Source organism: Dermochelys coriacea, chromosome 1 (genome assembly GCF_009764565.3).
Source record: "Dermochelys coriacea isolate rDerCor1 chromosome 1, rDerCor1.pri.v4, whole genome shotgun sequence".
Taxonomy (NCBI): domain Eukaryota; kingdom Metazoa; phylum Chordata; order Testudines; family Dermochelyidae; genus Dermochelys; species Dermochelys coriacea.
In genome coordinates, this window is record NC_050068.2 from 279,992,417 (window position 1) to 280,506,129 (window position 513,713).

The 513,713-nt window shown below is 40.6% G+C and overlaps 5 protein-coding genes and 4 long non-coding RNA genes across 20 annotated transcripts; 2 read left to right on the forward strand and 7 right to left on the reverse strand.

Moving 5' to 3' along the window:
• Window positions 1-595: 595 nt before the first annotated feature.
• Window positions 596-2,827, reverse strand: MYF6 (myogenic factor 6). Its single transcript, XM_038375177.2, has 3 exons — window positions 2,309-2,827; window positions 1,909-1,999; window positions 596-1,518 (listed from the first exon to the last, which is right to left on the reverse strand). Exons 1-3 carry the CDS (start codon window positions 2,825-2,827, stop codon window positions 1,400-1,402), a joined length of 729 nt encoding a protein of 242 aa, XP_038231105.1. The 3' UTR covers window positions 596-1,399.
• A 1,771-nt stretch (window positions 2,828-4,598) lies between these two features.
• Window positions 4,599-18,443, reverse strand: LOC122455905. Of its 2 annotated transcripts, none has more exons than XR_006274415.1 (4): window positions 18,294-18,443; window positions 17,686-17,722; window positions 4,900-4,956; window positions 4,599-4,683 (listed from the first exon to the last, which is right to left on the reverse strand). It is a non-coding gene; the product is annotated as an uncharacterized LOC122455905 (long non-coding RNA). The 2 variants fall into 2 exon arrangements; XR_006274414.1 differs by having other exon boundaries at window positions 17,686-17,750.
• A 25,169-nt stretch (window positions 18,444-43,612) lies between these two features.
• PTPRQ (protein tyrosine phosphatase receptor type Q) lies at window positions 43,613-243,802 on the reverse strand. Of its 9 annotated transcripts, none has more exons than XM_043492779.1 (63): window positions 243,231-243,801; window positions 240,607-240,744; window positions 239,796-239,931; window positions 236,944-237,198; window positions 234,383-234,600; window positions 227,993-228,179; window positions 227,569-227,853; window positions 225,863-226,147; window positions 223,994-224,263; window positions 222,445-222,705; window positions 219,010-219,140; window positions 218,672-218,801; window positions 216,619-216,769; window positions 215,843-215,949; window positions 215,158-215,255; window positions 209,476-209,641; window positions 207,422-207,682; window positions 195,423-195,583; window positions 194,385-194,496; window positions 193,393-193,619; window positions 183,204-183,273; window positions 182,100-182,299; window positions 180,080-180,329; window positions 176,110-176,238; window positions 170,385-170,531; window positions 164,528-164,700; window positions 161,984-162,194; window positions 160,214-160,363; window positions 159,914-160,093; window positions 158,657-158,764; window positions 154,037-154,318; window positions 150,204-150,386; window positions 148,602-148,703; window positions 146,299-146,419; window positions 143,764-143,924; window positions 142,394-142,539; window positions 131,894-132,062; window positions 130,786-131,079; window positions 130,182-130,457; window positions 128,555-128,706; window positions 125,622-125,763; window positions 117,426-117,695; window positions 105,083-105,415; window positions 96,781-96,902; window positions 93,397-93,583; window positions 86,852-87,096; window positions 85,410-85,476; window positions 84,540-84,698; window positions 83,545-83,767; window positions 82,958-83,031; window positions 77,860-77,959; window positions 76,826-76,954; window positions 75,481-75,525; window positions 68,253-68,279; window positions 67,493-67,574; window positions 62,231-62,321; window positions 60,709-60,785; window positions 57,564-57,698; window positions 57,325-57,450; window positions 55,327-55,502; window positions 52,953-53,088; window positions 45,868-45,991; window positions 43,613-45,590 (listed from the first exon to the last, which is right to left on the reverse strand). In XM_043492779.1, the coding sequence occupies exons 1-63, from the start codon at window positions 243,399-243,401 to the stop codon at window positions 45,553-45,555; spliced, it is 10,362 nt and encodes a 3,453-aa protein (XP_043348714.1). In that variant the 5' UTR covers window positions 243,402-243,801; the 3' UTR covers window positions 43,613-45,552. The 9 variants fall into 9 exon arrangements, 8 of the variants coding, with proteins under 8 accessions (XP_043348714.1, XP_038243971.1, XP_043348741.1 ...); XM_038388043.2 differs by having other exon boundaries at window positions 55,327-55,475; window positions 243,231-243,800; XM_043492806.1 differs by lacking the exon at window positions 236,944-237,198.
• Window positions 243,803-251,518: 7,716 nt separating this feature from the next.
• Window positions 251,519-388,437, reverse strand: OTOGL (otogelin like). The gene is given in 57 exon segments (XM_043507385.1): window positions 251,519-253,085; window positions 257,076-257,155; window positions 260,941-260,986; window positions 262,941-263,060; window positions 265,316-265,420; window positions 268,371-268,549; window positions 270,657-270,720; window positions 272,344-272,384; window positions 272,472-272,576; window positions 273,307-273,408; window positions 274,255-274,362; window positions 274,707-274,811; window positions 276,743-276,955; window positions 279,177-279,362; window positions 279,738-279,879; window positions 284,997-285,211; window positions 289,409-289,598; window positions 290,640-290,732; window positions 290,857-290,880; window positions 295,462-295,604; window positions 296,889-297,066; window positions 298,955-301,983; window positions 304,202-304,281; window positions 304,772-304,889; window positions 307,137-307,415; window positions 309,886-310,053; window positions 315,293-315,319; window positions 317,194-317,350; window positions 320,356-320,472; window positions 321,978-322,097; window positions 324,580-324,726; window positions 325,232-325,366; window positions 339,703-339,841; window positions 341,278-341,385; window positions 345,709-345,871; window positions 346,610-346,659; window positions 347,730-347,804; window positions 349,257-349,422; window positions 350,015-350,224; window positions 351,948-352,072; window positions 356,152-356,329; window positions 363,285-363,408; window positions 364,104-364,249; window positions 366,153-366,199; window positions 366,467-366,575; window positions 368,743-368,868; window positions 370,971-371,077; window positions 373,323-373,429; window positions 375,355-375,482; window positions 378,755-378,931; window positions 378,934-378,959; window positions 380,861-380,982; window positions 382,585-382,739; window positions 384,037-384,168; window positions 385,971-386,037; window positions 387,053-387,101; window positions 388,238-388,437. Coding segments are annotated over 57 exon segments (10,053 nt in total). The 3' UTR covers window positions 251,519-252,884.
• LOC122455919 lies at window positions 257,828-260,804 on the forward strand. Its single transcript, XR_006274435.1, has 3 exons — window positions 257,828-258,406; window positions 259,058-259,187; window positions 260,704-260,804. It is a non-coding gene; the product is annotated as an uncharacterized LOC122455919 (long non-coding RNA).
• A 9,237-nt stretch (window positions 388,438-397,674) lies between the features above and the next one.
• Window positions 397,675-401,145, reverse strand: LOC119849696 (40S ribosomal protein S16-like). The gene is given in 6 exon segments (XM_038386797.2): window positions 397,675-397,782; window positions 397,784-397,890; window positions 398,021-398,068; window positions 398,861-398,957; window positions 400,027-400,128; window positions 401,067-401,145. Coding segments are annotated over 6 exon segments (441 nt in total). The 5' UTR covers window positions 401,115-401,145; the 3' UTR covers window positions 397,675-397,743.
• Window positions 401,146-413,808: 12,663 nt separating this feature from the next.
• On the reverse strand, window positions 413,809-430,321 carry LOC122455916. Of its 2 annotated transcripts, XR_006274432.1 has the most exons (4): window positions 429,609-430,321; window positions 428,172-428,263; window positions 421,760-422,341; window positions 413,809-421,436 (listed from the first exon to the last, which is right to left on the reverse strand). It is a non-coding gene; the product is annotated as an uncharacterized LOC122455916 (long non-coding RNA). The 2 variants fall into 2 exon arrangements; XR_006274430.1 differs by lacking the exons at window positions 428,172-428,263; window positions 429,609-430,321 and having other exon boundaries at window positions 421,760-422,688.
• Window positions 430,322-433,992: 3,671 nt separating this feature from the next.
• LOC122455918 lies at window positions 433,993-436,164 on the forward strand. 2 transcript variants are annotated; one of them, XR_006274433.1, is made up of 3 exons: window positions 433,993-434,126; window positions 434,543-434,815; window positions 434,925-436,164. It is a non-coding gene; the product is annotated as an uncharacterized LOC122455918 (long non-coding RNA). The 2 variants fall into 2 exon arrangements; XR_006274434.1 differs by having other exon boundaries at window positions 434,005-434,126; window positions 434,624-434,815.
• Window positions 436,165-489,282: 53,118 nt separating this feature from the next.
• Window positions 489,283-489,778, reverse strand: LOC119863539 (40S ribosomal protein S15-like). The gene is given in 2 exon segments (XM_038422127.2): window positions 489,283-489,733; window positions 489,735-489,778. Coding segments are annotated over 2 exon segments (435 nt in total). The 5' UTR covers window positions 489,773-489,778; the 3' UTR covers window positions 489,283-489,336.
• Window positions 489,779-513,713: the final 23,935 nt, after the last annotated feature.

Sequence of the window (513,713 nt, forward strand, 5' to 3'; positions counted from 1 at the left end):
TTTTTCTACAGCACTGACTGAAAGGCTTCACGTGTTGTTTTTCCTCCTCGGCCCCACTTTCAGCCACTTAACTCTTTCCGCCCCTGGGGGCCCTAAGCTCCCCCTGCAGGGGAGGAGAAGGCGGTAGGAGTCACCTTTCTTCGAAAGAAGTCTCTGCCTCCTAGACCCCACGGGAGCTGGCTCCTGTCACAGCCCTTTGCTGTCCATTAGGAAACCAGCCAGGCCCATAAATCCTGCTGCAAACAGGGGTTGGGTGCAAGTCCTCCAGCTCCAAAAAGAGATTCAGAGAAGAATTCAGGAGACATAGGGAGCTGGCCAATTAAACCCGGGAGTCTGAGTGACCCTCTCCCAGACATCGCTGGGTATAACAGGCTTCCCCCTTCCAGCTCCTCCAAGCATGTGCAGCTCAGCAGGTCAAACATGCGGGGTAAATATAGCCCCGAGTAAGTCAGGAGCCGAGTGGAAGCGCTTTCCCGAGCGATGTAATGAAACGACTGTAGATCCACTGCGTTTTCCACCGAGGGAGACCGAAGGGAGGCACTGGCCTGGGTGAAGGCAGGCCGCCTACAATCCTACACCCAGCAGCAGCCACAAATGTCAGCTGGGGAAGGCTGCTAATGCAAAATAAGAGGAACTGCATTAAGGCATTCTGTGCGGTTCGGAGTAGACGAGAAACTGTTTAGACAGCTAAAGAGACGCTGCCCTGGATGGAAATACTTGCAACCTCTTAATTTAAACACTTTTTACTTGGATTGCCCGAACTGGGTCCTGATCTCGCTGAAGTCAATGGCAAAATGTCATTCTACTGGGAGCAGGATCGGGCCCACAATTTAAAGTAACAATGGGTCGCGGGGCTGGGAACTTTGTAACACAAAGAACTTTATTTTACATACCCATGAAATCTGGTCGTTCTTATATACAATATCACATTCCACAATTTAAATATATATCTATGGATCCGGTTTACATAAAAAAGTACTAAAATTATGTACAAAAACACAACCTAAGAACTCTTTAAATAATACTAACAGGAAATCCAAACAACAGCTTCACTCAGACAGGAATGAACTTTTTGTTGAGTATTATACAAAGTGGATCACCAGAAAACAAGTAAATATATTAAATAAAAAAGGAGTGGTCTATAAACAAAAGAAAGAAAGAAAGAAAGAAAGAAAGAAAGAAAGAAAGAAAGAAAGAAAGAAAGAAAGAAAGAAAGAGTACAATTATTTGAGGAACATTTCTTTTTAAGAAGATTCAATTTTATCTGCCTACCAGTGCCTTTAACAAGGCCCCTGTCTGGGATTGCTAAAATGTTAAATTAATTCATTATTTCATTTATAGGGTCTGGGGTGAATTCCTTGTTATCTGAGTTCAAAATACTACCAGGCCAAATGCAGATCTACTTCTCTACCACTTCTTCCACGCTGGGAAGTTTGGGATCTTCTGAAGAAATACTGTCCACTATCGAAGAAAGACAACGAAGGCTGCTAGAAGCTGAAGATTCAACGATGGAGGCTCCTAGTTAATAAATAAATAATGATAATAAATACATAAATAAATAATAAAAGATAGAGTGTTTGGTTTAGTTTTGTTAAACAAGAATCGATAGACAGCAGGAAATGACAGAAAGGAACATAGCCCTAAGAAAGAGAAGATCTAACAAGGATCGATATTCACATATTAGGAAAAGGAAACAACACCTGTGAGCAAAATTACAATATCTATATAGCAGCGTGCCATACAGTAACAGTGTTCATTTTTCTTAGCACTGTCAGTAAGATTTTTTTTCCACTAAAGGAATAGATCCATTTCTTTCTCTCTCTCTCTCTCTCTCTCACACACACACACACACACACACACACACGGATAAAGACATTGTGCACAAGTAAAGAGAATCCTGAAGTTTACCTTCTTTGGCGTTGATTGCTAGCACTCTGGAATGATCAGAAACATTTTGCCAGTCGGAGCTGCAGGTGCTCAGGAAATCTGAACTTGGGATCTGAGGTAAACATGCAGAGCGCAGAGGAAAGAAAGAGAAAGAGAAAGAGAAAGAGAGAGAGAGAGAGAGAGAACACGTATTAGCAAAGAGGATCGTTGCTCTCGGGGCAGCCTGGGTGCCTGCAGGACTTCTCAGCGACGACTTACACTTCCCTCGCGAAGTCTGCTAAATACTCGTTAGCTTGCCCGGCGCTGTGGATTGACAGACTACAGTAAGGAAGGGGAAGAGGGGGAGAAAAAAAAGCGGAAGGCGGTTTCGCAGCTGACTTTCAGGGGGCAGGAGGGGACTGAGTACAAGCGCTGTGCTTACATTTCCCTGCTTGGGGCTGAAGCTAAAAGGGTCTCCCCCAATCTCCTGCATTTTCTCCTGCTGATCCAGCCTGTGCAGGAGATCCTGCAGCTTCTCTATGTAGCTGATGGCACTCCTGAGGATCTCCACCTTGGGCAGCCGCTGGTTGGGGTTTGCCACAGTCCTCCTTTTCAGAGCCTCGAAGGCTTCATTGATCTTCTTCAGCCGCCTCCTCTCCCTCAGGGTGGCTGCTTTCCTCCTGTCGGTGGGGGCCGATTTCCTCTTGCAGGTCTTACAAGCCCAGATCAAACACTGGCCGGGGCAATGAGGGGGTTGTAGGCCCGGGGGTGCCAGCACATGCTCCTCTCCACTGCTGTCACTCCCAGCCTCTGGGGGCATTTGGTCCTGACAGGGGGACAAAGTGCCATCGCTGCCTGGGTACAGAGGGGACCCCTCTGCCATCTCCAGCTGCTGTAGAGCTCCATTTTCTCCGTCCAAGTAGAAGAAATAGGAGCTAGTTTCAAAAAGGTCCATCATCATGCTCTCCCCTTGGCCTCTCTGCCTGCTGGAGTTGGGTGATAGGCTCAAAAAAACCCAGAGGAGCCACCCAGATGGAATTTAATTAGTGCAGTGACATAAGTCCCCCTGCTTTATATATAGTAGCTGCTGAAACTCTATCCAACTTTTAGCTGTCGCGGTGCATCATCCTCCAAATCTGATTCCAACCAGTCTCCTGGGCTCCGCCTGGGGAACATCTCCTGTTGGGGGGGGGTGGGGGGGGAGGGAGGGGGAATAAAAATCGCAAACCAGCTCCTGAACGCGGGATGAAGTGGAAAAGCAAAGGTGGATTTGGGGGAATAATTCCAAAGGGCAGCGGCCACCCCTCTCTGTGCGAATCTGCCCTGTTCAGATGGGGAGGGGGCGGCATTTTAGAGCAAACAGCGGAGCTTAAAACGGAAACCTCTTCTCCTTCCCTCCTCTCGTGCTAAATATAGGTATATAGAGCGAGGTTTCAAAGGCAACGGTTACTCTCCAAATAGACGGGTTAATATTTTCAGAAGAGTCCATGCTATTTTCCCCCCTCTTCGAAACATGCCATTCCTGTGACCCAAACCAGTAGTGCCAGCCCAAGGTTATAAGTGGTACGCACTCTTCTGCAACGTACACTTGCAGGAAGGCTGTCAAGGCATAGCTCAGCTTGGACCACCAGGCAACCTCTCTTCCACGGATCATTATATGTTATTGGCACCGTTATTAAGCTAAGCATTGTACTTACACCCATTGTAAGTTTCAGTGTCTGGTGATCACAGTTATCGATCGTAGGGCAAACTGGGGCACTCTATATCCTAAAAAGTGATACACCTAGCTGTCCTGGAGAAGGGATACAGCAGGAGCAAAGCACAATCTTATCCTGTATCTGCCACTCATCCCCCTGAGTCTCAGCCCACCAGATGCAAAATCATGTGTATTTTCTTTCCTTGTTTGATTACAGTTTGCAGATATTAACAACAACAAATGTAAAAATAAAGAACTAAGCCCATGAAATATCACCGACTCTATCCACCTGTCCTTCAAATTCAATCCTTTGGGAAGGGATCCATTATCCTGCCGCTAAGTTCCCTGAATTATAATGGAATTGATCATTGGATCGATTCATCCTCAGAAACGGATTGTGAACTGATACTTCCATTGACATTAGGGACTCATGAATCAATGGGATTTTGGTTCTGACTGAATAAATACTGCAGGATCCGGCCCCAAATCCCTCTTCATAAATCATGGCAATGTCTGATTTTAAATGGATCCACAAAAGTTCAACATACTCAGTTAAACTACTAGTTTCAATACAAAAAAAAAGTACAGTATTTAGAATGTAAGCTCTTTGGGCCAAGGACTCTCTCCCATGTGCTGTACAGTGCTTCACACAAAGGGGCCCCAATCTCTATTATGTTTGCTAGCTGCTACTGTAATATACATAATAAATCATAACATGCTCTATAGAGATAGATACAGATAGATACAGCCTCTATACCATAGATACAGAAGCTGGGAATGAGTGACAAAGGATGATTACCTGTTAGGTTCATTCCCTGTGGGGCACCTGGCATTGGCCACTGTTGGAAGACAGGATACTGGGCTAGATGGACCCTTGGTCTGACCCAGTAGTTGTCATTGTTATGTTCTTATGTTCATATGGTTTCAAAGGATGCTTCAAAAAATGTAATTACATTTTGATTCCTGACCAATGGAACCAACTCTAAGTCTGATTGTGTTTAGCTATCGAAGGCTATATTTAATAAATAGTACATAGGTTAAATCTGTTGTAAATATGTGGGTTTCCCCCATTTTTCTTATTTTCTTCCTTCCTTCATCAGAGGGAATGCTGGGGGTTGGCACTGCAGAAGAAAAAAATAGACGTTTCCCAAACTAAAACGTCCTGGAAAAAAATCCAAACAAACTATGATACAAAAGGAAACATAGAAATAAATGAAATGGAAAGTAATTGATATTAAATAGAGCACTGAGGTGGGAAGTTGGATTTCAGTTGCGTTGAACATGTTAATGTGACCAACAATATTTCATTCAACTGACAGCAAACTAGTGAATATCACCTTAATAGCTTGAAATTTGTTGTCCCAACTCTCTCTCTCTCTCTCCAGATCAAACATCTATATATGAGAAATGATACAAGAGTTCTCTACAAAACAGATATACCTGTATATACGTTGACAAAGTTAGAAAGATTGCCAATAGGTAACATTGTCTACAAGTTAGGAGGGTCAATAAAGTTGTGCACTTCAAATGGCCTCTCCAATATGTACTAGAAACTCATATTTTTGTGATTTCTTTTGCTCCAGAACAACTGTCTCTCTTTTATACCTACTGCTATGTTCTGATGGCCCTGAACTCACTAGCTGCATCTACTTACATTATTACAATCAACACCAACATGATTGCACCAGCTCAAGTTGTAATGGTGCATTGCAGCTACACTAGGCATCCTATTTCAGGTCCACACACAGCCATCCCTTTTTAAGTTGTAGGTCCTGTGGACTGTTGCACCTGTCTCAACATCCATGGCAAAATTCTTTGGAACAAGTAAATAACATCTATTGGTACCCTTGAAGTGTTTGGTTTGGCTGAGCATCATGTGGAGGTGAATAAATTTTCTTGAGCTATTGGGGGTTGAATATATCATTACTGTGTTACTTTTAGCTAATAGCTCTTGATCTGTCTCATCTCTAATAAGTCACCAGGACCAGATGGTATTCATTCAAGAGTTCTGAAGGAACTCAAATATGAAATTGCAGAACTCCTAATTGTGGTATGTAACTTATTGCTTAAATCAGCCTCTGTACCAGACGACTGAAGGGTAGCTAAAGTAACACCAATTTTTAAAAAAGATTCCCTGATGATCCTGGCAATTACAGGCCAGTAAGCCTAATTTCAGTACCAGGCAAATTGGTTGAAACTATAATACAGAACAGAATTATCAGACACATAGACAAACATGATACTTTGGGGAAGACTCAATACAGCTATTGTAAAAGGAAATCATGCCTCACCAATTTTTAGAATTATTTGAGGGTGTCAACAAGCATGTGGACAAGGATGATCCAGTGGATATAGTGTACTTGGACTTTCAGAAAGCATTTGACAAAAGTCCCACAGCAGAGGGTCTTAAGCAATGTAAACAGTCATGGGATAAGAGGGAAGGTCCACTCATGGTTAAAAAGATAAGAAACAAAAGGTAGGAGAAAATGGTTAGTTTTCACAATGGAGAGAGGAAAAAGCAGGGTCTGCCAAGGATCTGTACTAGGGTCTTTGCTGTTCAATATATTCATAAATGATATGGAAAAGGGGATGAACAGTGAGATGGCAAAATTTGCAGACAATACAAAATTACTCAACATAGTTAAGTCCAAAGTCCAAAGCTGCCAAGAGTTACTAAGGGATCTCACTAAGTTGGGTGATTTGAGAAACAGAAATTTAATGTTGATAAGTGCAAAGTAATTGCCATGGAAAACATAATCCCAACTATACATACCAAATAAAGTTACCATTCAAGAAAGATCTTGGAATCATCATGGATAGCTCTCTGAAAACATCTGCCCAATGTGCAGTGGCAGTCAAAAAAGCTAAAAGAATGTTAGGAACCATTAGGAAAGGGATAGATAGTAAGACAGTAAATATCATAATGCCACTACATAAATCCATGCTACATCCACATCTTGAATGCTGAGTGCAGTTGTGGTCGCCCTATCTCAAAAAAAGATATATTAGAATAGTAAAGGTACAGAGAAGAGCAACAAAATGAGTAGGAGTATGGAACTGCTTTCATATGAGGAGAAATTCAAAAGACAGATTGTTCAGCTTAGAAAAGAAATAACTAAGAGGGGATATGATAGAGGTCTATAAAATTATGAATGGTGTGGAGAAAGTGAATAGGGATGTCTTATTTACCCCTTCACATAACACAAGAGCTAGGGGTCACCAGATGAAATTAATAGGCAGCAGGTTTAAATAAACATGAGGAAGTACCTCTTCACACACACAGAGTCAACCTGTGGAACTAATTGCCAGAGGAGGTTGTGAAGCCCCAAAATAGAACTGTTAAAAATTAATTAGACAGGTTCATGGAAGATAGGTCCATTAATGACTATTAGACAAGACAGTCATGGACACAAACCCATGCTCTGGGTGTCTCTAAACCTCTGACTGACAGAAGTTGGGACTGGATGACAGGGATGGATCACTCAGTAAAGTGCCCTGTTCAGTTCACTCCCTCTGAAACATCTGGCCACTGTCGGAAGACAGGATACGGGGCTAGAGGGACCATTCATATGTTCTTATGTTTTTTTCAGATCTCAGAGAGGTGGAAAGCTGCTGAGACAGTACCCAGACTACTATGGCAATCTTCCACAGAGTAAGTACATTAGTGGCTTATTGTATGTTTATGATGTGGCTGCTGACTAGCAAGTGATTTTTGTCTTTTTTTTTTTAAGGTAAAAAGAGGGATGACCTTGCAGTTCAGGCATGAATTGGAACTCAGGAGCTCTGGAGCCAATTCTCTGCTCTGCCACACACTTCCTGACCTTGGGTAAGTCACTGAGGTCCAGATCCTCAAAGGTAGTTAGGCATCTAACTCACATTGAAATCAGTGGCAGTTTGGCACCTAAAACCTTTAAAAATTTGTGCCTTGATCTCTCTAAAGGGGTGCTGGAACAGAGGGGACCAAGGCTTAAACTCCCTCATAGATTTCCACTGCAACTTCAACAACCACCACCCATCCACTAAACTCTCTCTAGAACACTCTCACACCAGCATCAACTTCCTGGACACCACAATCAGCTTCTGCTATGGAACCCTACAGACACCCATATACAAGAAACCTCTGGATCACCACAGTCACCTTCATAGAGCCAGTAACCATCCCAACTGCACAAAGAAATCTATGATCTGCAGCCAGGTGCTCAGATACCACAGAATATGCTCTGAGGAGAAAGTCCCGGATATACACCTTAACACACTTTCACTAAACAAGGACACTTGACTAGAGAAGTAGATAGCATCATGAAATGGGCCATCCAAATATCCCGAGACAAGCTGCTTCAATACAGAAATAAAACCCCGTCCGACTGCACATCCCTAGTTGTCACCTACCACCCCACAATGGTACCCATATGGGATATCATCAACCAACTATAACTCCTACTCAGTGGGAACCTTATCCTGAAAGAAATCTTTCCTGAACCCCACCCGGATTTACAATTTATCTCCGGCACACATAAGGTGTATACAGATAGATTAGATAAACAGACTAGATAGGCCAGCAGACAGACAGACAGACACCAAGGGGACCCTGAGTAAAGATCAGATCCCTGATGTCTCTGTCGCTGTATGGAGGGGCCTAGCCTCCACAAGTTTCCTGAGGTCTGTTGGTATTGGAGGCTAAACTCCCTGTTTGCTCTGTTAGGGGACAAACTCTGTCTATGCCATGGAACGACCATGGGAAAAATGCACAAGGAGAACTTCACTTAAATACAGGGTAGAATAATTCCCCTAACTGCAGGACTGCCTGGATGAAATCTATGGCCTGTATTATGCAGGAAGTCAGACTAGATAATTTTAGTAGTCCCTTCTGGCCTTAAAATCTATGAATTCCCCCAACAATCTGTAGGGGGGCGACTTAGCCCAGAATTGGTGCTAGGGTGACCAGACAGCAAGTGTGAAAAATTGGGACAGGGGTAGGGGGTAATAGGAATCTATATAAGAAAAAGACCCCAAAATTGGGACTGTCCCTATAAAATCGGGACTTCTGGTCACCCTAATTGGTGCATGATTTACACTGCAAATTCTGTAGTTAGATGTCCAACTGATTTTGCTTACACAAAGCTTGCTTACAGGCACAAATATTATTATTTACACGTACATAACTACTTTCTTTGGGCAGGCAAATCCTGCTTGTGTGCATAGATTACATTATTTGTACATGCAAATTGTCATGTATGCAAAACTACATGTTTGAGCAGCACATACAAGCTCTGATTCTGCAACTTAACCCTGCACCTGGATGGAGCCCCGCTGAAATCAATCAGCTCAATTCAAACACAGAGGTCTGCCCATACAGAAGGCAATGCAGGAGTTGGACCTTACACAATAATTAGGTGAAGGTGTGTGTAGCCTGCATGTATGTGTTTGTGAATAAATATGTCAACAGCCAAGTGACAGCACAAGTATCGTTATTGTTTTAGAGAACTGAAATTTAGGTAGAAGCAATAATCCCTCTAACTCAGCATGGCAAATGTTCATATGCTTTGGGACAATTTCAATGATAGTCTAGGAATGGGAGTGGAAAATGCACATTCAAATAGCAGCAGTCTGAAAAGTTAACCTAGTCTTTTGAATTATTTTTGGGAAATTTAAAAAATTATCTTAATTGAGGCCTTTGCTGAATGGCTGTTTCTAATTATTGTTGTTTTCCTTTGGTTTGATATGGAGTTTGGTGCTCAGATCAGTTACATGTCTGATAGTTGTCTAGAGGCGCAATCTTGCTAACTAAACAGACATTTCTAGTTCCGGATAGGAAGGGAGGATTTTATTACAGCTCTCATGTTGGATGGTTATGTCACATAGTTCTAAATGGCAGATGCTTTAATGCCTGTGTCAGGGTTTACAGTAACAAATAGCCACCACTGCACAAACACATTTATTCTACTACAAGACATTTTATTGGGGGGAAAACTGCCCAATCAGAAACAGAATGCTCACTGCACTGTTACTGAGTGGAACAGGCACCATTAGCTGTGCAATCCACATATGACATTGTATGTGGTAAGTGACAAGAGGATAATTAAAGATATTTTTCTCCTTAAAAAGAAAAGGAGTACTTGTGGCACCTTAGAGACTAACAAATTTATTAGAGCATAAGCTTTCGTGAGCTACAGCTCACTTCATCGGATGAGCTGTAGCTCACGAAAGCTTATGCTCTAATAAATTTGTTAGTCTCTAAGGTGCCACAAGTACTCCTTTTCTTTTTGCGAATACAGACTAACACGGCTGCTACTCTGAAATTTTTCTCCTTGTGATCCAAGATTGGGGTCATGGCTTTATATAAAATGTAGCATGTATATCAGACATTTTGCATACTATAGTCTTAAAATCACATGTTTATCTCTCAGCTTAGATGGTAACCTCTTTGGAGCAAGGACTGTATTTTCATTGTTTGTGTGAGCAGTACTACTAGCACAAGGTCCTGGTCCTTGATGGGTGTTCTCTCAGCACTACCAGAGTACAAATAAATATGCCCTTCATCCCCTTAGTATTTGTGAACAAATTTTTTCTATAGACTAGGAGTGATGCTTTGTATACTGCTGGGCAAAGCTGTTATAGTTTAGCATTTGCCATTTGTTTCATTAATAAACATGAGGTTTGTGGGACTTATAGATTTCAGTTCACAATGGACTAAAACATAGTATTCAGGTTCTTAGCCTATCTCTGCAGAAAAATTGATTTGACCCGGTTTACACAACTGTGATTTCCAGATTAAGGTGCCACAAGTACTCCTTTTCTTTTTACAAATAATGTAAAAATCTCAGTGTTCAACCATCTTTTTTTTTTGCACAGGAAATGAGTTTGGAATCTTTTGGTATTTTTGATGTTTTTGGTGTTGTTGAACTTAGGAAACTGCACAAAATTTCACACACACAAAAGTAAAAGTAAATAAAATAATATTTCATACATGCAGAATTAAACAAGCATTGTACAAGGAACTCTAGCAGGACAGGGAATGGACTTTTTCTCCCCAGTCACTGGTAGGCCACAGGGCTGGAGGACAGCCCTTCTGTGACTCGATGAAATAGTGGCCTGGCCTTTGTGAGAGTCCGGGGCAAAAGCTAAATACACATGTATTCTATGGACCCTCTCTCAGCAAGTTTACCCCAATGACACTCTTTGTGTCAGCCTATTCAGAACCCATCTTTGCAGCTGCTCTGTCCAGAGAAGTACACTGGGGGAAAATGCGGTGGGGAGGGCTTTTTGGAGACCCTCAGTATTGGTGTGAATTTCACCTTCTGTGCATAAAATCCTGTTAGTTAATGAACTCATTTCAGTGGCCTTTGTGCAGTAGGATTTCACATCACAGGCAAGTCCATCCATATGGTCATATAGTGGTAAAACAAATTAATTTCAGATTGCTAGCTAACAATGGCCTGAAATAAACTGGTCAAAGCAAAATCTCACTGAAGCTGCCATTTCCTCCTTGCCTCATTCCTTATGTTCCCACACTGGGTGATGTTTTATTTACCATATTGTGTTACAATACCTAGGCACAAAAGGTTGAGCCAGAAAAGAAAGATTTATATGTGAAGGGGTTTCTTCGCAGGAAGATTTTTCATTGCAGTGGATTGGCAGTGAATATAAGGGTCAGTGGCATTACAGCAGAAAAATCATCCAGTTGACAGGAACACCCCAGCCACCTCCGCCATTGATGGTTAGTGATCTCTACATCTCTCAGAATGTCTCTACCCACTCCTTAAGTAGAGGGAGAATTGTGCTATTGGAAAGCTACAGAATAGAATAATCTGGTAATGAATTTTAAATTATATTAAAAGATTTTCTTCTCAGCTGACTGGTTAGTCACCAATTTCACAAGTGCTGAAATACTTAGTCATAAATGGTCTGATCATGAAATATTTCACCTCCAGCAGCACTATCTAAATGCGTAGCTGTCAACTCATAGCGACTAAATATTTAGCTGGAGACAAATGAGACAAATGAGACTGGATGATGACAAATGGACAGGGAAAGTCTATTTAGAGCTAGCAAAGGCGAATGAACATCCTAGTCAGTGGGGGTGCCTGGCTGGGGGGATTTTCAGAGCATGTTGGCATGAAGCAGGTGCCTACAGTGGAAGGTGAATTTGACAAGTCTCCAGGTACACAGGAAGCCTGCAAAAGCTGCAATCTATGTATAGCTGAAGGGGGGGGGGGGGACGTTGGGGCAGAAGGGTGCCTCCCTGCGAAGCCCCTCATTTTCAGAAATCTACGCAAATCATTAATTTTTACACGATAGACAGGTATCCATCTATTGCCATTCAGTTCAGATAGTATCAGAACACTGAGAAAGACAATGAGCATTACACCTAAACCCTATGGAAAAGAGAAACCACAGCGGCTATCGCACATTAATTAAAAGAATATTCATTTTTAATTTAACAAACTGATCTGAAATGTACAGAGAAAAACACTTTTTCTCTCCACTCCTATTACTCACCCACTATTCCTCTGCTGGGAATACAGGGTGTTATAAATATGATCACAATATCACAAATGGTGGCAAAAGAGGAGAGTAAAAGAGAAACGACTCCCTCCTCAACTCGCCCCTGCAGTCTAACACTGGGCCCAGTCATATCTCTGAGATCCACGTGCAGAGAGAGGCCTTAATGCACAGAAGGTGGTGGGGAAACCAGCCACCTATATAACTATATTCCGTCCCCCACAACCACCCCCCAGCTCCATGGAGGACTCTCTGCAGATCTGTGGAGGGAAGAAGAGGCAGTGTAGGATGGGTAGATGGACAGATGCACCTGATGATTACCTGTTCTGTTCATTCCCTCTGAAGCATCTGGCATTGGCCTCTGTCAGAAGACAGGATGCTGGGCTAGATGGACATTGGTCTAACCCACTATGGCCATTCTTATAGTCTTCCTCCAGCCCTGTAAAGATTGTCATCCTTTGATCATGTCTCATATTTGGTTGTGATGCTATGTGCCCTGTATTCACACCCTACACACTACTGTGATAATATTTGTACAAAAATGCCTTGTGAGGTATCTTGTGAAAGCTAACAACATTCTGGTTATTAATATCATTATAAAATGCACATGTTAACATTACATGTGAAGTTATGAGTTTCCTTTGTATGATGTTATTAGAAAATGTCTCAGACCAGACAGCCTAGTCTAGGTAAAGATGATAAACAGGTCTGTCCTAGACAAAGGAATGAGGGTTTACCTCAATTTACATATTATCAGTAACTAAATTTATCAAGCTAAATCAGCTAGGGTTATCCTGCTCTTGAACTTGATATAGAGAATTAGTATGTCTCTTGCACTCCAGAAACAGACAGGAGGCCAAATCCCCAGGAGGCCTTCCTGACAAAAATCAATCCTTTTAGGAATATAAGGTACAGAGAGTAAGACTCCAACTTTATCCTTCCTGAGGAGATAAAGAAACCTTGCAATTTGATTTCAGTGATGGGTCCTGGCCAGTAAAAAGCTAGAAAGGAAACAGTGTAAAACAAAAACAAAACATCCTCCCCCCCCCACCACAACAAAATCAAAACCAACCACTCTATCTTGAATAAAGACTGTATCTGGCTAGATTAAGTTTTAGACTTTTTGGTGTTTGTTTTCACTTTTATTTGCTTGTAACCATCTCTAACTTTATCTCTTTCATTTGGTATCTCTTAAACAATGCTTTTTTGTTAATAAACTTGTTTTACTTTCACTAGAAACCAATTCAGTGTTGTGTTTGAAGTGACAGGTGTATTTACCCCAGTTCAATTAATAAGTTGTGATGTACTGACTCTTTAACAGAGGACCAAAGTTAATATCTCCTTTGAATGCACAGTGTTGAGTGCTGTGTATTGTACCTGAGGAGCTCGAGGGCAGGAATTCATTGATTGGTTCCTGCTAGGCAATGTTTGGGCTCTGAGAGACCCTTGAGGAGTTTGCTGGTAGGGAAGACAGACTGGTAATCATGTTATTTACACATTTCTTTTGTATAAACTCTGCTAGTGATTTTCTAAATCATAGGATTCCTCCTTAGTTGTGATTGCTAAATACAGATCTTCTTTTGCTTTTTTGAACAGCAGCTCTTCATTATATGAACCCTCCATTCAATGAATGCAGTTGCTTGAGTGTATCTAGATGATTAAGAAGAAATTCATAAGTTTTAAGATAGTCCTGCAATTCCTTATTTTTGGGCTATAACCTGTTGCCCATTATAATTGTCCTCAGAATTCTGTGATGTGCAAACCTGGATTTAAAGTGCTAGAACACAGCTGAAGTTGTGGTACCCAGATGTGTCACTACTTTTGGCAAGCTGCTAGGATTGTCCATTATGATCAGATGGCCATGTCTCTCCAGAACAAACAAATCAGTTCTGTCTTTGTGCCATGGACTTGCAGGTTGTTAAAGAGACATCATAGGTTCTGCCTGCTGTCCATTTCTGTAATTTGGGCAACTCTACACTTACTCAATTTCATTAATGCCATTGTTCATCTGCGGACAAAGTACAATTTCTCCAGTTCTTGATTTTCGAGAAGTGTTGATTTTTCCATCTATGACTTGTAGTTTGTGTTCTTGCTTGCAGCATATCATCCTTAGCCCTTTGCTTTCCAGTTTGTCCCATAATCCTGCTAGTCTAGCCCATGCTGCTTTTGTCATGTTCACATGTACTGATCTGGATTGCCAGAGAATATCTGGTTGTGTCACCAAGAATAGAATACCAACTTGACAGCATGTTGCAGTTTCTAGGCACTGTCCTGCTTTTGTACTTACAGAAGCAATTGCTGTATCCTCAGTGGTCCTTCTCCTTTCTTGAGTTTTGCATTTAGTAATGTATAATGAGTCTATAAGTCACATGTAGGCCTTTCATGCATATGCTTATATTAGCTCGGCTTATATGTTTCTTCACTGTGCTTAAAAAGAGCTCTTCCCCTCATTTGCGAAATCCTTATAATTTAGCTTTCGCCCATGTTTTTCCAGATTTCTCTGCACATTTCCCCAAGAGGCCTATTACATTTATTATATTTTTGCCCCAAAGCTGGACATTTTCTAACCTCTTGCCAGCTGTGACATTGCTGATATCACCCCCTTTTTTTGGCATGTTTCTTTCCTTTGCCTTTTAAATTTCTGTTAATAATTTCCTTCCTTGTTTAACTAATGTGTTTGCATCATGTGCGTTGTGCTGCTTGGCATATGAATATTGATTTTCCAAGTGTAAAATCCATTTCCTTGAGTAGCTTTTGACAAAGCTTTTGAATGTTGCTCCCCAAAACTATGATCTTTAATGAGGGAGTTTTTTTAATATTAAAAAAAATTCAGTGTTAATTCTGGACAAACTCCTCGGTTGTTTCCCCTTCTTTCTGAGTCTTTATCCAGAAAACATAGCTTCCACAGACCTGGTCACATTTTTTCCCCCTCAAACATTTTCATTATCTCTTCCAAGGTTTTTTCACTTTCCTCAGCTTTATCCTCCGTATGGAATGAATGCAATGTTGTGGAGATGTTGGGGATCTTTTTCTGTCAGCATCCCCCCAACCCAGCACATACCCAGAGCCTCCAGCACATGTTGACCTTTCATGAGCTGGGCTGATTGAAAGAAAAGTTTGGCGATCCAACCCCACCCTAGTGACAAGCAACCCAGTTTTCCTTCCAGATGGGAAAAAACCTTTTATCTCCTTACCAACCATATTGAGAAAGAGCCCCAAACCCTCACAGATTTGGTACAAAGCAATTTCCACACATTGTTAGAACATTGGTCTGTCTAGTGCACTATTCCATCTCTGAGAGTGACGGGTAGCAGATGTTTCAGAAGAAGGTACAAGAAAACCTGAAGAGGTTTCCCATAGGGTAGCTGAGGTTTCCTCCGAGCTCCCTCAGTTAAATTGGTGTATGCCCAAAGCATGAGGATTTATATCCCTTCCAAACTTTTTTTTATCCTATGTAACATAACCAGATGTGGTGCAAATGTGCCTGAAGAGAGATTCCCACACATCTTACTCTGAAAAGCACTTCATAATGAAACTAGCTCTTCCTCAAGTAAAATGGACACCTTTGAACAAGATGTTCCTAGGAAGAAGTTTGCTCTGTATTAAGAAGCAATAGTGACCTCGAACCTGACCTACATTATGCCATGTTATCAGAATGTCTTGCATAGCTGAGAACCTGTTTTGAAGTTGTCAAGTCACCATGCTGCTGTATGTTACTCTGAATATAAAGCTCTGCAACTGAAGTTACTCCAGATTAGCCTGTCAAAAATTATAGCTGCTACTTTAAGATGGGGTGCCTTCATTTCTCTGCTCCCTTTCACACAACTTCACTCAATACCCTTTTACACATGTCTTAAGTTCTCAGCTGCTTGAGAGCTCTTTGGATCTCAGAAACATGTCCTTCAAACTATACTAGAATACAGATGCTGTAAAATGGCTGCCCATAGCATACACATGGGAAATTGTGAGACTATGGATATTTACACAATTGTAGTTTTAAAGCTTCTAATGTAAATAGCCTAGAGCAGGGGTCTCAAACTCAAATGACCACGAGGGCCACATGAGGACTAGTACATTGGCCCGAAGGCCGCACCACTGATCACCCACCCCACTGCCCTGGACCCACCCCCACTCCACCCCTTCTGTGAGGCCCTGCCCCTGCCCCGCCTCTTCCCACCCCTTCCCTGAAATCCCCACCCCAACTCTGCCCCCTCCATGCCCCCAGGGGGTGCAGGAGGGGTTCATGGTGCATCAGGGGGCTCAGAGCAGGCGGTCAGGTGCAGGGGGTCAGGGTGAGGCAGGCATCTCAGGGCAGGGGGTTGGGGTTCAGGAGGGGTGTAAGGTGAAGGAGGGGGCTCAGGGCAAGGGGTTGGGGTGCAGGAGGGAGTTTGGGGGGTGGGTCTGGCCCAATGCACACTGGGACAGGGCAGGCTCCCTGCCTGCCTGCCCGCCCTGCCCCCGCGCCGCTCCGGGAAGTGGCCAGGACCTGGGGGAGGGGAGGGGCACAGAGGTCTGTATGTTGCCCTGGCCGCTCCTCCAGGTACCTCCCCAAAGCTCCCATTGGCCGGGAATGGGAACCGCTGCTGCGTGTTTGAGACTCCTGGCCTAGAGTTTTAGGGCCCTCACTAAGTTCCCTCCAGTGGCACAAAAGACATTTAAAGTGATCCTCAATGAGCATCTGAGGATTCCAGTGGTGTGGGGGAAACGTTTGCTGGGGTAGAGCTCAAAGCCACTCTGACCCGGCCCACACAGTGCATGTTGGGGGCAGAAGAAGACTGACAAGAGAGCACAGCATTCTAGCAATCTTGGATCAGGAACGGGGAATTGGAAAGCCACCTTTGCCTTCGTGGAGTGTGTCAAGTGCAGCCTGTCTCACTTGAAGAGTCAATTATTACAATTTGTACTTGTGAGGCCTTATACTCAATTTAATGGCATTTCTCTGTAACATGAAAGCTTTTGAAACATGCATCCAACCCAATCAGACATTTCAGGTATTGTTCTAGTTATCAATTGGCAAAACTCAATTGATTTTGGTGAAAAATCAGAAGCCTGGAAAAGCCCTGATTTCCACTAAAAAATTAATCAAATACTCTACAAATGAGAACTCTTGACAAGCATCTTGTCTCCTTGAGTCATTACAAACAATAGAATTGTTGTCTATATTTGCTGTAAAGAAGAGTGGTGTTTGGTTGACTTACCTCTGATGACACAGTGCCTGCAGTTAAGAGCCATGTGAGTTGTTGACAAGAGCCTACCATGCCCTCTTTTGGCTGTGCCCCTTACTCCCTCTTTACCCTGGACTCCACACTTCAGTGAGCCCCTTGACTCCACTCTGGCCAGCTCTCCCTCCTGCCAGGACCCTCACCCCACATTCCGGCCAGGACCCCTCCCCCCACTTCAACTGGGTTCTTGCCTCCCTACCCCTGTATCCTGAGTGACTACCCATAGGCACTCAGGATATGGGGTGAGGGGAGTTAGAGACCCGGCCATAGTGTGATCAAGGGGCCCAATGAGGTGTACAGCTCCACCTACAAATGCAATAAAGCGTGCTACCCTCTGGGATCATTAAGAGATTATAATTTAACTCTATCAATCTGCAAGAAATTAAGAAAGCTTCTTACCTACTTCCAGGATCCAATCCAGACACCCTGAGAAGTCCTAATGAAAACAGAAGGCAAGCAGGCAGCTACATGCGTATAAGAGATGAGATCCTGTAACTCATTTATAGAAAACATTTCAGAAAAACTGCATTGACCATAGGATGTCAGCTGTCCAGTTTGACTGAAGAATCAACAAAAAACAGGCTCCCAGGGTGCTGGGATTCTTGGTTAAAATAATATTTGGGTAATGTGGGCTAGTCTGAAAGTTGGGAGTGCCAGACATGGCAAAAGCTTTCTGTCGGTTGCAAGAACAGTGGTCCCTCTCTCCAGGTCTCAGCGTGTTTCCTCTTTGTGACTTAGCCCTCTGGTCAGGTCACTATATGGTCACCCCCGCTTCCGGAGTAACCAAGTCTGACTGGACAAACTGTCCATATGCTATCTTAGGCAGTCTTGTGCTCCAAATACAGGTCCTGTGCCGCTTTGCTGGTAAGGGAACCTGGGCACCTGCCTGCTACTCTGGCTTTCAGCCGAGGCACCCTGTGATTAGCAACCTCGGTCTGCTCACACTCAAACCTACTTGCTGTTTCCCTGGGCTTCTTCCTACCCCACCTTTTTATTTGCTTGCTTACCTCTGGGTTTGCCCCAGAGCTTCCTCTTCTTCTTGTGGGCTACTTCATGCTTTTCAGTCTCTTATCAAACCCGCTAATCCAGGATAAGGGCTCAGAGCTTTCTCTTCCCCTCCTTGTCCCTACCCAACTCTCTTTCTTCTAGAGAAAGACTACAGGCCCTTTCCTGCTCTTACTTCCTAGCTTTATACTTCTAGCCCAGCTGGGCTTCATCTGCAATTAGTGTTTATCAAGCCCTGGCTTCCCTCCAAGTGCAGCATATTTTTAACCTGCTCAGGGATTGTGTAAGAATGGCCATACTGGTCCATCTATGCTGTATCCTGTCTTCCGAATGGCCAATACCAGGTGCTTCAGAGGGAATGGACAGAACAGGCAATCATTGAGTGATCCATCTCATCGTCCACTCCCAGCTTCTGGCAATCAGAGGCTAGGGACACCCAGAGCATTGGGTTGCATCCATGACTATCTTGGCTAATAGCCATTGATGGACCTATCTTCCATGATCTTATCTGTTACCTGGGGTTATTTGAACCCGACACTCTGGTAACTAATCTCTGTCTTCCAGGCGGTGTCATGAATTAAATCAATGGAGACACAGCTACATCATCTGATAAATGATTGGTACAAAAAAGAGTGCTTTCACTCAAAGCTCCTTCTTTATTCACACACGCATGTGAAATAGCAATAGTCTAAGCATCCCAGATTTAGTTACCCAAAGTCTGAGGTGGTGTCGAGTGTTCAGCAGCAGGTTTCCAGTGATCAGCCGTCTTTCCAGCTGCTGGGGAGTAAGACGTCAATCTGCTAACTCTTAGAAATCCTCTTCAAACTGCTCCAAATTGCACATTCTCAACTAATCTTTTATAAGTTACTCAAAACAGAGTGCAGTAAGTTATAATAACCTCTAATAGGCTAACAAATCCCTAGAAACAGCAACAAAACTTATAATGCTACTTATCAGCAAAGCAACTCCTAGTCATAAGAGTATGACACATAGTTCTAAGATCAGTTATCCACACTCATTATTTATTCTAATAAATCTGTACAAAGCTGCAGCTGTGCCGCCAGTTGTCCACTTTACTTAGACAAAGGCCAAATTATTTCTAATGATTTGGTGTTCTCATTTTCAACTAATGGTGGCTGAATACATAAAATGGCTGCAGTTGTGTCAAGTCCAGTTCTCTCGTAACATTATCTAGTTCTTTTTTTGAACCATGTTATAGTTTTGGCCTTCCACAGCATCCCCTGGCAAGGAGTTCCACAAGTTCACTGTGCATTGTGAAAAAGTACATCCTTTTGTTTGCTTTAAAACTGCTACCTATTAATTTCATTGGGTGACCCTTGGTTCCTGTGTTATGTGAAGGAGTAAAAAACACTTTCTTATTCACTTTCTGCACACCAGTCATGATTTTATAGATTTCTATCATATCTCCTTAGCTGTCTCTTTTCCAAGCTGAAAAGTCCCAGTCTTTTTAATCTCTCTTCTTATGGAAGTTGTTCCATTCCCTTAATCATTTTTGTTGCCTTTCTTTGCACCTTTTCCAATTCTAGTATATCTTTTTTGAGATGGGATGACCAGAACTTCATGCAGTATTCAAGCTGTGGGCATACCGTGGATTTATATGGGGCATTATGATATTTTCTGTCTGTGACATTCTAATGGTTCCTAACATTGTTAGCTTTTTCGACTGCCACTGCATTGACTGAGTGTTTTCAGAGAACTACTACACTTAGTAAGAAAACACCTCATCACACATAGTAATAAAAGATACAGTGTTTAACTTCTAGGCAAATTATTAGCAGAAACAATCTCATAAGAATATATTTCTGACTAGCTAAAGAAGAATTCTGGCAGAACAGTTTTAAATGAGAATTATGCACCTGGTAAGTAGATAACTTACATCTATGTTTATACTTAGAGAAAATAGCAGGAGACTATTTTAATCATGACGTGTGAAGCAGCCAGTTTACAGAACAGTCTGCTGGCCCTTAATGTTACTATATTTAAACACCCTTACGGCAGGTTAGACTATTCATAGATTTTCATAGATTCATGGAGTCCAAGGCCAGAAGGAACTAATATGATCACCTAGTCTCTCCTCCTATATAACACAGTCCATATAACTTCCCCAAAATAATTCTTAGAGCAGATCTTTTAGATGAGCATCCAATCATGGTTTATAAATTGTCGTTGATGGTGAATCCACCACGACTCTTGGTAAATTCTTCCAATGGGTAATTACTTGCGCTATTAAAAAGTATGACTTATATCTAATGGGAATTTATCTAGCTTCAACTTCTAGCCTTTGGATTGTGTTATATATTTCTCTGCTAGATTGAAGAGCCCATTATTAAATATTTGTTCCCCATACAGATACTTGTAAACTGCAATCAAGTCACCCTTTAACCATCTCTTTGTTAAACCAAATAGATTGAGCTCCTTAGTCTCAAACTATGAGGCATATTTTCTGATCCTTTTATCATTCTTACAACTCTTCTCTGAACCCCCTCCAATTCATTAATATCCTTCTTGAATTGTAGACACCAGCACTGGATGCACTATTCCAGCAGTTATCACAACAGTGCCAAATATAGAGCTAACATAATCTCTCTACTCCTACTTTGAGATTCCCCTGTATATGCATCTCAGGACCACATTAGCTCTTTTGGCCACAGAATCAAACTGAGAGACCAGGTTAATTTGATTATCCACCATGACCCCCAAATCTTTGTCAGAGTCACTGCTTCCCAGGATAGAGTCCCTCATCCTGTAAGTATGGCCTACATTCTTTGTTCCTAGAATTATGTTTACATTTTAAATCATATTAAAATGCATATTGTTTGCTTGCAGCCAGATTACCAGGTGATCTAGATTGTTCTGTATCAGTGACCTCTCCTTTTCATTTTTTATTTCTTCTCCAATTTTTTGTGTCAGCTGCAAACTTTATCAGTGATGATTTTATGTTTTCTTCCTGGTAATTGATAAAAATGTTAAATTGCATAGGGGCAAGAACAGACCCCCACAGGAACCCACTGGAAACAGATTTGCTCAGTGACCATTCCCTGTTAACTGTTATATTTTGAGACCTATCCGTCAGCAAGTTTTTATGTTAACTTTATATTTTTCTAGTTTTTAAATCAAAATGTAGTGAGGTACCAAGTCAAACACCTTATAGAAATCTCATATTTTACTTCAACACTATTACCTTTATCATCCGAATGTGTAATCTGATCAAAAAGATGTATCTAGTTAATTTAACAGGCTCTATTCTCCATAAACCAAGGTTGATTTGCATTAATTATATGACACTCCTTTAGTTACTGAGTCTCAGATTAGCCACTCCATTATCTTACCCAGGATCAATGTCAAGCTAAAAGATATATAATTAGCCAGGTCAGGCCTTTGATCCTTTTTTAAAACTGGCATATTAGCTTTATTCCAGTCTTCTAGAACTTCCCCAGTTCTCTAAGACTTATTGAAAATCAACATTAACTGTCCAGTGAGTGCCTCGCTCCTACTAGAGATCTGTGGATAAAAAGTGCTATGTAAGTGCCAATTATTATCATTATTATTAATGGATTGCTATTGATTAATCCTTTCTTTTCCTTTCTATATTTCTTTTACTTTAATAACTTTAAAGCAGCCAAAAATCACTGTGCATCATGAATGACAAACATAAGCTGTTCAAGTGCTGACATCTAATTAACTAACTTAACATCAGCCAATTCACTTTGTCTCAGTAAATGACTTGACAAAATTTTCAAACATAGTGGCCTAAAGTTAGGTTCCTAAATCCATAGCTAGGCACCTTGAGGCCAATGGAAGCTACTGAGTTCTCAGCACATCTGAAAATCAGGCAGGTGCATAAATACAGATGACCTTGCCTAATCAGAAGAGTTTCTTCCATCTAGACTGCACAGTTGACCTAAGATATGTCTTAGGTGGCAAACTTCCTCTGGAAAAAAAAAGAGCTAAAAAGGGGAGGAGTTAAAGAAGATGGGTACAGAACATTACAAGCTAGATTCACAAAAGGACTTAGGCACCTAAATCCCAGAATCAGGCTTCACTGGGCCCCTCTGGGATTCTCAAAAGCCCCACTCAGCTGCTGCCGAATGCTGTAGGTACCTAATCTCATGTGGCCCCTCAATTATTACCGTAAATGTTCCCTAAACGCTGATGGTTATGTCTAGACTGCAATGTAAGCCCAAGGTTCAAACTCAAGCCTAACCTTCCTTCCACATATACACAAATCATGCTACCCCAGTGCTCAGACCCAGGGTCCCAGGACCCCTGGGGGTGGAGGGTCTGAGCCTGGGTCAAGCCAGGACCCAGGGTTCAAGACCTATTGCTTTGCAGTGTAGACACAACTCCCTTGGACTCTGGGAGTTCACCAAATATATCTCACAATCCCACACGCTAATTTTCTTTGTCCTCTGGACAAGCAAGTTTTCCCACAATGCACCAGGAACAAAGGACTAGAGCAGACACACCTTGGGAGGGAAGTCTGGGATATGGGTGATTGGACTCAGGCCCACATAATGCAGTGTAGACAGCAGAGCCCCAGGGTTCAACAATTCCTAACTTTGGGTTCCAAAAGAGTGTAGATGCTCAAACCCTAGGTTAATAAACCTAGAGTCTACTACTTCAAGTTCTGCTGACCCGGAGTTTACATTGCGTTGTAGCCCTACTCCAGGTTTCTGCCTGAATGCATGCATACTGCAGCCCCAGGCCAGGCATCAGGACATGTAAGCTCCAGTGCTATGCATAATTTGAGAGATGACAGCCATTGCTCCATTTAACTCACTTGTAGGGCCTGATCCAATGAGCATGCCTAGATGTTGCCTACAGGATCACTCTCCCCTCATAGGCCAGCTCCCACAAAATGATGTATGAGAGGGGAAGAAACAGCTCCATCATAATGTTTAGCCCATTGGGTGGAGTACTTACCTGGGATGTGGGAGACCCCCCTCCAACCTGAGGGGGAGAAAGGATTTGAACAATGATTTACCCCAGCCACTGGACTATGGGCTAGGCTGATGTGAGGCTTCCTCAGGCTCTCTTGTTCAAGCTGTTCCATTATGGATAAGTAATCAAAATAATTGGGCTTGAGAGAATGAGAGAGAGCACGTGCAAGACAAGCATGAGAATAACTCTGTAGCCTTGTAGTTAGAGCAGGGGTCGGCAACCTTTGAGAAGTGGTGTGCCAAGTCTTCATTTATTTACTGTAATTTACAGGTACTGGCGGTCTGGGGTTCCAGCTGCCAGCCCCTTGCCAGCTGGGGTCCCGGCTGCTGGCTCCGCTCAGCCCGCTGCCAACCTGAGGTTCTGTACATCCAGGCAGGCAGCAGGCTGAGCAGGACCAGTGGCTGGGATCCTGGCTGGCAACAGAGTTCCACTAAAAATCAGCTCGCATGCTCCCTTTGGCATGTGTGCCGCAGGTTGTCAACCCCCGAATTAGAGCATTCTGTAGCAGACCCAGCATCCAATCCCCTTGCTCCAATGACTTTTAAAATTATTTATCCATGGGTCAAGTCCTAATGTGACTATGGAAAGTTCATAATCAAGCTGCAAGGGATTGCTAGCTGCTACACTATGTACTGAACCCAGAGCATCAACCTGCTTTATTTGGCTTATTGTGTCTTGTCCGTTTGCTGCTGGAAATGAATTACTCCCAAGCTGGCCTCAGGCCTGAGAGCTACCCTTCTTCAGCGATTAGACTGGGTGCTGCTGAGGATTTAGGCCTAATTGTGGCAGCTCTCTTAGATTGTTCTATGACTTGGTAGAGAAGGCTCAGGCCTATATTCATGCTATTGAAAAAACACAGACCAGCTTCACCTGAAAAACTGGAACAAAATGAGAACCTGCAATAGCAAAATACTACTGTTTTGCAGATACTGAGCTAATCATTTCCAAAGGGTTGCAAGATTACCTCTTCTGGGGCCTTTTCTGAAGGAATGAAAGATGAGCTTGTTCTGTTTTATTCCATTCTGGTTTTTATATCACACTCATCACCATAGTATCCGAGAGCCTTGTGGTTCGGGCACTGGCAAAGGACTCAGGAGACCTAGGTTCAACTCTATGCTCTGACACAGACTTCCTGTGTGATCTTGGGTGAGTCACTTAAGCCCAGTGCCTCAAAGGTATTGAGCCTCCCAATGTGTATTGATTTCAGTGGGCATCAGGAGCCTCAGTACCTTTGAGGATCTTGGCCTTAGTCTTTCTCTTTCCCATTTATAAAATGTGGATAATGCTCACCTACCTCAGGGGATGTTGTGAGGATAAATGAATGATGGTAAGGTGCTATGATACCTATGAATAAGTAGAGTAAAAGAGCAGTCAGGTGTCATGATTTAACAATCAAAATGAAACTTTATCTTTAATATGAAATATTATTTCTTTTTTACTATGTTATTTATAATGTTTTGTTTAAGCAGGAAACACTGAAGATCTCATTAAACTACTATTTTAAAACAAGCTATAAACACGTTTACTATTAGAACACCAAAGAGGAGCCATACAGTCCTAGGAAGTGATTGATATACATCATCAGAAACTTGCCAAATGAATTTCATTAGCAAAATGGAGTTATTTTATTAGCCAGAGAATGCAGTTCCCTTCTCCCTGTTAAAAGAAAAGGAGTACTTGTGGCACCTTAGAGACTAACAAATTTATTTGAGCATAAGCTTTCGTGAGCTACAGCTCACTTCATCGGATGCATTTGGTGGAATTTTTCCACCAAATGCATCCGATGAAGTGAGCTGTAGCTCACGAAAGCTTATGCTCAAATAAATTTTAGTCTCTAAGGTGCCACAAGTACTCCTTTTCTTTTTGCAAATACAGACTAACACGGCTGCTACTCTGAAATTTCTCCCTGTTATGCACTTAGGGTACAAGACAATGCTTGTTGAAGTGATTCCCTGGCTCCTTTCTCTGCCGCCAAAACTCGGGTGGCAGGATAGGGTGAAACTGTGTCATGTAGCAAATCAGACAAGATGTTGTGTAACAGAAAGAGGGTTACAGAATGTAAGGTAGAAAATGTCAATTTATTTTTATATTTCCTCCATAAGCCCATCGCTTTCATCTGTGGCTGCCAGTCTGATGGGACCTAATGTATTTGAAAATGTACTACATGGGCTCTCAGAAAAAAGTGACACAAGAAACCACAGTGGACTGACTGGCTCTGGCATCCCTTTTCATATCAATTTTCATCCTTTGTTATGAATGAAACTTCAAGGATTTTGTAACGGATTTTTCCTCTGAGGTTCGGCACTGCAGCTGAGGCCAGAATTGAGTTTGGAATTTGTTTTCCAGGAAAAAGAAGAACACATCATATGTTGTGGAGAGCAATGGAATAAGGCACTTACATGGTCTGTTAATACACTATTCTTTTCTGTAAAGCACTTTAATACAGACTGTGACAAGCATGATGTTTACGATGGACTTTTATTAAGTATGGGGTTCTTTTCCTACAGACAGTGAATGGTCTGTTTACACGGGCTCTTCAAGTTTATGTCTAACTTTCAAATCCTTCTGGAATTGACACCAACTGTCCATTTTGACACTGGTTCATTATTTTTATGTCAATGGAACTATTCTCCTGCTTTCAGCTGTTGTAGCAATTTTATGTTTTATCAAGTTGCCTTATAAGACCCTGCAGGACATTCTTTCTGTGTTTAGAGAACCATATAACACAAGAGCCTGCCCTAAAGTATTTCACAGTTCCACTAGAGCAGCCTGCCCCTTGTTCCACCATACACATCACAAAGGGAAGCTTCAGCCTGACCCCTTGAAAATTTTTTTTAAAAAGCAAACTCAATTAGTTCTATAGATCAAAACTAAACGGTCATGACGACAGTAAATCCAAATCATACTTTCTTCCCCAACCTACAGCCAGACACACCTGACCTGAGTGACTGAAACATCTCTCTCTGTTGCTTTGGGGGAGGGAGGGAGTGGGTTAGAGAAGGGATATGTGAGAGTGCTCATGTCATAAAGTTAGACTGGAAGTTAGAAAAATGTTGAGAGCATAAACAAAATAATGCTTTGTTAATTTGGTGGTGTTGGAAATATAGGGCCAGATTCTGAAACCCTCCTTCAATTTTTATTCAGTGCCCACTAAGGCAAAACTCCTATTGTTGTCAAAGGGATTTTGACTGAGTAAAGACTGAATAAAAACTGAGAGGCCATTTGTAGCCAGCCCAGTGTAGTTGCATGAGGTGGAGAAGAGAGGTCAAGGAACCTTTCCTGTCTCATGCCCCCCTGCAGGGGCTGGGCTTGGCAGCTCTGGGGCTCCCTCAAGACACCCATTGGGAGTTTTGCCAAGAAGGGAATAGAGCTGTAGCCTAAACTGCCCAATCTAAAGCTTCCTCTGCACAGTAGAACCCTCTGTCTCCACCTTCACAGTAGGTCCTGGGGCAGTCTCTATTGCCCTGCACTACCATGGAGTTGGGAGAGCTACTGGGGATCCTACAGGTAAAATCATAGAAGATTAGGGTTGGAAGAGACCTCAGGAGGTCATCTAGTCCAACCCCCTGCTCAAAGCAGGACCAACACCAACTAAATCATCCCAGCCAGGGCTTTGTCAAGCCGGGCCTTAAAAAACCTCTAAGGTTGGAGGTTCCACCACCTCCCTAGGTAACCCATTCTAGTGCTTCACCACCCTCCTAGTGAAATAGTGTTTCCTAATATCCAACCTAGACCTCCCCCACTGCAACTTGATACCATTGCTCCTTGTTCTGCCATCTGCCAGAACTGAGAACAGCCGAGCTCCATCCCCTTTGGAATCCCCTTTCAGGTACTTGAAGGCTGCTATCAAATCCCCCCTACTCTTCTCTTCTGCAGACTAAACAAGCCCAGTTCCCTCAGCCTCTCCTCATAAGGCATGTGCCCCGCCCCCTGATCATTTTCATTGCCATCTGCTGGACTCTCTCCAATTTGTCCACATCCTTTCTGTAGTGGGGGGGCCCAAAACTGGATACAATACTCCAGATATGACCTTACCAGTGCCTAATAGAGGGGAATAATCACTTCCCTTGATCTGCTAGCAATGCTCCTACTAATGCAGCCCAATATGCTGTTGGCCTTCTTGGCAACAGGGGCACACTGTTGACTTGTATCCAGCTTCTCGTCCACTGTAATCCCCAGGGTCTTTTCTGCAGAACTGCCGCTTAACCAGTTGGTCCCCAGCCTGTAGCAGTGCATGGGATTCTTCTGTCCTAAGTGCAGGACTCTGCACTTGTCCTTGTTGAACCTCATCAGATTTATTTTGACCCTATCCTCCAATTTGTCTGGGTCACTCTGGACCCTATTCCTACCTTCCAGAGTATCTACCTCTTCCCCCAACTTAGTGTCATCCACGAAGTTGCTGAGGGTGCAATCCATCCCATCATCCAGATCATTAATAAAGATGTTGAACAAAATTGGCCCCAGGACCGACACCTGGGACATTCCACTTGATACTGGCTGCCAACTAGACATCGAGCCATTGATCACAAACTGCTGAGCCTGACGATCTAGCCATCTTTCTATCCACCTTATAGTTCATTCATCCAATCCATACTTCTTTAACTTGCTGGCAAGAATAGTGTGGGAGACCATATCAAAAGCTTTGCTAAAGTCAAGGTATATCACATCCACCGCTTTCCCCAATTATCTCAGTTATCTGAAAGCCAGTTATCTCATCATAGAAGGCAATCATGATTTGCCTTTGATGAATCCACTTTCCTCTCCTCCAAGTGCTTCAAAATGAGGATCTGCTCCATTATTTTTCTGGGGACTGAGGTGAGGCTGACTGGTCTGTAGTTCCCCGGATTCTCCTTATTCCCCTTTTTAAAGATGGGCACTATATTTGCCTTTTTCCAATCGTCCGGGACCTCCCACAATCGCCATGAGTTTTCAAACATAATGGCCAGTGGCTCTGCAATCACATCAGCTAACTGCCTCAGCACCATCGGATGCATTGCATCTGGCCCCATGGACTTGTGCATGTCCAGCTTTTCTGAATAGTCCTTCACCAGTTCTTTCACCACTGAGAGCTGTTCATCTCCTCTCCACACTGTGCTGCCCAGTGCAACAGTCTGGGAGCTGACCTTGTCAAAAAAAAAAAAAAGCATTGAGTACTTCAGCTTTTTCCACATCCTCTGTCACTAGGTTGCCTCCCCCAGTAAGGGTCCCACAATTTCCATGACCTTCTTGTTGTTGCTAACATACCTTCTTGTTACCCTTCACATCCCTTGCTAGCTGCAACTCCAATTGTGCTTTGGCCTTCCTGATTACACCCCTGCATGCTCGAACAATATTTTTGTACTTCTCCGTAGTCAACTGTCCACATTTCCACTTCTTGTAAGTTTCCTTTTTATGTTTAAGCTCACCAAAGATTTTTCTATTAAGCCAAGCTGGTCACCTGCCATATTTACTATTCTTTCTGCATATCAGGATGGTTTGTTTCTGCGCACTCAGTAAGGCTTCTTTAAAATACAGCCAGCTCTCCCAGACTCCTTTCCCCTTCAGGTAGCACATGGCCCTGACTTCCAGAGGTTCTTGGGCATTCACTGCCTCTTTTTGTATGTGGATGTTGGAGTGGAGGGGAGACAAAACAGTGTTCTGGCAACATTACAATTCAGATGATTACACTCCACCTTCAGAAATTCCCTTGCAGCTTTTGTTAGACTATATGTCCCCCCTCCCCTGCCCCCTTTCTTCTTAATCTACCCTATATTGTGTTTTTTGGCACTGTTAATGGATTTCCATGTTTCTCCTCAAAAGTCTAGAAAGTTTAATAGGGATCCAAATACCAAACTGTATATCCTTTACTTAACTCACCTCAGTGTTGTGAGGATTAGTATTATTACCACTAATATTCATTAATGTTTATTAAGCACTTTCAGATCTTCGGATATAAAAGTACTAAAGACTAAAGATAGCATTGGTAGTGACAGGTACAACATTGGCGGTGACCAAAGAAAATCATTTGTGTGCATGCGCACACACTTACTTATGGCATTTCACATAAGTATTACGTTAATTTATCTGGAGCCATCTAAATCTGCAAAACTCACATTAGTTTTGGCCTGTTAATCTGGAATAATTTGAACTAATCCTCAATTTATTTATTTATTATGTCATCTTTTCTTGTTTTTTTTCCTAGACAGTTCTTATTGAAAGGCCTTGGTAAAGTTTATTTTATCTCCAAGGTCTTTTAGTTAATTGACTTATTATTAATAATTTCTGTATTACAGTATTGCTTCGAGGCCCCAACCCAGCTAAGGACCACTTTGTTTTAGGTGATGTGCAAAGACATGGTAAAATAAAGTTCCTGCCCTAAAGAGCCTAACCAGACAAGAAAGACAAAGGAGATTCAATATGCCCATTTTTCAGAAGATGAACTGAGGCACAGAGAAATTAAATGACTTGCCTAGGTCATCCAGAAGCGTGTGGCAAAATTTGAAACAGATTTTCTCCCAGTCCAGTGCCTTAAGAACAAGGCCACTCCCTCTCTCTATAAATTAGTACATATTCTGCTCTCAGTTGCATCAGTGCATCCCCTCTGACTTCAGTGAGCATGTACCAACATAAGTGAAGTCAAAATTTTACTGTTGTTGCCAGTTATTCTCAAATGACTTCCACCAACCGAGCAGGAGCCTGTACTGTGTTACAAGTACTAATAACAACAGGAGAGGAAGAATTGAAATCTCAAGAACTGAAATATTAAATTCCCTTCTTGACAGTTCAATTTTAGGCCCAATTCTACAGCACATTTTATGGACCTGTTCTTACAATAACACCTCCCCAGAGAAAATGAGTTTAATCTAAAAGAAATATCAGAACATTAAAATTCTTACAGGACATTTTTGTCAGGGCATACAGATGATAGTTTGGTATTTTGTCTTCTAAGCCAGCAACTCCTTATGTCGTAAAGGATAGCCAAAAGAGAGGGGGAAAGTGTCTCTTATTTTTTAGTGAGAATCATGAAAAGGCTTATTTGGCCTGGGCCGGTTTAGAATACTATTAAAGGAACTCCCAAGAAAACTGGAGGGAGTGTTGATTAGTATGATCATGGACCTGAGCTCCTGCAACCCTCACTCCTTAACTCAGGGCTTTTAACACGACTCTGATTGATTGCTGCGATTTATTTGCGCACGTCATATTTTTCCTTTGGAGGCCCGATGACCATCGCTCACACAGCCAGCCAAGATAGCAGGCTCCTTCTCCCCTTTAGAAATTCTCCTCCAATGGCACTTGCAGCCTGGCTTTTCTGCTTACATTATGAACAACCGAGGCTCTGTGTGTTTGAGGTATTACGCAAAATGAGATGAATCGCAAAGGACTCTGTTACAATAGCATGATTTAAGAGAGCAAAGGCAATGGCATTGAGTCAGGCAATCCCTCTTCCACTGTGCCCTCTACAGCAGTGCTACTCAAAGTGGTGGTACGTGGACCGGTGCCGGTCCGCGAGCCATCAGCTGCCGGTCTGCACGCACATTGGGGAAAAAAATTGGCAGTCCCCCACATCAGACAGCTTGAGAAGCTCTGCTCTACAGTACTAGGCATGGCAGGAATTTCAGACCAGGAGGGTATTCGCCAACATACACTTATCTAGCTAGACACAGAAGAGTGAGTAAAGGAAGCTGTGACAGCCTTAGCTCTGCATTTCCTTGACTTTGTTTGTTTACAGGAGAGCTGGGTTCAAACTAAACACCCAGATCCAAATGCCCGTGAGCTTGGGGAAAGTTTCCAATCCAAATTCTGCAGCTCAGACGCCACTCTTTTATGCTAAATCATGCCATTAGTCCTATTGTTAAAAGACTACTTATCACTTGTTATTAGTACAGTTCATTTCTTCTACTTTGCACCACACAGAATCATCTGAATAAAAAGTCTCTGTGTTGACAAACTTACAACCTGTTTGCCTAGCTGGGATGAGGCTACAGAGACAAATGCCTACCTTGTTCCCCAACTGGCATGAGACTGTACAGGGGCAGGCAGGTCTCCTTTGCAGGCACTTCATTGGCTCCCTGCTGCAGTGTATCCTCTCTTCCAACTATCAGACCTTATTTAATAATACTGGGAACAATGTGAGAGTTCCAAATTCACTCTCTCACTGTTGCATTGACTCCACAGAGCTAATGAACTAGTAGTAAAACAGGCAGATAGGAGGGTTTGCATACACACATGGAGCAAATCTATCGAGTCAGAAGGGGACATGTTTACATAGTTAATTTTCTGATCATACTTACACTTTAAAGGACAATCCTCCTCACACATAAGTAGTTAGCTTCATTCTCTACAATCCTTTTCTTGTCTCAAACTATGGGAAATAAATCTAAGTTGGATGAAAAATGCAGCAAGAGCTCAGGAATCATACCAAAACTTTACAATGATTAATTGTAAGTTGCTGTAAGGCATACTGCATGGATATAGTTCTGTGTCAATAATTCATTTCAGGGTATTTGAGAACAGTCCCAGGGGAAAAATACAATAAAATAGGCAATTAGAAAATAAAGCAAACCCATTTAATTTCAAAAACTAGTTAGACATTTTTCTCCAACATCTAATTCACTCTGAGTCAATAGTAATATTTGCAGTTTGTTCTTCACTGCATGAAATGTGTTTCCAAAAATCTCTTTTCATCATCATAATGAAAAGAAGTTATTACTGCTGCTTGCATGAGTAAGCTGCTATTTTTCCAGATATAAAATAACTACCACAATATTGAACTGAACAAATTCAAGTAGCAATTGTTCAGTGAGCCTGATTTTATCAGGTTAGATCAGAAAACAGAAGTGTCACGTAAGTTTGTTCAGTTAGCTTTAAACAGAACTCTGTCCCAGTAGAGTGCAGGGACAGTGTCCATCTCTAAAAAAGAGAGCAATAGAAATCAGAGATGGAAAACAGTCAAGAGAGTCATATCCACCTTCTCATCAAGACGGAATTGTCCCTACAGATGGTTAGTTTTCTGATTGTTTCCCCCCGACTATCTGTTCCAAGCAGGATTATCTTGAAATTGTCTCATGAAATTTGGGAACAAAAAAACTTAAACAAACAAACAAATTTCTTTAGATCAGATAGATGCACATTCCCAACGTAGCCTAAAGTAAGTCTTGGATCCAATCCCATAGATGCTGAACACCCTCAACATGCATGGATTTCAATAGGAGCTGAGATCAAACCCCTCTCCTACAATAAGCTTAATAACTGTAGGTTCCTGATCTTAGCCGCTTTCTTGAGAGAAAGTTCACTCGTAAGCATAGGAAAAGCATGGGATCAATCATCCTTTCTGGTTCCGTAGCACCAGCTTGAATCAGGGAGACCATGTCAGCAGTCATAACATTCATTTTCAGTGAGAAGTGGTCAATATTACATTTTTAATTCCTATTTTACATGTAGCTGCTACAATTTTTAAGAGATCTGGAGAAGTTTTGCAGTGACATTTATCATAATGTTTTTCTGGACTGGGACCAGAAAGCTCAGCACCTTGGAGGACTTCCAAATCCCAGCTCTGCCACCTCATGTCCCCTCAATCAGCACCTAAAAACCTGCAGTCAGTTTCCCCAAATAACACTCTTCTAACCCAGGCAAAGCCTGGGAGAACCAGTGGATGGTGCAAGGTGTCATGAAAGCCATTAATTCATGCTCTGATGACCCTAGGATGGAAGCAAAATCCACAGCTAAGGGCTCTCACTGAGAAGGTATAGTTGCCAGCCCCTGCCCATTTGTACAGAGATGGGACTGTAAAAGGGTTCCCATTATTGTACCCTGCAATTAACTCTGATAACATTGAAGAAACTAAACAAAAACCAAATCTGAACCATCTTGAACAACATTCATTACACTCTTCTCAACTATAAACCAGTCTTGTATGATTCATTCCCTTTTTGCTTTCATCTGAGTGAGCTTTCAATAGCTTTCTAAATTTGAAAAGTTCATGCTCCTCAGGCCCAAGAAGCCGATTAGCATGCTATTATAGGAAAAGTTAAACTAATCACTGTTATCAAGTATCTGAGATCCTTATCTGCTTATTTAACATCAGAGCAATCTAGGCATTCAAGAATACAGGTCCTACCTGGCCTAGAAATAGTCAACTCCCAAAGGACAACTGGAGTGCTATGACACATTCTGATACAGCATGCCTCATGGAATGAAACTGTGACTGTTAAATCTTCAGAGGAATATTGGGTTTCCACTATCTAAGCATTCTTTTTTTATGCCATACAAAACCCCCACCTCCCACAAAATATTTCAGGAATATCATATAAAGCTCCTTCATTTCACTGTTGATTATAAAGAGCAGTGGAGTGGTTTATTCATAATAGCCACTAGCAGGCCATCATCCTACAAAGGGTCAGCATGCAGAAACTGTCTGAGTTTGGTCTTTAAACTAAAATTCAGAGGCACATCATCTTGTCAAAACCTACTTAGTGAACAAGGTCTGTGAAATACACCAAGCAATGCTGTGTGCATTGATGAAAAGCTATGGGATTCATGTTCTATGTTTTCCTTTTCATTGCACTGTGGGGTCTCAGTCAGGATCTCCATTGAAAAGAAACTAGTAGAACATTGTTAAAGTAAGTAATTTGTTCAATATAGATAGGGCGAGGTCAGAGGTGAATGACAGATTTATCATGAATCATTAGAGCCCTTCTTTCATCTTGAACACATTAATCATCATCAAAACCTGTAGCAGCAACATCTCTTGGATGGGAAGTATGCATACCCTCTTACTTTTAAGAATGTATTGCACTGAGAAGACATACAATTGATATCACAGGTCAGCTCTTAGTTGAGCCCCAGGAGTAAGTTTGTACCCAGTCTGGTGCCTCATAACTATATCGAGTGTGACAGGGTCAGGCCAGATGGCTACAGGAAAGTGTTAGAAGGCAGATCTATTAGTCCCAGATTAAGCAGGTCCATTTTCCCTGGGTAAGGTAACAGGGGCAGTTCCAGAACAAGAAGGAACTTGCTGGAACAAATTCAGTCGGGCAGGCTAATTAGGACACCTGGAGCCAATGAAGACACAGCTAGAATCAATTAGGGCAGGCTAGGTAATTGGGGCACCTGAGTTTAAAAAGGACCTCACTTCAGTTTGTGGCATGTGTGTGAGGAGATGGGAACAAGAGGCACTAGGAGCTGAGAGTGAGAAGGCGTATGGCTGGATGACTGAGGAGTACAAGCATTATCAGACACCAGGAGGAAGATCCTGTGGTGAGGATAAAGAAGGTGTTGGGAGGAGGCCCTGGGGAAGTAGCCCAGGGAGTTGTAGTTGTTGCACAGCTGTTCCAGGAGGCACTCTAGACAGCTGCATTCCACAGGGCCCTGGGCTGGAACCCAGAGTAGAGGGCGGGCCCGAGTTCCCCCCAAACCTCTCAACTCCTGGTCAGACATAGGAGGAGTTGACCTGGACTGTGGGTTCCACCAGAGGGGAGGTTTCTGGGTTGTTCCCCGACCCACACGGTGGATCAGCAGAGACTGCGGGGATTGTTCTCCTTCCTTTTTCCCATGCTGGCCAGTGATGAGGTTAGCTGAGCGAATATCAGGTTTGAGCCACTAGCAAAAGTGGCCAAACTGAAGGCTGCTGTGAATCTTGGAGGTGAGTAAATCCGCCAATAAGCACAGGACCCACCAAGGCAGAGGAGGAACTTTGTCACACCAGATAGAGGAAAGAAGTGTGATCTGGAGAAGAACCAGTGCAACAGGCTCAGCTAGTGTTCCCTGCTGTCAGCTACAAGTCATTTCAGAGAGAAGGCAGACAGCAGTTTAGGAAGAAGACTATTGTACAGTTGATCTGGGAATGATGTTTGTATCTAGTACTAATTCCAGACTGTCGCATGCCCACCAATCCGTCGCATGCCCACCAATAAATCTCCGGGCATGGACGGGCTGACCGTGGAGTTCTACCGCGTGTTCTGGGACATCCTGGGCCCAGACCTAGTCACCATCTGGGCCGAGTCTTTGCAGAGCGAGGTCCTCCCTCTTTCGTGCAGGCGAGCCGTGCTCACCTTATTGCCGAAGAAGGGGGACCTCCGCGATTTACGAAATTGGCGTCCCGTCTCGCTCCTCAGCACGGACTACAAAATCGTGGCAAAAGCCATCTCCTTGAGGCTAGGGTCCGTGCTGGCGGACGTGGTCCACCCAGACCAGACTTACACCGTCCCGGGCCGCAGCATCTTCGACAACCTATATCTGGTCCGGGACCTATTGGAACTTGGGTGTAGGGATGGTCTATCGTTCGCCCTCCTGTCCTTAGATCAGGAGAAGGCGTTCGACAGGATGGATCACGGGTATCTCCCGAGCACTCTGCAGGCGTTTGGCTTCGGACCCAGGTTTGTGAACTTTCTCCGGGTGCTGTACGCTTCCGCAGAGTGTCTGGTAAGGCTCAACTGGACCCTGACCGAACCGGTCAACTTCGGGCGAGGAGTACGGCAGGGGTGCCCCCTCTCAGGCCAGCTGTACGCTCTGGCGATCGAGCCCTTCCTCTGTCTCCTCCGAAGAAGGTTGACAGGGTTGGTGCTGAGGGAGCCGGAGCTGCGGCTGGTCCTGTCGGCGTACGCTGATGACGTGCTCCTCATGGTCCAGGACCCGGGCGACTTGGTGCGAGTGGAGGCTTGCCAGGCCATCTATTCAGCAGCCTCCTCTGCGCGGGTCAACTGGGTCAAGAGCTCTGGCTTGGTGGTAGGGGACTGGCGGCAGGCGAGCCCCCGCCCACCCGCGCTTCAAGCCATCCGGTGGAGCACGGGTCCGCTGCTCTATCTGGGCATTTACCTTTCTGCCACGCATCCCTCTCCGCCGGAGAACTGGCAGAATTTAGAGGGCGGGGTGATAGAGCGGCTCCGGAAATGGACAGGACTACTCCGGTGCCTCTCCCTTCGAGGGAGAGCGTTAGTGCTTAATCAACTAGTCCTGTCCATGCTTTGGTACCGGCTCAACACCCTGGTCCCGGCCCCGGCTTTCCTGACCAACCTGCGGACATCGATTCTGGAGTTCTTTTGGTCAGGACTGCACTGGGTTCCTGCAGGGGTTCTCCATCTACCTGTGGAGGAGGGAGGGCAGGGCCTAAAATGTCTGCTTACTCAGGTCCATGTCTTCCGCCTCCAGACCCTGCAGAGGCTCCTTTATGGTGCAGGTAGTCCGGCGTGGAGCATACTGGCGCACGCCTTCCTGCGCCGCTTCCGAGGGCTCCGATACGACCGGCAGCTCCTTTATCTCCATCCGAGAGGTCTTCCGCGAGACCTCTCCGGGCTGCCGGTCTTCTACCAGGACCTCCTCCGGACCTGGAAACTCTTTACAACGAGCAGGTCCGTGGCGGCCACCGAGGGGGCAGATCTCCTCGCGGAGCCCCTGCTACACAACCCCCAGCTCCGTTTGCAGGTGGCGGAGTCCCGCTCGGTGCGCCAGAGGTTGGTCCTGGCAGAGGTCACAAGAGTTGGAGACCTCCTGGACTATGACCGGGGAGACTGGCTGGATCCCCTAACCTTCGCTCAGCGCATGGGGCTTTCCAGACCTTGTACTCCCCGACGCATACTTCAGGAGGTGAAGGCCGCTTTACCACCCGCTGCTCGGGTTTATCTCGACCGGGTCCTGCACGAGGGCACGCCCCGCCCACCCACTACCCCAGGCCCACCGGACCTTTTAATTGGACCCCTGCCCCGTGGACCCAACCGATCCCTTCACCCCTTCACTAGAAGCCGGCTGCACGAGATGCAGCTGGTCTGTTTTCAAACCGCGCCAAGAAAACATCTCTACACGCTCGTGCTCCACACCCTTCACGCCCGCACCCTTGTGTCCCGCCCCGATACAAAATGGCGGGACCTCCTGCCACCTTTGGAGGGTGAAGAGCCCCGGTGGGCCAGCCTATATTCCGTCTTAGTCCCAAAGCCCGCCGGGGATGTAAGTTGGCGGCTCCTTCACGGAGCCGTGAGCACGGGCGTGTACTTGGCGCGGTTCACCACAATCCCAGACACCTGCCCCTTTTGCGGCGTGAGGGATACCCTGGCACATGTCTACCTGGAGTGTGCCAGGCTGCAGCCCCTATTCCGGCTCCTCACCAATATCTTATTACGTTTTTGGTTGCACTTCTCCCCTCACCTTCTCATTTATGCACTCCCTATCCGTGGCCCCACAAAGTCACGGGATCTCCTGGTCAACCTCCTCCTGGCCCTAGCTAAAATGGCCATCTACAAAACCAGAGTGAGGAGGTTGGCCGATGGGGTCTCCTGTGACTGTAGGGCCTATTTCCGATCCTCGGTCCGTTCACGTATCCGGGCAGAGTTCCTCTGGGCGGCGTCCTCTGACTCCCTTGACGCCTTTGAGGAGCAGTGGGCGCTGTCCGGGGTTCTCTGCTCAGTGTCCCCATCCGGTTCCCTTCTTTTGACCCTTTGACCGCACTCCTGTCCCTGTTATTTTATTAGTTGTCCCCCGGAATTTCTTGGGTATCTAGGTCCTGTGGATCCCCCTTTTAGGCTGGGGGGGATCCTTTAGCAGTGGACGGGCTTCGCCCACCCACTTCCCGGATCCCAATAAGACTAGTTCCAGAACATTTTTAACACTGTGTATTAAATTGATAGGGTGTATGGACTCCTATGGTCCCCATGACTGTGTACTGTTTACACATTCTTCTTTTACATAGTCAGGTGCAGACTATGGTTTCACACAGAGGTAGTCATATATTCCTTAAAGCAAAGGGCAATAACTGGATATTTTCTATAATTCTTAAAATTAAGAACTGAATTTGGATTTGAGAATTTTATTTTATTTCCATGTGCAAAACTTGCCCCTGTCCAATGCACTAGGCATATGTATGATACACTCTCTAAAACACATTTTTTTAAAAAGTTTAAAAGTTCAAGTTGACCTGCTGTCAACACTCCCAAGTGAGCTGCTTTCCACTCAGCCCCCTCCTCTTGTTTGCATTATGCCCTGAATCTCGGCAATCTCAGGCGGTGTCAGAGTGCGGTCACATGTGGATGTATGTTCCAGAGTTCAGAGTCCTCCATTGAGACTGTCTTGCTCCAAGCTTCACACACGTAAGTACTGTAAGTTCAAGTGGTCAAGCTGATTTCAACTGGATGGTTTAGGCACAACAAATCCTGCATCTTGGCATGGGGTTAGACTAGATTACCTTTGGTTCTATGATTTTATGATTGCTGCACATAAGTGGTTTATTTAGTATAAGGCATGGTAATGTATATATGTTATATCTCTTGGGCTAAGAAATATGCAATCTTCACTTTTTGCTATAACTAATTTAAATTAAAGACAAAACTACCACAGTTACACTGCTATAAAACCAGTTTTGGTTCCAAGAGTACTGAATTGTAAATATGAATTACTTAAATAAAAACGAACTGCTAAAGGTAAGCCCTGGCATAGTGGTACCCACAGGTGGATTTCTTCACAGAAAAGGCAATGAAGGCATGCAACGGTCAGATATTTCATGTTTGGAAAGACTTTTTTTAATACCTTCCCAAAGCAAATTGAAGTGGGGCTTTTTTTTCCAAATTACTTAAATATTTTTGAATCTAATCCAAATCTGAAAAGCTTTGTACTTTTCTGCATATAACTGGGAAAAAAGGCTCACTGTCATGTGTGACCTGGGTATGAAATATGGTAGGCTCAAAGCTATATTTGCCGCTTTTTTAACAATTGTATATGACCATACAATTTATATTGTAACTTAATACCTAGATGTTCTACATTATCATCTTTCACACAATATTATGAAACTAAATTACTGTGTAGTTTGATGTAACTAGTGAAAGTGCAAGGTTACAAGTGTTGATTATTTTTCTTACTAGGTCCTTGTCTTGGAATGTCACAGCAAATTATAACAACAATTTAAAAAAAATACATATAACCCAAATTTAAAACTGATTTTGGTATTCAATTGTTTTGGTTATAAAATCCTTTCATCTAGAAGACCAGTGCAAGAATAGTAGCTATCCAGATTTCAGTTTCTTGCTTTACTTCATCATGTGAAAAGGAAGTAGAATGACACCTTCCTTTGCTAAGCAGCAGTCCATTTTGCAAATATGTTAATGGCGAGAAAATGTTTGTAATTCTTGGAGAACTCTGTGTTATGAGTATAGTTCTAACTTTATTGCACACACTCTTTCTACAATAAAGGGGACTGGGGCACTTCTAAGAAAACATTTGAAATCCTCTCTTGAATTATCCTCATAGTCTACATGTTCTAAAGTGAGGCAGGATTTATTTTTGTTATTCATTTTTAAAGTGTCAGTGAGCAGATGCATACTTTAAAACTTAGCCATCTGTGGGTCTCTTTCACTCTGGATCCCTTTTCACTATTTTGTACTCTCTAGAGATAAAACACAAATGGATTCAACACAGACAGCACCTCTAGGGGCGAGAAGAGGCCACTGTCTATGAGCTGTTTCTACATTTAAAAGAACAGACATCTGTTCTATCTTCACACATGATAAACTCCTGAGTATGTAAAGGAAACTGTCCTGACACCTGTCAGAGGGTGAACTTGACTGTTCTAAAAGCCAGAGGCTGAGTTGCCTTAATGATGGTTTTAAAGTAGAAGATGGATTGATGTATGAGTGAGAGGAGCAATTTGGGAGGACATCAACAGTAGATATCAGCCAAGAGGCCTCATTTACAAATAACTTAGCGTATCTCTTTCCCTCTCTTTCTCCCCCTCCGCCCACCCCAAATTTATATTGACTTCCCCCTCAATGTCCCTTCTGAAGATGTCCTACAGAATTTAATAGAAATTAAACAAATAGTTTCTTTGAAATATAATAGGTTTCTGTAGAAATTACCTGTATAATTGATAAAGCTTAATATCCTTTCACTAGCTTTTTATTTTAAAACCATTATAGCGCGGCTATAAGTCTCTACTCATAGAATATTAGGGTTGGAAGAGACCTCAGGAGGTCATCTAGTCCAATCCCCTGCTCAAAGCAGGACCAACACCAACTAAATCATCCCAGCCAGGGCTTTGTCAAGCCAGGCCTTAAAAACCTCCAAGGATGGAGATTTCCATCACTTCCTAGGTAACCCATTCCAGTGCTTCTCCACCCTCCTAGTGAAATAGTGTTTCCTAATATCCAACCTAGACCTCCCCCACTGCAACTTGAGACCAGAGAGATTGAAGTGTTCTCCAACTGGTTTTTGAATGTTATCATTCTTGACGTCTGATTTGTCCATTCATTCTTTTACGTAGAGACTGTCCAGTTTGGCCAATGTACTTGGCAGAGGGGCATTGCTGGCACATGATGGCATATATCACATTGGTAGATGCGCAGGTGAACGAGCCTCTGATAGTGTGGCTGATGTGATTAGGCCCTATGATGGTATCCTCTGAATAAATATATGGACAGAGTTGGCAACACATCAGAGTTGGCAACACATCAGCCACACTATCAGAGGCTCGTTCACCTGCGCATCTACCAATGTGATATATGCCATCATGTGCCAGCAATGCCCCTCTGCCAAGTACATTGGCCAAACTGGACAGTCTCTACGTAAAAGAATGAATGGACACAAATCAGACGTCAAGAATTATAACATTCAAAAACCAGTTGGAGAACACTTCAATCTCTCTGGTCACTCGATTACAGACCTAAGAGTGGCTATCATTCAACAAAAAAGCTTCAAAAACAGACTCCAAGGGGAGACTGCTGAATTGGAATTAATTTGCAAACTGGATACAATTAACTTAGGCTTGAATAGAGACTGGGAATGGATGAGTCATTACACAAAGTAAAACTATTTCCCCATGTTATTTCTCCCGCCACCCCACCCCCCACTGTTCCTCAGATATTCTTGTTAACTGCTGGAATTAGCCTACCTTGCTTGTCACCATGAAAGATTTTCCTCCTTTCCCCCCCCGCTGCTGGTGATGGCTTATCTTAAGTGATCACTCTCCTTACAGTGTGTATGATAAACCCATTGTTTCATGTTCTCTGTGTGTGTATATAAATCTCCGCACTGTTTTTTCCACCAAATGCATCCGATGAAGTGAGCTGTAGCTCACGAAAGCTTATGCTCTAATAAATTTGTTAGTCTCTAAGGTGCCACAAGTCCTCCTTTTCTTTTTGCGAATACAGACTAACACAGCTGCTACTCTGAACCCTGTCATTATGCAAGGCACTGAATTTAGCCGTATAGAGTGGAAATCTGTCAACTTCATGAAAAAACTCGTACAGATACAGACAGACATCATCTTCCTCTCCAAATTCAAACAGATGGACATCATACCAAAAGGACTGAAGGTAAAAAATCCATTACAATCTACATACCACACAGACTATGCTGACAGCTTGTGCCACACACTCTCAAAGAAACTGCGGAACCATCTGATCAACATCCTCTACAGTAAACAGGGAAAGATTAAGAATGAGCTCTCAAAACTGGATACTCTCATAAAGAACCAACCTTCCACACAAACTTCCTCGTGGCTGGACTTTACAAAAACTAGACAAGCCATTTACAACACACACTTTGCTTCTCTACAAAAGAAAAAGGACACTAAGCTATCTAAACTACTACATGCCACAAGGGGCCACAACAATGGTTCCCGTAACCCACCCAGCAATATTGTTAATCTAGCCAACTATACTCTTAGCCCAGCAGAAGAATCTGTCCTATCTCGGGGCCTCTCCTTTTGCTCCTCCACCCCCACGAACATGATACAGTTCTGTGGTGACCTAGAATCCTATTTTCGACGTCTCAGACTCAAGGAATATTTCCAACACACCTCTGACCAACATATTAACCCACAGAGACCTTCCTACCAACACTACAAAAAGAAGGATTCTGGGTGGACTCCTCCTGAAGGTCAAAACAGCAGCCTGGATTTCTACATAGAGTGCTTCTGCTGACGTGCACGAGCTGAAATTGTGGAAAAGCAGCATCGCTTACCCCATAACCTCAGCCATGCAGAACACAATGCCATCCACAGCCTCAGAAACAACTCTGACACCATAATCAAAAAGGCTGACAAAGGAGGTGCTGTCGTCATCATGAATAGGTCAGAGTATAGGTCAGAACAAGAGGCTACTAGGCAGCTCTCCAACACCACTTTCTACAAGCCATTACCCTCTGATCCCACTGAGAGTTACCAAAAGAAACTACAGCATTTACTCAAGAAACTCCCTGAAAAAGCACAAGAACAAAAACACACAGACACACTGCTGGAACCCTGACCTGGGGTATTCTATCTGCTACCCAAGATCCATAAACCTGGAAATCCTGGACGCCCCATCATCTCAGGCATTGGCACCCTAACAGCAGGATTGTCTGGCTATGTAGACTTCCTCCTCAGGCCCTTCGTTACCAGCACTCCCAGCTATCTTCGAGACACCACTGACTTCCTGAGGAAACTACAATCCATTGGTGATCTTCCTAAAAACACCATCCTAGCCACTATGGATGTAGAAGCCCTCTACACCAACATTCCACACAAAGATGGACTACAAGCCATCAGGAACAGTATCCCCGATACTGTCACGGCTAACCTGGTGGCTGAACTTTGACTTTGTCCTCACCCATAACTATTTCACATTTGGGGACAATGTATACCTTCAGATCAGCAGCACTGCGATGGGTACCCGCATGGCCCCACAGTATGCCAACATTTTTATGGCTGACTTAGAACAACGCTTCCTCAGCTCTCGTCCCCTAATGCCCCTACTCTACTTGCGCTACATTGATGACACCTTCATCATCTGGACCCATGGAAAAGAAGCCCTTGAGGAATTCCACCATGATTTCAACAATTTCCATCCCACCATCAACCTCAGCCTGGACCAGTCCACACAAGAGATCCACTTCCTGGACACTACGGTGCTAATAAGCGATGGTCACATAAACACGACCCTATATCGGAAACCTACTGACCGCTATTCCTACCTACATGCCTCTAGCTTTCATCCAGATCATACCACTCGATCCATTGTCTACAGCCAAGCTCTGCGATATAACCACATTTGCTCCAACCCCTCAGACAGAGACAAACACCTACAAGATCTCTATCATGCATTCCTACAACTACAATACCCACCTGCTGAAGTGAAGAAACAGATTGACAGAGCCAGAAGAGTACCCAGAAGTCACCGACTACAGGACAGGCCCAACAAAGAAAAGAACAGAACGCCACTAGCCATCACCTTCAGCCCCCAACTAAAACCTCTCCAATGCATCATCAAGGATCTATAACCTATCCTGAAGGACGACCCATCACTCTCACAGATCTTGGGAGACAGGCCAGTACTTGCTTACAGACAGCCCCCCAATCTGAAGCAAATACTCACCAGCAACCACACACCACACAACAGAACCACTAACCCAGGAACCTATGGGTTGCCAGAGATTTAAACAGCTGTGCACATCACCTCTCCTTCTGTCCAACTTTAAAAGGCATTGTTTTTCCTTTAGGTTGACAGGTGACACTGCAATACTGTTGGTCTTCCTGAAAGAGAGTTTCCCCAAAATACTTCTCTAAAATGCCCTCAAACCATATTCCCCTCCCTCAGTGCTGCTTTTGATGGTCATCTGAGGTACCTGACATACTCTGCCTGTTCACAAAAGATCTCTTCTAATTTACAATCTGTACCAAACCCATCAGATTGTAAAAAGAAACCAGACCCTTACTGAAGTTTACTCCTGCATAAATATCAAGTTATGTACTGTACAACACTGTCTGTTTGGTATATGAAGTAAATAAGAGTCCAGTTAACTTCCTGTTACATACAGATCACGTACATACTCACACTGTACATCTTCCTTGCTGGTGTCCCAGGTTGCAGAGGGATTGGCCTGATTTACCTGAGGCTCCTCAGAGTTGGAAAGTTGAACCACTTGTCCCCTTCACAAGGCTGGAAGCTCCTTCTCCCCAATGCGAACATGAGCTGGGTGCTCTACAAGGAGAGCCTTCTGTAGTTTCCTTACTGTTTTTTGCACTCAGGCAGGTTTCTCCTTGAGTAGTTAGGCCACAATTTGATAGAATTATTGGTTTGTAGTAGAACATTTGTTTCCTCACATAATATTTTTAAAAATGTATCAATGCAAAGCTATGAGAATGTCTATAAAGCACTGGACTTCATAGTAAAATCCAAGTGTATGGTAAAATTAGTTTCCTATGGCCCTCTATTTATCAGTCTATACTTTGCTACTCGATTGAGAGCCTCCTGACTCTTCCATTCCATCTCTGGATCTACCCTTGATGATGCAGCAATAGGAGCTGAGGATTTGGGTTTTATTAAACAGTGCTCTCTGGAATTGTGCCAGCACAAAATATTATCAGCCATCGTTTCAAAGGCTTCAGTGACTTATTTTATCCCAATGTGAAGGCAACAAAGTTTGATTTTATACACCTGAACAATAAAATATTTTAATATTGAATTTCTGAGTATTCCTTATGAAGATACTGTATAAGGTTGTATTCAGGTCATTTAAATGAAGGTATACAGTACTTTACTCAAATCAGTCTACCATACTTTATAATATGTAATAAATTTAAAACTTTATTTTTTTTTCCTTTCAGTTCTACAAAAGTAGCAGGAATGTGAGATCCTTTCTTCATCATCAAGCATGTGCAATCACTAGCAACATTTAAAAACAACCGGGTGATCACAAGTTAGCTTAAATAGCTCCAAGTATCCCTGAAGAGCTACTGTGTGCTGTGTAAAAGCTGAATAATCCTCGCAGTGTCAGGGGGTGACTCTTCAGCTGTTGAGGATCATGAGATGATATCGTAGCACTCATAAAACAGCAGATTTAAAACACAAGAACATACATTTAGGTAAAGATCATTGGGACAGTATTGGAAGTAATCCACAAGAATTGTCAACACCCTGGAGGCCAAACTAACATGACTGAGTCAAAGAATTCAAGCTTTTACTCAAAAACAAACAAAAGGATACAGCAAATTCACACTGAATTATGCACGCTAGGAATATGAACATTTTCCTTCACATTTGGCTCATTTTTAAGCTTTTACAAGATAACTGGGAAAAAGGGGCATTTGTTGAGAGCACACTTTCAATTTAAATACATACTGAGTTATTTATATAACAACAGAACTGCAATCTGGGCAAACGTATTGCTGATCTCTATTGCCTAGTGATTTGCATAAAATAATTTATCACATTTATGAAGGCACATTGATAGAAAAGGAATTATTTCAACATTTAAAAAAAATGATTGTTTTTAATTCATTATAATAAGGGGATTTGTTTTGGCCCCTGAGTTTAGAAAAATACCATTTGGTTTTCAAGACCTAATAATCTTTGTTTTAAATATTTACATGGTAGTTTCTTCCCATTCAAGTTCCACATCACCTACAACAGAAACAAATACATTAAATTAAACTGCTTTTAAAATGAACATTAAACAATTACTGATAACTCTTAGTATGTATTTGAAAGAATTTCTGTTGAACAATGTAAATAGCTTAAGCAATGACTGATACCAGAATCTGGGTTAAAGGGCAGCAGAAAGCCATAACTTTGCACTTATCAAGCTTCCAAGTGCTTGTCAAAGTATGCTTATTAGTATGAACAAATCAATGCACCTGCTAGGAAAAAAAAAACTTTGGAACAATCTGTATCTACTTACCTTCCATGGCATCCAAAGAGTCCATCTTTTGCAGTGCTGAATAATTTACAAAACATATGGACTGACTGCTTCCCTTGCTTGCCAATAGGTCCAAAACACACTGATGCAAAAAAATGTATTGTGCCTGTAAGATGTAAAAGTTAGAGGTTACTTACATGATTATGATGAAAAATTTGCTTTTAATAACAAAATATTTTAAAGTAATATTGAATTAAGACATATAGATGTTCTGAAAGTAATTCTAGTTTAGCAACTTGTTCCAACCCTTTGATAATGTCTTAAGTCTGACCCAATTTTGATAATTATGAATGATCAATTATTCGTTTATAGGCATAGTAATTACTATGCTCAAATATACAAAAATTATTCCAAACATAACTGAAGATAATAGACTGCACCACACCATTCCCTCAAAGCTAGTTATACATTAAAAAAATGTGTTCGGCTTGTTTTTCAACATTTTATTCAGAATGAAGAAGCTGAACCGCATACATTAAGCACTTAAATGAAGAAACTTTCCTCCCTCCTAGCATGGTGAAAGCCAGCAGGGTGCAGTCAAATGCAAAAAATCCACTAAATTCCATTCACTTGGTATGTGGCCTGTTCATGAGGGAAAAAACAAATAGCTTCTAAAGATAGATGCCTGTTGTAGAGGTCATTTTGAGAACCAGCTAAGAAATAAAAATGTTAACTTTCTTGGCTTTTGTGCATTGGGATAAACTCTTAATCATTCAAACTGTTTCTAATACATAATGAGAGTTTCATTTAGATGGTTATGTCTCTGGAATCAGTAATTCTCAAGCCACAGATAATTGAAACAAACTTTCAGAGCTGCTTCAGTATACAGTAGCAATACATATTGTTTGCATATATCAATCCTGAAATCCTTATTGACATGATAGGGTGCAATTGCTTCAAAATACCCATTGTAGGAAAGCCTTTTGTTGGGAAGATTTCTTGTTCTGTAATGGATCAAATATGAGCAGGCAAATATGAGCTGTGACCTGAGAGAATGAAGTTACTACAACATAAATTGTTTAAATAGTTTGTAGTATTATGATTTTGAACCCCAAAAGCTATAAAATCTGTTGTGCCAAAGCAGCTCCCACCTGTATGCACTAAAAATCTTTCTGAAATTCCCACTGGGGCAGGAAAAGGGATGAAGGGGAGCACATGATGTGTCAAAAACCTTTTTGTAGGGATTTTTCCTGGAAAAAAAATCGCTTTCATTAGGGACTAGACTGCATTTTACATACAGTAGAACCTCAGAGTTAAGAACACCAGAGTTGGGAACTGATCGGTCAACCACACACCTCATTTGGAACCGGAAGTATGCGATCAGGCAGTAGAAGAGGGAAAAAAAGCAAATAGAGTACAGTGTTGTGTTAAATGTAAACTACTAAAAAAAATGGGGAAGTTTAAAAAAAGATTTGACAAGGTAAGGAAACAGTTTCTGTGCTTGTTTCATTTAAATTAAGATGGCTAAAAGCAGAATTTTTCTTCTGAATAGTAAAGTTTCAAAGCTATAATAAGTCAATGTTCAGTTGTAAACTTTTGAAAGGACAACCATAATGCTTTGTTCAGAATTACAAACATTTCAGAGTTATGAACAACTTCCATTCTCCGTTCGTAACTTTGAGGTTCTACTGTATAGCTCAGAGTAAGGGGCCCTGTGTAGCTGAAACACCCCTGAGGGTTCCACATGGTGGCATGTAGAGTACAGATGCTGCACACCCAGCTAGCACAGGTATAGATAGCAGCGTAGATGGTGAGCCATGGCTTAGGTAAGTAGTGTAGAGTGCCCTACATTCCTGAATCCTAGGTTATATATCCTGTACAGCTCTCTACACGCTCAAGCAGGGGGAAGGCATGTCTACACTGCTACTTTTAGCAGAGCCTTTCCCTGCAACAATGAAAGACTCGAGCAGTGGGAAAAAGATTCCAGCAGCCAAGAGCCTTCTCTTCTATCCCCACTGCTGGAGGCTTTCGCTGCTGCATGTATGTACTCTATACACCTTCACAAGTGCAGGCAGTTGCAGACAAGGTCTCAGAGAAACACAATGCCTCGCAGAGTGCCTCGGTTGTGCTGGAGGGAAAAAAGTGAGTGATTTTCTACAATCCTTTTTAGGGTACAGCTTACTCCTCAACCAGTACTGCTGTAGGGTTGCCAACTTTCTAATCGCACAAAACGGAACACCCTTGCCCTGCCCCCTGCTCTGCCCCTGCTCACTCATCCCCTCCCCATTGCTCGCTCTCCCCCACCCTCACTCACTTTCATTGGGCTGGGGCAGGGGGTTGGGGTTCAGGAGGGGTGAGAGCTCCTGCTGGGGGTTCAGGCTCTGGGGTGGGACCAGAAATGAAGGGCTTAGGATGAGGGAGGGGGCTCTTGCCTGGAGCCAATGGGTTTGGACTGGGGAGGGGGCTCAGGGCTAGGGCAGGGTGTTGGGATGCGGGAGGGGCTATGGGCTCAAGATGGGAGTGTGGGGTCTGGGGTGGGGCTGGGATGAGGGGTTTGGGGTGCAGGAGAGGGCTCATGGCTGGGGCAGGAGGTTGGGGTGTGGGAGGGAGTGCAGGCTCCAGGAGGGAGTTTGGGTGCGGGAGGGGCTCAAAGCTGGGACAAAGGGTTGAAGTGCAGGAGGGTTTCGAGGTACAGGCTCCAGGAGGGAGTTAGGGTATGGGAGGGAGTTTTAATGTGGGGAGTGGGAGGGGGTTTGGGGTGCAGGCTCTGGCAAGGTGGCGGTTACCTCAGACGGCTCCTGAAGGTGGACGGCATGTCTAGCTCCTAGGCAGAGGGGCTGGGGGCTCTGCGGGCTGCCTGTGCCTGCAGGCACCACCTCTGCAGCTTCCACTGGCTGTGATTGCCAGCCAATGGGAACTACGGAGCTGGTGCTCAGGGCAGGGGCAGCAGGCGGAGCCTCCCTGGCTGCCCCTGCACCTAGGAGCAGGAGGGACATGCCACCTGCTTCCAGGAACTGTGCAGACAGGCCAGGCAGGGAGCCTGCCTTAGCCCTGCTAAGTCATTGCTTGGACTTTTAATGGCCCGGTCAGCACTGCTGACTGTAGCCACCAAGATCCCTTTTCGAACAGGCGTTCTGGTCTAAAACCGGATGCCTGGCAACCCTATACTGCTGGCTGATACAAAGTGTTGTGTGTAAGGGGCGAACAAGGCAGTTGAATCATGACCTCACCTAGTCCCTACCCCTTCCTGGGGATAGCGTCTCATGCACAGCCCCTGCACTCTCCCAGCACCTAGAGCTAAGATTCAGGTAGACGGGCTGGCAAGGAGGGAGTCCCTACTCCCCTTCCTATTTCCCTGCACAGCTATGTTAGGCTTATTCTTAATCTAGCCCTGTACCAGCAGTTCAAAATTGCAACACAATGGTCTGCAAAAGTAAAATAATTTCCATGTTATAAATATGGAAAGAAAGGGTGATATGTATTTTATTCCTACAATTTAAAGAGAGGGTGATTTTTTATTTTTATTTTTATAATTGGAGGTGGGAGGGAATTGCTTTTGTCTTGGTATCTTCTCTATGATGACCATTTAAAACCCAAATTAGAGACCGTTATGAGGTGTTTTATAATGGAAATGTCAGAATAGCCTGTACTGCTAAAACCCTGCTTTGTTTAGGGAAAAATGGATAACCCTCAAAAACTAATAAGAATCAATTCTATTTGGATCATTCTCAATGGTGATATGGAGTATTGCACCTCTTGGTTCTGCAGAACTGTGCTGGAAATGACTTGGAGAAGAACAAGCTCTCTCATGACACTGCCAATATTATACCAAAGTAACAATGACAATACTTCCTGCCTTTGATCAGGTTGGAAATAAGTATTAAGAGAACAGCTTCTCGTGTTACAGATTCTAGCAGAGGCCAAAAAATAAGCACAGACGTAAGCAAGAGTGACAAACATATGTTTTTTAAATAAGCCTTGACCTTATCTATTGTCTTTTTTATTTGTAATGCTTTGGTTCTGTGAGGCCTCCACTGAATGGCCTCCCACTGAGGCCATTTAGATTATTTGATTTGCAATGAAGGATGTAAGACTACCAGTTCCAGTGCTCCTCACCTCAGTAAAATCCCAGTGATAGGAATCCTGTTAGTAATTCACCTAGCTACATGTGCTACATTTAAACCTACCTGTGATGGTCCTCACTCTGGGGTTGGTTGGTCAGGTAGCGTCACCTAGTGGTCAGGGTTAAGGCCTGTGGCCTGCAGGGGTGTTGTTGGCAGGGGAACCTGGGCCCTCCCACTCCACTGGGCTCTGAACCAGGGCTTTGAGGGCTATCAGGGATCTGACAGCCAAGGCTGTTTAAGGCTGCCCTCTCTGGGACTCTTCCCGTGTCCTCTCCTGCATCTGTCCCAAAGTCATGATCCGGGATAAGGCGGTGTGAAGGGTGCCTGCTCACCACGAGGCACCTTCTAATCACTGTTCCCTCTAAGCTGTGAGCGTGTGCGCATGCACACAAATCCTAAACCCTGTGCAAATGGCGAAACACCGTGTACACACAAAAATTTGCACAGAAGCACAATTTGCACAGAAGAAATTTTTTGCACACACGGCCTATCAAAAATTAGAGGGAACATTGCCTCTGATGGTGGCATGCCACATGGTAGCTCTCTTTCTCAGGTGCCACCTGCCTTCACCCACGATATGGCCACCCTCCTGGGCCAGCTCAGTCCTAGGGCTTTCCTCTGCTGGGATAGTCCAAACAAAAAATAAAGGGGATTACCAAAGTCCAGCGTTCATATGAGGGGGAGAAAGGAATGCTTCCCTCTCCAGCTGTCTCTGTAACAGGTCCTCCTTTCACTCAGAGAGGGACCTTTGGGCAATTGTCTTAGGGAGAGATTTCTGCCTTCCCTTCATTCTCCTCTGCTGGAGCTGCAGGTCTGCTCTCTTCGCTGGTCTGCTACTGCCACCAAATGAGCTATTTCCCTGCCTTTTAACTCCTCCTACAGTAGGGAAATTTCCAGTGTGGTGGGGTGGGACTGGCTGGGCCCAGAGCAGTGCCCTTTCCCCTTGTTGTCCAGTATGGCATTTGTACACCCCATCATATTACCAAACTGACGTTTGCTCGAGAACAAACAGAACAGGATGGATGTTTTTTCAACTCCCTACTGCCATCTATTGTAACTAGAGAACTCTACATTCTGATGCCAACAGTTAATAAACAGAATAAAGAAGGGAAAAAATCCCAAACGATAAACAACCAGACAACAATATTTTCCAGGTGACATTGTACCATAGTCTCAATTTTCAACCTAAGATCCCAAAATCTCAGATTTATAGGTTCAACTGCTTGAAAGGACAGACTAGCTTTATACATCACCTTCATCTCACTTCTCATATTGTCCAATCCAACATGGATAGCAGGAATGCTTCCCAAACCGAACAAGCCTCCTTTTGCAGGGCATATCTACACAAACACTCATTGCACAACAAGCTGGAGGTAAATCTACAGTGCTGCACACTAACTGCCTGTGTGGACCCTTCTGGTGAGCATTAAAAGTTCCCCAGTGCACTTTGCTGTATTGCTCTTTCAAACCGTGGTAGGTCAATGCAGACTAGAGAACACATAGTGCACATCAGCAGGGTCCACATGGACAGTTATTGTGTGGCACACAGGAGCTCTGCAGATTAACATCCCAGCTTGCCGCAAATTAAGTATTTGTATAGACATGCCCACAAATAGCTTTGAAACCATCAGGCTTGTACTCAGCAGAATGCCAGCATGAGACTACATCTCAATATAAACCTTTGATAAGCTTGTAAGTCACATCTTAGACAAAGAGGTTCAAATGGATACCACACTCTCCGCTGGCAAGGAAGAGTATGGAATGAACTAGCAACTGGGTCAAGAATGACCCTTACAAAGGGTCTGAACCTGCACCCATTGAAGTCTGACCCCAACAACAGGAACACACACCTTCTTAGCTCAGCCTAAGACCTGCAGTTCTTACAGCTAAGCACCCTTAATTGTAGTGGTTGAGTTAGACCAAGGATATCAAACTTTTTCAGACTGTGTACTGCCTCTTAATACAGATGTTATCTCATAGCCATTTCCTTTTCCATTTGTGGGTGAAATCCAGACCTTAATGTCAGTGGGAGTTTAGTCACTGACTTCAATGGAACCAGAGTTTCACCTCATGATTATATAACAACCCTGAGACAACTACAGCAATTGCTTACAGTTTAACTGCTAGAAATAAACAGAAAGAGTCAGCACCATGTTATCAGCCTGGTCTCCAGGGAGTACTGGTGGTTCTCACACCACAGTTTAAGAGCCTCTGAATTAGAAAATACTATGAAACCTACAGAAATTAATACAAGGAGACCCTGGGCACTGCAGCAGGATTACCACTGAATTGGGGCATTAAGGGCAGCTTTAAATTCCACTAAGGTTCCATGGAAACCAGCATGTACCCAGATCTCTAAGCCTAGGATAGTCCTTTTTCTAGCAGTTCAATTATTTTTCTCTTAATAACTTATGCTCACCTTGCATATGATTGCTAAATAAAAATGTATCTTGTTTTAGGCCCAGAGAAGGCTCTTCAAACACTTATCTTACAAATACTGAAGAGTGCATATAACTTAACTCACTTGTGTAACCTTATTTAAGTCAATTTAAAATAAGTCAGTCAATGGGACTATTGGTATGGGTAAAGTTAAGCACATGTTTACATTTTTGGAGGATGGAGCCCTATATTTGTATAAACTTACTTATCAGAAGAATTAATAAAGTCAAATATAATAAGATGTTGGCAAATCACTTTGGGTTTAAAAAAAAAATTACCTGAACCTTCACCCAAAATTCAAAATAAACCTTTTCACAAAGTCTGAGAAGATTTGGTTTACTTCTTAAAAACATTACCTTTCATCTTTGTACTCCTTGGCTGAGAGACAAAGCATCTAAAGATCTCAAGAAAGTGTACTGGTACAATGCTTCCAATCCAACCGGGAAGTATTAGAAAACTTACACTAAGGCTGATTTTCATAAGTTTTGCTGCTCATTTTTGCAGTATTTCAGAGAACAAAATGATTTCTTAACATAGGATGCATATAAATTCTATATATCTTACCAGGTTCTGTACCATACACATTCTCTCACTTCTCAGCTCAGCTACAAGTCCATAGATGTCCACAAAATCATGATAATTTATATGCTGTGTTAAGTGATCAAGTGCAATATAAACCCCTGTTCTTCCAACTCCAGCACTGTAAAGAATAAATAATAAATAAATAAATAAAATATAGTTTATACACTAATTATTTTAATATATATAATTGCAAATCTTCAGTATAGCAGATCCAGTGGCTGGAAGTTGAATCTAGACAAATTCAGACTGAAAATAAGGCTTACATTTTTAATGGTAAGAGTAATTACCCATTGGAACAATTTTGCAAGGGTAGCCGTGGATTCTCCATTACTGACAATTTTAAAATCAAGATTGGATGTCTTTCTAATAGATATGCTCTAGGAATAATTTTGGGGCAGTTCTATGACCTATGCTATAAAGAAGGTAAGACTACGTGATCACCATGATCCCATCTGGCCTTTGAATCTATGGATTCAAAACCTCAAAAAATAAATTTATCATGAAAAGAAAATTGGGCCAAAACTAGAACCTTTATCCACACTCTCACTCTGGTACCTTTATTGGTTGGGATAAAATGGAATCTAGATGTGAATTATGACCTGGCTTTGGTTGTGCAAAGCCAAAGCCTGACTCATGAGGTGCAGCTAAATCAAAACTATCCTATTTAGCAAATTGTAGGAATGGGAAGGAGCTGAAAAGCTTTTATATGAATCCCGACAAACCTTGCTGGTTTGAATGCAACAAAACTGCAATCACGAGGTTCTGCAAAACTGAAACGTGGTGCATTTCTATTAAAAACTAAACAAAACAAAGAGGACTTCTATACAGTAAATTGCTCTACAAGAAAAAACTTTTGAAAAAAGGTGGGAATGGATAGCTAGGCTGAAGTGGCAAGTCCAACACTCTTGTGGGTAGGGGTATTCTTCTTAATTAAGGGGTCTGAAAATTAACAGGGTTACCTTAAAAATCATTCCCACACTCATAAGCGAGCAGTGCTAAAAATGCTGGGCAGGAGTAACATGATCATGTTTGCTCACCAAATGTGTGATTGCACTCTGTAAAAGCTGCAGCATGTGAGAAGCTCTGCTAAGTGGTATCACAATACATGAATCCTGTGGTTATGTGCTGCTGCTGCAAGGTCCTAGTGACATAAGCAAGGGAACATCCTTAGTATGGGCTGGTGTCCAAATTCTTTGTCCCCTTTGCACTTCTCTGCAGTGCAAAGGGGATGGAATCTGGCCCTATCTCCCATTTGGGGACAACCACCAGCGAGGGGGAGTCCTCAGAAGCATAGAGCCAGTGTTGCTGCCTTTTCCACTAGCTTCTAGTGTAGGGGAGCAGGGAATAGGAGTGGCAGGAAAGCATTATGTTCCAGCAGTGGCCATTTGATGGATGATCCCTTAGTGACACTGACAGCTGAAGCTAGTTAGAGCAGTCCCAAAGCATTATAGGCTGAACACAGGTGAGGGATGGAGCAGACAATTGAGAGCTGAAACCAAATCGCTCAGTGTCCCCTCACACTGAGCACACCAGAGAATCTGGTACAGGGTTCTTAGCCTGAATCACTACTTCAGAATGTGCTTACTGAGTCAGTGGGGACACTAAGAGCCCATCTGAAAATGTGGAAAGAACTGTATAAAATGTAGACCATTTTACTGAAGAACTAGCCTTGCTCAGACACTGACTCTTTGAAATGATAGTGTAATGGTGTAGTAGAGAATGAAATCAATCAGAGCTAGGAGAGCTGAACTTGTCTCACAACCAGAACACTTATTTAGTTCCCTAACACATAGATTTGGGCATCTATTTTTAGGATCCAGGTTTGAAATCTGGCCTTTGAATGTGAAAGAGATTGTAGATACAACCTTCTATTCCAAGTCTCCATTCTTTGCAGGTTCCCATGTAGTTTCTGTCTTCTGATAATATATATGTAGATTTTAAATAAACTTTTCAACACTTCTTCCTTAAAGAAAGCTATAATTATGGTAGAAGTCATTACAAAGTCAATATTTGTCAACTGTTACCCCACATATATCTCCTATTTTAAGTAAATAGGAAATCTGAAGTGAACTTTAATGTGACTGTATGGTAAATACCAGAATAACACTTTCACTGAGATCGTATCAGTTGGATTGCGTGGGATGGAAGAGAAAGCACAAACTGGTCTTCTACCTCCAGAAAGAGTTGAGGAACACTGCTTGGAAACTTGCACTGCTGCCAGGGCTATACTCTGAATAAAAGAACAGCCTTTTTACCCCACTGCTTTCAATCTGGCAACTTTCCTGCATACTAATATTCACTTAAATGGTAATACGCTTTAAACTGATTTCATGTATGTACTTAATTCTCTGCTTACCTGCAGTGAACAACCATAGGTGTGTTATCATGTGCTCGACTTGCCCGGATCAGCTTGACAAAATGGATTAATGGTGCTGTAGTTTCAGGGACCCCATGTTCAGGCCAGGCAGTAAAGTTACACTGACGTACCATCATACAATCCCCATGCTGGCAAGCACAAATCAGATACAAGTTCTGTATTAGAATTTTGAAACAGACCCTCATTAGATCTAGACCCTCATTAGAACTGCACTGTAACACCTAAGTTTCCCTAGCACATTCTTCTCAATAACCTTACCTAAAGAGGAAAGTTTGAGACTTACACTGTTGTCAAATGTACTAGCATCAGGAGAAAACTGATTTAATGGTTTAATGACTGTTGTTTATGGGAAACTGGCAGTAGTCTACCCATGGGAAAGTGTTAATGACCTCAGCCAGTAAGAGACTCAATAACTCTCCCTTTAACTTTACAAGCCAGATAGGAACTGGGTCCAATTTGCAGATTACAAGCTGAAGTGTCCCCAGGTCTTCTAGTAGCTCAATGAGCAAAGGTGGCTGAAACTCAATCAGAAAAGGTGTTCCATCTGACCCTTCCCTACACTGACTTGCTACTGTCAAGGCAGCCAACTGGTCCAATGCCAATTACTCTTGGCCAGAAAGCAAGTGAAAAGTATATGTGAGCGACTACCCCACTATAGCATTATGTATGATAATACATAAAAGCAGCAAGTGACTACTTGACTTCTTAACTACTGTATAATTATTATGCATAAGGACAATTTGGATCTATGTTAGTAAAGTAGGATGCGGTGAGGGGGATTATGGATGCAAAATGTTGACTTGCATGGAAAAAACCTTAGATAAATAAACAACTCATCCATTTTTGGGTTTAAAATGAAGAGCAAAGACAAAAATACAGGACACTTAATCGGCATACTGATAAATGGCACAATTTAAGGTGTAATGTATTTTAGTGACTGCATACAGAACACTTAGAGAGCATGACTTATGTTTTTTGAAAGCCTCATATTGGTTAACAGATATGAATTTGTGTTTTGCCAGCATACATTTCTGGCTGTAGAGCCCCCTTTTACTCTGGTTGCTTCTGTGTTCTGTATTAGCTATAAAAACAAATTTATCATATCTCACAATCTTGTTTTTAAATGTTTCATTGCTCTGTACTATGTACACAATATATTCCTAAGAGTCTGATAATTGGGATGTTGCCTACTTGTTTCCACTAGTGTGTGTCAAGAAAAGAATGCATTCTTATATTTGGACATGTAGGGTCAGATCCTAGGGTCTGGCAGAATTGCACACTATATATGTCAGTGCTGGAGGTCCAAAGGAGGCATGGTCTTGGGCACCGTAAGCAGGACTGATTCCTGAGCCTAAATGCTCTTCTGATTTATACTGGTTGCTAATGGTTCCAAAAGCCTGAAACCACAGTTGTGGATCACAACAGCATTGGTACCTCCAGGCCACTTCTCCTATGCCAGTACAGAAAGTGCAACTGGTGTTAAGACCCCAAGAGCCACTTGTACCGAGGTGAATCTCCCAGGGCTGGTCATGCCAGCTCTATAGTTCACTACTGCTGCTGATGCAATACAAAGAAGCTGCACTGTTCCAGAGAATCTTGCCCTTGGTTGCTTTATCTGGGAGGGATGCATTAGAAGGGATTTTTATAATTACTCCCTTCCAGAAAAGATATTGAGGTAGTCAGGTAGAAACTCTGACTCCCAGCAGACTAGAGACTCAGTATCCCTGATATTCCACTTCCTATCATCTAGGTTTCACATATCAGTTCCATGGGACAGAAACTGGAGACATTTTTCAAAAAGGTCTAAAATCAAGGCCACTATTAAAAATATTCAGAAAAACCAGACAATGCAATGTATACAAATTTGAGATTAAAAGAAGAACTTTTAGGGACAGCTGAGTGGGATGGAACATATTTGATGTTCACTGGAGCTTTAAGAGTGTATTTTTATAAAAGCATTTTTCATTTTTCCCTTACCCTTTCCATTTTTAGATCCCTGGTAGTCCAGTCTATGTGAATATCTTCCACTAATTTGGTAATCACTATATCTCCAAACACAGTCACTGGTTTGTTGTCTTCTGGCCAGTATTGGTGACATCTTACCTGCAGTCAGAGGACACCACTTATTAACAACGAACATATATAATCCTGATAGAAAGAATATATATAATTTCCAGTTATTGCATGCATTGTTAACTGATATGCCAGTAACTTACCCGTCCTTTTTCAAAACATTGCGTAAGCATCACGAGCGTTTTTGCTCTAGTCTCCCACACCATTCTCCAGAAATCACCCACTGTTCCTGGTAATGGTCCCTGAGTAGCAATAAACTCATTTGGACACAAGTAGCCCTACAATGAAAATATTTAATATATATGGATATACGCAAACAAAAAGTGTGTATGTGTATGACTCATAATTATGCCTGCAGCCATATCACCAGAGGTTGTGAATTTGTCAGATACACTAAATTAAACAGGGATAGGCCTGGCAAGTTGTTGCATGGAAAACCTCCAAGGAAAGCCTAAGTGATATGGATAATTCAATAGGTGTTATTCCTTCCATTGAGTAAGTCTGTTCTCAGCCAATGCCCAAATATGTTAGAGGCCCTGTGTACTGGAAGTGGCATCTTTTAAAAAGATGTCAAATTGAAGTCATGGCCACTTACAGTAATTAAAAATATGCCAATGTTACAGTCTATGACTGTATTACCTTTACTGCAGAGTTTCACCCATGATCCTGTGGCAACTGTGGCTGGGGGCATGGTTGTGCAGCTCTATTAGTGCAAAACTGCTATGGATCCAGAGCTGGTGGGGAGCCCACATAGATTGCCTTGTCCTCCAATCGATCAGCCCAGGTTCAGAGGTGGCCTTTTTCCTGCCAATGGGTTGGGGGGGAACCTCAGCCCTGAAAAGTGATGTTCTAAGTCTCTCTCTGAGAGAGATCCCCTGTGGTCACCCGTGGGTTTTTCCATGGAAGGGATGATTGTGGTTTCTGTTTTTGTACATAATTCTAAAAACGAATTAAAAGCATGAGAGCAGTTTTTTCAAGCAGAGACTTCAGTACATGTTCCCCTTGGCTGTCCTTCCACAGGATGGAACCAGTTTTCTTAAAGGGGCCATTGGTACACCAGAAGCTCTATGTATTATATAAAATTAAAAAAAATAAATGTTACATTACAGAGCTGATAGTCCATCATGGAGTTCTGGTAATTAAACAGAACAAACTGTGCAGAAGTTTATTAGCATCATCAAAACTACTCAATGGAATTACAGCCCTATAATTCACAGCTGCCTGTTATTTATTTGATATATAATATACATAACAGGTGGCGGTGGGAAACTACACTAATCCTCCCTAGTTGAACAGTGAAGTGAGGAGCTATAACTCAAGGATGCAAAGCTCGGAGTTAATTATTTGCTTTCTCCCTTCATGGGTAAACCAGTAAAAATAAAAGTAGCATTCCAATTTCCACTTGTTATATAGTATATACAGGGTGTTTCTCTCTCTCTGTGTATATATACACATACACACACATATATATACACACATACACACAAACACACACTGCTAAGAGTTCTCCCATGTTGGCATTTTTGCTTGCTTCTGACTAATTCAGGCATAATGCCTTTTGTCACCACTGATAGCATATTGCAGCTGCTAAGGCCACCAATTCTCAGAGCTACAACTTTTCCCTTTATATAGATCTCTCTCTCTCTCTGTGTATATATATATACATATATATACACAGAGAGAGAGAGGGGGAGAGACAGGGTAAAGTTGTTGCTCTGAGAATTGGTGGCCTTAGCAGCTGCAATATGCTATCAGTGGTGACAAAAGACATTATGCCTGCATCAGTCAGAAGCAAGCAAAAATGCCTACATGGGAGAACTCTTAGCAGTAGCAATTTCTGCAGCCTTTTGTGCTATGTGAGCTTCCGAGCATTAGTTTTGAGTGCTAGCCAGTGATGGGAAGAGTGGAGACCTATCCATCCTCCCCTCTACCCAGATCACCACCTCAGAGGCCATGAGCCTGGCAAACAGCACTACAGTTGTGTAACAGGATTTGTAACAGGGTGGAAGGTCTCTTCTGCTGTTGACCCACCCTGTTAGGACTCTGTATAAAGTGATGAGTAAGCTTTGCCAACTAGTAGAAAGGAAGGATGATGTTTAAGATAGTGGGTTGGAGTCAGGGCTCAGGAGACCAACGTTCAATATCCAGCTCTGCTACAGACTTCCTGTATGATCTTGGGCAACTCTCGGTGCCTCAGTTTCTTGTCTGTAAAATGGAGATAATCCTATTTTCTCTCACCTACTCTTTGCTCTCTCATCTATTTATATGGTAAGACCTGCATGGCACAAATTGTCTCTTATTTTGTTTGTACAGTGTGTAGTGCAATGGGGTTTTGACCTCAGTTGGGGCCACTGTAATAAAAACAATAAATAATTATAATAATCATTGCAACAGGAATAGCTTGATTGTTTTACCAGGATGCATGAAGGGGCATTACCATGGTTCAGGGAAATAAGGGCAGAGACAGGGAGATCCTGCAGAAAACCCTGATAAACAAATAAGTCCGGGGAGAAATGTTCTGCTATTATTACTTGATTTACCAATAAAGCCAGACTCCAGGGAAGGCATTATTTGGAGCAGGCTGGGAATGTCATCTATTCTATTCTGCAGAAGGATTGGAGGAAAGAGACACTGTGCTCTCTCCCCCACAACAACAGAGTATTTTAATGACCTATTTTGTCTATGTTCAAACACATCAGCTTATTCAACTGTATTAAAATATTTCGGTACCAGTTATATCATTGAACAATATCACAGCTACTGTGTTGTTTACATTTTTCCTCATCATAATTAGCATGAAATAATAAGGGCCACCATAAAAGCATGTTATCTATCCTTACAGGAATATTCAGTTCAGTTCTATTTATTTTTACATAGCATCTTTTATACAATACCCCAAAATCTTTAACTAAGAAATACAAAATAGTTCCATACCCGGCACCACTGACATGAATGGGACTTTCACAATTGGCTTCAATGGGAACAGGATGAGATAATTTCCAGAAATGAATTAGCTGACTACAGTTGTATTACTGTTAATAAACACAACCGAACAATAAAAATGCACAAATTAAATTAAATGTTTTAAAACTAATTATGTTCAATGATATACTTGGACACATGAATTCATAGTGCTAGAAGTGACAGTATGGTCACAGCAGCTGCAGTGGACGGAAAAAACATTAGAAGCATGTTCTGATATAAAATATATTCCCTTTTAAGTCACTTTGTAAAAGAAAATAAAAATAGAAAAAATGTGATGAGCATCATGAGAGACTTCCAACTTACAGACACATAGCTGGCATTGATGTAATCAGATCCTGGAATGCCAGCATCAGCTATCAGCTTTACTCTGTTGTTATTATCTATAGCAGAAATAAAGTCTATTTAATTGAGATGTTTACTTGTAAACTATAGTGACATGCATCAGATGTTGTTATGATGCTGAGAATTCAAAATTAATGTTTACATTTGTTTTGCTAATTTTATTAAATCTACACTGGCAAAATGGTACAGTAATTGCAACTCACAAGAACTATTTAACCATCCTGTTTTATTGTACAATGACTCTCCTTCCTTGCTCTTTACATTTCAATGAGTTTTTCTCATGATGATTATTTCAAATGCAAATGTCTAAGGCCCCAATCCCGCAATCTGAGGTGTGCAGACAGACCTGTTGTGCCTTTGCAGAGCCAACTGACTTTGATGAGGTGGTGCAATGGTGTTGCGGTCTTCTGTGTGGATCAGACTACAAGACTGGGCCTAATCATTTGTATTTGTTTGTTCTGTTACATTCTACTACCATCAGGCCACATCCTAGAGGTTCTTATTGAGCTTTAACTCATTCTTTAGTTAGGCAAACCCCTATGACAGGAAGTCAGCGTAAGTGAGAACTGAGTAGAAAATGAGGAAGGTCCTCAGAATTTATTCCATTATAAGTATACAGAAGTGATGAAAAATAGGAAGGATGTTGTGTGTGAAAAAGATTCCAAATAGGTACATGCTGAAATCAATCATTCATTTCCTGACATTTGCTTTTGCAAACCAGTAAAAAGAAAGGATATTATAAAACAAAAGATTTCTGAAGCATTTCTGACAATGTTATTGGATAACATGAATATCAGTTTTTAGCAATTGTAAATTAGAGCACAGAATATGTGTTGAACCAGGCAGCAGATAACAGGAACAGCTGTTCTGTAAAGTTAATAGCACAGAATGTAGCTACATTAACAGAGGAATGCCATGCCCCCCATCTCACATCACAGTTAATGCTTAAAATAATAATGGCATTTCTTGTTTTATTAACTGAAAAATGAAGCAGTGTTGAGTAGAGAGGCAGACTCCTGTCTCCTGTGATAAAATCTAGCCTTGTCTTATAAGTTATCATACAGTCACTCTGATCTTCAATGGAATCTTGCAGCATATTTGCAAGTAGCCATAAGAAAGCATCACCAGGCTCCCAGGGAAAACAAATGCATAAACATGTGGATTTTACACAACTTACTTTTAACTAAGGGGAAAAGTCCAGGAAGAATGCTACCTGGGTTAAATTACAAAGCGAAGAAACTATTTGGGCTACAATTTCTTGCACCTGCATGTTAAAGCTTGTGAGAGCAAGTTGAAAGCCATTAACAAATAACCCTTATTCAAACAAGTGAACAAAAACAGACTAGTTGATAGTAAATTGTAATATAACATGTACATTATTATAGTAACATATCAGAGAGACCAAATGAAAAATTCAGATGCATTCCAAACATACACTGTACTTCTACAGTTAGAGAGTAAAAAAGAGACCAGTTAGACATACATGGCTTTATATTTGGAAAGCGATTCTTAGACCTGTTCCAAGGAAGATCAGCATCAGTTGAAGCAAGGTCTTGAAGAAACTTGGGAAGTTCCTGTAAGATAATGTATATTTGTTAGAAAGCCTTTACATTTGCTTTGTGCTCAGTATTACAAATAGATCAATAATATAATTTCCCCTCATCTGGTCACTCCCGTAAAAGGAAGGACTTTTCAGTTCTATGATATGTTACACTTCTAAGGGCAGCTCGAGACATCGCAGAAGCATTTCACCTCACCATCAACCCTAGTTACATCAACAGTGTCAGATGCAGAGCTGCAGAAAACACTGTCAAGTTGAACAATTTAAGCTTACATGAACTTTCACCTTTAAAAGTCTGGATAAAGTCATACTATCACCTTTTGTGTTTTTTCCTGTCTTTTCATGATGCCATATAATGTGGTAACAATGTCTTATGTGATTCAGCCTTACTTTTGAGTAATGCCTTTTCCTAATGCCTGTAGCTTGGGAGAGCTCTTGCCACAGCATGAGAACCAGTGAGCATTTAATCAAATAGAGACAACTGGCAATTAGTTATTGCTCACTGACCTGTTCCTGAGGGGGTTGGACAGAGTTATTTGGGTTCAGAAGCATAGTTTCATAACTGTTCATGAATTCTATTACTCAGGGGGAGAGATGGGTGAATCATTTGCAGGGAAGAACTTATATGAAATTATATTATATATAAAAGCAGAACCTAAAAGGGTGAAGATGATTTCAAAATTCCATGAAGTCTGCTATGGGCCATCAAATGGAGACAAAATTTATGTGCGATTATTAATTTACCATGATGATGGGCAATACAGAAAAACTCTTAGACAGACAGAATTTACCTACTTCCTTCTGTTTGAAAATCATCCACAACCAGACTAACTTTCATACTTTTGTTCATTATTTGATGAATGGTTTACGTAAGTATATTTCAACCTATGGATTGCTCACAAATGATTAACTGTACCTATTGTTCTAACTATTTGTTATTTATAATTTGCCATTTGTGCTGTGCAACTGATCATGTCCTTCACTTAATATTATTTCTGCTCCCTGGCTGAATTATCCCCAACGCCAGAAGAGTTTTCAAGATAGCTGTGCAAATAACCTGATGTGAATTCTTGTCAAATGCAAATCTGCATGAGATTTCATGATAGTTTTCCCTTCTGCGAATATTCTTGTGACCAGAATTTCATGTACAGTTATTCACAAACAGCAAATAATATAAATCAAAAATAATGTCAAAGAGCAATGGTGTTTGCTATTTAAATTATTTTTCACAAATACTCATTTTAAGCATTCACCCAGACCTACTTGGTGTCTTCAGTTATAGACGACAACATAATTTACTGTACTTCATTTTCTTATTAGATTTTATTAATATTTGTAATAAAATAGTATTGCCATAATGAAACAAGCCACCCAACAATAAGCAAACTAGTCCATCTAGTCCAGTATTGTATGTCCAACAATTGTTAATGTCTGATGCTCAGAGGAGGGTTCAAAACCATCACAGTCCATCATATGCTGTACAATTATATTCAATGGGAAATGTCATCCTACTTCCAGCTAATGAGAAGTCTACGCCCTGAAGCAGCAAGGCTGGATGGCCTTATAATTTTATCTTTGATAGTACAACTGCAGGTGCTATTCTTCTAGAAAGGAAGGATGGTCTTATGGTTAAGGCACAGGATTCAGCATTAGGAGACCGGGGTTCTATTCTTAGTGGTGCCATGCTCTTCTCATGAAATCACACAGGAGGAGATTTGCAAAGAGCAATTCGGTGTTCATCTTCCATTGAAAGTCAATGAGAATTATGTGACTCACTCTCATTTGTGCCTTTGAAAATCTCTCCCTTAATCTCCATAGGCCCATATGCCTCTATACAACTCAGTGATTTTATTCGCCCTCTTTCCACAGAAAAGATTAGCAATTCACCCTCTAAATTTACCAATTTCCTTACATATAATAGTTGACATTATTAAACTTACCTCAATGTATGTTAAAGGATTAAACAACGTGGTTACCAGACACAAAGTTAATACAAAACTAAAGAAAATGCTATCACATATTACATAACACGCATGTTAAGAAAGAATGGATTTAGCTACGGTTTCATCTCCTAATTAATAAGGTCTCTTGTAAATCTTGCCCTGGATTAAATCTGTGGCCATTCCCAAAATTGATTCTTTCTTCATAGTTAATTGTGTTTCTCTCTTTTGTAAATAACATTTTAATTTATAAAACAATAATGCCCTGATCTTGCAACTGCTACACTTGGGAGGACCCCTGCACCCAGGTAGAGCCAGCTGATTTCTAGGAATTGAAATCAGGATGCAATAATGGCAGGAAAGTAAAGCTGGAAATGGACAAGTTATAATTTCCTGTATTCATAAAGGGTTACATTTTCCTTTCTTCACACAAAGCTTCTGTAATTGGATTTTGTGTGGGAAAGTAAGCAGGGGTGTTAGGAGGAGGCATTCTCCCAAGGTCTATGGCCGTTTGCAGGAGTTTGGGCCATTATTTCCATGTGAAGTGCATATCCCATGAGCCTGACTTTAACTTGCTAATTTGAGTCTGCAGCAGAGAGCTCTCTGCAGTGCAGAGGCACCCTGTGTTGCCGCTCTAACTATGCCCACTTGCCTTGATCTGCCCCATCACGGCTCTTAACTGGTGCTAATGGCCTTATGCCGGCTCTCTGCACCAGGATGAATTTCACCCCAACTGATTATTTTAGCACAGGATAAAGATTATTTGGAGTCTCAAATTCAATGATTATTTGTTACAGAAGGAATGTTTCTCTGTAGGTTTATAAACTTTACAGATAGTTCATTTATACTGTATATATTAGATAACTTTTATGGGAATATGGGGACTTTTGTTGAAATGATATTTGGAGGTAGTTGATGTGCTTATTCATTAATAGCACTTAGAAAATATATTGTCAAATACTCACCGTAACAGTATAAAATACTACATAAGCCTGATTTTGCATAGGTCTCAGGAGACATGCCAAACCTTTAGAAAACTGAGGGTTCAGAAAATGGGTGAGGCTGGCCCACCACCAGTTAGCATGGCTCCTTACAGCCTCCTTGTCTGCACAGTTGACTGGTATGCCCTCCATCAGGAGCACAACCTGCCCCTAAGTGCTGGATGGCCTTGGATAAGCTGTCTGGCAGATCTTTGCTACATTTTGGACTTGGGGAAGCTGACGTACATTACAAACCCAAGGGGCACATAACAATTTTGAGTATGTCTACGCCACATTCTAAGCCAGGGCTCTGACTCAGATTTGAGCCGAAGCCCTGCTTCTGTTCACACATAAATCTGTCTGATTTGAACTAACAAGCACTCAGGACCTGGGTCCTAGGACCATACTAGGAAGTGGGTCAGAGCCCAAGTCCTGCTGGGACTTGGGCCCAATCCCTGTCATTTTGCAGTATATTTGAGTCAGGTGCAGTATGGACATGTTAGCATGGCTGAGAGATCTGGGTCCAGCAACTGTAAGCCCAGATTTACAATGCAGCGTGGATGCTTAAGTGTGGGCTTGGAAACACTGATTTCATAAGCCTAGGTCCCACTAACCTGGGTTTACAATGCAGTGCAGACATAACCTTTGTTTAACTAAGAGTTCAGTTAATAATTTGGTTAAATTAGGTTTTTGCTACATGTATTTGTCTAAGTTTTAAAAAAATGCTCATACTACTACTACTTGATAGAACATTACGATTTATGTTAGATTTTCAGTCATTTCAATGCTGTAACCTTTAACCCTATAATTGTTGTGAAACTTTAATGTATAAAAGGTAACGTTAGAAACTTTCCAGAGATAAACTTTAAAATGTGAAAATGTCATTGCTAGGAAAACTTTTCATCTGCTCAGTCATGCATAATATAATTATAATCGCTCCTGTTCTAGTGAAATAACACTTCTACTCCTGAAAAAAAAAAAAGCTTCCTCTGCATTACTGCTCAGAAGAATTTTATGGTGCTTTTTTATTATTATTAAATCCAGTCCAATAAGACTTAAGGAGCATAGCCAAAAAGCTGTAGGAAATACCATTAATCTTTTCACACTTTTGTTGTTGTTCCCTGAGAAACTGAAATATTATAATCTAGTCGTATAAAAGTCTATTGTTTGATTCCTCATTTTTATAAATCCAAATAGTAAGCAATTCATGACAAATCTATAAATCCAAAATGGTAAAGACACTGGAGATTGACAAATTATTTTTGTAATGGCAAATAACTGCATGTGTTAGACATGATGATGATAAAGATTCTGAAATAACAAAAAGAACAGATAATAGTGTAAAAAATAATTTAAATGTGATAGCCATAAAAGAGAAGTTACTTAAGAAAACAGTGCAAAGTTTAGTTGAGGTTTAAATGTAATTTTGAAATTGTATATTTATTATATAGCTGTCATGTGTGCTTTGAAAACTAATCATTTTTCAACAGGAGTCAGATGACTTGCAGAGTTACTGGTTCAAATGCTCCTGGCTATAGTCACATGAGCAGTTCCAGTCCCACTGAGGCTCCTCATAAGAGCAAGATAAGTAGGATTTGGCCTATTATTTCTAAAGAAATGAAAGTGTATTGCTCAGTCTTGCTCCCATTGAAGCCAAATAACAAAATTCCCATTGACTTTTATGGGAACATGATCGGGCCCTGAACCTTTCACAAAATAAACATCAGCTATGTATATTGGGCTTTTATTCTTAGAGCAAATGATGTTGTTTAAAGTGCATAGGTATATCTGAATGAATCCTGTATATAATCAGTTACAATCCAATACATGTCATATCCTGATCTAAGCATAAAGATCTGATAAATATTTTTTTTCAAAATTGAACAATATCATGATATGTAAAGCAAAAAAAAAAAGCTGAAAACAAAATATTTTCAAACTACATGAATATTGATACAATTTTTTAGATTTATCACTTTAATGTCACAATCTAGCTAACTACTGAAGATGGTGTCATGGCAGGAAGGGCTAAAGAAGATCATCTTTTGCTGACACACTAGGTGAATAATTCTGATCAGGTTGCAATGAAGACTGCACAACCTAAATCAGTGTAATATTACTTTCTAAACAATCAACCTAGTAATTGGGTATTGATTATCAAGGCCAGAGTCCCTCATGGCCTTGCATGCTTAAAATGGACATGAAATGTGACACATGAAACGACTGGAGGTCTTGCAGTGTTGTGACAACTGCTAGTAACATACCGAAAATTCTTCTTGAAACTTTAGGTTGTTATCTGTGCAAAGTTCTTCAACATGTTGTAGGAAGGATTTCTTGCTTATTGGCCTAAAAGTAATGACAGAGGAGTTAGACACATGTGGAAGTTGGGTTTTGATTTGTTTGTTTTTCATTTAACCACTGGCTTATCAAAAGAAATTGTTATCCAGTTTAATAATAATTGATATTTACAGAGATAAAATAACATTATATAAATCGCTAACAGTGTGATTATTTGATTTGTTTAGAGCATTTCAAAATAAATGCATCTTCTCGCTCAATTTCTCCTTCTGATCTAGTTTTTGGCTTTAACGTCCTGCTGAGTGGGATTGTTTTTTAATAAATTTAGCATTCCAATGCAGAGTTTTGATATTATGAAGTTTGTAAGGTTATCATTGTATTCTAAAGTAGGTAATATCTCTTTGTTGCACAGAAAACATTTTATACATTGCAAGGTTTTAGACGTATAAAATATTGCAGTGACCTCATTCTCATAATGACATGGTTTTTAAACCCCAAGGAGTTTAAATATCCCTGTATTACTTCCCAAGCTAAAACACAGACATGCAGGCTTCACCCCAGAGAGAGAGAAAGCATTTCTCCAGTTACCATGCAATTAGTCATGCTTTTATGATTTATACGCAGCTTGGAGTTTTTTCTAATAAACACAGAAGAAGGAACCACACATTCACACTCATCAAACTAGTGAACTGATAGCCATAATATAAAAATCTTTAATCAACTTACTTGATGGATTTTCTATAACTAAGTAACCTGTAACAGAGATTGTGTTAAATGCAGTAAGTCAGAGAATAGAGTGCATTCTGATAAGGCTTTAGATGCAAAATTTAAATAACTAAAGAATCAGAGCTAAACTGATTTCTTCCATGGATAGGGATAATATTGTATTTTAGATATCTTGGATAACTGTGTTATTGAGCTCTTACTTTATGTATTTATAAGTATAGCTGATACAGTTTCAGCCTATTATTCTCTTCAGATCATTTTACCAATGTTCTGTGGTAAAAATGCTCACTGGCCCAAGAAATCCACACATCAGGTACACTGCTTTACTTACATTGGTCATCCCATTGTTTTGCATTAAGGATATAGTATAAAATGAAATGTGTTAATGTCATTCTTTTAGGGGCAAATTCAGAGACTCACTGTCAAGCCCAAGTAGCGCAGATGAGCATTTGGGTGATAAAGGAAACCTGCCTCCCAGACCACATAGCAGCTCTGGGGATGCTCAAGAAGGCTACTCAGGGCAAAAAGCCCTTTGTAGCTTCAACATGTGCCCATCTTTCAAATTTTTGAGTTTTATGACTATATAGAAGCTAAATGGCTAAAGCCAAGATTTCAAAAACAGGTGAGTAGGTTCCCAACTCCATATTTAAGCCCCTATATAAGTGGCCTAACTTCAATGGGAGTTTCTGAGTGCTCAGGAAATTTGAAAATCAGGCTACATATTTAGGCTCCAAAGGCCGATCCTACAAGGCTATTTCATATTGAGGCACACTGCAGGATCAGGGCCTAAATGTTCTATTTTCTTCTGTATAGGTTCTTATACTGTGCTTATTACCATAGTATCTGAGCACCTTCCATAGGTACATCAAGCATTATCAATTTAGGGCCCTAATCTCTAGCAAAGAAATTCAAAATGAAAAATTTTGGTCCTTTAAAAATTTACACCTTTAACATTTTTCTCTCTAAAATTGCATAAACTTGGAAATTAAACCAATTAAAATATATTTAACATATTTACCTCTGGAATACTTTAAGTAGTGTAAATAATCATATGACTTTCCTTTAATAATCTTATTAAGAATTTGGTTTTGAGAAGCTATACTTTAACATTTTTTAGAAAATCACTGTCTCCTATCCTTTGTAATAAATATATTTTAGAAAAAGAGAAATGGAAATATGAATGAGAAACAAAAACAATATTAAAACAACTGCAGAGCCATATACTATTAAATTATCTACATAACACTATAGAAGTTAATGTCAAGGCTACACTATATGTGCATTGGCGATATATGTTGTGTTGATATGGTCATTTTCTCAAAACAATGTAAACTGGCTAGTACAACCAAATTACAGGAAATCCCTATCCAAAATAAAGTTTACAAAGAACTTGATTCTATCCCATTGGAGTTAAAGGGAATTTTGGAACTGACTTCAATAGAAGCAGGATTACACCCAACGAAGACAGTTAAGGCAGAGGTACAAATCCCGAATGGGCAGAAAAAGGGCGTGAAGAATGATAAAGCATTGACACCTTCTGCATGAACACAGAACTTCCCTGTGGAGTCTGTTCACAAGTTTCACTAGCACTTATTGTATTCTGGTCTTACTTTATGGCCGAGCCAGCATTTACTTGGCACATAAACCTTGGCAGCTTCGCAGAGCTAAAGTTTTCTCAAGGAGAGTCTATTCTTAACTAATTACGCCAAAGTATTGGGCACAGATATTCTAGCCTTTGAACATCAGGGACTCCTCTCTCTTTATAATTTTATTGGACAAAATTCTTAGCAGATTCTGCAAAAAATGGTGCTTGCTCTTCCTTTTTATTTGAATCCCCCATCTTTTCCTTGGAGCAATGAAATAAAAGTCAATCCCAATTGACATCCCAATAATTTCTGAGATTCTGTTGTCTTCACTCCCCTGAAATTGCTTGTGATTAGTAACTTACTGCACTGTAGTTCTGTTGTTTCGGAATTGACATTCAATTTACACATCACATGACCATCCAGAATGACATTTAGCGCCTTTGTGCTCAAGATATAGTGGACCCTACAGCCAAGAACACTGATACAGGACCATCACCAACATCCTTGGCACTCTCATTGGCGTTGCAACAAGGTAAGTCAAGCACTGAATAGGCATAGAGACAAAACGTGCTTCCTTCTAGTTCACATATGCATTGCTAACCAGAAGATTTCTATGTTCAGTGGTGGTCATCTGGCACCTTTCACAAGCACTAAATGTTTTTTAAGTAGTTGGGCCAATTGGGTGTCTAAAGTTTGACACTTACCTCCATAATTGGACACCTACATGAAGGATCTGATTTTCAGAAGTACTAAGCTTTCACAACTCCCTGTGGAGCTAGTGGGGGGATACAGAGGGGCTCAGCACCTGTGAAAATCAGGCCTTTTAGTACCCATATGAGCATTTAGATGTGCGAGCTGAGGCTTTTGAAACCTTGTTGTATAAGGAGCTTTACAATGAGTGAACTGGGCCATGATGAGTGTTCTCATCCAAAATAGCTCAATGGAGTTTTGCATAGCACAATTATGCTTGGTTGTAAACTTTCAGGGGTTTAAAAATGCAGCTTATTTTTCTCAGTATTTCTAAAATGAAACATTGTGATAAGAGGTAATAGTTTTATCTTCTTACAGTATTTTTAAAGTACAAACACTAGTCTGCCAATAGCACAGCTTCATTCACTTTCCAGTCTCCTGTATGAAACATCATGATGAAAATATCATCAGATCATGAAAAGTACAACTCATACTCAGACTGTAAAGTGACAACTTCCCCTGTTTCAACAGGATAATTTAATATTTCCATTTACTCTGCATTTAAAGGGAGAAAGTAAAGCATTCTCTAAGCTAAAGAATAATTTGTTGCCTTAAATCTGATTTTCTTTTTAAACAGGGTATTGTTTCACATATGGGAGTTTTTGAAGTCTATCAAAAATCTGAATCCCACTCAGATTACTTCTGATAGACCTAGAAAGAAGCCATTTATTTGTGTTGGCAATGGTAACTGAAGACCATATAGTGACACAGACTCAGCTTTCTCTCTGGGTCAATCAGTTGAAATCTATAGGGAATTAAAACTTTGTCCAAAAACCACAGAAATGAATATGTAGACTAAAAGCTTAACTCATAAGCACCACTGACACTTGCTAGGAATAACTGAGGAACTAATTTTTAATAAGTTAATTGAGACCTACATAGGGCTTAACCCTTCACGAGTGATCAAGGGCAATGGGGAGAGGATACCAGGCCCATTCCCTTCAACTGCACAGTGGCTAGGCAAAATCCTGGTCCTTGGTACACTAAACTGAGGGAATCTAGCCCTGACAGTTGGACTAGAACCTCTATAGGGGGCATGCAGGGGCAATGATATCACTTTGTCCTCTTCCCCTCAACCCCATCCACAGAAGAGCTGGGCTGACATGGGCAAAGGGAGAGTGTGCCCCGTATGTTTTAAAGGGTATAACAGATGCTGTTGTTGTATGCATGTCCCCCCATCACTTCACAAAGCATTGTATCTGCCTCAGGCACAATGCATCCAGGAGCTGCTGCTAATATGAAGCCCCACCTGTCTTATGCACAAATCCGTATAGACAGAGACTTAAAACCATAACCTATTCCTGTCAATCCAAACTGTCTGGGTTAATGTCAGCCAGGTACTTTGTGGGTGGAGAAATGGCCTTTTGTTGCATATCTGTAGTGCCTTGATCATTCTGTGTGAATTGTGTGCCAATGTCAGTTGTGGCAGGGTAGCTGCCACACATAAGCTAGCTATCATATGAGGCACTGTTGTGTAGAATGTCCTTTGAACGTGCAATGTTCATAGAGTACTTTCAGTGGATGCCTAACCAGATCTCATAACCCTGATGCTCACATTCCTCTTACATATGGTTTGCATAGATGGTGGGTGCAGTTAAAATATTTTGTTTTTATCTTTTTACTGGTAGATAAACAAGATTTTATTGGTTTAAGTAGGTAATCCCTACATGTATAATGGAGAGTACTGCCAGAACCAGTAATATCTTATCTACTCGTCAACAAATAAAATAATTCTTTGTAGGCCAGATTCTCTGTTTCTGTGCAGAAATGGAGGAGTAAGGATGGGACAACGGTGGCTTTAAGCTACCTCTGGATCTTCTCTATTCTTGGCTATACCTCATGAGTACTCTAATTTACACTCAGTTGTAACAGTCCCTCAGGGCCCTTCTGCAGCCAAGAATAGCTACAGCACAATATTCTCAGGCCACATCCTCTCCTTTCCTCAGAAAATCCCTGGCATACCTCTATGCCAGGAGGTGCAAGGGATGGCAGTCAACTTTATGCCATCCAGGAATACCCCCATGCAGGCGTATTCCCTAAGGCCCATTTTCACCAGGTTTACAGCTCCTTTACATCAGAGACATGTGAAGGGACTGTAATAGAAGAGAGAATCTGTCCCTTTGACTGGACTGTATATCGTGACAGTGTTGATTATGCAAAAATGCTGCATGGTCTGTGCAATAAATTGGGGATATGTCTGTCAAATTGTGAATGCTATTTTGTTTTGTGAATGCCATTTTGCTCCCTGGGCTCCTCCTGAGAAGCTGGTACAACGAAATCTAGTGCCATCAATTCTAAATGTCGCTCCACTACCAAATCCATCCACAAGAAAAATGATTTCTCTATACAGAAGCTTGGATGGGAGCTGGGGTGGAGTTTCTCAGCCTGGATAAATGACCAAAAAGGGTCAGAGATTATATTTAAGTGGGACTTCAAGTACTTCCAAGAGTAAAATGCCTGTGGTTATGAAATATCTTTACTAAGTCTGCATTACTTGCTTGCCTGCCATGTTGTGCCTGAAGGGGTTAATCAAGAAGTTCAAAGCACCCACAATAAAGTGGAACACTGAGGGAGTGTGTATAAGCAACTGGGGGCTCAGGAGGGCTGGTACACTCATTTTGGTGTCTAAGGAAGCTGGACTAGTAAGGTGTCAGACATAGGGTCTGCTCCTGAGATCCAGAACTATGAACAATGACCAGTCACTAGCCAGACCCATGGGGTATAAAAGCACATAGGATCTGAAGGTTGGTTCCACTTACAGCAGATTGTTATCCATCCAGAGAAGTGGATTGGACCAGGTTGTGAGAGGCTGCAATAATCAGAATTGATATAATCACATGTATACATGTGCTTGGTATGCTTGGTGAATCCATTCAATGTTTCTACCTAGACAGATTGGCTGGATTTGATTTAAACAATCCTTGATCTATTCAGTTCTTGCCTGTCTCCTATCACCTAAGGAGATTAACATGTCGCCACTACTCTCTCATGTTAGTATTTTAGGAATTATTCCCTTCCAGCACATTGCAAGAATCTGGCACATAGGTATCAGATATTAGTGTGTCTGTGTTAGAGCTAGTCAGGAACTTTTTTGAGGCAACTGTTTTTTTTTCTCTTTTGCTGAAAAATGCTCATTCGTCTAACCCTAAACTGTTCGTTAAAAAGGGGGTTTTTTGTTGTTGTTTTTTGTTTGTTTGAAACAACTTTGTTATGAAATTTAATGTAATTAATATGAAAAATGTTTTTGAAAAGGTTGAAAATGAAATGAAATACTTTGATTGGCCGAAACCAAATTTTTTTGTTTGTTGGTTCACAATTTTTTTTTTTAAATTTTGAGTTTTTGGCCCAATTCTGGGTGGGAAAAAGTTTTGAAATCTTGGAAATTTTTCACAAGATGGGACAACCACTTTCCACCCTGTCCTACTTATTGTGTGGACCTGTTCCGCACGTTCCTGACTACATGAGCCAAATAATCTTCTGTGCTAAGATCCGCTGCTGGGAATAGGAGAATGTGTGGGTATGTTGGAAGGTTTTTAGGGTTTCAGTTCTCTGATCCCGGGGGCCAACCTATGCCACCTCAGCTCCAAGGCTGCTCTAACTTACATCAAATGATATATGGTAAGCCAGATGACAACTGGCAGAGCACTGTGTTGTGCAACACCCCGCTTGGGATAGGTGGTTGGTGCAGGAACTGGCTGTGCTGGCTGTACATCAACTAAGATTTCCCCCATGGTGAGGGAATACTTAGCTGGCCAGTTACAGAACACTGTTTTCAGTGCTTCACATTATATAGGACAAGCAGGAAATGATACATATAGACAGATTCCTTCCCCAAACTGGCTCATTTATGCTGTTTAGATGGCACAAATGAGCTAGAATCTGGCAGTAATGTGCTAAGTATTCCCTCACTATTTGAAAAGCTGAGGCTGGGCAACTGACTATGTGCATGTGATAATTCAACCAACTCATGACAGTGAGGAAGTGCAGAAATAGGAAGTAGTACCATATTTTGAATGTGCAATTCATTTGTGATGGTCTCAGTGCAATCATCAACATGTAGCATAAGAACTTAAGATGTTAACATGACACCTTTACATTCGATATCACTCTTATTATATCAGAGCCAGAAAATGAAAGTGCTTCAAAATAAAGTAATTGGTAAGGTAACGAAAAATGCTGAATTACTGCTCAGTAAAGTCCTTACTGTGCATACATCACTTAACAAACTGCACATAAATATGAAATATTACAATTTTGTCCTAACCTGCAGGGTTTGACATTGTATAAATCCAAATTGGACATAATTTAGACGGAGCAGTGGTAAAGTGGAATTCTCCCATATAACATGGGATTTGATCCCCTGGAATTTTTGCTGAGATCTTAATGGGATGCTTTCTGGTAGCATGGACAGTACAACATGCAGCTGAGGAGAAACAAAAGGATTTCTCCTGAATATGCAAATTCTAATTCTTGAAGAAAAGTGTAATGCCCAGTTTTGAACTCTCAGTGGTATATGCACTCTAATTGTGCTGTCTACTTTTTGTATGTTTGCTGAGGTGAGTCTGACATAATTTCTGTTAAAAATTGCTCTAGTTTATTTTATAATAGTTGCAGAATTATAGTGTCTTAACATTAATCACTGAGATCAAAGATGATATGTTGACAAATTCAATCATTTGTCATTAGCATTACCATATAATAGGGTATAGTATAGTATAGCATAGCATAGTATAGTATAGTATAGGTTGCTAATACGAATTTCATTTTCATGACCAAGAACACATTTTGGAAAATTATTTACTTTGGACAAAGATCAACAAAGTATAGCAGCACACAAGTCACACAACATTATGAAAACCACACCATGTCTCTTCAACAGTGCAATAACTTACTGGATGACAAATATCTCCTTGCGTCTAAAGAAAAATGAGGAGTATCTGGAAGTAAAATCCATTAATAATTTAGTACACAAACAAAAACGATATTGTTCTTATTTTGCTAGCAATTTTCAAATGTATACCTTGTAGGAAACGTCTCAAATTAATTACTTTTTTTGATCCATCAAGGACATTTATCTGGTTTACAGCTACAAAGGTGCAAAGGGTTGTGTCTGTCCGTTGAAAGTGAACATCTTCACTACTGCTAACGGGTATTAGACTATATTATCTAAACAAAATGTTGCACAATGCCCACACCAGCTGCATTGCATTCATTAGCACCAGAGGACTCCCGGTATGTTTGACCGTGTGCTGCAAGTGGCAAACATTTGAACAGCTTTATAATGCAATAATACTTTTTTGCTCCATACACGTAGCCATAAAACATTCAAAACAAACAGGTCAAGAGCTATAGGCTTTCATCTTCAAGCTACCCGCAGTCTGCACCAGTAGGATGATTAACTCCTAGGCAAGGTAATCTTAGGCTTCCAATCTTTAAGGAGATTGCCTGCCACAATGCTTCCCATTCTATGTGCTGTGTGACACAGTAGGGAAAATACAGCCATGTCAATAACATTTATCCAACATTTGCTAATTCAGTCATAGCACACTGATTAGAATGTTCATGATATCTACCTGTGGAATAATGTGGCAATTTCTGACTACCAAAAGGAACATAGTACAGCTTCCCCTCCAAACAATACATGGGGCAAGAGTCTCTGTCACTCTGTGAAAACCCAGGAAATCTGGCCAGGTGAGTGGCCTATGGCTACTACATGCTTCTCCAGAGTCTGGGTGTATGGATGTGGCCAGAGTGTTTTCAAGTTCCGGAGAAACTCAGCTGCAAAACTGGTCCCCTTATGCAAAAACATTTTCTAAATGTCAATTAAACAATGACTATGTTACTGATTGATCTGAAAAAGACACGGTTTAAGGATTTGGATCTTTTGGGATGTTTGTAAGTTTGCAATCCACAGAAAATAGTGAGTCATCAAAATACTGAACTATTTCCCATGTTTAAAAAATGCATCTCCTTTTGCCATCAGAATTAAAGGATGATTTGCACTTAGATCTTTATATTATTATAACTTAGATCTTTATCTTATTGTAAAAGATGTGAAGATTAAGTAATATTCTACTAGTCAGAAGTGTCTGGAGAATGGAGGGCACCCTTTGAAAGAGGATCTTAGTGACCTGTGTAAATAAGAACACCACAAACACTTCCAAACAAGCAAAGGTCACAAAGGGGTCACAGCTACAGATCCTTTGGACTGTGGCTTTGCCTAAGGGGTATGCTTACCGAGTAAATCTCTCGTCCTTCAGTTCCAGGTCTGCCACTGTGATCAACTGATCCAGCTTGAATTTAGTGTCAATAATTTCTGCATCCCGTGGGGAGTAAGTGCCTCCCTCTTTTTGCTTTTGTCGGATTCTAAACCAAAGATCATAACAAAGTTGAGAGTGAATGAAAAAGAATATTCAAATGATTTATTAATTACACATGAATTAGCAGGATAGAAGGATAGATTCAGCCTTTCACAGAACTAGAAGTAGAGAAACTCTAGAAAAACAATGACACTTCCAATTTCCATTCTGTGATGAGCATAGCAAAACCAGTAGCAATTTTACTCATCTCTTTGAACATTTTTGTCAGCAAGCATTTTAGCCACATTTTACTGGCAAAATTCTGACAATGGAGAAAGTTTTCCTCAGAAATTATTACTACTTGGACCTGATTTTCCTCTCATTTTCACTAGTGTAAATCAGAAGTAATTCAACTGAATCCAATGGAGTTATACTAGTGTAAAACTTGTGTGAAAAGAGAATCAAGCCCTTATACATCTTAACTCCTGTGTCCAAACTCTTGACCTCCATTTCTTATTTTCCTTCAATGCCCTGGTGAACTAGTAGTGGCAGAATAGCACCTGTGGCTACTGAGCAAATGAATGTCATTCATGCAGCAGTTTGCCTACTTCTTCAACTAGGCATCTATGCATTCTATAGGTTACCTCACCTAGGGTCAGATTTCTGATTTCTCAAATACAGGTGTAATTCCAGATTAGACCCATTGACTTCAGTGGAGCTACTCTGGAATTTCACCAGTGTGATTGAGAACAGACTTTAACTTGCTGACTTCAAATCAAGCTACTCATCCTCTGTAATGAATGATAAGACATTTCTATATGATAAAAATGGTATTAAAATGCAACATAATTTAAGATACCAGGCTGGTTATATATGGTTCTACGTATAGGATTTATTTCTTCTATATGTAAAGACATATTTGCATACAGATGAAAAAGAGTGTGTAGTATTGTATATACAAAGAAGTCTTACCTTGCAAAAGCATAGATTGCCACCACAAGAAGAATTATGGAAAGTATACACAAAGTAACTGCAAGTATTATTTCTACAGCTCTTTCTGACAGTCCCTCACCTGCAACAGAAAGTGGCCAATACTGGGACTGAACATTTGAAGAACAAATATCTGAAGATTGGATCGTCCTTTGACTACTTTTGCAAACAAAAGGGAATTGAATCCAGCACATTTCTCGGGGGGGCGGGAGGGGGAGGGCAGTGGGATGTGGGAGCTCTGTGCTCCCTTTTTCCTGGCAATGAGTAGAAGCTCTTTTGCCAAAGCTCAGCAGTGTCTGGGCATCACAGGATTTTAGAAGTGGGACCAAGAGTGGGTTGAGCAGAGGACCAGCTGCAACCTCACCAGCTGCTGAAACCATGCTTTTCCTCATGTAAATTCAAGGGGCATTATCTCCTGCTGGGTCCTCCTCTGCAGCTGCCACCATGCACTTTGTGGCAACACAACAGATCACTGCACAAGGCCATGCCTAAAGGGTAGGCCAGTAAAGTACCATGGATGAGTCTGTTCTGTCTTCCCCGTGGAAACACTCCGCTTTCACGGGCATAGGCCTTCCCTACCTGTGGAGTCCCAGGATCTACGAGACTGGGAAGCAGCACTCCTTGTCTACTCTACAAACCTTCCCAACCTATCGATTACCTAGAAACTTGGTGAGACCAATCTCACTGAGCTTTGTGGTCCCTCTGCCTTCATCCCATGGGCCTCTCAAAGAAAATCAAGTTCCAGGTATTTCATTCTGAAGACTTAGTAAAATAGGAGGTATTTATGGCAATGAAGCCACATCAATTTACACCCAGAGAGGATGTGGCTTGTTGAATATTTGAAACTAACCCAGCAACACTTTATATGAAAGTTCCCAGATATTAGTGGTTTTAGATACACAATATTAAGACATTCACGGAATGTTAAATAGACACCATTGTTTATTAAAAACTTCTTGAGGATTAACATCTACTGTACATAAAACAGCATACTAGTACTGCATCACATGCAAAGTTCAGCTGATATTTTACAAGACCATAGCAATTTTAATAAATCTAAATGATAAATCTAAATGAGCACTGGGGTCCTCATCACTTTAGATAGTGTGGACCAGAAAAATGTATTAGGAAAATTGTGTTTGTGGCTCATTTCCACACCCATTTGTAATTCCACAGCCACCTCTCCTCGTATTTGCAATCATGTAAGAAGCTACCAACAATTGCTTACATGGAAAATTAATATGAGGAAAGTATTTAATGTAATTTTAGCTTCCTTTTAATGCAATTTAGTAGTTGAAAACAAATAACTAGCACCATGGAACCAGCCAGCTCCTGCAGATTATGACCCACAGGTTGGCAACTTCTTCTGTAATGCAGATCAAAAGTTATTATTTAGTATATCTGGTTGTATTTAACTGATGGTCACTGCACAGGGAATATTATCTTCTTGAGATAAACATGCAATTCTCCTTCATGGCACCAGTTATGATGGAGATTGGGTGAAATCTCATTGATGCTGGTGGGTTTGACAGAGGCCCTTCATTCAGGATAAATGTAAGCAACAGTTTAGCTTCTTCTTGGAGCAAGATGAAACAACAGGAGTCTCTGGTCAAAACACAGGCCCAAGTATGGCCAGTCAGAAGCTGAGCTATGTGGGCTGATGGGGTTAGCTAGGGATTAAATGTACAGGTAGCTAGCACTGTTTGGTGGAGGGCTGTGTGTATAAGCCGAAGCAATCAGAAGTACTGAGGAACAGTAAAAGAACAAGCAGAGAGAAGCAGCCAGAAAGCCAGGAAAACAGCAAGAGAAGCACTTGTAGCATGACTCTGTGGGTATGTCTGTACAGCAACTATACAAGCAACTTGGGCTCACAGCGCATGGGCTGCATAGCTGTTTCACTGCTGTGTAAATGTCTGGGCTTGGGCTGAAGCCTGAGCTCTAGGACCCTGGAGGATGGGAGCCCAGAAGTTTACACAGCAATGAAAAGGCCCGGCAGTCCAAGTCCTGTGAGCCTGAGTCAGCTGGTAGACATCCCTCAGATAAAACCAAGAGAGGGCTTTTTGAACAGTGTGCTGGCTGGAAAAAGACTTGGAACTGTGAGCAAAGAAACTGCCTCCTGTTGTTCAATTCCTACTGTATTCACAGAAACAGGATTTCATACATTCTTTGTAAATGAACAGGATTGCATCACAGAAATACCCGAATCCATCATCTAATTCTCCTTCTAATGGAAACAATCTGCAAAACCCTGAACAGCAGTGAATCTCTTGGATCAAAAGGGTATCAGGTCCCACACCAAAGTTTTGGAACAGTAATATCAAATCTGTTTTGCATCTGGCATTTGCTTATTTATATCACTAATAAAAATACTGTAAAGCAATAATACTAAACCTTTGGTTCTCCAGCCACAGGTGCAGTTTTTCACACGTGCTCTTTGGGTTTGTCTGCACTAGACTTTACCTTAAGCTAATTGATTGTTAATTAACTTGAGATAATTAATACCTTTGAAAAGGCTAGTGTAGACCCTACCAGCATTGGCTGAATCCTCAGGTAAACTACAAACATGAGTACCCTGGAACAAATGATTGGGGCATGTCCAGAGTAGAGCTGTGTGAATAAAACAGATTTTTTTGGCTTGCTGGCCAGACTGAAAGATAAAAAAAAGGACAAAAAATATTTCAGATCAATGAAATTTGTTCAAAATTTTCAGTGAACCTAAAAGTGATGAAAAAAATTGTTCTGTTGAAACTGAAAGAAATGTTTGGTTTCATTTTCAAATTTTTTAAAATGTTTTCCAATTTTTTAAATAAAATTGAACATTTTGAAAGGAAATTTTTTTTGAATTTTAAAATTCTAAATGATTTCATTCAGAAATGTTGAAATGAAACATTTCAATTAAAAAAAACCTGACAAACTATTTTCAACTTTGACACGAATTCACAAAATGTTAACTGTCGACCCAGAGCGGCATTTTTCATTAAAAAAAATGTTTTGGCCAAAAAATTCCACACAGCTCTAGTCCAAACTAGCTTTCACAAAGATGATTATCTTGAGTTAGTTGCCAATCAATTAATTCAAAGTAAAAAACAAAAATATCTGGTCAAGATAAGCCCAAACAGAGCTGCTGGTAAGTACTAAGTAAATGAATTAGAGTTGCCAGAATCCTGTCTTGCTCTTCCACAACCCTCCAACAGAGGAGAAACTTTCTTTCTTCTAGCAGCCAGGAAGAGGTTTGGAGCAGGGGAGGGGATGTGGATGTGGGGAGGTAGTGGGAGAGGGACAAAATAGAGAGAGAGAGACAAATGATGTGTTGCAAAATGATTTTGATCTGCTGTCACATCAATACATAATGATACTGATCCACAGGAGGCAACAGGATAATGCAAATGTCACATTTGATTGTTTCATCTCTGTGGCCTTGACGTCACTAGGAAAAAGTGGTTTTGCTTTGTTTTGTTTTTACCAAGCATAAGCTAACACATAGTAACAAACATGTTAAAAATCTGGTGTGGACAAGGCAGTTTGTAGTTTTCACATGTGTTAGCAGGTGGAGGTAAACCTCAGGATCCCCCCAATTGTTTATTGCCACCTGCTAACAGGTGAAAATTACAAACTGCTTTTACCACAATGGTCACCATGTGTTAGCTAAAACATAGTAAAAACCCCACCTTTCTTCCTAGTGTGGATGCATCTTTTGTGGCATAGCCATGACTAAATGACTCAAGCTCTTCCAGATTAAAATAGTGGTATTCACAAAATGGTTGAGAGGAGAATATACACTAAAATCTATTTAAAATCTGCAGTTTTGCGTAAGTGAGGCACTCCTGCTCAAAACTAATTATTATGCCTGCTTGATCTGGCCAGGCAAGAGCCAGCTGTGATGCCATCATTCCCGTGGAACCTTGGCACAAGGTAGTATTGGCACTGAAAAAGAGATCAGGAAACCCTAGGACTTAGAGAATTTACAGTGCTGTTTTTTCTGATTTCATGTCATAGTAAAGGCAACCATGTCTTGTCCAATTGTGGCACACGCCAGAGGAGCAAGTGGTGCAATTTTCAATAGTGCAAGTATAGTAGGGACTATAATTAACTCAGTATTTGCCTGTAAAGCATTTCATTCTGTGCTTGCCTGGATGGTTTCTTTAAGCCACTCAGGGAGTTTCTGGTGCACAGGTACCTTGAAGGGGAAGGAAGGGGTTGCAATCACAACTCCTTTCATACTGCCATATCATGCTGGCCCTTCAGGGTATTGCTTCAATGACTTTGAGTGTCAGAGATTTCTAAGGCAGAAAACAGCATTTGTAATTTCTTTTTTTCCGAGCATTCAGGGTCAGGGAAATAGACCATTCAGATTGGGCACTAGCATTTGGGTACTTCCAATATGTGACACTTCATTTTCTAAGACAGATCAGGTGGGCTGGGGAGCTTAGACGGCACAAGATGAGTGCACAGAGGAGGAAATATGCCCAGCAGCAGCCCTGTTATTATCTAGGGACTTCTACAGCTTGCTCGGGTTCCCCTTTCCAAGGGATGGTAGTTTCCTAAGTATCGGTTTACTATTTTGTTAAAGAAACCTACCAATTTCAAGGGATCTGCCCAAAGAAGTTTGAATCTCACTCCCTCAGGATCAGTGCAGCTGCTGCAGCAGGTCTGTGTGGTTTGGGGTCCAACAACAATTATGCCATTGGCCAGTGACATCCAGTATTGTCTAGGTTCTTAGTTAGAACACTACTGGTTTAAGTAGAGCCTTGCCAGTCTGTTTATGATCGATAAAAGTTGTTTATTTTTGTTTGAACATGAAGGGTCAAGGGATCATGGCAGGATGGCTGCCAATAGAAAGAATGGATCACAGCTGAGACTCATGAAGAAGATCAAGCAACTACTGTGGCACGGCTTTGCGGGGCATCCTCTGGGATGAATGGATTTCCAGACTGTGCACTCTTGAGGTTAAGCCTGGCCCACCGAAAGTTGTGGTTATTAATTTAAAAGTGAATGATCTCATAAAAAGGAGAGGGAGCAATTTCATAACTTAGATGCTTTTGAAATATTAAAATGTCTTAATAAATTACGTTCTCCTTACCTAAAGTTTTGACAGGGTCAGAATAGTCTGAATCTGTAAACTGGCCTTTAATATTTGTTGCTCTGAACTTAAATCTGTAAAATAATTAAGTAAATTCAGGAATCATATATTTACATACAAGTATTAAAATCATTCATTCAGTGAAGAACTAGTAATTATTCCTCATTTTGGGGCAAAACAACATGCAATCAGTATACACGATATAATTTAAGAATCCTAATGTCAGCATGTTAAAAGTATACTGCAGATGCGTGAAATGGATAGTACTTATCTTGCACTTAGACTTGCTGAATTCAGGAAGAACAATCTTATGATACTAAAACAAAAAAACTACCTGTCAGTTGTCTCACATTTACAGTCCAGTAAAAAAAATTAAGTATATGAAAATTTAAAACCACTTCATACAGAAAGTCCCAAGGTGCTTATGGCTTCTTGTGAAATCACTTTAGACCTAGCCTTTTCTTAAATAGGCCTTAACAATATATTACCTTTGCATTTTGTCTGATTGTCACTCATATAAATGCATATTTTTGTTTAAATATTTTTATTGCTCAAACATTGATAGAGAACTTGAATCATATACTTACAAGTACTGCTTTCTTGGTTTTAGGGGGCCGTTGCAGATTTTATCTTCACTCCCAGGTATCATGCATGTAGTATCAGCACCTATAACATACATATCTTCTTTGCCACTCAGTCCTTCCTTTCCTTCTGTACAGGGTGGGTTTGGAAAGCCTTCATTTGTAAAATACGGCCTTGGTTTTTTGAAGTAGGCATCATACCACTTAGTAACATTTCCATCATGCTGAACTATTGTCAGAAGAAATTAATTATAAATCATTTCAATCCTAAACAGATTGCAGTTAAAGAAGGTAAACCAATGGTTGTATTTTCAGAAGTGCTTAGCACCTAATAGCTCCTATTTAACCACCTCAATAAGTGACCATTTTTCAAAAGTATGAATGGTATACACTAGTCCCATGGGACTACTTATATGAGCAAATGTTCATCAGCAAAAGCTCATCAGTTCATCAGTTCATAATCTGACTCGTACTACACAAAATAAATTTACATGACTCCTTCCTGCTGTAAAAGAGAAATGTTATCTTGGTTGCATTCTTCTAACAGAAAAAAAATGGCTACAGAAGGAAAAACTGCTAAATGGAACCTTCAGATATTTTAATCTCACAGATATAGCATGTGTTATTTTTTAAAGGAAGTCATGAACAAAGAAACGGATAAACCCTGAAAAAGATAATGAGAAATAGTGTATGGGTGACTTCAACAACCAACAGCAACTATTTGTCAGCTGAAAAGGTGAATGCCTTAGATAGGTTCCTTGAATCCACAGAATTCTACAGCACACAGATAATGCTTCAGATTTGGAGCAAGGAATGATAGCACAGAGGTACCACATGAATGACTCCTGGGAGTATTATAATTGCTGCAGTAACTGGTCAAACGTCTCCCAACATTAATTCTGCATCACCCAATAAAGGCAATAAGGGAACAGAGTAATAGGTCAAATGCAAGAACTAAAAAGTATGAACAATTAGCAAAAGAACATAATAGCTTTCTCTACCTCCTGCTTCTGCAACAAGAACTTGTATCTTCTTGATAGGTCCATGATCATCATTATAGTAGCATACTGGCATTCTGATAGTAATTGTTGTAGCAGTAACAAGTAGTGTCCCACTAGTATCAAAAATTGGTGTTGGTTTCTTATTAGGTCTTGGTGGTTCTGTTTTAAACAAAGACAAGCCAAGATGTTTTGCTTTCTAATTTATTAATTAAAATCACATAATTCAAGCATGTAATTGTGTTATACAATATAATCCTCTTATTTGGGACATTTTGGTGGATAGCCTAATGTCCTAATTAAGACGCCTATCCTGCAACGGGATCCTTGAGAGGGTGAGAGTCTGCCCTCACAGATTTCCCCTTTGCAGGATCAGAGTACATGTGACAGGTTTGACTAAGAAAGAACACTTTTAAAAAAAAATCTTAGCCTTTGTTTTTCTATCTGTGAAATGGGGACAATGATTTTATTTGCTTCTTGTGGATGTGGTAAGGTATAAGTACATATGGTTCTATAGTCTATTTCTAAATGTCATGGTGAGGTATAACTAAATAATATTTGTAAAATGGTAAATTCTGATAACTTTTCATATTGAGTAGTACCTTATTCCATAAGTAGTCCCACTGTTTTATTGGTACTAATTATGGTGTATGGTACAATTCATCTATCAGCAAGGTCCTATATAAAAACCAAATATTATTAATCTTATGTAGTAGAGGCAGGAATAGAACTCAGGCATTCAAGGCTCTCAGACTTATGCTCATTCTTCTAGGCATTGGACAGGAGGGACACCCATATGCATGCACAAATTTACAGTAATTTTTTTTTAGAGCTTATAGGGATCTCAGCAAAAAAACATTTTATTATGCATACCTTTAATATCCATAGTTATTTTTAGTTGGATTTTTGGCCCTGCACCAGCACCATTTATTGCATACACCTTAAAAAGAAATGAACACTTTATTTTATTGAAAATCTATGTTAAACTTAAATAAGCAAAAGCTAAATATATACTTTTTAAAGGAATAAAGAATCCTGCAATTTTATAATATACGTAACATGACAAGACTGAAGGGTTTCAGTGATAACAAACTTTGAGATTGTTATTTATTTTATTCATGTGGCCAGAATGCACGGTGGAACTAGAACCTTAATTTATGTATATATGGAGCAACATTATTTAAAATACGTATTAAAATTTCCATACTAATTTATCTCTAACTCCATTCCCTTGTACTCTCGGGAACACACTATTACACTTGCATGTCTCTCTACCTCTAACTCATTCCCTGATTTTCTTTAAATCCAATTTCAAGACCTAGCTCTTCCTAGCCTATCATGAAATCCTATTGCCTGAGACTCTTAGTTTCTCTCCTGTTACATGGTCTTTATTTCCCTCTTGACTCCTGTTCCTCTGCATATATAGATGCTACCCTATGATAAATTATGATTAAAATTATTCTATCTGCATGCAAAGCTTGAAAGCACTCATAAAGCATTTTGTAGTACTTTTGTATGAAAGAAAACATACAAAAGTAAATTGGATACTATTATCTGATTCTCCTACATTTTTTAAACTGCATACCAGTGGACCAAATTCTGCCTTCAGTTATACCTGAGATTCTCTGGATTTACAGCAGTGCAACTGAAAGAAGAATTTGGCCCAATTTGTTTATTCTTCCAAACTCCTTTGATATTCGCGAAATCAGAAAGGGAGTAGATTTACACTATAAAAAAATTTCCAGAGGGACTCTCTCCAGTTCCTTCCTAGGTCATTCTTTGAGCCATTTACGCCACTCATCTCTAAAATCATGAGGAAAACAATCCCTGGTATAACATAGTTAAAACAAGGTGTGGGGGTGGAACAAATCCAACCTTCGAACAATTATTTCTAGGAGGATTTTTACTCTTGCTTCTCCTCCCTGCCTGTCCTAATCCCCGATTGCTTTAACAGTGTGACTATAAGCAGTAATAAAGATTCATCTGTAGTCACTGCTTGTAGGATTGGGCCCAGAGACTGAAACAAAAAACAATACAAAACAGAAGACCACCTTGGGGATCAAAAGACAGAACAAAATTTTGTAGCTGAAAGGGATGTGCCGAAGACTGGCTTGATGATCTAGGATCTAGTCCTACAAGGTGCTAGCTACCACCAGTGAGATGCTAAGAGTCCTCAGTTACTACTGATTTTCCCCATCCACTTTATACCTTTGGTTACAATGCCAGGGAACAAAATCATATTCTGGGTTTAGGCCTTCACTCCTTAATCAAGCAAATCTGTTGACATCAAAGACAGAGAACTGTATAAGCCTTACAATGACATTATACGTATGTCCTCCTTTTAGCCCCTCTATCACTGCAGTGACCGATTTGTTTGTTTTGTCAATGACACTTAGATTATGAATCTGGACAACAGCAGGGTCATCTTCTTTGTAAATCATGGCTTGATACACTTGAATATTTCCATTGGGTTCAGATGGTGGCACAAACGTCACTTGGAATTTTGTTACTTCATCTGGTATCTTCTGAAATGTTAGGTTGTTAGGTGGGTCTTTAGGCACTAAAGGAAATATTTCAGAAATTCACTTTAAATTGGAATTTATTACTGTTATTTATTTATAGATTAAAATACAGAAAGGTTTCAAAAAAAATCTTTTGGACACCAGGATTATACCACTGCTATTTAATTTGATTAATTAAAAACTATTACCCCAACAGTAAGTGCCTGTGCAAATATTATATTAATCTCACAGATAGCAAACCTAATTATTAGAAGCCCACCATAATTAGCATCAGATCATAAGCAACCACCCTCATCTCTAACTCCATTGCTTCCTGGACAGCCCCATGGAAAGCATGAGCCTTTAAATATGCTCTGAATATAACAAATCCTTGTTTGGTTAGACCATGGGGAGACGTGTCAAAGTTGGAAACCCCTTTCTGAAAACACTGTCAGCAGCAACTACCCTCACTACTTTTAAACCAGGGGACTGATACAGCATTGCTCAAGGAGACTCAGTCTTTCCACTAACTGATGCCCAAACATACTTGGGCCATGTCTACACTACAAAGTTAAGTTGACTTTATGTAAGTCGACACTGAGCCTCTGATTTAAGCAAGTCAATCTTCCGTGTCCATACTACGCTCATTGTGTTGGAGGAGTGCATCCTCACTAGCAGGGCTTGCATTCACGCATAGAGCTATCCCACAGTGCATGTAGCTGACTGGAATTTTGGGTTGGGCTTGCAATGCCTTATGGGACCAAAACATTGGTGCAGGTGGTTATGGGAACATGGCATTAGCTTCTCATGATGCACTTACCTCCCTCCCTCCCTGAAATCAACAGCAAACAAACCAAGCCTTTTTCGTGCCTTTTTTCATAAGCCTGGGTTACTTGCACAGACGTCATGGCATGATAAGCATGGATCCCGCTCAGCTGCACACTGTTGCTGTGAGCATTACACACACCTCACGCCTTATCCTGCAGTATTTACACAGCTGATACAGGAGCCAGCGTGTGGAACAATGTGATGCCATGCTAGCAGCTAGGGTGACCCGATGTCCTGATTTTATAGGGACAGTCCCAATATTTGGGGCTTTTTCTTATATAGGCTTCTATTACCCCCCACTCCCATCCTGATTTTTCACATTTGCTGTCTGGTCACCCTACTAGCAGCCCTGTTGGAAGTCACAGAACAGAGCAATTCGCAGTTGCTGGTGACAGTCATGCATCACCTTTACATGATTGAGTGCTGTTTCTAGGTCTGGGAAACAAGCACTGACTGGTGGGATTGCATCATTATGCAGCTACGGGATGATGAGCAGTGGCTGCAGAACTTTACAATGCATAAGGCCACTTTCCAGGAATTGTGTGAAGAGCTTTCCCCACCCCTGAAGAGTGGCAATACTAAAATTAGAGCTACTCTGACAGTGGAGAAGCGAGTGGTTATAGCTCTGTGGAAACTTGCAACGCCAGACTGCTACCAGTCAGAGTGGCATCAATTTGGAGTGGGTAAATCTACTGTGGGATCTGTTCTGATCCAAGTCTACAGGGCCATTAACAGATTTTTGCTAAGCTGAGTAGTGATTCTGGGCAACGTACAGGACATAGTGGATGGTTTTGCTGCAATGGGGTTCCCTAACTGTGGTGGGGCAATAGACGGAACGCATATCCCTATCTTGGCACCAGATCACCTTCCAAAGAGTACGTAAACATAAAGGGGTACTTCTCAATGGTGTTGCAAGCGCTGGTGGATCACAGGGGCCATTTAACCAACATCAACATGGGCTGGTCGGGAAAGGTGCATGCATCTTTCGGAACACAGGTCTGTTCAGAAATCTGCAAGCAGGGACTTTCTTTCCAGACTGCAAAATAACCACTGGTGATGTTGAAATGCCAATCGTGATCCTGGGAGACCCAGCCTACCATTTGCTCCCATGGCTCATGAAGCCATATATAGGCAGCCTGGACAGCAGTAAGGACCAGTTCAATTATAGGCTGAACAAGTGCAGTATGGTGGTGGAATGTGCCTTTGGATGTTTAAAAGGTCACTGGCACAGTTTGCTTACTAGGTTAGACCTCAATGAAAGCAAAATCCCCATTGTTATTGCTGTGTGCTCCATAATATCTGTGAAACAAAGGGAGAAAAATTTCCTGTGTGGGGGAGGGATTGCAGCCAATTTTGAGCAGCCAGACACCAGGGCAATAAGAAGAGCACATTGAGGGGCTCTGCGTCTCCGTGAGGCTATCAAAACCAGTTTCATCAATGAGCCAAAGTAATACGACACTTATCTTGAGATCTGTGGTGTTCCTTACCAAACTGTCCCCTCCGTTGAATTTTCTCCTCTGTAAACTCCACCCCCACCAACCAAGGTGTGTTGGATGAATAAAGAGTCTTTTCTCCTCAATCCGTTAAGTTTTATTATGCACACGAACACACAGACAGCAAAGAAAAGTAAGATAACCTGGGTCAAAAGGACTGATAACACTGTGGAGGGACAAACAAGGAAAGCTTGCTTATAATTGTACTGCAATAACAATCAAAGGTGTGGGAATAGATGCCTTCTGGTCCTTGTACCCTCCCCTGGTGTTGAGTGCCAGGGATACCACCCACACGTCTCATAGGACATTTAGGGGAGGAAGATGTAGAACTGGGTGATGATGGCAGCAGGTTCAGCAAAAGCTGTAGAGGGACTCTAGCATCCAGCTGCATTTCTTGAACCTCATCCAGATGCCTCAGCATGTCTGATTGCTCCTTCATAATCTGCAGCATTTCTTCCTGAGTGACACACTCTTGTTCCCTGCATGTTCTCCTGTCCTCCCTTCCATGTCCAGGTTCTTGGACAGTATAATCCTCCATGCTCTGAGCTCCATCTTGTCACTCTCAGAGGCGTGCATTAACTCATTGAACATGCCCTCCTGAGTGCTCTTTTTCTGCCTTCTAATCTGGTAAAGTCTCTCTCCAGGTATGGAGGATGTGCCAATGGACAAGGTTTCAGCTGCAAGGAATGCAAAGCACAAGGGTAGCATTGACAGTGCATACATTGTTTCTGGTGCAAGGTTAATTTTTTTTAATAAAAAAATCACCCCTCAATACACTTCACTGCAAACCACAACGTAATCACAACTGGCTATTGGAAGAGTCAGTCTGGTGCTCCAGCCATGGTGAATAAGGCCACGAGGCATGGACGAGGGGTCTTATGCCTCTGCTTTTGTGAAGACATCTTCGGGATCACAGGTTGGAACTTGAGAAAAGTCCCTTTTCCCCTAGCAACCTAGATAGTGCTTGAGGACAGGCAGCAGTGTAAAACCCCCCAAATAGTTTTTGTTACAAAAGCAGCGCCAGGTTGGGGGGGGAAAGGAGACAAACAGGAAGCCGTCAGCCCACCTTATTTTTGTAATGCTTGCAATACATGGTGATCCTTCCAACCAGAACCACGGCCATTTGGGAAAGCGTGGTTGTGTGACCCATATTTCACCAAATGGGGGGCAGATTACTTGAATTGTTTGCAGTTTAAGGGCTAGCATTGAAACCTTCCCCCGTTTTCCCTAGGTGACCCTATGCAATATCACTCTCCTGAGGGTAACAGAGGCAGAGCAGATTTTGCAAGCGTCTTGGTACAGACCTGGTCCTTGCAATGCTGTGTGCTGCAATGATGCCAGAAAAGTTAATACTGGAGTGGCGCAGGAAAGTGTCCCACAGTGGTGGATGAAATAAAGAAGCCCTTCCCAGAAGCCTTCTGCAAAGGATTGCAGAGTACCTCCATGAAAACTTACTAGAGATCTCCAAGGAGGATTCCTGGGTCACCCCGGTGCTCATAAACAGTCTTTTTCAGAGAGCACCCTCTGGGTAGCTGGAGTAGCCACCAGTAACTACTACACCTACTTTTTTGTTCAGATTAAACATAAAAAATAATAGCATGTAACCCCTACAGTTTGATTGGAAATGTGTACTCACCAGAGGTGCCTTCCCCGGCATCACGCTCCGACACCAACTGGTCCTGTGAAGGGATGGGCTCTGGGGTTAAAAATGGTTCTTGCCTGCCTCACATCCTCCTCTTCCTTGTCAACAATGTCCTCCTCGTTGTTGCTCTCGGTCGCCCAGGGCTCCTGGGACGTATCCATGAAGCATTTTGGGGTAGTGGTGGGGTCACTGCCAAGAATCACATGCAGCTCCTCCCATAAAAATGGCATGTCTGTGGGGCAGAACCAGAATGACTGTTCGCCTCCCTTGTCTTCTGGTACGCTTGCCGAAGTTCCTTTTTTCATGCGGCACTGCTGTGTGTCCCTGGCGTAGCCCTTTTCCTCCATGCCCTGCATGATCTTGGCATAGATGTCAGCATTTCTTCTGCTGGATCAGAGCTCTGTCTGCAGATTCTTCTCCCCACACAGCAATAAGATCCACCACCTCCTGTGTACTCCATTCTAGAGCACATTTGCGGCCTTGAGTCTACATAATCAGCTGTGCTGGTGAGCTCTCCACAGTGAGCAAACAGGAAATGAAAATTCAAATGTTCCCAGGGCTTTAACAGGGGAGCGTCTGTTTCCTGTGTACCTCTCTCATATGCAGTGGAGTTGAAAGTGCTCTCCCTAGTAGTCAGAGTGGAACACTGTGGGACACCTTCTGAAGGCCATTCATTCAAATTACACACCGCAGTATCTACACTATCCCACGTCAACCCATGGATGTCGAATCAAGCGCTATGCCTCTCGTGGAGGTGGAGTACAGAAGTCAACATTACAGGCCACTTAGATTGGCAGAAAGGACTCAGCAGTGTAGACACATACATTATTAGATTGACTTAATGCAGTTTATGTCTACCTAAGATTGTAGTGTAGACCAGGCCTTAGTGTTTTATAGTGAAACCAGCACTTTAAATTCCATCCAGAAATTTACTGGTAGCCAAAGCAGATCTCAGAGCACATTTATCATGCTCTTTCCCAATAATCCTAAGGTAGCCCTTTACAAAAACACATTTATTCAAAAAGAAATGGAGGACTTGTGGCACCTAAGAGACTAACAAATTTATTTGAGCGTAAGCTTTTGTGAGCTACAGCTCACTTCATCAGATGCATTCAGTGGATCCGATGAAGTGAGCTGTAGCTCACGAAAGCTTATGCTCAAATAAATCTGTTAGTCTCTAAGGTGCCACAAGTACTCCTTTTCTTTTTGCGAATACAGACTAACACGGCTGCTACATTTATTCAAGTAGTTTATTCTCAAGGTGCAAAAGCAAAAATAATTTTACCAACAGCTCTGTCTAAAAGAAAAGGCTGTACCTCTCTTTCCAGGCAAAGATAGAAAAGAAGTTGTTTTGCCTACTCATACTTCCTGAGCAGCCAGGGATATAACATGACCCCAAATTGTGAACCCAAGTAACCGAAGGCAAGCACACTCCCTCAATCAAGGGGTCTGATATAATCCCTGCTTGCTTCCCAGCCCACAGATATCAATTCAGTCTTCTCTGGATTGAGCCTATGTCAGCTAGCCCTTCTCCAAGCCTTAACCTCACTCAGATACTACATAAAAAGCTTGAGTGTGAAAATCCGTGGCAGCACTTTGCCTTGTTATGAAGCTAATCACACTAATTCGTATTCCTGGACTATTATTCTATCATTAATTTAGGTGTAATATCACAAAAAAGTAAATCTTTAAATTAACCTTTTGATTCCTGCACAAAATTGCTAACTGTGCCATACCCACTCTACTGTGCGCCATTCATTTGAACAGAACACAGTGATGTTCAAAATAGGTCCAAAAATCAATATAGGTTTCCCTTCATTAGAAAAGAAGAGATTAAGAACTGTAACATTTACATTACATAAATGATCATAATAAACAGCATACATGCTTGAGGAAAAAAACAAGATATTTTTAAAAGCGAGGTTACAGTCAAGAAGTTGACTCTGAAAATTTGGAAATTTAGAGACCTATCTTCATGGTCGATGTCTTGACTGCTGAGGCAGTCTGTTCCTTAGGTCAAACAATCCCTTTAAAGTGTACAGTATTGCCTTGACATTAGATTGATTTCTGCCCACTACAGCCTCCTTCCGGCCTCCTTGTTTAGCTGTGCATCACTCTTACTCAGATGTTAAACAGGCATAATGATTACCCACCTCTGTAAAGCACTTTGAGATAGATGGATGATATGTGCTAAGTATTAGCAGCATTTATTTTTACTGTCACTTGTTGTCTATAACCACACTTTAACATCAAGGGTAATTTACACAGCTTTATTGTGAGAGCAAAATCTAAAGAAGTATAGCTGATATTCACGATTTACATTTTCTTTATTGGACAGGTATCAAGAAAAAAAACCCAACAGTGAATTTTAAGTTAAAAAACACACAAACACTTACCTGCCTCAAATGTGGAGACAATTACTGAAGTACTAGACTTGCCTTCAATATGTGCAGCACTTACATCTCCTGTAAAAGCAGTGACTACTACAGAATATCTTGTGAATGATTTTAAATCTGAAGTTTCCAGGGTTTTACACTCGTAATTTGTCTTGAGAAATGAAGCTTTATAATCATCACTATCTACCTATAAAATAGATAAATACAATACCACAAAAATAGTACATTAAATTCACAAGATCATGTTACTTATATAGTGTATTTTATTTACATCTACCTACATCCACACAGAAATATATAAGGACTCCAATTAGCAAGACTAAATTGCAGCACAAGGGAGTAGGCAGAATAAGAAACACACATCTCTTACCACCCATGTGGAACCACATTATCATTCCCCTCATCACAACTCCAGGCCTGGGGGCAGTGGAAATGGATGGCATGTCAGATACTGTCCTCCACCAAGCAAGCACGTGGGGAGGGGATGGATAGAACATTGATCTGGGGAGCTATGCTGGTGGGAAGAGGAAATTCAGCTGAACCTTGTAAAGGGCTAAACTAAAGTTACTTCGCCTAGTGAGCAAGAAAGGAGCTCAGAGAGCCACAGTTCTTTTCCAGGACTCCTTCGAGGGCTAGGCAGCTAAACATCCTTTCTTAGCCTAAAAACTTAATCAAGTGTCAAATATGAATGCATTAGCAGGACAGCCAAATCCCACATCTGGATAGTCAGTTGGGCACATTTAAACAAAAATGCCGCTTCACTTGTATAAGTGCCAATTTTTAAAAGCCCAATCCTGCACAGCCGTATGTTCATGATTAAGTTTGCTCATAGAGATCCAGAAGATGGAGTATCATGAGCCTTGTGTGATGGGCAGTGCACAGGATCACTGCCCCAGGAGCAAATGAGGGACTGAACTGTGACTCAAAGAATCACAATTTGGTCCTAGATTTCCTTTTGCTTTGCCAAGCCCACTGTTTGTGGCAGCTTACTTCTCTCTCTGTGCCAGCTCAGCTGACATGTTGAAGGGACAGAGTCAAGGCTCCACCAACTCCTGTCCATGCCCATCTGTACAAGAGGGGGAGTAGCAACTCCACAGAGACTGTTCTCCCCTGTGCACTGGGACTTGCAACTTGGGTAGCTTAGGCAGAGCAATAAGAAGACCGCCTTATGCCCCTTTGCTCCCTTGTTTAGGCACAAACCACAGGTCATCATTAGGCCCACAAATAGTCCCACTGAAGTCAAATGGACTTGTCATGTGTGTAAATGTATTAATATGAACAAGTATTTGCTGGATCATTCCCTAAGGATCAATACATAGCTTGTTGCACAAAACTGGTATTGGTACATAAAAGCACAAATCTATTTAACTTTATTTAGCTGTGAAATTTTAATTAAACATTATAAAATTCATTAAGGAGTTACTCATTGCTTAATAGCTTCTTTCGAATAGTGGTGGCAACCTGATGGCTTGATACTTTTATAAATAAAATGGACAAAACATTCATTCAGAACAATCCTCCACTGGCAGAGAGCTGGGCCAGATGGCCTAGTAAGTTTTTTTAACTTTATGAAAAAGTAGATAAGTGGAAAAGGAAGCTCTTCTAATAGATGATCAAACAACATTTTATTATGCCCCTTCCTTATGGTCTATTCCCACTATTATAACATTTTAAAATGATGTTTTCATTATTGTTTCTTCGATGTGTAATTTGAAGGAAAATTAGGTAGCTGTACAGTAGTTTTCCCACTGGGTAAACTTGTATTAAATGCAGCTGCTAAAACATTAGGATCATTCAAGCACACTTTTTCTTTGACAGATGTGCCTCTATCCCCACTGAGGGTTAACCTTAACTAAAGTTTCTGATGCACTAAACAGACATTCATTTCCTGGGATGACCATCAAGAGATGAGGTATTTTTTCATATCTTACTATCAGTTATATGGCATTTAAATATTTAAAATATTTTACAAATCCTTAAGGAGCCTGATCTGAGAACTAAAATACTAAAATGTATGTAATGTTGTAAAATACAGAATGTTTGTTGAATTTGGAATCTAAATACATAATTTTCCCAGAGGGCCACCAAAATTTATACCAGTATTTTCACTGCAGACAGACTATGACAGTTTTATTGGACTTTAAGCAGTAGTGGACCTGACTGTATAACGCTATTCACTATGGAGATGACACCTGTAGCTACTGATCATTGATTAGACAGTACCTGATTACAAGCAATCTCTAAAATTAAATCTATAAACTAGAAACATTCTGAATGTGAACATTTCCTTAAAATCATGTTTGGTTACTGACTGAATATTCAAAACAGCATTTTAAATTCCTGCTAAATATTTACCAACACGTTTGAGAAATCCAGTAATTCATTATAACTTACCGGGTACCTTATTATAAATTATAGGTGTAAGTATCAAATCAATATATCATGGTCTAGGACATGACTGCATCCCACTAATAATTTAGGAACCACATATTACAAGGCAGAAGGGAAAATTGTGTGAACAGAACTTGGTGGAAAGTTTCACACAAACAAAATATTTGAATTTGTGGGTTTCGTGCTTCTGCAAAAAAAGGTGAAAGAAATCACTTTGGTGTAATTTTATGACAGTTTGTCATAAATGACAGGAGGGTTTCACAAGTAAAATGTCTTTTCGTTTGTTGAAATCAGAATCGTCAAGAAATGTGCTCCAGCTCTTCTCTAGTCTCTTCTAATGATCTGCTCAAGATTTTGCTGAAGGAAGGAAGAGTTGTTTTCCTTTTTAACACATCCCTTGTTATTGTAAGTCCTGCCATTGCACTGCTGCTGTGATAGATGGTCTACTACCTGCATAGTGCATTGGTCCAGTTAGAGCAACAGCAGTGAACTCAGAAGAAGCAGAAAGGGTAGAAGCATGTGAGCCCCATGTTGCCATTTCTATTTTATTGTGACTCTTGAAATATCTGATGCTTTTCTTGAAGCCCCAGCCATTGATTACCCAGGATTGATTATCTCAGCTTTAATTTGTTAGGTTTATAAGCAATGTAATACCATTTTATTTTGTCTAAGACTTAAAGGAACATCTAACCTTTTAACAAAGCTAGTTTCCCTGAAGTTTCCCATTAGCACACTATCAATATTTTCAATATCAAAGAATTTGCTCAATCTCAAACAAGAAAAATCACCATTTTCTCAAACTACATTTTTATTTCTTACGTCCTAGATTCCTCCATGCAAAAGAAAATGGATGTTTTGGACATTCTGGCTTTCATTCCTATCCTGTTTATGTGTCTTGCAATTTCTATAAAACATTTATATTCATGTTATTCCAGATACCATCAAACATCTGTATCATTATCAACCAACAAGTAAAAATGAGAACTGCCTTACTGAGATAACGTCTATGAGGTAGAATGTTGGTCCAGTAATAATGGCCGGTTCATTCCAACTGATGTTAATACTGTGAGGAGATGTAACTACTACAGTTACATTTTCTGGTGGACCATCTGGAGCTATGGAAAAAATGATACATATGTGAATCAGAGTTAGTTCATAACAAATAACACAGTATCTTGAGTCACCATGAAATAAGATTCACTTACCATTTGAAAATGAAACTTTTGTAACTGTATTATTATATTTGCCAAGCTGTTTAAAGAATTACAAACATTTTTGGTTCTGACTTATAAAGCTTTCTATGGGATTTAAACACATCTTTTATTAAAATTCCATATCCTTAATGGAAGATGTGTCTAAAACTCCTAAACAGCTTTGTAAATCTACACCATAGTATCTGTTAATTAATAGGCCTTCTTTTACATAGCACATACAATTTCCACATGGGAGATGGAGTATGTTTGATGCACCAGAATAAAGAACAACAACAAAAAAAATACTATCACAAGTTCATATGCATGTCAACAGGACTGGAAAATTTTTAAGTTTCTATAGAGTACTGTTTTATAAAAGGAATGTCTGGTTTCCAGTTTATTTTTATCATTCTTTTTTTCTTAACATATTATAAAATCAGAAAAGTAAAGAGGGGAAAGGAGCTGTAGGACTTCCAGATGGTCACGATTAAAAAATGAATATTTTTCAACAGTTTCTACATCATGCGGTTGGTATGAGTTCACCTGGTTTCCTATTATTATAATAAAGTACAGGAAAATTCGGTACTCCTCCTACAACACGGCAATTCTTGGTACTGTGCATATTGACTTTTTAAACAGTGAACATAGTAAGAATGGGGAAAATAGGATTTGTGAGTGCAAGAGACACCTAGATTGCACATAATTTGAGAACTTGACTCCACTGCACCATTTTGTGCCTGTTACAAAAAGAACAGCAAAACTGCAATATATACAAATCTCAATAAATAGTAAAATAGTAAAGAAGCTCTCTCTATTCCTACCTTTAATACATTTTTCTCCTTCATGAATCATTAGATCACTACCTACTCTCCAGCGGATTACTGATAGAAAATAAGAAAGTTTGGATGGTAATCAGGTTTGTTAGTGGATTGTCTTAGCACTTGAGTGGAGTGGGAGGTTTAGACTACTCAGAGGAGGGTGAGGACAGGAGAGAAAGAATTTAAAGCCAAAGTACTCATCTGCAGTAGCTCAGTTATATCTAGTAAAGATGTATATTTTTAATTGAGCTATAACTCATTTTTATGTTAGTTCACGCCATAGTTTTTCCTCAAAGTTTCCTTTGGTGCAAAAAATGCTTGCAGTACCCATTGCTGCATTACTATAAGAGGATTATTCATTTCTCTATTTTTGTGCATAGTGAAGTCTCTGAAAGAACCGTAAAATGCCAAATAAATGTTCAGTTAACAGAACCCTAGAACTGTGAACTTATGAAGATGATTTTTCATTATTTATAGTCCTAGCAAGAAATGGAGCATATTTCATCTTTTAAAATTAGTCAAGGAAGCAATTTAGATTTACTAGTTAGATAAAGGAAGGATTGCAGGTACTAAAATTCACTTTTAAGAACATTTATATGTAATCAACGTATTTTCACTTAAAATCCAAATGTAATTTACCACATTATCCAGCTTAATTTAGAGATGCAGTATCCCCTATTTGATAACATTTTCAATTTGTTAAATTTTTAGATTTCTATCAGGAAACTTTTTATATATTTAAGGTATTTACATAAAGTGCATCTAAACATCATTACCCATTTTATTTTCACCATAATCAGAAAACAATCAATAGACACTTACTTAACGGTAATAAAAAATTAGGAATAGCTACTGACAATAATCCGTAAAATGAAAAAGGAGACTGGACACTGGAAATGTGCTGGTTCAAAAACACTTAGTGTTTTATAATAAACATTTTAAAAAAAACCTGGTTGTCTCAGCGGTAAGTGTCACGTTCTGATTTAGGATTTTTTGTGAAATGAGTCTAGTCTGTAATGGGTAAGATATCACTATACCCTTTCTCTTATAAATCACAGCAATTTACTCAGTAGAAATGACCTAGTCTTATTCTCTCATTCCCCTATAATCCAATCACTTCCTCTCATAAGCAGTTTTCGCCTGGTTTTCGCAATAATGCATTTTCTGTAACTAACAACCATCATTTCCTGATTATCATGCTTCTATCCTGGCACAGGAATGTGGGTCTTATGGAGGTCAGGGTCATCTTTCCCATCCATCTGTGTCCTGATGCTGTGGCAGCAGTTAAGTGTGTTTGCTAGAAGGTAAGTCTGGATAGCCCATCATTTAGCATAGTCCTCAAAAACAAGACTGAATACCCTAACCTTCTCATGGAAGTTCATGCTTGCCAGTTTGGATGAAAACTGTCTTTTTCATTATTATTTTTTTAAGAAAAAAAGTCTTATATTCAGTTATATCTTATTAAATTGATCTAGATTTCCCCCCAAATATTTGGATATTTAGGCATTAGATAGATATAGGGCCCAATCTTTTCCCCATAAAGAGAATGAACAGAACAAAGAATCCCCTGCGCCTTCAAGGCAAATGTCTGAAGAGGGGGGAAAAAAGCATGGCAATATCACTCCTCACTTTGACCCAGAAAAGCAAGAACTCCAGACACTAGAGTTTGGGAGGGAAGGTGCTGGGAAGTAGTCAAGACTCAATTTCTGTAGTCTCATCTACCTGGAAACTCGTGGTGATTTCCCTGTGTAATACAATGCTGACCCTGTCAGTATTAAGTTACACAAATTCACATTGCACACATTTCAAATACCTTGGTTCAGGTACAAGAAGAAAAGAATAAACCATCCTGCCATAAAAGATGTAGGGTTTGGGGGGCACTTCATAGGTTCTGGCCCTCTACACATATGCCCCAGGCTTTCAGAGATGCCCCAAGAACTGTACCACATCTCAGGACATCCATGCATGAGGAGTCCCTTCAGCTTGCAAAAAATACCAATTCCCAAGTTCCCTAACTACATCACAATGCGGAATTAATTCTGTGACATCAGTACCATCCATTTCCCACCTAACTTTGGCTCCCCAAAATGAATTTATCTGAGAAAGGATGATATGGACTATAAAATGTAATATTTTACTTGTTATGAATGCAAAAGTGAAGGTCAGAATGGGTGCAGGTGCAAGATAACAGTTTCTCCTGCTATGGAAAATGTTCCCTTTTCCTCCCCTTATTGTGCCACAACACTGTGATCTAGTGTACTGGTGTTTGTACACACTTAGATCATGTTGAAAATATTTCATCTTGCAAAACAGAGTTAGCTCTTTGCACAATCCATCAGCTAAGCAATAACAGTGTCATCAAACTATTTTATGAGACAGTGAGACTATTCCTATGAGGATAATCTACAAAACAGAAGGCGGAATAGTTGATCTGGATGGGAGAGCTGGATTAATCCTGTGTAATACACTACGATGTACTCCATTATACTACATTATTGCAATTATGGCTACAAATATGTACACAGGTCCAAGAATTTAAATAGGAATTCCTGCAGTTTTAAAGGCAAATAGAACACATATTAACTTTGGAGTAAAAGGTACTGTAATGATGGTAATGGTAGTGAGAACCTCCATTTAATTACCCACAGTATATTCAGATGATTAAACATTTGTCTGTTAGATATTGCTGCACTAGCACAAATGTTCACAAGATCCACATTTTACTATAATAATGGATAGATACAAAGAAATTGAATTGAGAATTTAGAATGCATTTTATGTAAATTCTTTTATCAATATTACATCTCTATAAACTTTGAGAACTATTAGGTCCAGAGTTTGTGTGTAAATATTGTAAATAGAGCTTGGGTCTGAGAATAATGACTATCATGTTTTATCTGAGCCTGAGAGAAATGAAAATTACTGCAAATCAATTTATGCCCAAAGAAAGATCCTTTGAGTGTTATTTCCAATAACCAAGGTTACTTTACATTCCCAAAGGACACATCTAACAGAGCTATTGCTTGAAAACTAGAAACACTGGGTTACATTCTGCCCTCAGATAAGCCCATGCAACTCTAATTGATTTCTATGTGCAAAATCTTCAGCTATTTTACATAGCAGCAAGAAGCCCTTATACTCCAAAAAGCTGTTTAACATGGCTGTGCATCAGCAGACTCACCCAGAGGATGTTTGATTCAGTCCAATAGGGAAAGAAGAGGAGATCCGTACCTGTTCTGTGCAGAGTTTCCCTGAATAGTCTTATGGTGCACCCTGAACCTCTCTCTTGCTGCTGGTACATGGGGACTCCTATTAGCTTATTACATACCTAGGACTGCAGTAACCCCGGCAAAGGAGAGACAGTGGAACTGGGGAAAGGTTCCTCAAACATTTTTTAAATACAAAAAATGCCCAGCTGGCAAGAGCTGTAAGAGTTGATTGAGGTAGCAGGAGACAGGTCTCTTCCACAGATCCATGATTGCCAAGGCGGGATCTTAGCTCTGATGGGACATGTCTAAGCTTTCAGATGGATAACCGTCTTTGACATGGCCTGTTCATTTTCTCCTCAGATCATTACCATGAAGCCAGGGAAAACTCCGACCCTTGCTAGGATGGCAGAAAGACACTGTTCTTGCTCGGTACTTTCATTGCCCATGTAATCATAGTCCTATATGGAAGTCAGGCTGGATGGGGCCACAGACCCTGTCCTTGGAGTGGGGTAGGGCAGTTACCTAAATGTGGCTGACCATCTCAGAGAAGGTTCTTCCCACCCCCGTCAGTATGTGGCTTCTATAACTGCAGAGCACTGGCCAAACATCTCACAGCTTTGTACTGAGAAGGGCTAGTGGAAATTTTACAAATTTTTGAAAATGTTCAGGTAGGTTTGTTGCTGGATTTTAACCAGCTATAGAATTTCCAAATTTTGACTGATTGAATTGATTTTGGTGGATTTTTTCCCTTTGTTTTTCTGTTGGCTCTAGTTCCGAGAAAGCTACTGAGCCTAGGACAACAGTTGTGTGTTTTATTACACTGTTCCACTTTTTGGTTTAAATGAGAATATTAATTATTTGAATGTGCTACACTGACTACTTTGTTCTTTTGAAAGCACAAGCATCCAGTTTTTCCAGACAATAATTTAGAAATGGCTATATCTTTTATTCTACGTATAAGGCATGGCAACATAGTTTACTATTGGTAGAGGCAGAAAAGAATCATGTCAGGTCATCTGTACAGATAAAATAAAAAGACATTCATTATCCCTACACAGAATATTCTGTTTCTAGGCTAACCAGCATGCCAAGTTAGTCACACAACACCCACTGTCCATTATTACCGCTGAATGGGGGTAAGTGACATCAGCATTTGGCCCCATATTTCTATGTTGTATAATTTTTTTAAAACTCACACTTCATAATCAGGTTTTCTGATAGTAGCTTGCTGCACAGGTTGCAAAAGCCTGTCTGAAAATTCCACAGGTAACTACATTTGTTCAGCACCAGTTCAGAATGTTGACAGCTCTCAGTGAATATTATACTTGTTTAATTGGGTTATAAGTGTGAAATACCTGCCAATAGTTTCCAAAAACTTGAACAATTAAATCTCATATTGTTGACTTCATTACTGTATACTAGATTTTTACTATTTACTCCAGGCATCAGACAAATAGATTTATACATTTAAAATTATGAAAGGCAAATATTCTGTGTGTAGAAATCTGACATAACTTTTAAAAAGAAAAATGGAGGCTACATCTTAAGAAATGTGTCTCATTTGTTAGATGTATTTGGGTATGGAACAGACCAGCAGAGAAGTATTGGAAACTCCATTGCTTAGCACTTTTAAAACTAGACAAGATAATAGAAGGAGAATCTACTGCTGGGAACAGTATTTGAATTGACATGCAAATTGACTGGCAAGTCCAACATGTCTTTTCTTTCATCTATAACTTCCATGATAACCACACTACCTGGAACTGTTTAGAAAGTTAACCCTTTCTTAAATCATTGCACACTGCCATTGAGGAAATCTAAAAGATATTTTCTCCAGTGCTTTTATTTTAAATCCTCTTCCCCACCCCTCAATTTGAAACCAAAAGAGCCCTAAACTCAGCAGCTGTTTTAGGAAACTGGAACTTGCATTTCTCAGCAGGCAGACAGCAGCTGAGATCTGTAAGTGAGAAATCTTTTTCAGAGTTGTTAGCTACCAGCAGCTTTTCCTACCCAGAACTGCAGAAACATAGGCTGTAGGTTTGTTTTTTTAAAAAGCTTTAACCTCTTTATCTTGGACTATATTATGCCATCAATTTATAGGCAGAATTTCCCATTAAAATCAATGGTGAGTTCTACTTAAAAAAAAATGCAAAATATGGTTCTATTTTTGCCGATTTGGTTTCTGTGGAAACAGGAGAAGGTATGGGAAACAGAAGCCAACAGCTGAAATATTATAAATATAATATGCCACTGTCATTGCTTTGCTGTGTGTCTGTGTGTATAAACAATTGCAAATAGGCTCTGATCTTGCAAACTTGTTTAACTTGTATACTTGCTTAACTTTACGAATGCAAAGGAGAGGAAGGATGGTGGTTCCGGTGCTTGTCTGAGATGTAGGAGACTGGTTCATTTCTCTACTCCTCCACAGATTTCCTGTGAGTCGCTTAGTCTCTCTGTGCCTCAGCTCCCCATCTATAAAACGGGGATGATGGGATTTCCTTACATCACAGCTGTGTAAATTCACTGGTGTATGTGAGGGTGCAGAAGTATTACCTAATGAGCACCATATAAAAGTCCTCTGCATTCAGATACCATGACAATGTTCATGCTATAATAATATGACTAGAATAGATACAGAGATGATTGAGCAATCCATTTTCCATGGCCAGTTAAGTACTTGGCACCTCTGCTAAGACTTCTAATTCTGGTATTGTTTTGTGATTTAGACAGATCATTAAAAACAGTACTGAAATCAATTCATTTCACACAGACCAAAAAACAGCTATCAAAATTGTACTACTGACCTGAGCTGGATCTAAATCAGCGAACCAGATGTGAAAGGCTACATATCCCAATACCAGTCCTCTAAAACATTCATACCTTCTGTAGCGGGGCAGATACCCTGCTCCTGAGGGAAAAGGCTAGGCTGATTGGGGAAGCAGCTGCAGCTGGGGCCAAGCTCCAATCAGGCCACAGCTAGCCCTATAAAAGGGCTGCTAGGCAGGTGCTAGATAAGTCTCTCTCCAGCCTTGGAGGGAGACGGACCTGGCTGCCAAGGAGCTCTGGGGGCAGGGGGTCGCCTGCTAGAAAGGCCAAAGCAGGTACTGGGTTGCAGGGAAAGGCAGCAGGTCCAAACCCTCCTTGCTGATGAGCGGTTTACAGACTGCAGTCTGCCCCAGTGAGCAAGGGCTAGATGGTGATGGGCAGTAGCCACAGAGGGAAGATGGGGATAGAGGGTGGGAGTCCCCCTGGGTAGGGAGACCCAGATTGTGGGTTACTGCTCAGGCAGAACCCCAAGGTAAGGGGCACTGGGGTCTGGGAGGGACATGGGGGCCAGAAGCAGGTAGACACCGGCATGCAGAGGGTCCTCTGGGCTAGAAGAGCTGATTCCCAGGACGACCAGCAGGAGGTGCCAGGCCCGTGAGGATCACCTTGCTACACCTTGCTCCACCAAAAATACCTGTCTTTTTTTTTTATTAATAATGTTGTTTTATAAGCATAGCTGTCTGCACAAACTAGTTGTATCCTAAAATCTGCAGGTGCATCTTGTACAGCACTTAAGAGCTCTTCCATGAAATTTAAAGCATATGATATTGCCAAGAAATCTAGCTCCTTAGCTGGTGGCTGCTCTTTATGCTCCCCTAATAGACAGAGTGTTTCACTAGTCTAATGTGTTTCATCAGTCTAATGACAGTTTTAAACTAGTGATGGTTTTAAAGCATGTGTATTTTAATTGACCCCACACCACTTACCTAGAAATGGAAACTGCAGAATCTGACTTGTGAATTTCAGTGGAGGACTCTGGCTGAGAAATTAAATTGCCATTTTATAAATAGTAAGATAGAATCTAGCATCGAACAGGCTCTTCCATTCTGAATTACTTTAACTATGAATAAGTAATATTTTAAAATAGTAGGGGAAATATATTTCAAGCTGCAAAATTACAACAAATTTTTCTTTGCTTCACCATTGCTATAGCTTTATGAAGAAACATCAACCTCTGACTACGTTTGCATATCTAGCTGGACTCAATTTCAGTATAGAAATACGAGGTATGACAGTCATCCTTACTTACAGCCAGGCAGAGTTTGTGTAGAAATCCAAGGTGAAGTGTTGCCATAACCAGCATTTGTACTAGCAGCAACTTTAAACCTATACCATCTGAATTTTTTTAGTTCATGTACTATCTCCTCCATATAGTCATCAACACCGGTTTCATAGGAATATTGATCCTTCTCATATTCAATACATTCATTGTTTTCCCAGTCACTGCAGTGGATGGACCGTAGCTGTGTAGTAATCTTGTAGTTTTGAAAGTAGCCAAGGATAGTATGTGGGGTTCTCCATACCAAAGTCACACTTGTTGATTGGATGTTAGAAAAAGCAACATCCCTGGGAGCACTGGGGACTAGAAATTAAAACACATTTTTAATTTTACATATGGTATCTTAAAACTACTTGTCATTCAAGTTAACTACCTTCAATTTATCCATAGTTAAAAAAACTATTTTAATAAACGTCTAAAGATAGAAGATACAATTTCATATGATCAATTCAGAGTCTGTCCAGTCTCTTGCTAAATATACTACACATTATCAGCCTGATTCTCCTCTGACTTACATTGTTGTAAATAAGGAGTAATTCCACCAATATAAATGCAGTCACACACACCAGTGAAAGAGAGGAAAACCAGGCTTTATATATACCTACATATGGCACACATTTAGTATAGCTTTTGGGTTAAAGAAAAATAATTCTGACTGAGGCATGCAAGGGCAGCTAGGAGGAGAGGTAACATTGCTGTTGCTATACTCGGAACAATGCCTCGTCTTGGGGAAGGAATATTAAGCAAAGTTATTTTTGCCTAACCTCAGCATCTTTTACTGCTGTTGCTAACTGGGATTCCTCTCCTCTCACTCTGAAATCTTGAATTGCCTCCCACGGTCTTGGTAATGCATGCAATCTTCAGGCAAAATTTCAAGGCTTCATAAACATTTTGTTTAACTTTCAGTACATAAACACCTACAGAGTGTGTGTGTGTGTGTGTGCGCGTGTGCGTGTGCGTGTGTGTACACACACAAAACCACATACACACACACAACCACATACAAGCAGCTCAGTTTTCCAACATTTGGTGCTCTTCAGTAAACAAGAAATAACCACAATTAAAAACAAGAATTCAACAACAAGAAAATGCAATGTAAAAAAGAAACTCCCAACTTTGTGTTCCTTTTATCTATAGACACATATATATGAACACAAATGTAGATATGTAAATGTACATGTACACAATAGCATGCCACATCTATATTAAGCCAACAGTGTACTTGTCAGATCTCTCAGACTGGATATGTGATATATGGTTTTGTACAGGATCATATAGTCACACACCGAGCTAATATTATCTCAAAGATTCTCTGTAAGATTATACTACCATTCTATGGTAGCAGAAACTGCCACAAGAAATCTCCTCAAATATCCTTCCATGTACCTGCCTTACTTGTTTTGAAGTCTTCAGGGGAAAAAACATTATTGGTAAAACAAAAATCCATTATCTATCCTAATACTGATAACTAAGCAGCATGGATACTTAAATAAGGAACCAAAAATCCCAGGATATTCATTCTGGAAAAAAAAAGTTCCCAATGGCTTTTTAAGACCTCTGGGAATATCTGAACCTTTGATTCTGTCTAACAGTTCACCTTTTAACAATATGACATCCTAATGTTACAAACCTTTGTCTCCCCCATAAATATGAATACTTTGGAATGGCTGACTTGTAAGAATAAAATCTTGACAGAATGGGAGAGGAGTAGCAGCTCAAGAAAACAGAGGAACGAATACCAGCAAAGTGCAAACAGCAATTGCCTGGCTATACTGAAAGGACAAGAGACATCTGGCATGGGTTTAATCAGGCCGAAAGTTTATTATTAGATGTCTGGGGCTACCCAGCAGATAAAAATGTACAGTGTAAGTAACCCCATATTTATTCTGTAATTACCTGTGGGTCTTTTACCATCCACGCCCCCCATATATAAGAGGGTTAAGGTGGGCTATACGAATGGGGAGTTGGCTCCCTACTGTACCAATCATAGGAGTCCCCAACTGCCCCCATTTGTTCCTTTTCCAAGACATTTATCTGGTCACTGTATACCTCACCTATGGAGTACCTGCACTGGACATCCACCTTACACTTAAATAATGAGTTGCAACATACAGCCTACCGCCCTTCATGTCATGCATGAACAAAGCCCTTCCTGAACCCGCTGTGGGGAAGGCAAAAAACCCCCAACTGCACCCACGCCAATATGGCGGTAGGGGGAAAATTCCTTCCCAGCCCCCCTAAAAAAGGGGCAGCTAGCATAATGCCCACAGCAAGTCTTGACCAAACTTGGTATTTTACCATCTAAAGGACAGGGAGGGTGGGTCATGCCTCAGCCTGCTCCGTGTAAAATGGAAGCTACAGCCGCAGAGCTGCCCCTTTTAAACCCTGCATTTCTAAGGGATGAGTCAGCGACCATGCTGACCCATTGCAGTAATTTTCATCTCCCCCCCACACCCCAGCCATAAAGCACTCTTTCCTTCATTCAGCCAGCCAGCCAAATACCCCCTGCTTAAAGTGCAGTGCAGTCATTCAAGCCAACAAGCATTTAAACAAAAATCATTTTCTGATTCTTCTTAATTAATCTTTTTACCTGTACAATTTAGTGCTATAGTCAAAATCCTGGCCCCACTGAAGTCATGTGGCAGCAAGCAACAATTTCAGTTCCTGCATTTGTAACGAGGAGGGGAGAGGAAAGAGGAAGGTATGGTCCCGCTCAACCCCCCTATATTCCAGCCAGCAGATCTGACTGGCCTTGCAGAGGAGAGCATGCTGCTCCCCTTGAAGGGTGCAGGGTGATGCCCTGAAAGCATAATTAAGTCCAATAATATAGCAGTAATAATGAATAAGACATTTCATGGTTTGAGTGACCTACAAATTAAATATATTTCAAGGAAGATAATACCCTTGACCTAATAACACTAGATCAAAATTGCCTCTTTGATAGAATAAATCCTTTCAGATACCCAGGGTGATAGGCACCTTAGATATATACTGCAGTAGACAGATATTTTATACTGTAACACAGTATCTTTCATTTTTATGTCATCTCATTTCCAATTTACCAAGGGCACGTTTCAGTATAAAATTTGTCTAGTTTCTGCCCTGCAAAATAAAGTGTAAGTCAGCGGAAAACACAGAAAATTAATTTTCTGCCGCAATGCCTAAACAGTTGATTAAAATGGGATTGGATCCTTAAATGTTAGTTAAAAAGTCTAATTCATTTTAATCTCATCAGATACATTTAAATGGGCAAATCACTTATAAATGTCATTTTTACTTAGAATAAATGAAAAGATGCTGAGTCCTGAGCACATCAAAAAGAGAATGCAGGTACTCGAAGGGCAATTACTAGTGATCAGCAGCGACACTCCAGGGTACAGTACCTTCTGCTTTGATGAATTGCACATTCAACTAGACAACTTTAAGACAGCTACACTATTGGGTTACAGATACAAACAGGATTATAGTTACTTTAGCATGGAGAATCAGATTTTCATTCTTCAAGAATGACTAAAATTCCCCAAACTTTTTCGATCCACAGATGGTACTAATTTGAACAAATCATTCCATGCCTCCTAGAGTAATCATACAGCTTGTTTAAATTTTCTAAACATGATTCAGCTATGAAGTGATCAACGTTCACAGTAAAATTACTTCAGATAACAAATTGCATTATTCAGGAATTATCTTTTATGATTTGATGCTTTCACTGGAGATTCAACAAAGGTCTTCATATATACCCCACAGACATGTTTCTGTTTTAATAAACATCTAAATGTAATTGTATTAACCTTCACTGGCCTCCAGAAAGCCACTATATAAATAAAAAGAAAGAAAAGGATGTTAGTTATGGTAACATTGGGACATTAACTGTCCAGAGTTGTGTTCTGACTAGCTGGTTAGACCTTTGATGCTAATCTCATATTTAAATCCCCCAAGATATCACAAGCCTCATTATAATGTGATCAATCTATTTAAGTATTTGCCTAGTAAAAATATTCTTTCCTGATTATATTTTTTCATTACAACATAATAAGGAGTATGGAGCAGTCTAAAATATAAAGGATTTGTTTTCATTCTATTTAGCTTTTGAATTCATAACCATGAAACAGAGGACAGGGGTGCTGGAACAATTTTTATACTGGGGATGCTGAGAGTCATTGAACCAAACTGTGAACTCTGTATATAAGGGAAACCACTTACCATCCATCAGCACCCCACCATCCCTAGTTCCAACAACTATGTCAGAGGAGCTTGCTGACTGTGAAGTACTAGTGAACTCAGTATCTGCATTGGATGAGGAATTTCTAAATTCATCCAGCAGTGTTTAAAGGTGGCCAAACTTCAAAGCCAAGCACCAAGTCTCTTAAACTCCCTATTCTCACCTGGCTGTGATGCTAATCAGGAGCCCCAAAGCCTATGGACTGCTTTCAGGTTAAGCTTTTATTTAAGAACCTAAGTGGAAGCAAATTCCAGATGTAACAAGCACCTGAATGTGAATCAAACATTCACAGAGTGAGGGAAGCAAAGGAACCGGGCTCATGGAATTGGTATAAAAAGCTAGGCCAAACTGAAGAGACAGGCAGGTGAGTTTTGCAGCAAAAATTCTATTCATCATGATGGAGAAGCTGACACAAGGGCAGTAAAGGACAAAAAAAATCCAATCTGCTGAGAAAGGAAAGAAGATGGGTCTGACTGTAAAGGTTGCTGAAAAGGATGGGGAAAGAAAAAAGTAATGTGATATGCCTAGTTCCTAACTAAATTAATGAAAAGAAATCTGCCTTCAGAACAGCTGCCTTTAGCAGGGGGTTTGCATTAAAAGAATAATGGCGGCCTATAAATCTGCTGCATGGTATTAAGAGCATCAAAAGAAGCGAAGTGAAGAACCTGGAATATAACAAAAAAGGATATTAAGAAAAATATTTGGAGGACTTTGTATTCATAAAATTATATTTCATGGAGAATTTTTAAGGGCCAAACTGTGATACTCCTGCTTACACCGAGTAGTACTTTTCTCTACAGTTCTACTGATGTCACTGGGATTACTCATGGTATACGGTACCATTCAGTGTGAGTAAGGCATCGCAATCTGGCCCTAAACGGTGATATCTTTTTTTTTTTTTTTGGACTGGATGCTAATTTGCTGACAAAAAATTTTTTAAAAAAAGTTAGCTTTTATTTTTTCCCATGATTTTGTTGCTGATCTGATATTATGGACCAGATTTTTAAAAGTTCAACCCTTACGGCTAGGGTCAGATTTTGAAAAGACCTCAACACATTGGCTGATAAGCTCTTTTGAAAATCTAGTCCTTGTTTAGCTGCGTAAGTGAGAGCTGAACTCTTAGGAAAATCTGTCCCCAATTGTGGATTCTGAGCACTTGAAAATTTAGGCCTACAGGCCTAATAATATTTCCACTGAACTCAATTGGAATACATCATAGGAGAAGGATCGTACCCTTCATTTAATATGTTCACTCAAGAATACAGTGTGAAAAGTTTGAGAATTACAACAGAGGAGGAATGGATTTCCTGAACTATAAAACACACACAGTGGATCTAGTCCTGTAAAAATGGTGATTGTCTTCAACACTCATTTATGGGTATTGAGAATGCTCATCATTTCAAAGGGTTGGGCCATTATAGTAAGCAACATATGTTGGACACTTACTTTTAAACAAGTAATGCATACGACTTGCAAACTTTTTCTAATTTAGCTCTGCACGTATTTTGTCACCATTTTTCATCCACTTAATCCAGCATTGAGGGTTGTGTGTGTGTGAGTGATTATTTTTTTTTAAAAGATAAAGCTTCTTTATTTGACTTGTGCTATGGAATTCCCTAGTAAGTAGAAATAGTAGAATTCCCTGAAGAGTAATTGGTATTGTAAAATTCCTTACTGGTTTTGATTTATCTGCTTAAAGGAAAAGAATCAATGAAATTTATTTTGACCTTCCATAATAAAGAAAAAAATCTAAAGCTGTAGCAGCAAAGAATTCACCATGTTTGTTAGGTCAGATGAACAAGCAACTTAGTACCCATTAACTTTATCTTATAGTTAGACACACCTGATAATGGGTGAATCACAAATTAATACATAATAATAATAATGTACTGACCACATGTCAGTATGGGAACCAAATGAACTTCTGTAACAGAAGGAACTCTTCAGAAATCATTGTCATGATCTCACTCTGCAATTATTTGAATGCGTTATATTTTAAGAAAATTATGGAAGCTACCAGATTGGCAGCAGTGAGTGATTAAATCTTTTTTTCCATTATGGGACAAACCCTGCTCTTGTTTAAAGTGGCAGCAAGGGAAAAAGAAACCCCTTCATCTCACATGTGGGTGCTCTACACCAGGCTGACATATCACGTAATACTTTTTTCATTCCACTAGTATCTCAGGATGGTGTTAAACAGCAGCTACTAAAGCTAGACATTTATTTGGATCTGCTGATTAAAATTTACACCCAAGTGTCTTAAAGGAGCTGGCTGAGGAACTCACTGGACTGTTAATGTTGACTTTCAATACATCTTGGAATATTGGGGAAATTCCAGGAGACTGGAAGAAAATTAATGATGTGCAAATATTTTAAAAGGGTAAATGGGATGACCTGCGTAATTATAGACCTGTCAGTCTGACATTGATCCCAGTCAAGATAATGGAGCACCTGATATGGGATTTGATTAATAAAGAATTAAATGAGGGCAATATAATTAATACCAATCACTATGAGTTTATGGAAACAAGATCCTGTTAAACTAACTTGATTTTTTTATGAGATTACAAGTTTGTTAAAGGTAATAGTGTTGATGTAATATACTAAGATTCTGTAAAGCATTTGACTTGGTACCGCATGACATTTTGATTTAAAAAAACTAGAAAGATACCAAATTAACATGGCACATATAAAATGGAGTAAAATCTGGCTAACTGATAGGTCTCAAAATGTCATTGGAAACAGGATATCTCATTGAATGATACATTTCTAGTTGGGTCTTACAGGGATCAATTCCTGGCCTTATCTATTTTGATTAATGATCTGAAATAAAAACAAACTCATCACTGAAAAAGTTTACAGATGACACAAAAATTGGGAGAATGGTAAATGATGAAGATGACAGGTCCCCAATACAAAGCAACCTAGATTGCTTGGTAAGATGGGCTCATGCAAACAATATGTGTTTTAATATGGCTAAATGTAGATGTATAATCTAGGAACAAAGAACGTAAACCATACTTACAGGATGGGCGACTCTATCCTGGGAAGCAACAACTCTGAAAAAGACTTGAGGATTGTGATGGATAATCAGCTGAATATGACTTCCCAGTGCAACAATGTGGCCAAAAGGGCTAATGTAAACCTGGGATGCATACAAATGGGAATCACAAATAGGAGCAGAGAGGCTATTTTACCTCTGCATTTGGCATTGGTATGACCACTGCTAGAATACTGTGTCAGTTCTGGTATCTACACTTCAAGAAGGATGTTGATAATTTGGAGAAGGTTGAGAGAAGAGCCAAGAGAATGATTAAAGGATTATAAAACATGCCTTATAGTGATAGATTGAAATCCTTGAGTCTATTTAGCTTAACAAAAAGAAGGTTAATGGGTGGTTGAGGTTAAGTCTGTAAGTACCTACAGGGGAAAAGAAATATTTAATAATAATTATTCAATCTATCAGATAAACATTTAACATGATCCAATGGATGAAAGTTGAAGCTAGATACATTCAGAATGGAAATAAGGCATAAATTTTTAATGGTGGCAATAATTAAACTTACCCAGGGTTCACGGTGGATTCCCCAACACTGAATTTTTAAATAAAGAGTGGATGGTTGTCTTAAAATATTCTTTAGGAACTATTTTGGGGAAGTTCTATTGTCTGTGTTATACAGGATATCAGATTAGATGATCACAATGGTCCCTTTTGGCCTTTGAAACTATGAATCTATGAAGAAGAAAGAATAGGATCTCTTGGGGGCAGGGGCTGTCATTTATTATATATGTATGAACAGCACCTAGCACAATAGGATCCTGACCTGGCTGATGACCCTACGTGCTATCACAATATGAATATTAAATAATACTAGGAGACAGTAAGGAAAATTACAGCGTGCACCACAACACTGAAAATAGAGCCTGGCAAACTAACTTGATATTTTTTCTTCATGATGAAAATAGTATGTTTAATTTAGTGTGTGTGTGTGTGTGTGTGTGTGTGTGTGTGTGTGTGTGTGTGTGTGTGTGTGTGTGTGTGTGTAAGTAAAAGTTTCAGAGCAGAAGAAACAGTGAGCATGGATTGAGTAAAATATAAAAATTTACTAATGAAACATAATAGCAGTTTCTATTTTTAATTGTTCAACATTTTGGAATTAAAAATGGTACTTTAATATACTTAATTTTTATTTGCAAATGACTATTAAATTTGTCCTAGACTCTAGAGTTTGGTAAACTTGGTCAATTTTAAAATAGAGTCTTTTAGAGAAGATTTTCTTACCAGTTTAAGGCAGTTTTTGTCCTCTGAAAATTCACCCAACTCTAATGAAATCCCATTATAATATTTATCTTTCCTTGGTTATAATCTAAGAATAGTTATTCAGTCCTAAAATCTTGCTATATTATCTTTCAGATCCTATATAAAATATTTAAACACAAAGTAATGTAACTACCACAGAGTTCATAGTTTTTTTGTAGGTCATAACATACTCTACCCTGGTACAAGTGGTTTACCATGACAGCAGAGCTACATTAGACACTAAACACTAATCTCCCCATAAATTTAATCTTCATGATCCATGTTTAGTAATACCCAGATATGAACAAGTTTATGTAAAAAAAAAATCAAATAGTCTTTGCAAGGAATGTAAAGGTCAGACACTATGCAATGAGACACTGAACCAAATTTGATTTCACTTTATGTCAAAATTAAATGCATTGTCAGTGACTCAGTGCTGGCTATATATTCTGTAACTAATCTTAGACCACCATAAATAAGAAGCTGACAACAGCTATAAAACTGTTTCCATTCCCTACCATGAATCTTCGATTCCTAGTAGCCACTCATCAGAAAACAATTCATGTGAACACACAGTTAAGAAGATATTGTCCTACTAATAACCAGTTTGTTGTAAATATGACTAAGTGCTAAAATTTAAACCAAATGTTAAACAACATGAGACTGAGCTACAGTTCTTTTAGAGCAATAATCCTTTTTTTGTAGTTTTAGGGCCTAGTCCTGCAGCCCTTACTTGGGCAAATCTCCCATTAATAATGTATATGGTATTCCAAAATAAATCAAATTTGGGTTTAAAAAAGCAATGTCTTCAGGTAAAATTATAGCTAGTGTAGGCCCTGATAGAGTAAAGCAGTTAAGCACTGGATTATATCGATAAGAATTCAACATGACATTTAAGATCATGCCTCACTTTAAGCATGTGCTTAAATCTTATTGACTGCATGAGGACTTGAGCACATGCATAAAATTAAGAATGTGCTTAAGTGCTTTGCTGAATCAGGGTATGAAGGGGTTAGTGATCACTTCACCCTTGGTTCATCAGATTCCAGATTAGAAGACTTTCAAGAAAATAATGCAAGATGCTATTTCCTGAGGTTTTTCAGGTGGAAGTTTTTTGAGGGGTTGAGTAGAGCTGAATGGCAAAGGATGGAGGGAGAGAAGTTTAAGTTTACTGTGATGGACTGGAAGTTCCTTCTATTTCTATTCTCAATTTGATCTACGGAGTTTTTGAATGCATGCATAATTAATGTTCTGCACCTCAAATGTTGGACAGGCACTTTTGTAAACATAATATATTAAACATTTTTTCCAAGAATAAAAATTTGAAAAAATATACTAAAATGGGGGTTGCAAAGCTAAATGAGTTTTCAGTCATGCCCTGTCATTCCAACGAAATAAATACCTAACCCACATGTAACATTACATGGTGCTACATTGAAATCTATAAATTAATTGATTTTTTCCAATAATACAAAAGATGTGAAGAAAATATTATGCCTAAATAAATGAGGAAAATATCTCAAATCATATCAGATAATGGACTACATTCCAATATCCTATCATACATAGGGTTACCAAATAGAAACTGTGAAAAAATGGGACGGGAGTGGAGGTTAATAGGCGCTTATATATGAAAAAGTCCCCAAAAAAGGGACTGTCCCTTCAAAAATGGGGCATCTGGTCACCCTAATCATACACCCTTTTAAAATAAATTCACACTGTTATGATTGGGGAGCACCTCTTAAAGGTTATCATTCAATTGAAGTCAATGGGAATATTTCTATTGACTTCAGCGGAAGTTGGATTGAAACTGTAAATTCTCTAAATCTATATTTTCTAAGTAAATTAGGTAACCTTATTCACTGTAGATCATTTATATAACAGCGCTTTATTCTGGGAATAATTTCTATAGCAATCCCAATGTATCCAATATTTTAATTGTTCATAAAGATCTGTTAAATAGTTTGAACATACAATTTTCAGGTTTTTGGTGGTTCATGGACTGGTGGTTCATTCACTTCAAATATTCACTATTCATCAGTCACAATTAAGTTATGTGGAAGTGTTGCCTCATTTTTGATTGGATAACTGAAATATTTACATGAAAACTAGTAACAATTACTGAGAAATAAACAAGTAGCAGATATTCTTCCTCATACAAATATACTTGTTTTCATGTGAATACAGTAGTCCTACACAGTACAGAGATGCCGCCATACAGAACAAAATAAAAGGCATAAGTATGTTCATAAATAACAGACGAAAAGGTACACAAGTATGGTTGAATTGAACAAGCAAATCAGAATCTGAATGAATCTTCATTAATGCTGTTTAGTCAGTATTCTTCCAGCTATAACTCCAATTATCTGCCCTTTCGACATTCAAGTGTCATTAAAGGCATCCCATTTTACAAATTCTCCCTAGATACTTTTTGTTTCTTTGCGATAAAATTAACCCAACATTTTATATTTCTTAGATGGAAAATTAAGTAAAAATAGGCACAGCTCCCAGGTCCATACAACAAGAGATGACAAAATAAAGAGGAATTTGTTAAACTTCTGGCAAATAAGACTTTAATAGATCTCTCCACCGATTTTTGTATTTGCTTTATGTCTGCCTAAGAATTAGAAAGTCCCTTACTAGAAGCTTTTTTTGAACTATCAGAGCTGGACAAACTACATTTCACGTCTTTAATATTTAATATAATATTATGAAGCTGGGTACCAGCCCTGCATTCCTCACATGCATGTGAATAGCCCCATTGACCTCAACTTTATGAAAAATGTTACATTACAATATACTTTTAAATATACCCCCACTAGTACTATAAGCAAGAATTTCTGATATGACATTACCACCATACTTATCTGACTCATCATTATTTATGAAAGACAATTAGATAGTTAGTTCTTATTAACAGAGAGAAACTAATAATAAGAACTCATTAAAACACATATTATTACTTATTTCAGAGATGAGACAGAAAAACATATCCCAACTGGGAATGAGTTTGTATGTTTCTGGATGTATCCAGGCCTTTCAAGGCTGGAGAGGCAAATTAAAGCTCCCGTTCATGCAATTAGTGCCACTGAAAAAGTAGCCCCATTATTAAATATATAATAGTAAAAGGAAGTGTGAAGATAACCTCTTTATTAAAAAGGCACAGGAATAAATTCCCCTAAACTGTCTATATGGTTGCCATCCTTTTCCCCTGTTAAAAAGTTCATTTCAACGGTAGATTAAGATGACAAACATTGGAGGAAGTTAAATTATTTTATTGATTAACAACCTCTGAATGATAGCACTTCTAATGATTGAATTCGCAGTATTGGCTACTTAACATTAAAACAAAGGATGTCACTGGCAGAAATACCACTATCTCATACAAAACCTTCCCGGTAATATACAATAGGTGAGGTCACCAGAAAAAAGGTGAAAACATACCCAATCTAGCTATAAGCCAATGCATACTAGGACTGGGTGATACAGTATGAATAAAATAAGAACTCAAACTTAACATGGCAAGACTTGTACTTCCAAGTCCCACTGACTTTCTCCACTGGCTATTCCATGATAAACTCTATCCCTTGGGAACACAATCAAGGACATTTTAAGACAAGGGTTGGAGAGCAGGCCCCATTTCTCACCATCTGATAGTAGATTTAAACAGTGATTGTACTTGACTAGGGAAAGGATTGGAATGCTGTAGTAAATGTAAGAACAGCATCATTGATCTAAATATTCAATTGTCATTTAAATTAAAATAGAATTTTAAATCCAAAAATGGTTACCTTTTTCTGGAAATGTGCTGGCATTGCATATCTGTTCTTTTCCTTCACCAGCAGATGTTGCAGCTTTTATTTTAAATTGGTAAGAAATATTTGATAGCAGATCTCTGAAAGTATGCACCTTATCATAAGCAGAAATGCTTGTAGAATTCCTTTCAAATATTATGATGTAATGTGTAATCACGCCATTTGACTTAGAAGGTGGGTCCCAGTGCACTAGAATTGACTGCCAACTTGTTGCAGTACACTGAACATTCTGGACAATATCTGGAGCTTAAAAGATACCCATGCACCAAAAGTTAACATTTCCAAACAATCAAAAAGGGTGATCACATAGTATTCTCAGAGATGTAGGCATAATGTTTATAATAAGGGTCAGGCATTCCAATGTCAGCTAAATTAATACTGTAATAAGAACACCAGGCTAGAAGTGTTTTAAATGAAGAGATGTCCTTGATTATATTTTATAGAAGCTTTATTTCCAGTAATTATGAACTTTACTGAAGCAGTGATTGAAATGAAAAAAGTGTGATAGTAAATTATATTTCCTAAAACTAATGATATGCTCCAACTTCCCTTTTCCCTTCTCTCTCCCATTTACACCCACATTTCCTCCCATTTTTTCTAATCAGCAGCACAGAAGAACGTATGCAGTAATGTGAAACTGAATACACTCCAAAAGAAAATTTTACTTACCCTTTAGCTTTCCTTCTCTCATTTACTGTACCCTATGGCTGGTAATCTTTACAGTAGTGTTGTGTCCTGCCCAGGAGTTTTGGGGGAGTCTTCAAAGCTGTCACTCATAGGCAGCAGTTAGCTTATTGGTCCCACCCTTTTTCCCCACAAAATGAATTCTCGTAAAGCTTCCTGGGCAGCTCATCAAATTTCATAGGTAAAAACAGTATAATATTTAACATGAAAACAAACAACTGGCTCCAACTTATGGAACAACTGATGAAATTTTCTCAGGGGAAGTCAGATTGTGGGATGTATTAACTAAGAGAAAAGAATCAACAGGAAAAGGTGGGGTTTTTCCCATGTCCAGTTATCCATACAGTAGGGAATTGACTAGCATCAATGTTCCAGAAATAGAGGGAAACATACTAATTACTACAGGTACAGAGGAAAATGGATCTCTTTAAAAATACTTCAAAATACTTTAAAAATATTTCTCTCCAGAGTTTGAAGAGTACGCCTTTCAAAAGTAGGATCTGCAGAAGAAAGGAGATCATTTTGTATTTTTAGTAAAGGCATAGGGCTGAATCCTTTACCAAGTTAGTGCTGAGTGCATTTGAGGTGAGGGAAAAGCAAAAGAGCTGTTTGTGGCTCCTCAATTCTGTTCTATGCCATCTCAGACCGCAGGGTAATTTACAGTAGCATCCAGGCAAGGATAAAGGCATAACCTTTAGCAGTAGCATCCAGGCAAGGATAAAGGGGTCCCCGTGTTTCAAGGACTCAGTGGGACTCTATACACAAGGTAGCACTTGTAGACTGGAGTATCTTTTTATATTGCTTGTCTGCAATCCTGATATTGAACACCTCCATGATACAGGAACATGCTGGAAGAAGCAGGAACTTGATGTGGCCAAGTGCATAAAAGCCAAACTTCAGCATGGAGCAGATTGGGAAAACCAAGACAGGAGGACTGATTTTGTAGGAGCAACTGTGTGGCTGTGAAGGATCTGCTCATAGGAAAGTCAGAGAAATTACACTAGATGACAAGAGCAGATAAAAGGTCAGGCTACTCAATGAGGAACACTGAACTGTGGGGAGATTTTTTAAAAAAAAAAACTTTTGCGCTGAAGCATGGGAGAGCTGCAGTGGGGCAGAGGTGCTTCAACAGAACGGGAATAAAATGTAGGTTATTTCAGAACATGTGTGCCTTATTCCAAATTAGTTTAAATGGAATAGGCTAATTTGGAATATGTCACTCTTATTTCAGAATACAAGTGCCTACACAGAGTCATTCAGGAAAAGTTAGTCCACTTTAAATTCACACCCTAACTTATTCTACATTAACTTTCATCTGTAGACTACCCCTTAGATTCAGTGGCCAAAAATTGCCAAAAAAGGGGAGGGGCCAATGAGCCCAGGAGAAAATATGAAGCAAGTTTTAAAATTACTGGGTCCCACTCTAAGGGCAATGTGCCATCCAGTAGAGGCAGCCTTCTGAAAGGAGGGATGTGGGAGAGGCTATGAGGTCACTGACCAAAAGAGACAGCTTTGACGACTGCCTCTGTAGCTTCTGGGCAGGATAAAATCCCACTGTAAGGATGGTGAGACATGCAGCTGCTAAAAATATAGACTGTATCGGATGCTAAACTGTATGATACTATACAGCCACTAGTTGGCACTATGTGTATGATACCTTATTTAAACCAACCTCAGACATACCTTGCAGAGCATTAAATGATCTTATAGTGAACACATCTGATGTGTATAAGCAAGCTTTCTAACCGGTCCGTAATTGATACAGAAATACATGGCATGGGGTCGGGAATAAACTAAGAACAGAAAGAGAAGGAAAATAGCAACAAAAGTTGTAAACCAAAGGAACAAAGCAATGAAAAGTTGAAGACAGAAGGAACAGCAACAAAGATTGCAGGATCTCATCAACATGCCACTCTTCACTGCTCCAGAAAACTTCAGCTTTGATAAATCTTCACAATGGACAGACTGGAAACAGTATTTTGCAAGATTTCAAATTGCAAACAAACTCCACAAAGAAATTGGAGATATACTGGTATCTTCTTTAATTTATGCTATGGTGAAGCAAGCAGAGGATATCCTTACATCCTTTGAATTTACTGAATACAGTCACAAAGATGACTATGAAAGCGTATGTTTGATACATACTTTGTGTCTCAGAGAAATATGTTTTATGAAAGAACATGTTTTCATCTCAAGAATTCAAGAACCAGAAGAAAATATCATATGCTTTATAAGAACTCCACATGCATTAGCTGAAAACTGTGATTTGGAGAATGAAAAACATGAAGATATCAGCAACAGGCTAGTTATTGAGTTAAACAAAAACCTTTCACAGCAGATACAATTGAAAAGAGATTTAACTCTAGCCACAGATATTCAGAAAGCAAAGCAGTCTCAGCTGGTGAGACCAAAATCAAAAGCAACTTGCCAAACTTGAAAAAAAGAAGAAGCTGTTAACAAGGCAGCACAAGTGTTAAAAGTCATTACCATAAGATCTCTAATGCAAGGAGAGATAATTCCCAGGTTAAAAGGGACAAATTCCAGCCTACATACACACAGTGTGGAAACCGTCATGTCCCAAGGGATGATGCATCTCCAGCCAGAGGCACATGATGTAATAAATGCATGAAATATGGACATTTCGCAGCTGTTTGTCGCACCAAAGCAGTCAGGGAGTTGACTCGTATTACAAAGAATCAAGAGCCATTTTTGGGATCTACCACTTGTGATGACACAGACCTGTCTGGAGAGTGAAAGTGATTATTCATAGCAAGACTACTGACTTTAAAAGTGACTCAGGAGCTGATCTCATAGTCATCTCAGAAGGGACTTATAATCACCTTCAACTCCTCCGAGAGCTGAAGTCACCTGACACAGCTCTGATTAGCCACAGAGGTATTCTGTACTGCATGGGCCAGTTCATCACAGAAACAACTTACAAAAACAAAATCTTTGCATTCAGAGTGTATTTGATAAAAGGACCACAGACCATCTGCCTTCTCAGCCATAATGTGACAGCCATGATGAGCCTGGTGAGAGAGGTGGAAGAACTCAACGGAATATTTGGTGATACTGGACTGTTGAAACGAGATGCAGTATTAAAAAACCTTGAGACAATGCTCAACCATATAGTGTACATATATCTTACAGGATTGCTATCCCACTACTTCATAAAGTGGAAGCTGAGTTATAGAGAAGGGAGCAGACTGGCATAATCGAGAAAAGCTCTAAGCCAACAGCATGTGTGTCCCAATAGTACTAAAGTAAAATGGAAAAATACAATCTGTGTGGATCTTAAAAGACTTAATGGAGCAGTTGTAAGATAAAAAAAATATTCTCTCAACACTGGATGACGTCCCTCCCCAAAGTGAAAAGAGCTACAGTATTCTCTGAGTTGGGTGCCTCAAGCAGATTCTGGCAAACTCCTTCAGCCAAAGAAAGTGCTAAACTAACATTTATCACACCCTTTAAGAGATTTTGCTTTCAAAGATTACCTTTGGGGATTACCAATGCATCTGCAATTTTCCAAAGAAAGAAGGTAGAACTGTTAACAAACACAAATGGAATTGTAGTTTGTGCATGATAGATATTTTGCTATAAGGGTCTTCCATGGAAGAATACAATAAAACCCTCAACGAAGTCCTAAGCCTGATCAGTCAGTCTGAACTGAAGCTAAACAAGGAAAAATGCATTTTCTGTCTACCCCAAATCGCGTTCTCAGGGCAGACAAAAAGATGGAATCAGTCCGAGCCCTGAGAAAGTAAAAGCGATTAACTGAATGCACCAACTAATGTTCCAGAACTGAGACATATACTAGGGATGGTAAATTACCTTGGCTGGAATTCCACATGTCCCTTCTACAGTGACAAAACAGCTGAATGAACTGAAGTCCAACATATCTTGGCTATGGGGGCCATATCAAGAAATTGCCTATAAAAAGGTAAAAGAAATTATCTCAACAGCTCCAGTTCTCAAGTACTATGAATTGCACAAATCCACAATGGTCAGTGAGGATGCAAGTAGCTATGGCCGCCCTAGACGGTACATTGTTTCAACAACATGGAATTTAGTGGAAGCCAGCTGCATTTTTCTCTCTCACTCACAGAGGCATAAAAGGATATGCACAGATTGAAAAGGAGTGCCTGGCAAGCATATGGGCATGTGAGAACTTTTACAGGTATCTCTGTGGATTGGATTTGTTTATACTGATAACAGACCATAAACTGCATGTAACCCTCATCAGTGGAAAAGACTTGGATCAGGCACCACTGAGAGGACAATATCTATTGCTTAGGTTAATGTGATTTAATCCAATTGCTAAATATGCGCCTGGGAAAAATCTTTTTGTAAAAAAGAGTCTGTCATAGAGCCCAGTGTTGCATTCAACTACCCATGAGTTCGAAGATGATGTAAAGGTGTGGAAATGATGCAGACCAGTGTCAGAAAAGAGACTACAACAGCTACAAAAAGCAACTTTGACCGAGTTGCAACTTCAGGATGTTCTAAGTTACACTGGGGTGACTGGCCCACATATTTAAAGGACATTAAGGAAGTGACAAGAGGTTACTTTGTGGTGCATGGACAATTAAGTGAGTCAAAGGGACTTATGATTAAAGTCAATTGCATCATAATTCCAAACTAAATGAGAGCAGAAATCCTAAACCTCACCCACAAAGGACATCAAGGATTAACAAAATGCTGTGAACAGCTGAAGCAGTCAGTGTGGTGGCCAGGCATCATCAAGGACATAAAGAATACTGTATCTGCAATATGTGAACACTGCAGAACTAACTGGCCAACACAACACAAAGAACCTTAGTCAAGGTTCCTTCCCCACTCTGAACTCTAGGGTACAGATGTGGGGACCTGCATGAAAAACCCCCTAAGCTTATTTTTACCAGCTTAGGTTAAAACTTCCCCAACATACAAACTATTTTATCTTTTGTCCCTGGACCTTATTGCTGCCACCACCAAGCGTCTAACAAATATAACAGGGAAAGAGCCCACTTGTAAACATCTTTCTCCCTAAGATCCCCCCAAGCCCTACACCCCCTTTCCTGGGAAAGGCTTGATAAAAATCCTCACCAATTTGCATAGGTGAACACAGACCCAAACCCTTGGATTTTAAGAACAAGGAAAAAGCAATCAGGTTCTTAAAAGAAGAATTTTAATTGAAGAAAATGTAAAAGAATCACCTCTGTAAAATCAGGATGGTAAATACCTAACAGGGTGTTCAGATTCAAAACATAGAGAATCCCTCTAGGCAAAAGCTTAAGATACAGAAAGACACAAAAACAGGAACATACATTCCATTCAGCACAACTTATTTTATCAGCCATTTAAACAAAACAGAATCTAATGCATATCTAACTAGATTGCTTATTAACTCTTTACAGGAGTTCTGACCTGCATTCCTGCTCTGGTCCCAGCAAAAGCAACACACAGAGAGAACCCTTTGTTCCCCCCCCCCCCCCCCGCCCTCCAGCTTTGAAAGTATCTTGTCTCCTCATTGGTCATTTTGGTCAGGTGCCAGTGAGGTTATCTTAGTTTCTTAACCCTTCACAGGTGAAAGGGCATTCCTCTGGACAGGAGGGATTAAAAGGTGTTTACCCTTCCCTTTATAGTTATGACAACCTTTAATAAAACCACCTCTACCAGACAGATCTTGGAAGAGACTAGCTGAAAATGTAAATTCAGAGGACACCATTACCTCGTCATCATGGACTCCTTTTCCAGATATACAGAAATAAAGTACTTGAAAGACATACCATGTTGCAGTGTTATCAAGAAACTGAAGTGTACTTTTTGCTCAGAACAACTAGTGACAGACAATGGACCACAATTCACTGCAGCAGAATTTAAGTCATTCCAAATGAAATATGATTTTGATCATATTAGTAGCAATCCACATTACCTACAAGCAAATGGAGAAGCTGAGCGAGCCAAGAAAATCCTACCACAGGAAGATCGAGTTATGGATCAACACCAAGAGCTGCTACTGATATAGTCTAGCAGAACTCCTTATGGGAAGGTAACTCAGAACTCCTGTTCAAACTCTGGAAAAGAACCTATTTCCAAAGTGGTCAGACATGAAGAGAGTAGCCAAATCAGATAAAAAAGGAGAAAAGAGCTTATGAACACTTTTATAACAGACATTTCTCAGGTAGAAAACTGCCAGATCTAGAATCTGGTGACCATCTTCATGTCAAACTGGATGGAGAAAAAGGATGGACAACTCCAGCTATCAAAAAGAAAAAGAATTCAGTGCCCCGATCATACATGATCGAGAGTGACAGTGGACAGTTCACTAGAAACTGTCGTCATCTTCAGTTTACTCCTCAGAAACAACAATCAGCAGAGCAAACTCTATAGATGGCCATTGCAGAACAAGAAGATGTCTCAAGGATTCCAATGACCACAGCCAGTCCTGGCAATCATGGACAGTCAGATGACCAAGCTGCTGTGTATTCAGGTCATGTAATCAGAAAACAAGAAACATTTAACAGATTGATACATACTGAATTTCAAAGGTAGCATGATAGTGTAAATATTATAAATGGTAGGAATGTAGAACTTAAGGGGGGTGATCTAAGGCAACATGCAGCCCATCAGGGTAATCTGATTGCGGGCCACGAGACATTTTGCTTATGTTGACTGTCTACAGTCATGGCCCCCCGCAGTTCCCAGTGGCCACGGTTCTCTGTTCCCGGCCAATGGGAGCTGCGGGAAGCAGTGGCCAGCACGTCCCTGCGGCCTGCCACTTCCCACAGTTCCCATTGGCCAGGAAAGGTGAACCGCGGCCACTGGGAGCTGTGGCAGGAGGTGCGGGGGGACTGTCTGTGTATGGTCAACGTCAACAAAAGGTCTCGCAGTCCGCAATCTTATTACCCTGATGGGCCGCATGTGGTCCATGGGCCGCAGGTTGCCCACCACTGATCTAAGGGAATGCTAAACTATATTATATGGTTCAGCCACTAGGTGGCAGAGTGTGTAAAATACCTTATTTAAATTAACTTCAGCCATGCCTAAAGATCTTTTAGTCAACACATCTGATGTGTATAACTATCTCTTTGTCCAGCTGCCACAAGTACTCCTTTTCTTTTTGCGAATACAGACTAACACGGCCGCTACTCTGAAACCTGTGATATTACTGTAACTTAGCTGCTTTCACAGTGATCTGAAATAGAACCTTAGTCTCCAAAGTTTCATATTTATCTAATTTTCCTCCTATTATCTGTGTGCTACAGAAAGATTTATAGGAGCCATGTATGCCTATCCTTTCAGCCAAGGATTCCAGACCTCCAACATCTTACTTGAAAAGTAACAACCTCACCTATCATGTACAATAGGAATGTGAGTGCATGTTGTGACAATGATATAATTTTGAGTTCCATTACATTTGGAGAGCAAAGGAAGAATGCTGTTCAGGTATAAAAGGAAATCTGCATAGACAATGCTGCAGTTCATTAAAAAAAAACTGTTTCTAACCTGATTCTTTTGTTGTAAATTGGACAATGTTACTGAACTGATTACCATTTCCAACTCTTGTAAAAGCACAGACACTGATAAAATAGGTGCTGAATGGCTCTAATCCAAAAAGGTTTGCATCACTGTGTGAACCTGAAACATTCTTAGAAGAAGAAAACAATTGTTAGCACAAAATCCACATATTTGAACACATCAGATCTCATCCTCCCCACACTGACATTAATGAGAGTTTTGGTACTGCAGTCTTGTCTCTTGCATCCTTCATGTCTCCATGTCACACAAAATATTCCAAGGTCTCACCTAAGGGGAAGCAGGGTCAAATCCTTGATCGTGCTACTTCAGATGTGCACAGGCCAGATTTTTTTCTGTACGAACAGGGTCTCTCTCAAGATTCCTTCTCTCCCTACCCCCGCCTCCCTGCCCACTCACCAGAAATAACATGACAAAATATCAGAACAAAAAAAAATGAGAAAGACACAATGGAGAGCTTCTATAGAAATATAGCAAACAACAACAAGAAATCACATTTATCTGCCCCTCTTCTTGTTTTTGAGGCTTTAGTTCCTATTCATGTTAGTGAATGAGCCAAACCATAGAGTACATATTAATTTGATTGATTGAAAACACTGCTTTCCCATTCCCTTCCTTTCCACTCTTTCTCCCTCACTGTGTGGAGGAAGTTTGTCAACGGAAGTGATTATAATTACAGTAGTACCAAACCAGCAGCCTAACTCCACATATGCATCCGGTGCCAGCCTGGAGAGCTGCTGCCACAAACAAACACCCTCCTCTCCATCTGCACTGCCTCCATCGCTGATAGCACCTCTTCAGATATAGATTCTGTTGAAGGGAAGGATTTCCATATAACAGATTGGTGACAGCTTGAAGTGTCACTTTGGCTAACTTTTTCATCTTTGTTTGTTTATGGCATGATGCCCCTCCTGTCGCTCCAGCCCTTGTCCAGCAATTGGAGAGAAAGAGTTAGGGGTGAATTCTTCTCCCCTACCTGAGACAAGAGACTATTTTGGGTGACATAGAAATATGTAGCGAGGGCAATGCAAGAGGACAGGCTATCCCTGGTAACAGATGTTCCTGCAGCAATCACAGCCATCTCTTCATGGGACTGTAAAAGCAGTAGGGAGAGCTGTTCAGTTCTACCATGAAAACAAAGGTAGATTTTTCAAAGTAAAGTAATGTTTAATTATACAACTTAGCTGTGTAGTGAGGCACAGTGGCCTCCCACTGAGCCAGACGGCAGGAGGGACCGAGCTGTGAACCCTAGTAGGCGGAGCCAGGCTATGCTTGCCCCTCCCACCAGAAATCGGAGGGAGGAACAGGAAGTATAAAGAGCAGGTCCTGGCACTCAGCTGGGCTGCAGCCACTGAAGGAGCCAGATGCCTTTTACCTGCTCCTGAGCTGCGAGACTGCAGCGGACCCTTGCGGCACAAAGGACTGTCCAGAGCTGCTGGAGCCACCCACTGACCAAGCCATGGAGGAGGTACTGGGACTACCATAGGCCTTCTATCCAAGCAAGCGAAAGGACCCCCTTTGGATCCAGGTACACCCTGAAGTGAGGGGAGGAAGTGGCCCTGGGACAGCCGACTTAATCTGGCTGTGTTGCTGCCAGAGATCTGGTCAGCGTGTTGCGGCTGGATTCACTACTGATCCAGTGGCAGACCACTCTGCCCCTGTTAGGGCCCTGGGCTGGGATACAGTGGATTCGGGTGGGCTTGGATGGGCCTGCATCCCCCTACCCTTGCCACCTCACCCCTGGGGTGGCAGTCCCTCCTCTTTAGGCCAAGGAGCCTGTGTTCGTCGGCCATCTGCCAGAGCTAAGATGTCCGACCCTCTTGCTGCTCAGCCCTGAATACAGACCCGAGCCATAGACTCATGACTACCCCCACCCCAACTGCGGACCCATAACTGTTTGCTCCTTGGCCCTGATTGCAGGGTACAGACCCTAACTGACTACTGCTCTGCCCGTACAGTCGGCCACAGCCTGGCTGTTGCTAATTCCCTAATTGTGGGTGACCCCACTGACCCAGAGGGGGAGGAACCACCACTAATCCACGACATGCTGCCATCTCCCTCTGAATGAACTGGTCTGCCTGTCCCACTGCTGCACTCCGCACTGTCTTCGCTCTTGCATATACTACTCTTCTTGTGACAACGTGAAGGAAGCTTTGTGCGTGGCAGACACATCTCAGCAGAGTGCCCCTGCAGAGTGCCACTGGTCTCTATCACATTCAACTCTGTCTATTGTCGTGCAGAATTTGCCTACTGTCGATTCCGTATGGCCTGTCCTCAGATGTGCAATGGAGGAGCTTTCGCATGTCCTGCATAATGGCAAGCAAAACTGAATTCCCTGTGCACAGATGTAGAAACTGCTCTGTCCCTATTCTATCAGGACCACATGGGACCAAGGACCAACCCTGCAGGATCCTGGGAACTCCTTCATGTGTTATAATAGCAGCCTGTAAACGCCTTGGGGAGGAACTGTCTTTTCAATTACACATATGTGCAGGGTCTAGAACAAAGGAGCCTGGATCCCTGGTTGGGACTGAGTAGTGCATTACAAAGAAACAACAGGTGCATTTTCCCCAAAACAGACATTATATAGCTGAGGGAAGAGGAGTGTGAAGCTCCACACAATCCCTCACTGCGGACTGTGTCTTAAAGATAAGATTTAGCCCACAGTATACATGCATTTCCATAACATCTTTTATCAGTGTCTTTTATGAAGGAACATTAGGGGGGAAAAGAAAATCACCTCACCTAAGTTATGAGTTCATACAGTTCTGATTAATGCAGGACATACTTAGGCATATAAAATGCCTTACATATTTTTGGTTTTGAGACACGAGTCAGATAGCCAGAAAAATCAAATGTATTTTTTCAAATACTTAAAACACTACTAAATATTATAAACATACCTGATAAAATATGGTTTGACTCTTGTTTTCATGAATCTTAAAACTATAGCTCTTAATAGCACCATTTGGCTGTGGACTTGGCCTCCATTTTAGCCACACAGAGTAGGCAGTATAGTTGAAAATAGCCAAATCCTGAGGAGGTGCTAATGGCACTGTGGGAGAAAATGCTCGTTAGTTCAAATTTACAATGTTAATTTTAGGCAAATATGAATACTTTGTAGGAGAAAAAGATCATGTCTGAGCTTAACCAAACCAATATTGTACTGCTATACTTTTAACAAAGAGCTCCCAACAACTCTTCACTCTTGTCCCATTTGCCTGTTATAAACTCTATTTACCAAAGATGCATGTTATTGGAAAAAGTAAGGGTGAGGAACAGGATAATCTGTTCATGTTGTTTGTCATTTAAACAAAAGCATATTTTCATAACCAAGGAAGTATGAAAATATTTGGCAAAAAAACAGATTAGATGCACTTATAGAATCATAGAAATGTAGGACTGGAAGGGACCTCAATAGGTCATCTAGTCCAGTCCCCTGCACTGAGGCAGACTAAGTATAACTAGATCATTCCTGACAAGTGTTTGTCTAACCTGTTCTTAAAAACCTCCAATGACGGAGATTCCACAACCTCCCTAGGCAATTTGCTCCAGTGCTCTAGAGAGTATGAAAGAGAGACTCATTAGATCACATACTCCATCCCAAAGGGCCACTAGACTATTTACTATAGTCTTATCTAGCACTTCAATCAGTCTAGTTTGAAAGGTACACAACCAAAGTATCATACTTGTATCCTAAAATGTAGTATGTACTATTGTTACTAGTAGCATCTAAGATTACTAGAATTAAGATTAGAGCTTTCTAATATATATACATATATACACTATGCATTATATATATTGCAAGTAGGATGGCAGTGTGCAATGTAATCTGAAATAGAGCAAGAAGTGAAAAAACCCTGTAACGGTCTGTAAATATTTTTAAGGAATATTTTTCCAGGTGGGAGTGGAAGTCGGGGTGGTTGTTTGTTTTTCCCCAAAAATAATTGACACTTGGCAAATTATGATGCATTCCAAAGGCAAAAAGAAATTGATGTTCATGTATTCTTATGAGCCCAAGGCTAGAAGTAATCTCTAGCAAAGATAATTCACCACTATAATGGATGAACTCTGCCAAAGGCAGGGAAATCTCACACACTTCCTTTCAATTTGGTGGCAGAATTTTTAAAGGGGGCTCCTATGAGCCATTGAATGCCACCATCCTTGGGCACCTCAAATTAATTTTCTTGTATAATTTGAGAAATAAACTAATATGGGCCCATAGTAGTGAGAGTTAAATAGTCTTTCGTCAGAGTGTGTCCTCCCCTACAGTAAAACCTACAGGCAGAGTGTGGATGAAGGACGAAATCCCAACATTCCCTCTAAACTTGTCCCCCAGATGTTGCAGGTTTGTCTCCCTGCCTTCTACAGAAGCAGTTGTGTGTCTGGCCCCATGCCCCAAAGATTTTAGGGGATCCACCAAGATAGGATCAGCCACATGGAAGCCCTACATCTTTGCACCAGCTCTGGGGTCCTCTATTTCATAAATTTATTTCCAAAGAGCATCATATGATTTTATTTATCACTCACCTGACTCATCCGTGTAAAAGTTAAAGGTAGCATAGGGACCAAATCCTCTGATAGTTCTTGCAGCAGCAAAAATACTATACAGTGTAAATGGTAAAAGATCTTCTAGAATGATAGAATTATTGGAGGTAGACAGAGAATCATTCCTTTCTGGTCCATATAACTTTAAATCATAACTTATTATGATACCATTTGGTTGGTGAGGAGGATCCCAGGACAACATAACTGAGGTAGATGAAAGATTCTTATACGTTCTGATTACAGGTGAAGATTCAGGGACTATAACAAAAAATGAGAAAATAAACCAAAAAACCTAAGTTATCCCACAAAAAAGTGAATTATGGTGGAAAATATCTTTAAATATCAATTAACTTTGTTCTCTTCTCAATGCTAACTTCTACTTCATTGTCTCAATGAAGCACTACAATAAATTTGCATGACAACAGTTATTGTGGGTTGCTTTATTAGTTATTTTGACAAACAAAAAAATTAACAAGTAGACCAGTAACATTATTTCATAAGAAAACAATCTAATGATCAAGAATTTTTAGAAGGCTATTTGCTTTTAATACATTTCTTTGGCAATAAAAAAAAATCCTAAACCTACCATCTTCTTCAGTTTTGATGTGCAGTTTCACAGTGTGCATTTTAGAAGATCCTTTTGCTGTTGCTGGAATGATTTTCAGAATATAATCTGTGTACTTCTCCAGCTTATCCAAAAGCACACTTGTATTGTAAGTAATGAGAGACAATATCTCACTGTCTGTTTGTGTATCCCATAAATTTAGTGAAACAAGGAAGAAGACTACACCATTTGGCTGGGATGGTGGAAGCCAGCTTACATTTATAGCAGTTGAAGAAACATTTTGATATGTCAGACTTTCAACAGGGCCATCTGGAACTAGGGATTAATAAGCAAAAAATGTTAGTTTGATATAAATAACAAAAATAAACACTCGAAGTGTTGCTATTAGATCAACTTAATCTCTAACATTATGTATTCAGTATTTTATTACATTTTCGTGACTATAAATAAAACAATCATTTCTTTGATCATCTATGTTTTGATATAAAAACAAAGCATCTTGAATGTATATATACATAATTATTTGTAATTAATGTTAATTATTAAGGGGAGAAAATCTTTGTGATAGTTTAAAGACAAATTTTCTCAGTCTTTGTGCCCAGAGAAGAAAAACTGCTTTTGATGCTACACTACAAAGGGAAGAGAAGAGATTCAGCAGATCAAAATGTCCTTTAGGAAGGGTTAAAGATTAGTTGCTTGATAATTAAGCTTACTCTCAAACTGCCATGAAAACTAGATGGGCCAAAGAGAGGCTAAACTGTAGGGTTTTGTATTGATAATGGTTATCCTGATAGTTAAGGTGGAGAAAATAATGGTGACAGGTTCAAAATGGAACGTGGAGTTAAGAGTCTGCTCAATCTGTTGACACAAAGAGGTCTCCTTCAGATACTAATGCTAATGATCATGAGAATGATCTATTCCCATTCTAAGCATAGGGAATACCATCAAACCCATGCAAAGGTAAATGCTACAGTATGGTAAACAGTTTTTTAAAATGGCATTCACTGTAGTACTTCTTTTTAACCTTTTCATCCCAAAGAATGCAATAATATTTAAAAGTTCTAGAACTATTTCATAATGAAAAACTTGGATGTACATTTAAAAATTTAAAATAGAGATGTTTACATACTATCTTGATCTGTATACACGTGTATTATCTCACTGGTCTTGTTTCCATTTCCAAAGGCAGTGTCGGCAGTTAACCACACAGTATAGTAGCTGCATTTTGCCAAATTGTCTAATACTGCAGACAGCGATTTATTGTCAACACCACTGTCAATGTCTTGGTTGGTGAAATTCTAAGGAAAAGAAAGGAGAAGGATATCATCTTTTACAAACAAATAGATATTTCTTTATTACTTTCATTTTCTTTATCTATTCATCCATCCATCCATCCACCCACCCACACAACTCAGACCATTTACTAATCATAAACAGACACTTCAATTCTCTAATGCTCAAGTCAGCCACACTGATTCCTATTTAATGCAGTCAAATAAATCATAGAAAATCAGGGTTGGAAGGGACCTCAGGAGGTCATCTAGTCCAACCCCCTGCTCAAAGCAGGACCAATCCCCAACTAAATCATCCCAGCCAGGGCTTTGTCAAGCCTGACCTTAAAAACTTCAAAGGAAGGAGATTCTACCACCCTCCCTAGGTAACACATTCCAGTGCTTCAACACCCTCCTAGTGAAAAAGTTTTTCCTAATATCCAACCTTAACCTCCCCCAATGCAACTTGAGACCATTACTCCTCGTTCTATCATCTGCTACCACTGAAAACAGTCTAGATCCATCCTCTTTGGAACCCCCTTTCAGGTAGCTGAAAGCAGCTATCAAATCCCTCCTCATTCTTCTCTTCCGCAGACTAAACAATCCCAGATCCCTCAGCTTCTTCTCATAAGTCATGTGTTCCAGTCCCCTAATCATTTTTGTTGCCCTTCACTGTATGTTTTCCAATTTTTTCACATCCTTCTTGTAGTGTGGGGCCCAAAACTGGACATAGTACTCCAGATGAGGCCTTACCAATGTCGAATAGAGGGGAACGATCACGTCCCTCGCTCTGCTGGCAATGTCCCTACTTATACATCCCAAAATGCCATTGGCCTTCTTGGCAACAAGGGCACACTGTTGACTCATATCCAGCTTCTTGTCCACTGTAACTCCTAGGTCCTTTTCTGCAGAACTGCTGCCTAGCCATTCGGTCCCTAGTCTGTAGCGATGAATGGGATTCTTCCATCCTAAGTGCAGGACTCTGCACTTGTCTTTGTTGAACCTCATCAGATTTCTTTTGGCCCAATCCTCTAATTTGTCTAGGGCCTCCTGTATCCTATCCCTACACTCCAGCGTATCTACCTCTCCTCCCAGTTTGGTGTCATTTGCAAACTTGCTGAGGGTGTAATCCACACCATCCTCCAGATCATTAATGAAGATATTGAACAAAACCAGCCCCAGGACAGACCCTTGGGGCACTCCACTTGATACTGGCTGCCTCCTAGATATGGAGCCATGTTTATATCTTTTCTATCTAGTTTCCTATGTAGACATTACATATTTATATGGCTGAGTCTCTTTCTAACTTGGCTTTGTTTACCCACTATTTCTTTTTTTAGAAAAAAATATTCTGTAAAGTGAATGTACTTACGCATATCAAGGGGGGGAAAAAACAAACTGTACCAACTACAAATTATTGACAAAAAGATACCCCATCAGGAATAAAGTCCCTGACTTTCTTCAGTACTAATGTCAAACACTTTATTCAAACTGATAGAGACTGTTACAACAACTAAATTTTACATCACCCACCAGAGGGAACCCATACATTACTTTGCTTATAACACTACCAATTTGGAAACAGAAGAGAAAAAATTAATTAATTTTTTATGTAAGAGCTATTAAATTCATATAATCTCAATGGGTCAAATCATCACGGAAAGGAAGATGACACAGCAGAACCATGCAATTCTGCAGTGGTCCAGGAATTAGGGACCCTATTTAGAGGACATGCACCCATGTGGCAGTCAGACTCTGCTTTGCCAGGACTTCCTGTGATCTACCTTGTATTCAGAGACAGGTCCCATTCTATGATTATGCATATCCACCAGCCACTCTTCCCTACAGAGCAGTGAGCATGTAAATTAGTGGTCAGGACTAACACTTTCAAGCTGTAGAGAGCTCATTGTGGGTCGAAAGCTTGTCTCTCTCACCAATAGAAGTTAGTCCAATAAAAGAGATCACCTCACTCACCTTGTCTATCTATTGAGAAGGGAGACCATTTAGTCTGGCAGCCAAGGGGCAGATAACTCACTCATGACATGACAAAATATTAGAAAAGCATGCACAGATAATGAGGGTGACACGAAGAGCTACTGGGATGCAATTTGCAAAATAATGTAACTTGCACTAATTGTATTCTGGGGATTCATCATTATAGGACATATTACAATTAATTCTGGCTGCAGATGAAAGCAAACTGCTTATGACTTCTTGGCAAGCTGAAGCTACAGCTGAAAAAAATTCTTCTTCTACTTCCTTCCTTAGTCCACACAAAAAGAAGTTTTGGAATAGCAAAGTATCAGATTATTAAGAGCAGATAAGTGTAAGCAATACACACAACCAATGAAAGCATGTGCAAAAAACAGTATTCTTTTTGACCCAGGAAGCATTTCCAGCTACATAATGTCATAACTAGTGATATACAGACATCACAAAGCTTCTAATCTTAAGAATAAGGTTGTGGCACTGCTTTGCTAGTATAATTTCTTTCTATTCTCTCTTGCTGTGGGCTTGTCTTCACTGCATTATTAGTCCCAGTTAGAATAACTGAAGTACTCCACTTGCGTTAGCCTAGGTCGAGGCCACATGACAAAGGCTACCTCAGCCATCCAGCTTTCATCCAAACCACATCATATGATCCATTGTCTACAGCCAAGCTCTAAGATACAACATTTGCTCCAATCTCTCAGACAGAGACAAACACCTACAGGATCTCTGTCAAGCAAGCATTCTTAAAACTACAATACCCACCTACTGAAGTGAAGAAACAGATTGACAGAGCCAGAAGAGTACCCAGAAGTCACCTACTACAGGATAGGCCCAACAAAGAAAGTAACAGAACGTCAATAGCCATCACCTTCAGCCCCCAACTAAAACCTCTCCAGCGCATCATCAAGGATTTACAACCTATCCTGAAGTACAATCCCTCACTCTCACAGATCTTGGGAGACAGGCCAGTCCTTGCTTACAGACAGCCCCCCGCCTGAAGCAAATACTCACCAGCAACCTCACACCATACAACAAAAATACTAACCAAGGAACCTATTCTCGAAACAAAGCCCGTTTCCAAAACTGTCCACATATCTATTCAAGGGACACCATTGTAGGACCTAATCACATCAGCCACACCATCAAGGGTTCGTTCACCTGCACATCTACCAATGTGATATATGCCATTATGTGCCAGCAATGCCCCTCTGCCATGTACATTGGCCAAACTGGACAGTCTCTATGCAAAAGAATAAATGGACACAAATCAGACGTCAAGAATTATAACATTCAAAAAACAGTCGGGGAACACTTCAACCTCCCTGGACACTCAATTACAGATCTAAAAGTCGCAATTCTTCAACCAAAAAACTTCAAGAACAGACTCCAATGAGAAACTGCAGAACTGGAATTAATTTGCAAACTGGACACCATTAAATTAGGCTTGAATAAAGACTGAATGAATCTTTAAACAAACTAAAAACTATTTCCCCATGCTAATTTTTCCCCTACTGTTACTCACTTCTTCTTGACAACTGTTTGAAATGGGCCATCATGATTATCACTCCCTAGACTTGGAGTTCTGGTGCTTTGCCCGGTGGTACAGTGGCTTCAGGGATTTGATAGCAGAGCTAGAACAAACACTAAAGATGAGGAGAGCCCCAGGCAAAGCAGGAGTCTGAATGTTGAAGTGGGGTATTTACTTTGGCTGCAGATAACCCCTGGCCTGAAGGCTGGGTGGACAGACACAACAAATAACTTGGACTGGTAATTTTGGAAACGCACTGGGGGAGTCCCAGCATCTGAGTTACTAGTTCAAGGTTCAGCAGCACTCAGGTGTCAATGCACACCCCTTTGTGGACTAGCTGGCTTGACTGTAAAACACGCTTAATTCGGGCAAGAGATTTTTGTACATGGATGCAAATTGGGTTAAGGACAACATTCAAGTTATACCACAAGCTTACACTGAAATAAAGACAAACCCTCCCTATCTCTGGGCTCTTTTTCACTTTGTGTATGTCTGTATGTGTAGTGAACAACAAACACTTGGTAAACCATAGGAAGCCATAATGCTATGCCAACAGAGAGAGAGAATGGCAAGAAACAATGTTACCAATAATGCTACTCCACACCCTCACTCTCTCAAAGTTATGATCACTGAACATCAAGAGGCAATCTCAAAGAAAATAAAAAGGATAGCACTAAAATTTCAATTATGTGGATAGAAATGTCTGGATGAATTAGTTAAAATTACATATTCACTTGAAAGTTTTGTGCCTACTCTTGTTACTAGTGACCCTCACTAATTACGATACTGAAAAATATTCTTTTGTTTTCCTCTATTTTTAAAATTTGTTTACTTTGAGTATTTAACAGTAGTTCATTATTTCAATGGAACCACTCAAATGCTTGTAGTTAAGCACATACATGCTTTACTGGATATGGGGGCTTCACCGTTTTGTGGATACTCTTTCCCCAGGGCCTGCAAAAAGAGTGTTTACCAGTAACAGCAGCAGCCAGGCTGGAAATGATACAGAGAGAGAGGAGGCAGGAGAGTTCCTGGAGAAACAAAAAAGAGGGGCAGGGCAGAGGAGTGGGCCTCAGCATGTTTGTTGTTGTTGCTGCTGTCAGGCCCACCCAAAAGATCCTTATAAACATCAGCGAGGAGCAGAAAATCTTGATAATTTTTTTATTAAGGAATTTTTAAAATGCATGATATACTATTTAAAGGAGGCTCTAACATAATTGTTTTTAAAAATAATTTAGTTTAAATGAAATCAATGCCTTTTAAAACTTCAGTTAAAAATTTAAGTTATTCCAAAAAAATGTAAATGACTAATATAAATATGGAAAAAGAGTTTGGTTAGGTCATTCACCTTAAGAGAAAAAGATTTAAACTCAGCTAGAACATCAGTAAGTTTATCTGTAAATAACTAATATGTTAAGGCAGAGCTGAGCTTTGGACCTGATGAAGCTGACAGCCACAGGACTCCTAGCTTTAAGAGGAGCTACACATGTAAAGGAGATTCTCAACTTTCATTAAAACACAAGCATGGGTCAGATCCTCTGCTTGTGTATACTGACATAGCTTCACTTCCATCAATGTAGCTCTGTCCATTTATGCCATCTGACAATCTGGCTCTGGGTTTCTAGTCCTTTTCCTTGTAAGTCTAAACTGGTCACTAGGGTTGAAAGGAACAAGCAGCTGAGCACCATTTCTGTGGTAGGAAACTGAGACCAAAGATTTCCCTACCCCAGCACATACTTATGTAAACTAGTCAGTTAAATTTGAGGTATATTCTAAATAATCATCTCTCTAATCCTCCCTGCAAACCTCAGCTCTGTGCATATGTGACACTGGTGTGCAGGAATAGGTAATATTTTGGAGGTTTAAAAAAAAAACTGTTTTGCAGGTCTGTCCTAAGAAAGCTATGGCCAGCTCTGGTTAAAGAAATACAGAATTTGGTAAAACAGGACAGGCATTCAGTTAATTTCAAAGAGCATACATGAAGTTTCTTAACTGGTAAAGGCAGGTAATTGTTACAGCGTAGGATCAATTTTCAAGGTAAAGAGTGAAAAACCAAATTTAGCTGAGCTTCTAAACTCTCTGGCATAGCTTTTGAATCATTTAAACAAAAAGTATCTTTAGCAAAAGAAAAATGAATACACCATCTTTATCTTCATTGTGGCATGCTTCTAAATCAATGATCAAATATGGAGATAAGAGCATTACAAACTTTTAGCAATTACTGTTATCCAAAGTAGAAGTAAAAATTTAGTGCTAGTGATAGAATATTGCCGACTTTTTGTAGAGGAGAATCAATAAATAGTGATGTGTACTTGTTTTCAACCACAGAAGCGATGGTTTGTAGAATGAAGAATATGAATAGATTTCTTTTTCTAGCATAAGGTGCCATGTAAAGAATATTTGAAACAACCAACAAAGTTCCTAAAATTGTAAGATGTAGAAAGTATATGGAGAAATGACAGCTCTCATTGTGTGTTTGTGTTTTATTTCTGAATTTTATTATGTAAAAGTTCATGAGAACTGTTGCTATAGAAGTAAAAAGAGATGTACAGAATCTGAACTGGTACTGATTATCATAGGATTAAATGGATTCAGAAAAATAGCTGCATCAAGGTATGAACTTTTAGCAAACCACATTAGAGGTTATGATCAGTTAGAAGCATATATTGGGCATGCAGTAAGAACCGCTGTGAAAAAATGAAACATGGACATGCAAAATGTGCAAAGGAAAAAAGTAACAGATTAAAAAACATTTAAAAACAAACTTTTTCAAGATAAACAGTCCTTCAAAATGAGGGCTGTAACTGACATTAAATGCCAATTTGAAGTCTGGGTTCTCCGAGGTCATAGCTTTACATTGTGCCATCACCCCATTCACCCTATTCTCAAAGAGAATAAGACACTTATGCATACTGTGGCCTGCTCACAGGACTAGCAAATAAGAGAAGCAGAGAAGATGATTTGATGTGGATGCTTACAGTCATATTTCAGATAGGCATGCACCCATAAACTCAAACCCAACTAATAGGTCTAATTTTACTCCTATTAGATTGTGTGACCAACATGCTTCTACCTAACTCACATGCTAATTATTACATTGGGGCATGAAATGAGTCTTCTCTATGGCTCCCATTCTGCAATCAGATCTATGAAGGCAAAATCTTACACTCATGCAGAACCCCACAAATTTAAATGGGGTCTGCATGAGTGCGATGATTGGCCAGCACAGAGCAGATTGCAGGAGCAGGGCCTATATTTGCAGAGTGACATGTCAACATATATCTTCAGGAAAATAAATACCTAAATTCAGTAAGCACTAACTGTAAAATTATGCCACATACATCAGATTTCATATTTTGTACTTTGCCGTCTTCACAACCTTACATTTCTTCTTTTTCTTCCACAAAAAGAAAACTTTTAACCAAAAATTTTGTTAAGGAAAATTATATTTTTTATTATATTTGCATAAAGAACAAATAAATTATATACATTCTTGAATGACATGGATATAAGCAATTAAAAATTAATATCCTGGTTCATGAATAGAGCTACTCAGCACTATGGTTATACAAATAAATAAATAATAATATAGTTAATATTAGGGCTGTCAAGCAATTAATAGCGATCATTCACACGATTAAAAAAATCAATCCTGACTAATTGCACTATTAAACAATAATAGAATACCATTTATTTAAATATTTTTGGATGTTTTCTATATTTTCCAAATATATTGATTTCTATTACAACACAGAATACAAAGTGTACAGTTTATATTTATTTTTATTACATATATTTGCACTGTAAAAAACAAAATAGTATTTTTTAATTCACCTAATACAAGTACTCTAGTGCAATCTCTTTATCATGAAAGTTGAATTTACAAATGTAGAATGATGTATAAAAAAACCCTGCATTCAAAAATAAAATAATGTAAAACTTTACAGCTTACAAGTCCACTCAGTCCTACTTCTTGTTCAGCCAATCGCTCAGACAAAGAAGTCTGTTTACATTTGCAGAAGATAATGCTGCCTGCTTCTTGTTTACAATGTCACCTGAAAGTGAGAACAGGCGTTTGTATGGCACTGTTGTAGCTGGTCTTGTAAGATATTTATATTCCAGATGTGCTAAAGATTCATACGTCCCTTGATGCTTCACCCACCATTCCAGGGGACATACGTCCATGCAGATGACGGGTTCTGCTCAATAACAATCCAAAGCAGCGCAGACTGACACACATTCATTTTCATCATCTGAGTCAGATGCCACCAGCAGAAGGCTGATTTTCTTTTTTGGTGGTTCAGGTTCTGTAGTTTCTGCATCAGAGTGTTGCTCTTTTAAAACTTCTGAAAGCACACTCCATACCTCATCTCTCTCAGATTTTGGAAGGCACTTCAGATTCTTAAACCTTGGGTTGAGTGCTATAGCCATCTTTAGAAATTTCACATTGGTATCTTCTTTGCATTTTGTCAAATTTGCAGTGAAAGTGTTCTTAAAACAAACAACATGCGCTGGGTCATCCTCCAAGACTGCTATAACATGAAATGTATGGCAGAATGCAGGTAAAACAGAGCAGGAGACAAACAATTGTCCCCCAAGGAGTTCAGTCACAAATTTAATTAACGCATTATTTTTTTAACAAGCATCATCAGCATGTCCTCTGGAATGATGGCTGAAGCGTGAAAAAGCATATGAATGTTTAGCGCATCTGGAACATAAATATCTTGCGACCATGTGAACACCTGTTCTCACTTACAGGGGACATTGTAATTAAGAAGTGGGCAGCATTATCTCCCATAAATGTAAACAAACTTGTTTCTCTTAGCGATTGGCTGAATAAGAAGTGGACTTGTAGGCTCTAAAGTTTTACATTGTACCCAAAAACAAAACAGTTATGTAACAAAAAATACCTTTCTAAGTTGCACCTTCATGATAAAGAGATTGCACTACAGTACTTGTATGAGGTGAACTGAAAAATACTATTTATTTTATCATTTTTACAGTGCAAATATTTGTAATAAAAAATATAAAGTGAGCGCTGTACACTTAGCATTCTGTGTTGTAACTGAAATAGATATATCTGAAAATGTAGAAAAATATCAAAAATATTTAATAAATTTCAATTTGTATTCTATTGTTTAACAGTGCAATTAATTGTGATTTTTTTTTAATTGCAATAAATGTTTTTGAGTTAATCGCATGAGTTAACTGCAATTAATTAACTGCCCTAGTTAATATACATCATGCATAATGTTAAGATGAGCATTTACCTACACAATAAACCACATCGTAATGCCCAGATTCATAACAGATAAACAAATGTATTTCTCCATGCTTTAATACAGTAGACTAGGGACCGGCAACTTTTGCCACACGGTCTTCCAGGGTAAGCCCCCTAGCAGGCCAGGCCAGTTTGTTTTCCTGCCGCGTCCACAGGATCAGCCGATCGCAGCTCCCAGTGGCCGCAGTTTGCCACTCCAGGCCAATGGGGGCTGTGGGAAGCAGTGTCTAGCACATTCCTCAGCCTGCGCCACTTCCTGCAGCCCCCATTGGCCTGGAGGGGCAAACCGCAGTCACTGGGAGCTGTGATCGGCTGAACCTGCGGACACGGCAGGTAAACAAACTGGCCTGGCCTGCCAGGGAGCTTACCATGGTGCGCCGCATGCCAAAAAGATTGCCGATCCCTGCAGTAGACTAAACCTGTTTGTCTTCTGTGTTTTGTTATAATTATGTTAGAAAGAAAAACTGTTTTCTGCAGAGACATTTACTAAAGAGTAACAGAACATGAGACAGTATTCTATCCTTCCCTATGGCAACACTATCTTCTGATTTCATTATTGCACAAAAAATACATTAAAACATATATGTACAAGAATATTATTTCACTAGGCACATATAATTTCACTTTGCAGCCTAGAACACTGGATCATTTATTCTGCATGAAATTTACTCTTTTTTGTATGCATTAGTCTCCTCATGCTTAATAGCACAAATGCTCCTTGAGATGCACAGGAATTTTGAAATTGCAGGATACCACAAATACAATTTCAAGGTGAGGGTTAGGCTAATGCACTTATCCATTTAATAATATATGTGGCAAATTGCTGGCACTACTATGATGGGTCTCGTGTTTTCTATTCTTGGGGGGGAGTGGGGGGATTCAGGGCACCATTTCTTGCCCTTGAACTGGGGTATTAACTGCCTCACTAGTGTCCTAGAGGAGGGGAGTGGAGAGGTAGGGACCCAGGCCCGCCCCCTACTCCGGGTCCCAGCCCGGGGCCCTAGGGATAGCAGTAAACCACTTGAACTAGAGGTTCCTTCCTCTGGGCTACTTTCCTCTCCTGCCCTTCAACTTGTGGGGCTTCCTGCCCTCCCCCTGCACAAACCAGGTGTCCCTTTACCTAGGGTCTTGGTCTTCTTAGCCCACCACAGAACTTCTCCAAACTCTCCTCTGCTTCCTTCCAAACTGCTCTCTACTCCAACACCAAACCACTCTTCTTCAACTCCTCCTCTTGTCTGATTGAAGCAGTGGGTTTTTATAAGGTCACTGGCTTCAGGTGCTCTAATTGGGTTCAGGTGCTTTAATTAATCTATAGCAAACTTTCTTCTCTCTACAGGGAATAAGGCTCCCATCTAACACTCTCCTGCTGCCCTCTGGCCATGTTGAATCACATATGCTAAAAATCAAAATTATCTTGTGATGAGGTGGGAGTGAAAGAAGAATATGACATTTACTGTACAGTTGGTTTAATCTTTTCTGATACATTAAAGATTCAAAGAAAAATAAATTAATTTCTCGGAACTAAAATCTACAAAAATGATATAAAAAGAAACTTACCTGAATAAAAATTCCTGAATTATTTTTGTAATAAACTGAATAATATTGTATAATCCCATTAGGTCTTTGAGGAGGGGACCAGAAAACCATTATTGATGATGCAGTGAGGTTTCTGTACATGACATCTTTTGGTGGATCACTTGGTGCTGGAATAATATTATGATTTAGCTTATGTAACATAAGTTTTTGTGCTTTTTATTACCCAATATTTAGACTTTATTGATTTGAAAAAAATCCAATATTAAATCAAATGTATTTATTAAATTATTGAATATCATATCCTGTTTCTGGAGGAGGCGGAAAAGGTATTATTGAACTAATGGCTACTTTACACTTTGAAAGTCCCGATTTTCAAAGACATTCATTTTTCAGAGAGAGTCAAAGACATGCATACATTTGCGTGCACAAATCCAAATTTATACGCTCAGTGAACCTGTGAAACTTGAGATTTGTAAGTGCATGTACTTACGGTTTTATGCAAATATAAATCCAAATTCATGCACGTGCACAAAGCATTATGTATGCATGCAATCTTCGTAACAAATGTGTTTCATGTGTATACAGAGTCCTTTATGCTTGTTTCATTAACTAAAATACATTTTTCACACCTTTTTACTACCACTAGCATTGCAGAACCAATACAGCTAGGGAACTGTGAGTTGGATTCTGTTCTAGCTCACACCATCGTTCACAGAATTATTGACTAAGATACTGATCCCACAAATGACTATGTGAAGACAAACCCATGTGCTTATTCAAAGCCACACTTGGGCCAATGAGGCTCCACAAAGGTGCAGAGACACATGCACATAATTAATTGAAGGATGGGATCTAAGTTTCAGTGGCAGAATTGTTATTGTTCTGACATCAGAGCCAGAAAGGAAGTAGCTTGAATTTCAAAGTTGAGTGTACAGTGTTGCCTCCTAGAAAAAAAGACCTTTCATTTCTGAAGTATATGAAATTCATTGGGATCAAATCAACTTGGAATCCCAAAATGCCATGTTTATAAAACTGCTTTCTGACTACAACCATTTTATACCTGTGTTTGTGAGAGACACACTAAAACTGTCAGGGCTTTCCTTCTCAGGACCTTATTTCACAGCTTGATAGAACAAAGGGCAATAAAACCAAATTCTCCTCTTTTTACTTCATTTCAAAGAGAAAAATAAAAAGACTTTTAAATTTAAATGTCTTGCAGGGAAATGTAGTGCTCAGTCTGATGAAGGTACCTTAGACATTCAAACATTATTATATAGCCAATCAAATCGCAGCTTTTGCTTAAGTTATTTTATATGTTTAAATAAGGTTGACACAAACTTATGGATGAAACTACAGATTTTTATATGATTTATTATGATACATAAACTTACCTCCTTCAGAAGTTCTAAAGCTTATAATGCTACTTTTTATGTTTCCATCCCCAAATCTGGTACTTGTTGTTATATAAACTTTGTATTCATTGTTATTTTCTAGGTCTGTGAATATCAGTGATGTTTCAGTTACATTAACACTTCTTTTTGATATTGAATTCCTAAAGAAGAAAATCATTACATGTATACATTTTCATGACAAAACTGCAGCATGCTGTAATACATTTTACTAAAAATACCACAGAAAACAATATTGTCATATACAGCAACTCATAAAATAGAAACAGAACTTTCATCTACTGTAAATCCTTTATATTATTCAAAAAATTATCAAAGATGTTGAGTTTAAAAAGGCACTTCTCACAAATCAAATAAGAAACAAGCCTTAGCCAAAACTACAGAAATTCATTAGCGCTAGATAGCTAACACAACTGAGACCAACATTTTCTTAAATTCCTGTAACTTATAAATATTGTATTCCTTGCAAGAAAACCATTAAAAAGTGACGATTTTTTTTAACTATTAGCTCACATTTGAGTTCTTCATTGTGGGTTCCTGGCTTCATTTTGTGAGAAAAGTTGTTCAATTTTCTACAGCTAATGTAATATAGTTGTTAGAATGTTTAGATAATTTTCTTCTACACTTTCAAATGCCCCCCATTCACTATCTTTACCTCTTTACCTGGTATTAGGAAGCTCTTGCATTAGTTATATCCACTGGAAAATGTTGCCACTAAGAAAAGTTGTGGTTCAAGAGCTTGTTTGCCATATCAGCCCTAGTAACTAATTATGATTATTTTATAGCACCCAAAAGTGTTCTAAATAATTTAAAAGACAAGGGGTGAAATCCTGGCTCCACAGAAGTCAGTGGGAGTTTTCACCCAAAGTCCTTACCTCAAAGAGCTAATCGCAATCTAATTTTAGATGTGAGAGGATATGTGGGATAAGACACAGAAGGGAGTAGATGAAGAAGGCCAGGGCAAAGACAAGGGTGATATCAGTGAAGTTCTGTGGTTACTTAATTTAGGCATCTGCAGATCTAGATGGTTCACTTAACAAGTTATTGAAAAATGATTAATAATGACCCATTCTGTAGTAATCACAGATATAATAAGTCTTAAGAAAGGATTTGAATGAAGAGGAAGTTCCTTGATCTTGAATATCCTTAGGTCTTTAAACACAGTATGCATCAAAACCATATTCCTTAACATGAGGGAGATCTGTTTGTGCTACAAGTTCATCCACAGTTCAAAGTTCTCCACAGATGCAGATGACATTAGCTCTTGCCAGTACAGTGGAAGGAGCAGTGGAAAGCCAATTTATACTCTTCTGGAGTGTGGGATTACTTGTGTTTACCTTATCATTATTTTAAAGCAGAAGTTCATAACTAAGAAAAAAGATAAAAATTAGCTACTGCCAGGAGAAACTTTTAGGTCACCTTTAAAAACTTTTAGGCTACCTAAAAAAAGGCAAACTTTTAGGTCACCTTTAAAGGAGTGCATATATAGTAGTAGTAATACATCTATAAGAACTCCTCATCTGTAACACAACACCATTTTGCATACATAATTTACATTGCAGAATATTTATTTCTGTAGCTATTTGCCCCTATGCATTGGGTAATGGCAATAGAAGACCACAGCATAAATACAATAAATAACTGTAATCAACAATCAAAATAAACAAGCCAACATGTGTAAAGGCAGTCCCCAGTAAAGGCAATATGCAGGGCTTAGAAAAGGAAAATATGACAAATCTTTAGAACAAGTAGTGTTCAGAAGAAGAGAGTGAAACAAAGTTTTAAACTGGGATTTAAGATGACAGTCTTATTTTGAAGGAGGAAGAGACAGATCCAAGAGGCATGAATATAATATAATATAATATAATATAATATCATATCATATAATATAATATAATATAATATCCAGCACTTATAATGAGTGTTATAACAGAGTTGAGAAGAAGACAGATAAAATGGCATAATAACAAAGTATTGGGAAGTACTGAAGTAGCAGGAAACATGATGTGTACAAAATATCACGCTAGGTGGTACTATTGTCAGAGGGTGGACAGGGACTCCTACTATCACAACTCCTTGCTTGCTCTGACCACTGAATGGGAGATGAAACAGCATTTTTCAGTGGTTCTTGGCCATCTCCATTCTATCTTCAGATGGAAATATTAGCAGACTCCAAACAATAGTGTTCGTTGGTGTCTCATTTTATCGCTAATTAGATTCCAAATGGTCCAATTAATATGTGAGGATGGGAAATCACCAGCTAATTTAAATATAAACTCATTTTGCAAAATCCCAAACATTTGAAAAATATTTTAGATGCTTGTAATCATTTAATTCTACAATTTTCACCTACCCCTATTTAGAGGTATTTGTGTATATGAAAGCTAGTGTTTTAAGTAACTTATCAATATTCACTCTCAAAAATGTATATTCAACAAGGTCTGTAAGAAAAAACTTACATTTCTTTTAGATTACAGATTAATATTTATCCTCAGAACCATTTCCAGAAAATCTTACCAGACATAAACTGTGTAATAGAGGATAATTCCATTTGGCTCCAGTGGTTGTTTCCATGACAACTTCACAGTGACACCCGACAACTGTTTTACTGAGAGGGATTGCGGAGGTGAACTAGGAGCTATAAAGTGAGAATGCAGAACACAACAACTTGTTAAACAGCTAAGATCTGAATGGCATGGTTAAGTGAAGTATCTTTAAAAAGGATTTTAATAATTTGTGCTAGGAAATGAATTATGGAAGCACACAGGTACAATATCCATATCAAATGGTGTTATAGCCAGGCCTCTTTACTTTTTCAGCCAGATGATAAAGGAAGATTTTTCATGCTAGTTTTAAAACATCTGTTTCTGTGATTCAATGGAAAAAAATATTTCATGAGAAAACAGAGCAATGGGTTTGTCATACTGATTCACCTACTGTCCAAGTATATTGTTGTAATTTTCCCCCTTCTAATAAAAGCAAGAGCTTTTTAGGTGTGAATGCATGTAAAATATAACAAAATAGTTCCCCTGAGGAGAAGTGGAGCTGGAAATAATTATATGAAGCACCAAAAAATGGGAAAATTGATGAGCATAGCATTGAGAGATGATAAAAATGTGGGATACCATGCACAGTTAAATCTTTTCACTCCATCAAACAAGGAACACATTCATACAGTTAACATGTCATGAAAGAAAATATACATGTATTCAATGAATGAGACACCTGAAATTCATTCTAAGATGAACACCAGACAGCAATATAACCACTAAGTACTGAGATAGCATAGCTGAATAAAAACATTATAATACATTTTTATTTCATTCTAATTAAAATAGTTAAGGTTCATGCAAATGTTGCTGTGATGAAAATGCAACCCTATGTATGCTTAGTAATAATGATATTTCCCACTAAGGTAGGAAGTAAAACTGTTTTTGTTTTTTTTCTACCAGATGAAGGTATTGCTCTGTGTTGTAATGTTAACATTACTTTTGTTTTTCAAATTAAACAAAACAGCATCATGTACTAAAAATTCAGGTCATGGCTGTGGTCATGCATGGAAATTGAGAACATAAGCATAGCTATTAGCAAATCTGTGAAGCATTTGGTCTGATGCTCTGAACAGTGTGTACTTTTGAGTAAGATACATGTGGCATATTATAAGTATTTTTGTTGCTCTTCCTTTAATTGCACTGTCTTTCTCAACCACAGAGGACAGCAAAAGTGTTTTAAACATCTTACTCTCTTAATTTTGCCTGAACAAAGGCTTAATGAAGTCAGTGAATGCCTGTATTTACTGGTAATAAATAAACTGGTATTTAGTATTTCCTTGCTATATTATCCTTAGTAGCACTACAATAAAAGGTCTATCAAATACTGAATTTCATACGACTCTGGCATGTCTTGATTCTAAGATATTATTTGTCTTTAACTCGTATACCTCCTTATTCAGCTAACAAACTCTTTAGTAAAATACAGAATGAATGTTTGCTCTAAAGAAAAAACATTTTAAACAAATGATTTAAATTTATATAATTAAACTGTTTTTGATGTATTATAGCAATATTTTTATTGAGCAATGTAACATGGTATGAACTGTGGATGAGAGCCTCTGACCACTTTGTGAGTTTTGCAGAGATACACCCCCACTGCAGGAACCCCCAGAGGAATTGTGTCTAATGGGATGGAAAGGGAGCATAGATATTATATCATCATTAAATAAAGTGTGGTATACACTCTGATAATGTATGGCCAGCTCTGCTGGCTAGTATCGAGGGCAGTGCCCTGGTCCTACCTTTGACTCACCCCTCCATGCTCAATTTGGGGTGTCTAGTGCCACTGATTAGGTCCTTTGAGCACTAACACAATACGAATAACAATAACTATAAATTCATCTATTTAGAAGAGCCAAAGACTCCAAGCACAAGAACTATGATTGTTCTAGGTCCATGTGCTGGGAGGCAAAAGGAACGGGGTCTGTGCTTTCTCCCTTTCTCCACTTTTACACCCACACAGAGACAACCTCCTTCTGACTTACTGCTTCCCTTCTGTAATAGGCTAAAATAGTAACAGTAAATTAAGGGTTCTTAAAAATGGAAGACACTGATGCGATATTAGAACAATAATAGTGTCGCTTTCCAAATACAGAGCTTTTGTGATTTGACATAACTTATATTGATAGAGGTATTAAAGAATAAAGATCCATTATATCTAAATGGAAAGTGCCTATATAAATCAAATGTACAAAGAACTCTGAAACAAAGTTTAAGACTTCCACTAGAAGTGGACAATGATATATTGTAATTTCTTTTCTGACTTACCATCTTCATTAGTCAGTATGTTTAGAGGTGCACTACGAACCCCTTCACCCTCGCTAGTGCTTGCAGTCACCTCAACTGTATATTTGGTATATTTCTTTAAACCTAAAGAAAGAAGAATGCAGTAAACTATTTTATAAATTCTGAGGGGGATTTCAGTGAATATTTAAAAAAAATAGTTAAAAACACTAAAGTTAGGTTTCCGAGCACATAAGTAGGCAAAAGTGCTGAGCATCTCACAATTCCCACTGACCTCAAGGTTGATATTAGATGTGCCAAATATGCCTTAGAAGAACGTTTTAAATTATTTTTTTCTGAGTCTCACAGCATAAAAATGTCTTGTCCAATAACACCTAAAATTGGAGACAAATTTTCTGCTGGACACAGTCCATATGTGTAAACTTTTAAGTGGAAATTACCCTTTCCAGTATTTCAGAAGCTGGGACATCAGCAAAATTAGATTTATAACTGAAATTAACTTTAGCTATAATCTGAAGTATTTCAATATCTTCTAGTTTTACAGGAATGTGAAGATTTGGCAATGGGCTTTGTTGCAAGGATAGATTCCTGGGTTAGTGGTTCTGTTGTGTGGTACATATCTGTCCTCTGTCCACATATCTATTCAGGGGACACCATCATAGGGCCTAATCACATCATCCACACTATCAGAGGCTTGTTCACCTATGCATCTACCAATGTGATATATGCCATCATGTGCCAGCAATGCCCCCTCTGCCATGTACATTGGTCAAACTGGACAGTCTCTACGTAAAAGAATAAATGGACACAAATCAGATGTCATGAATTATAAAATTAAAAAACCAGTCGGAGGACACTTCAATCTCTCTGGTCACTCAATTACAGACCTGAGGGTGGCTATCCTTCAACAAAAAAACCTCAAAAACAGACTCCAAGGAGAGACTGCTGAATTGGAATTAATTTGTAACCTGTATACAATTAACTTAGGCTTGAATAGAGACTGGGAATGGATGAGTCATTACACAAAATAAAACTATTTCCCCATGTTATTTCTCCCCCCACCCCACCCAACCCCGTTCCTCTGATGTTCTTGTTAAGTGCTGGAAATGGCCTTCCTTGCTTGTCACCATGAAAAGTTTTCCTCCTTCCCCACACCCCGCTGCTGGTGATGGCTCATCTTAAGTGATAACTCTCCTTACAGTGTGTATGATAAAACCCATTGTTTCATGTTCTCTGTGTGTGTATATAAATCTCCCCACTGTATTTTCCACTGAATGCATCCGATGAAGTGAGCTGTAGCTCACGAAAGCTTATGCTCAAATAAATTTGTTAGTCTCTAAGGTGCCACAAGTACTCCTTTTCTTTTTGCGAATACAGACTAACATGGCTGCTACTCTGAAACCTTTCAGGATCAAGGTCTTAGTATTCACAATTAGCACTAAATTTAGTGTCAGTGGTGGCTATCTTCTTGAAAAGTGACATCTAATGACATTGGTATATTGAAGTTGTAAACATTAAGTTTCGAACAAACATTAAATATTTCCTTCTGACTGGAATTTGTCAGCATGAACTATACACCATCAACCAACCAAGACACTATCAAGTTTCAGATTGTTACATACTAACCTGTAATACTTATCGTCAGAAGAGTAGTGTTTATGATTCTTAGCTCAGTTCCATTAATCCCCTGGAGATATAGAGTGTACTTCTGTATAATCCCATTTGGAACAGATGGTGGAAAAAATGATAACTCTACTTCTGTAGATGAGATGTTCCTGTAGGTTATGTTTTCTGGTGCACTATCAGGAACTGAAAGAGGAAAATTCAGACTTAAAAGAGTGAAGTCAAAGTTTTGTTCATTAGTTAAACAATAAAAAATACAGTATATTGTAAATATTTGATTTTTTTTTACTAAAAATAATTTTATATTTTTACGAATTGATCTGCAAGGTCAAAAAGACATGAAAAACGTATCTATAATATATAATGAAACTATCTGTATAATGAGGTTTTTTATGTACCGCCTTTAACAAATTGGTGGAATTCTCTTGACAAATGAGCTAAAGACCTTCTCGCTCACTTCCCCCAACCCTGTGATACTGAGCTTCCTCCCTGACACCTTCGTAGCTATCACCATGAATTTCCAACTTGGCTCTCTCTCAAGAAACTCTTCATTGATGTGTTGCCAATATTTTAACAAATGGTTTCCACTAACATTTTTTCCATTTGCCTTTCCTGCTCCACATGCTTGCAAAGAGGTAGGGACTGGGCAATCTTTTAATTTGTTTTCCCACTTTAAAAACAAATCACCACTATCACCTGTTTTCCCAGATCCCAGAACCAGGGAGAGAGGCACCAGCACATGATAACTTTGTTTAATCATTTTCTGAAACAAAATAAATATAAGTTTGGTTATCACTGCACAGCTTTCAGTTTGTGCAGTTTGACAAGATAGAGGGGATAAATAGGTTTTACAAGAGTTCTGGGTCGCCTCCCTGGGAAATATTTTGAAAATACCTGCAATTTGATGCAACCATTTGCATTCAAAATACAAAACATTTGCTCTTCATGTATCTGAAGAAATGTTTTTTTACCCACGAAAGCTTATGCCCAAATAAATCTGTTAGTCTTTAAGGTGCCACTGAACTCCTTGTTGTTTTTGTGGATACAGACTAACACAGCTACCCCGATACTTGCTCTTCAGATATATTTGTATGAACCCCAGAGATAAGTCACCTCTGGCTGAGAGGCTTTAGCAATATCCAGAGAGGGGCTGAATTCCATCAGAGGCTGGGAAATCACTCAAACAGCTTCCTAGTTTAGTGGTGGAATCTCTCAAACACAATGATGCTTCAATAGGTCCCACATCCCTCCATACTTTCAATCTTAAAATGCCTGCCTTCCCTGTGATACATCCATCTCTGAAGATCTCATAAAGAATGTTGTTGCAGCTTCTCTTCTGTGTCCCACCTAATTCTGGATTCAAACCTATTGTTCTGCATCCATTTCACCCCCAAGAGAGGAGGAAAGGAGGACCTAAGGGGCCAGAATAGGTTATAAGAAGTGAACTGAACCTGAAATTAATTTGTTTAGTTTAAAGAATGAGTGAAGGTTTCCAACATTTATTTTTTTAACACGTACTTATTAATAATACACTTAAAGTACAGGTTTTTCAGGCCTGTTGCTAAGTATACAATACTCTCTTGAACATATTCCTTATCAGGTAAAATCCGCTGTATGAAGCAACGTGTTCAGCTATAAATGGTGGTAACTAATAAGGAAGGGAATGACCAACTAGAAGGTCTTAGGCAGTAATTTATTACAGATTCATGTCATCTTTAAGACTTTGGTATCTAGATCCCTACTGACTTTTAAAAACAATTGACAGATTATATTAGCTAACTTTCAGCTAAGTAAGCACAAAGTAGTTTCACTTTCAGGACATCATATTGTCATCATTGCCTAACCAAATGGACACAGACCAAAATTTTCAAAATGTGAATGCATAAAGTTAGACTCCAAAATACACACATAGAAACCTCTATCAAATTGGCCTGCTTTTGAGAGTTGCTGGGTACCTGTATTTCCCACTAACTTCATATCTCTGTTTCTTCTTTCTTTATCTTGATAAAGATGTCACCATGATCTAACTTCCTTCTCTTGCAGTTGCTACCATTCTATTTCCCTTCTCCTATTGATTTCCAAAATCCTAGAGGATGCTGTTCACTCTCATTGCCTTGACTTCCCCTTCTTCAGATGATCCCTTCCAACTTGGCTTTTGTCCTCCCCATCCAATACAATTCCCTTATCAAGGTTACTAATTTCTTATTTATTGACTCCCCACATCCTCTCCTGTTCCTCTGGATCCCTAAGAGATCTGTTCAGTCTCTTCCTCCATGTCTTTCTTTCACTGTGACCTTATCTATTCCCAATCATTCACCCACTAGCTATACACCAATTATTCAAAATCACTCCTCTTCTATACTCCTGACTAGAACTAGGCAAAAAAAATCAGGGGCTATTTTGTTTAAAAATGCATTTTTGTACTCCAAAACTATTCGTGAATTTGATGAACTGTTTCAGCCAAAAAACAAATGGGAAAAAATTGAGAAAGTTAAATTTTTTCATTTCAACCATTTGGAAATGTTTTGTTTTGACTTTTTGTTTTGAATTGGCATTTCAAATTCAAATATTGCCAATTTAAAAACAAAACACCAAAATAAGGGTTTAAAACACTTGTAAACAATCAAATCAAAACAGAAAATAAAAAAAAATTGTTTTGGGTTGACTAAAATGTTTTGGTTCACTCAAAACTAACTGAAAAACTGAAAAAACTATTTCAAATTGACCAGAAACATTTTGGTCAATTTGAAACTAAAAAGTTTTGAGTTTTTTTATCTGACACAAAAAAAATACAAAAAATGGTTTGAGTTCAAATCAACCCGATTTTTCTCAGCTCTGCTCCAGACATCCCTCTTGACCTCCATCATTTCCTGCATTTTTAGCTGCCTCCCCAACATCTGATGTCTAATCTCCTAATCCCTCTTCTCAAAAAGAAAAGGAGTACTTGTGGCACCTTAGAGACTAACAAATTTATTTGAGCATAAGCTTTCGGGATGCATCCGATGAAGTGAGCTGTAGCTCACGAAAGCTTATGCTCAAATAAATGTGTTAGTCTCTAAAGTGCCACAAGTACTCCTTTTCTTTTTGCGAATAGAGACTAACACAGCTGCTACTCTGAAACCCGTAATCCCTCTTCTGCCTCTCTTCTCCATGTCTATTGGTATTTCCATTATCCTGTCTTGTCTCCCAGACTTGATTTTTTTCTTTCCTTCTCCCTTCCCACTTCAATCCCCATCCCACCCCTAATATCTAATCTTTCGCTACATCCTGTTGATTCCTTGTTAGTATCTCCAAAATCCACCCTTCTGTCTCAGTACCCACTGCTAAAATACCTTTTCCCTGCCCTGAGCAACTTTCATCTTGACTACTGTAACCCTCTCCAGTTTCATTTTACCACTCCCTTTTCCAAAATATTTCAATAATGTCATCTTACTTTCCTGCTGCTTCAATCATGTCACCAATATCTGTCTTTGAATTTTTTCACTGGTTTCCTTTCTCTTACCTTATCAAATTCAAGCTCTTTGTCCTCAGCAACACTCCTGGTCTTTTGAAATTTCTCCGTTTCTATAAAAATGACATTTTTTCCTGCAGGGCAGGAGAATTTGTAAAAGGCAGGGACTGTATAAGGCTCTACAATACATTACTGGGTCCCATACTACATCTCTGCTTTCATTGCCCTCTTCTCCCCTTCCCACTCCCTACTCAGTCTTTGCACAGGTGAAGGAGGGAAGCACTTGGCATAAAAATGTGTATTACAGTAAAATGAACTGGCATAAAATGTCACCACACGCTATCAAATGTGGACAAATTATAGTATGTTTAAGAAATATACTCACCAGTTTCAGAAGTTCTGACAGACAGTGGAAATGATGACTGATTCCCATGGCCAAACCTAGTGAAAGCCCTTATGGAAATGTTGTAGAGAGTGTATGGTTTCATGCCATTTAAACAAATACGTGTAGCTGAGGTATTTTTAATAAATAAGTCATTGGCATAATTGTACAGAACTTCATAATGAGTTATGATCCCATTAGGTTGCTCTGGTGGTGACCATCTCAAGTATATTCCTGTTGCAGTTACATCTAATACCTCTACATTCTGGGGAGGAGAGCCTGGTTCTGTAATACAGAATGAAAGGTCTTTGAATTTTTTTAACTGATCATATAATAGAGAAATGTTCCCATAAATGTACATGTTCCTAATAGCTAGACATTTCTAGAGGCAGCTAAAGCAAGATCCAGAGCTAAAGGCGATGATATGGTCTCCCTTCCAAATCATTATCCCTAAATCCTATCAGTTTTTCAACCCTTATATATCTCAGAAATCCTTCTTTTACCACCAGTAAAACTGTTGTGCAAACTTTGATTACCTTGTACCCAACTTCTGCAGTCTCTTTAGACTCTCTCTCACGTCACCCACCAATCCATCAAAAATGCAGATGCAAAAATCATCTGTCCGCCTACCCCTCTATGTTCAACTCTTTGTCAAATCCCCTCATTGGCTTCCTCTTGCCTTTCACATCAAAGTCAAACTCCTTATCCTTGCCTTCAAAGACCTGAGCACCGCTCCTGCGGTGTATTTCTCTCGACTCCTCTTTTTAAACATCCCCACCCTCTGCAGTCATCACCTTTGACTTCCCCTACTTTGGCTTCTGTGCCCTCTTCCATCCATCCACCTGTGCCTAGAACCTCCTTTGTGAGCCAGACCACAATCCCTTCACCTTCCTCTTTTCCTTCAGCTCTCTCCTCAAAACATACTTTGCCACAAAAAGAAAAAAGAACATTGTTGTAAATAATTTTTTTAAACCATGAAAAATTCCAAGACGTGCATTACTAAATATAGCAACCACATGACCTACATCTCTGTAACTTTTGTTCTCCCTCCTCCAACCAGTCCCCCTCTGTGCGTTGTCATCTCTCTTGCAATGTTGTAACTTGGGCAATGATCCTGCAGCCATATTCATGTGTGCCTGTGTGGAGTCTCACCAGCTTTAGTGGGATTTCAAGTGGGTGTAATGCTCTGCCCCCATGGATCTAATTACAGGGTCAGGGCCATAGATATTAGGTCTAATACTTCTCTCATTTTCATCAGTTTCACAGCAGTTTAATTCCACTGGCTTCAGTGAGCTATACTGTACCACTGGAGAATAGGAAATTACCTTTAATTCCCATTTCCTGATGATAATCTATCTAGTTTAAGTACATAGTTTATAGGTCCTCATCAATCCACATTTCTCTCAGAATTGAGGATATTTTGCTGTTGCTTTTAATTATCTTTCCATGCCACAGAAATCAAGAACTGGGAGTTACTGTATATTGGAATATTTATGCTGGCAGTTGTGGGATCCAGAGTGGTGACCTATTACAACTGGAACCTCTTGAGTCAGAAATTCATAAAGAAGCATTGGAAATTTCTGTGAGACCTCCAGGCCAAGAAGGTTCAAGATAAGCTTTGAGATATCTGAACATTTATATGAACTAAACCTCAAAGCCCAACACTAATTATTAGAAAAGGAAATAAGGGACAAAATAAATGTATAAATGTGACAATATTCTTTACTGTCACAATTTTTCTGCTGCTCAGGCAATAAAACATAATAATGTTTATTATATCTTATTAAGTTTTATATATTGCATATATTAGTAGTGACTATGTGAGCAGCTCTTCTATGGAAGAGATGTTTATATCTACTGCTGATTTTGTGCCTTAGAGCAGGCTCACTTATGCCCATTTATATACAGTGCCTTGTGACGACATTATTGTCATCAGCTAGAGGTCAAGACACTGCAGGCAAGTGTAGCCAATAAGTTACCCCATAGCTAGACTTGCTTTCTGTGTGACCCTCACACCACAGCACACAAGATTTACCCAGAGATCTTCATGGTCATCAATCACCAGCTGTATTAGGTAAACTAATTGCAAGTTAGTCACAGCATATTTCTTTCCCTTTTCATGGCTGTGTTTTTGAGTCAGTTCACATGCCCACACCCTTCAGCAATTATTGTGTCTCCTAGCCAGTGGCTACATTCTTTCAGAATCATATGGTGGAGTCCCTTCCATCCCATACCAGGATGGCAGGACTCACTGGACTGACAACACTGACTTCATGAATTACATCAGGGATGAATTTGATCAACTGTGTTTGTAAACTCAGTACCACCAATCCTATCTCTTAGGGTATGTCTTCACTAGGTATGTACTGGCCTGTGCCAGCTGACTCAGGCTCAGGGGGCTTGGGCTAAGGTCCTGTTTAAATGCAGTGTAGATGTTTGGGCTCAGGCTGGGGCCCAGACTCTAGGACCCTGCAAGGTGGGAGGGTCCCAGAGTTTGTGCTGCAGTCCAAGCCTGAACATCTACTCTGCAATCAGTCTGAACCCCAGAAGCCTGAATCAGCTAGCCCAGACCAGCCGAGGGTGTCTAATTGCAGTGTAGACATACCCTTAGTGGCCAAATTGTGGCTGGCCCTCTCGTAGAACCAAATCTCTCTATGTTTGTTGTGCTCTCGGTGTAGGGGTCAGTGACAGCTGCTGCATTTACCCAATACTCCTCATTGTGGTATATGAGTGCCTAAAGAAAGCCACTCACACTAGTGGAGGAGTAAGCAGATTTCTGGCCCTGATCCTCTTCATATAAACCAGTGGATCTGACTGTCCACTGTGGGGAGAGTGTGTTACATGCTCCCTGCACATCACAGAATCATAGAATATTGGGTTGGAAGGGACCTTAGGAGGTCATCTAGTCCAACCCCCTGCTCAGGAAGTTCCAAAATACTTTTTTACCACAGGGAGGCTCAGAATGCCTCCCTGTGATCCCTGGAGGGTGCAGCTCTGCACTACCTCAACGCTGGGGCTAAAAGGCACAAAGATTCAATACAGCTCTAATCTGATCAGTGTGATTGATGGATCTATCTATTAGGCTACATCTAGGGGTGGGATTCCCAACTCGAGTAGATATACTCTTGCAAGCTAGCAGTAGCATGAGCAGTGGTGGCACAGGCTAGCCTCTACTAATACAAACCCACCCAGAACCCACGAGTATGTACTCCAGGCTGCTAGCCTGTGCTGCCCTTGTGCTGCCCATGCCACCATGACTACACTAATATTTTTAATGTACTAGCTCAAGGAGAACTAGTCTGAGTATGTTTATTTGAGCTGGGTATCACACCCCAATCTCCAAGTGTGGACATATCCTTGGTATATATTTAAAAGAGCAGCTCTTTTACTGTTGCTGGTAAAAATCCAAATAAGTTACTTGATTTTATGTTTATGCTTACTGTGAAGCACTCTGAGATATGGTCATACAAAATTACTATTCCAGTTTCCATATAGCATTAAATAGGTAAGACTGATTCTGAGCCATATCTTACTCACTTAAAGTAAAACCCGCAGGAGTGACAGTAAGTGAGAAAGGGCCTAGGAAATGTCACAGCTTTCCCAACCCTATGTTTGCAACCACGGTTCCCCTCAGGGGAGATCAGATGGCAGAGGGGTAGGATCCAAATCCTATGCCTCTCAGGGATCTGTATGGGACAAACTATGTGGTGTGTTGACCAAGCCATGCTACCACTTGGCCTCCCCTTCCCCTCTGGCAGCAGGACTCCCTAAAGAACTAGGCTACCCTTGACTCCTGTGTCCATACAATCTACCCATTTTTCAAGGGGGTGCCAACCCAGAGCCTATGTTAATACTTCTAGGAACAGCAGTAACTGTTCTGCAGGCAGGGTTTTGAGAGGAGCATGCTGTGGAGAGAGGGGCTGTGCTCAGGTACCACCTAGAGCTACAAAATCTTGATCTGATATATAACAGTGCAAATAGTTCCTGCAATATTGTATCTTATAATAAAATTACTGATCAATTTCAATGGATAATAAAGCCGAGTACACTGCACTCTACAAAGGGCTATACCATAGTTAAACTCAGAAACTGCTGCTTATGCAGAATGCTCCTGTTCACTTGTTCAGAAACTCCACTTGTAGACAGCACATTCACCCAGGTTCCATGATCTGAGATGGTTTCCAAATTGTTTCTGGGTGCAATTTACAATGCTGGTTTTAAGATAAAAAGCCTTTAAAGGTTTAGGTTCTGGATAGCTCAGAAGCCACTATCTTCCACATCATGATAACAGGCAGAAGCTGTGGATCTTCCAAGCTAATAACCCCTGGGTTAATTAGAAAGGGGCTGGAGACAGGGCATTTTCAGTCAAGGTTCTGGAGCTGCTTCCCCTGTTGGTGCACCAGAGCCCAAATTTGCTGACCTTCAGGTGCTGCTGAAGTTTATTTCTTTCCTCCGAGGCCTGCAAAACTGGCTGAGGGAAGCAACACTGGGTGGTGGGAGAGCCATAGAATGAGTGGATTTGGGAAGATGCCAAATTTTGGAAATAGATCTCAATGAGTATGTTCTATCATTTGTTTGTGCACACATCCAGCTCATGCACATCACTGCAAATAAGATACTTACCATCTTCAGGTGTTCTCACAAAAATATCGTTCTCTTCAGACAGAGCACTTTCTCCCACTGTGGTGGAAGCTGCTACTCTCATTTTATAATTTGTGTACTTTTTCAGACCTAGGAAGACCAAGAAAAAGAATCCTAGCCTGTGATTCTTCTTAAACATCCTCTTTTCCTTTTAGTTCACATAGTAAGTATAAAAATGGGCAATGTTCAAATAGTTTTCATAGCTATATAAGAATTTATGTAACTTACAAAACAACTAATAGCCCATAGAGCCACTATGAGATATTCTAAAACCCACTAACTAAAATAAAATTTAAGTTGGGGGCTTCAACTAATCACTCCCATTGACTTCAACAGAAATTGACTAGCTTAATCTCTGTACATAGCTTTAACAATTTATCCATAAGGAATCCAGTGTGTATGTGAACATGTATATATATTTTAGTATTTTGGTTAGTACAAACAGGTTTCTGAAAACCCACAATGGGATGCCTTTTCTTCTATTAATATACAAAAAGGTATTTTTTAAAAAGTAGAAAAAGATGATAAATTTCTAACACATACTGTGTAAAAGGTGAAAGTCGTAGAAAGAACTAGCAGCACAGAAACAAACTAACCCCCTCCCATGTGAAAAGCCAAGAAGGGGAAGTTCTATGAAAAAAGTCACATTATAAATCGCTTGCAGAAATTACTAACTACCATCCGAAGGAAAACAGGATAGTGGGTTTTGCCCTCAATAGAAAAGCCACTTCCCCAAATTGGCAGATTCCTCTGGATCCACAAGAAGTTTGGGCCATTGATGCAGAGGCCCTCTCTGCCCCTGCACCAGCTCTGCCCCCCCCCATCCTCCTCCTCCTCCTCCGTTTATAGGTAGAGCAATTCCATTGGAGCCACATTGCCAGGGAGCTCTCTAGCCATGCCAACCCCTGGACCTAGCATTTATTACCTTTTTCAGGTAACTTCCATGGACCCAGAGGTGAGTACAATAGGTCTTCTCCCCCAGCCTGCCCACTCCTCCCCTCCAGCCTCATTGTCCCTTCCCTCCCCTTCTGCGAGGGAGAGTGTTGCAGAAATGCTCAAGCCACCCTTCCACGTGAAGATGGGGAGGAATGATCTGGACTACCTACATTTCTAAATAGTCAGTTTGATACATTGTGCATAACACAATTGCAACTATTTTTATGAATCAGAGAAATGTAAGGCTGGAAGGGACCTCAACAGGTTATCGAGTCATCCCCTCATGCTAAAGCTATCCCATACCTGTTATAAGGAAGCTATTGTTTGCAGTTGTCATGTGAAATGCTCTCTTTGTGTCCAGTTCCATCGCATAAATTGTATAATGAGTGATTTTTCCATTAGGATTTGCTGGAGGATCCCAATAACAGCAAAACAGATGATGAGCTATATTTTTATAATAAATATTTTGCACTGAACTTGGAACTTAAGAAACAAAAACAAAAAAGAATTGATGTGGGTGAAGGAAAGATTAAATCATAGCAAAAACTGGGGTGGAAGGAGGAATCCCTTACCTGAAATTATTTTAAAGTTATGCAATGTTACCTTGTTCACGTGTCCTAACAGTGAGAACAGATGGAGGCCCTTCTCCAATAATGGTGAAAGCAGATACACTGATTGTATATTCTGTGAAAGGTATAAGTCCTTTTATTGTACATGACAGCTGTTCAGATGAAATGATGACATACTGGTTATCTGTGGTTAAAAGGAAAAAAGCTTTGTTTTCCATTTGTAAAATTAAATTATTTTTCAAAAGTCTAAGCTGAAGCGGAAATATTTTTGCGCACACATTTTATTGCAGACATTTTTCACCTCACTTTCATGGCAATTAGAATATATAAATAATAAGCTACATCATGGTTTATAACTCACACATGGAGGAGACACTCTGTACATGGATCTCCTCATGTTTGCACATCCGTTCCCTACTCCCTAGACCCTGTAGAGGTCTCTCCACACAGTCCCAAGTCCAGGCTTTGGGACTGGGTGGACACTCAGTGGGCCAAGCTAAACAGTCAGCAGGATAACTGAGGACAGGGAATGCAGATGGTCTCCCCTATGGTCTGTGGATCTTGGGGTCTGTGGCCCGAAGGAGTTTGGGAAGGGAGTAGGGGGAAATGCTGGTATGGAAGCACAAGACCTCTGTGTAGATGGCCCCAGCCTCCCAGGACCCACAGGAATCTACTAAACTAGGGAGTGGGCCTTGCTTTCTTCTCCACAGAGACTGAGGAATTTCCTCTTTCTTCTCCCCAGCTAACTGATGTGATCAATCTCAAGAGCATGCACTCCAGGGTCTCCTCAAGGAGACCCCTTCATGTGGGGGTTTTGGTAGGATGAATGAGCCGGGCCAATACTATAAAACAAAGCTAAGAGGCCTGGGTTGGATCAGAAGAATATTCAGGATATCAGGGGTATAGGCTAAACTCAGTAGCCAGCCGACTGTGCTAATCAAAATCAGTGCCCCATACAGGTGTCATTACACTAGGTTACTTATACTTGAATACTGTATTACACCAGATGCAGACCTGAAGAAGGGCTCTATGTAAGCTTGAAAGCTTGTCTCTCTCACCAACAGATGTTGGTCCAATAAAAGATATTACCTCATCCACCTTGTCTCTCTCATATCCTGTGACAATATCACTACAAAAACACTGCAAACCAGATGCAGGGACTTTAATGGAGCATAAATAAAATCAGAATTTGGCCCTCTGTCTGCTGTTTAAAGCTCTCATGGTAAAAATTTGGAGAGGTATTTTAAGCCTGTATCTGTCAACTAAGTCTTGTTTAATGGATCATAAATATCCATACTTAGTAAAAAAACAATGTTCCATTGATAACGCAGAACAAGTGTATACACTAATGACATCACCAGGACATGGGGGGTCATCCCCATCTGTTTGCCACCCCATAGAGCAGAGCTGTAACTTTTTGACCTATTTACCTTCAGTGACATTTGAAAAGCTATTAGTCAAAATGTTCAGGGAAATCAAGGTCTGTGAAGGGCTTGGAGATATGTTAATCCCCTGCAATCACACCTGCTTTGGCAACTGTAATAACTGATTGTCTATGCAGCTTGGCTGATGGCTCTAGTGTGCTACTTTCACTAGGAAGAAGGTCAGCTGGGTGATAAGGGGCTAGTTCCTGCCTGTGTGGCATTCACAGTTGCTTCAGAAGGTTATTTGGTAGTAAAAAACTTGACTCCAGAAAATGACCCATTAATAATTTGGTTGAACTCTGTGCTAAAGATCATATTTGTGACAGTGACAGGGAACTTTTGAACAATGAGGTAGGTATAAAAATATCTTAAAATTTTACCAGAAACTGAAGATAGTTCTGCTGCTCCATTGATGCTGGGCAAGTTATCAGTAGATAGAATAGTAAATGTTACTGAAGAAACTGTTTGTATTGTGGGAAACATCTCGGCTGAGCCTTCATATAATCCAGTGGCTATTTCTATTGTATCCCCAGTGAAAGTAGATTGGATATTTTCATTTAACATGTCTGGATCCACAGAATCCATTGAATGCTAAAGATTAAAAATACAACAACAAATAAATCGCAAACCAAATATGACACTTACCATTAACTCATTTTTCCCATTATACACACACACACACACACACACACACACATATATACATATTAGATATAAATAGTATATAATAATATGTATATATACTAAAGAGGTTACTTAATATACATTATAGGTGGAGCTGGTATCAACAACTACAATTAAGGTCGCCTGACACTTCCCATTATAAAACCTTATTTTTAATTGCTTATAACTTTGATAAACTTTAACTATTTGAGCTGAAATCTGCCTTGCTGGGTATCTGACTCAGGCTGATTTTGTTTTGTTTTTTAAGTTTCAGCTAAAACAGTTTAGTACCTTCCGAAAATAGGATTAAAGGAAAACATGTTGTTTTGCTCGTGTTAAAAACATTCTTACAACCATTTCATTAAGAAGTTCTAGTGTCTCCCTGCTTTGGAGCAAGGTCTTGAAACTTAGCAGGGGTGTTACTTTGAATGTGCCTTTTGATATACCTAGGAAAATTCACCCAAATCTGGTCAAGTGAAAAGCCTTTTAAATATCTCCCTGCTTAGTAAAGACTTGTTAGAGTTTGGCAGCTAAATTCTCCACAGATTTCATCTGCACTAAGACTACTCCAGCCCAGGGCCATGGGGGGTCACTGTGGCACTAAAATTGAGAGGAGGGAGACAGTCTATCCTGCATTCTCAAAGCTCTGCCTGCTGGGCATGGAGGAAAAGGAGGAACAGACTAACTGGATTGAAGGATAAGAAATGGGGAGGAGAGAAAGTTAATTGGGTCAATGGCACAGGATCAGGTACAAAGTAATATCCAGGAGATCTAGATTCAATTCTAGGTTCTGTTGCAGACTTCCCATGTGACTTGGTGCAAGTCACTTAATAACAGAACTTATTGAAAGCCCAGTACAAAAATTGTGACTTTTTGTTAAAAAATATTGAAAATAATGTGGATTTTTTTTAAAAATAAAAACAAATTTTGACCAGCTCGGTAGCTGATTATTGAACATCCTACCAAAATTTTTTTAAATAAAAATCTAGCTGAATATTTTTTCAAATTTAAATTTCAGATCAAAATTTCAAATCAAAGTTTCATTAAAAAAAATAAGTAGATCTGGTCAAAATTTCCTGAATTTTTCTGAGCCTGAGTTTCCAATCTGTAAAATGGGACTAATAAACCTCTCTTTGTCTCTAAGCTCCCAGAGCAAGATCCCTCTCTTATTACTTGTTTCTATATTCCCTAGCACAATGGGATCCCATTCTCAGGTGGAGAAGAGGACACTATCGTAAATACATAAATAAATGAATAAATAATAAATAATAATAATAATAACGACAACTAATGATTTGAATTACATGATTATTTTGAAAAATATCCTCTTTTTAAAATCAGTATTCCTAAACACTAAAAAAAAAAGATTTAAGAATCACTATTAAAAGGAAATGTTATTGAAAACTACCCTTTTTTGTGACAAATCATAAAAAAGCCTTTGTTTAGAATATCAGTAAACACAGAGAATCAGATTCTGCCACTCATGTTCAGGTATACCTTACTGTGTGAATGGTTCATTCATTTCAGAGTAAGGCTGGAGTCTTGAGTACAGAGGGAAGAATCTAGACCAGCAGAAGTTAAGAAAATGGCTAATAGAGAGACAGATACTTTTCCAAATTAACATGGAAAAATCCACATATTTACTGGTACCAGATACATTGTGGCAAAAGTATCTTTAAATCCTTATTGGCAAAAAAGCAATCTCTGTCTCCTGTGCTTTGCTACATTTGCTTAACTATAAAGTCAAAACCATTTTACTGACATATGCATGGAAGCTTTCAAGAGTACATCTACACTGCAGTAAAAACCCAAGGTACCAGGTCTCAGAGCCTAGATCAATTGACTTGGGCTGGCAGCGCTTGGACTGTGGGGCTAAAAATTGCAGTGTAGACATTCAGGCTTGGGCTGGAGCTTGAGCTCCCCCCTCACATGGTTTCAGAGCCTGGGCTCTAGCCCAAGCCCAAACTGCAATTTTTAGACCCGGAGCCCAAGCCCTGTGAGCCCAAGTCAACTGACCCAAACCAGCGAGTGCCATGCCATGGGCCTTTTATTGCAGTGTGGATATACTCTAAATGACAGTGCAGTGAGGTGAAACTAGAAACTTTAACTCTGAATTAAAATTAGAGCAGAAAATAAGGGACAGTGTGAAAGGACTGAAAATTAATCAATAGTAACTAATTTTGTAATTTAAAATAAAACCACCACAACTATCACATGAGCAAGGTAACCAAAACGGAATAGCCATATAAATACCAAAATACCTTAACTTTCCCTGTGAGGATTGTGTTTTCCACAGTCAATCCGGTGTCCTGAGCTAACACTTTAACCCTATATTGGGTAATGATTCCATTTGGTTGTTGTGGTTTCCTCCAAGCAATTCTTATGAGAGTGGCTTCTAGTTCTGCTAGTTGTAAATCAGATACAGCACTTGGAACTAAAACAAATGAAAAACCCTTACATTAAATGTTATCTCCAATACTGAATTTAATTAAACACTTCTAATCGATTTCTAAATGTTACTGTAAATTTTTTCAGCACATTGAGCAAAGGCAATCTAAACATCTATTCAGATTTTAACTGTTTATGAACTGAGTTGTTCCAGTGCAATCAACAAGTTACTTCAAGAAAATTTTATCCCACTGGTTAAATCATGATTTAAAAACATGCAGATAGCTATATGATATGCAGTATTTTAATAGGACTGTATGAAGAAGGTCAGATCCTCATCTCATGTAAATCAGTATAGCTCAATTCCAATTGAAGTCATTTGCACTGGAAGTCAATTGATCTATGCTGATCTACACAAATTTGAACAAACTTAGGCATAAATAAATCAAACATATATATATATGCATGAAATGAAAAAGTATTTGGAAAATTATAATTGATGATGGTCCCATTTCGTGTATCACATTTTTAGGAGTTTTATTTCCATTTCACCTTTTAGTATTAATAATGATCTTACATTGTACATATTATCATTTAATCCTTTCCCTGCCATTGCAGGTGCCTTGGGCACTGATGTACCTGATTCTGATACCGTATTCTCTGTGACACATAACAGTCTAGTCTCCTGTGGGCTGTAATACTTCAGCCTAATTTCGGTTTTGAGTTTAGGTGTGTGGATGCTGAATGGTGCGGGTGGCCTGTGATATACAGGAGGTCAGACTAGATGATCTGGTGTTCCCTTCTGGCATTAAACTCTAGAACTTTTTGACTCTTTACATGCAAAATAATGAACATCACACATCAGCGTCTTAACATTTCACAGAATGGTTCTCATAGAACTTGAGACACAAAATCATTCATCCTAAAGTAACACAGATAAAAGGCCTGCTAATTCTGATTCACATGAGTAGTCCTTTAACTACAAATGGGACTACTCACATGAGTGATGGTTTGTAGGTTTGGGACCAAAAATCTATCAATCTGTCATATTATGACACTTCAGAATATGTGTGTTGCCTAGCATGAATATGAATACCAAAATAAACCAGTGTTCAAATTGAAGGGGTATAACTCTCACTTCTGACTTCTTCTTGCTGAAAAGAAGTTAGAATAACCCATTGCTTTTAAACCAAAATTTGAATACTGGAATACTATCACCACCTGCTAGTTCTCCCAGAAGCAACTAAGTAAAATAAATCTAACAAATAGAAATAAAATAAAATAAAATAAAATACGAGTCAAAGCGGGAGTGCAGTCCAGGAGGAAAACACTGGTCTGGAAGTCAGGAAATCTATTCCAGAGTCTGCCACTGACCTGCTATATGAACTTGGGCAAGTCACTTCACTTCTTCTTTCTGTTTCCCTTCCTACCCTTTGGCTCTCTTGTGTATTTAGGTCCTGAACCTAGCAGTCACATTGAAATCAATGGGATTCCTTACAGTGTATAAAGCTAAGCATGAAGCAGGTGGATTGGAATCTAAGACTGAAAGCTCTTTGGGACAGGGATTATCTATTACTATGCGCTTGTACAGTACCTCGCACAATGGAGATCTGATCATGGGCTCTGTGGGCACTACTTTCCAGCAAATGTCTCAAACTTTAATAAAAGGTTGAAAGAACTGAGTCTCATGGAAGTAATGACACAGAATCGGGAACAACTACTCCATTAGTCAATAGGACCAGTGACTAGACCAGAGGACAGAGAACATGGTATCAAATCTTGTAATAAGTGTGAACCACATCTTAATAGAGAAATTGTGATATGAACTCTCTCCTCCCATTCACAGTTACATAACATTACTGTGGCATCTACAGCAATTTCTTACTGGAAATTATTCATGATTTTTAGCTGTGTTTAGTGTGATAAAGATTTTGTCCTTTTTGAATAAAAAAAAAAAAGACCGTAATTCAACTGTCTACCTTTTTTCTTTCATTTCCCTCCCTCCCTTCTCTCCCTCCCCCTCTCCCCCGCATCCAACCTGTTCTGATTCTCTCCACTGGTAATGAGAAGGAGAATCAGCAACATGTAACTATACAAAACTCTGCAGAACACAAGCAAGAGCTTTGTGGCTCACTAGCAATTCACAGGACACAGTTTGCGTAACTCTAGACTAACTAACCCACTAAAGGATTCATCCAATCCATATCATTTTATAATTGAGAAAGGAAGCTAGAATTGGATTTGGAAGAGGAACACTAATCACAAGAGGCAGATCTGAAAGTGTCAGAGCATCATGAAAACTGGTATTGCCACCGCAGGCAGTATTTAAGGGAAGTAATTCACAGGTCTGTTAGTTTTTTTTAACTAGAAACAAAAATGGAACAGGGCTGAACAGAGAAAAATAGGCAGGAGGGGACACAGGGAAAGGGAAAGATGGAGGGTGGAAAAGGGTGGTGATGGGGGAAGAATGCACATGTTCCTTTTCACACCTGCTGAGTTTGCCTCAATGTCTCCTGTTCTAATCATGAGCAGCATTTCATCTGTTCTTTTTCAGACCTTTTATATACTGAGATATTTCACTATAATAAATATAAAGGTATTCTGGGTGTTTCCTTTAAAACACGTATGCTTTTATGTTTTAACTAAAGGGTATCAATCACCTTCTTACAAAGAAACAATGAATTTTGTTGAAAGTAGTACAATTATAGGTTTCAGAGTAGCAGCCGTGTTAGTCTGCATTCGCAAAAAGAAAAGGAGATGCACATAGATCGCATTCTTCTTTTTCAGCTTACCACAATCTAGTCACATAACAGTATTTTTTAAAAGAGCTCTATATGAAAAATATCACTATAAAGATAATTAACTGTACATGTGGAGTGATAACATTTGATGTAATTACAGAAATATGCTCTTACCCTACTATTTGCTGCCATCTACTGGCCAAATAATGGAGTTGTTCCTTTAACCCAATTACCCAGCCCAGAAGTAATGCCTTTTTTTTTTTTCCATTCAAAAACATATTAGCTCCATAATCTTTGAAGGCTTATGAACTCAAATAGAAAAGGAGTACTTGTGGCACCTTAGAGACTAACAAATTTATTTGAGCATAAGCTTTCGTGAGCTACAGCTCACCTCATCGGATGCATTCAGTGGAAAATACAGTGGGGAGATTTATATACAGAGAACATGAAACAATGGGTGTTACGATACACACTGTAAGGAGAGGTTTCAGAGTAGCAGCCGTGTTAGTCTGTATTCGCAAAAAGAAAAGGAGTACTTGTGGCACTTTAGAGATTAACAAATTTATTTGAGCATAAGCTTTCGTGAGCTACATCCGATGAAGTGAGCTGTAGCTCACGAAAGCTTATGCTCAAATAAATTTGTTAGTCTCTAAGGTGCCACAAGTACTCTTTTTTTTTTTTTTTTTTTTTTAACTGTAAGGAGAGTGATCACTTAAGATGAGCTATTACCAGCAGGAGAGCCGGGGGGGAAGAGGTGGAAGAAAACCTTTTGTAGTGATGATCAAGATGGGCCATTTCCAGCAGTTGACAAGAACGTCTGAGGAACAGTGGAGGGAAATAAACATGGGGAAATAGTTTTACTTTGTGTAATGACTCCCAGTCTGTATTCAAACCTAAGTTAATTGTATCCAGTTTGCAAATTAATTCCAATTCAGCAGTCTCTCCTTGGAGTCTGTTTTTGAAGTTTTTTTGTTGAAGAATTGCCACTCTTAGGTCTGTAATCGAGTGACCAGAGAGACTGAAGTGTTCTCCGACTGGTTTTTGAAAGTGTGTGTTGTAAATGTCATCATGAATAGGTCTACACCACGGCAAACCTGGTGGCTGAAATTTGTGACTTTGTCCTCACCCATAACTATTTCACATTTGGGGACAATGTATACCTTCAAATCAGCGGCAATGCTATGGGTACCCACATGGCCCCACTTATGCCAACATTTTTATGGCTGATTTAGAACAACGCTTAGCTCTCGTCCCCTAATGCCCCTACTCTACTTGCACTACATTGATGACATCTTCATCATCTGGACCCATGGAAAAGAAGCCCTTGAGGAATTCCACCATAATTTCAACAATTTCCATCCCACCATCAACTTCAGCCTGGACCAGTCCACACAAGAGATCCACTTCCTGGACACGAAGGTGCTAATAAGTGATGGTCACATAAACCCCACCCTATACCGGAAACCTACTGACCGCTATTCCTACCAACATGCCTCCAGCTTCCACCCAGATCACACCACACGATCCATTGTCTACAGCCAAGCTCTACGATACAACCACATTTGCTCCAACCCCTCAGACAGAGACAAACACCTACAAGATCTCTATCAAGCATTCTTACAACTACAATACCCACCTGCTGAAGTGAAGAAACAGATTGTCAGAGCCAGAAGAGTACCCAGAAGTCACCTACTACAGGACAGGCCCAACAAAGAAAATAACAGATGTCACTAGCCATCACGTTCAGCCCCCAACTAAAACCTCTCCAACGCATCAAGGATCTACAACTTATCCTGAAGGACAACCCATGACATCTCACAGATCCTGGGAGACAGGCCAGACCTTGCTTACAGACTACCCCTCAACCTGAAGCAAATACTCACCAGCAACCACATACCACACAACAGAACCATTAACCTAGGAACCTATCCTTGCAACAAAGCCCGTTGCCAACTCTGTCCACATATCTATTCAGGGACACCATCATAGGGCCTAATCACATCAGCCACACTACCAGAGGCTCGTTCACCTGCGCATCTACCAATGTGATATATGCCATCATGTGCCAGCAATGCCCCTCTGCCATGTACATTGGTCAAACTGGACAGTCTCTACATAAAAGAATAAATGGACACAAATCAGACGTCAAGAATTATAACATTCAAAAACCAGTTGGAGAACACTTCAATCTCTCTGGTCACTCGATTACAGGCCTAAAAGTAGCAATTCTTCAACAAAAAAACTTCAAAAACAGACTCCAGTGAGAGACTGCTGAATTGGAATTAATTTGCAAACTGGATACAATTAACTTAGGCTTGAATAGAGATTGGGAGTGGATGGGTCATTACACAAAGTAAAACTATTTCCCCCATGTTTATTCCAACCCCTCCCCCCCCCCGCACTGTTCCTCAGACATTCTTGTCAACTGCTGGAAATGGCCCACCTTGATTATCACTACAAAAGGTTTTCTCCTCCCCCCCCCGCCCCGGCTCTCCTGCTGGTAATAGCTCACCTTAAGTGATCACTCTCTTTACAGTGTGTACGGTAACACCCATTGTTTCATGTTCTCTGTGTATATAAATCTCCCCACTGTATTTTCCACTGAATGCATCCGATGAAGTGAGCTGTAGCTCACGAAAGCTTATGCTCAAATAAATTTGTTAGTCTCTAAGGTGCCACAAGTACTCCTTTTCCGAATACAGACTAACACAGCTGCTACTCTGAAACCGGAACTCAAATAATTGTGGTCATAGTGTGTTTTTAATATTTTCTGTGTTTGCTAAACATACAAAACTTTCCTAGGTATTCCCTTTCTTTGATTTGTGATTTCTTGCTTATAATACACTATCCTGAAGAGGGAGTGAACTAGAAATACATCTATTTTTCATACACAATTTACACAAATGGCTTTGAAGGGAGAATTAAAACCAGTCATCATATGTAGCAGGACAATTAGCTTTTTCGATTTTATTTCTATAACCCTACCTACCTTCTGGAGGAGTAAAAACTGTTAAATTAGATTTAGGGCCCATTCCGGCACTTGTCTCAGCACTAACAAACACATCATAGGTTGTAAATGGTGTTAGATTATTAAATGTGAACTTGAGATCTTTTGTGCTGTTATCTAGAATATAACCTAGAGTGAAATGTGAAAACAGTTTCAGTTTAATAAAAACAGTATTGAACATTTCTTCATTTTGAATACAGTTATTTTCCATGACAATGAAAGACAAAAGACAAAACAATAATGAAGTTATTCACAATAATGAAATTACTATCAGTTTATGATAACTATGACTTATTACAAGTAGTATTGCATGCCCCTGGTAAAATACTAAAATATCATTGCAATACGAGCAGACCCTCTCAACCAGTCTGAATGGAAAATTTCTTACCTTTTAATTTCTCGTCTATAATTAATTCTATAAATTCTATCATTTAATTTCTCTTCTCTCCAACAATCTTCACTGGGGGGCTCTAAAAATTGGTCTTAAAATTATAAGTATGTCAAATTAATTATCTCCTAATATAACTATATACACTACTGTAGCGAGGGGTTGTGGCCTCCCTCAGAGACTGAAGAAGAAGGGAAGAAGGCAAAAACCACCCTCTGGTGGGCAGAGCAAGGCAAGCTATGTCCCCCGCTGGAAGCAGAGGGGTGGGACTGGAAGTTTAAAGGACAGGCCATGGAGCTTAGTTGTCCGAGAGCTGGAGAAGGAAGCAGACATTTCTCCGCCACAATAGAGCTCTACAGCACCGAGGACACAAAGGAGGTGTTTGGGACAACAGACTGACCAGTACTGGAAGAGCTACTGGGACAGCCGCTGGCCGTGTACCCCGAGAGGGAGAAACCCCAGGAGATGGAGGTATACCCAGGAGGGGTAGTAGTAAGTAGCCCAGGGACACCAGAAATTAGTCCAGTTGTGTTGCCAGAAGCCAGGTCAGCGTGTTTCAGTGGGATCCCCACTGACCCAGTGGTGGAGTCCTCCACCACTGTCAGGGCCCTGGGCTGGAACCTGATGAAGTAGGGTGGGCCCAGGTCCCCCTACTCCCTGCTGCCGACCCCACCTCTGGGTTGGCAGCCTGCCCACCTTAGGCCAAACAGCCTGTGTTTGCTTGCTGTCTGCCCTAGCCAGGATTCTTTGGGCTATTGACCACTTACAGCTCTGACCTGCCCCGAGGGCCAGAGCCCCTTTGACCACTTATTGCTCTGCTCTGCCCAGAGGGCTAGAGCCCTGAGACTGCTAATTCCCTATTGAGCTTTGCATTTATAGGCACACTATAGCGAGGGGGTGTGGCCTCCCTCCAAGACTGATGGGAGGGATGGCCATGAACCCCTACAACCACCCATGACTAAGTTAAAAAATCATCAAAAATATAAAGCCAGGTTCACATTATAGATATGTGTGGAGTGGTGGAGAAAATAATCACAGGAAGGATATTTATAGGTAAGAAATTTTCTATTCTGCCTCATCATCTCTCCAAATAGCCTCATTGTGGAGCAATAAAAGAACACTGAAGGAAGAATATATTCAAATCTTTCTATAACAGCTGATTCTTCTATAAGGGTAATAAACTTTAAAGAAAACTTGACTGATTATATAGGTATCACAGACTGGAGAACCCTTTCTTCAAGTCAAGTACAGCTCACACAGACCTCTCTTTTCTTCTGGACTGTTAAGAATTTGGAATATTACGCTAAGAATGGCTCTAGGTTTGGAACTGGTTCTATGGATCCCAGCTTCTTGTTACACAAATAACAATGATAAATATCAAAAAGTTCAAATGGGAAAACCATTTCTAAGGGGCACTTTTGGAGCTGTCTGATTCTCTCATAACAGATGCTGAGAGCTCTCCATTTTCTAGTGAGAAATTGTGGTTCAAATTCAAGAAAAATAAGATAAAGTGCTTCAGTGCTGCTTTTCTGGGAGGTGACAGAATGCAAGTTTCCTTTCCAGAAGACAATTTGTGTCGCTGAGATAGGAAGCTATAGATTTGAGAGATCTTGGAAGCAGCCAGTCTTTTCATTTGTGCCCTGTTGCCACAGGCAGAAATTCTCAGCAGACACTGAAGGAACTATCATTTAGATCCCTCTTCCTTCCCAAACTGCTTGAACTGCTCTAGTCTTTCTACAGAGATGACAATCCCATAGTGAGGACCAGTTGAGAGTAAGAACATAAGAAAAGAAGAACCACCATACTGAGTCAGACCAAAGGTCCATCTAGCCCAGTATCCTATCTTCTGACTGTGGCCAATGCCAGCTGCCCCAGAGGGAATGAATACAACAAGTAATCACCAAGTGATTCATCCTGTCGCCCATTCCCGGTTCCTGCAAACAGACTAGGGACATCATCCCTGCCCATCCTGGCTAATAGCCACTGATGGACCTATCCTCCATCAATTTATCTATTTCTTTTTTGAATCCTGTTATAGTCTTGGCCTTCACAACATCCTCTGGCAAGGAGTTCCATAGTTTGATTGTGCATTGTGTGAAAAAATACTTCCTTTTGTTTCTTTTAAACCTTCTGCCTATTAATTTCATTTAGTGACCCCTAGTTCTTGCATTGTGAGAAGGAGTAAATAAAATTTCCTTATTTACTTTCTCCACACAGGTCATGATTTTATAGACCTCTTGCTTATCCCCTTAGTCGTCTTTTTTCCAAGCTGAAAAGTCCCAGTCTTATTAATCTCTCCTCATATGGCAGCCGTTCCATACCCCTAATAATTTTTGTTGCCCTTTTCTGAACCTTTTCCAATTCTAATATAATGATGATACAGAATGCCTCATTTTAAAAGGCAATAATCCAATTCCCTGGTGTTACTGAAGAGTTTCCTTCTAAAATAAAGATAAAATAATATAATTTCTTAAATAATGTACGTTTGTGCAATATGTATTCAGGTGTCTTACTTGATTTCCCCACTCACTACAACTATAGATACTAGACCATATTTAAAATGGTTCATTAAACCACCAAACTTCAGCATTATCACTATCTACCCAGCTCTGTTAATTCTAATTGCCTTTAATATCAAAGTCCAGAATGATATTGAGGACACATGACAGCTGTAGATGGAAAAGGATTACACAATACAAAATACTTTGAATGTCATGCTTATATAACCATAATTCCTTTCATTCCAACTTGTGTAATACTATTGATGCCCTGATTAAGAATATATTACATGTGAGGAAAATGGGTCTTAGTTATCAGGACAATGAGAATTGGTTTCCAATACTTTTGTAGTAGGTAGGCATTTTGCAATCAAGCAACTTCATCAAATGTTATTGGAAAGCATTTGGCATGAAAACCATCACGACTGACATTAAGATGTTGACTAGTACAATATATCTTTTTAGACCGAGGGCTAGATCTTCACTTTATGATTTGCGCAGCGTAAGGCACATGTTAGTGTGCTACCCCTAGAGCTGCTCAGGAGAGAGATTGTAGCTAGCTAGGGTGACCTGATGTCACAATTTTATAGGGACAGTCCCAATATTTGGGGCTTTTTCTTATATAGGTGCCTATTACCTCCTTGCCCCCATCCCATCATGAGCAGGCAGCTCTGTGACTGAGTACTGGGAATCAGCACCTGAACCAGTAGCACTCTGGTCATTGTTTAACCAGTTAGGTCCCTGGGGAGGGCCTGATCAAGGAGAGAAGTTCCTGATTACCAGATCAGTTTGGGGCTGCGTAACTAAACGAGCTAATTAGCACATTAACAGGGAGAATGAATAAAAGAGCACAGAAAGAAAGAAAGGGGATGGAAGCAGGCTAGTAGACTGACAAAAGGGAGTTCTCTGGGAGGAGAAACCTCTTCACCCCCAACCCGCCCGTGCTTTGGAGAAGGGGTAATAAAGCTAGATAATGTAAATGGTATGAGTGCACTAGTACCTAAAAGGTGGTGGAGTGAAATACTATAAATAAACTGCCTGGTCGTATCTACAGAAAGTAAGGCTTCTGAGTAGTCTGTGTAAAGCAAAGAGGATGGGAGCAGTGGCACTCAGTCACAAACAGCTACTCTGCTGTGGTTGCTGCCTCACCCTCTCTGCCCTATAACTGAGGTCTAATTTGAAGCATGTTCTGAAGATGCTGTGTGGGTTTGATCAAGTGGCAGTTCTGGAGATAGGAAGAAATTTTTTTTCCCTGGGGCTAGAATTGACAAGGTGCCTGGTGCTTTTTTTCCCTCCATCGCCAGTATCCTGGAGGCACAGTTTTAGGTTAATATGGAGTAAAGACAGGATTTAAACATGCAAGTTTAATAAGTGGAGTTTGTAGTTTTGCAGCTTGAGACAAGTAGCCAACGTGAGTAAGAGGCTCCAGGGAGCCAGGTCCTAGAAGTACATGTGAGTTAGAGACCTGGAAGGTGGCTTCTGGACCTTATTATTCTTGAGGAAGAAAGGCAGACCTTATTTCTTTGCAGATTTCATGTGCACCCTCATTCCCCCTAATAAGTTGGAGGACAAGAGGGATCAGAGGAGGGCTAAATACTAGAGATTAGCCGGGAAACAAACCCTAAACATTGGTTATGGAGCATCGAGGATATTTACCACTATCCTGAACCCAAATAAATGACTGGTATTTTTCAGTGAGGGTGGGGGGCCCCAATCACTTCATCTCACAACCCATTCAAGTTAATAGTTTTAGCCTTATCCATTAAAATCCATTCCTTTGTCTGTGTTTTGTTCTCCTCCACGTCCTGATTTAATTGACAGTGTAATATACTGCCTCTCTAAAAGAGTGAAATAGATAAGATTGTGTCTCTTCCTGTTTTCAGGTGTACCTAGTATCCATTGCTATATATACTGATAATGAGCATTATGATGGAGTGTCCTTCCCACACAAGGCAGATCAGGTTGTTAGGACAATTAGCCCGATAGGCTGCACCAGTGTGGGAGAACCAGGGACAGAAGGGCTAACTGTTGATGAAGCAGAGCTGGGAAGAGGCAGGCTGAGCTTGTGTAAAGCCAGAAAGCTGAGAACACCGGGGACTGAAGAGGAAGTAGGCTGCAGTCACTTCCTGGGAGAAGTAAAAGGGTGTTTGAGGCTATAGAGCCTGGCAAGAAGTCAAAGAGGGAAGTAGCCTACAGCTACTCCCTGAGAGGAGGGAGTTTAGACTGATAAACCCAGGGGACAGGCAGAGGATAGATCAGGGGAAATAGCACTACGGCTTGGGGAAATAGCACTAGGGTCTAGAAGCAAACAGCTCATAGTTGCTAGACATAGAGCCCTTGGATTGGAGCCTAGAGCAGTGGGTGGGCCTAGGTTCCCCCACCAGCTGCTGGGAAAGTGGCACAGTGCCTGGCGCTGGACAGTAAGACTGTCTGGAGCAGCATGAGGATAGCTGATCCAGCAGGACTTTGGTACCTTGGAAGAGGAGGACTGTACAAAGACCTGGCTGGAGGCTGAGTCATGAAGAGGGAGCACTGTGAGTCCTGGCAACCAAGGAGGGGCCACGGTGTGAGGAAAGGGGTGTCAGACTGGATGAGAGCTGATTCGCCAGACACAGCCATGAGGAGGCACCCTAACAATGAGTGAACCCCATGACACGCATCCTTTTCACTGAGAAGCTATCAGAGAATTACCACCAAGCCTAATTTCATAAAAGGAAAGATTTGTTTTCAACTATCCATTTTTAGAATGCTAGCGATGTAGTTACTGAAAGAAAATTATCCTAACAATGATAGAGAAAACCTAAGTTTGATTCAGACTTACCAGATGGTCCATATAACTCAACTCTGTAACTAAACTTTCCTGTTACTACGGTTGGTGGTTCCCAAGACACTGAGAAGGACTTTCCAGTAATGTTGCCTTTGGCAAAATTCTGGGGTGGATCTTCTGGAACTAAAACAACATTGGAAAAAAATGTATACACATATAATTCATATTAGGGTTTCCCAGAAACATCATTTAATTCATATTATTCATATTACATATAAAATAAGATCAGAAAAAGACATTAAAAACATCATGTAAATTGGAAAAGTAGGATTTATATTAATACGAAATTTTCTTTCTTTCTGATTTTAATGTACTTCCTTTTAATTAAAAAGGGACGGGGGGGGGGAGGTAGTAACTTATCTTGCAAGAAAACTACAAAAGTGCAGCTGAACCTGAAAAGGGAGAAGTACCAGAGACTCTGTCAAGTCTAACAGTAATTTCGCAATTGCTATTGATTTTACATTGAAAGGCACTCAGATTCTACGGTGATGGGGAGCAGTATAAAACTTAGATGACTAGTTTGATCAACAGGTATGCAGTCTCTCTCTCTTATATTCTAAGTCTTCTAAAACTAATTTGATAACTTTCAATACTGCCCAAAGCTCCAATCCTGCAAACACCAGCGCGTGAACAACTTTATTCATCTGAGCAGTCCTATTGCTTTTAATGGGACTACTCTTCTAAGTAAAGTTATTAACATTGCTCAAGGGATTGCAGGATCAGGCCCTTCGCCTTTCTAAAGCAAAGCTTGCTGCACTCTGACAGATTTGTGAATACACTCAGGAGGCATGGACTGAGTCAATCAAATTCATTTTACTTGGATGCTAATCAGTTTGAATCCAATCAGGCCAAGATATTTTTGTAAAAAGGGAGCCTAAAATTAAGCTTTTAAATCCATATTTAGGCACATAAATCAGAACCCTGATTTCCAAAAATGCTGAGTTCAACAGCAGCTGCTGGGTGCATAACACTTTTGAAAATCAGGCCACTGATCTAGGTGCCTTTATTTAGATTGAAGAGTCTAACTGGAGACACCCAGGTTTTAAAATCTTGGCCTAGACCCCTAGTAGAATAACCTGAATTTTCCATGAAAATGTAGCCTTTGTTTTTTATAAAAACATCAAGAGAAACTAAAGCTGAATTTACCCAAATCAAGCTTTAAAACAAATAAAAACTACAGCTTTGACTATTTGTGTATTTTCCACTTAGCCTTCTTACAAAATTCAGTTATAATAGACAACAGTTTTAGCTCAGTCCTCTGAAAAATAACACGTAAATTTTCTCAAGTAAGGGTTACTCTTAAAAGGTAATATGTAGATTTTTTTAAAAAAAAATGTGAAAATATGAAAATGAAAACATCTAAAATTACTTAAAACATGTACTGCCATAACAATACCCAGCCATTTTGCTGTTTGTGCACAGCTCAGCAAACACCTCCATTTTTTGGATCAAATCTTAGGTAAAAATGTTATCATTCAAAGTGATGTCAATCATAGAAACAAAAAATCAACTCTCTCCTATCGAGCTAGTTGTGAAAATAACAACAGCTGCCAATGAAAGAAAAGAGAGCTCCTGTCAATCCTGAGGAATTTCTTAGGTGCTACTCAGTGAAGATAACCAAGAACGATAAAGTAATCCTGCCAACTCAAATGGTATCAGCTACACTCACACATTATTCTTAAATGTCAGGGTTTACAAGTAATCAAGAGAAGCTGCAATTCTTTTCCAGGGCCAAATCCTGTCACATAACTCACAGAAGTAATATTAATTAATTATTTGATTCCACTTGATCCTATCCCCAGTGACGAAATATGCAAGTGCTGGATTTTGCACAAGACATATGGTAATAATTTTAAATATAATGCAGTCATGTCCAAAAATTTTAAACCCATAAATGAGTAGCAAAAAAAAAAAGTACTTGGATTCTCAAATAGCATTTTAAGCAAGAAGAGCCCTGTCACTGGGAAGGATGGGGAAGGGGTTCAGCAGAGCTGGGATGATTCAACTAGGAAGGGTCTTGGATGGTTTCAGCAGCTGGGAATGGGTCCAAGGCAGGGCACTTGTCATTAAGAGTCATGTGGTCACCTTTGCCTCTGTGGCCACAGGAGGTCCTGTGGCAACAAATTAATGTAGTTTCACGGTGCATGTCGGGGTGCGGGAGATAGTAAGGGGGAGCAGCATTTAGAAGGCACATGCAGGGATGACAGAGAGAGGGGAGTGCAGAGCCAGAGGATTCACAGCACTCCAGCCTGCTGCATGGCACAGGAAGCTACTTAGGCTGCAGATTCCTCACCCTCAAACCACACTTCTCCCCAGGGCCTACCTCCAACTACTCAGCATTTGATCCTAAAAGACAGCAGGAGAATTTGGCAGTGGACAGGTAGTTTGGGTGGCATTATATGTTAAGGTGGCAGGGTCAAGACACTGGAGGTGGGGATTTCAGTAGTTTGGGGGAGGTGCCGTTAGATTGCTTGATGCTGGGGAATGTGAAAAAGTTCTGGCAACTTGAAGGGTAAGCATGAGTCAGTTGTGGGATGTGGGAAGGTTTCAATGTCTAGATGAGAGGGCAGGGCTCTTTGCAATCAATGAAAGCAGCACTCCTAAACCAAAATCCCGTGCATAAAAAAAACCCAACTGTATATCCAGGCACTTGCATGTATAAACATTGTTTTTTAATACCCAGATTGAAGCTATATTATTGGATTTGCTCTATAATCTGCATAGTTCAATACAAGATTTAGCTTTCTAGTATTTAGAAAAATTTAAAATGTTTGTAAAAATTTCTATTAAAGCTAAATCAAACATCAGAAAAGAAAAACCATGAGGAAAAAAGTTCATTTATCTATAATGTCCCCAGGAAAAACCCACAATTGGCATTCACTTCAGCCTGGAAACAAAATCCTGGCATTCCTTACACATGCATGTAAGGTCCCACAGCAGCATTTTTGGATGCATAGGAGAGTAAATCCAACAGAGACCCTATGTCCTAAGAAGCCTCAACTTGTGTGCCAGACTGGGCCCCTGAAGCTCAATGAGGATTAAGTGATTTGGGCTGGCCCTAGGTGCGGTCAGTGGACCTGTGCATATCAGAGATTCACTAGGCCAAACTCTGTTTAGGGGAGCGGAATGCCATCTACTAGTTCCTCCTCCAGACCTTACAGTAACAGCTTCAACCAAGTTCACAGACATCCTGGATTAGCTGGGAGTGAGGATTCTATCCTTCCACCCCGATATTCTTTTGCAGAGCAAAGCCCTTTTACTTGAGCTTTGCTCCATTCCCAAGGATTTTCCTACGGCCAATACACCTGTCTGGCACATGAACAGTTTGAAAACCTCAGAGAAAAAGTTGGACGAAAGCCTTGAATCAGACTGGGAATTACACAGAACTTTATCTATCCCAGCCAGAACTATATATTTAGGGGTTTTTTTTATCTTTAACAAAACCATTCAAATATGCAATATTAGGAAAGAGTCAGACCTCTTCTCATCTGCAAATTAGTTTGAATTCTGACATAGGAAAGAAGAGCCCAGAATTACCAAACAGTGCTAGATAAACAGTGTTTAGGCAATCCTGGTTTCCCCCTGACCCCCTGCTGACAGGTCACTTGCAATGTACTGAAAGTTCTGGGGTTCAATGGCTTGCTCTATGACTGCCTTTCAAGCTGCGGATCCTGATAGGGGAACATTGGGAAAGGTGTTTCTCTCACTTTTCACACATAGCTGTAGGGAAATATGATTGACTGGCTGCGGGAAGTTGATTGACTGGCTGCATACCAGGATATATAAAACAAAGAATGTATGTATTGAAACACAGTCTGAGATCTAGCAGGACAGAATCACAGTCTAAAGCATCCTGTAATATAACCTGAAATCCCTTTGTTTTATATTTTAAAATAAATCTCAGAATTTTAAAAATTGATTTTTCTCTGTAGTTAGAGGTTTTTTCTCGGAAAGCAATACATACCTGCTTCTGGTGTCCTGACAATTGTGCTGTCAATATAACCTGCTTCAGTGGTAACTGCAGAGACTTCAAAAAGATAAGTGGTGTATGGTCTAAGACGAGTCACAACAAAACTAATAGGTTCATTCCAAACAGAGCTCATTTGACTAGGTGCTACTGTACTTGGTGTAAACATAGCCCGTGAAGGAAATGTAGATTTGCCAAAAGTAGTTGAAGGGGTGGTAGTACTCCACAAAAATGATTCACTGTTTTCCTAGAAAGATAAAATATGAACCATGAAAAGCTAAACCTATTACTTCACCATTTTGCCTCAATCACTGTTGAACTATAGGTCTTTGCAATATCATACCTCTTTATATAGCTATAAAATGTGGATTTTTTAAAATATTACAAGTAGGATAAAAGTTACCTACAAACCCTAAGGCCAAAAATCAACGAAAGCCTTCGGCTTGCATTCAAGAGAAGAACTGAGCTCAAAAAGGCTGGTAACTAGAGAAATATCAAATAATTTGATTCTCACAACACCAAAATAGTAATCTGAAAAAGCTGATAAAAATAAACTGAATTTTAAAACTGTCATGCCAGATCAACAATGGTAAATGTGTAGTCACAAAAATTACAAACACTGCATCTTTAAAACAAAATAGTTGAAAATGAGTATTTCTTTCACTTGTCACCACATAAATGCAGGTTGTTATCTTCCACCTGATGGCATCATTAACAGCATAGGGGATGCAGCTCATTCCACTCCTTCAGCCCTGATTCTACATCACAAATTAACAAATACTAAGAGTATCAAATATGGCTGAATAGAACCAAAACTCTGGTGTTGATGAAACATTGCCAGATTTGGTTTCCAATATTCAACCATTCTGTTCCATGAGTCTCCCAGTAATTGGCACAAATTAGTAATGTTTTACTACACTCTAAATCCAAATAGAGCTGATCTGGCTAGAAAAGGTTGAACCTGATCAGCAGCTATAAAAGAGAATGCCAAGAAAAACCTAGATGCTGCAATAAATGGTGCTAATAATTTAGTAGGTGGCACTCTTCCTTCTGAATTGGTATCAAACTAACTCATTTTGATATTAGGAGGCTCTGCAATGCTGGAAATCCTCATTCAGATAAAGTATGAAACAAAGGTCCTGACAACTTAGAGTCATTATAAATGGCACTTCTCACAAGACCATGGTATTATTCCAGTATCCTAGGTCCATTCCAACTCAGGCCATATGGAGTCCTTGAAGTCACAGGGATTCTACTCAGATTAGAGTTCTATTGGAAAATGGAATTTCTGACCCACACGAAATTCCAAAATTTAGATGTTTTCATTCCAAATCAAAACAAAAAGTTTGAAACTCTGTGTAATGGAAAATCCAAAAAATTTCAATTTGGAAATTTTAAAACATTTCAATAATGTCAAAAAATTCATTTTGACTTTATCATTTCATTTCAACTTATATTTGTATGTTTCAGTAATGATGAATCATTATATATATTATACTGACACATTATATATTACTGAAACATACATTCATAAGTTGAAATGAAATAAATATTGAAATTGTTTAGATTCTCATTTTGTTTAGATAATGTTTAACAGTTTAATTTTGACTTTATTATTATTATTATATATATGTTGAGATTAAATGAAATAAAGTCAAAACTAAACTTTTAAACATTATCTAAAAAAAATGAGAATCTAAACAATTTCAATATACTTGTATCAAAGATTTCATCAGAATCAACAAGTTTCTGTTGACCATTTTAATTTTGACTAAACTGCATTTTTCACTGGAAAACTGTTCTGTCAGAAAAATTTTGACCAGCTCTAGCTCAGACATAAAGATCTGTCTGTACCCAGTGCATCCGTTTGTAGGACCTATAACCAAATTATAAAATTAGAAATGGACCCGAACCATATCCCACAGGCCCCCAGATTTTGGGGGTATTCAAAATGCAAATGTGGAACCACATTTCATCCCTTGAGTCCATCTCTAATTAAATTGTTTTTAGCACTTACATTACATTCTGGTAGCCTCCCAGATAGAATGTCCTCCACTTTAACAGAAACATCTTTCACTACAATTCCACTTCTTGCATGTTTCACACTAATCTTGAAACTGGTTATTTTTCCATTTGGTTGCTGAGGCAGAAACCAGATCAGATTTACAGCTGAATAATTTAAGGCCTCAACTGTGAGATTCACCACTTTACCTGGAGCTAAGAAACAAAACAAAACCAGTAATGCATACAATGTATATATTTCAGAATTAACATTTCTAATCTGAAATGACTTTCACAATTCAATTAATCCTTCTTTATTCCTCTTTCTTTCTGATACCTGTTATGGCTGCTTTCTCTATTTCTGGTTTCCAGGTGTTAAAATCATTCAGCACCACAGTATCAGAGGCAATTTTCAAATTTTAAAAGTTGTATTTCTCTCTCCAAGTATGGTGAGTGGTTATTTTCCTTTTTAAAATATAAATTTATACTAATGCTCTCATAAAAAACACTTTTGTCATTGTCTATTAAGGAAGGATAGTCCCTATTAGCAAAATATTGAATATATTTCCTCTGTCCCTCTAGGGGTACATCTAGATAAAAGAGTTGGGCTTGCGGGGCTTGCCTATGATGCTAAAAAGAGCTGTGTACATGTTGCAGCTTGGTCTGGAGCTCAGACTCTGAGACCCACCCCTTCCCTAGGTTTCCGAGCCTGAGCTCCAGACCAAACCACTATGTTTAGCTCACGAAAGCTTATGCTCAAATAAATTGGTTCATCTCTAAGGTGCCACAAGTACTCCTTTTCTTTTTGCGAATAGTTGGTGGGTTTATTTAGTATGTGATCAGCGATCCCTGCCTTGATTTCCTCCAACCCATCTGCACAGGGACATGTGTGGAGCCCTGCAGAGCTGGGATTCACAGCACATAATGAATGGGGACCACACACACCAGGGCACCCTAAATCCTGCCTCTGCCATGCGTGGCAAAATGGCACCATGTATGCGAGGCCCTTTGTAGCCACAATGAAAGGATTAGGATTTGCTCCTAAATGTATCAGAATTTTTGATACTATTTCTTTAAAAGAAAAGAATAAATTGGGTAATGGAAGCTTTACTGAAATTACCACTTTCTGCAGTTTGAAAGAGAAAAGGATCACTAAATACTCCAATGCCAGCACTGTTCTCAGCAGCAACCTATAAGAAATCGAAACAGTCACATTAGAGAGTTCAAGTAATATATAGTGCCAGTAGCCATGCATATATATGGTATAAGCTGTACATGTTGAATGACAATTATAAAAATTAATTTTCTTTTTTTCAGCAGGAATTGTTTAATTTACACTGAACTTTTAATGGATAAATATTAAATACAACAATTCTCAACCACTCAAAAAAGGATCTTCAACGTTCATGTACATTTTCTCTTTAGAAGCATATGGATCTCCCAGCAATGCTCATGCAACAGCAATGACTCACCATCTAAATGGCTGACAAGACTGCAACTTTATTCTAACAAATATGAAAAATCTCTAACCCAGGTGACAAAATTCCTGGCAGCAGTAAAAGGCGGCGGCTCAGTTTGCCCATACCACCTATTCCTGTTGGGGAACGACATCTGGTCTCCCCACAACAAAGCCCAAGCCAAAAGTTCAGACTTAACAGGTGTTAAGTGCCCTCAACTCATAGCCCTGGTCTATACTAGGCGTTGAGGTCGAATTTAGCAGCATTAAATTGATGTAACCCTGCACCCGTCCACATGACGAAGCCCTTTTTTTCAACTTAAAGAGCTCTTAAAATCGATTTCCTTACTCCACCCCCGACAAGGGGATTAGCGCTGAAATCGGTTTTGCTGGGTCAAATGTGGGGTACTGTGAACGCAATTAGATGGTATTGGCCTCCGGGAGCTATCCCAGAGTGCTCCATTGTGACTGCTCTGGACAGCACTCTCAACTCAGATGCACTGACTAGGTAGACAGGAAAAGGCCCGCAAACTTTTGAATTTCAATTTCCTGTTTGGCCAGTGTGGCAAGCTGCAGGTGACCATGCAGAGCTCATCAGCAGAGGTGACCATGATGGAGTCCCAGAATCACAAAAGAGCTCCAGCATGGACCAAATGGGAGGTACGGGATCTGATCGCTGTATGGGGAGAGGAATCCATGCCATCAGAACTACGTTCCAGTTTTCGAAATGCCAAAACATTTGTGAAAATCTCCCAGGGCATGAAGGACAGAGGCCATAACAGGGACCCGAAGCAGTGCTGTGTAAAACTTAAGGAGCTGAGGCAAGCCTACCAGAAAACCAGAGAGGCCAACGGCCGCTACAGGTCAGAGCCCCAAACATGCCACTTCTATGATGAGCTGCATGCCATTTTAGGTGGTTCAGCCACCACTACCCCAGCCATGTTGTTTGACTCCTTCAATGGAGATGGAGGCAACACGGAAGCTGGTTTTGGGGATGAGGAAGATGAGGAGGAGGAGGCTGTAGATAGCTCACAGCAAACAAGTAGAGAAACCAGTTTTCCCAACAGCCAGGAACTGTTTCTCACCCTGGACCTGGAGCCAATACCCCCCAAACCCACCCAAGGCTGCCTCCCGGACCCACCAGGTGGAGAAGGGACCTCTGGGGAGTGTACCTTTTAAAATACTATAAAAGGTTTAAAAGCCAGCATGTTTAATGATTAATTTGCCCTGGCATTCATGGCTCTCCTTTGCAAAAGGTTTCTGGGGAGGGCAGCCTTATTCCCTCCACCATGGTAGGACACTTTACTACTCCAGGCCAGTAGCACGTACTTGGGAATCATTGTAGAACAAAGCATTGCAGCATATGTTTGCTGGTGTTCAAACAACATCCGTTCTTTATCTCTCTGTATTATCCTCAGAAGAGTGATATCATTCATGGTCACCTGGTTGAAATAGGGTGCTTTTCTTAAGGGGACATTCAGAGGTGCCCGTTCCTGCTGGGCTGTTTGCCTATGGCTGAACAGAAATGTTCCCTGCTGTTAGCCACGCGGTGGGGGGAGGCAAAATGCGACCTTGTAACGAAAGCACATGTGCTATGTATGTAATGTTAACAGCAAGGTTTACTGTGAAAGAGTGTACCCATTGTTCTATAAAATGTGTCTTTTCAAATACCACTGCCCCTTTTTTTTCCCTCCAGCAGCTGCATGTGTTTCAAGGATCACAGGATCTTCTCCCTCCCAGAGGCTAGCGAAGATTAGAAGGCGAAAAAACCGCACATACGATGAAATGTTCTCTGAGCTCATGCTGTCCTCTCACACTGACAGAGCACAGACGAATGCATGGAGGCAGACAATGTCAGAGTGCAGGAAAGCACAAAATGACCGGGAGGAGAGGTGGCGGGCTGAAGAGAGTAAATGGCGAGCTGAAGAGAGGGCTGAAGCTGAATGGTGGTGGCAGCGTGATGAGAGGAGGCAGGATTCAATGCTGAGGCTGCTGGAGGTTCAAACTAATATGCTCCAGCATATGGTTGAGCTGCAGGAAAGGCAGCAGGAGCACAGACCGCTGCTACAGCCCCTGTGTAATCATCCGCCCTCCTCCCCAAGTTCCATAGCCTCCTCACCCAGATGCCCAAGAACTCGGTGGGGAGGGCCTCCGGCCACTCCACCCCAGAGGATTGCCCAAGTAACAGAAGGCTGGCATTCAATAAGTTTTAAACTTTTAAAGTGCTGTGTGGCCTTGTCCTTCCCTCCTCCACCACCCCTCCTGGGCTACCTTAGTAATTATCCCCCTATTTGTGTGATGAATTAATAAAGAATGCAAGAATGTGAGCAACATTGACTTTATTGCCTCTGCAAGTGGTGATCGAAGGGAGGTGGGGAGGGTGGTTAGCTTAAAGGGAAGTAGAGTGAACCAAGAGGCAGGGAGTTTCATCAAGGAGAAAAACAGAACTTTCACACCGTAGCCTGGCCAGTCATGAAACTGGTTTTCAAAGCTTCTCTGATGCGCACCGCACCCTCCTGTGCTCTTCTAACCACCCTGGTGTCTAGCTGTGCGTAACCAGCAGCCAGGCAATTTGCCTCAACCTCCCACACTGCCATAAACGTCTCCCCCTTACTCTCACAGATATTGTGGAGCGCACAGCAAGCAGTAATAACAGTGGGAATATTGGTTTCGCTGAGGTCTAACCGAGTCAGTAAACTGCGTCAGCGCACTTTTAAACATCCAAATGCACATTCTACCACCATTCTGCACTTGCTCAGCCTGTAGTTGAACAGCTCCTGACTACTCTCCAGGCTGCCTTTGTATGGCTTCATGAGCCATGGCATTAAGGGGTAGGCTGGGTCCCCAAGGATAACTAAAGGCATTTCAACATCCCCAACGGTTATTTTCTGGTCTGGGAAGAAAGTCCCTTCCTGCAGCTTTTGAAACAGACCAGAGTTCCTGAAGATGCGATTGTCATGTACCTTTCCCAGCCATCCTACGTTGATGTTGGTGAAACGTCCCTTGTGATCCATCAGTGCTTGCAGCACTATTGAAAAGTACCCCTTGCAGTTTATATACTCGCTGGCTTGGTGCTCCAGTGCCAAGATAGGGATATGGGTTCCATCTATGGCTCCACTACAGTTAGGGAATCCCATTGCAGCAAAGCCATCTACTATGACCTGCACATTTCCCAGGGTCACTACCCTTGATATCAGCAGATCTTTGATTGCGTTGGCTACTTGCATCACAGCAACCCCCACAGTAGATTTGCCCACTCCAACTTGATTCCCGACTGACCGGTAGTTGTCTGGCGTTGCAAGCTTCCACAGGGCTATTGCCACTCGCTTCTCAACTGTGAGAGCTGCTCTCATCTTGGTATTCTTGCACCTCAGGGCAGGGGAAAGCAAGTCACAAAGTTCCATGAAAGTGCCCTTACGCATGTGAAAGTTTCGCAGCCACTGGGAATCATCCCAGACCAGAAACACTATGTGGTCCCACCAGTCTGTGCTTGTTTCCTGGTCCCAGAATCAGCGTTCCACTGCATGAGCCTGCACCATTAGCACCATGATGCCCACATTGGCAGAGCACGTGCTTTGAGAGAAGTCTGTGTCCATGTCCTCATCGCTCTTGTCACTGCGATGACGTCGCCTACTCGCCCGGTTTCGCTTTGCCAGGTTCTGGTGCTGCATATACTGCTGGATAATGTGTGTGGTGTTTAATGTGCTCCTAATTGCCAAAGTGATCTGAGTGGGCTCCATGCTTGCCGCGGTATGGCGTCTGCACAGAAAAAAGGCGCGGAACAATTATCTGCTGTTGCCCTGACGGAGGGAGGGGTGACTGACAACATGGCTTACAGGGTTGGCTTACAGGGAATTAAAATCAACAAAGGGGGGGGCTTTGTGAGAAACTGAATGGCCGCCTCAAGGATAGAACTCAAACCCAGTTTGAATTCTATCCTTGAGGTTTTAGCAGGCCGTTGATTTCACAGAGGGAGGGAAAGAGGGAGGAGAAAATGAATACAAAACAAATCTGGTCTATTTCTTGTTTTGAGCCACTTCATCTATCTTTATACATCATGCTGGCAGCAGACTGTGCAGTACGACCGCTAGCCATTGTCACCTCCTGGGTGCTCGGCAGAAGACGGTGCAGTATGACTGCTGGCCATCATCTTCTGCTGGCTGCAGATTAAAAGACAGTGCACTGCCGGCAGGACTCAATCGCCATGAGACGAAACAAGGGAAATGACCTGGCTGAGTCACTCCCATGTTTGCCCAGGCACCCGGTTAAAAGAGCACCCAGGACTACGTCGACGACGGCTACCAGTCATACTGCACTGTCTGCTGCCAAAAGGCAATAAACTACTGCTATGTAGCAATGCAGTACCACGTCCACCAACACCCAGGAGACATATGGTGACGGTTAGCTGAGCGGGCTCCATGCTTGCCGTGGTACGGCGTCTGCACAGGTAACTCAAGAAAAAAGACGCAAAGCGATTGTCTGCCCTTGCTTTTACGGAGGGAGGGAGGGAACAGGGGCCTGACGATATGTACCCAGAACCACCCGCGACAATGTTTTAGCCCCATCAGGCACTGGGATTTCTATCCAGAATTCAAATGGGCGGTGGAGACTGCGGGAACTGAGGGATAGCTACCCACAGTGCAACGCTCCGGAAGTCGACGGTTGCCTCAGTACTGTGGACACAGTCCGCCGACTACATGCACTTAGAGCATTTGTGCGGGGACACACACACTCGACTGTATAAAAACGCTTTCTACAAAACCGACTTCTATAAATTCGACCTAATTTCGTAGTGTAGACATACCCATACTAAAGTAAATAGGAATTTAGGGCACTCACCACCACTTGGCACTTACCAAGCTCAGGCCCCATGAACGCTGATTCTACACAGGTTACCCCAGTAATACTACCTATCCTCACTTTGCAAGAGTTCTACTCCTCTCTTTAACTGAGCAGGGAGAAGAAAATCATCTTCTTCCCCCATTCCTTTTCCCACTCCTCAGTTTGAAAGGAAAGGGAGAAAAGCAGGCCCTCCCCCCAATTCCTCACTTCAGGAGGGTCAGGATAGCCCTCCCTGGTTGGTGAGAGCATGGCAGAGTGAGTGTCTGGGATATCTGAAAGGCAAAAGCATGGGGAGAAGTGAGAGTGATGCAGAGTATACATGCCTGACTGTGAGGGATGACAATATAGAAGGGTACCTCTCACTGGAGGTGTGGTGAATTGAGATCATGGCACAGTGTGGGGAATAAGCATCATATCTGACAGAGTGTCTTATGTATGAGACTTAAGTGGTGTACTGACTTTGTGTTGGTCCTCTACACAAGGGTCAGTTTCACATACAGAGAACAAGGAACAAAAGAGTTTGATACAAATAAAAACTTATTGCCTGGATTTAAGAGAATTAATGAATAGGGCAACTTAACATCTCCTAAAATCTTCACAGCAGTGATGAGAGTGGCAAACTGTGTGAAAGGAGAAATGGAGGTAGAGAGCACTCTGGTGAGGGTCAGAGCGTTTGTGTGTATGCATACGTAGTGACAATACTGCAGATTGCATCTCTCTGTGTGGCAGAGGACAATGCATCACAGTCTTTGTAAAAAGAAAAGGAGTACTTGTGGCACCTTAGAGACTAACAAATTTATTAGAGCATAAGCTTTCGGAAGCATCGGAATGCATCCGATGAAGTGAGCTGTAGCTCACGAAAGCTTATGCTCTAATAAATTTGTTAGTCTCTAAGTACTCCTTTTCTTTTTGTGAATACAGACTAACACGGCTGCTAGTCTGAAACCAGTCTTTGTAAAGGTGCTAAGAGGATGCCTGCGAGAGTGCCGGGGGTCAGAATCATAAAGTCTGTGGAAGAAGCATCCAGGATAGAGAGGAAAAAAATTCTATAGAAGTGTCATGACTTAACAGGCTTGTGAGGAATGTCACAAAAAGCTGAAAGAGCTTGGCAAAGCTATGACAAAGAAAGGGCAGAGAGTAAATGTGCAGTAGTGCACAGTGGAAAGGACCATTTGAACAGCTCCTATATATTGATGGGTTCTAGATTAACTGTAACAACTCAGGAAAATTATCTAGGCATCTTTGTGGATAGCTGAGCAGGTGGGCAGACAATAGGCTATATTAAGACTGGGAAAGAGAACAGTACTGAACATATAATGTTGTTATATAAATGGATGGTATGTACTCACCTTAAATACTGTGTTCAGTTTTGGTCACCTCATGTCAAAAAGGGTATAGCATAAATAAAAAGGGTCCAGGAAGGACACTAAATACAATTAGAGGCATGGAAAGACTTCCAAATGAGGAGAGAGTAAAAAGATTAGGACTTTTTAGTTTAGAGAGAAAACAACTAAGATGTTATGACAGAAGTATATAACATTTTGAATAGTAAAGAAGTCAGCTATGCACACCTCTATATTCTGTTTTATTATACAAGAAAAACGGAACATCCAATTAACTTGAAAGACAACAAATTAAAAACTGATGTGTACAAGTAAATGTATACACAATGCATAGTTAAGATGTAGAACTCATTTCCATAAGATATAGAAAAGAGCATCAAAGAATTAGACTCCTATGGGAAGCACATAGTTATCATCCCTAGTTAAACTAGTTAGGATGAACATTTATAAGGGATATTTATCCATCCTTATGCTTTGAGACATAAGATAATTACTAAGTTCCAGAAATAAACTTTCCTGTAGGCATATTATTCTCTAATTATCCATTATGATTGTTTTACACCGTCCAATATTGGCCATTGTCAGAACCAAGATACAACAACGATGGTTGCTCATATACCATGATAACTTACAAATAACTAGAGAAACACACCAATCTACCATTGGTCTGATTTGGTATAACAATTGTATGATCCTGTGCCTCCTAATTTATTTGTCCACTAGATATTAATTTGACTTCCATTGCCTAAAAAAGTTTTCTTTTACAGGTGTAAAAAAAAAGAAAAAGAAAAGAAAATTAAGACCCATCCTATTGAAAAAGAAAGGAAAACATAAATACAGCTACGTAACATAGCAGCAATTCCATTAAACTGTGCCCACACTGCAGTAACAAAGAGAAATTCAGTAAGGGGACAAAACCATGTACAAGGAAATCATAAAATAATTTACACACAGATGACTTGAAAACTTGCTCGTAAATGACATGACAGACCCTACAATGAACCAGATCACCTGAATCACACCATATCACTTAAGAGGAAGAGGGTGAGTAAAACATCTAGTTGGCCACATAAGTGAGAAAGTGGAAATTCCTCCACATGGCTGGCCCTTTAGTTTGTGAGGCTGCTAGTGGGTCAGTCATTCAGAAGACCCATCAGGAACCTGTCAAAGATCTAATGGCCTTTAGAAAGAGTGTGACCATCAACTAGTCACTGCCATTTTACCAGAGTATGGAAAAAGAGTCAGTCTTGTGGGCCCCACTACACAGTTGCAGTTGGAGACCCACAGCTCACTTTAATGAGTAACATACAAGTATAATGAATCAAATGCTGTTATCAGATGAACATCTAGGGAACTCACAATGTCAATGGGAACTGCCCACATGCATAAGAGGGCAAAATTTGACCCATAGAGTAGACCAGAGTTTCTCAACCCATGGGTCAGGACCCAAAATTGGGTCACTAGAATGTTTCAAAGGGTCGAGTAGCAGTTCCTGTGGCTCCTGTCCCACAGGGTTAGCTGGGTTCACTCTCTGCTCCAGGCACTGCAGCCTCTGGTCCCAGCACCACTCAGGTATAGCCCAGCCATCATGATGATGGGAGTACGGGTAGGCCAAATTTGAGTGAGTGGCACTGCAACCCCATGAGCCAGGTCACAACTCCAATCACACATATTTGGTCCCATCATGGGGGCAGGGCCAAACTTGAGCAGCACTGCCACCCCGGAGGTTGCAACGCTGGGAGCAAAAAGCCAAACCCAGCCAGCCCCACAGCACAGGAGCTGCAGGAGCCACCACTGTGGGGTGAGTACTGGGCAGGATCCAAGCCCCCTGCGGGGGGGGGAGGATCTGACCGAAACCACCCGAAGGTCTCCACCCCCAGACTATTTACTGGGTCACAACACGCCGTAAACATTTACAAATGGGTCCTGAGCCCAAAAAGATTGAAAACCACTGAAGTAGAAGATAGGACCATTAAAGCTCAGGGGGGGAGGAGAAAAAAATAGCATTTTGCAATTTTCATAGGAAAGATACATGTAGGAAGTAGGAAATGAAATGTGCAAGAATTTTAATAATTATAATGAATAGAACAGACTAAAATTATTACGCTATTTGGAATTTTATATTGAAACTCTACCTCTACCTACTCAACTTTGTCAGGGCAGTTTTCCCTGGTTAGGGCCTAAGCAAATGGTATATTCTCTAATAGCTAAACTTTTGCTTTACAGCTAAGGGAGAGAGTTAGAGATGAAAGAGTACACTTTTCTGTAACCACACATAGACTGACTTTTATCCATATGGTCATCAGTACTAAAATTCACAACAAGGAGCTTTCACACAATGCTAGGCATAATTAAATAAGCCATATTTCAATTTTTTACTGTATAATATGCAAGAACAAATTCTGAAAGGAAATTTGTACACTATGTTACTCACGACCTGAAATTATATGATTTTTATACAGCCCTTGGGCTGCATGAAATTGCAGCACATGGAGGCATACAAGTCTAACTTCTTATTCTCTCAAAAAAGCATCCTGCCCAGGTCCTCACAAAAATGAGCATTTTCCTCTTGCCACAATGTTGGCAAGGGAATTGTATATAATTTCTGGCTATTTCACCTCTAGTCATTCATTATTCAGACGTTACAGAAGATTTTTTGAAAATATATCAAAATCAAAAGAATGCCTGATCTCAATACACTCAGCCTGCTTATACCTATGGAAATGCATTTATTGATTATCAGCACAAATTCAGAAAGTAAGCACACAATTTTAACAGCAAGGAAATGGAAGAGTAATGAAATTAACTTCCATTTTGGAATACATCACAAAGTAAATCATTATGGCTGAAAGAAATTGGAGTAAAGTTTTCAAAAGAACCCAACAGACTTAGGAGCCCGAGTCTCAGTGAAATTCAGTGCCTAAGTCATTTTTGAAAATGGGACTTCTCTCTGTAAGAGAAATTTTGACAGAGCCATATTCCATCAGGTCAGTTTTGCCAGAATATTGTTTTGAAAGACAACCGGGAAAAAACAAAGTGCCAACAATGTCACATTACATTTTCAGAAGGAAGCTTTTCAATTTTTCATTTCAAAATATTTTATTTTGTATTATGTACATTTTATATTTATCATAATATAATTTTAAAGTAAAAATTGAAAGTATGTGTTTTGAGTTTTGTCAAAACAAAACATTTTCATCAACACAAAATTATTTTTTATTTTTTATTTTCCTCTGTGGAGAATTCAGAAGTTTTGGGGGTTGTTCTGATTCAGAACAAAGCCAGATTTTTAAACCTCAAAATCCTTACAAAACAGAATTTCTGTCCTCCACACAGCTCTTCTTCCAATTCACTTAGATACTTTTGAAAATTTGCCTCTGAGTTACTGTGCCACATAATATATGTCATGTCAAACAGGACATTAAAAGAAGAAATCACAGTTTAGTGCACTTTGAGATGAAAATTAATTTAATTAAAGAGAACTATTGTAGTAAATAAAAAGAACTGGGCAGTGTGTTTTACTACACAACTTAACAAGTAATTAGTAGGCTGGTTAGGAGAGTACTATATGTGCCTAAAATAGTTTCATATTATTTTACTTTAATCTCAGATATTGTACAAAACATCCAGAATTCAAAGTACAAAAGCTACGTGATTAATATTGTTACCTTAATTTCATAAGTTGTTCCAGGGTTAAGATTGGTGAGAAGAACTTCCAAACTATCTGGTTTTGTTGTTACTTGGGTATAAGCTGTTTGCATCCATGGGCAGACCTCCTTATATTTAACAATATAGGATATAATCCTCCCATTTGGATGTGGCGGTACATTCCAAGAGAGCAGAATTCCTGCAGATCCTACTTTTTCACCGGCAAGGAACACTGGGGGTCCTGGATCTGCAAAAAGAACATTCTAAATTATCAGATAATTCATATATCTTCACAGTTAATGCATACAAATAAACCATTTTTCAGCATAGACTTCTGAAGTACCTAAAGACTAATGTGCTTGTAAATATGAAGCTTTTTTCTCCCTAGAACATTGTTTCAAAAGCTGATTAAATGCTTTTTTGGAACACCAGGAACATTCTTTTATAAGAATGTAAAAAATGGAATGCTCAAAATCTTCACAGACAAAATAGAGTTTGATGCCAGATATTTTGCCAGTTTTAAGAGAGATTTTTATAGCTTGCTCAGTTTCAGGATTCTTCACCTAAAACTACATAGAAATCTGTGCCACTGTTTTAGAAAATGTGTTTGCTACTAGTATACTTTTTTAAAGAAATCATATTAAATGAAGATGTCTGTTTGTCTAGTTTGAAATGTGTAAAATACATAATATACAAATAAGAGCAAACACTTCCATAACTATCCGTTAGGATTAATAAAACTTTCAATCATAATCAGATTCTCCTTAAAAACAATTTTTAGAGGAACTTCAATTTTCTTCTAGACCATTCAGCAGATATATATGATGATGGTTTAAAGACAACAAATAACTGTCTAATATTTTCATGCAAAAATAGCACTACCAGGTTCAAACTCATTACTGACTGTAACCTATAAAGAAATAGTATACATATTTTAAGATGTAAATCAAGCAATTATTTACCAGGAATGTGCTAAATTTGATAAGTCATAATTAACTCATAATTAACTCACAGGTTACATTAGTTGTCACTGTTCTACTGACTGGTGAACTGTATGCTGAAGAAGAAACTGAAGAAACTGTCACATTATATGTTGTTCCAGGAGTAACGCTAGAAAAATCAGCCTAAAATATCAAATTAAGCCATATAAGTCTTTTGCCAAGATAAGTACAAACAGAAAATACAGTTTTAAACATGATATAAGGTGACATGACATAATACACATTACAGCAATAAAAACACTACATCACTTATGTTTGCTGCAATATAGCATTTTGTAATTGTATTTAAGTTACCCACTATAAGACTTGAATAACATACAATATTAAAAAACAACAAAACTAACAGTTAGATACAGCTGATTCTGTAAAAAAAAATTGTCTATCATAGGGTACCGTCACGGTAATATTTAAGTGCATGTGAAGCATTAGAAAGTCCTGCCTTTCTGAGGGAAGAAATAAAAAAATATTATAAAGATCCCTGAAAAACTTTCAAGTTTCCAACATCTATCTATCTTATCTTTTGAAATAAACATCACACGCCTTAATAGTAAGCATTTATACAAAATACCTGTGTCTCTGCAGTTCCAATTAAAAACAAAAGCAAAAGAACCAGAAACGTCATTGTTATTATTATATTTTTTCAGACAGTAGAATCAAAAAGTGCTCCTATTTCTTTTTGATGGCTTAACAGGGAAATGTTGCCTGCATTAATGATTTAAGGCTAGATCTTCCTGGCAAGTACACAATTAATGAGCCTGTATTACTCAATAGCTCTGCCCTTCCTTTGTTAAACTATTCATGAACTCTTGGATGACTGGCTGTAGGTTTATAGTACACGTTAAAAAAAAGTATAACTGTTGTTAAGGTAACAAACCACAGATGTTGAAATTTGCTCTCACAAATATCGCATTAGTACTTTTGTATTCTCATCTATGTTAAAAAGCTAAAGCAGCAAGCTTCATGGTTGGTCAGTTCTGCAAAGAATTTTCCCATCAGCACAGTGCATAAACAAAAATTGGCCATCCAAATACTACAATAAAAACACATACCTGATACTTCCCACCTCCAAGATCTAGGATACTAACAAAGCCCTGACCAGGAATAAGATCCACATGAAACCTTTCCACATATCCATAAGGTAGTCTCCAATTCAGAGAGAAGGAATGTGACGAAACATTGAAGGCTTTAAGACCCTCTGGCTTTGCAGGTTCTGAAAGTAAATTACAAATTAAGAACAGATTAACCTAAACAAGGCGATATGTGAAGCTAACTTCAACAAAAGTATATTACTGGTTACAATCTATCATAAAGATTATCCATCCCTGTTATCGAAGGTTTTTAAGACAAACATCTGTCAGGGATATTCTAAATACACTTAGTCCTGCCTCAGCACAGGGGGCTGGACTAGATGACCTCTTGAGGTCCCTTTCAGCTCTACATTTCTCTGATTCTATAAAGATGTCCATCTAGAGTTGTATCTGGTTTACTCACCACATAAGGGTCTGATCCTGCCCCCACTGCAGTCAATGGCAGAACACCTGCTGAATTCCGTGAGAGCATGATTATGGTCTATCATTTTATTAAAATCACTAAAGAGCTCAAAGGGCCCAATCCTACAGTACTCACTCAAGCAAAACTCTCACTGACTTTAGGGGGATACAGCCCAAAATCACCAGAGACGTAGCTTCTTGTCCCAGTTCATTGTTAAAATATATGAATGGCACATCATTAAGACCCTGTTTCAGGACCCAATCTCTATTCAGCAAGCATGTGCTTAACTTTATACATGTGCTTAAGTCCCATTAATAACCTCAAAGTTAAATTCAAGCCAGTTCTACGTGGCTTCCTGAATAAGGATGAATGTAAGCATGTGTTTATGCTGAATTGGGGGCAAAGGGCTTATCCAGCAAAGCGGCTTATCCTTACACAGGCTGACAATGGATAGATAGATAGATAGATAGATAGATAGATAGATAGATAGATAGATAGATAGATAGATAAGTAATATGCTGAGAACATATTTACCTACTCCCTCTGCAAGATCAGACTGTTTAAATGACTCTCCTGGAATGAACCCTAAAAGGAGCAGTCACTGGAGTTCTGAAATAACCATATTTCACATTTTGTTTTGCTTTTTACCATAAAAGTTAATATTTCTTCATAACTCTCAAATACTGGGGAGTCAAATAATGGCAGGAAGTTCTGTTTGTTTCAGTTAAGCCCCCCAAAATCTGGATGTTTAATCCAAATGCATCTTCTCCCTACATCCTCTCTTCTTTCACTACACCTAGGTCTTCCTCTCCACTCCCTTCTTGACATCTCTTTTCACCTTCACTCCCTTCCTTCTTTTCCTCCGTTTCATATTTAAATAATTCTTTGCCCCCCCCCTTCAGACTCAAAGTTGAATCAGTCAGTTTTCTTCAGCAGGTCATTAAAAGAGTCATCCTCCTACTTGATCAGAGAAGTGCTCTCACCCATGTGCATCCCTCTGCATTTCTCCTCCTCTCCATTCTGTAATCTTGGAGAATCCTCAACTGAAAGATCTCCTTTGCATATATCACAGAGCAAGTCCACTCACTAGCACCTTCACACATGTACCACTACCCTAGCACTCATTCTGTTGTTTCATTCATTCATACATATGTCATTTCACAACTCAATTAGAGCAATTTCCCCCCTTCCAGACCTCCCAGTATTGCTCATATCCCAACTCCATGCTGTGCAGAGTCTTGCATCATTCCACATCACTCACTCCAACATATCGCATTACTCCTGTCACAAAAGATCTCCACTGGTTCCTCATCCACCACAAAATTACTCTTATAACTTTCAATGTCCACCAGGATCACATCCCCTCTCATTCTCCTTACCCATTTCCCTGTGCTCTGTCAATTCTGTCCCCGTCTCAGTTCCTATTCCCCTTCTTCTCCTCTGTTGAAGATTATTCTTTTGTTCCTGCCATGCTCAATATCTAGAACCTTTTACCCATTCCCCTTTGCCTCACAGTTTCTCCAAATGGAGGTCAAAATGCTACGGACAGTGAGCTCCCAACCATTTTCCCACACTATCACTTTTGCTATTCATGTATCTCCTGTCTTTTGTCACCATCATCTACAGTCAAAAACTCCTATGATATGTATATTCTCATTACAACAGCAAAGCATTTGGAAAGACTGTAGCTGTAAATTTTATTGTATTGTAATGACCAAGAAGGCACTGGATCAAAGTGCAATTTCTGGTACAATAACCTCCCCCTGTATTTTGTGAAAATCCAAATAGGAACCCTGTATGCAGAGAACCTGCAGGTTCTGTCTATGTTCAACTGAGCCACACAAATTCCTTATTACTAATATCAGTTGCACTAGAGACAGGTGGATTGATTATGGTATCCAACAGAGCTCCTTTCCACCCCTGTGGTAGTGTATATGAGTCATGTGTCCAGCACAGATTGAGCTGACTAACTGGTCCCCATCACAAACCCCCATATAGAGAGCATGCTGGATGTGAGGCAGGAGTAGGTGCAGAGTGCTACAGAGATTCTGGGCTGCTGCAAAGCCCATAGGCAACCTGGGGAGGCGGCCTAAGGTTAGTTTTGGCCATTGCAGCAGCCAGAATCCAAAGGGTGCAATGATGGCATGAAGCCCTCTTTACTCTCCACTCTGGGCTGGGCATTTTAGGAGAAAAGCATGGAATCTAGCCCTAAAATTCCAATTTGAAAATGAAAGTGTTGTTACCTTAACTGAAAGCTTCCAGGGCATTCTTTACAAATGTAACCCTAGTAGTAATCTCAGTAATTGATAAATAAATCATATTAAACATTAATGGGATTTAGAAAAAGGGGTAGAGCTCAACAGCAGTTTTGCATTCATAAGGAGTATGTGGCAGTGCTCTATCATCCAAATCTAGACTCCAGTGTCTGACTCGTTTAGACATGTTGAATATCGGGCAGATGCATACAGCAGACAGGGGAACTCTCCCCTTTCCAGGTCATGCAGTAGTTGTAAAGCCACTTCACAGAGGCTATTCCAGTTTTCTCAGCAGACATTTTACACACTCCCAACTAATGTGGTGGACAAGAGGATCTACTGCATGGCAAATCCTGTCTTTTCCCCCTAAACTTCTACACCCTGCACACTGATGCAAAGAGAACTCATGACTTAGACTCCCTCATACAGAGGGAATGCACTCTTTACCTGCCTCCCTGTCCCACACATACACACAACCTGCATCTTTTCCTTTCCCTTTCAAAACAAAACTGCAGTGGTCACACTGCAGAGGACCTGTGCATGGCCATGGAGCAGAGGGCTAAATTTACTATGAATAAATAACTCCCTATACATCAATATAAGTCCATACCTTGAAGAATTATCTGATTGTTTGTTTTTCCTTTATTGAAGAAAAATCAACGCTGATTGCAGAAAATCATATAGATTGTGTAAACAAATTCACCTTTGCTTGCCTCTCTTTTATCCACAGGCTTAACCTACTATTACTTATATGAAAGTTTCTGCCAACAAATCTGACTAACATACATTCCATATGTGGTTTCAGAGTTCTGTTTCTGTTCTGTATAACCATTTGCCAGTTATGTTTCTTCTAAGGTTCAATCTATGGATAGTCAGAAAAGTATTTAATAGCTTTTATGGACCTCTGACTTTTTTACATTAATCCATAGGAGGTTTAAGTTTAGGTTAGGATGATGACCCGGCTTATTGTTTTTCCAAACAGAAGCCCCAATTCTGCAAACCCTTAGGCATATAAGTAGCTTTTAGCCATGTGAGTAATTCCACTGCATTCAAAGAGACCACTTTTACGTGGAAAGTTACTCATGAGCCAGATAAAAAAAAAGGACTTTGGCATCTAACTGCCACATTAGGTGCCTAAGATGAACATTTAGGTATCACTGAGACCTTCGAAACCCATGCTTAGCTGCTGCTGAACCCTGGAAGTGCCTAAAATCCCTACTGGCCTAAGTTTTTGCCAGTGGTCATACACACAGCTGCCTCAGTCTAGGCACCTGGTTGCATATCTCACACTTAAGCACCAGCAAGATACTCAAACAATGCATTCCCCCACCTCCTGGCCCCCTTGCAAGCCTAAGTCAGCTGGCTCAGGCCAGCTGCACGTGTCTAATTGCAGCGTAGATATACCCTTAGGCTGCTCCCTGATCAACGTGCTGTCTTCTGTGGACCCCATTCTTAGTGCCTAACCCTTCCTATGTACTATATAGGGAGCCTAGGCCTTCTAACTCAAGGCTATGGATTTCACTGGGTGACAAGTCACCTAAAAGTTAGGCACTGCATCAGAGTTGCCATGCCTAAGTCCCTTTGTGTATCTGGGCTACACATGCTTAAGTGTTTGCAGGATCAGGGCTGTCAAATGCTTTCTACCCTCCCCTTTTACTATTGGTAGGCTTCAATCAGATCATACTAAATCTGGCTAAAAACTGGGACAATTTATATATTACTGTGCAAATGGAGAAAACAGTTAGGCTAATTAATTATAAGAGTGATTAATTATAGGTAAGAGTAATCAAATCAAAATTAGGAGTATGTCAAATAAATCAGAAGTACCAGAAGAGTACCCAGAAGTCACCTACTACAGGACAGGCCCAACAAAGAAAACAACAGAACGCCACTAGCCATCACCTTCAGCCCCCAACTAAAACCTCTCCAACGCATCATCAAGGATCTACAACCTATCCTGAAGGACGAGCCATCACTCTCACAGATCTTGGAAGACAGACCAGTCCTTGCTTACAGACAGCCCCCCAATCTGAAGCAAATACTCACCAGCAACCACACACCACACAACAGAACCACTAACCCAGGAACCTATCCTTGCAACAAAGCCCGTTGCCAACTCTGTCCACATATCTATTCAGGGGATACCATCATAGGGCCTAATCACATCAGCCACACTATCAGAGGCTCGTTCACCTGCTCATCTACCAATGTGATATATGCCATCATGTGCCAGCAATGCCCCTCTGCCATGTACATTGGCCAAACTGGACAGTCTCTACGTAAAAGAATGAATGGACACAAATCAGACGTCAAGAATTATAACATTCAAAAACCAGTTGGAGAACACTTCAATCTCTCTGGTCACTCGATCACAGACCTAAGAGTGGCTATACTTCAACAAAAAAGCTTCAAAAACAGACTCCAACGAGAGACTGCTGAATTGGAATTAATATTCCTCTGATATTCTTGTTAACTGCTGGAATTAGCCTACCTTGCTTGTCACCATGAAAGGTTTTCCTCCTTTCCCCCCCCCCCCGCTGCTGGTGATGACTTATCTTAAGTGATCACTCTCCTTACAGTGTGTATGATAAACCCATTGTTTCATGTTCTCTGTGTGTGTGTATATAAATCTCTCCTCTGTTTTTTCCACCAAATGCATCCGATGAAGTGAGCTGTAGCTCACGAAAGCTTATGCTCTAATAAATTTGTTAGTCTCTAAGGTGCCACAAGTACTCCTTTTCTTTTTGCGAATACAGACTAACACGGCTGCTACTCTGAAACTTGAAATTGTGAAAATTCCTGTGTCAGTTTTCTGATCATAATCTAGCTTGTTACGGCCAAAGAGATAAAGAATGAGATAGTTACTATATCCTGTCATCAGCTGTCAGATGAATAATTACTGTGAGACATGATTGCCTTGTAGCTGATCCTCTGAATACAAATGATGGCCTTTTATCACGTTCTTATCAACAAATGTTTGATTTTAGTGCTTTAATACTCAAAAATTAAAATGGAATATCATTTAAATACAGCATGCGGAAGTTTATCAGATGGTTGCATTAGAATCAGTTACAGTAAAATAAATATCAAATTCGTTATTCTAAACCACTGGTAAAGAACGAAAAAAGAGATTACAACCTGTTGTTTAAAAAAACATAGTAGACTTCCCCAAAAAGACCAAAAATAGCAAAATGGAAAGCCTTACTTGGACAAGAGGGAAACCAGAAAGATTCTATAATTTCCTGTTATCACATAAACAATATGAAGCTGTAAGGTACTCCTTTTTATTGGACTAAAAAAAAATACAATGGACACACTTTTGAAAATCATGTTCTTTTCATTAGTGCATGGAAAACTGAGAAATGCAGAGCAACAGATACTCTGCAGTGTGTTAATTCAGCGCTCATAATTAAATCAGAGTGCACAGGACGAAAGGTGACCCAAGGGGGGAAAAGTCAGGAATATGTCTGGACTGGAGCTTCTCTCCTTAAAAACTCTGCCTGTATTATAGTAACAGGGAAAAAGAAAAGGAGTACTTGTGGCACCTTAGAGACTAACAAATTTATTAGAGCATAAGCTTTCGTGAGCTACAGCTCACTTCATCGGATGATACAGACTAACACGGCTGCTACTCTGAAACCAGTTTTTTTTTCCCACCAAATGCATCCGATGAAGTGAGCTGTAGCTCACGAAAGCTTATGCTCTAATAAATTTGTTAATCTCTAAAGTGCCACAAGTACTCCTTTTCTTTTTCCGAATACAGATTAACACGGCTGCTACTCTGAAACCTGTCAGTAACAGGGAAGACTACCATGGGCACCAATCCAACACATATATGCTTAACTTTACCCATTAACTTCAGTGGGACAACTCACAGTGCATAAAATTAAGCATGGCCCTAAGGTACAGGATCAGGACACAGCATGTTAGAAAATCAAATCACAGATTAAAATCTGTATTTTTCAAAAGCTACAAAAAGTAACAGAACTGATCTACTCAGGGAGTCACTGTGAGTGCTATGGTACACCAGCTCACATGTGGTATGGTACTGGAGTACCACATGCTCAGAGTCAAGTGTTGTAGGTGGTCCAAGCACAAGGCCTTTCAGGCACTATCCCTCAGTGGGTTCCCATAAACACTCTCAGTGGCTGATGAATAACAAAAGATTGCTGTATTAGAGCTGACAGAAATAAACATTGCAATTATTGTGAGGCAAAACTGCTTTAAAAGACAAACACAAGATGATAAGAACATAAGAAAATAAGAACAGCCATACTGGGTCAGACCAAAGGTCCATCTAGCCCAGTAACCTGTCTTCCAACAGGGGCCAACGCCAGGTGCCCCAAAGAGAATGAACACAACAGGTAAACATCAAGTGATCCATGCCATGTCACCCATTCCCAGCTTCTGGCAAACAGAAGCTACAGACACCATCCCTGTCCATCCTGGCTAATAGCCATTGATGGACCTATTCTCCATGAACGTATCTAGTTCTTTTTTGAACCCTGTTATAGTCTTGGCCTTCACAACATCCTCCGGCTAGGAGTTCCACAGGTTGACTTTGCATTGTGTGAAGAAATACTTCCTTTTGTTTGTTTTAAACCTGCTGCTTATTAATTTCATTTGGTGGCCCCTAGTTCTTGTGTTATGAGAAGGAGTAAATAACACTTCCTTATTTACTTTCTCCACACCAGTCATGATGTTATAGATTTCAATCATATCCCCTCTTTGTCATCTCTTTTCCAAGGTGAAAAGTCCATCTTATTAATCTCTCCTCATACAGCAGCTGTTCCATATCCCTAATCATTTTGTTGCCCCTTTCTGAACTTTTTCCAATTCCAATATATCTTTTTTGAGATGGGACAACCACATCTGCATGCAGTATTCAAGATGTGGACGTACCAGGGATTTATATAGAGGCAATATGATATTTTCTGTCTTATCATCAACACAACAGGCTCCAATTCAGTCCCTAAGTAGGGTGACCACCTGTCCCTAATTGGGTGTCCTGAAATGCAGAGTTCAAGTCCCGGCCCAAGGCTGAATGATTCAGGGATAGCATTTGTCCAGGATTCCCTGCAGCACTGCTCCACACCTGCCCGAGGCTCAGGGACACCACCAGCCTCTTCCTAGTGGGGAAGAGGGGTGTGAGGTGTGCCATGAGGCCACACCCCTGCTCCTCCTTTCCCCCCAAGGCCCCACTCCTGGTCAGGCCAGAAGCCAGAGCTGGGCTGTGGTAAGTGCCGTGCAGACTGCTGTGGGTCTTGGACCCTCCACCTTCCCTGGGCGGCACACCCCAGGGGGCGGGGACAGGCACCAGAGGCTGCTCTCGGGCACCTTGGCACCCTTCCCAGGGCAGTTGGAAGGTCCGGGCTTCCTGGGCAGCTCCTAACACTGCCCAGCTCCAACTTCTGGCCTGGTCTTAGGGCGGGGCCTCAGAGAGAAGAGGAAGAGCAGAGGACAGGGCCACAGAAAGGGGACACTGCATGTGTCCATTTTTGCATTTTGAATAGGTGGTCACCCTACCCCTAAAGGCAGTCCACTACAGGAGACTTACGATGGGGCTCCTTAGGCCTAGTGCCAGGGATACTCACACCAGGTCAGCCCTCTCCTCGATGCCCTCATGGCCCTGGCCTTCAAATCCTCCAGCTAGAGTCCAATCCTTTTATCTGGCGCATGTAGTTTCATTAAGTCCTGTAGCCACTCTCCCTAACTTTGTTTGTAAGCCACTCCTGGCTATCTATAAGCCATTGCCATGGCCTCCTTGCCAGCAATACGTTGCTTCCCAACCTCGCCCTCTGTCCTTCAGACCCAGGTATTACGCTGCATGGTCTTCTCTCCCCAGTCAGCTCCCTTCTGACTCAGCCTGTTATCACTACTTTTTGCTATTACTCCCAGGGTGGAGAATTACCCTTTCTATTGATGCTAAACAATCACAGAGTATTTGCTTTTTTGTGTGGGAGGGTCTAAATTCCAAACCCATTTCTTTAAACTGGTATTTTAGTACAACTATCATTTGTTCATATAGTTCATATATATATAGTCTGCCATTTTAGCACTAAACATTAATTTGATTTGATTTTATCCTTAATAGCACTCAGATATCCTTGCCTGACAAGTGCTATATAAATGCAAATCACATGATATTGTCATAAGATGAGAAATCAAATTATCATGATTTGTTAAACCTCATTATGGTCCAGTAGCATGTAATGAAAGCAGTTTTCACAGTGCCAGGGTTTTTGTTTTGTTTTTTCATCTTTACAGATGAATTCAACAGCTTCCTGACTAGTGGCATGTTCTGAAGTACAAAAAGGACATTTCTTTTTCATTTGTGTGGATATATCTGATTTGAATTAAAGAAACCTCTTTGAGGCCATTATCTTTCTCTACAATCTGTGATAAATTGACAGGTTCTTGTAGAAACATTAAAGATCTTTATTTTCGGAGTATTTATGTGGGAAGCTCTTAAATAAGGTATGTGCAGTATTTCTTTTACTAAAGCTCAGCTTAAAATGAGAGATGCCCCAATTGGACTGCTTAAAATAAAAACCTCTGTCCCCCTAGTATTAACCTAACTCTCAAATTAAATCCAAAACACTCAGGTTTAGAAAACTCTCCCTCCCCCACTCCTCTCTCTTTCCCTAAAGAGCCAGTCTGAGGCCCCAATCCTGCATATACGCACATGCTTAACTTTACACTCTGTACATAGTCTTACTGAAGCCAATGGGATTTCTCACAGTGCATAAAGTTAAGCATGTGCATTAGGTCTTTGCAGTATCAGTACTTTAGCCCATCTACTCCTCCATTATCCACCTTTCAATACACACACACGCACACACACTCTTACCTTCAGTGGCAGGTTTTCTTCAAGTCACAATGACTGAGCATATCATTATCTCTGCAAAATACTTCTGTAACCATACAGCCACTTTCTGTTCCTGTGTCCTACTCAGTGCTTACCAGATATATTCCCAGATAAAATAAATCATGTTAAAATGAAGTTAAGGTTGAAGGTTTCTATCAGTACCTTAGGGGTATAAAATATTACAGTGATATTTTAATTACCTGAAAACCAGGAAATTCAGAGTTAAGGTTATACTTAAAGAAATCCAAACATGTTGAGGTAAGAAATGCATGGTCAAGGCACCCAAGCAATCTTAACTCTACTCACTAGTGACACCATTCAAAAAGTAAACAATTTATAATTAACAAACTGTTTTTTAAGATTAAGATTTTTTTTTCCGTATTTTCCCCCTCATGGCATTACTACAGGTTGGATTTGTTAGCCTCACTGTCTCTGTGCTTTAAGGGATCCCTCTGCCTTCCTACCTTAGTTCCTTGACAATCTTGCCTTGGTGCTCAATAACAAGAGCCTTTCAAACACTGATGCCCAAACTTAGCATGCAGCCACAGAATCTTTAAAGAGCACATCAGATTAAGTAATCTACCAGTGAGAACCCTAGACATTTGTTCAGTCTCCCTCATACCACAGTCATTACAACCAATAAAATATTTGCATGCAAATTAGCTATAGAGAAAGGCATGACAAGTTGACTTACTTTTGATGTCACCATATTTTCCTTGTTCAAACTTGTGTAGGTAAGATTTGTATTATTATTTATTTATATTATGGTAGAACCGAAAGGCCTCAACCAAGACTGAAACATCATTATGCTAAGTGCTGTACATACATAGTAAGAGACAATCCCTGTTCCAAATAGTTTACAACCGAAGGCCTAAATCCTGCAAAGATTTATACACCTGCTTAACTTCATACATAGTGACGTCCCATTGACATCAATGTGACTACTCCCAGACAGTGAAATTCACGTCATACATAAAATCTTTACATGATTGGGCCTAAATAATGATAGTACCCAAAATAAAGGCATTATCTCTACTTGAGTAGTTTTCTGATATTGTACCTTCAGATGCGTTTTAATGCTGTATTGATGAGGCACAGCAGGGACCAAAGAAAACTACTTTGTATGCACTATTCAGATATCGTACTGTAAAATCTCATGAAAATATTTCAGAATTCATCCAGAAGCTCAGTATCTAGAGGGGCAATCCTTACATTCTATTTGTTTAAAATGAGTTATACAAGAATATTGTACAAGAATAAATGTGCACTGATATTTACCTAGTGTGACCGAATGCACCGCTGTATTCACACCGTACACTCTATCATAATAATCTTTGTACCAAATATGCTTTGTGCGGTATCATCTGAAAACTAATAACTGACTGGTCAATAATATCATGGTGAAATGTGTGTGGCAACACTATATGTAAAGTTATGAACTTAAGATGAAATTATGACTGAAATGTGTTTACTAGACAAGTCTGGGGAGGGGGTAAACCTGTTTCTCAAAGAAAAAGGACAACTGATGCCTCTAGCCAGGTGTCATCCAAGTTAATTGGCAATCACTGGTCAACTGGCCATTCTTTGGCAATGAAGGGGGGCAGGAATAGATCCACCTGCATTCTAACAAACAACAATATGAAATTTTTTTCACCATGAGAGTCCATCTCTCCTTCCTTGTAGCTGGAATTAATTTTATTTAGAGGTAACCCTCAGGAAAATGCATTTTGAAGGGCGACTGGACAATAAAAGTGAGGGGCAAAAACACCCCAGGCATTCTCTCTCTCTCTCACACACACACACACACACAGTAAGGATTTTACCTTGAACCAAGTCTAGTTTGCTAACTTTTAGCTACTAGAAAGTGTTTTATCTTTATTTCTCTTGTAAATATTTCTGACTTTAATACCTTGTACTCACTTAAAATCTCTTTGTAGTTAAATAAAATTGTTTCATTTTTTTTTATCAAAACTAATCCACTGTCATGTTCAACTCCATTTAAAGTGGATATTGGATGTTGGATATTGACCCCCTACAAGCGCAATGGTCCTATAATATCCAAACTGTCCAGGAGAGGGCTGGACAGTGCAGAACTCATGTTTTGTGGGAAATTCAGGACTGCGAGTGTGTTGAGGTTACCCTGCAGGTAGTAACCAAAGTTGCTCGAAGCCAGAGTGTGGCTGGTGTGTTGCCAACAGGCTGCTGGGATCAGAGTTGCTGGATCAGTATTGTAGCTATACACAAACACTCAGGGTATGACCTGCTTGCTATTTGTGAGCAGCCCAGGTTGTGAGCTACAACAACAAAGCATTGTGAGGCACACAAGGTTGCAGGGCAGGTGGTGACACAACCCCTCATTGGTCTGAATTATACCCAGAATGTGATGCCTACCCACTTGCAAGAATAAAGAGAAAAAGAGAGAAAATGTACAAACCTGTTACAATTTCAATGAATGCGATAGCTCCTTCAACATGGCCTCTGACTCTTTGTAATGTGAAATTATAAATGCCGCCAGCAGTCAGACCTGTAACTGTGTAGTCATTCAGCACTCCCAAAAGACTATATTCTTTCCTGAATGTACTGTTTGATACAGCTACTGTATAATGGGTAAAGTTGGTCCTGGTTGGATTCCACATGAGTGTGGCAGAGGAAGTATTTGCCTTTTTCAACATTAGGCCACATATTCCAGCTGGTTCTACATTTTTAAAGAAAAAAGATAAAGATGGACAGATATATTAGACTGACAAAGAAAATAAATTATAAATAATTAATTTAAGTAGACTTTATCATATTCAACTAAAAGTTACACCAATCTGCAAAAATATGGAGTTTCAATGTGACTGTTTTGAGGTTTTCTAATATTATGAAACATATGAAACCTTTTAAGGAGATTTTCTGGTCACGGATGCAGAATAGCCAGTACAGTTCTGCTACCTGGAGAAAGAAGGCAGGATTTGGAAAGCAAGCACAGTGGATATGCACCCTATGTATATAATGCAGCCTATGTGATTCCAGACTGAGCAGGATTCCAGACCTACCAGAGCTCTCATTAGAAAAACACAGCTACTCAGTTGCAGAGACATGAGAATTGAGCCCTTCATAAATAACATTAATGATTCTATTCACAGAAATTGAAAGTTTACAAAAATATCCATGGACAATACTATTTTATAAGTGAAGAATTAAGTCACTAAATATTTCATATATTCACTTAAAAATCAACACATCAAACTATCCAGAGTCAATGATAAAAGTTACCCAAAAAAGACTTTTTGTACTTATATTAGCATTTCTAAAATGACATTAATTTTAATTAATAATTAATAACCAATAATTAATAGTGTTTTCTTTAACATATATGCCTTGTTACAATTTGAAGGAAAATGCTTTTCAGGTTTCCCTAAAGGTGTACCTTACAGAACTGTTAATTAAGCTTGCATGCAGACTCCTGAAATCTTGTTAATTAATGCAACATTTTTCTGTGAAAATTGGCAGGGCTTACTATTAAAAGCAAGGGGAAGTCTATTCACAGCTAAATCTTTGCCCAGCTACATATTGTATTTACCCTTGATACTCATGAAAATATTTGGCCAAAGATGGACTTCTCAAACAGGGGAAGATGCTTAATTCCTCTGCCTGGGATGCATTTTGCATCAGTAAGAATCTGCAAGGCCTGGGGCTGGCTATCCTGTGAGTAACTGGCTCAGGTTCGCTGTGCTTGCAGAGCAACCTCACTAAATCACTCAATGGTTAAGGAGTTTGGGACCAAATAAACCACAGGAAACCACAAAATAAGAGGGGGGGAAGGGCTGAGAGATGTGTGTATGAGTTTGGTGGTTGATTTAGTTTTTCCTGAATCTGACGTAAAACTATTTCTCCATGACTCCTCCCCAAACATCCCCTGCTCTTTCCATGCTATTATCTGGTAGCACTACTGCCAGTGCAATGGAACTTCTTCAACTTGGTGTTTACTTTTTGTACCTGCTGAGCATTTGGAGCACAATTTGTCTACTTTGTCATGCTTTCTAGCATAGTCAAGCACAAAAGTATCTTCTCATGGAGTATGCTGCAGCCTCTGTACAAGAGCAATCATCCAGTTTAGTATCTCTGTTTTGCAGGAATTTTAAGAAACACTGAAACACTTGAAAGTCAAGTGTAAGATCGTATTAAAAGCATTAGGATCTGTTCTTGGAACACTCAGTGGAGACCGCACATCTAGAGCTGGAAGTTTGTTGCTTCATGTAGCTACATCTCTTCCTTTAATGCTGTATCTGTAATTGAACCCACATCTCGTGAGTTTTAACCCAGTGTACTAGACTGAAGACCTTCCTCTAGATTACCAGTCCAACTAGGAGCTGAATGTAGCCTATAGCCTTCATTTTACCCCAACTATTCTTTTGTAACCACATATATTCATTACAACTATCCATACTTATTTTGCCACCTTAAAAGGAACCAATTAAGAAAAACTATAAAGTGTTTTCTCACTTGTGGTGACTTTTTTCTCCACAGCCTTGCTGGAATCCAAGCCTTTAATCGTCTTTAATTGAAACAAGTAGTCCATTCCAGGGGTCAGATTTTTCACTATAGCTCTGCTGCCATAAACAGTTGTTGTATGTAGTGTTTCACTGTTTGCTATCAAACAATAGGAAAGCTACAGAAGAAAAATACATTTTAATATCAAATTCTTTCATCTCACAATAGTAAGGTTCAGAGGTGTCAGCTAATTGATTATAATAGCCAGATATTGCAAAGACAGAAAATCTTTTTCAGAGATTAATATTAAAGTTCACAAGTTTTGTAACACTTTCCACAAAAATCTGTAATAAATTAGGGTAATTAAAAGAGACAGCATGGACTAGTAAACCCAGCACCATGCTGGGAGTCAGAAGCCCTGGATTCTAGTCCCAGCTCAGCCACTGACCTATTCTGCTTCACTGGGCAGTTACCTCACTTCTCTGTGCTTTTAGTTCCCCTCTCAGTCTTGTCAGTTTAGTTCATAAATGCTTCAGGGCAAGAGTGTCTATCAGTGTGTGTTTATACAGTGCCTAGCACAATGGGTACACCTACATGGCACTCAAAATCCTAGCTCTGACTCAGGTTTGAGCCCAAGCGCCTTTTCCACCCACCCACAAATCAGTCTGACTTGGACTGACAATCAGCAAGGACTCAGGATCCAAGTCCTAGGACCCAGCTAGAGGGGTAGGTCAGAGCTCAAATTCCACCGTGACTCAGGTCCAGGCCCTGTCATCTTGCAATGTGGACACAGGTCAAGCTGCAGACCTGAAACAGAAGGTCTGCATAGTGCAGTATGGATGCATTAGCACAGCCGTGAGACCCAAGACCAGAAATTGTAAACCCAGGTTTACAATGCAGTAAGGTCACTCAAGCATGGGCTTAGAAACACTGAGTCCACAAGCCCAGGGTACAGCGTAGATATCCCCTATGAGGCCCTAGTCTCAGCTGAGACCTCTAAGGGTATGTGTACACTGCAATGTAAGCCCAGCGTTAGTGGGACTCGAGTTAGCTGACCCATGTTAGGGAATCCTGAACTTGAGCGTCTACATTGTATTTTAACCCTAGGTTAAGAATTTTCTGACCCATGCTCAAACCTAGGGCTCTGGCATCCACACTGCAATACAGACCCGAGTCAAAGTAACCCTATCCCAGAGAGCCTAGTGCCCCCTTCCATGTCTCCGAAATGTGGCTGCTCTAGACCTAGGAACATGGTGCACTGTGGGAAAACTTTACTGCCCACCCAGCAAATAACAGGAAGCAGCTCACTTTGCAAAACGCTTGATCAGTTTGCTCTCTGATGCAAACTCAGGAGGGTCTCTGACAGTGTGTTTTCAGATGGATGATCAGAATACAATGGGGTAATGCTGATCTGAGTTGCTGCCATTTGCCAAGAGCTTGGGGGGAGGGTTCTGTTTTCAATAGAGTGGTTTGCAGATTGTTGGGATAAAGAAAGAAGGTAAGGAAACTGTTTCTGTGCTTGGTTCTTTAAATTAAGATGGTTAAAAGCAGCATTTTTCTTTTGCATAGTAAAGTTTCAAAGCTATATTAACAGGTTTCAGAGTAGCAGCCGTGTTAGTCTGTATTCGCAAAAAGAAAAGGAGTACTTGTGGCACCTTAGAGACTAACAAATTTATTAGAGCATAAGCTTTCATGAGCTACAGCATCCGATGAAGTGAGCTGTAGCTCACGAAAGCTAATGCTCTAATAAATTTGTTAGTCTCTAAGGTGCCACAAGTACTCCTTTTCTTAAAGCTATATTAAGTCACTGTTCAGTTGTAAACTTTTGAAAGAACAATCATAACATTTTGTTCAGAGTTGCAAACATTTCAGAGTTACAAACAGCCTCCATTCCCGAGGTGCTCGTAACTCTGAAGTTCTACTATACTTCCAGATGACTCCTAGGACCTGAGTCAAGTGGGGCTGTGGCTACATTACAAAGCAATAGGGCTCAGACCCTGGGTCTAGTATGACTCAAATTTGGAACCTCCAGCCCACAGGATCCTGGGACACTTGGTCTGAATACTAGGTTAGTGCAATTGCAGTGTAGATGCAAGGGGGGTTAGCTTCGAGCCTGGGCTCAAGCACAGGCTTACACTGCAGTGTAGACATATCCTAGGAGCAATTTTAGTACAAATAATAACAATAGTAAAAGACTTCAAAGTACATCCTCAGCCCCATTTTAATCGGCATTTGAAGCAGCAAAAATACTTGTGTGGAGAAACTGAAGCTAACAGAAAACAAGTCTATGTTCTTTTCATCATTACAAAACTAAGGCTTCACTCCAATTAACCTCCCTCCATTACTCTATATTTAAAGAACGAAAAAACTAAGATCCAGACCCCTATCCATTCCTAATGGGGCCAACACAGAGTTTTATCAGGAAGTGGTGTTGGTGGGGGAAACAGGATTTGTCCAGATCTGTGATTTTCAAAGAAGCCTAAGAGAATTAGACACCTAACTCCATTCATTGGTATGCTTCAGCAGTTCTATCCTATTCCAAAGCCTTATAACTGCTTTCTAGCACCACAAAGGGATAGTACCATTGCACTTTTGGATTGGATCATATCAACAAATAGGATTTGGCCACATAACTCCCACAGGATTCTTTGAAAATCCCAATGTAAATTCCTAGGCAGTTTCAAGGTCTGTGAGACTAGTCCTGCCCTAGTCCCTTCCATGGGCATTGAAAGCCCTGAATGCAATGAAACTCTGCAGCACAGGAGAGCAAGAGTAAGAAGCACATGAAGGAAGTCTGCAAACACATGTGCCACTGAGCTGTGCTCTGCAAGAGCCCCTTGTGCTTTAGCATGCGTGGTTTTTGAGGGGCAAGAGTTGGGCCAGGGAAAAGGAAAGGCAGGGCAGGTAGACCCATAACTTCATGGATTCACCAGCTGCTTCCCCCCAGGACAGGAAGGCTCGGGGGTGAAGAGAAGTATCACAGGAGCAAGAATGACCTGAAAGCACAGTGGTACAGCCATGAAGTGGCTGGGAGTGCAGATTCCATCCCCTCAGACCCTCGTGTATCTCCCCAGCACAGTGCCTGTTTCTTTGGGCTTAACTCCACGGAGAATGTTATTTTCTCGTGTGAATTACAGAGAGTGGCAAAATACTAAAAGAAAAGTAATGTATTAAAAATATCTACATATATATGAAACAAGAAAGCACATTTTAAATATTATCTTCATTCTACAAACTACTATACATGTCACGGAAAAATGGTGAGCTGGGATGATTAATTTTAAATGATTAGTAAAATGATCCCAATTATGCAGGTACACCTTGCTAAGTAACCAGTCTACTGAAGCCTCTCTCATTAAAGTTTTACACTATCTCATTTATTCAGGAAAAACACTAACATGGCTGCCTCCTCTATGATTAGTCAAACAATAATACTGTGTCACAGAGATTAATATTAGTGATTAAAATTTTTTTCCATAAGATTTGGTAAATACATCCTGGACAAACACATACAAACAATTTCAAAAGCACATCTCAGCTTGCATAGAAAATCAAAGAGAATTTATTTTAAAAATGGGTAAAATACTCTGGGATGCATGAAAGAATTGTGCTGTGGCTGGGATCACTGGCCACTCTCAGTAAGTCAGATTGATGCTGAACACTGTATTCTTACTCTAGTAGAGGTACCAATCCAAGAAACTGCTATATTAAGAAAACTCAGATTATAGGACTTGAATGTCACAGGTCAAATCTGAAACCTTAGTGCAAATATAGAGAAAATTACCATTTACAATATCAGAGGGCAAAACTTCTATTTTTAATAATCTAAGAGAGCTTTGTATCCAACTTCTCAGATAGAGATAATTCCCACCATTATATATAGGCAGAGTATGCAGTGATGCCTGTATGTAAAGTTGCCTAACGTTTTCCATTATAATCCCCTGTTTAAAGTTGCTTATAAATATGCCAGATTTTAACTGTTTCAGTTGAAATTCTCCATGCTTGGTTTCTGCCTCAGATTACAGGAAAATAAGAGTTTTGCCAATTTGTGATTACACACACACACACACACACACACACACACACACACACACACACACACAACACTGTTTCACTGAAGAGGTGCTTTTGGGGTTTGGAGCAGGGACTTGAAATTGGGCAGAGATGGTCATCAGTAGAGCCTGGTAGAAGCTTGCTGCTACAATCTCTGAACATTCTAGATACGTTCCCTAGCTCCACTGATCTTCCATTTGCACTGAGCAAGCTCACAGATCCATACCGCTCCCTATATAACAACTACACTGAATATGCTTCTAACCTCACAAAACTCCCTATGTGTCATTTGCATGACACATTCTCCTAGCCCCAAATAGCTTATTATACATCGACTGCACTGAGCATGCTCCCAGGCCCCATTGCACTTCCATCTGCATTGAGCATGCTCCCAAGTCCCATAGATCTTGAGTTCCATTTAGGACACAGCAGCAGCAGCATCAACAAGAAGAGGTATCCAGACCCCTCTTTGGACATACTGGCCTAGGAGCCAGAAAGAAATCATGAATTCTACTCTTCCGTCTTCCATAGGTTGATATTAATATTTCTGTGCACTTCATAACCCTTATTATATTGAGAAGAGCTTCAATGCCCTATTTAAGAGGCAGGCAAATATCATTCTTCCCATTTTATAGATGGGGTAAAACAGATGTTAGTCAAGGACTCTTCTGACAGAGCCCAGAACAGAAACCTGTATCTGATATGGCAAGTCTCATCCACTTGGCCACACTTCTTTTCAGAATGAATGTGCCAAATATATATGTTTGGCTATGCTTTCTGTAACTATTATACATCAATCCACTTCTGAGCCAGGAACAGAACCCAAAAAATCCTGATTCCCAGGATTCCACAGCTGTCAAGCAAAGAATTGTATGAGCCATTGGCAAAGTGTGCAATGTGCCCCATCTAGTGACTGCTCAACAGACTGCCGCTGCTGTCAATTACTGTTTAGCTCAACAGGTAGGGGTCTGCGCTGTGGATCCAAAATTCCTACGCTGAAACCCTGCTGATGATACATGTGAGAAGGTCAGGGTAGCTTCACATGATGGAATTTCTGTTTTCTCTGTAAAGTCAAGCACACAAAGGTTATGCCAGAATTATGATTATTCATGCAGTCTTAATTTGGCCTCCTTGTAAATGAGCATTGTTATTGTTCTTCATTACATGCTCACATGCTGTTTGTTTTACAGGACCCCTACTTCATTCATGCAAAGAAGAAGAAGGTTGTAAGAAGAGAAAGGATAGTTTCTTGTGGTTAAGGCACTGTATTGGGCCCCATGAGGACTGGAGTTTATTCTACATTCACCTACAGACTTCTTATGTGATGTTGGGTAGGACGCTATCATAACGCACATACACGGGGGGCCCAAATTAACATTGCATGGGTAAACTTAATTCTGGCATTCACTTACCTTTGAGTGCAATCTTAACATACTTTTAAAATAGTTTTATGTATGTCATATGTATCTAATATAAAGATAACTGATTTTCCTCAAATGACAGTAATCCTTTCACAGATTAATGTGAAATAAAGAGACAAAAGAATCCCTTTAGGTTTTGCAGTATATGGTATATTTCACTGAGAACTGAAAAGGATTTAAAAGGCAGCACTATTTTTTACACATTTTTTATTTATCTCACCTGAAACATTTCAAAGCCTCCTCTTGGCAGTTTCCAAGACAAATATATGGTGTTCTCTTCTTGTCCAAAAACCTGTAAATCTGAGGGTGGATCAGGATCTGAGGTAAAGATAGACAGAGATATATAATATAATATCAGAATAGTCTAGACAAGTTCAAAGGAGAATGAGTTTTATAGACATTTTTAAAATTAATATTTTACATGTCATACTAAATATGAAAATAAAGTTTACATTTCATAGCTCAGAAGAATGAAGGATAGACTGTATTCATTCCTATGTGTTAACAATATAGCATGTTGTTGATTGAGATACAGTGTGATAAAATAACTAGTAAATTATAAAAAAATATTTTGGTTTAGGGAGATGAAAGTAATGGAAAATTCTGTAGAAAAAGCAATTTTATTTACATTATTTTATTCTAATTATTCACACCATTTATCTAAGTACATGTAGCTTCCCTTAATAATATAGAAGAAAATTATTTGTTTCTCAATATTTTCATTTATTTCATAATGTTTACAGATCTTTAGCTTGAAAAAGAATGTTATAGATGTGTATGATTTAATCATAACATTTTTAAGATTCCTGGATTAAATAAAAATATTTTTCAAGCAAGACTTTAAAAAAAGAACAGCCCTTACTTTCTGCAGCCCTGAAAAATAAATTAAATAAGCATGAACTTACAAGTACTAATCTTGAGGGTGGTAGGATGGCTTTTCTTTAATCCGTTGGTAGTCACAATACTAATTAAGAAGTCAGTCCCTGGGGAAAGACTGTCAAATCTGAACATTCTACATATTTAAGAAAAACATGGTTATATTTTTAGAAATTTGGAAAACAAATATATATTATTACTGTACATCATTCATAGATTAATTAATATTACATGGACCTAATGCAAAAGTTATATGCATATGCTGCCAGCCATTGAGATTGCTTTTATATGATGCAAGTTAAATTCCTGACAGGAATCATGTTCAGATCCTGTAGTCACTCTATATGCAACATTCAGGTAGCATTAATTCATTTCAGACAGAGATGGATCTAAGATGATAAATTTTGGGCCAGATCAGGACATGACCATAGGCTGGTGGGTAGATGTTCAGACCCAGGGTTTTAATTTGGGTTTATCAATGTATAAAGCCCATTAGATTTGTTTATTTCTAAAAAAAAAGAAAAAAGTTATTCATAAAACAGAAAGAGGAAGATGTTTGTTGATCAAGATTAAGATTTTTTTTCTGTACGTAAGTGCACATTAACATTACTGTGCAGGGTTGGACTAGATGACCTCTCAAAGTCCCTTCCAGCCCTACATTTCTATGATTCTATGATTTTAACTTATCTGTCAAACAATGAATATTACATATAAATAATAATTCAGCATAGTCTCTTTAAATATGCAATGTGACCTCTGGTTATACATATTTATCCGATTGGGTAGTAAAATATCATCCTCGTACCTTACACTGGAAGGTAATATTTCATCTGTGCGGAACCTTTTGTTGATAATTGAAATAATGTATCCATCAAAAATATTTTGTGCTGATGGCCAGGTAACAGTTATTGATTCTGAGTCTTTACTGTGATTCATATATTTAACCGGGCTTGGTACTGTGTCAATAAAGAAAGCAATGTTTAAATAGCCTATTCTATCATAGGGCTAACAGCACCAATTACCCCCACCAAAAAAAAACAAAAAACACCACACCTAGAAAAGTGTGTATAGACCCTAAAATATACTTATCACAGGGATACATGGAATAATACATACTGGACTTGATTCTCCACTGTATCAGACCTCTAAGCAAAGCTAATAGGGAACTGGTCAAAGCTCCCTGATTTATAGCCACATGGCCCCCCATATAAATTAAAGCTGCAGGAGGGGCAGTTTTAATTTACATCACTGACACAAAGTTCCTCAAGGACTTCACACTAGTGGGGAACCGGCATACTCCCTCTCTGTCTCCACTCTCAGGAGCAGTAGGAAGGATAGAAAAAGAGACCGACAGGCCAGGAACAGAAGTGGAAGGGGTCAGGAGGTGGGGTTGTGAATAGGAACAGAGGGGGAAGTTTGGTGGATAAGAGGAGAGGAGGACAGGCAAGAGCCAGGTTGGGTTGGACAAGAGCAGAGGGGCACAGACAGAGAATGGGGCAAACAGCACAGTAGGATCAATAACCACTAGAGCACACTCCCTTCTAGAACCTGGAATTGAACCCAGGTAAGTCTCTATATTCCTTAATTCAGCCCCATGTGTTATGAGAAAGTCTTTAGTTATCTTACTGAAAAATACACCTTTTTTGTAGCTTTACAGCCACAGCTGATTCACCCCTACTAGCCAACCAATTGGAATGTGACTCACTGGAGGAAGAAGCAGCAGTACACTGATGAGCTCTAAACCACAAAATCATTAACTGGGAATGGTACTAGATAGTGGCAGTATGATCACTTGATGGTGATATTTGAACACAGTACAATTGGCAGGGTCTTCAGAGAAGCAGCCTAAGTAAGTTATGAGTGCAAACGGGAGATGGAGTCAGGGAAGAGAGAACCTTCTGAAACTGAAAGAGGCCTGTGGATTGAAAATAATTCCAGAAGGGGAGAGAGTTACAAACAAACCTGGGTTCAAGTGATAAAGGGCCTTAACTGAGAGCAGGAGGTAGCTATAAGGAAAAAGAATCTAATTGTGTAACAAAAAGAAAAAAAATCATGGCAGCAGAGAGATAGACAGCAGAAAGTGTGATTAAAATCAAAGAGCCATGACAGAAGATTTATGAAGCTGAGGTGGGAAATATATACGCTTCTGAGAACTAGACTGCCTGACTGAAAGGAAGACCAACCTACTCTGATGGGGAAAAAAAAACAGATATGAGTAGTACCTAAGAATATTGACATGATTGGAAAAGAAAGGAAAACAGAAAACATAACTGATGTGAAGTCCAATGAGACTTCAATATTGCAGGAAAGAGAAAAACATTACATAGATATTTCTTAAGCCAAAGCTGAAGATGAAGAAAATATATATCAACAAATTCATTTCTGGTGTAAATGGATGCAACTCCAAAGGGATGCCAATCAGAATTGCACCCACGTATAGGAATCAGTTGGGTCCACAATACACAAAGTTGCCCAAATTCAACAACTGAGCAAGCAGGACCAGACATTAAAGAGAAAAATTCTAAGGCAAATTATTTTGCTTGCTTTCTCTAATGACTAGCAACACTTGCCAACCACTGTGAAATATCAGTCATGCGAGTGGACATCTGGCAACATAATTCTTAAGATAACATTAGCAGGACCATGGCACAGTATAACCATACCCAAATATGCTTTTCAGAGCTGGGAAACAGCCAAAGAAAAGAGCCAAGAAGATAAAAATGAAGGAGAACTTGCAAGAAATTATGAAAATGGTTGAACTAACTACGCAAGATAAAAAAGTTTCAAGCAACTGCAGGAGAATACAAGTAATACTGATAGAGGCAAACATATACTGAATTATAACAGTAAGGGCTCACCTGTCTCTATTTCTTTTATTACAAGAAGGCTGTCTTTGAAACCTTCTTTTTCTGTTCGAATTGTAAAGTTGTACAGCATCCCAGGAATAAGATTGGAAAACACTGCCATTTCTTGCATGACTTTTTGGACCTACAAATCAAACATTATAGCTTACATATTTCTATGGAACAGCAGCCAGTTTTTTAAGTAATAGTAAAATGTTTATTTGAAGCATCTTGAAGCATCTTGTGTTTTGAATGGGTCAATACCTGTTAGCATCAGATACAATTTATTTGACTGAAAAGGGTGCAACAGTAACTTTCTTGACTATACATAATGAATGTTCTTAAAAACATACCATGATAGTGCCTGCACAATTTGTACACGTGACTTCATACTGCTGAAAATTTCCATCAGCACGATCCCAAACAATTTGTATTGAAGTATCTGTAATTTTACCTTCATGTACATTTAATGGAGCTCCCAGACCTAAAGAAAACAAACCACATAAAATATCTAAATGCAATGGGCCCTATCCATCAGTTCTGCACGCATAAATGCCATTGAAGGCAATGGGAGACACGCGAGTGAAGGACAGCAGAATGAGACCTTATATTGTGAGTATTTTCAGATCCCCGTAGAGACCAGTGAAAGTCTGGAACAGAAACAAATGGCAGGATAGGATCCAAGATGACATAAGGCCTCTACTGGAGTATTGTGTCCAGTTGTGGGTGCCACATTTCTGGAAAGATATGGCCAAATTGAAGAAAGTCCAGAGAAGAACAACAAAAATGATTAAAGGTCTAGAAAACATGACTTATGAGGGAAGATTGAAAAAACTGGGTTTAGTCTGCAGAAGAGAAGACTAAAGGAGGATATGATAGCAGTTTTCAAGTACATATAAGATTGCTACCAGGAGGAGGGAGAAAAATTGTTCCCTTTAACATCTGAGGACAGGACAAGACGCAATGGGCTTAAGTTGCAGCAAGGGAGTTTAGGTTGGACATTAGGAAAAACTTCCCAACTGTCAGGATAGTTAAAAACTGGAATAAGTTGCCTAGGGAGGTTGTGGAATCTCTGTCATTGTAGATTTTTAAGAGCAGGTTCGACAAACACCTGTCAGGGATGGTCTAAAATAATACTCAGTCCTGTCTTGAGTGCAGGGAACTGGACTAGAAGATCTTCCAGTCCTACACTTCTGTGATTCTATAAACACACACAAACACAAAGGCAAAATTTTGAAAAAAGAAAAGTAGGGAAAGAATGGAGCTAATATTCGTCACAATTCAAAGAAAATCAGTTGCTACTGATGAACTTGCCTATCTGAAAACCATATTGGGTCTGATTATGCATTTCCCTCTGGTGGCAGAGCTGGCATTTCTGGGCAGGCTACTAAAACACCTTTTTTGCCATCCACTCTCCCAAATGTAACTGATCCCTCTCAACTAGTATCACACCACCATGCCCAGGGCTAACCTAAACATTGTGGAATGGGTTAGCAAGATGATACTATGGGATACACCAAGCTTAACTGACTCATTTCCTATAAAAAGGTGTGTATGGATGGGTAAGTGTACTCTTTATGTCTCAGTCTCCTGTTGCAAAGGTGGAACTAAGCTTGCTATTCCATTCAACCCCAACAATCAGCTTACCTCTTGTTTATATTGGTTTACATGTCAATGCCATTTTTGAAAGGAAAAGGAATAGAATCTTTGTTTTAATTAAAAGGTTATATTCTCCAAATATTTTTCATTAAATTTGTGGGACTCAAAGGCCAACTCAGCTGGAGAGAGAAGTGCAGGATCAAACCCTCAGGCACAAGCTCCCATGGCTCGTGTGTCAAAAAGCATAGCCCTTCAAATTCTAACACAAAATTCTATGCACATGCTAAAATCTTCTACTTGACATGTTTTCATTTTGACTTAGAACACAAAAATGGTCCCACACATGAGATCCCTAAAGGTTCTGCAAACTAAAAAAGTAGGTATGATGTCAAGAAATGTGTGTGGACTACATATTCTACACTGGAAAAATAATATCACTACAGACAACTGACAGTGAGTTGTCAGCAAAACATAAATATTTCACGAGATACGTAAGCCTACAAGGGCCTCTGAACGTGACGGGGCTATGTGGCCCTCATCTTGGACTACGTTAAGGGTTTACCACATATTTCCATATATCGTTATCTTACTACAGATGTTGTTATGTGTGCTGGAGTTCAGTATCACGTATGCAATACATTGTCCTCAAAATAGTATCCCTTGTTTTTTTATTATATCCCTTCAGTGATTGTGTTGCTAGTCACACTTACCTCTATTTACTACAAAATATATTTTTCTCAAAAACAGATGGTAAAATACATATTAACTTCCACATCTCATTTGTTGTAATAAATATTTGCAGATCTGAGCTCTTTCCACATGGCCCTAAAGCATTCTCACTGGTTAATCATGGAGCTAATAAAAAGCACTGGGGGACAGGGGGGTACTATGGTAACACTAAATGGGTGTAATATTTGTTTAAAACCATTAAACGTCTCTTTAAGCAGCCAAATTTTTACAAGAGAAGGATGAACAAGAAGCCAAAGTATCTGTAGCTGCATACAATGGCCAGTTCTCTGCCTTGCAGTAGGGGTGGAAAAGGGTGCAGAAGGCTCCTCAGAGTAATAAACTGAAGTAGCCTCTATGACTTCATAGCCTTGAGAGGGGGAGGTTTTTTCCTTCTGCCTCCAATTATCTGTCCAATACCCAGCCGACTTACTAAGGCTGCACTCTGCCATGAGGATTTGGCCCAAAGTCAATTCATATTTTTAGGACCTGGGTCCTGGGAGGCAATGAATAGAACTAGTTTAAAAAATGGTAAAGATGTTTAATAGAAAATTCAGAAATCATTTTCATCCTGTAGGTTTAAAAAAGGAACATTTTTTCATTCATTCAAAATTTTCTGCAATGATTTTTATCAAGTTTTCAGTCACAAAAATTTTCTGTTTTGAATATTTTCATATTTTTGTGAGGTTTCCCTATCTCTCTTTTCCTCTCTTTTTACCTTCTACCATTTTGCCACTGAAAAATAGTATATGATGTAGGGGGTTGAGAAAGGAAAACAATTTAAATCAGAAAAATGAAAAACCAAAACATTTTTGGGGTTTGGCGTTTCATTGGGGGGGAAAAAGGAAAATTTCAAAACAAAAAATTTCACCATAAAATTTATTTTTAGAAAAAGCATATTTGTAGTGGTGGGAAAAAAGTCATTCCAATAATTCCAACCAGCTTTAGTGGTGAGCATCTCCTACGAAGTGCTTAGCTTAATTCTCATTGATGTTAGCACTTTGCAGTACTGAAATTTAAACACTATTACACATCCCCTAACATACCTTGAGATGTATTCGTTAGCACAAATCTATTGATATCAGGACATAGAAAAAGCTCTGTTGATATTCATCTGATTGACTAAATAGGAATGGCCAAAATGTCAATACCTTATTTTTCCCACAAGGCCAACCAACAAATTTAATATTGTTTTAATTCTTGAATTACATGCTAATTATTAGTAGAGACTTGGTACAAATAAAGCATCTAAATGAGTACAAAGACTTAAAATATCAGCAATGCTAATGTATAGTTATAGCTTTCTTTATAAAACATGTAGTGGTATGATTTAATTATGAATTGCCAAAATAGATTTAATAGTCTGAAGCTGTATCTATACTGAGTAAAGGAGATCATGGCCTTCAAAAGAGATTTAAAAAGTTGTAATTTAGGATCACACTCCTGAAATTTAAATTACTTACATGTTTTTACACCAGGAACGTGATATATGGAGCTTAACATGTTTCCACTTCTTGTAGAAACATAGAAATCATATTCTGTGCCTGGGATCAAGTTTTCAATTGTTACTTTATTATCATTCTTTAAAGCCAGCATAGCATTAGGTCCTCCTTTGCTTGTAACATATATACCATCAAATACTCCAACATCAGGCATTTGAAGAAATAAAACCACAGAATTACTAGAAATGTCATAAGGGACAATAATCTGAACTGGTTTGGGTTCTGGAACAAGAAAAATTAGAGGAAATGTTAGATCAGTTAACAATAAACAATGAAAATACAATAAATCTGAAGCAGGTTTTCTGAGAAATATGTTCATATGGCATAAAGTGATAGCTACCATAATAAGATACAGTATCACTGAGAAACAAACAAACAACAAAAACGAGCTCTCATATAGCATTTTTCATCACTGGATCTCAAAGCACTTTATAAAGGAGGTAAATCTCACAACAGTTTAGTCTACAGAAGATGTCATATTAATTTCCTTTCCATTCATAATTCCAGTAAGCAGTGAAGTACCAGTATTTGAAACAAATTTAGAGAAATGAACTTATGGATTGTAAAATAAGGAGAGTAAATTCAGCCACAGAACAAGTGCCAAGTAAGCCTGCATTTGACAGGTAAGCAAGCTTTACATCTTAGCATTCTTGCTCCACGGTGCTAGCAGCTGTGAAAAGTACCTTTTGTAATTTCCTGGCCTCTGTAACTGGAATGAGGTATTGGACACCATACTTTGGCTCAAAAATTAGTAAATCTACCAAAAAATAATGTAATCAGTTACATTTACTGTGATGTTGTCAGTTTTCAGCTGTCTATATTGTACAGCCCTATCCCCTTACACAAACACACACATATTGAGTGTGAACCTTCACATTCCTTACATACTTGTTAAACATCTATATTGTACCAGTCTCTCTATATATAGTCTCTCTGTATCCCTGGAGACTAAGTATAACAGGGAAGACCTTTAGATAAACAATGTACAGTTTTTAATTCTCATAGATTATGTGCACCATATTACTACTTATTAGCCTTTAACTCTTTTTCCCTTATCCATTTACATCTTTGTCAACATACTCTGGCTGTAGCAGCCTACATAATTCCTGGCATTTACTTGGATTAACAGCCTTTCCAATAACAGATGAATATACAGATTATCTAACCTGAACCATTCCCATATTCAGTCACTCCATTTCAAATCCACAACACACCCAATTTCTTTTCACAGTGGGAGTAAATGTCCTATCTGGTCCCCATCTCTCTCACACAATTCCATTCAGTGCTGCCATTGCACTTCTAAGCATGGTTATGATACAATGCTGTACCATTCTTGTGCTATGTAATTCTGAAGCTCTAATTTAAAGACTGTGCCTCTGCCAGTTTACATAAATGCATTGAATCTCTCAGTTTAGACCCAGTATTACCAGGCAAGACTACCCAATCTGCCAAATCATTTATGCTAAACAATAGTAATAGAAAAATGTTAATCTTTAAAATTTTATCTTACTTAGGGTGCATTGAATGGTCTTCAGTTCACTCATATTTCCATTATTCACAGTTGCCACTGCTATTTCATAAGTCATGCCAGGAACTAGATGATTAATCTTAAATCTATCTGTGGTGTTTACTAAAAACTTTACAGTTTCATCCACATCTGTGGTAGGTTTCACTTGAATGTAGGATCCGAGGCCCTCTTGTGGTACGTTCCAGTGAAGAATTACACTCTCTTCTTGAACATCCTCGGGATGAACAACAACATTGCTAGGTGGACTGACAGCTTAAATAAAGACAAAAAATTACAGTGTATAAACACAAGTCAAAAGTATTGTCCATTTAGTAACCCTTCCTAATGCAATCCTTTGGTTTTATGTTTTCTTTTGTGATGCTTGAATAAGACACATACATAACCATAGCAAGAGAAACCTCTAAATTTATACAGTACTTTACTCAAAAGAGAGGTTATATCAGATTATATACTCACCTTCTGTAGTTAATGATTTTTGAATTGCATTCTTTCACTTAAACTTCAGTTTCTGTTTTGAATCTTGTTGTATCTCTCTGTGGTTTTATATTGCAGGATGGGGTGGGCAGGTGGAAACATTAAGGACAAGGCTTGAGGAAGTGGGCAAGATGGGAAGGGGAAGATGAGCTATCCCGAATGTGTGAAAGGATGAACAGTACTGTGCTCTTTGTCTCTGTGCTGTTGAGTCTCCACATAAATATAAAAGATGGATGGTTTAATAGTGACTGGTATATGAAAAAGTATTGTTTATTACTAGTATTTTATTAAAATTGCTCCAGTCATCCTCTGTGGCCACCTTTACTCACAATCAGTAGTACCCTACTCTGCAATTAGTCCTTTCCATTGCAGTGGAAATAGTCAGAGTAAAGGACTAAACACTGTGAATGAGGGTATCAAAATCTTACCATTAGTATAATCATTGATCTATCTTCATGTAAGTCAAATGAGATATTTCTTGGGGGGATGGGAATTACCCCTCAGCAGAGACCCTGTTCTGTTCCCCATACTCTCTCCCCTCTCCTGCTCCTACAGAAACTCCGGGTCTCCCCCGACCAAGGAGTCTCCCCCTCTCTTACCAACAGAGCCAGTGCTGCCAGGAATCAAGTTCTCAGCAGATTCCCCTGCATTCCACCGAACAGACTGCCAATACAACAGGTCACAACCCCACTTGTCTTGACAGAGGGGTAGCCAAGCCAAATTTGAGTGGCATTGTGACCCTGTGCACCAGATCACACCGGCATTCACTGAAATTTGGCTCTCCCACTCCTCCAAGGATTGTCTGGGTCAAATTTCAACTGCATTGCAACCACACAGCCAGAGTGACATTCTGGACTGCTTCAGCAGTAGCTGTCCTGATTTAGTAAGAGATTGCTGCTTAAAAGTGTTTGAGTCATGGCCCCCCCTGTTCCACAGCCTATGGAACTTTGAGCAATTGCCAAGTGCAAATTGCAAAAAAACCCTCCTAATTGGTGCACTGGTCAGCTCACATTTAATTTACCACATTTGCTTAAACTTCACATTCATCATGTTTTTATGTTCAAACCTACACTGGAGCACATGGGGATTTAGCCATTTTATTATCATTAAATATATGAGCTGTGTAAATAAATATATATAAACCATAATGAAATTTATTTAGCAAATATTAACACAAGCCACTGGGGAAAAAAAGAGGATAGATACACTCTTCATCTGGAAAATTAATGAACGATAGAGGCAATTTAGAGAAAGAGAATTTGCCTGGCTTGCCTCCAAACATGTACCAGTAAATTACTACCTATATAGTACCAATTAACAATAACTTTGTGCTTTCTATTTTCAATTTAAATGGAAAAGATCTATATATGTAATTACCTGTTGTAATTAATATAGGCTTCTCACTGCAGCTTAGAGATCCCTTTTCTGCTACACTCTGTAAATATATCTTGTACTGATGATACGACTTGATGTTTCTAATTATCGTTGAAGTGGTGCTTTTCTGAACTGGTAATTTCTCTGATGTGTTTACTTCAGCATCCAAAATAGTGACAAGATAGTGATGAAAAGATGCATTGGAGAAGTTCTCTGGGGGGTCCCATTGTAAATAGATTTCTGTTGATGATACATGTGTAGCCTCTAAACCGTGAGAATGTAATGGCCCTGATGACAAAATTAAAAAAGGAAAATAAGAAAATAGTTCTAGCAATTTTTAGTTACTATTTATTAAAGATATAGCCAAATATGCAGGAGTTGGAGGTGGGTGGAGTCTCACTACCTCAACGCACAAGCCAGTAAACCTGAGCCAGTACCGAGGAGGGAGTAAAATCCACCAGGTAGAGGACTAGTACACCTTACTTCCCTATGGAGCAATTTGGTATCTTTTCTGCTTCTAGGGAAATGCAACCATGCCCTGTCCCTTATTCATACTGGTTAGCCAGATGCTAATCCAGCCCATAGTATCTATCCTAGTTTAATTTCTGCAGATCCTAACACCACAGAGATAGGAACTTGAAGGATTTCCCCCTGCAATCAGTTTTCAAGATCAGACCAAAAAAGTCTTTCAGTTTGGAATAATCCCAGATGATATGCAGTTGATTCCCTATAACGGCATCCTCTCCTTCTAGCAACTTAATTATCTCAGTCGTTTCATATACTCAATTTTTACACCTAAAAAGTTTATTTCTTTAAAAAAAACATTTAACTTTCACTTTGGAACAAAAAGTATAATTTCATACTTTTTTGTCTATACTACTTTCAAACAGAAGGTACAAAATGATTGGATTCAGACAGAAATTAAATTGTAAAAATATGTAAAATATGTTCCTCTACTTGTGGTATCATTCTTTGGCAGACTGAGTGGTTTTCGAGTTTTGTTTGTGTCTCTGAAGTAATTTATTCTTAAGATTTCGCTTTGACTCACCTTTGATTCAAAGGAATTAATCATCTTTATCCAGTGTTTGCTAGTGTTCACTGAGTGTGTTGAGTTAGATTTTGGTACGACAGTAGATAATTGGGTTATACATTTGTCTCTATTCCATTTAGCTCGCTCCATTGGGTCAACTATAGTATATTTCCAACTGCAAAATTTGTCTTTACCTTTGCTTTATAGATATGGATATAGCATATTTCCTTGAGAATTAGAACCTGTGCAATTTTATTAAATCTTGGTGGGCAAATGGGTGCTTTTTCACCTTTTACCGACAGCCTGACCCCTACCCTTTTGACCTCAGTGGAAGTTCTAGGTGCAGAATGATGACAGGATTGAGGTTTTGAAATATTTTTTAAATCAGAAGTTAAATCCTTGACCTTACAGCTAGTCACATTTTAGCCTGTTTTCTACTTAAGCCGTATGTAAATCCTCAGTCCTTTCACCGTCTGTTCCAATAGTGCATTTTAGCTATGGATTAAGATCAAGATTTTGAACACTCTAAAATCTTGCAGTGTTCATATCCAAGATTTCAGTTCAGCCTGTCTCTAATTTTAGCACGTCTATGAACACAAAACATAGTGTCTTAAAAGAAAAAATATATGAAAAAGTGAATGATTGAATGATTATTATTCCTCTAAGTTTTGTAACTTACTTGTCTCTACCATCAGAACTGGACTTAAGTTAGCCTGTGCCCCTCTGGGGCTCCTTGCTGATAGTAAAACCGTATAGAGGCGACCAGGAGACAATTTCACAATTGTTGTGTGTGTTGTATTTAGAGGCAAGCGCTCAAAATGTTGTTCTGAATCATCAAAATAGTATTTAATTATAAGTTCAAATCCTGATTTAAGCCAGCCATTCAAATCACTCCAAACAAACACAGCTTCAGTTGTATTGACATCTTGCACGTTAAACACAAAGTTTTCTGGTACAGAAGGTACTGAAAAAGAACATCAAAAGTTTAGAATAATTGATAAATATAAAGGCTGATTTTTCTAAAATTAACATCATTAATGTAGTTTTATGGGGGGGAAAAACACTTTCAAATAAATGTAAAAGACTGAAAGAAATATAGTTACATTCATATTCACAAATATATGGCAAAGATATATAGCAGAAAAATCCTGTGAAGAAATAGTTTGGACCAGTTGGATTTTGCTGAAAAGCATAGCAGTCAGTTTCATTCTCTGGTATCAAGGACAAGGACGAGATTTCATCTTTTCCAAGATAAGGAGATCCATCTGTCCACAAAAAGTGACCTTCTTCCTGCAATAAACAAAAAATACGGGAAATATTTCTTTTAAAGTTACACCGCTGAATTATTACCATTCATCTTTTCTACAATATTGCTGAACTTAGTATTTACATTTAGTATATCATATCTTGAACTTAGTATTTACATCTTGCACTTATTTGCACAAATTATTTATGTGGGACATTTTGAATTATTAAACTAAACTATGGTGTTGCCACCACTCCACCATAATTATGATGTAAAATATCTTGCTAGAAATCATATGTTATGATAAAAGCTACATGAGGTTAATGCAGAGGGATCAATAATTTTAAAAAAATCCTCTAATAATCCTAGTAATATTTATGAAGCAACTTAAAAAGTGTTGTATATCACAATAAAAAAATTAATGGTGATCACCTGCTCATAGCTAGTTTTGTTGATAAAATTATATCTCATTTCTGGAAATGATACGGGGTAGTCAATGATTCTGAACAAATTCAGGAAAAAAAATTTATCCTGAAAGCTTGCCTACTGTAAACAAGACTTTGAGAACATTTAAAGCAAATGAAATTGTTTTTCTGGGGCCAACAATGTTCTCAGTTCATATCACAACATGATACTGTTGCTTTCATTGCAATGCTCAATGTTTCCATTTTGCCATGGTTTAAAGGGTTAGAGGAAGATTTTCAAAAGTACATATGACAGACAGCTAATTCTCAATGACTTTCCCCGAACTGCCATTTGTGCCTTTGAAAATTTCCCCCATAATGTTAAAATACAGCAACTGAAATTAACATCAATTAAAAACACATGGAAAAGTTTACATTGAAACCGGTACCTGATTTTCACCCTATTCTAGTGAAAGCTGTGATGTAAACAAAGATGAGTTCAGGTTGTTTTGGCTGAGGAACTATGTGCAGGGTTTGAAGTATGTGATATATTAAAAATGGATATAGCTTGTTATTTAGAGTGTCCCCATAAAAATTGGTTCAACCTCTAGCAAAAGACCCCCCTATATCTAATAAGCATCCAAAGATTGGATTTTGATAGCTTGTAATATATAATTATAGTTTACTCAAATTAACGATTCTGGGCGAGTCCAGGGACCATATATCAGCATCTTGAACCAAATTGGGACAGCTACACTATGCGCTGTGGTTTCACCCTGAACATGCCTCCAACACCAGGGCTTGTAAGCAGAACTTCAGAAGACAGCCAATGAGCCTGCGATTGTCTTCTGAGGTTCTTATATCAGGGGAATTGTCCTCCAGCCAGAATCAGGGCTTTCAGAGCCTCTTTATCTGGCATACAGGAGCTAGAGCGGGGTAGAAAATCTCACCTTAAGAGCCCCAATCTTAATTCTCTATTATAAGCTACTTCTAAGGTAATCATCACCATGATATCCTGCCCTCATCCAGTACACTCACTGATGTCTATAAAGTTTTAAATGTAGCTCAGTGTCAGGAAAGGACTACAGAATGAAAAACAGAAAGAATAAATAATAATTGCTAATCAACTCTTGTGATTTTATGGCAAGTCTCGCAATATTTGGCATTTTTCTTAAAGCTTCTGGAATCCTCTGATTAAGTGAGAATTTCAGCTTTAATTTTTTTTAAACAGGTTTCTAGCCCTGAGGGTTTTAGAGAAAACTTGGAAAAATGTATCCTAAAGGTGCAAAAACCAAGAGGCAAATAAAAAGAACCCAAAATGATTTTTTTAATCTGATCTCTATTTTAGGGGGACTGACTCATGATTTTAACACTTGAGTTGACAATACTGTAAATACAAAAATCAAATTTTTCTAAATTTCTCAGATGGCAAACTAATTGCAGTAGTAACACACAAAAATCTGCATACTGTTTGTACAGTGTAAAGTCACAAATTATCTGGGAAGAAAGTTCAGCAAGGTGCTTGAAAATCAAGCATGTTCATTATTATCTCCTGCCATTCTGAAAAGAAATTACTCATCTAGTTCATTAAACTGATCAGACTCCCACAAACAGAGAAATGCTTGTAAAGATAATATAAACAGCTGGTTAACTGTCAAATTCCAAACTGATAATTAACTCTTTCCTTGTGTAAACTGAGTTGATGAAGTAAAATTCAAATGCTTCTTCACAATATGTAGTAGATATGGAAACAACATTGGCAGTATTTGTCTTATGGAATACCTTTGTCTTTTATGGCATTTTAAAAATATGACATTCTGCCTATAGTACCAAGGTAACTTAAATTAACTTCAGCATTCTAAGAAAAATTTTACTTCCTAATACAGTTATTGGCTTCCTGCAGGAAATCACTTGCAACCAGGCACCCCAGTAACCTTCTCTCGAGGGGGGTTCTACACTACAGAAGGAGGAAGTGAGTAATTTAATACTATTTGGACAACCTAATAAGGCCTGCTATAAAGGGGTGAGTTCAGAGAAGGAAAGGATGGCAGAAAGGCCTGGGACAACAAAGGGGTGACATCCCTGCACCAGGCTGTCTCCACAAACATAGCCAAGAAACTAAAGCAGACTAAGTGAGGGCCCAAGAACTGCCCTGATTGAGGACAAGCTAAGGAAGGCCAGTCAGGAGCAACAGAAACCTCTCAAAAGCCCACACTAGGAGCCCATGGCAGGGGGACTGAAAAATAGTTTTACACAGTGTCCAGCTCCTACCTGCTCCCGCTCTTGGTTTATCCAGATACCCACATTGCAGAGTCCCAGCCTTGCTTGAGACCTTGCAGCGTGTTACCTATCAGCTCTGTGTTCTTGGGGAACCATGGTGCAGTATTCAACCTGATTGACTCATGAAAGACCTTCCCCAGCCTCTGCTTGAACCAAAGCCAATCAGAAGAAAGACTTACAAAAAGCAATGAAAAGGCTGGAAGAGGCACCTAAACCCCTCTGGGTCAAGGGTGACAGGCTTAAGGAAACTCCCCTAGCCTCATTTGCATCGGAGATGGGACAGGGAGGCATCTCCATTAGCATACAGAATGGAGAACAGAGATTCCAAGAGAAGAACCGCTCGGAACTCTGGGACCAGAAAAACAGGGAAGCCACTGCATGACGGGGAATCTCTGCTTGAGAACCTATGCCTGCACACACCCAGATCAGTAGTTATCAGACCAATTCTACTAATAAATCCTTTATTGGTAACCAAAATACTGAAGCTGCCTAATTGCATTGTGAGCTCCCTCGAAAGAACACTGTCCATAGCCAGGAATGATCAGTTCCTATTGTCTACCCTGAGCAAAACAACTTTGGTGTACTCCCTTGAGCCATCAGTTTACCCACAAACAGATCTAGCGTTCTCCCTTGAACCACTGTTCTTTCCCTACAAAAACCCCTTCCCAAGCTCAAGTAAGTGCTCTGATGCCTGGATCCAAAATCTGCATCAGTTCCATTGGGACTCCTCCTGACTGATCGTGCTGGAGGCTCTGCCTGTCTCCAGCACTCTGGACCCTCAGCTACCACCACCACCTGGGACTCCCGATCGATTCAAGCTTCACGGAGTGGTAAGAACCCAGCTCTCTCTTTCAGTAAAGCCTTCTGACCCTGACTTGTGTGATCAGTTATAGTTTTCTAAACCTGACTTTTATAATCAAATTTAAGTTAGATTTAATATTATAACTGTTTTGTTTGTTTGGCTCCCCTATGGTTATTACCTGGCAATAAAGAATTTCATGGTTAAGCTGGTTGCTTCTCTCTCTCTCTCTCTCTCTCTCTCTCTCTCCTCCTCGCCCTTCTCTCTCTCTCTCTCTCTCTCTCCTACCCCCTCCCACTGCACCCCCCGTGAGTGTTTTTTGGTTTCCTCATTCACCCTGCAGCAACGTTCCTCGTACCTAAGCTAAAGATCCCTGCAGCGCCCAAAACTCTTGTGGGGTTTGTTCATCAAGTGGGTTACTACCAGAACAATTGTAATGTGAAAGTGGGGATAGGGACATGCTGAACCTGGGGCATATGAGGGTGGCAGACTGAAAGTGCTGCTCGACCCAACCTGCTCAGGCGTACTCTATTCCGGTGCGGTGCCCATGGCATATGAGGGTGACAGCTTGGAGGTGCTGCTCGACGCAGTCTACTGAGTCCAGGGACACATAAGGGGTCAGCTTGGGAGTGCTGATTAACCCGGTCCTCTCAGACACGCTCTGTTAATGTGTGTGTGTGTTCGTCTGATTCTGGGGCTGGAAGAACCCATCCCTGGGGAATCTAGGTCCGGCAAGATAGCTCCATTGAGAGGGAACTTGCAGAAGGGAGAAGTAGAGCTCAGTATGAGAGCACAAGTGACACAAGCAGTACATTGATAGAATTACAGAAACCCTCCCCCAGAAGAGTAACCCTAATAAATTAGCATATCCCAAAGTAACAGGCAAATCAGGTAACAAGGGTCAGTGGAAGTAGGGGAATGATATCACAAAGGCAACATTACCAAATTTATTTACTTCCCATTCTCTCTATCCATGATGATGTATGGGGTTATAGGGCCTCAAGTCAATGAATCAAACTTCATTTTGACTAGATGGAATTGCCCGGATAAGTTTCATTTCTTTCCAAACGCTGGGCTAAAAAATTAGCAGTTTATCTCCCTGCCTCACAATTAAACTGTTTTAATATAAATAAAGCAAACTGTTCCAATGGCAAACCAAAAATTCAGTTTAAGTTTCAATAACATCACTTCAATGCTGCAATCATTCTGCTCAAGAACTTCCACTTGACATCCATGGGAATTTTGAGGGTGGATCTACTGTATATTACAGTGGATCTTCTGGAATAGTGTTGAAAGGTTCAGCTGTCACTTTTGTCTTCTATGAAAGAAAAAGATTAAGAATATCCACTGTTCATCAGGCTAACCTATCCATCTTCAAATACTGCCAGTCTTCACCACAGTAGTTTCTTGCTGGCTGAATTTCACACGCACACACATACAAAGTTGAAATTCAACTCTAGATTCAAAATTTAATTAAATCCCATAAATAGAAATGTCAGGGGAACAGGGAAACTAAAACTGCACTGATCTTGTTTTTCTTATTGTAATGAGACAACAGATGGTTGGGGTCATGGCTTTAATATTTCAATCAATCCTGCACTTCTTATTTGGACATAACTATTATTGGATGCAGAGGTAAATCTAATGGGGTATTTCCTAACTAAGGAGTGCAAAATCAGAGAGTGGGTATCCAATAATGAGGTCTAAAAGGTTAAAAAGTAAGGCCCCAGTTCAGCCAGACACTTAAGCACATGCCTAACTTCAAGCATGCGAGTTCAACAAGACTACTCGTGTGCTTAAATTTAGGTACATGTTTAAGTATCTTTCTGAATAGGGCCTAAAACTCCAGTTTACTGCCACACAAATGCACATTAAATATTCCTGTTTTCTTTTTTGGACTTCAATGGCCTTAAAATTCTGGTTGCTTCCGAAGCAAAGCACTGTGAGCGAGACTTTCATTTACACTATGGTCTCATTACATATGCTGGCAGTGTAAAGGGGACTTAAAGTGAGAGTAAAAAAGAAACAGAGTTATAAAGGACCTTAGTGTAAATGAGAATCTGGCCCTGACATTCAATATAACTGGACAGCATTATTAACTTTACTGAACGTATCTATAGATCACTGACTCAACTCCCAAAGTCCTTTCCCAGCACATTCCTGGCTTACTGTAAAATCTGGGATGGGTTCTTGGGGTACAATGTCTTCTTGAGTAACTCCCCATGTCCTGGTCACGAATCTGGGGAGATCTTCCCATGACATTATAGACCTGATCCTACATGCACATAAGGCAAATCTCCTTTTGATTCCAAAGGGACTTAGGCATCCATAAGGAGTACAGGGTTAGGTCTCAGATCAGGCAAGACATAGCACCTAGAGGGTGCTTGGGTCTGTCTGTATACAGAGAAATAAACTAGTTTCAAAAGATTACACATAAGCATCTCTTTGTAAAGCAAACTCTTTCCAAGTTTCATGCACTGCCCTAGATGATTATTTTAAATAAAATCATTTGTAGCATCTTTTTTAAATGATGGTTGAATAATTAATTTACTTGTAAATACTTGCAATTTATTTGCAGAATACGCAATGTCCTACTAATCACTACTCAAATTAATAACCAATGTGCATGAGTGTTTTTATTTAAAAATCAACCTACAATAGTAAGTTTTAAATCGACAGGAATTTGATTATACATATTAAAGTTCTCCTGATAAAGAAAAATCTATTTTAATAAGGGAAATAACAAAAGATCAAACATACTTACCTTCATGTCATTAAGACCTGTCCATAACATGATTATTTGATTGACTGTCTGGAGGTAAGAAGATATAAATATATGTTCTTCTTCATTCTGTATGTCAACAAGATGTGCCCCTATTGAAGACAATTGACAGATTTGCTGCGCCTTACTCCATGGCTTGCTTGATTTGCTCATTTTATAGCAGCTGCCTTTGAATGCCAGCCATCCTTGTGAACACAGACCTGCGGGTGAATAAATACATTATTTCCAAAAAGTTCTCTACCAGTAATGTGATGTTCCATTTCATAAATCTTAAACAAGTCTATAAAGTATGATGACATTTAATTAAAATTAACAGTACTGCCAACCTCAGTCATTCAAGAATCATGAATTAGCCACCCCATATCATAAGATTGCCATACATTTAAAAAAATGTTTTGCCTTCTTTTTTATTTGCCTCCTGGTTCTTTAGAGTGCATGCACATCATGTTTTCTAGCTTTTGTCCATAACCATGATTATTAGAAACTTTTTTTAAAATGAAAGCTGAGATTTTCTTGCAATCTTAGGATTCCAGCAACTGGGGCTTTAAGAAAAAAATCATCAAATATTATGAGACTTATAATAAAATTGCAAGAGGCATCAACACTGAAAATGTGTACTATCCTTATTCCTTAAATTTTCTACAACTAATAGGAATATTACAACTTTTTATCAATTATTCAGTAATGTGATTGAAGTTAAAATTGAATTTGTTCAGTTAAAATAAGGAAAAGGGCCTGTATGGTTAGACTTCTCCAGGGAAGATATTCATTGGTTTCTAAAGGTACATATTTAAAAGTTTTAAAAAAATGCTAACATATATTTATTGTATACAGTGATTTGGTTTTGGACTTGTGTTTATGTAAACATATTTCATTTTTTTCTTTTGTGCTGCTACATAAACAGTTTTTAAGATTTTAGATAGTAACACCAGATTATTAAATAAAAGAAATGGTGCAGGCCAATCAAATAGTAGCTCCTACAGAGCCCTGTCTCATTCAAAGCATGCCTGACAAAATGCTCATGTCCACTACTTAGCTAGGTTAGCCATACATGCACGTGCAATGCAACCTACATCCTCTCCGAATGTTGGCATAAAGTGCTACAGGTTTTTAGCAAACAACATGTCAGAAACCATATTGCATAATTCCACAGCCAGTAGCTGACCTATTAGGCCAAAGGGCCTCAAAGCACTTAGCAAAACTGGATAAGCATGGGTAGTTCAATATTTCAATAGATTTAAGTCAATTTGTATCTAATCACAGATTAAGGATGTGTTTCCAGGTCTGCCACAAGCTTCCTATGAATTCTTTTGCAAGTCACTTTCTGAGCTTCATTTATGCCCATCTAGAAAAATGTACCTTTGCATATGCATAGGCTAGGGGGGAATTTTTTTGTGAGAGATGCAGGAGGAATTGTCATTTTATCAAATTATGGTGGTTTTATTCAACTTTCAGAAAGTACCTCTGGCCAGGTTGGAAATTGACAAAGGAAATATTCTTGGTCACCATGTTTTTCTCTCTTGCAGTTTCAATGCCAGAGAACCAAATTTAATTTTCAAATAATGGCAATTCCTTAAAAGCTTTACTATTCCTGCACTTGACAACTGCTCCTTGCATGACTCAACAACAAAATCTACCCATGTTTCAAAAACTGCGATTGTGTTGACTTTGTCTTAGATTTTTAAGTCTTTGGTTCAAGTACTGTAAACTGATCCATATGGATGGACCCTCAATATCCGTGTAAAGTCCCACTGAAGTCAATGGGATCATATGGACACAGGAGATCCACCTGTGCAGATCACCTTACAAGATCAGTATTTTAGATTGTAAGGTTATTAGGTTCTTCAGTATGTATATGCTATGACAAGACTAGTGCCCCTCAAGGATATCAGCGTATCATAATGTTATTGTAGACACCTGCTAGACAGTACAGCCAAGCGAATAATTCACAACAAATAATTTTGTATGTGCATAGAACCTCATTTTCTTCTTTAGGAATATCTATAAACAGATCACAATTTCCTTGAATTTATTCAATGAATTTTTTCAACAATTTTTTTTTAACTCGATGGACTGATCACAGGTTGCTTCAAACCTAACATCTCAACATCTGAAATTCAAACTAGGTTGCTTTGTTTAAATTGGTCAAATCAGTCACAAGGTATTGTTTCTGTTTATTGACTGAATGAGGAAATACCTGCACATGCAAATTTAAAATTTTGTTTCCATAAATACTCATCAATGTGACTTTGAAATATGCTTTCTACAAACATCTGTGCTATTAAAACTCTATTTCTTCTAGTGTTTTGAAAAGCAAACACAAAAGGAATTTACGAATGGCTAAAATTCATTTAAAATACTGCGAAATGCTGAGAGCCTCCTGCATGCTGCTGAACGCCTTCTGCTCCCACTGTTGTCAACGGATGCCACTACAGGGACTCAGGACTTCACAGTACTGCTGAATACATATATTTTTTGAAATTCTCTCTTAAAGTAAAGTAATCAGTGTCATCTTTGTGATCATGATAAACTAGAGTATATACCTGTTTCAACTTGAATATCCATGGCTTGAAAAACATTTATAAATTCAAGTTGCAGCTGTTTAAATTCAAACGTAAAAGTATACAAGGTTGCAGGCATCAAATGATCCCACTCAGAGAAGGCATCATTTTGTTGTATAATCCGCAAACTGTTATTCAGTGAAACCGAAACTGAAAATTCGCTGGCTAGTATACTCCAGTTAAAAGATACTGTAGTACTTGTCACAAGTGTTTTGATACTGTTGCCTGAAATTCCACCTAACAGAGCAAAGAAATTTATATTATATACTTTTACAATAATTGATTAACAAGTACAATAGAAATATGTTAATTTTTACACACCGTATAAGAAAGTGTATTTCAGGAAGGGATGAGGGACACACTACAATTAAAACAAAAATATATTTCCTGTTTAGCTGCAACATAAAACCAACCAGAACAAGGAAGCATGGAATTGCACGCTGAAATAGTTTCTAACAGTATGTAAACATAAAATTGAAATAATCACTGTATTCAGTAGAAAGAAATGCAAATAAACTTAGAAAGCATATAAATAAAAGATAGTGTAAGTGTAAAGGTGTAAATTCTGTAATGCAGCTTGGTTCAATATTTATGAACAACATATGTTGGCCAAGAGCACAAACATGGTAGCACCACAATCCTGAGAAATGCTGAGCCTCCTGCATGCTGCTGAGTACCCTCAGCTTCCACTATTGTCAACGGATGCCACTACAGAGACTCAGGACTTCACAGGTTGAGGTCACAGATCTAAATTTAAATCCTGATTTTCTGGTCTTTCATTTCCAGGTTGGCAAGATGTTGGAATGTCTTAGAGGTAATGCTTTAGAGAGAGACTTTTAAAAGCACTTTTAAAATCAATGGGAGTTGTGCTCCTAAATTCTTTAAATTCTTTTCAAAATCTCCCTCTTAAACTCAAGAGGTTGCAATCTATTCTTGCTACTACTGCTGCTGCTGAAGCCCCAAATGACTAATATGGATGGTGACCCTGACCTATTATGAAACTGAAAGTTAAGCCATGAGTGTTAGTTGATCAAACAATTATATTACTGCTTAGACCATGGTTTCTTTTAGGGTTCACTAGGGAGACGCGAAGAAAATCAGACAAATATTCCATGAGGATTGAGGACCTCATGATTAGAGCTGAGTGAATTATTTTGGACAAACAGTTGATCCACCATGCAGCTTCAGGCTGACCAAAACTATCTGTGAATTCAGGCCAAATGTTTCAGCCCAGGGAAAAAAAATATTGTTTTTAAAGTCAAAATGTTGCTTTGACAGTTTTGAACTGAAATGTTTTGACTTTTGATTTTGAAATGACATTTTGTTTCAAAATTTAGCTTGCTTTATTTTTAAAAAAAAAAGCAAAATATACCCAAAATCCAAACAAACAAAATGTACAACAAACCATTTCATTCAACCTGAAATGATTTTTTTTTTCAGTTTTTAATTTCAGCAAGAAAAATAAAAAATGTCCTTTACGGATTGACTCAAAAAGTATTGTTTTTCATTTGAACTGAAAAATCAATTATCTGTTCAGCTATACTCATGACGTAATTCATAGATACCTTAATAATTCTTTGCAATTAGGGTAATATTCAACCTAGGCAGAGTTACCACTTACTACCCATTTTAGGGTTTAAATGAAGTTAACTATTGCCATAATACTTCATGCAGGCCCTCTGCACTAGTGTGAATTAAACCCCTACAAAATCGACTTTCCTCCCAAGATCTCCATAAATATGAATTAATCAAGATTCACAAAATCCCTATGAAATAGTTAAGTATTTTTGTACCCATTTTACAAATGATAAACTGAGTTACAGAAAGATGAACTGACTTAAACAAGGTCTCAAAAGAAATACAGCCTATGCATGCAGCTATGCTGAAGATAAAATCCAGCAGCAGCCAGGCACAGCCTGGGTCAACTGTGGGCTCTGAGACCCGGTTAGGGTGAAGGATCACAAAGCCTAGGCTCCAGCCCAAACGGGATCATCGACACTGTTATTTTTAGCTCCATGGTGCAAGCCTGAGTTGACCCAGGCTCTAGACTTTTTGCCTCAGGGGTTTTGTTTGTTTGTTTTCGGGGTTGTTTGTTTGTTTGCAGTGTAGATATACCCCAAGGGTTAGATTCGTTTCCCAAATCTGGCACCTTGCACCACTCAGGCAGCATACAGGCTGGAATCTGACTGTAGCTGGCCTCTGAGAATTCCCCCTGATGTGGAGGAGCTATTATCTGGAATAATGCCACAAGCAGTTCCCTGCTGAATTCCCCTGCCTCCCCATCCCTAACAAACACACACTCCAGTACTAAAAACCAATAAGTCTGCTCCCTAATTCTTCATTCTAACCACTAGCCTGCAATCACCTTCTCCTCTTCTCCATTCTAGATGAAGGATTGTCAACCTAAAAAAAACCCAAAACAAACCCAAGTACAATAATTAATTTCAATTTTTACTGTAGAGATAATATTACACCCTTAAACTGGTCTAAAATGGCAAGACTATCAATAACTTTGCTGTTGGCCCTCTCAAGGAAGTAGATCTCAGCCACAAGTAAAAAAAAAATAGTAATAAAATAATAATAATAAAAAAAAATCACAAGAGCACTGTTTTTGCACCTTGTTGGTTAACTTGATCATTACAATACCCAACAAGTTATTGTGAAGATGGTCTTCCTTTAAATCAGGAATGAAATCCTGGTCCAACTGAAGTTCATTGAAAATTTTCCATTGACTGTAATGAGGCCAGGAGCTCATCCCTTATCTTTTTATTTTATCTTCAATAACAAAGTAGTCTATGATGATGCCAAAAGGTATTTTATGTTCTATTACTTACGTGTCTTAAATGACTTTTCACTTAAAATTGCCCCATTCTTTATTGATTCTATTGTGACATCATATTTCTTTCCTTCTTCTAGCAGAATTATGGAATTCAGAGGTTTTAGCACAACTGAAGAAATGTTTTCTACAATCTGAAATTTAAAAGAATTTGTTGATTTAATGAGATGTTAATGTAATACAAAAGAGAATTAATAAAAATCATCTCTAGTGTAAACGGGGTACCTGCATTTTAAAAGAGGATATTAATCAAATACAGCAGTGTGTCAAACTATTTCCTCTCAATTCAACTATGAAATATTCAACAAATATTTATAACAAAAATATTTATGGCTGTTTTGAGTCTTTAAAGCCCAACCTTGTATGGGAGGAGACGGGAGAGGGAGAGGAAAGGATGACGTGTTCTGCACAGATGGGAGTTCCACAAAGCAAGTTCGAAATAATGCCTCCTAGACTGAGCACCAGGAAGCATAGCAACCGTACCTTTTTAGGAGAGCTTAGTATCAAATGGCACAGCCCTTGACTCAGCACACCACTTATGCACATGCTTAACTACGCAAATGCTTAAGCCTATCCCTATTCAGCAAAGCACTTAAAGTGCATGCTTGAGTCCCATTGGCTACAACTGTGGGCACATGAAGTCAACTGCGGGATTGGGGACTAATTTTTCTAAACTTTCACTCGATCAATTAAACTATGGCACATTCATCTCCGTTATTAAAAAATAAAGGCCATTTTCTACTGGCACATAAAATTTAAATAAAACAGAAAACTATTTACAGCTCAGAATTATGAAATAAATAGTTTACTTTTTGATGGAAATCATCCATAAGCTTATATGTTACAACATAAAAGTCTGGATTTTCTCCTTTTGGGAAATCAGACCACACCACCGAAACTGCTCTATTGGATTTTTTCACTTGGTCACAATCTAGACTCTTTGAAACCTGCAATACAAAAGTACACAAAATATATTTTAACAGAACATGCAGTAGAAGAAAAGCAAATTTGAGGAAATGATTAAACTCTGTCTATGGTTACTTGTTCTGTTTACATACTGCCATTTACCATTGGATTCTACCCACACCAAAAATGCCTGCGAAGGACAACTGCGAAGTCCTTAGAAGCTTCATAATATTCAGAGGTTCTGCAGATACAGATACTAATGACTTCTCTTCATCTCAAATATAGCTAAGTAACATCAGCTGTGGCCCAAACCCACTCCATTGTCAGGAATGCAGTCTGTAATTCCAGTATGGCAATTATCATCATAGGAATTCAGACAGGGAATGCACTCACAGAGTGCTCCCTAACACTGGTACTCATCCAGGGAATAATTTTTAAAGGCACTGTAGATTATGAGGATGAGCAGAGAGCTCCTTTGTGAAGCTCAAATGGAATTGTTTTAATTGGGAGAGTTTCATAGAGCCAAAATTCCACTCTGAAACTGCAAGTGTTGAGAGGGAAAGAAGAGGCAGCTCTGCTTAAATCAAGAAAACTGACCACAACAGAAATGTGTAAAGCTGGGCAAAAAATGAAGAAAAAAAAAAGTATTTGAAATATACTGTGAAATTCATCAAATAAATTGAGCAGTGAATATTATTCTGCCGGCTGTAATAATGAGGGTAGGGTTTACTGCTCTCTCCGAACAAGCAATGTGGAGTAGTAGGGTTAATACAGTGCTGAGAAGAGAGCTCCGGTTCCTTTTAAGTTTTGCTGGTTTTGTTTAAATATGGCCCTTGAGACCTGAGCCCCCAAACCTCCCAGATTCCCTGGCTCCCACCCTCAGAACATAGTGAAGAGTTTACTTTATCCTTAGTAACCACCCCAGCCTCTGCACATCCAGAATCAGGAACAGAAGTGTACATGAAGTGGGGAACTAGCTTACCTCTGCTGAATTTCTCACCCACCCTTCCTGTGCAGAGCTGTTCTTATGATGGAAACTGAATCATTTTAAGATGCAAATATTTTACTCCCATTATTTTAATGATATATTTGTTCTTACAGGACTTAGGTTAGACCCATTCAGGAAAACAGACTCCTGCTGATTTTGGGTCTGACCTGGAACAAAAAACATAGGGGGCTCATTTAGTATCTGGAGATACAAATCTGAACCATATGTCTGAAATTCTAAGGAGTTTGGGCCTGAGCTGCCAGTCTCTGTATTAGATATAATACAAGTTAGGATTATTTAAAGATTTTAGCACTTTACCTGTTTATATTTCCATTTACCTTGAATGGAATACTAGAAACAAAAACCCAAAATGTACCTCAAAAAAGTCATAGCCTGAACTAGTAGCAACCATTCTACTCCACAATAAAAGCTAAATCTAATTGTATTGTATTGTTTGTATTATGTGGTGTTACACTGCAAAGGGATGTATTGTAGTAAAAACTGAACACAAAATATAAAAGGATAAATTTTCCATATAGCTTTGCCCTTTGTGAATACATCATGATATGGTACTCAGTTTGCTGTTTTAGGGTCATTTGTTATGTCTAATGCCAAATTGACATGACTATGTAAATCTTCTAAGATCTTAATAATAATTCACATTCAAAGTATAGTTTACATTTCACAAGAATGGTGCAAGCCTCTTCTTGGGAGCCAAGGAATCCACGTTACACTGACATGTGTGCCATAAACAATAGGGTTCACTGAGAAGTTAGATATGCTCAGGAAAAGAATAATAGGCTTTAAAACTATACTTGTACAGCAAGCTGGAGAACTGCAGAAATTTACACTGAAAATAATGTAATGGAAGTTCTTCATTTTGAACAGAAGAAAATCAGCTTTGAAATGTAACAAGCAATTCATACAATTGGTCAGATTTCTGTAAATGACAGATTAGCTCTTTCCATTCCAACTTGTGCTCTATTTTGCATGGTGGCTTCCTGCAACTGTGATAAGCAAATATACATTGTTAGATCAAAAACCAAGAGCAAAGCATCTCACAATATCAAGTATAATAGAAAACCTACCAAAAATCACTTAATTCTTCAAATTTACAAATGTATTCAGATATTCTGCCATGCAGAACTTGTGATCATACAGGACAAAAGGGACTTCAGCTTATAATTTTCCTTCTACTTCTTTTTCCAAAAACTATTTTCAATATTTTGAATCTCATTTAGGGTCTTATCCGAAGTCCACTTAAGTCAATGGGAGCCTTTAAACTGACAACAAAGGGTTTAGGCAAAAGTCCTTACACTTCATTTTCATCACCTACCTACCTACCATAGGACCCAATCATGTTTCCACTAAAATAAAAGGTAAACTTTCATTGATTTCAACAGCAGCAGAGTCGGAACCACAGAGTGGTTACTATACATTACAATTTATTGTGATGGTTAGAATGACAAAAAGGAGTCTAACCAGTAACCATAACTTGGTACACTTCAATTAAAACATCAAAGAAAAAAAAAATCTTACCTGAAATATATATTCTAACAGCAGCAGCAGCAGCAGATTCACTTTGTCCATATGGAAAGAAAGTTTTATAATCCCAGTATCTATTATGTGTCTGAATTTTAACAGCTTCAAAACAAAATTATGTTGGAATATTTTAAGATAAAATGAGGAGGAAATTAAGATAATGAACATGCATGTTAACACTTTATATTGATATAACTGAAGTTCAATACTATTCTAGATTTACTCTCCTTCACTATGGGCCTGGCTCTTCTTGCCTAATGAACTCAGTGACAGACTCCTATAGACTTCAGTGAACTCTGGATCAGTCTCCTCCTTCTTACACAGCAAAATTCTCAACTTCAAAATGATGTTTATCTTTTGCCTAAATAACGATTACAGGATCAGACATTATATTGGATACATCCAGGACCAGCTGTCGTTTGTTTTACTCCCACAAGGGTAATTTTAATGAGTCTACATGTATGAGCAGGATTTGGCCCCAGATTTAGGGCCTGATCCAAAACTCAGTGAAGTCAGTGGAACTCTTTGCCAGAGGATGTTGTGAAGCCAAGAATATAACAGGATTAAAAAAAGAAGTTGATAAATTCCTGGAGAATGGATGCACCAATGGCTATTAGTCAGGATGGGCAAGGATGGTGTCCCTAGCCTCGGTTTTCCCACAAACTGGGAATGGGCAACAGGGGATGGATCATTGATGCTTACCTGTTCTTTTCATTCCCTCTGAAGCACCTGGCATTGGCCACTGTCGGAAGACAGGATACTAGGCTAGATAGACCTTTGGTCTGACCCATTATGGCCGTTCTTAAATATCCTTTGCTGGCTTCAGTGGGATTGGATCATGCCCATAATGCACACTTCTTGTAAATTACTTTTAAACTATTGTTAGAACTCATCTGCACATTCTATCAACATAGGCAATATTTTGTCTCTTAAGTATGCATCATCAAATACAAAGTGCACATTTACAAAGATGTCCAACAGCACCAAAATGAATACAATTAACTACTAGATGACTACATAAAATTACATAAATGATGTGAAATAACTTGTTCATCAGAAGAGATGTCATACACCCACACACAAATGTGTACGTACATGATTCACTGGAAATTGCTTTAATAATTTAGACAAGCATTAATAGAAAATTCTATTCTAAAAATGTAGCAGATATACTTCCAAATTCACACCCATTAATCCAGCATGCTTATTCAAAAGCCTTTTAATTCCGCAAGCATCGTGGTGTCAGCATCGAAAAGCTTAAGTGCGCCCCAACTCTTAGCAAGCAAGATGAACATAAAGAAATGTCACTGTTTTGGCAAGGCAATCCTTCATCACTGCAATCCTCAACACTACCAATTTTAAAACATTCACCTCCTAAAAGTGACCTTCGCTCAGGCCCCACTCCGGAAGCCCTTTAGGTAGATACATGATTTGAAGCTGGAGCAGTCCCTGCAAACAATCAGTGAGGGGGTGCTGAAGGTTATTACTCTGGGGCAGGCACAGATTCTGCCACCCTGAGCAGTAACTTCCTCTGCCAACACAACTCGGCTAGCAACAGTGCTTCAGGATCGGGTCCCACATGAGTCGAGAGCTAGGGCCGGATTCTGCTCCCTTTCCTCAGCCTGGCCACGTGTTGCTCCGCCAGCCGCTGTTACTCACACTGAGGAAAGGCAGCGGAATCTGGGCGCAGTCGTTGACTCATGTAGGGCCCGATGCTAAAGCCCTGGAGGGGCAGCACCGGACTTTGGAAGGAGGAAGGACGCCGGGACTAGGAGATCTGGGCTTACAGCCCCTCGGCCCTTTGCAAACACCCTCGGGCCCCGCTGTCGAAAGCGCTCCCCCAAACAGCCTGGGCACCCTCCAGGGCTCCCTGTGCCTACCCAGCTCCCCGCTCGCTGCGCCGGGGCCCGGCTCTTCCAGCAGCTGCACTGGGGTGAGGCTGCCAGGCACGTGGGGAGGCCCGGAGCCGGCGAGCAGCTGGAGCCGACGCCGGCAGGGAGCTGAGGGCGCCCCGGAGCCAGAGCCTGGCGCAGCCGCGGCTCCCGGCCCCTGCCCCTGCCCGCTTTGCTCCCCGGGGCAGCGAGTGCATCCCCGGCCCCTTTCAAAAGCAGCCCGGCTCCCCGCCCGGAGGAGCCGCTGCCAGCCGTGCGCGGGCCCCGGCCGCTGAGGCCCGCTCCGGTCCTTCCTGCCCTCTTCCCTGTGTTGGGCGGCTGAGGGGAGCTCTCCATGGAGAGGCGGGGAGCGGGCGAGCAAGCGGCTGTGCTCCGCCTCAGGGAGTGGCGGGAATCTCGGCCAGGCCGTGCCCGGCGCGGGCTCTAGCACGAGCAGCCAGGGGAGCCCCCCCCCCCCCTCCGCTCCTCCATCCAAGTGCAAGGCTGCGGCGGCCTGGAGCCCGATCCCCGAGCCCGGCCAGGGGCCACCCGCGCCACCCACTCCCCTCTCTCTCAAGGGCGACTGGCCAGCCTTGCTCGCGCCCCACTGAGTCGAAAGGAGCGCCGGCTTCCAGCGGCGCGTCGTCTGCCTGCTGGGGGAGCCCTGGGGCTCGACTGGAAGCCGAGTGGTTTTTTAATGCCCATTGAGGGAGCAGTTTCCCCTTTGGGGGGATAAGCAGCTTTGCACAAGGCTTCCACATCCCTCCCCTCTTCCCCAGCGTTTGAGGTGCACTTGTCCCGGGCCTGGGCTTCTCTGCCCCACGTTACGGCCGCTGAACGGGATCGTGAAGAAGCAAGGAGCGGACGCGATGCTGGTGGCAACGCTGCGGCAGCGTAGGCCGGGGTACCCCGTGCTGCACCGAGCAGCAGCGGCTCGATGCTTAACCTCGCCTCGCACACCCTCCCAACGGCTCCCGAAAAGGGAGTTAACTTCGGGTTTACCCCACATGCTTCAAAATCATAGACATTCTGCGTTAAGGGAAAATGAACCTTTTGTGGCTAAATGCTTCATTATTGCAGCATTAGTATGTTGGTATAAAAATAAAGGCTGGCCTAGAGCCTAGGTCAGGGAATTATAATCTAAATGTGTGTGTGCTAAGAAACTAGGCTGTTTCCTAATGCTGAAACTAGCACTAGGGCTAACATATGCTCTTAGGAGCTGCAAGATAATGTAAAAAGAAAAGGTGTACTTGTAGCACCAAATTTATTAGAGCATAAGCTTTCGTGAGCTACAGCTCACTTCATCGGATGCATTTGGTGGAAAAAACTTTTTTTTTTTTCCACCAAATGCATCCGATGAAGTGAGCTGTAGCTCACGAAAGCTTATGCTCTAATAAATTTGTTAGTCTCTAAGGTGCCACAAGTCCTCCTTTTCTTTTTGCGAATAGACTAACACGGCTGCTACTCTGAAACCTGGCAATATAATGTGGCATTTTTGTTAGTTTATTGTATTACTTATCAGTAATATGATTTACAGTCATATCTGAAATACAATTCTCACTGCTGTAAATTCAAGAGACCAAACAGAATGGATGTTATTTATGGTTTCTTTACTTGGAAATAAAAACAACTCCAGCACAACAGTGTTGTTTGAGGGGTCTGTTTGTTTTTTAAGTATAACACCACAAATGTCAAAGGTGTAAAATATTACATTAACTACTTTTAAGAAATACTTTTATATAAAATGTATTTTAGATCTCCAGAGTATATTTCTGAAAATCATCAGTAACAGAAAGAATCAGAAGCAACTATCGTACCATATACTTTCAATTAGTGAGATTCAGGATAAAAAAAATTGAAAATTATTTTTATGTACATTTAGTTGTCATGAAGGGTACTAGACTGAAGTCATTTACGAATTAAGTCTTCCATTTATCCGCAGAACACATTCAACATGAACACTGATGCAAGCTTCCCACATTGTCTCAATGGCGTATATTACCTACAAGCCAGAGAGATCAGCTCTAGAGATGAAATTATAATGGGGGTCCTATTCAGTGCGTATTGAAATCACTGACAAAATTCCCATCGCCTTTCAAGGAGCAGAATTGGGAACTGATTCTCCATAGTTATTCAGTTCTTTGCCTCTCTGCTGAGGCTACTAGCAGGGCTACCAATGAAAACATCAACAAACAAATAATAGGGCTGGGACCACTAACTCATAACACAAAGGCTATGACTTTTAGTAATGACTTTTGGGGACCAGCAACCTTGGCTGGATTTGAACCAGTATTCTAAAAAAGAAAATCTCCTGTGCTGTGAGACATCCAGCATCCCAGCCTTCCAAAAATTAGTTTTAAAATGGTAGTTAATTCTGTTAAAAAACTATTGAAATTAAGTCTTAGTTTCATAATAGATAATATATAAACTCAAAAATTGAATATTCTAACTGCTAGATAAATCAATCAAGGTATAAATAAAAATAAGTAGCTCTATCAAACATGGAGAATTCTGGATACACATTTCCTTATGTGGTTATGTCTTCAAGTTCTACAGTCACATATGGTGCAATATTTCTGTATCATGAGATATTCACTGATCAGGTTACACTACAGGATTTTTCTAAGAGCTGCACACAACATTGAAATTGTGAAGTAAACAACAGTGACATTTTAGTCAGAGCTTGCATAGCTTTTGAGTAAACCAAGTGACCTAAATTTCTGCGGCCGAAGAAGTTTTGGACTTACAAATTCCCTGCATTCTCCAGGTCTCGTTGACAAAAACAAAAACAAACAAACAAACAAACAAACAAAAACAAACGACCCGAGTTGCTGTGATTAAACCAAATGGGCAGTTTTAAAGGTATTTTATTAAAGCCCCACTCAATAAAGAGTGTGTGTGTGTAACATTCCACTTTAATCGAAAGAGTACTCCCCAAACAAATATTTTTCTTTCATTCAGCATTTCCAGCAAATGTTTAAGTTTGAGTTTTCCACCAGTGTAGTGCCCAAAATGTAACACAAGAACTTGTATACAATCCTAACAAGTTTAGTTCTCCCAAACTCTTACTCAGAAGTAATACCAGAAAACACAATAAGGCTACTTAGGAAAGTAAAAATACTAATTGTATATTCATAGTTTTCCAGAATTGGGGCCAATCCTCCAAAGTCAAAAGAAATTCTGCCACTGAGTTCAAATACAGGATCAGGCCCTTTGTTTGTAAGCAGGAGTGCTGTGGAGGCAGGTAAAAGATATAGTTCCAATACGGTCAATAGGCACTCAAGAATTTGTGAATAAATTTGAAGTTTCTTGTGGATTTTGAGATATGATGTGCCAAAAAAGCATGCTAACAATTTGCCAATGTTGATTTACTCCTAATTTTGCCAGCTTCCATACCTCAGAAACTTTAAAAGTAAATAATGAGGGGGGGAAAAACACACACACACACAATCCCAATTACAGATGGGCTACTCTCTCTCTCTATAGCAATGCCTTAGAATGTATTTTAATTAAAGTATATGAAATGGATGAAATCTATTCAAACCACATAAAGCTTAGAGTATTCAGGCATTTATGTGGAAGAAATGCAGAATTGTTGGCCTATGTTGGAGATCCTTTCCATAGCACATAGGTGATGCACAGGTGCATCTATGTTACCACGAGCACTGTGTTACCACGAGCACAGCCCTATGTGGGGCTTGAGTACTGCAGAGGCCCTTGCACCAGTGAATTACCCCCAATAATTTTTCCTCTTCAGAGTGGAATTCTGAATGCCTATTACTCAGTGCACTACAAAGTAATTTACAGATGAAGTAAAATTATACAAAAAATAATCCATCAGTGGAGCAGGAACTGGTCCAATAAGAGGAAGAAGTTTGTTCTAGATTTTCAGCGAGGGTCTGATCCAACTCGAGAAAAGAAAAGGAGTACTTGTGGCACCTTAGAGACTAACAAATTTATTTGAGCATAAGCTTTCGTGAGCCACAGCTCACTTCATCGGATGCATTCAGAGAGCTTTCCCCCGTCCTCTCCCCACCCCCCAGCTCTCCTGCTGGTAATAGCTCACCATAAGTGATCACTCTCATTACAGTGTGTATGGTAACAGCATTGTTTCATGTTCTTTATGTATATAAATCTCCCCACTGTATTTTCCACTGAACGCATCCGATGAAGTGAGCTGTAGCTCATGAAAGCTTATGCTCAAATAAATTTGTTAGTCTCTAAGGTGCCACAAGTCCTCCTTTTCTTTTAAAAGACATGGTGTATTTTTGATTAGTTACATTGTAATTCAAGTGATTTTTTGAAAATATTATGTTTATTGATAATTCTTTAATTACAAATATGTGCTAAGTGTTGCAAAAACATTTTGTATACAAATATATCATTTACCATTTCAATCAAAATTTGGGGGGAGGGATAGCTCAGTGGTTTGAGCATTGGCCTGCTAAACCCAGGGTTGTGAATTCAATCCTTGAGGGGGCCATTTAGGGATCTGGGGCAAAAATTGGGGATTGGTCCTGCTTTTAGCAGGGGGTTGGACTAGATGACCTCCTGAGGTCCCATCTCAACCATGATATTCTATAAAAACACATCAAGAGTTCAATGATTAAATCTCTTGTATCATATTTAAACTTGTGGCATTATTTGGCAAACACTAAATACATTAATAAGTATTGGCCCAATTTCCTGTAGATATAAAAATAAGATTCCTATCTCTATATGCCAAAACCTCTTGACAACATTTTCTTTTTTGAATATTTGTCCTTCCAATATATTGCACTGCTATACAAACTTTGAATATAAGCTAACAAATGGAAGTAAGTTATATTTATAATTATGGTCATGAACTCCTACAGCACTAGCAAGGCACATTTTGGTTCTAGGTCCCAGTATGTAATATTTTAGTAATAACAAAATATCTGTCACACAAGTCATAATTCCATAGCCTTATATCTTTGTGCATATGACTTCATTCAGAAGTTTACATCAATAAAATGAGCAAGATTTGGTTCTATGAGAGAACCTGAATCCTATCCATATTTATAATGCCGTATTCTACTTAACCATCTAATTTGCTCAAAGTTTATGGAATGTTTAGCATGGTCTATACACTCATTAAAATTCTAGGTGAAAACCTGGCCCCACTGAAGTCAACATAAATTTTATCACTGAATTCACTGGGGTCAGGATTTTACCCATAATATTTTATATGTTGCTGCCACAGTCATTGTCTCAACTGGATAAAGTGATCGGTTTCTGACTATTTATGGTATCTGCCTTCCCTACACAGAATAAAATAGACAAGCAGTATTCCAAAGATATATCCTTGTTGCTACGGTAGCAACTCTATTATGACCATTAGATAAATATTATCTCTTTATAATGATTACATTTTTATAATTAAGGCTGCGTGTCTGTCACTGAAGTCATGGATTCTGTGACTTTCCACGATTTCTGTGACTTCCACAGCTGCAGCGGCCTGTGTGGCTGACTCCAGGCCCATCCAAGCAGCTGACCTCAGGGCCAACTCCTGAGGTGGCCCCAGAAATAGCCGCACTGGCCACTGCTGGAGCGGCCCCACAGCCAGCCGCAATGGCCGTTGCTGGAGCGGCCCCAGGGACAGCCGCATCAGCCGCTGCTTGGACAGCCTTGGGCAGCAGGTCCTGGTGACCACCCAAGCAGCGTCAGGTGTGGCTGGCCTCGGGGACCACCTGAGCAGCAGTCTTGGGGGCAGCTGGAGTAGTGGCCGGTGGGCGGCTCCCCAGAACTGCAGTGCCCCAGGGAAGCTAAGATTTAGTCATGGTATTTATAGTAAAGATCATGGACAGGTCACAGAATTTTTGTTTATTGTCCATGACCTGTCCTTGACTTTTGACTAAAAATGCCAATGACTAAATTGTAGCCTTATTTATGATAAAATGTTTTAAAGTATTAACCCAACTCACAATTTTTTTAATATACATGGGGAACAAATATTTGATAATGGATTCTTCTATACATACAAAGGTATAATATGATCCAATGGTTGGAAAGTGAAGCTAAACAAATTGTTTGGAAATACATTGGAACAAGTTACAAAGCATTGTGGTGTATTCTCCATCACCGGCCATTTTAAAATCAAGAACAGATGTTTTTCTAAAAGATAAGATCTAGAAATTATTCTGGAGAAGTTCTATGACCTGTGTTACACAGATGGTCAAACTAGATGATCACAATGGTCCCTTCTTTGAATCCATAGGAAGGGTGTCATGAATAACTGTGACTGATTTAAATTTATATACTATTTTTCTCCATAATCAGCCAAATTTAGTTCACAGAAGATGGAAAGTTAGGTTTCACATATGAAGTGATGAATGATACAAAACAGCCATAACTTTTAAATATATTTATTTTTCCTTTTTATATTGACTATTTCTCATTATAAAAACAATATAATAATACAACCTCATTATTATTTTATTAAATTCTGACAGTTTAAATATCTATTGTTTGAGAATTGCTTGCCCAAGAAATTCTGAGATTCTTAGCCAAGAATTTTAGTTTCAAAATAATACACAACATGAGTGAACGCCTGGCCTCACTGAAGTCAATGGCTTAACTACCAATGACTTCAACCAGGCTAGGAATTTACCACTGAGTTTCTAGGGTAAGCAATACTTCTGAAAATGGGCATAAAGCTAGATTCTCAATTCTTAAGAATTACAATAAATAGTTGATGGCTAAGAAAATGGAGAGCACTTCTGGCAGCAAATATACAGACCATGTGCATCCACAGATTAATTATATATATGAATTTCACTTATCTCCTTACAATCAATGTTATATCCTTTTCAGAGGGAGCATGTTTCTTCTTGACTCCAAATGATTTGAGACTTTGATTCAGCAAGTGTGCCCAATCTTAATATTCCTTTAAAACAATCTTTAAATTTAGTTCATTTAAATAAAAAGTACTGAACATGAGAATTTCAACCCATGAAACAAAGGGTAAAACCAAAGCAGAAGGTGCACTAGTCCACTTTCAAAACAGAATACATTCACAGAATCTCACTCCAGCATCCTCATAAAATAAACAGCAATTTCTCCTCTGATTGGTTATAAAAAGTTAAAAATTGATTTAAAGTATAAGCCTAGGGTGAACGGCACAGTTTTTACATATTTTTAACAAAAGTCTGAACCACCATCCATAGGTGGCTCTTCTATCCAATCACAGTATTTAAAATGTATATATGATATTAAAAAAGCAAAATGCCATAGATTTAAGGAACGTAACATTATACAGAATTTAGGCCACAGGTTTTTTAAAAGTACAAAATTAAAAAGGACTACATTCATCATGTTGCTCAGTGGGTTCAAGTTTAAGCAGATTTCAGGCACTGAGTAATGCCTAATGGAACTGCCAATATGATAAAAGCAAAAGTTTTCACAAAAATTAACTTTTGGATACAGATGGCCCAATTCAATCAAGTTTAAATTTTTAAAATCGAATTAGTTTTCAGCAGCATATTGGAGAGAAGTAAATAATTATCAAATTAATAATCTGATATAAAAGAAATTATAGATGTATATTTGCCAATGTCTGAAAATGTTTTTGCTGTAATATTTCTATGCAATTTCTACTAAATTTGCTAAGAAACCAAGTTGTCTGAAACATTACGGATAAAATATATTTTTCTATATAGTATTTATTCAGTCTGTCCAATGCCAAAAAAATATAATTCAATGATAGGAAGCCAACTTCAATTCTCACTGTGAAATCAAATACAAGGAATCCATCAGATGTTCAATTCCATTGGCATGAACAGTCTGTAGGCTCTTGGATGACGTACATCACTTCAGTGCCATTTCCTGAGCAGTATAGTGGCACAGTCAGGTTCTGTACTCCATTTTCACGACAACATTTACAGAATCTTAAATGGCTATTGATATTGACATTAAAAATTGTAGCTGAGGGGCACTTCCCTTCACAGGAAGCCACATTTATCTATTAGTGACAGAGAAAGAGAAATTATCAAACAAGTTTCATTAACAAGATGAAACAAAACATTTCAAAATTAACTGCAATCAGAATCTGTTTTTACATCTAAAAATATCCAGGATTTTGTAAAGGATTCTGATACTAATAATTTTCCCTATTAGAAATCATTTGAAAGTTATCACATACAAAACTATGTTAAATGGTTATGTCAATTCTAAGTTGAGGTGAGCCTCTTTGTTCTTGCCTTTTCTTTTTAAAATGAAGTCAGCTTCTAAATGTGGAATTGTTTTGTACTTGTGACCACATATGTTGGCTGAGCCTGAACAAAATTTGGTGCTTTATTTTAAAGCTGTTTACCACTAACTTTTACCTTATACTACCTTCTTCTCCAAGCAATGCACTCCCTGTTCCTGGCCTACCACTGTTGTGGAAGAGCATCTAGGCTTTTGAAGGTAATGAGACAGATACAGAGATAATATATAAGAGATGATTTAAGTTATATCCAGGTTGATCTACATGGTAATCATCAATCAAGGCCTGATCCAAAGCCCACTGAAGTCAATGGAAAGATTCCATTGGGCTCTGGATAGCAGGCCCTTAAAGAGGGATATTATTCCTGTGAGAGCAAAACCCTACCCCACACAGAGTTTCCTATAACCTAAGAAGAGAATCTTCAGATTTTCTTCTCCCTTCTCTGGTTCTGAGAATTTAAACTTGATTGAGAAACTGTTTAAGTTCAAAAACTTGTCCTGCCATCACTAAACTCCTAAAATAGATGAGGAGTACTTGTGGCACCTTAGAGACTAACAATTTATTTGAGTATAAGCTTTCATGAGCTACAGCTCATTTCATCGGATGCATTCAGTGGAAAATTTTATTTTACTGTATTTTCCACTGAATGCATCTGATGAAGTGAGCTGTAGCTCACGAAAGCTTATGCTCAAATAAATTTGTTAGTCTCTAAGGTGCCACAAGTCCTCCTTTTCTTTTTGCGAATACAGATTAACACGGCTGCTACTCTGAAACCTAAAATAGATGGATATATTTATAACTCTTATACTGTGCAGCTAAAGCTGTGTCCTTTACTGTTGATGGATTAATCTAAGCAACCTGTGGAAAAGTCAATCTTAAGTATCCCTCTGCGGGATCAAGAGCGGAAGCACACTAGTATGATAGCTTTCTCCTTCCTCTTTCAATATGGCTAGCAGCTAGAAAACAGTCCTTAGCCACACTATCGCTCTGATAGATATATCTGAAAGTATGAGAGCAGAGGTTAGGTCAGCAAGGAACAAGGTGGGTGGATGGGGTAGTGGAGGTTGCATAAAAGTACTTGTGCCACAGAATCAAATTGCCATCTTTTGTATTGTTTGTTTGGGACTTGAACTTTGGCTATGTCTACACTTATGGCAGCATACACAGTACATACACTGCACACTCCCCTGGCACAAGTATAAATAGCATTGTAGACCACGAAACACTTCTTAACCAAGTAAAGACATGCTAGAACCTTAGGGTGTATATCCAACATGGCTCTCTACACACCCAAGCAGTGCCTCCCATATCTACATTATTTTTAGTAGTGTAGTGTCCCAGCTGCTGGACCCTTTCCCCACTGTCTTCCCCTGGCAGAACCTTTCACTGCCGCATGTAACTACACATCACAATGTGGACACAGCCTACTTTTCACTGCAGCATGTAGCTACACATAATCTATATGCCATTGCAAGTGTAGACAAGGTCTATATTACCATGAGTGTTATCCTGACCCTACTAACTTCAGTGGGACCTGGATTTCATCCTATACTTACAGCTTATAAAGAGTTTTCTGATCTGCTATTGTGCTGGGGCAGATTAGAATGCTGATACACAGTTGTAAAATAAATAGAATCATGAAATAACATCCATAGATATGTTATATACAAATTGCCATAGTGATTCAGAGTAGTAGTCCATCCAGTCCAGTATCCTGTCTCTGACAGTTGACAGAACCAGATACTTCAGAGGATGGCATTAGAATTTTGCAATAGGCAACTGTGGAATAAATTGCCCGCACACAGGTTTCATCCCAAGCTTTAATAGTTAGAGATTGGCTTAAGCCTAAATCATAGAATCACAGGACTGGAAGGGATCTCGAGAGTTCATCTAGTCCAGTCCTCTGCACTCATGGCAGGACTAAGTATTATCCAGACCATTCCTGACAGGTGTTTGCCTAACCTACTCTTAAAAATCTTCAATGATGGATATTCCACAACCTCCACAGGCAATTTATTCCAGCACAAGCTTTAATATCCCTTCCAAAAATTAGGTTTTGAATAATAATTCTGTATCTTCTTGATATCCATATAAATGTCTAATCCCTTTTTGAATCTTGTTAAATTTTTGGTCTCAACAACTTCTTGTGGCAATGAGTTCCACAGCTTAATTACACACTGTGTGAAAAAGTATTTCTTTTATTGATTGTGAATATCCTACTTTTTCATTTCATTGAAAGTCCCCTAGTTCTTGTAATATGAGACAGCGAGAACAGTTGCTCCCAATCCATCATCTCTACGCCATTCATTATTGCATATACGTCTATCATGTCTGTCTTATTTGTCTTCTTTCTAATGTACACAATCCCATTCTTTTCAATCTCTCTTCATCTGCAAGTTTTTCCATGACCTTGAATATTCTCGTCCCTGTTCTCTGAACCACCTCCAGTTTTGCAATACAGTTTTTGAGATGGGGTGATCTATACTGTACACAGTATTACAGGATAGGCCACATCATTGATTTAAAGACATATTTTGGGGATTATTCTCCCTCCCATTCCTTACGCATCCTAACACCTTGTTAGCTTTTTTTGATTGCAGCTGTGCATTGAGTAAAGGTTTGCAATGAGCTATTTTGGATTGATACAGTTAATTTAGAACCTTATAAGAGTAGCTTACATTTTTCCTCTCAGTGTGCATTACTTTTATATTTGCCTACATTAAATTTCATTTGCCATCATGTTGCCCATTTACATAATTTGTTTAGATCTCTCTGAAATTCTCAGTCTTCTCTGACCCTGACTAACCTAAATAACTTTGTCAGCTGCAAACTTTGCTATGCCCCTATTCACACTCCTTTCCAGATCATTAATACATATATTAAACACCACAGGACCTAGTATGGAAGTGTGGGACACCTGCTGTTAACCTTTTGCAATGATGAAAATTGACCATTTAAACCTACTCTTTGCATTATAGGTACTAGCCAACTTTTGATCCATAACAATATTTTGCTTTTCACTCCACAACTATTTGCTTTTTTAATAGCCTCTTGTGTAGGACCTTGTCAAAGGCCTTTTGGAAGGCTAAATAAATTACATCAACTGGTTCTCCTTTTTCCACTATATTATTGACACATTCACACATTCACGTAACAGGTCTTATACCTGAGACCTCACCAAAGCAGAGCAGTATGATGTCTTATTAAATGATCTCCATAAAGGCTATCATCAGTGTATGATATAAAGAGACTTGTCACGTGGAAAAGAGAAGAACATTTACGTCAGAGAGCTCTTTAAGGAGGAATGTGTTTCCATCATTGAGCAGGGGGTTGGACTAGATGACCTCCTGAAGTCCCTTCCAACCCTGATATTCTATGATCATTTATAAGTGGAAGCATTTATACTCCCTTTTTTGTGTAACTCCTCTTTAGGGATGTTATTTCATGATGGAGAGGTCAGTGACTTTGTCAGTGATAAGCAATTGTACTGTGTACTTTTCATTTGGAGTCAGATGTTATCCCAGGTAGAAGGGCTCAGCACTTCTGCCATGTATGGGCAAAAGTAATTAATTTTTACCCACACTTATGAGTAAAATAACATTTCCAGGGTGAGAGGTCTGCTTCATGAGAGGATAACAGCATTTTTTGTTGTATATTGATGTCTGCAATCCTTTTTCATACTTGTTGTATTAGTATGACTCATGCTCATTATGAAACACAAAGGCAGCAGTTTTCTATACTTACAGGCCTCTGACTTATACAGTCACTCTTTCTTATAGTTGTTCTGACTGTCACTTTCTGGCAAATCCTTTCTTCCTTTCTACCTGATAACATATAGAAAATGTTTATTCATTAAATATACATTGTGCTCTGTTTATTCATTCTTTAAAATGAATTCTTACATTTTAAATTAATAATATGGTAAAATATTATTTCCATATCTAAATCATTAGGCAGTGACAAACCAGTAATATATTCATAAACATTTCCTGGAAAAAAGACCATACTTTCTAATTATAATATATGAAGACATTAATCAGCATAGTCATAGAACATATAAAGAGGCTACAACTGTTGAAATGTTAGAGTGATATAATAGTTATGTTGTAAAGCTTTTGAAGATTGAACCCACATAGCAAAGACAAGCCCAGTGAATAGAAAAGGGCAAAATGCTGTTTTTCAAACATTATCAATACTAAGGCTGAACTTATGAAAATTACAGACACTAACTTGAAATTAGTGTTAATTATACTTATTTAAAAGACATATTTTTAATAATTATATCCTTGCTCTTGCTCCTTAAAACACTTCTGGAACTGGCCATCATTAGAAGATAAACCAGCTTTAAATATCCAGCACACAGACTAGGGTCCAGGTTTACTGATTATGGGAGAGGTCTGACAGGGCTTTGGGAAGACTTAGTAGGCGATATGCACATCTCCTCTACGTATGTGGGGTATTTTGTACTAAATACTATTCCCATAGCTTGAGCTAGTAGTATTCGGGCTAGCAAATGTGCAAAGAGGTTTATGAAAATATTACATTTTTCTGCTGTTATGTATTTTTGTGGATTTTTCTTCTAGCCTTTGGAAAATGAAGCTATCCAAATATTAAGAAGGATACTTGTGACACAAAACAACTAAAACCATGATACTGAAACAAATGCAAAGGTTACACAAAACCGCCATACCACAGGACACAAGACAAGTTGTGCTAGCTGTATCTATTATACAATATACTTTTACTACACCGATTTCACAGCCAAATCAGAAGTCACTGTATAACTGTGTTGCCACATAATCATTTTTCATCTTCAGCATCTAAATTAAGTGGGACTAACCAACAAAGTCCCTCTTCACTTTCAGCACAATCCCATTCCTGCTCCACAGGAAAGGAAGAACATATGTTTTGTAAGATCAGCAAGCTCCGAGCAATCCAGTGACGCACGTGGAGTAGCTACTGGATCAGTGGGTATCTTGTATGTATGTCAGGAGTAAAGCACGACTCTTCTGACTTCAGGGGACAGATGCCATGCTATCCTCTGACAAATGCTATGCAGAATCAAGATCATGTTGGTTGGTATACTAAACACTGTACTCTCTTACCAAAATTGCTGTGCAAGGGCTTGTCTAAACAGTGATTTAGTGTGCAGCAAGCAAGGGGTGTAAATCTACAGTGCGTCACTCATTGTGCACTAAGTAGCCATGTGAACTGTGCTACTGCACACTAAAAGTTACATAGTGCATTTTGATCTACTACTGACAGCACATTCCAACTGGTAATGGACTTAATCCTGAGATGCATTGAGCAATAGGATCTTACAGAGGATCTCTGCTCTATGGAAGATTCCAGGGGATCAGTACCTCTCAGGATCAGGCCTAATACCAGTATGGTATTGGTTATATTACATTGATAGTCATGTATAAATATATCACTACAAACAATTATGTTACATTAAAAAAGATTATGTTATATAAAAAAGAAAATACATTATTAAAAGTAATAATACCTGGTTCACAATTTATACTATCAGTAGAGACTACAGGGCTAATGGCAAAGGGTAATACACCCAATCCAGAACCTGGCAGAATTATTAGGAATATAAGTTTCTTGTAAAATAAAAACATTTTTACACAAATGACATTTCATTAATTCTTACACTGCCAATTGCAATTTTTCTTTTGGTAAAAAAGTAATGAAATTCTCTGTTTGCCTTCCAAATTTAGAAATTCTGCAGTTGCTGAAAATCTCACTGACAACACCCTAGACTTAGTACTTTCCTGGTTAAGACAAAACTTGAACAGTGTTTCCAGGCATACCACATTTTTGCAATGGGTATTTCATAACTATGGCAAGGTAAGAATTAAGTATATGATCTCACTTTGCATGCACTTAATCAAGCTCTTTTCAGAAGGATTACTTGTTCCCATTACAACCCCCAGGTGTTGCAAGCTCTATTTTTAATTTGTCTTTTTAACTGCTTTACCCCAGGGCACATGCTTTTAGTTTGAAAACACAAAAACAAATAAAAAAAATAAAATAGCATGTAATTGTATATATTGTACTTTTGTTCTTAGCAGCCACCTCAGCAAATATTTCTGAAGTATAACAACGCCTTTCCTGAGGCCACAGAATATTGTGAAAGCTAAATCTTTCCTGATTACTGCAAAATGCAGAAAATATTTGTAGCCATTAATACTTTAGTCTCATTCTCTAAATGAAACCCACCCATTGTATGGCTTCAGTGAAATATTTTGCAACTTTACTCCAACCAGTAAAGGAATAACCCCTTTGAAAGATGCTAGCACAATACTTGTGCAGGTTTTTTTTATTAATTATTATTATTATTATTGTTTTTCATTATGAAAAAAGTACTTGATTAAGCTACAATCATTTCTGGCTTCTTTGCTGCATATATGAAGGAACAACATTCCATCCACATTCCTAAAAATTGATTTTCAGGGCCTTGTATGCCATGGATGTTAAATATAATTTTATTTGATAACTATGAATAAATATATGTCTTTATGCAGCCACTCTTAAGAGAGATACAGGTATACATATGCAGCTATCATATTGTACTTTTGAATGTCACAAATATGACACAGTGCAATATGAAACTATACTTAGGTGTTCTTATGCGATATTATTGATTACAACTCATTTTAAAAAATGAAATTCAGGATTTCAAAGACATTTTATGCCCCAAAATTTTAATTCTGAAGAAAAAAATTGTGTTTTCCAAGCAGCTGTATTTTTGGCTTTTATTGTTAGCTAATTATACAGAATCAAAGGTTTTACTTTATATAGTTTAGAATTCACAGCCTAAATAACAAAGTTTTTTGTTGTTCAAAACTACAGATACAGGACCAGATTCTGTTCTCAGTCTGTTTTTACACTGGAGTAAAAAGAAATCAGAATCTGTCACATAACCTACACCATAATTAAGAACCTGAATGTTTTAAACATGCACATTCATAGAATGTGAATATATAGCTACATAGGACAAGTGTTCATTTGGTTTAGATTTGTGCCTTTTATCACCATCAATAATTATTTGCTCTACACCCTGCAATTTTTTCATATCTGGGATTTAAATGCATTTTCCAAGATGGAAAGAGTTAACTTTTCAATTTAAAAAATATTGTGTTCCAGCACTCTGACCCTAGAAAACATAAAAGAACAAAACAGAATAAACCCATAATTATACAATTTGTTTCAATATGATCAAAATAGGTATCAATTTTAGAAAATTTGTTCTGAGCTTTTATAGAGAACACTATAAATATGTATATGTATAGTTTTGGAGTAATCTTAACAACAAACAAATCTTTTCATTATTTAAATTGAGATCACTTTTCATCTTCCTCAGGCTGTCTTTGGAGAGATTTGGTTATACTCCAGAAGGATAAGGTTAAATATCACCATATCAGCAGCCATATGAAGCAAGGCTTTTAAATAAACAGTTGTTAAAAAATTATAACAATTTTGTTTGATTTGGGGACTGCATGCTTTTTCCTTCCTTATGTCCCAGCAACTGAGTTAAAAAACACTGCTCTCCAAAACCAAAGCCAAACTAGCATGTATTGCAGTAGCTTTCTTCACTTACACGTCTTGCAGCAGCCATCATTATAAGTCTGCACAGTGCCTCCATTCTAGGAAAAGAAAAGGGGAATATATCAAAAAAGACTGTGCCCAATGCAATGCCCTGCTGTATCTAATTACATTTAGAACATAATGGGCCAAATCTTCAGTTGGTGTAAATTGGTGCACTATCACCGTTGTCCATGAAGTTACAAAAATTCACACCAGCAAAGGCTCTGTGTCAAAATCTCCAAGATGTTTTAAAATATAATATTTGAAAATGAACTTGCCATTATGATTGAGCATATCTGAGCTGGTCTCTTTTGACTCAAGAGAGCAGTCATCTTCAGACACTACCATCCATTCTCCCACTGATGGCTCAGTTAACATTGGGAGTTACTTGGATACTTAAAAAATTCCATATATGAGTAAAATGTAGTTTTGTTCAAGATTTAAAAGAATTTACATTGCTCATGTACCACAGAAATGAACACAGTGAAGATTCCAATTAGATAGCTACTTACAACTGAATACCTATAATTTTGCCTCATGTAATATATTTTCAGAGCTCTAATTCATCCCTTCATTCTAGTTTTTTTCGTTTTCCTTTCACATTCTATAATTAACCTTTCTTATGGTTTTCTTCTCAAATGTATTGTAGGCAGGACTGAAGTGGAAATGCAGAAAACATATCAAAAAGAGGAGATATTCCTTTTTAAATTAAAAAAAGAAAGGATCTCTCTCATGCGGAACTGGCATAAATAAGGGCTAAACTGTCCACACTTAATACATTTACAAAAATTGCAGATAAAGCTGGAGAGTGGATGGGATAACTGTCTTGTACTAATACCGTACAAAAGATTTTTTTTAACTTACAATATTGGTTTCCTATATTGTTATAGAGAAATCACTGAATATGTTGATCAATTTTTCAAAAACGAGTTCTTCAAGTTACCTTCCGAAATCCATATTAGCTCCTAAATTAACCTAACCTGATTTTCAAAACTGCTGAGCAATCTCAACTCTCACTTGAAATCAGTGCTTAGCACTTCTGAAAATCAGGTTGAACTGATTCAGTAAGATAATTTTAGGAACACATTCTGGAAAATCTTGGCCATTATTAGTAAAGAAAGAGAATGTGATGAAAAAGCTCCGGAAATAAGAAAACGTTTTTAACAGTGTCAATGTTACTTTATGATAAGGTGCTTTATTTGGAATAGACAGGAGAGTAGCTCTGTGCCCTTTCTAAATAGCATGCAACACATTTATAGATCTTGTGCAGAATTTGAAATCAGTACTCAGGACAGATACTGCAATGTATTTTTAGGAGCATTGCTTGAACAGCCACAAGTGCAAGAACTAGAATGTACAAAAAACAGAATAATTAATTAAGATAAAAGCTAGAAACCTATATTCCCTAAACAACAACAAAAAAGTGTGTGTGTGTGGGGGGGAGTATCTTTGAACCATAGCTATTTGGTTTATAGATGTTAATTTTTAGGTAGGTATACTAAGTAATTTGTAATCTTCATGAACCAGAGCTATTTGTTTCACGCAGAGCACAAAGTCAGCAAGCCTCTTGAACTGTTTCTAATCTCTATTCAATTTATGGCATTTTGAAACTCTGCTGCTGCACATTTATCTGCAAAGTTTCTAAGTGGCATGAAACAACTTATTTCATTTATGTGTTTATAAACTCTGAATTATAGGTCCTATTCAGAACTCTGCTCAGACAAAATTAAAGGGAGTAAGAACCCTTTAAGAGTGCAGCTTAATACCAATCAAACAAAATTTTAAAAGTGGACATTGTTTGGGATGTATGATATAATCCTAAAAACAAACAGAAGAATAGTAAATAAGAACATTAATTGCTCATTTTAAAGTTGTTACTTACCAAATTTTTTTTAGATTCATCATTCTATGGAAAGTATAATATGATTGTCAGACCCATAACAGTTCTGAAATGAATGCCAAGCTCCAAAACAAAAGATTACTTATTATGATTTAAAATCACAAAGTACAAACCTTTGTGCATTCAGTCTCATTAAAAGGGGGGCAGACAACACTAGATCCCAGTATCATAGCACCTACAGCAGTCTTTGCACACTCATATTTGGTGCAATTGGAGACCCAGGTGCTTCCCTCCTACAAATACAAAACAAAAATACCAGAACAGACAGCAAGTTACAGCAGCACTGACACTAGAATATTGTTTAGTTATAAAGGTGTTATTTCCACATGTAGCCACTAAGATAGTGGACAGACCCTGGACTCTATTCCTCGCCAATGCACCAGCCGGAAGGAAAAGAGCTTGCACCAGAAAAGGGGCTGGTGCAATTTACTTCCCTGTGAATCAGAATGGAAACTGAATTATGACTCAGAATCAGTAAGAGTCATAGAGTTTAAGGCCAGAAGGGATCACCAGATCATCTACACTGATGACCTGTAGATCACATGCCACCAAAATCACCTAGCACCTTCACATGAAACCCAGCCACCAAAATTAGACCAAAGCATTATAGTCCATAGGAAGAGAACAGGAGGGACCAAGATGCTCCAGTGCCTGGGGCTCCTGCAATGGCAGGGAATTGATTATGTCAGATATACATAGATAATCTCAGTAAGTGATTCACACTCCAAACCGCAGAGGAAAATGAAAATACCTCAAGGTCACTGACTATCTGACCTGTGGGAAAATTCCATCCAAATCCCACATATGGCCATCAGTTGGACCTTGAGCATGTGAGCATGAACCAGCCAGCTAAGCATGTGAGAGACAGACTGTTCAGTGCCATTTCAGAGCGTTGGCCCACCCCGTCCAGTGTCCCATCTCCAACCATTTCTGATGCTTCAGAGGAAGGAGACTAAAAACAAAAACAAAACAAAAAACCCAAACCCAGAATACACTGGGAAAAGGTGAAATCCCTTCCTGATTTCCTGCAGGTGACCATGAAGGATGAACTATAGGAACATATGAATATTAATCTTCTTAATAATTATTAATTTTTCATTTATATCACACCTGTGATCCCAAAATTCTTTACAACTTCTCCAAAAAGTATAAAGTACAGGAATCACCAATACCAATCACTGGAAGGCAGCCACTGTTTTGTGTTCTGAGCCTCTACCAAAAACCATAATAGTAGCCATTCACCCAATCCTCTCTTTACAACTCATGTTGGCAAGTTTGCCATATACGTATGCTTAAGTGTTTGAACAAGAGCTTCCCTGACATCAATAATATTTCCAGTGTCTCTTAGGGAGCCTGATTTTCAGGTGTGCTGAGCACCCACAATTCCCTTTAACTTCAGCTGACGTTGTGGGTGCTCTGCACTCCTGAAAATTGGGTGCCAACGGCTAGCTCCACAAAGGCACTTGGGCTTTGCAATGCTAACTTTTAGGCACACTGCCACCCAGTGTAGTCAAGTGCCTAAGTCCAAGTTTGAGGGAGGCACCTATCTAAACCTGGGATTCACAGCTGTGAACTCTCTCCTAGAATTAAGTGACTAGGCCAGGTCAGCCTTTTTTCATGAAAAACCAAAGAGAATGACCCCATTATAGCCAATAGCCCAGTGATTAGGGCACTTGCATGGATGTGGGAGACCTATTTGCAACCCCCTGCTGCAGAGCAGAACTTGAATTTTGAGTCTCCTATATCGGAGGTAAGTGCCCTAGCCACCAAGCAACTGGGCATTCTTGGCGGAGGGGCTTGCACGATCTCCTGTTCAAATTGTTCCACTTTGTATAAAACACTAAAGGAGGCATCTGAACTTGGGTCTCACACATCCCAGAGAAGTGGCCTACCCACTAGGCTTCAGAGTCACTCTCACTTTTTGTTTCTCTGGCCAAAGGAATCTTTGCATTCTTAGAATGCCTACTTGATCGTGCCCCACAGACAAGAGGGGGTAAAGCCTAGTTTGAGAATCTCACCAGGGCTTAGCCATGAGCTATATTGTCAAGCTGTTCAGCAGTGGCAGGACGTAGGCAGTTTTGCAAATGCACAGTGGTGATAACTTAGGCACCTAGGGAACTCTACTGGAAAATGTCAGGTGCCTAGGGAATTTAGGTGCCTACAGCATTAGGCAGCAGTCAAGCAGGGATTCTAATGACTCACTGATGCTTAAATGTTGGACTTGTATGCCTATCTGCCAATTTAGGCAATTTATGGATTTAGCCCCAAGTGTTTAGTTCAACTTCTCTCCTATATTTGCTGGCTGAAGACAGACAGCCATGTGGAGACAGCTATATTGAATACCACAACTGTCCACATTGACAGACCAAAAGTAGGAATGTGAGAAATGATAATACAAGAACCAGCCAGAAGATGTCAGTTAGATACTTGAATAAAGTCATATGTGCTACTGATACTGTTATTTCCTCCAGTGTCCAGAGGCACTTACTTCATGTACAGATAGTGTTCCATTTTCAGTATAGAAAGCACAAGACACATTTTGGCAGGTTCCACAACAAACATGATGACTGGAAGAAGGAATGTATATTTGATGCTGTTAAAAAGAAAAAAAATTAAATGAACTTTTTTTTTTAACATATAGGTCACTAATTATAAGTTAGTGTGGGGGTTTCCTTGTCTGTGTTCTCTCTCAATAGAGATGGTCCCAAGTCACAAAGTTTGGATGTGTATCGACATCCAAATTCTCCAAAATGTTAGGCAGGGATATGATCTGGTGTTTTGATTTAGGCCTATCTCTATTTCTGAGAGGTTATATAAACTTTGAATTTTATTTTATGATGAACCATATGATCTTTGCCTGTTCCTCAAATCTTTCTATATTCTTAGTTAAAAGAATGAAATCCATTTTGACCATTAACTATGACATACCAAAATGAACAAACAATATAGGAGATCTATTTTGGTGAGATATATTTACTTTTTATGATACACATTTATAACATAAGATTGCAAGAATGAAGACAAGTGGCTAAGAAAGAAAGCTGGGAATCAAATCTAAGAGAAAATGTTTCATTTATTAAAAGAGTAAAGAAGTGACACCATGGAAGAGGAATCCCATTCCACAAGGAAAAGGGAAAGTGTCCCCATGGCATATTGTCATTTTTACTTAAATTTGTGCAATGTGTGACCACTGCAGCCTCTGGAAGTATGAATAATAATTCAAAAGCATCAAACTTAGAGAATTTTAATATTTACAAAAATCATCTTCTTCCACTTCCTACAAAAGAAACCACAAAAGAAATTCAACCCACTCAGGCAACCTCCCTCAAGCAAAAGCCTAAGCAACTCAATAAGCTTTACAATGTGCCTTGGAGGGGGGTTGTCAAAACAGCTAGAAAAGTGAACCCAAAGCGGACATCTCTCCATCGAGAATATTCTGTGTTCCAAGAGGAGTAGCACAGAACTCACAGCCCATTGAGAAGGTGGACTAAGGTGGTATTAAGTCACCTTTGCATCCTTCCAATCCTGAGCTGCTCTAAGACCCCAGCATAATTTATGCAGTCCTGGAGGCCAGTTTAAGTTACAGCTTCCTCCCAGGGACATTCTATGGTTTTCAGAACTGCCCAAAATCTCCACAGTCCTATGTGCTGTGGCCCTGCACTCGACACACTCCTCTTGCTCCTAGCCTGCCTCCTGGCACACCCGCTGCACACCCGGGCTTATGAAGGGGTCCCTGGAAAGCAGCTTTACAAGGGAATTCTTCCTGACTGGATACTTGGCTTTTTAGGACCCTTTTGCACTTTTCCAGTCCCTTCATCTGGCCTAAAGGGGCTGGAACCGGGGTGAGGATCTTACCCTTTGTTTCTAAGATAGCTAAGGCCATGTCTGCACTTACCAGGGATTGATGCTGCTGTGATCGATGCAGTGGAGGTTGATTTAGAGGGTCTAGTGAAGACCCACTAAATTGACCGCAGAGTGCTCTCCGGTCAACTCCGGTACTCCACCAGAATGAGAAGATTAAGGTAAGTTGATGGGAGGGCGTCTCCCATTGACGCAGCGCAGTCTAGACACCGCAGGAAGTTGACCTAAGCTACGTCAACATCAGCTACATTATTCATGTAGCTGGAGCAGCGTAACTTAGGTTGACTTACCGCAGTAGTGTAGACAAGGCCTAAGACTCAAACTTTAAAAGTTCTTCATATCGTGGCAGTATTAATTGTTGACTTTTTATTGGCAATTACAGTAGATCAACATCTATAATTTCCATAAGAAGCAAACTGGTTAGCTATATGTTAACCATAGGATACACATATGCCTTACTAAAGAAGCATCACTAAATAATTGGGCAACAGTTTCCTTCCTATATAAGCTGAAGTTTCTGAGTGGTCTTCAAGAATAGCCCCATGCAGAGTGCACTGGAAAAGTCTGTCTTATGTCCCAAATGACATAATGTTCAAATATGAGAAAATGTAGTCAGAGGAATGGTTTAAAATTCTTTAGCAGAAATAAGCTAGTGTCTACATTTAAGAGGTTAAATACTTCACAACTAAGGGCTGTCTATGCAGCACCACGGTCCAGACCGCAGGGTGTGATTTGTAGAGCACTCTAAGTGCCCATGTAGACCCTACTGGCAGGGACTAAAAGATACCTAGTTCACATTAATGTAGTCCCTGACCTTTTAGTTCATGTCAGCAGAGTCTACATGGGGCAGTTTAAAGGGCTCTGCAAATCACAGCCCCATAGTCCAGACTGCAGCACCATGTAGACAAGCCCTAAGAGAAGACCCCTAACCAAAACCCCAGATCTGAATGCTCCTTGAACTTTCAGAAAGCGGATAGGGATCAATATCCATTTCTGAAATTTTGCAGTTCAGGTCCGTTTCTACTTACAACTTGCAAGCAATTTGCAGCCTAACTGTTAGCCAGATTCCCCAATATTAATCTATATTTCTCCTCAGACCTGCACTTTCATTTACTATTCAATTTCCTGAACACTAGAGAAGGCAAAGTATATCTGCTGTGTGCTGTACAGTAGGCAATGAAATTTCTTATCTGTCTTGTTTGTCATATACTTTGGAGTGAAGACTTAAATTGAATGTAAATATCATTCCCACTGAACTGGAACCCAAGTGGCGAATACTGTATCAAAGTTACTACTTCTCTAGTTTCTTGTGCTGTCTTCACACACAGCCTGCTAAAATATGCATATATTTCTTACCTGCTGCTTATAACTTTTTGCCATGCAACTATTATTTTTAAACAACAGACTTGCAATTTGAAAAAAACTCTTTGTTCCTGGCAACTTCTGAACTTCAAAATGAAAAATGTGTTTATAAAACTTAAATTAAAAAAACCTCACTAAAGCAATATTTGTCATAGGCCACCACCCAACAAACACAAGGGTATTGCCATTTAGTCAAGTTCTTATTATTCCATTTGCTGGATAGATGTATTGTTAAGCCTCCTCTATTCAATTTTCATAATTTGTAATTAGGACATTTTTGTTCACAAATTACATCAGAATGGCATTTTAAAAACACTCACAGCATCACATTGTTGGGAACAGTTCACAACTGTAAAATCCATGGCATGATATCCTGTGCTGTGATCTTTTTCTTGTAAACACTTTACTGTGTAACAAAGATTTTCATCCAAATACTGAATCATAGATTGTCCAGGATTCAGCAAAGTTACTTCTTGGAATACACATACATCATCCTTTTCTGATAATAATAATAATAATAATGATGAAAAGAAGAAGTGGGTCATTAGGATAATGTTTTCAATTAAGCAAATTATCAGACTCTCATTCAAATAACTAGGACAAGATCCAGCACTTTGTGACAATTTTGAAGTTTACTACTGCAAGTAGGCATTGTTCAAAGTAAGCCCCTTGACTTCCCATCCTGGGGACAAATTCTATGTTCCTTTACCTCCAGTGCAATCCCTACTTTGATAGAGTTCTATGGAGACAAAAATCAGTGCTGAATTTGCCCTCTGCACTTTTAAATATGCTGCATTCAGATGTGTATATACCTCTACCCAGATATAACGTTGTCCTCGGGAGCCAAAAAAATCTTACCGCGTTATAGGTGAAACCGCGTTATATCAAACTTGCTTTGATCCACCTGAGCGCACAGCCACACACATCACCACCACCACCCGCCCCTCCCCAGAGCACTGCTTTACAGCATTATATCTGAATTCGTGTTATATTAGGTCGCGTTATATCGGGGTAGAGGTGTATTTAGTTGTGGGAGAGCTTCCTAGGCAGGAGGCAATGTGCTCTTCCCAAGTATGTGGTGCACTGCTCAGGACATACAGGGAAAAGAAAAAGTCACTGGGTTGGATTTTAAGCAACAGCCTGCAACTTTATTCACTTACAGCTGGATAGGGGTGGTATACACCCATCCATCTCACACATCAGGCATTTAGCTGGGTCCAGTGCAAGATTACAGGGCTCCTACCACATAACCAAGAACCCAGGGTAGACCCTTCAATCTACCTCCTCTCATCCTCACCTCCTATCTTACAAACTGAGCAGAGTACCAACACAGGGACCTTGGTCTGCAAAGATTTCAGGCCTCCCCTTCTTACAGGCACAAGGTCCACCAGCAAAAATCCCAGGTCTCATTTGCCTCTGGGATGTAGCCCTTTTAGCTTTTATCCATACTGGATACTAGCTGCAAGCTGAGACAAACTGTAAATTCCTATATTATCCTTTAATAATTATCAGACTTCCAAATGCCATTCTTCTTCATCCCAACTGCAGGTCCACAATGCTGTGAGGAAGGCAAAAAACAAACCAGATCTCTGCCACTTTGGCTCAACAGGAAAAAAAATTCCTCCCATATCCCATAGCCAGGCGATCAGTCACACCCGTAGCAGCCTGGAAACACAGCTCCCTATCTATGCTACAGGAAGGAAGGGCAGAGCAGCTGAACAGGCAAGGGGGCTCCTGAAGGCTGAGGAAAAGTTTAAATTATTTTAGGGAGGGGCACAGGAGCCGATCAGCTCTCACTCTTCTCTCCTGGCTAACCAATGGGATACAACAAACTGGGGCCCAGGTCTGGCATTTTGGGGCATGTTCTCCCCACCTTCCCCCTCTCTTCCAGGAGCAATGCATTCCTTTTTCTGGTCCAACCAATTATGTCCCTCCTAACCCACTGAGATGGGTGAGGGGGCATTTCTCAGGCATGGGCTCTCCCCCCTTAATCTCCCTTCTGGGAACAATGTATTCTACTGGCAGCCTGACCAAACATTTCTCCCCCAAGTCCCTCCGCCCCAAGACGGTTGGGGGGAGGGAGAAGAGATTTTTCCCACTCATCAATCCAATATTTGGGGCTGGTAGCTCAGTATCAGCACATACATGAAAGATTTGTGTCCACGTTTTACACTTGATTTGGAATTTAATTGTTAAACTGGATGGGATGGGGACTTGCCTAGTATTTGGAAGGAAAAGAAACCTTACAACATAACATCGCTTAAAAAAAAACAACCCTTGAAAAGCTATAAAATGTACAACTACATAATGTCAATAATACTCCTGGCCTGTAGCTGAAATAAGTCTTCATATTTTTGCATTTCTCTAATATTTAACACTGTGCTAATCTAATGATACATATCTTTAGTCTGCAAATCACAAAAATGTAGCCTTTCACCAATTAAATGTCTATCTTTAGAATTAACATTGAGACATTATACACTGTAGATATAAAGTCACTTTAGCGTTTCCATTTTAGAAGGCCAGTAATGGCCCATTGCTGCATTGCTTGTGTGCTTTTGTTTAGTAAAACAAAAATTAATAAGGTTAAAAAGAAAAAAAATTACCACAGATGTACTGCATGCATCCACAAGCACTATAAATGCTGTCGTCTATTTTTTGAACCTCTCCCTGTGTAGTAAGAAACAGTTTCATAGTCAAATACATCAAATACAATTTATATGGCTTACAAGAGACACCTTTCTCTTAAAACATACAAAACTACTGCCACTCCAGCCTAAGATTTGAGAAAGAGAAAATCACAATCCATTACAATAGACAGTATGGTTGCCAAATGTATTACTGTTAACAACAGCTAAGTGGTACACTTCCTTTTGGTGTGAATATAATGACAGTGTAGCTGATTATCAGTTTGAATTAATACTGACCTGAAGAAGAACTTTGTTTAGCTTGAAACTTGCCTCTTTCACCAACAGAAGTTGGTTTGATAAAATAATATTACCTTACCCACCTTGTCTCAGTTTTAATTAGTTTATTTTTTTAAAAAAATCTGTATTTCCTTTATTTTGGATATATTTTCAAGTGATAAATCCTGGTTATTTTAATAATAAAGGTATATCTAGTCATAAAATACCACTGACAGCTCTGAAACCTCCTCCATGACTTTAGTGTATTGTCAAAATTCTGTACCACCGTATATCTCTTGCAAATGATTCAGAATTTGGCCTGTTATGATCTATATTACATTTCTTGCATTATATCCACATTACATGTTCCTCATATGTAGAGCCCTGCACGGATACAAAATTTATATCCGCGGATGCGGATATCTGTGGATATAAAGCAGATATCCACAGAGCTGCAGGATTCTACCAGGAATGGCAGCAGCAAAGGTTGCAGCATGTTCAGTATCCACTTCCAGGAACCAGTGCCCTGCCTGGGCAGCTCCTCCAGCATGGCTGTACTGGCCAGCCCTGCCCACTGGGGCAGGCACCAAGCTCGTTGGCAGCTGTCACTGGTCACGCTAGTGTGTACAAGCGGCTCGCATGCTCCTGGACACACGCACGACCAGGGATGGCTGCCATAGATATCTGCATCTGTGGATATAAATTTGGTATCCATGCAGGGCTCTATTCATATGGGGGAGGGAATGTGATGGGAAAATATGCCTTTCATCACAGTGATAGTTCAGAGTTACATCATTCGTTATCATGCATTTTCCAGATTATAGCACCTATTTTGTTTAAAACAAAATAGAAAATGAGAGAAGAGGACAGTATATCTAAACTCTCATACTTACAAAGGTCAAAGATATTTAATAACTTTCATAGGAAGCATATATTAGTAACAAAACAAGCCAACATTCCTCTAGAAACAAAGCATGTTCATAAAGTTGATTTCTTTCAATAACAAAAATTAATTTTGTAACTGGTAAAATTTTGAGCATGTTGATCCTAGTCAGTATTGAACAAAGTAAGATTACATTTTCTTCCCTTCAGTTAGGTCTGCTTAAAAAACACAAAATCAAGCTTCTCCAGTGGATTGATGGTAGCAACACAGGATCTAAAATAGGGGGTTACAAGCTGGATTTGGAAGATAGGAGACAGTGTTTCAATACCTCCCCATTTTATAATCCATGTACTGGCAAATATATGACAGGCAGTATTGGTAGCCCCAATCCCATAACCTATGATGACAAACTCAAGGAAGGGACAGAAACAATAATGCATAAAAAGAAAGAGGGGGGAAAAATACTGGATGTTATTAAGTAACATCTAAAGAAAATTTTCTTACCACTGTACAGGTTGGTATAGTAAAATTTTCACAGCTACATTCTGAGAAGACAGCAACAAAAATGTATCAGTCAAAAGATATTAACTTTTATTAATAAAGTAACTAGTAGAAGAATGAAAAATAGTTACCACAGTGCCAGCCTGGACAACACTGTCCAGGTACTTTCTCCTTCACAAGTTGCATGTCAGTTGTGCAGTTCAGAAGAGGCACTGAACAAAGGTTCTCATCACAAACTAAATGGGGGGAAATGACATGGCTCAACATATTTTCAGCTCATATTTCCTTTTATAAACTATTCTAACAACATTGAAGATTTTTCATAGAATTTTGTTATTATGATTTAATATTTGTTAAGGTCCAACAGCATTCTTGACACTGTACAAGGGACAAATAGAGAGACAGGCCAAGATTTCCAAAAGTTAGCGATTTTGGTTATCTCAATTTTTGATGCCCAACTTGAATCACCTTAAAGGGTTTTACATTTTCAAAGTCTGCTGAACATGAATCATCTAAAAATCTTGCTCCATGAAAGTGACTCAAGTTGGGCACCCAGCAATTGAGGTACACAAAATCACTAGTAGTTACAGGAGTGCTCTAGCTGTATATCTGTAAACAGTTGCTAGATAAGGTGTCAGTAGATGCTGGCTGACTAGAGGCACCGAGTCACTTCAGCAATGGTAGTGAACAACATTTCACTCCTTGTTGCAATGCTAATGCATGGGGATACCAGTGAAAACCGAAACTTCTTCAGAGCCTATTAAGGACAAACTGTGAAAGGGATGCTAGAATGCTGTAATAACTTAGGACATTATACAATACTGAACACTTTATAATACTATATTTTTAACATTTGAGTAAATTCAACTTTAGATGGAAAGTGTTGAATCAGCTGAAAAAAAACCCACAGCATATAATGTTTACCAGATACAGTAAAACCTTTAAATTAAAAACAGCTAAACTTACCACAATGGTAACGAGGACAACAGGAATGCATGGTGCTAAGATCTACTGTGAGAATTTCCCCTTCATTACATAAAGGAACAGGCTCAATGCAAGATTCACAAACTAAAGTTAAAAAGAATAAACCAAATACAAAGTTTAAAATACATCATCAGAAAGTTGTTACATATGAGTTTTATTCTACCCATGTACTTCTACTGTGCCTGCCTACCTGCCAGCAAGCCACCTGGGTATCTAAGAAACTTTTATTGACTAACACGTTCAAACAAAATAGATAATTGAAAGTAATGATACAGTAATGGATGTATCTATAACTTTGTCTGGTGTTGAGATTTATGCTCAGACTGTTGCTACATGGACTGAAAAAATGACTGTCAGTGGGCAATAATAATGAAGCTGCAGATTGAAGGCAAAGGTCACATAATTCTATAAATGAAATATGTCCAAATATTTTCAGACAAGCCCAATTTCTGTACTTGTGTATAAAATGGCATCACACATTCTTTAGTGTGCAGTTCAGCAGTAATATTTAAAAAAGTAACCTAGCAATAAAGGCCCTAAATTGCAAAACAATACATGCAAGTGGACACTTATAGCCAAGTGTCTGCCCAGGCCAATCCTGTGACAGCATTCTCAGACAACCTTATCAAGTATGCAACTAGAGACCTGTCTTTTTTTATTTGTAGATAACCTAATAACAGTGGTTCTCAACCTGTGGTCCAAGTATCCCTGGGGGGTCTGCAGATACATCTAAGGGGTCCACAAAAGACAGACTGAAAACTGACTGAACAGAATTCACCTATATATACACACACAGACAATAGATTTCCAAAGGGGTCTGGCACCACCATTCAAAATTTTCTAGGGGTCCTCAAATGAAAAGGTTGAGAACCACTGCGCTATAATATCCTGTCTACCAACAAGAAAGCTAGAATAGTAAAGGCTTCTTACCACACAGATAAGAGAAACAACAAGGATCTTCCTGTTTTGCTTCAACAATAAATTGGTCTTCTCTGCACTCCGGACGGGGAGCATTGGGACATGCTAAGGGATCACATTCTACATAAAAGACATGTCAGTATCTCTAATAAAAAGTCACATGAGTAATCCTACAATAGAAAAGGGTATTTTCCTTAACTTCTTTTTTTTTTTTCATTTTCTCTTCTCTTATCTAAACAAAACTAAACTGATTGTAAATCAGAACTGACAAAAAGAACAAATACAAAAAAAAATAAACCTTAGGGAACAGAGCAGAAACAACCTGAAGAAGAGAGTAGAAACATTTCTCAGAAGTTATTTATGGTGATCTGTTAATACAGGCAGAATCGTCGTCTGGTACAATTACCCCAGATAATGAAGGGATGGAAAAAATGCTTTTAATCTTGTCTCCATATATCACTTACCACACTGGTATTGTGGACAGCAGGAAAGGGTGCTATAGCCTACCATCAATTTTTCACCATTTTTGCATGTTGGAATAATAGCCTCACACAAAGTCATGTTACATTCTGAAAAAAAAATATGGCATATGCAAATATTCACATGTGTAGTAATGTGAATAGAGATTACATTGGTTGATAACTGGCAAGTGGTTACAGGTAGCTATCTAGAGAGTGAAAATGCCAGTTCAGCTATCCCATTTGCCCTCTATTTCCACAAAAATATTTCATTAAGACATTAAAAAAAAGCATCTTATGACTAATGTATCAGATACTAGACCCATGCTTCTTTTGGTAAGAAACATGGACAGACAGAAAGCTAGCATCTGGTCATCAACTGACACCAAGCTTCTTTCTGGGAAAACAGTAACATGCATGATTCACTTAGAAGAAGCAGTAGTGCAAACGTAGAATCATGAAGATTCTAACAAGGCATTCTACTGTGCTGGCAGCTCACTGATGGAAATAGAAAATAAAATAGTTAGCTACATAAGATGAAGAACAGTATTGTCATTAAGTCAGAGGACACGGGATCAAGGAAATTTGGATTCAGTTCCTGGCTCTGCCAAAGTCTTCCTTGGGCAAGTCTCTCTGTCTCAGCTCCCACATGCAAAACTGTGGTCAGTCATAACATTTCCTTTGTCTCACCCTATGACTTGTCTATTTAGATTTTAAACTCTTCAGGGCAGGGACTGTGGACTACTCTGTGTACATAATAAACCTAGCACTAGCGGACAGCAATCTGTGTTTGGGCCTATCGCCAGTACTGTTATCAATAATACCATTATTTATTATTTGCACAATAGAATACATAATGTGCAACAACTAGGGAGATTTACCTTAGGGTTTGCCTACGTGAACATTTATACCATGGCAAGCTGGGGTGTGAATCTATCCCACACTAGCCTGCTGCAGTCTAACTGTCCATGTGCACTCTGCTGACACATGTTAACAGCTTGTAAAGCACTTTGCTCTAGTCCTCTTTGGACTCGCTCAAAGAGCATTAACAAACTGTTAACATGCATCAAAAGGGTCCACACAGGTAGTTACACTACGGCAGGCTAATACAGAGTAGATTCACACTCCAGCTTGCTGTGGTTAATTGTTCATGCAGACGCGTCCATACTCTTCTATTTAAAAGCTCAGCATTGACCCTAAGTGTGAGGACTATTCTATCATATCCCTTACAAGATAGGAATAATCCGCAAACTGTTTAGAAAAGTTTGGCCTATGTAAAATTAGCCTAAACTATGTCTACACTAGCACTTTTGTCGTTAAAACTTTTGTCGGCCGGGGTATGAAAAAACACACCCCTGACTGACATAAGTTACACCCAGAGAAGTGCTGGTGTGGACAGCGCTATGTCAGTGGGGGATACTCTCACACCGAGTTAGCTACCATCGCTCATTGGAGGTGGTTTAATTATGCCGACAGGAGAGCTCTTGCCCATCAGCAGAGAATGGCTACAAAGGAGACCTTACAGCAGTGCAGCTGCAGTGGTACAGCTGGGCTGGTGTAAGGTCTCTAGTGTAGACATAGCCTTAGAAACCTGAGTCCCATTTTCAAAAGCGACTCAGACAATTCGGAGCTTAAATCCCATTGATTTTCTGAGAGACTTCGGTCCTACATGCCTACAGGTGTGCCTACAACTAAACATGTTTGGGCTTGCGCTAGAGACCAAGCTCTGGGACTCCACGAGGGGGGAGGGTCCCATAGCTCAGGGTCCAGCCTGAGCCCAAATGTCTATACTGCAATTTTACAGTCCCACAGCCTCAGCCCCATGAGCCCAAGCCAGCTGATGCAGGCCAGCCACTGATGTTTAGTTGCAGTGTAGACATATCATAAGTCACTTTTGAAAATAGGGTTTTCACTCTTAAGTCAATTAGGCATTTTTGAAAGTTTTACCCTGAATCCTGCCTGCAAATCAATCCATGTCAATAAATGTTTAAACACCTCCTTAGCACTCTTGTTATGGAAAATATGTTTGGCTGCATACGTACCGCAAACTTTCTTTGGACAGCAAGCCCTCTCTTCAATGACGTTAATGATAACTTCACCTTCCCGCTCACAGACTGATAGTGGGTCTTCACTGCATTCAGGTTCTATAGCAATAACACTTCCATTTTCCAAACAGTTATACATACAACACCCTTTAATGGACCCATTCCAAACCTCTCCAGCAGAACGAGGCTGTCCTTCATTATCTGTACATGCTAAGGAAGAAAAACATTACATCCTTCAGACATGTTATTTGTACTAGTCTGGAATAAATCTGCTAAATACATGTCAGCTGGAAAGCCTCATGGCATGAAAGGATATGCAATATTTTATCAAGTATTTAACTGAAAGGTCTGCATTGTTTTCTAAAACATGACAGAGTCTGATTCATTGAAAATTACTAATTGAATTAATCTATTCTATTAACAGAAATTCTAGGTGGTATAGAATGCCAGCTCCACTGAATGGTATGATAGCTGATGTGCATAACACCAGAGTTCAAGTTTCTGCACATACTTCCTCTTTGCTTCTGGGATAAATTCAAGGAGTCAGTGACTAACTTTACAGCCTTGAATTGTCTGGGTCCCAGTTACATCAGAAGTTACCTCTCTAATGATACCTCCTTGTATGCAGTGTAGTTATAGCTGTGTCAGTCCCAGGATACTAGAGACACAAGGTGGGTGAGGTAATATCTTTTATTTGTGACTCGAAAGCTTGTCTCCTCTCACCAACAGAAGTTGGTGCAATGAAAGATATTACCTCACTCAGCTTGTCTCTCTGATACCTCCTCGTGTCATTTAGGTCCTCTAAGAAGCATTTGCTGTCATAACCTAGATTTGAATGACCTGACTCTTTCTACCGCATGCTCACAGAGCCAAAAAGCCGTGTAAGTGTCCAACCTCACTTACTTTCTTGAATCTATTTATAACTCAAAAACAATACCACAAGATAAACTTCAGCCTAAGCTTCCTACCCGTGACTGGCATTCAAAACCATTTGATCCAAATAGACACTGCCATTCACTTTACACATTGGCTGTTTTGTGGGAGAATTAAATTTAACATAACTGCAGTCATTTTGTGTATCCAGACACTATTAGCTGAAAACCAAATACCATATAATTAAAAATAATTGTTAGGACTTTGAAAGGCAAGGCCAAATAGCTGCATGATTGCAATTTTGCTAATTAGAATGGGAGGATGTGACAGAAAGTTAACAGACCATGAAAATGGAGGGGAGTATGTAACTAGCCAACCTTGATTTTAAGTGCCCCTAACATATGTTTTGTTGTTGTTAAAACTACAAATACTAAAAATGTTTTGCTAATAAAAAATGAGGAATTTGCTAAAGCTAAAAAAAATTGGTGACCCACTCGGGGTAACTATAAGTTATGTGCACTATTTAAATGAGTTATAAAAATTTAAGTACAAAAATACACTCTGGAACAGTTCAAGGAAGCTTTTCTTTGAGCAAAGACTGACATCTCCCTAAACAGGTGGACAAAAGGAGAGCCCCTGAAAGCCTGGCTATTGATCACTGGAAACCATCTCAAACTTTGGGTAACTATAATCTGGGATGCTCTAAACCTGTATATGCATCTGTATATGTGCCTGAGACTCAGTAAAGGAGCAGCTTTCAGTGAAATCACTCTTGTTTGTACCAATCATTTATCAGACAGAGGAGCTGTGTCCCCATTGATTTGTTCCTGACACTGCCTAAAAAAACAGATTAAGTTACCACAGTTTTGAGTTCTAAAAAACCCAGGTAATGGAGCTAATTATATCCATTTTCCAGTATGACTCAATGGTAATTAGTCTGAATGTTAACACAGGATTATAACTAAAGCTGTCAAGGAGGATTCCAGTATTTCTAAATTTAGTTTTGTTTCAACTCAGAACAAAAGCCAAACATTTTTTAAATTCTTCGACTCTGGGGCAGTCTACTTGGTGGAGTGCCCTGGAGCTGCAGACCCCAGAAGCCGGGACTGCCAAAAAGCCATTAGCCTAGAACCTAATCCCCCCCAGAACAAGTTGGCAGGAACAGCTGGTGGCCCAAAAGCACCCCCAAATTACAAACTTCTTGAACAAGGGTGGACACAAAGCCACTCAATATAGAGGACAGGAACCATTCCTTGTTTTCCTTCCTGGGTGCACTAAGAGAGGGAACAAGTTGTAGAAACACAGAAAGAACATCCTACTGCAATGGCCCTTCGACCAACAATCGGGATTGCACCAAGGACCTCCACAGCTGAAAGAATGAATTTCTACAGCTTGAGCTAAAGAGCCAAGCTCCTTACCTGGGGCTATAACAGATTCACATTCTCTGGTGACTGGGCAAAGATAGGGTACATAACTTACTATGAGATGTCAATATAACCCACCAGTTAGTGGGTTATAGTAACATACCTACTTAAACACTCTGCTCAGCTTTACTTACCACATTTTTCTTCAGGTATGCAGAGGTCAGAGTCTGTTCTATGGAGAATAGTTCCATTTTTACATACACAGTCTTCTCTTAAATAGGAGCACGGGGATTCTTCATAGAACCATTTATTTAGGCATGTTTTGGCTGCACAGGGTTGCACACAAGGCTGGTATTCCTTGCCATCAGGACAAGCCAGAGCTACAAGTCACACACACAGAGGAAATAAAGTATTGCTTTCATTTTCTTATTTTCAAATATGTAGTAAGAGCAAAGTTTTTATATAATAAAAAGTATATTTTTTACATTTTTAGCAATATAAATTACAAAATTATGCTTTAGGAATACACATGACTAATTCAGTCAAGATTAGAATTAAATTATAACATATGTAATGAAAGGCATAACTTTAGAGTTTTAAGAAATGTTACTATGATTTAACAAGGCTGTGATTGAAAGGGCAAATCTTCTAGCAATAATATGTAAAAAAAAAATTGCTGGCTAGTATACAAGACACAGAAATGTTGCAGTGATAGGAAATTATGTTTGGAGATAGAGTAGCTATTATTTACTTACAACAGTAATCTGGTGTCCTCCACCTAATACAGATATTATGTTTGTTGCACAAAGCCACATATGCAGAAAGTGCATCACATTCATAATTCCAAAAGTAGGTATTGTTGATCCACATCTTCTCACAAAAGTCTTGTGGTGAAACCTAGAATTACATTTTAATTGAGATTTAATGAGAACAGCTTTTTGTAATCAAAGTTGCTAATTAATTACAAGAAATATTACCACTGTAAGGGAAAAGAATCATCAGGAACCCCTGACTGACAGGAAGTCAATACCTTTTCTGTTTCTGATGACTATTTCTATGATTTCTGCACTCTCCCTACATTTGTGTGCTCACTACTGGGCAGTTTTGTTACCGATCCTTCTTGACTTTTTGAATTTTGTTTCATTTAACTTCTATGAAGCACACAGTATATTCTATTCTCTCTGGCTCTGCCACTTTCATGTGCACATGAGAGAATAAACTTCATTCTGGCTGGCCAAGCATTCATGGCTTTGACACATTGTTAAACATTAATGCAGCTCAGAAATGGAGCACACAGATTCAATAAATCGGTGCTCCTGACAGCTCTGTGAGGAGTGGTGTTCAGAACCCAATGGGTTTGTCACATATTTTGACTACCCAACCTACCTCTGAACTTCTAGAAGCTGATGACATCAAAGTGTACGAAGCAAAGACTATCCCCACCTTTTCCCTCCTGCTGCCAAATTGCTTTCCACACCTCCCTCCTCTCTTGCCCCTGTCAGGTTTCTTCAGATGACACTTAATAAAATGTCACTCAATTTTTCTCCTCAGCCCACTCTTTCAATCAGAGTTCCCTCCATTTTATCCCTTCAGATAGGAGCATGGGAAGAGATAGGAAACGTCTCCGGAGCTCAAAGGAAGGGGTTGAGCTGCCCATGATGCTGCTCACAGTTGGCTGATCTACAGTCAAGGAGATTTACAGGGAAGGGCAGAGAAGGACAGAACAAACCACAGAGGAGGAGAGGCAAGAACAAAAATAAAACCAGGAATTGGAATTTGACCTTTGGTCCTACTCTGAGAAAGCACCAGATGTGAAAGAAGTCTCTCGCACCAGAGGGGAGTGAGTTGTAAAGTGCTCTAAAGTATAGACCCCACTGATGTGCTCTAAAAGTATGCATTAATGTATTCCTGTTTCATGGGGTCTACATGGGGCCATAAGTGACACATGGGGTGGGGGGGGAAATGCAGCGTTACATGCCCCCCCAGATTTCTTCCAAGCACGGCTGAGGGGGATGAGCCTGGAAAAGGCACCAGCATTGAGCTCTCCCACTGACCCCCACTAGGTGGCACCAAGAGCAGGGATTTGAGACCCAGCTGGTAGCCGCTGCAGTTACTACTGCTCAACAGTGGATGCAGCCTGGGGTGCGTGTGGGAGGATGCAGAAGGCAGCTCCGGGCAGTGTGGGAGGGGAGAGGCAGTAGGGTCCTAGGGCACTGGGAATGTTGGGGTGGGGAGCCCGGAGCGGCAGTGGGGGCCAGGAGGAATACAAGTGCAGATCCACTGAAACTGTGACAATGGATATTGTGTTTCATTTTTTTCTAAAGGCCTTAATCCAACAGAGTACCTAAGTGTGCTTAAATCCAAGGATTTGAGCAGTTCTCTTGATTTCCGTAGGACTACTCACATGCTTATAATTGAGCATATGCTAAAGAGTTTGCTGGATTGGCGCCTTAATGTCAAAATATATTATAATAAATAAGAAGAACTGGAAAGTCACACTTGTATCTTGTAATCTTAACAACAAAAGTGGGTCAGTTGTGACATTTCAATCCAAATTCAAGTTCCTAAACTTCAGATACAAACCCAAGCCACTTCACAAAAGTGTTGGGATTTGGAGTTCTGAATTGGTCAATCACATAAATAAACCTGAGCTGTGAATCAAAGAATTGTAGGACTGGAAAGGACCTCAAGAGGTCATCTAGCCCAGTCACCTGCACTCATGGCAGGACTAAGTATTAACTAGATCCTGACAGGTGTTTGTGTTTTAAAAATCTCCAGTGACGGAGATTCCACAACCTCCTTGGGCAATTTATTCCAATGCTTAACTACCCTGACAGTTAGGAAGTTTTTCCTAATATCCAGCCTAAACTGCCTTTGTCGCAATTTAAACCCATTGCTTCTTGTCTTATCCTCAGATTAAGGAGAACAATTTTTCTTTCTCCTCCTTGAAACTAACTTTTATGTAGTTGAAAACTGTAATTACCCTCTCAGTCTTCTCTTCTCCAGACCAAACAAACACATTTTTTCTATCTTTCCTTATAGGGCATGTTTTTCTAGATCTTTAATAATTTTTGTTGCTCTTCTCTGGACTTTCTCCAATTTGTCCAGAAGACACATCATAGCTACCAGGAGGGTTAGCATGAGATTTCTGGTATTTGTGATGCCTAAGATATCCAAAGTCTTCCTGTAAACCCAGAAGAGAGAGTAGACTCAAATAGAGAGGAAAAATAATTTTATATGGTTAAATTAGAAGGGATTCCTGACAATAATTATTGGGTGCTGATATTATCACAAGAGCTCTAAAAGATCATATCAATGGATTGGTTTGAAAATATCTCTGTTCCTCAAATTGATAGAATATGCCAGAGCAATCCAAAGCTGCTTCATGTGTAGCTCTCTTTTAGAACAATCTCCATCAGCTATTACATATTATTGTAAAACATGACATCAAAAGTAGCTCTAGAAATCAAAACTCCTTTGTCTCTTGAATGCCTGCCCTGAACTGCTGCATATCACCAGAACCTTTAAATTGTGCCTTCCCTCCTCCCCCCAGAGGCGAAAGTAAGCCAGTCTGGTTCGGGTACCAGCAAGAGCCGGTACACAGCCAACCGTACTGGCAGGGGGCAGCTTTCCCATCGGGCAACTTAAAAGGGCCCTGGGCTCCCAGCAGCGGCTGAAGCCCCTGGTCCTTTAAATTGCCACCAGAGCCCCACTGCTGGAGCCCTCGGGTAGTGGTGGCTGGGAGCCCAGGGCTCCGGCGGCAATTTAAAGGGCACGCGGCTCCCGGCAGCAGCCGGAGCCCCAGGCCCTTTAAATCGCCGCCAGCGCCCCAGGGCTCCCGGCCGCTGCCACAGCTACAACTACAATGGGGCTCCGGTGGCGATTTAAAGAACCTGGGGCTCCTGGCCACCACCACAGCTAATGCTACCACGTGGTTCTGGTGGTGATTTAAAGGGCCCGGGGCTCCCGGCCGCTGCTACTGAAGCCAGAGCCCCGAGCCCTTTAAATCACCACTGGAGCCGCAGGGTAGCATTTAAAGGCCCCACCCTTCTGCCTGAGGCCCCACCCCTTCTACCCAAGGGACCCCTGCCTGCTCAGGACCTCAGTCCTGCATACCGGTAAGTCCCTTAAGTTACTTTCACCCCTGCCTCCCCACCATCAGCAGTTACCAGTCACCTCTGCATGGAGCAGTTAGAGAGCAGCACTTCAGAGTGCTTTACAATTTACATCCCTCTGGTGCACCATCTAGGCAAGCCCTTGGGAGTGGGCAAGGTTGTAAAGTCATATTTCATCTCCTCAAAACTTCTTATTTCTCTTCCCTTGCAAACTATGCCTAACCTGCCTGCATTGTACCATCTAGTGGCAGCTGATGTACTGAACTATGTCATTACTAGAAGTACTGAAAATAAACACCATCTTTAAGGACATCATAAGTATAGGATTCAGAGTGGTAGTCGTGTTAGTCGGTATCAGCAAAAAGAATGAAGGGTACTTGTGGCACCTTAGAGACTAACAAATTCATTTGAGCATTACCTACAAGTATAGGAGTGACTAGGCTAATGTCTATTTGACTCAGATGGTTCTGTAAGTCAGAACTGGATGCTATTACTTTCAATAGAACCATTAGGCCTTCAATCTGAGCAACATGCTTCTTGATCATGTACTAAACATTACCCTTTCTGAACAATACTTCAGTATTAGGCTGATGCTGTGGAATCTCTGCCTTTTATATGTTCTTTTCAAGTATGACATGGTACTTCCAGGAGTGACATGGTAGTCCACACATTCACAGCTTGTCTTTGCTGTATTGTTAGCTCACGTTAGTACACTCAAGTTACTCCATTCGAGCCAGGCTACTTCCAGTGAGAGTAATCATGCTGAAGCAACACAGGCTCCTGATGAGTTGTTGGGTTTCAGAGCGGTAGCTGTGTTAGTCTGTATCAGCAAAAACAACGAGGAGTCCTTGTGGCACCTTAGAGACTAACAAATTTATTTGGGCATAAGCTTTCGTGGGCTATAACCCACTTCATCAGATGCCTGGAGTGAAAAATTCAGTAGGCAGGTATAAATATACAGCACATGAAAAGGTGGGAGTTTCATTCCCAAGTGGGGGATCAGTGCTAATTAGGCCAATTCAGTTAGGGTGGATGTGGCCCATTTCCAACAGTTGACAAGAAGGGGTGAATATCAACAGAGAGATAATTATATTTTGTAATGACTCAGCCACTACCAGCCTTTATTCAGGCCTAATTTGATGGTGTCAAGTTTGCAAATTAATTCTAGTTCTGCAGTTTCTCGTTGAAGTCTGTGTTTGAGGTTTTTCTGTTGAAGAATGGCTACTTTTAAGTCTGTTATTGAGTGTCAAGGGAGACTGAAGTGTTCTCCTATTGGTTTTTGAATGTTACAATTCTTGATGTCTGATTTGTGTCCATTTATTCTTAGTAAGGCAACTCCCATCTTTTCATGTGCTATACATTTATACCTGCCTACTGAATTCTTCACTCCATTCTTTTGATGAAGTGGGTTATAGCACACAGAAGCTTATGCCCAAATAAATTTGTTAGTCTATAAAGGTACCACAAGGACTCCTCATTGTTTTTGATGAGTTGGTTGTAAATTGAGCTGCAATATCTCACTGCATTACTAGCTCAAGCTTCAGCAGCACTTCATCTTCAACACATCCTCATCTACCCCCCACCCCCGAGGCTGGCTAGCTAGAGTTTAAAGCACCACCAATTAGCTCAAGCTAGAGATGTGTGTGGATGGACAGGAGTTGGATTAGGGGCAAAACCTGAGGTACAGCTCAAGCTAACAATGCAGTGAAGACAAGCTCTCAGAGAGCTGCAGACCAAGAGACCATGTGAGGTTACCCATGAGCAACATGGAGGAGAAATTAATTCAGTCAGTATCTTGGCTAAACATTGGAAGCCAGTGAAACATAAAAATAAATATTATACATTATATTATAAATTTAATTAATTTAGACTTGGAACTGCTTATTTCTTTGTACTTACTTTTTTGTGACATGGGACAAAAACTCTTCTGTTTAACAGCTCCATACAGTAAGTGCAGTTATCTTCAGTACAATTTCTTACTGGCCTCCTAGTTGCTACATCAACTGATTTCTCAATTTCCCAACTTTTAATAAATGCTTCAGTTTCTTCCATATTTGTAATTATAGTCCTATTTTGCATTTTGAGGTCATCAACTGGGTCTCCATTGCACACACCTTAAAACAGTGCATCATATTTAGTGAATAAATATAGAACATCTATTCTTCAATTAAAGAAAAGTACAAATGATAAGGTAATGTTAACTTTGGATCAGATCAGTTTGTAAACAAGTTTATTTGCAATAGTCTATTGAATTTGCAAAAGTTAGAATTTCCTAAATATGGTTTTAATTTTTATTGAGTACACTGCCACATCAATAATATTTTTGTTAGACAGACGGCTTATACAGTTCAATTAAAAACTTTCTCAGACATGGATTAACCAAACTGATACTACAATATGTCACAGGCAGAATGGCCAACTCACTCAGATTGTTCCAGATTCTGGCACTCTTACGCATATTGAGTAGGACCTAATTCCACAAGTTCTATTATAAATTTAAATAAGAGTGCTTATGCAAATAACAGCTCACTGTGACAGACTGCAATATCCTGGACAAACCTTCTTGAATTAAGTTTAACATCTTTGGAGTTCATTATATTAAAAATGCAAATATGTACTATTGTGGGATTGTATGGAATTTTTTTTTAGCAGGAAAATAGGATCAATGCAATCTCTGGGAGATATGAGGAACTTCAAAGCATAGTTTAGGACAATGCATATAAAGTGGATTTTCTAGGAAATAGTTGGGGGTGAAGGGAATGCAAATACCCACTTCAGATCCACGCTTTTGAAGCTACGCACTGGGGAGAGAAACCAATTGTTGCCAATTACCTGCCCCTGGCAATCCCAGGTCAAAGACCCTTAAACTGTATAAAGGGTGAACTAAACAGATCACGAGTGCGCTAGTTCGGAAATGAGGCTCTTATGAACTTGTCACCACAAGGGACCCCTTTGGGAAGGTTTCAAGACTCACTTGCCAGAACCCATATTGAAGATGGTGGGGAAAGAATCTCTGGTAAGATTATTAACATGTGTATAGGTTTTTTTATTGTTTTAATACTTTTTTTGTAGTGCTTTTACACTAAGAATAAACTAGGCTTGCATAGGAAGTGCTCTGTGGTAACTTATAACTGTGGACAGTACACTGTTAACCCTATAAATAGAAAGTAAGCAGGCTTGCTTAGGCAGTGTCTCTTGCTGGGAATAATGAAGGGTACTGTTCAGCCTGAAGATACCCTGGTCAGAAGGGAGACAGATGGGTGTCTCCATCCAAGAGAGGCAACGGCCAGGTAGTCCAAAAGCCTGAGAATGGGAGCTCTTGCTGAACCACTAAGGGGAAACACAGGTGCCCTGAACTGAGGAACTCACCATGGGCAGGAAAGAGCTCATAATCTGGCACATTATTTGGATTTATCTCAACATTTCTAAATGCTAGAAGTTATCAAAAGTAATTTAAAAAAACTGAATAAATTGCCTTCTTTACCACAAATACTTGTGTTACTTGATTTCTCAGTGCAGAAAGATGCATCTAACATATTTTAAAAATTAATGTTCACTATTCTCTTATGAATTTGATATTGTACGGAGAGACAACAGATGTAATTTCCATACTCAAAGACAGGTATTTAGAAATCACTGAAATACCTTCCTATAAATATATATTATACAAAGTCAACAATAAAATGGTAGAATTTGAATCTTTATGGATTGAGTTTGATTTAGCAAATAAGTAAACTACACCCAAGGTGACATTGAATATTTTTGATTGGGGAATGGCCAGCTGGGGTTCCTACGTCTTTTTATTATTTTCTAATTTCTTTGTTTCCTTTTCTTCCCAGGCCATAGAGCACTTTTTAATTTCCTCTTGAGTGATAATGGATTTTTAATTTGTGTTTACGTGTTTTTAAAGTCCTGGTAGACGTGATTTGTGTCTTGAGATATTCCTGATATGTCTGGATGAAAAACAAATTTGTTATTATGGTGCAATTAAAGTAGCTGGATGATTTCATTATCAAACTCTACAAATTTTGCTTCATACAATTTAAACACCAAAGTTTCATTTAAAATGTGATGTAACATGCATGAACGGGTCTGTGTCTGGGTCCAGCTCCAAGTCCAAGTCGCCCCCCACACACACACCTGCCTAAGAGAGTCTGGGAAGGAGTTTGGGTGCGGGAAAGGTGAGGGGTCAGGCTCTGGAAGGGAGTTTGAATATGGGGCATGGGGTGCGGGCTGAGGCAGGGGGTTGGGGTGCAGGAGTGGGGTGGGCTCTGGGAAGGAGTTTGGGTGAAGGAAAAGGTGCAGGGGTTGGGCTCCGGGAGGAAGTTCAGTGTGGGATACGGGCTCTGGGGTGGGGCAGCGGGGTGGGGTGCAGAAGTTGGTGGGGGGGAGAGCTCTGGAAGGGAGTTTGGGTGTGGGCTCTGGACTGGGGCATGGGATTGGGGCACGGGAGAGGATGAGGAGTATGGCCTCGCACAGCTGCCAAAAGTGACCCGCACAACCCTCTGGCAGAGGCTCCTAGGTAGGGAGACCGGGTGGGCTCACTGCACGCCGCTGCCTGCAGGCACCGCCCCGCAGCTCCATTGGCCAATGGGAGCTGCGGAGTCAGCACTTGGGGCGGGGCAGTGCACGGAGACACACACCTTCTCCTCCAGGGCTGCAGGGATGTGCCAGCTACTTTTGGGAGTGGCGCGGACCGATAGCAGGCAGGAAGCCGCCTTAGCCCCCCTATGCTGTCAGTGGTGGCAGCGGCAGGCGGGGACCCCCAGTGCCAGGAGACGCTCTGGGAAGGTGCACGGTGGCCCTGAATATTCCTGGAGTTTGGGCACCACAGGTCCATATAATTCACCACCACTGGCTTAGTCTATATATTTTATCTGGTGGAATTAACATTGGCAAGTTATTTTGGAAATTAATTCTTTTAAAAAGAATAAAATAATTTGAAGTTCAAATAAAATTCATGAGTTATATAGAGCAGTAATTGTTAAATTACATTGTGATATTAAGCAGTATTTATACAAAAATTAAAATACCTCTTTACACTTAGGATTATAATATTTTTTTGTCAGTTTGAATTTGACTACAAAGAGCTAAAGGGAAGAGGAAAGCTTTTAAAACTGTGATCTGTGACTCCAGATGGGAAAATAAGAATGGGGGGAGGGGGGAAGAGCTATATTATTCAAAACTGTTCCTGTGATTTTCTGCACTAGCAACTGTTAATTATCAGTTCTTCAGAAACTGAGGAACAGAGTGTCCTCACTCTTAGAACACTTTTGCTGTAACCCCATCCCAGTTTTAACAAATATTTCTCCTGCAGCTGTTGTGTTTATGTGCTTCCACATCAATATTCATTACACTCTGCAGAAGTTATATCCAAATTAAATGTGTAATATGGTTGACTTGCTGTATCAAGTCAATAACAATGTTATAGGTCACATTAGTTATGAATCTTTACTTTTTGTTCTCTTCCCTATTAAATCTGTCATGTGCCTCTTATGTCGATCTTCGATCATGGTAAGACATCAATTTAGAGATGCACTCAGTACTTCATGAGGCACCATGCCACAGATAGTTTTACCATTTTTTTCCCCCTGGCATTGCTCTTTTTTCCTATGGCTTGTCTTTCTGAGGACTGAAAACCAAAAAGCCCTGTCCATAAGCAGGTACTGTTGTGGATTAAGGAACCATAGCAGGCCTGGATCTGGCTCCTGTGTCTACAAGGGAACGAGCTCCTTAGCCAAACTCACAGACTTGGTAATTGCTCCCATCATCCCAGGGCTAGGCCATTCCTTCCTTTACAATTGATGGGAGAGAAAACCCTTCAGGAATTAGCATCCCTTTGCAAAGCCCATTGAATGCACTGCCTCCACCTCAACTCATTCCTTGGTGGTTTCTTCTGAGCACAAAATTTGGCTATTTTTGCTCAGTGGATTTCATTAGTATTTTTACATGTAGCCAGAGCTTTTGAGGGGTGCACTTCAAATAGAGATAAATACATAAAATGTAGTGATAATTATTTATCCTTATATTATTTAAACGGGTACTTTGAAACAGAAGTAACATTCATTGATAGATTATGGATCCAATCCTGGGAACCCAGATCAGGTAGAATTTTCATTAAAATTAGTGAGAGTTTCATATCTGAAGGACTTTAAGATGAACAACAGATAATGGCTGATAGATCTTGATTGGCAGCAACATTAAGAAGTGGGGTATTATACAACTTTTAAGTGAGAGAAGACTAAAAAAATAAAAAACTTTAGTGAAAAAAATATAATACAAACAAAGATTAATAAAGAAGATAATCTTACCACAAAGTCCTTCTGTCTTGGTAGATGTGTTAGAATGTAAGCCATATTGTATATCTATAATGCCTGTAACATGAGCCCACTTAATGCTAATGCCAGCAGGTGTATTAATGACATACATGGCGCCAGTATCCTGAATACACAGTCCATGTTTTGAGAAAGGTAAAGGTTGAATTACAGAATCCACTACTACCTAAATAAACCAAATATATTTTAAAATGAACAGCAGAATTCCAGAAACACATTTAATGAAATAGCAAATAGCATTTGTATTTTATTGTTTTAGATTGTTTCCATCACATTTGTCAGAGGTAATCAGGGTGTGCAAATCATGACATTTCTAGTCAACCACCATCTCCTATAATCACAAAGGAAGTAGGCAATGAGAGAAAATGATGAAGGAAGAATCTTTTGTAATTATGAAAACAGGAAATCTTGCTTATTCCCACACCCAACTGCCAAATAAGAAACTCATCCTGCTTTCTTCATTTTTCCTCTCTTCCTACCTATTATTGACTAGCAGAGAGATATAATGGACTAAACATAGAACTGGAGATCGGAACCCAACAAATCTAGGAACAGTTCTTATTCTGGTTCCATTTTGAACATCTATTATGAACATGTTTTGCAGAGTTTCCACCAACATGATCGAATCCCTGGTGCTTCTTCAAAAGTCTATGAAACTGGGCCAAATGTTGGTTTTATAAACCAACCAAAAACTAATACATTTTTCTTGGTTTGGGGTTTCAACACAAAAGATTCCCACAGCTTTGCTTAGGATCTTAGTTCAATATCCACCTGAAAGATTGTAATTCCATCATCACAGTGTCCCCTAAAATCATGCTGAGGAACTATGCTACCTACAGAATGAAAAACACCACTTCCAGCAATAAAGAGGAGAGGCAGCTGACCCCAGTGCTATAGGAGATCAAGAATAAAAGAAGAGCAGGAAGAAATTGGTAGATTTAATATTTATGAATTTTTTTTCTAAATCATTCATGAAAGAGGGATAACTGGGAAGGCCAACAGCATATTTATACAAAAAATATTATAAAATAATACTGTTGTTCCTCTTGTAGTACAACAAGGAAAAAATGGAGCTGTACCATAAGAGTAACCCTGTTCCTACACTTCATGAACTGTAAAGACTGGTTTATGGCATTCTAGAACAGAGTAGTACTGTGTAAATTATCCTTTAAATATACACATGCTGAATATTAACAATTATTTTTACCTTTCTTGCCAAGCGGTTGATGAGTATTTTATTTGTAGGTGTTGTTACATTTAATTTCTTAAAACAGAGCCCTGAAGTGCCTCCAGGTGAAACCTTGTAAGAAAAATGCCAAAATAAGGATTTGCAGGAAGGGGGAATATTACAGATAGTATTTATTTTAGCATGTACAAGTAAATAAATAACAAGTAGTATACTTAAAAATTAACAAAATACTCACTAGTTTTCTTATTGAATTTGCACTCTGAAAAACATTTAAAAAGTAGATTAGAAATGCAGGGATATTAGTAATGTTCCTCCTGTTTTCCTATGACAAATTATTAGTCATTTTCAACACCAAGGGTCCTTCTCTTGCAATCTTAATGCTAACTAAACTTTCACTAAACATGGGAACATATTCCTGTTCGTCCCAAAGCGTATGTTTATTAATATGGTGTATGCCTCTGTGTTGTTTGTTTATTTGCTCTGGAGTTAGAGCCAAAGGGCCTATTAGGAGAATCAAGTAGGAAAGACAACACCTTGACCTAGATAAAGAGCATTCCAACACTCAAACACAATTGCCAACTTCACAGTAGTGAAGAGATGATTCCCCCGTCCCAACCCTGGGACATAGCTATTTTGCCAAGGCTGAGAAGAGATATCTCAATGGGAACACTTAACCATTACAGGACCCCAGACAGGGCCATCCTTACCCATATGCAAAGTACACAGCTGCAAAGGGCACGAGGAAATTTGGGGCACCAAGTTTCCTGGTGCCCTGCGCAGCTGCATGCTGCTCCAGCCCCTGCCCCACCCCTTCCCCAAAGTCTCCACCCCACCCTGCCCTGCCTTTTCCCACCCCTGAGGACTGCAGCAGGGCTGGGCCTGCACTCACTGGTAGTGGGAAGTGCAGCGACCGGCCCCAGCCATGCCGCAGGTAAGCGCTGGGGGGCGGTTCCCTCTGCCCTCCAAGCCAGTTCCCCCCGCACAGAGGCCTGGGACCAGCCCCCCACGTGGAGGCCTGCAGGAGGGCCCCAGTATAGCTAGGAACGGCCCTGACCGCAGGCCTATAAAAGGGGTGGGAGGTTGAGTATGTGGCCAGAAGCTGTCCAGGGTGTGTCAGTGAGATCGGACAAACTGGCAAAGAGACACAGAAAGTTAGGCCCGGTCTACACTTAAAAATGTAATCAACCTAGCTACGTCACTCAGGGCTGTGAAAAATTTCATATCTTGGGCATTGTAGTTAGGTCAACCTACATCCTGATGTACATGCGGCTACGTCAATGCCTCTCGGAAAAAATGATTAACTACATCAGTGGAAAATACCCTTCCATCAATGTAAAAAGCCTCTGTGCTACAGCACCACAGTGGCACAGCTATCACGCTGTGCCACTGCAGTGGCTGTAGTGTAGAAATGGCTAGAGTGCAAAGCCGAAGCTGCAGCAAGGGCCATCTCCTTTGCACAGACCAAAGATGGAGGTAACTGGGCTAGCTGAAACACACAAGGCCTGCAAGGAAAGATTAAGAGTAAGGTCAAAGGAAATATGTACATAGGCCTTTATTGTTTTTATCCTTCCCTCTACATGCTTTGTACCTTTGGGTGAATGATCAATAATGCTTTGTTTTGAAGAAGCTGTTTTTGAGTCACTTTAACCTAGAGGTTTCAGAGTGGTAGCCATATTAGTCTATATCAGCAAAAAAAAAAAAGGAGTCCTTGTGGCACCTTAGAGACTAACAAATTTATTTGGGCATAAGCTTTCGTGGGCTAAAACCCACTTCATCGGATGCCTGCAGTGGAAAATACAGTAGGAAGAGATATATACACAGAGAACATGAAAAAATGGGTGTTGCCATACCAACTGTAATGAGACCAATCAATTAAGGAGGGCTATTATCAGCAAGGGAAAAACTTTTTGTAGTGATAATCAGGATGGCACATTTCAAACAGTTGACAAGAAGGTGTGAGTAACGGTAGGAGGAAAAAAAATTAGCATGGGGAAATAGTTTTTACTTTGTGTAATGACCCATTCACTTCCAGTCTTTATTTAAGCCTAATTTAAAGGTGTCCAGTTTGCAAATTAATTCCAATTCTGCACTTTCTCATTGCAATCTGTTTTTGAAGGGTTTTTTTATTGGAGAATTGCGACTTTTAGGTCTAAAAATGAATGACCAGGGAGAAAACACCATCCTGGCCACTTTGGATGTAGAAGCCCTCTACACCAACATTCCACACGAAGATGGACTACAAGCCGTCAGGAACAGTATCCCCGATGTCACGGCAAACCTGGTGGCTGAACTTTGTGACTTTGTCCTCACCCACAACTATTTCACATTTTTTTAACCTAGAGGCTGCTCTAGCTATAGGCAGATTAGGCAAGTGATGAGAGCAACAGATTTCTGAGAGCAAGATTTCTGTAGACTTGCCCCAGTACCCTCCACAGGGAACAGTGATGGTGGATGAATCTGGCAGTGCTGCCAGTGGGCAGGGGCGGCCCCCAACCAGGGCTACAAGAAGCAGGAAGTGGCACCCAGCCAGAATGCCAGGGAAGTGCTCTCGCCACCTACCCAGCTGCTCAGTGCAGGTAAGGTCACAGCCATAAGCACAGTGACCTGCCTGTCTCCATGTTAGTTCCCAGCCTTCACCTGCCATTCTGAGACTGGCTGTGCCCCACCCACCACTGCTGCACTGGACTCACTCTGTGGCCATGCTTCAACTCCACTGTGTCCAGGTTCTGGTGGAGGAGTTACCACCAAAGAGCTACAAGCCCAACAGCAATGACCTCACCCGGGAAGGCTCAGGGAGGAGGACTAAGGGGTGTGGGGATTGTTGGGAGTCTCAGGGGGCTGCAGGCTACAGGTTGCTGGGGGTGTGTGCAAAGTGCAGGAGACTGGGCAACAGACTGGAAGTGTAAGGACTGAGGTGTGGGACTGGCTGGGCAAGCAGGGGCCCAGATGCAGAGAATCCTACTCTGTCCAGTGGGAAGAAACCCACCACCCATTATGTGAGGGGGATGGGTACCCACAGGCTGGGTGACAAGGAGTCTACACTGCCCATTCACTGGAGCTCTACAGGCTGGGAGATACCCCCTGCTGGTGCCCAAATCCTGCTGTGGATGAGCTGAGCAGCCCCAGGGTAAGGAGCTGCTGCTATCCAGGGGCCAGGACTCCCTTTCCTCTCAAGCCCCAGGCAGCTAGTGCCAATCTTCTTGGAAAGGGCCATTGGGAAAGGTAGCCCTGGCTGGGGTTATTGCCCAGCCAGTGAGTGAGTCTCAGCTGTTTGCAGGACCTAGGGCAGAAGACAAGGGGATGTTCATCCTGGCCTGTCCCGGCTCAACCCGCTCGGGTGTCAGACTGTTCCCTCAGTCTGTCAACAGGGCCCGGCAGCCTATGGAGCCCCAGTCTAGGGTCTATTCCAACAGCCTCTAACCCAGCTGCATATGGGACAAGGGAGGTGCAAGGGGCATAGGGACAAGGGAGGTGCAAGGGGCCTGTCACGAATTTCTAAGGGAATAGGAATGGGGTGGCACACTGACGTTTTTCCTTGGCATCAGATTGTCTTGAGCAGCCTCTGCTTTAACCACCTCACTGGTCACAGGTCCCCCAGAGTGAGAGGGTTTATAGGTGCCAAACTAAGCTAGGCCTGTCACGTTAACATGGTTAGGAAACAGGGTGTTGACACCAAGAGAGCCAGATCAGACCATGTGGTTCTACCCAGAGTGAGGTGTAGGAAGTCAGGCTTGTCATGCGAGGGCTGCACTTGAGAGGCACCTAAAGGGGTCTAAGGTACAGTTCACACAGTAACTAGGACCCCTTATCAAGTTACAGTAATCGCCCAAAACACTGCTGTAGTAATATCATACAATTTAGTGTTTTGGGTCCCAATCCTACAAAATATTTGCTAATGTAGCCCATGTGGACTTTGCCCATTTGCCCCTGTGCACTCCCAAGGAAATCAGCCATACAGGCGCACGGTTCACAAGGCCAATCCCAATGTAGGACTGGGGCCCTGGAGCACCACTACAGAGTACTGTAGGCATTTATTGTCTAAGAATAAGGATTGCAAGACTGGGCCTCGTAATTTATTTATGAGAAAAATGTGATCTTGACTATTTTTTCTTGTGAAACTTATTTTAATATAAACAAATATTTTGTGCCTCTCCCTCTCACACAAACCACTCACACAATGACCTTAATTCACCCGTGAGTTTCAGCAAGTTCCACCAGCCTTGCAGAAAGTCAACCCAGAGAGAGGTAGTGTTGGTGCAAGGTCCCCGCAACACCCGCATCCAGGCAGTGCGGTTCCAGAAGTGTAGGGGAGGTGGAGGCTTTAAGCATATCACTCGGGCATCTGCTGCTCCAGAAGAACTGTTGCGGAGATCCTGCTGCAACTTGAACTTAGCATCACAAGCAAAATCCCTGGAGGAAGACAGCGATATGGGCATCTCTTGCCTTCCTCTCATGGGACTGAATTCCCCTGGGGTGCAACTGCTATAGGCTAGCGGAAGGGGATATATAATTTGCACTTCCCTTCACCATCTCAATGGAACTATACTGATTTACCCTTTGAGGATCTAGCCCACTGAGTTGAATATCTGACAATACGAAAGAAAACTACAGTTTCATTTCCTTATAACAAATACAACAATTACTAGTTACTCTGAGATCCGTTTCATTTCCCAAGAGGTACAATAAAACATGTGCTTTGAAATATAAATAACTTACAATTTTTAAATTGGCTATCACTGTTAACTGGATATTAATTTATATTGTGCCTTTACACACACATACCAAAAGAATTCAGCATTACTAAGGATATTGAGGAAGTGATAGCATGCAAACATCTTACCCGATTAGTGGGACACTTCTCAATATGAGCAACAATTATTTCTCCTGGGAGCTTGACTAAAATGTAGGAAGCCATATTATAGAGGGCTATGTTATTTCCATCAAATGTAATAATGCTCAGTTCAGACAGTACAGAGCATTGACCTAAAAAAGAACTGACATTTAATGAGCGTACCACAAAACTGAACACTACAAATGTCTTAAAATCTTCTATTTTTGGCAATAGTTGCCTCTTCTGTAAAAACAAAAACCCACCACTGTTAGCTGGTGAGCCAAGAGGAGAAGAACCTTTTGTTGTTCAATAGCAACAACTCTGTTCAGTTAAGGAATATACTGGATACAGGAACAGAACCTCAGCAGTTTCAAATTGACATTGCACTATTGAAGTGAATGGAGCTATGACAATTTACATGAAATGAGGGTCTGTTCCATGGGTCAAAAGGGAGACTCGATCATTCTTCTATGACTGAAAAGTCAGTGGCTGCAACATGGAGGTCTCAAGCATGTCATATATATATACACATCTGTATGACTATCTATATTTTAATACTCAACTTTGGTATACCCTAAAAAAATAAAATAAAATTGGAGCATCTATTACCAGAATTAGGGCTTGATACATCACTCTTTAAATTAAATGACAAACATCTATTGAGGTCAAGGCCTAGAGTTCCAGTTAGAGTTGAGTGAAATTTGGAATTTCCATTCCTCAGGAAATTCTGATATTTCAACATTTTTCTTTTGGGGGAAAAAAGCTGATATTCTCACATTTTTCATGGAAGGGAAATTTCAGAATAGAAATGTTAAAATGCTTCATCTCAATATTTTCAGTCAGAATGTTCTGACATTCCCAAAATCAAAATGTTTCATTCTGATTTCTTGGTTGAACTAACCTGAGACATTTCATTTCAAGTCAGTTCAATATTAAACTGTATTTTCCCACTGTGGCACATTGCCTCATTGGAGTTGTAGTTCTGGAGCCTGATTTACAACACAGTATATTTAAAAATCTGTATGTTAAACTCCAAAAGGGAAAAAAAAATCACCAAATTAAGCAAAGTAATCTATAAAAATAATGCTGATTTATGCTTTCCCACAAAATATTTATCTCTCCCCAATATATGTATTTTATTTTAAGAAAAGGCTTTTCGGTTGCATTTTTACTGTGGTATTGTATTCATGAGAGGTACGGAATTCCCAATTGTTAGATGGAGAGAGATTAAGTATTTTGCCCTAAATTCACACAGAAAATCTGTGGCAAAACTAGGAATAGAAACCATGTATTCTGAGTCTCAGGCCAGTGCCATAACCACAAAACAATCCTTCCTCTTAAATTTATAATCCTTAATTTATAATTTTTGATGTTTACATAATCAAGTTTTAATCTTTCACATTTGAGAATGTAACATAAACAATAAAATGACTTACAGGGACACTCCCATTCTGGACAACAACTATCACTGTTAACTTGAACTGGCATTCCTCGAAAACCACAGTCAGGTTTCTCCACGTTCTTATGGCAGTTCCTTGAAACGTTATACAACATCCATCCCATATTAATGCATACATACTGGCTACATCTGTCTACAGGTTCAATGTATCTTGGCTGTTATGTAGAAAGGAAAATAGGAATGAGCATTGCATTCTGTATATTCAAAAATTAAATTCAGAGACATGGACAAGAATATTCTTACACCTCACTAGTTTAGCTGCAACATGAGCTCCCTACAGCTTTTGCTTTTGAACATCCGAAAACATACAGAGACCTATCCATGCCCATTTAAGATTAAAGAGGTCAACTGGATGCACTAGACGGGTCTTCATCTATCATCCAAGAATCCACCAAGTTAATACTCTGCATGCTCCTAGGCTAGAAAGGAAAGAGACTCCCAATACTCTTCTCCCACATCCCCCAGGACATTCAGTGGCAGATTAGCCCCCAGCCCACTCTGCCCAGCCAGTGCTCCTGCTGGGGTGCGGGATTGGGGCACGGGGGCTTGCTCTGCTCCGCCCGCCCACCCAGCGCTCCTGCCAGGGAGCAGGAAGCCCCTGTACTCTGACCCAGTTCCCCGACAGGAGTGCTAGGTGGAGGGGAGAGGTGGGGCAAGCCCCCATGCCCTGACCCCATTTCCCCAGTAGGAGCGCTGGGGAGGGTGCAGGGGGACTGCGGGCAGAAGGGGTAGGGAGGGGCCCACACTTGCTCTGGCCCAGGGCCCCACAAACCCCTAATCTGCCTCTGAGGACACTGAGCTGGACAAGGCAGAAATTTGCCATGGTACCCAAATACATGCAAAAATTAATTAAAAAGACAACCAAAAAGAACAAACAACAATAAAATCAACAAAAACACAGAATTCCAATTAATCTTTGAAATTGTGACATGATGTGACATGGATGGACCTTTTGCTGAAACTGGGAAAAGAGCTCTATCATTTGAAGACCGAGTAACTGAAGATGTTGGAGGCACTTTATTCTTTTGTGGCTCCTTGTATTTGTTCCAGTAACCTCAGAAAAAGAAGTTATTCGCCTATCAATGTATTTCCAGGGACCTGCTTTCATACACCGACAGCACTGGGTACATATATACAAATACACACCCACAGCCCTCACTGGAGCATAGGTGCTGGAATTAGGGGTGAGGAGGTGCTGCAGAGCCCCCTGACTTGAGGTGGTTTCCATTATATACGGGGTTTACAGTTTGGTTCAATGGCTCTCAGCATCCCCACTATAAAAATTGTTCCAGCACCACTGCACTGGAGCCATGTAGAAAGCATTAGCTATTGAGGCCAGATGCACACTTGCTCACAGTAACCAGTGTTCATGCCCACAAGCATATAAGGAGACATAAACCTGCTTTGTTCCTACACACACCCACAGCCCTCACTGGAGCATAGGTGCTGGAATTAGGGGTAAAGAGGTGCTGCAGAGCCCCCTGACTTGAGGTGGTTTCCATTATATACAGGGTTTACAGTTTGGTTCAATGGCTCTCAGCATCCCCACTATAAAAATTGTTCCAGCACCACTGCACTGGAGTCATGTAGAAAGCATTAGCTATTGAGGCCAGATGCACACTTGCTCACAGTAACCAGTGTTCATGCCCACAAGCATATAAGGAGACATAACCCTGCTTTGTTCCTCAGTAACTTCCACTAATTTAAATTCCACAGACTCCAAAGAAGTAGGGAGGGAAGTGCCCATCTCTGCAGGAAATAATTTCAAAGAACTCCATGTCTCAGTAGGTTCACACAGCTGCAATGGCCAAAGTTTTCTACAGTGTTTCAGCCAATGTGTGGAGTACACAAGTGCACCCAAGAGCGTGGATGTGCAGGCAATCTTCAAAGAAAAATAAAGAGACAATATGAAGGTAAAACAGAGAAAGAGAAATGAAAAATATTTTATCCAATTTAAAACCTCTCCCATCCCAGTGGTAGAGAAAAACGGATTAAAAAGCAATATACATAGAGTATACCATGGGTAGATAAAATTGATCATACCATACAATCTGAGGAAGATGACATCAGTGTATGTATCATTGTGCCATATGAAGCATTGTCAGCTGTAACTGTCATCATCATGTCTGTGTCTGTCAGTGAAGTTTGTGTTTCCACAGATTCTGTGGTAGAAGACAGTACCTTTGCATAACTGAAATGAGATGAATCTGTTACAGTGGTGCTCTGTGATTCTCCAGTCCCCACTTGCTCTGGTTCTGTTAGATTATAGGAAGGTTTGATTGTTCTTTGTGGTGGAATTCTGAACCAATCTGACAGTGTTACATCTGAGACTTCAGAAATAGAGACAGATTTTCCTGAAGTTATGCTGCTTTGACTGGGCAAGGAAGTAGTCTGAACAGAAGAGAATGTTGAGTGTAGCAGTGAAGATTTCTCAGTAGTTGTAGATTTTGTCTTAGTAATATTTTTTTGTACATGTGAAGTCTGACTACTTTCTATAGTGTCTGCAGTTCTCCCAATGGAGGTTGCATATTTAAGGTCTGAAGCTGCAGAAGGTGTAATCTTCAGATCTGAGAATGGAGTCATGGCACCAGTTGTTTTCATAACTATAGGTTTTAGCATTTCTTTAGTACTCAGTGAAACCAGGGAATGTGCAGATGTCAGTAAAGTCTCAGGTGAAGGATACATATGTGTTTGAGAGGTAGCAGGAATTGGCATTGAACTAGAGGCTGTGTAAAGCTCAATATGAGCAACAGAAGATTCAGTGGATTTTGCAGTAGCACTAGGGGTTATGGTAGTGGCAGGAGTAACTAATAAACTTATTGAAGGACTAACTGATGTTTTCATAGTGACGTAAGTTGGCACTAAGGATGTAGTACTCAAAGCTGTGCTCATGGTCAGTGCTACAGATGGCATTGTGGAGTGAGTGACTATTTCAGTGGGTACAAAAGTTCTTGTTTCATATTCTGTGGAAGGACTCAATGATATCTTTGTTCCTAATGATACAGTAGATACATGGGAGGTCTCAGAAGGGGGTGAAGATGTAGTAGTGAATATACTGGAATAGCTTTCCAAAGTGACTTTAGGAGTTTTAGAAGTTAATAAATGTGGTAGTGCAAATGAAGTTTTAGGCACTGCTGAAGGACTTATGTAAATCTTTGTGCCTAAAGTTAATGTAGAAATACCCACGGGAGAGGTTGCCAGTTCTGTATGTGGGCTTCCTGAGGTTACTTGTGTACCCATGGATACAATGGGTGATTGGGTAAGAGTTATATTTGATATCAAAGCAGACGTCCTATTTACTGTGGGAATCACTGAAGAACTTGTTGTATGGGATGTCATGGCAGAGGCTTGTGAAACAGATGGTCTCGATGATGACAACATTGTAAGTAATGTGGATGGACTGATAAAAGACAGTTGAGCTCCTGATAGTTCTCTAGAAGTTAAAGAAGTATCTGTACTTCGTACCACAGAGGCAGTTTTGAAATCTGAATGTGGACTGATAGGGTACTCTGTTATTTTTGAAGTGGTTCTTGCCATTTGATAAGTAGCTAATGTGGCATTTATGGGTAATTCAGGTGTACTGAAAGGGAAGGCTGTAGAACTAATGGATGCAGTCAACCTTTCAGAAATAGTCGATATTGGAAATGCATCAGAGGGTAGTACATATTTACTTTCTGTTGAGATTGTACTTGTTACAGACACCTCAGAGATTTGAGGAGTGGCTAGAAGAGACGCTGAAGTAGTGGAAGTTCCCAAGAAAAAACTCTTTGAGACAACTGTGACTTCTCCTGTTGCTTTGGGTTTGGGGGATGTAATTGGAGGAGGCGTTAATGTAGACATTGTGTATGTTACAAGGGGATTCAAAGAAGACCATGTTGTTCTCATGGTTGTAGGGATTTTAGAAGCAACTGGAGATGAAGTTTCAGTCAGAGGTGGGATAGTAGAAACAGTGTCTGTGCTTAATGGAACTATATGTTTGGAGGGAGTCACTGAAATGTCCACTGAAGATAAAAATGTAGGTACTGACGTTCTAGTTAAAAAACTGGCTGTTCTTAAAGATGAAGAAGTAGTTTGGGAGGTGGCTTGAGTTGTTACCAAGTATGAAGCTGTGATTAACTGAGGAGGACTAGTTTCAAAGCTAGTAAATCTAGAAGTAGCCATGGGAGTTTGAAAAACAGTTGAAGTTGGGGCATAAACAGAAGCTGGGTGAACTATAGGTTGACCCACAGTCAACTTGGTTCTTTCAGTCATAGTAGATAGTGGTGAAGTAGATGTAGTTAATATTAATTGTGAGCTTGTAAAGAATGTGGGACTTGAAAAAGATGTTCTTCCAGTTAATGAAGCAGATGAAGGAAATACTATGGATGTTTTTGGCAGTTGTGAATGACTTGTGGAAGGTCTTGTGGTTCCCCAGATCCTTGTAGGTATTTCAGTAGTGACAAAGGCTGGTCCAGGGGATAAACTTCCTAATGCTGTAGAAGGGGATGCAGTTCCTGTTTCAAGTGAAAATGGTGTTAACACTAAAGAAGTTGGCATTGGTAATGTAGAATGTCTAGAAAGAGGACTTGCAGTTAGCCGAGTAAAAGCAGGTGTTGATGGAACTGCCATAGTTGTAATGGGTGAGGTTATAAACACTGTCGGACTTGCAGTAGGGGATGTTTTTAATGTGCCTGCTGATGTCTGAAGAGTAGCTGGAAAATCTGTTGAAGATACAGGCTTGGGTAGTACAGACAGGCTTGCTGTGCTGTGGGTTACTTTGGAAGACTGCATTGTACTTGAAATGGGTAATGAATCAGTTAAATAAGTATTTGTATGAGGTGATGCCAGTGAATGAAAGTCTGACAGAGTTTCTGCTGTAGTGTTTGCTCCTTTTAAAGTTGTGTCTATCTTTGTGGTTATTTTGGTAGTTACAATTATATGAGTTGGCTCAGCTTCAGCTTCTGCAGTAACAAATATAGGGGGCATCTGAGGAAATCTCTCTGTAGTAACAATTGTAGGAAAGATTAATGCAGTGGGCCTTGTCCTCTGGGTTTTTGTTCCAGCTGCCAGCTCTGTAGGTGTCACAGGTATGCCTGGAAAGAAAACATATGTTTCACTGTTATTCTGTATTAAAGAAAGAGCAAAACAGCAACATCTATCAGTCACTGGGTACCAATCTAAATATAAACCAGTCTATTCTTAGAAAGCTTAAATTCCCTGAAAAGATAACCACAGTATGCCCCCAAAGGCATTGTTTGAGGATATCTGCACACTCTGGAGGACAACTCTAGATTAGTTGCACACAACTCAAATTTGTAAGGTTTTCTTCACAAACCCAAAAGCAAGGTTTTTTATTATATGGTAATTGAAAGCTTTTATTCTGGAGCACAATTATGCAGCAAGGAGTGAATTCTGTAGCAAATTCTGCAAACACAGAATAGCAGAATATTTGGGACCTTGGATTAAAAACATACAGTTTTCTTTTCTATTTTTGGACAGTAATGCACTATAATAGATTACTTTGTATTAGTAATTATTAGACATCACATAACTAGTTTAAAAATACAAAATACAGAGACTTTATTTTAAAATGGAAGAAAAGGGACTGTAATGTTTAATCACTGCATTATCCACAAATAGAGGAACGATGTGATAGCCACACGCCAGCAGTTAAGCATCCAGGACGCTGGGCTATTTAAATACCCCCCACCACCACTCAAAAAAATGTAGCAAATGATGCAGGGAGGTTGGCAGTGAGGTAACAAGAGGTCATGGTAAAAACACAGGATCGATGTGTAACTGGGGCAGAGTTGTGCTGGGCCTTTAACAAGGACAAGACGTTTCAATTTAACACAATGGAAGTGACAGAAGAGGAATTGAATTTTTGTCCAATATGGTCAGATGTGGAGGATGATTTTAGCAGCTGTATTCTGGATGGACTGGAGTGGAGTGATGCACGTATCAGGGAGGCCAGAGTGAAGGAAGTAGCACTTTTGCAGGAAGCATAAAAAAACTTGTGCAGCCACTGCCTGTACAGCATGCATATCCCTCTTCTTCTCCCTTTCTCTGTATATGGGCTTTATTTTCTAGAGCTTTCAATCTGGTTGTTACACCCTGACACCTCAATATTCACCACTGTACATGTAATTAGGATATGACTTATACAAGGTATGCCTTGTGATCGTAATATCTCATAGGATTGTATGTACTATTGTTGTGTGTGAAGTTTTGAAGTTTGGCTATGTATGTGATGCTGAAACATGTTGTGAGGTTTAAAATGCCCACAAGCAGCCTTTCAGGTACAACAGTAAAAAGGCCAGACAATGTTGATGACTTATTGAGGAAATGCACACAAGCACAAGGATTACCCCAGGAACTGGGTACAACAGAAACCTTTCAGAAATAGCACTACACAATGGGAACTGTTTGACCCTGATCACAGCAAAAGAGCTTTCCAGCAAGTTGGGAGAAGATATAAAAGGGGGAAAATGACATTTTAGTTGGACCTTACTCTCCCTGCAACAACATACCGGAAACATCTGAGGAACAAAGACTGAACTGTGGGAACTGGTGGTCCCAGGCTAGAAGGATTTTTAGCCTGTTAATGAAAACCTGGGAAAGCCAAGGCAACTTGTGCCTTAAGAATCTGCCAGCCTGTTTGTTACTCAGGGTGAGAATCTGCTAATTAATATTTTACTTGTCTGGTGTGTTAAGCTCAGTTTGCCATTTTTGGTTATTTACTAAGGTAGTCTGCTTTGATCTGTTTGGTATCCCTTATAACCACTTAAAATTTACCTTTTGTAGTTAATAAACTTATTTCTTGTTTATAACATAATCCAGTTTGTGCAATTGATATCGGAGGAGTGGGGGGGGGAGAAGCTGTGCATATTTCTCTCCACATTGAGGGAGAGGGTGAATTTTTATGAGCTTGCACTGTGCAACTCTTTCTATACAGTGCAAGACAGCATTATTTTGGGTTTATCTCCCAAAAGGGGTGCGCATGTTAGTGCTGGGTGAGTCCTCTCACACAGAGCTAACTTCAGTCTGTGTCTGCAGCTGGGTGTGGCCCTAACTGTGTGTGTGTGTGTGTGTGCGCGCGCACGCTGTAAAAGGCCGGAGAGCCTAATTCAGCAAAACAGGGAGAGGGAATCCAGGCTAGTGGAGCAGAAGAGGTTCCATGAAACCACAGCACATCCCAGACAGGTGGCATCCCAGACCGGGGGGTTGGGGGTCCAACCCGTCACACTGGTCAGGAGCACTAAATAAATTATATAATAAAAAACTTTACTGGTAACTGCAGAAAGTACTTACAGTCTTCTGGATAAACACATTTAAGTGTCACCTCATCAAGGATCATATTTTTAGGACAATATGGTAAGCATCCTTCAACCCTTTAAGAAAACCCCAAAAATCACATTAGAAAAAGTGGCAAATTACAATATCTTAGTTCAGTTTGACAAAATGAAAGTTTTTAAAGTTCCTGTTTTTGCCCCTGCCACACAGAGAATCCTGAGACCCCCTCCATTGTATAGCTTACACACACACACACACACACACACACACACACACACACACACACACACACTTCTGAAGTCCTGAGGCAGCCAGTAGGAGATTGACAAGGACTCATTCCACATTCATGCTGATGAACCATTACCCACAGATAAACATGAACATGTATCAAGTAAAATCATCTAATGGGCATGTGCACACCTGCTTTTACAAGGCACAAGAGGCCAATTCAACCCTCTTATAACTCCACTGAAGTGAACTTTTGGTTAGTAAAGATGAGTATATTTTATAATATATTATTAAAAATGATAGCATATGCATTCTATATAATAGTATTATATTGGAGATATATAGTTCAATCAGACTTACGGTGGAAGAAATTTACATGCTACTCCTTCAGGATCACTACATGTTTTAAAACAGGGGCTAGCACAAGGTTCATATCTCCATTCACACATCCTCCTATAAGGCACTGATGCATGGAGATCTGAGAAAGAAGAAAAGCATGGTATTTATAGATTGATAGTCTTTTCTAGGATGTATATTACAGTAATAGCAAGTCGAAAGTAGAAATGAAGTACAGACTCCCAAAAACTTCCAAATGAATGATGAGTGTTTTTATACGTGAGTATTTAAACCAAGGAGTTCTAGAAATTTCAAAAATATTGGAGTATTAAAGGAAAAAGTACATATACTCAAATGTGCTGTTGATTTCAGGAACAATACTACTACCTCATCCAGCAAACAGAAAAAATATCTATAGCTCACTAAACAATACATGAACTTTTGTTTGCTTGTTATAACACATCAAATTCATTTCCAAATTAAAAAAAATAGGGCTGTCAAGCAATAAAAAAATTAATCATGATTAATTCTGTGATTAAGAGCGTTGTTAAACAATAATAAAATACTATTTATTTAAATATTTTGGAAGTTTTCTACATTTTAAAATATATTGATTTCAATTACAACACAGAATACAAAATGTACAGTGCTCACTTTATATTATTTTTATTACAAATATTTGCACTCTAAAAAAACCAAGAAATAGTATTTTTTCAGTTTCCCCATTACAAATACTGTAGTGCAATCTCTTTATCATAAAAGTTGAATTTAAAAATGTAGAATTACGTACAAAAAAATAACTGCATTCAAAAATAACACACAATGTAAAACTTTAGAGCCTACAAGTCCACTCAATCTTACTTCTTGTTCAGCCAATCACTCAGACAAACAAGTTTGTTTACATTTGCAGGAGATAATGCTGCCCGCTTCTTGTTTACAATGTCGCCAAAAAGTAAGAACAGACGTTAGCATGGCACTGTTGTAGCTGGTGTCACAAGGTATTTACGTGCCAGATATGCTAAACATTCTTATGTCCCTTCATACTTCAGCCTCCACTCCAGAGGACATGCATCGATGCTGATGACAGGTTCTGCTCAATAACAATTCAAAACAGTGTAGCCCAATGCATGTTCATTTTCATCATCTGAGTCAGATGCCACCAGCAGAAGATTAAATTTTCTTTTTTGGCAATTTGGGTTCTGTAGTTTCTGCATCAGAGTGTTACTCTTTTAACACATCTGAAAGCATGCTCCATGCCTTGTCCCTCTCAGATTTTGGAAGGCACTTCAGATTCTTAAATCTTGGGTTGAGTGCTGTAGCTATCTTTAGAAATCTCACATTAGTGCCTTCTTTGCATTTTGTGGAATCTACAGTGAAAGTGTTCTTAATATGAACAACATGTGCTGGGTCATCATCCGAGACTGCTATAACATGAAATATATGGCAGGATGCGGGTAAAACAGAGCAGGATGCATACAATTCTCCCCCCAAAGAGTTCAATCACAAACTGAATTAATGCATTATTTTTTTGACAAGCGTCATCAGCATGGAAGTATGTCCTCTGGAATGGTGTCCGAAGCATGAAGGGGGCATATGAATGTTTAGCGTATCTGGCACGTAAAGACCTTGCAATGTCAGCTACAAAAGTGTCATGCGAATGCCTGTTCTCACTTTCTGGTGATATTGTAAATAAGAAGCGGGCAGTATTATCTGCTGTAAATGTAAACAAACTTGTTTGTCTTAGCAGTTGGCTGAACAAGAAGACTGAGTGGACTTGTAGGCTCTAAAGTTTTAAATTGTTTGTTTTTTTGAGTGCAGTTATGTAACAAAAAACCCCCTACATTTGTAAATTGCACTTTCCCGATAAAGAGATTGCACTATAATACTTGTACAAGGTGAACTGAAAAATACTATTGCTTTTGTTTATCATTTTACAGTGCAAATATTTGTAATAAAAAATAATAATATAAAGTGAGCACTGAACACTTTGTATTCTGAGTTATAACTGAAGTCAATATATTTTAAAATGTAGAAAAACATCCACAAATATTTAATAAATTTCAATTGGGATTCTATTGTTTAATAGTGCGATTAATCGCAATTAATTTTTTTTTAGTTAACCACATGAGTTAACTGCGATTAATCGACAGCTCTATAAAAATAATTATCAATCTGACTGTGAGTTTTGCTGTCAAGGCAATATTCATGACCTCAAAAACAGGAAATCAATAACATCTCGACTCAGACGGGAAAAAACCCAAAAACAAATAGGGGAAATCAGTACAAATATTTGCTACTATTGATGAAGATGATGCACTCATGTGTACACCCCTCTTAAAACAACTAGAACAAAATTATACAGTATCCTTTGGGATCATGTACAACTTACCTTCAATGCTAAAGCTACTTGTATGTTTGAATTCTTCTGAATCATCATACTTTGACACTTTAATCCCAGAAGCTGTCAATATAATGAAAAAGCCTTTCTTGTTGTGAAGTTCAAATGCGCTGTAATCTGGAATCCAGAGGCCCTGGTGGTGAAAGAATGTAGCTCTTCTACGAAATGAAGAACTTGCTGCCCACTGTTCCAAAGTAACAGTTTCATTGTCATGGACATACAGGAAGTAGTTTGGTCTTTCAGCAGACTCAAGGGAAACAAGAGACGGAGCTGTCACAAACAGAATACAAAGAAATCAGGAGAAGGTTATCACACCAGAAAACCAGAGGCAACGGACTACACATTAGCTGTTGAGACGTTTATGTCAAAACTATTGTTCTTCACAAAAATTCTCCTATTTTTCTGTAGAAAATAGAAATGCTGACCCATAATTCAGTTTGATTCAGTTCATATAAAAATCTGAAAATTCAGCTACATATAGAGCTGACTGAAAAAAGGAAATTCCTTTTTGAGAAAATTTTTTGTCACAAAGTGAAATGAGACATTAAAAAACATGCTAGTTTTCACAAAATGGGATTTCAAGAAAAATTTCATTTTGGGAAAACCAAAACAGGATTTTTCTGCCCTCCAGGACAAGAGCCTTTTGGCCAGCTGCCAGAAAGGCTGAGAGCCCGGTCACTCTGCTTCCCTCTACCTAGCTACCAACTCCGGGAGCCTGAGAGGTGCTGCCCATCCCTGGTGCTAGGGGAGAGGCAGGGAAACAGACAGTCCTAGTGCTCTGCTGTGTTTTGACACACAAGTTTCTTCAAATCTGTGCTATATTCAGCTAAATCTTTCACTCTACCAAATTGGAATTTTCTTAGTTTTACCGGAAATTTTCCCACTAGCTCTAATTATGTAAGCATAATTTATCCAAACTTCTTTTGGCTGCAAAATCAGGGTACACATTTTGTGAGAACAAAGTCTTCTCTCCTGAGATTTCAGGCACTTTTACATCCAGTCACAGCCAGAAGTGCCATCAGGAAAGTTGTATTTAATCACTTCTTGTTCTGGTCCTGGACAGATCAAAAGTGAAGAAATCACTTCTCAAATGTTCAGATTTCAGAATAGCAGCCGTGTTAGTCTGTATTCGCAAAAAGAAAAGGAGTACTTGTGGCACCTTAGAGACTAACAAATTTATTAGAGCATAAGTTTTCGTGAGCTACAGCTCACTTCATCGGATGCATTTGGTGGAAAAAACAGAGGGGAGATTTATATACACACACAGAGAACATGAAACAATGGGTTTATCATACACACTGTAAGGAGAGTGATCACTTAAGATAAGCCATCACCAGCAGCAGGGGGGGAAAAGGAGGAAAACCTTTCATGGTGACAAGCAAGGTAGGCTATTTCCAGCAGTTAACAAGAATATCTGAGGAACAGTGGGGGGGGGGGAGAAGAAATAACATGGGGAAATAGTTTTACTTTGTGTAATGACTCATCCATTCCCAGTCTCTATTCAAGCCTAAGTTAATTGTATCCAGTTTGCAAATTAATTCCAATTCAGCAGTCTCTCGTTGGAGTCTGTTTTTGAAGCTTTTTTGTTGAAGGATTGCCACTCTTAGGTCTGTAATCGAGTGACCAGAGAGATTGAAGTGTTCTCCAACTGGTTTTTGAATGTTATAATTCTTGACGTCTGATTTGTGTCCATTCATTCTTTTACGTAGAGACTGTCCAGTTTGACCAATGTTCAGAGAAGCTCTAAAAAGGCTTGGTTCAAATAACATAGGTAAAAATATGCAGCTTCCTTACTTCATTGAAATATTATCTCATCCCTAACAGTAATTTTTAAAATGTCCATATATTACATGGATTTTATTCAGCTTTCAGTCACCTCAATATTTTACCTGTACTATTTTATATCTGCTGGAGAATTTCATTAGACTTCATTCATCCTTCTACTTCATCACCTTTCCATTTATTTTCAAATGTCATCCAAAAAACTTATTTTCTCCCTTGCCAATATATCTCAATTTCTCTTAAACATGATTTGAAATCTCAGGACAGAGATGGCCCTTTTGCAGATACTGGTTTCACAATAGGAGCCTGCATCCACTGATGTTAATGGCAAATCTCCCATTGACCTCAGTGGTGCAGGATATATAAGGGATTAATAGAAGGAAAAATATTTTTATATATTAACATTTTTGGTTACATAGGTCACCGTTTGAATGAAAGAGAAAGTGTTAAAAATTATTTACACAGTGTGAACAAACAGAAATAGGAAGAAGATATACATTAATAAGCATAGTATAGGTGGTTGGTTTATAACTGGGGACACAAACACTTTTGGTAAACATTTTTAATATCTAATGTTTCATATTTATCCATGCAAACCATTTTTATTTCTAGTTGCACAAGATACTTAAATTTCCCTTACAAAAACTGTTCTATTCATTTGGACCTTGCTGCATTTCTAAAATATATTCTTGTAAAATTTAGCATTAAAGCCTTAAGTTAATTTTTCCAAGAATGTATTTTAAATGCACTATATTTCTTCTTGAAACTGTATGGAAAAATCAGTTTTGCAACTGACTACTCCATTCTCATTTGTTCCATTCCATGAAGGACAAACTGAAAAAAAATCATTGTAGCTTACTTTAGACAACTAATAAACTTAGAAATAAGTAACAGAGTAACTGATACATGTAGTTCTAAAACTAGTCTTTGTCATTACTGTAATATTGAGTATACTTACATAAGTCTTTATCTTTGAAAAGGCCGGGAGTTATCATAAAACTAAATCCCACATTTTCATATGTACTGATTCTAGGCAAAGGAAATAGCTTTCTGCTGGTAATGTTAGCTCCTATAACAGTATCATTCTGTCCATAACTTGCCAAAATATATGGTCCTTCTCCAAGGCCTAGTGAAACAAACACCAAACAAACAATATCAAACTGAAAAATCTATTGATTTACTTATATAAAAGAGCAAAACCTCAGGTACTTACCACCAATGACTGGTGGCATATATTGCCATGATTATTTTCCCACACTTGGAATTGTTCACAAAGGTAAGAAAACCCAGGAACCATTAAAAGCAGTTCACTTAGAACGGGGCCATGTGCCTCAACGTGATCTTGGTTCAAGACAGCATCTAAGACCAGTATGTCTACATTGAAGCTGGGAGTGTGCTTCCTAGTTCAAGTAAATAGATATAGCTAGCACACTAAAAATAGCAGTGTAGTTGTGCGTAGCACAAGTGGCAATTTGAGCTAGCTGGCCATGTATGTACCTAGGACTGGATGGGTTTGTACTCAGACAACTAGCCTGTGCTGTGTGCTATCTCTAGCATCACCACTGTTTTCAGCAAAAAGCTTTAGCATGTGTCTGTCTACTCAATCTTGGAAACATGTTCCCTGCTGCAGTGTAGACATACCCTATGCAAGAGATACAACATTCCCTCGCCCCAGTTCACTTCCTGTCCAGAATACAAACACTCTAAACAAGTGAGATGCAAGAAAGGAAAGTATGGATACATTCCGTAACTGCACTTACTAGTAAGTAACCCAGGTTTGTTCTTCATGAAATTTCCTCCTCTATATATTCCCACTCTTGGTGGTGAACTGAAGGTGTCATATTTACACATAGATGATGAAATATGGAAAAAAATAATTAAAGAACTGTAATACCACTATTCCCCAATGGGCATTGAATTTGACCTCTGCATCTATCCAGTAAGGCCAGATGGAAGTAGACATGAAGTTCCAAGTTGCTGACCTATAGCTGTCAACTACAGGAACACTGATGAGGCGAACATTTGATGCTGATGTTGCTCTGGTGGAAAAGTTCACAAACATGTACCATTTTTAACAAGGTTTCACTTCTTGCTATTGCTGTGGGTTGCACAAAATGTAATTGACGCTGCTGGGCGTAACCACCGCCCTCCATTTAAGATAGCTGTAAAAAATGGTTACACTCCTTTGTAGCAGCGCCATCTAAAATAAAGGCATATGTGAATCTGCCCAGGAATTAGAACTACGTGGATGGAAGGTTCAGTGGCTATTGTTTTGGGTTAGGATGTGAGGGAAGGAACCCAGGAACAGACTCGGAAAGAGACGAGACAAAAAACAGAGAGATAAGAGGCAGTAAACCAGACAGCCTGGACAAGCCTGGTGCATGACATTGAGAGAAGTCTACAGAGGTGGCATCTGGGTTTTGGTGCTGGCTAGCACGTTTGGGGCTGTAAGAAATTATCTCCTTTTGCTTTTGGTTCCTCCTATGATCAGGGAAACAGGACTTTCTACATTTTTTGAAAACAAACAAGATTGCCCCAAAGGTACCAGACTGCATCATCAATTTCTTCTCATAACTGGAACAGCCTGCAAGACCCTGAATGTTTAGCGAGCCACTCTTTTTTGGCCAAAAAGTAGTAACACTATGATCCACCAGGTCACGACATCACTCACTCAAACTTGGCCTGCCTGTGCACCATCTTCCATCAGAAGGGAAGGGCAGCCCAGCCAAATCTGAGCTGTTCTGAGATTCTGTGCATCAGTTTGCAGGAGCAAAGAGCCAGGCCTTGCCCCGTGGGTAGGGCCCTACCAAATTCAAGGTCCATTTTTGTAAATTTCACAGTCATAGCATTTTCTAAATCTTGAATTTCACGGTTTCAGATATTTAAATCTTAAATTTCATGGTGTTGCAACAATCCATGAATATGGATTTTAAAATGGCAAAATATAAACATGTAAAGCCTTTAAGACTCAGCATTTCTCAAACTGGTGGTCCTGACCCAAAAAGGGGATCACAAGGATATTGTAGGAGAAGCCTTCATGAGACACACTAACTGAACCTGGCCTGGAAACCTGCAAGTGCCTAATTGCTTGAAAAGACAGAACTGTAGAGGTCATGCCAGGCACTAGGGCTGAAGAACCTCGACTCTCAGTTGGCCTGCTCCAAGGACCCAAACAGGAGCCGATATTGCTCATTTGAGCTGTAAGTGTTCATGCCTCTGTATCTAGGACACTGGTGTGGATGCAATGCATGTCTGGGCCAGCACAGGGATTCCTCAGTGGTTGGAGTGGAAAGGGGGGCACAGCTTTGCCCCGCCACAGCAGCAGCCTGCTGCTCTCCACCTCCTCCCCTCCCTGACCACTGGAAACACCCTGCATGCTCTCCCCGCTGCTGCCCTGCCCTGGACACCTGGTTGGTCACACTCACGGGTATTTTAAATACTTGAAGCCTGTGGTAGCAAGAGGCCCTGGCCAGGGGGACGGAGTGGGAGGAGCTCCAGTTGGCACTGTGCTCCATGGGCCCCTCTAGAAGATGGAGCCAGTTGGGTCCTGCTGCCAAAACAGGCATGAGCTGCCCAATCCCCTCAGTGAGTCACTGTTTATTTTCTTGTAACCAGTTCTGACTTTTATGTCTCATTACTTCTAAACACTTAAAATCTATCTTTGTGTAGTTAATAAACTTGTTTTATTGTTTTACATAGACCAGTGTGTTTAGGAAACTCCATTGGAGATAACAGGATTTGTGCATATCATTTTCTATTAATAAAATGACGGACTTTATATGAGCTTGTGTTGTCCAAGAGAGGGCTGAGCAGTTCAGATGCACATTTTTGGGGCAGGAATCTGGGACTGGGAATTTGTTGGAGGTGTTCTGCAGAGTGGCTGGCTATAGCACTCATGCAGTATAACTGGGAGTAATTTACATGCTGGAGGCTGTCTGTTAGCAGACCAAGAGTGGCTGCTCTCACAGTGAAGCAGTGTAAAAGCCATCCCACGTTGAAGAATTGAAGTGAAACAGCTGTTCAACAGTCCAGATAGTACCCTGGGTAATGTCACACCATTATGCAATGATACCATTGGATCTAGCCAAGATTTCAATTCTTGTCTTGGTTCCAGGATCCAGGAAGCATGCCATGCTGTTCTAGGAGATGAAGTCATGAAGGTGAAGTTTGTTATGAATATATCTGTCATTTTAAGCAACCATTCTTGAAAGTACCAAGACTATGATGTTTTCACAGAAAATATTTGTTATCCTATTAATATTGATATGAAGTAAACTGATAAGACCCAATCTTGCATTTTACAATGCATGAACAGAGCTCCACTGATGTTAAAGTGGCTCTGCGTGGATGCAGCAGTCCACCTACACATTCCAAATTGCAGGATCAGGGCTATTAGATTTTTAAACCAGAAGAGAACAGTATTATCATCCAGCATAACATATATCACAGAATATCACCCAGTAGAAACACTAGCAATAAAATAAACAGGACATAAACCAAGCTAAAATAGTGCAAGCAGGGGATTTAGTAGAACCTCTCGATGAGTCAGAATAATCCCTGTCTGGATGCACCCATTCACAAAAACTTTTATAATGAGGAAATAATTACTAAGAGTGAGAACTATTCATAAAGCTTATAACAAGCTCAGATCTCCAGTTTTGCTATAATTCACACTGAATGAATTATCTTTTTAGATTCATTTTAATATAGTATCATTAGAGATCAGTATGTATTGATATTATTCATTTTGTAAGAAACACAATTATAATTTCACTGTCTACAAAGGCAGTTCACTGCAGTGAAGGTTAAAATGGTAATAAGCATATATAACAACATCAAACCACACAGCTTGTACACTAATGTGTCAGTAGTTTGAATCCCTTAATAATATGCTTGTCTGTTTACGTCAAAAAAGTTTTCATGGCTTTCATATAGGAGAAGTCCCATGAAATAGATGGGACATGTAGAGAGAAAATATTGTTAGATATCTTCCGTAATGGAGTAAGGCGTAGAAGAGGGGAAGATTTTTTAGGTTTATGTATAAATGTAGTGTGAGCCCTGGCAACTACTAAATAGGCAAAAGCTACTTTGAATTCAGCCTGACCCAGACTTTTCTGATTAAAAGATCACGGCAAGTAGACAAGGCAAAGGCTGCACATGCACTCACACACACACAAACACACACACTTGTTTCCAGTGAAATGTTAGTCTGCCTCTAGTCCAGGCTGGGTGAAGCAGGGAAAAAGCCTGCCTCTGAATAAAGGATCAGATTACAAGAGAGCAGTATAATTACATCATGATATTAGCATGGAAGGGCAAATATTGCAAAGGACATGCAATATTTTTGGATAACATATGTCACTGCTGCCTTCTAATGGTTGAGGATGTCTAATGTACTCAAGAGTTTGTTACTATGCAATCCAACTGCAGGGGGACAACTGCCCAGAGAGGAGACAACTTCTAGCACTACTTTCTACAGCTAACAGAGATTTTTCTTTGCTTAGATGGTTTAGGGCTGTGTTTTTACAGCAGGATGTCTCAAGTTACATCCCAGATGACAGACAAAAGTGGTTTAGCTAATCACTGTGAGGCCTGTATCCTTGTAACCATGGTCTCAGTCCCATGGAAATCCCACAGGTGTCAGTTTGAGCTGCTGGTGCATAGTTCAAGACATCTTACATGTTCATGGAACAGAAATGTTGAGAAATCATTAACTTCCACTAATCGGAGAAATATCAAGCCATACTGATTTGGGAAGAATTTGGCCTCCTACGTACATATATTATATACATAGTATATGTATGTAGGAGGTCAAGAGAGAGAGAGAGATTGATTGTAGGTAACACGTCTTTGTAAAAAAGAAAAGGAGGACTTGTGGCACCTTAGAGACTAACAAATTTATTTGAGCAAAAGCTTATGTTCAAATACATTTTTTAGTCTCTAAGGTGCCACAAGTCCTCCTTTTCTTTCTGCAGATACAGACTAACACGGCTGCTACTCTGAAACATGTCTTTGTAAATAAGGCTTGTGTAGTTTTTTTTTCTGGCACAGAACACAGAGATCTTGGGTACACTAGAGAAAGCAAGGTTTGAAAAACATTTTTCAAATTTGTTTTCAAAAGTCATGTCCAAGCCTAAGTTCTAGCACTGGCCATAACAGCAGCTAAATCCTGCACAAAACTAATTGAGAGGATAACCATATTTAAACTATTGTTTCAATATATGGTTCCTCCTAGCATATAGAGGGTCTTATGGTATGGCAAGAAACAGTGTGATTTATAATAATAAATACATTCATCAAACTATTTTGAGAGATGAGGATGCATCCAATAGAGAAATATTTTTCTTTACATAAATATTACGTACCTTGGTTGTAATATTCACAATTATAAGCTGAAAGAGAACAAAATAGATACATCATTAAACACCATCAACAAAATTCATATCTGTCAACAACGCTGAGGCACCATAAGTCAAGGTCACAGCACGGTAATTCACTTTAATCAAAGAAAGTTTTGTTTTCCTTAATGTGTTCCAATTAGTGGCTCTATTTCCATAGGATTTCATTAATAGACACACATCTGTGTTCAATTAGAAGTGCCAGCAACAGCCAACTGCTGTTTTAAAGCACCAACTACCCCTTGCTGAGTCGTGCTTTGAAAAACTCTTTTTTCATAGTGAAGTTAGAAGTAAAATATGTCAAGTCTGATGGCAAACTCACAATGCAAGTTTAAAAATAGCATACTCTAACATGGAGGCTACTTTAAGGACAAAGGTATATGTAAGAACAGCCGTACTGGGTCAGACCAAAGTTCCATCTAGCCCAGTATCCTGTCTTCCGAAAATGGCCAATACCAGATGCCCCAGAGGGAATGAACAGAACAGGTCATCATCAAGTGATTCATTCTCTGTCACCAGGGCCAGATTAATGTAGGGGCTTTAGGGGCTGCAGCCTGGGGCCTCGGGCTAAGGGGAGCCCCGCAAAAATAAATCCGTAATTATATGCAATTCAGTGTTCATCAGCCCATCAATCACTATAGACTGGTCAATCCTGGCACCTCTGCTAGTCGATCGCGATCTTCAGGTCGCTAAAAGTCCAGTGGCGCAGCAGGGCTCAGGCAGGCTGCCTGCATGCAGTGGCCCCATGCTGCTCCCGGAAGCAGCCAGCTGCTGACACATCTCTGCAGCCCCTGCAGGGGTGGGGGAGTATGGTAGAGAGACTGCACACAGCATTATCCCTGCAGCTCCCATTGGCCAAACTGTCCAGCCAGCACTTGCAGGCATTGCATGGAGAGACGCTGTCCCCGCAGAGACATGCCAACAACTGGCCACTTCCGGGAGCTGTGTGGGACCATAGCATTCAGAAAACCTGCCTGAGCCCTGCTGCGCCATCGGCTGGGAGCTGCCTGTGGTAAGCGCCTCCCAGCTGGAGCCTACACCTCGCTTCCCCTCCTGCACCCCAACCCCAGGTCAGAATCCCCTCCTGCACCCAAACACCCTTCCAGGCCCCGCACCTGCTCCTGGACCCCAACTCCTTGCCCCAGATCAGAATCCCCTCCTGCACCAAACTCCCTTCCAGAGTCCACACTCCTCACTCTCTCCTGCACCCCAACACTCTGCCCCAGCCTGGAGCCCCCTCCTGCATCCAAACTGCCTCCAGAAACAAACCAACATAACAGCTGTTCTAAGGTAAGAAGTAGGCTATTTTGAATTAACTTAACTATATTCTACATGTTTTAAGACTGAAATGTAACCACAAAATGGCTTTATGTTAATAAAAAGGCAAGTTTAGTATAGCGTTAATAGTCTCAATGCCATTTTGTTTTAAATTAGGAAAAAAACCTGTATGGGGAGGCCCCACAAATCTATTAGTCCCAGACCCACGGAAGAGTTAATCCATCCCTGCCTGTCACCCATTCCCAGCTTCTGGCAAACAGAGGCTAGGAAAACCATCCCTGTCCATCCTGGCTAATAGCCATTGATGGACCTATACAAAAATATTGTGATCATAGCCAGTTTCCTTATAGAGGGCTGTAAATCCAGTTCTAAAAGACTAACTTAATGCATGGACTGCATGAAAAATCTAGAGCAGAAGCACATATATATTATAGCTTCTCCTATCCCACTTCAGATCATTTGTATTGCCAATGAGAACTTTAATCTTTTCTTGTTCCTTATGTTTCAACAGAAAATCGATCATTAAAAGGTCAGATAATCCAGTGTTTCTTTATTGTGGTTTCTGGGGACATGATCAATCATATACTTACGACAGACAGAGGGAGATCTCCAATGAATTGCTGCACCCTGCTGGCAGCATTTGTAAGCATAAGCTGCAATGCTTGTACACAAACACTCAGAGTCCCCACCAAGATTACAATTACATGTGTCTGTATGGCAATTTTTGACAAATGAAGTCACATCAATCTGAAAAGTGAAGGGGAAAAAAAAGCAATTGAATGTCTGGGTCCCACCTTGCCATCACTTTGCACCAAAACTCCCACTAGTTTCTAATGGAATTCTGTGTCTAGAAAGAAAGCAGAATTCAACCCCCAAAGTCTGTCATAGAAATCTGAACATTTTCTAATGCTTGGGAATATTACTTTGTCTTTTAACATAGGTATAATTAGATTTGTCCACACAGACTAGCACTGACTGATCTTGCAGTAGCGTCCCCACATCCCCTGTGCACAATCACACACACACAGTAACACCATTGTCTTCATAGGGAGGCCTGCCATTGCACCCGGTGCGATTCCCAACAGTAGCAGTACTGTACAGCTGCAGGCCCCCAATATGGTGTTGAAGTCTTGATGAAGAACACTGTACAACTTTCAAGTTGTCTTAAACAATGTTGCTTGTCTAGAAAACTAAAAGTGTACATCATAAAGTTCATGTGGTACACCTGCCTACACTCTTGCTATTTACTGATTATGAACATTTGCAATGGCTATAACATTTAGCCAAAGTTCGTGATTTTCTATTTTTATAAGGCAAATACTGCCATCTAGTGTAATATCTGTAGTTTTACGTTAACAATATCAAGACCTACAAATTTATTAGAGCATAAGCTTTCGTGAGCTACAGCTCACTTCATCGGATGCATTTGGTGGAAAAAACAGAGCATCCGATGAAGTGAGCTGTAGCTCACGAAAGCTTATGCTCTAATAAATTTGTTAGTCTCTAAGGTGCCACAAGTACTCCTTTTCTTTTTGCGAATACAGACTAACACGGCTGCTACTCTGAAATATCAAGACCATGGCTGTGATAACAATGTGAGAGGAAAAGCTTGTTGAATGATTTTACAAGTTGATTTGTTTTATTCTAAAAAAAAATCAGTGTAGTTTGCTGGTAAGAAATAGAATGTCTGAGAAAATGTGACTGCATTTCTGGAGTTGTTATTTAAACAAAACTAAAATATTTCTGTGTTTTCAAGATTTTCTCTCTCATTTGTCTTATATCTCCGCAGATTTGCATTAGCCCACACATCCCTTTGCTTCCCCATGCCATTCAGAGCTCTAAAACTTAAAAAGAAAGAAACTATTGCATTATTTCTGCAACTTGAATTGTAAAATAATCCTGTCGGGCTGAGGCAACCTTAAACCATCGTAAAAAATTCTTGCTGCAATTCTAAAAGATAGAAATATTAAACAGTGGGGAGATTAGTTTAGTAGTTTTAAATCAATCATTGGTGACACATTTTAGGTCTACAGAAATTGTATCACAATCAATAACTTAGAATGCCTGCTTTACTGAAATTATGAACCCCATGGGCCAAATTTTCAAACAACGAGGTCTAAGTGGTATAAACACCTGAAATGTACTTGCACCTGCAAAATGTGTTGCACACCAAAGGTATGTGTACATGTGCAAATTTGCAATTGGATATGCAAGTTCATGCTTTGCAAGTGAGGTGAATTCTTGTGAACATAATTTTGCCAATGCAATGTAAGTGCCATTGTTTGAAAATGATCCCAAACACGGGTAAAATAGAGAACAGTGCGTGCACAGCAAAAAACAAAATTCTTAAGTTTTTGTTTGTTTTTAGAGAAAAAAAATTTACCTTCTGAGGATTCCATTTCTATTTCTATTTTATATTTTGAGAATATATTCATCACAGGCCCATGCTCAAAAAATTCCTAAAATATTGGCAATGTCAGTATGAGTAAATCTACTCACTCCATAGTTTAACTACCTACAACACTGTAACTGCTCCATCAGGCAAATTCCTGACTGAACTGGTAGTCCTTTACACCATGCCCTGAAAGTCAAGAGATTCAGTTTCTGATAGGGATACTATTCATTATGCCTGTGGCAAGCACCAATGCCTACACTGCCCTGAGGGGTGTAATTGCAGTGTGTGTACATAGGTGCTGGAACTAGGGGTACACCTCCTTGGCTTGAAGTGATTTCCATCATTTACAGGATTTACAGTTTGGTTCAATGGATCTCAGCACCCCCACAAATTGTTCCAGCCCCTGCACGTGTAGACATACTTGAACTGCCTTTAATCTATCTAGTTCAGCTACCAATAGCAGTAAACCGCAAAAGCACAAACTAGCTGTAAAAAGGCCCTTTTGGTAACTGAAGGCACCTGAGAAGGCAGATACAATCAGAAATCCAGACAAACATGCAGATTACAAACTATTTGATAAAAAGACTCAGCAAACACCCTTATTAATGGGATCAGAGACTTCCCTTGCCACACTTTCCTCAAGCTATCTGCATCATCTTCATCTTGTCTGGACTGAGCCTTAGACAACTTGCTGTAATCCAAGCCCCTATCAGCTAGGTACCAGCAAAGCCAAGACACCACACATTTGATAAAAAGATTAGTTGCCAGTCAATTACGTTGTCATAGCTCTGACGTCCAAATCTTCTCACTCTCTCCCCCAGCATCCTCATATAAAGACTGAGCAGGACAAATGACTGCCTGAGATAAAGCTATACCTGTGTCTCCAACTTCTCCTATCATGTGCATTTAACGCTTGTGATTTTCAAATTTCCAGAATCCGTTGATGCAAGTGAATAGTCTTAAAAACTTAGTTAACAACGTAGAAATTTGTAGGTATCACGTACAAATACACTAATACAGTAGAAACTTGATTTTTCCAAACCGGTAACCCAAAACTTTCCGTTATCTGAAAGAGGGGCATGTCCATGACATCTAATAATATTGAAAATCCCACCAACTGTCTTATAGCTTTAAGATCCAGATGTTGGCTCCAATCTTGCAAGGAGCTCTGTACAAGCACAGGAGCCCACCCACACAGATATCCTTGCAGCACTAGGGCCTGAGTCAGTATCTTCCACAGTATTCAGATTGAGCTGTAGTGTAACAAGGAATTCATTATTGACTCTTCAATATTTTGCTACCAGAGATTCAGAATCAATATGTTCATCTTTGAAAAGTTAATAAAGTATTAACTTACCACATTTCGACAAGGGGCAAAAACATCACTGTACAAAATTGAGCATTCCCTTTTGGCATAGGGGAACTTGCTCTGATGCACTTCGCATGGCTTTATGGTTTCATTTGGGCTTTTACACTTTAAAAAAAACACAAAGTGAGTTTAAACTATTTATATGAACTATGTTTTTGTTCTTGTTTTTTTTTTTGTTTGTTTTACAAGAGACTTACTTTTGGGATATAGCAAAACTCCCATTGCCAGGGAGCAGAGAAAGCAATGTTATACAGCAAATTTGTTTGCCCCCTCCTTTCCTGTGTTTTATAATTGAAAACATTTGCATAAAAAAGAACCTTTGCTTTTTGTTTTTAAGAACTCATATGTTCATGCTCCATACATGAAGACAATTTTTGTTATTTGTGACACAGTGTAATCGTTTCCAGGGCAACCAATTGTAATATCACAAACAGAAAATATCCATCCCTGGTGTTTTGCCATTGACTTTAAATGGCATCACACTAGGGATGATTTAGCCCTATATATTCAAATGAAAAAGCAGCAGCAGTAGGAACAGATTAACTCATAAAAAAAAAGAGCCAGAGATCATCATGATAACTCAAAAATGACTGAGATACTCAACTCCCTTTTTGAATCTCCTCCTTCAAAATGAAAAACAAACGGGCAGAAAAGTTTAACAAAAGGACACGCAACTTGCTGAAGGCAAGTTCATCCAAAGTGTGTACACATGGTGGGAAAGAAAGATCTGGGAAGCAGCAATGGTGACAGATACCTAGTGCTGATCACAAACAGGAAATTAGACATGACTTTGCAACAGTATGCAGCTCCAAAAATAGCCAGAGCAAGCTGGGCTGTGTAAGCAAAGGCACCACGTCTTGGAGCAGAACGTTATGATCTCTTTTTTGATCTGATTCAGCTGCACAGAGAATACCATATTCAGTTATGGTCACCACATTACCAGAAAGATATTGACAAAGTGAAAGGATAATGAGGGGGACTAGAGTGATTTCCTTGTGAGGAAAGATTAAAGAGAGTAAAGTATGTACAGGCTGGCTAAGCAGAGACATGATATCAGTCTACAAATGTTGGGGGCATTAACACAAAGGAGGGAAAGAAATTATTTCAGTGACACACAGGTTTATAACAAAGTAGTAATTGAAGAAAATTAAGAAAGGGAAAATTTAGGAAAATTTCCCTTTGGGGCGATACATTAGGCTGTGAAATAATGATGGAAGTTCCATCACTTGAGAATTTTAAAACTAGTCTGGACAAAATATTAGAAAATTACTATCAGGAACAATTCTGCTTTAGCTGGGAGATGAGCTTTTAATAAGGTTTTCCTAACTTTACCAGGCAATGCCAGTTATGTACTAAATTTCAGACAACCAAATAGACTTGGTTTGGTTTTTCACTTAAACTCAACATCATCTACTTATTGAGATACAGGGGTATCTTTATACCACATATAAAGTTTATAGACAAAGATTCTTCCATAAGTATCCAAATGTCCCTCCCATACATTGATTTGATTGGCAATTTGAAAAATGTCAGCACTCTAAGTGAGTGTATACAGTAATTAACTTTTTGTACTGTTTATTTCTAAGTTGGTGAACAGATATGTTACTTACCTGTCCTATTGCCCAGCTCTCTCCAAAAACCTGAGCATTTCTCACTTCCATGTTGTTTGATGTAGTCAGATCATTTGAAGTGTATTTATCAAAATTTCCACACAAACCTGCTAATTTACCCTAAAACATAAATTGAAATTTTTTAAAGATCTTTTCATTGGTTTGTAATTACAGTTTGATTACTGACAGTGGTCAAACATTGTTGGTTTTACTTCTTAAATAGTTCTAAGGGAGAAGAAACTAAATTAATGTTGCCTTAATATCAAGTTTACAGGGTGATTATAACCCTGTCCCACACTCTGATGATACTTGAAGTGCCAATATATTTAGATCTCTGAACTAAAGGTTTTAAAAGCAGAAAATTATATTTTCATTTTTGATTCTATTTTCTGCTTCCCAGAACTTATCTTTACTTTTTGACTGAATAAAGGGACGAGGGTCTCTTCAAAACTCCCTCTAAAAGCTGACATTTGTACGATCCAAGTCAAAAACCAAAAGTTCCAGTACATTACCTCATACCATTGGAGCCTGACTAAATAATGATCATTAAGACCTTCTGCCTATATCCAAGTTAGAATAGCAAGGGCATTCATATTAACAGTTATGTGCAAGCCAGTCACCTGTAGCACTCTTAATATTGAGGCATGCGCTAGTAATGAATATATAAAGAAGAGGACTTATTTTTTCTGGTCAGTAATACAATCAAGATGATGGACATTCAGATTGCAGAGTGCCTTGGGTTCATTCTAATAAACTGTTGTTTCTTTAAGTCCTACTATTGCAGGCCCTTTCTTGCTTGAGCTGAAGTCTCTGAGAAAGGTGTGTGTGAGGGAGAGAAGCGTGTGATGTATTGGTGTCCTTGTATGGGCACTATAACTCCTCTCGCTTAGGGAGCCCTTCAGAACCCCTTTCTGAGCATGTGCATTCATGGTTGAAACCGAGGGTACGTCTACACTGCAGTCGGGGGTGTGACTGCAGCATGTGTAGACAAACCTGAGCTATCTTTGACCTAGCCAGCTTGAACAATAGCAGAATAGAACAGCACAGGCAGCAATGGGCTAGCTGCTTAAGTATACACCCAGGAAACTGGGTGAGCTTGTACAGCCCATGCTGCTGCAAATTCACTGCTATTGTTACTGGAGATAGCTAGATCAAAGCTAGATCTGGCTTGTCTATATGTGCAGAAGTCACACCTCTGACCGCAATTTAAACATACCCTGAGAGAACCGCTTGGTAGGCGCTCAGAGAGTGTCTCCTATTTCTTTTCTAAATCCGTTTCCCTGGCTGGGTTGTTTACCCCTGTTTATTTTAATCCCAAAATATGAGTACGTAATATACTGAGCTGACTCTTCTACAACTGTATCATCTCAGTCTCTTCTCGCCTTAATTTGGGGCAAACGAACTCTTGAATGTCACAGAAGAGCAGTGGAATGTATTGCCAGGGATGTCAATTAAAAACAAAGACAATACTGATTATTCCGCAGAAGTCAGCAGTTGCATTTGGAGCACTGAAACCCTCTGTGATAGTATGCTTGACAGTATGCTTCATGCTACTACCTGAAACATCTTTGAATTACTAAAATAATCTGACTGAAAACAGCTTTACAAATGTAACACTCCTATGACTAGAAGACAAGCAAAGATATTGATATTGATACTGTCACTACAAAAGGTTTTTCTCCCTGCCCCTCGCTGGTAATAGCTCACCTTAAGTGATCACTCTGGTTACAGTGTGTATGGTAACACCCATTGTTTCATGTTCTCTATGTATATAAATTTCCCCACTGTATTTTCCACTGAATGCATCCGATGAAGTGAGCTGTAGCTCACGAAAGCTTATGCTCAAATAAATTTGTTAGTCTCTAAGGTGCCACAAGTCCTCCTTTTCTTTTTGTGAATACAGACTAACATGGCTGCTACTCTGAAACCTGTCAATATTTAGTGTAACCCTCAAACTGTACAAGTACTTGTTATTCATTTCAAGCCAGATTTTGACACATTTGCTTATGCCAAATAGTAATTTATTCCACAAGAACTCCTAATGAAATCACAATTTGGCCTGTATTTATTTTTCTCAATTTGAGATCATTTCATTATATTATTGCTTATGAGAGTTAAAGAATGACAGTGTTAGTTTGATCCAGGAATAGTGTAAGGCAACCAGCATTCAATTTTTTATTTGTTTTTGTAAATGTTGCTGTTACTTGACCTGCAACACACCAGCTGAGATTCTTAGCAGAACGTATTGGGCTGAATTCTGCTAAATTGTGTCAAGGTTTTAGATTATTGATAAATATACACCAAGAGTGAGACCACCAAAGTCATAGAACTTGTGACCACAGAATGGCCTCAGCCATGAGGTTCATATCTGCGGGGGGGAATCCAAATTCAAGAAGTTTATATCCAATATTCTGCTTTGAATCCATCTTTGCTCTGTGATCTAAAACAGGTTTCAAAAGTGCCCAAAGATAAAATGTTAATTCAAGGCCCCCAAGGTCTTCCCCCTATTTCCTCCCCACACTGTATTTCCTTTCAGTATGAATGAACCTCTTTGTAATATAAAATACACTGTATACAATATCAAGTTTACAATTTGCTTCACCTTCCATCGGGGTCCAACTTTGACATGTATCGTTGTCTTCTTGTCCCACAAGATTGTAATTTCCTGTTCTGGAAAGTGTACCACTGTATAATATCCAGCCTTCCAAAGCTGATATGTTGGATTTTTTTCCTGTCCCCTTGCGGTCCTCTGTCAGAAATGGATATTTCTGAAAGATCTACAACAGCAATTCTATAACGCATACAATCAAGACATACAGCCTAATAACTAGCCCAAAGAGTATTTTAAACTATAGCTTAACCCTAACATGTTATCGAGCAACTAGGGAGCATTGCCTCAGCTGTTTTGTTTTAAGAATTTTTATTTTATTTGTAGTTATTTTGGCTCAGATGTGGCCTTCCGTCACAAAAGCACCTGGACAGAAACAAACTAATTCAAAAACTCCTTGGCTCCATTGGAGGAGCAGCAGCGAAGCATTCTTCCCAGTAGGACCAATATGGGTGAGGAAGGAGAAAGGGAAAGGGGGCTGGAAAAAGCAGTGAAGAAACAGAATTTTCATGGGGACCCAAGTTACATCAAGCTTGGATGTTTTTGATCCTTTAGATTGAATGAGACTCAGTTTAATAAATTAAATTTGCATGTTTCAGATATGTACGTGAAAGGGTCATCCAAACAAGGAAAGGGAATAACTAACCTGTTTGTCGGAAGGTTCACTAAAACAAATCTCAGTGTCTCCAACAGATATCAAAACGCTCTTTGAGCAAACAATGTCATTGTCAAAGCACTTCTTGTTCTGGGCGATTACAGATACATTTGAGTTGTCTGTACTCTGCAACATGAAGAAAAAATCATTTTATTTACAAATACAATTACATTTCACTTCAGCAGATAAATTCAATCTTAAACTGAAAAGCCATGTAAAAAGGTATCAATCAAAGAAAGGGATTTTTAATCCAGTACTGTACCTTCTTTGATTCAAAGCTTAGAGTTAAACACAAAGAATTATTAAATCCACCTTCCAGTCATTTTATATTATTGAGGATTTTATTCACAATTTGAGGATTACCCTAGCCTAAAATTAGATTTTTAATTAAATAAGAGTTTGGTTTATATTTTAAAAATTGATTGTACACAGAAAAAATCTAATACTTTAGCACAATGTGGTAATCAAAGTCTAGCTATGTTATAAACAGCAATGAAAATGAATTTTTAAAAAGCATGCAGTCTGAGAATGTGTTGCTATTGCATTTTCAAAAACAAAAAGTGTACCAATCATTTGTCATGGATTGATAGATAATCTCACTATTGCCCTCCACAAACGTTCAAAATTATGACTCACATCCCAAAAAATCCTGAGACTGGCTGAAAAATCATAAGATTTTTAAATTATCATATATGTTTTTGTCCATCTTTTGATTTTAGAACTCGCTTTGCCCACACCCAGAGTATGCGGCAGTAAAGAAACTAGGTCTAGAGGTGATGACAGAGGGTTGGTTATTCAGCCTCCATGGTGATTCAATCCCCCACTACTGAAACTGCTAACGAGTGGGCTGATTAGAGCCACTGTTTTTGTTTGTCTGTTGTCCATATGACTTGAGACCCATAAGTAAGGCTAAGATTTTGTCATGGTTATTTTTAGTAAAAGTCACAGACAGATCATGGGCAATAAATAAAAATTCACGAAAGCCATGACCTGTGATTTTTGCTGCTGCAACTCCACGGTTTCTCGTGCCACCTGGTGGCTGGGAGCTGTGGGGGTCCCCCCCACACACACACACGAGGCTGTCACCTGTTGCTGGAACCTTAAGGAAGCTGTTGCCTGTCACTGGAACCCTGCAGGGGGACCCTGAGGAGGCTGTAGCCCATGGCTTGAACTCTGCCCGCCCCATGGCTGCCAGCTCCAGTCCCAAGGCTCCAGAGGCTCTATATCCCACCCTTGTCTGAGTCACCCAGTCATGCTTCCTCCATTTGGACACTGTCTATTACAACTTCTTGAGGCCTCTTTTGTACCCATACAACTACCCTCATTTTTGCTCCCTTGAACATTCTCAGAAAATATGACTAACTTAATATGTTATGATGCAGCAAAATCTCAGAAGACTCATCTGCTTTCATTGAAATGTTTTACTGTGTTAGCTACTTGAGTTCAAACTAGATAAGAGACATGGGATTCAAGTAAAACATTACTAATGTGTACTAAGGATGAGGAAATTACGAATTATGTAAATCAGTAAACCCACATTCCTGCTGAGATCTCACACATTAAGATCTGTCACATAACAGACACCTACAATTCCTCCTCCCAGGCACTGGGGAGGTGGGAGAGGGGATTCAGGTGCTGTTTTCAGGTAGCCTTTTTGCTTCTGCTTTGTTTTTGATCCCCCTTGCTGGTGTGCCAGCAAGGAACCTCTTGGGAAGCAGAGACAGCATCTGAAAGGGAGGGGAATGGGACAGAATAGGGAGCTATGGGACAGTTGGGGCCAGGAACAGGAAGGGGACAGAACTGAGGAGGCTAATGGGGAGAGGCTGGGGCAGGGTGAGGGTAACTGACCCAGGGCCCCCATACCCCTAACAATCCTCCAGTCCCTACCACTGGCCCCAACAACTCCCTCCCCAAGATGCTCTTTCCATCGCATCCACTGACAACCACCCCCTCAGGCTGCTCTGGTTTTTCTCACCCCAATAATTCTCCAGGCTCTCTCCTCCCAACAGCCATGCACACCATTCCCTTTCCACACTCTCTTTCACAGCAAGCTGTCCCAACAACCCAACTCCCTCTAATACCCTGGTGTGTCCTCTGGCTCCCTTCAGGTCCCTCTGGTTTCTGACACGTGAAGGGGATAGATTCTGTTTTCCCCACACATGCTTGCTCACTCGGCTCAGGAAATCTTAAGGATGAATCAGTAGTTGCTTTTTCTCACCAGCGAGAAATGTTGCCTGTGGGACTGCAGAGAACTTGGCAGCTATGGGAAGCAGTCTTGTAATCAATAAAAATAACAAGTGGCACAACTCAAAGTATCATTCTGATCTGAAAAGTGACTGTGTGTTGGGGGGATACAGGTTTTTGCTGCTCACTGGAAGACACTACACAGCCCCGCATAACTCCCAGTCCCGTGGTGCCCTTAGGAAGAGACCCCACTGAGCCAGCTCACAGCTTGTGGGGTTTTGGAGTTAACTTCTAGCAAGTTTCAGAGTAGCAGCCGTGTTAGTCTGTATTCGCAAAAAGAAAAGGAGTACTTGTGGCACCTTAGAGACTAACAAATTTATTAGAGCATAAGCTTTCGTGAGCTACAGCTCACTTCATCGGATGCATTTGGTGGAAAAAAAAAAAAAACACCAAGACTCTGCTCAGGGAAGCACTGCTAGCTTGCTAGTACCTTGGGGCAATGGGCTCTAATTAGGTTCAGGATCTTAAAGGCTATATCATCAATACAGAATTAACTCAAATTATCGAAACTCGAGGTAACCCCTCTCAAGTTAGCCTGGCTTGAGTGAGAGGACCCACACTGCAAGTTAACACTCAGGTGATGTTTTCACTGAAAACAGTGTGTATGCACGCGCATGCACGAGCAGGCAGGTGCGCAAACCTCCCAGTACGGGTAGACAAATTTGTGCTAGCTGGATTCCCGCTAGTGCACTAAAAATAGCTGTACTTGTGGCACCTTAGAGACACAAGTACTCCTTTTCTTTTTGTGATACAGACTAACACGGCTGCTACTCTGAAAAATAGCTGTGTGAGTGTTGTGGCTTTGGTGGAGACTCAAGCTAGCTACCAGAGCTCAGACCCAGAGGGTCGGGTTGCCACCCGAGCTGCAACATCCACCCTGTTATTTTTAGCATGCTAGCTCAAGCCCAGCTAGAACCAGTCTATCTGGGCTGGGAGGTACGTTCCTTGCTGCAGTGTTCAGTGTAGACATACCCTGAGAGGCCAGCCAAGTCGAGTCAAAGGCACCACCACACTAAAGGGTTTTTGCATATGAACAGGACTTGAGTTAGGAGGGACAAAAGTTATAAAACGAGTTAACCCTGCAATGACAACAAGCCTAGTGAGGAATTGGATTACTCCCATGAGAGACACAGTATTGCTGACCAAAAGCCAGGACAGGAAGCCTTAAGGACTCGTAAGTACTTTCCTGTTTGTTGGTTTATATATTAGAGATCATTTATGGAAAGCTGCATGGCAGAAATGTAGCCAGAGATGGCCAGTTTGTATTGTTTTGGTTAAAACAAAACTGAAATAAGCCAGAAACCTCAGAAAGAACATTCTGTGTTTGAACCTAAGCCTCTTGTGCACCTCTCCAGCCACTCAAACACTGACCCTGGCCCCACTATAAAAATGCCCCTTGTGGGGCTCCATGTTTATTGTGTCACAAAACTTTCAGTATCAGATTTGCTCGGTTAACAAATAAAGACTTTTTCCCCTAATTGCCAGCCCTGCCTCTCCTCCACAGATCTGAAAGTAGCTGGGTTCTTTCTTTCTCACACAGCACCTTGAGTTACACCTGTGTAGTCCCATGATCTGCAAAGTCAGCAACCAGTGGCACATGTGCCACCCTATTACTTTCAGTGGGTAAAGTACAGACACAACTGCAATTTAGTAAATAATTCTATTGATGATGCAAAAAACAGAAAGGAGTCCAACTTAGACTGTAATCTCTTCAGCACATGAACCGTCTTTTTGTTCAGTGTTTAGCACAATGGGGTCCTAGTCTACGACTGGGGCTCTTAGGTGCTACAGTAATACAAATAATCAACAATTATTAATAATCAGACTCACTCTCAGTAACCTGCTATAAAAAACTACTTTTGTCACTGATGTTGGTAGATACGTCTGAGTATACACAGAGAGCAAATCTAGTGAATAACAAGGTGTCATTTTTACATAGTCACTTTCCAAAGCAGAGCTACTCTTTACCTTATTAGGTAAAATGTCCAGAAAGAGGGATGTGCTACAATCTGCCATGTGAAACCAGATAGATAGAAACTAGAAATAAAATGGTTTTCCCACTTCAAGAGAAACTAGGATCTTCCCACGTAAATTACCATATCCAGCCTGTTCCAACTTAATATCTTTGTGATAACATGGAGTTGCTAAGCAACATGGAAGGCAGAGTGTCTCCGACCTGGGCACTCAGTCAAAAACTCATTGTCAGTCCTAACTTCTCAGAATGTTCTTTTGCTAGACTTCTCAACTGTACTGTACTCCATGCCTTTGAGATAGAAAAAATAAACTGCTACCACTTCCCAAATTTGTAATAATGCTGGGAATGTTACATATTATTTCTGTCACAAATCTTCAGATGCTATCAGTGCCAGCTAATGAGAACACTACGCTCATCTCAGAAAATCCAGCCCAATAAATGATGACTTGAAGTGAAGGTTGGTTTTGTTTTGTTTTGTTTTTTTTGGGGGGGGGAGGAAATCATTTAAATCCATCTGCTTTAGAGCTACATGCTCAGATAACCAGGATTAGTGGCACACTCAGTAATTAACTGATTTAAAGGCATACCGTCTCTCCATCTTTTCCAGGTCCTAATATCTAGGCTCACACTCTGTATGATGCACCAGCATGCCCTCTGGTAATACCACTGCACTCCCTACAGAATCTGGGGACAGACTGGAGATGGCATATGGTAAATCAAGTCCCTTTTTACTTATTTTTCTCTGAGTTTACTACTTTTTTAATAATGATACGTGAAAGACAAAATATGGAGATTTCAAAATGTTGAAAACTGCACTTTTTTTTTTTGCAAAAAAGTAGATTTTTTTTACTCTTATTAGCTATCTCCAGGGAGATGCCACAAGTATAGTATAGACAAACTTAGCCGTTTCCCCTTTTTATACTTCATGAAAGCCCAGGCTTATTATTTGTTATTTATTGTGATGTGGTGCTCTAAAACTCCTCTGCAAGGCACCTAATGTTTAACTCGTGAAGCACTGTTGCTAATCTATTATTCGCAAAGACCTCAATCCTGCAAGATGCAGAGCATTCTGTCCCCAGTCCAGCAAAGCACTTAAGCATAAGCAAAGGCCTATATACCATTGTGTTTTCTATAAATACACACACACATTGTTTACTGTTGTTTAATTTTAACTTCTTGCCTACCTGAAGCACAATGCTAAAGGCCCCCAAAAGGCTTTGCAGGAGTCGTGTGCATCGTTATTGGGAGTCACCAGATCGCACTAATACACACAGTCCCACAAGTTCTGAGAAATGGTTAAGAAGAGCTCAGAACTGGAGATGGGATGCATATTTATATTGAAGAAAAGGGGGTTCTCATCATGGAGGAGAGCACCAGAAAAGGAAAATGGAAAACAGAGCAGTGATATTGCTCACATTTCTACAAAAATTAACTCACTTCAGTAAAAACCATTTTAAAAATAAATAACATTTGGAACTACTAACATGCAAGCCAAATATCAACCAAACAATATGACACTTTTGTTACATTTCTTGCTTCCCACACATGCCTTTTCCTATGTCTATATTAAGTCTAATTTTGTTTGTAAACTCCAGAAAGCACTGATTTAATCTGATAAATCTCTATGGCACTGTAAGAATAATGAATGATAACATTATTGAGTAGAAGGGCAGGAGCAGGGAGCAACTGCGGTGGGTGGGAAGGCTGTAGCAATACTATATGGAGAGGGTTATTATTCCAGTTTCTAACTCACCCTCTGACCATTTTCAGATGTCTGATAATGCACTCAGAATACCCTCCCCAGAAGTGCCTCCGATGAAGTGAGCTGTAGCTCACGAAAGCTTATGCTCAAATAAATTTGTTAGTCTCTAAGGTGCCACAAGTACTCCTCCCCAGAAGTGACTTCCAAAATATACCATTTTATGACCTTCATCTGATTTCCTATTTTGGGAGCTTTTTCTTGTAGTACAGGGTTTTTATTTTAGCACAAGTATGTGTAAAGTCCTAACAACTGTTTAGCGAATCTGACTCTATTGACAGTTCAGAGTGGTACTATGACAAGGGAATCTTTCCGGTTAATACATTCCAAAGTTTATTTCTAAAACAATGCTCTATTTTAATTAAATCAAAATTTCAAAACCAAAATGATACAATCAGGTAAAAAGAAATATAGCAGGGATTTTTTTTCTTCTTTTTTTCATATTTTAAGAAAAAGTATGCATAAAATCATTTAAACAGATTCTCCTTTGTTTCGTTATTTAATGTTGCCCTGCTTGTGTATCAGATTTGGCATTTGCTTAGGTTACATTACAACAATCCTTTTCTAATGAAAAATGTGATATTCCCTAGATTAAGGTTTTGGGAATGTGTGGGTATCTGTTACCAAGTGATACGATCCCCAGCAGTATAAATTATTTTGAGATCCAGAAGGTATCTAAACAGCACAGTTACGGATGTATTGATTTATTGCATGTTTAAATATTTAAATTTTCATTTATATGGAAGCATGCAGTATTATAAAATGTATGGGATATATTATTTTTGTTAATGGACCATAAATGTGGTTTTAGTATTAATAGCTACTTTTTAGAGGTAACTAATTTTCTTGTCACTGTGAATATTTTGCTTTGTTCCTTAGTAAAGCAAAATGTAAGGTAAAAATGTAGAAATGAAATTATGACAGCAAGTTACTTTTTCTAAGTAACATAAGGTATTTCTGAGTACCACAAAACATTGTCAATGACTACAAGTCCTAGACTTCATTACAACTTTTATAACAAAAAAAGTTAAAATTGGATCATTGAGACTGCTATACTGTAACGTTTAGTTTCTATGGATTCAGAAAGGTATGTTCTGAGGACCTTTTCTGACACAGCCCATAACAAATTTAATTCAGAATTAAACATTTTCCTATATTGCTCCCACATTACTCATTCTTAGAGTCTCACCCACACAGTCAACCCTAAAGCAGCATCTCCAGGTGGGTCATAAAACGTGGCCCACACTAACATCATCAACCTGACTCACATGCTTAGAGTTCACATATGGTAAAGAGCTCTCAGCAGTGAAATGAAAACACACACAGTGATCACTCTAAGACAGAGGTGTACTAGGTTATTTTTATTTATGACTGGGAGTGCTATATTAATGGTCTATGGAACCTGACACACCAGAAGTGAGCAGTATTATCAGAACTCCAACTAGCCATTTTTATGGTGGTCTTGCTCTTCTGACAGGCAACAAATTAAAATGTAGATCAGGGATTGCCAAAGGACACCTGCATGCCCAATTATAAAACCAAAAGCAAAAACCAATGGTGAAAAAGTTAACTTTCTTTAAGCTGTGCGGTCACTGCTGAATAGCAAGGACCCATCATTTCATGCCAACCTGTCAATAACACCACAGCTCCTCAATAACTCCAGTCTCATGACAAGAAATGTTGTTCCAGCCATTGCTAGAAACCATCCATGCTAATCTGCACAAATTGAAAGCAATCTTTCCTTTGCTGGAGAACAAAAGTGATTTATTCACAGCATAACGTAATGGTCTGGAAAGCCAGATGGTGGAGACAGAAAGGCACGTAGAGGTAATTGAGTCTGAAATCATTGATCTGGAGAAAATGGAACAAGAGCATAAACCCATTGCCAGCTGTAATTGAATATTCTGCTCACCAAGAGGATGAAACAAGTGGAAAAACAGGTACAAGCCAAAGTTATCTGGGTATTGAGCTTCCCAGGTGAAGACTAAAAAGGAGAGGGACATCTCTATAGGCTTCGTTAATAAGAGCCTAGCAGAACTTCCAAAAATTGATATAAAAGAGGAGCTTGACTCCCACTGACTTCACTGGGCTTTGAAGCAGGCTCTGAGTATTAACATAGAACTTTCATTCAAGGTCAGGCTGATCTTCAGGCTACACAGACCCTTCAAAATTCTTCCTTGGCTGATATTCATCAGCTGGGTACATGACCTCTCCTACATCACTGAATGTGGAACTCTGTTTCTCCAAAGAGGACAGCCTTGAAGGGCTGCAAAATGCCAACACACTGGCATTGTGCAGCCACTAATGAAGATGAGATTGAATTTCAGGAGTGAAAGCAGCTATAGAGGCAGTAATGAACTAATTAGATTAGGCCCTACATATATACCACACAAATGGCCATTTTAACATAAATACAAAAGTACCAGGAAACAACCAGGAATGAAACAACTGAGGAACACGTAGTCTAGACAACCTCAGTTATTTTACAGTAGAAAAATTGCACTGGGTTTACTTTCCTATGCTTTTAGGGAAAGATCTTCCATTTAGTTATAACACTTGGCTGGCATGAATTCATCAAGATTCAGATCTGCAAAAAATGAGCAATTTACTTGATTTATGATGAAATGAAAAAGATTAGTTGATCTGCACAGAATAGAGATTTTCTGCTTTGAGAGGATTTGTTAATTAAGGAAGATTTAAAATTGTTAGGGCTTAAAATAGACATGTTCTTTAAGAAGTCATACACAAGTGCAGTAATCTTTACATGCACTAAATTCATAATGTTATATACTACATGAAACAAAATATCTTGAAAGATGTTACTAATTAATGAGAAATAATGACCTCCTTGATTTTAAAATAAAAAATTGCTCCATTCAATTCTTTCACGTTTTTCTTACCCAACAGAGAATATGTTTTTGAAACTTTTATAGAAAGTCTTTTCATTTGCCTGATGTCATCTTAAACAAAAAGTGCTGATAGTAATTACACTGAGTCTGTGGTTTAAAATGTCCTAAGTGACTGAAAGATTACATGCGTTTCCTTTTCCCCCCTCACAACACAAGCCGGTGCATCTTATTAAACTTCAACAGCAGGATATATTGATAATGTGTATAGTTTAAACACAGTGCATCAGATTCAGAAAGGCTAAATGCCAAGTCAAACAGCATCAGCCAATTAAGTGGACTGGCACAACTCACTATCCTATCAACTGAGAAAGCAGCTACAGTAGATTCAGGATAAAACTCAAGAACTCATCCTTGTGTCAGTAAAGAACACAGCAATAAGTATTTGGTAGCAACAGTCCCCAGTACTGTATTCTAATGCCAGTTTATAAACTAGCAGGAACAAAGTGACCTATTTCTCAGCAGAAAAAAAATGATTTGTATAAGAGAAGGGACAAAATGATTACATAGTTTTTAAATATCAGACTGTCCCTCTTTCCCTTTTACAGAGCACATGTTGCTCTTGGAATGACAAACACAGTGCCAGATTTGTACATTTTAAAGTGGTGATTTTTTTTCCTTGCAGAAAATGGGAAATGACATTTTGGAAGGCTACCATAATACAATAAAAAAGTACAGTAGAACCTCAAAGTTATGAACACCAGAGTTATGAACTGACCAGAAGTATTCAATCAGGTAGCAGCAGAGAGAATAAAACAAAATGCAGTACAATACAGTTAAACGTAAACTACTAAAAATAATAAAGAGAAAGTTTTTTAAAAAAGATTTGACAAGGTAAGGAAACCCTGTGCTTTTTTTCATTTAAATTCAAATGGTAAAAGCAACATTTTTCTTTGGCATAATACAGTTTCAGAGTTGTATTAAGACAATGTTCAGTTGCAAACTTTTGAAAGAACCACCATACTGTTTTGTTAGGTGTTACAAACATTTCTGAGTAACAAAAAATCTCCATTCCCAAGGTGTTCATAACTCAGGTTCCACTGTAAATAGTTTCCATTCACTTCTTCCCCAAGAGCAACAAGTTGGAATTATCATTTGAAATTATTGTATCAAATATGCTGTTGAATAAACATAATGTTACTTTTTAGGGAACTACTTTGTAGTGGCGGTAGTGTGGACAAGTGGACAGAGCACAGACCTAGCAGGCTGGGGTTTCTACTCCTGGCTCTGCCACTGAACTGCTGTATAACCTTGGGCAAATCACTTCAATTCTCTGTGCCTGTTTCCCCTCCCATCTTTTATCTGTTTGATCTATTTAGACTGCAAGCTGGTAGGCACAGAGACAGTCTCTTATAATGTGTTTGTACAGTACCTAGCACAAAGGGGCCTCAACCTCATCTAGGATTTCTGAGCACTACTCTAATGCAAATAAGAGTCATAATACTGTAGGTGACTAAAAGCTAGGTAGGATAATTATAAAGAGAAGGTCACAGCATTGTTCTAAATTAGGAACAATTAACTATAATTTCAAAAAGTGGCCTCTTTCTGCATATAAAGCTATTACATTTGCACAAGCAAGTTCTTGTTTATGCACACAAATATGGTAATTATATGTGTGCAAATGAATGAATGTGCAGAATTAGAGGCTGGGTATTAGGAGAATGTGAAGTATATAGGATAAAGATGAAATAATAATAATTTTGCTTCTGGCCTTGCTTTTAGTTTAAATAGGCTAAATAAGCAAGTAAGAGTATGTATGTGAAAGCACAAGGCTGCACCCTCTCTTCTTCCCCCCCCACCCCCAAGCTGGTAGCCTTGAAGATAAGGGGCTAATAGAACAAGGGGTTGCTATGGTAACCAAGCAGCTGGAGGGGAGGGGAGAGGAGGGTATAAGGAGGAGACGCAAAGTCTGCAAAATAGTAACCATGGCCAAAAGTAACACTGCTCTTTACCCCTTCCATCAGGTACAAAAATAGACCCCAGATTTAAGACTCCCCAGAATGGAACATGACCACATATTGGAAGAGGGGAGGGGCACTACAAGAATAATTAAGTTTGCCAAGAAGAGGGAGCCCCATCAGCATGCGGAGCTAGGGGTTAGGAGAAGAAGACTGTTCTATTGGCATATAGAAATATAGTTGGGGAGGGGAAGTGGAAAACTTTATCGGCATATAGAGATAGCCAAATGGGATCAAGGGCTTTGGAATATGCTTACTTGTTTAGCCCCAATATACCCATTGAATTGCCTGCAGACTGGACTCTGGACTGTTATTTTCTGACGAACTGTGTCTGGGAACTGAGAGGGAGGAGGGAACCGGACCAACACTGGGTCCTGGCTGGATAAGCATGTGGACCACATGTTCATGCTCCCACAGGTAATCTGCCAATCACACCAATATACATTACAAGCAATGTTTATTAAATATGATAGACAAGGTGTATACTTTAACATTCAGTTGCTATATATATCTATAGCACATATACTTCAGAGTTCCAGCTACATCAACTGGATTTAATGAAAAGGAAATAAAACAGTTTAACCTAATCCCCGGGACAAATATTTAAAGCAGAAACCACCCATCCTTTCAGTAGGAAACACACGGAAACTATCTGATAAATCAATCATCAATCATCATCATGATAATTATGGAACAAATCAGTTCTTTACTGCCTCTAAATATTTTATAGACAGAATTGAACAAATAGCAATGTTATCGATTCTAGCAATCATCATATAGCGCCTTGCTTGTAGTAAACAATCCTTCTGCAGGGGTGGTGAAATCCTTCAGCACTTCAGTGCAACCCAAGGACCATGAACAAATTAGCTATTGTGAACCAGGCATATCTTAATTTAAAAAAAAAAACAACAGAGTTTGAAAGGCTTCTAGGTAGGCCTACCATTGCACCTGTCTCCAACACAACAAGGATAGTACTGATATCACAAATCTACATAGGCAGCATTTTCATCACTTGTGTCATCTTGTTCACTGGATGAAAGGACTACAGGCAGTGTGCCATATGCCTTGATTATGTGACTGCCAACCTCATTCTTGAACTTTAGAACTCCATATGCTCCCAGTGGTTCATTTCCAAATATATATATTTAATATGAAGAAGAATGGCAGGTGAAACTGGATTGGACAATATGAGGGATCAGCAAGATAGTCACGGCCCCCTGAAGGTAGAGAGGCTAGTAAAGATTAGGCTATATACCTATCTGGCTGGATGATTTATAGATTAAGAGATGGCTATTAATTTTCCAACTCAGGCATGCCAAGATGGTATTACAAATAAGTTAACTACTATTTCTAGTTAGAAGATGCCCTGATGCATATCAGGAGTTTAGTTGAGCGTGATTTTGTTTGTTTTGGCTTTTGGGAAAAGAGGGTTGTCAATCATTATTTTGAATTGTACTTTGCAAACAGACATAAAAACTTCAGGCCATAGATCCCCAAAATGTAAGTTCACATTGTTCTTACTTTGATCATTTTGTTTTATTTCACACAGTTATGGGTATTTTGTAAAGTTTCTATGAAATGTTATTTTGAATAATAATGACTGAGAAGCTGGGCTTTTTATCAGAGAGTTAGAAGAACTAGGTCACATACTGGCATAGTAAGAATATTCTTTTATAGAACATTACTGGAATTCCAAAAACAGATTCTCATTTCTAACCACCATCACCAGCACCAACCAAGAAGAAGAAATAATTAGTGTTTTTTAATAATAAGAGGATACATTTAGAAATGTCAGTAATGGTATTTTTGTACAAAACAGGCAAGTAACAAATATTTGCTATTAGGAACATTAGTATATAGTTGCCAGCCAATCATAATAAAGGAATTTGTGGCTTTTTTGTTAAATCAGCACACTTGAGTTTAATTAGACACATGTATTCATTGTCTAACCCAGATCCCATTGGAGTCAATGGAAAGACTTCAACTGATTTGGGCATTGTGGATCAGGCCCCTAGAAACTATGCCAACCAAGTGCATTTTATAAATGAACATGTGATATAAAACAAATAAAAACAAACAAACAAATGCAAAAGCTGTATCTAGCTGCACAGTAGTTTCCATGCTAGCTGCTATTACAAGAAAACAGTCTCTGGGCATGATTACACTGCAATTAGAAACCCATGGCTGGCCCGTACCAGCTGAGTCAGGCTTGGGCTCCGGGAGCTCAGGCTAAGAGGCTGTTTAATTGCAGAGTAGACATTCAAGCTTAGGCTGCAACCCACGCTCTGGGACTCTTGCATCTCGCAGGGTCCTAAAGCCAGGGGTCCACCCCAAACCTGAACATCTACACCACAAAGAAACAGCCCTTCAGTCCAAGCCCGAGTCAGCTAGCATGGGCCAGCTGCAGGTGTCTAATTACAATGCAGACATACCTGTGAGAGCAATACAGCTGTCATTTTGAAATTACATTGTCACTTTTTATTGTTTTCTGAGTCACAGAGGATATAGTGCAAAGCAATTACCTATACAGTTAGTTTAGAACAGCAGTTCTCTCAATCCGGGGCCCAGCTGTGTGCTAAAAAAATTCAAAATTTGCCACTCTGATCTGAAAGGGGGTAGGGCTGGCTAAGGGGAAGACAGTGTCTTGCAGTCTGCTGGAGTGTTCCTGCCAGCAGGGAAGCTGGTGAGTGCTGCAGAGGGCAGGGTGTGGGAAAGTGGGTCTCTGGACAGGTGTGTCGGGTGGGAGAGCACTCTGGGCAGTAAGGGGGAATGGGGCACTGGGAACTGGGGATTTGTGGGGGTATTACAGCACCCCCATGTTTTAGGCTGACCAGCCCCACACAGCGAGGTATAGGATCTGGCTGCCCAGACCCGCGCTGTGAGGTGTGGCATCCGGCTGCCCAGCTCCGTACCCAAGGCTCCACTCCTGGCCCCACTCTGTGGAGGGGTCTCTGGGCGGGGAGCACTGGGCATAGGAGACTGTGGGGTGCTTTTATGAGGGTGCTGTGGTTCTCAACCTGCAGCCCACAATGATAAATAGGTTGAGAACCACTGATTTAGAACAAGCTAGCTAGATGCAGTTCTAGCTAGATGCAAATAATGGTTAGCCTGCTATTTGTCTTAAGGCTAACAACTTACTCAGCAAGGTTGAGTACAGAAAATAAAAATCGCCTTTGCTACAAAGAGCTTAAATCTGAAAGATATAGATGGAGGAGCACAATGGGAACTCCAGTTGTGGGGATGGCTTGATGAGGGTGGTCTCTACACGTACCCTTGATTTGTTTTCCCTTATCATGGCAGGACAGAGACAGGTCCTGTCTTCTATTTGTCCTTAGAGCACCTATGTACACTTTGGCCACTATATAAAAAGAATCATCACCATCATATTCAAAATAATGTTAGCACAAAAAGCCATTTATAGGATAGTTCTTTATAGATTTCCCCCCAAAGTTCCCTTACATCTCTGTCACATGCTATTTATTAAAGGCTCTTTCTAAATAACAACTATTGGTATTGAAAAAATGTAGAGGCTCCCTTTGCAAGTCCAGTTCTCTATTTTTTTTTTAAACACAGGAGTGTGCCTATGGAATATAAAAACAATGAGTGAACAATTCTCCTACCTTCACTAAATAAGCTTGGCAGTCACTGACGTAATCATATTCCAACCCATCAAAAGTATAATAATGTCGATCCCCATAAACTGTACACACAGCAGGACAAGGATAACTGATGCATGTGAATATCCCTCGTCGACAAACACTGTGAGGAAAAGGCAATATAGTTCATGATGTCTCACAGAAAGGCTATTTTCCTTTCAAACCCTTATTTTTCAAAGAAGTTTTCTTAGTCTCATTATTTTGACTTGTGAAAAAAAAAAACAAGGAAGAGGGAAACTTGCATGGCCATGTTAGCCCAGAGTTGTGCTGCATGCTGCCCCAGAACTGTAGGCTTGCCAGTGTTGCAGAAGTGGCAAAAGGGTGGCCTTAAACCCACATATTTGATAAAGATATGCGGAAAATGAACAAGAACACCCTACCGATTCCATGGCACGTAAGAGCATTCCTACCTCCTCCTCAGGGTGCACTGGCAACCTGAATAACTCCAGCACCATGATACCACTCTACAATGCCTAAGCCAGATTCTTAGAACTCTAAGAACTTTCTCAAAAAAAGAAAAGGAGTACTTGTGGCACCTTAGAGACTAACAAATTTATTTGAGCATAAGCTTTCATGAGCTAGAGCTCACTTCATCGGATGCATTCATTTTGATACATTTTTGAGACAAAAAGAAAAGGAGTACTTGTGGCACCTTAGAGACTAACAAATTAGTACTCCTTTTCTTTTTGCGAATACAGACTAACACTGCTGCTACTCTGAAACCTGTCATTTTTGAGACAGGATCTACATTTGTTCAATACACAGAACTCTCCTATTACTATCAATGGATTTCCTTGTGTCAAACGAGCCCCAAAGTTGCTTACATTTGGAGGGCCAAATTTTGCAGTCAGTTCATGAAGTGACTTAAATGGAGTTGCCTGTTGTAAATGACAGCAAAAAAATCTAGAGCTTCTGCTTATGCATGTGTAATTAATTTTCTGGGCTCACACAATTTGCTAGTAATATTTTCACAAAGTCACTAATTTGTGTATGCAAGCTGACTACAAAGCAAGTGCAAACAGGTTGCGCCCCTCAGTTATATTTTTTTCCACATGTGAGTTAGGGCATACAAAGTTGTGTGTGCGCCAATGCAGGCCAGGTGAGAGATCTGTGAAAGGAATCCCCGTGCTATCTTTCCAATTTTAAAAATATTTTAAAGCTGTTTAGCTGTTCTATTTCTTTTAATTTTTTGTGAACCATTTTTTTTCTTTCATGGTTTTGACTAATAGACAGATTCTGGTATCCTCACTCATACTATGTAGTACATTGCCCTGCACATAGCCCCAAACCTTATTGGAGGATAGCATATGAGCTCATCTAACTGTATCCTGAGCTACCAAACGACCAGCTTCCTCACCCATGATTTTAGATTCACCATTTCTCCTGTATTCTTCTTCACAGTTTCTCTTTCTTGATATTTACCTTCCTGTAACACCTTATTTTTCAATGTAGTTACAAAATTTCTGTATTAAGTATAAAGTTCACTTTATTATCAAGCAATGATGTTTTGGAAATATGTAAAACATAATAGTCACTTACCAGGTATAGCAAGGTGTAGCTATCACTTCTCCGGACAGATACTCCCAATCTTTCCAGGTACATGGACAACTATCAGGAACATAACATTTCCCTTTATGCTCTGCCATCCTTCAAAATAAAAAACAAATCATTGTTTAAAGTGAAAATCCAAGTACGTGAGCTTAAACTAACGACCTAAAGCACAGTTTTTCAGCTGTGGTCAATAGAACATTGCTGGTCACTGGAGAACTTTCTGGTGGTCCAGAGAGCTGGCTGGTCACATTGTCTGCCTTCTTACCTCCAGCTGCTCAGCTACATAAAAGAACAGCTAAAATATACTACATGCTTTCCTGATACTATGCTCTAGGAAAGCAATTGCTGTAGCTGCTGTTGTGGCTGAGTGGGGAAGTGGTTTATGCAAATGAAAATAGATGCCATCCACACTACAAATCAGTTTGAGGATCCTTCACTTAAAAATTAAAACAAAGTTCACAATAATGTTTTCCCAGTATTATCACCAGCATTAAAGACAAGTTTGTTTTTTTTCAAATGAATTAATAACATGTGATGGGTATTGGGGTACCCAGGACTGAGAGTCACCCTGTTACCCTCTGCTTCCAAGAAGAGGGAGTCTTGCTTGTACTTAGCTCCCTAACACCAGCAGCCTGGTTAGCCACTCAAGCATTTTTCTCTGGGCTATGCCAGCCTTTACTTTGCCTTGCAGGTTAACAACAGATGCATCCCAGTCCCTGAGTCCCTTTGAAGCAATCCCCTGCAATAGCCAACCTGACACTGGCTACTCACAGAAATACCAGGTTTGCTAAGGGAGCATTATACACACAGCTTGTAAGATTCAGCTCAGAACCATCCTTTTGCTTAACACCACAGCACTGAGATATATTTATAGTGAAAACAAGAATAAGATCATCATCAAAGATTAGAGATTAAGCAGATAGTGAATAAGGATATTGGAAACAAATCATAGAAATACAGGACTAGAAGGGACCTCAGCAGGTCATCTAGTACAGTGCTCTGTACTGAGACAGGACTAAATATTATCTAAACCATCCCTGACAGGTGTTTTTCTAACCTGTTCTTAAAAATCTCCAATGATGGAAATTCCACAACCTCCCTTGGTAATTTGTTCCAGTGCATAACTATCCTTACAGTTAGGAAGTTTTTCCGACTGTCTAAACTAAATCTTGCTTGCTGCAATTTAAACCCATTACTTCTTGCCCTGACCTTGCCCAGTGGTTAAGGAGAACAACTTATGTTACCTCCTCTTTTTTACAACCTTTTATGTACCTGAAGACTGTTATCAAGTCCCCACTCTGCCTTCTCTTCTCCAGACTAAACAAGCTCAATTTCCTCAATCTTCCCTCATAAGTCAAGTTTTCTAGACCTTAAATCAGTTTTGTTGCTCTCCTCTAGACTTCCTCCAATATGTCCACATCTTTCCCAAAGTGTGGTGACCAGAACTGGAAACAATACTCCAACTAAGGCCTTATCAATGCCAAGTAGAGTGGAAGAATTGCATCTTGCTTACAACACTCCTGCTAATACATCCCAGAAGGATGTGCACTTTTTTGGCAACAGTATTACATTATTGACTCATATTTAGTGTGTGATCCACTATAACCTCCAGATCCTTTTCTGCAGTACTCCTTCCTAGGCAATTTCCATTTTGTATTTGTGCAGTTGATTATTCCTTCCTATGTGTAATACTTTGCACTTGTCCTTATTGAATTTCATCCTATTTATTTCAGATCATGTCTCCAGTTTATCCAGATCATTTTGAATTTTAATCCTATCCTCCAAAGTACTTGCAACCCCTCCCAGCTTGGTATCGTCCACAAACTTTAAGTGTACTCTCTGCCATTATCCAAATCATTTATGAAGCTATTGAATAGAACCGGACCCAGGACAGAGCCCTACGGGACCCCACTCTATATGCCCTTGCAGCTTGATTGTTAACCATTGATAAGTACTCTCTGAGTATGTTTTTCCAACCAGTTGTGCACTTGCCTTACAGAAGATTCAACTAAGCTATATTTCTCTAATTTGTTTATGAAAAAGTCACATGAGACAGTATGAAAAGCGTTAAAATAGAGATATATCACATCTACTCCTTCCCCTCTATCCACAGGCTTATTATCCTGTCAAAGAAGGATATTTGGTTTGTTGACATGATTTGTTCTTGACAATTCCACGTTGACTGTTACTTATCACCTTTTGTTCTTCTAGGTGTTTGCAAATTGATTGCTTGATTATTTGCTCCATTATCTTTCCAGGTAATGAAGTTATGCAGACTGGTTTATAGTTCCCTGTGTTGTCCTTATTTCCCCTTTTATAGATAGGCACATATAAAACAAAATCATAACACACTTGCAAGAGACTAAACATAATTAATAGATTCACCTCCTGTCTAAAGAAATGTATCTCACCCAAAGTCCTTTTCAGCATTTTCAGCTGGCTGAGATCCCATTTTCCTAAATGTAAACAGGAACACGATGACAGAGTATCTTCTTTATTCCCCAAATACAGCCCGGCAAACCTTTGAAGTACATCTCAAGATAAGGTTCTCTTCCCCAGCTGTGTTCCTCTACCTGTTAGTTCCTCTCTGAAATTCTGCATTCAGCTCAGACAGGTGATGGGGAACCCATTGTGAATGAGACAATACTTAAATTTACATTTAAACAACCAGACAGATGGACACATCTCTCTTATCTGACAGAAAAGCTGTTTTGCGCATCTGATGGTGACCAGTACCTTAGAAAAGATTTTAAAACTTTTCAGTATATATATATATATATATATATACACACACATACACACACACACACATTCACATATTACTGCTTTCATAATACTTGCACTTCTATTTCACAAAAATATTAATAACCAGTGTGACATGGGCTTTCATTTGAGACCAGAACATACATACCAGAATCAGGATATTCTTGTACTCATCTGCCAGTTGACATTTAGGGGTTCTTCGGTCACATAAGATATAAAACTAGTCTATTGTTTTTTTAACTCAATGGCAGGGAGAAAGTCTTTAATAATGGGGTTTTCTTTTTAAAAATTAAACCGAATTGTTCACAATTAGAAGGAGGGGTAAAGATTAGCCTCTGTTCATTATTATTTCTTGTTCCTCAACATCTCTTTCTAACACCTGATTATATCAACTGAGGCTAGCACTAGTGCCTTACAATTGCAAATCTATAATAAGTCTGTTACCTTCTCAGGACTGTCTTTAAGTCCCACTCTATATAAACTGGATATCAATAACATTTTTTTTCTGTAAAACAGAAATAATTTCTAACCCAAATATTTTGGAGATAACACTATTCTATTCTAGCTGGCTTTGGACTAGAAAAGCAAATTGACCCCTGCATGCCTGAACAGTACAAGGAAATACAGAAACATAATTTACCACTAATTATGCACTAAATATGAATTTATTTTCCATGTAACAAAGTGAATGCTTAATCTTTAACTAAATCAACCAAGATTTTAATGTTTATCATCACAGTTTCATCCAACACAATCTGAGATGGATTATGGTGGTTAAAAACAGGTAAACAGAGTCACATCATTTTATATCTGTAGTACCTTTGGTCTTTCCAACTTAAATCAACTGTATGTCAGTTTTCAGAGTAGCAGCCGTGTTAGTCTGTATTCGCAAAAAGAAAAGGAGTACTTGTGGCACCTTAGAGACTAACAAATTTATTTGAGCATAATTAATACTGTATTGTGACCAGGTTATTGTGATGTGTACTGCATCCATATGTTGAGTTAATTCAATAGCATGATTTTCAGGAAATGCATCCAAGAAGGGGGGCAGGAGAGGATCTGGATATACATTTTGCTGCAAACACTTGAGAGACAACGCAAGAACCATTTTCTTTGATGCTCTGGCTCAACCTCTTGTGGAGCTCACCGGACAGATTCCCCCAGAGGGTAAGACTGGCTTGCCTAGGGCTCTAGGTAAGGTAGAAATGATTGGAGACCTTTTGTTGTTTTAAAATCCTTTTCTCTTATGTTATGCTTTGTTCCTATGGCTAAATAAATATATTTATTATATTAGCTTCCCAGCCAAACTAGCTAGGGTACACACAGCTGATGTATAGGGTCCTGTAGCCTAGGACCTGATCTAAGATTGGGAGAGCTGCAGGATAAGTCATGAGACCTAGCACCTGTAGGGGGTGCACTATTGAGGTGCACAGAAAGGGTCAGTGGTACAGCTAGTCTGGTAGCCATGACAATCACTATTTTACATCCCAGAAAAAAGACAGCATGATAGATACAAATGTTTGCAAGCAAAACAGAAGAAGGAAATTTACGAATTGAACTATCTGAAGAAAAAGGAAGATAGTATGCAGGGGGTCCCTGTGGAGGAAAAGTATTCCTGTCCGTCTAGCTCTACTAAACATTCTGACTTACACTTACCCTGGGGGGCAGATACAACCACTTGCACATGGAGGTGATGGCACACAGGTGAAGTTCATGGCAAGGTTTGCACAGGAGATCTCACAGTTCACACCAGCTGCTGGTAAGCCAGGCACTGGATATCTGCAGTCATAGTAGATTTTTCCTTCAGGGCATGTGTGAACTTCAAATGTAAAATGCAAATTGAATGAGATCAGCTGCTCCTTTGCACTAAAAGTTTCTAATTTTTTTAGTTCACAATTTATTTTTAAAAATATTGTAATTAATAAAATATACTATTTAAACTAAACGTGTTCGACTGCAGTTAAAGTGAAAATTTGCATTTTTGTTTATATTCTATGTAATTATTTCATTAAGAATATCTATTAACTAAGGTCCAAAACTGAAAACTTCAGTGCCTAAAGTTAGGCATCTAAATCAAGGCACCAAGGACCTGCTCCACAGCCTATTATAGTCAATTACCAATCACTTCAGTGTGCTTTGGATCAGCCCTTAATGAAGAGGCTTGATTTTCAGAGGTGTTGAACACTCACAAATTCCAGCAGAAATCCAACTGAAATTTCACCTGCTCTGCATCTCTGAAAATCAGGTTTCTTCCTTTAGATGTTTTAATATGGAATTTGGGGGGTTAATTTTAGGCACCCATGTTTGAAAATTGTGGCCTATGTCTTACAAGAGGTGCTTTTAAAAATTCTGCTTAAGTGACTTAGGAATGCAAGTAGTATTGAAAGTCAGTTAAATCAAGATAAATAACTCTAGACTGAAAAAATCATTGTCATAAAAAGTGGTGATATTTAGCATCTGATGAGGTGTATATGAATATAAAAAAGCAAATGAATGAATACTCGACAGCAAACATTTTTCCTGTGAAGATGTGAAATAAGTCAAGAATATAAATCACCTGCAGTTGTAGCAGTTTCAGTGCATTTCATGGTTCCATTCAAACACTGGCTGGTGTAAAGAAAACAAACCATCTTTATTCCAGGAAAAAATAAATCACACAACTGCTGTGTATGTAAGAAAACAACTTAGCAATTATGGAACACTCTAAAAACACTACCTAATTTAAACAATCTAAATCAAGAGGGGAATGATCATTAAACTCTAGAAATCTAAATCTATCCACAATTCTGGGGGTAACTTATTTATATTGATTCAGGAACTGGGTGTCTCAGGGTATTGGTAATGTGATACAGGCCTACTGTGCACCTGCATAAGCCCCCATCTCAGAGAAACAACAGGAGACAACTGGGGTGTGGGGGACTAATTGGCTCAACAGTGCAACACCACTCGCTTAAGTTTGGCCTAGCCACCCCCGTCATGACGGAGCCAAACCTCAGCAGCATTGCGGCCTAGTGCGCTGGGTCACACCCCATTCACTGAAGTTTGGCGTGGCCACCTCTCTGTCATAACAGGGGGGCAGCCACACCCAACTGATTAGCCTAAACCCCGGGTCTCTCAACACCACTTATTGGCAGCCACACCAAACCTGAGCAGAATGGGGCCAAGTGAGTGTGAAGCAAGTGGAGCTGGACAGCCAGGATCAGGAGGAGCCACCCGAGCTCAGAATGGGAGTGGAGGGCTGAGCGGTGGGAGAAACGGGGGGGACGGGGAAGAAAGGGCAACTTTGAGCAGCTAAGAAAATCCCAGAGGAGATGGGTGAGGTTGAGTTGTTGGTTGGCTGTGAGGTGAGTGAGGAGTGCTGGGGGGCTGCAGGGTGAGATGGGTTATGGCAAGTAGGGGGCAATGGGGCATGGTGAAGTTGGGGCGAATGGCGAATACTGAGTGGTGGTGGGGTGAATTGTTTCTTTGGGTTTAAGAGTTCTTTGTTAAGAATATATTAAATCCAGTTTCTTTCAAGATTTCCTTTTCCAACATTGAAATAAACACGGATCTTGAAGCAGTTAGGCCCTGATTCTGAATTAAGAAACACACAGGCATAGGGGTCTGTTCATACAATTCTACTAGCAGAATCAGGGCCTGAGTGAGTGAAAGATTAAACACTTAATACCAAAACTTACCAGGAGCCTGACTGTGTGGGCAGGATTTCCCCAGGCTGGAAGGTTCTGCCTTTGTAATAACAATGACAGCTAGATCTGTGAAAACAAAGCTTATGCATATGGGTATGAAAACTATATGAAATAGGGTATAAGGATATTTACTCTTCAGATCCTAATAAGTTGGATAAACACGCAGTTTAATTCTCTAACTGATCTGCTTATTTATATTTACAATGCAAGCTTAACCTAAGGCAAGACTTAGGATGTGAAATATTGGCCCTATTGAATTCAATGGGTATTTTGCCATTGACTTCAATTGGGCCAGGATTTCACTCATATCCTGTAATGATCTTCAAATCACTTATTTGCTGTTTCTGTGTGTTGTAGCCTCAGAGAAAGCAGCTTTTCTTCCTGATTACAGGATGAGTATGGCAGGATGCAGCCTGATTTAGGAACATAGGAATTGCCATACTGAATCAGACCCAAGTTTCATCTGGTGTAGTATCCTGTCAGACAGTGGCCAGAATCAGACACTTCAGAATACAGTATAAGAACCACTCAGAAAGCAGCTGAGGGGTAATCAGCTTCCCACATTGATTTCTAATAGCTAGAGATTGTCTAAAACCAAAAGGTTTGCTGTCCTTTCCAAAACTGTTATTGTCATTAATTGTAACAACTCTGGATATTCTTGATAACCATATAAACTTCCAGTCCTTTTTTTGAATCTTATTAAGTTCTTGGCCTCAATGACTTCCTGTGGCAATGAGTTCCACAGTTAATTACATTCTGTGTATGAACGTATTTCTCTTTATTGATTGTGAACTTCCCACCTTATAATTTAATTGAATGTCTCCTTGGGCTTCTGTTATGTGTAATGGAGAATAGAAGTTAAAGATCCACCTTCTCTATTATTTGATACACCTCTATCACATCACCTCTCATTTGTCTTCTTTCTACTGTAAACAATCCCAATCTTTTCAATCTCTCTTCATTTGAGAATTTTTCCATGACCTTGAACATTCTCATCACTCTTCTCTGAACCACTTACAGATCTGCAATATCTTTTTTTAAGACTGGGTGACCAGTACTGCAAACAGTATTCCAGGAGAGGCTGCACCATTGATTTATATAAGGGCATTATGATAGTTTTATATTAATTGCTATCCCTTTCCTTATGTATTCTAACATCTTGTAGCTTTTTTTGACTGCTGCTGTGCATTGAACAGAGGTCTTCAATGAGCTGTATACAGTGACACTGAGGTCTCTTTCTTGAGCTGATGTAGTTAATTTAGAACCTTGTAAGGTATACGTGTAGTTTAAATGTTTCCCTCCAATGGGCATTACTTTATATTTTCTGACACTGAATCAGTAAATCACTTGTCTTGTTAGCCGTCCGTCACCAATTACACTATCAGCAGCCAATAACTGGTACAGTAATACTAGTGGAGAAAGGGAAACACAAAATGAGATGCAAGAAAGAGTTCTATTTTTAAGTCTTGCTGCAAAGCGACAAACACGGTATATTCAAAACAATGTAATATGACTTACATTGGCACACAAAAGTTGATTGATTCTTCAAAGTATTTTCCATCAGGACAATTGCATCCTTCAGCACAGTCGTCATTACAGACATGCGGGGCAGAAAGGGAAGAACAGGAGTGTCCGCAAAAAGAAGAGCACCGATGATACAGCATACCACTTCGGCACACTAGAGCTAGGGAGGAAACATCATCATTTTATGAGGTTGCAATAAATACACTGAGGTACATTTATGACAGTATGAGATAACACAGCAAGATGTACTGTCCCAAATTGCCACAGAAATGTTCTGTGGTTTAGTCACGTGATTCTCAGCTAAACCTCAGCCCAACTCTGATTTTAAGTGTGTTAGAAATTTCTTGGCTTCACCCATTTTGAGGCTTTAAATGATTAAACTCAGGACGCCTTTTTGTTAAGAAAAACCCTTGAAAAAGTCTGTGTGTTTCAAAGTATATTCAATAGATTTCTAGTAACTCAATTTCTAGGGGAGAGGAAGAATGATGCAGTGGTTAGGTATTAGCCAATGATTTGAAAGATCTGGATTCAATTCCCTGCTCTACCTTCCATATCATGCTGTGACCACTTTCCCCTTCTTCCAAAAAGTGACACCCTCAGCACTGCAGCTGTATCTGCTGTGTATTATGTTTGTGTTTCAACATCCTAAAGCAAGATTCTAGCTTCTGATGCAAAGCAAAGATTTGTTCTATTTCAAAGTATTTCTCATCATTCCCCATTTCTAAAACTATTCTTCTTTTGCAAATACTCACCGCAGTATGAAACATGAGATCTGAAATCAATAGCAATTCCATGCTTTCCACAGATATAGGCATAGTGTGCAAGTGCATTACACAAACAGCTGCTTCCGCATTTACAGGCATCAAAACGGCACAGCTGGTAGTATAATCCTGGACTGACGTATGGGTGACATGGAGCAAAAAGTTCTTGATTGATGATATCACAGTGGGATGCGTAGCCAACTAAGGGAAGGCAACATTTTCTTTTTTGGCAGTACCCATAATAATACAGCAATCAAAAATAAATAGCAAAGAGTATTAACAACACACCAATTCATACAACTGTGCAATAAAAGCTTCTACATAAAGTAATTCCATAAAATACTGTTATTTGTAACTGACGTAAATATTTCAGCAATGAACTTTGCTTCAATAAAAATACGCAACTAAATAAAAATCTATATTGACCTGAAGGAAACATGTAAATGGAAACAGAATACATTTCAAAAGCATTAGGAAAGTCATTGAGAGTTTTGGGGGTTTGCAATCGCCAAACTTTTCTTGGCATGCAGGCTGGGCAGTTATTACAAATTGGAGCTTAGGGACACAAACGTCCCAAGACTACTGCTCTCTCCACATGCCACATAGTGCTTCCTGGAGTTACTGACTTTTTGCTGGCCTGCCCATTGAAATTCTTATGTGGCACAAAATACTCCATTATTTCTGCTTTGATGCTGAGCCTGTCTCATGCTTTCGTTCATTTTATCTCATGGCATTAACAGAAACAGAGAGAAGCAGGTGACTGGATGTTTGGCTGTTACATGGTGGAATAGCTGAGACAGAGAAGACCACAGATGACCATTCCAACTGCATGGCTGAGACTTATGCCAGCCCACCACATGTGACTTATTGCTGCACTTGGACCTCTTCTACAGTACTTTGATCCTTGGATTCCATACTTGTCCTTTGAACTCAAATATGAAGGCTAAGAGCAAAGCAAACTCATCTTTGTTGTCTCTTGCCACCAACCACACCTCTCCCTGAGCCCTCCAACCTCTTAAACCCTCCTGTAGTCTGTCCTGGAGCTGCCAGGAAGGCTCAGCTCTCTGATAATAAGCTTCCTGTTTTCCAGCTACCACCTCCCCAGCCAGCACATCAACACCACTGTCCTTCTGTGTGCTATATTAGATGGCATCCATCGCCAGCCACCACCACTGCTCTGCATCATCCACCCATACCGCTTTCCTTATGAAACAGGGGGTGGAACTTGACAGCAGAGGGAGGCAGGGCAATCTTTCAGGCAGGCCAGAGGAAGGAAGAGGGCATCTTGAGGGGAATTGGGGAGATGACTCTTAAAAAAAAGTCCTAAAGTGGCCCCCTTGCATTGGCCACAGATAACCACAGCACTCTAGAAAACTGCCCAGCCCTGAAGATATAAAACTCCTTAGGATTCACTAGCTTCCTAAAAGTTAAAGATTATTCTGGGATCAGTCCTATAGTCTTTACTCAGGGCTCAATTCCATTGACTTCAGTGGAGGTAAGGCCTGATTAAGGACTTGAAGATTATACCCAAAAACATTAAAAATACTAAATCCAAATTATACCTGGGGATAAGGCACAATCCCTGTTAGCTACCCATGCATATCAGAGAGGAGACCTAACAGCCTTCAAATCTGCAAAATATGCTTATTTTTCTTAAAAGGATACATAAGCACATCCAAAATTAAGTAATCACCTTTGCATATAACAACAGTTATTTCAGTTTGTATATTAAGGACATGAAACTCACCAAAGGAAAGGGTTTGCCAAAAAAAAATCAGTGTGTGTCTAAAACTGAAGTTAAACTAATGCCCACAGATAATCTGTAAGTAACAATGAAGTTCAGGCAGCATAGAGAGAACAAAATCCTGATCTAGTGATGTGGTTAAGATAAATCTAAATCAAAATTCCAAAAGTGAGACCATACCATTTTGTTGATTAATGTTGCAAGGATCAACCACAGGAATGTTGACAGGCATAAAACAAGCTGAGGAAACCTTCCATGCATTGGCATGAAGCTGAGGGGTTCCTTCAATCATCCCTGCTGGAGAACTGAAGGAAGAAGGAAAGATGAAGCAAAAGATCAGCACTGCCTGGTAGAAGGGCTTCTCACATAGACTAGTTATTAATATTGTCTTTGCATTTGTTCAGATCTCACTTGCACATCCATTGTTTCCACACCACAGTGGAATTACCCTGTCACTGCACTTTATTTCAGAATCTTTGTAAAGGAATGAAATGAACAGAACTCTCATGAAAACATTTTTCTTTACAACTGGCAAATACTACCTTTGAAAGCGTAATGGCTATTCAGTGTGCCTGGTATAGGTACATAAACATTTTGGAAAGTTAAGTATACTTAATCAAGGCCTGTCCAGTGTTCTTTGCATTATTACAAACATTTATAACATCTTTACCAACTCTGTCTTATAAATTCTTTATAACATTCTTAAATCATTTCCACTAATTTCATGGAAACTGTTGTTGACATATGCCCTTGTTCACCTCAGGCGTGATTTTTAAAAGTGCCTTGGTGACTTAGGGACACCAATTCCCAAATGGACGTTGTGGTTCTAAATCACTTGGGCACATCTGCAAAATCAGACCCCTCACTGTCATCTTGCCATAGAATTCAAGATGATGATGTTGCAAAGGGCCAGAGAGATGCAGACTCAGAGTCACTTCAGAGTCGACACACATTTTTGTTTTCAGATAAATGTCAAACTTCTGTAAGTTAGGTACTTACCTGGAAATTGTAAATTTGAATAGATTCTAGAAATGGAAGTCACATCCCAGAGCCAGGGTATTTGCTCAGTCACAATAGAGAAGAACAGAGCATTCATAATACATTTTAAAAAAATCATTAAAACCAAGAAAACAAATATGAGAGATGAATCCTCTTTCGGGTTTCCTGCCTCCATTTGTCAGGCTTGCTCCAGCAAATAACAACCACCACTAACTCTTATTTAGCACTTTTCATCAGTAGATCTCCAAGTATGTTACAAATGGAGGGCAGTAGCATTATCCCCACTTTACAAATGGTGAAACTGAGTCACAGAGAGGTGAAGTGACTTGCCCAAGATCACCTCACAGGCCAGTGGAAGACCTGGGAATAGAACCAAAGTCTCCTAAGACCTGATCTACCACTGGGGCACTTGCATGGATTTTGAACCAGAAAAAATCCAATGTATGGATTTTGAACCAGAAAAATCCAACACAGTGCAAAAAGAATGACAATCTGAGAGTATGGAATATAAATTTAGGGAGGGATTTTCAAAAGCATTCAGTGTTGGCCTGATTCCCTTTGAAGTCAGCTTTATTACTGACATCAAGGGAGACAAGTTTTGACAAAGTGGAGAGCTGTTAAAAAAATCTACTCTTAAAGTACACTTTTGTGGATTTCAATGGGAATGCCTGTCTTTAAAAAGTAAAACATTGCATAACTGACCAATTTTATTATTAAATGCAAATCAAATCACTTTGTAAAAAAATGATCTAAAAAGGAAGGACAAGGTTCAGGTCTAAGTATAAAATGTGTAATATTCTTTTTCACAACATATTCAAATGCATTAACTTTTTCAAATAAAAGTTTCTCTCATCAGCTCATAAGATGCTGGAGCAATCACGTGGCCCATAAACTCTTGCCTGTGATAGCCAAGATAACCCCAGGGCCCAAGCCCCAACATAAGTAACAGACACTAACTGTTGTTGTGGCCATGCATATAAACTTAAGCTGCTTCCTCTGAGAAAATGAATCAAAATGAGTCCTGCTGTCTCTACTGACCAGATGGGTTAGGCTCAGCAAGTCAAAGAATCTCAAACTCGTAAGCAAATTCACCATTCAAAAAAGCAGTCTCCACATTTTTTAGCCTTCATAAAGGTATAATAAAAGTCAGGTTCAGCTTCAACTAATATTTTACTGATGCAGAAATGTCTAACCTCACTTGAACCCCAAGCAATTACATTCATTTGGATGAGCCATGAGTGAGAGCAGAATTTGGCCATTGCTAAAACTCATGTGTTTAGTGAAGCATCAAAAAGGCTGACAAATAGCCAGTTCTCAATGATGTTTTAATTTTGTATTCAATATGTCAAACAAATCTACTTTCTATAAAGAATTGTGATAGAGTTTGAAGGATTTTCAGGAAGGTATAGAACAGGGATCGGCAACCTTTGGCACGCGGCCTGCAAGAGTAAGCCCCCTGGAGGGGCAAGCCAGTTTGTTAACCTGCCGCATCAGCAGGTTCTGCCGATCGCAGCTCCCACAGGCCGCAGTTCGCCGGTCCAGGCCAATGGGGGCTGCGGGAAGCGGCAGCCAGCATATCCCTCGGCCTGTGCTGCTTCCCACAGTCCCCATTGTCCTGGAACGGTGAACCACGACCAGTGGGAGCCGTGATCAGCCGAACCTGCGGACGCAGCAGGTAAACAAACTGGCCCGGCCCGAAGGGAGCTTACCCTGGTGGGCCACGGGCCAAAGGTTGCTGATCCCAGGTATAGAAGTAGGACTAAAGGAAAGAGGAAAGGGTATCCTTTGTGATTAAGGATTCTGCTTGTTTAAAGTTGTGCCAATCCTAATAACATTTAAGGAAAAAAATCAAGCAATAAAATGTTTGGAAATCAAGGGAGGATGGTAGCAGTATTGGATACTACATTTTTCCTGGCTCTGTTGCCCTGTGCTGATGGTTTGGATGCAAAGGAGCTACAAGGAAATACCAGGAACAACATGATTCAATACACAGATGACATGTTAATCTTTCTTAAAAAGGAGGATGGCATACAGTGATTTACAGAGTAGTTTCTTGCTATGCCATGGTCAAGAAATAAGTCAATATGGTCACAGAAAGGCTGTTTTCCTTTGTTAAAAAAAAATCCTATTTAATCCATAAATAAAATGAGAACAAAATGTTTTACAAAAAAAAGTGAATCTTATTTATTGGTAAGAGTATGCCAACTTCATCCCACCAATAGAGAGCCATGAAATGACTCAAGATCCCAACAACTAGACTTTTCACTACCTTCCTGGTGCTGCAACCCCAATACAACCAAGAAATAAAGAAACTGTTAATCCTTTTGTGCTGGTGTTTCTCAGTAAATCCATCGCCAGCAGTGGACTTCATGCAAGGAAATCTGATCTCCGGCGCCAAGGAGTTAAACAACGATATAAAACCTGATTTCTGTTAAATATTTGCTTTACTCAGTTTGGGAATGAATCATCTCTCTGTCCTCTGAAACCCCTGTAGTAATTCCTGTACAGTGCTGTCATTAAATCTAGCAGAGAGGATAAAGATGCTGCTAAACTCAACCAAGCTGCTCAATGGATTTTTTCTGTTTGACTAATGATAAGTATGTTAACTAATATGCTCTCTGGCAAATATAACAGCGCAATCATGATCTTGGCAGACACAGATCAGACCTCTGCCAATTCAAATCACAGACAAGATGTCACAGACTAAAACAATCCCTTGATCAATTCAGAGCCTGCATATTAAATGCAAAATAGGGAAACACAATATAGCTATATTCTATATATTAGATGTATTCTGTATATGAAATAAATCTCTAGTTGTTCATTTTTCTATGATTGCACTGTCATAAATAATCATTTACATTTATATATTGTCTTGCATCCAAGCATCGCAAAACACTTTGCAAACATTAGTGAAGAAAGCAATTTCACTGCGAAGTAGATAAGTTATAATCACTATTTTACACATAATACAGTCCAGAGGTGAAATCCTCATCCCACTGAAGTCAAAGGGAGTTTTGCCATTGACTTCAATAGGGCTGAATTTCACATTAGGGATCCTGACTTCCAGGCCCCTTCTCTAATCACCAGATAACATTGTGTCTCTATAAAACTGATGCATCTCACCTAGTGCGGGGGAGCACAAACACCTTGATTCTTAAGATCTTGACAGAGAAATAACCACCGCATAGGGTATTGAGTGAACCAATTTAATGTTAAAAAAGAAAGTAGCTGAGATTCTTGTAATTAAACTCAAGTGTTTTTTGACTGATTGGTTTACCAGAATATGAAAGTGTTAGTGAAATGATTGTGTCAACTGGTTAAATTTATCTGAATATTTCACCTGTTATTAAATTCAATCTAGACATATATAAAACAAACTTACAGAAAATCATCTCTCAAGTTCCCATTAAAAGTTCCACATAGACCTAGTGTTCTTCTTTTCCAGCTGGTATTGACTTGTATATATAGTCTCTCCCCATCTTTAGCAAATTGAATCTTTAAACCAAATCTAGTTTTCAGCTGCACAAACAAAGAAGACAGGTTCCGAATTTCAATGTCCCCTGCACATAACAGAAAAAAAAATATAAGTCATTTTTCCTTGGTTGAAATCTTTCCATAGGGAAACAAGCCCTATGGTTTTAAATGTTACAACTTTAAAAACAAATAAAAAAAACTTTGAAAAGGTATAGAAATGCAATTAATGGACTATACACAACCTCAGAACACTCCAAATATCCCTGCCCACCCTGCACCAAAACTAATGGAGACAACCGTGTACCACACTGTGACAGGCCCAACTGTGGTTCACTACTCTGTGTCAGCAACTCTTCTCAGGCCTGACATACTCACTACACCCAACTGACTATGGTTATAATTGGTATCTATAAAGTGTCATGTAATTTGCCATTGGAAAATTAATAACTCACTAATCATTAATATTCTTGTGCAATATATGTACATGGTGTCATTAAGAGTTATGGATATATGCTGTTTAAACCCTGCATGTCAGGTGGAGTTGGCAGACAGGTCTGCCCTAGGCAAATGAATATGTATTTGCTTCTCTGACCAGCCCTGTTGTCAGGCAGAGACAAGGAAGGCCCATTTACATATTAGCTAAACTAAACTATTAAGTAGAGGGAGGAGATAGCTTCCAACAGAAAAGCAAACAGAGCTGTAAACAGGGGAGTTTGAGTGGGAGTTTGATAGGGGAGTTTGTATTGTGGTGCTTGTTTGGGGTTTGCTTTTGCTGTGGGGGGTGGGCTTTTTGGTGTGGCTTGTGTTTCCCAGATTAACAGGATTTAGGTGGGAAGGCGATGACAGATACGGAGGCAGCTGTGGGAGTGACCCCTGTAGTGGAAGACACATTGAGGATGACTGGATGTGGAAGCTGTAGTATGTACATGATCCTGGAGGGGGGACTTGGTAAGAGTTTTTTCTGCATGAAATGCCGTCTGATAGAACTGATGGAGGAAAAGATCTGAGGTTTGGAGATGCAGGTGGAAAGTCTGGTTGAGTTTAGGAAGGGGTTTGAGCAGACGATGGAGCAAAGATATGAGGTATCTGAAGGGAAAAGCTCAGACTTGCAGATGAAAGCAGGGCTGGGGAATTTTGAGGGGAGACTCAAGGGTGAGGAAAGTGGTCAGTGGAAGCATGTGACTAAAAGAACCAGGCAGAGGAAAAGATGGGCTAGTGGAGGAGAAATAGAGCTTAGGAACAGGTTTGCAGAGTTGGAAAATGAAGAAGAGGCTCAGCAGGTACTTGTTGAAGGTGGAAGGGTAAGGAAGAAGAGAAGAGAGGCTAGTCCTATAGGAAAAGCAGAAGAGTTAAGGGAGACTATACCAAATATGAGCCCCAGGAGGATACAGGATGGGTTGAAGAGGATTATAAGGGAAAATAGGAATGGAAAGAACTTGCAGCCAGAGGTAACAGGGGAGAGACTGGAGAATAGCACTGTCACCAGGAAAAGGCAGGTCTATGTGATAGGGGACTCTTTATTGAGAAGAATAGATAGGCCTGTAACTAGAGCTGATCCAGAGAATAGAAGGGGGTGCTGTCTTCCGGGTGCTAAGATACGGGATGTAGACCTGAGGTTGAAAAGGATCCTAAAGGGAGCGGGAAAGAATCCCCTAATTATCCTTCATGTGGGAACAAATGATACGGCTAGATTCTCGCTGGAAAGTATTAAGGGAGACTATGCTAGGCTGGGGAAGACGCTTAAGGAAATTGAGGCTCAGGTGATCTTTAGTGGGATCCTTCCTGTTCCTAGAGAAGGGCAACAAAGGTGTGACAAGATTATGACTGTCAACAGATGGCTTAGGCAGTGGTTCTATGAGGAGGGCTTTGGGATGTATGGCCACTGGGAGGCATTCACGGACAGAGGACAGTTCTCTCGGAATGGACTTCATCTGACTAGGGAAGGAAATAGACTTCTAGGATCAAGGCTGGCACAACTGATAAAGAGAGCTTTAAACTAGGAATTAGGGGGAGATGGTTGGGAGATGTCCAGGTAATCTCCACGCCAGATTTTAGCATTGAGAGGGAAGAAGACGAAGTAAGACAGGATACAGCCGTGGGTAGGAGAATGTAAATAAGGAGCGAGGGCAATGTGGATACTAGTCTAATAGGTTATACTGGCTGTAGAATGACTGTGCCTAATAGGGTACAATATGTGAGCGAGGCCAAACAGCAAAAATTAAGATGTTTGTACACCAATGCGAGGAGCCTAGGTAACAAAATGGAGGAACTAGAGCTACTGGGGCAGGAAGTGAAACCAGATATTATAGGGATAACAGAAACATGGCAGAATAGTAGTCATGACTGGACTACAGGTATTGAAGGGTATGTGCTGTTTAGGAAAGACAGAAATAAAGGTAAAGGTGGTGGAGTAGCATTGTATATCAATGATGAGGTAGAATGTAAAGAAATAGGAAGCGATGCAATGGATAAGACAGAGTCCGTCTGGGCAAAAATTACACTGGGGAAGATAACTAGTAAAGCCTCTCCTACGATAGTGCTTGGGGTGTGTTATAGACCTCCGGGATCTAATTTGGATATGGATAGAGCCCTTTTTAATGTTTTTAATAAAGTAAATACTAATGGAAACTGCGTGATCATGGGAGACTTTAACTTCCCAGATATAGACTGGAGGACCAGTGCTAGTAATAATAATAGGGCTCAGATTTTCCTAGATGCGATAGCTGGATTCCTTCATCAAGTAGTTGCTGAACCGACTAGAGGGGATGCCATTTTAGATTTAATTTTGATGAGTAGCGAGGACCTCATAGAAGAAATGGTTGTAGGGGACAATCTTGGCTCAAGTGATCATGAGCTAATTCAGTTCAAACTGAATGGAAGGATTAACAAAAATAAATCTGCAATTAGAGTTTTTGATTTCAAAAGGGCTGTCTTTCAAAAATTAAGGAAATTAGTTAGGGAAGTAGATTGGACTGAAGAATTTATGGATCTAAAGGTAGAGGAGGCCTGGGATTACTTTAAATCAAAGCTGCAGAAGCTATCGGAAGCCTGTATCCCAAGAAAGGGGAAAAAATTCATAGGAAGGAGTTGTAGACCAAGCTGGATGAGCAAGTATCTTAGAGAGGTGATTAAGAAGAAGCAGAAAGCATACAGGGAGTGGAAGATGGGAGGGATCAGCAAGGAAAGCTACCTAATTGAGGTCAGAACATGTAGGGATAAAGTGAGACAGGCTAACTCTAGTGGAGTTGGACCTTGCAAAGGGAATTAAAACCAACAGTAAAATAAGTAAAATAAGAAGAAAACTAAGAAAGAAGAAGTGGGGCCGCTAAACATTGAGGATGGAGTGGAGGTTAAAGATAATCTAGGCATGGCCCAATATCTAAACAAATACTTTGCCTCAGTCTTTAATAAGGCTAAAGAGGATCTTAGGGATAATGGTAGCATGACAAATGGGAATGAGGATATGGAGGTAGATATTACCATAACTGAGGTAGAAGCGAAACTCAAACAGCTTAATGGGACTAAATCGGGGGGCCCAGATAATCTTCATCCAAGAATATTAAAGGAATTGGCCCCTGAAATTGCAAGCCCATTAGCAAAAATTTTTAATGAATCTGTAAACTCAGGAGTTGTACCGAATGATTGGAGAATTGCTAATATATTTCCTATTTTTAAGAAAGGGAAAAAAAGTGATCTGGGTAACTACAGGCCAATTAGTTTGACATCTGTAGTATGCAAGGTCCTGGAAAAATTTTTGAAGGAGAAATTAGTTAAGGACATTGAAGTCAATGGTAAATGGGACAAAATACAACATGGTTTTACAAAAGGTAGATCGTGCCAAACCAACCTGATCTCCTTTTTTGAAAAAGTAACAGATTTTTAAGATAAAGGCAATGCAGTGGATCTAATTTACCTAGATTTCAGTAAGGCATTTGATACCGTGCCACATTGGGAATTATTAGTTAAATTGGAGAAGATGGGGATCAATCAAAAGGTGGATAAGGAATTGATTAAAGGGGAGACTGCAACGGGTCCTACTGAAAGGCGAACTGTCAGGTTGGAGGGAGGTTACCAGTGGAGTTCCTCAGGGATCGGTTTTGGGACCAATCATTTTTAATCTTTTTATTACTGACCTTGACACAAAAAGTGGGAGTGTGCTAATAAAGTTTCAGATGATACAAAGCTGGGAGGTATTGCCAATTCAGAGAAGGATCGGGATATATACAGGAGGATCTGGATGACCTTGTAAACTGGAGTAATAGTAATAGGATGAAATTTAATAGTGAGAAGTGTAAGGTTATGCATTTAATGATTAATAACAAGAATTTTAGTTATAAGTTGGGGATGCATCAATTAGAAGTAACAGAAGAGGAGAAGGACCTTGGAGTATTGGTTGATCATAGGATGACTATGAGCTGCCAATGTGATATGGCTGTGAAAAAAGCTAATGAGGTTTTGGGATGCATCAGGAGAGGCATTTCCAGTAGGGATAAGGAGGTTTTAGTACCATTATACAAGGCACTGGTGAGACCTCACCTAGAATACTGTGTGCAGTTCTGGTCTCCCATGTTTAAAAAGGATGAATTCAAACTGGAGCAGGTACAGAGAAGGGCTACTAGGATGATCCAAGGAATGGAAAACTTGTCTTATGAAAGGAGACTTAAGGAGCTTGGCTTGTTTAGCCTAACTAAAAGAAGGTTGAGGGGAGATATGATTGCTCTCTATAAATATATCAGAGGGATAAATACAGGAGAGGGAGAGGAATTATTTCAGCTCAGCACCAATGTGGACACAAGAACAAATGGGTATAAACTGGCCACCAGGAAGTTTAGACTTGAAATTAGATGAAGGTTTCTAACCATCAGAGGAGTGAAGTTTTGGAATAGCCTTCCAAGGGAAGCAGTGGGGGCAAAACATCTATCTGGTTTTAAGATTCTACTCGATAAGCTTATGGAGGAGATGGTATGATGGGATAATGTGATTTTGGTAAGTAATTGATCTTTAAATATTCAGGGTATATAGGACTAATCCCCTGAGATGGGATATTAGATGGATGGGATCTGAGTTACCCAGGAAAGAATTTTCTGTAGTATCTGGCTGGTGAATCTTGCCCATATGCTCAGAGTTTAGCTGATCGCCATATTTGGGGTCGGGAAGGAATTTTCCTCCAGGGCAGATTGGAGAGTCCCTGGAGATTTTTCGCCTTCCTCTGTAGCATGGGGCATGGGTCACTTGAGGGAGGCTTCTCTGCTCCTTGAAGTCTTTAAACCACGATTTGAGGACTTCAATAGCTCAGACGTAGGTGAGGTTTTTCATAGGAGTGGGTGGGTGAGATTCTGTGGCCTGCGTTGTGCAGGAGGTCGGACTAGATGATCAGAATGGTCCCTTCTGACCTTAGTATCTATGAATCTATGAAAAGAAAAACTTTATCTGGGATATAAAGACAGGGGGCCTGAACCTTAAGTGATAAGCAATTGAATCAACCGATTGTAAACAATATTACAGTATTACAGCACCCAGGGCTGCAGAGCACATGGTGACACAACCCCTAACTGGTTTGAATTGCACCCCCAAACCCTGTGACAACCATCTTCAACACTGACCAAATGAACCCAATGCCACAACTACAGTGTACCATAATCAGCATAAAAATGTATGCATCACCTTCCTGTACATGTCAGCTACTAGACCAGAGACCATTCTCTCTTCTTTGACACGATAGCAACAACATCATCATGTGAGAAGAGCAACAGTTCCACTGAGGACAGAGTTAAGGGAGAATATGGATCTATTTCAGTATCTGCCAAAGACTCCCTGTGCAACTTTGGACAAATCATTCAATCTCTGTACCTCAGTTTTCTCATCTGCAAAATGGGAATAGTACAACTTCCTTGATTCACAGGGGTGTTGTGAGATTAATTAACAGAGGTTTGTAAGGTGCATTGCAGTCTTTATACAGAATATGCTACCCAATAACTTTATTATTAATTATTATTATTACTATATTTCATATACAAACAAAAGCCCGATCCAAGACCCAGTCCACCTTCCTAATAAAACCCCTATAGTGGGCAATGGAAATTTTACAATCATTGTATCTAATTATTATCCATAGTGGTTGGGCTCCCTGCAGTTGCAAACATCTTAAACCCAGTATACCTTTGCAGCTAATTTACATAACATTATTTTGCATAACTGCAGTGAAAATGATTTAAGATGCCTACAGCTTCAGACAAAACACTTCAGTGTATAAGACTCTAAAATGTTCCTAGCTGATAACCAAAACATCCAGGGTTTAATAACATGTCCTAGCTGTAATACCAAGATATTTGTCATAGACAAATATGTACCTTACAAGGATGTTCCATAAGATAGTGAGGCTAAAAAGGTAGAGCTTCTTAACTACATTGCCAAACTTTCTTGTGCTTACGCTTTAATGTTTTCGGGTGGGGTTTTTTAAAGCATCATCTTAACTTTTGAATTCCTTGCCTCATATATTTGTCTTTGATAATTAAAATATTCTGCTGAGGGGTTTCCTCCCAAGCCAACTAACTTATTTATACATATTCACTAACATCTTAACAAGTTTGTCTGAGAAGTGGACATAATCAGATATTAGCTTCAACCTTAACTTCCGAGACACTAGAATCTCACTAGTTAATCCTCATAACAACTCTCTGAGGCAGGTAAATATTATTTCACAGTATTAAAAGTGGGGAAATTGAGACAGAAAGGTGAACTAACTTTCCCAATGTCACACAGCAAATTAGTATCAGAGTCAAGACTCATGCATTCTTAGCTCTCAAACCTATGCAGATGCCGTTAAACCAAATTGTGCCTCATTTGCATTTTGGCTTGCAACATGTTCCAAGAAACTTTAATTAAGAAGGACCATCCCTTTAGCATCAAGACGATCAAGACAAGTTAGCACCTTTCATGGTTTGGGTCTCCCAAGGAATTATTTACTTGTACAAAAGTATAATAAAAAGCATTAGAAAATATGAAGGCAAGAATGTGAACTCTAATCCATGTTTTTCTTACCATTGAAGTTAAAACCCTGGCTAGGGCCAAATTGAACTTCACCATCCCTAGTAAGAGTCACTTGTTTACTCATATCATCTTCAAGAACTACTGTTACAGACTGGATGCAGGCATGGTCGAGATTCTGAGTGAAAATGAATTTTATCAACAGACAGAAAGATACAAAGAGTGTTTTACTAACACTGAATTAAATTTCAGTTTGTTCATCCAAAAGTATGTTAAAATAATGTCAAGTTTTTTACTTTTTCAAAAAGAATTAAATGAAAAGTTAAGGTTGCTCTTAACTCCGACCAATAACATATCCTGAACTCTTCAGCCACAAACTGATATTGATGGCAGTTAATGTTTTAATATTTTTGTGGATTTTTTAACTATACTGTTCCAAGGAAAGTGATATCCTATAAAATAATCACTAAGTGTCTCAGGCTGCTAAGAAATCTCTCTTACCTATCTGGCAGTATATTAAACCTATCAGTCCTGTCAGTAAGACTGTTTTTCTGTCTAAGACACCTGCTCAGGCTGTAACCAAATATGTAGATACCTGTGTAATCATGCATGAATGAAAAGATCTGTTGACTTAATCCCAGAAAGGCAGCAATTAATTTTTACAAAGGCCAACAGCAGTAATTGAAATAAAACACTGATCATGGTTAAACTATATTTAGCTCCTCAATGTAAAAAGCAGAAAAACTGTTTTAATTTTATTTCTGACATTATTACTACAAAGCGTGCCTGGTTAATTTACTTTGGCTGGCTATGTAAGATTACCTGAAATTTGTATTTATCCATTTATCATCTCAAATTCAAGTGTGACCTTACCTGACCACATGGAGTTTTCTGTAAAGTGATTGTGAATTTGTCTTTCCCAGTGCCTTTTACCAGAATGTACTGACAAATCCCAAGAAAGGTATAATGACGACCATCAAACGTTGTGAAGTGAGAATCACCTACGATGGTGCACTCAGCTTGAGAGAAAGAATAACATTCAATAAATAGGAACGTTCATTTGCACATATATCATATCATAGAGTCAGAGATGGAAAAGAGGCAATGCAGGAACATTTCCCTACCATAAATTCTCAAGCACATTATCCAGCCTAGTTTAAATCTATCTAGCTATCATGATGTTTGGTGCCACATTTAATGCATGCGAAGTATCACATCTTACATTTCCATCAGAAACCACCTCATCAAATGCAGTTTTACACGTGCAGCATCCCTAGGTTCTAATCAGGCACTCGTCACTACAGTATCTGAGTGCCCTCCCCCTTCAAAATAAGAAGAATTAATGCAAGACAAAGCCCAACAAGAAGACTGTATTCCGCACTCCCTCTTCCCTCCTCCCCCTCCCACTCCACCTTCTATGAGGTTCCTGGAATACTTTTCCTCCTCTTTTCTCTGCATGTCAGAGAGAGAGACAAACAGTGACAGAGACAGAGAGAGCATGCTTCTCCCTTTTATTTTCCGTTTCTTAATTGTTGCTGTTGTGGGAAGGATAACTTAAAAGGCAATAAGTCATGCATTGCATTCTGAAGGAGGTTAGGTAGGAAGTCATTCTTAACCTTCCACCGGGAGCTCCATAGTCTAGAGACAGTTGCCTGGAAAGCTCTGTCCCCACTTTCATGAATTTGACCTCCTGATTTTGAGTCTTATCATTTCTATGAAATGTAAATGTCAAGGGAGATCTTGATCCCTATGGTACAGAAGTTATTGAATTGGTGTTGAATAACTTTGTCCAAAGCAATGGAGGCCTTAAAAATGAGGCCTATCTTAAAATTAACCTGTTGCTCTATGCAGATTAAGCTAAGCACCAGGATGATGTGCTCTTATCACTGTTTGTATTATAATAATATCTAGATGCTGCAATCAAGGACCCATTGTGCTAGGCACTGTACAAGCACAATAGAGAGATGATGCCTGCCCTAAAGAACATGAAGTCTAAGACAAGAGACAACAGGTGGATACAACAAAAAGATTGGGAAGCATAAAGTAGCAGTTAAATGATATGGTCAGATAATCAGTACACCAGCAGTCTAATCACTGCTCTCTGCATCCATTTCTTTACTCTCTCCTGTTTGCTTATTATCCTCCCAAATCCCTAAAGCACATCTGTTTCTGTTATCTTTTGCAGCTTCTGGGCCACTTATTTAGTACAGAATCGTATGACTGGAAAGGACCTCAAGAGGTCATCTAATACATTCCTCTGCATTCATAGCAGGACTAAGTATTATCTAGACCATCCCTGGCATGTGTTTGTCTAACCTGCTCTTAAAAATCCCCAAAGATGGAGATTCCACAACCTTTCTAGGCAATTTATTCCAGCACTTAACCACCCTGACAGTTGGGAAGTTTTTTCAGTTTCCAACCTAAACCTGCCCTTGCTGCAATTTAAGCCCATTGCTTCTTGTCCTATCCTCAGAGGTTAAGGAGAACACTTTTTCTCGCTCCTCCTTGTAACAACCTTTTATGTACTTGAAAACTGTTATGTCCCCTCTCAGTCTTCTCTTCTCCAGACTAAACAAACCCAATTATTTCAGTCTTCCCTCATAGGTCATGTTTTCTAGACCTTTAATCATTTTTGTTGCTCTTATCTGGACTCTCTCCAATTTGTCCACATCTTTCCTGAAATGCGGCACCCAAAACTGGACACAGTACGCCAGTTGAGGCCTTATCAGTGCGGAGTAAAGTGGAAGAACTACTTCTCATGTCTTGATTACAACACTCCTGCTGATACAACCCAGAATGCTGTTTGCTTTTTTTTTGCAACAGTGTTACACTGTTGACTCATGTTTAGCTTGTGATCCACTATGAGCCCCAGATTGCTGGTGATCCTTATACTGGTGATAGGAATCATTAAAATGCAGTTACCTGGACAGTCATGTTCAGTGCAGTTCCAAATGCCACCAGTACAAGTACTAAATAAAGCACAAAACACAGAACATGCTTTTTGTTCAGGTTTTTAAAAAAAAATCGATTTTCTAAGTCTTAAGACTTGTCACAAATTCATACTTCATTTAGGATACATTTTCTCTGTATTCTAGTTAGATACAGAACACAGATTGTAGATACAGGTATAGAATAGCCTTGAAAAATGTAATGTAACTTGGTAAACATTGTACAATGAATTAAATATAGGCAAGCAGATAAATGAAAATGGAAATTGTGGATTAGAGGTTACATACCAGTGACTGCATTCTTGTTCAATTTTTGAGCCTACAGAGAAGGCTTTCCCGTGATAAATACAAGGACAATTTGACACAGAGATACAAGTTCCATTGTTCATAACGAGACCTATTTTTGTTTAAAAAAAATAATAATAAAATAAAAGACTGAAAACAAGATAGGAATATTGGGGCTCTGCTGCTCACTCCGTATATTCACTTGGTCATAGGGACACCATTTTCATGATATTTCAGTGGGTGATTTTATCCCAGCAGTGCCCGTCTCCTCTCCATGACCCCCATTGTACAGATGGGGAACTGAGCAAAGCAGGCCATTCACCCAGTTTTAAGTCAGACAGTCCAGATTCTAAATGGTTTGTCCCCTATCCAGTACTGAGACAAAACCAGATGTAATTTTATCTGGTATCATGGATGCAGGGTGCCATTTTGAAGAGTGTGCCACACCATCCCTATCCCCACCCCACCATGACCATGCATGCACAGTTGCGCCAGTGGGGGCAGGGTGGCTCACCCTTTAAAATGGTGTCCTCTACATCAGTGGTTCTCAACCAGAGGTTCAGGGCCCGCTAGGGGGCTGCAAGCAGATTTCAAGGGCTCCGTCAAAATAAACCAGAGAGCAGGGCCAGCATTAGACTCACAGGGGCCCAGGGCAGAAAGCTGAAGTCAAGCCCTGCTGCCTGGGGTTGAAGCCCGAGCAACTTAACTTTGCAGGGCCCCTGGGACCCTGGGCAATTGCCCTGCTTGCTACCCCTTAGAACCAGCCCTGTCTTTTAATCTCCTGGATATGCAGAAAAACGGTTGTTGTGACACAGGTAGACTGTGAAGTTTTTATAGCATGCGGTGGGGGGGGGCTCAGAAAGAAAAAGATTGAGAACCACTGCTCTACATGGTGTGACCTCACATGCACAGCATACCAGTGGGGACAGAATCAAAAAGGTGGCAGGACCATGCTGTTCCTGGATGTACTGGAATGCGCGAGTTGCCACCCTAACTGAGCTACAGTGAGACTAAGGGCATGTCTACACTTACCATGGATCGATGCTGGGTTACGCAGGGGGTCACCTAGTGAAGACCTGCTAAATCGACTGCTGATCACTCTCCCAGCAACTCCAGTACTCCACCAGAACGAGAAGCGTAAGGTAAGTTGACAGGAGAGTTTCTCCCATCAACCCAGCGTGGTATAGACACTGCAATAAGTCAACCTAAGCTAAATTGACTCCAGCTATGTTATTCATGTAGCTGGAGTTGCGTAACTTAGGTCAACTTAACCCTGTAGTGTAGACCTGCCCTAAGTGACTCGTCCGAGGTCACACAGGATGTCCATTGTACAGCAGGGAATTGAACCTGAATCTCCCACATACCAGACCAGTGCCTCAACTGCTGGGCCATCCTTGTGCTTCACTGGTCACTCTGCAGCGTAAAAGTTCAATTCAGTGAAAGGGTGAAATCAGCATTTAATTTGTGCCAGGGATGAGTCCTGACACTTCTAAGCATGGCAGTTCAAAGCTCTGGCACCTCAGGGCTTGCTGCATCAGTTAGAAATGTAAAAAAATTGTTTGAGCCCCAGCACCTAATTGCTTGAGCCCCAGCACCTCTTTCATTATAAATTAAGCACTGAATTAAATTCATCCCAAAGCAAGATGCACCATTTACTGGTTTAAAGGGGCTTACCAGGGGGGCTTTGTGGTTGAGCAGGTCTTTTGAAACAGCTTGAATTTCACCCTGAATGTGCATGTACAATACCCGCAATGATCCCATAGAACCATACAAGTTTGAAATGGAAGACTGGTGAGGGTCACATAGTCCACAGCCTTGCCATGGCAGGGCAGTTCCCAACAGTCCCACATCGTGTCTTTTGTTGAGTCTAGCTTTAAGGAGGATAATCTTCCTGAACGCAGCATAAAATATCTGTACTATTTAAAAAACTCAAAACAATTAGGAAAAATTCAGATACGCTAGTTAAAACTCATGTAACTTTTTTATTTGTATAGCTCACCCAAGAGATCACCCAAGTTTTAACTGATATGGTCTGATTCATAGTTGCACTGTATTTTGAATGATCTTTCAGAAAAATATAATAATTCAACCAATGCATAAAACATTAGCAGGAGGAAAGAAAGTATGGATATATTAAAAACCAAAATAGAAGCTTATGTTTGTAAAATATAATTTTTTTTCTGATTTTTAATTTTAAGCATGCAGTCTATGACACTATAGTTGTGTTGTGAGGCATTAGTTTAATGGTAATGTGTCATGTGACAATATTAGATACTTACCATCTGGACAGTAACAGCCATCTAAGCAATGGAGGTTGCTGCCAAGACAATCCTTTTCAAACGTGCAGGTTGGGGGGCAGCAACTAATGCAATCCCGATGGACAAAACTGTCTTCACACTTTTCAGCTAAAACATGTACAAGTTACATGGGACATTAGTGCATTATGCTTCCTTTATAAGTTAGGAAACCTTCATCCGTAATTTGTTGGGTTTTTTTTGAAACACAACAATCTCACCAAATAAATAGTTGTGCAATTTTTCTGGTATAATTATTGTAACATAAATCTACTTTTAAAAGCCCCTTAACACCTCTCCAGTCGTAAGGGGGAGGGGAATGATGGGGGGAGGGAAATTAAGTGGGGGCTTATAGAATGCTGTATAAACCATAAATCCAGTGTCTCTCTTCTATTTTCCCCTTGGACTGGAGAGTGCTTAATGGGCCACTTCACCTTAAATGGTCCCCTGAAATATGTGTTTACTACTTATGTTAAACAATCTGTTCCACCTTGTATTTAGCTATTATACTCTGGGTACATTTGCCAGACCTGAAGCAGAGCTCTGTGTAGCTTGAAAGCTTGTCTCTCTGATCAACAGAAGTTGGTCCAGTAAAAAATATTACCTCACCCACATTGTCTCTCTAATATACTGGGACCATCATGGTCAAAGCAACACTGCATATGTTAGAATATAACATTTTTTAAAATATTAAATCTGCTTTAGTAATAATTGGATACAAAACTATCTCCAACTCAATGGAATACAATTGTACCCAACATTAAAAAAGCAACTATAGACCTGAAACTACAGCTTATTCACCAAAAGACACATTTCCAAATATAGTGGTCCCCTCACACACCCTGGGTGTAGTTTGGAGGGGTGCAGGAGGGGCACTGCCCCCCCCCAACAAAGGTGAGGTGGGGGGCACATGGGGTCATGTGCCACTCCCCCCCTCCCCCCGCAATATCCGCAAGTGCCAAGCTGCCCTGCCAGGCTTGCTCTGCTCGGCCTCCAGCGTGGCAGGGCTCTGTCCTTCCCACACTGCGCCTCCCCCAATGGTAGGTCAAGCAGAGCAATCTGGGCAGCTGGGCCAGGGTGGGGAGCAGCTGCTCCAGGTTGCAGCCTTGGCAGCTGGATGTTGCCCTCCTGGGTCCTAGTGCCCATCTGTTTTCTGTACAAGAGTGAGTGCCTAAAGGGAGCAGTGCAAGGAGGTAGGGTGAAGCTTAGGGGAAGGCAGTGGGGAGAAGAGACAGTGGGGAAGTGGGGAATAGGGCAGGGGAAGAGAAAGGGATGGGGGAGGGGATGGGGCAGGGGGCAGTTGGGAGGGGAAGTGGGGTGCAATGTGGAATAGAAGGGGATACCTGAATGGTGGGGGGGAGCAGGAGCCAGCATGTAGCATCCCCTCAGTAGCAACAGCAGCCCCAGCAGGGAAGCACCAGAGCTGCCACATCACTGCAGCAACCGGTGCCAGAGTGGCTGCAGCTCCCATGCTCAGGTCCCCACAGCAGACAGCAGTAGCTGGGGCTCCTCCATTAAGCCAGCCCATCCCGTCCCATCCCCACCACCACCAGCAGGCCAGGTACCACCCCAGGCAGGGAGATGGATCCAGTGAGCTAAGGGAACTGGCTTTAGTGTGCACATGTGTGCATGGCTTTGCCCTGCTTCCCCCAAACATAGCAGTCAAACTACACCTATGACATAGACTAATGGTAATGGGTCTCAGAAATATACCGACTGCTGTTCAAAATCCACAGCATTACTTCATGTTTTGGGGGTGCTCCTTTACCAAGGATCTCTAGTATGAGGTGGGTTAAAAGACCAATTTTATATTGGACGCTAAGTTGGAGTCCTCCTCGTGTTTTGGACTTGGATATATTCCTGATACCTGGAAGTTACCTAGTGGCATGGCTCCAATATGCAGCTTTGGTTACTAAAATAATTAATCCTGCAAAAATGGAACAGTCTATCCCTACCAAACGTCGGTGCCTGGCTCAGTGATAAGGCTGGCCTCGCAGCTAACAAACAACTGGCATTCTGAAAAATTCAAAGCAATTTGGGCATGTTAGAGGTCCCTGATTAAGGTTGACCCTGAAGATAGATAGATCTCTTCCCCATCCCTCCTTTTATCCTAATTCTCTTTACTTACTTTGTGTATTATGTTGAATCTGCTATTTTGGTGTATTTGGAAAAATTAACAAAACATTATAAATATAAAAAAAGTTGATACTTACTACAGGCAGGAAAATCCTCCCTCCATTCCCGCACAGGGTAGCCTGCATGTGAGCATGCTCTAGCATATTCTGTCACTGTTCGGCAGTAAGTTTCATCATCATCCACTCTGAAGCAGTAAAATAATCATGTGATCGCTAAATCCTAAATTTAATACTCATATAAATATTTGCTATGTGACATTGCAGAACTCTCCACAGAGTTGGCCTTGCACAGTTTAAAGGGGTTACGATTTTTGAGACTTTAAATAGCATCACTTAAAAAAGAAACTAGAGATACTGATTATGCTTTTGCATTTTTTACCATTTGACCTGACAAAAGATTTTTGCTTTATTTTAATATTACAACAAAGAATAAGTAACATTTATTACAAAAGATTAGCAATGCTCATTAACAGAAACAATTTGGGAAAGAAAGGGTCATCATGTGATGAAGGCAATGGCCTGCAATTCTGGAAATCTGGGTCTTACTCCTGGCTTTGTCACAGACGTTTTGTGTGACCTGGGTCAAAGTCACTCTCTGTACCACACTTCTCTATCTTCAAAATGGGGATAATATTCCATCCCTCATCAGGTTGCTCAAAGGATACATTCATTAATATTTGGGTTGTGCTCAGATATTCCAGGGACAAGAGTCAGAAATAGATTAGACAGTTACTGTTTTTCTTAAAGTGAGAAGTTAACGGATGTTCACTGTGAAGGACTTTGTAACAAAATAGACTTGTCATAACAAGACATCTATGGGATAGGCAAGGTTATAATATATAGTCTGGGGGTTTATTTGTCTTTCAGCACAACAAGATTAAGCTTACAAAATTAGTTGTTTTAAGACTATATTGCATTGTGTGTGTGTTTTGGTGCTTTCAAGATACCTATTACAAAGTCACCATTCCAAAACTCCACAGTGATTGGTCTCTCTCCAGCTTGCCTCATCTAATCCAATTAAATGAGTCTTAATAGAGTGACTTGGCATATAAACTACGGCGCCAGAAGGAACTTCTTAAACTGATACTAACCTGCAAGATGAGAGTTCCCTTTTAAAAGCAACATAAGCCTATATTAATGAGATCCTGAGACACAGAAACTTTACTCAAAGTTTTGAATATTCACACCATTCACATCACACGTGTGAATGTGGTTTTTTTTTAATCAAGCCTCCTGCTATTATCTTATTAACTCAATGCCATCCTGAAAGCTTGCTTTCCATTGTTCTCCATTGCAAAAAAGAGAAGGTGCAATAAGTCACTGAAATGTAAATAGGCATTACAAATAAAATTCAGATCCTGCCTGACTTCTGCTCCCATTGAAGTCAATGGGAGTTTTTCCACTGGCTTCAGTGAAAACATTTTTAGACCCAAGATCTCTCTTGCCTAATCGTTTCCCTGCCATTGCGGGGGGCCCCAGGCACTGGTGCACCTTTGCTATTTCCTATTGTCTGTGTGTAACACAGAATAGTCTAGTCTCCTGCGTCTACTTCAGTCTAATTTCAGTTGTTGGGTTTAGTGTGCAGGTGTTTTGGTGGCCAGTGGTCTACAGGAGGTCAGATTAGATGATTGAGTGGTCCCTTCTGGTTTTAAACTCTATGACTCTAGTAAACCTGTATCTTGTTATCTCCATGGTAAAGCAAAAGAGAAAATCAAAAACCAGTCATTTGTTACATATTGAAGTATAAGGGAAGCAAGAGTTCCTTCAATTCATTGCACTGATCTCCTTCTGTACCCCATTTAAATAAATAAATAGAAAAGCAGAAAGTAAATAACTGATGACATGCACTTCGGAAAAGTAGTAAAAGATATCAACAAATAACATGGATAGCGATGTCACTAAGATTATTTGCTAGTAATATCATTGTTATTGAAAAAGCCGAGGTATATTGCTTTGTCAGTTATTCCATTTCCGTACACATGAGGGGAGAATCACTTCTAATTTAAATCATCTCACAAGGTCTAACAGAAACAAGCACTGTTGGAAATGCAGATGGTATTAGCAAACAAGACTTAAAAAAAAAAAAAAAAAAAGCACAGTGAAGGAGCTGTTCCAGGGTTGAGACTCTGAAATTAAGGGAGAAATAATGGATTGAATTTATCCCTAGCATTAGAGGGTGCAACACTCATTGTTGTCTATGAGAGTAGCAACATCTTATGCCAGGTTTGAATTTGACTCACTGTTTATTAAGATTATAGCAACTATTGGGATTAAACAGAGAGACACTGGGAGATGAGATTGGGAGAATGTGGAGAGGAAATTACTTTACTGAAATAAAACTGTACTGAAAAACTATCTAAAACCAGTCTGGCTATTGTTTAATATTCCAAAGAATGAAAATAAATATTTAAAGAACACCATCCTTCTTACCTGCAAAGGTCATTCATGCAGCTAGAAATATACGAATAAGGGTCTATGCTTTCATGACAGCTGAGAAAAGGAAACTGTAGGAGTATTTGGCATTTGAAGAATATGGCCTGTGCATTTTTTAAAAAAATCAGTTAAATAACAGCAATCATATACTTCATGATACAAATATTATTCTTTTTACTTTTGTTTCTCCAACTGGGTGTCCATTACATCCCTTTTAGAATGAGAAGATGCCCCCATTTTCTCCTATTATATCACAGTCCCTATTCGTCCCAGACCAGTTTTGATGGACTGAATTTCTTCTATATTTCCTCAATGCTACAGCTAACCTGGCCAAAGTGACAAAAAGCATCCTCTTCCACCCACGAGCTGAGCATGTTTCCCCTGCAGTACTTTAAATTCCTCAGATAATAAAGGAGTAAGGCATCAGGGCTGGGAATTAAACCCACAGTGCAATGTGGCAGTGAATAACCCTGTAAGTAGACCAGTGGCAGATCCATGTAATCCATTGTTCTTTTAATTTCATCATATACTGTTCTTCAAAAATTCTTATGAAAGGTTGCTACATTAAGGACAGGCCTGATCTAAATCTTCTCATTCCCAATGTTTCAGTGTTTAGAGCCAGTGTTTTGCTTTGGACCAATCTCTTCTCTACATGCTTGATATACTCACTATATTTTTCCTGATTCTGATCTTATTTATGTTGTTCTCCCTCATGTTCTCTAACACTGCTGTAGTTCCATTGACAACAGCAGAGTTAATCCTGATCTTCACCAGTGTGAGATCAGTATCAGGCACTTTGTGTGAAAGTCCTTTAGGAGTCTAAAGAGTCTCATGTATTATCAGGTTTCAGAGTAGGATCCATGTTAGTCTGTATCCGTAAAAGGAAAAGGAGTACTTGTGGCACCTTAGAGGCTAACAAATTTATTGGAGCATAAGCTTTCATGAGCTGCAGCTCACTTGATCGAATGCATACAGTGGAAAATATAGTGGGGAGATTTTATATACACAGAGAACATGAAACAATGGGTGTTACCATATAGACTGTAACAAGAGTGACCAGGAAAGGTGAGCTATTACCAGCAGGAGAGTGGGGGGAGGGGGAAAAGGAGGGGATGCTTTTGTAGTGATAATCAAGGTGGGCCATTTCCAGCACTTTACGTAAAAGAATAAATGGACACAAATCAGAAGTCAAGAATTATAACATTCAAAAACCAGTCGGAGAACACTTCAATCTCTCTGGTCACTTGATTACAGACCTAAAAGTGGCAATTCTTAAAAAAAAAAAAAAAACTTCAAAAACAGACTCCAAGGAGAGACTGCTGAATTGGAATTAATTTGCAAACTGGATACAATTAACTTAGTCTTGAATAAAGACTGGAAGTGGATGTGTCATTACAGAAAGTAAAACTATTTCCCCTCCTACTGTTCTTGTAAAGTGCTGGAAATGGCGCACCTTGATTATCACTACAAAAGGTCCCGTCGTGTCCCCCTCCCCCTGCCCGCTCTCCTGCTGGTAATAGCTCACCTTTCCTGGTCACTCTTGTTACAGTGTGTATGGTAACACCCATTGTTTCATGTTCTCTGTGTATATAAAATCTTCCCACTATATTTTCCATTGTATGCATCCGATGAAGTGAGCTGTAGCTCATGAAAACTTATGCTCTAATAAATTTGTTATTCTCTAAGGTGCCACAAGTACTCCTTTTCTTTTCATGTATAATATTAAAGAACATGCAGATGACTATATTTCATTTCTTATGCACCTATATAACTGGTTAGAAAATATGATTTATTAAATGGGTGCCACAACATCTGCCTTTTAAAATATTTTATCTAATTTTAAGTCAATCATTCATGATTTTTTCGATTGTGTTGAATTTCAGGTCTGTGCAGAGCCATAAGTATTTTGGTTTGGGAAGGGCTGGGCACTTTATTATAAAATGATTGTTAATGGAAATTGATAAAACAGGCTAGAGAAGGTGAATCACTATAACGCATCCAATATGAAAATGTACACTGACCAACTTACCTCAGAGGACTCTGTGTCAGTCGAGCATGGACTAGAAAAATCTGAGGCAGTAGTCTCACAAATTGCATCATCTGGGGTTTGTACAGACCAACTGTTTGCAAATACAGCAATATCTTCTGTATATTCACCTACTTCAGAAAAACATTGAACAGAATCATTTTCCACATGAACAAAGGTTTTTCTGTCAACACAAAAGCCGAGGAACCTCTCGAATGAAACATTAGAATTATTTTCCGAACAATTTAAATGTACTTACTATAAAATATATTCAATTATTAGTTTGGGATCTTTACAAAATTATTTTAAATTTCAGTTCACCTTTTATGCCATTTTTAAATTCTAAAATAAATTAACAGGAAATGACTAGTTTTTCAGGAAATATGGTTGTGGTAACTTCATAAGGAGTCAAAGGCAGATTTCTTACTATGAGGATTTGTTTGTTTTTGGCACTTCTTTAATACATTTTATTTAAGGATCTCTCTATATATTTTGGGAAAAGTGGGTATAATAATCTCTCCTGTCCCTCACCCAGCCCCTCAAAAAAAAATCCTACCAAAACAAAAAACATTGCACTACATACACAACTCCTCCTTTGAGAGAAGATGAGAGAAAGAACAAACCACATGTGACAGAAGCTAGTCACATCACTTAAAGCACTGCTGGAAGGCATCAGAGACTATGGTGAAGAGGAAGACATAAGAACCAGTATATAATAGAACAGCATTCCACAGGTAAGGAAACAGATGCCCAAGGCCAAGCAACAAGTCAAGGTCAGAGGGAAGAGACCCCAGGTTTTCTGATTCCCGTTGTCCTGCTCTAAGCACTACATACCACATTTACTTCAAGTTCTTAAATGTGCAAAAAGACTGAAACAGGTGCATATCCTCTATCTTGTGGGACACAGCAGCAGTTGATACCAATACCAATCAATAGGTCAGAAGCCAGGGTACTAAAATGAGATGCATCTACAATTCCCTTTATCAAAGTCTGCATACATTGCCTCCAGATTAAACGAGCTCAGGACACAGAAGATATTGGATTAAAGTCCCTAAGTCAAAATTTAGAGCAGGTCAGAACATTTTTGACAAAATTAAATTGTGTCAAAATATGCTGTTTTAGCAAAGCAGAAAGGTTTTGTGGAGACATATTGATTTTGACAAAGTTTTCATCACCAAGGTTTCTTGGATCACTGAGGCTCTCTGGTCACTTCCAACCAGAGAGAGAGACACTCACAATCTATATAGCCTGGGGTCTCGGCAATGGCCTGGGATGTGGGAGAATCTGATTGAGGCAAAGCAGGGGCATAAACATAGGTCTCCTACATGCCAGGCCAGTGCCCTCTGACTCAGGCTATAGAATGAGTCTCTAGCTCTATGGTCAGAAGAGATCCAATCTCTGAGTGTCAATCTCTTTACTTCCTCTCCCACTTCCACCTCCTGCACAAGCTCTGTACCTAGAAAACCTTCCTGAATTAAACAGCCCAGGGTTATACACCAAAAAAAGACATTCTGACAAATTCTGTTTTATATTCAACATTCCAAAGGTTTTGCTTTTGTTCCAGTGATGAACAAAAACAAATTTTGAAACTTCAAAAGTTGCTGTTAAATAGAATTGTCCTCCTCTGGGCAGATCTATCAAAATGAGGGAGGTGTCATATAAAGTAAAACAAAAACAAAACAAAAACAAAAAAACCCAGTAACAACAAAGAGATGGTGTTTAAAGTAGCCATTAAGAAAAACAAACAAAAACAAAATAAGATTCTGCTACTATTTTTAAGTATTCAGATTCTGTAGCGTGCCTTTCACTTTCTCTCATTTTTTTGTTTGGGGAATCCCCATCTGGATTCATTTTTGTATCTTGAACAGTTTTAGGATTGTAGCATTGTCCCATTTTTCCATTTGTCTCACTGCATTTAGCAGTTTATTTTACTATCATTAGAAATGTTGAATACTTAAATTTATTTTCTACTACTACTTTGGTAGATGGTGAGGTATGTCTAATGCCCCAGCAACTCTATAGCCATAACCGAGGCAGGGACCTCATTGCAACTGTGTCCAAGACTTCAGTCCACTTTCAGATACCCTACAATTCTGAACTGCATTGTCATATTGGAGGACAGTCATGTTGACAACAGATCCCCAGATTTGGTTCTATCTGTAGTGTAGCTGGGGCCAATGAGAGTAATCAGTCTTCATACTACAAAGAACAGTTCACCTTACACTGCTGGTGTATGGAAATACCATAAAGGATTGATGAGAGTTGGAAACATTTAGACAGAGTTGCAATTTATAAGTATTATGGACCCATCACATCTTATTCTTGTGAAAAATATCACAACAGATTGCTTCTCATTTGCACACACAGTGTCATGGTGCAGTGTTATAAATTCAGTTCAGGTTTAATTTTTAATGTGATCCATAACTCTCTGACTTCTAAAAGACAGGAATTCTGCCATTACAGATGCCAGACTATAGTGCCATTAGTAACGTGCAATGCTGAAAGTGGAGACAGAAAGCAGTGTTTATAATATAAACTAAAGAGACATTGAAATTATATTTTTAACTCTGTGTGAATCAATGATTTTCTTAAAAAATCATTAGTTTTAACTGGCCAGATAATGTACGATGCTTTGGTATGCAGACGTCAAATTTCTTGAACGGAACAAACAGTACCATGTCACTGAATAACTGGAGGCTGATACATACACTGAGGAGGGGATACAATCAGTTTCTACTGGGCAGAAAATCAAGGCTATGCACACACACATAAACACAGCAAACTGCTTCTCACTTTCCTGGCACAATAAATAGTACCTGGCTATCACCCAAGAGAGATGTGGAAAGAGGGAGAAAAATCAGGGTAATATTGAGATAAAACTTGTGATTTAAAAAAATAGCCAATGTGAGAAACTAAACTCTCCCTGTAGTTTGCTGTAGTGGTTAAATACCATTATTACTTTTACTTATATCAGGGATTGTTTGGGAGAAACTGCTCCTCTCATGTTCCTAACCTTCCTCCTCTTGTTTCACCAGCTGCGAGCTGGTGTCTGCTCTAAAACAAAGGTAGCATAGAAATCTTTTCACTTGGGTGTGCATAAAATATTATCTACAGTAGACAATGGACAATAAAGTGTTGCCTAGAGAAATACCATTCAGTTGAGGAGAAAAGCTCTTTTAACTTCCTCCAGCTCTGGCACCATTGCTGAAATCAACAGCACAACCTCGCTCTCTCAGATGGACTACAGTGATGCCATTGGATTATTCATCTTCTTAAAATGTACCATCTGCCCCACAGCAAAGTATATAATAAAAGTCTAGCAATGGGGAAAAAATAAATATCCTCATATTTATAAGACAACAGGACCACAGAATCTGTTTTTACAAAGGATCTCTTCACTTACTATTTTGTATTATCAGATCATCAGATTTATTGTCATTATAATTTCCACACAGGCCACAAGGTTTCCCTTTATGTTCTTCTGTCAGTTTAATATAAATGCCAGTGCTTCCATCCCAAGCAAGAGAAAAACCAAAGGTAGTTTTCACCAGAATATAGTCTGCCAGCCTCTCAATGAAACATTTCCAATTGTCTGAGGCAATGTCAATCTGGAAAACAGAATAACCCATTTTAAACATGACAAGTGAGGCTAGAACTAGAGGAAGACTACATAAAATGTCACCTAACTCATCAGATCTCTTCCCCGTGTGTCCTCAAGGTCTGTTTACTTTTCTGTCAAAAATACGTTTTCAATATCTGTCACTCCTCTTACTTTGCACAATCATTTCAGTGAAATGGATTATTTTCTGGCACAAACACAATCAATACAGAATTGATGCGTAAACCAGAAAGAACTCATCTTGATTTTCAAATCCCACAGTGCATTTGCAGCACTGCTGTGTTAGGAAAGACATCTTTTTACTTGTAAACTGAATAGTTTTGACATGGAGTCATTGACAGAGACATTAAGCATGGGACCCATTAAGTCATTTATACAGTTCCTTTTTAGAGTCTAACTGCACTTTTAATTCATTTGTAAACAGAAGAAGCAACAGGTAGATGTGCCCAAAAACTTTTAAAAATATTAGTAAATGACAGGGCAATTTGGAGCCATATCCTTCAAGTTTTAAATACAGACAACTCCCTTTGAAGCCAATAATATTCTGTACATTGAACATGTGTAGAATAAGACCCTTGCAATTCAAACCAAAGATTAAATAGCACAGAAAATATTATTAGCCATGTACAGTATATCCTCCAACATGGCTGTAGCTCTGTCCAGTTAATGGGGACAGCTATGTTTGGATTTCCACCAGACTCTAGTATTGCAGAATCACTGTCTTCAAAGGTTGCTGCTTTTGGGATTAATGGCAATATCCTTGTAGCTACCAGGTGTAGCAACTCAGATGTGAGAACACCAGATCTACTCACCCTTATATCTGAAACAAAGAAGGATAAACCAGATAGAGTTCAGGGTCTGGCGTATCTCAAACACTATTTTGGGTCTCAAAATGGTAATGCATAAGGAACTTAAGGACCCTGATGAACTCAATTTGGACTTCTCTACAATGGGGCAATGCACTCAGCCTGGACAGTGACTGACTCTCATGTTTTAAATAATATCAGGGTTGACCAAGGTTTAACCAAGACTAGCTAACACCATTTTAAAAAAGAAATCCAATTGTTAACATTATAACACCACGCATTTTCCCAGTGTAGAAAAACACTTTCAGTCAAGGGACAGACATGTGAAGAATCAGAAATCAGATGCCTTGTAGAGGCCGACCACTGAAAATAGCAAAATTAATAGGCTAACTCAGACAGGTGGCGTGAACAAATTGCTAAACATTTCAATAGAGTTAAGTTCCTTTAATCAAACCTGAATTTTACTTATAATTATTAACCTCTGTGTCTTACCATATGACCTCTGAGGGTATGTCTTCACCGCAGAGTTTTTCCAAACTCTTACCTGGTATTGCCCCTAGTCCTTATCCCATGCACACACAAAAACCTCTCCCCTGAGTTTATAGTGGTACTTTCAAACCAGGCTAGCTGGCGTGGCTGTGGGTATAGATTAGAGCGTAGGCTCCACTTTCACTCAGGCTGGTAACTAGCCCACTTTGCGGTGAGGACGCAGGCTAAATCACTTGAGTGCCTTCCCACAATTCCTCCCTCTGCACTCAGAAGGACAGACAAAGTTCTCCCACAATTCATTAGGGAAAAATTCAGAGTGTAGCTGCAGCACAAAGAACCATGGGATATGCCTCCCAGAAGTCATAGTGACATACAATGGTGAATGAAGCACCAATGAGGACACAATACCTCAAACAGAACCTTTGCAGTGTGGCTGTTCGCATCTCAGCTAGGCTAACTGGGGCACTCAGAACCAGGTGTAGATCACTGGGGCTAACTATGTAGTACTGCTAGATTTGGTGAAAGAATCATAACTTCCTAATGCCAATACTTCATTTCTGTGGTAAGATGTTCCAAAAACAATCAGTTCATTTACCTGATAGCTTCTTTTTTTACTTCTTGTCCCACAATAACTATTTCTTCCTGGCTTGCAAAAAATAAGCTGATTGACCGCAGACAAGAATACACCGAACCATCACACTGGGGACTGTTATGAACCTTGAGAGGAGAAAAACACACAGATGCATGAACACCAAATGTGGTTTTCTGTTCAATATTTACATACAGCTCTTAATAAATTTACACATATAATCTTTTACATATCTACATACCTCTCACTGAAGGATCCCAAAGAACTTTAGAAATAAATATTTAAACAATACAAGGGCTCACAAATACAGGTATATACATGGTTAGAAGACCACTTTGCCCTCCGCTGCTATGAAACCCAGTAACTGTTTAACAGCACCCGGCATCATTGCACAGTAGCTTAAGACAGAAAAAAGAACTGGAATATTTTACCCAGCAGAGAATTTAATTTAGGCGGAATATAATTACCTAGTTATGGGTTTAGTACATATCTTATGAAAAGTGCAAGTGGGTCTTTACTGCCCAAAGGTATGTATCCTCTGAAAGATGAGACCGCCAGCAACACAATAGCCCCAGCACTGTATGGGCACTCTCAATATTGACCTACTAAAAAGACTAGCATCTACTGAATCATCAGCATGCCTTCCTGCAGAAAGTGTGTGTGTGTGCGGGGGGAGGGGGGTTGGAGGTGTTCCATCCAAGTATTGATTCTGCTTGGTCCCTCTTGGTTTGAGAGTTCTGGCAGGACAGTGTCAACAACTTATACCAGCAAAAAAATGCTTTTGCCAGCACAGAAATGTCATCAAAAAATAATAATCACCCCTCTAACTGACATTACTGTACCAACACAAGTTTTTCATGTAGTCCTGCCCAAGATAGATATGCAGACCCAAAAAAATCCTAATATATTCTATAGCATAAAAGTTTAGCTCAGTGAACATCTTCTCTCCTAATCAATTTCTCTTTTCAAATCTTTACACCAGGGATATCTGGCAACCTCTTTGATATGACATCTTATGTGGTCATCTGTGCTAAAACTAGTCCAGTCCACCTGTCCTGGTCAAACCACATTTAACGTAAGTGGAATCTCTATATTTCATAAAACCTCCTCAATTCACATTTGTCTCTATAATGATCACTTGCAGTTTTATAAATGTGTCATGGAAACAATTTCTTTATCACAGTTATCAGAGTTACTATCTTTGGAATAATACCAGTCTTAACCTCATGTGTATGTAACAAATGATGCTATTCAACGTTTGACAACAGAACACTGATCACTAACATTAAATGATTCAATCTGGGGCTAATGAAAGAGACAGTCAACTGTTTTGAAGTCAGGAGCAAATTTCTCCATGTTTGCCTAAAGAGATCATTTTATAATACAGATTTCAGAGTAGCAGCCATGTTAGTCTGTATTCGCAAAAAGAAAAGGAGTACTTGTGGCACCTTAGAGACTAACAAATTTATTTGAGCATAAGCTTTCGTGAGCTAGTGAGCTGTACTCCTTTTCTTTTTATAATACAGTTTACTTTATATTTCAGAGATTTGTAGATGTTACTGCATGTGTACTTAGAGTTTTTGATCAGCACATTCTATAAATCTAAAAAAGGAAATAAACTACCTTTTGATCCATTTACTGTCTCTGTTCTTTTTGTTATGCTATAACACAAGTTCTATGTTATATCAATATTTTGCATTTGATTTCAAAATCCATATTCACACACTTACCCATACAGTGTACTGAGGTTCCGGAGCACTGCAATCTTTTGCAAAAATGTAGGAACAATTTCCTGGGAAATAATAGTAGATGCCATCAAATGTTTCAAAGTGATACTGCCCCCATGATTTGCAAATTCCATCTCGATCCTTACCATCATTAGGTACTGGGGAGAATAAATAAGATGAGCTTATAAAAAGCAAATAAAAAAAGTACACAAAAAAAACAAGTCAGAGACATGTACAAAAGTAAGATATGCATAGTAGATAAGCATACATCAGCACAGAAGCTAGTTTTATTTATCATTCAAGAAATGAGATTAAGACAAGTTTTAAAACTCTTAGCGGGGGGAACTGTGGACCAATAAAGCCAATGGAAATTTTGCCATTGATGTCAATGGAGCCTGGATTTCACCTTTAAATTATAACTAGGAATGGACCAATGAATAGAGCTGGGCAAAAATTTTGGACCCAAACTTTTTTTTAGTGAAAAAAGGCAGATTCAGTAACAATGAATCATTTCATGAATTCATGTTGATGTCACCAATTTGCTGGGGGGCGGGGGGAATCAAAACTTTTTATTTTGACATTTTTAAACTAAACAGTATGATTTTTTTCATTTTGAAACATTTTGTTTTGAAATTTCCTTTAATTTTGGTTTTAAAATTTAAATATATCTGAAAATGGTTGAAATTGAAATGAAATGTTTTATTTCAAATGAAACATTTTGTTTAAGACAAAATGAGTTTTGTTCTCAACTTGTTGAAATTGCCAGTGAACCAGAAAAGATCCATTATTCACAAACTCTACAAAGGAGAGGATGATCATATCATATAGGTTTAGGTCATTATTTGGTGTATGGGCTCCGGGTGAACCAAAGCTAAGACTTGGGTTCAGTTTCAACAGCCACTTTGGCCTACAGTCTCAGCTGACGAAAGTCAGGGCAGCTCCATTGAATTCAATGGAGCTACATTGGTTGACACCAGCTGAGGTTCTAGTCCTGACCTTAGAAAGTCCCTCCATGGCTGCTGTTGCATATATTCTACAGAGTCTGAGGAATCAAGATAGGGACAAACAACTTCTACCCCAATTCTACTACCGATAGATTGAACCTGCCAAAACTTTTCCCATTAAAATATTTGAGTGGCAATAGGGCATTGTAAGTGGAAGTGCAATGATATTTTTGGTGACACAGTTAAGTAAGTAAAAGCAGATATGGTACATTATGATGCACTGCGATACTATTATAGGTATTAATAAAATTCAGGAACATCTGATCCTCTTCTGTACTCCCATATCTCGCTCTGAAATACAGCATTTGAGCCACCCAGCCTCCTTTTAGAATTACAGCTTGATTATAAGGCAATTCCAAAAGTGCTCTGAACAGGTATTATTTGAACAAACTCATCCCTAAATCTCACTCTTATCTGAAACTCAATTCCATTGCCGATTCCTGAAACTTACCAATTTGGCACCTTTCACCATGAGCCTGAAACATCTGACAGTCACATACACCCGCCTCTGTGCAAACTGCTCCATTAAGGCATTCTTGAGGACAAGAGCCTGAAAGAAAACATAGCTGCCTTCTAGTATGCACTGAATTTTATCAACATGCTGAACAATTTGGATGAAATCTTTCTATTAACTAAAATAGAACCAGTTATTACCTAAAAAGTTAACTAACAGTGATCTTAGTTTCAATGTTTATTTCATTTCATATTTTTGTTGTTTGGTAAGAAGATAGTTTGAAGATTTGTAAACTAACAAGAGAGCAAAGGTCAGCCTCCTCCAAGTAACTAAAAGGTCAAGTTCCCACATAAAGAAACAAAATCCCAGTAGTCTTGCAATAGAAATATACAAGGGCATATTATACTCATTGAGTTCAGCACAAAATGTACATCTGTTCAGCTCCTCCTCATTAATAAAGGTTAGAGTGAAAGGTATATTCAGGCTATAAATCCCTATGAATATAAAATTTTACATAGCCGAAACACACTACACTACCAACCATCCCCTTATGCTAAAAAAGATCAGTTAAATTATTATTTCTGTTTGAACAGTTTAAATGTGTCATGAACTTAAAATTGCATGAGAATTAGTTGTTTTCTATTCCAGTTAATTTAGCAATTTTCTAAAATGATAAACTTTTTAATGAAAGTATGTGTATAATATGAAACCGTTCAAAAACCCTAGACCTGATACTTTTCCCATTGGTCTTATTAAGAGAGATGAAAACAAAACACCACATCTGAGTGTCCCAAATTTGGAAGATGGCGCAGTGTGTGTGTGTGGGGGGGGGGGGCGAGAGGAAATCAGAATTTTGCAGGTAGCTGCTTTCTGCATAATGTGCCAAACTAAAACCCTGGATCCAAATATCTTTGAGGCTGGCTAGGTTAAAAATCCTCCTCTGGATTTTGCAGCTAGAGAACATCTTTACTTATGTTTTTCCTACTGCAAAAAGCAACACAAACAGGGCTAAAAAACATAATATACCCAGCCTCAGAGAATCCATGGTAAAGCTCCTAATGATCAAAACAGGAACTGAATTGAACCATTGAAGTAGAACCATACAAAGTAGTCAGCCTTGTCCCACAATTTTAATCTTAATTGTAAAATGTCCTTTTTAAGGCAGCACACAGACTTTCGCTTTGTATTCTTTCCATGTTAAATTTATTTTTCAAATACTTATAAAGACAAATACCATTTGAAAATATAGACCAGGCAGAGAATACTATCTCGTTCCCCCATTTCACTTGCAAGGAAATGCTTTTAAAACTAACAACACTAAGATGCACCATGATTTGTATTCATTGATATGAAAGAAACCAAAAATTTCATCTTGTCTTAAGAAAGTGTCAGTGTTCAGCCCATTTGATCATTTTTGCATGCTAGATGCTAGATAACAGCGATGGGAATGTACCATCTGTGAAACCCCTCAATTCACTCTGAACAAACTGAAGACTTTGGTTGACGCTTAGAATCTTCTAAAAGAAGCTTTAGGTTGGTCTTCCGTGGACAACTGCTATTATCAATCCTGCTCAGCATACCTATTCAACCTGACAAGGCCCAAAAGCGACACACAAGAAAACTGGGAGTGGAAATAACTGTAAAGCAATGAAGGATTTGTTTCATTAGGTGCTTGGGTGCTACATTAACAGGTACATTAGAAACTGGTTGTTTTTAATAACCATTTTCTGTGATTTCGCAAGTCAGAAGTATAAGATACCATAACAAAATTAGATAGCACTGGGTTTTGCATGGGAGGTAAATACTATCAGAAGTTACACAATCTCTGGTAACAAGGGATAGTTGATGGGTAGATGGCATTTTACTGAAATCCTTTCAAACACGTAGTGAATTGGTACTATTTTAGTAATTGGTACTAACATGGTACTGACCTTCTGATGGACTTTGACCCTGAGTAAGGTCCCCATGAAGGTGAAACCCAGCAGAATCTGTTCCAGTCTATCAGAGAAACAAAAAAGCAAAACCAGAGTGTTAATACTTCATAAATGGTCTGACTAATTGAATTCTTGGGATTTTGCAGGACAATTAGGACAATTACTTTAATACATAAAATGATCTTGCATGTACATAGAGCTTTTGATCAAGAGAATCCCAAAGCACTTTGTAAACACTAAGTAAAATTGTAAACCACATGTAAGGAATTACTTTCTCCATCACAGTGATCCCTAGGGTGGAACACAGCAACAGAGATATCAGAAGAAGGACAAGGAGCATAGCTCACTGAAATACTAGCACAAGACGAGCCATCTGTTCCAAGCAGGCACTCAGCACTTTATGTGGTTTCCTAGCATCCCAGATGCTAACCTCCACACTCCTGTGCCCATGAACAAGTTGCTTCCTCCAGGACTGGCAAATGGTGGTAATTTGCAGGTATTTGTGTCTCTCACTGACGCACAACAAAATCCTAGTGCATAGAAGAGTGAGAGACTTTAAAACTAACCTTAAACTCATCCCAGATGGAATAATTGTCAGGTCTGCTCCCTGACCTCCTACCTCCCTGAGTTATCTTAACAGCAATGAGGCAATGGAACTGGAGAATGGTCTTCGGAGGCACAGGCTCTGCCCTGGGAACCTGCTGCACAGCTCAGGAGCGTTGTCGCAATAACAACACTATTTGCAAAATTGTTCGGCTATGGTTTCATTATTGTGCTTTTCACCAAACAGTCACTCCCAAGTTTCTGTTTGCTTTCACAAAAGATTTAACAAAGACCCTTCCTCCCCCAACCCATGGTGTGTGAGGCTGGTTAATTCATGAAGCATTTTGCTAAGAATGAATGAGGCTGTGGATTTAAGTTTGAGGAAAGCAGGTATGGAAAAGCTTCTCCTCCTCATCCCTGTCTTGTTATTACCATTTCCATTCTCCTTTACAAAGACCTCATTGTGACAACAGCAAAGCCCCATTTCTGAAAGGAGGGGGATTTTTGACCCTCTTTCTTTCTGTGGTATAACCTACCTCAGCTGCTAAGAGATCTCTTTTCTGTCGAGTTGCATTAAACTGGTTTCTGGAAGAAAACAAAAAGGATCTTGTATAATCAAAGGTCCCTGAACAACCTGAATAAGTGGTTCCCTAGGGAGAAGTGTTTCTCTCTGATTTCCAGCACGTTATCAAAGAGGTCTTTCTTGGGTTAACATTTAAAAAGGTGACTTTTTTCTTTTCATAGTCTCGTTTTACAAAATTCAAGAGTGCTCAGATCTCTGCTCTTAAACACAGGCTACTTGTTCAAGAGGGTACCTGGTATTTATGGGGGAGGGGAGATAAGCAAATTGGGCTTATAATATGGGACACAAAATAGTGAAGCTCTTTCATTAAATGCCTGAATAGTACACGTGTTGTTGAGGTGCACCAGTGCTATTTGTATGTGCAGTGGTCATGGTGTTAAAAGCGTAAGGTTACCTTCCAGCAGTAACTAAATTACAATAGGCAATAATTAAATTAATTTCAGAAATAATGGCCTCAATCTACAAAATACACTTTGTTTTATTTAACAGGCCAGATTTTGTACAATATAGTGTGTGATCATTAGATGTACTAGAAGTCATTAGATGTACAGAGCTGAGCTCTAATCCTGCTTTTACTGAATGGCAAAGTTTCCATTGACTTCAATGGCATCAGGAAGATACCCTGGTTTTGGTTTGGTTTTAATTATTACATACAACTTGCCTTGCAAGTGCTTTTTTCAGACTGAGAAAATGAATTATCATTGAGACAATATTTATTGTATAACATGTTTTATTTGTGGGAAATTCCTTTCTGTGTGTCACTAGAATTTTATTATTTTTATCCTGAAACTAAAATGATCTACTGGTATTTAATTAATGTACATTTTATCAGATATGGGAATAGTCACATAAGATACTCATCCTGTGAATTTACTTGAGCCCCTGAGGAACACCATCTTTTTGTGATTACTAAAGAGGTGCACTTGTTTTTCAAAAAACGATTTGCACGTTTAATCACCAGCTCTTTGGGAAGAGTTATTAAACAGAAGAAATACTTTATGTACAAGTTACTAAAAGTTAGAGGTGTTCTACATGGGCCTGTATTGTATATCCTATACTTCCATCCTATCAGACAAGCCTTATTGATTTCATCTATATTTGCTTTTTAAAACTCTGCAAATGAGGAACGCACACTCACCTTGGTGTTCTTCTCAAAAGAGAAAACTCGCAATAGGATCCTGTTGGATAAAAAGTGATGGAATTAAACCATTTTTTCCCTCTATTTCCTTCTACGCATTTTGCATGCAGACAAATGTTGACCTGACTTTGGTTTAAGAAACAAGAGTGAGTTTTATTCTTTAGAAGAGGACGAATGACAGTAAGTTTTCCAGAAAGCATTTATTCAGCCTTTCTATCTCCCTGCCAGCAAAGTTACTCCCTGCCAGCAAAGATAGAAACGCTTTTCTTCTGAGTGATTGACTTTTTCATCTTCAGAACCTGATTGTGAGAAGTGCTGAGATCCCACAATTCCCAATGGGCCTGATCTTGCAAAGTGCTAAGCACCCTTGACTCCCATCATCGACAGTGGAAGTGGTGAATGCTTAGCACCTTGCAGGATCAGACTAATGCTCATCAGACTAAAGCTCAGGGTGCTGAGAACCCCTCAGGATCAGGATTCAATTCAGCTCCCTGTAATGCTTTTCTGAACATAATAATTATAAACCTTTAGTCCAATATGTTTAAATCTCTCTAGATTTCATGCAGATTTACTTTCATTTTAAGAATATTTTTTACTTTCAAGCTATGTGAAAGTCACAATGCTTGAAAAACTACTGTTATCCTCAGGAATCATTTTTCTAAGCTGTCTATGGTATCTATTATTAGCCTGTGTGATGAAGGCAGCTGGGAGTTTCTATAATCAGTTTGCCAATATTTACTCTAGAATTATAAAAAAATGTTCAGACATACTGCAAGTGCAGTCCAAATCTTGAGCAAACCCATTTCCTGTTCATAACAATTAAGCCTACATCAATCTGATAACACATTTGACAATGAGAAGCAAGAAAGCCAAGAAAAATAATTTTGTTCTTTACTAATCATGCTGTATAAAATTCAAGCATTAAAGTCTGAATTTAAAAAAAAAAACAAAGTCATTTTTAGTTTCAAAAGCAGTAAAAGTGTGTGATGTAAAGATATTAAGTCTGTATTACTGGTTTGTTTGTTTAATTAGGCCATGGGATAAGAACTATTTGCTTTACAGTGAAAGAAAAATAAGTAACCGTATAACTAAATTGTTAAGAGAATTCTTTCTAAAAGGGTTTTAGTGTAAAAACTGAGCAAAAATGTTCTTACCTTGCAAAGAGAACAGCAGAGAATGAACCAAGAATACACTCCAAGGTATCATTAAATTGAGTTTTCCCACAATATTCATTTCAGTGTAGCTTCTCAGTATGAAATGTATCCAAATTGATGGTCTTGACTATTATGGCATCTTAGAAGTATGTGTCTCTGGGGTGTTTAAATCTTTTATAAATTTAGATAGCAAAGAAATTTAAATAAGGTGGGGTGGGGGGGGAATAAAAAAGGCGAGAGAAGAAAAAAAGAAATATCAAGCTTCCTACCACATCCAGCTTCTGGAGCTCTGGAAATGTTGCATACAACTTTTTGGCTGTGCTTCTCTCATTAGTAATGCATGGTAACTCCTTACCAGAGCCTGTATTAGTTACACTTACACTAGACCTGCAAGGCTTATTCCACTTTTGGACTGAATCAACCCTTTATAACATTCATGGATAGTGACATGGGAAGAAATTTTGCCATGTCATGATGCTTTGAAAGATTTTTCAAACAGTTGTCACTTCAAGTTTGTGTGTTTTGAAACTTGTGCTAATTAAAATTGCTGCCCTTTCTACCTTCTATTTATTAAAATGAAAAAAAACTTGTAAGTTCAAACTTACAATAATGTTCGTGTAAAATGTACCACTAAGTAGTTTGACAAATATATTAAAGAATTCAACATACATTTTAAATGAGAAATTAATTTCCATTAAAGAAATTACCTGGATTTTAACTACCTAATGGAAGCAAATAAGTTTTCTCCTTGTAACATTCTGATACACAAAAGAAAACTGCACAGCAGTTGGTAATTTGTTTTTTTTTTTTAAATAAAATGTGTTTTAAAATGTCATAGATAACTGAAATGGAAAACTATATTCTTCATCAAAATCTAATGTAAAAAAGGAAAGACCCTACCTCATCTAGCCTAGTCCTAAAAACCTAATCTTCCCTTCAAATTAATTGCAGATTTAAAAAAAATAAATCTGTATATCAAAACATGTACATTATTAATCCAAGCAACCACTTGATCATAGTACTTTACTCCCTTCCTCCTAGCCCTTCCATAGCCCATTTAGTGTTTGTCATCATGTTTTAATTTAACCCAGGGTCAAATGGTGCAAACACACGCTACTGTGTGTCGTGTTCACTAGCATACCATTCTTACCGATTGTAAATTCCTCAGTGTAAAAGACAAGGGGTGAAATCTTGTCCCAGTGAAATCAATAGTTTTGCCATTGACTTCAGTGGGGACAGGATTTCACCACTTACCTTTTATTTTTATGTAAAGCATCATCTATGTTTATGGTGTGTACATAATAATAAAGAACACTGATGATTTCTGTTCACATACATCAAGAAAATAAGATATTTACTGAGAAATTGTTTACGAAGTATACTTACAGGGACCTAAAAAAACAATTCACTGTTTGTTTTAGAGTTTTGTTTTTTATTGATTACAAGCAACACACAAAAGATTGTTGAATGGTATATATTGTACAGTAATAGTGCATTTAAGTACACCAATAGACAGAGATTAGAGAAACATATTTTCCTTTAAAAAATTACATTGTGCTTTTGACAATACCATGATTAGCCTGTTTCCCCTTGTGGCTCCTTCACACAGGGGACAGATTTAAAAATAAAGAAAAAGAAAAAGCTAAAGTAAAACCATAAGAATTGGCACTGGGACCCCGGGCAGGTGTACTATTCAAAACTACCTTTAACTCATTGTTTACACACAAAATAAGGTGGTCTCTTTTTGCCTTTGACATGTTTAAAAGGTAAAGCCAACAGCTGCCTCAAAACAAACAGATAGGAGAATAACCAATCAGATTTCCACCCCAACCAATGCTGTACTGAGCCCACCAATGTAGCCCCCATTGCATGTCCCCTCCCCAAAAGTAACAACATGCAGCATGTCTCTAATCTCATACTGGAAGGCTATTTTAGACCTAAATGACTTCACAAGTTAAGGGCCTTGAATGGAAGTTGTCCTACCAGCAGTTCCCTTTCTTTTATCCCTCCAGCTTGAGTGCCTTCACTGACTGAGAGAGAACCAGTATTTCAAAAAGTCAGGCCTCAAGCTGCTTAAAACTTTATAGTTCAAATTCAGTACCTTAAACTCCACACACAAACAAACAGGAAGCCAGTGCAGGAGCTGGAGCACTGGTGTTACGTATGGCTGGAAAGATGCATCACTTACTAAACGTGCTGCCACATTCTACACCTGCTTCTCTTTCCAGGTTGATTTAAGCCGTAGCCCCATATAGAGTGCATTGCAGTAATCTAAACTCTATAGATGACTCTTAGCAATGAATATAACTTTTGAAAAACAAACTCCATTCCCCCACATTTTGGTATTTTATAAAATGTATAGTAAAAAGTAATTTTAAGCGTTCTGCTTATCTGTCAGTTTTGTCTCGTTTATCCCATTTACTTATCTTCTAGAGGAATCAATGAAGATATTTCCCCAGTGTGAAATCCTTCCCCCACCTCACCGCCAAATGAAGACCTTGCCTTGATATCCCTGACTTGGCAGGCAAGAACTTCACATTATGTTTTCTAGCGCACATCAGTGGTATATTACGATTGATCAAAGGGATAATTTTTGAGTAACATAAACTCCCAACATTGACCTGGAAGAATCATCCAAGAGGAGTAAGAGAGTAGGTTGTTATCCATGCCTTTGCACCTCTGCTCACTGCCAAGAAGGGAGCCCTTTAGTGTGAATGAGGAATGGACTCCTGTCTCTTGAGAGGTGTAGAGAGACCTCCCATTAATTTCACAGATCACCAAAAGATGGCAAATGACCTTTGATCATTACCAGCCTGAGATGGACCCAAGCCAACAATGCAGAGATGAGAGGCTCCAAATTCTATTACCAATACCCGAGCCATCTAGTTCTCTACATCTGTTATTTTGGTCTTGTAAATATATTTATCTTTACATCTCTGCTTCTGTAAGAGATGAAGAAAGGAAAAGATGATCTGACCTCAGATTCTCCATTCCCAAGCCCATACTTTAAATTATATATAAATGCATCATACTTGCACAGCTCCACAGACATAGAAATATTGCTATTACTTTATTTAATATAAAGTATCACAGTAGGTTCAATTCTAAACAGACACAATTTAATCAGCTACTTGACAATTACTCTATGTGTAAGCGAGATGACTGGAAGTATTTGGTGCATATCAATACCTCATGATTTCGTAATTTCACAGTATCCTCAGAAAAGTATTTGCTGAAAGATGGGCCAATTCTTATGAATATACGGTATCTCTGTAATGAAACATACCACTGTATATTATAAAATATACCTACTTTCGTGGTTGAAAGTGGGGGAGGGGATCATGTACAGTATCAGTCTTTCACTCCTCTGCCTCTCTCCACTTTCATATCTATTCTCCTTTTCTCATTATCACTGTTCCTATGTTGGCAATTCCTTTTTGCCACGACTTCAGAGTTCGGCGTTTTGATATTGATTCTTTTCACCATCCCTTGTCCCCACCATAGCCTGGTTCTCGCATTTTTTTAATTCTGTACACTCTTACCCAAGGATTATTTTTCCCACCACTACAACCCTGAAAACATGAGGAGACTTCTCTAATTGAAGCTTTCACTTACTGAGTTCTAACACTAATTTGGAAAAGAAGAGAGCCTAGAATAACTTCCTTTTGTGTCGTGTTCACACCAGTGACTCTGTCCTGAAAGTCTCATGGCACATCACGGGTAACCAATAACTGATTGATAACCAATGTATGAAGTTATTTTACTGTGTTTAGACACCTGTTTAATGTGTCTGACACTTAGTGTTGGAAGAAGACAAGTTCATATCCAACTTTACAGTATAGTGTATCTAGTTTCCTTTGTATTATTTCTTTGTCCTTGCAAAAGCAGTGAAGACAGGTGAACAACATAAAAGAACTTAGAAATATTAAAATACAGGAAGAACGCAACAAAATTAGATTCATCTTGAAATAATACAAAGTGAGGGAAATATTCCAGAACACACACTTATTCGGACTGAGAAACCTGGAAAGCAATAATGCTAAAAAAAGAGACATAGGTGATCATACTGGAAAACATTGTAGACATTAGTTTGCAATGTGCTATAGCTGCAAAAACGCCAATGAAGGCTAGGCCTTCAAAACACAGACACGACAAGGCATATAGCAGCAAAGCAATAATCCTCCTCTCTACAATTCTAATACAACTGCCCCTGTAAAACTGCATTCACGTCTGGTGACTACATTACCAGAAAGACAGAGGAAAATTGAGCAAACAAAGGAGGAACAAAAGTCACTAGGGAAACGGGAATAACAGATAAGGCGAGGTCGTAACAGTCCAACAAGTACCTGAGGAGGGAAAGGAATTATTCAGCGAGGTACACTGTGGTAGAAGAGTCATGGGGTTTAAAATTAAGAAACGGGAAAGTGTGGGGGAGAGAGAGAGAAATTAAGTTGAAGAGGAGGATGAAATGCATTTGCCTGCATAAGGTACTAAGTAGACGCCCCCACTGCTTGGGACCTTTGAAAAACCAAGGAGGAAAAGAAAAAAGAGCCCCACTAGAACCCTTTAGGTAACCATCCTGCATTGGCAGAGAGACAAACTGAAAGAATTATAGGTGTTCTCTGTCTAGACTTTCTACAATTAGAAGTGACAAAGTTAATTTAAGATATAAATTCGGTATTTAAAGTTTGTTGGTTGACTTCAAATATACAAAATTAACAGCCTCATTTAATAATAAACTTTTCAATAACTACTAACAATCTATGTGGGTATTATAGTCAAGCATAATTTATCTCAGTAACTCCAAAAACCATAGCAGCAAGGAGCATCTTCAGCTTCTATAAGGACCATGCAGCATATGAGGGGCAATCTGGTCAGTGAGGATACACCAGGCCAGAGCCACACTGGTACAGCTACTCCCAATTTTGGCTCTCCCTACATTGTTGATGCCAGTGGCACATGGAACTTTTCAGAGCTTGCAACCACACCCACAATTGGTAAGTCCCAGTGTCAGGTGGACAGACCTAGGCAGGATCACATTTTGCACAGCAGCTTCCAGTCCCTACTCTGCCTCCTAAGCTTAATGCTCCTGCAGCTAGTGAGCCCTGGGATGGGGCTTGGGCCAAGCTAGAACCAGCCCATCTGCAATTCCACTTCAGCCTCATTGCTGCTGGGGGACCCCTTTCCGGTTCTTACACATCTTGTTGCTGATAAAGGCTAGTTGAGGAGGGGCAGGCTAATGCCAGAGCTGAGTTGGTAAAGCTGCTCCGATTGCCAGTTCTACCTCCACTATCGATGGTAGAAGAATCCTTTTTCACTGCTCACCGTCCTAGTGAAGGTAAGTGGTAGGAGAGGAGTAAATAGGAAAACAGAGTTCTCACTACTACATCCTATTTCCACCATGCTCTCATGCACTTAGCTCACACCAATATTTACTTGTGTATTTCAGAAAATAAAACTGGCATCTAGCAACATCCCAGTACACATCAAGTAACATTACTTGATGTAAATGTAACATTTTACATCTTATTAACAAATCAAATAGTGTGAAGTGGACATCATTGCAGAGATCACCAGCCACTTTAGGAAAACATTTTAATTAGGGTTAAGGGCTTCTCTGTTTGAGAGCAACACCATAGAGGCAGGTATGCTCTACACTGCCATATAATATATCCAGGTTTCATTCCCCATCTCTGCCTTTAAAAAAAAAAAAAAGTCAGGCCTAGAAATGAGGAGGCAGAGTTTTTTATGGCCCAGGAGCTAGAATAGCTCATCATTCATCAACAGCCTCATCACAAGAAGGAAACCTGGATGAGCTCCAGTGTTCTAACCAGAAAATACTGCATCCCTAGATGGGGTGATGAGAAGTTTTGCAGGTCAAAGGAGACAGAGGAAAGAGAAGCCAGAGAACATCCCACAAGAGATCAGTCAGAACAATAATAAATCAGAATGAAACTTCTAAATGAAATTAGGCATATTGTTCATTTACTGCAGGACAAAACAAAAAAAGTCTAGCAAACAAGTTGCCAGTGGCTCACAGTAGATCTGCAAAAAGGAAACAAAATGGGTTTGTTGCTTTCCTGCATTCCTCTTCCTTCTTTCTGATGAGGAAAGAATAAGAGTTTGATTTTTCACTTGCATTTAATTTGAAATTCAGGTGTTATCCACTCTGGAACACACAAATGTGACTGAAAAATTAGTCATGGTATCAGAGACTGAAAGCTAAGCAAGTGAGAGTGGGACTTATCAATCCTGTTTAGACGTTTTGTTCAATTTATGCTAAATACTATTTAATATTAAAGACTAAGTTTATGAAAAAGGAAATCTTAACAATGGTTTCAGAGTAGCAGCCGTGTTAATCTCTATACTCCTGTTCTTTTTAATTAACAATTTCACTCCCTTCCCCTAAAGTATTTTAGCTCATTCTCAGACATCCACAAGCTCTTCCAGCAGCAGTAAAGAAGACTAGACTGCAGATATTTTTAAGGTTTAAAAAAACAACCCTGCAAGCGCTCTTCAATACAAGAAAGGGCAAAAGTCCAATGTTTAAAAATAAATAAATAAATCACAGAGGCTACAGTACAAAGGAATTTTGGAAGATACCCCTCAAAAGAGACCCTAAAGTACCACTGTTGTCTAATGTGGAAAGGAGAGAAAATAGTATCTTGCTTAAAGTGTGATATGGTCAAGAATCTAGACTCTCTATTGCTCAGCCTATCATCTTTTCCATTCCTGTCCAAAATGGTTTCCTGCTGAGTATACAATGGGATACAAAACAGTTATTCTCATCATGATCGAGAGCTGCTCCCATGTGTCAGGCCTCTACTCAGTATTTAACCACCTGTTTGTCAAATTTGCATGATTTTTGCTGGTCACTTATGACTGCTGTCCCAGCTCTCCAACCTTTGTTGGGAGCAGCTAGTTCATTTTCACATAAGGCTTCCTCTCATCATCCACTCATTCTCCATCTTTTTTCCTCTCAGTATCTACTTAAATAGAAGTATCAGGGGTTAGTCGTGTTAGTCTGTATCCACAAAAATTTTAAACAGATGCAACTTCTCACTAGCATCTCCACCATTTCCTCCTCTCATGCACTGCACACACCTCCACCATGGCTCTCAACCTTTCCAGACTACTGTTCCCCTTTCAGGAGTCTGATTGGTCTTGCATAACCCCAAGTTTCACCTCACTTAAGCTATATGCTTACAAAATGGGACAAAAATACAAGTGTCACAGCATGCTATTAATGAAAAATTGCTTTCTCATGTCTACCACGTAACTATAAAATAAATTAATTGGAATATATTGTACTTATATTTCAGGGTATAGTATACAGAGCAATATAAACAAATCATTTTATGAAATTTTAGTTTGTACTGACTTCGCTAGGGCTTTTTATGTTGTTTTTATGTTGTAAAACTAGGCAAATATCTAGGTGAGTTGATGCATCCCTGGAAGACCTCTTGAATACCCAAAGGGTATGCTTACCCCTGGTTGAGAACCACTGATCTAGATCTCCCTCCAAATTACTCCCCATGTGTAGATTGGGGAGGCAAACATGTCTGTCCTTCAAACTGGTTACACGGGTTTTTTGTAAATCACGTATCAGTTTATTATTCTTACCTGCACCCGTGTGTCTGAACTGTTACAGGGTGCATTACATGTGCCCAAATTAGTATCAAAGCATCTCAGAGGTAAGGACCTTTCTCTCATTTTCAGAGCATTGTGCAACCCTTTAATTGTTCATACTTCTGAAGCATTTTAAGTAATTATATTTAAGAATTTATTAGCTTGAATGATGAACATATGAAAGCTTTCATGATTTTTTGGGAAAAAAAAATCAGTATCAGTTTTCTAGTCTTGAATATAAATGTAAAAATTCACATAGCAAAGGGTATTTTATGAAGTTTGCTACTGCACTTCACCATGCATACACTGTAGATTTTTCAACAGAGAAGGAAACGTACTCCTCTTGCTCCAAAACAGCACTAATACAGCTTTGTAGCATTTGGTCAGGGTTTCGGGGAGGGTTGAGAGAAGATCTTTTAATTTCCCAAGGTTAACAATTGTAGAAGCTATGCTGCTAGATTTGTTAGTGGTTTGTCAAGGATGCATGGAACACAGGATGGAGACTTTATTGTTTGAAACAAAAAAACAATGTGCATCTGTCAGCAACAAAGTGCTTTTCTTTATTCCTAGACACCAGCACCTGTTGGGAGTTTTTTTAGGTCAGCTCCCAACCCTGAAAAAAACAAACAGTTAACCAATATAACAAACACTAGATTTAGAAACTTGAAATATTTATTAACTTTTCCTCATATTTATTGCAAGATACAAGGATAAAGAACAATTTTAACGGTAAGACTTCTGGTAGCGTGCACGGGCACCAGGGTCCACCAAACTTTTTGGACTCGCAGCGACGAGGATCTGCAACCAGTAAGGTCCTATCGTACTGGATTAAGATGTCCTTGATTTCCTTCTTGGAAGCTTCATCGACATCTGAAAAAAAGATCATTTGTGACTAACATTCTATAACTTCCATCCATTACTGTTCTACGTATAGCACTTAATGTCTGAAGCTAAAACACTTCAAAACGGCTAGTAAAACAAAATCAAACAGTCAACTTACACTTCTGATAATAAGCCACCAATGCCTTGGAAATAGATTGACGAATTGCTGTTGAGAAAAGAGACAAGTTAACAATAATATCCAATAAATTCAGGTTTACATAGAAAACATGGCAAAAGGTTTGGGGAGGAGTTGGCAGAAATGAATTTGACAAATGAAAAATAGTTATAAAAGTAATGATAAAACCACTTCAAACCATTTTATATCATACACCTTCCATCTCAAGCTATCCCCTTTAATCAAAGATTGACTTTAAAATAACATCAGGATGGTTAACTAAAACAGATGAAGATTTGGGTTAATACGTCTACTTGCTTCCTGTGCAACTTCTGAGCTAGATCATTTTAATGAACATATACACGCCTTAATTAGCAGCAGTGCAACGTTAACACTTCTGAAAAGCAATTTGTTTTATTTTGCCTAATGTGAATAAGTTACAAATTAAGTTCTGATTCTATGATTTTTATTTGAGCAATTTTATTGGAGACAAATAACTGCTTGACTTTGCAGTGCAGTTAGAAAATGCTGTTTAACCTCATCCCAAAATCTAATTTATGGCCAATCACACGTAATCACTTACATAGCACTGGAAGAGGGAAATGCTAATGCCAGTTTCATACAGATCATTCATGTGTATAAATGAGAGCAGATGACACAGATATAGTTCAAGATACACCCATTAAACTGGCATTTGTAATAGCCAAAGCTTTAAACTCTAGATGGCGTTTATTCCCCAAGATATAACATATTTATAATTTATTAATAAGTAGTTAAAAGTAGATTAATAAAGTAGTTTAATCTCTTCCAGCCCATACTAAGGACCTTGTACAGGAGTCGTACCGTAGATTTGTGCTACGTGGCCGCCACCCTTAACACCGGACTCTGATGTCAACACCAGCAAGCGTTCCTTGCCCAGGAGGAGAACAGGTTCAAGCAGCTAAGAAATACAGATATAAAAATTTTATTAAAGTTAATGTTTAAAATCAAATTTACACAAGTTAAGAAGGAAGGTACTGTACATCTGGGGTCAGGCTTGGGTTTGAGGGATTACAAGTGTTGGTTACAAGGTTCATAAGATATATACACAGTACATAACAAGCATAGACCCAGAGTGGGGTACAGGAGTTTTTAAAATGTCAGTGGATAAGTGATCTCAGGTACACCACCCTAGAATGTATTTAGAATCCAAGTCAGTACTGGTGTTGTGAATAAGTACAAGGATGGGTATTACACATATTATAAGAACATATTTATGATCAAGAGGCAGCAATCAGTGTTTTGAGCAAGGTTTCTAAGTATGGATTTATAAAATGTTTGGTGCTATGAGCCTTGAATTTATGGTGAACACATTAAGGTAATTAAATAAAAAACAACTGAGGTAATGTAGCCTAGTCACTAGTGGATAAGAGGGGAGCACTGACCAGGAGACCTGGGTTCTTGTCACCACTCTGCTGCTGGCCTACTGGGTGACCTTAGGCAAGTCACTTTGCCTTCCTGTGCCTCAGTTTCCCCATTTGTAAATGGGAGTAATGATACTTTGTAAAGTGCTTTGACATTAACTGACGAGTCAAACTAGGTAATACTAAACTTTATTAAGTTAGATCTAAGGACGATTAACTCCTATCAACATATATGCTTTGCTCCCATCAACACTAATGAGAATAACCGAATTGAGAAAATACATCAGAATAAAATTGAGAAAAGCACCTAACTGAAACAGAAGCTTACGTCCCATTTTGCAAAATGACTTGAGAAAGGATACACATCTGTGCTTTTATTATTTAACCTGAGTACTCAACTCCAAAATTGTATACAAACTTACAAATAGTCAAGCTACAGCTAACAGCCTACATGTCCACTAAAAATGAGATGGATCATCTAGTGTATGTCTTTATGACAAGAAACTCTTCTGCTCTTCCATATTTATTTATTTATTTATTTAGAGAGAACGAACAAACACACATAAAAGTATACGAAAGTCTAAAGAAAACCAATAAAGTACTTACTTTGTACTGTAGGGTTCTAGGCTCAATCATTTCCAGGGGTCTTCCATTCACTTTAATGAGACCATTTCCTCTTTTACAGTGAGCAACAGCAGTTGCTGTTTTCTAAAAGAGCAAGCATATGTGAGTATAGCATTCCTCCAGTACCTACCAACTGTGCACCAACTGCTTTAGAGACTAGCATACAGTTCTTTCAGTCTGGATTATGACACTCAAAATTTCAAAAAGTATTTTTCATTTAAAGCAAAGCCACTGCTGCAAACCACTGACATGCAGCAGGTCGGATGGGGACTTAATATAGGCAAGTCAGCCTTGCTGAAAACTTAAAATTTGATCTTCACGTGAGAAGCGTGATGACATAGTTTATTAGCAGCAGCCAGGCCTCCTAGATCATGGGGGAGTTCAAGAGGCCCAGAAGCAGAGCCCTTGCCCTTACCTTCACCGTCTGCCATCTCTTCTGTGATGCCTGTGTGTGATGGGGGGCGGGGAGAGCAGGGGTTCGGGAACAATTTGCACAGTGGGGGCGCTGAGAGCCACTGACCCACACGGTAACCCCTGTACGTGATGGAAACCACTTCAAATCGGGGGGTGCGGCTACGCCCCCACTTCCAACACCTATGGGGGGGCGGGAGGGAGGATGTTAGAGCGCGCGTGTGGGGGCAAGGAGAGGCTGTAGTGCAAGTGTGGACGACCACACACGTGCCAGCGCACGCCACAGGGGTGCAGCTGCTCACTCCTATCGCAGCGACCTGGCTCCGATGGCAGCGGCGGGCTCGGCCGGTGGCGCGCTGCCCCTACGGCTCCACCCCGGGCAGCTCGGCGGCGGGATGCGGGAGCCCTAGGCTGGGATGACCGGCCGCCCCGCCTGGCTGGGCTCGGCGAGACACGTGGAGGCCCCTGCGGCTCCCGGGCCGCACAGGCCCGTCGCGCCCCTCCGGCCTGGCCGGGGAAACGGCGCCACAACCACCAGGCGGGGGCCGCAGCTGCCGGGCCGGGGAGCGCGGCCTGGTCCCGGGGGCGCTGCCGCCCGCCAGCTCACTCACCTTCCGCCCGAAGACCTGGACGCTCTGCAGGGGCCCCTTGGCCGGCATGGCTCCTCCTGCAAGAGACCGACACGGCGGTGAGCGGCGCGCGGCCCGGCGGGGGGCAGGGCAGGGCAGGGCGGGAGCGCGGAGCTGCCGAACACTCACCTTCCGCCAGAGACAGCAGCAGCAAAAGAGAGAGCGGGGCCTCCGGAGCCGCTTCTCAGGGGCAGCTCGGCCGCCAAGCGCAACCCGACTTCCGGCCGCGCGACACGGCCCCCTCCCGCCGCGCTTTACGGCTGCCCGACGGGAGCGGGGGGGGGGGGGAAGGAGTCTCGGAGCCTGCGGGGCGGGGCTGAGAGAGCTGCCGGGGAAGAGGCCGGCGCCGGGCGCGACCCTCACCCGAAGCTCCTCCACCGCCTCCCGCACCCGCACCCTGCGCCGGCCCCGTCCCGCAGTGTCCCGCCTCGCCGCTCAGCCCCAGCCCCAGCGGCTCCCCCCTCCCAGCCACCGCCTCGGCTCCCAGCGTCGCACCCTCCCCGCTGCACCCCCAGCCCAGCGCCCCCCACTCCTCTCAGTGTCCCCCAATTAGGGATGTAAACACCGTTTTCAGAGTTCACCGTTTAAACGATTACACTATTTCATGTAAAGGGTTAACCGATGAAGCGGCCGGGGCCGGGGCCGGTCCAAGGGCTAACGGTTAAGGCGGCTAACCGGTAAGATTAATGGTTAACGGGTTAACATTTTACATCCCTGCCCCCAGCCCCAGCCCCCTCAGCATCCTTCAGTCCCACCACCTTCCCCAGCGCCCGTGTCTTCCGTTCCCGGCATCAGCCTTGCAGCGTCCCCCAGGCCCCGGGCTCCCGTCCTTTCCAGGGGCGGCAGGTTTGTATCATTTAGGGGGGTGCCCAGAACAGGTCCAAGTCTCCCCCCCCAACACACACACCCTTCCTATGGCTCTGGGAGGGGGTTTGGTGACGGGTCAGGCCCTGGGCTCGGGCAGGGGTGCAGGAGGGAGCGCGGGGGCAGGTTCTGGGACGGAGTTTGGGGGAGGGGGTGCGGGCTCTAGGACGGAGTTTGGGTTCAGGAGGGAGTGTGGGGGTGGGCTCTGGGCTGGAGCATAGGGTTGGGGTGAGGGGTATGGCGCTTACCTCGGGCAGCTCCCAAAAGCAACCTGCACACCACTCTGGCAGCGGTTCCTAGGTGAGGGGGTTGGGAGTCTCTGCGCGCCGCTGCCCGCAGGCACCACCCCCACAGCTCACATAGGCCACAGTTCCCGGCCAATGGGAGCTGCGGAGTCGGTGCTCGGGGCGGGGCAGCGCACGGAGAGACACACACACACCTTGGGGCCGCAGGGACATGCCATGACAGGAGTGCGTGGAGCCAGGGCGGGCAGGAAGCTGCCTTAGCCCTGCTGCACTGCTGGTGGTGGCGGCGGTGGCCAGGGCCCCCCGGGCCCTTTTAAATTGCCCCAGGGGGGGAAGGCAGGGCCGGTAGATGCTCCGTGGGAGGCGCGCAGGGGCGGCAGGCAGGGCTGCGGGGGAGAATGGGCCACGAACATTGGTGGAGCTGGGCCCTGAGTATTCCTGGAGCACAACACCACAGGCACTTATAACTCGCTGCCCCGGTCCTTTCTCTCCAGCACCAGCTCTCTCTCGTCCCACAGTCCTAGCCCCCTGACTTACCAAATGTCTCTCAGTCAATCCCACTTGTCCAATGTTCAGCACCATAATAAAGATAAAGGCTAAAAGATAAATCTATATGATAACTGGATATTACTATACAATAAGGTTCTAGGATTGTCATTGCATGTCATCCTGAAGCCTCGGATGACTGTTGAGTCACTGTGAAATGATGTACTTGGGGCATCTTAGAGACTAACAAATTTATTAGAGCATAAGCTTTCGTGAGCTACAGCTCACTTCATCGGAGCAGTAGCTCACGAAACCTTATGCTCTAATAAATTTGTTAGTCTCTAAGGTGCCACACGTCCTCCTTTTCTTTTTGCGAATACCGACTAACACGGCTGCTACTCTGAAACCTGTGAAATGATGGAAACCACTACAAGCATGGTTGAGATCTCTTTCTGTTGAGTATATCACCAGGTTCAATCTTCACTGGGATTCGTGGTCTGTTACCATCCAATTTTTAAGTTCTCTGTGCTCTTTTATTTTTTTACATTTTATGAATTACTCCTGTAGAACAGCACAGGTTTTCACCTACATTATTATCATTAAACTAACCCAAATAATCCACTAAATAGTACTGACTAGTGTTACCCGGCAACAGCAGCTCCTCACACCCATCTGCCTGGGCCCTTTCACACAATGGGTCCTGTTCTAAATACTTTTTTTTTAAGCTTTCGTATGCTCTAATAAATTTGTTAGTCTCTAAGGTGCCACTAAGGTACTCCTTTTCTTTTTGCGAATACAGACTAACACGGCTGCTACTCTGAAACCTGTCATTATGCAAGGCACTGAATTTAGCCATATAGAGTGGAAATCTGTCAACTTCATTTTTTGAAAATGCATCCGATGAAGTGAGCTGTAGCTCACGAAAGCTTATGCTCTAATAAATTTGTTAGTCTCTAAGGTGCCACAAGTACTCCTTTTCTTTTTAGTGTATAGGATTGATTTTCTAAAACTGCAATTCCTCTGCTTCCCCTAGAGGTCTCCTTCCTTTTATTAGCCCCTAAGCACACTGTGACCTGTTGCTCTCTCTCAACTTTCCTCAGCAGAGAGATGCACTGTCCTAGGTCCTAGCTTCCTCTCCTCTCCTCTGATTCACTAGGTATGTCAATACCACTTTCCTATTGTGACACTCTGACACCCCAATATTCACCACTGTCATGTAATTAGGATATGTTTTGTACAAAGTATGTCTTGAGAGGTATCATTATAAAAGTCTTGATCTACTAGACATTACAATCTCATTGGATTGTATGTGTTATTGTCATATATGAAGTTTGGCTATGTATGTGTTACTGACAAACATGTGAGGTTGAAAACACACAAAAGCAGACTTTAAGGTACAACAGTAAAAAGGCCAATATTGATGGCTTATTGAGGAAATGCACATAAGCACAAGGATTACCCCAGGAACTGTGTACAATAGAAACCTCTCCGAGATAGCTCTACACAATGGGAACTGTTTGACCAAGGTCACGGCAAAAGAGCTTTCCAGCAAGTAGGAAGAAGATATAAAAGGGTGACAATGACAGGGTATCATTTTCCCTGCAAGAACACATCTGGAAACAAATATGGGCAAGGACTAAACTGTGGGAAGTGATAGTCTCAGGCTAGAAGGATCTTTAGCCTGTGTATGAAAACTTGGGAAAGCTAAGGCAACTGCCAGCCTATTTATCACTCAGGGTCAGAATTTGCTAATTTATATCCTACTTATTTAGTGTGTTAAGATCAGCTTGCAGTTTTTGTTTATTTACTAAGGCAGCAGTTCTCAAACTTCATTGCACCATGACCCCCTTCTCACAACAAAAATTACTATATGACCCCAGGAGGGGAGACTGAAGACCATGCCCACCCAAGCCTGGTCAGCAGAGCCACGCCATGCTGGGTGATGGGGCCAAAGCTGAAGCCCAAGGGCTTCTGCCTTGGGTGGGGAGCATGTAACCTTAACCCTGGGCTGTGGGGCTTGGGCTTTGGCTTCAGACTTGCTGGGGCCTAGGGCCAACACCAACCCTGGCAACCTCATTAAAATGAGGTCGCGGCCCACTTTGGGATCCTGACTTACAGTTTGAGAAACCTTATACGAAGGTAATATGCTTTGATCTGTTTGCTACCCCCCGTAATCACTTAAAATCTATCCTTGTTTTGTTTTTCTAAACCAGTTTGTGAATTCATAACTGGGGCAAAAAGCTGTGCATATCTTCCTCCATATTGAGAGATGGAGTGAACTTCATGAGCTTATGCTGTGCAGTGCAAGATGATACAAATTTGGGTTTGCACCCCAAAGGGGGTGTGCATTTGAGTGCTGGGAAATTCCCTAGCTGATTCTTCCCATGCAGAGCTGATTTCAGGGTCTGTGTCTTTCTGCAGCTGGGTGTGTCCCTATCTAGGTGTGTGCTAGAGGAGGCTTGAGGGCCTGACTAACCAGGACAGGGTGAGGGAACCCAGGCTGATGGAATGAGCAGGCTCAGTGATACCCCAGTACATCAGGTGGCACCCCAGAGTGGGGGATAACCTATCACACCTATAGTAGAGAAATTTAGGAAAGTGTACATGAACAAGAAGACCCATTTTGGGAATCTGTAGAGTACGTAGTATTTGTCACAGCGTCCCAGATGGCTCAGTAATGTCAAGATTGCAATTATCTGTAAAAACACCACCTTTTCTGCATGTCCCTCCTTAAAACTCATCTCAATGTAATGCACACAGAAAAGTGCTACCTTCCAATGGTTAGGCATGTGAAAAGTTATGCTAGAGTATGAATTGTGCACACAAGTCTATTCCAACACATTAGTTTTGTTTAGAACAGGAGAATTTTAGTTATATTAATCTCTAATCAGGTCATTTCCATTTCTGAGTTTGAATCTATGGTTTGACTGATTTTCTGCCGCCTGGGTTAGGATGGCAGATCAGGCAGAAGTATCAAGGCAGATGAAGTGTCATATACTGTCTGACCTAGAAGAGAACTGAGACATTTTCTCCAGAAACAGGAGTAGTTGAACTCTGGAGGAGGAGGAATCCTTTTGGCAAGGCATTACTAGGGCTCCCAGTGGAAAACATTGTGTCTATGAAGCAGAGGGACAGCAGAATCTTAGTCCCACTCTTCAGCCTTTAATACTCAGCGCACTAATAATAAATCTTATAAACACAAGGCCAGATTCTAGGAGGTGATCGGCCCCATCCACTGACAGTGTGAACACCCCTACCTGGGGAGTCCCCAGCTGCCATAGGTGGCTCCTACACCATCTACTCACTGAAGCCCTTGGATTGAGAGGTGGGGAAAGGTTGGGACCACTGCAGTCCTCAACAGGCAGGCAGTCCATTCTGTTGGTCATTAATAACTGGTATAGTTTAGAGCAGTCTCAGGGCCACGCTGGAGTGCACTGTGACAAGGGCCAGCATTGAATCCAAAGGGTTCTTTGCAGCCCTCTCTTCACCTGCCCCCAACAGAATCTCGGTAATAGTATCTATCTGCTCATGGCATCATAGGCACTGCACAAAAACACAAACACACACAGCATTACAAGATGCAGATTAAAATAATGATTTTTTACAAAAAGAAAAACAGATAAAGCAATTAAAACCACAATGCCGTGGGAAAGCTCATACAAACCACAAGGGACTGTGGAGGGCTGATCACGTCAGCTTGTGAATAATACTCAGGAGACGGTAATCTTTAGATAAACCAGATGGTTAGCCAGCAAACCAGATGTCTTTATTTTTGCAGGCAAAGTTCACATTTAGTGAGCTGAAAGAAAAGGAGTACTTGTGGCACCTTAGAGACTAACAAATTTATTAGAGCATAAGCTTTCGTGAGCTACAGCTCACTTCATCGGATGCATTTGGTGGAAAAAACAGAGGGGAGATTGATATACACACACAGAGAACATGAAACAATGGGTTTATCATACACACTGTAAGGAGAGTGATCACTTAAGATAAGCCATCACCAGCAGCGGGGGGGCGGGGGGAAGGAGGAAAACCTTTCATGGTGACAAGCAAGGTAGGCTATTTCCAGCAGTTAACAAGAATATCAGAGGAACAGTGGGGGGTGGGGTGGGGGGGAGAAATAACATGGGGAAATAGTTTTACTTTGTGTAATGACTCATCCATTCCCAGTCTCTATTCAAGCCTAAGTTAATTGTATCCAGTTTGCAAATTAATTCCAATTCAGCAGTCTCTCGTTGGAGTCTGTTTTTGAAGATTTTTTGTTGAAGGATAGCCACCCTCAGGTCTGTAATCGAGTGACCAGAGAGATTGAAGTGTTCTCCAACTGGTTTTTGAATGTTATAATTCTTGACATCTGATTTGTGTCCATTCATTCTTTTACGTAGAGACTGTCCAGTTTGGCCAATGTACATGGCAGAGGGGCATTGCTGGCACATGATGGCATATATCACAGTGGTAGATGCGCAGGTGAACGAGCCTCTGATAGTGTGGCTGATGTGATTAGGCCCTATGATGGTATCCCCTGAATAGATATGTGGACAGAGTTGGCAATGGGCTTTGTTGCAAGGATAGGTTCCTGGGACAGTGGTTCTGTTGTGTGGTGTGTGGTTGCTGGTGAGTATTTGCTTCAGATTGGGGGGCTGTCTAGAAGCAAGGACTGGCCTGTCTCCCAAGATCTGTGAGAGTGATGGGTTGTCCTTCAGGATAGGTTGTAGATCCTTGATGATGCGTTGGAGAGGTTTTAGTTGGGGGCTGAAGGTGATGGCTAGTGGCGTTCTGTTCTTTTCTTTGTTGGGCCTGTCCTGTAGTAGGTGACTTCTGGGTACTCTTCTGGCTCTGTCAATCTGTTTCTTCACTTCAGCAGGTGGGTAGTGTAGTTGTAGGAATGCATGATAGAGATCGTGTAGGTGTTTGTCTCTGTCTGAGGGTATTTCAGGACCCTACCTTGCTTGTCACGATGAAAGGTTTTCCTCCTTCCCTCCCCCCCCCCCCCGCTGCTGGTGAAGGCTTATCTTAAGTGATCATTCTCCTTACAGTGTGTATGATAAACCTATTGTTTCATGTTCTCTGTGTGTGTATATCAATCTCCCCTCTGTTTTTTCCACCAAATGCATCCGATGAAGTGAGCTGTAGCTCACGAAAGCTTATGCTCTAATAAATTTGTTAGTCTCTAAGGTGCCACAAGTACTCCTTTTCTTTTTGCGAATACAGACTAACACGGCTGCTACTCTGAATTAAGTGAGCTGGTTTGCTTTTTTTAAAAACAGGTTTCACACACACAAAGTAAAAATAATGACATGAGATGATCTAGAACACTTGTACATTTTTAAACCCTAATCAACTAGTCCACTACTTTGGGGAGATTGTAATGAACTCTCATCATATTATCCTAGGCTGTTCTTCACATTGTTGGGATTTTTTTTAAAAAAGTACTTGTATTACAGCGACACCCAGAGGCTCCAGTCAAGACTGTGGTGCCATTTTGTTGCTTGCTATAAAATTGTATAGGAAGATACAGTCCTTGTTCTGAAGAGTGTACAATCAGGAAAACAACATGTAGTAAGCAAGTTTAACAAATAATGTAAGAGAAGAGAGGATGAGGGTAACAGTAATGACTCTTGTTTCCATAGGTTAGCAATTAAGCACTCCTCCTCTTCAAAGTGAGTTTAAAAAACAGTATAGTGCAGAGCCCTCCTCTTCGTACCCCAGTAGAATTCTAGTTTTGCTGAAATTGCATCTCATCCATTTTCTAGTTGTCCTGTTATTCATTTTATTCATGTCATTCATTCATTCATTCATTCAGTTCCTTAAGGATCATGACTCCTCATCAGAGAATAGGCATAAAGAAATTTAAAGCAGCCAGAACCACAACCCTCAAAAATCTCTACTGTCTTAGTGGCCGCAACAGTAAAAAGCTAGCAATAACATTGAAGAGGCAGTCTCATTTTTTTCCCTGGAAACTATTATACCTGCAAAATAAATAGGTCAGAAATTATGGAATCATTATGTTGTCTTAGGAAACATGATAAAGAGTAAACATGCATTTTTAGGTCATGAGTTATTTCAATTGAACGAGAACAACAATGAAAAAATGTAAAATCTCTATGAGAGAGAAAACAATAACTGAAAAAAATCTGCTACAAAAAAAGGACAGAAACACCAAATGACAGCTTCCCCTGCAGATTGGGAGATTTGGCTACATTTGAAGGTGCAAAACAAATAGAAAGGCATTTCCTTTCAGTGACAAAGCTACATATACGATTGAACTGGTGGGGTGGGGAGTAGTAGTACTCTCCCAAGCTCAGCTTACATGAGATGCCATTATGGGACTCAGAGTAGCAGCCCTGTTTGTCTGTATCCGCAAAAAGAAAAGGGAGTACTTGTGGTACCTTAGAGACTAACAAATTTATTTGAGCATAAGCTTTTGTAAGCTACAGCATCCGATGAAGTGAGCTGTATGCTCAAATAAATTTGATAGTCCCAAAATGAAGAAAAGGAGTACTTGTGGCACCTTAGAGACTGTCTGTAGTGAAATGTGCATATACTCAAAATGTGATCCAGCCTGCTGTGGAGGGCAGGGGAGTGTTGCATTTGGCTTCCCTTCCATAGGGCTCAGATACGGTCCTGGGCTCTGTTAAGTTCCACTGATTTTAATAGGATCTTAAGTGGCTGAATACCTTTACAAAATCTGCCTCCCTGAGCAATTTGAAGGATGTGATGGGCTTTACAGACCGCACGTTAAACTAGAGCAAGGCATGGGACAGTACTGGGCTAGGGAAGCCCTGCCTCTCAGCAGCTGCATGTCATGCACCAGATACAGAGACAGTTTAAAAGGACACTGGTAGTCTGGGAAAGGAGTTTCAGGTTGCACCAGGAAGAAAGGCTGAGGTTTGGAGCTGTGAGCAGAGTGACTGCAGCACTGATAGGCCACTCCAAGTGTGGTGATCCATGTTTCCACACTCATGCTCCCTTTTTGGATTTGGGAACCCATGAGAGGCCCTGAAGCATGGGACATTGTTACCCTGGCTGATACTCCTAAAAGTGTGACCGCACCCCAACTGGAGGTGCCACAGCACTGTAGGATGTGATGGGGCGTGGGGAGAGAAAGAGGGCAGAGTATAACATGGGGTGGACCTGGCAGAGCATTACAGGATCTATGATGAACACATCTGGTGTATATAAGCAACTGTAGCCAGTCCATATGTCATGCAGAGGAACATGACAGAGAGCAGCTGCTGGGCTCAAGCTTGAGCACCAGAAATGACAACATGTACCAAGAAATAGCAGACAAGCTGGAAGCACTGGGGGATTCAACAGACCAGGGACCAGTGCAGGGAGCAGATTAAGTGGCTCAAGAGTGATTACTTGAAAACCAGGGAATAGAACCACACCCGTGGGAACGCTCCATCATCCTGCCTCTTGTGCAAGGACTTTGACTGGGTGCTGGGTACTGCGCCAAGCACTGATTCCCCAAGTGATTCACGGCAGCCTGGTCAACCAGGGGGGTGACCTTCTGACCAGCAGGTGCTGGATTAGGCTAGTGAAGTGACTCTGGTGCTTACACCAGTGCCCAAGGAGGCTTTACTACCAGAGCAGCTGCAGCACGCTCTGAGTCTATACTTGGAAGAGCTGTTTGATGACTCCCCAGAGGAGCAGCCCTGCCACAGAATCAGCATCAGAAACAGAAAAGGCAGAAGTAGTGCTGGAGCCTGGGCAGTGTTTTGCTCCATGTTTGTTGTTATTAATCTACAGAGGGGAGGGATTTCCGGTTTATAGCCCAATTCAATTTTAACTACAAGCCGGAGATAGCAGCATGTATCTGCTAATGGTGGAACGTACACCAGCGTGTTGGCATTATGCCCATACACACAGCTTGTGGAATTCCAAATGGAGACCAAGAAGCTATGAACAACAGCTAAACAACCCTTTAACATTACATTTTTACTAGATTCTCACACATTCTTACAAAAGATGTGTTGGGGTGTTAAATGTAAGAAACTAAGAATCTTATATTGCCTTCCCTTTTAGTAAGCCGCACCGTACAAATCAGCAAAGCCACAGTGTTACAAGCTGCCTGTAAACAGGAAACTGTAAGTCAGGGGGAAACATAGTGCATGGGTAAAAAAAAAAGTCAATGTCAAAAATATAGCACAGAGTTTGTTTGCAGTCTAGAAATATGCTGCATGAGCAGGGACTGAGGGTGTAGTTCTTTGAGAGTTTGTATTATCACATGTCTTTGCATGTCATTCACAGGGCGATGTAGTCAGAGCAGACTGTATGGTAAGCCATTGGGAGGCAGTAATCCATGTAGACATTAACGCAGCATCCTGTTGATTCCTCATGAATTTTGACTCAGTCCTGGGTGCTGATATCTGATATTCCTACTATGGGAGAAGGTTGAAGCTAGGTAATCACAAGTCAGGGAAGGGTGTTTTTCCAAGATCCTCCTCTATAGGACACCAGCCCGCTCCACTTGTAGATGTGTTGCTCAGTCACCATAAACTGGAATATCTTTGTGATATTGTAACAGAATGCACAAAGTTAACAGGTGAGCCTGCACTCTGATCACTCTGACACTCATTGGTGTCCCTGCAGAAAGCTGATTGGGTAATTAAAGGTGATTATCTGATTATGCTAGGTAAGCTAATGAGCCAATTAGCCCATCAGCTCAAGACTGATAAAGAGGTGCAGGAAGCAAGTACAAGGGGAGAGAGAAAGAGGAACAGGCCTAGCTGAGTATAGTCTCACAAAGGCCTCAGGGAAGGGAGACCTCTGTTGCTCTCAGGTGCTGAGAGGAGGGCCAATAGCACAGCGGATATTGTAAATAGTACTGTTGCATGAGACTGTGAAGGTGTTTGTGGAGGGACCTCAAATAAACTGCACAGTGGATACACAGCCAGTGGAGCCCGAGCCGGTTTCTGTGGGGCTAGACGGTGGGAGCAGACCACATCGTGCTATAGGCACATTGCTGACTTGCCACCAGTAGCCTGGAACAGAATGTCCCTTTGTCATTCGTGAAACTCCAGGTTTTTTATGTCCTCCAGAATGTGGAATGCCTGAAGGGACTGGGAAAACTTAAGTAGTAAACCATGCCTGCCTCAGTCTTTTTATTCTGCTTTATTCATTTGTGTCCGGAACGTTCCTCTGGGGAAATAATGGAGCTGAGTTTTACAAAAGTATCATTTTTTGGCCTTGAGGATGCACAAAACCTTTTTTGGCAATAATATACTGTTTGTTGCATGCTTTCAATCCCTTCCATCTCTGTAGGCCCTTCCACCTCTGAAACCTAGCCACAGTCCGGCAGGAGCCTGAGATTTCAAACAGTTATAGAGCTGTCAAAGAGGAAACATTTCTATGGTGGACATGCTGGACAGGGCCAACAAGCACGTACAGTACCTAAGGGACAAGGATTCAGGCCAAGTGGAAAAGTGCAGAGCGGCAGCGGAGTGCAAGGAGAGGAGTGCAACACGTGAGGAGAGATGTGCAGCAGAGTTTCTGGAGCTGGAACATTGCTTGAGGAAGGAAGACAGAACTCAGCAGAAAGACATGAGTAGTATAAGGGGCCTACCATCAACCAAAAAATGTAGGGCCCTCCCCAACCCTTCAGGCCCCACTCCCCCACCCCTCAGGCCCCTGCCCCTAGGGGTATTACATCCGGGGTTAAGGCGGACACATGACCGGAAGCAAAAGGTACCATGTGACCCCCCTCAAGAACTCCTCCCACTGCCCTCTATGAATTAGGATGGGTTCCGGCTGCAGAGGATCCCCTGGAGAGCGGATTTGACCAATCAGGGAGGAGTTCCGGGATGGGGTGACCCACCCAAAGTGGGTCATGTGACCCCTCCTATCATCTTCTACCAATCAGGATGGGTTTGTCTTTAATACTGTTTAATAAAAAAACCAGTAGTTTTAAATACACCAAACCAACAGTTTGCAACAAAATCCTTTTCAAGAAACCCATACTTCTGTCTTGCACAGAATAAAAAAAAAACAAAAAACAAAAAACAGTAGTTTTAAACACACCCAACCAACAGTTATTCTGTTTTCCCCCATGTATATTTGGGCCTTTGGGTTAAAGAACAAGCAAAATTTTAGTTAACATTATTCCCCAAATGCATCAAACCCCTATACAACCTGTTTAATACCTGGGTTTTTTATTAAACAGTATTAAGCACAACTGTAGTTAAAAATAGGGTTTTACCTTGCCCTGGTGAAATACAGCCTGAAGTTGCTGTTCCATGCTAAACAGATCACACTGCAATAAAGATATGTATCATTATTAGTAAGGACAGCATGGACAAAGAATATTATATATTTTTAGAGTTAAAAAACAAGCAACATATCTAGTCTTACAGTCCAGCAACTGTTTTGTTCAAGATAGAAAAGGACAATCTCCAAAAAGCTGAGGTTTTTTTATACCATTCTTACTCTTTGTTTCAAAACAAACTTCAAAGACTGTAGTTAGCAGGTTGATTTGATCACTACAACTCTTAATTAATAGATTTGTGATCTGCACACCTGGAATTTTTTTTTTTTTAAGTTACAATACTTTTTCCTGTTTCAATGTAAATCAGAGTACTCTAGGGCCTTCTTACAGTGTTAAACAGTAAATCACCATATATAGCAATCCTTAATGTTACTGTACCCTCTCCTGACTGGGGGGACCTTTCAAGTATCAATGAATATCTTAAGGTGTTTTTTTTTAAAAAACGTTTCTTTCATGCTTAAAGTTTATGTTTGTTTTGAAATAAAATGGATGTAGCACAACCATAGTAAACGCTCTACAAATACCCATAGCTTTTAAATGTTTGATTCTTAGGGGTTTTTTCAAAGCTTATATTTGACTAGTTGGAAAGGGCAAATGTACCCCTAGCAGTCCTCCACCCCTAGCAGCGGCACCAAGTGTTTGTTAAACATATTAGAAAGGCGCTGGGGGAGAGAAACAGGAGACCAGGGACCATGCAAAAGTATGGAATTATTTGTTTGGACTGTTAAATGTTTGTGCTATGCACTTTATTTTATTACTGGTTTTGGTTTATTGCTGATGTTTTGGAGTTGTAATGGCAGCTGTCCTATCAGACACCAATTTAATTTTTTTTATAAACAATTATATTCACAAGTAAAAAGGCTTTATTTTATTTAAAAGTTTATTACTACACTGCATCACATCATGTAATGAGTATTTCAAAGGATAAAGAAAAAGACATGATAAGGCACAACTGGGAATTGTGTATCCAAACAATTTCTCAATACAGTACATCTTTTCAGATCAATCCATAATGAAAATCCCCAGCTCATGCCACACAAATCACCCCCTACCCCCATACACATTGGATAAGCAATCATCTCATTCACAATTAACAATTCATGACAATCACACACACCCCCCTTTATAGCATACAGCGTCAGTACTTCATTTACTTTAAAAACTGCTGTACAAAAACATTCATGAATATACCATTCTTCCTCTTCCATTGGTCCATGTAAGTCTATAATGTGAGTGCACAAAGCATCCCTGATTTCTGTTGCCAGTGTGCATCCTGCTCCCACTGTGACAGATGCACTTTCTGGCTGAGTGTACCGGCTCAACAATCCAGTCATGGTAGGTCCATTTAGGAGCAGAAAATGCTCACTTTTGGATTCAAAGATTGTAAAAAGCCCAGCAAGCCACAATAATGCAGACAACACTGATGACACTGGAATCCAAACATGTGAACAGCACAAGCAGGATTTCAATCTCAATGTACATTTAAACCACCATCTTAGACTTAACGAGAGTCTTTTAGAAGGGCCTCTTACTAGGATATGGTTTCATAAGGGAAAGAAGAAGGGGGTACGCTGGATCCTCTAGAACAACAGCAGGGACAGTTAATCCATTTATGACAATGGCATTTGGTGGGAATAGTGTCCTGGCCTGTCCATAAACACAGATTCCTGATCAACAGAAAAACCTAGCCTCATGAACTTTTCCAGTGCAGCCCACATTGGCATCCATAAATCAGCCTCTGTGGTCCACACAGACCTGCATAACAGTGTAGTTTGCGGTTTATGTGTTTGTGTTTCTTGAGGAAGAAAAAACTATGGGCACATGAGTCCCATCAATAGTCCTGATGCAGTTTGGAAACCCCCGTTCTCTAAAATTACTCAGCAATTACTTCTGGGATATTTTTATGTCCACCACCTTTGGGTAAAATCCAATGCTTTACTGCCTCAGAAACCTCAGCCATGACTTTACCAACAGTTGACTTTCCACCACCAAAGTGGTTAGCAATGGACCTGTGGCAATCTGGGGTAGCTAGCTTTCAGATGATTGTAATCACTCACTTCTGGACTGGCATGGCCACTGTCATACTTGTGCTGTGGTGCTAGAGGATCAGGGCAAAGTGCTCAGAAAGCTACATTTCTGGAGCTTTTTTCCATGTGAAATTTCTAGAGCCATTATCAGACACCCCAGGTCCACATGCTGATGTGATCCCACCAGTTTGCGCTTGTAGCCCTGCTCCAAAAATGCTGGTCTACAAAGGGGGCATCAGAAAACGCCACCAAAATGTCTACCAGCATCTCCTGGATGCTCTGCCTGGTTCATGGAACAGGAGTGAAAGCGCAAGCAGGACAACTTCTTCAAAATAATAACCCCTCCATGTTGCTGGCTCAGTTGTCTGGAATGTGCAGACCTAAAAGACATCTTGGCAGGATGTGTGGGCAGGCTGCATCAACTTCCTGTAAAGTGCTGTAGGATGGATAGTCAAGTTTTACCACAGTGCACCATGACAAAAGGGCTAGAGCAGCTATAGCAGGGGACTGCCCTAGCCATAGGCGAGTCTGTATAGCACAATGTGGATGCGTGAGCCCAACTGTGAGACCTGGATCCAGAAATTCTAAACCTTTGGTCAATATTTAGCGTTGATGCTCAAGTCTGAGCTTAAAAAGACCACGCCTGCGAGCTCAAGTCCCACAGTCGGGGCGCTTTCATTACAGTGTAGACATACCTTTAGAAAGTTAACATTTTAATTTATACATACATATTATATATAGATATAGATACTTTGCAGTTCCTCTTCTATATTTCTGTCAAGACTGTTGCTCTAGCAAATAGTTTGTACTATCAACAGTTATGTTTTGTAGTTTAAAATAGTAAATAAAAAGCAGTTGCTCATCATCTTGGGAGGAGAGGGGGGAAAAGCAAGCCACTTCTATTTAGGTGCCGTTTTAAAATCATATTATTTATTTGCATTACAGTAATGCCTCTAGATGTCCCAATCATCACTGGAGGGCCTCACAGTGCTAGACACTCTACAGACACACATTAAAAGATAGTCCTACTCCAAAGATCTTACAGTCTAAAGAAACAAGACAGTCAAGGCATAAGAGAAGAAACGAAGGCACAGATTTGAGAAGTAACTTGCCTAAGGTTACACAGCAGGTCAAAAGCAGAGATGGGAACAAAACTCAGTTAATCTAAGTCCCATTTCAGGGCTGTATACCGTGGCCCACTGTAAGCTGGTGGGGTGAGGGCAGCCTACCTAGTGAGTGGAGCAGGACCTTCCCTGGTGGTTGTGGCAGCAGTTCAGAGTAATAGTGAGTGTGGATCCAGGAATCAGATACTGGTTTGAGGGTGAAGCCAGAGTCCTGATTGAGAAGCCAAGCTAAAGGTGGGACATGAGTCACAATCAGGGCAGGGAGGCAATGGCTAACCTGAAGCTGGCAGGAGTCAAGGCTGGAGCAGCAGGCAGAAGTGAAAGCCGGGCAAGCACAGCTGCAGGCATGGTACCACACTGAGCAGCTGCTGTGCTGCTGATACTGCAAGGCTCAAGCAACAGGCTGCTGATTCCCCAGCCCAATCAGGGAGCACAACCATTTGGCGAAGGCTCACTGGGGCTAGCTGAGCTTGCTGGGTTGCCTAGAGACCAGGCTGAGAGACAGCTGTGCTCCCAACAGTACCCCCTTCCCTAGGGCTCCTTGTAGGGCCCTAAATCCTGGTTTCTTGGGATATTGTTGGTGAAATTCCTATAACAGGGTGGGGGCATGGATGTTTTCTACAGGATCCTAGGACCACTCGTCTGGTCCATATCTCTTCCAGTGTACTAGGTAGTGGAGCTTATCCCTGACCTGTCAGGAGTCGAGGATTTGATGGACCTCATACTGTTCCTGGGCCATTGTAGGGGAGGTGGTGGAGCCATCCACCCAGGGAAGGGCTGACTGAAAGACAGTGTGGATACTGAGGGATTCTGGGAGCTGGAGTTTTAAGGTCACTTGATTTGTCGTCTGGGTGATCTAAATGGGGCTCAGGTACTTGTGATCAAGCTTAGCAGAGGGATAGGATGATTCCAAGTTCTGGGTGGAGAGCCATACCTTATTTCCTATGTTTAAGTCCAGGGCAACTTGCCAATCTCGATCAGCATAGCTCTTATACGACTCTTTGGTAGTGGCCAAATGCTCTGAGCTCCTGACGAATTTGTCAGAGATGAAGGACCAAGTTTGTGGCTGCCAGAACAGAAGGGCCTTCTGATAGCTCAGTGCGAAACTAGCGATGAAAAATGAAGTTCTTGAAAAATGGACTTTGCTGGGTAAAGGCATGAGTTGCATTATTGTAAGTAAATTCAGTCAAAAATAATGAGAACCCAGTCAATTTGGTGAACACTCAAAAAATAGCAGAGGTACCGTTCCATTGTCTGGTTGACCCTTTCTGTCTGGCCATCAGTCTGAGGGTAGCAGGCAATTGAGAGGAGGCACTTGGTCCAAAAAGGCAGAGAAATTTCTGCCTAAACTGGGAGACAAATTGGGTGCCCCAATCAGAAATGATGTGACCTGGCATGCTGTGATACCAGAAGATGTGTTCCAAGAAGAACTGTGCATTTTCACAGGCTGATTGAAGGGTACAACAGGGAATGAAATGAGCCATTTTCATCAGGAGGTCCCCCCACTATCAGGGCCACCAAACATTCATTATAGAGCTGCTCCCAAGAAGTCCACTGAGAAGGTAGACTCAGGGTGTGAGGGCAAGGAAGGGGTTAGAGAAGGCCTACAGATCTTGTGCATGGTGCTTTAGTGTGGATGCAGAGGTGACACATTCTAACATAGTCCTTGACATCTTTTCATAAGGTTGGCCATCAGAGATACTTGGAAATCAGATTCCTGGTCTTGAACTGGCCAAAATGTCCTGCCATGGGGGAGTCATGGCACAACATCAATACTTGGATTCTGGGGTCTTCTTCAGGAATGTAAGAGGAGGCCTTGCTGTAGATGGAAGCTTGGCCCCTAAGAAGGCACTAAAGTTTTCCGGGGACTGCCAGATTTCTCTCTGCTTTCCAGCCACCTGTTTGAGGCACCAGAGAACAGATGGTGGTCATCAGATGGCCTTCTCCCATCCCTCCAATGAAGTGAGAGGATTTGATAATGGTGGTAAGATTTTCCTCCTCAACTTCATGGTGTTCATCCCTGCATCTGCCTTCTGTTTATTGAACACCCTGGTAAACTCCAGGTATTTTACAAGAATTTTATGTGTGACTGGGCCACTGCTTGCCTCTCTGGGAGCCCTGGAGGTTGGAGCATACCACAGAGCACAGTCAACCATGAACGGGGGCTTGGGAGACAGTCTCACTGGCACTGCAGGGAGCAGAAGAGCAATGTCTTTGATTGCCAGCTGATTAGGGGGTTGTGGGTGTCAAGGATGATTTGCAAATGCAAGGCATAGATCACCCTGAATGATTTCCTGGTGGCCTCCACTGGTGTGATATGTGATGGACCCCGAAGAGAGGGGTGATGTATGAATGGTCTAAAGGAGCTCAGGGGAGATTTTTCAGAGGATAGGAATCCAATGACCCTTGACAAATTCTTGGAGCAGCAGAGCAGCTCACTGTGAAGAAGAATGGAGTACTGACCCAGCCTTGTCCATGTCTGGCATTTCCCGACATGGAGGAGCATCGGTCCTTGGCCAGGCAACCCATTGAAAAAATCCCCAGATGCCCCAAAGTACAGGCAGACTCCTAGAGCCCGGCATAATCTCTTTTCATTGGTGGATACATGGGGGTCACATTTGGTTGACCTGCATCAGATCTTGCTCCAATAGATTGCCTGGAGTTGCAACAGATGGAGTCTGGTTCCACAAGGGTTGAGTGATGTGTTTCTCATTCTGTTAGTTGGTGATCTATCCTAATACACAGATCAATCAGGGTCCCTAGCCTAGGCAGGGATTCCAACTGAGCTAATTTGTCCTTAAAAGCGTCATTGAGTCTTTGCCAGAAGTAATGTATTTGTGCCATCTCATTCCAGCAAGTATCAGCTGCCAGGCATTGAAACTCAGCTGCAGATCTGGTGATGGGTTGGGATCCCTACCAAAGGACTTGGAGCCCAGCTTCTGCAGTGTGCTCTCCATTAGGGTAATCAAAAAATGCATGCCATTGCCTGAACAAACTCCTCAAGCATTTGAGAAGAGGGCTAGACACCTCCAATAGTGGGGAAGCCTATGCCAGGGAATCTCTGGTAAGCAGGCTAATCACAATTCCTACTCGGGACTGGTCCCTGGAGTATGATAGCAGTCACAGAATGACTAGCAGACAATACTGATTCAAGAACCCCCAGAATATGGCAGGGACATTGAATTTGTCCAGTATGGAGATCTTGGGCTTGTGGATAAAAGGTGTGAGGGTCAGAGGACTGTAGCCTCTGCCTGGGCTTGCACCTGGATCTTGAGGGTAGCATTCCAGTCTTGTACTGTGGCATCCTGTGCCTGCACTTCATGGGCTTGCAGCTGGGCCTGCAGGACTGCATTCTGATCTCAAAGTGCAACAACCTGGGCCTGCATTTCCTGTAAAGCTCCAAGTAACTCCACAAGGTTGAGCAGGGCTCCTGCCGAGGTCATTTCAGGAGGGACCTCCATGTCATTAGGCCTATGCCTTCCCTACATCTGGTCTTTTGGGGTTGCTCAAACTGCAGGTTGCCAGGGCATGGTTGGTGTACCCAGTAGGTGGGCCAGGTCCTTGCCTGGTAGTTGTGGCAGCAGTTTGAAATAATGGTGAGTGTAAATTCAGGAGTCAGATACAGGTCCAAGGGTGAGCTGGAGTCAGAGTGGAGGAGCTAAGACAAAAGGTCAGAACTGGAGACAGGATCGAGAACACCAACCCAAAGGGCAAGCCAAAGTCAGGATTGAGAAGTTTGTTGTAGAGTACAAGCCAATATGGCTTCACTATCTTGCCCCTACTGAATTCAGCACAATTCTAGGATTGGTTTTAGAAAACTTTCACATTCTCTGCTGTTTGTCTTCCGTGGTGCAATTAGAACAGGAAGTGTAGATTATTTCTTTTCAATAATCTCATAACTTTTTCTACTAGATTACATAAAATTTAAGGTATATCAAGTTCTGCGCTTATATTGCTTGTGCTCCTGAATTTTACATTTTCCTGTAAATATATAACGGTTGGGCCAGGTTTACTGAAGTCCTTTGTGGCACTCCAGCCATGCAAAGCAGCTGTAAACCTGGTTTAATTGGCCAGTTGAACTGGGTGTCTGGGTGCTCTGGAGTGGTAAAAGGCAGCCAGAATGGACCATGGAATCTAGCCTACTAGCTGAAAAAACTGAGTATACTCAAATATCCATGAATTTTTATTTACTATCTTTAATTAAATACATGTATAATTATTGATACTATAAGCTACTTGCTAGAACAATGCCATGAGAGAAACCTAGAGATGGAAGTTTAGAGGAGTTCAGTGTGTTGGGGGGAAGAAATCAAGCCACTTTTATGTAGGTGCCTAATTTTGAATTTTTTCCCCGAAGTATTTTATGGCCTCTGTGGTGGGCTGTACTCACCTCTTGAGGATTACTTGTCATCCAGTTACAGTTTTGCCTCTCTCTTGGGCTACCATCACCCCCTGCAGGCTATCAACCTACCTCCATGGGTCTTCTGGGGCTTGGCCTTCTGGCTGGGTCACACATTCCAAAGCCTTTTCTGGTGTATAACTAACTCAAATGATAGAAACAGTTCCTTGCACTTCAGGACCAATTATAAACAAAATAGCATCTTACACTATTTGGGTTAAATTCCATCTCTCCAATTGAATCAGAAGGGTTCTTTCTTAACCATTGCCACTGTCAGTAATAGCCCTGGCCCAGCCTGGTTCCTCTGGCTGCAACCTAAGAAGAATCCCCCCCTCACTCTTACAGCTCCAGCTCAGAACTGACTTGCTTGCTGACAGCAAGCAGCTCCTTTTATTTGGGCTTGATGGGCCTTGACTGGCTGTTGTTGGTCCCCTGCTTTCTGGCTGCTGGAGGACTAGATCTTGCTGATGTTCAAAATGGCTGCTCTTTTCTTCACAGATAAGTTTCCTGAAGAGTGCAGCAGAGCAGTGGAGTCATCAGTAGGGGGCTACTGAGGCCTAGTTCCCCCTCCCTGTCCCATCACAGTCTCTCTTTAAAATATAGATCTGGTTTTATACAAGTGTAACTCCATTAACATCAATGACTTTGAGGTATGAGGGCCTGATTCTGATCTCACGGCAATTCCATTGATGTCAGTGGAGTTACTGTAAGATCAGAATCAGGCTCTTAAGTGAACTTTGAACCAAGCCCCTCTGAAATCAGTGGGTCAATAGACAGTTGCATAGAGCTACTTGTAGGATCAGGCTTTAGTCTTCAATAGGATTGTTGATGTAAGCCTTGGTTTTGCTTCAAATAATCCTACTGTAAAAGGAAGTTTCATGAAGATCCTGATCCTAAGTGTCTAATTCAGCGGTTGTTGCCAAGTCAGATATTTTCATAGCTGTAAAAAAAAAAAAAACCTCAAAGAGAGTTGGTTCCAGAACCAAAGCCACAGATCCGAACACCTCCATGCTTTGGAAGAATTCTGATCTGGAACTGAACTTCGCAGCTGCCCTTTATATCTGAACCAAACCCCTGGATCTGAATGCTACAAGCTTTGAGAAAGTTTTGATACAGATCCAAAGGTTGAATCAGCCCATCTCTTTTTAAAAAAAAAAAAAAAAAAAGCTGTGTAACAGGGTAGCAGTGTTTGCTTGACATACCCATCCCTTTTAGCTGGTGTTTATTCTAGTGGGAAAGGGTTAAATAGATTCTATGACTCACCAGAGCGGAAGGTTTTATACTGCAAAGGAAGTGGGCGCTGTTTTCTAGAGACAGAAGGGATCTAGGTTCTGGGCTGAGCAGTTCTGAGGTAGGCACTGTAGGAGCCACCATGCTGAAGAAAAGGTTCAAGATAGACTGTGTGGAGATTCTGGTTGTGCTTTTATGTTATTGTTAATTTCTTTTACAAAACCAAACCCCAGGGAGGGGTGAATTTTTGAATCTGCAGCGTGGGGATTTTGTTTTAGAGCAAATTAGGGCACCTGCTCCCAAACTACTATTCTTCTGTGTTTATGTTAGAGTTAAAAAGCACTTGTTTAAAAAAAAAAACCACTCTTGTTTTGCTCTTACTCTGAGTATTGTAAATAACTGGGAAAGGTCCCTTTTAGTATTTTGTGGTTGCTTGCAGTTACTGCAGCTTCTTTCTATCCAAATAGCCTTGCATTGTCAGAGTTGTGAAATGTGGAGAGATCAATTTACTGAGCAATTGTGGCTTCCTGCCGCCATCTCCAGTCAGAAAGCATTGGCAGGTGAGCTCTTTCTAAAGTGGTGATGGGAAGCTATGGTCTCTCAGGGACAATGAAACTGAAAAACACCAATAAATATTCTGAAAGCAGGAAAAGAAATATTTAACTCTATCATGGGCACTATCTGCTTTTTAACAGTTTCCAACTTGCCCGTGTACATGGCCAACTGTAACAGCTCTGAAGCAGTCATTACACTGTCAGTTAAATATGTATTTATGCAAACGTGCATAGAAAATTTAATATCAACTTTATGAAGCATGTTAAATGGGACTCTTCCTATGAAATTCTTCTTGGAATAATCAAATTAAAAAGGAATCTTTCCTCACATGGAAGCCGTTCCATACCCTTAATTATTTGTTGCTCATCTCTGTACCTTTTCCAAATCCAATATCTTTTTTGACATGGGGAGATCAGAACTGCAAGCAGTATCCAAGGTGTGGGCATACCATTGATTTATACAGTAGCATTATATTTTCTGCCTTATTATCTATCTCTTTCCTCATAGTTCCTAAAATTCTATTAGCTTTTCTGACTGCTGCTGCACATTGAGTGGATGTTTTCAGAGAACTATCCACAGTGATTTCAAGACTTCTTTCTGGTGTGGTAACAGCTAATTACTAGATCCCATAATTTTGTATGTATTGTTGGGATTATTGTTTTCCAAGGTGCATTACTTTGCATTTATCAAAACTGAATTTCATCTGCTATTTTGTTGTCCAATCAGCTATTCTGTGAGATCCCTTTGTAACTCTTTGCACTCTACTTTGGACTTAACTATTTTAAGTTATTTTGTATCATCTGCAAATTTTGCCACCTGACTGTTTACCACTTTTTCCAGATCATTTATAAATATGTTGATCAGCACTGGTCCCAGTATAGATCCCTTGGGACACCAGTTTTTAGCTCTCTCTATTCTAGAAACTGACCATTTATTCCTACCCTTTGTTTCCTATCTTTTAACCAGTTACCAATCCATGAGAGGACCTTCTCTCTTATCCCATCACTGCTTATTTTGCTTTAGAACCTTTGGTAAGGGACCTTGTCAAAGGCTTTCTGAAAGTCCAAGTACACTATATCCACGGGACTACTCTTGTGCATGTCTGTTGACCACCTCAAAGAACTCTAATAGATTGGTGAGGCGTGATGTCCCTTTACAAAAGCCATGTTGACTCTTCAACAAATCATGTTCATCTATGTGTCTGATAATTCTGTTCTTTACTATAGTTTCAACGAGTTTGCCAGGTATTGAAGTTAGGTTTACCGGCCTGTAATTACCAGGATCACCGCTGGAACCATTTTTAAAAATTGGTGTCACATTATCTATCCTCCAGTTGTCTGGTACTCAAGCTGATTTAATTACAGGTTTCAGAGTAGCAGCCGTGTTAGTCTGTATTTGCAAAAAGAAAAGGAGTACTTGTGGCACCTTAGAGACTAACAAATTTATTAGAGCATAAGCTTTCGTGAGCTACAGCTCACTTCATCGGATGCATTCGGTGGAAAATACAGTGGGGAGATTTATATACACACAGAAAACATGAAACAATGGGTTTTATCATACACACTGTAAGTAGCGTGATCACTTAAGATAAGCCATCACCAGCAGCAGGGAGGAAAACCTTTTATGGTGATAATGAAGGTGGGCCATTTCCCCATGTTATTTCTCCCGCCCACCCCACCCCCTGCTGTTCCTCAGACGTTCTTGTTAACTGCTGGAAATGGCCCATCTTGATCATCACCATAAAAAGTAACGAGGGTACAAAATATATTGGAAGGACAGAAAAGGTTGTGCTGGTGGGGGAGTAGCACTCTATATGAAAGAAAGCAGAACCAAATGAAGTAAAAATCTTAAACGAACCAAACTGTACCATAGAATCTCTATGGATAGTAGTTCTATGCTCTAACAACAACAATATAGCAGTAGGGATATATTACTGACCACTTGACCAGGATGGCGATAGACTGAAATGCTCAGAGAGATGAGAGGCTATTAAAATAAAAAACTTAATAAATAAAAATAATAATAATGGGGGATTTCAACTATCCCCATATTGACTGGGTACATGTTATCTCAGGACAGGATACAGAGATAAAGTTTCTGACACCTTAAATGACTGCTTCTTGGAGTACCTAATCCTGGAACCCATCAGAGGAGAGGCAATTCTTGATTTAGTCCTAAGTAGAGCGCAGGATCTGGTCCAAGAGGTGAATATAGCTGGACCCCTTAGTAATAGTGACGATAATAAAATTAAATTTAACATCCCTTTGGCAGGGAAACCACCACAGCAGCCCAACACTATAGCATTTAATTTCAGAAAGGGGAACTACACAAAAATGAGGTTAGTGAAACAAATTAAAAGGTACAGTGCAAAAAGTGAAATCCCTGCAAGCTGCAAGGAAACTTTTTAAGGACAACATAATAGAGGCTCAACTTAAATGTATACCCTAAATTAAAAAACATAGTAAGAAAACCAAAAAAGTGCCACCATGGCTAAACAACAAAGTAAAAGAAGCAGTGAGAGGCAAAAAGGCATCTCTTAAAAAGTGGAAGTTAAATCCTATTGAGGAAAATAGAAAGGTGCATAAACTCTGGCAAATGAAGTATAAAAATATAATTAGGAAGGCCAAAAAAGAATTTCAAGAACAGCTAGCCAAAGACTCAAAAAGTAATAGCAATTTTTTTAAAGTACATCAGAAGCAGGAACACTGCTGAACAGCCAGGGGGCCACTGGACAATCCAGATGCTAAAGAAGTACTCAAGGACAATAAGGCCATTGTGGAGAAACTAAATTAATTCTTTGCATTGGTCTTCATGGCTGAGGATGTGAGGGAAATTCCCAAACTTGAACCACTCTTTAGGTGACAAATCTGAGGAACTGTTCCAGATTGAGGTGACAGAGGAGGTTTTGGAACAAATTGATAAACTAAACAGTAATAAGTCACCAGCACCAGATGGTATTCACCGAAGAGTTCTAAAATAACTCAAATGTGAAATTGCAGAACTGTAGTCTGTAACCCATCATTTAAATCAGCTTCTGTACCAAATAACTGGAGGATAGCTAATGTGATGCCAATTTTTAAAAAGTGCTCCAGAGGTGATCTCAGCAATTACAGGCCGGTAATCCGGACTTCAGTACTGGTTGAAACTATAGTCAAGGAGAAAATTGTCAGACACATAGATGAACATAATTTGTTGGGAAGCATCAACATAGTTTTTGTAAAGGGAAATCATGCCTCACCAATCTGCTAGAATTCTTTGAGTGGGTCAACAAGCATATGGACAAGGGGGATCCAGTGGATATAGTGTACTTAGATTTTCAGAAAGCCTTTGACAAGATCCTTCACCAAAGGCTCTTAAGCAAAGTAAACAGTCATTGACTAAGGGGGAAGGTCCTCTTATGATTGGTAACTGGTTAAAAGATAGGAAACAAAGGGCAGGAATAAATGGTCAGTTTTCAGAATGGAGAGAGGTAAATAGTGGTGTTCCCCAGGGGTCTGTATTGGGCCCAGTCCTATTCAACATATTCATTAATGATCTGGAAAAGGGGATAAATGGTTAGTTGGCAAAATTTGCAGATGATACAAAACTACTCAAGATAATTAAGTTCCAAGCAGCTACAAAAGGATCTCTCAAGGCTAGGTGATTGAGCAACAGAATGGCAGATGAAATTCAATGTTGATAAAAGCAAAGTAATGCACATTACAAAACTTAATCCCAACTGTACATATAAAATGATGGGGTCTAAGTTAGCTGTTATCACTCAAGGAAGAGATCTTGGAATCATTGTGGATAGTTCTGTTAAAACATCCATACAATGTGTAGCGGCAGTCTAAAAAGCAAACAAAATATTGGGAATCATTAAGAAAGGGATAGATAATAAGACAGAAAATATCATATTGCCTCTATATAAATCCATGGTATGCCCACATCTTGAATACTGTGTGCAGGTGTGGTCTCCCCATCTCTAAAAAGATATATTGGACTTGGAAAAGGTTCAGAAAAGGGCAACAAAAATGATTATGGGTATGGAATGGCTTCTGTATGAGGAGAGATTAATAAGACTTGGACTTTTCAGCTTGGAAAAGAGATGATTAAGGGGGGATATGATTGAGCTCTGTCAAGGCTGAATCCCCACTCTGTCACTTTGAGGACAGAAGGTGGGAGCCCGCAAGGATTTTAAAAATTAATAGTTGCCACTCCAGGCTTCTATTAAACTCCCAAGGTTACAGCTTTTCTCTGACTTTGGCTTGGTAGACGCTGCCACCACCCAAATGCAAAAAAATCCCTTTGGACCCAGGACGGAGCACTTGGGAATTCCTCCCTGAGGGGTACCCTCCAGCCCTTACACATGGAATAGCTGAGAAAGAAAACAAAGGAAATTAGCTGTTACCATCTAATCCAACAACATGGACAAACCTCTTAGGACACCAAAAATCCAATCCTGTTCTTAAAAAAAAGGTTAATTTTATTAAAAACAAAAAGGAAAAAATGAATCTGGAATTCAGGCTTTTGCTAGATTTTAAAAGAGCAATTCCAAAAATTAAGCACCCAAAATAGCTCTCTTGGGGGTTCAGCTTAAAGGTTACAAGCAAACAAAAGCATCTGGGGTTATAACAGAGGAGATTCACAAGCCAAATAAAAAAATAAACCTGATCACATCTAGTTAAACATTCCTAATTTACTTACATATTTGGGGGGGTTCAAATAAGTAATTCTAGGTCTGATCTGATGACTTTTCATATCTGGTTTAAGCCTTACACAGCATTTCTGCTTACAGCTAACAGGCCGGCCTGGTGTCCAAAAGGAAGCCCCTCCCCCACCTTCTTTTATCACAAGGTCTATAAAATCATGACTGGTGTGGAGAAAGTAAATAAGGAAGTGTTATTTACTTCTTCTCAGAACACAAGAACTAGAGGTCACCAAATGAAATTAATAGGCAGCAAGTTTAAAACAAACAAAAGGAAGTATTTCTTCACACCACGCACAGTCAACCTGTGGAACTCTTTACCAGAGGATGTTGTGAAGGCCAAGACTATGAGAGTTAAAAAAAGAACTAGATAAATTCATGGAGGGTAGGTCCATCAATGGCTATTAGCCAGGATGGACAGGGATGGTGTCCCTAGCCTCTGTTTGCCAGAAGCTGGGAATGGGCGACAGGGATGGATCACTTGATGATTACCTGTTGTGTTCATTCCCTCTGGGGCACCTGGCATTGGCCACTGTCGGAAGATACTGAGCTAAATGGACCTTTGGTCTGACCCAGAATGGCCGTTCTTAAATTCTTATGATAGTGTAAAAATAAATAAAATCCAACAACATAGATTCATAGATACTAAGGTCAGAAGGGACCATTCTGATCATCTAGTCCTCCTGCACAGCGCAGGCCACAGAATCTCACCCACCCACTCCTACGAAAAACCTCACCTATGTCTGAGCTATTGAAGTCCTTAAATCGTGGTTTAAAGACTTCAAGGAGCAGAGAAGCCTCCCTCAAGTGACACGTGCCCCATGCTACAGAGGAAGGCGAGGTCAGCCTTTCTATTGACTTCAGTGGGCTGTGGATCAGGCCCATACACTATAAACTCACTGTGCTGACATAAGCAAGCCACTGAGTGCAAGGTTTTTGAGTATTCAGTGAAGTTACATGTGGTGCAATTAGCTGGTGTTGAAAGTTGTTAGGTAGAACTTCATTGCTTGTTAAAAGAAATTGCACAATGTTCTAGGTGAAAAAATACTTGTGCTGTTGCTGGGTACATTGTTTGCACCATATCCTGAAATGGTGCTTGGGTGACATGACACATTTTTATTGTTATCCTGCTGTTTGTTAAACCCCATGTCGAACTTAGATAAAGTTCACAGAATTTGGTTTTAAAGAGAGAATTTTATTTACCATGACCACAGTGCTGTGTATTCTGCTGCAAGCTGGACCTGAACCATACCTCAGGTTTCTCTGACTTGGCAAACTAGAAATTCTGCAGCCAGCTGGGTGTAAATTTTAAAAAGGGAGGACTTCATTGAATTAAAAAAAAATAATCACCTTGATATCCCACATTTCCTGGTATATTATTATATTAAATTCACTTTATCTAATGTTGTCCTCAAATCATTCTATTTCATCATGCAGCAGAGTTCTGTACTGACAGTTTCCCATTTCAAAGTTTTAGGACATGACTAGAGAACTGGAGCTTTTGATAGACAGGAAAATGTAGGAGGTATTATTTCTGTCTCTTGTGGACAGGGAGATATGACTTGAAATTGCTTGCTGCCTTAGAAGGCTGGGCATTTTGTTGAACTCCTACTTTCCCACTCCAGCAACCCCAGGAGTTTATCCATCCACAACCTTTGGCCTAATATCCACTAGTGGAAGGATGTTTCTGCTGAATGATCAGCAGTGAAATAGTTAATCCTCACATTTTAAATTGTCATTAGGTTTCCAAGTCAATACCCACCCGTAAGAATGGGAACAGATCATACCTCTAGGAGCTAGCATTTCAAGTTGTCTGCAGGACATTTCTGAACTGGTACATGGTCCATTCATCTGAATTAGTGCTGACCACAGTTTAACTATAATGTAAACTAGGACAAATCACGGTCAATGCTGCTCTGACTCTTGGGTTAACTGTGTTGACCACAGTTTCTCCTTGCCTTCACTTACAGCTAAATCAAATACCAGTTCAGCGCAAGTGATTACCGACAACCAGTTGCTGAAACCATGCTATTTCCTAGTGTAGACACTCCTGCTATTTTGATGCATTCAGCTGCACCTTCATAGAGTGTTTGCCTTAACCATGGAGCCTGCATGCCTGTCTAGGGTCCTAGAGTCTGTCACTCAGTTATGCTTCATTAGTGCTATATTCATACATAAAGTGAGAGACAGTTGATTCTCAAACAGCAGCAAAATTGCTCAGATTGCATTGTAAATTCCCTGAATGCTTTAAACTTGACAATACTTGCTATATCAGCAAATACACTAAATCAATAGCAATTCAGTGGCTATATAATGATTCACTGCACTACTGATGTTCAGATTTCTACAGTAGGAAACTAATTTTCATGAAAAATAAACCTGCCACTTTTAGACATAATTTTGCTATTCTACTCAGTAATACTCTCTGCACAACATCAGAAAACAGGAATTGGAGAAAATGGCTGCAATGCCTCAGCAATTGTTTGAAAGTTTTATTAATTAAAATTATACCCTACATAAGATTGTAACTGCATTTAGATAGAATATTAAAATCCTTAAACATTAAAAACTGCCAGAAAGGTGGTAGCTGCTGAGCATTATATTTATTAAATAAAAGAAAATCCCAATTTAATTTACTACCTATGAAAAGAAACAGTCTTATGAACTCCAAACGAGTGGCACCTGGGAAGGTCAAGGAGTTCATTCTTGGAGATCTCCTCTACATGCCAACAGTAAATGGAGAGGGGTTACTGTAGCACCAACACAAAGGAAACAAAAACTGCCAAGAGGTAACTAAGGCTGGCTGTAGCCATATAAGGTACTTGGGAAACGCATTGTTTTGCTTCCTTGATACTGATTATATCTGAAACATTCTCTGCCTCCCTTCCTCCCCTGCCCATGTTCTCTACAGATTAGATTCGTATGTTTACCTCAAAAAGAGGTCAAGTTTCCATCTATCCGGCTCACTAACAACTACAGAAGAATAGCATACATGTCTACCAGTTCAATACAATGGCCCTCTAGGAATTCTCCCATTCAAACCCAACTGGTAGGGCATAGGAATATGGAAAACCTCTAGAGGTTTGCCATCCCAACATATTCTAACTAGTAGTTCTACCCCCAAAATCATTGTCAATAGCAAAATTAATGGATGGTTGTACAATATTTCACATGTTCAACTATTTCTGCATAAAACACACTATGGAAACACTCAGGCGGTACATATATTTGGCAATACAATTAATATTTTTAGAAGCAGTATGTAGTAAAGTGACATTACATCTAGCCTAGAAATATAAGTCTGGAAGGGACCTTGAGAGATTATCTAAATCCATCCCCTCGCTCTCAGGCAGGATTAAAAGTTTCAGAGTAGCAGCCGTGTTAGTCTGTATTCGCAAAAAGAAAAGGAGTACTTGTGGCACCCTAGAGACTAACAAATTTATTTGAGCATAAGCTTTCGTGAGCTACAGCTCACTGAAAAAAATTTTCCACCAAATGCATCCGATGAAGTGAGCTGTAGCTCACGAAAGCTTATGCTCTAATAAATTTGTTAGTCTCTAAGGTGCCACAGGCAGGATTAAAGTATATCTAGACCAGGGATTCTCAAACTTCATTGCACTGCAACCCCCTTCTGACAACAAAAATTTCTACACGACCCCAGGAGGTGGGAAGCCTGAGTCCCATCACCCTGGGGGGCGGGGGAGAGGGGGCCGAAGCCTGAGCCTCACAGCTCCTGGCAGGGAAGGGGTCAAAGGCCAAGCCCAAGGGCTTCAGCCCCAGCCCGGGGGCCTGTAACCTGAGATCCACTGCCCAGGGCTGTGGGGCTCAGGCTTCAGCCCTGATCCCCAGCAAGTCTAAGCCAGCGCTGGCTCCCCCATTAAAATGGGGATCACGACCCATTTTGGGGATCCCAACTCACACTTTGAGAACCACTGATCTAGACCATCCTGGACAGGTGTTTGTCTAATCTGTTCTTGGAAACCTCTAATCCCAGGGATTCCACAGCCTTCCTTGGAAGCCTATTCCAGTGCTTAGCTAGAAGTTTTGCTCTCCTAGCCAGAAACCTGGTGGGATTAGAACCTAGTACCTTTTTCTTTGAGTAGATGCATCCCAAGTAGGCGTGTGCGTGCCCTGTGTACCAGAGCTGGAGACTTTTGCCTCCATTCCTTCAAGGATTCATCAGCTACCTGTGGCAGTGTATGCACACCCTCGTCACCCTTTGGGGACTCAAGACAATACCAAAGACTCCTGGGACTCTAGACAGTACGTGTGGTCAGAGTCAAGTGGTCAGAGTCAATACTGTGGCCCTCCCATACCAGGCTGCGTGGCCTAGTGGCCTGAGTCAAGACAATGGCCCTCCAGTGCTGGGCCACATGGCCTAGTGGCCAGATCCAGGGGCCACCACCAAAATGGAGGTGGTGGCTGGGTATGGGGACCCACACCCACTCAACTCCACAGGGTCCCAGCACAACACCCTAACAGTGGCGGAGTGATCCACCACTGGGTCAGTGGGGAATCCAGTCACAACATGCTGACCTTACATGGGTGGGAGATAACACTCATGCCACCTCCCAGGCCACTTCCTGATGTTGTAGTTCCTATGACATTGGGGTCTCCAGGCTCCTCAGTGCAGGTAACTCGCTGGGACTCCAACTCCTGCCGGTCAGCTGTAGGTGACATGTCTCCAGTCTGAGTCTCAGGATCTCTGGCTCCCTCAGGGAAGGGCTGTAACAGCTTCTGAGCTTGGGCCTCCACCAAGCACCCTTCCTCCTTGGCAGTCAGCCCAGACTGACCTGAGCTGCTCTCCTTTATACTAGGACAGCAGTTGGAGCATGCCCAGCAGGGTCTGAGAGGGGTGGGACTTCCTCTGCCCATAGTGTGGGATTAACCCTTTCCTGCCTGATGTGAGGTATGCACACCCCGTCACACACCCACACAGAGATGCCAGTAAGGGGCACAGCAACAGCAGTTATGCAAGTGACAGCACATCTTTGTGCAGCCCTTTCCCCAAAGACAATGAGACTACTCCAGGAAGAGGGATAGGTCTCACAAGAGGAAGCATTTGAGCTCAGAGCCCGGCTGCTCTTTGCACCCTCCTTCAGTGCCTGCTAAACATCGATTTTGACTCAATGGCCCAGATCACTGTTCCACTTGTTTTTCTTCCTTCCTTTTCATCCTCGTTCTTTTGGGGACAGGCTGGCCCGCTTTTACAATGCCTGGGTCTTGATAACATCCAAGAGCTGGGTCCTGGACACTTTCAGATCGGGCTATGCCTTTTAGTTCCTCTCCACACCCGCTTCCCACCCACCCACCATCCATCCCTCTTCAGGGACCCAACTCATGAGACACTGCTATTTGAGCAGGTCAGCTCTCTGCTGGCACCTAGGAGTGCTGGAAGAGATTCCATGAGAACACGGAGGTCACAGGTTCTACTCCCCATATTTCCTGATATCAAAAGCCAAGGGCTGGATGAGGCCCATCCTTGACCTTCACAGACTCAACATTTTTATCAAATCCATGACATTCTGCATCGTTACTTTATCAGCTATCCTCCCTGCTTTGTCTCAGAATGACTGGTTCACTGCTCTGGTCCTTTAAGATGCTTACTTCCATGTAGCCATTCTACCAAGTCACAGGAAGTATCTTCAGTTCTTGCTAGGAGACCAAAACTTTCATTCTGCCTTTCTTTTGCCCCCAAGTCTTCACAAAATGCATGGTGGGGTTCATAGTGTATCTCAGGAGGAAGGGAACCCATATCTTCCCCTATCTCAATGGTTACTGAAGGGTGGCTCCAGAGAGGAGGTTCTTGCCCATGTCAACACCACACTACGCTTACTCTACCATCTGAAGAAAAGGAGGACTTGTGGCACCTTAGAGACTAACAAATTTATTAGAGCATAAGCTTTTGTGAGCTACAGCCCACTTCATCGGATGCATTCAGTGGAAATTTGCCACAAGTCCTCCTTTTCTTTTTGCGGATACAGACTAACATGGCTGCTACTCTGAAATCTATCATTTGAGATTCATTCTAAACACCATGAAATTGACCTTGGCCCCCGCTCAGCAAAAAGAGGCCTTGTTAGATTCCACAAGGGCATTCTTGTAGACCAACTGCTTCCAGGCGATTTGACAACTGTGCCTCCGTTTGCAATCACAACCGTCCATGACAGTTCGTGTGCGCCTGAGCCTATTGGACCACCTAGGTGCAAGTAGATATGTGGCCCAACTCTCCAAGTTGTGCCTTTGCCTTCTTCAGATGTGGCTCAGGATGGTTTATTGACCTGCATTCTCTAGCCAGGTTAGTACATCTTTCTCTATCAGTCCTGGAGTCCTTGCGCTGGTGAGAGTCCCCACACAATGTGTGCCAAGGGGTACCCTTCACTCTGCCCTCTCCAACCAAGTCAGTGTTACTGAAATTGCAGTTGTTGCTCTACACCAGCCATACAAAAGAAAGAAGAAGAAGAAGAAGAAGTAGTGATTACCAACACATCCCTTCTGGGTTGGAGAGTGCATCTGGACTCATTGAGGATGCAGGCCTGTGTTCAGAACAGGAAGCCTTGCTCCACATCAACATGCTGGAGCTTTGGGCTATCCTCAATGCATGTTACACCTTCCAGGGCCACATCAGGTATCTGGTTCACATACTAACAGACAATACCACCGTGATGTAGAATGTGAACAAACAAGGGGGAGTTCACTTTAGATCACTGTGCCTGGAGGCGATCAACCTGTGTCAGTTCAGAATTGAAGAGGATATCACCCTACCACTTACCGGGGTCCAGAACATCTCATGGATCATTTCAGCAGGGTTTTCTCCACAAGCGGTCCCTGAAGATAGAGATCCTACAGATGATGTTCACAGCATGGGGCATCCCCATGATCAACCTCTTTGCAACCACGAAAAACAGGAAGTGTTGCCTATTCTGCTCTCAGGATGGGCTCAGCCCGTGCTCCCTCTCCTATGCTTTCCACTGCAGCCGGCAGTCAACTCTTCTGTACACACTCCTTCCTATCCTAATCCTTCCCCAGGTCATTGCCAAGCTCAAGGCAGACTGAACCAGACTCCTCCTGATCACCCCAGCATGGCCAAGGCAGCACGGATTCTCAGATCTCTTTGCTCTGTTGGTTCAGCCTCCCCTGTCACAGCCTGAGAAGGAGGTTAGTCTTCAGGGTGAATGATTGCAAGTCAGTGGAGCCCAGACTCCACAGACACACACACTGTTGGGGTGGGGGGAGGAGAAGGTACCGGGTGGGGACTAATTTTCATAGCTGAGTATAGGTCCAGCTTTCATTTGAAAAGCTGTCTGCAGGGGCAGAGTGTAGAGGAAAACACAAAGTGCCAGAAGGTGGAAAAGAATGTGCAGGGGGAGTTTGGGGAGTGCATGGGAAAGCGTTCTGAATGTGCTGAAGGGGAGGACGAGCCAGCATCTGCTCAGTCTTCAGTGTTACGAGAGTCTGGAGCATGTTGGTTTGATGCTCCAGAACTTTAATCAGCCTCCCTGTGACATCCCTGTTGTAAGAATCCTTCTCTTATCTTTCCTGCTTTTTGCTTTCCCTCCACTTCTTGCATTCAGTGTTTTCTCCTCCAACTGCTGCAGCACAACCCAGAACATATCTTCCTTCATCTGTCTCGGCCATTTTCTTATCTTGCGCAGACACTCTGCTGCTGTTGGGGGGTTGGTTCTCAAGGTCAAGTCTGGAGAGGCATAATTAACAATAAATAGAAGTTCTGTTGCAACTACACACAGAGCATTGAAGAAGTAACATTAATACACTGCTGGTAACATACCTACCACTTTCTTGGTGACCCTAGGCAACCACCCATGAGGCAGAAGATCCCAAGAATGGTGAATGAACCCAGGGGCAGGGCCTTGTTTACTTCAGAAAAGCAATCTGAAAAGGTCGCAGGGCACTTATGGGGGGCAACACTCTAAACTTTCCCACCTTTTTCCACAGGAGGTGGTCACTATGGAAGATATCTCACTCCTGAGCGTAAGCAGGGAAGCAAGGGTACATCTGCTACACACTTGCAGCTTCCACCCTGGTCCCTATGTTGCTCGCCTGCGTGCAGCTTTCGTCCCTACCCAAGTGATTGAGAGTCATTTTCCTATGCCACTCTTCAGTGGGGCAAGGAACAAAACAGCCCTGCCAGGAACATTCGGCAAAGGATCGCTGAATACTTCCAGGAAAGCATCCTAGAGAGCAGTATGGAGGATTCCTGTGAAATCTCAGAGTGCATCAACTCCCTGTTCCGCCATGCTGCCTAGCTGTGTGGGAAAATGCCCAGCACACAGAACAAAGCCAGCCTTCTACATTTCTCTGCCTCCAACCTGCTTCAGAACTTCACAGAGCAAAACCACTTGCCAGGGGTCTCCTCTCCTGCTTCTGGCTTGCCAGAGAGTGACTGCAGAGACTGGCTGGACACCTTTGGAGTGGAGAACAGCTCCTGACTAGATGCATCATGGGGCTCCACATCTTCTTCAGCCTCCACCTCTTCATAAATTACTTCCTCATCTGGGTTAGGTCCACTTTCCACTGGCTCAGACCCGCTGAAGTATCCATGTTGCTCTTTGCAGTGGAGGTGGGGTCACCACCTAGGATAGTGTCCAACTCCTTATAAAAACAGCAGGTGTGGGGCACAGCCGTAAAGCGACGGTTTGCCTCCCTCACCTATGGTACATACTCCTCAGCTCCTTCACCTTTGCTCTGTATTGCAGCATGTCCTGGTTATATCCCTTTTCATGCAAGCTGTGCACAATCTGGTCATAGGTATTGAAATTCCTATGGCTGTCGTGCAGCTGGAACAGGACGGCCTCCTCTTCCCAAACACTACAGATTCAGTAGCTCCACAGTGGTCCAAGCAGGAGATCATTTGCTGAGTGGAGCCACCATGGTCAGCTGGGAATATGCAATGTGAGCTCAGCACACTGAGCAAATAGGAAGGGAGATTTCAAAACTTCTGGAGCTTTAAAGGGAGAGGTGTGGAAAGTGGTTTACCTGGTGTCAGGGCAGCAGAGTTGAAAATGCTGACCAGAGTGGTCAGGATGGGCATTGTGGGACACAGAAGCCATTAACAGCTCTAAAATCAAACACAGTGTCTACGCTGGTACTACAGTGCTACAACCTTGGCACAAAAAGCCTTATGACTCTTATCAGGGTGATTTTATTACAGCATTGCAACTGAGGAGTTTCAGGACAAAAAGTGGCTTTGCAGTATGTACACCTCTGCTGTTTCGTCATCAAAAGCTGCCTTTTGGCAAAAAAACTTGCAGCGTAAACCAGACCTAAGTCATGAGTCAGCCAAATGTATCAGTGACGTAGTGCTGGGAATCAACTGCTAAACCAGCACTTTGATCGGGTAAACACCAATTAATTCCCCCCAAGGTAGGCCTTATAGGGCCTAATAGGTGGCTCAGAATGGGTTGGGTGAGCATTAATGAGCAAACTGATCCATTAACACAGGAGGCTAAGAAAGTTATGCAGGGAGGAAGAAAGAGCCAATGATCTCTATCTAGAATAAGCCCTATCCCCTCATCAGAGAATTGAGGAGAAACTGAAACTAAATAATAGGGTAAAGTAAGATGATGGGAAGAGCAAATATAAGTAAACTGCACTAGGGTGTCTAACAACTCAAGGTCTCTAAGTCTACATCGACAGAGTGAAGTGGGATGTTACCCAGTCACAGTGTCAAAGGGAAAACATTTAGTTTTTCCTGACAGATAACACCACTTAATATATATTCATATGTGTAGTGATAATAGTGGTAAAGTGTATTTTTATTGTTATTCTGTGTTTACAAAGCTACCGCACCTGAAGTCTGGAAGGATTCACACATGACTCTCTACCTCTGTTGTCATAGGAACAACTTCTAGGTGCCAAATAGCTTTGCAATATCAGTACTTACATTTTCAGCAGCTCTCAAGAAGGGAGAAGCTGTGGTAAGCTGTGAAGAAACTGGAAGGCTAGAAAGTCAGAGCACAGTATGTGAAAGCATCCCAGTCATGGGATGAACAGAATGACCAAGAGAAGATAGCTTTTATTTCATAATAAAAAGCTATAGTCCCAGAAGTAACCAGCTCCCAAATTCTCATGCAAATTTTAAAATATTAGCTAATTTAAAAAAAAAAGAAAATTCACTAGTTGGAATAAAAGGTATATTAAAAAGTTAATTAAATATCAAGTAGCATTACAGCTTTACAAGTAGCAATATCAAGTAGCATTACAGCTTAAGAAATCCTTCTCAAGATCAGCAAAAGGGAAGGAAATGTGATGTCATTTTTAGCCTTCTTCAGTTTCTATGGATACTAAAAACCAAGTCTAGAGTCTGATCAATATATCCATTTATATATATGTAACCCTTCTGCCAGTCAGAGTTGGCAGCAACAAGGGCCGCGTTCAGTATCTAGGGGTTCCTTTTCAAGAATACAACACAAAACCGGCTCAAGCCCCCACCCAGTGACCAGAGACAATTACACACCGCCCGCTGGGCCTCTAAAAGGCAATACTTCCCCTCTCGCAAGCACAGAGTCTGAGTGCAGCAAAAAACTTTTAATAAAAGGAGGGAAGTAACTTGGCATTAATTTGGAGAAACACTGCAAACAGGGCTCAAACATAAACCATGAGCAAAAGACCCACTCCCAAGTATGTTGGGCAGTGTCCTTTTCCCCTCAAGTTCTTAAGTCAAGCAACCAAAAGGTCCCTTTAATGTGCCCATCCCCTCTCTGCACCCCACTCATAGTTGTTGTCCTTGGGACAGTGCAGACCCAGAGGTGCATCTGCAGAGTTCACCTCCCACACTGGGTTGATGGGGAAGGTAAGGAGGCACCTTACTCACTCCACTGCTCAGACACTCACTCTCCACCCATCTCTATGTAGCTTTGCTTGGGCCCTTTCTGCCAGCTGCCCTGCTGGCCACACCTCTCCGCCAACCACCCTGCTGGCCGCTCACCACGCTGTCCTCAAAGCCCCCCACTTAACACAGCTCTGTGATTTCAGCTGTTAATGGGGAAGCCCCACTGCTGGGTGCACACTGGGCAGTCTCTTGCATCAGAGACAATGTCCCAAAGCAGGTCTAATACTTAGATCTAGTTATCAGTGATTTTAGCTCTGCAGTATGTAACAAGACTCTCAGTTGAGTCCAAATTAGCTCTGTTATTACACAGTGAAGAGAGGAAGAGTCAAACAGTGTCTGGAATCCTTACACAGGGCCTACATCACCAAGTACAAGTACCTATGCTCACCCTCTCACAACTCACTGGGATTTGGAACCCATGTCCCCTGCCTAGCAAGTGCCGTTCAGTTGAGGGTGAGTCCCTCAATTGGGAAATGCCAAGTACAGTTCTGCTGCCCTTGATTTACACAATGAAGATAACAACTTTTTATTACTCCTGCCCCAATAACAAGGTGACTGGGAATCCCACATCATCCAAAAGTGACCATTTGAGAGAGCAATCCCATCATGCTGAGCACCTAGGCAGGGTGGAGTACCCATGCAAACAAGATCAGCTCCTGAAGTTCTCTTCCACCGCTCATCACTAGATGTCAGGGGAGACCTCATTCAGACTCTGCTTACATATAGAATGAAAAAATGCATAAATAATGGTTTATTTCTGTAGATCATTCTAGCTTGCTATATTATATGCACTGGAAATGAGGTAGAGCATAATAACCTGTTAATAGTGTTAGGGAAAATAGACTTCAAGAAGAAAGGAAATGCACAGTTGCAATAAAGAAGCGGGGAGAACTCCCTGCTAACTCCTCTTGTGGCCTTCTGGGGCAAGAGGAAAACCACCCCTCTGGACCTGATCCTTCTGTGTTCTCTGCAGTAGGGAGAGGCAAAGACACTGACCTGAATTCTCAGTTATATTAAGACTCCTTTACATTGCTAGAGTGGTGTAAGGACTCTTAGTGTGATTGAGAATTCAGGCCTGAATCCTCAAAAACCTCATCTGCAGTAGAGATCTTTAGCATTTACAGAACCATTTCAAGCGCTGGAAACATTTTTAAAACACTTCGTGTTCACACACAAAAGTGATGATAATATTTTTGACTATTAAGTGATTGTATGAACTCAGAGCAAGTCTTATAACCAGACTGGAATGATTCAGGTTCCAATGAATTGTTTCTGAGCTGTGCATGGGCAGTCCATGCAGTGCTGCTGGATCCGTTGAACAAACATGATAATCAGAGGTGCTGCAGCCCAGGGACCTGGTCTATGAGTGGGAGAAGCATGGGATTTGCTCCAGAAAGAAGTGAAGGCTCAGGGCCTGGCACTGGAAAGGACGCACTCAGGAGAGACTGAAGAGGGGTCAAATTGCATTTTCTCTGTAACCATGGCACATACTCATGCTACATTCAATACTACGCTGAGGGAAAAGTGAATAGATTGATTATTAAGTGGTCATGGTTAAAGGTGGAACAAAGGCCCAGCATTAAAGCTACCCTAGAACAATTAACCATGTAGCAATACTCTTATACTAGTTCCCAGCTGATTGACAATAGTAAAATATAGCATGCTATCAGATAATCCATTTGCCTTTTAAAAATACTACTATATTTTTAAGAGGGAGCTTTTCAAGTGTTATGAAATTTGCTCATGTTTTTAAAATTAATCACAATTACACATAGAAAAAATCTGAATTATGCCATAAATTGGTCGAGTTAGTCATTACTCAGAAAGGGAAAGTGGTGTCCTGGAGTGAAAGTAGAAACCTGAAGTTTTATCCTATTTAGTGATTTGGTCTATAAGGATAGAAAAGAACATTGAGGGTATTCAGATATATGGCTACATGAAATGAATATGAATGATATTTCATATAGGCTGCCTTATGCAATATGCATAGGATGAAATCCTGATCCCAGTTGAAGTCAAGGGCAAAATTCCTGTTGATTTCAATGGGGCTAGGATTTCATCCATACTCTACTTTGTAGATTTTGATCCGGTCTTTCAGAGGGGCTGAGCACCTGCAGCTCCCATTGACTTCAATGGGAGCGGGGCACGTTCAGCACCTCTGATAATCAGGGACCCCTCCTGATCTCTCATAGCATGCCCCCTCAGCTCTCAGGCCTTAGGCCATTATCTATGTCAGAGTGGAATCATGTGATACGCCCACTCTCAGACCAGGTTTTGGCCTACAATCCCCAGGGGATTCCCTCAGTAGGTCTGACTTAGGTTTTGTTCCCTCCATGAGTTATGACAGTGGAATCCAGAACCCAGACAGCCTTCTTAAAGCAAAGGATTAATTTTATTTAGAACCAAAAGATTTCAGAGAAAACAGTATGAATCAATAAATAGTCTATATGCATGCCTGTCTTTCACTAAGGCTCACCATTCCCTGGAAGCTGGGAAAGGCCCTAAGTATTTTCAGACACTCCTACATGACTTGTGTATGGGTTCCTTCTGGGTCTGTACTCTCCAGGAACAACTCCACCCCCTCTCCAGACACTACTTGTAAGTGTTTACTATCCCTTTGATGCCTAGGCTCCCAGCCTTGACAGTAGGTCATGGTCTTGTAATTGCCCCACAAATATTTGTTGGAAACTACTAACCTATAACCATGTGTTGCTTTCCTGCTTGTTTTCCCAACAGCTCTACATTAAGCAAGACTGACTCATTCATACAGGGAAGTCTAATAACACATAAATAGTAACTTCACCTCACTGACCAGCTCACAAACAGTACTCATAGAATTATTACATATTGGTATTCTTACATTATTACACAGCAGCTCCACAACCACACCAACCCTATATGGAAAAGTGTGGATGCATTCAGTCAGGACCATCAAATATTAGGCTGGCATAAAATATGACAGCAGATGTTCTATGAACATAAAACCAGAGAATCAAAGTACATACCATATGATTCTGGGCTGATGACTGCAGTTATCCATGTAAGTCAGTGGTTTTCAACCTTTTTTTTTCATTTGCAGACTCCTACAAATTTTTGAATGGAGCTTTGGAAATTCAACTTGTGGTCCATGGACTCCTGCCATAGAAGTCTTAAACTGAAAACTGACTGAACAGAATTCAACTATAAATGTTGCATGTGTATGTTGATTGGCACAGCATTTGACACAGTGCGAGAAAGGGCGCTAAACTGAACTTTTATAGTAATGACACTTCTGGGTTTTGACCTGTAGGTGAAGCTATTCACATACTTCTGATTGATCAGAAAAATGGAATGCCTTTTCTGGGATCTGAAATGTTATTTTCATAATCAGCTTTCACAGACCCCTTACACATAGTCTGTGGACCCCAGGTTGATAACCACTGGTATGAGTTATGCAGCCCCTGGTATGCGCCTATGCTGGCCCTGCACTAGGGTTAAGCTGGTTTTGTGGCCCTATCATGGCTGGCCTTTTAGGCAAGCTGAGTTTAATCTTGCCTGCTGTGACCTAGCAACCCCAGGGATAATTAGTGACAGTACTTGAACCTTAAGTTTGGGAGACTTAATTATAGTGACTGACGCCAGCTGCCAGGGAAGGAGGAAGGACTATACAGGCAGAGTTAAGAACTCTGCACAACGATACAGGAGAGAGATGCAAGGGCAGTTCCCTCTCTGGGAAAGGCAAGGGAATTCAGGCTAGAAGGGACCCACAGAGAGCAGGGCAGGCTCCTATGGGGGATGCCCTAAGCTAGGGCCTACAAGGAACAGGGAGCTCTTGAAGGTTGCTGCCAAAGTCCTAGGAGAAGGGAAGTAGTGGGAGAATCCTGCTAGGAGAAGGTAGCATAAGAGCAGTTCTGCAGGGTCCTCATATAAGGGCAAAGAAGTAGAGAACTGCAGTGTGTCCCAAGAGGGACATTTAGTTTGGACTTACAGTTGGACCTTTTTGTTTCCCCAGAAAGCAGGAATTGAACTTTTATGAGATGGGGCTGAAGGACCAGGCCACAGAATACTCAAAGAGTATGTTTACACTGCGATTAAAAAACCCCATGGCACTGAGTGTCAGAGCTTGGCTCAGCTGATTGGGCTCTCGGAGCTCAGGTCTGCAGGGCTATAAAATTGCAGTGTAGATGTTCAGACTCAGGCTGGAGTGTGGGCTCTGAGACCCTGCGAGGGAAGAGGGTCTCTGAGCCTGAGCTCCAGCCCGGTTCTGAACATCTACAGTGCAATTTTATAGCTCCACAGCCTGAGTCCCATGAACCGAAGTCAGCTGACCCAGGCCAGCCATGGCCGTGCTACCAGTCTTTTATGGCAGTGTAGGTGTACCCAGGGAGACAGAGACAGGCCATCACAAAGTGGATGAAGCAGCCAAAGAAACATGCAAGAGACAGATTCCTGCAATGCTGCCTTCAGGCATAAGGCAGCACTTCTAATGGTGAGTGTGGCCATAACAGGCCCCATTATAATGACATTGTAAGGGGCCACTGAAAAGCCTGAAATCATGCCCTGCAACAGCATTACCTTAAAAAAATAAAAAGATTGGTAAAAATCCTTTTAAAATATTCCATTAGCTCAATGACAGAATCATGCAGAAAACCCCTTTTGTTTCTGCAGCTCATAATACAACATTATTCTTGGTTACATGAGAGTAACTGACTTAATGGCATGAAGAATTACACCAGGTTGAATTTATAATATTATGTAAAGCAGATAACTTCATGCTGACTTTTAAGTAAGAACAGGTGATTGAGGCAGCCTTATTAATGTTCATAAAGTCAAGGTTTGACATAAACATAGAATGGAACAAGTAAAATAGTGTTATGGCATGTATCATGCAGCTGAGTTAACAGTAAAAGGAAACAGAGATGAAATATTTATCATGGTAATGTGCACTTCATGACTCATCTGCATGCCAAAAACCAAAATATGTGAATAATACCTACCTGCCATTGTTTAATCAAAGAGGGAGGGATGATGGAAAATATTATAAAGCTTAAGAAAACAACGTGAACCACTTATTAATTTAAAGGTAACCTGTGCGTTTCCTGGTCAGAGATTTACACATACATTTTTGTTTCAATAGAAAAACACCTTGTATTACCTGGCTGCCAATCTATTGTGCTTGAATGACATGACAGAGAAAATTATGATTTAGGGCTTGATCTTATGCACACTACTACCCATTTATCTCAGTGGGATTCCCCACACAAAGGAGGTTACTCACCTGCTGCTTGCAGGACCATGCCCCAAATCTTTACAGTGTTTAGAGACCCGATGAAAACTGAACAGCTGTAATAGCTAAGCCTACAAGCCAAATCTCAAGTAAAAACAGTCTGTCATACTAGGTCTGATTAATGTGGAGAATGTCCGCTCTTGATTTTATTTTATGTTTTTAAATAAATCTTAGTTCTATATAGAGCACGTGTAGCTCTGACTTAGACGCCAGCTGCCCAGGCAGCAATTCTTCCAGTATTTACATACTTATTCAATAACGCCAACCCCAAAAGTTCAAAAATCAAGAGCCTGTCTGACAAATCATAAAATGTATTTTAAAAAGATGATTTGATGTTTGTGGTTTCGTCTGATTTTGAATCCACCTGCCTACTCCTACTGTGCATGTGACAATTCAAATGGTGCTGGCTCTCTCAAATTGATCATAACATGATTTTGGTCCCTGCTACTGGAGCTCTTTTTAGAGGACTCAACCTGGATCAGGGCCCCATTGTACAAACACAGAGTCAAAGGGAGTCCCTACACTGAACAGCTTACAGCAAAGCAGAGTCGTGAGTTTGTGGGAGCCGGAAATGGAACTCCCTCCCCCACAAGTTCTCTCATAGAGAAGCTACCAAACATCCCATAGAGGGGGAACAACTTTTAATCGCTGCTGAGGTGGGCTGTATTCATACTTATGACCTACAAGGGAAAGGCTCTGTAGCCTGTCAGCGATGCCCTGAGGCATCCTGTCCCTCAGAAGTGCAAACAACTTTTACAAGTGTCCATCTAAAGTCTTTGTGAGAAAAGAGCAACAGTAGAGTAGTTTGTGGATGAATCAATCTACTAGCTCATAAGGTTACTGTTAAAAATCACTCATCTGAAGTAAATGATGGGTAGAAAAAGTAATTGGAAGGCACCTCTAGGAGCAAGTGGATGGAGAAAGCTGAATTTTATATGGATTCCAGTGCCAAATAGCTCCCCTTTCGGTATACACTGGAGGAAATAACGTGTTCTAACAGCTGACTGGCCTGAATGACATAATCTGTCTTGTATTAAGTATCAGAGGAGTAGCTGTGTTAGTCTGGATCTGTAAAAGTGGCAGAGAGTCCTGTTGCACCTTATAGACTAACAGACGTATTGGAGCATAAGCTTTCGTGGGTGAATACCCACTTTGTCGGATGCATGTCTTGTATTATTTAACTTCTATGATTCTTTCTATCTGCAAAGCCATACAGTGCTGCTTAGGGCCTAATATACCTTTAAAAGCTGCATGCCTGTCATAACCAAGGAAAAGCACAGAGCCAGAGAAAAAGAGAGAGAAGAGTACAGAAAGAAATAGCTGCATCCCAACTGTAGTGTGAGCACCTTAATAGAGAGAAAGATCAGTTCTTTTTGGCCAGGACAACAGGAATAATTGGAATTAACTAGAATTGGTTTGAGACCAGGCTTGATGAAGAGCTGTGGAATGAATGAGACAAGATAAGTGATATTAAGAAAAATGGAACCCTATAGACAACTAGTTACAAGAAATAAAATACCACACTTATATTCACAGATGCAGTAAACATCCCAAACACACCAATAAATCTGTTAACCACAGCCAGAGAGTGGATTTACCAAACAAGCAGAGTCCACCAGAGAAGTAGCTTGCATCATGGAACACGACATCCAAATACCCTGAGAGAACGTGCTTCAATACAGGGGGAAAAACCCCACCAACCACACCCCCGTTCTTGTCACCTGCCACCCCACACTGGAATCCATATATGGTATCATCAAACAATTGCAACCCATACTCAATGGAGACCACCTCCTGAATGAAATCTTTCCCCAACCCTCTCTTCTGGCCTTCAAATAACCCACAACCTTGCCAAGCTCATCATCAAAGCAATACAGACAGACCAAAACATATCAATTCAAAGCAGCACGAGACCCACCATTACAACAGATGCAAAACCTGCAGACATGTCTCCACTGCTACAATGATCAATACCCCGCCCCCAACACGCCTTTCAAGATCCAGCAGTTCTACATATGTCTAACATAATATGTGGTATACTTCATCCAGTGCAATAAATGCTCCAGTAGCAACTATGTGGGTGAAACAAATCAATCACTATACTCTCAAATGAACTCACACAGAAAAATGATAAAAGATAAAAATTAGTATATCACCCCTGGGTGAATAATTTTCTCAAAATGATCACTCCCTATCTGACCTTTTAGTCCTCATTTTCAAAGGAAACATGCATAACGCCTTCAAAAGACAAGCCTGGGTGCTTAAATTCATCACTTTGCTAGATACTAAAAATCATGGACTCAACAGAGACTCTGAAATTATGGCTCATTACAACAATATGTAACCCACTACGTATTCTTTTACGTAGAGACTGTCCAATTTGACCAATGTACATGGCAGAGGGGCATTGCTGGCACATGATGGCATATATCACATTGGTAGATGTGCAGGTGAACGAGACTCCGATAGTGTGGCTGATGTGATTAGGCCCTATGATGGTGTCCCCTGAATAGATATGTGGACAGAGTTGGCAACGGGCTTTGTTGCAAGGATAGGTTCCTGGGTTAGTGGTTCTGTTGTGTGGTGTGTGGTTGCTGGTGAGTATTTGCTTCAGGTTGGAGGGCTGTCTGTAAGCAAGGACTGGCCTGTCTCCCAAGATCTGTGAGAGTGATGGGTCGTCCTTCAGGATAGGTTGTAGATCCTTGATGATGTGTTGGAGAGGTTTTAGTTGGGGGCTGAAGGTGATGGCTAGTGGCATTCTGTTATTTTCTTTGCTGGGCCTGTCCTGTAATAGGTGACTTCTGGGTACTCTTCTGGCTCTGTCAATCTGTTTCTTCACTTCAGCAGGTGGGTACTGTAGTTGTAAGAATGCATGATAGAGATCTTGTAGGTGTTTGTCTCTGTCTGAGGGGTTGGAGCAAATGCGGTTATATCGTAGAGCTTGGTTGTAGACAATGGATCGTGTGATATGATCTGGATGAAAGCTAGAGGCATGTAGGTAGGAATAGCGGTCAGTAGGTTTCCGATATAGGATGGTGTTTATGTGACCATTGCGTATTAGCATCGTAGTGTCCAGGAAGTGGATCTCTTGTGTGGACTGGTCCAGGCTGAGGTTGATGGTGGGATGGAAATTGTTGAAATCATGGTGGAATTCCTCAAGGGCTTCTTTACCATGGGTCCAGATGATGATGTCATCAATGTAGCACGAGTAGGGACATTAGGGGACGAGAGCTGAGGAAGCGTTGTTCTAAGTCAGCCATAAATATGTTGGCATACTGTGGAGCCATGCGGGTACCCATCACAGTGCCGCTGATTTGAAGGTATACATTGTCCCCAATTGTGAAATAGTTATGGGTGAGAACAAAGTCACAAAGTTCAGCCACCAGGTTAGCCGTGACAGTATCGGGGATACTGTTCCTGACGGCTTGTAGTCCATCCTTGTGTGGAATGTTGGTGTAGAGGGCTTCTACATCCATAGTGGCTAGGATGGTGTTTTTAGGGAGATCACCAATGGACTGTAGTTTCCTCAGGAAGTCAGTGGTGTCTCAAAGATAGCTGGGAGTGCTGGTAACGTAGGGCCTGAGGAGGGAGTCTACATAGCCAGACAATCCTGCTGTCAGGGTGCCAATGCCTGAGATGATGGGGCGTCCAGGATTTCCAGGTTTATGGATCTTGGGTAGCAGACAGAATACCCCAGGTCGGGGTTCTAGGGGCGTGTCTGTGCGGATTTGTTCTTGTGCTTTTTCAGGGAGTTTCTTGAGCAAATGCTGTAGTTTCTTTTGGTAACTCTCAGTGGGATCAGAGGGTAATGGCTTGTAGAAAGTGGTGTTGGAGAGCTGCCTAGTAGGCTCTTGTTCATATTCCGACCTATTCATGATGACGACAGCATCTCCTTTGTCAGCCTTTTTGTTTATGATGTCAGAGTGGTTTCTGAGGCTGTGGATGGCATTGTGTTCTGCACGGCTGAGGTTATGGGGGAAGTGATGCTGCTTTTCCATAATTTCAGCCCGTGCACGTCAGCGGAAGCACTCTATGTAGAACTCCAGTCTGCTGTTTCGACCTTCAGGAGGAGTCCATCAGGAATCCTTCTTTTTGTAGTGTTGGTCGGAAGGTCTCTGTGGGTAAATATGTTGGTCAGAGGTGTGTTGGAAATATTTCCTGAGTCGGAGACGTCGAAAATAGGATTCTAGGTCACCACAGAACTGTATCATATTCGTGGGGGTGAAGGGGCAAAAGGAGAGGCCCCGAGATAAGACAGATTCTTCTGCTGGGTTAAGAGTATAGTTGGATAGATTAACAATATTGCTGGGGGGGTTACGGGAACCACTGTTGTGGCTCCCTGTGGCATGTAGTAGTTTAGATAGTTTAGTGTCCTTTTTCTTTTGTAGAGAAGCAAAGTGTGTGTTGTAAATGGCTTGTCTAGTTTTTGTAAAGTCCAGCCACGAGGAAGTATGTGTGGAAATTTGGTTCTTTATGAGAGTATCCAGTTTTGAGAGACAGTTTTAATCTTTCCCTGTTTGCTGTAGAGGATGTTGATCAGGTGGTTCCGCAGTTTCTTTGAGAGTGTGTGGCACAAGCTGTCAGCATAGTCTGTGTGGTATGTAGATTGTAATGGATTTTTTACCTTCAGTCCTTTTGGTATGATGTCCATCTGTTTGCATTTGGAGAGGAAGATGACGTCTGTCTGTATCTGTATGAGTTTTTTCATGAAGTTGATAGATTTCCACTCTCAACACGGCTAAATTCAGTGCCTTGCATAATGACAGGTTTCAGAGTAGCAGCCGTGTTAGTCTGTATTCGCAAAAAGAAAAGGAGTACTTGTGGCACCTTAGAGACTAACAAATTTATTTGAGCATAAGCTTTCGTGAGCTACAACTCACTTCATCGGATGCATTTGGTGGAAAATACAGTGGGGAGATATATACCCAGGAACCTATCCTTGCAACAAAGCCTGTTGCCAACTCTGTCCACATATCTATTCAGGGGACACCATCATAGGGCCTAATCACATCAGCCACACTATCAGAGGCTCGTTCACCTGCACATCTACCAATGTGATATATGCCATCATGTGCCAGCAATGCCCCTCTGCCATGTACATTTGTCAAACTGGACAGTCTCTACGTAAAAGAATAAATGGACACAAATCAGACGTCAAGAATTATAACATTCAAAAACCAGTCGGAGAACACTTCAATCTCTCCGGTCACTCGATTACAGACCTGAGGGTGGCTATCCTTCAACAAAAAATCTTCAAAAACAGACTCCAACGAGAGACTGCTGAATTGGAATTAATTTGCAAACTGGATACAATTAACTTAGGCTTGAATAGAGACTGGGAATGGATGAGTCATTACACAAAGTCAAAATATTTCCCCATGTTATTTCTCCCACCCACCCCACCTGCCACTGTTCCTCAGATGTTCTTGTTAACTGCTGGAAATGGCCTATCTTGCTTGTCACCAGGAAAGGTTTTCCTCCTTTCCCCGCCCTGCTGCTGGTGATGGCTCATCTTAAGTGATCACTCTCCTTACAGTGTGTATGATAAAACCCATTGTTTCATGTTCTCTGTGTGTGTGTGTGTGTGTCTGTGTGTCTGTGTGTGTGTATAAATCTCCCCACTGTATTTTCCACCAAATGCATCCGATGAAGTGAGCTGTAGCTCACGAAAGCTTATGCTCAAATAAATTTGTTAGTCTCTAAGGTGCCACAAGTACTCCTTTTCTTTTTGCGAATACAGACTAACACGGCTGTTACTCTGAAACCTGTTGGGAACTTAGACTCCCTATAGAATGAATGGGGAGAAATAGGTGCCTAAGAATGCGATCCACAAAAGGCAGCATGCTAGGAGTTGGGTAAGCTAGCCAATGGGAGAGGACAATGTGTGGGGTGTGTCCTAAGTTCCACCTCTCCCACAGAGATTGGCACCTAGTTCTACTGGCAATCAAGAGCCAGGAACCCTTTTCCTGGAGCGAGGCACCTGCCTCACTTCACACAAAACAGTCATTGGTAGTGGTGACCTTTTAATTTCTAGTCCAGTGATTAGAGTACTGTCTTGTCAGCTGGGTGAGCCAGGTTCAGCTCCCTCCTCTGCTTGATTGGAAGAAAGGATTTGAACAGGTTACTCTCTCCTCTTCGGAGAGTGTTCTGAGCTATGAGATATTCTGATGTGGGGCTCTCCCAATCTCTCCTATTCAAGCTATTCCATTTGTAGTCAACAGTATCGAAAACAGTTGGTAGGAGGGTGAAAATGCCAATGCCCCTTGTAGACTTGCTTTTCAGAGTAAGACTTGGTGGGAAGTGCTGGAGCAGGAAGAGCGGGAAGGATATAGAGCAGCCATACATTTGTGAAAATCATAGAAAAGATGTTTACTGCTAGACACATAACCAGAAGAGACCAAATCTGTAGTCTCACAACTGAATGTGGCCATGACTGCTGAAGGACATTTTAAAAGTACAATTACATTTTAAAAAATCTGAGAAAAGTCAGTGCAGGCAACAAGTCTGTGGAAAGTGGACATTGGCAAAGCAACCGTGTTTTTCTGAAGATCATCTTCTGCAATGCAGCCTTTCTCACTACTACCAAAGATATCTACTGATGTTGTTCTTCACACCATAGGCCATATTCTACTGAGTTACAGCCATAGAACCCCAGTGACGTTAGTGACATTGCACAAGACTAACTGAGGGCACAATTTGGCTTAGGGTTTTTAAAGTGAAGATGAGTGAACGAAATTGGAGAATATAACCAAACCTGAATCTCTCTTGCTTTGAATATTATTTTCAAGCCTTTGCACCTCCTGGTTTTGCTTGCAGGTGGGAGAACTGAAATCCTCCAAGAATCAATGTTCTAAGATTTTTTTAGTTCCTTCAAAACCAAGAGGCACCAGAAATCTCTCTAAACAAACAAAGAAACAAACAAACCTGACCTGGAGAGATTTCCAAAACAGTAAGGTAGCCGACACTGAGATGCATATCTGAAACGTTCCCATTACTAGTTTAAAGGTTGTTGTCATAAGGTTTCAAAATGAGGGTGTTCTGTATAAATCTTTCTTGTATTTAAGTATGGCAGGCTGTAGAACAGAATGAAAAGGCAGTGATTTTTCTGTTCAAAACAGGCCTGGTATTTTGTAGACAATAAGTGAAATAAGTGACCTATCTGTACTACCATGTGCATCAATGGTAATATATACATAAATAATCAAGAGCTAGCTGGAATATGTCCCTTTATATAAGTTATCAGTTTTATTCATACTTCTATTGTCTGTAGCTGGGATGCTCTAAAAATCCGCAGGTTAATGATCAGTCCTACAGACAGCAAATGGTCTTATAATATAGATTATATCATGTGGAATAGGTAGAAACTTTCCACATAAAAGGAAAACAAACAAAAACAACAACAACAAAACACACAGATTCTGCAGTCTTACTCTTTCAGATCAGCACTTAATCATAGAAGCGGTTGCATTGAGTTCACAAATGTTCGCAGTTGCATGAGTAAGGGTTGCACAATCAGGCCAAGAGCATAAAATTAATTTAGTATCTATCATTCTGAAACCCATCTCTATAAAAATCCTAAATGAAAAGTAGAAAAGTTCTATGAGCCTGATAAATTACGAGTGTAAACTTGCAACTGAATTGCTTATTGTACTTTTAAATGCACTGCATCTTTGGTCCTTTCTAATATTTCATTCAGAAACAGAAATTGCAGAGTCTGTTAATTAGACAAAAGAAAACCATCACCCTACCTCTCAATTATGGTGATTCGAATTACAAAAGCTATTGATGGACTCATCTGAAACATTTGTAAACTATTAGAATTATTGTTCTACCCTCTTGAGCACATCATATATTAGGGGTGGGCAAACTTTTTGGCCCGAGGGCCACATTGGGGTTGCAAAACTGTATGGAGGGCCGGTAGGGAAGGCTGTGCCTCCCCAAACAGTCTGGCCCCTGCCCCTATCCGCCCCCTCCCAATTCCCACCCCCTGACTGCCCCCCTCAGAATCCCCGACCCATCCAACCCCCCCTGCTCCTTGTCCTCTGACCGCCCCTAATCGCCTCCCCCGGGACCCCACTCCCTACCCAACCGCCCCTTCTCCCTGTCCCCTGACTGCCCCGACCCCTATCCACACCCCTGCCCCTTGACAGGCCTCCGGGACTCCCACGCCTATCCAATTACCTGTCCCCTGACTGCCCTGACCCCATCCACACCCCTGCCCCTAACAGGCCCCCCAGGACTCCCACACCTATCCAGCCCCCCCGTTTCCTGACAGCCCCCCCAGAATCTCTGCCCCATCCAACTGCCCTCTGCTCCCTGTCCCGATTGCCCCCCGGGACCCTCACCCCCTTACCATGTCAGAGCTGACCATGCCGCCAAGCTGTTTGGCAGGAGCAGCGGACCAGAGTTTTGGCGGTGCAGCACACTGAGCCTGCGGGGGAGGGGCTGGGGGCTAGCATCCCAGGCCAGGAGCTATGGGGCCTGGCAGGACGGTCTCGCGGACCGTAGTTTGCCCATCTCTGTCATATATGGACTTCATATCAGTGTAGAATAACTAGTCACGCCTGAAAAATATAAAATAAGGTTACAGTCAAATTAGCAATCAAGAAGGAAGTAGGGAGGAGCTGGACAACAAAAATATGTTACACACCTTTTACCTGTAGGTGGCAGGAAAATATTCACTAATTGCTAGCATCAGGGAGGAATGATAATTACATAGTAAAAGAACAGGAATGGGAGACAGAAGACCTGGATTTTATTCTTGGCTCTGTCAGAGACTTCATGTGTGAATTTGTGCAAGTCTTTTCACAAGTGGCCACAATTTCTGGGTGCCTGCCTAAGAGCGGGTGCACAGCCTGATTTTCAAGAATTTCAATCAGAGCTGTGGGTACCCAGTATTTCTGAAAGTCAGTTTTCAAGATATCTCATTTTGCCTACCCAAAAATTAAGCCACCTAAAATCAGTGGCCATATATGAAAACCTTGGCCTTAGAGCCTCAGCCCCTTTACAAAATGGAGATAATATTTCCCTACCTCCAAATCAACAGCACTAAATTTGGCTCTTAGGTTGTTGTAGATGCCCATAAGTGCTGAACAAGAGGGTGTCTTACAAAACTGTTTAACTTTATATATTTTAATTTAAATACTGTATATTGGCTGAGAATGGTGGGAGGGAAGTTGTTTGTTTTTCACATACCCACGTTTAACATATTGGCTAGACAATTTTACATCAATTGCTTCACATGGAAACTTACTCCGTCCAGATTGTGGTAATGAAAACTAAGTATAGGTGAAAAATGACTTTGGGGCTCCTGTAAACCATTTCTCCGGAGTGTTTGAATCCTGTTTCCCATAAAAAGAAAAGGAGTACTTGTGTGACCTTAGAGACTAACAAATTTATTTGAGCATAAGCTTTCGTGAGCTACAGCTCACTTCATCAGATGCATAAAGGAGCAGAAGCGGTGTCAGTCTTGTGACCACAGTACTGAGGAGGGTAAAAGATAGCATCTTTGGAATTACATTGGAGGAATATGATTCATCCTTACTTGTTGCTTGCCAAGCTTACCTTGACATTTACTTCTTTGCTGGAGTGCAGAACATGTTTACAGAAGTTTACGCCATGTGTGTGCATCTGGATTGCTTCCTAACTGTCAGTATCTTGCCCAACTAGGAAGAGTGTTTCACTTTTCCATTTAATAAGAGTATTCTTTGTGCGACCTCAGACAGAAGTGGGAGCCTGAACCAAACTGCAGATAAAGACACCCCCAAATTTTGGAAAGCTCATATCTAGACCTGAACTTTGCAGCCAGTCTTTACGTTTATAAAGGGCCAAAGCAAACCCTGGATCCAAACACAGCTGAACTTGAGAAACTTGAATGTGGAGCTGGATCTGACCTTTTCAGCTTGGTCCCATGGCTTATCAAATGAATTACTTTGTTGACATTTTAATTCCTGAAAGGGACATGACTGGTTAGCATTATTTTTTTAGGACGTGTAGTTTTTTGCCATTTAGGCCTTGTCTACATGAGAAAAGTTGACTGTTTAACTAAACCGATTTAAACAGATCTAAACCAGTGCAAATTTCTAATGTAGGAGCGTCTTTTAGTCTGTGATTGTGCAGCGTCTTTCCCAATGGGGGCTTGTTCTACGACTGGGGCTCCTAGGCACAAACACAATAAAAAAATTTAATTTAAACCACTTAAACCAGTTTAATCTGCACATAATCAGTTTAATTTAACATGGCAATTTACCAATGCAAGCTAAACAAATTTAAGCAAAATTTAAATAACTAAGTGCATATACACTAGGCATTTGTACCAGTTTAACAAGATTGATTTTAAATTATTTTAGTTAAACCAGTGCAGCGTTTCCAACAGACAATCTTAGTTTCCACACAATTCAAGGCTTTTGTGGTTTTTTTCTGTTTAGATTAGTACATAGCTAGGATTTCACACAGGATCATACTCAGAGCAGCTAGCCCCGCAGCATCGCCATAGCAACACTTGTATTTTTAGAACACAAGCTCAATCAGAGCTACCCCAGGTATGTCTACCTGAGCTGAGAATCACACCTGCAGCTCCAGTGTGCGTGCACCCTTTGGCATTTACCTGCACATGTTGTACCGCCCAGTGTGAAGCTGGAAAGGGATGGCCAGCGTTGTTAGAACTGGTATCTATGAAGCAGTCAGGTTTTAACAGTAACTGTTATTTGCTGGCGAGTCTGCACTTTTCTTAGCAGGTATTTTTGTCCTTTATTCATACTGACAAACCAAAAATCTCAATTATTTTATAATAGTATTATCGAAGAAAATAGTATCCTTTCCATTGAACAGGAGGTTACCTCTCCTGCCAAAACTATTTAAGATCTAGTTTAGGATTAAATAATAAAAGGTTTCTAACTTTGCATAATAACACTTACCTTTTATTTGTTGCATACAATTTGACACCAGGAAAACAAACATAAATGCTGGTGAATATTAATAATTCATGCAACTTTACCATGAACTTTGATCACTTTTTCTTCTACACGCTGTATTTGTATGCAGAAATTACTTGTTTCAGCTTAATTTGTGTTGATAAAGCAAAATAAAAGTAAGCCTACAAAAATAAAACAAGAGATAGCAGCAAAGCCAGCACATAATATTGTTCCCTTTGTAATTAATTTTAAGATATATAAAATTGCTACAGTATATAATCTAATTGAGCCAAATAATTGTAGCCTGAACCTCCTGTCCTGTTTGTTGCATTTCAGAGATTATTATATTTGTTTAAAGTTTTTGTGTTCTGTATACATTTGATTTTAATGTTGCATATAATTGATTACTTACAGCCTTTTTTATTTAGTGCTTTTGCTGTACTGCCATAAGTTGCACAACCCAATTAAGTAAGACCAAAGAGTTGAGTGACTGAGATCATACTTAATACAGACAGCTAAAATGGTCCTGTAATCCTTGCTGAATATTTTAAAAACAGTGCCATGCATTTTGATTTTTAACAGTGTTCATAAAACTGAATATATATCATTTAGTTTAATTTTAAAAGCTTTTATGTAGTATTTCAGCTTTAAAAGAGTTAGTGAATGCCCAAAAGGAACCATTTTTAAAACACATTGTTATCATGATAAAGAGCTTCTTGGGTTTAATGCCAATCACTGTTTTTAAATACCTTTTGTTTCTGTCTCTTTCTATATTAATCCTTTCCAATGGGCTGATTCAGACTAGTCCATATATACTGGTGTGTCCAGAATCCATTACTGCTAGGAGAGATGCTAGAACATGAGCTCAGAGACTTATCTGAGAACACAATTATACCAGCTTTCCAAAAAAAAAAAATCCCTAAACATTTCACTTCTAGCACGTACAGGTCTCATTTTTGCGTTAGCTCGTCCTTTTACTAATTAGCACCAGATTTGGCTATGGGCAGAGCTATCGAGCTGGACCTGCTCAATCCAGAGAGTGGAAGAGCCAAAGCACAGGAAGCTGCTGCAGGCAACCAGCAATTTCCCAGAGACTTAATCAAGTTCTGTGAATATTTTCTGCCTCAGGTTGACCTCTCTCCATTCTCAAGATGTTCTGGGAAAAAACCCTACAGAGACTGCCAGTCACCTAAGAAACTAATATGCTATAACTGATGTCCCCGCCGATTAGAGATTCTCAGACCCTTATTCCATTGACCATGAGAGGCAGGATGATACTCCACCCTTCTGGTCCTGAAATGGTTAAACTAGTAAATTGTCTCCATGCATTCCAAGACGGGATTAGCACCTTTGTGAGCCTGGAGGATTTATCTAGCCTTAGCAGACCTGACTATTTTAATAATGTATCAGCACCAAAAATTCCTCAAGTTTTGCCTCAGGAATCTACACTTACTATAACATGACCATCTCTTTGATTAACTTTGACCACCACCAGGATCTTCACAAAATTAATGTTGGTGGTGGCTGCCCACTTGAAGAATGAGGAGTGGCAGCAATTCCTCTCTTGAACCACTAGCTCAGCTAGGGTTCCTTCCTTTGAAAGGGCAGCTGGCTGTGGCAAAATCCCAGATTTGTTCCAGCAATTAGATTCGTGATGCTGACTCGGAGTCTCAATCTCAGAGAGCATTGCCAGACCAAACACAACTTTTTCTTGGCCAAGAGGACCACAAAAGTCAAAGACTTCTTGTCCAAGCATTGCTTCCCCTCTGTAGCCTTCTGGGTCCAAATCCCCAAAAGGGATTAGGTGCCTAACACCCATTTATTTCACTAAACACTTTTGTAGACCCAGGCTTGGTGTCCTGCATCAGGATCATTCACTGAATTTATTTTGAGCTCTGAGCTGTACCTGACAATGCTCTAGGGTTACCAGATAGCAACTGTGAAAAAACGGGACAGGAGGTGAGAGGTAATAGGTGCCTATATAAGAAAAAGTCCCCAAAAACGGGACTGTCCCTTTAAAAACGGGACATCTGGTCACCTTACAATGCTTGTCGCTCACAGTGCCACTATTAAGGGAAGCTGTTTTCTAATCTCTAGTATGCCAGACATATGGTGGCTGCAAATAATGACTAGCCAACCTCATGCAGACAATTCAGGTGTAGTACCTTTCTCTGAACTGACACAGCATGGGGCCTCAAGAGTCACAAACTTCAGTCTCCTGTTTCTGTGAGTGGAAAAATAGCTACTTGTCCTAAGACTTGCCTGACTTTAGCAAGAAGTTTAAACCGTCTAGTACAGGGGTGCACAAACTACGGCCTGGGGGCTGCATCCGGCCCTTCAAATGTTTTAATCTGGCCCTCGAGCTCCCGTCAGGAAGCAGAATCCGGGGCTTTCCATGCTCCAGTGCTTCAGCTGGGGAGCGGGGTTGGGGGCTTGTCCTGTTCTGTGTATGCCATGGCTCTGCATGGCTCCCGGAAACAGTGGCATGTCCCCCCTCCGGCTCCTACGCATAGGAGCAGCCAGGGGGCACCGCACATTGCTCCAAGTACCTGCTCCAAGTACCACCCCTGCAGCTCCCATTGGCCAGGAACCATGGCCAATGGGAACTGCAGGGGTGGCGCCTGCAGATGGGGCAGGGCATATAGCTGCCTGGCCGTGCCTCCACAGAGGAGATGGAGTGGGGACATGCCGCTGCTTCCTGGAGCTGCTTGTGGTAAGTGCCGCCCGGAGCCTGCACCCCTGAACCCCTCCTGCACCCCTGCCCCAGTCCTAATCCCCCTCCTGCCTTTTGAATTCTTTGGTCCCAGCCTGGAGTACCCTTGTGCACCCCCAACTCCTGATCCCCACCCGACAGCCTGCACCCCCAGCCAGAGACCTCACATACACACCCACCCACACCCCAACCCAACCCCCTGCCAGAGCTCTCACCCCCTCCTGCATCCCAACCCCCAGTTTCATGAGTATTCATGGCCCCCATACAATTTCCATACCCAGGTGTGGCCCTCGGGCAAAAAAGTTTGCCCACCCCTGATCTAGTTGGTAGGTTGATGAAGCATGTTGTTTACTAGTGAGTAGTTTCACCTTCTATTAGTTTGCATCTCCCTGGTATCCAGATGGGGGTATCTTGCAATGGATCTGACAAGTCTGGTCCTTTTCCTTTTATTTATTCTTTCTAGGCACTATATTTTGTTTCATATGCATCTCTCACCTTCTGCTGCTTAAATATTTTTCTCCATGGCAGTGACTGTAAAGGGGAAGTCAGGATTCAAGCTAGAGAAGTTTCCTCTTGTGATGTAGCCAGCGTACGCAGACTGACCAAGTAAGGAAAATACCATTTGCAAGCAAAAATTGTTATATCTTAAAAGAAACACAGCTGAAACATTCCAGAAAAGCAAGGCAGCTAGGGTGTACGCTGGCAGAGTTGTCCAAGGTCCGCAGTGATGTGTTGGTCAGGAAAGCTTAACATTTTTTAATGCATTTACTGGTAAATATTTTCAGCATCAAAGACAGTATTATCTATTAGGCATTGAAATATTCAAACACTGTGTTGTTCCACGCAGTCTGTAACATCCCCGTATATGTGTGTATATAAACATTGTTTTTAATCATTCCAAGCACACATTATACAAGTATAATTAATTGTAAGGCCATAAAGCCCAATTAATGTATTACATCTTCAGATCATTAAACTCGGCTCCTATCTCACCAACTTTTCTCCAACTGAATCTATGACTTCCCAAGTTCCCAGCATTACATAAGTCAACCGCATTTTATACCAGATAATTTCAAAGCCTTATTACTCTTCTAGGGGAATATGTCTCCTTGCTTGCTGCAACAAACTGGGTATCTGATAACCATTTAACTTCTTATGAGACAGTGGTTTAGTTGGTGCCTCTTATGGCATCTGATACTATGGTAACTGTATCATTTCTGTGGGGAAGGAACAAAGATGGGAGGGTTGTTTTATTAGGTTCCTTTTCTTTTGACTTGTTGGTTTGTTTATGGTTAATACAAAGCAGACTCTATCACCTCTCTTCACCATGAAAAGTATGTTAGTCCATCAGTAGTCCCATTAAGATGTTTGGAATTAGGTCTAAAGAGAAAACACAAAGGTAAATGTGGCAGCAATACAGTAGACAATTCCTGTTCCATACATTGGATTGATGTATCCAAACTTTTAACAATGTACAGGAAAATATTTACTTCTGTACTTTATTAATATAATTGAAAAAGCTGCTGATCAAACCGGCCCATATGAAAACACTGTCATGAGTATATCACATAATGTAAAATTCTAGTGATGCATAAATCGGATTCCTGATAAAAGCACTTGGTAGAAATCTAGGGACAAGTGAATAAAAAAACAAAACCACTTTAAATCCGTATCTGTTGTGTACTAAGAGCACTGAAAACATTCCTTTCTTGATGAGATCTTTCAAATTTTTAATTTGCAGAAGCAAAATTTGGGCAGCTTTCAGTGATCAAGTTCTAGAAATCTTTGTTTCTTCCAAACTGTTATTTGGTTTCAATTCTTTTACTGCCCTTTAATCATCTCCCATAACCCACCCACAGTACCAGTTTAAAATGCTGAGAATATTTTCTGTCTGTTAATCCCTGGCTCTAGTCTAGGCAATAATAAATAACGTCAGTGATTGCAATGCAGCTATTTGACTGAGGATAAATAGGACACAAAGATAGCATATTTTCAGAAATGTATTCTAAATCCATACCACATTGGCCTATGAACTTATCAGATCTTCTAAAATAAGCAGGGTTCAGCCTGCTCAGTACTTGGTTGGGAACCCTCCAAGGAAAACACAGAGGGCTGCAGAGAGTGGTGTTGGTGACTCAATAGGTTGCACTCTTCCCTATGAGTCATCAAACAAAAACTCCAGCAGGTTGCTAGGAAGCACTGCACTATTCAGGATGCTGTCTTTTCAAATGGATACAGTATTCATTTCTTGATCTGATCTGTTGTGTATTCTTACTACACACAGTTAGACAACTGCCACATTCTACCCCAGAGACAGTTAAATTTAAGTGGTGGGTGAGGTGATTCCTCATTAGAAAATTTACTTTTTAAAATTTAAAAAACTAACCTGTAGCTTTAAATATAATTAATCCTTAAGTGATATAAGCACAGCTATAACCACCCTGAGAATGTTTAGGACTAGACAGCCTTATCCCATCTAATTGTAATTGCTATGAATCCCATGCACCTTATCATAACCTGTGTGCAATGCAATAATTATAGACAAAAATTGTTACCTCCAAGTACACTTGAGATAATTGCTCAAAAGTAAGGAAACTCAGACAAGATTCCTATGGTGAGGCAAGCCTGCAGATGGACCAGGGCTGCTCACTGAGCTCACCCCTCCAGCAAAACCTGCAGTGACTCAACTGTCAGGCATGCTGCATGCTACCCAGGGCAGACCCTGAATCAGTTGACCCAGGGCACAGATATTTCACCCTCACCATCAGAGCCACAAGTTAGTCTGTGAAACAGCTCCACTCAGCTAGGAGCCCTCCTGCTGCCTCACGGTGTTCCAGACTCCCTAGACTTCCAGTCTGCCCTTGATCCTATCCTGTTTCTACTCCAGCCTTGTCCGAGTCTTGTTCCAACCTGCTTCTGCCTCCTCTGTACCCTGTTCTGACCCTGCTCCAGCCCTATTTGTTACTAGTTCCAGTCCTGCACCTCTTTCTTGACCCTCCAGACCCTTGGACCAACTCCAACCTGGCTTCAACTTTCAGCCTGCATCCAGACTCTGACTATAATCCTGATTTGGCTTGTCTATGGACTCTGACCATGGTTCTGACTCACAGCTTGTCCCCAGACCCTGGTTTCAACATTGTGCTCAGCTCTGTCCCGACTCTGTCTGGCCTAAGCCACCGCTCCAACTGGCAGACTGACCACCTAGAACCCAGAGCCTGACATCCACAGAACCTTTCATTCTGCTTCCTTGAAGGTATATGTTACCATAGTTGATATATTGCACAGTTTAGATAGTTCACAGTAGTATCAGGGTACAAAATATATCGGAAGGACAGAATAGATCTTACTGGTGGGGGAGTAGCACTATATATGAAAGAGCATAGTGTCAAATGAAGTAAAAATCTTAAATAAACCAAACTGTACCATAGAATCTCTATGGATAGTAATTTCATGCTCCAATAATAAGAATATAGTAGTAGGAATACATTACTGACCACCTGACCAGGATGAAGATAGTGACTGAAATGCTCAGGGAGATTAGAGAGGCTATAAAAATAAAAAACTCATTAATAATATGGGATTTCAACTACCCCCGTATTGACATGTCACCTCAGGATGGGATGCAGAGATAAAGTTTCTTGACACCTTAAATAACTGCTTCTTGGTGCAGCTAGTCCTGAACCCACAAGAGGAGAGGCAATTCTTGATTTAGTCCTAAATGGAGCACAGGATCTGGTCTAAGAGGTGAGTATAGCTGGTAATAGTGACCATAACATAGTAAAATTTAACATCCCTCTATGTGGGAGAGCATCAAAGCAGCCCATCATGGTAGCATTTAATTTCAGAAAAGGGAACTACACAAAAATGAGGAAGTTGATTATACAGAAATTAAAAGATACAGTGTCAAAAATGAAATCCCTGCAAGTCGTATGAAAACTTTTTAACGACACCATAATAGAGGCTCAATTTAATGTTCAGTAACTCCTCAAGGGTTAACACATTAACAACAATGTAGCCTCACACTCTACAAGGCGGCAGGAATGGAGGGAGAGGCGACAGCATGACAGAGACACAGTGGTGTGTGTGTGTGTGTGTGTGTGTGTGTGTGAAGCACTGCCCCTTTAAGTACCCTGACCGCACTGTAAGTACATTGCTGTTTTAAGTAGATCAGCATGTTGAGACAGCAGCTGCTGCCAGCAAGCTTCCTCCGTCCTGAGCCCTGTCATGTCTCCCCCTACTCTGTGGAGATAAGGTACAGGAGCAGGGGGCAGGAGCAGGGGGAGGGGGACACCCTGACATTAGCACCCCTCTTCCCCACCCAACAAGCAGGAGGCTCCCGGGACCACCTCCAAGACAGAGGGCAGGAGCAGTAAACAGCAGTGGGGGGAGGGACAGCTGAACTGCCAGCCATTGATAACCTGCTGGGCAGCTGCCACACAGGGAACTTAGGGGAGCAGGGAGCTGATGGGGGCCAGCCGGTCCACCCTGGTTCCCTACCAGCTAGCTCCAACCAGCTGCTCTTTCTGCAAGCAGTGCACAAAGCAGGCGGCTACCAAACAACATTATAAGGGAGCATTGTGCAACTTTAAACGAGCATGTTCCCTAATTGATCAGCGACATAACAACGTTAACTGGGACAACTTTAAGTGAGGAGTTACTGCATACCCCAAATTAAAAAACATAGTAAGAGGGCCAAAAAAATGCCACTGTGGCTAAACAACAAAGTAAAAGAAGCAGGTACAGGCAAAAGGGCATCCTTTAGAAAGGAAGTTCAATCCTATTAAGAAAAATAGAAAGGAGCACAACCTCTGGCAAGTGAAGTGTAAAAATATAATTAGGAAGGCCAAAATAATTAGAAGAACTGCTAGCCAAAGACTCAAAAAATACAGCAAAAAAAATGTTAACTACATCAGAAGCAGGAAGCCTGCGAAACAACTAGTAGGGCCACTGGACAACGGAGATGCTAAAGGAGCAGGCAAGGGCGATAAGGCCATTGTGGAGAAACTAAATGAATTCTTTGCCTGAGTCTTCATAGCTGAGGGTGTGAGTAAGATTCCCAAATTTGAGCCGTTCTTTTTAGGTGACAAATCTGAGGAATTGTTCCAGATTGAGGTGTCAATAGAGGAAGTTTTGAAACAAACTGATAAATTAAACAGTAATAAAAGTCACCAGGACCAGATGATATTCACCCAAGAGTTCTGAAGGAACTCAGATGTGAAATTGCAGAACTACTAACTGTGGTATGAAGAAAAGGAGTACTTGTGGCACCTTAGAGACTAACAAATTTATTTGAGCATAAGCTTTCGTGAGCTACAGCTCACTTCATCGGAATGCATCCAATGAAGTGAGCTGTAGCTCACGAAAGCTTATGCTCAAATAAATGTGTTAGTCTCTAAGGTGCCACAAGTACTCCTTTTCTTTTTGCTATACGGCTGCTACTCTGATAACTGTGGTATGTAACCTATCATTTAAATCCGCTTCTGTACCAGATGACTGGAGGATAGCTAATGTGACACCCATGGGCAGCAGGTGAATGCACCCTTGGGAGTGGCTAGGCCCCAGCCCCACCCCTTCTGCCTTCCAGCCCCAGCACTGGGTGGACAGGCAGGCGGCGTGGCCAGGGTGCCCCCAACCACAGCACTGGGCAGGGAGGTGGCGCGGCTGGAGCACCCTCAGCCCTCGAGTGCTAGGCGGCCAGTGCAGTCTCAATGCCAGGAGGATGGGCAGTGCAGCACGGCGTGGCCCCAGCCTGGAGGTCTTGTGCACACTGCGGCACCAAACCTGCCTGCCTCAGCCTCTGAGCCACAAAGAGAACAGCAGCCGGCAGGAGGGGGTCTGGTGGTAGAGCGTGGGCAGGGCCATCCCAGGCTGTTTGGGGAGGCTCAGACTTCCCCTGCCTAAGATACCCACCACCCATGGTGATACCGATTTTTAAAAAAAACCTCCAGAAGCGATCCCGGCAGTTACAGGCCAGTAAGCCTAACTTTAGTACCACGTAAATTAGTTGAAACTATACTAAAGAACAGAATTATCAGACACATTAAATAGAAGTGTCCCCCAAGGGTATATACTGGGACCAGTACTGTTCAATATATTCATAAATTATCTGGAAAAAGTGATACAGTGAAAAAGTTAGACAGTGAAATAGCTAAATTTGCAGATGATACTAAACTTCTCAAGATAGTTAAGGCCAAAAGCAGACTTTGAAGAGTTCTCACACAAACTGGGTGACTGGGCAACAAAATGGCAGATGAAATTAAATGTTGGAAGAGATCTTGGAATCATTGTGGATAGTTCTGTTAAAACATCCACACAATGTGAAGCGGCAGTCAAAAAAGCTAACAATGTTGGGAATCATTAGGAAAGAGAGAGATAATAAGACAGAAAATATCATATTGCCTTTATATAAATCCATGGTATGCCCATATCTTGAATGTGTGCAGATGTGGTCACCCCATCTCAAAAAAGATATATTGGAATTGGAAAAGGTTCAGAAAAGGGCGACAAAAATGATTAGGAGTATAGAACGGCTGCCATATGAGGAGAGATTAATGAGACTGGGACTTTTCAACTTGGAAAAGAGATGACTAAGGGGGGATAAGATAGAGGTCTATAAAATCATGACTGGTGTGGAGAAAGTAAATAAGGAAGTGTTATTTACTCCTTCTCATAACATAAGAATTAGGGGTCACCAAATGAAATTAATAGGCAGCAGGTTTAAAACAAACAAAAGAAAGTATTTCTTCACACAATGCATAATCGACCTGTGGAACTCTTTGCCAGAGGATGTTGTGAAGGCCAAGACTATAACAGGGTTCAAAAAAGAACTAGATAAGTTCATGGAGGATAGGTCCGTCAATGGCTATTAGCCAGAATGGGCAGGGATGCAAAACCATGCTCTGAAGTGTCCCTAGCTTCTGTTTGCCAGAAGCTGAGAATGGGCGAAAGGGGATGGACCACTTGATGATTACCTGTTTTGTTCATTCCCTCTGAAGCACCTGGCATTGGCCACTGTCGGAAGACAGGATACTGGATCATTGGTCTGACACAGTATGGCCACTCTTATGTTTTTATAATGGGCATATTAGTCCCCGAATAATAAGTCACCAAATCCCTTGTTGAGGTTAACTTTTGGGTTGCCAGATGCCATTTATGACATTTGGAACCTATGAATTTTTGATCCATGACTCAGGTGAAACATCTTCTCTGATGAATCCAAATCTCTTCCTCTGGAGTCAATATACAAAATCTGACTCTGTTCAAAAGACCACACTCCTTGTTTCATGTAATTGTCCTTTCTACTAACTCACTATTGGCCTGATCCAAAGTCCTTTGCAGTCAATGGGAATCTTTCCATTGATCTCAATGAACTTTGGATCACATTCTGTGTTTGGAACCCCTTTCACTAATAAAGCTGCGGGAAGCAGCATGTTTGACAAACCGATGACTCACTTAAAATCTGCATTTAAGGAAAATATTCCAGAGAAAGATTCCAGCTTCAATGGAAAAAGAAAATGAAAGGGAATACGGTCCTGTCCCACCTGCTGACAAAAGGACATCAGGTCCTCCAGATTGGTATAAAATGCAGAGAACATTAGATACATATTGTTTACCTTTTCATAAATGACTGCTCTGAAATGCCATCATTTGTGGTTTCTTTAGTAATCATTCCTGGTAGTATTTATGGGAAAGGATCCAATATGAATAAACTGTAGTTCAGTTAGTGGAATTCTCATTACTTGATATGTACAAAATAACTTTAAATGTTGTTATCAGCCAAAGAAATTATGGGCAAATGCAACTTCAGGAAATTAAAATCTGCAGTATTACACAGTTCAGATAATAGATAAGCAGCTGTATTTCTGCAGTCATATTTTTCATAATCATTTATATGGAAAACAGGCATAAGTCTCCTAACCATCATTAGCTCTGCATTAAAATATACAGCCTCTGTCTTTAAAGAAGTTGTTCATTGTAAGCAAAGTTAAAAGTCAAAAATAAAGTTCCAGAGAGATTATTTTTGTTCTCAACAACATTGTTAAGGTTTTCCACTCAGAAGCTGTTTTTTGCACAGTAGCTAACCTCTCTTCAATGTTACATCTTGATTTTTAAAGTTGTGACATAGAATCAGCTAAATTCATAATTCTTCTCTCATTTTTTACATTGCTAGAGAAAATTTGACATATGGACGGTTCCTGTGCTGGTGTGTTCTTTACTCAAGAAAATGGGGACAAAAACCAACTGGAGTATGTTTAAAGAATACAGTACTCCATGAGTAGTCTAACTGAAGTCAGTGGGCCCACTTGTGGAATGAGGTGCTCATCAATGTTAGTAAGGAAGTCGAATCTGGCCCAGAGAGAACAAAGAAAGATAAATCATCCAAATACTCCAAATAATGTATTTTTGCTCCTATACATTAGGTACCTACACAATTTCACAGGAAAAGGCTAGCTTTTAAAATAACTTCCTCTACACCGTAGATAAGAGGAATCAGAGCAAAGAAAGACTTTATTAAAAAAACAGAGGAAAATGAGCCCTAACAATAACTGTTCTTTACAGAAAATGTGCTGGACTAGTATGTATGTTCCATTACACATGGGATTCTGTGATTTTGAGTCAGCTAGTCCAGACTGGAATAACAATGAGAGAAGTGTACAGCAATAATTGCTACCTGAGACAATAATTGGAACAAATTGCCTCCCCCGGGGGGGATTAAAAACAAAAGGACACAACTTGACATGATCTTTGTACTACGGAATCAGTTTACAACAATGAGATCTTACTCCTAGTAGGCTGATTCAGCTGCAGTGGCACAGGAGCTAGCAAACAGAGCTCTAAACAGGGGAGTTTGAGTGGGAGTTCTGTTGGAGGAGAAGGTAGTTGTACTTGGTTTTGTATTTTTAGTATTTGTATTTGTGTGTGTGTGTGTGTGTGTGTAGGGATTTTGTGCTGGGAGAGCAGCTGAGCCTGATTAGGGGGTGGGGCTTTGTGCTGAGAGAGCAGCTGAGCCCTGCCTAGGGGGTGGGGCTTCTGACTAGGGGCCCTATAAAGGTAGCCAGCCAGTCAGGCAGCAGCACAGACAGCTGCAGTGGCACAGGAGCTAGCAAACAGAGCTCTAAACAGGGGAGTTTGGCTTGTGGTGCTTGTTTGGGGTTTGCTTTTGCTGGGGGGGGGGGTGTGGTCTTCTTGGTGTGGCTTGTGTTTCCCAGATTAACAGGATTTAAGTGGGAAGGAGATGACAGATACAGAGGCAGCTGTGGGAGTGACTCCTGCAGTCTTAATGGGATCGGGGAAGTGGGCGGGCGAAGCCCGTCCACTGCTAAAGGATCCCCCCCAGCCTAAAAGGGGGATCCACAGGACCTAGATACCCAAGAAATTCCGGGGGACAACTAATAAAATAAGAGGGACAGGAGTGCGGTCAAAGGGTCAAAAGAAGGGAACCGGATGGGGACACTGAGCAGAGAACTCCGGACAGCGCCCAATGCTCCTCAAAGGCGTCAAGGGAGTCAGAGGACGCCGCCCAGAGGAACTCTGCCCGGATACGTGAACGGACCGAGGATCGGAAATAGGCCCTACAGTCACAGGAGACTCCATCGGCCAACCTCCTCACTCTGGTTTTGTAGATGGCCATTTTAGCTAGGGCCAGGAGGAGGTTGACCAGGAGATCCCGTGACTTTGTGGGGCCACGGATAGGGAGTGCATAAATCATAGAATCATAGAATCATAGAATATCAGGGTTGGAAGGGACCCCAGAAGGTCATCTAGTCCAACCCCCTGCTCAAAGCAGGACCAAGTCCCAGTTAAATCATCCTAGCCAGGGCTTTGTCAAGCCTGACCTTAAAAACCTCTAAGGAAGGAGATTCTACCACCTCCCTAGGTAACGCATTCCAGTGTTTCACCACCCTCTTAGTGAAAAAGTTTTTCCTAATATCCAATCTAAACCTCCCCCATTGCAACTTGAGACCATTACTCCTCGTTCTGTCATCTGCTACCATTGAGAACAGTCTAGAGCCATCCTCTTTGAAACCCCCTTTCAGGTAGTTGAAAGCAGCTATCAAATCCCCCCTCATTCTTCTCTTCTGCAGACTAAACAATCCCAGCTCCCTCAGCCTCTCCTCATAAGTCATGTGCTCTAGACCCCTAATCATTTTTGTTGCCCTTCGCTGTACTCTTTCCAATTTATCCACATCCTTCTTGTAGTGTGGGGCCCAAAACTGGACACAGTACTCCAGATGAGGCCTCACCAGTGTCGAATAGAGGGGAACGATCACGTCCCTCGATCTGCTCGCTATGCCCCTACTTATACATCCCAAAATGCCATTGGCCTTCTTGGCAACAAGGGCACACTGCTGACTCATATCCAGCTTCTCGTCCACTGTCACCCCTAGGTCCTTTTCCGCAGAACTGCTGCCGAGCCATTCGGTCCCTAGTCTGTAGCGGTGCATTGGATTCTTCCATCCTAAGTGCAGGACCCTGCACTTATCCTTATTGAACCTCATTAGATTTCTTTTGGCCCAATCTTCCAATTTGTCTAGGTCCTTCTGTATCCTATCCCTCCCCTCCAGCGTATCTACCACTCCTCCCAGTTTAGTATCATCCGCAAATTTGCTGAGAGTGCAATCCACACCATCCTCCAGATCATTTATGAAGATATTGAACAAAACGGGCCCCAGGACCGACCCCTGGGGCACTCCACTTGACACCGGCTGCCAACTAGACATGGAGCCATTGATCACTACCCGTTGAGCCCGACAATCTAGCCAGCTTTCTACCCACCTTATAGTGCATTCATCCAGCCCATACTTCCTTAACTTGCTGACAAGAATGCTGTGGGAGACCGTGTCAAAAGCTTTGCTAAAGTCAAGAAACAATACATCCACTGCTTTCCCTTCATCCACAGAACCAGTAATCTCATCATAAAAGGCGATTAGATTAGTCAGGCATGACCTTCCTTTGGTGAATCCATGCTGACTGTTCCTGATCACTTTCCTCTCCTCTAAGTGCTTCAGGATTGATTCTTTGAGGACCTGCTCCATGATTTTTCCAGGGACTGAGGTGAGGCTGACCGGCCTGTAGTTCCCAGGATCCTCCTTCTTCCCTTTTTTAAAGATGGGCACTACATTAGCCTTTTTCCAGTCATCCGGGACTTCCCCCGTTCTCCACGAGTTTTCAAAGATAATGGCCAAGGGCTCTGCAATCACAGCCGCCAATTCCCTCAGCACTCTCGGATGCAATTCGTCCGGCCCCATGGACTTGTGCACGTCCAGCTTTTCTAAATAGTCCCTAACCACCTCTATCTCTACAGAGGGCTGGCCATCTCTTCCCCGTTTTGTGATGCCCAGCACAGCAAATGAGAAGGTGAGGGGAGAAGTGCAACCAAAAACGTAATAAGATATTGGTAAGGAGCCGGAATAGGGGCTGCAGCCTGGCACACTCCAGGTAGACATGTGCCAGGGTATCCCTCACGCCGCAAAAGGGGCAGGTGTCTGGGATTGTGGTGAACCGCGCCAAGTACACGCCCATGCTCACGGCTCCGTGAAGGAGCCGCCAACTGACATCCCCGGCGGGCTTTGGGACTAAGATGGAATATAGGCTGGCCCACCGGGGCTCCTCACCCTCCAAAGGTGGCAGGAGGTCCCGCCATTTTGTATCGGGGCGGGACACGAGGGTACGGGCGTGAAGGGTGTGGAGCACGAGCGTGTAGAGATGTTTTCTTGGCGCGGTTTGAAAACAGACCGGCTGCATCTCGTGCAGCCGGCTTCTAGTGAAGGGATGAAGGGATCGGTTGGGTCCACGGGGCAGGGGTCCAATTAAAAGGTCCGGCGGGCCTGGGGTAGTGGGTGGGCGGGGCGTGCCCTCGTGCAGGACCCGGTCGAGATAAACCCGAGCAGCGGGCAGCAAAGCGGCCTTCACCTCCTGAAGTATGCGTCGGGGAGTACAAGGTCTGGAAAGCCCCATGCGCTGAGCAAAGGTTAGGGGATCCAGCCAGTCTCCCCGGTCATAGTCGAGGAGGTCTCCGACTCTTGTGACCTCTGCCAGGACCAACCTCTGGCGCACCGAGCGGGACTCCGCCACCTGCAAACGGAGCTGGGGGTTGTGTAGCAGGGGCTCCGCGAGGAGATCTGCCCCCTCGGTGGCCGCCACGGACCTGCTCGTTGTAAAGAGTTTCCAGGTCCGGAGGAGGTCCTGGTAGAAGACCGGCAGCCCGGAGAGGTCTCGCGGAAGACCTCTCGGATGGAGATAAAGGAGCTGCCGGTCGTATTGGAGCCCTCGGAAGCGGCACAGGAAGGCGTGCGCCAGTATGCTCCACGCCGGACTACCTGCACCATAAAGGAGCCTCTGCAGGGTCTGGAGGCGGAAGACATGGACCTGAGTAAGCAGACATTTGAGGCCCTGCCCTCCCTCCTCCACAGGTAGATGGAGAACCCCTGCAGGGACCCAGTGCAGTCCTGACCAAAAGAACTCCAGAATCGATGTCCGCAGGTTGGTCAGGAAAGCCGGGGCCGGGACCAGGGTGTTGAGCCGGCACCAAAGCATGGACAGGACTAGTTGATTAAGCACTAACGCTCTCCCTCGAAGGGAGAGGCATCGGAGTAGTCCTGTCCATTTCCGGAGCCGCTCTATCACCCCGCCCTCTAAATTCTGCCAGTTCTCCGGTGGAGAGGGATGCGTGGCAGAAAGGTAAACGCCCAGATAGAGCAGCGGACCCGTGCTCCACCGGATGGCTTGAAGCGCGGGTGGGAAGGAGCTCGCCTGCCGCCAGTCCCCTACCATCAAGCCAGAGCTCTTGACCCAGTTGACCCGTGCAGAGGAGGCTGCTGAATAGATGGCCTGGCAAGCCTCCACCCGCACCAAGTTGGCCGGGTCCTGGACCATGAGGAGCATGTCATCAGCGTACGCCGACAGGACCAGCCGCAGCTCCGGCTCCCTCAGCACCAACCCTGTCAACCTTCTTCGGAGGAGACAGAGGAAGGGCTCGATCGCCAGAGCGTACAGCTGGCCTGAGAGGGGGCACCCCTGCCGTACTCCTCGCCCGAAGTTGACCGGTTCGGTCAGGGTCCAGTTGAGCCTTACCAGACACTCTGCGGAAGCGTACAGCACCCGGAGAAAGTTCACAAACCTGGGTCCGAAGCCAAACGCCTGCAAAGTGCTCAGGAGATACCCGTGATCCATCCTGTCGAACGCCTTCTCCTGATCTAAGGACAGGAGGGCGAACGACAGACCATCCCTACACCCAAGTTCCAATAGGTCCCGGACCAGATATAGGTTGTCGAAGATGCTGCGGCCCGGGACGGTGTAGGTCTGGTCTGGGTGGACCACGTCTGCCAGCACGGACCCTAGCCTCAGGGAGATGGCTTTTGCCACGATTTTGTAGTCCGTGCTGAGGAGCGAGACGGGACGCCAATTTCATAAATCGCGGAGGTCCCCCTTCTTCGGCAATAAGGCGAGCACGGCTCGCCTGCACAAAAGAGGGAGGACCCCGCTCTGCAAAGACTCGGCCCAGATGGTGACTAGGTCTGGGCCCAGGATGTCCCAGAACACGCGGTAGAACTCCACGGTCAGCCCGTCCATGCCCGGAGATTTATTGGTGGGCATGCGACGGAGGGCTTCCGAGAACTCGGCCAGAGTGAGAGGCAGCTCTAGCCTGTCTCGGTCGCCCACGCTGACCGTCGGGAGCTCCTCCCACAGCACTCTGCAAGCGTTAGGATCGGTCGGCTCCGGGCAGAATAGGCTTGCGTAGAAGGCTCTCGCCCTCTCGCACATCTCCACCGGATCCGTGAGGGGGGTGCCATCTTCTGCCAGTAGGCAGATGATATGTTTCTTAGCCCCCCTCTTTTTTTCCAGGGTGTAGAAGAAGCGGGAGCCGCAATCCATCTCCCGAAGGAGACGGATGCGGGATCGAACAAAGGCACCCCGGGCCCGATGGTCCTCGAGGGTCCGGAGCTCCTCCCGCTTCTCCCAGCACGCTCCGCAGAGGGGTGGATCCTCGGGGCTGGCGGCCAGACGCCTTCCAGCTCTAAGACCTCCCGTTCCAACTGCTCTCTCGCTGCATCCCTCCGTCGGCTGGTGCCCCGGTAGTCACGGCAGAAGAGCCGGGCGTGCACCTTCCCTACGTCCCACCACCGCCGTGCCGAGGGAAAGGCACGCCGCTGCCCTCGCCAGGCCAGCCAGAACTCCCGGAAGGACGCCACGAAGCCCGCATCCTCCAGCAAGCTGTTGTTAAAATGCCAATAGGCTGGCCCCGGCCTCTCCGCGCACAGGGAGGCTGTCACGGTGGCTATGTGATGGTCAGAAAATGGGGCCGGCCGGATGCTGGAGGAGTGGGCTCGTGTAAGATGAAAGCGTGATAAATAAATGCGGTCCAACCGGGAGTGGCGCGACCGATGGGCCTCCACCCGGACAAAGGTGAACGTGGAAGTGTCATCCGGGTGGTGGTCGCGCCAGACGTCCACCAGGGAGTGGTGTTCGACTATCTCCTGGAGGACGGCGACGGCGGCCGGGCTCTGCTCGGTTCCTGAGCGGTCACGTTCCTCAAGGGTGATGTTAAAGTCCCCTCCCAGGACCCTGACTCCTGCAGTGAAAGACACATTGAGGATGACTGGATGTGGAAGCTGTGGTATGTACATGATCCTGGAGGGGGGAACCGGTCAGAGTTTTTTCTGCATGAAATGCCGTCTGATAGAGCTGATGGAGGAAAAGATCCGAGGTTTGGAGATGCAGGTGGAAAGTCTGGTTGAGTTTAGGAAGGGGTTTGAGCAGATGATGGAGCAAAGATATGAGGTATCTGAAGGGAAAAGCTCAGACTCATGGATGGAAGCAGGCCTGGGGAATTTTGAGGAGAGACTGGGTGAGGAAAGTGGTCAGTGGAAACATGTGACTCAAAGAACCAGGCAGAGAAAAAGACGGGCTAGTGAAGGAGAAATAGAGCTTAGGAACAGGTTTGCAGAGTTGGAAAATGAAGAAGGGGCTCAGCAGGTAGTCGCTGAAGGTGGAAGGGTAAGGAAGAAGAGAAGAGAGGCTAGTCCTATAGAAAAAGGGGAAGAGTCAAGGGAGACTACACCAAATATGAGCCCCAGGAGGATACAGGATGGGTTGAAGAAGATTGTAAGGGAAAATAGGAATGGAAAGAACTTGCAGCCAGAGAGAACAGGGGAGACACTGGAGAATAGCACTGTCACCAGGAAAAGGCAGGTCTACGTGATCGGGGACTCTTTATTGAGAAGAATAGACAGGCCTGTAACTAGAGCTGATCCTGAGAATAGAAGGGTGTGCTGTCTTCCGGGTGCTAAGATACGGGATGTAGACCTGAGGTTGAAAAGGATCCTAAAGGGAGCGGGAAAGAATCCCCTAATTATCCTTCATGTGGGAACAAATGATACGGCTAGATTCTCGCTGGAAAGTATTAAGGGAGACTATGCTAGGCTGGGGAAGACGCTTAAGGAAATTGAGGCTCAGGTGATCTTTAGCGGGATCCTTCCTGTTCCTAGAGAAGGGCAACAAAGGTGTGACAAGATTATAACTGTCAACAGATGGCTTAGGCAGTGGTGCTATAAGGAGGGCTTTGGGATGTATGACCACTGGGAGGCATTCATGGACAGAGGTCAGTTCTCTCGGGATGGACTTCATCTCAGTAGGGAAGGAAATAGACTTCTAGGATCGAGGCTGGCACAACTGATAAAGAGAGCTTTAAACTAGGAATTGGGGGGAGATGGATGGGAGATGTCCAGAAAATCTCCACGCCAGATTTTAGCATTGAGAGGGAAGAAGATGAAGTAAGAATGGATACAGCCGTGGGTAGGAGAATGTATATAAGGAGTGAGGGCGGTGTGGATACTAGTCTAATAGGTTATACTGGCTGTAGAATGACTGTGCCTAATAGGGTACAAAATGTGAGTGAGTCCAAACAGCAAAAATTAAGATGTTTGTTCACCAATGCGAGGAGTCTAGGTAACAAAATGGAGGAACTAGAGCTACTGGTGCAGGAAGTGAAACCAGATATCATAGGGATAACAGAAACATGGTGGAATAGTAGTCATGACTGGACTACAGGTATTGAAGGGTATGTACTCTTTAGGAAAGACAGAAACAAAGGTAAAGGGGGTGGAGTAGCATTGTATATCAATGATGAGGTAGAATGTAAAGAAATAAGAAGCGATGCAATGGATAAGACAGAGTCTGTCTGGGCAAAAATTACATTGGGGAAGAAAACTAGTAAAGCCTCTCCTACAATAGTGCTTGGGGTGTGCTATAGACCTCCGGGATCTAATTTGGATATGGATAGAGCCCTTTTTAATGTCTTTAATAAAGTAAATACTAATGGAAACTGCATGATCATGGGATACTTTAACTTCCCAAATATAGACTGGAGGACCAGTGCTAGTAATAATAATAGGGCTCAGATTTTCCTAGATGCGATAGCTGATTGATTCCTTCATCAAGTAGCTGCTGAACCGACTAGAGGGGATGCCATTTTAGATTTAATTTTGGTGAGTAGCGAGGACCTCATAGAAGAAATGGTTGTAGGGGACAATCTTGGCTCAAGTGATCATGAGCTAATTCAGTTCAAACTAAATGGAAGGATTAACAAAAATAAATCTGCAACTAGGGTTTTTGATTTCAAAAGGGCTTACTTTCAAAAATTAAGGAAATTAGTTAGGGAAGTGGATTGGACTGAAGAACTTATGGATCTAAAGGTAGAGGAGGCCTGGGATTACTTTAAATCAAAACTGCAGAAGCTATTGGAAGCCTGTATCCCAAGAAAGGGGAAAAAATTCATAGGAAGGAGTTGTAGACCAAGCTGGATGAGCAAGCATCTTAGAGAGGTGATTAAGAAGAAGCAGAAAGCATACAGGGAGTGGAAGATGGGAGGGATCAGCAAGGAAAGCTACCTAATTGAGGTCAGAACATGTAGGGATCAAGTGAGACAGGCTAAAAGTTGAGTAGAGTTGGACCTTGCAAAGGGAATTAAAACCAATAGTAAAAGGTTCTATAGCCATATAAATAAGAAGAAAACTAAAAAGGAAGAAGTGGGGCCGCTTAACACTGAGGATGGAGTGGAGGTTAAAGATAATCTAGGCATGGCCCAATATCTAAACAAATACTTTGCCTCAGTCTTTAATAAGGCTAAAGAGGATCTTGGGGATAATGGTAGCAAGACAAATGGGAAGGAGGGTATAGAGGTAGATATTACCATATCAGAGGTAGAAGCGAAACTGAAACAGCTTAATGGGACTAAATCAGGGGGCCCAGATAATCTTCATCCAAGAATATTAAAGGAATTGGCACCTGAAATTGCAAGCCCATTAGCAAGAATTTTTAATGAATCTGTAAACTCAGGAATAGTACCGAATGATTGGAGAATTGCTAATATAGTTCCTATTTTTAAGAAAGGAAAAAAAAAGTGATCCGGGTAAGTACAGGCCAGTTAGTTTGACATCTGTAGTATGCAAGGTCCTGGAAAAAATTTTGAAGGAGAAATTAGTTAAGGACATTGAAGTCAATGGTAAATGGGACAAAATACAACATGGTTTTACAAAAGGTAGATCGTGCCAAACCAACCTAATCTCCTTTTTTTTGAAAAAGTAACAGATTTTTTAGATAAAGGAAATGCAGTGGATCTAATTTACGTAGATTTCAGTAAGGCATTTGATACCGTGCCACATGGGGAATTATTAGTTAAATTGGAGAAGATGGGGATCAATATGAACATCAAAAGGTGGATAAGGAATTGGTTAAAGGGGAGACTGCAACGGGTCCTACTGAAAGGCGAACTGTCAGGTTGGAGGGAGGTTACCAGTGGAGTTCCTCAGGGATCGGTTTTGGGACCAATCTTATTTAATCTTTTTATTACTGACCTTGGCACAAAAAGTGGGAGTGTGCTAATAAAGTTTGCAGATGATACAAAGCTGGGAGGTATTGCCAATTCGGAGAAGGATCGGGATATTATACAGGAGGATCTGGATTACCTTGTAAACTGGAGTAATAGTAATAGGATGAAATTTAATAGTGAGAAGTGTAAGGTTATGCATTTAGGGATTAATAACAAGAATTTTAGCTATAAGTTGGGGACGCATCAATTAGAAGTAACGGAAGAGGAGAAGGACCTTGGAGTATTGGTTGATCATAGGATGACTATGAGCTGCCAATGTGATATGGCTGTGAAAAAAGCTAATGCGGTTTTGGGATGCATCAGGAGAGACATTTCCAGTAGGGATAAGTAGGTTTTAGTACCGTTATACAAGGCACTGGTGAGACCTCACCTAGAATACTGTGTGCAGTTCTGGTCTCCCATGTTTAAAAAGGATGAATTCAAACTGGAGCAGGTACAGAGAAGGGCTACTAGGATGATCCGACGAATGGAAAACTTGTCTTATGAAAGGAGACTTAAAGAGCTTGGCTTGTTTAGCCTAACTAAAAGAAGGTTGAGGGGGGATATGATTGCTCTCTATAAATATATCAGAGGGATAAATACAGGAGAGGGAGAGGAATTATTTAACCTCAGCACCAATGTGGACACAAGAACAAATGGGTATAAACTGGCCACCAGGAAGTTTAGACTTGAAATCAGACGAAGGTTTTTAACCATCAGAGGAGTGAAGTTTTGGAATAGCCTTCCAAGGGAAGCAGTGGGGGCAAAAGATCTATCTGGCTTTAAGATTCTACTCGATAAGTTTATGGAGGAGATGGTATGATGGGATAATGGGATTTTGGTAAATAATTGATCTTTAAATATTCAGGGTAAATAGGCCAAATACCCTAAGATGGGATATTAGATGGATGGGATCTGAGTTACTATAGAAAATTCTTTCCTGGCTATCTGGCTGGTGAATCTTGCCCATATGCTCAGGATTTAGCTGATTGCCATATTTGGGGTCGGGAAGGAATTTTCCTTCAGGGCAGATTGGAGAGGCCCTGGAGGTTTTTCGCCTTCCTCTGTAGCATGGGGCATGGTTGACTTGAGGGAGGCTTCTCTGCTCCTTGAAGTCTTTGAACCATGATTTAAGGACTTCAATAGCTCAGACATGGGTGAGGTTTTTCATAGGAGTGGGTGGGTGAGATTCTGTGGCCAGCGCTGTGCAGGAGGTCGGACTAGATGATCAGAATGGTCCCTTCTGACCTTAGTATCTATGAATCTATGATTCTACTGTGAAGTTTGAAGCAACGTTGAAAGCTAGTAATTACCAGCAGATGCCATTATGGAACCCATTTAGAAAGAGAAAAGGGGAGGAGGAGAATAGGATGTGCTTGTAAGGACTTGTATTGTTTTCTAAGATTTCATGACCAGAGAGAGAAAATAAAACTTTAAATTTCCTTGTTTAATCCAATGATGATAAACGTGACATAATGATGGGTTATCATCTCATGTAAGAAATGTGCAATAGCAAAGCAAGTTTTGGCTGTATACGCTTCCTGGAGCTATTAATTCCAAGAAAATTCGATGCATTAAAAACAATTTACAACTTCTCCCCTAACCACTGTCCAATCACAGAATGACTTTACAAACAAGTGCATCTTCCTCTGGAACTATTCTGAAGTATAGACGTGGATAGAATGTGACTTGTGGGCCAAAAGCAATTCTAAAATAATCACCCTCCTATTCAATATACAAAAACAGCCTATGAAGACTACAGATCCTGCTTTTTCCTACAAATAAATGCACCTGCAGTTTCTCAGCCTGACCTCAGCTGGTGCCAGATCTGGGGACCTTAGTCTGCTTAGTTTCAATATCAATTTTTTAAAATCCCTTTGAAGAATTCCATGTTCACTGGAACATATACACTAGGCCAATCTATTTTCTAGGAAGACAGACTATAGTCATGGCTCATTTTCCAGGGTGTTTCTGGAATGTATGTGCTCCATTCAGCATTCCAGTCTCCTTGACATTTCTAGCAGTTTTTGAGTCTGTCAAGTTTCCATTTAATTTTTTTCTTTTCTCTCATCCCTCTTCATGGCAGTGTCATTCTGGCCCACCTCCTGATCAGTCACTCATTTGTCTAATGAGATCACCTCCTTTTTAAACTCAGAGACATAAGCCTGCCTTTTCAGATCTATTTTTACTTTACAATTTTTTTAAAAGTCTGACATGGTTGAAAATCTCATTTCCTTTTCTTTTTTCTTGCTGAGTTTTACAGTAGTTAACTCAGACCCTATTTGAGCATTGGCCATGTTCTGCTGACGATGACTTGGCTATATAGTCAAGGCCTTACTATAAACAGTTCTGTTCTCCTTACACAGGAAGTGCATGTGGGCTGTATTTTTGCCTTGCTGAGCATACACAGAGATGGACTGAGATAGCTCAGCTTTGGATTTGTCAAAACTTGGGCATTCTATTCTGCCTTTCAGTGGCAAAACCAAATCCGACTTTGGATATGTGGCATATAGTAATATAGAGTATTTTACACTTCCCTAATTTCTCCATTTTTCTATAACATTATCAGGATAAAAATAACATTCTTCTTTCCCTTTTCAATAATTATTGCTCATCTTCTAGGACTACAATGGAAATAAAGTTAAAATCATGTACATCCTAGGCTCAAAATCACAAATGCAGGTAACAGATGCATACTTCTAGCTGGCCCCAACTATTGCTAAATTCAGATAGGACATCTGAGACCTTAATACAATTGGGGTACAAAACTGAAACATGGTTTAGTTGCCTACCTTGCAAGGATGGCCTGCAGTATAGTTTTGGGACCTAAATAAAGATGACTGGCCATCATCATAAACAGTACCTTTACATGTTAGCTATTGGAAGGAGGAATTCACGGTTCGTTGTCACTGTCATTTGACATTGCTGAATTCACTGTTCTAGCAACATTGCAAATACTAAGCATCATTCACAGAAGCAAGAAGAAAATGCTTATAAAAGTTTCCCATGCGACATCTGGGCATGGGACCTTGTATGACATTATTGACATGAACTGTGACTATATGGACCTTGGTTGCAACCAAGGTTCTATAGTTGCACCAAATCTTGCACAAGGGAGGTCAAGTAAGGTGTCTATGAAAAGGTCGTAATTTGTTGGTTATGATTATGCTGTCTGTATGTGTATCATTTTTGTATTTAAAGTTATAAGTATTGGCTCTATAATGTCTGTATTTCAAACTGGTGCTATGCTTCTGGGTGACACCCCAAACAGTTTGGCATCAGCACTGCCTAGCCTGCTTGATGGCCCATTAAGGACCATCAGTTATACAACTGACCCATTAAGAGAAGGCAGATACACTTCATGACTCAGCAAGGCATGCAGGGACATACCTATGCGGAGAACCCTAATGGCTTTCAAGCCATGTGGTGTGCAGCTTGTGTTTGAAACAAAGGAAGCACAGGCCGCATGGCAAGAGACTATAAAAGGCAGCTGCATCTTCTCCATCTTGTCTTCAATCCTGCTTCTTACCTCTGGAGAAACTTTGCTATAAACTGAATCTCTGAACAATGGACTGAATGACCCATCCAAGCTGTGGATGTATTTCAGAGACTTACTTAAGCCAGCAGTTTATTCCCTCACTGCTACAAGCCTGAACCAAGAACTTTGCCATTACTGTATATAATTAATCCCATTTAACCAATTTTAACTTTCATCTATTTCTTTCTTTTTATGAATAAACCTTTAGATTTTAGGTTCTAAACGATTGGCAACAGCGTGATTTGTGGGTAAGATCTAACTGGTATATTGATCTGGGTCTGGGGATCGGTCCTTTGGGATCAGAAGAACCTCTTTTATTTTATTTGGGTATTGGTTTTCATAACCATTAATTCCCATAAGGAGTGGCGCTGGTGGTGATACTGGGAAACTGGAGTGTCTGAGGGAATTGCTTGTATGACTTCTGGTTAGTCAATGGGGTGAAACCAAAGTCCTCTCTGTTTGGCTGGTTTGGTGTGCATTAGTAGTGAAGAAACCTCAGTCTTGGGCTGTGACTGCCCTACTCTAAGCAATTTGCCCTGAATTAATACTTTCAGTAGTGTCCCACCAAAGGCCACTTTGTTACACCTTGCCAGCTCGCAGTTCTTTGATCATGTCAACTAACTTCTTGATATATAGAGCAAAACTTAGAATTTTAAGGGTATGTCTACACTGGCAGTTTTTTCACCAAGGGCTTTGTCGCTGATAAAAAAGCATTTAAAGAAAACCGCTGTTGTGTGTTCACATTGTCTTCCATTGGCAACATAGTCTGTTCACACTTATGGCACTTGCATCGCCAATGAGAATAGTACACTGTGGGTAGCTATCCCACAGTGCAGCTCTCCCCCCTCTTCCACTAGGACTTGTGAGAAGATGGAGGGGATCACGGCACATCATGGGTCTGGGCTCAATGCCCCGTGATGCACTGCTTTCTGTCCCACCATTCCATATGCTTCCGTCTTCAGTTCATGGCATTTTTCCAAGTCCCTTGTTTTCTGCTTTCCCTGCCACATCTATATGCAGGAATGGATCCCGCACTGCTCTGCTAGCTCTCCGTAGCACATCACGAGTGGCAGTGGAATTATTCTTGAAGTTACAAAGGCAATGGCAGGCACAGTTGCCTGACGTGATGTCCAACATGGAAAGCAGTCATATTAGATTGCTTTTGGCATTCATGGAGGCCTGCACATAGTGGAATGTGGTTTTTGGGCTCGGGAAAGTAGCACAGAGTGGTGGGATCGCATCGTAATGCAAGTCTGGGATGACAAGCAGTGGCTGAAGAACTTTTGGATGAAGAAAGCCACCTTCCTGGAACTGTATGCTGAGCTCGCCTCAGCCCTGCAGTGCCAGGAGACCCACATGAGAGCTACTCTCTAAGTGGAGAAGCTCAGGGCAATCGCAGTATGGAAGCTGGCAACTCCAGACTGCTACTGGTTGATTGCCAAACAGTGGGGAAGTTGATTGTTGGGGCTGCGTTAACGCAAGTGTGTAATGCCATTAATTGCATCCTGCTGAGAAAGACCGTGACTCTTGGCAACATGCGTGAAATTGTAGATGGCTTTGCGAAATGGGTTTCCTTAACTGTGGAGGAGGTGATAAATTGCGCACACATTCCAATTCTGGCACTGGACCACAGGCGCACCACTTCCGATTTTGATGGGGGGAGCAACTTTACCATGATTCCCAGGGCTATTTTCTACTGAATCAATAGTCCAGTCACTTAAAAACTAGCCCCAAATTAGCCCAATCTATTTATTTAATTTTTTTTATTAACACTAGGGTCTATACCTTTAAAAAGAATCACCATCTACAGTATAATTAAATTATGGATGTTAGCAGTGTAGATCTATAACAAAAAAAATTTTGGCAGCTAAATTTTACAAATTGTTCAGATTGGCTTAGCTTTATGTTCACTAAAGAGTTTATACATATAGTTATGATAAATACAAAGGATTAAGTTGGAAAGAGGTTTCTGGTGTGTTACTGTAAGGATCTGCAAAAAAGAAAAGGAGTACTTGTGGCACCTTAGAGACTAACAAATTTATTTGAGCATAAGCTTTCGTGAGCTACAGCTCACTTCACTGATCGTACGTAAGTCTGTGAGACTCTGCCACCCTCAGAAATGTTAAAAAGTAAGTACAACAGGAGATAAGAATATTTTCCAGATGGAAGAGAAGATACAGCAGAAATCTGCAAAATGGCTGCTTGAGGGTAGCAGTCAAGAGGCAGTCGCTCCTCAAAAGGTATCTGGGAAAAAGGTCCTAGAAAAGTGCAACCCCACTCTGGAGAGATTTGGTAAAATCCAGGCATTCACAGAGGAATCGGTGTTTCCATGTCCCAGCCTATGGACCTGACCCAAAGTCCATTGTTGTCAAAGGAAAGACTCCCACAGACAAGTGGGATTAAATGGCAGAAAAAATGGCCACATTGGGGTACTGCGATTCACTACAAAATTAGAGAGTTGGAAAAAATAGGAAGTTTTAAGTGTAATTTAAACAATATTTGTGGTGGTGGTGCAGTTTATGCTTGTTTCTTCACAGCAGGGAAAGATTACAGGTTTTTGTATTCTGCAGCACTGCTCTTGCAGCCTGGCTGTACTTTACATTCTCCATTTCTCTAAGTGTAGACAATGAAAAGAATCAGTTCTACAACTTTTAACTCATTTCACATTCTATGACCTAGTGCTCCAATGTTTGGGTTTCAAACGCTGCACGGTAATCTTGGTCTAAGAACTATTTTCAGTCAGATACAGAACCTTTTAAAAAAAGACTTTTTTGTAGTCTATGGTTTTATAACAGCTGTTTTTTATAATAAGCTATAGATGCTGGAACTAAGTTGTGCTGAGGGTGCAGCACCCCCTGGCTTGAACTGGTTTCCATCAAATACAGAGCCATTACAGTGGTTGCATGATCTCTAGATTATTCTTGGCCATTACATTTTTGGAGATCTTTCTAATTCATCATGAAAGATTTTCTGATTGTGTTGTAACTTGATCTTTCACCATTGGCATAAATGAGCTGATGCTAAACTGCAGGGGTTAAGATGAACATTTAAAGTTTGTCAAGAGGGAAAGTAGTATTAGAGAGAAAGTATGTGCATTAATTAACAAATGAAGGGACAATTAAATTACTGATGGCTCAAAAGTAGATGAGGTACCAAACTTTAAAAAAAATCTCTTAAAGTCTATATATAGAGTGTAATTAAATGAAGGATGTTAGCAGGTTGGATCTATAATTTTTGGATTACTAATTGTTCAGATTTGGGTTTATGTGCACTGAAGGGTTTTTACAAATAGTTATGATAAATACAAAGGATTAAGTTGGAAGGATTTGAGACACTAAACATCACTTCAATGAAATTCATGCATGGTACTCAATTTTGTGAGACTCTGCCACCCTCAGAAATATTAAAGAGTAAGTAAACAGGAGCTAAGATTACTTACCAGTTGGAAGAGAAGGAGATAAAGCACAGCGGACACTCAGCTATAAAATGGCGGCTGAAGGGTAGCAGTTGCTTGTATCTGCACATGTAAAAGAGCAGCAGCTTCTCAAAAGGTGTTCTGGGGAAAACGGTCCTAGAAAAATGCAACCCTGGAAAGATTTGGTAAGGTCAAGGCATTCGCAGAGGAATCTGCATTTGTGTGAAACAGCCTATATAGCCCTACCTGGTATCCTGACCCAAAACCCATTGTAGGCAAAGGAAAGACACACACAAATGAGACTAAATTGTAGAATAAATGGCCTCACTGGGATATTGCCATTAAGGGAAAGTTTTAAGCGTAATTTAAACAATATTTGTGACAGTGTAACCCATGTGCCTAATAGAGAGATCTCTTCAAGAGACCCATTGGCAGGAGGTAGGAGTGAGTTGTGTCTGGGTCATTGTTGCTAGGCAGATTAAGCACTCCGAAGTGAGCTGTAGCTCACGAAAGCTTATGCTCTAATAAATTTGTTAGTCTCTAAGGTGCCACAAGTACTCCTTTTCTTTTTGCGAATACAGACTAACACGGCTGCTACTCTGAAACCAAAAGCTTCTGGAATTGGATGTGGTAGTTTTGGGTCTGCTCCAATAGGGTCCCGGTAGCTGGAGGCAGACTCCATGAAGACAAGCAGTCAGGGCAGCGGCTTTGCAGAAGGCCATGTGTTCAGTGTGAGTTGGGAAAAGCTGAGCCCAGGAGCAGGAAGCAGGCTGGTGTCCCTAACTCTGAAGCATTTTTTTTTTTTTGCAGCAGGTCAGTGATCTTGTTTATCCTCCAACAAAGAAGGATGGAAAATGCTAATTATAGTAAGGGGAAATTGGGAGGAAAAAATAACTTCTATTTTAATTGTATGCTTTTGAATGTTTTGATTTTAACCAAACTGTTCTAGTTAAATTATCTCAACTTGTTGGATTCACCAACTTTTTCTTTAAATGTAGTAATGGGGAAAGTCATTTCTATTTTGCTATTCTCGGTTTTGTGTTTTTTTTGTAATGGGGTTTTCTTTCAATCTGTGCACTTAACTAAGTGATTGGCAAATCAGTTAGCTGGCTGGCTAGCAGTGATTTCAGCCAAGGAAGAGTCTGTGTGGATTCCAGCTGAAGATTCCTACAAGCAAGTGGAGGGAAGATGTTGTTTTAGACTGAGCAGACTGTATAGATTTGGTGATCAAAGACTCTAACTGAGACTTAGGTGAACAAAACCTAAGCTTTTGGGAACTTTCAGTTTCGTCTCACTGTATTTCTGTGGGGACTGAACTGTTCAGATTTTAATTTGTTTTCTTTATTTATGTTTATGCTTTACTGTGAGGGTAATGTCTGTGGATTATAAAATAGCCATGTCACGCTATAAAAACTATATTTGTTTCTGTATCATAAGATTTTATAAAGTTATTTAATTAAATTCATTTCTTTAGTTCCTTTTGATTGTGGAGAGGTTGACTCTGTGCAATCCTTGCTGAAAATCCTTCAAGACTGGACTTTGGGTCTCCAGCTACTTTCTGTGGGAGTTGTTTGTTTGTTTTTTGCTTAAGGCACTGGAGATGGGAAATGAAGTGAACTCTAGCCCACCCAAAGGTTACATCAGCACATTTGTTTCTTGACAGCAGGGAAAGATTCCAGGTAATCTTACTTCAGCACTGCTCTTGCAGCCTGAAACGTTCAAAGTTGGGCTGTCCGTGGGGATAATTATCCTCTGAATGTGCCTGGGGCAGCAGCCACCTCCCCCTCCTCTGCATCTGTGTGTCTACTGATGTCACAAGGGGCTTGTTCCTGCCTTTGTAACGTGTCAACATATGAAGGTAATGGCAGATGATGATGAAATCTGCGGTAAGCATCTTCTGACTTAAGCCCAGACTTCCTTTCCTTAAGCGTGTTTCAGACAAGCTGTTTGTTTCAGGAAAACGATTTTGAAAAAAGTGCTGGTTATAGCCGCATAATGTACTCTGCATAATATTTGTGAAGGGAAGGGTGAATGGTTTACTCAGGGGTGGACTGCCAAGGCACAAGGCCTGGCTGCTGATTTTGAGCACCTGGACACCAAGGCTATTAGAGGGGTGTAACATGGGCTATAAGAATCACGGATGCCTTGAGACAATGCTTTGAAGAGGAAAAACGTTTGCTGCTATAATTGGGACTGCCATGTTTAATTACATTTTATAGGCTAGGAAGTAGTTGTGATTGTTAAGCCTAGGATCTAATGAAAGGAACTAAATAAAATGCCTGTTGATTGTAGATGCCATGAGGTATCATACCTTGCAACTAAACAAATAAAGATTGCTTATGATTCAAAACTGTTAGCTTTTATTGACAGATAGACCACACGGATGGACGGACACACACACAGTGTTGGTGGGGGAGAAGGTACCAGGTGGGGGCTGAATTTCATAGCTGAGCATAGGTCCAGCTTTCATTTGAAAAGCTGTTTGCTTGGGGTGGAGTGTAGTGGAAAGCACGAAGTGCAAGAAGGTGGAAAGGAATGTGCAGGGGAAGTTTGGGGAGTGATTGGGAAAGAGTTCTGAAGGGGAGGGCAGGCCGGCATCTGCTCAGTCTGCAGTGTTACGAGAGTCTGGAGCATGTCGGTTTGATGCTCCAGATCTTTAATTGGCCTCCCTGTGGCAACCCTATTGTAAGACTCCTTCTCTTCTCTTTCCTGCTTTTCACTTTCCCTCCACTTCTTACGGTCAGTGTTTTCTGCATCTGACTACTGCAGCACCAACCTGAAAATATCTTCCCTGGTCCGTCTCAGCCATTTTCTTATCTTGCGCTCTGCTGCTTTTGAAGGCTTGATTCTCAAGGTCAAGGCTGGAGAAACATAATTAATAATAAACAGAAGTGCTATTGTCAAACTACACGCAGAGCATTGAAACAGTAACATTAATACACTGCTGGTAACATACCTATCACTTTCTCAGTGACCCTAGGAAAGTACACATAAGGCAAAAGACCCCAAGAATGGTGAGTCTAGGGGCAGGGACCTTGTGGATTGCAGAAAAGCAATCTGAAAAGGCCATGGGGCACTTATGGGGGGTAACACTCTAATCCAATGGTTCCCAAACTTGTTCTGCCGCTTTTGCGGGGAAAGCCCCTGGCAGGCCAGGCTGGTTGGTTTACCTGCCGTCTCCACAGGTTCAGCTGATTGCAGCTCCCAGTGGTCGCGGTTCGCTGCTCGAGGCCAATGGGAGCTGCGGCCAGTAAGTCCCTCGGCTTGTGCCACTTCCAGCAGCTCCCATTGGCCTCGAGCAGTGAACCGCGGTTACTGGGAGCCACGATCGGCCAAACCTGCGGACGCGGTAGGTAAACAAACTGGCCCACCAGGGGCTTTCCCCGCACAAGGGGCGGAACAAGTTTGGGAACCACAGTTCTAAACTTTCCTACCTTTTTCCACAAGCGGTGGTCACTATGGGAGATATCTCACTTCTGAGCGTAAGCAGGGAATCAAGGGTGCATCTGCTACACACTTGCAGCTTCTGCCCCGGTCCCTATGCCGCTCGTCTGTGTGCAGCTTTGGTCCCTGCCCAAGTGATTGCAGAGTGGCATGGGAAAGTGTCTCTCAATGGGGCAAGGAACAAAGCAGCCCAGCCAAGGAACCTTTGGCAGCTGATTGCTGAATAACTTCAGAAAAGTTTCCTAGAGAGCAGTATGGAGGATTCCTGTGAAATTTCAGAGTGCAACAACTCCCTGTTCTGACATACTGCATAACTGTGAGGAAATGCCCAGCACACAGAAACAAAGCCAGCCTTCTACATTTCTCTACCCTCAACATTCTTCAGAGAGTCACACAGTAAAACCACTTGCCAGGGGTTTCCTCTCCTGCTTGTGGCTCACCAGAGAGTGACTGCAGAGACTGGCTGGACACCTCTAGAGTAGAGAACAGCTCCTGACTAGATACATCACAGGACTCCACATTTTCTTCAGCCTCCCCCTCTTCTTCAGACTTCCTCCTCTGGGTTAGATCCACTTTCCAGTGGCTCCAGACCTGCCAAAGTATCCATGATGCTCTTTGCAGTGGAGGTGGGGTCACCACCTAGCATAGCGTCCAACTCCTTATAAAAATGGCAGATATGGGGCACAGCCTTGTAGCGATGGTTTGCCTCCCTCACCTTGTGGTAGGCGTTCTTCAGCTCCTTCACCTTTGCTTTGTACTGCAGCGTGTCCCGGTCATATCCCTTTTCATGCAGGCTGTGCACAATCTGGCCGTAAGTATTGAAATTCCTACAGCTGGAGCACAGCTGGGACTGGACAGCCTCCTCTCCCCAAACACTTATCAGATCCAGTAGCTACGCAGTGGTCCAAGCAGGAGATCCTCTGCTGTGTGAAACAGCCATAGTCTGCTTGGAAGATGTGATCTGAGCTCTGCACGCCGAGCAAACAGGAAGGAAATTTCAAAATTCCTGGGGCTTTAAACTGGGAGGTGTGGAAGGTGGCTTACCTGGCATCAGGGCAGTGGAGTTGAAAATGCTGATCAGAGTGGTCAGGATGGGAATTGTGGATAAGTTTATGGAGGAGATGGTATGATGGGATAACATGATTTTGGTAATTAATTGATCTTTAAATATTCATGGTAAAAATGCCCAATGGCCTGTGATGGGATGTTAGATGGGGTGGGATCTGAGTTACTACAGAAAATTCTTTCCTGGGTATCTGGCTGGTGAATCTTGCCCCACGGGCTCAGGGTTTAGCTGATCGCCATATTTGGGGTTGGGAAGGAATTTTCCTCCAGGGCAGGTTGGAAGAATACCCTGGAGGTTTTTCGCCTTCCTCTGTAGCATGGGGCACGGGTCACTTGCTGGAGGATTCTCTGCTTCTTGAAGTCTTTAAACCACAATTTGAGGACTTCAGTAGCTCAGACATGGATGAGAGGTTTTTCGCAGGAGTGGTGGGTGAGATTCTGTGGCCTGCGTTGTACAGGAGGTCGGACTAGGGACTAGGTCCCTTCTGACCTTAGTATCTATGAATCTATGGGGGAAAAAAACCTTCCGGAGACCAATAACAGCACTGAAATCAAGCACAGTGTCTACACTGGCACTACGGTGCTAAAGCCTCAGCACAAAAAGTCTTATGACTCTCGTCGGGGTGGTTTTATTACAGTGCTGCAACTGAGGTGTTTCAGCGCCAAAAGTGGCTTTGCAGTGTGTATACCTCTCCTGTTTCGTTGCCAAAAGTTGCCTTCTGGCAAAAAAAACTTGCCAGTGTGACCAGGTCTAATTTATTTTAAAGTTTTAGGATTCCGTTTGTTCTGAGCAAAAAGGTATTGTAAAAAAAGCACTGATTGTAACACAATGAGTGTGGCAAAACACCTTGTGTCCATGCACAACAGCTATCCCAGGTACCTTACAAATGTTAGACCAGTTGGTTGCAATGTTAGGGAAGAGATCTTTAGCTCAGATCCTGGTGAACTAGAGCAGTCTACAACTGGTACAACCAGTCCTCCTAACTCCATCCTAGAATTCAGTGGATCTGACCCAAAAACTACTGCTCCCAGCAACAGAGCTAGGCATTATGGAATAAGTACTTCAGGAGTCACAGAATGCACTGGGCAAGTAGTTCTGCAGTCCCAGTCTTCTAAGGTGCTGTTCAACGTTGCTGTGTGGGCATGCAAAAGATGCAACGCACTATTTTGTAAAAAGAAAAGGAGTACTTGTGGCACCTTAGAGACTAACAAATGTATCTGAGCATAAGCTTTCGTGAGCTACAGCTCACTTCATCGGATGAATCCGATGAAGTGAGCTGTAGCTCTTGAAAGCTTATGCTCCGATTAAAATTGTTAGTCTCTAAGGTGCCACAAGTACTCCTTTTCTTTTTGTGAACACAGACTAACACGGCTGCTACTCTGAAACCTGGCACTATTTTGTGTAATTAATAATCCTGATGCAGTCTTCTTGCTTAGTGCAGAAACATTCCTGATGGAACAGAAGATGCAGCACAACCTCTTTCATAGCCTGAGTGAATTACTCAATCAGTCTTCAAAATCCTGTTAATTTCTGCCATTTTGATAACTAAAACACCTTTTTTACCATCTGTTGCTGCTATAGATTTAAATCTGGTAGGGGCTTGCCGGATTTAGTCTTTTCTTATGATGACTGAATAACAGATAAAGATGCCTTTGATTGACACAGAATTTTAAAGGAGCTGTGGCCAATGACACTTTATTAAATGTATGGAATACATTTTCAAAACTTGCTTAAATTGCTGAATCTATTGGCATAAAAATACCTAAATATATTTAAAATGAACTTTATAAACTAATAGATAATTGCAGTTATACCATTCAGAATCACATTTTCACCAGCCTTTGGGCTACAGGCCTATAATGTGACAGCAAAAGGTGAAAATGTGTCTTTTATCTACACAGAACTTCATTATTTCTATAACATATTCCTAACAAGAAGTGTTTGTCAACAGCAATTCCACCATGGACTGTGGTAATGTAAAAGCTCATAAATAAAGCAGCTTTGCACTAGGTGAGTACATGGATGGGAGACCTCCAGGGAACACCTAGGATACTACAAGAAGAGGTGTAGCTGGTACTCGGCAATCTGAATAAAAAAATTATCCAATACCAAAGTCTGCTTCTTAGGAGTACAGTGTTGCTGAAGGTGATATCTCAGAAACCCACATTTTTTTCCAGTGTAAGCTCTCTGGGGCAGGGACCATCTCTTTGTTCTGTGTGTGTTCAGCACACAGCACAATGGGGTGCTCCTAAGAGCTACTACAATACAAATAATTAATATAGGTCATTAAAGACCCCATGACGCTGGTTTTTATTTATTTATTTATTTTTTTTTGCAAAAGATGAAGGGTTGGCCCCTGTATCTCAGCTAATTGCATTTAGCCTAGGAGAGCATTCCACTGCAGTTCAAATTAGATATGATCTTCAGAAATTGTGTTACCAAGTAGGAGGTGGAGCCAGTGACGTTGGCCAGTCACTTAGGAGGGAACTTTCGGCACCCTTGTGAAGCATGTAGCAAAAGGCTTGCTCCCGCTATGTGCTCAGGAAGCCCAAAAGGCATTGTACACAATAAGACTGCTGCCCAGTGCCCCTGTTGTGGGAGCTCCAGCCCACTCCTAAGTTTGGACTGGTGCCTTCATGACACAACCAAGCCCTTCTCCATTGCTACACCCTCTATGAATTTGCTTTCCTTTCTGCATGTGTGTGTGTTTTCACATATGCTTCTTGGTATGGATTGCGTCTTGCCAGTCTTCAAAGCCACAGACTCCTCAGACATAGGTTCTGAATTAAGTTGTGCCTCCCTCACTATGTCTTCCTCTTTTACTGGATTCAATGGGACAAATGCAGTCAAAATTTCCATGGGTCCTTCTGCCCCTCAAGCCCTGAAAAATTAATTAACAGGGGATTGGACTGACATCCACAGAGTTCTTATTGGATATGACTTTATGAAGCTACTCGATCTTTGACAGCTTCAGAAACTGTACTCTTGCTCTAACTTTCCAATTTAGCCATTATCAGGTTTTATGGAGTCTCTAGAAATGGATGAGAGAATTTTGCGGCAAAGATTACAAAGGAAAGTCGTCTTGTTGTGGTAAATTTCTCTGTGTGTAAAACTTTTGTGACTTCCTTGATTCTTCTTATATCTACAGAAAGACTTGAAATTGTTCAAATTGTTTAATAGAGGAATAAGAGAAAGCATATCATTTGTGGGTTTTTTTGTTTTTTGTTTTTTTTTTTGTGGGCAGGAGCATTTTCTTTATTTATATATAGAAAACATTTTCCCGAAGCATCATTTACTTCAGAGGAATAAACCTAGATGAGTGGGTGGCACCGATACCAGGTCTGCTGTGCTTCACTGGCTTGTAAGTGATGGAGAACTTGCCCAGGTAGTGACCAATCATCTTGGGCTTGATTTCCACCTGATTGAAGGTTTTGCCGTTGTATACGCCAACCATGCTGCCCACCATCTTGGGGAGGATGATCATGTCGCGCAGGTGAGTTTTGACTACCTCTGGCTTCTCCATGGGTGGGGCCTCCTTCGTAGCCTTGCAAAGGCACTTCAGGAGGGAATGCTGCTTACGACACAGGACGCGGTTCAGACGCCTGCACGGGCGATCACTGTACAGCTGCATCAGCTGCTCGTAAGACATATCGAGGAGCTGATCCAGATCAACACCTCTGAAGGTGAATCCTAAAGGTCCGTTTCTTCTTCTGTTTGGCTTCCACCATCTTAATAGAATCACTTTGGTGGTGGTGGTTTGTTTTTCAGATTGGAAGACTGGGCCAATATACTGTTACTATGCTGGCTTTCTCAGGAGTTCTTTTAGCTGGGCAGTTACATCTGATGTAACTGCTACAGTAGTAAGAGTTTCTTACTGGGATTTACTAACGGGAAGAATCTGTGATGATTGATCCCATATTAGGGTCTTGTATGATTTTATATTTTTAATTATGCTTAAGACTGAAACTCAGTTTGATTTCAGACCTGTAGGCTATGGCAGTATGTTGGTATGATGGACATCATGGAAATATATAAAGGGAGGTGGGGAAGTATGAACATTTATATGAACTAAAATGAAAAGGTTGCATCTTTTGACTTCTAACATCAATTCCAAGCTTAATGTGCCTATATGATATATAAAGAGGAAATGTGCTACAGTAATAGGACCTTCCGAGTAGGCATTCCTGCTGGCACCACACAGAGAAAACCATGAATGACAGCTACCACTTTCAACCTATGGACGCAGTCTCACTCCCACTGAAATCCATAGGAGTTTTTCTATCAACTTCAGTGGAGCTGGATTCGTTCTTGTATATGTCAAAAAAGGTATTGTCTCTTTTTTCCTTCTCTAACAATAAACCATCCATCCCCTTTGAAGTCAGTAGAGCTCACCTGCTTATGTTAGATAACATTTACTCTAGCATTAAAAAAAAATAAAAATAAAAAAAACTAATTTCTTTGCTGCTTCATTATGCAAGGTAGCATATCACTGAGATATCTCTCTCTCTCTCTCTAATACAAAACCCACAAAAAATACCATGTGCTTGAATAAAACAAGTTGCTGGGATGCCTCTACTGATGAGATTTGCATTTCTGCCGTTTACATGAAATTGAAAAGCTAAAAGTATGTTTGTTCAGCAGCAAAAATTAGTCAAAGGGGATAAGAATAGTAGCCTGCATTGTAATTTAATTATTTCTTTAAAAAGATGGAATTACCGAATCAAACATATTCCAAGAAATCTAATATAATGAGTCTCGGATGCTTTTGAAAAAGAAAAAATTAAATTATATGGATCTGACCCAGAACCCAACTGTAAAGTAGGTGCTTTGGAGTGGAAAGGTTGATCAGCTAACTGGTCTTGCTTGTTCTTTTAGTCTGGCTTCATTTACCTGAAGGAAGAAATTTGTAATAGAAGAAACACAGTGAAATGTTTTGTTTCTTTGTTGCTAGACAACTTATTATTTTTGATTTGGTTTCCAATCCTTTTTAAAGCACTAGGATAGTACATAATATTAAGGAAAGCAAAATATATTCCCTCTTTCAAGTGAATACAAGGTATTTGAGGGCCAGTTGTCTAAATAAAGTCAGTTACTAATAAGCACAAATTTTATTAATTGTTTTCAATATCGCTTGTATTGTATTGACTCCAGGTCTGGGCAATATAACTTAAATAAGAATTGTCAGCATTTGAAAAAATGTTTCAAGGGACAATTCTTTAAAAGATCTAGGGAGCTGCTATGCCACGAGCTGCTACTGAGTTTGGGGTTTTTTTTAAAGTATTTCTTTATTAATTTTTCAAGGGCGGGGGGAAAGACATTTATATTAATGCAACAATCATGACTGACCTCAGGAGAGAGTAGTGCATTTTTCTCTTATCTTACGCTTCTGTTGTCTTTTAACTTTTGTTTTTCCTCTGATTTTTTCCCCCTTTGACAGAAAAAAGGCTTAATGCTGGATCACGAAGTGTATTAGTTACAAATGGAATCTGTAGAAGATTATTAATAATTACATGTATGAAAGACATATGTCACAATCGCATCACTTCATCTATATGACACCAAATATTTAATCAATGTAATAACTATAAGCCCCATTTAAATCAGTGTAAGAGTGTCCACACTGTTGAAGATGAGTGGGGAGATGCTTTGCTTTGCTAAGATTTTCCTTGCACACATGCAGAATGTTGGGTTTTGAGACTGGGGAGGACCTGTCTACACACAAACTTGCACCAGTTTCACTATAATGGGTTTTTAATCAATCTAATTAAACCTGTGATGACTCCTCCATGGGCACTATTAAAGCAATTGAAATCTGGCTTCTATCAATTTAGCTAAAACACAAGTTGCATGTAGGCAAGCCCTGACCCTACCCAACTCTGTGCTTGGATCCAGGGAAGTTTCGCAAAGCTGTGTAGGAAACTGCATCAGTTCTACTGCAATCAGGGCTTCTCTGGGAAAGGAGGGAGAGCAGGACTTGTCCTTATGTGAACTGTACATAAGAAGGTTTCAATTCCATCTAGGGGCTCTTACACTGACATAAACCATGAGAACCTCAGAGATGGAATTATAGCATCTATGTAGGTACCTTTTTAAGAACTCATTTTTAACTGAGTGGTTTCCAAAATATCCTCCCACTTTATTAGTCAAAAACCTGAAATATAAGCACATCCAAACACTGCAAAAGCAGAGTCAGTGTGCACTTGTATTCTGACCAGCAGCCATCCAAAGCACAGTCCCTCTGACTTCAATAACTCAGACAGAGGTTATGGGTCTATCCCAGGAGTAGGTGGGTAAAATTCTGCAATGTGCAGGAGATTAGACTAGATGACCACAATTGTCCCTTCTGGCCTTATAGTCTGAGTTTATTTTTATGAGAAGCAAGGGCCATCTGCATTGAAGGAAAGTGAGCTGTGCCTAGAGGCCATACCAGGTCACGCGAGACTTGCGCAAAAGTATGCACATCACATTGACTGACACCACCACATCCTTATCCCACACCTATCTACTACAGCTTCTGTGGGAGAAGGCCTGCAGACCAGTCTCTCACTGGGTTTTAGGGACAACCAAAATAGGGGAAACCATCCCAAACCCCTATTGCTGGGTGTAAGTTTTCAAGTGGGTGCCTATCCTCAATGCCTTTCAGCATTTTCCCCTATGATTTTTGTCCATCTCTCCATCCCTTTCTGTGTCTTCTATCGTGTTGTTTTCCCCCTTAACTCCCATATCTTTGGCCCTCCCCTCACTATCCTCCAACTTAATGATTTCTTTATAAAGAATTATTTTCATTCTCTAAATATCATAAGCACATGTGTGACATTGCTTTATTATGATCTCAGCACTTAGCAGTAAGTACACAGATCTATTTTTCTCCATTTTTATAACAGTTGGTTAATAGTATGTGCATTTATACTGGACAGCAACATGGTCAGAAACTTTATCAGACAATGACATTCCTTTTCTGAGAATGCCCGTTTTGTAATAAGGAATGTAGTGTTATAAAGCTGGGGTTCCTAAACTGCGGTACATGAGCTTGACGTTCCATCTAGTCACGTCTCGGCAATTTTTAAAGAAGGTGGTACATGAACCAATAAAGTTTGGGAGCCACTGCTATAAACATTGATTAGTGTGTCTGATGGAGAGACAGCTGCGGCACCATCTTTGAATTTTTGCTGTAGCCTACTCCATATCTTATACAGTAGTTGTGAACTGATGAACAATACTTAGAATCCTCAGAGAACATTTGAAGCAAGGTGCCAAGAAACTGTAGATATGCAATTCTTATTATCCGTAGGATACGTATATTGTATGCCTGATTCCCTACATAGGACATTGAAACCATATTCCTAGTTGCTGTCTGTAAAAGCTCTGATTCCTAGAAATGAAGTACTGCATGTACTTTGGAGAGGGGTTTTTTCTTTGTTACTATGCTCCATACAAGGAGGGTTTGCCGGTATCCTATGTATTTTGACGTACATCTTCAACAGCATCAAAAGAATAACACATAATTGAAGTGCGTGGCAAGCGCTGAAATGCTCTGGAAAGCAGCAGCACATAAATACTGTGCAGCCCACTACTTTGTGCCAGCGCCTACATAGTTGGGAAACTATGTGACGGTTAAACAATGAAATTAAACATACAGGACCTGGTACATTTAAATATTTAAATGACACTTTCTAAACAAATCATACTAATGAGTAACTGTAGTTCAGACCTTACTCAGGGATGGTCTACAATACAGTGAACAGGATGACAAAACCTAAAGAGTACATTTTGTTGCATATGTAACAAGCTTCTGTGCACGCTCATGAAGGAAGGGCTATAAGAGTTTATTTTACTTGCATTTCATTTTTGTGGTGAAATATCTTGGTGCATACATATTTGTTAGAAATTTAATTTTTTAAAAACGGGGCAGATACTGCTGTCCATTCCATCAACATAAATCCAGAGAAGTTCCCTGGACTTTAACAGGGCTACTCTTGATTTACACTCATCCCAGGGAGGCCAGAATCTGGCATTGCAACTGCCATAAAAACCTTTTCAGAACATTTTAATTTGTTACAGGCTACCTCTTTATATAAGAACATAGCTTTCCCAGTGTACTTCTCTCCCCCTCATTGGCTTTACCCGGTGGTGAAGGGCCAACACAAGTACCCTTGGGGGAAAGTGGTTCACAGCTGGAGTGGATGTATAGGAGGGATCTCTGCACCACTTGTAGTCCAGAGAGGAAGGCTGCACACTGGCTCTCTAAGTCAAATGCATAGCGGAGGGCCAAGGACCCAATAGCGTGGGCCAGACCCCTTCCCAATTTCAGTCACCCTTCCCATTACCACAGTGCTCTGTAGCAATCCTGTTATTTGCATACAAGGGAAATATGAAGCGAGATTTAATGTATTTTTAACTGTCTTTCTTTTAATGCAATTTTGCAGGTGGAACAAAGAGGGGGCGCCCGCATCATGTGACCAGTCAGCTCTTCACTGACCACCAGAAAGTGGACAAAAAGACTTCCCACTGGGAACCACAGCCTAATCCACCATGAAACGCTACTCCACTGATAGTGCTATGGAGTTGGGTGTTGGGAACAGGGTCAGTGTGAGGTAGCTAGTTCCAGGACTATGGCTGAGCTACACATCATTCTTCCCCATGTAGGCAGTGTGCAGCAAATGTGACGGTGACTAAGGGCCAAGGGGAGCTGGTCAGGAAATGATTTTTGATTAAAACAATATTTATCTTGGATTGCTTTCAGCTTCTTGAGACTTTGCCAAAACACTAAACCTTTCAGTATTTTATTTTTACAAAAACTTGAAAATTTCAACAAAAAAGGATGATTTGCAGAAAAATTTGTTGTTTAAAAAAACTATTTTGACAGAATTTTTTTTTTTTACCTCCCCTGAGAGTCCTAAGAGTGTAACCATATCTATTGAGTAGCTACTCTATGGCTTTGAGGGATTATTGCATTCCCATGCTAATGCCTGCAGACCTCCAGTTTATTCAGACTGCGCTCTGCAGCGAGCATTTGCCCCTAAATTCAAAGCTAATAGCTTAATGGGGTTTTCTGCTGTGGACATTCAGTCTCACATTTTCAAACATTCCTAACTTTGTTTTTATACACGTTTTCTTTCTTCAACCCTATCAAAACACATGCTGCTTGCTAAGGTCTATTTACATTCCAAGTTTGCAGTTTCTTTTGTTTTTGAGTTTTCCACCTGGGGGGGAAAAAAGAGCTGATTATAATTTGTTTACGGGAAAAATGTATTTTTTCACACACACTTATTGTACCAAACTAGATGCAGGGATTTTCCTAAAAATTTCCCAAATCCAAGTGTGGAAGATTTCAACCCAAACAGGTAAATGTTCTCGAAAAATATGAGTACAGGAAAACAGAGGGTTAGCATGAAAACGGTTCACAACGTTACTATAGCAGTAATTACCAATTACAACATATGTTATGCCAAAAATCTCTGGTGCCCTGGATGTAATGTGACAAATGCCTTTAGTCACCCAGCCAGCATGATTAAGCAGTACACCTGCATTTCTGGAAGCTTGTCGTTACTTTAATAAAGCTTAATTTGAACTGATTGGGGGTGGAAAAGGCAGCAAAAGAAAAACTGTTTCTAGTTAATGGGGCAGATTGTGTGTAATAGCATCAATTTATTTTGCTACTATACGTGTTACAATAAAGACTTCTTGGCATTGATTAACTATATATGGTTATTAATTAATTAGTTTCAGTGGCTCTTAATAGATTAGCCCTTCAAACCAGTTAATATCCTGATACAGAAAAGAGTGGGGGATCTAGCCCATAGAAGATTGTGCTAATTAGTGCATCACAGTATTTTGAAGATCACACTACTGCACTCTAAAGAATGAAAGAATGTTAGCTGGTAAAAAAGCAAAACAAAAAACAACCATCATGATACATAATGAGAAGTATAATTGTGACTCAGTTGGCAGACTTCTTGCTCTGGGCTGAAAGGTCATGAGTTTAAATCTCTTAGCAGAACTAGATTTTATATTCCCTGATGCTGCAGAGAAAAGGGGAGGCTACACAATTAGTGATTACATCTCTTAAATGAGCTGTGGACCCAAGGTCTCTGGAAGTTAAAGATTCCATGGTATATTTTGAAATGAATAGGGGAATAACCCTGGTGTCTTGGGCAGCATTTTCTTTCTTAGCAAAACAAGTATTAAAGTGTGTGACCAGTGCTGAGTGCATAATGGCTGCCATATTTGTCTCTACAGTCAACAGTTCTCCAGAAAATAGGCATTTTTGGTGTTAGTTAAAAGTAATAGACTTTGCTTAGTTTCAGAACAAATATTATAAAATACTTTGGTATTTTAATATTTTCCAAAGGTTATGGTGAATTACTAATATATTTTCACTGCTAGTTGTAAATGATACATTTAAGTACTTTTCAGCCGTTTCTGTTTTCTTCAAGACAACTGTGGCCTGATCTTGCTCCCTTTTGAAGTCAAGGGAGAGTTTAATATTACAGCAGAGATGTCATTCTGCTATGGCTAAGATTGAGAGTCACTTACTGTTTAAAAGGCTGTCCCAGATTGTCTGTCTTGAAATTTCCTGAGCCTCATGGAGGTGTGGGTTAGGGTTAGTGGTCCAAATGTGAATTCATTTGAGCAAAGGTTTTCAAAGATACACCCACACACTTAAAAATCATGCATTTACAAAATCACCCTGTTCTAACATTTTTTTGCTCACAGCTGGGGCTTAAACTAAAATTGTAATCCTCCCCAAACTTATCTCAGTCACTCAGGGTTTATTTAGTTAGTGCATAGCATCCATTACTACTTTAGGGAAGCAGTACTGAAAAGGTTATTAAGGGTAAAGTTTACTAGTCCAGCATGGGTCAACCCAAACTGCTGGTCCAAAGAGAGTGAAATGTGCATTTGTAACAAGACTAGGGCTCTACAGAAGCCAGAAAGTTTGCAGGCAGTCTGCTGTCACAGAAGCTAGGTGGCTCAAGTGAACCTGACTTATAAGCATGTGTTGGGAGCTTGAGCTTGCGTTTTCAGAGAATGTGTATTGTGAATGTTGCTTGGTCTCTTTCTTCAGGGCTCCTTGTGGGAGTGTTGCCCGGAGACTAAAATTTCTGGTTTAGGAACAATATTTTAAAGTACTCTAAAATCCACATGCAGACTCTGATTTTACTGTAGGAGTACTGTCAAGGAAATTATCATGAATTAAATGGGAAAACAAAAGACCCTAATAAGCACCTAGAATAATGCAGTCATGCTCCTGAACAACAGGACTGAATGTCATCCAAAGGAAAGCAAGTCGCTGCATCACCTGGTCAAGGGTTCTTGATACACAGCCTCCTAATGAGCTGCTCATAAATTTTTCAGATTCTGATAACTTCTTTTGGTGCAGAGCTAGGAAATATGTGGGGTGGGAAGGTCAGAGCAGTGAAGAGGGAACTGGGGGATGTCGGAGCAGTGTGGGGGGGCCTCTGTACCTTGGCCAAGTTATACCCTTTCGTAGCTATGCCAGAGCACACCCTAAGGAGCCAACACTAGCCTAGGCAACAAAGCGTCTTAGGTCACATCTACACTATGAACACTACAGTGCCATATCTATGCTGACGTAACCTCATAGCGTAGATGCAGTTTACAGTGACAAAAGGATTTTTTTGTTGCTGCAGGAACTCAACCTCCCCAAGTGACCAGCATTCTTCTGCCAACCTAGCTGTGGCTACAGTGGTGGTTAGGTCAGCATAGCTGTGGTACTCATGCATTTGGATTTTTCACACGCCTGAATACTGTAGCTATGACGACCTAAATTTTAAGCATAGAACAGGCCTTTGTTTAAGGGATTATTCAAACAATGTTTTTGAAAACCCAGTCTGATGACTAGCAATTTGATGAAGAACGGGGTTTCTGAAAGAGTAGTATTTCAATGACCCCTCAGCAAATAAGGAATTGTCCTCAAAAACAGACTTTTGCTCTCTGGGATCTCAAAAGTACTGACAACCGACCCATAAGAGGGGAAAGTTGGGTGCCTCACCTCCAATGACATACTAAGGGGGAAAGGAAATGGTGCCTCTAGGCCTTCCCCTACAACTAGCCCCCATCTCCCACAACTCCTCCCCTCATTACTCCACCAGTCCAAAGGAGTGGGCTTCAGGGCTCCCTTTCCCGCCACTGCTCCCTGATCAGGGGAAGGAACTCTACCCTCCCCATGTTGTCTCCCCAGGAGTGGGGAAGGGTGCAAACAGAAAGGGAAAGGCTGCCTTGCCAGCTGCATGAGACTAGCTCCAAGCACCTAATATTGAACAATCCAGGAAAATGATGGGCAATTAGTGTTAATGGGAAGATGTTGAGCAATCCTGGCTACACCCTGATTAACCATGAGTCACTTTGCCAGGAGAGAGAAGGAAAAAGCCCTTTTAAAAATTAGGCTTGAAAGTGAGGTCTTCAACCAAAACCTGAGGGATAGTCACTTGGCAAGTGCTGTCCATGAAACACTGGAACTGCTGTGCCGCAGGTGGTACACTGAGAAGCTGTTCAGATGTAATGGGTAACTTGTATTAGAAAAGGGAGTTTCTCTCATTTGAAAGTGTAAAGTCTGAGGCTGCATCCTTGTTTATTTTCTGTGTAACTTGTATGTATTTGCTCTCCCTTATGACTTCATCTCACAATTGGATTTCTCTATTAAATAAATCTTTTCTTTATTTTTATCCCATATAATGCTCCGGTTTGCAAACTGTGTAGTGTCTGCACCAGATTAAGCTTGTATCGTGGGGAGAGGGGGCCTGGTTCATGCCTTTGGGGATGACAAACAAGAGGGAACAGTCTGAGTGTCTGGTACTTAAGAATTTGGGGAGGACAGATTTAGGGAGACTCAGAACTGGAAGGGTTGTAGTAACTAGGCTGGTGAAAGCCAAGGTGAGATCTTGTGCTGTGGGGGAGGCTACTGGCTCTGAACTATGTGCACAGCCTAAAGGCACCCCAGGTTACAGGGCAAGGGGTGACCAAACCTGTTACTGATCTGGTTGATGCCCAAAACATCACAATCTAACACCTTCTCTTTGCTATGGGAAAATTCAGTTTTTGGGAATTAATAGCTAACAGCAGTTGCCTGCATTCAAACACTGAGGCTACACCACACCAACCATCTCAGACATGCAAAATGTTATCATCCTTTGTCCTGAGGAGTCCCTCTGAGCCATTTCCTTCATTTACTCCTCACTAAGCCCTGTAGACCATAGTCATGTATGCCACCCCATGACAAGAAGATCCCCAGGCACTGCTACTGACACAACATACTGAACTCAATGCTGAAATGAGGTATTCTTGATTCTTCCAGCTACAGGTACCTCTCTTCACAGCAGAGTTACAATTGTGACAACTTTCTCCAACTAATCCCTCTTATTCAGTACAGCTACACTTAACACAATGAACACAGCTGGAGTGCATGCAGATAAATGTTGCAATTCAAATCGGTGAAACACAATACAAACAATGGCCCATTTTTTTTAGTCATTCTCTGTGTACTTATGACATTGCCCTTACTGAACCATTCCCAATTGACATTGCATGCTCCAGAGGCTAGAGGGAAGTTGCATTGTGGGGATGGGATGTACCTTAACTCTATTTCCTGGCTCTCAGAAATGTAAGTTTCTGTTGCCTTAATTCTTCATTTCCTGGTTTCCCTTGGTTTGAGTGTAGCTGAACTCAATATTCTGGAAGAGCATGAGGCACCATTTGACAACCTTTACTCTGTATTAATGAAGTTTTTGGGCATTTAATTTACTTCAAAGGGAGTAAGATTAGGCTCTTAACAATAAAAAGAAAAAGAGCACTTGTGGCACCTTAGAGACTAACAAATTTATTTGAGCATAAGCTTTCGTGAGCTACAGCTCACTTCATCAGATGCATGCTTATGCCCAAATAAATTTGTTAAATCTCTAAGGTGCCACAAGTACTCCTTTTCTTTTTGTGGATATAGACTAACATGGCTGTTACTCTGAAACCCTGCTCTTAACAATAACTCCAGTTTTGTATTGGTAACATGTAAAAGAGACCCACTTGAGAACAAAATTGATCCCTCATCTCACTATTAATCCTGCAACTGACATTGCAGACATAATCCCCACTTTGCCATGATTTGGTTGCAGAATTTGTCTTCCTTTGCAGTATTAGAGAATCCACTATGGCTCTCCTGAGCGGAACTCTGTCCTCGATTCAGTGCCTAGAAGTGTCTCTGAGCTCTGAAGCTGGTTATTAATTTGACAGGTTGATGAATCCATCCTGTCTCACCAGAGACCAACACCTGCAATTTACATGGCGACCCAAGGTCTAATCCTTCCCAAAGCAGAGAGTCAATCAAGGTGAAACCCTGACTCCACTGAAGTCAGCGAGGTTTTGCCTTTGACTTAAATGGAGTTAAGCTTTCGCCCTCAGACTATACCTAGTGCTGCCATATGACAGTAGTGTCCATGGAGATAACACCAGTATCATGTTCATTGCCTCCCCAGCCTTCCTACAGTGGTGGTCTCTTCCCTAGAAAAACTGTCTGACAGGGTCTGCATGACACAAAGACCTCTCCTTGACTGACAGGTCAGAAATGAAGCTCATCTTTGGAGAGGTGAAAGATCCTATTGTACTAAAGATACCACCCTGCCAATTGCCTGGGGAGAAAAAAACACATACATCTCTCCAGTGATCAAGCATCTCTATCTCACACACATGCAATTTGGACTTGAGTTGTAAAACAAAACAGCAGGAGCCACTTGCCCAAAAGGCCTGTCTCTCCTGCCAGAATCACTGTAATCTTAAGGTTGTAAGTCCTAACACAGATGCTGCAGCCCCACCTGTAGAGAGGAGGTCAGGGCTATGTATTGGGTCATTTAAGGTAGGCATGGGGGGGGGGAAAGAGTTAATTTACAGGATTTCCCCACTCTTCCAAGCAGTTGCCCTATTTTCACCCATCAAGCAAATGCAATTCCTTCCTCATCCTCATGCACTAGGTTGAGCTTTGCCAGGAATCGGTCAGCTTGGTTCCCAGCTGGTTTATGTGGCCTCTTGGATTTTATGTGCCCCATACTGCTATTTAAAATGATTTCAAGATTAGCTCTTATATTATAGCTTTTGTTTTGTCTTGAGTGTTCTTCTGTAGGAGTCTGTCTAAGTAAGTACAACAAATTAAGTTAATATACTTTCTAATCTGAGTTTGCTGATACTTTCTAATCTGAGTTTGCTGGACCCTTACTGGGAATATAAAGGTATGCATACACTGCATCTGGGACCATGCCTCCCAGCCCATGTACAGACATGTGCTACTTTGCTCAAGCTTGGACACAAACACAGCAATCTAGATTCATAGATATTAAGGTCAGAAGGGACCATTATGATCTCCTAGTCTGACCTCCTGCACAACGCAGGCCACAGAATCTCACCCACCCACTCCTGCGATAAACCTCTCACCTATGTCTGAGCTATTGAAGTCCTCAAATCATGGTTTAAAGACTTCCAGGAGCAGAGAATCCTCCAGCAAACCCATGTTCAAATTTGGTATCCCCAGGGCAGGTGGAATCCAGTCCTACCAGCAATAGAGTCAATTATTACTAGATCATGACACCCCTGTTTAGGCTATTGCTTTTCCCCAACCCCCTACAGCTAGCACTCTAAATAAAACTCCCCCCACCCCTCTGAAATCTGACATTGCCTTGGTCCTAACTAGTCAACCTGGGCCCATTGACTCCCAGGTTAGGGTGAGCCATGCTCCCCAATCTCTAACATCCATCGGTTCTCAGCCTTTCCACCCTGTTCATGTCCCTGCGCTCACACAGTCAGTGTAAGACAGATTATGAGCATGGAAGCTGGGGAAATCCCCAATTGTGCAGCTGGGTACTGCATGATGCTTGGGATGTCTATGCAAATTACACCTGCCAGCTGGTCCTGAGCCCCTCTCACTTCCCCATCGGAGCCAGAGAACTGTATTTCAGATCGATATTGTGGAATAGGTGGCAGCTCAGGTTAGCCACCCAAGAACAAGCCCACCCTGTATCTGAGCTTGTTACTAGTCTGAGCCGCCGCCAGTGCTGCAACATCCACACTCCTATTTTTAGCAGACTAGCTAAAGCAGAGCTAACGCATATCTGTCTAGATGGCTGGGAAGCACACTCCCAGCTTCAGTATAGACCAGTGGTTCCCAAACTAGGGGTGCCACTTGTTCAGGAAAAGCTGCTGGCGGGCCAGGCCAATTTGTTTACCTGCCGCATCCGCAGGTTTGGCCGATCGCGGCTCCCACTGGCCAGGGTTCGCCACTCCAGGCCAGTGGGGCTGCGGGAAGGGTGGCCAGCACGTTCCTCGTCCCATGCCACTTCCCGCAGCCCCCATTGGCTGAGAACGGCAAACCATGGCCACTGGGAGCTGCGATTGTCTGAATCTGCAAATGCAGCAGTTAAACAAACAGACTCGGCCCGCCAGGGGCTTTCCCTGAACAAGCGGTGCCCCTAGTTTGGGAACTACTGGTATAGAAACGTGTTAAGGGACTTGTTAGTTTTAGTTCATATTTGTAAAATGATATGAAGACTCCAGACGTGCTATCTCTTGTTATTGTTGCTATTATCTGAATTAAATTAATTTACAAATGTGTAGGTCAAGTAGTTGTAGGAAAAATCACTTTTATTAGTAACCAGTTTAAATCATCCATTTAAGTTATTCTTTCACTGTAGCAATTAAGACCTACTTTTGCTGCCAGATCTCTCTGTACTGAGCCAGAAGAATCTGTTTAAAGTGAGTTGGGGAATTTTAAAGCTCTCATTGTTAGAGCTAAAAGTTTGTGCATTTGGGTTAGTAGCAAATTGTTTCCAAATACCAAAAATATAGGAGGACGAAGGGTGACTTATTAGGAGTACTGAATTAAACATCATTCCTTGGATCAATATGAACAACATATTTATAATGACTTCTTTAATGTCTTCTTAGCTTTAGAAACACAAAAACCAGTCTTTAGTTCTTGAAATAAAAAAGTGAACTCTTCTTACTTAACAATATAATGTAAGATACTAAAGATAGCTGTATTGTGCCCACAAAACATAAGTGAGGGTCAGATAATAAAATACAGTGACAAATCTTTGTGATGGTGTTTGCTTTTCTTTGTAAGAAATGTCTTGGCCGCCCCAAAATTTCAGTATGCTAGAGTTTATCATACAGAAATGCAGTAATATTTTTGACGTGTGCTTGAATTAAAAGCAGTGGGCCTAATCCTGTGCTCAGAAGTACTAATGGAACACTTTGCCATTGATTTCTGGGGGATAAAGAACTGTCTCAGAAAGTGAATAATGCATGCTTATAGTGCTAGAAATACATTTTGGGTGCTATTGAGTCCAGAGTATACCAAAGAGAATCAGATTCCTAAAAATAAATCCCAAGAATTTGCGAAGTACTGTGGAATTCCAAGAGCTGTGGTTATAATTCAGTGCAATAACACAGTACTTACAGCCAAATCTATAACAGTCTTACCATGTAGTCACACAGTCTCCTTCAACTTTCCAGTCTATCTTGTCACCCAGGGAAGCTGGACTTAGTGATAGCCCCCAACAAGCCGAAGAATGGAAGAGTGGATACCACATCTAACTCTTTCTTCTTCCTCTGTCTAAGCACAGGTTTCAGAGTAGCCGTGTTAGTCTGTATTCGCAAAAAGAAAAGGAGTACTTGTGGCACCTTAGAGACTAACAAATTTATTAGAGCATAAGCTTTCGTGAGCTACAGCTCACTTCATCGGATGCAAATATCCGATGAAGTGAGCTGTAGCTCACGGAAGCTTATGCTCTAATAAATTTGTTAGTCTCTAAGGTGCCACAAGTACTCCTTTTCTTTTTGCGAATACAGGACATTGATCTGATGTAGACTGTGTAATTCAGAGTGCCATACTAATTTTTTAAATTTTATTTTGTAAAATTTTACAAGTAAAGTGAGCAATCAAGAATCAATGCCTTTGTTCTCCAAACACACAAGTGAGATGGATGCCATCTTTAAATGGGTAGAGGTGGGAGGAAATGAGGTTTCAGGCAAAGAAAAGGTAAAAAATGCTTACAAGGAATAAGCAATGTCAATGCAGCTCTCATTTTGGTGTTCTTGGGCTGGAGGGCTTGGGTGAGCTCAGCAAACAGATCCAGAAATGTGGCCTTTTGCATCCAAAATTCTGCAGTCACTGCTCATCATCTCAAACCTGCATTACAAATCAGTCCCACCAATCAGTGCTCATTTCTCAGGCCCAGAAGTAGCAATCCACTATGTTGAGCTGCTGCATGAATGCCAGCAGCAACCTGGCATTTTTATTTGCTGTCTTAATAAAGCATCCAGTCATCATCATTTCTCCTTGCACATCTGGTTGTAGTAGTACTCTTTCAAGTTCTGCAAATTCTTGCGTGTGTGTGGAATACTCAAAAAAACAACAACTGTAGCATTTAACTTTTAAAAAAAGAACTACCCAAAAATGAGGAGGCTAGTTAAATGGAAATTAAAAGGACCAGTCACAAGAGTGAAATGCCTGCATGGAAATGTTTTTAAAACACCATAATAGAGGCTCAAACTAAACGTATAACCCAAATTAAAAAACAAAACAGTAAGAGGACCAAAAAAGTGCCACCATGGCTTAACAACAGAGTAAAGAGATGGTTAGAGACAAAAAGACATCCTTTAAAAATTGGAAGTCCAATTCTACTGAGGAAAATAAAAAGAGCATAAACTCTGGCAAGTCAAGGGTAAACATATAAGTAGGTAGGCCAAAAAAAGAATATGAAGAGCAACTAGCAAAAGACACAAAAAGTAAACAATTAATTGTTTTCAGTACATCAGAGGCAGGAAGCCTGCCAAACAATCAGTGGGGCCAGTGGTTGAGCAAGATGCTAAAGGAGAACTCAAGGAAGACAAGACTATTGCAGAGAAGCTAAATTAATTGTTTGCATCAGTCTTCACTGTAAAAGATATTAGGGAGATACCACCTGAACCATTCTGTTTAGATTATAGATCTGAGGAATTGTCCCAGACTGAAGTGTCAATCGAGGAGTTTTTGGTACAAATGGATAAATTAAACAGTAATAAGTTACAGGACCAGATGATATTCAGTTAGGAGTTCTGAAGGAATGCAAATATGAAATTGCAGAACTACTAATTGTGGTATGTAACCTATTGCTTAAATCAGCCTCTGTACCAGATAACAAATGAAATGCCAATTTTTTTTAAAAGGCTTCAGAAGCAATCCCGGCAATCCCAGGTTTGTAAGACTAATTTCAGTACCAGGCAAACTGGCTGAAACTGTAGTAAAGAACAGAATTACCAGACACACAGATAAACACAACATTTTGGGGGAGAGTCAAAAGGAATGATTTTGGAAGAGTTACTCTAAACTTACTCAGAATTTACACCCCATATCTGAGACCAGAATCAAAGCCCAAGATACTAAACTTTGCAGTCCAGATCCTCAGTGAATGTTTACAGCAGCTGATGATCTGGTCCTGAATAAAGAAAAGGAGTACTTGTGGCACCTTAGAGATTAACAAATTTATTTGAGCATAAGCTTTGAGCTACAGCTCACTTCATCGGATGCATTCGGTGGAAAATACAGTGGGGAGATTTATATACGTAGCGAACATAAAACAATGAGTGTTACCATACACACTGAAAGGAGAATGATCACTTAAGGTGAGCTATTACCAGCAGGAGAGAATGGGGGGGTGCGGGTGGGGGGAACCTTTGTAGTGATAATCAAGGTGGACCATTTCCAGCAGTTGACAAGAATGTCTGAGGATCAGTGGGGAGTGGGTGGGGGGGAATAAATATGGGGAAATAGTTTTACTTTGTGTAACGACCCATCCACTTCCAGTCTCTATTCAAGCCTAAGTTAATTGTATCCAGTTTGCAAATTAATTCCAATTCAGCAGTCTCTCGTTGGAGTCTGTTTTTGAAGTTTTTTTGTTTAAGAATTGCAACTTTTAGGCCTCTAATCGAGTGACCAAAGAGATTGAAGTGTTCTCCAACTGGTTTTTGAATGTTATAATTCTTGACGTCTGATTTGTGTCCATTTATTCTTTTACATAGAGACTGTCCAGTTTGACCAATGTACATGGCAGAGGGGCATTGCTGGCACATGATAGCATATATCACATTGGTAGATGCACAGGTGAACGAGCCTCTGATAGTGTGGCTGATGTGATTAGGCCCTAAGATGGTGTCCCCTGAATAGATATGTGGACACAGTTGGCAATGGGCTTTGTTGTAAGGATAGGTTCCTGGGATAGTGGTTCTGTTGTGTGGTGTGTGGTTGCTGGTGTACCTTCTACATGGCAACAGATTCAATAAGATATATATTTTTATAGTAGTTTTAAGGACAGAGATACTTATATTCTATTTATTTTAAAATATACACATTCTTACTCTTAATAATTTGATTTACCTAATCAATTACCAGATTCTGCCACCCTTATTCACAGTGAATGGTATCTTAAATCACTTATTGTCCTATTGATTTCCTGTGTATACTAGTCAGAGAGAGCAAGGATAGCAGAATCAGGCCATAAATGATTTTGGTCATGTGATGGAGACAGAGACATTTGTAATTTTGTTTCTAGGTAATTAGATGTTTTTGTTTAACTTTGTTTTGATTATGGTATGTGGCTTGTTTAATACTGTATAGACAAATGGCACTCTTTGTTATATTTAGCTTTATTCTCTCTATATACTAAGATTGTTTGTATTAATTTCTATTTTGAGGCCTGATTCTTTAGGCCTTACTAAAGCTAAACTGCAAATCAGTAGGAATGTTGGATAAGTAGGGGATGCTGGATCAGGTCTCTTATCATATATTTTATCTGAACCAAAAATAATATGGTTGTAAATTGACTGTATGTTAGAAATCCCTGTAATAAGCTAACATATAATTAAGAAACAGATTTTGGAACTTTTTCTCATGTTGGAAAGCACTTACTTATGATCAATTTCAATGGATTTCAGTGGGACTCCATGTGTAAGTGCTCACTAACATAAGTAAGGTTCTAAAATGTGGCCCTAAATGTATCTAATATGCATATTAGTGTATTCATAGCTTCTAAAGCTAAGTGTGAGCACTAAATGATTTATACATGCATTATCTATCCAATATTATGCTTTAAGACAAAGAGGTAATAATCATTAAACATTATTGTGAATGTTTGGAATACAAAATATTACTAAAATGCCTCTTTGTTTTATGCTTCTATTGCCACTGTACAGAAATGAGACTAGTAGTTCACGAAAGCTTATGCTCAAATAAATTTGTTAGTCTCTAAGGTGCCACAAGTACTCCTTTTCTTTTTGCAAATACAGACTAACACAGCCGCTACTTTGAAACCTGTCATTAAGCAAGGCACTGAATGTAGCCGTATGGAGTGGAAATCTATCAACTTCATGAGTAATGCAGCCGATGAAGTGAGCTGTAGCTCATGAAAGCTTATGCTCAAATAAATTTGTTAGTCACTAAGCTGCCACAAGTACTCCTTTTCTTTATGTACAGTATGTGATTGCAGGGAATGGTTGCTTTATGTCTAGAGCAGTGGTTCTCAAACCTTTTTTTTTGCGGACCACTTGAAAATTGCTGAGGGTCTTGGCAGACCACTTAATGATCTTTCCAAATGTTGTTTGTACCATTAGCTAACTATTGTAAAGCACTTTGGATAAAACACAATATAAAAAAACCACTTAATAATAATTAACTTTTTTTCTACAAATAAAAGCACACAACTCATATTTTAATATCAGTAGTCTTACCTTTCTAATGAGATGGATGTGCCCCCTCTCCCCCGCCACAGCATTCACAGAGCTGAGGCTGGGATGGAGGGCAGTCAACCCTGGAGCTGGGAAAAGTCACCTCCTTCTCTGGCCGCCGCAGCCCTGCACATCCCAAATTCCCCCCACCCCTCTTCTCATCCCACTTCCTTCTCCCACCTACCCCAAGGCCACCACCTCACCTTACATGTGCATCTTCTCCAGGGTCCAGGCACCTAATTAGTGAAGCCATGCCTGCATGGCTTCACTAATTAGGTGGGTGGACTTTCATTCTGTAATGAATAGCCGCCCAGTCGCGCACCTTATAGAGGACTATCCACAGACCCTCTGAATGGAGCTTGCAGACTACAGTTTGAGAACCTCTGGTGTGGAGAGACTGCTTGATGTCTGTGTGAAAGCAAGGACAAACTCCAGGATGGGAGCACAGAAAACTGCACAGGATAGAACTGCAATAGGTCACCATTAAGGTATGAATTTTTGACATTTGCTATTTTTTTTCCAGGAGAAAGTCTTCAAAATGGTATTTCAGGCCATTCCATATAATGTAACACTCAGTTTCAATGTTAAAAGGGCTTTCAAGGAGTTCTTATTGGCCCAAGAAACTATAGACATGTTGTCAAGAAATAATTAGTGTCGTATATTTCAGTATGATTAAAGCAATTTGATTAGAGACTCTAATGTTTAGGTAAGCTGCAAGCCTGCCAGAAAGAAAAATCTATTCAGAACACTGAATAACAGGAAAGTTGAAGACAGAATGTCAGAATCTCATTAACATTTAAGATGATGCTGTTTGTAAAGCCACTGAATAACTATTTGATTCTGATATGGATTGAAGTGCCACTTCATCTGTTTTTGTTTCTTAGCTAGTTCATGCAGAGATACAGCAATCCTCTCAACTCCGATAATCAGATTGACAGAGCCAGAAGAGTACCCAGAAGTCACCTACTACAGGACATGCCCAACAAAGAAAATAACAGAACGCCACTAGCCATCACCTTTGGCCCCCAACTAAAACCTCTCCAACGCATCATCAAGGATCCTGAAGGACGACCCATCACTCTCACAGATCTTGGGAGACAGGCCAGTCCTTGATTACAAACAGCCCCCCAACCTGAAGCAAATACTCACCAGCAACCACACACCACACAACAGAACCACTAATCCAGGAACCTATCCTTGCAACAAAGCCCGTTGCCAACTCTGTCCACATATCTATTCAGGGGACACTGTCATAGGGCCTAATCACATCAGCCACACTATCAGAGGCTCGTTCACCTGCGCATCTACCAATGTGATATATGCCATCATGTGCCAGCAATGCCCCTCTACCATGTACATTGGTCAAATTGGATAGTCTCTATGTAAAAGAATAAATGGACACAAATCAGACGTCAAGAATTATAACATTCAAAAACCAGTCGGAGAACACTTCAATCTCTCCGGTCACTCGATTACAGACCTGAGGGTGGCTATCCTTCAACAAAAAAATTTCAAAAACAGATTCCAACGAGAGACTGCTGAATTGGAATTAATTTGCAAACTGGATACAATTAACTTAGGCTTGAATAGAGACTGGGAATGGATGAGTCATTACACAAAGTAAAACTATTTCCCCATTTTATTTCTCCCCCCCACCCCACCCCCCACTGTTCCTCAGATGTTCTTGTTAACTGCTGGAAATGGCCTATCTTGCTTATCTCCATGAAAGGTTTTCCTCCTTCCCGCCCCTGCTGCTGGTGATGGCTCATCTTAAGTGATCACTCTCCTTACAGTGTGTATGATAAAACCCATTGTTTCATGTTCTCTGTGTGTATATAAATCTCCGTACTGTATTTTCCACGAAATGCATCCGATGAAGTGAACTATAGCTCACGAAAGCTTATGCTCAAATAAATTTGTTAGTCTCTAAGGTGCCACAAGGTACTTGTGACACCTTTTCTTTTAGGGCTAGATTGTAATTGTACAGTCTGCTCTGAGTAAAGAGCAGTGAGTAGCTGCACTGCCCCAGGAATAAACCAAGGAGGGAATTGTGACTCTTGTACAACTCCACATGAAGACAAATCCTTGAGAGCTACAATTCTCTCTGATTCCACCTTTGCTCCAGGGGAAAGTAATCTGCTACTGGTTTATTCAGTATCAGGTTATGTCCCCTTTTGCACTAGTTTAGCTGTGATGGTCTGTAAGCTGGCCCAAGCAGAGGCAAGGCTCTGTCATTTCCCAACTCTGCCCATCCACCTGAATGGAGTGGGAAGTAGCAATCTCACAGAGGCTGCTCTACGCTTGTCACATAACCCATATAAGGGAATAACAGAGCACATTATGTCCCCTTACTCCATTTCACAAGCATATTGGGCAAGTCATAATTTGCCCATAAATAAGAAGAAAACACAAAATTAATAAAGCATTTTAAATACATCAGCAAGAAATATGTAGGAAAGATTTGGCTACTTTTTATAGTTGGTAGATTAATTTACTGTATTGCAAAGGAGATAAATGCAGATTAATTTTATGTATCAAGCCATTTAAATGTCCTTACTCAAATAAGATTGCCGTTCTTGTTGAACAGCATGTTGACAAATGGTTTCCATACAGAAGCATCTTCACTTTCAAGAAAATCTCCATCCTTCTCAGTTGAAGTCACTTTAAAAAAAGTGGCAACACATTTTATTTCATTGTAAAGTTATAGTCATCTTGTATTTGTCCATTTATTAGACCAATCCTACTCAAACTGAAGTCAGTGGCAAAACTCTTGCTAATGTCAACAGGAGCAGGATAGGCTTGAAATTTATTTCATGTAAAGTTAACTGTTTTACACTGTTGTAAATTTTCTAGACTTTAAAAGAAACAGCGTAAGAATGAAACCACCATAGGCACACATCAAAAGTCAGATTCTGCTACATTTATGATGAGTAGTACTTTCCTCCACATATAGTCCCTCTGAAATCAATTAGATTACTCAAGGAGTAAGATACTACTACTCAACATGATTAAGAGAATGCAGAATTTGGTGGAATTGTTTCCTTTCTGCTATTGGAGTTATGCATTGTCTAAAATGAAAAGTAAAATTGATGTTTATATATGTTCAAATGCCACAGTATTTTAAAATTCCAACTTTAAAGTTGTTAGAGCATAAGCTTTTGTGAGCTACAGCTCACTTCATCGGATGCATTTGGTGATGCATGAAGTGAGCTGTAGCTCACGAAAGCTTATGCTCTAATAAATTTGTTAGTCTCTAAGGTGCCACAAGTACTCCTTTTCTTTTTGCGAATACAGACTAACATGGCTGCTACTCTGAAACCAACTTTAAAGTTGTGAGTGGATATTTAAAGATATTAAACACTAAGATCAAAGATCCAAACTCAGGTCTTGATGTTGATGAGCTCAGCAGTGCAGATTTAAGAGTTTTAAAATGATGTGTCCAGGGTTACAAAAAGATTAACTGGAAGAGCCAGAAATAGTACCTAGGCCTCCTAATCTATAGTCATCTCCTCTACTCAATAGGTCACAATCCCAATTAAATAATTCAAAGAACACTAATATAATAATATATTTTAATTAAGCACATTGTATAACACTAGTACAGCACTAGTATTTAGGGTTTTTGTGGGCTCATGGGTTTCTTCATCCTGTTACTGTACTCCCTACGCTGAATGTGTGTTAATATGTGGATTTAAATTTATTTTGATGACCTGCAGAGAATGAGGGAGTTATCTGTATTATTTTGTATAAATATTGTTGCACCTCAGTTTACCTGCTTGATATTACTCTGCCTATCTGCATAGAGTTACATCTAAGGAGGCTGCTAGGGGAAAACAAACAGGAAATGAAAAAGTGTCAGAGATAACGTAACTCCAATGAGAATAGGGACCATAAAGGACAAGCAAGGCAGCTATTAATTCGGAAATACCCATCTGCCTGGATCCAGCTAAGTGAGCAGGTCTATTTTGCCCAGGCCTAAGCCTAATATCAAAGGGACACTAAACTGTTGAAGGTCCCTGCACAGGAGGAAGAGGCTGAGTGGAGAGCAGTGGCTGGAAGTAAGTCTGACAGGTGCTGTCTGTCTCTCCCAGGCCAGGAGTAGGGATGTCTGGGCTGAATGAAACTTATCTAAAATTTGCAAGGAATCATGCTTAGGTAAGACCCAGTTTATAGGACTTTCATTGTTTTATCCTTTTTCTCTGATTATGTGCCTTTGGGTGAATAAATAACTGTTTTGCAGAAGCTGTTTCTGAGTCACTTTAATCAGCCACTGATCACAGGCTCCTGGAAGAAAAGAACTTACAGGTGCCAAACACTGTTGGGCCTGTTACGTTATCATAGTTGCTAAACACGGGGGCTGTGGCCCAGACACTCATTCTAAGAGTGGTAGGACTACATGGTACCACCTAGAGAGGGATGAAATTAGTTAAACTGGTCACCAAAGCATATGCATTAGAGACAGATTAAAAGGGTTCTCAAGTGCAGCTGACAGCTCATGCCAAAGGGGAAACATTATTATTCATTTTTTTGGTTTTGTTGTTGTCATCTAGGTTGGTAAATGGGTAAGGTGTGCATGTATTATAAGTGTGTGGTTATATTATATGGTCAGATAACTCATGAAAACAGAGCTTACCGGCTGAGCGGATAGCATGGCAGGCTCATGGATGCCCTGAATCCAAACCAAACCACTTTGCTCAGGTCAATGCTTCACTGAGATTTTAACTTAGTTAGATTTTAACTTTGATTTGAAAGAAAGATACATACTTTTTTATGTATCAAGAAATATATTTAAACAAATAAATATGCTTAGTAGTAGCGGGAGGGTAGAAGATATTTAAATGTTGAGCCTATCAGTTACCCTTTACTATTCTTACATTCATATTGTGAAAGGAATAACTGGAACAGGAGCTGGCTTTCATTTTCTTTTGTGCAAGGTGATCTCCTCAGCTGCAATATGAATGCAACACATGGGGAACATCTTGCACACACTACCAGGGAACATTTTCACTCTCCCCTCACCCTCTCCCTGCCCCCAGCATCTAAATTTTGTTTTGCTAGTTCAATAGTACATTTCTTGACTCAAGGTACAGAAGGAGTAAAAAAGGAACACCAAAGCACACCGGAAGAAATTCTGACCAGAAAAGGATAAAAGCACTGTAAGTCCTTAGACTTCCTGCAGGTTTGGAAGACATCAAATGCCAAAGATAATCCATAAAAGTGCCTAAGAACACTCCACCCAAAAAGAGATAGCGATCAAGCAATCTGAACACATTGGCTAACAAGATTCCTACACCTATCCGTCTCCACATGCAGAATTTACAGGATTGCAGAGAAATTGAATAAAAATATTGGCACTTTGTCAGTGATATATGGTTTTGTTCTGCTCTTATTGACGTCATTGCAAAATTTTCACTGGCTTCAAAGAAAACAAAAATGGGCACATAATGTCCATTTTATAATGAAGCATAATAGCCTCACATTTCCTGGGACCAACACAGCTTCAAGAACACTGCAAATAAAACATGTGATGTCACATTTGTTCATCAGAACAACTATTATTAGCTGGAACTGTGAGTAGGCTAAATTCCATTTTAACAGATGGGCATGAATAAAGCCATGCCAGAGAGCCTGTATGTGAATCAATTTTAAATATTAGTTTGCATTCCCATCCAGGAATATCAAAATGGCAATCTGTGTAGAGATCACCTACTAAATTGAGAAAATATGCTGTTGCTTCTCTGATTCAGAGCTGGATAATTTATAAATATGTGCCTCTGTTATTATTGTATGAGTTGGTTTTAACGACTCAGCATTACATAGCATTAAAAAGTAATCCCCAACCTCAAGGAATATGGGTTATTGTGGATCCCGTGTTTCTAAGGGACGAAGTCAATTCAGATATCACAG

Bases quoted from the DNA above. Each gene is read 5' to 3' on its own strand.
- MYF6 (XM_038375177.2), bottom strand. From the start codon at position 2,827: ATGATGATGGACCTTTTTGAAACTAGCTCCTATTTCTTCTACTTGGAC. The intron at 2,000-2,308 runs GTAAGCACAGCG...TGTTTACCTCAG, and splicing joins TCAGCCCCAAGCAGGGAAAT to ATCCCAAGTTCAGATTTCCT. The intron at 1,519-1,908 runs GTAAACTTCAGG...TTTATTAACTAG, and splicing joins AGCAATCAACGCCAAAGAAG to GAGCCTCCATCGTTGAATCT.
- PTPRQ (XM_043492779.1), bottom strand. From the start codon at position 243,401: ATGTTCATTATCTTAATTTCCTCCTCATTTTATCTTAAAATATTCCAA. The intron at 143,925-146,298 runs GTAAGATTTTCT...TTTCTTCTTTAG, and splicing joins TATTACACAGTTTATGTCTG to GAATTCAATATCAAAAAGAA. The intron at 83,768-84,539 runs GTAGAGAAAGCT...TTCTGACAATAG, and splicing joins TCTTGTTGCAGAAGCAGGAG to TTCAGCATGATGGAAATGTT.